The following is a 576,716-nucleotide window of genomic DNA, read 5'->3' as shown; positions in this document are numbered from 1 at the left end:
AACTCATCACTCCATACACCGCTGTGCTTGAAAAACTCTGTATTTCCTATTTTCACACAGATAAGAATAAACTACAGTACATACTGTATATAGGAGCTAGATTAAACAGTAAACACTATGAACAACATCTAGAGAAGTTTGGGACAGCTAATGTCTTACAAAATGCCTAGAATTGGCACGAACTCTGATAGCATGAACAGGAGAGTCTTAACTGTAATTTACTTGTTACAACAAAAGGGATCTCTCCCTGTTTCACTCACGCAAGGCACTGCCTCCCTACTGTGTGTAAGAACATCACCCACACATGACAGACACAAACTAGCAGCACGCTTAATGACCCTATTATGTATGGCTGGAGGCAGAATCATTGAAAGATGGGTTTTATCACTGTAATCGCAATATTGATGGAAAATGTTCACATTGAAAGGCAACAGGGCTAAAGCAGAGACCTTGAACGAGCAGGGATGACAGATGGTATGGAGCCAGAGCTTGACGCTCCGTAAACCAAATTCACTTTAGTGACGATACAATCAGGAAGAATTAAGTTTGAGAGTTGTTTAACTATGCCAAAACAAAAGTGACACTTTGGAAAAACTCCCGTTTTCATCACACATCATCTTCGAACTGCTGACAGCTGAAAGTGAACTACAAAAAGTGTAAAAAAACATGGAAAAAAATGTTACTTATCTGGTGTTACCTAATCAAAAGTCTCCATTTGCACAGCAGTACTGTATAAATCTTATAACCTCCCATTGTTGCCATGACATTGGTCTGAGAGCCAGTGACATTAAAGTGAAACAAACTAACAAAAAACTCTCATATTCTCTCTAGAAACAACAGCAATCCACATCTGAGCCAGGCATTTCCCATTCAGCACCAGAATACTATTTTTTTCAGAGCTATGTAAAGGTAAAAGATTAATATAATGCATTTTCACTGTGTAACAACATTTATACTAGCAATTTAGGAACGCCTGCCATCTCTTATAAAACTACATAGTAGTATAATAAATGCTGTATAACAAAAACTATATACACAATAAAGTATGCGATTAAAGTATACAATCTTCCAACTCAGACTTCACTTAGCAAATAATAGACAAAATGATCTTTTCTTGAAATACTTGTTCCAGTTTGATCCCTCATTGTATGTAGAGAAATATATAGTAGTTAGATTCACTGCTCCACATTTCCCATGGGGTGCCACTTCAAGTCTCTTTGATGCTAATCTCATAAATACTGAGGTCTCCAACAATGTACAGTAGCTGAGGCCATATGTAATGCAGGGCATGTGCATTGCTTCTATCTTTCTAAGTGTTGTGCAAAGATTGGCATACGTAGAGTTTTAATGCTTTAAATGAGAAAAATTATAGAAATCTAGAAAGCATCAATTTTTTTCTGTTCCATTTAAGCCTATGATGGATCTCTAGATTTCCTGAAATTAATGGTTTCTCAGAGAACCCATCAAGAATTGTGAGACAGAAAGCAAATATTTAACAGAATGTTATTGTGGAATGTTAAACAGTTCACATATTTTGTGTGGATCAAAACTGTTGGAAATACAGTGGCTACCTATAACATTTTATTTTTCAAAATATCATAGCATCTGATTGTATTGCTTTCAAATGTTTTAGCTTAGTACCTTAAAATGTTAGTTTTGTTCAACTTTAATTTGTTAGTAAAGCACACCGTAGTATGAAATCAAAGTTCAGGAGTGCTGTTAACAGAGTTTTAAAAACATAAGAAAGGATACACATGAGAATAAGCCATTTGGTTTATTTTTCTCATTTGGTAATAGTAAAACTAAAATTTCATCCAGTCATTTCTTAAAAAAGTGTCCAGAGTTTGGGACTCATCCACATGCCTGGGAAGCCTGATTTGCAGACCCACAATTCTTTGTGCCATAAAACATTTCCTGTTCTCTCTTTTAAATGTATTCTCTGTTTTCAATTGTGACCCCATGTCTTTGTCTCATTGCTGACTGTGGAATAAGCCCACGAGTTAACCCATTACTTCCACTCAGGATCTTTTATGCTTGAATCAAATCTCCTCTCCTTTGTTTCAGACTGAAGAGCTTTACCTTTCTTGAACTGTCCATATGCGGCAATCCCCTGAGACCACAAACCATTCATGTTGTTTGCTCTAAGACTGTAATATTGTTTTTGTGACCAATATGTAAGCATAACATACCTGGATTTAGTTAAATACTACACACTTTCCTACAGTGTATACTAGGGCATTCTGTTTGGGTTTTTTTGCAGCAATTTAGCTAAACGAGATCTTTCTTGTCTAAATGCATGGTGGCTGTTTCTTAAAATGTGATTATTTTCTACAGTACATCTTCTTCTCATTTAGCTTTATAATTCCCCAAATCTTACCTGTAACTGAAGCAAAACTGCTTTATAGCTTTCCATCTCAGTTCCTATCCCTCTTTTTATGAGCTGGTGTTACTGTACCTCTGCAGATCTCCAATAGATAGTGGTACTATTACATCTGAGAGCTGAGATATTCTTGCTAAGGGTCCATAAAAATAACATTTCTTATTTCCCTGGGTACAATAAGAGAAATACTATAAAGAACTGGTAAGGTATTGATTACTAACCCTGGAACATCACTGGCAGTTACAGTATGTCAATATTACTCAATACAAGCAGAGCTTCTTCCAATCCATGGGTATGTTAGAGACGTTCTCTAATATAGAAAGTCTGCATGAAATATTAATTTAAATGTCTTTTATTATTATTTCCCTATTACAGTATCTAATTTCACGTGCTTTTACAGTTCGTGTAGCGTTCCAACACAGGAAGATGTGTGGAGTTATTCAGGTACAGTATTTGTCTCCACCCACAGCCAGCATAATACCTTGAGAGAGTGACAGTAGCTCTTCCAAGCTGGAAATCATGGTTCAGATCTCTTAAGTGATTGTGTCATTAAAGAATTATGTAGCGTAGATGGTTTGCAGTTGTATACAGTTTGTTTTTTATTAACTTTAAGCATCATACAGTAAATAAGAGTTCTTATAAAGGATAATTATACTGTATTGTTTACAATGTGAAGCTCATGAAAACATTTTAAAGTTATGTACTGTAATCAAAGATAAAGGAGCAGTGCTTGACTAAATCCAAGGTATTTACAGTTACACCCTTTCACTGCGGAAATACCTGTATTTTGAATTACATTTGATTATGCGAGAGCAAAATTGAGCACAGTATTCCAAATAGTCTTCGTTAATTATCCCTTGATAAGATCCCTTGATTTAAATTCTGTGCTTTCAACTACTGTATTTTTCCTTACATGTTCTTTTCCTTGTTTATTGATTCCCTACATTGTCTAGAAAAGGAAAACGATGTGTTAACATAAAGAGCAAAGTCTTTTCATCGATTGATTACCTTTTGAAGCTCCTTGCTACCCATCCTATATTGTGTTTTAGGTTAATGTTTAAGCTAGCTACACAGGAAACACGATCCTTGTCTACATTAAATGTGAACTTTTCCAAAGTTAAATATAAAATGCATGTCCCCACTGTAACTGATCCATAATCGTTTTCTTCTTTAAGGTCCCTGAGTTTAGCACCAATGGGTATATTTGACCTTTCATAACACATGGCAGAAATAAGACGGTGCAGTCAAATGTGTGAGCAATGATAGATGACCTTTAACTTGTATCTTTGTATTTTTCTACAGGAACCTTGAAGCTGCATTAATGCCAATTACAAGTTTATGAAAGATGTAGTCTGGTTTTCTTGAAATATAATATTCACGTTTTTGTCAAGGTCTCTTTGGCCTTCTTTATTGCTTCGAGCATCCACACAATTAAAGGAAACATTAAAATACTTTTAAGTCATGCTTGTCTGTCTTCAGGGAGCAGATTGTCGCTGGCAATGAGATAAGCCTATTCAGAGTGTCAGCATCAGGAATGTGTCTGAACTCTTGTACCCTTTCTTGCGTTCTCCACCGGATGTTTTTTGAACAGGGAAAAGATAGAGGTCAGTAACAGAAAGAGAAATCCTCTGTACACGACTAATTCCATTGACTTAAATCGACAATAATTTCATCTCAACCAGAAACAAAACAGGTAAAAGAAAACTGAGGGAATCTGAACCAAACAAGTATTCTCTCATGACGCTCATCTGTTAAAACTGGAAAGGTAGTGTGTAATATCAAGAATGCACCTCAGTGCATTTCAATGTAGAAAATGAACACACACAGGATGCAAAATTGTGCTCATAAACACAGTTTAAATAAAGTTTATGTAATACACTCAGAAGTTTTCACAGGCTAGGAAAGACAAATTCTGCACCTTGGAAAAAGAAAACAGATTTAATCGATTATGCAAAATTCTTACATTAAATTTATAACATTAAATTAGTCTAGAACATACTCGCATGTTGAGGTTTATTCTGCTGTCCTGTGAAGAAGACGTCAGAGATAAGATTATGAAACTAACTGTACGATACAAAACTCCTGCTCCCTATTAGTGCACTTCATTGCGTAAAAGGTAACGGAATTCATTCTCTTGCACACATTTAATATTGAGGGTCTGGGTCTGAAGGGCTGTGGGCCACCTGTGATGTCTTGGGCTTGTTTCACCCACAGTATTTCTGTTCCCATAACTGATTTTCTGTTTTAGCTGTGATTTTAATTCCAATTCATTTTTTATTAATTCAATGTAAAAATGTAGAAGAAAATGCAATAGAAAACACACTTTGCTATAATCTTGCTGGAATATTTCTTCAGGAAAACATCTCCATATCATACCTCCTGCCATACTGCCATATCGTATCATACTGTCATATCATAGTGTAGGTCAGGGCTGTCCAGTTCTGACCTGATCGTAGAAGTCAGCAGCCTGTAGTGCAGAAGTGACATGACATTTACATTGACAACAGAAAACAGACTGGCCCACAGTTTCTGGAAACATTTGACAGAGCAGTGAGGATCAAAGCTCAGATTTACCAATGGATTTACCCCATTTTACCTGTAACAATCATTATTACACTGATTTTTCCCCTTCTCCATCTTTCACAAAGACATCACAACATACAGTACAACCACCCTTAAAACCAGGTTCACACCTCACTATTGACTAATTTGTTCCTAAACTCTCTCCCTTCATTTACAGATATCTGCATTCCACAGTTCCCCAGAAGTTTGTCCCCAAGATTCATGTCTCTTTGAACCCGATTTCTCACATCCCCTACCCATTCTCACTTTCTCTTTCTTTTGTCCTCCTTTCTCACACTTTTCCCTCATTGCTCACACACACCTGAAGAAGCTCCAGAGCGTTTTTTTCTTTGTTCACTTTTCATCAGGTATGAACCATTGAGTTTAAAAACTCTTTGTTGTAGACCTGAAAATGCTGTTAGCAATTTAAAAAAAAGTGAACAATCCTGAACTCATATGCCCAGTATTAAACGGGTACAATAAAGCTGTAAAGAATCAAACCAATAATTAGTTGCCAATAATTAAGCTAATAATTAGTTTAAATGGATCGTCTGTAGACGCAGTAACCTTTCTGGACCAGGATTGAAAGCTCCTGCTTTAAGCTTTCTGTCACTCAACTTTAGTTTGTATCACACTCCTATCCCAGTGAATATTCATGCTGGTTGCACTCCTCTTTCGTCACCCTGCCGTGTTCTCATGAAAATTACCCTTACATTATTTCCTCTTCTACATTCCCTCAGCATTATATTTCTGTATGCACACAGTAATTGACCCATCTCCACTGCAGTTATCATTCTTCTTGTCTGTGCATATTAAGGAATGTCAGACAATCTTTTTGCAGATCTATATTCCAACCCTAATAACAGACATTAAAATGTGATACTGCACTTCTTAAATGCCTTTCTTTTTAACACCGGGAATGAAATCAGTGTTGGGTTTCATTGTTAGGGTCTATGAAAGCTGATTAATAATGAAGAAGCTTATTTTTAAAGGTCACATAAAATTGTGCAACTTTCTGTACTTTAAATCTGTTTTTTTATGTTACATAAATTCAAGGCATTGCAGAGAAAGTTAGTTAAGTTACAATTATAATACATTTATAATATAATAAGCAAATGATTTAATCATATCAAAGGAATTTCAAGTAATTACTATAAATGTCTGCTACTGTAAACATCTACTAATAAAATTGACTGTTCTCAAAGTCTTGTCAGCATTTACACTCTAACAATGACTCAAAAGAATGGACCAAATCTCAAAAAGACAATCTCATATTCTGCGCTTATACTCTTTTCCAATGTACCATAGACAGCAACCCATGTAATTGACAGAACCTACTTACAGAGTAGCAAGCAAAGATTACAGCAATAAATGATAATTTTCATGTTTATGCTCTCAGAATTCCTATTACACTATTCTGTTTGACAAAACAAGCTGATTTTCCAAATATAGAAATTGCAGTGTTTGTATACAGTATGTAGAGATTTAAGGGATATAGACTTTTTCTATTTTCCAATACCCTTATCCTCCAAACCTTAGAATAAGCTTTTATTAGATAACCTAAGTTATTTATCCATTTATATTTACAGTATACATTTAATAGCAAGGAGACTTGGGCAAAGTTGTTACTGGATTTTCATGTGACCTCCAAATCAACCTGGGTTTGGCTTTGGAAATATCAAATGGGGTTGGCGTACTGCAGGCAATTGATTGAGTGTGTGTTTACATCTGAGCATATGTAAGGGTGTGTCTGCATACGCGTGTGTGTTCGACAGGCCTTCTCCCTTTCTCACAGTCAGCACACGGCACCGTTGGCTTTTGAAACCTACTTTCAGATTCTTTTTATAAATGATGAAAAGAAGAACAATGTCTGGAAACCTCTGAAATAAGCGTGTTGCCTTTGCCATTTCAGAAGTGTGTTGTTTTGTTACAGGAAGCACTAATACCCAGCTTGCTTAAGGAAACTTCTGCACTTCCTAGTAAATGAAGGGTTATAAACCTCGAATACACCCGCTGGAGAGAAGGTCTGCTACTCTTGTTTCCTCCTCTGCCTTTCGTTTTGCTTGCCAAATGCCTGCACCAATTCTCCCACAGAAAGCTAAATTAACAAACACTTAATCTTATTGGTTTTCACTGGTTTGTCTTTAAAGCTTTTGGGGAATATATTCTTGACATATTGTGATCATAATCTTTCCAGATTTGACCACAGCCATAAAGGATGTTCTGTCTTTAGAAGAAAAATTAATAAAAACAGCAACTCCACTTCCTTACATACAGTATGACCAGGATACAAAACAAAAAACTAAAATCAAATAGCATATACAGTATAATACCATCCACAGGTGATCTTTAAGCATAGAAGTTTCTCTTTAGCACTTCAGCAAACTCTGCTCTCTGGTATAAAGCCAAACATTCCCATTTAGTCCAAATTGCATACTGTAAACAGTAAAATAAAACAATCATAGGACAATTAGCCATCCTATGACAGTTGTATAAAACATCTAATCAAATTAGTCAAACAAGCCATAAATAATCATGCAGAAACTCTTAGCAAGCAAGGAAGAGGTTCCAATTTGAAAAAAGAAGACATTGTGCCTTATTCCAGTTTTGCCATGATCCCCCAATCATTTGCTAGGTCTGCTTCTGTCATGAATATCAGAACCTGCAACTTGGCATGCCGTGTACTATGAATGGAGGTTTGAGAGACCTAATAATAAATCTCAGAGTACCTTTAGCCCTGGAACCTTTCAGAAGGTTAGTCAGAATCCGATACAGAAAAACATGTTTCCCCACAAAGCCTTCGGCAGCTACAAGTTCAGCATTCTATTTTACTTCTTGATTACAACCACAAAGAAGAGATGATTTTTTTTTAAGAACTGTTGGGAGTCGGAGCCAGCTTCATCCTCCTTTATGAATTATTTCCAATAATGTTCCAACCTCTAGAAGGCTGTTGGAAAAATTCCTTTAATTGCTGCTGCTCATTGTTTTTGAAGTCTAAACACAATGTGAGAGCTGTTAGCTAGGACTATAATAAAAACAATGATTTTGCCATAGATGTTTACACAATTCTAATTGTTTGGTAAAGAAAGCTAAATTCCAAGTGAGGCCAAGTTCATTTTAGGAATCAACTCTATCGAAGGCACTGATATGTGATTGTAATAACAGGAACTTCAGAAACACTCCTGTAGCTCTATAGATAAGGCTTTCTCTCTCTGTTATAAATAAAATCAAAATGTTCTTACAGTAGGGCACAAATAATTTCTGATCAGTTGTATAAATCTGAAAATCGCTTGTAAAAATACCAGAAAAGTTCTGAGAAGAATTAAAGTTTAAAAGTCAAGGAGATGGGAATGCTGTGATAAACTTTATACAAAGAAAAGGTCTGTTCTGTTCCCGGCTGCCCTGAAAACTGTAGCGTCAGAAATCACTCTGGTCTTTGAATGTTTTTTTTTATTTTGGTATGCAGTTGCTGGGTTCATACAGATTCCAATCTGATGGCCACTTTTCTTGTTTCTTGTAACAAGTATTTGTTGAATGTTATAACTTATTATATAATGTTAAAACAACAATGAAATTAGTAAGCGTCAAACTGCAAAAAATAAGTTTAAAGTTCTTACAGAATATTAAAATAAATAATTGCCATTTACCAAATTTCAGTGTATACAGTCACTTATATTAAAGATATTCGGGTCTGAATGTAAGAAATTTGCTCTTAATCCTCTTAAAATGCAAGGAGAGGCCTTAAGTCATTTTAACCAGTCAAAATCATTCCTCTCCATCTGACTATCAAAAAAGTGTTACAGTTGTATATTTTGTGTTTGTATCCACCTTGTTGAAACAACTTTTGCCTTAGACCAAGTGAAATGGTGAAATTATAATCACATTACCTTTGATTTTGATAAGTAAGTTTTTTACTTAAGATACTTGCAGTATTCCTTGTAGCATGTTCTGCATTTTTATCTGTCTGAGCTTTCCTGGATAATGATGAAGCATTAGTTAGCTGCTAGTTATCTGTTCATCTTGTCTGTGCAGAGAGCAGAGGACATTGTTTGCTAGAGAAGTAAGAGTGTTATCAAATCTGTCCTGTGTAGAGTTTGGGGTTTCGATTAGTTTTTCATTACACTTAAGAATAATGAAGAGTAAGCTGAACTAATCTCAATGTGTTAAAGGTAACTAAAGAGGAAACCTAGCTACTCTCTTGTTTTCCCTGGAGCACTGACTGTGTTGTTCTCACTGTAATTCAAGTGAGAGTCTTGCTGAAGGGAAGGTTTTTTTCTCCAACTAATGCCACTAAAAACTGCATTCCATTCACTTTGTGTCATCTCCAAGCCAAAGAACTGACTGTGATAGAGTGGTATTTTCTCCTTAATAGGTCTTAATTACAGCCATTTTCAAATCAATGGACAGTAAGCAGTTTGAGTTCTGACATTTTAAAGCTACTGTATAACTTTAAAAGACACAGGTCTGTGGCTATAAAGGACGCAAAGTGAGGAGCACTAGGTAAAAAAAAGTCTGTTGGTTGCTTATGCTAGACTACATGTACAGTAAAATACATTTTGATGTGTACAGCTTACCTTGTGTGCTTTTCACATCCCCTCCCCAACACACATACATTCTTTCCAATATTAACATAACTGTAACCTTTGCATTTAAAATTATTCATGAATGCATTTCCGGCACTAGGAAGATATTTTGGAAGACATGCTCTTACCTTTGCCAGGTGAAACTATGGTAGTATATTTAAATGTGAATTATATTCAATGCATGCTTTGAGTACTGTAAGTATTACCCATTTAAGTATTAAAACTGTCTGTCTTTATTGGTAAATGAAGCTCATGATCTTCATTATTGCTTCAGTTTGAATACTACAGTAAGTGATTATTTTGCCTAGTTGGCTCGGAGTTATTACTATTTACGACGTGCAACACAACTTATATTTTTTTAATCATTCAAATGCTGCTGTGATAATTTAGACTGTTAAAATGTGTTAATTATGAATTATCATATTATTAATAGTGACTCCAAGTATAGTAGTTTACAGTACTGTATGTCACTGCCAACGTAGTAAATGACTCTCTACTTCCCCGAAAGATGACAACATCAGAGCGATTTCAGCTGCTGCTGCTACACTGAATGCTTGTTCGTTTAATTTCAGAAAGCAGTAAATGTTGTGATGTGATCAGTTTTATTCATCTTTAACTAGATCCAACATGTGATCAAACGTTACAAGTGACCTTTACTGATGTTGAAAACTATGAAGTAAATGTTTAAAATTAAAATCATGTAGATGAAACTAGTAAACGATCACCATCCTCCAAAAGGACATACCCATCAGGCACTGAAAAAGGAAGTGCAGACCAAATCAAGTCACTATAATAATGCAATTGTATTTCATTTCGTTTTGAGCCTGTAATACCCATGTAACTAGCCAATGGAAGACAAGCCACATTTTCTAGCTAGACACGTAGACTACTTGAGAAGTTTTACTATGAAGTGAACAGATTCACATTTGATGTTATTACTTTCCATGTTAAAAATAACATGGAGACATTTCGATATTAACTTTGTAAAATGTTAATAACTTCTTGTTATGTTCTTCAAGACTGGATGATATTTTTTCTAGTTATACAATTCATTTACTGTTTTTAAATTGTTCTAAATAGTAAAATAAGTTTGGGATGGTAGCTGATAAGAGTAGTGTATACTGTATGCACATTCTGATCTGGAGGGGCACCTTTCCAAGATCTTGCCTAGGGCTCAAAAAGGTTGCACTGGCCCTGCCTCGGGGCTCTAGACAGTCACCTACGGTAATTCCCTGATTTTGACTTTTATCGAGGGTTGATTTGCAAACTGCATTTTGTGAGCTCCTTTCATTCTGTCATTTTTCACATTCTCATAGTGCAAGTATGGGACTACTGAGTAACATCAACCTACACACCCTTGTTGAACCATATTGCCTGTGTTTGTAACCACTGTATTAGCATTCACGTCTCATATACTGCATCAATAGGTATAAACATTTTGTAAAAACAACACTTCCTATGATCAGCAGGAAAAATAAAATACATTTTTACCTACAGTACGTGATTTCATTCTAATACACAAGAAAAACTCTCACTGGCAAAATATCTTTCTTTCATCCTAATGATAAACAGTACTGTATATTCACAAAATCCAAATTTACATATCAAATGCTCTAAACACTTTATTTTTATATAAAGTCATATGATATTAATGCATGCATTTTAGACAGATGAGTAATATTTTTTTGTTGTTTGTACTATAAATGATTGTGTGTGTTACAGGAGCAAAAAAGGAGGTACATTCATTAAATACTTAAATAGCATATAACTTTGGAATTAATTTGCTTCAAAATGTCAATTGATGGGATTATTCTGAAAAACCTGAATACACTTTTAACTACACCTAGGTCACATACAGTTTAAATACTGTACGTAATGTTAGGCATGTGAATTTCCTGAAAGATGTTTAGATTTGGGACATTATTAAACTGAGTGTAATGTATATGTCTACAGAAAACCTTATGTCTGTGCAAGGATCATTATTAGTTACTTACTGTATGGGTGCTTTAACAACCAGGATCGATTGTCCCTTTTAAAGTTAACAGTGGCTGCATTTTCTCAAGCCTCTCTTCTTTTTAAAGTTAACAGTGGCAACAACTCAAAAGCAACTGATGTTCAGTAAAGACCAAATGATCGATCACACCTGTTGTGGAGTAGATTGAAAAGTGTGTTTTTTTAAAGGGCCTAGCCTGACATCTCTGTAGTATCCCACAGTGCCGGTGATGATACCGTTGGAAAAGTAAATGGGAGAGGCTGAAATATACCTGAGCTCAAAAGAAGATGTCAGGGAGTCTTGGGGCTGGTAATTACTCAATCCTTTTGTTTATTGTCAAGAGGACAGGATGAGTAACTGTTGCAGTATCGGTTCACTCATTTATAGATATTTTCTATGAGGAGGTATGACCAAAAGGTTACAGGGGAAAGAACTTGTAACCCAAAAACAAAGAAAGGCAGCTGCACTGCAAAATCAACATCCAAACAGTAACAGATTTGCAGGAATGTGAAAATATACTAGGACACATTTACATTTTTTCCAGTCCAGGAGCTGCTCCTTATCAAGCACTGAACTGTAACGTTTATTAAAAACCCATTACCTTTAAAGACAAAACCACCACAAACACAAGCTTGGTGACGGGATAATTAAAAACCTTCACTATGTGCCCTGAAACTGTGCTTAAATCACCTAATTGTTCATACATTGGAAGAGAAAGTGCTGGAGTAGTGGTTACAACATTCAATGGGATGAGGCTGAATGGAGTCCAGAATGAAATTTGTCAGAGTGAGGAGTTGTCAAGCAGACCAGTCTTGAAAGGGTTGATTTTTCCGTGGAATGAATTGTACAAAATTACTTCAGGGTCATTACTTTTTGTTTCTTAAATAACCAACACTTAGAGAGTGTTGACAATTTGTTTTCTCTCTGGAAAGCAAACTCGCCTACCCAGCACCGGTGATGCCCCTCAGTACAGCCCGAGCTGCATTTTCTCAAGCCTCTCTTCTTAACAGAGTCCTACAAACATTTAAGCCAGCCCAATCTGTTGATAACCTTCCCTCTGGAGCCTAGATGTAGACATTTTCCTCCTGGATGTCCTTATACACCTCTCCAATAGCCCAGTTCCACACAGAATTTTTAGTTTCCGATGAAAAGAGCAAGTGTTTTCTAGGAAAGGCAAACATACTATACATAGAAATACTGTAAATAATTACAGAAAATATCCCACTTACTTAGTACCCATCACACACAACTGGCTCCTCCGTTATTTTAAGAAAGTGTTGACGAAGATAAATGAGCTACCATCACCTGTCAGCTATCAAATACTTATAAAAACTTGTAGATCTAGGGCGAGATCATTATCTGTATGATTGAGTCTGCCAGAACACACAAGGATCTTGAGTTTTCATAAAGTTTGTGCTACCTATTGTTCAGTCAGGCCAGAATATTTTTATTATTCTCTCGTTTTACATATTTCCAAAAGTAATATTTAAAATGCAAGTCAACCACATGGGTAGAACTGATACTACCGCCAACACATAGTTTGGTTACAAGGGCAGCAGGGGAAAAGAAACTGATCTTCTCATATATGCTGAAATGTTTTCTTAAAGCACAATGGTGCTATGCACGAACTTGTTATGGAGAGTGCATGGCCTCTTCAGCACAACAGAATGAGTTTGTTTATATAAAAGCTTTCTTTCTTTGTTGATTGGAATTGTCCCAAACAACCTGCTAAGGAATTTACAGTAAGCTAAACCTTCTGCAAATGAACAACAGTAATATATTGACTCAATTCAGATAATTTTGCTAATTATTGTCTTATTAGCAGAAGGTTAGCAGATTTTCCTCATTCTTAAGGCTTCTTAGAATCTGTGGCTCTCCAAGCCAAGAGGTGGGAATTTCTTTTGGTTAACTATTAGAAATTATTATATTATTTATCTTGCCACCATGAATCTGAAACTGTCATCTGAAAGTTCACAAAAGGTAAAGGCTCTGGATTCTCCATGTGGCAATCAGACTCAGACAGTAAGGCATATTATTTCACATCTCACTTTCTCCTTATAAAAGTACAGCATGTGTGTCATTGTTAATTTTGGTTTTAAAAGGCATATTAGAAACCGCCAACTTATTCCACCAGACAGGTGAAAATAATACAAACAGAAAGAAATTTTGTTTTGCCAAAGGAATGAAAGAAAAGTGAGCCAGGTACTGTTGTTTCACTTTTCAGGAGGTCTAATTCGCACCTTTGACAAGAGTTACTAAAATATTACAGGCAATTCAGGGAAAGGATCAAAGCAATTTAAACTCCTTCATTTGCGAATTCATTACATATTCAGGTAGCTAAAACTTTTGAAGTTAATTCTTCCATAGTTTATACAGTATGTACACTTATATGTACAGTACATGATTGCTGTCTGTTGCTGCCAGCCTCTACCACAACTCAACAGGACAACCCCACCAGTCTCAGTTAATATTGTATGATATCAACTTCTTCAGGCCCATCTCTCATCATTCTTATGTCGAAGCATATTTAAGCCATCAGCAACGAAAATGATTGCAGTGGGCAATGCCACCACAATAAGACAATATGGCAAAACATTGTCCATGTCCAATAAAACATTTCTCAAGGGACATGGTCAACATACAGTATGTATGACAATATGGAAATTACAAGTGATGACCTACAGTGTGAAGAGAGCCTGTTGATGTGAGCATACAGTATATTTTGCAGGTTTTCATCTTTTAGGGTATGGTGTACAGCCATTGTGATAGAAGTATCACTGCTCAATGCTAAAACACGGAGGTTTTGCAATCAATAATTGATTTTTATTTTTATTTGCTGGTCAGTTGTCTTTTCTCTCAACATGATACAAACATCAGCTGCACTACAAAATTCAAGGCTCACCGAAGTATCCCTGGAACAGAACAACATTATTGCCTATAGCTGAAGCAGGTACTGTAGCTGCTTCAGCATGCGTAGGCTGCAAAGGAACAAGTAAACTTTATTCCATGCTGAAAAGAGAAGAAAGGTAACAACATTTCGGCTGTGGAGCCTTCTTTGAAACATTGCGTTTCCTTTCTTCTCTTTTCAGAATGGAATACATATATAATATAGTTGTCCCTTTGCAACATTATTACAATGGTTCCTAATCAGTACCCAGCTCCCTCAGGCGGTTTTCAGCAGCTTCTGAGGTGTGAAATCTGTCTTTCTAATGTGGCTCCTTAATTTCCTTAGAAAAATGTTTACTTCAAACTGGGATTGAGTGTAATTGGACACTGCCAACAAAGTATTTTCAAAAGGTGCGAATAATTTTATTCCTTGTTTGGCTGGCCTACATATTAAAGGATATGAAGGAAAACAAAGGCAAGAAAGATATGTTCCCCACAAAGTATTTTGGTAGTTCCTGCTATCAACAGAATATTTTAGCTCCAATTCTAAAATTCCCATGAAAGAAAACTAAATAAAGTCTGTTAAAGATATTTTTGGAAAGTCTGCCTACTGAGGCAAGGCAGCGACAGTGTTCCTTCGGCACTCTCAGTTTCATGACTCAGTCATTGAGGATGTCCAGAATGAAACTGACAGATAAGCTGTCTTTCTCCATATGATTGTCCTTAAAAGGCTGTAGTCTAACTCTGGTGGTCATATTTTCTTTAATCCTTTTATGGCGAGTTTTATGAATAAGAACAATAAGTGGGATAGGTTTTCTGCAAACCACGGAAAGTCCCATCTGCATACCCACTCCATTTTGTTTCATGAAAACAAAATCACGCAGGATAAGACTTTTGGTTTTAGAAGCTGTGGAGTCAGACACTCCACTGCCCAATTGTTTAGCTTCTTGTGTTTTTGAGCAAAAATTATTGAATTTAGTTTTGTTTTTGTTTTTCAGATTACAGAAGTTTACAGAGTTTTAGTTACTCATCACTCTTAAACAAGTGACTACAATCCTTTTTCTGGTGTCCATTATATTTCCTCATGAATTGCAAAATAAATGAAAATATAATTTCTTCCTAATTACACTTCCTGAACACTGCTGAGCAAAAGGCACCTTAGACACAATGAACAAATTACTCTGTTTCTGCTATTTCAGTACATACTATAACACCTTTAAATCAGTCCCGCCAGGATCTTGCAGACTTCTTTTGTGATTATTGCAGCCCAAAATGGCTGAATTTGCAGCGGCATTTTTCTAAAATTGAGATGCCATTTGCAGCATTTTTTTTGTTATTTTGTGTTGAAATTGTGGGAAATAATGAGAAAACTCATTATTTCCCACCGTAATCAGTACCTCTGTAAATGTTTTAGTCGCATAGAAGTGATTATGCAATAACTATGCAAAAGAAGTTTCAGGAAAACAAAAATGCAACTTAGCATGGAATAAACCTACAGTATGACTTGTTTCTTTGCCTATGCATGCTGACACAGCTACCCACCTGAACTACAAAAACACAAATTATATTTGTTTAATCTTCATTTTTTTCTCAACACAGTAAGAAACAAAGTTAGAACTTTAAACAAGCTCATAGAAGAGCATATGTTAAAAAATTAAAAAGTTTTTTCAGTCATTAACTTTCTTCTGCTGGCATATGTGGACAAAAACTTTCAAATAGTTTACTGCAATAAACCTGAAAAACTCATGGTCATTTGCAGACTCTTCCTCTACGTTATCCACCACAAAAGCTCCACTGCAAAACAGTGTCTGCAAGGTAGGCCAAGACCCTCCCAGACTCATCCTTCTTCAGTGGTGCCAAAGGGATATTCAGCACACATCTCCCTTCTACATCTGTAGTCTCATCAAATATCACAGTAACAGTCTTGCCTTCAGCGATTCCTTTTCCGTCGCAGACTGCCCTCTTGAAGCAGGTGAACACCAGGTATGGCACCTCTATTGACACCCCTTTCCTTCAAAAATGTCCTCATTACAGGATGATTGCTCTTTGAGAGTGGAATGTTGACAGTTGTGCAGGTGGAGACCCATTCTTCACAAATCTAAACACAATAAATTACACATATACCCATTTATAGTAGGTATAATAACTGATTCATACACAAGCGTACACATGGACGTACACACACACACATCTGCCGCCTAATTGTCTTTCATATTTCAACTAATTAAATTACGTTAAATAGATTTAGAATGATTTACATGAGAAGTATTTCTCACTCACCTTAGTTCTTTCGGTACTAGCAATAGACATCGACGCAGAAGCCTGCACCACGGTTGTTTGTTTCTGGTTTGTTGGTTCAGTAATCCTTCTCTTGTAAAAAAGTGACAGTCGATTGACAATTTTTGCTTGTGTTCCAACACAATATTGCACGGAGTACAAAAAAGTTTACCCCACTCTCATGCAAAACATTGGGGGAATCATTTCGCACGATCTTTGGCTGTTATTTTTGTTGGTAAATGGGACCAAGAGTGCACTTCTGACATGAACGTGAAATGTAAAAATATAGCAAGAAATTTGAACATGTGAACGGTGTGTTAATGAATTTGATTGGGCCAGGCCGGGTTAATCAAGATGGCTCTGGATTGGAGGATGTGTTTTTTTTTATATTGCGGCAATAGGACAAAATTGCAAGCTATCGCAAATAATACGGGGATTAATTGAACATTAATTAATTCTTGCGATCGCAAGATCGGGAATTCCTGGAGGGACTGTTTAATTGCCATTAATAAGTTTAGTTCAGCCAGGAAGCCAATTAACAGTCTTTAATTTACACTGAGAAAAAAAGTCAAAAATCTAATCATAAAAGCACAAGGTAAATCACACAATGAAGTGTTGTAGCAGCTACTGCAATTAAAATCTGCACTAAAATCGAATTTACTATTTTTTAATGTTGCCCATCCATAAAGCTACAATAAAAGGCTATTTTTCTGCAACAAAATACAGATCTCGTCATAATTACTGTGACCTTAATACAAAAAGGTTAGTCTCCACACAATTGTCCGCCTATGGAATGAAAAACAGAGTGCAAGAAGTAAAACAATATAGAGACAGACTTTTGCACTACAGTATAGTGTGTAATATTGCAGCTTTCTTTCTAAAAGGGACGAAATGTAGAGGAGTTGTCTTTTTATGTCATTTTCTAAATTTAGCCACAGCAAAAGGACAAAAAAAAAACAATAATTTAAAAAACATATTCCACTGAATGTTGAACAACATTCTCCTTTCAGAAATTCACAAAGTGTAATCAAATTCCACTCCCTTATTATAGAGTTAGAGATCATTATCTCTGTGTCTCTACACAGCTGCTGTACAGTATGTGTTCTCTCCTGCTGCTCTCTTGCCCTACCATGATGGACCTAGCTATCCAAAACCATCAGCCCTGAGAGCAGCCTGGCCAGTACTGGGATGGAAGCCCTCCACAGAAAACCAGGTTGATGCTGGAAGTGATAATTGTGCTCTTACCTCTTTTGCCAAAACCTCCTTGCAGCATTCTGCATGAGCAACGTTTTTGTTTAACTCCATCTACAGTACCTAAACGTAATTACTGTGTATTAGAAAAATGCAGAACAAAATCCATATACCCTTGGGGTCCTGAGCTCTGTTTCTTTAAACAAAAAGGTTGTGTTTATTTAAAACAAGGTATCATTTGCATAGGTAAAACCAGTACCAGTATTTATCACTTTAACTTCCATTCATAGGTGTGAATGATTTCAACTTCAATACAATATTATCTCTTACCATGCTTAGATATCACTATTATGACTTCAATTATGCCAGAATGCACTATAAGCAATGAATAAATTATTATCGTTGGACACATAATGAAATAGAGGAACAAGTCTATATAGATGGTGGTTTTATTTGTATTTTTAATAGAGTCCTTAAGATGTTAAGTTTGGAACATACTCCTAGCAGAAACAACAACAGAAGGCACGTACAGCACGTACAAAAAGCATATAGGAGGCAAGAACTTCGTAATAACAGGAAAGTGAAGATGATTTAAATCACTCCTATGACATCTCTGACACTTCACATCTAGGAAGAAGATCATGTAATATCAGCCAAGTGGTTAGTCAGCTGATTTTGAACACTACATTTTTAAAAGCATCACGGTGTTCTGTTTGATTGCAAAACAGAATGACTCATGTGGTCCTTGAGTTTCATTCTTTTTAATGGACAGCAGAATCGAACACAACACTTGAACAGCAAGGCAATCAGCCCCAAGAGGATATGTTTTTACTTGTGATAAGCATACAAATGTTAAGGCAGGCTTAAGGGGTCCAAGTTTTGCTTTGTGCTTTGTAAAGGAAGTTATGTCTTCTCTGATAACGCTAGACGAGAGTTTGTTCTCAATTGCAGAGATTAGGAAACTAGAAAATTTGCACACTAGTCTCATATTAAAGCAGACTTCTACCGTAAATGCCTGCCTTCCCTTCTCCCGGTAGATTTAGATTATTGTTCTAAATAACTGGAATCTTCTGGAATGCACCTCTTCTGCAGTACTATTTTGCACACAAACATTTGAACAGCTGTATTGTTTTCTATGAAGTATAGATGTACTGTAAGCTTGGCTAAAATGTGTTTAGGGTCTTCACACGATTAAGTTTCAAGGTGTTTATTAACTCCATAATTACTGATGTTACTGGAATTTTTCCTTACTTTGGAGAAAACAGACATGGGGATAGTGCAACCCAACATATCAACAGCTGAAAGGTAAATATGAAATCCTACATTTCTGCAGAAGGAGTTTTACCTCAGCATTTTTGCTTTTAGCAATATTTTACTGCAGTATACAGTATTTTGTTTTGATCCGAGTCCACTGCATTGTTAGAGGGGAGCATTGCGTGTAGATGAAATTTCATTTAGAGAAAAGAACATGAAAACCCTAAATGTAATTAATGGGACAAAGCTGAACAGGTACTTTATGCCCAGCATTGAACATTTAAGCATTACTAAATGAGATGATATCGATTGAGAAATTTGTGTGGAGTCCATATCAAATAATTATTAAAGCACTCTTGGAGAACTGAACCAAAACACTATACATTAGGACTGCATGCAAGCAGTGACATTCTGTCAGCAGCCAGTCCCCTGCCTGTGTCACATCTTGAGACGTGCATGATGTAAACAGGAAAATAACGAGTTTCTGAATGTGGAAAATATACGTGAACATGTGGCTTTCATCCAATGTGGTTTACATTAGTACCCATTTACTGTATACAGCTGAATACTTTACGGCTGAAACTGGATTTCACCACATTGCATCTTAAGCAAGAGCAGCGTATCGTATTATGTATATTCAACAGCACTATCTCACTTGTAATTCAAACTCATGACCTTTACATTACAAAACCCATATCACCTCTCCACTCTGCTGCCTACAAACGATCCCAGCTGGCTTGTTCTTTTGGGTTTTCCTGAGTATTTATGCCCCACTCTGTGGGAGGGCAGTGACTCAAAACAAGATGGAGGTCCTTGTCTCGACCACATTACCCAGAATGCTGTGAGCAATGAGGTCCAGACAAGAATCTCCATTGGTCAGGAGTCTCTGTCCTCTCGCATTCCTGTCACGCTAGATTTGAAAAACTCATGCTTTTCTACAAGTAAATGTTGAAGGTCATCTCCTTCATCTAGCCCTGAAAAAATAAAACAGCAACAACCTTTAAATTGGAAACATTAGTGACTTTGTAACATAAAAATTAACCTGCTTTAAGAAAATTAAAGTTTGTTAACCTCATAATACAGGGTGAAATAATGTAAATTTACAGGTTTAAAAGGTGGACAACTGTAAAACCTGTGGTTGCTACAATGCTTTACCATTGACTCTGACAGTGTTAGATGTCTGATACCTTGTAATTTTTTATTAATGCTCTGTAAAAGAAGTGTAAACAAACCCAAAAGATTTTAAGTCAAACTTATGATAACCGCCACAAAGCTACAGTATGTGAGAAAATAAGGTTAACTTGTTTTAGTACCTTTGCATGGGGTGTGTACATCTCCTTCATTGGCCTTGCCTCTGTTATGACTGTTTCACCTTGGAAACCAGCTGCATGGAAGATCACCCTGTTAAAAACATGATGGTTAATACAAATATTTTCACTCATCACTGATATAAAGAATGTTGCGTAAGCGACAGGCATGCATACTATGCAATATTTGTATGAATGTGGTTAAATTCATTACTGCAGCCAACTTCTCATTGCTTTTGGTTCCTGTCTCAAAAAAATGATAAAAATGCAAATATAAGGGTGTATATTTTTCAGCAGGTCACTCCAGGGTAAATCTATAAACACAAAAATCACATACATAGCCAGAGCTGGATTAATTCCATTAATTAAATAATTTGTCATTTCTCTTCCTGATTGGTTGTGTTATACTTGTCATCCAGGTGGGGGCACAGCATTCCAGTGGGGGATAAAGCCCCCCCCCCCCCCCACCACACACACACACACCCCATATGTAAAGTACTATGGTATTTTCTAGGACAAAATAGAAATACGAAAGTAACTCTGCAAATAAATTCATTTTAAAATTAGAAATAGGGTATATCATTGACAAAACATCAATCAAGACATTTGCTGCTGTATAAGACTTTTTAATTTATAAAAAAATAATGTATATATTTATATTAATTCATATTTATATTTTTAGTTTATATAAATTAAATATATTATTCACAGACCTGGGTGAACTATTTTTGGTGGATGCAGTCCAGACAGAGATTATCCACCTTAAATGTGTGATTCAGACATTATGACACTAAACCTGTAGCTGCATGTGAAGAAGAGAGTTGGAAGAAATTTTCAAACCGTTTTTCTCATTGAGTTTCTTCTTCTTCTCTGCATTACCAACTTCTCCCTTGAGCATAAGCATGTGAAGGCTGGTAGCAGGAAAGGGAATCGGAGGTGTCTGGAATGATACAGTATGTCCACTCATGCACCTCTTTTAATATTATTAAGCATGACATCAGCCGTAGCATCATCCGAGAGGAGAAACGGATGAGACCCACCCTGTTTCTTTTCACAGCATGGTCCTAGGATCCAAACTGTAATAGAGACCATTGTCGAAACCATTTGCACTCAGAGCCGACTATGAATCAGTAGCTGGTTCACTAGGGAGCAGTAATTACAGTATTCTACAGACAAGGGCATGAGATCATGAGCAGTTTGTCACGATTGTAGTCCCTCCCCCTTAAGGGCGCTCCGGCTCTTTCACTTCCGTGTTGATTTTGTGCACCTGCCCCCTGTTCCTGCCTCCCTACTTAAGCCAGATGCTCACGCTGTTCTGGGCTCTGCATTGATTCCCGTACCAAGCGAGTCCGGAATCTGGAGTGCCTGGTCCCGTATTCCCCCTTGTTCCCCCCGACCTTCCACAGGATCCCGCTCCGGTTTTTAATCCTGTTTGTCTACGTCTCAGATGGACCAACCAGCTTTGGACTTTTGCCTCATCTTGGACTCTGTTTTGGATTGTTTGCCCCGGACTCACCCCCCTAAACACCTGCGCACCATGGACACGCCCCCCGTTTTCATTCCTGACCCCTGCATGCTTTTTTCCCCATGTTTTCCTCACTTATCCCCGGATTGTGTCGTCTGCATAGGGTCCCGAAAGAACGCTTCCGTTACACAGTGAAAGTAACAATGTTGTGGGAAAGCTATACTTGCAAAGAACTGTGGGCTCCTACGACTTAGATCTGGCAAATGTGTTGATTCAGAGAGCCTGAAGGGTTTTCAGACTAAGGATTGCCGATAAACAAAAAGCATCACTTAGGCTGCAAGAATCTGTCTGCTGTCAGATGAGTGGTCTCATTCTTAATGTTTCACACCATCCAATCAAACATCTTCTTGTTGAGCTTTGTGTTCTATATCATAGCACATGTTGTTTTTTTAAGTAGTGATGTAGTTCACACTACAAAAAGTATTATAATTATGTTTCAAGTACTGGAGTAAGCAAAACGTTCCTCCCACATACAGTATGAAGGGCACATTCAAAGTTCACTGTTACATGGCAACTTTCTGCATTTGGAATTTGCAAATGGAAAATTAGTCAAACCTTTTGTTTCATCCAGACCAGAGTAAAACATATTTTTATTGGCTAGTAAATATATTGGTATCACACCAAACAGTGAGTAAAGATACCTACTGTATCTTGTGCAATAACTGAAATTTCTACCAGATTTAGTTTGTACTGTGGCTCTAGTACTACCACATTGTAGACTGTTTTCATTCATCCAGATCAATGTTACAGAATGTTAGCATGAAATGTAATGGAGATTTAACAAAAAATACATCAGTAATACTGGGGAAGTCTCTTCCTCAGTAAGCAATGTAAAAATAAGATGTTTTAAAGAGAATGTCATATTAGTCTTGAAAGCTTATAACATTAAAGGGGAACATACTGTACTAAGCATTGACTCATGCTCAGTTTCCAATATTGGATGGGGTGAATATGTGTCTCCTGGGTTATACAGTGCACTGCATGCACTTCAAAAAGAAAAGACATTCCCTTGAATGGAGACAAGCTTCCAGAGGCCCCTTCTTGAAAACAGGAAATTCTCCTTTCCTGGTAACACTGGAAGAGAAGTCTGAAAAATCAGGGGAAGCAATGAAACAGTCTATTAAATACCCTGCAAATTCCATCCATCCATCTTCATCCTACTTTATTGAGTACAGGGCTGCAGGGGAGCCAGAGCCTATCCTGTCAAGAAACAGGTGCAAGACAGGATACACCCTGGATGGGATACCAGTCTATCACGGGGCACACACATACAGTACATAAACACACACTCACACCAGAACCAATTTTCCCAGAAGCTAATTAACCTACCAACATGTCTTTGCACTGTGGTAGTAAAACGGAGCACCCAGAAGCAACCCATTTAAACACAGAGTGAACGTACAAACTCAATGCGTAATAGCACCCCAGGAATTGAACCCAGGGCTCCAGCACAGTGAGTGAGGCCCCTACAAAATTCCCTGCTGAACAAATGGATCTCCACGTTATCACTGTGAAAGTGAATTTGTTAACCTGTGTGGATTAAGTACTGTAAATGAAACATTTTGAGTGTTATTTGGGCTAGATTTTACAAAGAAATGCGATTATAGCCTAAGGTGACCGGCACCACAATGTCAGCAAAACATTTTTTTTTTCTGGAGGGTAAAAGAAGGTGCTTTCCAGATTGCTACATACCACTGTATGTCCTCCCTGATCTTCGAGAATTACATCTGTCACCACTCAGAGCTCGTCCATGCCATCATGGCACTGTGAGTTTTAAAGAGAAGGCAGGTAGAGGCACGAGAGGCTATTAAACAAATAAGGAATGCCAAAATAGTGCAGAACGATAGTGTGATTCCCAGTGTTTTCTTGGCAGCTATGTCTGTAATGAAATTCAATACCTGTTAGAAACAGATTTAAAAAAAAAAAAGATTTGTGACTTCTGAGGTTTGGCTTCACTTTACTATGTTTTTTGTAACATCAAATTGAGACTCTTTGGTTTAAAAACTCTGTGGCTTTCAGGATTGTTCCTCTCTTGGTTATGTATACAATTAGAGATCAAAAAACAATTCCAGTAACCCTTTGATAATCTGAATTAAGATATCACATAGCTGCCATGTGACTTCTTGTTAAACCTCTAACCTGTGATGTTACAACCACTGAGGAAAAATGAAAACCCTTGTGTCCCTATCATTACAGCAGGGTTGCCAAACTGAAAAATGGTTTCTTCTTCTCTCAGGGTTAATAATTAAAACAAATAACTGCTTTTTTGGTTACAAGGTGATTTCTGTTATTTCCTTCACAGGAGATGAAGTCATTTTATTGTCATTTGATTCTTATTCGGTCCCATGTTCTATACTTGATGATGTATAAATTGTGGTTGTGATATCTGAGTAAAAATCCATTATTTCTCAAGAATCTGAAGCATGAAACCTGACGTATTTGGATACCGGGATGAATGGTGGTATCGTGGTTGGCACTAGAGTCTCACAGCTCAAGGGCCTGATCCCAGCTTTCATCTGCTCATGTAGGTTTTCATTAGGTCCTATGACTTTATTCCATCTCCTGAAGACATGTGGGTTAGACATGAACTCTAGACATAAGTTCAATATGGAATCATTCTAAGTACTGTAACTGTTCCTAGGCTCTGGGATTACTGAGAGATAGAACCAAATGAGTAGTATAGGTACACACATAAAAACATAATAAGAGTTAGCAATGAGAGGTAGCCATTCAGCCCATCTAACCTTTTGTAGTAATAAATGAATCCAATACTCACACCACACTATGGGTAAAAGAGTGCCTCCTGTTGTCAGATTTAAAAGGACACATACACATACACATTCTTTTGCAGTCAGCATATTTCCAAAACAAAAAGGTTCACATTTCTCTCGACAGTTCTCGGATTTAAAGTTCTCCAGCAGACCAGTTCTGAGGCAGTATCTCATGCTTGGACATTTTGACAATGTTGGAGATCTACAGTAGTTGTATCACATGCAGGAGTATTTTACTATTTACATTTTACTATTCTTTTCTGTCCATTAAAATGAGAACTTCCCAAATAAATTAAAATGCAATTCCATAATCTTTTGAATGTTTGAACATTGTAACTCTTGTTGCTGGTGGTTTTATTTGTCCCATGGCAATAGGACGTTTTAAAATACGAAGTGCTCTTTCAGAATTCTAGGCTTTTCAGGCAGTGAAGAGATGATTGCTGTCCAAAACCTATGGCCGGAAGCAATCTACAGGGTAGCTAAATATGTTGTGATTCCATGCTGAGTTGTCTTGTGTCTAATGTACACAGTACTTTAAATAATTTCAGAAATCTTTTTTTTTCGTTTCCCAGAAAAATGATTTCCATTCCCTTTTCAGGATGAGACAGTTAAATGAATGTGAAAAATGTTTGTCCGGTTTTCTCAAGGAATGAAAGAGCCAGCCTGTCCAATTATATCAACTACAAATGACGTTCCCGGACATAAAGGAATGCCCTACATTAACAAATAAAGAATTGAGCTTTTTTTAGTCTTAAACAGAGAAGACCAAGAGGAGACTCAACTCAAGTGTTCAAAATTCTCAAGAATACTGGTGAAGTCAACACAGTGGATTTCTTTAGAATCTACTGTGGAACACAATTCAGACTAGAATAGAAGGCATTTGTTTACACAACAGGATGTGGCGGTCTGGAAGTGTGCCATCCATGTTGTTAAAGCCAATGTCCAGACATCTTTTAACAAATAAAAGAGATCCTCCGATCAATCAGCTGTTTTCAATCAAATGAACTAGAAAGACTCAATGACCTCTCGTTTGCAACCTTCCCTATGTCCTTTACTACCGTGAAAGGAATATTGATAGACAACTATTTTCAGAAATACTGTTCATTTTGTTTCTGATCTGCCTTGGTGTTTCCTTTCCAGTAGCTTCTCATGTTTTGCTCCCCAGAATACAAATTGGTACATTTGTGTAATTCATAAAAATCATTTGTGTGATTAGTATGATTAAGTAAAATGAAGCAGATTTTTAGGGAAAGTGCAACCACTTGGGGCTAATTCCAAAAAAATCCCAAATTGTCTAGGGAAATATGTACTGTAATAGGATGAAAATCTCAAAAAGCTGTTGTTCACTGTGGCTTTATTCTTCCACCCTCTTTAGCTGTTGCATTATGTTCAAACCATTTTTGATTTGACCTGATAAGAAGCACAACATTGAGCTGCATTTGAGAGACAAATTAAGGAGGCTAAGTTCAGTAAGTGTAGACAAGCAACAGGGCCCTCAGTTGCTGTGTAATACTTTGTGATGAACAGAACAGAGACAGAGCTTAACAACTGACTGAATTATGAACATAATGTAGATTAATTCATGTTGACTTTGTTTAGCAATTATATGAAAACGCAGAATATCTCATTTCTATAAAATATTGCAAATTATGATTAATCTAATCATTGTTATGCTAAAAAGTGATGTTCAGAGGAGCAGAATTTTGTAGAAGTAAAAAATGTGAGGGGGTTGATTGTCTTCTAATAATGAAGACAACATGCAATGTCTGTTTTGAACAGGCAAACACATTAAATGTCACATTTATCTTGCTTATCTGAATTAGATACCACATTCTTTTTGCAATCTTCTGAACCCAAGTCACTAATGAGATTGCAGCTACAGTATGCAAGAGTTGGACTGATGAAGGCAAAACAAAGTTTTACAGGGAAGTAGAGATATCCGATGCTTCTGCCCCAATGTGAGTGACAGATTGGTGGACAATTCAGCCTTGTGTGTTTTTTAATGCAACTAAAGTACAACCAATGTGAAAAAATAGCACAAAGTTTTCAGGATGTTTACTTTACTTACTTTAGTAATGTGCTGAAACTCCAAAAACTGTTATTACCATAGGATTAGACATTTTTGCTTGACAGGAAAGTGTACAATACATTTTGGCAAAATGCTTCTCAAATTGTTGCATAGCCTGAGGAATTTGCCACACCTATGAGTGCAAATACCCACTGCAACAACAGAACATGATGAAAAGAAATAATAAGATATCGGTGTGCTGTCTTCTCATGATTTTATATTGCGTCCTCACCCTCATAAGTGGGTTGAAGTCAAGCTGTATACAAGTTCACTCTTAAATATGGCATGGGACGTATAGGGGACTCTGTAGTCATGTTTCATCTGAGATTTTAAAAAGCATAAAACCACATGTACCTCAGTCGCACGCCATAAACTGTAATACTTACAGTATGGTTAACTTAGGAAATTGGCACACTTTATATTTTCTTCCTTTCATAACAGAAGTTGCACAGAAATTCTCAGTATCACAAATACCCTTCACAGCTCAAGTAATGCTAAAGCTGGCCCTGATTTGTACAACAGAATTAATGTTAAATACCATGATGGATTAATATTATTAATATTAATAATAATAATAACTTGATTTAATATATCACCTTTAAAGTGGATTATCAATGCACTTTACAGCAAAAATGTACACTATGAGAGAAGACAGCAGAATCACACAATTTAATTAGAGGTTTGTAATACAGTAGGAAAGCAAAGGGGCAGACAGAACCAGTTCAATAAAAGCCCTGCTAAAGAAGGTTTTGAGTCTTGATTTGAAAGTGCTCAGAGAAGGTGACTCTCTGATATCCTTAGGGATCAAATTCCATAGCTTTGAGGCATAACAGGAGAAGGCCTTGTTACCCATAGAATGGAAACAGGCTTGGGGGACAGACAGGAGACCAGAATTAGACGAAAGAAGGTTGTGAGGTAGAGAGTAGGACAATAGTAAGTCAGACAGGTACTGAAGTGGCAAATGCCATGTAGAGCCTTATATGATCTGTAATTGTGGTGAGATTCAGTTTTTGAAAGAATTAAATAATTTAGTACTGGGAGTATGTGGGAATCTATTTTAAGATTAATTTTGACTTCTGATTTCTATGTGGAGTAGAAGTCTTTGAATCCATGTGAAAATATGCAGATAGACAGAAAGGTCGTATGGCTAGCAAAGGTAAAGGTGGATGCTGCACATTGGTGTTGGTGGATGGGAGTCCCCATTACCTGTAAAGCGCTTTGAGTTGAGTGTCCAGAAAAGCCCTATATAAGTGTAAGCAATTATTATTATTAAAATGGGAAACAATCAGATTGGGAGATCTCCTCCCTGCTCTCACATGTTACCTGAAATGGCCAGTCAGTCTTCAGGGAATATGTTAAAGCAGAAAGACACCTGAACCCAAAATCAACCTTAAACTCTGTGATTTTAATTATTTTCCTGCCACAGTATCATCATCATAAAAATAATTTCCTGCGTTTATTACTTTCTAAGTGTTTTATCCCAAAACACTTCACAGACAGGAAGGGACTCACTTTAATCACCACTTGAGTGCACCCCCCACCTGGATAAGACATGACAGAAATTCTACACCAGCAGCCCCACTAAACAGCAGATCCAGTGGTGGAGAAGAGAGAAATTGATTCACCAACTGAATTAAGGGGCATTTTTTTGGCAGGTCACAGAGTCCCAGACACCATACTTGGGCATTGGATTGGAAATTACGGTCATGGGGGAAGAGCTCCTTCCACTTTCCTCCAGCACTCCAACACCACTCACGACAGGGCACAGCCATACTTTTGATACGTGACAAGATCATAATAGTTTCAGTGGTGCTATTGAGGTACTGTAAGTGTAATGTCAGTATGTCCCGACTCTGTGTTAAGAACATAATTTGTTTAGGTCCATTTGGCCATTTAAAACAAAAAACTGTCGTAAGTTACAGCTTTAACCAAAAGGAAAATCTGAAGACCCAATGACAACAAAACTTTGCAGCAGGAAACTGAAAATATTGTATTATTCAGAGTAGGTCTGCAAATTAATCCAAAGTTTTCTCAGCTGTCAAAACCACAATGGGGTAAATCCACAGAGATTAATTAAACAAACAATGGAGTTCTAACATTCCAGTAAACCTGAGCAAGAAAATCCTGGAGATTGTGCCTGCATGTTTCTTGATGAAACTCATGAGCATATCCTACACAATCCTGCAAGAATGGGGGAAGAATTTAATCTTAGAAGGGAATGTTTTCTTTACTGGGGGAATGATGTAATGAAACCACTGCTGAATGCCAATATCACTGTCAATTCAGCTTTTGATGCTGTTTAAACATAATAACCTATGAAGATTATTGTTTTAACAAAAGTAGCATGAAGGATAACTACTGTTAGGACCAATACAATTTCTAGAGGCTAATGTTACAAAAACATTTAATGAAAACAGTATATATGTATAAGTTGATACAGTACAGTGTATGTTGTAATGATAGGTGTTATTAAAGTAGAATGATGATGTTTTGTTTGAGGAGATAATAGTATACAGTAGATGACACCTCTTGCACAGTTGTAGTGTGAGTTATTAAATGGTACCTGAAGTAGTTAAACTTTTATTAAAAAGAAACAGGGCATACAACTGAGAATTAGAGATGCTTTAAGCAGAAACCAAAGTTGTCATACTCACTAGTATGGACAAAGAGAAACTCATGTGGTGCTATTGCTGACAATCACCGGGACCAAAGTCTAAGAAAGTTTACAGCACTTTCAATATCTGAAAATACATGACAGGGGATGGAAATTCCCAACAAGTGTTGTCCACCTTGCTGAGGTTTAGTGAAAAGGGTGTAAAGTACAGTAACTGTGCAGTGTGTTTTGTTACGGTTGCATCAGATACTGATTGTACAGTAGGTTGTAAGAAGAATCTACAGTTTTAATGTGGTACAGGAACAAACATGGTCAATACTGGCAGTTCCTCTGTTCTTCTGACACTGTGAGGCACTACCTGAATCATTTTTGCAGATGTGTGTTTCTTGCCAAGAAAGTACAGAATTCAGCTATTAAGAAATGTGGCTTCAGTAGCTGCTGAGCTCAGAGAAAAAATTGAAAAGTTGATCAGGTGAATGATGTACTGTAGGGATGATTGTCAAAGGTGATTAGCAGAAGTGCATATAATCAGACTCTGGAGCAGACAAATCACCCCGTATAACTGCATAAGGCACATTGCTGTCGGCAAGCTTCTTTAGAGCAATAGATGAATGTTGTGAATCCACTTCAACATGCATAATGCACAATGATTTTGGATTCCCCAGACACTAAGCAGTCTAAACAAAATACATTTGGAAACAATTTCCAGGGCAGAAGTCTAAATTTAATGTCTCTTTATAGGTTCTTGAAGTTCCAAGAGCTACTGTAAATGTTTCATTAATGATATGGGATGTTAACTACTGTACATGGATTGAGAAATGTGGTTATGAAAGTTTTAGATAAAGGTCCTCACTGAATTTTAAAGAAACATACTGGGAAAAGAGTCAATTTCTTCTTCCTCTGAACTGCATTGTCAGAGAATGTCTTAGTTATCAGCAGGCTCATTAACCCCCACTTCCTGACAGTATCAAAATCATAGCAACTTGCTGTCGGACATTCACACTACACATCTTAGCAATGCAGTTTGAAAGGAAAAGCTTTTGCATTCCTGAGTCATTACTTAAGACATTAGGAATGATAACATTGTATATTTTAGCCATATTTAAGGCCAACCACAGATGAAGGAATGAGGAAAAAAAATATCTAAAAGTACCAGAACAGATAGCTATTTAGAAATTACTGCAATGCACTTAACAATTGAGATCAGTCTGGTGGCTACTTAAAATTTAAGTTGTCAGTTTAACTAAGCTACCCAGTTAACCAGGCTTTGTTTCTTCAGAATGCTACTGTAAGTTGCATGACATAGCATAGGGTCAACAAGGGAAGAGGAAAGCTATTATTCTTAATGACTTTTGGAAATTATTCAAATAATGAGTTTTATTTTCCCCTGAATTGCTATCAGGGATTAAGCAACTGATGACTTTGTTTTCATTTAAATCATGGACCTGTAACAATAACAGGCTTTTTGTAAAAATGTCCAGTACTGTATATGTGTTTGATGGCAACCTTATCAGAACCTTCTTAAAATGTTTATTGTATTGTTTAATTTTGATAAGGGTTAGGATTCTGATGATAAAATAATACGTTTTGTTGTGTGTCAGAATTAATCAGAGGACCTACTGGTAAGTGAAAACTTGTATTTAAAAGTGTGTTTAAAATAGAGAATAGGAGGCACTTGCAAAGGGTTCTGAAACAAGCTACCCTGTAACATTGTTTAAGTCAATACCCTGGCTTCCTTCAAAAACGTGTGCTAAGGAGAAGAGACCATTCAGTCCATCTTCAGAAACGTATTCAGCTTTTTAGTAGGTAATTGGCCCATCTTGGAAAAAAGTCATGGTATCAGCTTCAACAACATGACTGGTAAGCTTGTTCCACACTCCAATAAATTTAATATTTTTTTTTGTTTGTCTTTTTTTGTCACATGCAGCTCCTTGTAATTTCCATTTACTACAGTATATGTGCTTGGGTCCACGTTTCATTGTTGATGTTGAAGAAGTCCAATGTCTGTAAAGAGCTTCAGTTCATTTAGCTTCTAACATTACGTTGAGTCAGAGAAAGCTGTTGAAGTCAAGACATAGAACAGGTCAAGAGCTTTCCTTGGTCAGCCAATCCAACCAATTGCTTCCTCTTCATAGTAGGTAGCAATGTCCGATACTTGATGTACTGTAGGTGGGCACTATGGCACTAGGTAAAATTTACATTTGACATACCAGGTAATTGTAGACTGACTATACCCTGTATATCAATCTGTTTCTGTGTGCTGACTGGAGTTCTCCAGTGAAGGAGACACAGTTTCCCAGCAATCTGCATTCCACCTGGCAAAGTTACTAATCCATCTTGATGCTCAAAGGTGAGTCAAGAATTCACATAAATTCCTCCTATCAGTTTAACTAAACATTTTGGGAAAGATTTGAGCATCATTTTTATGGAAGTCTTTTTTATATTCCTCTTTTTAACAGATATGCAGAATTTGCAAGAAAATAATTTGAGGGTACGTAAATAAATCCAAATCTTTTATTATAAGATCCATTTTGTCATGCCTGCATTTACTCTGTAATTTGCATCCCATCAAATTTAAAAATTTACAAAGCATGTTTTCCTCACTCTTGTCATATTCTTCTCATGCACAATAATTAGGTATGAAGCTCAGTGATGGCTGACAGATCTCCAGTGACAAGTAATTTAAGATTTCGATTTATTGCATCACACATCATATATTTACATCATTGCCTTCTCTCTGTTTCTTCTAAAAACCAGTACCCAGGTTATTGAAATATACTTAGTTTCATTTATTTCATTCTTTGTGTTTTGTATTAGGATTTGCATTTGTCAGGGAGAAAAATCACTCAATACTAAAGAGAACACTTAGCAATCCAGGTAGACTATAAAATATGCTTTAAAATTACAGTTAAAACCAAACTGATGGTATTGTCAAGTTTGTTGCACCCATTTTTGTGTCGGTCAATTCAATTAAATGAATGTCTAAATCACAAACATTCACTCTTTTCTTTTCTTTATAACAGCCTTTACAACATTACTTAAAAGAGATTTCTATTCTTCTCTGAAGCAGACATTAAAACTCCTTTTGCTGCTATCATGAAGTTCAATAGCCATGGGGAAAAAAAAATAATATTTTGCTGATATTTCAGAACGATGCATCGCTAAAAGAAAAAGGTTTTTGAAACTGACCCCATGCAGGTTGACCTCAGTATGTCTGTCAAACAGTAGACCACATCTGCAGGTGAGCCCACACAGCCCTCAGACCTGAACACCTGTTTGCAAGATGTTATGATGTTACTTCAGCTCTTTTTTTTTACAGTACAAAAACCTTGGGAGGTTGTCAATAATGAATGTGTTTATCCCAAAGGAGCTGCTCAGCAGCGGCACTGCTTATGAGTTGACTACCATGGTTACAGCGGCAGACTGATTGCATTCACACTCAGGAAGCAATGCGAAGAAAACAGGATTTGCATGGCTCCGGCTTTACTAGTCCAAGAATTCTAGGAAGTTATTGTACTTTATGAAACAGCCTGTGGTATGCAAGATGTCTGACACTTTTAAGGTCAGGCAGTATCACATTACTGGGGCAAAGCTTTTGAAATAATGCAACCTGTTCACAGTCTTTGCAGTACATTCTGTATTGTTCAAATACGGGATTGCCCAATGAAAGAATCTGTTTTCCCTCTTTTTCCCCTAAACAGGAAATGCATCATTTTCTTTTTGGTTGACATCAATGATACGGTAAATACCATTCAAATGCCTGAGTAGCACTCATTATTGTGGAAAGAGTTTTGCTTAAACTCAAAAGTTTTGCAAAATAAGAGATGCCAATGTTTTTTTCTTTTGTGTATGAGGACAAAGAAGAGTGAATAATCAGAAAGGATAAACTGTCTTGCTAGCCTGGAAAGCTAAAGCCTCAATACTTTCATTACTGTATAATTGTCAACATACTGTACTGTACTGCCCCATCTAATACTCTATTTCAAACAGTTCCCTACCACCAAAAGAACTTACCATTGAATTTGCCTTGTCCAGTTCATGACCAGCAATGTTCAAGGTTTTAATAGTTACATTAGGTAGAACATATAATTGGCATTCCTACAGTTTCCCAAACCTATTCAAGCAGCATTTGGACAATTAAGTACAATCTTTTATTTATTGTGATAGTGGTTTAAAACCTACAGCTTCGATGAATGGAGCCTGTTGGGCACTCCAAATATAGGTTTAAACCAAACGGATATCCTAAACTCTGCCAGTAAAGTCCACTCATGCAGATCCTCATAGAGTAATTGTTCATACTGTATGTGTGTAACAACACTTAAAAAGTTGTGACATTTTGGCCACCAGGTGACAAAAATAGAAAACAGCTGTGAAAAGCAATGCGAAGAATAATTCCAGACATTTATGGCAGTGTGTACTTTCCCTGCAGACGGGGAAGTATAGCTGAAATAAAGAAAATCATGGAGATTTAATTGTGTACAAAAATCCTGGAGTCAAAGTCACTAAAATAGAAGCAATCAAACTTGAAAAAGGCTAAGTTCCAGGATCTAATTAGAAGCTCATTCAAGACTGAGAGCCGATCATATATACTGTATTCCTGCAAATAATCTGCCTCACTCATCAGTGTTCCAGGAATTAAGTGTGATGATATTCCTAAAAAGAAATAACTACTAACTGCCAAACATACAATTCTGGTTCAAGGGGATTGTATTCGATTTTATATTTATAGTATATTTTAAAGTTTTTTTATTGGACTTAAAAAAAGCATGTCAGAGCTGACTTAACTACTTACCAGTTGTGAGAAAATGAAAGAACACCTATGACTTTGCAGTAGGCAAAACAGGGATCGATAGGCAGGGATTTGGCAACAGAGCTCGACACTAAAAAGAAGAACAAATCTACTACAGTGCACCCTGGAGAGTCGCTGCTGGAAAATTGGCCTTTGAAGAAAGTAGTTTTCTGAAATAAACAGCTATGTATCTGTGCTGATATGGAATTTTATGTGCTTTTTCGCAGTGTTAATCCTCAGGGAAATTATAATTTCAATATCAATATCGATCCCAATCAAGTCCAGCACAACTATATTTCTGAACAGTTTGCTGAGTTTCTTGTGATGAAATTCACAGTTTTCTCAATTTCAAACACATCTTTATGGCATATTAAATATCTCACTGTTCTTTATACAGTATTATAAAGAAAGCTGTCACTAGGATATACAGTAGAAATCATTCTAATCTATGTAAGGGCAGTTTAGAAAAGGATATAATAAACAGATGCGTGACCATGAGACATTTCAAGAATGTCATTGAACAATAATGCCCAATATGGTATTAATACTTCTGGTTGCCAGTGTGAGATCATGTGTTCATGCTGCAAAAAAATGCAATCTGCAGAAAAAAGATGCATTGTTTGTAACACTACTTGGATTGGTGCAGCTGCTTGGAACATCCCTAGGATACTATGATACTATCTACCTCCAAAAGTAAATATTGATTTCTTTCATGTTTCTTCTATTTAATATTTTAAATTTGCTTTATACTCACATTTGCAAAGATGCTTCAATCGAATCAGAAATGCTGATCCCGAGTTTCCATAACTGAGCAAGACATTTTAAGAGTGGGCTAACAGCCAACCATAACTAATAATCAGTTTTGCTAGGAAGAATTAGCATTTTCAATGATTCCTAATACAATGTTTCTGATTTTGTTAAATCAGTGAACGCCTGTCAGAAATGATCGCTTTCACAAGTTAAAATATTTTGACTATATTTAGACAAAAATATGCATGGTTGTCCAATTTTGTTGTTTGGAAATCACTAGGTAAATGGTCATGGAAGGATTTGCTCTGGGGGTTTTGGGGAGCTTAAGTATAAACCCCACTCCGTGCTTCATCGGCATGCCTTTCTAAAATCTCATCTTAACCCCGAGCTCCTCGGATTTCCTACAGTTTACATTCTTCGCTCCCTCTTCTTGTTTGATCTAGCTGAGCTGCACCTGCCTCATTAGAAAGGTCCTCTCTCCGCGAGATGCTCAGCTGAAGCGAGTGAGCTCTGCGATTGTTAGCTTTGACAGTCCTTCTGCCTAACGCGTGGATGGAGCTGGAAACAGCCCCTGGAGACCAAGACAGGAGGTTAAGACCGTTGCCCTGCTTAAAGAACAAATGGACTGTGTTCTTCCCGCCTCTCCTTCCGCATTCCTGCTTCATGACATTCTATACAAAACCTGGCTTTGCACTGCGTCCAAAACACACAAGTGCTTTGTGTGTGCGTGCGTGTTAGTGGTATTGTAACATTTGGATCAAAAAGAAACCTCTTAATCCTCACTTTGTGGTCTTGCCAGAATTTACATCGGTATATACATTCAATGTAGTGTGTATATTTAGGTTTTCTTTACTAATAAGTCATTATGGAGCTATTTTTTGTCAACATAAGAAATTGATTTCTGTCTTTTTAAGAAATGTTTATTCAAGAAGACAGCAGCCAATCGCTTGGTTGATGCAGAATTAAATGTTAATAAACAAGATTTGGCCACAAATACAGATAGCAGCCATGTTTTCGGAGCAATTAAATATCTGTTCCTCTACCAGGGGAGCCAAGCCACTGTTTAGTTTGTGAAAAGGAATCCGGAATCCATGTCTCCAGTTACGGACAAAATGAAATAATCCACCATTTTTGTTACCTAGTTTTACAAAGTTGCCAATATGAATGGCATTGGGTTAATAGTTTTTATTTCCATGAAAAGTCCATCAAAAATTAGCAAACACTGCAAGATTTTATAGAGAACTGAAAGTGATACCAAATAGCTTTCTTTCAAAATCTAAATTTAAGAGATATTTTCCTCAAAAGCCAAACTTAAAGTTACTGTCTCTTAATTAAAAAAAACGTTAAATCAATTTTGTCAAAGAGCATTATTCCCCATTTCACATAGCACTATAATAGTTACACAGCAAGGGATAATCTTGAAACTGATCTTGGGCAGATTTACACAGATGAGCACAGAGGTCATCTTTACAAGCCTGAAGGTGAGCCATTTGCACAGCTCAAATCAGGATTGTGTGAAAGCAGAGTGAGAGTGCTGACTGACACATGTGGTGTGTTGTGTGTACTTTGCCCTTTGTGCACACTTCTAAAGGTGTTTAGGGAATTTTGTTTGTGTGCTTTTGCTGTAGAAAATTGCATGTTGGCTAAACTTGATGCTCTCTTTGTCAATAGAAAGGTTAACAAGTTTGACCTTCCCCTCTTCACTCCGCTGGATGGTCTACGGGAGAGTGGAGAAGAAACATGTTTTCTATAAAAAAAAAAACCTAGCAAGATTTTATTTTGAATGAAAGCACTAGCATGCAAGTTACGAGTGATTGTTAGATTTTTTGGGGGATTGGTGTTAGATTGTGTGGGGAGTCAGGGAGAGAGTGTTTCCATGACATATTTTGTGGTGGAATATGGGTGGGAGTTGGGGTGTTGATAAACCTGATTTTTTCTAAATGATTAAAGAACTTACTGCAAATAAAGGTTGTTTTAAAACTTATCAATCCATACATCTATTCATCGTACAGCTGCTGTGGAATGACAATCTCTTCATCACTTGAGGAACAGGCCATGATTAATTAGACTGGCCACAGGTGGTGCCAACTGGAGTCTTTTAACCACATTTCTAGGATGAATGAGTGGTACAGTACATACATCTAGAGGTGATAACAGAAACTTACCTGTTTTCTACAATGAATTAGTGCATTACTGTGACCCATGCAATTTATTACAAGGGGTAGATATTTAGCAAACACGCTGAAGCAAAAGTGAAAATGTATTAATTATTACACTATTTCCACACATTAATTAAACATTTACAATTTCCTTATTAGTAGTCATTCAGTAAGTCTGGTGTCCAGCTGTCTGTGTAACATGAACTGCCATATATGGCTATTGTAAAAAGTATTCACATCCTCCAAAAACAAATAATGGTAGTTTGGACAGAAAATACTCATACTCAAAAAGATTCATATACTGAACATTATCCACCTGCATCTGTTACTTTATGCTTACAGGGATCTCTTAGTCAGAAGTGTCATCAATTTACAAAGAAAGCACATAGAAAGCACAGCTGTAGAAAACATTTGCTGCTTTACTGCTTCCTCCAATCACTCTATTTGGAGAACCATACAGAACACCTGAATGAATAAATGAATAAAAGATCAGTCTGTAGTCAAAGAACTACACTTTATACTTTAAACAGCCAACAGTGCTTTACAGAGTACGGGCTTTTAACGTCTGCCCATAGATCAATCCATGCATGAAGCTATCAATGGATCAATGGACAAATCAGTTCTTGTTATTTTAAAGTGGAAAAATCCTGCTTCTTATTTCTGGATAAATAGGTACAATTAGCTGGTCTGATAAAGATTGCAAAGGAAGGTTTTGGACTCTTCAAACATGTATGAAAGTCATGAGATTGGTGAACATCATTTAATCTTGCAATCTGGCATGAACTCCAGAGTGAGTTGGAGTTCTAATACTTTATTATTATTTAAAGCTGCCCCTGAAACATTTTCCTAGCAATGTCCAAATGTTTAAATCCCTTACATTAGAGTTCACAGAACAAGTAGCCCAGAATCCATTGCACGGTGGTGCAGACACAGCTCCTGAAGTGATGGGCTCAGGTTTCCCAGGTTTGGGAGTCTCAGATTCCTCACTGGTGAAGGAAAAATAACAGTCGCTCCCTGTCAGGTTTGTACTACATTAGCAATTCACCTGATGCAGTGTTTGTGAAAAGCATGGGGCGCTCTACACTACTTAATTGTAATATTGTATTGGTACTATGGGAAAAAGTGTGTGGTTCATTTTCTCCTTTAGTGTGTCAGTCTAATTTGGGTGAAACGTCAATGCTTTGTCAAGTATTTATATTATTTCAGTACTTGCTATGCTTTTAGAAGTGTTTAAAATTGTCTTTAAATGCATAATTTCAAATGGAGGCCCCTTCACCTTTCAGTGTGTAACTACAGTGGACCATGACCATTTTCATATTCATGCTGTGTGTTTCATATCACTGAACTGCAAATTTCTCTGACCCCATAGCATTATGGGTCTTTGGCTCCCTCCTGTGGAACAACTAAAATCACTCTCATGCTTTTTTGGATACGGGTACTGTATTACTGTATTGCTGTAGTACTGTATTACTGTACTGTATTACGGTACGGCATATCCAGCATTTCACAGTGATGAAAAAAATATTGTAAATTTCTTGGATACAGAGTATAGAAAGAAGGTTGAATGAAGATAAAATATGCATACAGAAAATCATATCTAGAATAAATTGGTCAGCTATAGACCTTCAATATACATAAGTCTTTCTATTTTTTTGTATTAGGAGGTTAAAAAAATTGGCAAAATTTGTAATAGTTCTTAAATTTTTATCAGGACAGAACTTTCCATGTGTTTATTTACTAAAATAATCCTTATAAAAAGCTTAAAATGCTTATTTTAATACATAGAAGATTTTCAGGAGATGTCAATGAAGACAATGGTGGTGTGTTTCTTTGCAAAAGGCCTATGATACAGTCCTCTGTGTCAATATACTGGGACCTTGGAAAGCAAAGGATACTCTGGTCAAATCTAGCCCACACTTAGCATACTGTAGCTTGGGGGTTTTAAGGTCACAGCTAACTTTTGGCATACGTGTTCTAGGCTCAGACTGCTTATGTTTACACTGTAAGGATCAGACCTTTGAGTGATGAGTTAAGTGGTAGCACTTCTGAGATATGATGAGGTTTTTTCAAGATGCTCTTACCACTCCTGCCATAATGTGCCTCACTTACAGTAGGTTCTTGTAGGTCAGATTCAACTGACTTACCTTATACAGGTATTTAAAGTCCAGCCTCGTTCTGGCTGCCTATACAGTAAATGTTGTCTAACCAATTTGAATTTTTTAAAAATATGTGCCCTAAAAATAGATAGAAAAAACAAAAGAATCTCTGACATTTAAATATTTTGGAGACATTTTTTTACTACATTTCACACAAAGATTTGTTTATTACATTTGCTGGAATACCAAATAGATGTGTGAGAGTTAACAACTGTTTATTACACAGAAAAGTTTCAACCTTGTTAACTTTCTTAAAATGTCTGCCTGTTTCCACAGGAGGGAGCCAGAGATCACAAATAGCATTTCATGAGGCTATTTACTGTACAGCCAAAAATGCTTTCACATTTTGTCTCAGGTCAATGATTAGGTGAAAACAGACTTTTTCAGCAGTGTGTCGAAATCAAAGCACTGCGACATACTGTAATTGTTCAAAAATCTGACTCTGAAATCTCTGAAAAGAAATGAAACTTCCAACAAGAGACACTACTCATATGGATATAGTTAAACATGATCAGTTTGTGTAATAGTCTATAACATGATTTACAACCACATTAGGGCCAAAAATTAGTGTAATGACTATTCATGGGCAAAATTTACAAATCTTAAGGTTTTAATAAGGTCAAGTTTTAACCATTCGGTGTGGCAGTTCAAAAGGAATTTGGAGTACATGTGTCATACCACCATTGTGGAAGACACAGAACCCATTAAATGGCATGTCTGTCTCTGTACACCTGTCCTGTATGTAGTTTTAAAAGTAAAAATTGTTACATTTTCAATGAGCTTTCTAGTAACTGCCTGAAAGCCTAATAACATAAAATGGGAAAATACATACTATAAGTCACACCCTAACTTGTCAGCTGGATTTTCATTGTCTGACAATCTTGTAAACCAATCCCCTTTACTGTACTGTACAGTATGTACTGTACACATAAAACTGTCAACAACTTAATCATAACACGCACAGTGGTAAAGAAATGCAGGTGAAACTTTATCTATCTCTGTTTTTATTAAATTATTTTATTCAATGAATATTGCATATATATCTGGATCTATGAGAATGCTCATACTGTATGTTCATTTTCTCAACCAAAATCCATATGTTCTGCAGACATCCCATAACAATTGACAGATACAGTACATAAACAGTACAGTATGGGAAGAGCCCATTGCCCAGCTGTTTTGTCCCATGATGCCAACTGGTGTGTGCTTCCTTTCCTTATTGTCCTGCGGGAATACTGAGTAAAGACAAGCCATGGATGCTTATTGAATGCTGATGAATTTGAATCATTGGTGGAGACTGGTGTGTTCTTGGGAAAACTTGTCCTCAAGAGATGCCCTCAATAGAAACCACAAGATGGAAAGAAGGTCAATACAGTAGAATAACAGAAACGACTGTATAACCTGTAATCACATGCCTGATTTGTGGAAACTGGTCAGGGTCACATTTTGTATCCACTTTAACAAAACCTTTGATTTTGTTACTCCCGTACTGTTGTGTCATCAACTGCTGAACAGAAAAAAGTACCCTTATTTTAAATGTGTTTCAGCTCTTGTCTGGTGAGGGGTAGCTAGCTACAAAACAATACAACCACCTTTATGGAACCTGTCCTTTGGGATTGATAACGTTTTGTCCAGTATTTAGCAAAACAATCTGCTTGCCTTCTTTATTGCATTATTGCACTTTCTCATTCCTCTCTTTGAGTCACTGGAAAGTTTCTCAGACATGCTAAACCTGAGTTCAGTAAAATAAAAATATGTAGTGAATTGAACAAAAAAAAAACATTTTTTTATTCAAAAAGCACTGTTGGTCCTGAAACAGTACAAAGAAGAGAGATCAGATTAATCCCTGGTCTGGAAAGCATTTCAAACAGAGGCAGGATAAATATGACAAAGAGTAAATTACAAAGGATTTTGACGCAAGTGCTGTGGTGCCTGAAAAGCACCATTTGGACGTTTTCAAGATTCAGTTACAAAAGGACCTCAGGTTAAAAATTAAAATGAAATTTAACATACAAGAAAAAATGTAATTAGGCATGAGAATAGAAATTAAACTTAACAATTGGAACTTGTAATTGAACCTCACTGCCCAGCCATGTTGTTGAGATTGATTTCTTGGAACCTCTTAAAAGAAATCCTGTCATTGGTAATTTTCTGTTTGTTCATTAGCAAAAGAAATCATGCTCTCTCGTACGTAACCTGAGAGGTGTGACACCCTGCTGTTGTCCTTTTTGAAATGAGACCCTAGAGATCAGTTATATTTAGGAATCTTGATCTCAGAGAAGGACCCAATGGCTGCATGTAAACCAAGAAAAAAGCATATGTCATGTCACTCAGTCTCCACAGGGGCAGAATTTAAAAGCAAACAGGCCTGCAAGGGTGACAGGTGAAAGCAGTTCAAAGGCTGAGAACGTGACACCACTTCTTTAGGAGCAGTTTCAGGTGACTCATTTTCAGACCCTTTTCTGTTTGAAAAAAAGTCTGATTTTCAAGGGCATTCAAAACATGTTTTCATGCAGAAAAATGTTTATGTACTTGGAAAAAGTAACCAAGTTTCATACCTTGAATTTGTGTTACAGAAACCACTAAAAAAAATAAAAACATAAAGTGTCTTCTGTATTAATGATATCTTGCTTGCATTCATATATAAAAGCACTGGGGAAACTTTTCTAAGTTATATATACAGTATATATGTGTGTATTCAAGTAGTTGATTTAATTGGAAGTTTATAGTAGAATATTGATAACTACGCTTCTTATCTATCAGGTCTTTTAATACTATAAGAATACTGTCATTATTACTAAAAAGCAAAAATAAAATTTGAAAGAATCTGTCATTAATTTACAGTAATTATGCATATGAATGAGTGTTCTGCTTTTCATTAATTAGTTTGATTAAGGATTACATACTAAAAGTTGTTTGATTATCTTGATTGTGTTTCTACAAACAATGACAGTATCTTGACAGTATCAGATTTTAAATCATTTTAAATCATTTATAGTCACTTATGAACATCACACCTAGCTACAGTACATATAGCTACTGTAGTAACAGAAATACACAAGTTTTAATTGCTGGTTTGCACGTGTATGAATTCTATTACTGGTATTTAGAGAGCGGATTATGCATTATCCTTTTTAAAGTGAATTCCCAGTTTGTGACAACGGTTGGAAGTTTCCAAGTCTCCCTAGTGTGCCACACGGTGGCTTGAAACCCGATCTCCTAAAGCTTAATTCTAAGCCACAAACCCTGGTCATGCTGACTTATTCAAAGGTTGATGCACTTCCTCCTGTTTCTCTGATTCATGGTTCATAATGTTCTTTGAAGATCGGTGGGATTTCCAGAGGGAGCTGGCCCATAATTTGCTGTTGTTTGCTGAGTATTAATGGAAATTGTTCATTACTCTTCATGGATGTTACTTAAGTTTGTAATTTGCATTTCACTGAAGCCCTGTCGTAAAGCTTACAGTTTAAAACGTGAGGCTGAGAGCTGAATGAATAAGTCATAGATGGGTACACAAGAATTTCAATCAGACACCTGCTTTTTGAAAAACTTAGTTTTGTAAAACAGCACACACTTACAGAATTCAAACAGCATTCAAACATAATAAACATACAGTACCAGAAGTAAGAACAAAAAGAACACTGTAAATTAAAAATAAACTAGAGTGGGCGGCATGGTGTTTTAGTGGTTTACATTACTGCCTTGGAGTGCTGGGGCCATGGGTTCAATTCCTGGGGTGCTATCTGTGTGGAGTTTGTATGTTCATGGGTTTCCTACAGTTTCCTCACACAGTCCAAAGACATACAGCTACCTGTAGGTGCAATGGCTCCTGGAAACACTGACCATGGTGTGAGGGTGTGTGTGTTTGTGTCTGTGTGTGTCCTGTGGTGGACTGGCTTCCCACCAAGGGTATGTCCTGCCTTTGCTCTCATTGCTTGCAGGGATAGGCTCTGGCTCCTCCACAGCACTGAATTAGATAAAGCGGTTAGAAAATGGACAGATGGATAACAAAGAGTAAAACTAAATTTATACATTAAAAGCATCAGTGTAATTCCTGGTATTTAAGTGAGTTATAAAAAATATGGACATAATGGATCTCTAATGCAGTCGGCCAATGGGTTCTACTGATGTGCTGCTGCACAAGAGGGAGTTTTGCCCCATTGTGTGCAGGCATGATTCCTGCCGAGTAAGAAGGCCTGAATTAGCAGATCTTAGATTACGATCTGGACTGTAATTAAGAAATAAACCCTTAAAATAATCTGGACTTGGAAACATGAGTTTGGACGTGAGCAGTCAAAAATTAAATGTTACTGTAAACTTCAAAGAGGGACATTGTTATTTACAGAGGACGAGAGTTACACATCACGCTGAGTAATTTCAATCAGCTCACAAGTCACAGAACTCTGGACACACTGAAGCCTGTACTATATATTAGCTTAGTAAAAACACTTGCAAAGCACTACATTAGTCTAATTTTGAGGACATACTGTAAAGGCATATACTGTAGAGTGCCTATTCCAGCCTCAGGCATGCAGAAGAATACCTTGATAGTGAATAATATGATCAAGAGGCAACATGTAAATAACAAATAGTAAAGTTCCAAGCACAGAAGCTAGTGGAACACCCTGTAGAAATGGATAAAATCAGATTTAAAATAATGAAAATTTATGAACTGGCTCTTTAGCCAAATAGGAGGCAAACTGATTTTGTACCAGTGATTCCCAGATAGTAGACAATATAGCTATACAGTGTTAATCTCTTTTTTTCCAATGAAACACAATGTTGCATTGTCAAACTTGTTGGTTTGACATGAAGAATGTGTATGTGTTATTATAATTGCAGTTCCCCAACACTTGTTAATCTCTTTTTGTCATATACACAACTGCAGGTTGTATACTATATGTTGGCCTGTATACAGTATATGTAAAACCTCTAGCCAAAACAAATACTTACATTTGTCCAGAGGCTTTTGCTATAGTATGTGGGTATTTCCTACTGGGGAACCATCTAGTTTCAAAGAATTCCACTAAATCATTTATCTGGCTTCAGCACTCCATTTCCAGTTACAGTCAGGCTGGGTTCCAACGACTGGTAATTTTTTCCGGTCTATGAGTATAGACCCCTATTATCTGGGAATTAAAAAATGGTTTATGTTTGTGGGATGAAACTGGAGATCATGATGGAGGAAAACACAATAGTAAGAAAAATAACTTAGGGTCGAATGAATCAATAGACATTCTTGGAAAGAGGATGTGTTGACTGACAACAGGAGTGGGGCAAAAAGGGCAGGGAGGATAGGTTGGCTTGTTTTCAGGGTCTGATTCTGACAGGAAATGAGGTGTAGGGGTTTTACAAAAGTCCATTCAATGGAATGCAAATAATGTGATTTCCCACTTGCAGTGGCTCATAGCAGTAAAGTCTTCATAGATAACGCATAGATAAAGTAGACTTGAACAGTACAGGGAGTAAAACTTCAAAGAATGCAAAGTCACAGTATTGAAAGGGGAGTTTTTCCTAAACAGAATTACTGTACCTGCTGTACGTACTGTTAAAGCCTTTGGTAAAAATAACACCAGAGGTTTCTTACAGTAGATGCATATCCTTATTATGCACAACATCTATAATACCTTATAGTGACATGCGCAAATGACATACATTGTGCATTAGAGGTCATGACACTCTGGAATGAGTCGAAAATAAAAATTGGAAATAATTTATCCAGAATGTACCCAATTAGTTGGTACAGTTAGAGGCAAGTAAATTCTTCATCCTCTGGCAGATCTCTGGTGAACAATGTAATAATCCAAACACACTTGGTTAGACAGATGTTTATTAACAATGACAATATCAACACTACACTACACACAGCACACAAATGACTGTATTTCTAAGGTTTACAGACAAAGCGACCCAGAGGCCTAACATCCTAATCACCCAAAACCCAGGCTGCTACCAAGTATTTGACTATCACATAATGACTATGGAGGCCAAAATAGATAAGCTGCCTTCTAAAATAAATGCAATACAACCTGCAGTTAAATCTCTTTCTCTGCAAACCTGTAGATGACAATGGAGGTCTGCATGGGAGATCACACAAAAAGCAATTCATGCTTCAAAGTGGTTTCTTACAAACTATTATATTATGGTGGTTTTCTAAACTCATGCCCTTGTTTTAAAGACATAGATTGACCTCAAAGTGATTCTAAGGTCAGTAGCACCTTTCATTTATCTAAAACTAGGAACAGTCCAATGAAACAGTTATAATTATAGCTAAAGCTTAAACCATGTTTCAAATGTAAACCATGGGCTACAGAACAGGTATTCACTGAACTAAAACTGGTTCCTTTATTTATTTGTCCTTTTTACCCTTGACTGTCTCAAAAATTGAGTTCACTTCAGTGTTATAAAGCAGGGTTAGCATTTGTTTCAGAAAAGTCTGGCCTTCAAGGGAACCTATTTTATTTGTCAACACGTTCGAAATAAGGGACAGTATCGCTTAATGGAAAAATCATTAGTTTGTTAAACTTTTAACTATGTTTGTGATTATATTTTTTGAGAGTTCTTTCGCTTTTGTTTTCAGCTCCCAAACATAATTCTAAATTTATTTTACATGTTTCAGAACAAAACTAATTAAGGAAGCTAATGCAAACTGCATTTTTATTCATACCACCCATGGGACAAACTGCAGAGTTACAAATCAGATGAAGGACTAGTGCAGCTTTCACCGTTAACCCTGTGTGATCACAGCTAACTAGAGGGGTTGTTGTTGTTGTTTGGCAACCCGAGGAAACCCTAGCTGACTCTTACCCACCCGGTACAGGTTCAGTCAACTCTCCTCTGCTCTCTGCAGCATGCTCGTCATGGTCACGTTGTGACATCCAGTACAGTAGGCCTGATGGACACCATTGACCTGAGACTTTTATTGACCTAGTCTAAACTTAAAACAACTCTGACATTGATAAATGATAAATGGTTTTATCAGACTAGATATTGGACAAGTGTAATTGGTGACCTTCTTATACAAATCTACTGTAGCACTTGTCTTCTCTTAATGAATCTAAAAATGTGTGCCTTAGTTAATTCACCTGGAAAATGAACCTTTTGTTTTGGTTTTTACAGTATGCAGTATGGCGTGTTTCTCAACGCACACTTTGACTAAATTTTACAGAGAATGCTCCAAGAGAACTAAAATAGTTCTTCAATAGTGCTGTGACAAGCCTTCATATTGGTATACATTTTTTACATCCTGAGTACAGTGATTTTACAAAAGAAAATACCTGAAATGTTTTGTAGCTGATTAATTGAGACTACAGTAGACTCGTGTTTTATGCAGTAGTTAGGTTCCCGAAATAGTGCGTATAAGCCAAAATCTCATATAATCAGAACACCCCCTTAAAAACAATCATAGGTGTATTAGTATGTGTATGTAGTATAATAATAATATAGTAATAAATAAAATAATAATAAAGTTTAATAATAATTGCTTACACTTATTTAGCGCTTTTCTGGACACTCCACTCAAAACGCTTTACAGGTAATGGGGACCGCCCTCCACCACCACCAATGTGCAGCATCCACCTGGGGATGATTAGGAGGCCACGATTGGTAAGGGCCAATGGGAACTTTGGCCAGGATTTGAATTTGTGAAATTCCCTGAATTATTTGATTTTTCATTAATTTTTTCATTGCTGACAACGTATACATGAATTTCGCATAAAATATTTAGCATAAAACGCGAGTTTACTATAATTGTATTAATTGAAAATAATCACAAAAAGCCATTTAAACAAATCCCATTCACTTCTAAAGCTGTTTGTTATGAGCTTTTCCATATTATGCACTATCTACAGTACAATCTGTAACCTTCTCATACTTAAGATACCTTTACACCATGCAGGTAAGCAGGCACAACTGAACTGAACAGGACATTGAAAATGCAGAGTCATACTTCACCTCCCTTTGATCCATCATATACAGGATGTTTTGTTTAGTAAATGAAAAGGCGTTGTTCAGACGTTGACTCCTTTAGTGCTAAACTATTATAACCTAAGGGGAACAAAGGACATTACTCTAATAAGCTCAGTTTGCAGTCATATTGGTGGCCATCTGCATTCCATAAATGACTAATTTCAGAACATGAGGTTAAGCCCTAAACCCAGCATCATGCTAGAAGGAAACAGAAGAGTCTTTCCATATATCAGCTTGGAAACTGCAAATATTAAAAGTTTTGGTTTAGTCAGGATCACACTAAACCAGAAGTTGATAATTCTGCTCTAGGGTGGCCTGTGTCTCACCTTGACTTCATTCCGGCTGACTAAAGAGCTTAAATTGAGCTCTCTCAGTTGGATTGAGTTAGTTATCAATCCTATACCAATTTCTGGATATCTAAACCATCACCTAGCATGAGTAACCCCTACAAAGCAGATGGCATATAAACCACAAAATCACAGAGGTAGTTCAGACCAGGATCAAGATTTGGAGCCACATGCACCAAATTAAATCTTGATTTATCTCATCCATCGACAATCTTATGGCTTTCATTTCACCCTTGATCTTAATTCCTGCACTGTATTGACATAAATATTTGGCTAAGAAGACAAATTGCGTTTTAAGGGGATCTTAATCAGTTACTTATTGTAAATCCCTAGTACAATCTTCAGGAACTTCTTATTTAATAAGGCTCATAACTCCCCTGGATGGAAGTGATTTCTTTGTAAAGCAAGGAAAATTAATGAGAAACTAATTTAATCCATGAAGTTTAAAAATTTGGATATTCTCTAATCATTTATGCATCCAGCCTGGACTGTGAAAAACCTTAATATGGACAATATAAGAGTAATAGAAAATATTGTATATTTTCTGATGTGCATAACATTAACATTAAACCATAGACTAACAGACTAACATATTCCACTTCATTTAAGGCCTTATTTGCAGTTCCTGTAATGTCTAATATGGTTTTTCCTTCAATCAGTAAACAAGATTCACATTTTGATTCACCTTAACGGGCCCTTGAAACTCATCACTCATTTACTGTTGTGTTAAACATTTACAGTTCAGCTGCCCTTATTTTTACTGTGTCTGCTCTTGACAAGTGTAGAGTGCTTTTTTTTTTACGAAACACACTGACACGTTCTGAATCTGCATTTCAGCTGACAAGAGTGCAAATCATACAGGTTGCTTCTATCAACATGATTTAGCAAATTGCTTTAAGTTTGTTGAAGTTTAACAGCTGTGCGTTAAAATATTTCCAAGAGAAGTATTTGAGTATCTCTTTATTCAGTTATCACTTAAAAACGGTTCATTGAAGATCTCTGATTGGTTTATTTATAAAATATTATTAAAGTGGCTGCAAATACTGTAAAGTAACTGATCTTGGAGAGATTACTGACTGCATTAACATTCATATTTATCATAAGTGAGTTCTGAAATATTAATCGCAAACTTCCTTGTGAAAGTTTAAATTTCAGAATTGATGGAACAAATAGGGCTATGGTGCTATAACTGAGAAATTAGTAACAATTGGAGGCTTGGCATCACATTTGAAGAGCTATTTTCATTATTCCGTAACAAAACACTTCTCCCCACACATAACTTAAATACCTGCAAGAGTACTCCCTTTTAAAAATGTAGCCGAGTCTAGGAAAGAAATGAATATGCAATCAGACTTAATCTCCCCAGCTTGTTCTGTTTTGTTTAGGAAATACAAAGGTCATAAGCAGCCATTGATATCTGAGTGTTCTGCTCTTGAGTGTATCCCATGATTTTAGGGATAATAAAGAACATGATGTTCAAATACAGTATATTGGCACTTGCATAGTCAGTCTAAACACCATTAGAAAGGGTGAAAACACACATAACACATATGACCGTGTTTGTCATGTGTCTTTTGATTGGAAATTGCCCTCAGTACTGGCAGATAAATAGTACATTTGCTTATAGAGAAAACAGACACCTAAAATGCTCCTTAGTTTTGTAATGGGTTGCCTAGCTGAAACAAGTTGCCTAGCTGAAATTTCCTAGCGTTTTGCTCTATGGTAAATTATTTCCTTCCTGTGCTGTAGCAATATTACAGCAAAAAAAATTGAAATAATGTGTCCTTGTAATAACTCTGTCATCATTGTCAAGCGAATTATGTCTGTTATCTTACAAACAAGAAGCTTATATAATGCTTAACTATGCATTGTATTACAGTAAAAATATATAGTACAGAATTTGCAGGATGTTTCAAATATTTCAGAAAGTGCTACAATAAAACCTTTCCTGCCCGATAGATAACTAAGACAAACATCACAATTATGATGAAAACCAAGACAGTGTAGTCGAGAGGTAAGGCTTCTGAGTCAGAGCCAGTTTTAAGAGTTGCCCCTCAATAAAATCATGCATAAATTGGTCACTGGATTGAGTCAATCAAATTCCTTTATCATGGCTGTCTGAAGAGAATGTGTCAGAATGTGGGTTTCACACTCTGGTAAAGATGCAATGTTATAAGATCAGGACCTTAATCCGTGCATTGTTGTTTGGCACCTGGAATGTTTACAGACAACAATTGCTTGCTTGACAACAGATTGCGTCCCAGTACAATGTCACTGATAGGCCACTTCATGGCAGACCACAGTGATTGAAGTAGCGATTGATGGCAACATGATTGCATGGCGCTACACTGAACAAGTTCTGAAACCTCACCTGCTGCCCTGCCTCTGGACGTATCCTGATATGACAATATGCCTGCAGAACAACACATGTCCTCATGGGTTAATTGTGTCATGAAAGTGTGATGACCTGTTCACCAGGCTTGAGCTCCATTAAACACTGATATGATGAGCTTGGATGTCATGTGGCATTCTTACTCAGAGGCCCGTCAACAGCTTGTCCATGACACTTTATCTTCCTTAATTACAATTTTATCATGTACACAGATTTTGTAATTTATTCTTAGAACATTTTATGTTCAATTTGTTTATTGAAGACAAAATAATATTACATTGGTACCACAGACAATAATGAACAAATATGAATGTAAAATCATCATGGTATGGCAGACCTGGAACCTAAACATTAATATTAACATAAAATATTAATATAAAAAGAGGAAGAAAGGAGAAGAAAGAAAAAAAGAAACCAGGAGTGTGAAAAGTAAAAGGAAAGGAGAAAAAAAAGGAATGAAAGGACAGAAGAGGGAAGCTCCAGTCTTCAAGGTCTTTCAAATGTCTGGGTCAAAAGAAAATTTGAAAATTACCCCATAAGTACTTATTCAAAACAGTTATTTTTATACAGTAGTTCCCATTCTAAATCAATCAGCAAATTCTTTAGTCTTTAGTTTATCACTCTGTTTGTAACTCCCTCTGAGCCATGCCTACATAGCTCCTGAATTCCTTTCCTGTAACCTGTTCTATTTAAGTATTCTATCCCTGGCTGGAAGTGATGCAGGTTGACTTTGCAAGCCTCCTTCATGGTTTTAACTTTTATGTGTACTCATTTGGTTTTCGCTAGTCCGGACAGGCACAATTTCCTTAAACTGTCCTTGTACTTAAGGAAATTGCTGTAATTCTATGAACTGTTTTTGTTCACACAAACTGACACAAACTAAGACTGGCAGAAGTGTACTCAATAACATAACATTTGTATGGTGTTTTTTTCATCCAAAGAATCCCAAAGCACTTTACACTTAGGAAGGTGTAACGCAGCACACATACAGTAATGTACCAGCAACCTCACTACAACAGCAGGCCAGGTGGAGAAATGACAAAGTACCAGTCATATTGTTTTGAGCAAATTATGAAAGCCCAGAGTGAAATTTAGCTTGACCAGTGAGGTTAAAACACCTATTTTAACAGCCAGCAATATATGAGCTTTAATGACAAAATTAGCCTGGATCTCAGTTCAACATCTGTCCTGGTCACCATACTCAGCCATGTGAGGGATGTTCCGGTACAGATGGAAAAGCATCTTTACCTTTTAAAAGCTAGTCTAATTATTAACTGAAATAAAAAAGGGGCTTTCAAACCTTTTTGTTTCAAAAAGGGAATCTCATCTGAGACGGCTAAGGTATATACAAAGAAATGTAATCAAAGGTGTGTTTGTTAATTGAAAATATGAACAACAATGATTGTTTTGACTTCAGAACCTGAATTACTCATTCTGGATGCTGCACATTGGTGGTGGTGAAGGGGAGTCCCCATTACCTGTAAAGCACTTTAAGTGGAGTGTCCAGAAAAGCACTATATGTATAAGCAATTATTATTATTATTATTATTATTATTATTATTATTATTATTATTATTATTCTGTCTCCCATTGGAGAGATAAAAATGCACATTGTTTCATATAAAACAGGCTCAGCTATGGTATACACTGTTGTGGTGAATCAGCTCAAACCCTGTTCGGCAGAGGATGGCAACAGAGAATGAACTGAAGGCAGGTTTGCAGCTTCACAAAGGTAAAGGTAGTCTGTGTAAGCACCCAATGAGGACCCCCTCCCCCAGAAAGCAAAAAAGTTACAAAGGCCCCAGAGTCCACCAGAAAGCAAAATTAGGGATTACTAAGGGTGGGGAGCTGCTACATTATATAAAGTATTTTGCAAATACTTCAGGGAAACTGGAACTACTGCTTATTTGAATTTTATAAACTTGTTATTTGTTGTCTGCATAGTTGTGAACATTTTTAAATAAATACGCATTCTGACATTTCCAGTGATTGCTTTAAACATAGTTCTGCAGCATGTTCATCTGGAAGTTGGCGTTATCAAACACTTTTTCATCCCATATACAGTACAATCTAGATCAAAAGTCTTTGCTTCATTTTCCATTTGATGCTTATCCAGTTAAAGGCTTTGATAAAGAAACTGTAAAAGACGTAGTATCGCTTATCATCAATTTAATTGATTGAATTTAATTACCTTCTTAAATATTACACACTGTTACATACCTTCTTATATATTACGCAATATTACACACAGTTACTTACTGACTTAAATATTTCATAATATTACACTTTTACTTTCTATTATTTTATGGTCCATTATCTGTTTTTAGCTATGTATATTTTTTCTATGTAATGTTGTTTCATTTGTTATGTGTTATACTGTATGTTGTACTGCCTGCTACTTAAAATGCTTAAAGTATTTTGAATTTGAATTGAATTTAAATATTTATTCAAGGATGCTCACACTTTTACCCAGCTGAAAGATGGATATTACACTAGAGCAATCTTAGTGAGGCAAAGACCACCTTCTACTTATGCTTTGCTCACAATATATAGATCCCATTTTAGGAAAATGCATGAAGCTAGTCCTGTTTCCAGACATATTGGTTTCTAGTACTGGCATCCTACAGTACCTTTGGAAAGAGCAAGCGACAGTCTGGAACCTTCCAGTGCAAAGAGTAACAACAAAATGCATTGAAGAATTATGTACTCAGTCTGCTCAAAGTTTTCAGAATTACACCTGCTGGTTTGTTTTAAGTAACTACAGGATTGTTATGTAGGATTGTGTGAATTTTGTTTTGATTTTTGTCATCAGTTTTTAAAAAGTATGGTTGTAACAGCCTAAAACCTGTGTCACATGGCTGGTGAATATCAGTCTGTTTATTATTATAATGACTAATCTTTGTTTTGTGAAAAGCACAAATGTTTGTGACATTTCTTCTATTATGTATCTTTGAAGAACTTTCTTTCTTTTCATTTTAGTTTTACTCACAAGCCACCTTTTTCATTTTTCAAAGCCAAATCTAAATAAAAATTGAAGCTTTCTTTAATGTGTGTGTTTTTCCATCATTAATGATACCTACCGTACCAATTTTCCCTTCTCATCTTTACATTTCAGTTTCTGTGAAATTGATTTAATTTTCAGTTTGTTCAAACAAATTTCATATCCTGACCTTTATGGCAAAATCATTGTCTTGTATTTTAAATATCCATACCTGTAATCTTTGTAATTAAATACAAAATTATCAATAGGCTGCATCATAGAGTAACTGAACTGAAAGAATTACACAAATACCTGAATTGAAACCAAAATAAATATGTTAAAGGAGCGGGATCTACTGCAATACTACAAAATTCACAAGAAAACTGTATCATAATTTAATTACGTTAAGGGTTTTATTTTATTCAGACATTGCTTGCTCCTGATCTTCTTTCCATCCATCCAGTTTAAAAGGCCATTGATCAGTGGTATTATCACTAGTGACATGAGAACCTCCATTAATAATTGCTTTGCTAAAATACATTTATCTTTTCAAATTCTGATTCAAAGTTCCCACCATAAAAGAAGATTGAGGGTTTAGGGATATAAATCCTTATAAATTATAGCTGTGCAATTACTGGATTCTAATTTAAGATGATAAAGGCATCCTTGGAGTCTGATTCCACATCTTTTCACAGCATTATTTTAAATCCTAGGCTTTGAGGTGCGTTATACTGTAAGTAACTGTATCTTTAATGAAGTGAATGTTTTGAGTAATTAACTAAAAGAGTCCTTAATTAAAATCCTGTGTAATTTGGTTAACTGTTTAATTGACAGCTCAGGTTGGAGGAAACATCGAAACCAGGAAGTGAATCTGAACCTCTTGTTCTTCCATTTCAGTCTTTATTAACATACTGTATGTTTGTTTTATGTAAACTAAGACACACCTGTAAAAAAACTTCAGTGCTATGACATTAGATGGCTTAACTTCACAGCTCTTCTCTCACTCTCACAGCCATATTCTACTGGATTTTGACATAGCAGTAAAGTACTCTCCCTGTTTTGAAAATTCCTCATCAGTCTCAAAAAAATAAATATGGTGAAAGCATAATGTCAGCTGAAGTCATATGCCAAGTGTTTACAGGTGTCATTAGAGTACCAGAATTTTATTTCATAGATCATTAAGCCTAAATCTGGATTGTCTACAATGAGGTCTTATCTAAAAGGCCATAGATGAGAGCAAGCAATACAGTGTGAAAAGCTGAACTGATTCTGTTTTTCTGTATATAGCTCATAATGCATTGGGAACAATCCCCTTGAACCTGCAGAAAGCCCCTTATTTTTCATACACTGTATTATCATAATTTAATTTAGATTGGTCAAAACATGTTTTAAATATTAATGCTGTGATACTATAATTGTTTCTGCAGACATCTTCACAATTTGTGTTATTCTAAATATAAATAACGTTTTCCTTAATAATTTAAATTTAGAAATATGGGAAACAGGATCCAAAATCATTTGATTACTTCTTATTATATCCATGAACATGATTTGCTTATAATCTTGAAGAACAATTTAAATTTTAAATCAGTCTTTTTATTTTCTATGTCTAATGTACAGTATAACACTCCAAGCTTTCTCCAAATCAATTATATATTCACATATCATTAAGATAAAGCAGAGTAAAATTAAATTGCTTCATTTTTGTCTACAAGTACTTTGCTTTAAAGACAGGCTTGCTTGATGAAATATTAAATGATATTCCTGCTTGTCCTTCTTTATTTACTGTGAGATTTGGAGACAGTAATATTCTGCGTCTTTGAAAAGGCAATTCTCGTGTGTGGTTGCATGGTAAACACAGCACTGATAAGGCTGTCCTCTCTATCCACAATGCCTCTGAAGACAAAGCCCCGCCTACATTTACCTGTGGTATAAAAGGGCCAACTGGCTCAATGGGGTGACCAGTAACACCATTGCCTGTTCTGCTATTTGTGCTATTAAGCTGAAGAATCACTCAGACAGGTTTTTCATACTGTAACTCGTGGACATGACAAATGACAGAAGTTGGAGAATCTATCATTGACAAAAGTTGACAAGATGATGAGAGATCAAGACAACTGAAGGCACAACAGGAAAATAACAAAGACACTGAATTGCATTCACTGATTAAGGAGTTAATTAACAAGAGCTGTATAATGGAACCCCAACGATTAAAACTGACAGTTGTTCTTTTAGTTCTAGCTTGCTGTGAGACATTAGTAGACAGTGACACACTAAGAGGAAGCCGGATTCCCAATGGTACCTACTCCTCGACAAGAAATGAACAGGCTGGAAATGGCAACGAAACAGCAGACATTATCAGCACCTTCCAGATTGTGACCTTTAAATGGGAGCATGTCATGGAACCTTACCTGGTGGCTTTGTGGATTTTGGTGGCCTGGCTATGCAAACTCGGTATGTGATTTCGTCATGTGATTTGTCATATAACACATACAGTAAATGGTAAAATAGTAATGGTAAAATGTTATACGTTTGTCCTAATCGTTTTGCAGGTATAAGTACCTCTGGAGCTGTTTGTATCTCACAAAAGCCTTTGGCAATGTCATTAGAATTATGACCGTGAATTCTGTTTTAAATATGACTTAACTTGAAAATATCAATCAGCACATTTCAATATGTTTTGTTGATACGGTATCTGAATAAATTATTATTTTATGTTTATATACCCTATACATATTTTATATTTATATACAGTACATAATATATACAAGACAAAACACGGCAACTGTAAGCACAATGAAGTAAAGGCTATTTTTAAACTATAGAAAAGGTAAATGAACCTATGATGTGAACACACTATTCCATATATTACAGTATTAAGGATATAAATATTGCATTGATGAAGTATGTGAAGTCAATTACTTAAATATATGCATGTCAATGATAAAGACCTCTTGACATCACTGTAGTGAAAAATAAAAACTCCTTCAATTGAAAATTATTCAGAGAATGTGACGGACTAAATTTAATTGTTTATTGTGTTCAACAGAGCCCACCTACAGTATTGTGTTATGTCTTTACTTCTTAGCTGCATTACTCATTCTAGAACATGTTTCTGGAATATGCTAGGTAATGATGTAACTCTCATTACATCATTCTCTCTATGACACAATTGTAACAATACAGTACAGTTAATTTGTGAAACGCAATACTGTTTTTTACATACTGTACATAGTGCATTTTTTTAGGAAATCTGTCTTTGTAATCTAATACATTATTTAATAATAATAACAACAATTTTCCTTGAAAAAACTGAGGCAAAATACCATTTAATCCATCTAAACCCATTTAAAACAAAAAAATAAGAGAAAATAAATTAAATATCAATGGAAAGCTGTCAAATTAAATGAATAAACTCCCTGTCTGCAAACTACATGAAAGGTACAGTAGATGTCTTCACTACATCATACATGTATGTTACAGGATCACCTGCATAGTAATAACATTTTAAATGGTAGCTAACATTGATTTAAAATGTATGTCTTGCTTAATTCTAATAATTAAAAGCACTGTATAAGTGTAAGGAATTATTAGTAATTATTATTAATAATTAAGAAATAATCTCAGGTTGCTAAGAACTAGCAACAGAAATTATGGATACTAACAGAGAAAAACATATGGAATGATTAGATTTTCAGAGAGCATTTGATAAAGTTCTTCATAAAAGAATAAGTTTGAAACTGGGGTAGGCATTCAAGATAATGAGTTGTCTATGTTGATATGATTTACTTATTTTAGACAATAGAGGGAAATAATTAAAAGGTTAACAGACCTTAATAGGATACAGAATTAACAGTGTAGATTTTAAGTTATATTTGGATGCTGTGCTTGGAAATTGTACAGGACACCAGTGAAGAATTGTCTATAATACATGAACATGTTCAGTAAGTTACAAAAAGATATCTGTCCACCTAGTGCACCCAGATATACTGTATGCCAGGGCTAAAGCGTATGTCACTGTACTGACAGACTGTTATAATAAGTAGGAACAAGGAATAGGTTTACTCCATGCTGGAAAGAGAAGAAAGAAAACACAACGTTTCAGCCGTGTTATAATAAGTATTTTTTTCTCTCTGCTGTTCTAGTAATTGAACTGGACCACCGAGTGACACAATATATCCCAGAAAGTGCTCTGCTGATTACGTGTGGCTTCATATTTGGAGGCATTATATGGGGAGCTGACAAAGCTCCTACGTTCTACCTGTTACCAAGGACCTTTTTCTTCTACATCCTGCCACAAATCATCCTGGAGACAGGCTATCACATGCCCAACAAGCTGTTCTTCGGAAACATGGGCGCCATCCTCCTGTTTGCTGTTGTTGGTACCTGCTGGGCGGCTGGCACAATTGGTTTGGCGCTGTGGGGTTGCTACCTGGGAGGAGCAATGGGTAAGTTTGTGGTCCAGATTCCCAGTGTGCATAGAAGTATTAAAGCTGCCCTTGGGGATTTTTTGGTAAATCATCAAAAACAATAAAATATTTCCAAGTGCTCTATACTACATTTTGCATCATTTCACAGAATCCCAATTGTTAGATGTAGGATGAAGAGGGGTGGGCAAAATCTGAAATTGTCATGCTTACTTATACATAACAGTTCACAGCTGTCCACTCCCATGACAATACAGATGATACATACAGTCTGAACAATTTTCACTATTTTTCATTTATGTGACTGGCTATAGCCTTCAGAGAACACCAAATGTGTAAAAAATGCTTCATGTTGACTCCTCTTCACACAGTTTGAGATTAGTTGATTAGTGAAATACATTTTTTAATGATTAGGACCTCTGATCATCTTTACTATACACCTTGGAAGAACTGGAGATGTTTCAATAAACTTAATGACATTAAATGTTAATGACTTTACAATGTAATAAAGATATTAATTTTACATCAGAACTGCTAATTTCAGAAGTGTACTTGCAATGAAATCACATAATAAAATCCAAATGAGGTCTACACTTCACCTTCAGTACATAAATGTATTAAAAATAGAAATTGATATTTGATCCGAATGCAGCATATAAAACAAGTTCTTATTATACAAGTTCTCAAAACAAGTGTTATTATACTTGATATCATCTGTTTATTATTCACATTAATATTTTCATTATGTTTTTCAGACTAGTTAAAACAGCTGTCTTATTTTTGAGACTTAAGGTATTCTTTGAATGAGGAACTTTACCTGTTTCTTTTTAATTGATCGTTTAAAAAATAAAAACAAAGCTTTTGCAATATGAAATTGTACTTTAACAAGACCATATTCTGCATGCATAGTTAACAGATCACCCAGAAATGCTATATTCAGTTTATATTGAAAAAAGATTTTCCATATACAGTAAGCATTTCTCATTCATTTATTTCTGGTGTGTTGTTTTGATAGTTTGCCATGCATGGGATGTATTTTAAATATCTGTTACAATATGTAATATGTAATAAATATCACTTGTGCACTGATTATTTTTAGGTGCTCTCGACATTACTCTACTAGATTTTCTTCTGTTTGGAAGTTTGCTTTCGGCAGTTGATCCTGTTGCTGTAATTGCTGTATTTGAACAAGTACATGTCAACGAAGTTCTTTATATCATTGTCTTTGGGGAGTCTCTCCTTAACGATGGTGTAACAGTGGTAAGTACCCACTTTGCTTTGCAGAAAACAACAATATTTTCACAAAACCAAAATTCATCATTTGTTAACATTAGTTATTTCCGTCTTTTTAAATGCTAAAAAATGTTTTAAAATAGTAAAAAATGGAAATGATCGAAGACAATTAAATATGAAAACAGGTATATGGTGATATTCATGCTTGTCATGGGGACCAGCTTTCTTGAAGTCCTGGTGTAGATTGTTTCTAATTTGACATTACTTTTGCTTGATACTATAATACCTTTCTACCTTTGTCTTCAGGTCCTTTATAATGTGTTTGACACTTTTGTAAAGATGGGAGCTGAAAACATCCAGGCTGCAGATATCATCAAAGGCATAGGTGAGGCTGAATTCCTGTGCATTATAGTCCTAGTTTTTAATGCTTTTTTATGCCCTACGCAATACACAACAATTAACATCTGTATTATAATTTTTATGATGACATCATGGGTGGCACAGTGGTTGGCCCCAGCCCCCTGGAGTTCTGGGTTCTACTCCGGACTTGGGGTGCTATCTGCATTGAGTTTGTATGTTCTTCCTGTATTTATGTGGGTTTCCTCCAGGTGTTCATGTTTAGTACAAAGGCATACAGTACCCGTAGGTTAATTGGCTTCCAGAAAAATTATCCTTGATGTCAGTGTGTGCAAGTCTGTGTCTGTGTGTGCCCTACAATGGACTGGCATGCTATCCAGTGTGTATCTCGCCTTGTGCCTGTTACTTGCCTGGACAATTTATGGCTCACCCAAGACTCTGGATTGGATGAAGTGGTTAGACAATTGATGGATGATGGCATTATTTATTACATCATCTCATTCACAAATTGATCTTTTCAGATAAAACATTCTGCAGTACAAGTCTAAGGCGGAAAGGTAACTGAATTTCACACTTGTTCTGAAATAATCATCTACAATTTTTATTCTGTTTCTTCCTTCAATTCAGTGTCCTTCTTTGTTGTTGCCTGTGGTGGAACCATAATTGGAGTTTGCTTTGGAATACTGATCTCCTTACTGACGAGGATCACCAAAAATGTTCAGATCATCGAACCGGGTTATGTCTTCATCATGGGATACCTTGCCTACCTCACTGCAGAGATGCTGTCTCTATCTGCTATCCTTTCGTGAGTTTTTAAATTTCTTACTTATCACACACGTCTCAAATAACTTTTATTTTCAGTTTTTCAAATTGTCTTATGTGTTGCAACAGACATGAATGATAATTTTAAAATAAGGATCTCTGACTTCAAACTTCCCTTTTTTTATCTGTGTACTGTATCTCCATGCTGTTGTGCTCTTTATGAGAGTAGTTTGCAAATGGACACTTTTTAGTGATTAAAATAAAATCAAAGAAAGATGTGTCTGCACAGGGAATAACTTCACTGAAGTGCAGTGAAAGTGCAACAATCTTTACTCTCCTCCCAAATTTTCTGATACAATGACAAATTTGTGCTTCCGTCGATAATGGCAAGCTGTTCCACGTCCCGAGGCAGCAACACAGTCCCAAACCATGGCAATCCCTCACCATGCTTCATGAATGTGACAAGTTTCGTCTGTTGGAAGACATTATATAGTTTTTTTATCACAAAAAATATTTCTCATTGTGGCCAGAAAACTATTGACTGTCCAAAGAATATGCTTCGGGTGGTCTTGCAGATTGTCCAGGTGATTTTTGGCAAATTTTAAGAAACTTAGAGAGCAATGAATTAAGAAAGCAATGGTTTCTTCCTGGATTTTGTCGCATGAAAACCATTCCTGATAGGTCTCTCGCTGATGGTTGAGTCATGAACACTGGCATTAGCTACCTTGAGAGAGGTCTGCAGATCCTTAGATGTTACTTCTTTGTGATTTTCTGGATGCTTTTCTAGGGTGCTCTTGTGGTGATCTTGGCAGAATGACTGGTCCTGATCACCATGGTCTTGAATATTTTCCTCCTGACTAACTGTGGATAGGTTTAGATGTGGTTTTGTAACCAACTACTCTTTTTCTGAGGTCTTCTCAGACCTCACAAACGTTTTATCTGCACTCTATATGAAACTCATGTTTCTCAAGCACAATGACTTGGAGGTTAGTGTTGTGAGGTACCTGTAGGCCTTATGTCTCTTTGAGGCCAAGAACATGCTTGTAGAAATAGGTCCATTCCATTTTCTTGTGGGTTTTCTTCAGGTGCTCTGGTTTACACTCATCTTGGAGATTCTTAATTATCTCTGTGTATTTTAGCCTTGAGATAGACTAATGCCCTGCCATCTTGAATCCTAATACCTACTGATATCTTGAGTAACCAGATTAGTATCTAGGTTACTGAGACCCTGGCCAGACATAAGAAGCAATGTGGAAATGGATAGGTACTTGATCATTTTAAAGTATGCAAGGCAGGGCTGCATTTATATTTTGTGAATCAGGGATGATTGTGTGCATTTCGTAACTTTCACTTAAAACTTTTATATTTTAGGATTACTTTTTATGGCGTCTTCTGCCAAAAGTACGTCATGGCTAACATGGATGAGAGTTCGGTCAACACTGTCCGATATGCTATGAAAGCATTTGCCAATGGATCTGAAACCATCCTCTTCTTCTTTCTGGGAGTTTCTGCAATAGATACTCATATCTGGAAGTGGAATACAGGTTTTATCCTGCTCACGATTTTGTTCATGTTAGTTTTCAGGTATATAGGTAAGAAGTTTACATATATTTTTCAATATTAGTAAAATTTTGATAATGTGTGAGACCACATGGGAAAAAGGTAGAGTACTAGCTCTAGTTTCCATTGAGCGACTGGATTTGGAGTGGAATAAAATAGAAAATACAGAGTAGTATAATACAGTCTAAAACTTCCCAGAAGAAGAATAGATATAAAAAGATTAATTAAAACTAATAAAGCAGTGTTTAATTTTTCAAATAGTACTGTGGCTACCAGTCAAAGACATGACTCATGACTGGGTATGGAGTGGTCTATAGAAAAAAAGGCATAAGTACATTTATACATGGCAAGCATGTAACACAGAATTGTAACAGATAGTAACAATGTCAAGGGCAATCAATGATTCCTATATACCTGCTCACACTGTGGGCCCTCTGTGTTGCAGGTGTCTTTGTCATGACATGGATGTTAAACCAGTTCCGACTGATTCCCTTAAGCATCATTGACCAAGTGGTCATGGGCTACGGTGGTCTGCGGGGTGGGGTGGTATATGGCTTGGCGTTCCTTCTGGACGACGCAAAGGTGAAGGAGAAGAATCTTTTCATCAGCACTACTCTCATCGTCGTGTACTTCACTGTCATGCTACAGGTAAGTGCATTCCAGTTTAAAATGTGCAGCGTATTGGTCTCAAATATGATTGAGTTGTACTGGAATTCTTCACCCATTCTGTGTGTTGAAGGAGTGCACTAACAATACTTTATCAGCACCTCTCTGTATATCATGACTATTATAAACATCTATATATGTTATATAATAATAATAATAATAATAATAATAATAATAATAATAATAATAATAATAATAATACTTAAAGTTCTAGTAAAGGGTAAACTAATGCCTTATGCTACAGATCACAAAAATAACTTTTGCTAAAGAAAACGTGAGCAAGACGGTACGGTCACTCTCATCCCTCTGATACTTGTTGCAGGGAGTACTGATCAAACCGTTGGTGACCTGGCTGAGAGTGAAGAGGAGTCAGCCCAAAGATCCTCTGCTAGTTGAAAAACTGCAAAGCAGGGTAAGGCCTTTTACTTCACGAAATGTACCTCAACTGCATTTATTGTACCAGCAAATATATATAAAAATATTTGATCATGTTTAATGTTTCACCTGAACATTTGCTGTTTGTTTTTTTTAAAGCTGTTTGACCACATTCTTGTTGGAATCGAAGATATTTCTGGACAGTTCGGCAATAACTATTTCAAGGAGAAGTAAGTGAGAATATTTTCATTTTGAGAAGAAAAATGAAACCGTTCATTACAGAAAAGCAGCATGAGAATTCTAAAATGCTTTTTGTTTTGAAGAACAAAATATTTTTAATATTTCAAAGTTGAGAACATGCATTACCTTTGTTAAGAAGATAATTGCAGCATTGTGTGACAGAAACAAATCCTCTGTGACTTACACAATTGAAAAGTTTTATTTCTTCTCTGAAAGAAATTTTAAAAAGTAAAAGGGCTTTACTTCTTCCACAAACATATTAATTTATAATGGCTGTTTCCCAATTAAAGTCACCTAAGCTAAATTTCCTTACTTTTGAAGCTTCTCATTGGTTTTTGCATATTGAAATTGTAGTGAATTGTTAAGTATTTTTTTATTTCTAAGTTCAACTATAGACATACTGTGTAGTAAATACTTATTAACATGAACACAACCAGGATTGTTGGATTTAAGGAGATTATGAGGCAACTAAATGAGCAGCATAAAGGAAGTAAAAGCAGAAAGCGTTCAGGAGGTTTTTTTAAATTGTAGACTGTCTTTCTTTTGTATTCTAAGCAAAATACAGTACTGCATACGGTAGTCACAGGTTAAACTCTTGACACTATGGCAAGACGTCCTGCTTCAAACTGGGGCAAACTTCATGTCCAGCCTGCTTTTGTGCTGGATCCTAAAACAATTACGCACCAGCGGAATAATCCTGGATACTGACTTCAAAACTCTGTGAGAATTAGTTGGAAAACCGACAAAACAACAGAATCTACAATATACAGTATAGCCCTCACATGAACTATCTAAGTAGGATCCACAATATTTCAAATGCTATGATGGTAAAATAAAATCCCATATCAAGCTGGAAAGTTTTGGGACAGATAAAACACTTTCGAAAAGTGTTCTACTGAGTGTGAGCACATATGACATACAGTATGAGAACGCCTCAAGCTTTTGGACTGTTTTAAAGACTTCAAAGGTTTTCACAATCCTCCATGTGGCTGTTCTTTTCAGATGGACGCAGTTCGATGAGAAATGGCTGTGTTGGTTGCTGATAAAACCTTCTGTACGAAAGTCAAGGGATTATCTCTTCAGTGTGTACCATCACCTAAATGTTCAGGATGCTGTCAGCTATGTCTCAGAGGTAATAAAAACATTCTGAATTGCTCTGGCTATGACCAGAAAAACTCTAGATATCTAAAAGGGTAGGTAATCTGAAAATATTTTTGTACTGTACTGTAGGTGATATACTGTACAGTACTATGCTACTATATCAGAATTATAGATTAATATGTACAAACTAATCACCTGTATGGAGTGGCTGTGGTAGTGCTTTTTTAAATTGTGTGAAGATCAATCTCAAAATCAATCATCAATGCACATGTCTTTCATATACTGTTTAAACTATATACTTTCATATACTGTTGTATAAACTGTGGGCATTACATGAGTCGGAGCCCACATTTGAGCAATTTGCCAAGTCCAAAAACTCCTTGAAATAATATGCAGAGGGGAAATATTGTGGCTCAACTCTGCACATGTTCCACAGTCAAAGAGCTAATCCTTTTGTCAAGAATCCAGACCTAACTAATACTTAACATAAGTATTTTGTTAAGAAAATGCACATTAGTCTATTGGATATTTACCCCAAGCTTTCTGATTCTGTATTCTTCTCTACAGTAGGTTAAATGTTTATTTAAAGTGAAAATATTCATGTTGTTAGAGCAAATGTGGCTATAGGAAGGATGGACACAGGGTTATGAACAGAACAGAAATCTAAAATCGTGCAGCAATACAGTATGTTTTTCTGTATTGGATTACTTGTGCACCTTCCCTCGCTTCTTCACCCTGTCTTAAACCTCTTGTGTTTAAGGGTGAACACCAAGGATCACTGGCCTTCCTACGGTCTGAAAGCGATGCAAATGTAGACTTTAACAAGAACCTGAGTTCAAAGGTTTCAGAGATTATATCTAAAATGACACCTGAAGATGCATCGGTATCTTCTTTTCTGTAAGTACCAGGTTATAACATTCGATATACTTCCTGTCAAAAAGATTTTTTTAATCATTCCAGCAACAAATCCTTTTAAATAGTTGCCCCCAAAAGCCATAAAAACAATTTATTTCATTGTTTGGCAAAACAATTAAGATCCCTTTGGGAGTAACCAAGAAGCTAGGAGCACTGTCAACTCACTAATAACACTTTGAAAATGAAATATATACAGTACTTAACAACTTAGAATTCACTGTTTGCTGCTTTATTTCGGAAGAGAATACATTTTAAAAAGACAGACTTTTTTTGTATCTTCTAAATTTTGCTTTTTCTTCTTTTCTTTCTATTACGTTGACAACCTGTCAAAAGGGCTAATAATGCAGTGTCTTGTATTGTGATTTTTGATCATGCAGGCATTTCTTTATGTCGACAATAATAAGGCTGAGTGTTTTCTGTTCTTGCAGACGGGATAACATCAGTTCCGTGTGTCTGGACATGCAAGCCTTGGACCTCTGGCAGAAGACTGGTCGTCAGAGAGAGGACATGGACACCCATCACATTATCCAGCAGCACCTCTACAAGTCCAGGAAGCAGGTCAGCTACACCCCTGGGCTACAGACAAGCAGAATCTTTTGACCGGCAGATTCCAAAAGCAGCTACAGCAAATGATTATGCCAGGTTTTCAAATATAACACAACAGAGGAGCTCTTGGTTTTAATGTGTCGATATTATGCAGTCTGTCTTTCTCAAGTAAAAGGAAAACTAATAGAGAGGAACCACCAGAGTATTGTTTCAATACAATACAATTTCATAAAGTGTTTAAGCCATTGATTATTCAAAATATAATATATATGGTTCTGTATTCAACATAATATTGTGCCACATTGAATTGTAAAAAACTAACAATTGTTTACATTATTATGATGGTTACTCAGGGTCATCACTGTAATATGTTTTTGTCTGTGTTCCTTTTAGACTAGTTTTTATATATAAAAGATATTCCCCCAAAATACATTCTTCTAGATACTGTATTAAAAACCAAACAATAATCACCTTGAGTTTTATTGATAAATGAAAAAAGAATTAAACCATTAGAAATTATAGGGCCATTCTATTTGTTATAACTATGCATTATGGATACTTAATTCAGCAATTAGACTCAGAGTCTATACTGAGTGCTATTATAGTTTCCTTTTCTGTTTGACCTCAGCCCAGAAACAGGTTTAGCAGAAGCAATAGTGTTCCCAATAAAGATGAGAACGAAGTCCAAGAAATCTTCCAGCGCACCATGAAGCGACGTCTTGAGTCCTTTAAGTCTGCCAAAATGGGGGTTGGCCAAAGCAAGAAAATTCAAAAACATCAAAGGAAGGATCACATGCAGAAAGTAAGGTTCAGCCATCCCATAATTCTAAGCTTTTGGTGTTAAACAATGCAGTTGTGAATAATCCATGTCTGAATAAATTACTTAATTCCATTAGACAAGGAGTCACCAACACAGGTCATAGAGAGTACCAGTCCTGTTATTCTTATAGGTCACTCTAAATTGCCTATTATTTAAAGATTAGGAACACTAGTCTAAGCAAGTGATCGATTAAAGAACTAATATTTCAATGAAGGGAACTCTGATCCTTAAGGGATGAAAGATTTTTATTCCAAATGATCACTAAATTGTCTAATTGGTCATGGGTTAAATTGTTCCTAACCTTTAGAAATGTATGATTTAAACACTGCCTACAAAACCTGCTGGATCTCCAGGAACAGGGTTGAAGACTCCTTCCTCACAGGAACTGTGTTGTACAGTAGGAAAGTCTATTTGTCTGCACTTTAGAACACATACTGTACACTTGCATACACTTGTGGATATGTATGTGTTCATACACTTGCAGGGATTTTTGTAAAGTTAGGACAAGGAGAGACATTTGTTTGCCATGTACTGTATATCCAATCCCAACAGATGACAATGGCCAAGCAGTCCTCACCAAAAGATTGCCTTATACTCAATAATCTCATTTTCTCACAAGTAAAAACAGTCCTTCTCAGTGTTCTGGCTCTCCAGACTTGCTTTAGAATACCACTTGAACCCTTTGAGTCCTATCAGTTACCACTAGTTGCCATATAAGAGCATGTCAAATTATACCTTTTCCTTTTTTGCATGATGCAGATGAGAACACCACCAGTGGAGAGTCCTAACCTCTCGTTTTCTTTTCAAGAAGAAGGTAATGGGATATTCAATATAAAACAGAAATACGTTACCTAAATATAAAATAAATAATATTTTATAGATAAAGCTTGTATTTACAAAGACAGAAAAATCTATCTAATATGAATTATTATATTTTATATAAAGTATATTTTTATTGATATCAAATATTCTGGGGGAATGGTGGCACAGGGATTATTAACGCTGGGGCAAAACATAACACCAAAAACATGGTAGGAAAACTGGCCCTAGGTGAAATTGTGTGTGTGTCTGTGACTGTGTCAATAAGCTCCAGCTCCCTCACAATCCTGAATTGGAAAAAGTGGTTAATAAATGGAAGAAAGCTAACTTGGTGGATAGGATGGTTGTGTCTTTGCCATCATTGTTTGCAATGGTGGTCCAGCTGCATTATCATGAGATGCTAATGTAGTGCATTTTGCTCCTTGATGATTTCTTATGAATGTATTATATGTTGAATTTGGTTTCCTGTGTCCTGTAAACTTTTGTAACTTTTTCAGAGAAATATTCTTCATTAATATAATTCTGAAGCTCTCATTGGTGTCTTCATAATAAGACAAAGGATTTCAACAGGATCTCATGCATTGTCTCTTTTTCTAAAAAAAAATATCATCCATTTTCAGATTTTGATTTCCCCAATGTGGATGTTACTCAGCAGCCTGGAGGTGGCATTCACTTCTTAGCATCTGGAACCCTGCGGACTGTTCAGGAAGAAAATGAATCTGGGGGTAAATAATATGTTTGTGATCTTTTTAAATTGCTGGACAACAGTGCTTTAATAAATTATTTTGTTGCTGCTTCCATTAGTTTGACTACAAAACTGATAATATTCAATCATCAGTCTGGAACAAGTAGTACTGTAAGTATAAGGAAGGACCTCTAGTATGAACTGAAAGATTCAGAGGCACTAAAAATGAAATAGTTTCATGTTGTGGAATTTATAACAGATGTTCAGGAGAAAGTTTAGATTCAAATCTCCCCTTCTGCTCTCTTACAGTAAAAATACAGAATATATATATACCTTAAATACCTCGGCTTCTGAACTTCCTTTGCACCCCTCCCACAACCCCATCTACAGTACACCCTTGCAGCAGCTCCCTGGCTCATTCCTTGTAATAGTGAGGAGGGAAAGGGTGCTGTTCTCTCACCTAGATGAGACGCACTAAAAAAGACTCTGATAAATTCATCCCACTATCACATCCATTAGGTTCTATCCAAACTGTTGAAAGGAGAATATACCAGTCTTAGTACAGAAACCCAAGATGTAAGAAAAGAAAAAAATAATTTAAGTTCATTAGATAGACTCATCTATTATCACCTTGTGGATGTCCCCTTACATACTCACTTATTCAGGGAAATGTTCAATGCCATTTGTTTCAGAGTAACATGTTTGATTAATGGAATACCAAAAGTGTAAAGAAGTTAATTAGGCTGTAGGAATCCACCTTTTCATAGTAGATTGCATTAGCAAAGAAAATACATAACCTCCGTGACAGATTAGAAAACATACAAGTGTTTGTAATTTCTCCAAATGCTCTAAAACCACGCTGGTGTGGTAAAGAGGTCTGACTTCAGGGCTGCTGTCTGTCTGCTGCCAGTGCATCAAGGTACTGTACTTCTCTAGCATATTGATAGATAGCCCTATGCTGAAGGCTGCAGCACATGGTGGTACAAAGGGGATTCCAAACATAAACTAAACACTGTGTATTCTGCAGATATGTTTAACTCCATATATTACTAAGGAGGCACTTGGTTTTGCAATTGTGTTAATTCCATGGCTGGGAATTTCAGGTGGATAGCTGCGTCAGCATGCGTAGTCTGCAAAGGAACGAGTAATAGGTTTATTCCATGCTGAAAAGAGAAAAGAGAATACACAATGTTTCGGCTGTGAAGCCTTCTTCAGGTGTGAGAAAGACAGGGCAGACAGCAAAGATTAAATAGATCAGGAGAACAAAAGCTGGGAGAGGGGAGAGGCCACTCAGGAAGTGCAAAGTGGAGAGGGGTGAAGAGAGGTGTGAAGTCAAAACCTGCATGAGAATAGAGAAGATTACACGAAAATAAATCGGTCATTGAGAGAAGGGGGGTGGCGTGAACCTTCATCAGGATGAGTTTCGTTTCTGTTGTTTTTCTGCTATGGGAGTTGAGAAACCCTTCTTTGAGAACAGAGACAGGGAGATCAGTGTGAAACTATGGGATTGGAGAAATCTTTCATCTTCACAGCCCTTACATGTTTTCTGAAGCGGTCTCCTAGTCTCCTTCTGGTTTCTCCTAAGTAGATAGCTGGGCTGATGCAGCGAGTTCTGTTGCAGAGGAAAGTGCCTGATGGGGAGCTGTGAACCAGAAGCTTACGTAGATTGGGTGGTCGGTGGTATGAGATGATTGGGAGGTTAGAAAAAAGGGTACCTATGGAGGGATTGCCCTGTAAAATGGAGCAGTTGTTAATAATGGTCCTGGGGATAGAAAGTGTGTTAGGGTGGTAGGGAAGCACCAAAGGAATGCGGTTGTGAGACCGGGAGTTTCTGGTCAAGTTGATGATCCGAGGGCTGTTTTTGGCCCAGGTGAGGGCCCTAGCTATGTCCCATCCTGTTGCCCATGGCGACTCCACTAACTTGCTGATAAAAAAGGTTATTAAATGAGAAGGCATTTAGTGTGAGAACCCATTCCGCAAGACGCACTATAGTGTGGGTAAGTGGATCAAGCACTGTGCGTTTGTCTAGCATGTGCTTGAGGGCTGTAAGACCATCATAGTGCGCCAGAACACTCACCACACATCAGCTATTAGTGGGGAGGAGATCAGAATAATGAATCCAATTCATAGATGGGGATAATTAGGAGGCCATGATTGGTAAGGACTAATGGGAAATTTGGTCAGGAAGCCGGGGTTACACCCCTACTCTTATCGAGAAACTCTTATTGAGATTTTTAATGACCATAGAGGAGTAAGGACCTTGGTTTTAAGTCTCATCCGAAGGACGGCTCCTTTTTACAGTATAGTGTTCCCGTCACTATACTGTGGCATTAGGACCCACATGGACCGCAGTGTGAGCACCCACCGCTGGCCCCACTAGCACCTCTTTCAGCAGCAACCTTAGTTTTTCCCAGGTCTCCTATCCAGGTACTGTCCAGGCTCATACCCGCTGAGCTTCAGTGGGTTGCCAGTTGTGAGTTGAAGGGTGATATAGCTGCTTTGAGATGGATCTTAGTTGGAGGAGTCATATATTATTGTTATTTTATTTTTTATTTCTTTTTATTGTATATTTTTTCTTCTGCCACTCAGGAATTGAAAACCCAGCGTTCATTCCTGATGAAGATCAGCTTACTTCCCTGAGGCCTCCACCCTGGGTGCCCAGAGAAGACACCGTGGTGCCCTCACAGAGTGCACGTCTTCACCTTCCCTGGTCTCCCAATACCTTCAGTCGCCTCACCCCCCTGAGGCTCAGTGCAAGATCCACAGACTCCTTCCAGATGGCGGATGCTCCCACTAACAGTGAGCATCCTCATTCGTTCCTGCCCAATGGGAAAAAACATTAACTATTGCAAATCTTTCTGCTCCTTTTCAAATCACAGAAAACTAAATCTGAGTATCACTATATCAATGTCATAGAAATAAATGTACAGGGACCACTGATATTTATTTTTGATTTTTCAAGCTGTGTTAATATAACCTTTATGTAATTTACCATTTATCACAGTATTTGGTAAGGGAGAAATAAACACAAACAGTTTAATTTATTTTGGTAACTCTTAAATTGATTGAAAGGTTAATGAAAGGTTAATGTGACAATTTTCACAGGTAGTACTTACTTTTTTAATCAACAAATACTCCAGATTTTATGTACTATGCATTCTGCTTCATAACGTTTATATTATTAATGGAGTTGTTAAAACAGAAGTTCAGGAGGAGGTCAAATTAAAATCTCATTCTTCCGCTCTCCTACTGTATGTACTGTATAAACACTAGCTGGGTAACCATTACCTCCTAGCACTCCTCATTCCACCCCCTCTGCACCAGTGTAGCTTCCTCCCCAGTTCATTCCTGTTGTCACAGCAGTTCTTCTGCCAGAGCTATCATTACCTGAGCCAATTATTTTACATTATTTTATTGTGGTATATGTAGTTTTATATGATATTTGTTTTGTTAGGAAAATATTTCATTTTCAGATACTGAATGCAGCCCTCTTCTCCTAAAACTGTATATATCTTGCTTTTCTTGTATTATCAGCAACATATCAGATGCAATATGTAGAGCTGCTAAAATGAAGGGCTTTCATAAGACATATGCATCTAAGAACATCTCTTAAAGGGATTTTAGAGACTGATTTTTCTTCTCCTAAACGACTCTATTTTAGGGTTAAATGACTTGATATTTGAAATATTTAGATCTATCAAGGTCAGACGACTTGTCCTGTGAAATGTTCAACTAGTAAACTATTATAATTGATGCACATATTCGTGTTTTATATATTTTGTTATTTTGTTGTAATAAAGTTCTTATGGCTACACCAGACCATTGCTGATTTTGTACAGTATGTTCATTTTCAATGTTTTAGCTTCTTTGTGTGGACCTCAACAGGGTTAAAAACACTGAAATGCCACAAAGGGGATTTTTTTCATTAATGTATCATTGCTTGGTTATGGCCCTTGCTGTGTCAATTTTATGTTAAAACATTGATGTACAGTATATGTTTTTCTGAATGCTCACAGTATATATTAATTTATAAAATAGACTTCAGTACTATGGAAGCCCGTTTCCGCCAGGGAGTAAAAAAAAAATGCGCTATGGTATCTCAGAATTCCGACTTAGTAATTCAGAATTCCGACTTAGTATCTCAGAATTCCGACTTAGTAACTCAGAATTGCGACTTAACATCTCAGAATTGCAACTTAGTATCTCAGAATTCCGACTTAGTATCTCAGAATTGCGACTTAGTAAGTCAGAATTGCGACTTAGTATCTCAGAATTGCGACTTAGCAACTCAGAATTCTGACTAAGTAAGTCAGAATTCCGACTTAGTATCTCAGAATTGTGACTTAGCAACTCAGAATTCCGACTTAGTAACTCAGAATTCCGACTTTATATCTCACATTTGTGACTTCGAAATAGCCATATTTCATTGTCTGTCCTTTTGTTATTGTAACGGATTGGGGTTCTAGGGCTTGTGCCCTCGCCGCTCCCACCCTAGTTCGTGCCTCGCTGCACTGGCTCACTTTCTTTAACCCCGGCGGCCAGCATCCCTGTTATGCGCAGGGGAGAGTGGTGTACTGCAACCAGATCGTACAACCTGTATGTCGGCCGTTCCATTACACTATTTTCATGAATAGTACAGGATCATAGGATCTATAAGCCTGAAGACTTGTCCTGTACAGTGCCCTGATAAAAATCAAATTAATTACACTAATTTTTATAGAATCCCATTTCCGCCAGTGAGGCTTCCATAGTTCCCAGATGGAATAGTGCACGGTGGGCTTTTTAAAATTTTTATTTACGTAGACCGAATATGAAATAAGATACAGAAATAGGCACTTCACATCCAGAAGAATTCACAATTATAAAAGCTGAAACATACTTTTTACATATTTCCATTGTATGTCCTTTTTTACTTAAAAAAGAAGGTCTTCTTTAGCTCAGCTGGCAAGACTAAGGTTCGAGCCAGTGTAGCGAGGCACGAACTAGGGTGGGAGCGGCGAGGGCACAAGCCCTAGAACCCGAATCCGTTACAATAACAAAAGGACAGACAATGAAATATGGCTATTTCGAAGTCACAAATTTGAGATATAAAGTCGGAATTCTGAGTTACTAAGTCGGAATTCTGAGTTGCTAAGTCGCAATTCTGGGATACTAAGTCGGAATTCTGAGTTGCTAAGTCGCAATTCTAAGATACTAAGTCGGAATTCTGAGTTGCTAAGTCGCAATTCTGGGATACTAAGTCGGAATTCTGAGTTGTTAAGTCGCAATTCTGAGATACTAAGTCGCAATTCTGAGTTGCTAAGTCACAATTCTGAGATACTAAGTCGGAATTCTGACTTACTAAGTCGGAATTCTGAGATTCTGAGATACTATGTTCACAGTATTTTTAAATCATTGATCCATTCATTTTCTGACCGCTTTATCCAATGCAGAGTCACAGGGGAGTTCCAACCCCAAACAGAGAGCACCCCAGAAATAGGACCTACTGCAGGGTCCCAGATCTGTGAAAAAGCAATGCTAGTCACTGTGAGACTATGCCTGCCCTAATAGTAAGTCACTAAGACAAGAATTAATTCAAGCAATCGATATAGAATGGAAAACAAATGACTCTGTTATTCTTCATGATATTATCCCAGAAGGATTTCAAAAATGACTCTCATCATCTAACCAATACCGATTATGAAGCCAGCAGTAGATGGTGCCATTTTGTTTTTTTAACACTTTCGTTTCTCTGTGATAGAAAATGACCGAAAAGTTAAGGATTGTAACACATTTTGTGAACAGGTTATTTTTATTCAGCCTCCCCTCCACCTAAAAAATCTGTTAAAGCAGGAAATCAAATTGTTCAAGTAAACGTTGAGAAGTGATTTGACATATATTTATTTTTTGGTTGAGCAATGAATAAATGAACAGACGTATAAATCTAAGCAGCACTGCAAAAGACAATTCTGTCATAATTTCCATCTTTTCTGCAGAGAATATTCCTTTCATTTTATGTTTTTTTTTGTTTTGTACACCTGTGCTGTCCTCCATTTATAAGACACAATAATCACCAAATAACAGCAGTTTAAATGACAGTAAACAAGCCTTAAAAGCTCTTTGGGTTGAACTGAATACAAATTGTCATTTTGAATTCACGCAATCATGACTGAATAATGGTCACCTTCTGAACTGCTCCAATACTGTCCTTACTGGCCCCATGGCATGTCATCACTGTTCAAGACCTGGAGACTTCTGTCAATACTCTTCTACTACTTGTATTGTGCAATACTGGGAGATTACTTTGACTGTAAACTAGTCTTTTTACATTGATTAGATCTCAGATTAGAATACATGCATTATCTCAATGCATGGCCCAGTTCTTAAAAACTTAAATGGCTAGCAAGTGGGTTAAATCCTGAACAGTTTAAGGCAAATGACTGCTGGCTTTGGAGTTGTACAAACATGGCTATGCTGTGGTTATTTAAACAAGGTCAGTACTAGAAGTTTTGGTCAGATATTGCCAATAATATCTTACTTCACTCAAGAACAAAAACAAGACAACTTCATGTGCTATAACACACTTAATTTATTCATTTGCTCACAGGTATAGAATTCAAGAGAATCAGTTTTCTTCAGTTTTATAAATTACCAGAGATCCTAAACAACATTTTTTCTGTTCATTCTCAAAAAGGCAGACTTTAAGAGTTCTTGCTAATGCATATCTCAACTAAACTTGGGTTTGTTCCTAGAAATTCCTGACCTCTTTTCAGCTAATGGTGTTGTTTTGATATGAATCAGTATATAGTACATAATCTGAGTGACATATTTTACGGTACCCTCTCACTGAACACTTCACGACAGGACATTCACCATTTATACTGATCAGCATTTTCAGACTCCTCACACCAGGTAGAAATAACAATACAACATTTGTACTTTTAAATTCTTGTCACAAAATTCAATTGATTAGTTGTTCAGAGTTTTTGTGTGAGCTAGGAGAGTAAATATTTAAGAGAGAGAAAAATGTAATTTATAAAATGTTTAGTAATGCCATAAATATACTGCAAATATTAAATAGTCAAGATCATTTTAATCTTCATTTTTATTTCATGAAATACAATAGTATTATATTATTATAGTAGTAACTGTGTAACTACACAGCATTAAAATTGAATAGTATGTAAGGATATGCACTTGCAAATTAGGAAAACCTGCAGAATGAACCACAGCTAGTCTGAATGACGAAGCAAAAAAAGGGAGAGGAAGGGAAGATGGAATGGGGGGCTTTTCCAGTTCTGGACAGGTGCACTGTGTGGCAGTTCCCCAGGACTGAAGAAGATGTTCCAAGCTGCTAAGGTACAGGGATGATTTAAGGTATTAGCACTGGAGGACTGGGGCGGTACCTGGCATGTAGCAGTATACCTTCTATCCACATCCCAGGTGAGAAATGGCAGAGGCAGAATCCTGAGTGCTCCCTTGACCTTATACTCAGCAGACTGAAGGTGCTCTTAGAGAAATGTGAGAGAAAGGCAAACTTGGCTGCTGATGCATCAGGGATCCTGGTGTTTGTTACTGAGAGGAGTCCCTGGCCAAACAGGATCAGCAGGAAACGTAGAATACATTGGTGAAGATGAAGAAATGGACGACAGAGTTAATTGAGATTAATATTCCAGTGCATTGTGATAAACATTTATGAGTACAGTTAAGGAAGGACCTGCAAAAGAAAGTCCGTACTGTGTTCCTCAAGACGGGACTGACACATGGGAATTATGAACCTGGAGGAAGGCTGAAAGTACATGACAGTCCACTTAAAATGCCAAAAAAAACTACTGTGGCACGCTGCCAGATTTGGGATTGTAGTTGTTTCTGTGTCAGTTTTTGTTATACTCTACAGATTAATAAACATTATTTCCTAATTATCATGCAAATAATTAGTGCTCAAATTGCTTTTGAATTTTCTTCCATTTAAGCCTATCCTCTTTCAAGATTTACAGTTAATATGGAACCCTTTTGGGATCACAGACTATGGTAGATAAACTAATACAGTATATAAGAAATATATAAACCTACCCATTTTGTCTGTACAAAATGTTTTATTTTGAACATATAAATATTAATTTCCTACAACAGTTTAGCTCTTTTTCATAAAAATAATAGTTTTGTAATGAAATTCCCTTTCAGGGATTTGTTCATCTAAATTTTTAAAAATATTTCTTTAATATCTTAGAGATTATTGCACATCATAGTGAAGGAAGATTATTGATAAGGCAAAGTAATTCAGCATGTAATGCAAACAAAGACCTATAAAAACCAAAATAATACAATGTACTTTGCTATCTAGAGATCTAGAAAATAAAAAAATCTTAAATGCAAATGATGTTAAAGAATAAAACATAAAAATATAAAGTCAGTTTCACAGATTAGGAGGAAGATGTTTTTACCACACGGCTTGATAAGGAAGAACCAACTCATGTTTTCCTGGTGGTAGACAACATGACATTTGTACTTTTGATTCTACATCAAGTTGGAATTATTGAGGATTCTCATCAGCAGCTGGAACACCTGCAAGTAAAAATGAATCTGTGGATCTGGTGCTGAGCCTCAGTGGGGCGAGCCGGTTGAAGGTATTTGGAGTCCAGGGAAGATGCACACGTGCACTCTGTGAGGGCACGACAGTGTCTTCGTTGGCCAACCAGGGTGGAGTCCTCAGAGGAGCAGGAAGCTCTTCATCTGGCATGAAAGCTGGGTTTTCAATTCCTGGGGAAAGGGAATCGAAACCTTCACCAGAAAGGACACAATAGTTGCACTGTTTCTGTAACATATTACTTCTAATATGTCACTTTAGGAGGCAGGATAGGATTGCCATTTGTGCTGTTGCCACACAGAGCTTTGGTTCTTGGTTTAATTTTGGCCTGGGGTGCCTAATTATTTTTATTTCCTTTCTAAACAATGAGGGAGACCCCGTGTCTCAAAGTCTATCATTTCCTAATTCCGCACGTGCAGTTTTCTGAAGAACAACTACTGTACATTAAATTTGAAGGAGGCTGCGGCTCCCACTTGTGGCAGTAGTTGGAACTACAGATCTCATTTGACGATACAGTATCTTGTCATAGCTAATATTTCAATCCTCAATCCATCTGAAAATATGTTTTTAAATGTGTAAGTTTAGAATGCACTACAATAAGTGGATTTCAAGATTCAGACATCAACTTGGAGGCGTGGGCTGAAGCTGGTGTGCCTGCAGCTCTTGTCTAGCATAAATCATCCATCCTATCATTTTCTAACCACTTTACCTAGTTCAGAGATGCTAGGGAGCTGGAGCCTATCCCAGCAGGCAACAGGCAAATTAGCATGAATCTGTCATACGAAAAACGTTAATGTGAAAAGTCAAACACAGCAGTTACCACTAGACAAATGTCCTTCATTCACAGATGACACAACTCCAGATGCTAGGAAACTAATTGCTCCACCATTTTCATGGGTGCCTCCTGCATTAGAGAATTGAAATTCTGAAGAAGCAAAATACAGTATAGTGCAAAGACAACATCAGGAAAACTGATGTGTTTAACTCTTTTGATACTTTGAGAGGTATGTTATGAAGATGAACATAAGAAAGTTCCTAATGAGAGGGAGGTATTCAGATTGTCCAGCCCATTTGTTTACTCGTAGCTCACTGATCCAGGGAACTTATCCAGCTGTTTCTTAAAGAAAGTATCAGCTTCAACGTTATTACTGACCAGATTGTTCCTGGCCCCCACCATCCTTTTGTATTAAAAGAACATAAACCATAAGCTCTTAAGTTCAACACACTGCATTATTTTTGGAACAATAAGTGAATTATACAGCTGTAGATTTTCAACTGTTTTTTTGCATTTTATAATGGCTAAGACACAGAAACAAAGGGGTGATAAACCAACAAGAACTCCTTGTGTTGTCTTTCAAGAAACAACAGTAGTGATACAAAAAAAATGAGAGTGAGAATCCAAAGATTGTGAGAAATGTCTGGAGATGTATTTACAACATACAAGCAAGAAGAAGTCACATAGCAGCCATAGAAGGTTCTGGTATCAATCAAGTAGGATCACAATTCTATTTTACAGATAGCAGACTGAACATTACCTTCATCTTGAGAAGAAAATGACCACCCAGCAGACTCCTCTGAAGATTTTCCATTTGGCATCTGGAAAAAAAAGAAAGAAAAGATTATGCTTATGTGTCTTTTATGCAGTTTTTTTATTAAAGTTGGTAATGACGGTCAGTTAAGTTCAGATAGTTCAATACTCTCTTCAGAAACTCTATGATATTTACACAAAAAACAGCATAGTTTATTTCAATAAACTTTCACATTAGTACAGTACTTTCACTAAATAAATTGAGACTCACTGAGAAATTTGGCCATGTTTGCTAAAAATTAATTTAATCTACCTGAAATACATATCACTAATTGCTGAAGTGATTGCTAAATAAGATTGACTGCCATTGCATATTACGTGACTTTACATGCATTCTGCACTTTACATGCATTCTGTGTGATATGTTACTGTATGCAATAACTGAGATCTAAGTTCTATTTAGCTTTAACATTTTAAAAAGTACTGTATTAGCAAGGATAAATATACTTAATGCTTTATTTTGATTTTCGGCAATTTGTGAAAATAATGACAAATCGTATATTTTTGTATTTCTTATTGAAAAGTAAAGCAATTTACTTATAAACAGTGAAAGGATGAGAAGTGACACAGTGTCTCCTTACATGGCAATCAAGATAAAGGAAACAGAGCCATACTTGGCCCTATCATAGAACCTTGTTTTATTATGACAAGAATCTTAAATCTGTGCAGCTAAAACACTTTTTTTCTAATTTCAAATATATATTACCAATTGATGGTCCAGGCTTACCTTCTGTGTGTGATCTTTCTGATGATATTTTTGGAATTGAATGAATGAATTGAATTGGAACATGGAATATTGCATCACAACAAAATTTCATTTCTTAATACCAAAAGCCTAAAATCTCAACATTTCAATTGTTTGAACCTCTTTTCTATGTGTTAAGGCAGCAGTGTTCAAACTGTGGTACTCTTAGCCCCAGGGGTTAGCAAGCTGAGCTGTAGGGGTTGTTGAAAAAATCCGTAATGGCTGAAACATTAAATAACAAATTACTTCAAACTGTCTCTCCACACAAAATACCATATCAGTGTCTGCTTTTGGAGCACCGACACTGCACTTAGAGGTTGTTTATTGTTGAGGTACTCCTGTTTTGTCACAATGGATGTACCTCACAAGGAAAAAACAAACAAAGGGAGAGATACTTAACAAAAAAAGAGGAAAAGGGGATGGGACAATAACCTTTGTTAGTTTCCTTGAGTACATTGGGTTTTGGTGATAATCGTGAAATGATTTTGATAATTTATCAATTTATATTTTTTGGTTTACGTTCATTACATATTTTACATACATATTACATATTTGGCACCCCCCGTACAATAGGAGAAGATAAATTGATATTTTCAAAAAATATAACAGCATTGACAGTAAACACTGTGTGGGGAATTTGTACTGACAGGGCTATGTCAATGACAGGGAAACATAAAGATTTTGGGGCTCACATCAGGAAGTTTGCCCCACTGTTTTCGTGGGTACACTATAGCATTCATCAAGAGGCCCTTGCCTCTTAAAATGTGCCAGGAGAACTCCTGTCAGTACTGAATTAATCTGTGAAAATAGTTAACTTCATTAAAGGTTGCCCAACGAATTCAGGCATTTTTACAACACTGAGCATTGAATTGGGACACTTCTCCTGCACACAGAAGTTTGCAAGCTGTCACTCTGCAAAGTTTTGACTAGGCTTTTTGAAGTGAGTTCTGAAGTTTAGTAATTTCAAGATACAAGAAAAACTGCTGGAGTTGATGTCTGGTGGGGGACTGCAGTTACAGTTAAAAGGAGACCACTCCTGAATTTCTGGGTACAAGTAATGGAAGAATACCCAGACCTATAGAACCTACAGTAGCCTTGAGAGCATTCTTGCCCTTTGCCACAGCGTTCCTCTGTGAGGCTGGTTTCTTTGCACTCACAGCAGTTGAGACAACGTATCAACAAAGCTGGATACAGAGAGAGATTTAAGGGTAAAACTGTCTTTCATTAACTTTACTTTGTTAACCTTAAGTCTGAAATGCAGGGCAACCCATCGAATCAGTAGTTAAGATTATTATTAGTAGTAGTAGAACGTTATTCCATGTTTACTAGTGCATCTGTAATACAAATTTGGTCCTAATTTCAAAGGAGGTACTCAGCTGAAAAAATCTTAAAACCACTAGGGGATGGCTGAATCTCACCTTCTGCATGTGATCCTTCCTTTGATGTTTTTGAATTTTCTTGCTTTGGCCGACCCCCATCTTGGCAGACTTAAAGGACTCAAGACGCTGCCTCATGGTGCGCTGGAAGATTTCTTGGACTTCGTTCTCATCTTTGTTGGTGCTGATGTGGCGTCTGCTATACCGGTGTCTGTGCTGTGGTTGAACCAAGCAGACAGAAAAAGTGTTAACATACAGTATCCCACCTTGATGTCTGTACAGTCTATAGTATAGTGCCAAATAAAAGGTCAGGAGATAGTTGATGTGGTTTATAAAATGGACAGTTCATTATTCTAAAACACTTGGCTCAAAAACTTTTTAATCACAAACATTCAGGAACAATGACAGGAGCATAGTCTAATTCTCCTAAGCGGCCTTAAATTGTAAATATTGAAGTTATCATTTCCTAAATTAAAAAAACGATAAATACTTCATATTTATTTATATAAATAAGCCCCTTCTCTCCTTCTCATTCTGTTTTGCACCCCCCCTCAATCCTATCTCCACCAGTGCAGCTCCCCATTGGTCACTCCTCATTCTGCAGAAGTGTCCTGACTTTGTCATCCTACAGTCAGGGGGCTGGCCCACAGCCAAGCAGGGTAAGCCAAATGAATAATACAATGGATAAACACTTAAAAAATATTTTTCAATTTTTTGCTAATACTTTTAATTCTTTGTTGCTGTTATTCCTCATGAACGGAGTATAAAGTTAACTTTAAAAAAAAAAATTGTGACTGCTAAACCAAATACAGATGAAAATCCTTAGCAGTGGTTCACAAAGGATTCATTAGGTATGCCTCCCATCATGTACAGTACTTCTGAAACCAGAAGCAAAAATTGATAGTTTTCATGTCTGTTTCTTCACCTTGGTGGTAAAACTGCCAGTGAGGAAAGAATTGTATTGACATAATTGTATTGACATCCAGGTGGATGCTGTACATTGGTGGTGGTGGAGGGGAGTCCCCATTATCTGTACAGCCCTATATAAGTGGAAGCAATTATTCAATTATTATTATCATTATCATCTTTTCAAACAAGAAGAATATAATCTGACAGATAATCTGGAAAATTGTGTCCATAATATAATGCAGTGATTATATTGTTATGAAGTGTCTTTAAGAATCTAAACACAATGAGTAACACCTGGCTAAGGTCAACATTTCCAGCTTCAAAGCAAGGAGATGTTTGCTGAGATGCAGGGATTCAGTGATAAAAACAACAGTAAAGTTTGCTTTAGTTTACCTTAATTAAATTCTGGGTTAAAGATTAACAGTCCAGGAAGACAGTATTAAACAGGCAGGTAGAAACAAAAGAGAAAAAGAAAGAGACACAAGGGTGCACAGGAGAGCAAGACGGAAGGTGAGAGCTCCTTGTCCTGATCATCAAGGCCAGATCTGAGTTAAGTATTTGAACCTTATTAAGACAGCTTGTTATTCTGTTGTTGTTATGACTGTTGATTTCCTGTGGAAAGACTCTCTCGGTTAAAAATGGTCTCTTCTGGTTAGTGGCTGCATTTTTAGAGTAGGGACATAGGTTCCCACTCATTTGGTACCATCTGGGGTTAAAGATATTTCACCTTGGGTTATATTCCCTTGGTTTAGAAGACAGAATTATATTATTTTGTCCTTTGTAGGCTTTATATACAGTAAGTGTTTAAATACTGGATAGCAGATCGGGGGTTTCTGGGTGGTCAGGACATAGGCCTCTCGGAAGCCTTGTGTTTAAATTTGTAAATAACTTAACTTGTACTGTACATTCTTTATGTTGTGTGTAGGTTAGTGCGAGTATTGCCATTGTCGGCTCGCATGTCTCCATTTATATCCTATAAATTTGGTTTGAACTAAATCTTTGAGCTGACGTTGCCACTAAATGCGACCGAGAATACTCCAACCAGCACGTCGCTCCGCCTGCAGTCAGGGGCGGGGGGGGGAGGAGAACAAAGTGATGTAGACAATTCAAAGAGGAAGATTATTAGGAGGCATGGGATATTTTACCAGGACGCCATTTTACACCCCTACTCTTTTCAAGAAAAACCCTGAGATTTTTAATGACCACAAAGAGTAAGGACCTCAGTTTTACATCTCATCCGAAAGACGGTGCTTTTTTACAGTATAGTGTCCCCGTCACTAAACTGGGGCATTAGGACCCACATGGACCGCAGGGTGAGCGCCCCCTGCTGGCCTCACTAACACCTCTTCCAGCAGCGACCTTAGTTTTTTCCAGGAGGTCTCCCATCCAGGTACTGAGCAGGCTCACACCTGCTTAGCTTCAGTGGGCTGCCAATTGTAAGTTACAAGGTGACAGGGCTGGTGGCTACTGGGAAATGAACTGGTTTCTGGATATTGATCAGTCTTAGTGTGAGAGTGTTTTTGTGTCTGCGTGTGCCCTGCAATGTACTGGCATCCTGTCCAAAGCGTATTCTGCCTTGCACCAATTCCTTGTTAGGTTAGGCTCTAGCACCCCTGTGACCCTCTACTGGAGAAAGCTGTTAGAGAATAGATGGATGGATTATGATGGAATGAGGCAGAAATAACAGGCAAGTGAACTGAGAACAGACGGACAAAAAGCCAACAGAAAAAGGATGGTCATACTGTACTTCAAAAACATACTATTGAAGTACGAGTCTATGAAAATTAATAAATACAGACATGGTTTCTTCTCATTCATAACCCTCCTTATGTCCTTAACCTCCAAATGGTTTTTCCATATTTTAATCATTTTTTTTTATTAATACAACAACTATTTTAAGTATTTTAAATTACCTCAGTAGGATATAATTGGTCACCTCTCCATTGTAAATAAAATATGTCAGTTGAGACTGATTACCTCAGACTAAAGTATAAGCAATATGTAGTTTCTAACAATTTTAGGATCCAAAAAAGTAAAGGAAACCATGCCAGACCGATCAATCTCTACAGGTATCAGGGAAAAACAGATTTCTGTTTTAGTAATTAGACAACGTGCTGCTTCAGTTAAGCACACAAACCAGGTAATCTATCTAATGTACTGTACCCTCTTCAACTAAAGGCAGAGGAATACCAATGGGGAAGATGATTCTGGTTAGATGCTGCATTTTCTAATAAGTACTGTTTATTTGCCAAAGTGGTTGAAGTTAATGGATTAGGTTTTAGAGCTAGAAAAGTGAGCCTGAAAAGAAAAAAAGCTGCTTCTCTGAAGCAACAATTCAACAGCTTACCTGCTTCCTGGCCTTGTACAGGTGCTGCTGTAGGACATGATGGGTGTTGACATCCTCTGAGGCCCAGCCACTCTTCCTCTGCAGCTCGATGGCTTGCATGTCAAGACAGACGGAGCTGACATGATTCCGCCTTCAAGAAAACAAAAATCAGAAAAGCATGACATTTTTCCAAGAGCAACCAAGAGCCACTGTATTATATAGCTATTTGTCTTCCACTGCAGCAGAGTGTACTATTAAAAGAAGCTTCATATAGAACTAAGCACAGTTGAAAGGATTCGTAACCTACAGTACAGTAAAGTACAGTATGTGCTTGTTTTCACTGTATAGCCACTGAAATAAAACAATTCTAAAAATCTTGAAAAGGGCATAGAAAATGTATGATCTAGTGGTTAAAGAAGAAGTCTGGCAAGTATCCTTACCATGGATAGCACAAATATTTATTTTTAAAAGTGTTACTTTGTTCCCAATTATTAGAGTTTCTGGTTCACTTTTACTATGGGTTGAATGTAGTAAAATAAATGACTTATTTTATTTATTTGACTTATTTATTATTATTATTATTATTATAATTTATTAAATTATTTATTTTTTTAGTTAGGTCTCACTAGTGATTGGGTTTGGAATGGTTGTTCTAACACATCTTTTCAGAAACAAGCACACTAAAACCTTTCTATCAACATTGTGAAACCTATACTCACAGGATTGCAGACACAGGGGTATCATCGTGGATCAAATCCGGCGCCATCACTGACATAGCTGAGTGACGCTTCCTGTTAAAATCCACGTTTGCATCATTTTCAGACCGTAGGAAGGCCAGTGACCCTTGACGCTCACCCTTAAACATGAGAGGAAAACCTGCTTTAAAACACAGGACTGAGACAAGGAGGAGGCCGAAGACTGCTCTCTTGGAATGCAGGGACTGGCCATTTTGTTCTGTGAACCAGCAAGGTGCAGTCAGATACAAAAGTATTAATTTCAGAATTTCTCTGATTTCCAGATGTACAGAAGGCAAAATTGGTCTTTCAATTAAGCTGAGCTCTGGGATTTTGCAAATATTCTGAGAAAGGGCGAATTGTGATGGCAGTGACAAACTAAACATGAAAAGGCTTTTTTAGTGGAATAAAAAGTAAAATAGCCCATTCTGTATTCATGTTCTGGGCAACACAAAGAATCCATCTATTCACTCTTCATTCCTCCACTTTCTATAGCGGACATGACCAACTTCTAATAGACTAGAAAGACAATGGAACTTGCCTTCTATGATGTAAACTTAATCCAGTAAATGCAGTGATTATTCCTGTAAAGAGGTTCACAATAGCACTGTTGTGACAACAGTGTCCTAGCAATCCCATTCTGTGCTATAGAATACATCTTGTACAGGGGTTCCCAATCCTGGTCCTGGAGGTGTACACACCTGTTGGTTTTTGTTCCAGCTAAGCCCTTAGCTACATAACTGAATCCTTAACTGGTGTAATAACAGGATTGTTCCCAGCTCTTAAACATGTTAGAGGTTGCTTTTAACTATTACTTTTCCAGTATTACAATTCTAAACCTTGGAGTTTGAAAAAAATCCAAATGTTCCAATTAAGCAAGTTTTTTGGTTCAAGGCCTCATTTAAGTAATGAAGTCAGCAGTGCACGAGCCTCCCGTCCCAGGAGTGAGAGCTCCTGCTCTAGTACACAAATGAATGGCAGTAGTTCCTGTCTCAAAATCAACATGCAAGTCACTACAGCAGAGTGAGAGTCTCTTTCCACTGAAGACAAGGATTTGGGGTGGCTGTCCACCTCCCTCGTAGAAACTGACTTGTATTGTATGAAAATTAACCCGCTCATTGAAAAGCTAAGAAGCAAATCTATTTAATCTTTCTGTAAAAAAAGCAAGATTACTTCAAAATCATTTTGCTCTTCTTTTGAAAGTCCTTGGAAATGTGTAAAATTGCAAATCAAGCAGGAATAAGCATGCTTGAGGGAAGAGTCACCTATCTTACATTTATTCTTCTACAGTCAAACACAAATTTACTAAATTAACATGAGTTTATAAAGAGTTAGAAACAATTGAGTTTTTCATTGGATCAAAAAGATTACAAATCTGCCACTGTGCATCAGTGCAACATTTTTGCACATTGTTGAATGTACAGTAGGCCAAATCATAGCCAGCAAGAAGAAAGCAGTTCTTAGTGCAACCAAAGTGAAACAACTTGAATTATTTCCTAACAAACATAATGGTCATAAATCAATATAAGGCATTAGCAACTTTCAGGCTTTGGCATTATTTCAACTCACTATTACTGTACAATACTTAGATTGGGTTGCCATAATATCCACTTCACTTTCTAATACAAAATACAGTACTGTATGTGCTTTGTTCACTGCAGTCTTACCTCTGACACGTAGCTGACTGCATCTTTTAGATTAAGCTGGTGGAAGACATGGAAGATGTAATCTTGTGACTTTCGTGCAGAGGGTTTCATCAGTACCCTGCTCAGCCACTTCTCATCAAACTGCAACCACCTGAAAGGTACACCTTTTTTCATTCGTCCACTTCATTACAACATCAGACACCTCAAGTTGTTTAGTTGTTTTGTGAATAACCATTGAAATGTATACGTACTGCATCCTATTATGTGTTTAGTATCAATAATAAGAACAATTCACTATTTAATATGTTAGGGGTCCTCTGTAGCTTCAGTAGTAAAACCCTAGTCTCATTACTCATTCTGGGCCATATTCTCTAAACTGCTGTCTGCAACTTTCAGTAGGATGTTTGGGGCCATCCTGCCTCACATTTTCCCAATGCCCTTTTAGAATCTTTTACTTGTCCTAAGTATTTGGCCAGCTGCAGATAAATGTATTAATACCCTTCTTTTGAATCCATGTTATTCCCTAAATCATTTTTTGCATCACTTGTATCTTCTTAATGGTTGTCAAATAGAGATTTGTTAAAGCAAAAAGCAGTGATTATTTCAGAGTTCAGGCAATACTTGTATCTGTCACTACACAGACACATAGAATTGCAGAAATACTGTAGAAATTCTCTTTTAAATTAGTTTGCTGTATTTGCATCTTTTAATACATCCATCATTTACACCTTTTAGTTATTCAGATTCATTGTATTTTCCTCATAAATGTATAATTGTTTTAAATGTATTTTTCCTTCTTGTGCTGTATGCTTTAACATTGGTGAAGAATAATCGGGTTTTGCTGCATCTTTTTTTCTAAAAAGCTTAAAATTTACTACTTACTTGTCCCTCATAAAGTTATGCCCAATTTGTCCTGAAATATCTTCAATTGCAATAAGGATGTGATCAAAGGCCTAGGACAAAACAAAAAGAGAATGCTCAAATTTTCTGTTTTTTGTTGTCCTTAAACTAGCAGATGTGAAAGGCCTTACCCTGCTTTGCAGCTTTTCGATTAACAGAGGATCTTTGTGCTCAGTCCTTTTCACTTTCAGCCAGGTCACCAATGGTTTGATTGTTAAACCCTGCAACAGAGATCAGAGCTCTCAGAACAAAGGCTGTCCTGACTTTTGGGAGACTTCAAACCTCAATGACTGCACACATAAGACGAATTTAAAGCATTAAAGTATTTAGTTAAGGTACAGGTTTAAGACCCTGCTTTTAATTTAGACTCCAGACCCTCACTGGCATAGACATCATTACAAATATTTGCAATTGCTACCAAAATTGCTTTTTTGCCTCGTTCTGAATGGCAGAATATGGCACTGTGCATACCTGGAAATTTCATTTATTTTGTGCTGTAAACTGGAGGTTTGATATGCACTCATCAATGCTAATTCTTTATGATCCCGAAATGTAAAAATAACATTGCAGTTTAAATCTTTTAAAAAGAAAGGAGCTGGTCATTTACTTTTTGGCCAAATGCTGCAACACCACTTCTAAAAAAGAGAACAGTCTCCAAATACCGATGCACTCTTCTATCAGTAAATCTATGGTAAGAGTACGTTTTTTGAAAAAATGAATAATTTAGGAACTTTCCCTGAATATATTTTCAATTTAACTCATTTAAATAATTGTTCTTGATAGTGATTAAATGCTTTCATTATCACATACAGTATGTTGTTTGCTGTACTCTTACTTTCTGGTTTCTTGTATTTTTGTATCGTGTGATCATCATTATAAATGAGGACTTGATAAGACCAATAATGCCATGGATGCACAGTCAGTTAAGGTAACAGGAGGACTTGATTGGCATTGTGTTATTCTAATATCTCTCCCACACCTAGTTAAGCATTTGCAGGCAGCACCCCGAAGCTTTTTGAGAGGCCGTGTCTTTCCAAGAAATGGAGGGAGTATTAAAGCGCAGTACAACAGGTTGTTCACATTCATGAGACAAAATTAAAAGAAAAAAAGCAGCAAGAAGATCTTATTTTCCGTGATGCTTTCAAAGCATTAGGACAGACACCTGCAAAGTACTTTCTTCGAGGCCACATTCACCTGTAGGATGACAGTGAAGTACACGACGATGAGAGCGGTGCTGACGAAAAGGTTTTTTGCTCGAATTTTTTCCGCATCCAACATGACTGCCAAGGCATATGTCACACCTCCTCGCAAGCCCCCGTAACTCATGACCACCTGGTCTATGAATTCCAAGGGCACCAGCCTGTGGCGGTTTAAGATCCACGTCAGAACGAAGACACCTGTGGTGCGCAAAAGGAAAATATAAAAGAGAGTCTTTAACTGCCTGGAGAACTGCACTTTGGTTAAAAAACATCAGTGGGGAATGCCTATTGATCAGATATTAATTCCAGGCTGAAAAGAAGAAAGAAGGAAAAACACATCACTTCAAATGCCTCATTAGGCGTTAGGGAGCAAGAAGAAGGCAGCACGGAATTTATGAAGAGCGGAACAAAGGACAGAGCAAAAGAGAAAAACAAAGAGAGAACTGGGGGTGATACAATAAATGAATTGGGAGCTCTTCAAATAAATCACTGAGAGCTGGTGGAAGGTGTGAACCAAGTCTAAGGATAATGGGTGGTATCTTGAGTTTTTCTTGAGTAGGAATCCTGGAATCCTGGTAAAAGGATGCAGACAGATAGGTCCGTGCAATCATGGCCAGCAGTGATGAAATAGAGGACTACTTTGCTTGGAGAGATCTCTGATCCTCCTGCTCTGACATGTTCCATGAAACGATCAGCCAGTCTACTTACTGTCTCACCAATGTACAGTAAATGAGTAAATGAAAAGACATTTTTTTTTACAAGAGTGGCATTAAAAGAGTTGGCTGATACCCATGATGTTCTCAGGTACATTTTGACATAGATTGGTCATGTACAGGATATTTTTTTATTAAAAATCCTTAACAGGCCACTAACTAGACTTATGTTCCTTTCTTGTGGTAGATATAGTCATTTAATTTCCAAATATTTGTATTTATATTCATTTGTCTTACCTATAAACCTGTAGACTAATATGAAGACAAGGGTTAGGAGTATGAAGGCAGTATCCCAAACCCATATATTGGGATCTATTGCAGAGATTCCCAGGAACACAAAAATGATGGTTTCAGAACCGTTGGCCATCAGCTTCAGTGTGTATCTCACAGTGGTAACTGATCTCTCATCCATGTTGGCATTGATATATTTTTGACAGCAAATGCCACAAAAAGTGATCCTAAAAAATAAAAGGCAAAATCTCTGAAGATAAGGAAGTATGAATGTCTGCTACAGCACAAAATAACAAAAGGCACAAACAGATAAGGAATTTAATGCAACTTCATGTTTTCCATATTATGTGCATTAGTTTCTGTTGTTAATGATTCCCTGTTATTGTTTTGGCCTGGACAGACCATCATGAACTGCTTGCAAGATGCTATAGCAAAGATTACCCTCCTGTGTCAGTAAGTGTGTGACAAAGGGGGAAGTGGAGGACATATTGATCCACTCTGAAAGTTAAAAAGAAAGAGGACAACATTTTGGTGGGAGAACTTTCATCTGGTGTGAATAAAATAGCTGTTTTTAGAATGTTGCTAATGTTTTGTAAAATCAAGGTCAGAGGGACAGATACTGTACCTTTGAACAGCCAAGAATGGCAAGTAGAACACTCAGTTTTCACAATATGCAAAACCCTCATAAAAAGCCAGAACTTTCCATTTTTAACACTTACGCCAGGATATCTGAAACAGACACCATATCAGCAGTGAGGTAGGACAGATATCCCATGACAAAGATGAATCCAGGTTCAATTATCTGAACGTTTTTTGTCCACCTGGTCAGCAAGGACAGCAGTGTTCCAAAAACAACTCCCACTAAGGTTCCTCCAAGAGCCACAACTACAAAAGACACTGAGCAAATAAAAAGAGAGCAGCATTTGTGTGAGTACAGTGTGCTGTCTCTTCTCTTCAGAATTAACAAAACATTCACTACACTGCAGCTAGCAAAGTCACCTTCTAATGTGATAAGTGATCTGAAATGCTGTAGAATAGCATTTCCATGCATTGTTTAGATAAGAATTCTTTTTTCAATGGTTAGGAAAAAATCTGGCATTCCCAAGATCTTAAATTTTAAAATTTATTACTATACATAGGAAAGCATTAATATTGCTGTCATGTTCAATTAACTTTTGGACATTACAATTTTTTAAAATAATTTGTACAGTAAGTACTACAGTAATGCGCAAAGCAATTTGTGGTCCTGCTGCAGTAAAAACATATTCATAATACTAGCATGTTAAATATGGTGGAGTTTGATTCATCAAAGATACTATAAAGATGGTGTTTGCCATATTTATTACCCCTATTATAACACATGTACTGTATAAACAGCACGGGGTACTTAGAGTGACTTTGCCAGTCCGAATTTGCCTTATCATTACTCTTCTTATTCATCATTGAACCACGGTAGGATATTCAAAGCTCTTCAATAAAGGCAATAAATCACATTCCAATATTTTGCAAAGAGAATATTATAATGGCCGCCGTTTCCTTACGAGGTAGATATTCTGCCTTGGAGTAGGTGACCCTCCATGTAATGGTTAAGCATTGTAAAGTAAAGTGTAGTATTGTTCACTGCATATTAGTTTGAGTTTGAGTCTTTCAGTAAACTCAAGCTTCAATATACAGTCAGGGTTTTTTGTTGGATTCTTGGTAAAATTTTAATTTTATTATTCATGCACATAAAATACAGTACATATCTACAAATATAATAAAACAAGAAAACATTTTTTTTATTTTCAACAAAACAGAGCATAGGAAGTACAGTGTTCATAAATTGTCTCTCACCTACTCCTTTGACAATTTCCACAGCATTAATATTTCCTCCTCCTATCGTTACAAAAGAGTCAAATACATTATACAGCACCTGAAGAATAAAGTAGAACAAATTATAAAAAACAGTCATTTCAAGAGAGAGGTAACTGTTATGCGAATGGAAAATAAAAAAATTTAAAACCTAGAATCGGCAATTGTTTTCCATTTGAATACCCATGGGACTGGGAATCATCAGCTGTTAATTTACTTGGCTTATTGTTATAACTACTGTAGTAGAGGACCAATACAGCCATGTGACAAATTCATGAATCATCTCAACAGCTGCAGGAGAGTCAAAAACCTACTGGAGGAGCAGTGTGTCTCTCAATGACATCACTGCAGACATCACTGATGACGTCAATGCAAGTACACCTCTTAAACTGCTGTATCGATCCCTCTACTGATCAATTACAATTTTTGCAAAAGTAATCACACAGTCTGAGTGATGTCCTGTTTTGCTGAATTGCAAATGATGGATTAACATCTTTTGAATGTTTTTTTTAATTATTCTAAATTTACCCTTTTAAGGCTGAAAGAGGCTTAATGTCGGCAATATTTGGGGTTGAGTACTTTTGCAAGGCACTGGCATTAGCAAAATTGTGTAACAGAAAATAATGGAAAAGTCATTGCATGACAGGGATGTCTTTACTATCTGTAGTACCTGAGTCTGAGTGAAACAGGGATTGTACTTGGAAAACGCAAAGAGAAGTCTCTTGTCAGGAAAACACTGTAACTTGGAGTATTGCAAAGTACATTTCCTGCTACAACTTCAATAACAAATCATTTCCAGTTGGTATACTTCAGGTCTTTGCTGCTTTTGGTCACAGTTTTCTGACTGCACTTCTCTAGTTTAAAAGTCAGTGAATGTGATATCCACAACCATTGTCTACTGTGTATTTACAATCGTCAAAGTTGTATTCCTGTATAATTTATACTGTAAACTCACTCATTCCAAACTCCACAAACCTTGCCTATAGTATATGTAGAACAAAAAATCTAAGACCTCAGCACTTCTCAGGTCTGTTGAGTATACAGTATACTGTTCCATGGTTTACTCATAGTCCAATCTAAAGACATGTTGAACCATTGGAATCTATGGCTAACTTTCAGCAATACATTCACCATAGTGAAAGCTTGAGATGGTACTGGCTTCTAGAAATCAGACAGGAGGTCTTACCACTGTGACACCATCATTCAGAAGAGATTCCCCAAAGACAAGAATGAATAAAACTTCATTGACATGAACTTCTTCAAAGACAGCTATTACAGCCACAGGGTCCACTGCGGAAATCAAGCTTCCAAAGAGGAGAAACTCCAGCACACTGATATTGAAGTTGACACCTGAGAACAATGTAAATATTTTTGACATTTGTTGCATAGTTTAAAGAGCTTCATAGTGCATGTAGTATGAAAACAGTATGATAGCAGTAAAATTAAATTAGATATTTTAAGTTGAACTCTTTGATTTGTGTGATAACAATTAATGGGTTCTTAATATAGAAAGGTAAAAACACAATACCTGATAAAATAATAAGTAGTATCTTGTATTTTTGATTATTTGTGGATGTTACTTCCACCTAATCTTACTAAGGGTCTGCTCTTGAAGGAGGAAGAGGGGGTGCCAGCCCTACAGTATGCCACAGGAAATTAGGGCATCACACCCCTTCCCAGCCTATTGGCTGCTTTGATACAAAGTCTCAGTCTTTTGTAAATCCCAAGAACTAAAGCTGGAGGTTAGACAAATCCTTAAAAATCTTTACTTCTAAAAGTAAGTCAAACAAGTATTTGATCAGCATAGCTGTAAGATTTCACTAGAGGTGTTTCACTTTGGGATTTTGCAATTCATTGCTGTTGAAAATGCTCACTTCTTATTTTGTTAAACACCTTAAAGTTATGACTTTTTGGACTGGTTTGTTTCCTATCATTTAAGTGCTTGTTTGCTTCACTGTTTGAAACAATAACTAAACCCCCCCTCCTAATCACTGAAGACTTACAGTAATTCCATATTCTTTTATAATAGATCCATTTGTGTCTATAATAGACACTTTGCTTTATTCCTTACTAATCTTGTTATTATTACAATACTGTAATAACTAAACTAATGACTATAGGTTTGACCCACATAGCTATATTTCTTCCTATCTCATGTCTTTGTCAACTTGCACTGACAGCTCAGCGTTATCTGTGTTTTACCTTATCCTGCTCCCGTTTGCATTCTCTACCGTGTAAATAATCCCTGTTCTCTTTATGATCTTCTTCAGTGTCCTACTAAACTATTGAGGCTAACATTTTCTAGACCACAATTTGTTAAACTCTGATACGAATTTTTCTTGTGCCTCTGGCTCAGGCAGAGAGAAAATACATCAAGGAACACAAACTTACCTATTATACCACCCAGGTAAATGCCCCACAGTGATAAACCAAGTGTGGCAGCGTTCCAGCAGGTGCCAATGATGGCAAACACAAGGATGGCACCGAGATTTCCAAAGAACAGCTTGTTGGGCATGAAGTACCCAGCATCAAGAATAATTTGGGGTAGGAGGTAGAAGAAAAAGACTATAGGAGTCAGGGTAAAGGTCTGAGCTTTGTCTGCTGCCCATATAATGCCACCCAGGACAAAACCAATTAGAATCAACAAGGCACTCTCTGGGATGATGCTGGTCACTTTGTGGTTCAATCCTAAAACTGAAAGGGATGAGAGAGACAAGAAATGTATATTAATGACAATGACACCACATGGCTTTTTTGTACTCATTGGCTGAAATGAACTGACATCCCAAACTAACAGTATCCAGTATTTACTGCCCTTAGTAAAGACACCCTGACCTAGATACACCACTAAGAACTGAACAATTTGTGTCCCCTTCCTCTTCCATTTATCTAGTTGGATCGCTGTTAAGACCAGGCTGTATTCTGGAAAAAACATCATGGTCCAACACTTTCATCAGTAAGAGTGCTTTCATATCTGTTGTTTAATGAGACAACAGATGAGCGGAATTGAATTCAACAGAATTTTTTAAAAACATGTTTTTACATATAGTGTATATGTGCAATATATAATAGTGAGTTAGAAATGCCACAGAATGCCTTAAAAGGGAACCTGATTCAAGCATTTAATCCATCTATTGGACTTTGTTAAAACCTGAACCACAAGAATGAGGATAGAAGTGAAAAATAAAGGGAGATGCACGTAAAAGCTGAAGTTTAAGTTGATATCTTGCCTTTTTTCAAGAAACTGCTGAATGAGACATTTCAATCAAGTGGCTACAAAAAGCTAAGTGAAAAAGACAGTCAAAACACCTACCTCGACCTTTCTAATATTCTTAAGTAAGCCAAGAGTGGATTATGACATTAGCTGTTTAAGCAGCATTTAAAATGAATGGTAGTGACGCATTTGTCTCTGTCATATCCTCTCACACTGTAATAAAGTTAACCCAAGTGTGAAGGACGCATAGTCCACCAGTAGATTAAAGACATTAGATCCTACATTAGTTTGATTGTAGTAACTAGACCTTATGGAACAAATGAAGGTGATCACTTGTGCTTATTTACAGTTTATTCTGGGATTATCACATTTCAAAGATATTACTACAAGAAACCTACTAAAATCTAAAAGTTTATTTTGCTGTTGCTGTTAAAAACATTTTAAGGTGGAGTGATCAGGAATAAAGAATCAACAGTTCAAAGCCTGTCTACAGTGCATACCACCGTGAACTCTGGTAAAAGTCTGCCACAATTCTCTAAATTATACAACACAGACAAACCACTAACCATTTTCTCACATTGCCTTTTCTATTTGTTCTGCTGGGTTATTAGTTCTGCACTGCAACCTCTTCTCTTTGTGATTAATCATTAATCAATGTGATAAACTTGAAGAAATACTTGCTTTACTTTCACTGGAATCCCTGTTTCCTGCATGTCTGTGTAACTGTTCTGTCATCACTTCTAACACTAGAAAAAGCTGCTTAATCTTATGTTTTTCCATGTCATGAAAAGTTCAGTTTTCCAATGCTTTTTTAATGTGTTCTTCATTCTTAAAAAAGCAAGCAATATAAATAATGAGAGACTGGAATATGGACATTTAATAATGGAGTAGCTTTTTCCAGACTCCCACAACTCTTTGTCTAAAGAAGTCACCTCTGATCTCAGTGCTCTCTGCAGTTTCCCCATAGTCCTATTTCAGCAATGATGTCTCACAGTGTTGGGGTCTGGTGCAGTCCAATGTTATCTGCATGGAGTTTGTATATTCACCCTGTGTTCACGTGGCTTTCCTCCAGGTACTCTGATTTCCTCCCATAGTCCGAAGACATACTAGTAGGTCAATTGGCTTCTGGGAAAACTAGCGCAGATGTAAGTGTGTGAATATTTGTGTCTGTGTGTGGCCTTGGATGGACTGGAGTCCTATCCAAGGTGTATTCTTCTAGTGTCTGTTGCTGTCCGGTTAGGGGAATAGGGGGATAGACCCCACCACCAACGCAATTCTGTATTGCATAAAATGGCTAGAATATGGAAGAATAAATGAATACCGGATAAAACCGCTAGAGGGCGACGAAGGGACACACCAGAGACCAAGAGAACGCAATAAAGTTTTGTAGCGTGTTTCCATGTGTTATTAGAGAAAATGGCTCCAGGTGGCTGCGGGCTGTTTTCTCTCTATAAAAGAGGTTAAAGGAGATCAGAGATTGTCTATTCCGGCGAGATGGTACGGCAGACTACTATTTCTCGTATAGTCTCGTGGTGAGACTATAATTTTAGACTTTAAAATCAAGCCGAGATCTTAAAATCAGCTGCTGTCAGGGGCGCTAGTTTCACACGTTTAAATTTCTCTGCCGGTTGAGCAGAAAGATGAAAGGCAGGAAGGATCCAGATCGAACTGGAGCTGGGACCATCAAGAGTGGGACATTTTAGATAAAAGTCTAAAATTCACCTCCAATCCCACAGCCCCTTCTAAGACCCCTTCTAAAATTACAACGCTAGATTTGATCAAATGTCTTTCATTTGAGTACCATAGTCTTATAGTTTATGTTTGCCCATAGCTGAGCCCTACCAAGCGTCGACACAGTATTTGCATCTGTTTAACCTACTGTATCTATTCCAATATGTCAGCCTGCCAATCTCCTGTATTGGAAAAAAAATCTTTTATTTTTTTATTCTATTTTATAACCAACATGATTGGCTTCCTCTACTTCTATAAACGTTTTGAGCAAATTCTGCTCTGCAGCAAAAAGAAAATGCTGCTAAAAGGAACATCTGACAGGGTCAGTATTTGCTGTGGCAGCGTACAATGCTATGAAATGAGTAAATGATCAACTGTTTTCAGGACGGGAAGTGTCCAGTTTCAGCGGCAGTCTTCAGCCAGGAGTATAATTAACTGGCAAGTTTGTTAACTTTTTCTGTGTTAGCTCTTATGCAGACACTTTGTATTTTCCACCCTTATTGCACGTTTTGCTTATTCTCGAAAGGAAATGATTAAATCTGAGACTAACAACACTTTACCAATCTTGACTGCAGGAAGGAAGTTTTGGTTGAATGCGAAACTTGCAATTTCTAGCTTTTTATAGAGTGGGCTAAAATTGTAAAAAGTCTTTCCTTTGCAAACTGACATAGAAAACAAAAACAGTTCTACATTATCAAATGTAAGTACAGTATAATAACACAAAGATTGGAAATAGCTGATATGCTAAACCAGAGATTAACAGCAGGATTTAACAGTATATAGCATCTTCAGGAAATGTTCAAATGCCAAAACTGCTGCTGCAAGAATGTTGCATTGAGTTGCAGCTGTGGTGAGTTGCAGCCTCTGAGGCCAGAGGCAAAATTTCTGCTTTTTTTTAAATTCTGTGATGCCACATGCTCTATACGTGGTATACATGGTACAATTGCAGGCGACGCTTCGGGATCTTGACCTCATTCACAGGGACAGTAGCATTAATTGACATACTGTATCATGAATATCAAGAAGAATTTATTTCAGGTAATCAGGGATTAAATACTTTACATTAAAAGCAAATAAATGGTTCTACAATATTGCCCACATGAACAGGAAACAGTATTGTCCATTTACATTTTATGACCATCTCTTTATATGAATTTCTTCTTAGTCTAAAGGCAGATAGGACAGTTTGCCATCTGCTAGGAGTGTGGTCTATTCTTCATGAAAGCCCAGCTGTGTACCTGCCACTTAGATTGCAAAAAAATGACACAAAGAGATGCTGAACTACATGACTCGGCTCTTCTGCTCTACCGGCAAAGACAAACATGCTGAAAAGAGAAGAAAAGAAACTTCTACAACTATGACAAAAGTACACTCATTAATACTAATGTGAATTCCTTCTCTGGTTCCAAAACTCATGCCCAGCAATAACAGGTGCTAGGCCTCAAGTAAAAGTTAATGTCTTGTAACAAAAGTAGTTACAACTAAATTAACAAAGCCAGCAGTGAGTCCCATGAAGTTTGTGTTCTGGTCATTTCTCCTGTCTTGCAGAAATTTGTACTTCAGCGCTCAGTCTTTTATGCACTGGATTGCTCTCATATGTCCAGCTATTAAAGGGAACTGTTTCCTAGCCTGTGATATGGGTTCCGTGCTGGAATTATGGTGCTACTCAATAATAATACTACTGTAATTCTTTATTTTTCCATAGTGCCTTTTTTTCTCAAAGTAACCTAAAATGCTTTACATATACAGTAGAAGCTCTAATGAACAATCCTGAACATATACTGTAGAAGCTCTAACTGGATTTTTTAAATGACCAAATAAACAGGACTTCAGTTCCACATCTCAATACAAAGATGGCACCTGTCACCAAACTAAGGTATAGGACACTATGATCTAGAGGCAAAAGTTCCACCTCATCAACCAGAATCCTGCATGAAAAGTTACAAGGAATGCACTTGGACTGATGGATATTACTTTTTAGTAGTTTTCCATTTACATATCTCAAATGACCATTCCAACTTCAGGTTAGTCTTCAGCCACTATATAAGCAAATAAGTCAACAATCAAATGTTTTGCTCAACACACTGTGAGTTCCTTCTGGTATCATGCAGCTGCATTAATTTGGAAATAAAAAAGGTTACAAGCAAAAGGAGGCCATTTATGGTATAAATTATCAATCACAGTTCAACACACAAGTCTAACTTTGACTTATTTAAATTGGAATTTGTCCATCCCTCCGTTCATTCTCTAACAGCTTTATCCAGTACAGGGTGGCTGGGAAGCAACAGGTGCCAGGCAGATAACACCAGTCCAACACAGTGTACACACAGACTCAAACACCCACTCGAACTAGGGCTCATTTTCCCAGAAGCGAATTAACCTACCCCGTATGTCTTTAGACTGTGGGAGGAAACCCTGTGAACATGGGGTGAACATACAAACTGCACTCAGATAGCACCCCAGGAGTTACACCCTGGTTCCCAGGGCTGTGAGGCAGCAAGGCTAACCACTGTGCCACTGTGTCACACAAGTGTAAATCAATAAGTTCAAAAATAGGTTTAATATGTAAAAAAGTAAATTATGTTACAAGCTTACAATGTTTCTATTATTTTCAGAACAACCCATTGTGTTAAAGAGGTTCTTTGCAAGCTGGACTCTGTCCTGAAAACTCTAGTACTGTGGAACCAAAATTAAAATTACTCTCCTCCTGGGTGGGACGTCACTCCATTAAGAACAGGACAATTAATAACAGCACATCGAAGCTAACTATCACGTCTAGATATACCGTGTTGTAGTTGGACGGGAAACAGTGGATTTGAAAAAACAGGCAAAATTGACATTGAGCAGCAGATATTGTTTTATGATGCTTCAAACGTACCACTACTCAGATTTTTGTCGTTTATATTTAGAAAATGTCTTCCGTGCATGCTACAGTTAAGTTAATTGTTTAACTGAAGTTTCGATTGCTCCTTTAGATCCAGGAATTGGACCTTGTGCATCAACCAGTTATAATCACACAAGTCTAAGTTATGGACTTGCTTCTTGGTATGGTTAAATGATTAATGGATAAAGTATTTTTATATATTTAAGGACTGATCTGTATTTCTTATTATTATTTTTCATTGCTACAGTACTTCCTTTACATACAATATGGAGATGTCCTTTCAAAGTAACTTTGAAAACAAATCTATACAGTATGTTGAATTTAGATCTGAAGCCTAAAGATCTAAAATAGGATTAATATTTTTAATAGGTTTAATAATAGACCTGTACCTAAGATCACTTCTCTTACTTTATATACTGCAGCAAGTAAATAATTTCATTCTAACCTGCTCGTAGAACCTTCAGTTAGCAGAGCTGGAAACTTTTATGCTTGTGGACACCTGTTTTTAGTTCTCACATTCGTTTCTCAAATTTCAGTGCAAATTTTGTTTAATCGAATTTAAATCAAGGAATGTTTGTTAAAAATGTACAATACATTAGTAAGACATCGTTTAGAACACTTTGTATCATTTTAATCACCACATGACAAATGAAATATTGTTGCTCTGGAATCAACTTATAAAAAGAGTAACCTGGAAAATCCCTGGTTATAAATGCATTACTCATACAGGCTAATACAATCGAATGTTTTCAGTCCTGAATGAGAAACCAACAGAAGGGCCTGATTCAATATTCAAAATCCTCAAAGGGTTGAACAAAATCAAACCAGGGGACTTCATCAGAACTGGAAGAAGTGCATTGACAACTTAGAACAGGATGTATAGTATGTTTTTGCAAAAATGGCTGTTATGATACCAGGCAATGAAAGCACTCCAGCACACATAGTTTATCCAAACTGGTTACAGTACATAGCAGTCAATTGCAGGCATACAAATGCAGCACATCCTGAATCCCACAACACTGCTCCTGATTGTCTCTCTGATGGGATAAAGACTTTCCACCTTCTTGGAGTGCTGGTTGCATCAAGAGAATGTTTCTTTACATACAGGTGGCATCCTCACTCACAGTCCCCATTAGAGAAACCTTTGGCTCCTCCTTGATGAGGACAAAACTAAAGGCCTCAACAGCTTTTGTTGGCTGTATCTTAACTCCCTTGCCTTCCTTGCATTTAGAGCGTTTTCTTACATTGCAGTTGTACCGCTCAAAAAAACTGCAAGTGTAGACATAAAGTATAAATGCACAAGCATTTTAGAAATGAGCTAATTTCAAAGATCTCCATATCAGGTATTGCATGAGTTGAAAATATTTAAATATAGCAACATTCTTTCTATGGGGGGAATGGTTAATAACAAAATGAATATACTATAAATAAAACAGCATAAAAAGGTTTTTAAAAATCTCACCTCATTGTAAAAATCAACATTACGTACCCATTTTGGCAATAGCAGCCACCAGAATCCAGAGAACAATGGTGTAGGGAACCATAATATGATCCCACTTGAAGGATACAATCTGGAAACCTGCAGCAGAATGCCTGGCTGCTCCAGTGTCATTGGCATTGGAGCCAGAAAGCACAGGCTCATGGTATGTGCGATGTCCATCGGAGCTATGGTTCACTCCCCTGGCTTCCAGTCTTGACCTGTCCACTAGTGCACCACAGCCACGGATGGCTAGCACCACAAATACAAGTATCACCAAAAAAACATTCCACTTACTACACTGCATGTTAAACTGCCTTTCAAATCCACAGCACAAAATGACTTTGCTTTTACTCTCTTCGGTCCCACATTCTTTATTTCACTGGTTTATGCCTTTCATTAGTTTGCCAAGTTCAAGTTTTAAGCTTTTCTTCAGCTAAAATCTCTAAATTAAATGAATAAATAATTTGCACTTGGAGTGGAGTTTCTTCGCCGTTTACTCTCCCTAGATTAAGCCCGCTAGGTCTGTTTGATTCAGATGCTGCTAGTTAGATAAGCATATTGCAAAAGTGCTATTTATGCTAAATTCGTGGTGAAGGCGGGACTTACCGCAAAAAGAAAGACAGGATCGTAAAACGGGGACCAGACTTCATCCATGTGCTGCGCTTGTTTTGAGAATATGATTTAAAAGAACAGAGCTATCATTAAAACAAATAATATTAATTTGAATGCCTGCACATCTTCATTTTTTACGCTTGGAAAAGTGTAACGAATCGTTCAGAATTTAGGATATCTCCTTTTCGAACTAAATTGAACGCTGCAAGATTTTAGTTATGCTGTACCTTACAGGGTCACCCGTATGTCACCAATGACTGGTATAGATATGTGATATTTTCCGTTTTTCACCTAAAATGTAAAGATGCATAGCGGTATTATTGCACACAAATCATACTGTACGTCAGACAAAACAGTTCACCTGAGTTGTCGCTGTTTCCTATAGCTCCTGTTGAGTCTCAGTCCTCAGACACTGGATAAAGTGTTAGAGGTTCTTAAAGAGCAAGAGATCGGTTTGCCTTTGACAATTACAGAAGATGCAGGTGAGGATTCTAATCTTATGGCTGGTGAAGTTGGTGCAGGGACGGAGGTAACTGGATTTTTTAGGTTACTTTTAATCTTATTTACAGTGCGTTACACGAGCTTTGCGAATAATTTTGTTTTTAATGAAGAATGAAAAGGTTGCATTAGTAACCACTATACAGTATGAATTTCAGGATTGACGCCGACCGGTGTATTGTTTTTTTAAATCTCAACATAAACTGTGAAATAAATTACCAATGTCTTATTTGTGGATCGCATCTACCGTATAAAACAAAAGGAATTGTACAATAATGTTGACGTATTGGATTATACTTAATAAGCTAAACACCTGAAGTATAGAGGTCTTTCCGTTTTAAGTTAATACGAAACGCAGTCTGCTAGGCTAACTGCTAGGCTAATGTGTCCTATTCCTTGCATAGGAATTTGTACCGGCTCCCCCGTTAGTACTTTGAAGTAACGACCTCCCACACAATACTGTACTAGGTTTCATTCCTGCACGTCCAAATTTCCATTTCGTCCATTCTGTACCGCAACAAAAAAAATGTTTGAGGGACACAAGTCAAATATCAAAATTCTGTAACAAAAAACATCACTGCCATTGCTTTCCTCATCATTCAGCTTATCAACCGGTTTCATACTGAGCTAATATTACACACAAACGATGTTTCTTTAAATTATATCATAAAAATAATTACACATAAAACTAATTTCACATTGTCATACCCAAAACTTCATGATTGGTTATTATTGTACCCGACATTAAACCAAACACACAAGAACCTTACAGTAGTTTCTTAGCATATGTCTTAGTAAATGTTATAGGTTTAGTAATATTAGAAATGGTTTTATAGAGTGCTTAATAATATCCAGTCTCACAGTCCTGTTCTGCATTTAAAATAGAACACATTTGTACCTGTAGTTTAATATGCAGAAACCATATTTAATGATTCACATGTTTTTTTCACAAATGCTAGCAAGGTAGGAAACTGTCAGGGGCACCTTGAATCATTCATCCAGAACAGTTTAATGCTCATTGTTTCTGGTGACATTGTAAAAAGGTTTTAGATATATTTTTCAACTGAAAATCAACATAATATATCTCAAAGCAATATTGGTGCACTTCGTGTTTTCCTTTTTCATTATAGAAGCGTTATAATGTAATTTATGTTTATGTCCACTTTTTAAATAGACATAAGATTAATTTATATTTTAGGCTGGAGTTAGTGCAACTGCCTCACAGATTATAGCTTGTTGGTTCGAGCCAATGCAGTGAGGTACAAACTACGGTGGGAGCGGAGAGGGCACAAGCCCTAGAACCCGAGTCCGTTACAATAACAAGAGGACAGACAATGAATTGTGGGCTATTTCGAAGTCGCAAATGAGAGATATAAAATCGTAATTCTGAGTTTTTAAGTCACAATTCTGAGTTTTTAAGTCGTAAATGATATGAAGTCACAGTTGTGAGAGATAAATTCGCAATTGCGAGATACAAAGTCGTAATTCTGAGATATAAAGTCGCAATTGCGAGATACCATAGCGCGTTTTTTTTTACTCCCTGGCGAGTGTCTATTTCTGCATCTTATTTCATATTCTGTCTCCGTTTTTGTATTTCTGGTGTTTAAATAAAAAACTTTTTTTAAAAAGCCCACCGTGCACTATTCCATCCGGGTACTATGGAAGCACATGTTTCATTGTCTGTCCTCTTTTTATTGTAACGGATTCGGGTTCTAGAGCTTGTGCCCTCCCCTACCCTACCCTACGTGCCTCACTGCATTGGCTCGAACCCAGGTCTTGCCAGCAGAGCTAAAGAACACTTCCTTTAACCCCGGCGGCCAGGATCCCTGTTATGCGCAGGGGAGGGCGGTGCCCTGATAAAAATCAAACTAATTACACTAATTTTTATAGAATCCAATTTCCGCCAGTGAGGCTTCCATAGTACCCGGATGGGATAGTGGACGGTGGGCTTTTTAAAAAAGTTTTTATTTAAACACCAGAAATACAAAAACGGGGACAGAATATGAAATAAGATACAGAAATAGACACTTCACATCCAGAGGAATTCACAATTATAAAAGCTGAAACTTATACTTTTTACATATTTCCATTGTATGTCCTTTTTTACTTAAAAAAGAAGGTCTTCATTATCTCAGCTAGTAAGACCTGGGTCCGAGCCAATACAGTGAAGCACGAACTACGGTGGGAGCGTCGAGCGCACAAGCCCTAGAACCCGAATCCGTTACAATAACAAAAGGACAGACAATGAAATGTGGGCTATATCGAAGTCGCAAATGTGAGATATAAAGTCGCAATTACGAGATATAAAGTAGGAATTCTGAGTAACTAAGTCGGAATTCTGAGATACCATAGAGCGATTTCTTTTTACTCCCTGGCGGAAACGGGCTTCCATATGTGTTCGACTTTGAAAAAAGGTTTTCTCACATGTTCTTTTAAGATGTCATAAGACTCGATAGATGTACTGTAATACTCAACCTAGTGACCAATCTGTTCCTAGATTCTTTCTTGCACAAGTGATGATCGTAGAGCAAGGGAGGTCAACATTATCAATAGAGCTGAGAGCAGGAGAAGAAAATGTGTGCTTGCGAAGTTTTTAACAGAAAACCACGACTATCAAGATGTCCAGACTGTCACGACTATCCATGATTTTCTGGCAGCTGCTATTCTACACATGGTGTTGCCGAAATGTTATTTTCAGTCCAAAAAAGGAAACAGGGAACTACATCAACTAAACAACATCAAAAACCAATAATTTTCTCAGTCACCTGTGAACAAATAAGAAGGATAATTATAAGGCCTGCATTTGTATAGATCATTCCATCCGAAAGTATTTAAAAGTGATTTACAAGTAGAAAGGGACACACTTAATTCACCACTGAAGTACAGCACCCATCCAGTTGACATGTGTCAGATATTGAGCAGCAGCAGATAAAAAAAGTCAAATTAATATCTCAGTCATCATGCTGGCATTGGTTTGGAAATTCTGGGTCAAAGGAAAGAGTGCCACCTACTGGTCCACTAGTACAACCTAAAGCATAACCCATGTTTTCCTTCCCAGAAATGGGTCTCTCCCATCCCCAGAATGGCAAGCCCAGCCCTGCTCAGCTTCTGATCAGGCAAGAAAGTGGTGGCACAGCTGTCAAATGTAGCTCTTAAAATATTTGAACATCCCCAGAGTGCAATTGGGCAGAGGCCTGAGGCTCCAGCATTAGCAGCAAGCTATGAACCCTTTTAGAATGATATTCTGAAGCATATGATCGATAGGGCTATTTATCTTTCCAAGCAAGGCATTTAGTGGCCACATTGTAGTCACTAATTCTCCAGACAGAGAGAATTATTTGCAATTACTTTCCCTGTTCACAGATTTTGTCACGGACGTCCAAAGGGACTAACCGTGGGGAGCAGGAGAGCGGAAAAAGACCCATATGCGTAGCGGCGAGACGGGAAAAAGGCCCGGGCTCATTAGTGCAAAGAGTTCAGGAATGCCGTATAGAAACCTATGCCCTCAGGGAGCGGACGTGGGGCGCCCTGGTGCTAGGCGGGTCTCAGGACATCCGAACATAAATGCTGAGCGAGGACAGAGTGCAAGACCCGGAAATATAAAGCCCAAGGGAAAGAGAGGAACCGGAAGGACAGCAGACCGGAAACCAGGGACAGGACAGAGAAGGAGCGCCCTCTGGCTGCAGAGGGCGTGACAGATTTTAACAGTGTATGCTGTGTAAGAAACTATAAAATAATTTAAGGGGATTGTGTTTATGTTGACCTATCACTTTCATCTTTCAGACAATGTGGAGAAGCAATAAGAAACAAAAGAAAAGACAATAAGGTATAAGACCATCAATGTTAGGCTATACAGTCAAAAATGCATCATTCACATCAAGGGATATTAGGCTGGATTTGTACAATACACTAGTTAGGCCTCATAATAGTGTACAATTTTAAAGTGGAAACTATGTGAAGTAAAAAATGCATTTAAAACAAAACATAGGATGCATTTTTTTACTCAAATGGTTATGGGAGTGTGGAACAAGCTACCAAGCCTTGTGGTGCAGCTGATGTTTTGGTTAAATTAGAGGAACAGCTGGATGAGATCCTTGGAACAATTAGCTACTTACTGCCAAATGGGCCAGATGGGTCAAATGGCCTACAGTTGTTAGTAACCTTTCTTAATATTACTTAGATACCAGACTGATCCATAACCTATAATGATTAACCAAAGGTTGAGGAGGCTACAGGTTTTATTCCAATGGTTCAGCACACAAATAAACAGAAAAACTTAAACAGTAAAAAAATAAATACATAATTGAATATCACAGTCACCACACTGGCATTGGACTGGGAATTCTGGGTCAGAGGCAAGAGTGGTTTAGGTTTCTTCTGTTGCTTACTAAACACACTGCAGCACTTAACCCAATAACCTTCCTTTTATTCTTGTTCACCCTACTGACTCACCCTTCTCTTCTACACAAAGACAAACACCCAGTACGAATCCCACCCTCCAAACAAAGAATAATCCATTCAATGTGTTGGTGAGAAAAAGTTTAAAAAATACATAGTAGTTGTTGTCTCTACTGAGAACTGCAAGTGGTTCATCTGTGACCTTGGATTGTCTCTGTTTGAATCTGTCTTTGTATCCAAAATATTTGTATATGCTCCCCAAAGTTTTAATGCATCAAAACATTGAACTGTATTGAAAAAATAACCCAAAATATTTACATAACAGACATTACCAAAATAATTGAGTCTAAATAGGAGGGCAGGGATACTCACATGGAGTGTGTGAACTGTATCGGCTTATATCTCTGTTACCTCAGCAGATTTTGTCCATGACCATTTCTCCTAAAAATCTGTTTGTGGCCCTGTCAAAGCATATAGTGGACCTAAAACATGTAACTGTAAACATGTTTACAGTATATATGAAAAGGAGTTATGTTGTCCTTACATTTTTGATGCAACAGTTGTACACTTTTGGTAGCCTTCCGTCATTTTTAGGGAGTATGTTATAATGCACTGCATCTAATGGTTTGATTAGTCTTGATTTCCATGTGTTTTTTAATGAGATGATGCTACTCAGAATTCAGCAATTGTATACTTTGAAGGACGGCATGGTGGAACAGTGGTTAGTGTAGCTGCCTCACAATGCTGGTGCCCTGGGTTCAATTCCTAGGGTGCTATCTGTGTGGAGTTCGTATGTTTCCTCCAGGTGCTCCGGTTTCCTCCCACAGTTCAAACACATGCTGGTAGGTTTATTGGCTGCTGAGAAAAAAGTGTGTGTGTAATGTTCGCTCAGGCTGTTGTTCAAGCGAGCTGTGTTGCATCATCAGGTTACGCCATCACCTTCCTGACTCCCTGTGCTGGTTGCCATGGAAATGGACCCTCTTGAGCCAGGGAGCACCTGGAAGCGGTTTATGCCCATGCCTGTTCCTGGTGCTTTGAACAATAAATGCTTGGATCTGACAGAGCTCAGGACTCTGTAAGTGTGTTTGACTCTGAGCCCCTCAAGTTTGTTTTCTGTGTTTCCCTGGCTTACACCCTAGTTACACTTGTTGGTCCTCTAACCTCTGCTTGCTTTGCAGCTTCTTGTCTCTCAGATTGCCCATGGCTGGGTATTCGCTCATCTCTCTGATTCCCCTTCATCTTAAGATTCTCTCGTCTCTCTGATTCCCTGCAGCTTGGTGTTCTCTTATCTTCCAGATTCCCTAAGGAATCACCTCCCCTTGTCTACCCAGCTCTGTACTTGGATGGATCACTCTCTATGACCCTTGGATTACTGTATGATTACTGCGGCCAAGCTTCCATAGTTCCCTGGCTGGACATGGTGCTACGTCTGTTTGTGTAGATGCTCAGCACTCCCATTGGCTGCTGACGGCCTGCCACTCTCTCTACACGCGCACCAAGAGCATGTTCTCCATCTCACCCAGTCTCAGAAATATGGAGCTCTGGAACCCAACTCCCACAGGCACGGGGTGGTGCTGCAGCCGGCTGGGAAGACCAATTCTGCAGCTCCTATCCCTGCCGCTGTGTTCTCTCCTGTTCCTTGAACACACAATGAGTCCCACCTCAGTCATGCACTATTACTATTATGTGTTTGGGTCTGTATGTGTGCCCTGCAATGGGCTGCTGTCCTGTCCAGAGTGTATCCTGCTTTGTGCTCAATAATTGCTGGGAGAGCCGCCAGCTCTCCCTTGACCCTGTCACGATCGAAAGCCCATCTTTTTAAGGACGTTTTTGCCTGGACTAAGCCCCCCCCCGAGCACCAGTGCACCGTCGACACGTCCCCTGTTCGTCTACCAGCCCTCTCCTAGTCTTCTTTCCCCGTGTTTGTTGCACTCCCTTCTGGATTCTATCGTCTGCATAGGGTCCTGAAAAACGCTTTGTGACAGACCCTAAATGGAATAAAGCTGTTAGGAAATGGATGGATGAATACTTTGAATGCTTTTTGTGTTGTAATGCAGTACATCCTGACATTCAGCTGCACTCTTTTAACATAACAATATACAGTATCTTTGAAACTAACAGTATTCATGAAACAAATTGTTTGGCAGGAATAAAATGAAAATAATTCTTACTGTATACTGTATCTGTACAAGACTTGGACATCCAGATTAGATGTCCTGATTAAATGTCACCTGCAGGTATGTTCTCTCTACAGTAGGTATCCTTTAACATGCCCCTCTAAACATATGGTTATTTACAGTACTGTATATTGCCATATTACACCCTTTCCAGTTAGTACTGAATTTTGCTTTCATTTTTTTATTATATGATCACTTAGAAATGGATTGCTCTACAATTCTGAGTTTCCTGCAAGTATTTAATTATAGCAGTGCTTTGGTTGGAGTCAATTGTCAGGTTTGTGTGGCTTGTCTTCATTTAGTTTTAAATTTTTAATGTTAACTTGTATTTTATAATTTACAGCACTTCTACAGTACATCTCATGTTAACATTATGTTATCTCATGATGGTCTTTTCCTCTTAAAATCTAGCACACTGACTAATCCATTTTACAATTGCACATTCCAATTGCAGAACATGTTAGTGAGTTCACATTTTAGTAGTGTATACGTTGTGACAGCCTGGTCAGGTGCTTTTTCCTGCCTTCAGAATTTGTTTAAGGAGGTCCCTTTCCTAAATTCATCTTTCTTTTGTCTTTCTTCCAAGATCTCCTCTCTTTCATGTTTTTGTGCATCTGTTGTAATTAGTCCTTTTTCTTAAGTTGTATCATCCATTCATCTTAATAATGCACAGTAACACCATAACTGTACGGTTAAATAATAGATTAAACTCTATTAAAGAAGAGTTAAAAAAGACAAGATGACCTGAAACAAAGATTTCAGTTTCTGTTGTTTTAAACAAGAACACCATGCTGATAATAAATAGCTTGTCCCTGACCTCTAAAGATAACTATTTTCTAGTGTCTGATACTGTAGCTTACAATGTGCTGTGGTACAGCTAAAAATATTAGATAATATTATACTGTACAATCTTAGCTCTGACTTTTTCACACAAATAGCTACGGTTTCTGAGACTACAGTAGTCTAGACTACACTGAGACTATCACTGGGACAATGTTTTGTGATGTACAGGTATAAGTTTCTAAAATCTAAAAAAATCCATGATGAACTAGGCACCCTCCACTCATTCATTTGGATTATCTTATTTCTTATTTCCTATCCCCTTGTTCTTTCTTAAATCTTTGAAAACTGGAAGGTACTGTAGATAGCCATGATTAGGAAACTTTTTGTCCCTATTCCATACATTTAACTCTTCACGTACTAGAGTTTTTTCTAGCCTAGCTGGTTTACAGTGCTGTTAATGAGGGACGTGTTGAACCTGCAGTGGGAGATACCTCCTGTGAGATGTTAAAATGGGAGTCTGCCTGCACTTTCTCCTTCTCCCCTGTGTGCTGGTGTCCGCAGGTGCTTGCCAAGATGTGAAAAACAAACATGTGGCTTGTTCAAATTGACCCGGTGCTACAATAGAAGTCAATGATTCTAAATTCTGATTTCTAGTGTTTTTAAATTCTTTTCAGGAAATAGATCTTTTTCCTTTACCTGATGAAATGGGGTGCTCACTTCCAACCATTAGAAAGCGCTACACAGACTTGGAAATGACAATCTGAAATTCTAAAGTGTGTGTGGTGGTAGTGGGAGCTCTGGAAACAGTTACTGCCAAATGACCAAAACAATGGTCCTTCTAAAATTAACTGCATTGTAACTGAATAACAGAATTAGTACTCACTGTATTCACAGCTGTTCATTTTTGTAGGCAACTGCAAGCGACAACACTATTGTCCCACATCAGCTCCTTCTGAGATGACCCATTAATAGCTGACCAGGTGCATATCACACCTAGAGAAAAAAAAACTGGAAAGCAAAGTCACTTACCACATTTGCATAGCCAGCACACGAGAATCCACAGAGCAAAGAAGTATGGATCCTTCACATGATTCCATCTCCATGTGACAATCTGGAAAGTAGTGTTGGTGGAGCTAGTAACATTGGAAAGGCTGGTATCGAGAGGTGCGGAGACCTCTCTATTATCTTTATTTTTCACTCCTCTGGGTGAAATACTGTCAACTATTACTATAGCTAACAGGAGAACAGGCAGCTTAAACCTTTGGTGCTGCATAATTAAACTACAGTTTAAGCAAAACACGGTAAAATACAACTGATGCCTTTTTGTTTGTTAGCTATCCCAGCACTGGTGATATGCTCTCTCTTAGTGCAGGTGCGACAATGTATTCTTTCAGCTCAGTCCAACAAGTTTTGGAAGAAAAGATGCTGTTGCTAGCCACTCCCTTCTTGTTGTTCTGGGTTTTATCCCACCTTTAATATGTGGGCAGATCTTCTCGTGGAACTTGGCATAGTCTGGGCAATGACTTATCAGAACTGTTTGCTGCTCCACAAGTACTGGAAAACTGTACAGCACTAGTTCATGTAGACAGTGGGCTTCAAAGCTGCTGCTGGTCAGACCTTTTCAGTTTGTGTTTGAGTACAAAATGACAAGGTAACAAAATTAATGTAGACCCCAGGACAGAAGTTTGGAAGTCTCACTGCAGTGGAATGAAAACAAGTTCAATAGGCCATAGTGACCATAGGTACCACAGAATAGACATTAAATTATAGGTTCTCAGGACTTGTTTTTTCATAAACCCCTTGCTGAGCTATTTTAATTAAAAGGTCACCTGCAGGATTCTAAAAGATCAGATTCGTACTGAATACGTGCTACAGAAAAACTGTCTGAATAGCCCAGGTTCAATAGAGCTCATTTAAAACCAGGTATAGGTGTATAGAAAACTACTGTATGTAATGTTAAAGCCCTGTGTTGAATGTCATTCTTTTATTTTTAAAAAAGTATTCAATAACATATTCATAAAGGGAGAGTGGAGCAAGGTTCAGTACTATTAAATATCAACATCCTCCTCATTTCTCCTCTACAGAAAATACATTTTATGCTCAAAGCAACAGCCTTTGAGCCATTGTGGCATTGAAAGTCATATAAAAGCTGTATTGTCGTTTGGATTATTGGGATTGAGGAAACACTTTTGTGGGCTTCTGATGTGAACGTGTCGAGCTGTCCCATAGACAAACTGGGCTTTTCCAAGGATTGTGTAGAGCAGATAAAGAAGATGTTTTGCATAATAGTCCTTATGCATTAAATATCCTAAATATTCTATATCAAAAGTGAATTGAATGTCTCATTAGAATATTCACTATAATGTGTTTTGTTGCTTTTTGCAGGAACCTACAACACAAGGAACTCATAAGATATTTAAGAAGAAACCCTGGTTATAAACGATTTCACAGCACTGTTTATAAGATCAGGGGTGTGAACCCTGGTTTCATGTTTAAGTTCCACTGTGGGATTGTAGAATCGACCCTCCTTACAGTTTCCACTTAATTTAGTTAATGAAGCAGTCTCTTAGTCCTCCACCTGACCTGCTACAGTATGTAGTTGGGTGGACAGAGACAGAGTATGTATGTCTGTACCATTCTCAAGCCACTGAAGCACAGGTGAAGAAACCCCACACTTTTGTCTCGTAGTTCTGTTGAGTCACTTGAGGTCTAGGCAAGTCCACACACCTGCTGGCTTTTGTTTGAGCTGAGTTCTCAAGTTACACAGTTGAACCTTTAATTAACCCAGTAATAGGATGTATTCTTTCTTTTTCTTTGTTTTCAGCCCTTAATCATTTGGGAGGTGGCATTTTGACCACTTCATTTTGTAAGTTGTTTAAAATCTCCAAATTTCAAATAGAAAGTTAGTTTCATTAAGGGTGCTATTAAGTAAGGAGCTCAACAGGAACAAAGACAGTTTAAGATACTGCAGATAGTACAAGCTTAAAATCACCCTGTGGCACTCTCTGACATGCACTTTCTCAAGTCCTGTTCACACGGTACATTCTCCTTGTGAAGTCAGTAATTGCAAATTCAGTAATGCATTTAGTTTCAATTATCTAGACATCAATCCATTTCCTAACCACTTAATACAGTATAGGGTCACATGGGAGCTAGAGCCTATCATGGCAAAGAGCACAAGACAGTATACACCCCTGGACAGGATGCCAGTCCATTGCAGGGCACACAAAGTAACAAACACATTTACATTCACACCAAGGCCAGTTTTCCCAGACTCCAGTTAACCTATCAGCATGTCTTTAGATTGTGGGAGGAAACCCACGCAAACATGTGGAGAGCATTCTAATTCCACCAATGTGGATAGCACCAACCCAATTGAATCTGGGGCCCCAGCACTGAAAGACGGCAACATTAACCAGTGTGCCACCATGCCTCCCAGCTCTCGGTATCATGGCAAAGATTAAGACTTTATTAATCCCCTACGGGATTCATCCCCTACTAGATAAGACTATCTATCTATAGATAGATAGTCTTATCTATCTATCAGAAAGTTTTATTTCAGTTGTCAGTACATCCTGATGCCATTCAAATCAAATACTAATCTACTGTATCTTACAATATGTGCATATCAAGACTCAAAACTTTTATTTATTATTTATTTAAATGTACTTTTTGGTCTCATTTTCTGCTCATTTATTGACTGATTGGATGCTTGTTTCACTGAGTGATTGAGGATTACCGACCCAATATGCAGGTAGCATAGATTGAGTCACACTCTGTAAACTCAGTTATTCATCCCACCTGCCTTATAAATACATACAGGGGGATATTCACTTGCTATGCACTTCAATGTAAATCCAGTCTTTCAGTTCCGCTTTTGAAGTGTCAGGCCTTGAGCACAGAGGAGAAAGTCCCTGGGACCTGTGTGGTCCAGACAGCTTTGCCCGTTATCCAGAGCACTTGCATTGTATCCACAAACCCAGCCTTTATTTTTATTGTGTACTTTCTTACAGAATATGCTGTCTCAAAGTGCTTTATAAAGTTATAAAATTATAAAGCTATCGTAAAACTACCATAGAAGAGTAATGAAAGATGTACAGTATGACTAGTCATCGTCAGGTTACAAAATGGTACGGTGCAATCACACTGTAGGTACAGGACTCAAGTCAAGTGCCAAAAATATTTAGCATATATTGTATATGAACTTAAAAAATCAATTAACACAATTAATATAAAACACGTCCCTCTCAAAAAAGAGTATCTTAGATTAGATTAAGACAACAGTAAAGAGGACATTGGTTTTGGGTGATTACTTGCTGGTAATGGCTAGCTAGAGAGAACAGATGTTTAGTTTTCTGGACATAAGAATAAGAACAGTGTATGGGTCTTTCCAGTAGTTGTTCTTTTACAGTTGAAAGAATTTACCCCATCGAGACTCCCTTACACCAACAGCTCCTGGATTGTCACTACAGTGTATGGTGAACAAGCATAGGTTTGGCCTCACACTTACGGCATCTCTGATCACAAAGTGATTTATGTCTAGTGCATTTAAGTATCACATAAAACCTAAAAAATCAAAGTGTGATAGAGTCGGATCTGATTGGGAGCTGCCTGAGTACCGGCAGAGCACTTCTTAATAGATAGATACTTTATTGATTCCGTGAGGGAAATTGCAGTGCAACAGCAGCTTAACACAGACAACACAGCAACAGTGTAATGAATGATACAATAATAATAATACAATACATATCAGTACAGTGAGAAGTGCACTACGAAGAGTTTCTCACAGTCTAGAACACATGAAGAACAGAACAGAACAGTAAAAAAAAAAGTCGTATTGCACAATATAAATATAAGTGTATTGCACATGTTCCAGCCATATATTGCACAAAAACGGTTGTAAACTGGAAAAAGAAAAAGAACAGATGTAACAGATTACTGTTCAGTCCAGAAACAGGTCACTGTCAATGTTGCCTCTGGCCAGACGCAAGGTGGATGTGTTGTACAGTCTTATGGCAGAAGGCAAGAATGACCTCCTGTAGCGCTCCCTGTCGCACCGTGGATGGATCAGCCTATTGCTGAATGTGCTTTTCATTTCTACAAGCATGTCATAGAGGGGATGGGAGACGTTGTCCATGATGGCCTCTAGTTTGGACACCATTCTCCTCTCAGCCACTACCTCCAGGGGGTCCAGGCCAGACCCAATTACAGAGCTTGCTCTTCTGATGAGCTTGTTCAGCCTGTTAGAATCCCCTGCTCTAATCCCAGAGCCCCAGCGTACCACTGCGTAGAAAATGGCACTTGCCACCACCGACTGATAGAACATATGTAGCATTTTACTACACACATTGAAGGACCTGAGCCTCCTCAAGAAGTAAAGTCAGCTCTGATCGTTCTTGTAGATGGCCTAGATGTTCTTAGACCATTCCAGTCTATCGTCGATGTGCACTCCCAGGTACTTGTACGAGTCCACCATCTCCACGCCACTCCCATGGGTGTAGATAGGAGTAGGTTTGACCCTTTTCCTCCTGAAATCTACCACCAGTTCCTTCGTCTTTGTAACATTCAATTGCAGGTGGTTCTCCCCACACCACTCCACAAAGCTGCTGACCAGTCCTCTGTACTCTTCCCCCTGCCCACCCCTGATACATCCCACAATTGCAAAGTCATCTGAGAACTTCTGCAGGTGGCATGACTTTGAGTTGTACTTAAAGTCCGAAGTATAGAGGGTGAAGAGGAACGGAGAAAGAACCATCCCCTGAGGAGCCCCTGTGTTACTTACTACCTGTTCAGACACAGATCTGAAGTCTCACAGACTGTGGTCTGCCTGTCAGATAGTCCTTTCAGAGTCCTTAATCCTTTGCGGTGTGCCTGTGTGTAGTCGTCTGCAGAGGTTTCTGTTCTCTAGTATAGAAGAGAATCTTTTCTTAGTTCGGAGTTATTGTTTGTTTTGCCGGTGAGAGGAACACATTCGGTTCTAACCTGCGGGCGTGTGGGGGTCTTAAAGCGCAGCCCTGATTAGCATCAGGTGTGGTAGCTACGCATTCCCACACACCGCGGAGTGGGGAGTGCAGCGGGAGGTGAGTTCCACTGTCACAAAAGCAAGATTATATTTTCAATTTATCCTTAAAAATCTTTATTTAACAGACAAGACTGTTTGGGAGCCATAAAACAAAATTCCAATTGCAGAGCCATTTAAGTAGTACAATCTGTGCTCCATTTTAAACTTGTCGCCATTTGAACTTGTCTTCTTCAAGTTTTAGAATGAGTAAGCTTTCTCTCTACTAATCAATTATTATTATTATTATTATTATTATTATTAATAATAATAATAATAATAATAATAATAATAATAATAATAATAATAATAATCTGTGCATTGCTTTGTATATTTTCTTTAAGGAGTTTCCCCTCAGAAAATTAAGGATAGGTTGTGCTGTAGATATAAATGAATACACTTTCACAGTAATTGTAAATCTCCCTGTACTGTTTAAATTAATAATGTTTAAATTAATAGTGCAATGTTGCTCAGAGGTGTGACCTCAGGAGTACACAGTAATGCTTCATTAAGGATATGAACCTGCTACATTCCAGTATCAATTACATACTTCTAACTACTACTCCATACTACATCATATACTATATTACTGTACATGCAGCAGATGCACTTCTATAGGACTGCAGTGTTTTTTTAAACTGTATATTTTAAGTGTTCTGTTTGCATTCTACTTTTCCACATACAAAATAAAAAGAGGTAAAGAACACAAACTTTGCAGAAATATTAAGAATTGTCATGTAATGTAACATTATGAGCCCACAAACAGAAAAGGTATTTTCAGTCTTCTTATCTTCTTGCGTGACCATAGGAGATGAAATTCAAAAGATGGTTTATTGTCAGTTGCGTGATTCATTGAGGACGTGCCCAGCTTTTAACCTCCTGAGGTCAAGTCAGGCCTCAGTAGGCAAACGCAAATGACAGAAGGAACAAAAAAAATGTGTTTACTGTAATAATACTGCATATTCTACCTAAAAGGGGATGCATGTGGTTTCCCTTTAAGAAAGTGTATTAAAAGTATTCACCAAAGTATAATTATCCTCATTGTGCAACAAACATTTTGTATAACGGATGTATATTGTTTTCAACACCAAAGAACTGATCTCTAAAACTCTAGATAGAGTTAGGATGGTTAGTGTGCAAACAGGATTCAATACTAAATCAACATTGAATATCTGACTCACATCTATACAAATTACTAGATCTTATCATACCATCTAAACAAATCAGAATCAAACAGTACAACGATGTTATTTTGTTTAAATGGAAACTATTAATGGTGAAATTAAATTATGTCAACAATAAGATAGCTGATGATAGGACAAGAAAGATCTTTCTTGTGTTGATTTTCATCCTGAAATATTGCACAAGTGCACCACTGCTTTTAATTCATGTTAAGCTCTACAGTAAATGTACAGGACTATTGTAAGTGTAAAACAACAGATCACAAATACAAAAGTGAAGTATGTATTTTTCAGGCTCAGCAGTATTCCTTTCCGACTGCCAACTTCTAAACATCACAATGGAAAAATACTCTGCAGGCTCATCTATGATTTAAATGATAAAAACAAATTTAGACACAATGAAGGCTGAATACAACTTGAAAGTCAATGTATATACATTTCCTAAATAATACAAAGGTCTTAATGTCAGATTCTTACTATTTGATCTAATGCTGCAGTAGTTATGCATTGTAGATATGTTTATGAACTTTCTCTCAAGTTACCTTTCATTGTATTTTTTTATTATTGAAAGTCTGGGTATGTTGTATTAAGTGCATAAAATGGTTTCTGTTACACCACTCAGTACTTTAAGTAGCTGAGTAAAAATCAGTTTTAATCCTACATGTGGATTCTGACCTCACACAGAGGCTTTGTGCCATTAGTTTCTCCCCCAAGCACATGTGTATTTTGTCATGATAAACTAGACAACAAGCCAACCAGGCAGTATGAGAAGAGACTGAGAAAGAAGGAAGAGACATGTTTCCTGGTAAACTATTAGAATGTTTTTAGTTATTTCTTCACAAAACAAATACAATGTTTTAACTAAAATTGGATATACTAAGTGTGATCTCAATATCTTAATTAGTAGCCCTAATATTAGATTTATTTAAAATTTACATTGCAACTGATCATGTACAGTATATGGCTACATTCTTTGGATTAACTTAAAAGGACCTGTGAAATCAAAGTTGTAAAGTATAATACTGAAAACAAAACTAAGTATGCTGTGAGTAGTCCAGATATGTTTTAGTACTAACATTATGCTAGGCTTTACAGGCTGTTTGTCAAGAATAGAACACTAATCTTTATTTTACTTTAAAATGACATAAATGAAAGAGCAGCTAATTATTTTTCTGTGTCACGAAAGGCTTACAACTGCTTGTTTATAAAATGACCTCAATCTTTCCCAACCTTAAAGGGATGAAAGAGATGAAAGAGATTGATGTGTTTTGAGAAATTCTGTGTTTTTGTGTAACAGTTTGGGAGCATTTGTTTGTCATGTCTATTGCATTACAGTTTGGCCACTAGAAAAAGTCCAATCAAACTATCTGAAAGTTTTACTTTAAAGTTTTTAAATCACTAAATATGGTTGCTTTTATCAATATATGGTACTAAATATCTTTATTAAAACAGGAAAACTTAATGAAGCTGAAGATGGATTTGTAAAAATGGCAAGTATCATCTTTATAAATTCACAAGGAATATCAACACCGAAAAAGGAGGTAATCACTGAGAATAACTCAACTGAATATTACTGTATTGATTTTTTTCTGCTGAGTAACCATTAGCCTGGAACACAGGATTCTCCAGGCATACAGAGCACACAAGGTAGTAGTTTCCAAGATGCATCATGGGCCTGCAGTATCATACTGATATCATTAAAAGTGTTTTACAGTAGGTTGGGGATATTCAAACAAAATTGTGAGCATTGCAGTTTTAGAGAAACATAATAGAAAACCTCTATTTGGCTCTCTCCTATGTCATTTATGGAAGATAAGGTGACACACAAATTATTGACGTTTTGCTCATCTCACTGTTCCACTGCTGTAATGAAATATTTTACTCATAATGACTAACACATTGAGCATACTTTAAAAACTCCAAGAGAGACTGCTTCAGAACCTCCGGTGGTCTGATAGTCTGCATTCTTTGTCACTATAGACCTTGACATACTGAATGAAAGAATTAGGAAGGATGCTTTCCCTTGGCAAATTGGAGAAAACAATTCATAGGAAAACAAGGAATTAATACAGGATGGGGAAGTTTATACAATAGGTGCTGGTTCAGTAAACATGGCTTGTTTCTCCTTCCTCATTCCTGCATTCAAGTTCAAGTCCTCATTCAAGTTCAAGTTCAAGTTCATGTAACAGAACACTCCTTTTTGGATTGCACTGTATTGTGTTGTTAAAACCCCTATCCAACACACAGCATAATAGATGGTACAGAAGAGAGATTGCACCCAGTGACAGAGGTTGACGATCGTGGGCCCTGGTACAAATACTTTTGGTTTCTCCCACTCCTCAGACTGTACTTCAAGCACCATAATAAAGTAAAATAGCGAAAACACTCTTTGCAGTCATGTCTTCTTCCTGTCTTTTTCCATAAAACTTTGCTTTGTAATTAGCATATTTAAATATCACAATCAATATATTTCGCATACAGCTGCAGTATAAGTGGTATAAATGCAATTGACTCATGAATGCTATAAGGAAATAATTATTTTCCAAAAGATATCATGTTTACCTCCCTATGTGTCATATTGTGCATTAAAAGTGGGTATCATTACAAAGATGTAGGGAGGCACTTACTGTAGATTCATGGTGTCCCATCCTTGGCCGGACACTGGTGTAAAATAGACTTTTCCCAGAAGTCACCGATTGACACCTATTTCCAAGATCCACTGACAAAAGTATTTTTCTAGGACACAGTCTTTCTGCAGAGAATGATTGAGAAAATCATACTGTCTGATCTAGAAAGAGAACAGTTCATTCCATTTCACATGTAACAATGGCCTATAAATGATCGTTGTGCACTGTGCTGGTTTGATTGCAATGGAATCTATCCAATTAAGATCCTGTTAATATCTTTTAAATACTAGAAGACAAAATTAACAAAATATGACTCAGCAAAAAAGGAGAGGGCACCCACCATACTGTACATTTAGAGCACGAGGATGGAACTGAAACATACAGTACATACTGTAAATGTGAGAACAATGTTGGACATGCACTGCTGTGTAAATGTCTTAGATGTTTTGCATGTTTTACTCTTCATACTTAGTGTTTTTCCTTAGAGGTAAGACTATGGAAGTATTTTAATGAAGTGATAACTATTGTGTTTTCTGATAATAAATAATCCTTATACAGCAAATATGTGTTTTGTTGTATAAAAACAGAATTTTAGATTCATGGAAGCATAGAGAGCAACAAATCAAGTTAATGATAAAGGGCACATACAATATACACATTCATATACAATTTACCTTGATTTGCTGTGATAGCGTTTTTTAATACGTTGTTCTACAGTATGTGAGTCATAGACTGCTAATTACCTATTCTCACCCAAACTAACCTATGTTTACTGAGACTCAACCTTGTTTGATTGGGACAATTGAAGAGTATGTTTTCTATTTTATCTAAGAGATTTAGTCTATATTTGTGCCTTTGAGGAAATATCCCGGAAGTTACTTTTGAGGGATATACCTTCCTGATTTGGACTTCTGAACACCCGACCACAAGCCAGCCATCAGAGTGATCTCAGTCACCCTCAACTCAAGACCTCCTGCTATGCACCTAATAAAAGAGAACTGTCTTTCACCGGTTTCCTTCACACAGATTTCAAAAGGGCAACTTCTGGTTAACCATGATATATTATGATTCTAAATGTCACAGACTCACCTACAGGCTGTGTCCCAGAATGACGGAAGTACAAAATTTATAAGACGGATCATATTACAGCAAGTGACTTGGAGAAATATGTTTTTCAAGATTTTCTTTCAGGAACGTCATTAATTGTCTTTAATCATAAACCTGGGTTGGGCAATCATGGGGGTTTTGAAGGTTTAGTGAACAAAAATAAACTGAACAGATAAATATAGACTTTGATTTTTACTCAATCCTGTGAAAATGGGTCTTTTAGAATATCAGTTCTGGGTTTTGACCCAACACTCAGCACAAACCTTTCCAACCATTGTGAAAATAGTAAGTGAAATGACACAAAGACTAAATACACATTTCAGAAGAGCACATTACTTAAAACCTTCTTGGTGCAGCCTTTTTGAAAAAAGAGATGCACTACAATGCTTTGTGAAGTGTATTGTGAGACGTCTGCGATGAACAAGTGACCGGAGCTATAAGAGTGAGCAAGATTTCCCGTGTTCAAGACCACTCAAGACAACCACATCAGTAGAAAGCCTTTCACAGAGCAGGTTTTATATTTTAACATTTTGGAAAAAGAAACACATTTTCAGAATCTTTACTTTTTCGTTACCATGTTTAGTTTAGGAATGTTCAATGCTGAGGAGAAAAATATTTCCTGTCATTTGAAATAAATACCTACAGTTAAATGTTAATAGTAAACTTCTTTCAATAGTTGCTGACTTACAGTACTTGCTTCTTTCTTCAGTTAGAAGTATGTCAATTAATAATCTAGCATTATTTTCCTTAATTAAACTTGACATCTTGGGATTACGTTGATCAATTTGAGGATGCAGGTTGTGAATGCTGAGAACAGAGACATTTACAATTGAAGAACTTCAAAATACAGTGCCTTTCCAATAGTTTGGTTATTACTCAGCGGATCTGGAATAAGGTGAAAATTGCCAGAACAGTGTTGAAACAAAACCACCAAGCATCATGCAAAGATTACAGAGAGATCTTATAGATCTTCCAGTAAGTGGGCAGACTTAACCTTTAACAATGACCTGAGGATATTCCATGAGAAAACATTAAAACAATAAGGTTACCTACTGTACAGTAAGTGCCTAAAAGTAAAATAAGAATCGGTGTCATGTGAAACTCCTTATGAATCTGCAATTACAGTACAAGTAATGTTAGCTGGAATTTAATGTCAAGACACATGATCCCTGCAATGGAGACAACTCTATCCATCATCACAAAGCCACTAATTCTTGGTAAGGGCTGTGGCAACCCAAAGTATACAGGAAACAGGAGCTCAATCACAAAGGGTGCCTCGTGCAGCTCTCATGGTAACAAATTTGAATACTTAACAAAAAAGAAAACACAATATACAAACTGCAGTGACAAATACTTAAAGCAAGGTGACACCATCTTGGAGTAAGAACACTGTCATTCAGGCCACAGGACAAACTCTCTTTTCGACTTTATTGTAAATAGAATAATAAGGGTACTTGAGTCTTTTAGTCCTTAAATCTTGGTAAAAGGATAATTTAGCAAATGTGATGTCCTATTATGAGTGCATATTCAACAGAGTCTTGACTACAGAAAGACTGGTATCTTAGATGTACATTTAGTTCTGAAATACACACTAACGAATTCCATGTTCTTTAGCTTAAAAGCAAATGAGACATAAGAACTGCAGCTCATTGTCTGATGTTAAACCCGTCAGTAACTGTACAGATGGACACTGTAATTCACTGTGATATCTTACAGCCAACATAGTTCAAATGTTACAAGATGATTTCCAAAGTAATAAGGAAGACTCCAACTTTACAAACTGCACCTTAATCAAAGTAAAATTGAACTGTATTTCTTTAGAGTGTAGTGTTGTGTCTTCAAAGTTCATTCTCGATTCTTGGGATAGGTCCAATCAAGAGGTCTCTTGAAAATAAAAAGAGATGTGAGAGTATGCAGGCACATTAACCATTGTCTGAAGAACAGTATTGATGAAAGAAGGAAACACAAGCATGGTGTGCTTTATTAATGAAGAGTCACTGTAAATGATCAACCAAAAAGCAAAAAAAAATCAGATATCAGAAATTTCATTCCAATTTCCTGATCCTTTCTAACATATCTGAGATTGAATTGTCCATGCTGCTTTGTAATGAATTTCCCTAATATTTAATCAATTTTATCTGAGTACACTGAGTTTATTTATCTTTAACAAAGTTATTTTAAACAATAACAGGAAAGGGATTTCTTCACTTGAAGTTGTAATTATTAACAAGCTCTTCTTTGCTTAACTTTCTTATTGATCGAAGCAAGAATAATTCAATAATAATTTGACAATTGTTTACTAAGTGCTGAACTAAAAAACATTCCCTGTTACCCATTGTTGGGGTTCTTTGCCTCACTGTTAAACCTGCCTTATGAGTTGTGTCAGTTAAATATCATATAATTGGATATAACCAGGATTTCTTGAATGACAGAGCTTCCGCAGAGGAGAGTACAGCTGTCAGTGATGCAGTAAGGTGATTCTATACGTTGAAAAGTTTTTTGGAGAGGAAATACCATTTTAGTTTCAGAAGCTCCTGATCTTTTAAAATCGATTGTAATGTGCCACAGTAAACTAATAAACTGAATATGAATATCTGTAGATTGTTAGTGCTCCATGTTAAGAGAAATGCTTTAAAAAGAGGAATATTTGTACATTAATCTAATTGTCCCATTTTGAGTGCAAAGTACTCTTCTTTTTCAGAAACTACAGAGCATCTAGTGTGCCCATTGCATCAATTAGACAAATTGTTTTCAGACACAAATGTCCATTTTACTGTGGATATTAAACATTATCTAACAACAATCTATTTATAGAGCTTTGAATGGGAATGAAACAATGTAAATGCAGCCCAGAAAGAAATATATTAGACCTGCTATGTTTGAGATATAGAACACTGAGTGCTAGAAAGTTAAATTATCTAAATACCTCTTCCTTTTTTGTTCTGGGAAATTACTGGCAGCAATCTCTGAAGTGAGAAAAACAGTCTTGAAACAACATTTCCATAGCTCCTAAATTGTGGTTTCATGTAAACTAAATACAGCCATCCATTTCGTTATTGCATTTAAATTCGAACTTCGAGAAGCCCAGAAAACTAGATGGACTGACGCATTTTAAATAAGTTAATGTCATCATTGTTTTAAAATATTGTGTGCATATTTACTTTTACACGCGTATAACCATTGCACGCTTCTCACATTTATCAGATGGGAAGAAGATACCGCCATGACATAACATTTTCGCGCTCCAACTTAAGTCGGTTAAGAACAAAGGTGTTCGGACGCCAGATGACCTGAGTGAAAAGCCGGCCGGGAAAAACAGGTTATTTCAAAAAGTAAGCGCGTCCTTTTTATTATTCAATATAGTGTTCACTTTCCATGCTGAATAAACTATGTTTATGTCAGCTCATAATTAAAAGGTTATTCTTCAGGCGTTTGTTAATATTCCAATATTTTCTGATATGAAATGAGTATCCATATGAAGTGGCAGCAGCAACAGCAAGATCTGATTTTTTTTTATTTCGATGTACTTGCTTTTCTGTAACCAATTACGAGGTTCTCAGAGTTATTGTGTGCATCTTCACCACTATTAAACAACAATAATCTCGCTGACACAAAACTGCTTTTTCTAGACTTCAGTCTTTTCAGTGGGATAAGTGGAGCTGCTGCAGCTAAACAGTGGCTCCTTCCGTCAGGGTGCAACGCGCATGCTCGCCCCGGTGAACCCCCCGACGTTTGAAAGGATGGCGGCGGACGGTCTGCTGATAACTGAGCAGTGGATACGAGAAAGGCTGCAGCTGCAGCACAGATGCTTGGGTAATCGCCACCGTCTCCCTGTGTCGCAACTGAAACGTGAAGAACACACACTCGAACGTTTTCCAAGCCTTTGCTAGGCTACTGCGTTGCGCTGCGAATTGTACGTTAGTTTCAAGCCCCGAAACGAAATTCTGTTGTTTCGGAGAGGTTGGATTGCTTGTTGTCTGCAGTCGTGCGTCAGGTGTACGGGTCCGTGTAGTTTGCTCTTCTTGTGCATCATAAAGCACGTTTCTTGGTTTCGATGCTGTCTTCTCTTACACAAAAGAACAGGGGCGCTCTTCTTTAAGGAGATATCAGTAAAAACCACATTGTCCTCGCGAAAATATTGAGTTTGTGTGGCTGACGCTTTAACTAGTGACTTACATTTGGATTTGGGTCACTTACTGTATACTGTAGCTGGGCATTTTAATGCTACAGTCTAAGGAAGCACTGTACGTAGGACTTCAACCTACATACAAATTGTAGAAGGATAGTTTGTCTGGGTACCAAACCATTAACCTGCTGTCGATTAAAAAGCCAACGTTTTACTGAACGAGCAAGGACAGACGTTTAATCTAGATGGGTTCCGAATATCAGATGAAAAGGCGCATTTTCGTTCAAAGAAAGACAATGCGTAGAAAAGCTCGATGTGTAACAACTGTGTACTATTTGAACTCGATGTATTTCTAACATTTTGCAAATCATGATCTTTTAAGAATAATCTTGACTACAAAGCATGTAACACTTCGCAAGTCCCAGCTCAACGTCCTGATCGTTTTTGAATGGGTACTAAATGACAAGTATTGTTTTTTAATTAGGACAGCATACAATCTTAAGTATCCGTTTTCATGAAGTTTCAACCCACTAAACAAAGCATTTTACCTTATTGTGGTAACGAGGAGAGGACTACAAAATTAATAGCTCATTGACGCAGTGTGATGGTTCTGTATATACTGTAAATGTGAAAAATGTTTTATTTTTGTTGTCTGTATCTAATGTGAGGTAAATGAAGATCCTCAAAAGTCTACTGTTTAGCTCCTCAGAGTCTGGGTTTGGGCAACTTTTAACAGAATTTTGTTAGGCTGTATGTTTGCTTTTTCTGTAACAAGTGAGCTTGTTTCTGCAATCATTATACCAATGTACACATTACTAGAAAGCATATTCCTGGGATCCCAGTATCATGACATCCCAGTACCGTGGACTGGACAGGACACAAGTACATACCGTATACTGGGCACACACAAGCACACAGTTACTATTGAAAGACTGCAATTATTACATATTTCCAAAAAACTTTCAAATGTGTTTTCCTTTTCTTTAAAAGATAAACTTCCCCCACTACTATTAGAAAAATAAAATACCCAGGAAATTTTCTTTCTCACATAGTTTTGCAACTCCTAAAAGCAGTACTACTTTTTATAGTGCGTTGGGTTTATGTACTGTAACCTTTACATCCCCTTGTCCAAGAAAGCTAACTAGATTTTCAAATGGCTACTACATTCTTGTTCAGTCAAGGTGTGTTACATGACATCCATGATTGTATGATATGTGAAAAGTTAATTGCTGTATCTTTAATATAAGCTTTTCTTTTTAAGTTTTTTCTTACACAAGTCTAATATAGAATTTCTTTGCTTCCAGCGGATGTCAGATCACTGTCTCTTCCAGGGTCCTATGACGTGAAGATCGCCCATGTGGGAAACTCTCTAAAGAACTTTGTTCATTTAAAGAATCTCGACCTTTCTCGGAATGCGCTGGTCTCGATAGAGGTGAATGGAAGCTAATGTTTGTCCAACTATGGCTTTATAATATAGTGCAGGGTGTCCTGTCGTGGTCCTGGAGGTTCGTGTCTGCAGGTCTTCGCTCCATCTTGGCTCTTAATCATCTCTTTATTGGCTTCTTAATTTTAATCAATTTAACAGCTTCGCTGGGCTCTTCAGATGTTTCAGGAGAGCTACAGAACCCTGTCACACTGGCCCTCCATTGCTATGAACGGGCACCTCTGATTCAGCTTATTAAAAGGAAGAAGAATATAAACTCCAGTGAATACAGATTAAGTACTTACAAGGGTATATTTGCATTAGATCAGTGGGTTAAAAACTGAATATAGATCAAGTCCCCATCTAGATCTCTGTTTCAGGTTACAGAGATAAATTCCCTTTTCCCTTTTTGGTGCAAAAGGCAGTTACAGTACATCTTAAAGTATTTAACCACCTGCATTGTGTTGAAAAAAACGACAAAAATCTTACGCATTATTGAATGTCAAGCTATAAGTAGTAACTAAGTGACATATCAAGGTCCTACGTGTTGATATAAACTTGAGTTCATCATAAGATTTAGAGAACAATCGGCTCATTTCTTGACAGATCACAGACTAATCTGCATCTGTCCAAAGTTTGCTAAAAGTATTATTTTTGGTTTGCTTTCTAGGAAATATCTTCTTATAAACATAATAGCAGTCAGATGATATGATTAGATGAATTACTCAGCATCAGTGGGTAGAGTATGAAGATAAGAAAATTATTTTGGGCATGTGTTCTGCTCATCATGTGTGAATCACAAACCTGTAAGCAGAAGTATGAAATACGTCTTCTTCCTGGAGTAGAAATCACTTTACAGGAATGAAAGATTTACAGGGTACCTGCCCCAACTTTGTCAAGACGCTTCTGCTTTCAAAGTACAAACAGCAGTATGCTGAGTGTCCCGATTCTGCTGTAGGGAAAGAGGAACTCTGAAGAACTTTGCTCAAGAATACAACATTTGTGTCCCACCCAGGATTTGAACACATAAATCTCAGGTCAAGAGTTCAGAGCCTTAACCACTACTCACTGATCGTAATGGGCAGCAACTCAAGCCAGCAAATTCAAAGAAATAGGTGGCTCTCTTATCTTTCCTCCCCCAGTCTTGCAAGCTGTGTCTGCTTCCAGAGTGTACTGTATGTTAGGTGTAAGTTATTGTAGGTCTATGTAGTAAGTAATGTTAGGTGATGCCTAGGAATTTAATACAAAACAAGCAGATAAAATACATCTGAACAAGTGTCTAAGACAGCTCCAGTAAGCTTCCTTAAAAAACAGTGCAATGTTTAGAAAGGTTGTTAGAAGGCTATATATATATTATTTTGCTCTGCTCTTTTGCCCACACTGCAGTGGCCTGTTCCAGTCTAACCCCAGTGCTGTAGTTCACATGAGCGAATGAGATGTTAGCAGATCAGTCAATCCTGTACTGTGTTCTGGAGGTCAGGGCCATTCTTCTCCATCTCACCTAGAGCCTATTTAGCACAGGTTTCTGTGGTTCTAAGATGCAAACCAAGTGGATTTTCACTCTCCTTCTTGGAAGGGTCTGGTGGTGTTCTGCCATGTTGACATTCCAACAGCAGATTAATCGCAGTGTCGCAGCTGTGAAAGAAAAATAAACTTTCAGATGTGCTGCTTCACCACTGAAAAGGAGACATTTATAGGTCATTTCAAAGACGTGGTTTGTTCATGTTTTTCTGCAGGGGATACAACACTTAAAGAAGCTTGAAAAGCTTAACCTCTATTACAACTGCATACCTTCCTTGAAAGCCATCTTTACCCTCCGGAAGCTGACTGCATTGAAGGAGCTGGATCTCCGGCTCAACCCTGTGACAAAAAATGACCCAGATTATCGTCTCTACATTGTTCATATGTTGCCCAACCTTAGAAAACTGGGTAAGTGTTTTGACCAATCACTACTGTCACTTGCAAGAGTAATTAATATCATATCACCAGTGCTTGATTTCTTTTCAGAGTTGTGTGTTTATCCTATAACAATGGCTAATACTGTAGGTGTTTATCCTATTAGCCATTGTTAGACTCTGTTGTCTTTTTCTAGACTATTTTACAAACTGTTAACATTTTTAAAATTACTAGCGTATATGCTGTGTTTAACTTTTACAGTGTCACGGCTTCAGCATATAGTCAAATTAGATGTGCAGATAACAGATATGTTACTGTACACCTACAGTAAGTTTAACAATTGAATCTATTTCAGTTATTTAGAACCTTCTTGCAATGTGAGTGGTGATTCACCTTTCTCTTTTAAAAGCCTTGTGAATCTATGACAGATTTGATTTCTCCTTTGTTTGATGCCTTGATTTTTCCTCATTCTGTTTTACTATTGCATTGGGCTGTTATTCCCCTAGATGATCACCCTGTGAGGGACAGCGAACGCAAAGCTGCTGTCATGCATTTTACTTCAGAGCAAGCTTTTGAACACCAGCACGGTTCTTCATCTTCCTCAGAGTCCAGTGTGCAGAGGTGCAATACTTACCTCTTCGCCTCACTAACCTTGCTGCATGTGTGCTGTATGTGCACAGTGTTTGATAATATCTCTTCTGGTACAGGTCCGGTCTTAAGAGGGCATCCTCTGTAAGGCTCTTCTGTAAAAAACGCTCTGTCCTTGATGAAGATGACGAAGCAGTGCTAAACCTTGTTGCCAAGAGTAACTGGGACTTGAGTAAACCTGCCGGCCTGACGGGTTCCACTAAGAAAGTCCCAGAAGTCGAGCTTTATCGCTTACGGGGTAAGATGTCTAATTAAGAAGTGGACATGTACAGATTTAGCCATCTAAACCAACTGGTCACCTCCTTTGATTTTGGATGAATGACCCGTATGAAAATGAAAGGGAAACTTAATCAGTGTGATTACACAGTAACGCAGAAATTAATTTTTGTGTTTGTGTTCTCATGAATGAGTTCAATCTGGTTTCACCTTTAGCAACTGAGCAGTGTTAATACATTGGTGTCCACACCTCCCTTTTCAGTACCGAGGGGAAAAAAAGAAGAAGAATTTAATATATTTTCTTACATGTTATAGATGAATGTAGTATTTAATAACAGTATTTAACAGAGGTAGGCATACCAGTGCATTCATGCAACACGTTTGCCCTGCAGCTTTGATCTGTGATCATTTAAATGTAATATGCTAAAACCACAGCTCAAAGCCATCCTTACATTCAGCAAACACAGTACTGGTTTTAACATTTTATTTCTTGAATACAGATAAACTAGGCTACCAGTCAAAAAAGCCACTTGAAAAGTGATAATGCTAATTCCACTCAGTCTGTGTTGCCAGTGAAAGCTACAACTGTGGATTGTGCTGTGGGGGAACTACTTCCCCTCTGGTTTTGCACATCATTTGTCCCACCTGGACGTTCTGGAGACATCTCACACCATTCCTTTTCTACCTGCCTGTTCTTCACACATTTGTGGTGAAGACTCAACAGTTCTCTGACAGTGCTTTTCGGTGCTTTTTGTGGCTCTAGTCATCTGTACAGTCAGTCACGTGTTGCAAGGCGTGGTAGCGTCTGAACTCAAGACAGAGCAGAACGGCACCTCTGAGGGGCAGGCTGGACCTGTCTGGCAGTTGCAGAGTCCAAGATCTGATCCCATACAGATTTAGAGTGAAAGCAGTGCTTTATATTTTGGATTTCAGGAGTTTGGGTTCAAAAAAGATTTGTTGAGCCTCTTAAGTATTAAATATTAAAATTAAGTATTTATTTCCTCCCACAACTAGGTCACTGACTTGACAAATGCTCATTGCGATATCCTTTAACCCAAGGGACACCTAAAGGGAAAATCTTCCAGTTTTTACAAGAGACAGATCCTTGTAAACAGGATCTGCCATCATACTAATACATGAAATGTGTATTTCAAACAAACAAATTAAAATTGTATGTATATCCTGTACATTCAGCAAAGTTATTGCAGTTTTTGCAATTGGAAAAAAATGCAGTTTTGTGGCATTTAATTAAATTAACAGTGTTTCTGCACCATCTGCTGATGGGAAAGTGGAAGCATTATTCTATTTTTTTTTTTTAAATGAGATTTTAAACCTGTATTGCTTAAACTTTTTTTTTCCATTTTGAAGCAGCTGTAATTGTAACCTGAGTAGAAGTTTGGAGATCAGCATGATTGGGAATAATTTTAACCTAGAGTCCTTAACCAATTTTACATTGGCTTACATTAAGTCTTTAATTACACCATTGTTTCATATAATTGCCTTTTGTACTTTTCTGTACAAATAATTAACTGCTTCTTCTGAGAGCTTCTCTTTTAGGATTTGAAAAGATGTTTTGTTGTTCCAGGTTACCATGGGCAAGATACCCATTATTCGAATGGCTGTCATCCTTCTGAAGAAAGTACCATGTTAAAACAGGTGAACACCCACTGAACAAACATTCCCACACATATTCCTGTTCCTTTATTATGTTTAGATTTGTAATAAGATATATCACGCATTGCTGCCTTGCAGCTCTGGAGGTCAGGACTTAATTCCTGGGTGCTATCTGCTTGAGGCTTATATAGTCTCCCAGTGTTTGGGTTTTTGCTAGGTGCTTCAATTTCCTCCCACAGTCCAAAGATATAATGGTGGGTTCATTGGCTTTTGTAAAATTGGCTGTGATCTGAGTGTTTATGTCTTGCAAAGGACTGGTGTCCTGTCTAAGATGTATCCTGCCTTGTGCCTATTGCTTGCTCCTCCATGACCCTGTATTGGATTCAGCAGTTTGAAATGCAGTTTGGTACTTTGTAAAGCTGTTCAGGTGTTTTACATTGATTTTGAGGTAGTCGCTTTTCCTGGTCAGTCCACTGTGTGGTGAATGAGAAAATTAAGTCGTAGTACACAGAAAAATGTTTGTTACTCCATAATTAAAAAAAAATGGCACAGAAAAGGATGCACATTTAATTCCGTTTTATCAGCATACTCTGTTTCTCTGCATATAGTATAAATCCTTTGCCTTTTACTAAAGATTTCCGTGGAGAGGAGCACGTATGAGTTCCATTAATATTCACTTGTATTTCTTGAGACGGAACATGAAAAAACCTTTTTGTTTTCATCTTCTGTTTCAACACGTTCTGTACAGGTTGTTTCCAAATCATTAACAACTTTTTAATGGCAGCTTTACATTCTTGAGTGTTCTTTTGATCTTAATAATAATACTACTAAGTTGCACTAGAAGTATTCTGATTACTTGGACTGATGTGTTAACTTTTGCCATTCAGGATTCACCAACATCAATCCTCAGAAAGCAACCGGAAATGAAAGAAAGTGAGTCCTCATTACTCTTCTTTTCCTAATAACATTCCCCATAAGCATAGGTGTAGAAATGCATATAGAAACTGCATATACTTTAAGAATGTTTATTATATTTTTTTAAAGTGTATTTCTACGTTTGCATGTTTATATTATAATCTTATAATCTTAAATAGTCCACTTTTCAAAAGAAACATAGTCACACGTTTTCCTCACAAACAGGAAGATAACAAATAATAGGTTATTCATTAACTCATGCTAATCCACATTCTGGCAAAATAAAAAGCATTATTTTATTTACTACCAAACTGAAATGGCTTTATAAGGCAGCTAACGTTCTGAACAAACTAAAATTAAGTTACTAATATACTGTACCTTGATCCACTAATAAGTACTTTTTCTAAGGAAATGAAATGTGCTGCTTTCTCTTTCATTCCAAATAAATTTGTGATAAAATGCTGTTTTAAATGCAGTTCACTTTCAAAGGAGATTCTGGACATCTCTGATGCTTGCAGTTATTGTCAAACTTGTCTGTTATACTGTATATTCACATTTCCTGTTTCTGCTGGCCATGTAACTGTGATCCTTTGACATTTGTCACAGGCTTTATCTTAGCTGCCTAGGATGGATTGCACATCACTAACAGAACAATTCTTACCCTGAGCCACTATTTCAGATATAAAAAGTGGTAGATTTCCCTAATAGAAAACATCTATAATAACATCTGCTTATGAGAATTCCTGTCTAAAATGTTAAATTCTGTTCCTGCAGATCAGCCTCAGGCCACTGTTTCCTCTCCAAGACGTGCACCTTTGAGCAGTGTAAAAGGAAGTGAGGGTATGAGGGTGACATTTGCAGAACCCAAGTCGAAGGACAGCCATTCTGCCCGTCAATGGGAATTTGAAGATAAGGCCAAGCCTGGCTACAGTGTTACAGTCCAGGGACACTTCACGCCACACCCAGGTGCGAAATACCACACAGTGTGAAGTAATAAGTGCTGCTTTCCCAGTCATTCAGGACCTAATATTCCATAAAACAAGAAAAGAATATTCTCATTTGGGTTAATAAACATATAGTACAAGAAGAAAGAGCAACATGGAATTTACCAATCTGCAACATAAGTCTAATAAAGCTGCAGTGATGATTGGTCACAACAAAACAATAAACCTGAGGAGGCGGAGGAGTCTAATGTAACTTTGCCTTTATGATTAAAATTTCAGATGACTGAGTTATAATTATCAGCAGAACTGGTAACCTAATGGCCTGCAGGTCATTTCACTTCAATAGTTCAAGGTTAGTCTTCTCTTGTTAAGCAGGACCAATCAGCCCTGGAATGGAAAACAAGACAACGACTTCCTCAAAAACTCGTCCTTCCTCCTCTGTGACCTCTGCCGTTCCTCGATCTCCAGCTGCTTCTCGCAGCCGAAAGACTGCCCACAGGGGAAGACGTGCCACCCCCAGTGTTGAGGGCTTACCTGATTCATTACCATGTCAGAAAACGCCTCTGCAGTCTTCTCATGGACCAGAACAAAGCTGCCATTCTGCAGAGGGCGCAGCAAGTACTGAACAAGTAACACAATATGTGGTAAGATATGCTTTCTTAGGAAGCAACCTGAGGAAAGGCCGATGAGCCTACTGTACTGTATATATATTTACAGATGCAAATGTCGATCTTGGCAGTGATTTTCATGACCTGTTCTAACCCTTCAGGGGCTGTCAGACTTTGCATGATCAATGGCAATTTACAGCAAGTGTACCGTGATACACACATTTCTGCTGGTTGAAATGATACTTGGCTTTATGCATAAAGCTAGTCGACAGCTTGAACTTCTGAAGAGGAAATTGATTGAGTGCTATCACCTGACCTTATGCCAACTGAATCAGCTTTTAGTCTGCTGTGTAGCAGAGAAACCCTCCAGTTAGATAATTTTCAGAGAGACCAGGGAAAAATGTTGCTTACAACCTACAGTCAGAGGAGAAAATATTAACCACTTAATATTAACCAGAGAGGTATAGGTTCTTTGAATTTAATGACTTTTTATGATATGGCATATTCTTTATTTTGTGTATTTCATGCAAGAGTACATGCTTTCAAGTACTGTATCACACCAGTAAATCATATTATTAGACAGCAAGTGCTGTAAGTTAAAATTCACACCCGTCTAGGTTTTTTCTGTCTCTTTCTTTGGTGGGTTTTTATGTCACTGTAATTTTTTAATAGGTTCATCTTCCAGTTGTCAGAAAAACAATGCATTCAGAACCCTTGGAATTACTTTTGGATCAAGTGGATAAGTTCTGGAATGGTAAAGGGTCTCTGCACTGCAATGAAAACTTCCTGAGTAAGTGCATATTGTGCTCCGTTTTCTTCTGTGATCTTTTATGTGGCCTTATTTTTATCATTAATATACATATATTTATCATTTTATCAAAGCCAAAGCTGTTCAGATTCTGTCACTACTGGGGCCATCTAAGGAACAAGACAGCACTGGACTGGAAGATGAAATGAAGAAGGTAAAAGAAGACAACCAACCTCTGTCTACTCAGATAGAACAACAGGAGCAGGGATATCACTGGAAGATACAAAACCTGACTACCCAGCTGAGCCAGGCACGGAATACTATTGTAAGATCTGATGTTTTTGTTCTAGATATTATGCTGAGCTTCACCTTGGTGTCTCCACTTCTGTCCCTACATGATAGCCTCATGCTAACACCCACCCACTGCAGTTCTGTCTCACCAAATATAAAGGTCGGCATAAACTCATACTGATACCAGCAATCCTGCATTCTGACTGTTTATATCAGCCAGCTCCTTCATATTGTACAGTAGTACCTTGTGTCAGGGGTTAGACATTGTAGCTCCTAAGTGTCTATCCTCTCTCACCCAGATTGGCCTGCTCTTACTGCCTCTACTGAACTCTACTGCCTGTCCCACAATGCAGTTCTCTTTCCCATTGTTTTTCCTAGGCGGGCACTGTGATTAAAAGGAGATTGTTTTCTCTGAATAACACATGCTGTTCTATTGTCTTTTTGATCTATTTTGGATCTATAATTATAGTTTAAGACCTAATATATTATGAGCTTACCAATCAGTACTCTGTGAGACGCACTCTTGTTTCCTGCTTTTATGACCTTCTCTCTGTTGAATTATGCTTGTTTTTATCAGGACACATTGGATAAACAATTAAAAGACACTTTGGAAGAGAATGTGTCCCTGCACAAGCAGCTTATTAAAATGGAGCAAAAATTGTTAAACAGTAAACATTGCGATGAATCAAAGTTTGAACTTCTTGGTATGTATCTGCCCCCATACCTGTTCCTATAAATATTAATTTAAACAGGGTTGTTATAGAAATATGTAATGTGGTTTTTGGGGTAAAAATAAATGGTTGACACTTCCTGCTAGCAGAATGAAAAAATGGTACAGTATTTGAAAATTGTTGTTCCAGGAAGAGTTGTTTCATCACCTTAAAGATACTGTATATCTGGCCTAAAATGTTTCAGATATCAATTATGGTATATTATCTTAATCCTCTTGGATTATTTTTAAAACTAAAAATTATTGCATTGATTCAGAAATGGATGTGAACAGTTGAAAATAGCATAATCTTATACACAACACTTTAAGTTTTGTACCTAAATCAAAGATGATTTGTAGCAGAGAACTATAGTATAACCCTGTTAAACACGGTTAAATGTGGTTGGTAAGATCATAATTTGGTTACCTGTTACCTGTTACCTGTATTAGCTCACTTGTGTGCTAAATTTCAAGATGTATCATGTCAAAGTCCTGTGTACCTTAGGTTTTTCTCTCGTATTTTATTTCATACGTATTACATTCAGTTTTAAGGGTCATGCACACAGATGTAAGTGAGCAATTAAAAATAATATTATTATTTTTAAAGGGTTGTTGTAGAAATATGTAATGTAGTGTTTGGGGTAAAAATTTGGTTGACACTTCCTGCTAAAAATCTACAATTCAGTACAATTCAAAGTTCAAAGTCAAATGCTTCTGCTACAGTGAATTTGAAAACCAGAACAATGTCACCTGTGCATTAATACCACCAGTAAATAGAGCTGAGATCAGTCAATACAAGGCAGTAAACATACTTGGTTTTGAAAAGTGGATCATGAGCTTGTTAAAATACAGATTATGTTGCCAGCCACATCACATTTTGTCTTGGAAGCCGATTTTTTTCAGCTTTCATAGAACAGGAGTTATACTAAGGTCTGAAATACTTCTAATCTGTTTTATATTAGATATGTATTATATAATATGTATTACAGTACATGAAAGAAACTCTCGGCTGTCATTGGTGTTGTTACATAAAGAATAACATATAATGCTGTAGTGATTTGCACAGAGGGACTTTATAAGAACTTTTTCTGTCTTCTCTTCAGAGCACCAGAACAACAATCAGAACCTTAGGAGAGAGGTTGAAGGGCTGAAACAGAAGTTACAGCACTTCGAAAGGGTTCAGGAGATCGCATTGATGTTGCAAGAAAGCCACCGGTATGCAATCAGAACCTACTGTAGCTGCAGTCAGAATTGTTAATTGTTTTTAAAATAACTAAATAATGGTTTTAGATCGCAGTGTGCATGCCCTCTGGACTCTGTTCAAGCACTGGTCTTGTAACACGTCATAAAATTATAGTCCTCTCAGACTCCATGTTTTTCAATGGCGCAGGTTGCAGTAATATTTGGCCTGTGCCACTTGCAATTCACCCATCCTCTGCGGGTTTGCTACCATCGCAGTACGCAGTTCTGGTGACTCCCTCATACATTGCCAATCTTGTTTCAGGAACAGAATACAGTCCCACAATCCCAGAGTTACGGAGAGGGCAACCCCATTCGTGTTTTGCCAGGGTCATTTTAAAGTGATGAGCCACAACAGAAATTCAGTTGTTCACTTACATCTGTATTCTCTGATAAAGTATCTTTTGAGATTTATAAGAGGGCAATGGTAAGCAGTGTGAAATTGTTAAAACTGAAAAGGGACATTTGATTTGGCTAGTAACAGAAGCTGCAGAAATAACCGTTCCTTTCTTTGGACTGTCCTTAATTTTGTTTTATTTCAGATCCTTAGTTTCAACCAACAAGTGTCTGTTAGCAGAGCTGGAAGACACTCGATCCCGTCACAAGGCTGAGGTTGAGCAGCTGCACTTCAGCTACAAGGAGCTGAAAAAAATTCTGGGTAGCGTATCCAGTCTCACAGCTGAGACAAAGACCGCTCTGTCAGTCTAACACATGCACACCATTACTTTTAGCTGTAAATATAGTTTGTTATATAAACCTTATTTTATTGTGTAAATAATACAGGTAGTCCACTGCAGTTCAAAATGTATTTATTTGTTGTCATATAACTGTTTTATAAGAAAACTTGTTTGTAGTTACACGTTAAACTTTTGATATATCGATACTGAGAAATATGCTGTTGCCTTTGACAATTGTTTGTCTCCGCTATGTGGAAGAATTGTAGAATAAATTAGGTACAAAATGTCTAAAGTCTCTATTTTGATTTACTTGATGCTTCAAAACAGTAAATGAAAAAAATTGAAGTGCCAACCTAATTCGTCTCCATTTTACAAATTTATATCTCTGCTTTCTCACTGGAGATTTGCACTGCTGGAGCCCTGGGTTCGATTCCTGGGGTGCTCTCTATCTAAGTGGAGTTTATATGTTCACCCTGTATTCATTCAGTTTTCCTCCAGTCTCCCACCCCCCCCCCCCACCGCAGTCCAAAAACATACTGGTGTGGGCCTGGTGCGACTGTGTGCATGTTTTTGTCTGTGTCTGCCCTGCGATGGACTGGCGCCCTGTCCAGGATGTATCCTGCCTTGCGCTGTTGCGTGCCAGGATAGGCGCTGTCTTCCCCACAACCCTGAATTGGATAAAGTGGTTAGAAAATGGATGGATGAAAAGTCAGATTTTCAAAGAAAATTCCAATTCCAGATTGTAATTAAGCGTGAGAACCACTGAGATCAATAAGAAGTCAATGTTTCTTGGCTGGGAACGTAGTGCAGTGCAAGTGTCGCGAGGAACGCAGGTGTTCTCATTACAAGGACAGCAAAACCCCGATCACATGGAGTGGATGAACAAAGTCACTGCTGCCTTTTTCAGGTCACAAAGATGGTTTTTGAAATGAAAATCTGTAATTGACTTTCATTCACGTTCATGTAACTTTGCTTTCTATTTCACACAATAGACAGTGTATAGGTATTCCATATCTACATTTATTATAAAGTACAGCACCAAAGAACACATCTGCATGCACTTGGGCACCACTTAGCAAAAAATTCATGTTTTTGGAAAAGTTAGACTAGTCTTAAAAAAAGTACATCTTAATTTGCTTTTATCAATATGTAAGAACACATTATATCAAATTAATTAAGATGATGTTCAGCAAATGCACTAGCTCTGTAGGTTTAATGTATTATTAGTCTTAACCACAGCCATCCATATAGAGCACTTTTGCCAGTGCATCCTCACCTTCAGTTGAATAACTACTGCTCCAGGAATAGTACTGGAATATGTCTGGAAAAATAGATTTCTTAAAAAAATATCCCATGATGTTAATGTTTTAATCCCCTGTTGATTCCTTTCTTTTAAGGAAAAAAAACATGACCTGCTAGATTTTTTACAATTTCTGTACATATCCACATCAACACAGCAAACATTACACTTAAGGAAGCACTTCATCATATCTTCAATGGCTTTCAGGGGTCAAATAGTAGTGTCTCACCAATTTACTATAGATTAGGAATCAATTTCTGATTTCATCTGATTTCCGAAGCTAAGCAAGCTGAATCTGAATTGCTTTGGGTTTGTTATTAAAACAGATTTGATCTGATATACATATAACATGTATTTTATATAATAAGTACATATAAAGAATGTCCTATATTAAATATACTGTACACATTCACTAAGTAGCCTAACTATTAGGATCCCAGAACCCAAGATTCAAACTGTCTCTCAAAAGATATTATGAAGTGCATACTAATATATATTTTGGAAGTGTACATCACTCAGTTTTCATGGAATAAACACAGTTAAAAACTCGCAGTATTTAATCATGCAAATTGCATATTACTGTAAAGTAAAACTTGTGAATGAGGAAGGCTTACAATAAGATGAACTCGTAAAAAGAATTGCATTATGTGAAAACTACCGAAATGTTGTGCTTAAGAACTGAGTTCACCTTAGAGCTAAACAATTAAGTCAGTTAGCGGCAGTATATCGCATGTAATTAAAGAAAAACTTAAGAAACCATACTTAAGATGCTTTAATTCTTAAAATTTAAGCCTATGTAGCTTCAACGAAATGAAGAATATTCTGCTAAAGAAAAACACACCAGCAGTGATTTAATGAATAAGTTAAAGGTACCCAACATTGCTGTGACTGATCCATGCAGAGAGGAAGCACAGCTGTTGGAAGGCAGTGAATATGCAGTCTTCTTCACCTTTTGATATTTTACCCTTCAGTACTGTACAACTAAGTTCAACAGGGAGATCCGAGTGGGTATTTCCTCTCGATGGCCCTTCTTCCCATTAACCATAATGCTCTGAAGCCTGCTCCCAGGGTTGGATACCACCAGGCCCAGCTGGAGGGCTTTTGTCTTCAACCACACAGAAAACCAGTGGACAGAGCCGCATTGTGGACACAAACTGACCGCAGAAAACCCTCGGTGGAGGAAATGAAGCTGCATGGTCTGTGTCCTTTCAATATACACAGTATATCTGGGGAGGTGTTTTACTGCCTACATATCCAAAAACAAATCTCAACTCTCATTTCCATTTGGACATAACGGAAAAGTCCCCACTGCACGCTCAGATGTGCACAAAGGGCTCAAGACCACAACTAGTCCTTCCTCTGTACAAGATTTAAATTAAGAAAATAAGATTAAAATGCAAACAGTCTGTGTGGTATTCCTTACCAAAGCAGAGAATGTCAAGTCTACATTTTAAATTAAATTGATCATGTTAAAATATATACATGAAGAGAACAGTCAATTAAAGTTTAAATAATAAAAGTTAAAATACTTAAGCCCATATAATGTTTATAATGACTAAAATTTGTTTTGTTCACCACATTAAATTAAAATAGAAATACACTTAAAGGCAATACAATACATGCGTGACACAGAGTTATTTTAATGGTAGCTGGTGTTGTTTTCCCAAATAAACATTTTCAAACATCACATTAAGGTACAGTACCAATATTTTTTCTCATTAAGTTCACAGCAAGTGGACGATCTAAGACCAAATTTTAAGACCAAAAAAAATCATCGATAGGGTCTTTGTTAACGTGAACAATACACATTTTTGTTTATCAGAATTTCTAAAGGGTAATTGCTGTAGATTTTTTTTAAATGAATTATATGAACCAACAGACATTTTGCCTCTTTAAAGGTTCAACTATATAAGTGACCTAATTAAAGTTTGGGCTATTTTGTCCCCAGTATGATAGCTCAATCTGAAGACCATGGACTGTACGTTTTGTATCCCTGAGTCCCTGGATGTCTTCGATTACATTGAATAATTTCAAAAGAAAACACCAAATGTGTACAGACACCACACACCGTACGTAGAAGTTAGAAAACAGGCTGGGAAAGACAAGGAAACAAAAAAAGGTACATGTTTCCTCAGTGCCTTAAACATTGAGCCTTACTATACTATTTTGAGTTTCTTCAGCGTTACCATAAGAAATTACCTGAATAGCTGAAGGGTTACGTATTCACATGTGAAAAAGCAGTTACAAAGTGCAAATATGTAGCATCTTTTTCACACACAGCTCTTTTATACGTGGCATCATGTCCTAGCAGGAGAATAGCAAAACTATTTTTTTTTGTTTCTTCCAAAGATGGTGTGCACATCACTAGATGGAACAGATGAACAGACCAATTACAGCTTTGACTTTGAAGCTGTAATATCGTCATCTTGAGGAATGTGTGCTGTAAATGTCTTTTTTTATGCAGATGTAAAACTGATTCCAGTTCCTGCTTGATAAAGCACTAGAGCTCAGAAAGTCTCTTGCCCCAACCGACTACGTGGGCTTTTGTTCACGAGTGGGAAGATAAAAGCCCGATCCTCTTTGATTACGTCCCTGTTGCGGTTTTCGTCGCATTAAATCTGTTTTGCTCCTTTCACCTTCTGATCATAAGTGCCGGCGTGTTTATACCCGGGGACGTAGCCGGACTTGTCCACGAGCTCCACGCGGCCTGCTTTTCCTTTCCCTTTGCCCGTTTCGTCAAACCTTTCCTTGTGGGAGCCAGTGAACCTGGACGTGTCTGTCAGCCGGCTCACAGTAGGGGAAGCCACAGCTTTCTGTGAGAAGGCAAAAGTAGAGAGGAGGGGAAATGTTTTAGGAATCGAAAGGTGGTGGACAGTTGTTCCTACAGAAGACGGGATCTGAGCCCTTTGATATGCAGTAATGCTTGGAAGACATTTTCAACTTTATTTTCTTTAATTTTTTTACCAGCTCTGATTCAATCTGGCAATTGAAGCAGAGGCTTTTAGCATATCTTAAAACAATGCAGGGAAAGAGACACTCTTTATTGAAAGCAGTTAGAAAACCACTAGAGTTGAAACCCTGTACATGAAAATACAATAAGAAAGCAGATAAGGAATTCCCTAAAACATACTTGGTTGTAACGTTCTGCAAAATATTCATCTTTTTTTTCAGATCTCAAGGGACATGTATCTTGAAAACAGGATTTGCATGCTATTGTATATCTCATGTTTTCTAATGTGAAATTGTGAGTGCCTGCCACAACCACCAAGCTTCACATAAAAAAAAATAATGTAGAAAATGAAAGAACAAATTCCAGAAATGATCTGGAACAGAGTCAAAGTGCAAATACACTGTTATTCATCTGAAATAAAAAAAATAAGTGAAGCATTTATTCTGATTCCAGCAGCAGTTCATACCTTTTCTGCAGTCTTCCTCTTTGAATTAAGTAAAGTTGCACTTAAGGGCTGCATCCACCAGGGGGAAGCCTAGATCCCTGTGTTGCATATTTGCTGCTTCAAGTATTCTTGAGCCCATTAAATACATTAAACTTAAAAATATAGAGGTATTTCATATAGAGACATTCTACCATTTTTCCTTCTTGTTTGCCAAGTTTTCACATACAGTGCAGTCCGTAAGTATTTAGAAAGTGACACAATTTGTGTTGTTTGGGCTCTGTACTCCAGCACATTGTATTTGAAATGACTATGAGGTTAAAGTGCAGAATGTCACCTTTATTTCAAGGGTATTTATGTCTATATTGGGTGAACCATATAGGAATCACAGCCCTTTTTATACATAGTCCTCCCATTTTAGGGGACCAAAAGTAATTGAACAGTTGGCAACATGGGGACCAATGAAGTGTCAATGCCAGTAAAGCAGGCCATCATGAGGTTGAAAAATCTGTTCTCAACTGGCCCAGTCAGTTACCTGACCTGAATTCCACTGAGCATGCATTTCACGTACTGAAGACAAGACTGAAGGCAAAAAGTCCCCGAAACAAGCAGGAACTGAAAATGGCTGCATTACAGGCCTGGCAGAGCATCACCAGGGAAGATACCCAGTGTCTGGTGATGTCTATGGGTCGCAGACTTCAGGCAGTCATTGATTGCAAAGGGTTTGCAACCAAGTACTAAACATGACATTTTTATTTAAGATTATGTTAATGTATACAATTACTTTTGGTCCCCTGAAATGGGAGGACTATGTATAAAAAAGTGATTCCTTTATGGTTCTCCCAATAAAGACGTAAAGACCCTCAAATTAAAGCTGACACTCTGCACTCATAGTCAATGTTTCATTTTAAATCCAATGTGCTGGAGTACAGAGCTAAAACAAAAATTGTGTCACCGTCCAAATACTTACGGACTGCACTGTAACTTTTCCTTCTTGAAAATAGTGATTATCCAATTTTTTGTGCAACTGAATAACAATAAATGAATAAATACTAATTAAAATTATTAAAAATGTATTAATTAAATTAAAATGATGATATTTTCTTCTATTTATTTACCCATCACAGTGTTATCACAATACGTGTTGTCCTGCTGTCTGTATGGAAAGAATGTAAGCATCAATCAACAGAATGTGACTTGGAATTTAAAGACACCTCACCGTTACACCAGATATGATGGGGGATTTTCCTTCGATCATTTTAAAAACCTCTTCAGCAGCATCCTCTCCAGACTTGTCTTTAAAGCGCTTCTTCGCAAGTTCCCCCAGTGCTTCTTTGAACTGGTCAAATGTGATTGTCCGGCAAGATTTCTTCCTGAAATGCATCAAATGATAAACATGTCCATTATTCCACATTAAAATAACTGCATGCAATGATTTCAACTTTCAGTCTGCTTGCTTTCCTCTACAAAAGCACTGATTTCTAAAAGTTGAGCGTTTAGTCATACATTCTAAAAACAAAATGTTAAGCTTCTTTTTTTACAATAATTTTCACTTGTATTGAAATAAAAATTCAATAAAAAAGTATCGTAAGCTATATAATGTAGCCCTTCTTAAACAGCATTTTTAAAAACACAGAGCTCCATTTCCCTGTATCTACATAAATAACACTGCTGCAGTTTTTTGTATTACATACTGCCATGTTTAAAGTTATAAGAACACGATAAATCTTGTCATTTTGCTCTTTGGCACTTTAGTAGCTCAATTCATCTAAGCTTCTGTCGAGCCACTTCTTGAAGGAGCCCCAAGTTTCAACCTCAACCACCAGGCTAGAATGTCTTTGTGTGAAGAAGTATTTCCTATTCTCTATCCTAAACAAATTCCCTATTCGATTCCTATTGTGACTTAGCTTCGTTATTGGCTGTAAAATAATTCCCTGAGTTGATCCTATCTATACGTTTAGGATTGTGTACACTTGGATCAAATGTCATCCCAGTCTTCTGTTTTGTTCTAGACTGATCAATCTGGGAGATCAGAAATCATTCTAGTTGTTCTTCTTTAAGCTGTAATATTCTTGTAACACAATATTCTAAATAAAGTATTAGCACTCCACTCAACTAGTAGCAAATATAACTTTCCTGGACTTAAATTCCACACGTATTGCTATGTACTCCCAGTATTTTGCTTATTTTTAATGCTTGTGCACACTTTTGTGCTGGGGACATACAGAAGACAAATACATCAACACCCAAATTCGTTCTGTTCTGAACACCCATGCAAGATGTGTATTTGCCTTTTTCCAGCGTGGATCACTTTGTACACATTCACTTTAAATTTCATCTGTCAAGATGCCCAGTCTGATTTTTTATTTTTATTTGTGTAAAACTCTCACTGTTGTTTCTGTTTGCCACTCCCTCTATTTTGTATCATTTGCAAATGTAAATAGTTTGCTAGCTGTACCAGAATTGCTGATATAGATCAGGAACAGTAATGGCCTCAAAATAGACTCCTGGGGTAAACATCCGTCTGTCCAATTACTCTTTTTTTTACTCTTCGTTTTACTCTTTATGGCAAAGCGCTGTATCCTGTTTTTAAACAGTTCTATAACCCTGTGCATACATTAATTTGGATCCCTCAGACTTTCAATTTGATTCTTAAGTTTTAATCAGAGACCTTATTATTATTTTTGGAAAGTCCAATTATATCCTACTGTATGATTTAATTGTGTCAGCTTCTTCTAGTTGAGTATTTTCTATGCAGTTAAACAAGACCTTCCCTCTCTAACTTCATGATAGCTATCTCTTAAAATACCACTGTTCTGTAAACATGCTTCTCGTTGTGCCCATAGGACTGATTGGTCTGTGGTTTCCTGGTTCAGTTTTTTTCCTGTTTTTTGAAATCGTGTCACATTTGCTGTTCTCCTACTGTAGGGTACATCACCCATTCTAGGTGTAATGATAGCTGAAATATTCTAGCTATGGATCTATGAGTTACATCTTCCACTTCTTTACGTCTGACTGTGGACAATACTATCACTATAAAGGTGATTCGCCCCTCGCTGTCAGTTAGTTACATACTGATGTTATTATTGATTATTGATGTTTTCAATTGTAATAAGTTGCATAAAAGAAGTTCTTATCTTTTATTATTAATTATCTTGCAGTTTGGTTCAGCTTTTTACTGTTACAGTACTACAAACATGCTTTGTTTAATTTTTTTTACTCTATTACAATATTCTTTGCAGCTGTATCTGTAACTCTGACTTCCTCTGACTATCTTTATATCATAAGAAATCTGTATATAATAATCTCCTTTTTATTTTATTTTATTTTTTATTAAACAGAATCCTTCAATTCCCAGTTCAGGGCTTACAAGTTCTGCTTCCTTCATTCATAGTCTGTTTTTTCTAAAATTATAAACCTTAGTTTTAGAGTCAAGGTTTAAAGATTTTTCATGTTTCTCACAAATTGTGTCCCAGTGCTTTAATAATAACGTTTTTTGTAAATTCTATTTAGGATCAAAAAGTGCATCTTACCCAGTCTCCAATTTTATAAACTGTATTAAGACGCAGAGTGTTTCCTCACATCTCAGTTTAAATGTGGAAAGTTGAAATCTCCCAGTATTATAACATCACCTTTGCTACATACTGTACCTTCCTAATCTCATTATACAATAAACTACTTGTGCCCATGTCTGCTTTAAGTTTAAATATGAAAAACATCTGCTGGAGGGTGTCTCGACTTTTGTCAACCCCATAGCCAGAACTGTATCCAATGAAGAATCTGGTTGGTTACTCAAATACACTACACCTGCTGAAGAACATGAAGTATCATAAAGTCACATACTCCAGGAAATACTTTAATAATCTTCCAGTACAGGTATCCTGTACCTCAAAATGAGGCACAGCACATTGAATATATGTGTATGTGATATAAAATTATTTTCAAAGTTTATTACAGGTATCTCCTTCACCTGGATCACCTGGTGTTTCATGAGCCAATAACCATATTTCCCTGGTTTTTCTGATCATACTGTTTTTTTCTCCTGCAGCAACTCTACAAGTTGGCCAGAAAGATGACTGACGACGATTTTATTTTATCCCTTCCAACAATGAGCTGCCACAAAACGTCTTTCAAAGTTCATAAAGAATTTGTCAAAGAAAACGCAACTAAGAGAAACATCAATCTAATTTTAAATCTAAAGTTAAAAGCACTTAGCAACAAAAAACAAACAGTCCATTGCCATGGAGATAAATCACCTAAACAAAAGTCTACAAAGGTTCCAAAGTCTGGTGTTACCCAGAAGTTGCTTGCAGTCATAGCAACACACTAGCATAAACACAACTATTTTGGTTTATTATTAAATCAACTTCTTCAATGACCTTAGTATCAGCGGTTGTATCAGACCATGTCACAAACTAGTGTAGCTTGTTCGTTTAAAGTTTTTTCTCTCAGCAGCACTCCATATCTTAAATCCTCACTCCAGCTGCAATATTTGATCTGCTGCTGATGGCAGTTAGCTGTGTTTGTTTGTGTTAAATACTGGATTTAAAGTTCTAAAACACATTTTCAGTGCATGTTGGGAAGATATGAACACAGATTAGGTAAAATGTCTGTTCCAGAAAGTACAATGTATAAATCAGATTTCAATTATTACAGCAGCTTTAAAATGTTGAAAACATGGTGGAACATATAAACATTAACTTCTGCAGTAGCTGTTTTTAACAGAATGGTGTTTGTTTTGTAAAGAGATTTTTGATCTATGTTGTTTGTGGACAATAGAGTACAGACAAGTACACAAAGACTAGACCTTCATACATGGATACCTACGTTTGGAAAGAACACCTTTTTACTCTGAAGCATAAGTAGGGTTCACTACACAAAAACTTGCAAATCAGGTTTACTGCGATATTTACACAGACGATGGTTGTGAGACCACATGTCCCTGTACCTGGCAAGACTATTTGACTTGGCTGAGCTAATTTGGGCCATCCTTAGCAAATCCATGTGAAAATGTTTCCCTACGACACTCTTCCTGGTACTCCAGAAGATCTTGTGTCAATAATGTGCTGGAACCCAACAGCCTTGAGACACTGGTAACACCCACAGAAGTGTGTCAGCTGCCTTGCATGTGGCAAAGGGCAACATTGCAAGATATGGCAGCTTTTCATCATGCATACTAAATCAAACATATTTTCACAAGCTTTGTGCATTCCCATCTGCAACCACAGGCTACTGTAACCAATCAGGTGAGTTACAGGAGGTGAGATAAAAAAGGCATTACAATAGCAGGTTCCAAATCTTCCTTTTACAAAAGGATATTCCTGAATAGCTGTAAACTGTCTAGAAGGGATGTTCTGCTATAACTGTATGCAAGAAGAGAATGGAACAAAAACAGAAATGAATACTCAGGTAATACAGTAGCATCTTACTATTTACATTTTAACATACTTAAGTTTAACAGTGGGAAACAAATGATTGATTTTACTCTATAATTAATAATAATAATTGCTTACACTTATATAGCACTTTTCTGGACACTCCACTCAAAGCGCTTTACAGGTAATGGGGACTCCCCTCCACCACCACCTATGTGCAGCATCCACGCCAAACTTGCAATAATCACTGGTGCAATAAAGGGAGAATGGTCTGCTGTCTGTCCAAATCAGCTACCTTAAACCTTTACAAATAATATGTATTCATACTACTCAGTGATGACTGAAAAAGAATATATTCAGATTAGCATTGACATTTCTGTGTTCTAAATATGCCAGTGCTTGATTTTTTATATTTTTCCAAACAAATTTAGAAACAGGCTGCTATCTGCACTTGCTGAACTTTGCCCACCTCCAAATGAGATCCAACAAAACTTAACTACTGTATTAATTTTAGTTACTATGCAAACATTACAAAGGGACCTGTACTATTCAAAATCTTCTTGACAAAGTCAATGTAGTGGACGTCTTCAGAATGAATAGTGAAACAGGAACCAGAAGACATAGGTGGAAACAATGTGGAAGGATATTTCAAACCAAGAATATGAGGCTCTTCTTTACTCAAAGAGTTGTGACGGTCTAGAACAAGCTACCTAGACATGTTGTTGAAGCTGATACCCTGGCTTTCTTCAAGAAATAACTGTATCAAATCCTTGGATTAATAAGATACTTGCCACCAAACTTGTACCAAACTCAGTACATAGCTTACAAATGAGAAGATTCTCACCCAAGAAAATCCTGACTTTTTTCTGTCGTGTAACGGGAGTAGAGTGGACAACTGCACAAAACATGCAACGCTAAATTCTACCCTGAGCTTTCAAATTCTTTCCATCTCCACATTTCAAAGAGACGCTTGTCGGAGAGGAGGCAATACCACGTACTTGACTTTGCTGAAGACGATGTCGACGTCTGTCAGCGTGATGTTCTTGCCATCTATCACCCCGCAGTCTTTGCACAGCTTTGACCAGTTCTTCCCATGCATTTCCTTCCCGGTCGCGCGGGTGTCCCCGTGAATCGCAAACCTCCTGAAGGACTCTTCCAGCGCCGTCAGCTCGGCCGCGGCCCCGTCGCTCGTGCCGTTCGACTCTGAAGACAGCCGTTTCTGCGCCCTGTCCTTCGAGTGCTCGCTGGCTGGCCGCAGAGGTGACTTGTTGACGTGTTTCGCAGTCTTAACCTTATATTCGGCCATTGTGCTGCAAGACAAAGAAGACACCTTCTTCAAAACTGGAGTGTAGTCTGCGTTTGATAAATGTGTGGATTCAGTTTCTGTAAGTAGGGTGGAACGTACTGTATGTTAAAGGTTACTATTATCTGTCTCAACTGCCGTTATTCTCTCCTGCACTTGTTCGATACTCTTTTTATGGCATTTTATTATTAGATTGTCCCAAGATAGTTTTGGCAGCACTACTTAGCCTGAATCGTATAGATCATAGTTTTCTGCAATGGGTAGCAAACCGTGTCTGGTTGTGCCACTCATTCCCTCTGTACAGTATGTTCTAATATCAAGCACTAGTTCATCATGCAGTGGAATATAAGGAAAACTAGTGACGCTCGCTGCTTCCACTGCCTCCATATACAAGTTCCCTTCAATCACTGAGGTCCGCCAAACATGTCAATTTGCATTAAGGTTAAATAATTTACTGTTAATAATATTAAACAATGTTATAAGGGACACCTTTTACAATTCATTATTATGCACTAGGAATAACAACAACAACCAAGAATTAGATGTACTGAAAGGATTATGCAGCGTTTTAGTCAAAATTTGGCTTAACCTGCTTGGCTGAGGGCTAACCTCCTGGCCAGAGGATGAAGAGACTAGGACCCCCATGAAGAGTGACCAAGAGGCAGCTGCAGAGGTGGAGATGGGGTCGAGGTAGGATGCAAAAGACGAATGTAAAGAAGAGAAGGGGAAAATATATAGTATTTATTATGTTTTAGGAGAGGAAATGACATCAACAGTGATTGTGAATTTCTGACAGCTCAGTCTGATTGAACCTTTGTTATAAGATCCATTAAAAATAACCACAACTAGCATCAGTACAGAATCATACCCCTACCCATAGCCACATGCCAAAATCAAGCCAAGGAACCTGGAGCTGAAAGGCAGAGGTGCTAAATGGCACACAACTGTTCCACTATAATTTTATCATATTTATTAGAAATAACTAGTATTACCATGATTGAGATCTTAAGACAACTACTAGCTATAGATAAGCCTTATTTGAATAAATTAAGATTTTTCTACAGAAGTTTATTCTGATTGCTTAATTCTGTCATTCATGGCCAATAATCTTGTGGTTGGCTAAAGAATACATTTCACTTCAGATGAGAAGGGGGTAAATTGGCTTATTTAAAAATTATTGATACTACTTCCTTCAACAAGAAGATCTTTACTGCTTTTGAATATACAATATATTTAGGCATGCAAGGTTTGACACACATTAAACCTGTTTTTAGTCAACCTAAAATACCTTTTAAGAGTAAGGAAGCAAATTAGAGATATTTCTACCTGTACCATAATTCAGCTGTAAATTTCCTTTACAGCAAGAAGAAGATGCACAAAAATGCTGTAACTAAAAAACGGCAAATGAATTTCACATACAGAAGTACACTCAAAGCTCCATACAACCCAGGTTAAATACAGTATGTAATGCTTCTTACAGCCTGGTAAGAACAAGGCCTGTAAGTTTGTAGGTAAAGTACAAATGTTCACCTTAATAACAAAACAGAAACACACAAATTTTAACTTACGAAGAGGTAAGTTAAAATGTTGGTCTTAAAACACAGTTTGAAGAAGGCAAAATATTACCTTACCTTTCAAAAAGCTGCTGGAGCTTTACATCAAGAAGCAAACAGCCTGACTATCTTTGTTACTGCATGGAATCAGATCATTTACATGTCCCTGGTTTTGTTAAGCATGTTCATTCCAAGGCTTTGACAAAGGTTATGAAGACTGGTCTTGTACTGTCCTTCTAAATAAAATTTGATTCTGCATCAATTATTATAAGATGTTTAGTTGGCACTGTTGCATGTCTTTTGTCCCAATGTAGAACAGCAGCACTGGTGGAGGTTGTGTGTCTTGTGGCATTCTTGGATGATGTGATGAACACTGCACTATAAGCATAGTCTCACACGCCTTGGGTGGGACCGTAGAATTTTCACATGCACAAGGCCTGCATTCTAAATCTGGAACTGTATTCTTAGGCTTTGGGCAAGATAAACCATGATTTCAAATGTGCTCACTTTATAAAGGTGTGGTTCATTTTTGTAAAATCAAATTGTTATTACAGTACAATCAATAATTATATCCAGAAGACTGGGAGTCTTTTGTACTGAGCAGGTCAGCTTTAACTGTCTGCTCTTGCAGTGACATCGCTAAAGAACACCAGCAGATAGCCAAGCTTTGGATGGTATGACGACACATTCCTGCACACTGCCCATCTAACAAAAGGCTGCCACATTTGGAATGGTTTCATAAACACTAACTTATTTATCTATTACAGCTTTTCATAGCTTAAACATTTGCAAACATCAGTGGTCCAGCAGTTAAGGAAAAGGGCTTGGTCCCAGGACGTTCCATGAAAACTAAACCACTCTGCAGTTAATTTAAATTTATTTAGAGCTCATCCCTTCTTTTTGTAAGTCGTTTTAATGTAGAACTATTGTTTTCTAGTTCAATTTTACCAACATTATATTGGGCGGTACAAGCAAACCTAGACGTTGCAGTCCAAAAACACTACTCATCTAAAAACTATTCCAGTAATTCAGTTACTTTTAAAAAATAAAGTTTAGCATTATTCCCTGTTTTATATTTTAAATATAAAAACGTAAAGTTTTTATGTAGCTTGTGGGCATATGTAAGGAGGTATCTGATATTGTTTAAATACATTCATTTTTATCTATTACATAATATACAGTATATTAAACAAGAACAGTTTTTATACTTTTTGCCTAAGAACAAATGTTACTTTTTCTAATTCCACGGAATTGCCAAGTTGATATTGCAAGTTTGTTTTTTGTAAATGAACTAAATGCGAGGTGCATTTGCCTTTTGTCTCATTTTTTGCTCTTTCTTGATAGATCTGCAGATTTCTGTTATGGTGAAACTGAAACCGTTTTCTGTAAAACAAATTTCACTCAAAGCAAAACATTTTGAAAATCCCTCTGTGTCTGACTGATAAACAAGGAAATCAGAATTACAGATAAAGACATGGCAATACAAAAATGTGTTGATCACTTAAAAAATTAAACTTAGTAAAAAATGGCAAAATGTGTGTAATGCATTGGTGAGACAGTTTAGGTTCACAGTGCTGTATTTGGTACTGACCTCCATTATATAATAGACATTGTAGCATATCAAGTGTCTAATATAATAACTGTCTAATAATCAAAGATCTGGAATGGACAGTAGGATTTCTTTTTCAGTAAAATCTCCAAAGGTCAAGGAATAAACTAAGGGCTCAAGCCTTCATAATAAGCAGGTGATGGGGAGTAGGCTGCTAGACGTTCTGTGTTTGGTATTGGATTTTGTTTTTGTTTTACCTTTTTGTTCCTGCAATCAAGTAATCAAATGGCTTGTTTGCACAGGGTGTGAAATCAGTGCCTATTTCTGATGTTCAGTGGATGTGGTTGAAACCTCAGGCAAGCACGTGCATACAGCTCTTCACAGCTAGCTCCAAATATAGCCCTCCCGTAGAAAAAAAGACATCATCCCACCACAATTCTTTTACAGTTTCACATTCTATAGCGATTATCAAATAACTCCTTGAAGAAAGTACTGTAGGTACAAACTGGCACTGTACACCTCAGACATAACAAAGAATGCAGCTTTATGTGATTTTTCATTACACCTATGAACATTAGAATGCACAATGGTTCTACTGTATTTGCATGGGACTGGGATGTTTTTGCATGGGTAATGTGCTCTCTTTATTAAATGAATAACCCTTACCAAACAGTGAAATGAGCCTATTCAATTTCACAGTGCTATTAGCATCTTCTTTCCAAAAGATCGTTTAACATCAGAATAGTGCATGGGACTTCAAGATCCATTCAAGACATGTTAAATCTGCTGAAAAGGTCCAAACTGTCAATCATTTGAACTATAATTAATCATTTTTGTTTTTAATTTTCTCTGGTGTTCAATGCTTTAACACAATAATTTAGTGAAATTCCCTATATAAAAATAAAGAATAAAAATTGCATATTTGTATCTTCCATGTAGATACAAAAATGCACCAGAAACAATGGTGCTGAGTTGACAAAATGAATAAAAATCTCTCAGTATGTCTAGACTAAGGTATTTTAACAGTTACAGTATGTTTCAATAGAATTATGTTTCCAAGCAATCGTGAAGTCCTTCTCAATTTCACTTTCTAACACTTCTAACTTACTGTCGATATGCAATGGAGTTCTCTGTTTTCTTGAATAAGGCATATACTCTATTCCAATTTCTTCTTATGAAATCTACCTTCACCACAACTGATACCTGGATTTCCTAATAGCTTTGAAAACCGTTAAGGTCAGCATTAGTCAAACACTTTCTGAAAGGAAAGGGAAAGTTTTACACCAAGCCAGTATAACCAAACCTGAAAAGGCTATGTTACAGAAATACTGAGAACCAGAATATAATAAAAGAGAGGAGCTCATTCAACCCATCTGGTAGTTAGTATTTTAATTGATCCCAGGTTCTCATTCAGCTGTTTTTTGAAGGAAGCCAGTATACTGGCCTCAACATGGCTGGGAAGCTTGTTCAACACTCCCACAGGGAGGACTGATACTACATTAAGCATCAAGTGGATGAGCAGTACTTAAATGTAGCATGGCCACTGTGCTTAATGTGTGTACTCTTCTTTCTCTCATGGCGCTCAGGTTTCATCCCTCCAAAAACATACTGTTTAGTTTACTGTCAGTGCTAAATTACCCATGAGGAGAATGGGGGAGGCCTTTTTCTCACTGGTCTTCTGTGTCCAGAGCAGGTTCACATGAAGAACTACAAGTGGAAAAAGTCAAATTCGGGTATCAAATTGAATTTCAAGAAAAAAAGCAGGACTGATCAAACAACTGGACGTCCTGAACATTAGCAGTAAATTTGTTTCTGGATATATCAAAGTCACTGTTTTGACTGAGCTCAGTTTCCCTTTCTGCAAATCACAGAATCCCATGATGAGGATTTTTAACTTAAATACAGATTTCCTACATATTATTTTTTCCATAATCTGGAAGATGATGGTCAAGTTAAACACTGAAGAACACTTTCTGTTTTGGTTTGTCTTTTTACATTACCTTCAACAAGAAATATATTGAATATAAAAAACCCAGTTTACTATTTTTGACAGCATTCAAAGCAGCTTTCAACTGATTTTTCTTTGACACTGATTGAAGTTCACAAAGTTATGTTACTACTTTAAGTGGGGAGTGTGGAGCTTAACTGTGTTACTGCTTTAACGCAATGTATGCATCTCTAAACCACGTACAGTATAGACAAACCTGGACCTTCCCCTACTAAACCTTTTAAGATGTTCGTTAATCCAAATAGAGGCTGCATGGTGGCACAGTGGTTAGCGTTCTTACTCTGCAGAATGGGGGGCCCTGAGTTCAGAACCTGGGGTGCTATCTGTGTGGAGGTCTTATGATCTCCCCCTTTTGGTGCGAGTGTCCGCTGTCCACTGAGTGCTCTGGTTTCCTCCCACAGTCCAGAGACAGGCTGGTGGGTTCACTGGCTTCTGGCAAAACTGGCCCTGGCATGAGTGTGCGCATGTCTGTGTCTGTGTGTGCCGTGAGATGGTCTGGAGTCTCATCCAGGGTTTATCCTACCTTGACCCATTACTTGCCATGGCTCCTGAACAGGACCAAGTGGTTGGAAAATGGATGGTTGGACGGATGGATTAATCAGATAGAGATCTGAAGTGTCCTTAGTACTGCTGAGACCAATCCTTTGGATCTTTTGCTAAACAAAATCACTAGATCAGCAGCAAAAAAGGCAGTAGCGAAAGCATCAGGTGAAGGAAAAGAAAACTTTCAGCTGTACTAAAATAAATCACATTAATTATGTACTATGGCTTCCTGCAGAACTTAATCACAATGACCTCTGACCTCTCCAGCTGGCTAGGTCACATTAGTGGGAGTAATGGCCTTTCACTTGATACTTATGCTCTTCCATTACTGAATCACACAGCACAAAGCACCACATCCCAAGGGACGAGTGTGAATCTGCTTGGTTCCCCTCATTCAACACAGAAGAGCAGGGAAAAATGGACCTGGATCATCTTATTGCAAGAAATGGAAATTGAACATTCATAAAAATTATGATGGAAGAAACTTAGACAGGGCGGGCACCTAATGTCTGCATTACAGATGTGATACTGTCGAGAACCATCACAAACCTTCGGCCATTTATGAGACCCCTACAAGCTGTGTTTATAAAAAAAATGTTTAAAATGCGGAAATAAAAATCATATAGCTTTTTTTACTGCTGTTGCGCCAGGTCATTACCAATCAGAAGCAGCGAGACCTGGAAGGTCCTGCTCAAGGTTAACTCTGTGAATTGGCTTCATTACTCTGCTCTCCTCCCCACTGATAGCTGATGTGTGGTGAGCGTTCTGGCGCACTATGGCTGCTGTCGCATCATCCAGGTGGATGCTGCACGTTGGTGGTGGTGGAGGGGATCCCCATTACCTGTAAAGCGCTTTGAGTGGAGTGTCCAGAAAAAGCGCTATATAAGTGTAAGCAATTATTATTATTATTATTATTATTATTATTATTATTATTATTATTATTAACTGAGCTGATTGTTTTTTCATTGCTTGTTGATCGAAATAATTAATCAATTAATTAATCAATTAATCAGGTTTTTAGGTGCTAGAATCCAATTGCCAATCATTATCACATGATGCAGGAATATCAGATATCAGAAGCGAATACCAGATCAAGAAAGAATATCAAAATTTAAAAAGTTAAAAATAGGAGATCATCCAGACCAGTGGGTGGGGTGTGAGTTTTTTCTCTTTTTCCTAATGCTTCTGGAACATAGACACATTTTACCAATGCAATAAATGCCTATGGTTAAATATACTATAGACTAAATGTGTACTAATTCAGAAGTACAGTACATTCTGACCACATCATATCAAAGAGGTAAAGTTTCATTCATATGTTTTCTTAACAAGACTAGTTTTAAAAAATATTCAAGACTGCTGCATTTAAAGAGGGCTTAACCAGGGATCTAATACTATTGGCTTCACAATAGCATGACCCTTTGTTACAGAGCTCTGTGACATTTGAAAGATGCTCTCAAAGATTCTTTTAATAGACCTAGATACATCCAAATAATCAAGCCTTGTGTGAATCCGAGAAAATAAAACTTGCACTGTACATACAGTACCACAGCAGGCCATCAGGAACAACGAAGAGATAAAGTGGGAATTCATCATCCCCAGCACTGGGCTTGCGTGGGCCTCGAGCATATTGTACTCCCATCTGCTCAGAATCAGCCATCACCGAGGAATGCATCTGTGCTGGAATGTTTCCACCCGGCTGGCTCCAAATCAACGAGATACAACACAGGTTTATTCAGCATTGTTTCAGGCCTGACACCCTACTCAGTGCGGTTCTGTGCTGGCTGCACACATGACATCATCCCACGCTGAACTGGAAGGATGGGACCAAGCTATTTTTAATCGTTTGTTTGTACATGTTGGTATTCTTCGGACCTCAGGATGACACTTTTAAGTCCTCACACATCCTTTCTTTAGAAATAACATATTAAAAAATCTCATTTGGGACTTACCACTGCATGCTACCAAGAAAAATCTGTTCACCTTCCTTGATGAATAAGAAAAACTGATTAAAGGTTTACTACATTAAGAAACCTTAAATCTTAACTTTAATTTCTTCCATTACTTACTACAGTAGTACCAATACTATGATCTGCATCTTGGCTTTATCACATTATGGACAAGGCAATTTTGAATCATTAAGAAACATTAAAACAGAAGTCTAGAGAGGGCTCATTCATATTGCTCATTATCAAGTTCTGCAGTTTTCCTGAGTAACATCACTCTTAGGTCTTCTAACTCTCCCTCAGGGAGAACTCTGTATCGAACTACACCATCAACCTGAAGAGTCAAAACAGATTAACATACTGTATGTCCATTAAAAACACTAACAACGGTTTGACTGCTGCTCATTAATTTGTCTGACACTTAATCCAAAGTGAATTACAACAGACCCATTTACATACAGTAAACGCATATTTAATTTAAAGCTATTCATTTGAAACACCTTGAGCCCACACTCTCCCAGTTACAAACCTAGAACCCTAACCACTCCATACTGCTGCCCTGCACTTACAAACTTATGAAGGGTAGGACTGCTGTAGAAGACATTTGTGAAACAATAGCATGGAATACACCACAATGTTTCCATATACATACAGTATACCTGTGTAATCTAGTGTAAAAGAATTGCAAACACACTTTTTAAGTCAATAAATAGAGCTAATGGTGAAAGTATATGCCACCTACAGTCAGATGCAAGAAAAGTACAGTGAAGAAGATTTTCCATCTGGGTTTAAAGCATTCGACTGCAGGGCGTCAGCCTTCCAAATGTCAAGAGGTAGAGGTTTCTAGTGGTAAGAAGCACTGTTACAGAACAGTTACAGAACTAAAAGGCCCCACTGACTGAACTCTTTACTTTCAAAAAGTCAGGAATACTCAATCTTTTCCTACTTATAGTAGGACAATACTTTCAAGCACACCCAGCTATTGATTGCTAAGCTGACAATTAGGTTGAATAACATATTGACATGACTGGCAAACAGTCTGGATAATGTTTCACCATCAAGACATGTTTTCACATAATCCTAAATACAGTATATGTGATGATAATAATTAGCAGCTCTTCACAATACGTGCAGTAGATCAGAGAAAGGTCAGAACACGTACTTGACACTCAACAGCTTCATACTGTAAGTAACACATACTGAGAATTAAATTACACTTGAATTAAATAATATATACTAAAAAGCATTAGGGTATAGTTTGTATTTTCTGTTTATGTGGGTCTCCTCCAGGTGCTCGGGACTCCTTGCACAGTTCCAAGACATACTGGTACTGTAGGTTAATTGGCTTCTGGGAAAACTGGCCTGGCGTGAGTGTGAGAGTGTGAGTTTGTGTCTGTGTGTATCCTACAATGGACTGGCATCCCATCCTAAGTTGTATCTTGCCTTGCGCCAATGGTGTCCTGTGATAGTCTCCATCTCACCTGCGACCCTTTACTGGATAAAACTCTTAGAAAATGGATGGATGAAAAGCATTAAAAACCTAACACCTATTAGAACTAATAGGATCTGTTGCATTTTAATGCCTCTCAGTATAGATTTGATCTCCATCATTTGACAGCTTTTTGGTTTCACAACGTGTGATGTTAAAGCTTTCAGTTACAGTATGCAATGCCTTAGTTACTCTTAAAGTATATTTTTTTCAAAATGTACTGGCTTCCCTCTTCACATACAGAGGCATAATATCTAGTCTGTTCCACATTAACTTTGCTTATATGACTCCCATATCTGGTGTAGACCTGTCCGTGAAAGTTCATAAGCTCTTTGTGGCATGATTGAACACATTTAAAAGATTACAAGAGATGCACACCACTAAGGTCATTATTGTACTATACCATGTGAAGGAGTTTTTATCAGAAAGAACGCTTCAGCATTTGTGATTGTGTTGAAAATGATACTGTATCAATTAACCTCTCATCAATAGATGTCAGAATACCTTATGTAGCTTGGATGAAACAAGAGGGGAGGACCTACCAAAATCACCTGAGGTACAATTTTTCAACAAATATATCTTAAAAGAGGTAATGAAGTGATCCACGTGAGTAAGGCTAGTAATATTTCAGACATACCTAAGATCATAATCAATAAAATTGTATTTTTTCTTTCATATTTTTGCAATATGTATGCAATATACATACTATCTTTGTAATACAACAGATGTACCGTATGTGTGCATTCAAAATTTATCTGCAACTTTTTCAAAAGAAGTTGACTCTACCCATTCCAAAATTGTATATGCTTCGAAATAGCAATAGCACTCTGAAATGTGTATGCAAATCAACTCAGATGCTGACCTTCTAAGAGAGACACTTGACCGTGTTTTGCAAGTGTCCAAGTATGTGAAAACTTGCTTGGGGTCTACCAGTGGTGTATTCACCTGTGCAAACGGACAATTTAGCAATTAAAGATTAGCAAATCAAGATCTAAATCAGTCTATCTTGACCATTTGCATTATTTTGCATATCATGTAGCTCATATATACAGTACATTATATAGTTACAGAGACAAATATTCAGAAAACTAAATGTTCTTTCAAAAATATGGTATATATCCATATAATATACCAGATATGGGAGTCATATAAGATCTTGCAAGATTGTCAGCACTTTTGAATCCTGCCTTAAAATTCACTTAATGTGCTACATAAAATAAAGATTATTTGTTTTTTTAAAGACTTTTTAAAGATCCCACCATCTTTTCTTTTAGCCACCCTTATGCATTCTTTTACTAAGATACTGTATAAGAACAGATATTGTACACAGCAGCTGCTGCCAGAACTACTGAGCTTTTCTTTACTGTACTTCACTCAACTGTCCAAGATGGCATCTCTTATACCAACAGCACTACAACACAGCACTCACTTAATGTAAACACCTAGACTTTTTCAGCACATCTTACAAACTTCAGACTCCATTCTCATGACATATTGACTTGTAACAGTTTGTAGCACTAGAACAAGACCAAGAATCCATCCAGAGATGTATTTGACAGAAACTGGGCAGCCAAGGAAGATCTTCAATGTGCATAACTTGGAGCAAAAAAAGCAGCTCTCAGAGAAATGTCTCTTTTCATTGCTGTGCATGGGCATCCAACTAAACTGTGCAAATATGCACAATGCTGCACACAGGGGAGCACGTAGTCTCGGTATGTGAATGGAGCAAGTGTGTCTTCCCTTGTGAGCCATGGGTAGCTGTGCACCGTGTCATTTGGATAGATTTTGGCATTCCAGCTCAAAAAAGGTAAACTATTTTTTCCATAAACAAAGGAACTCATTTGGCTACATGCGATCACCTAGAGAACCCCCTGCCAAATCCACGACCAAGCTGAAGGGCTGAGGTTAGAGCTCTGCAGCCTCTTAAGCCTATAAAATCTATACATTATGGCTGCAGCAGGAGGAAGCCAGCTGCCCTTTAGCCACAATTTCATGTAAAAATTGTCGCTAGTGTTTAAGAGTTAGACGTGGCTATTTCTTCTTAAAAAAATAACCACTTGGCAGCCACAATAATTGCACCGACAATGGTTTTAAAGAAACATGAGCAACAAATAGCTTTATGAAAACATTACCATATCCATGTAACCTTGCCAGATTGTGCAAAGAATGGCTACTTAAGCAACCTTTTTAATTTAATGTCTTCTTTTCCGTGGACAGTGAGTCTCAGCCCCACATCTCTGCACACAAAACTTCACTTTAAAAATCTCAAGATGGTTGAAGCAGTAATTCAGCAAGGGAAGACAAAAAATAGAACTGAAAATGGTGAAACTTTAAACATTTCAAGATCTGTACAAGATATTTAACAAACTATTTAGACTAAAATGAGGTACATTTCTTGTTGGAATGTTCCTAGAAGTACAGTACTTAACACTGGTAATTTATGTCAAACAGAATTCTTCCTTTTGCTTCCCAAACACTATTTAAGGTATTTTCCTTACTCCCACTGTTAATTATTATTTTGCTTTCATGAAGCAGGCATTTAGTTTGAGACAGGCAAGCATGTATATCTACAATAACCTTTAGGTTATAGCCTAAAAATGAGAATGCAAAATACACACAATTTTTTTAAGTTAAAAAGAGCAGAAATCCTGTGAAACTAGAAAAGTCACATAATGCTTGCATCTAATAATAAGTGTGAAAATTAAGACCGTGAAAATCTCTATTCAACAGCATCAGGCTCATATGTAACAACTGTTACAAAATTTCAAGGTTAAGTAACTGCATTCTGAATGAAATGTTATTAGACTTTATAAAACAGAAATTCATTTCTTTGCCATTTTAACACTTCCTGCATTCAATTAATAACTTTTAGGTGACTGGTTTTTGCTTAAACACAAACTGTTACCACCTTTTAACCAAAACAGTCCACAAATCAATCAATCAATTAAATGTTTCAGTTATATAAAAACAAACTCTGTAAGCACTGCAGATTGTTTCACCCATCATATTGTCCTCCATGTTTAGTTAAACACTGCATTTAACATAATAAGAAAAAAACTAGTGTTTACAATCACATTCATGGAGACTATGAGTGTTTTTCTATGATAAATCCATTGTCCTGATAGTAAGAAGTCTGGGGATCTCCAGCTCCAATAAAGACAATGTACAGTAGCCCAACAAGTGAGGCCGAGTATCCACAGTGGAAGCTGGACCAGCTCAGGGAAATGGTGGTTCATAATTCATTTTTCTTCTAAGGCTAATCGGTACCTTGAAGTGTTATGCAGGACAACTCTTTCTCATGTCTTAACGAGGCCTCAAATCGGCTGTTTCCATTCCTGTCTCAATTAAGATGCTAAAGGTGACTAATGCATTGTTCACCACTTTGAAGAATGATGCACATGCCCATAGTTCATGTTTCTGGCATTTGCCCTGCTTACTGTTCTATGATCAGAGAGCTATAGCCTAGGGAGAACAAGCCAGGTACAAAATGATCTCAGACCACAAATGAACCCTTCCATTTTAGTTCTTCTGACACACAGGCTTTACAAGAACAAAATATTCTATCCCTTGTGTGTTTCACACAACGATAAGTGAGTATGTACTGTAGTTTTTATGAAAGCACCATAAGAAGACACTGACTTTATTCCACCAAATATGTATGTAGAAGAGTTAGCTGTCCCATCCAAAGAAGCATAAAATGAAAGGGAAGTGCTTTGAGGAGCACTGAAATTTTGTCACATCCAGGTGGGCCCTTGGGAAGCAGTGTCTCAGGGCAATGACAGTCAGGACTTCACAGCTTCAAACAGCTGTGAGCCATATCCTACCTTACTGGGGTACATCCCTATGACACAAGCATATGAGCATAATACACCCCTAGTCAAACACACTTCTAAAATAACAACTCTATTGAAACATACTGTATAAAAGAAATCAACTCATTTCATTGACACTGCAAACAACTGTGGCAAATTCCAAAAGAGTGCTGTTATTTATTTTACGAGTAAGCTTCAGTGACCTAAAGCACCTTAAATGTTAAATGTTCAAGCACAAAATAAAGTATTGTACTGTATGTAAGTATGTTTGCTTGGCTGGACTTGACAAAGCAGACTAAATATAAGTAAAATGGTTTTACTTTATTGTTTCTCTGACCAGCGACAACCTAGTGTTCACCTTTCATAAACTTTATTCCATTTAAGATACAGTAATGAAGAGAAGATCCTATAACTTTTATACAGTATATTGTGCACTGTATTATTGCTTCCAGCTCATTATTCCATCTCCCACAGGCTTTCTTTGCAGTTTTAAAGAATAATCACATTTCAGAGGTTTTTCTCCAAACCACTTAATTTGTTTAAAGTTTGTGTCCAGTTAGGAATTCTGTTTTAAGAGCTGCGCGTCCTAACGCAGGGAGCGTTCATTTGTCAGCAATCTCTAAAGTGTCCCAACAGTGCTCAGGACAATTTAGTATATTTTCTCTAAAATACGCGCGAGTGCATTAGACCAAACTCTCCGTTTAGAGTCACTCACCTGATGTTTATGTGGGGCTTTATGATTTAATAACTGCTCCTTTGTCTTTTTTATGTCGCAGCTTGTAAGATCCGAATGTTTTGGTAACATGAGCGTTCTCCATAAAGGAGTGGAAAAAATAAACTGATTAGAGGAGACAAGACCGTTTAAAGTGTAAATTTCTGTGTTATAAGCTTGTGAAAAAATACAGTAAATTGCTCTGTTGATCTGTGTTAATCCCGTGTGAAACTTTTTCTTACCTCTAGGAATTTCCAGTACTTAAATCTTCTAAACTGGATTTTATCATGACAAATATATATATATATTTTTTAAGAGGCAGCCAATTAACTTGCAGTTAGGTTACTGCTCAAGGAGATGTAAAAAGCCGTGGTCAGTTTTATCAATATGTGTTTTATTCTCTTCTAGACAACCCTCAAAAATATTTCTAGAGATGCTTAAGAACAGCCTATCTGGAATCCCATCTGAGAGCGCTCCCTTCGGGAATGTGCGCTCTAGCTTCTTAAAGTAAGGTAAAAGATAAGCGGCGCTGCATTTTAGAAGTATGCACAAACACGTTCAAATAAGCACAAATTCTAATTTTGCTTTGTAAACGGAAATCTTCACACGTTGTTTACGAGAATGCTACTCACAAAAGAATCCCCATGTTAAATGAAATTTCGTACGTTCCTACACAAGTCAAACGGAATCGCTAGAACCAGCACAGACATCAATACATCAATGAACGTTACAAAATAACTTGAAGTCACACTTTAAGTTGAATCAGCGCTGCATTAATGAAGCCCTAAACGTACAGTAAACAACAGATGCTCCCCTATAGGACGGAAAGAGTCTAGTTATATAAAACATTAGCTTGCTATCATGTACAGTGCGTGACTATTATTATTGTAAACACAGAACCACGCAGTGACTGCAGCAGTGCACAGGAGGAGATGCTGACTCGATGCAAAGCTCTTTCAATCTTTTCAACAAGCAGCAATAATCTCTTACCAATAAATATGGATTGAAGTGAGTAATATCACACCACGGCCGCAACACACAATAAAAATCAAAACCGAAATTGAGCTTCAAATTCAAGACCCGCTCTCCCCCAAAACAAAAACATTGCTGGAACGCAGAGCAACGAGTCAAAACTGTAAACTACTAAACATATTTCACACAAAGATAAATCATCTACAGTATGACAGTTCTGTCATCATACATGTCATCACTAACCACGGAAAACACAACAATCCTGCAGTGACAGTGATGGCTGGAGAGGCCATCTGAATCTCATGTACAGTACTCACCTGAATCACTGGGCTGCTGGCGACAAAGACCGACTTTGCTCTCTTTGCTAATCTAAACGTAAAATATCTCTAGCGTCTCTTTGAAAATAGTATCGAGCGTTGTCGTTGAGCTGCTACATCTATCTGTGCGCAGAAAGCCCCTGGAAGAAGCCCAAACACTTTTGCTTTCTGATTGGCCGCGATTTCGTCAGTTGCATGAGCTACTATAGACTATCAGAGGGGTATGGTACTGGTGATGTAACATGCTTCACTTCAATATGGAGATGTTTATTTCTCGCTTTTAACCTTAAAAGGATGCGGGGCGTGTAGCAGTGTATTCGCTTAATATTAAGCTTTAAAAAATATGTAACACTCATACAAGTCACAGGTGACGAACACATCGGCGCGCTTTCGCTTATCAGGGGCCTGAGGCTTGACTCCATTTTTTCCCCTTTACTTTCGTTTTCTGTTTCGTCTGATTCTGGTTGCGATATGAATATACTGTTAGTGATAAGTATTTCTGAAACAAATTTCTATATTAGAGCACTAGGTGAAATAAAAACAAAACTGAATGATTTGTATTTCTCATTTAAAATTGCACAATAAAAGGGGTAGCGTTATAAAAGAAAAAGGGTACTGTTGCAGTCTAGGACAGGAAAAAAAAAACTTCTGACTGGGAACCACTTAATGTAAGGCAACAGTTCTGCTGCCTGATGTCTGCGTCCTTGGTTTTTACAGAAAAACATGTTTTGTGTTGAAAAGAGGAATACCAGTCTGCCCTGGGAATGCATGCACACATGAAACCATTTGCATACGCATTATATTTATCTGAGGTTTTAGGAACTCTCTCATGTTTTTATTAAAACTATATGGTATACAGGTATAGTTCTTGAACAAGTGGGTGTCCTTGTAAACTGTAAAATGTACCTCCCCAGATCTGTCTGGTAGTCTGGAATGTCTAGTCCCTCGTCCTGAAGGAATTCTTGTCTTCTGGATTTCATTCCAGCTGAACTCCATATCTCTGGTACTAATTGGTGATTTACTGTAATTGTTCCACTTGGTTGTTTTTTGTAATTTAACTTCCTTCTTCAGTTAGTCCCAGGTGTCAAAGTTACCCCAGTTCAAGGTCACTGTTTCCAACTGTTTCTAAGAAATGTAAGGAACTTCTCCTTAACTTGTTCACACTTAATTAAGCACTGTTCGGTCAAAATATATTATCCATTAATGAGGATTACACACAGGTGTTTTTTTTCTACAGAGATCCAGATGGTTACATTTCAGGCAACACACCTGAACGAGGGTCATTTCGAACGTCAGAAATTGGTTTAAAAATGATACTAATTACAAATCCCATTTGAACAAGACAAAAACAAAAACATGCCACATTTAGAAAACTGAAATCAATCAGCCTGCAATTAATATCTGAGCTGAAGGAAAAGCTAAAAGATGACAAGAAAGCCTTAAAACCAATGATAGGAACCTACAGTATCTAAAGGGAATGTTTCTGTTGTATCCAACTGCCACTATGACTGATAACAGCAGCAACAACAATAATTCCTTGCATTTTCCCAAAACTCTTCATGGCATGAGATCTCAGTCTTTTACATATAGGACATATATTTCCTGCATTGACATTGTGAAAAAGTGCCCTAAAGTCATTTCCAAAGTCCAGTCACAACTGTTTGTTAAATGTCACCAGTTAAATATTTAAAGAATTTGAAAAGGAATTTATTTTGATTGTTTATTTACTAGTTTCTATTTCCTAATTGTTGAAGGTCATGCAGTATACTGTATTTGAACCAAGAGAAGGCTCAGTTAACTGAATTGTTTTGCTTGAATTTGAAGGGATCCTAATTCAGAACAGAAAGGGTACCATACAGTATATACTGTACAGCATGCTTGACTACATATCACCAGCAGGACTGTTAATGAAATAGTGCCCAATAATTCTTCTACATGATGTTAGTTCAACAGAAATAGCCCCTTGTCACCTGCATTTAGACGTGAATTATGTGAAGCTTAACAAGTGCTGTTTCCTTAACTCATCTAGTAGTTAATGTATAGTATGAATCCCAAGGCATTTTTCAGTTAACCAAAGAGACTGTGACAGGAAACAGAGACTATGAAGTAAATTCAGAACATGGGCACATGTGTCAAATGTTTTCCAGGAAATACAACTTGGCTTTGAGCCCAGAACAACATGTCTTTAGCAGCTAGGCTATCAGAAACCTTTGTGCACCTCTGCCCTTTCTATTACTCACTGTTTGCTTGATGGAGACACAAATCATGTCACATCCATGTCTCTTCCCTGATATTCTTTTTTCATTCTGGGATCACAAAATGTTTAATTCATTTTGGGAAAAGTTACTTTTGATATTGATCACAGAATTTAATCTTCATGAATAACACCTGCTTTAGGATGCCGTCTGTCCTGTCTAGCTCGTCCAGTGGTCATTCTTGCATGTTCATATTGTTTTATTTTTTCTGTGCTGTCCACAGCAATGTTACCCAATAGGATACTGATACTTCAACAAATTACCAAAGAGCATCACAACATAGTGATAATTACACAATGATCATCTCTAGCACTGATAGAGTAAATAAGGTGATTATGGTATAAAGTGGGAAATTGGCTGATGCAAAAAATTACTGTAATGTTTAACTACACAGAATTGGTTTACAAGGAGGGTGGCATGGTTGTGCAGTGGTTAGCATTGCTGTCTCACAGTGCTGAGGCCCTGGGTTCAATTCCAGCGGTGCTATCTGTGTGGAGTTTGACTGTTCCCCCATGTTTGCATGGGTTTCCTCCAGGAGCTCCGATTTCCTTCCACACTCCAAAGACATACTGGTAGGTTCATCGGCTTCTGGGAAAAGTGGCCCTGGTTTCAGTGTGTGCCTGTTTACGTCTGTGTGAGCCTGTGAGCCCACTCTGTGCCCTGTGATGGACAGGCATCCCACCCAGGGTGTATCCCATCGTGTGCCTGTTGCTTGCTGGGATAAGCTCCAGCTCCAATATGACCCACTACTGAATACAGTTAAAAATTGGCCTGATGAATGGATGGGTTACAGGGCCCCTTGTTCCAGTGCAATGGTGACACACCAATAGGCATGAATCGCGTCTCATATACAAACCTCTCAGCAGCACCCTTTTGCTTTGATTCATTAATGCCAGGGGCCCCCAATCCAGGTCCTGGTGATTCCGTGTGTCTTCAGGCACACAGCCTAGCTGCGCCATTAACAACCTAAATCATTATTGGCTTAATCAGCTTCTTCCAGGTCTTCGTGTCAAGCTAATTCAAAGAGACCTGGAAAACCTCCCGTCCTTCGGGTGAGACGTAAAACCGAGGTCCGGACTCTCTGTGGTCATTCAAAATCCCATGGTGTTTCTCGAAAAGAGTAGGGGTGTAACCCCGGCGTCCTGGCCGAATTTCCCATTGGCCCTTCCCAATCATGGCCTAATAATCCCCCTCTATGAATTGACTTCATTACTCTGCTCTCCTCCCCACCGATAGCTGATGTGTGGTTAGCGTTCTGGCGCACTATGGCTGCCGTCGCGTCATCCAGGTGGGGCTGCACATTGGTGGTTGTGGAGGGGAGTCCCCATTACCTGTAAAGCGCTTTGAGTGGAGTGTCCAGAAAAGCGCTATATAAGTGTAAGCAATTATTATTATTATTATTATTATTATTATTATTATTATTATTATTAAAACCTGCCCATGGTCTGTCCCTCCAGGACCAGGATTTGACACCCCTGGGTTATGCCAAAGCTACAATAAAAATTAGTTTGTCCCCAATTAGCTCAGCAGAAGATCAGCCTTACAGGAGCAAAGCAAAACTTCAGTATGGTTTAAAACAATGTTTTTTCCCAATCCCAATCCCGGTCCTGGTGACCCACACACCTGGTGGTTTTCATTCATCCCGCCTTAATTAGATATCTGAAGCCTCCCTTGATCTAAGAAGTTGCTTCGTAGGAATAATTGCATTTTGTTTCTAATCACACATTTGGGAATTCATTTCACTGACAAAATATTAAAGCTCCAGCATGTTTAAGAGCTGGGAAAAAAACAGTTGAAATGAATCTTACTATTATTAAACAATCAAACCCTTCATTGGCTTAACTGAAGGCTTGGCTGGAACAAAAGCCAACAAGTTGCAGGTCACCAGGACCAGGACTGGATCCAATGGTTTAAAAGCTCCCTGGAGTAATTAGGAGTGTTATAAAAATGAGAGGCTCTGAAGAAATTGGAATTTCTGAGTAGTGTCCCAGAACTTGATGTTCACCAGAACATCTCCCATGATAGACAGCATGATCCCAAAGCCCTTCATCCACCACAACTGTGATGAGCATGCTAATCATGAACATACAGCATCCTACTACAATGTTGATATGGGTGGGCAGGTGGGAACTGCTAAGACTCATGAGAGGTACATGCCGGACAGATCGAGAGAGGCCAAACAAATTCCACCATGCTCAACAGTTAGCACATTTCCTTTTCACAGTAATGCCATTTACAGTAATAGCTGCTGTATGCCAGCGATTCCTCAGCAAGTTATCATCCGTCACTTTATATGTTTGGGAGTTTCTGATTTAGAGGAAAGTAATCAACACTTCTGGTTTCCGCCCAACCTCTGACTACGCACAAACCTGATTTGTGTCCAGTTATGGCTGCTAATGTATCATGCACTTGACCATTTACAGATGCTGCCGATATCTATTATTTTAGCCCTTGTGGCATCCATAAATGAAAAATGTATCTCATATGAAGCCTGTGTGCAAAGTACAATATATTAAGGAACAAGTAAAGGTTTATTAAAATGCTGAAAAGAGAAGAAAGAAACGTTTCGGCCGTGGAGCCTTCTACTGGTGTGAGGCGTGGCTCTACATCAAGCTCACAAGGCTCCATGGCAGAAACGTTGTGTTTCTTCTCTTTTGAGCATGGAATAAACCTATTGCTTGTTCCTTTAAAGCCTACGCATGCTGACGCAGCTACCAACCTGAACTACAATATATTAAGGACGCACTGAACTGAGTTTTGACAAGAATACGTAACCATGTTATAGTCTCATACTATGTCTAGTTCTATTGCGCCCTCTAGTGGCTGCTGACATTTGAGAGATTCTTCTGCCGTTCAAATCCAAATGATCAACTATTAGTCGATTTTAAAAATCCGTTACATACTATTAATTAGCGGGCAATAATATGGTAAATAATCACAGCGTTGAGAAATGGATTGGAAAATATTTTCCATATACACATACCCTATAGACAGTCCAATACCGGATATGAGCTTTTTTCAACTGTTCCATATTCTAAAAATCTGTTTTTTTAATTTAATTTTCAACTTCAAAAAGCTCTTGTCAATTCAAAATGTAGCCTAATCCCTGATCTTATAGTCCTTTAAATGAATAACACATCTTAAAAGGCTTATATCATTCTAAAAATGTCTGCTTTTGTGTGTGCAATACAACCTGTTTCAAAGTCTTTTATTATAAACATCCACAAAAGATAAATCATATTAATAACTGAAAGACTTCATGTAAAATACTGTGCAATATATTTGCATACAGAGAGCATCATATACAGACAGTGTTTTAGTAATGTAATATAAATAATTTAAAATTTACATATTAAAGCTTAGTAAAAACAGAGAAACAAAAAAGAAAACTACAAAATAATTGACAACAGACCTACAAAAGATTAATACGGTAGGTACACAGAGTACAGCTTGTTGACACATGCTGTGAAGCATTGAATGAATGTTGGTTTTTTAAATAACTTTGAAAGTATCTTCCCTTTTTCAAAAAAAATTAAAGTATCATCATTGAGTTTATATATCCTGACCAAAACACAACAGGCCTCAAGACAGAAGGCAACATTTTTAAATGAAGTAAATTTCATACTGTCCCTTTTGACTTCATTCAGTTTCACATCTTCTGCATATTCTCCTCAAGTCTCCAGTCACTGAAGGCCCACGGCTGAGTCTGTCACCTGAGATGTTTCTGCAGTGTTCCCATGGGCGACATTGTTCAGACTCATCTTTGTGTTTTCTTCACAAGATCTCTGTTGTGTTTATTTTTTCTTTCCAGGCCTAAATGGCTGAGAGGGTACAGGTCTAAGGAAGGTCGGAGCCTGTGGTACCAGACGGTGAGTGTGGAGGACCCGGCTGAATCGCTGAGGTGGCCTGCATGAGATTACTCCCTAGAGGATTCTGGACAATGGGGGCTCCTTCCATTGAGTCCGGATGTACAGACCTTACTTTGTCCTCACTTGTAGATTCCCGGATCCCAACTGAATCTGAGAGGTTTTCACCTCCCACGCTTGCTATGAAAATGGAAATCAGAATTATTTTTTCTGCAGATGATGTTTTCGTTTACAGAATAAATATGGCTCAGTGTTTATTTTACCATGATGTACCTCCCTTTAGAAGGCAAATAGCAGTCTTAACCGCTTCAAGTTATTCCTGGTTTCACAGAAGCTGTTCACAACAAAGCATGACAATTATTTTACCCAGAATTATTTTAATATAAATGTCACAATCATTGTATGCTACATATATCTCTGTTGAAAACCGTTGCAATGTCCCGTTCAACAGCTGACACAAGTAATTGCACAGACATCTCATATATCACATGGTAAACTGCAGGACTGACATACAAGGTAACAACTGTACTTAGAGACCTTCATCATCTGCAATTGTAACTGATGGAACAAAGTATGATAGGCCCCAGCCTTGTTCCATAATTAACAGAGTTTAAGTGTTTTTAAATGGGAAACAGAATCAGTCATGATGATACTGCAACAGGGTTCAGAACCAGCTCACTCGTAGGTGAACTAAAAATTAGTTTTAAAAAACTATTAAAAAAATTAAAAATAAAGATACAATAAAAAGATGTAATTATTTCAATTAACGTGTGTAAGGAGGGAATAATATGAATTATAATGAATTGCTATACATTTCTGAGAATTTACTAATACATCAAATATGCTTATAATACCATAGAATATGAATTTCAGTCTCACCACGTTCTTTGTCACTGTGCTCCTGCTATTGCTCTTAGCACTGCTGGCTGTGTTACTGCTACTGAGTGGTGATATCATGACTTTCCGATTCATAAATACAGAATGTGAGTTCTGAGTTAAGTGAGTTAAGAGTTATTAAACCTTAGCTATATAATGCAGTTTTCTTTCTTATAACTGGCTTAAGTGTAAGAAATAAGGGCTAAAATATGCTTTGGAGCTGTTAATGTAGCAGAGAGTGGGCTGTGAAAGACAAGATCTTTGAATTGAAAAGACATTTAAAATTTAAAAATTGAAGAATAAACTTTAAACGTGCAGAAAGACATCTTAAAAAGACACAGGAGAGAGAAAGGAAGACAATAGAGATGAACAGAGAGAGACGTGGAATTAACAGGAAACAGAAGCACTAGGTGGGTGGACCTTGTTCTGGTCTTGGTTTTGGTGATTCATTTTTAGAATGGGTAGACCGAGTCCCTTTGACTTTTGGACATCCAGGATTATAACGAAGAGGGATGTACTGTAGCACTGGGTTGGATTCTGTTAATTTAGGCAGTTTCTTTTGTTGGCCCGTTTAGGCATTATATACAGTAGGACTTCATTTTACAGGGTTAGTATTTTGTGTCTGCTTAACTTAAGTCCTGTGTTGCCTTGTTTTGTAAACATATTGTGTAATGTGTTGTTTAGTTGTTATTGTAAATAATAATTCATTTGAATCCTCTTTGCTATGAACTAGAAAACATTTATGATGCCCTAATTGAAACTGCTGATGATACTACCTTTACTGGATCATGCAACAGGATGGCATTTTTAAATGTAAATCTCTTGACTTCACTCATCTTGTGGTACTGTACAATATCCCTTTTAAGATAAACCTCACTTCTAATCGCTATTCTGGAGGAATTCAAAAGTGATGAAGGATTTGATCTGTATATTTCTTGCAAAATTCGAATTATTTGCATTCAGCAAAAGAAATCAGTTTTCTTATAAAGGATTAGAAACAGCAGTTCAGAACCCAGATCAGAGTTTCCAACTCAATTCCTACATCGCGGTCCTTGATACTGCTTTTCACTCAGTTGCCAAAAGAATTAAACAGATGGAGCAGCTAAATGTCTGTGATTGGCTTCTCTATATGATAGTGTATCCACAGCTTGCAAGTTTGTACAAAACTAGTGTCAGCATTGTCACATGGAAACAGATGCAGATTTGTTTAGTGAGCTTCATGCTTTTTCTAGACAACTCCAGGAACATCCTACTCCTGAAGAAGTACTGATGTTTATATGAGAAAATAAACTCTCAGCTTTTACCTCTACACATTCTTTTAACTATCTGCATTCAACAATGGTGCAAGAGAGACTGGTTGGAATTGCCACAATGTCAGTAGAATATGAAATCACTGGAAAACTGTATCTAAATGAACTAGTGACTGAGTTTACTGAGATTTTGTGATAATGGTAGTTAAAGCAAGTCTGTTTGTAATGATTTTGGATTTGTAATAAAATTTATCTCAAGTTGTTATTGGAAAATGGACTAAAATAATATCCAACCTTTGTGTGTGCAAATACATCCTAAAAGATTAAAATTCTTGTTTCTATTTTACTTGATCTTAGAAACATCTATTGGACAGACAGACAAACTGAACAATTAAACCTCAGTTTTTAAAAGCTTTAAAAAATTTAAAGAAAAATAAGTTCTCCAACCACTTTTCCATGAGGGGAGGAGAGGGGGGAAACACCAATTGCATGATTCACCTGAGACTTCAGCCGTTCCCAACCAAGTAATCTTTACTACTTAAGGTTAAAAGTTTTCTTTTTAATTTTATTGAGTTAATTACAATACTGTTAATTACAGACTCTTAATTCCTTTAGCAGCTGACATTTTTATGAAATCACACAACATATCCCAAGTTGTTAGCCCAAATAACAACAGTTCTCAAACAGGCAAGCAATTAAATTTGGTCACAGTTTAAACTCTAAAATCACATGGTCTATATTCCCAATGAGATACTGATGCCTAGATGCCTAGTTTCATTTTCATATTCTTTGTTGTGTAGTTTTCATATTCTATGCAAGTATAGCTTTTCTGATTACAGAGATTAATTTATTGTGAATTTACTGTTTCTGCCACCTGAGCAGAGCGGCAACTTATTTCTTGTGTGACTGGTTCCCTCTCTGGAAATGTAATGAATACGATTCTTGGACCAGCACAACCTGAGTGTGAATGGAAACAAACGGTTCACACACCATTTGTCACAGTTTAGGAATAAAACAACCTACCTGGTAATGACTGAGAAGCAGACTTTGGGCTGTAATAAAAACTGTCTCCTGGACCACTTTGGAAACTACCTGTCTTAAATAAATAAATATGTTTTAATTGTAAGCATCTGGTATCTACGTAAACAGAAACTAAATGTGAAATCAGAAAAAAAGCATTATTCATTACAGTTATTCCTGGCAGCCATTAGCATAAACAACTAATACTCATTTTTGTAACCATCGATACGAAGAGTGTAAAAAAAAAAATATTTACAGATGTGATACCAGATGTGATACTAAGACTAATCTACACATGTTTTTTTTTTAATTAATTCATAAATAGAAACTCACCTCTGTGCAAATACCATTTGAGAGCCTGCTGGCAACTTGGACTTTATCTTGATATTTTAAAGCACTGTGAATACGAAAGACATCATCATAAACACAGTTCACATGGTTCCACATTATCTTTACTGAAATTCCATGTACAGTACCACCCTCATTTCTCCTACAGTATGCAAAACCAAAACATGGAGGGAGTAGTGTTTTCTCTTTTTGGTCCAGTTCTGTTATGTAGTTAATTACACAACTTAAATAATTTTCCCTGTTGAACAAATATGAGGTCTTTTACAGTTGACTACTCATCAAATGTAAATAAAGGTATGGTTACCTATGAATCACTTCAGAGCATGGTTAAAAGCATTAGACTTATGCAGTTAATTGAATAATTGGAACCTTTAGATAACTGAGAACTCAAGTTTCAGAAACAAGGAACAGAACAGAAACAAGAATACACTAGACCTTTTTCAAAATCCTTGTCAATTTTGCCACAAAGCATCTGCTCATAGAGGAGTCTTTCATTATATGTACTGTATGTCAACAGCCCATGATGCCAACCCACAGTACCAAGACTGAGGTTCTCTAAGGGAAAATTAAGATAATTAACCCTGCATTCAAATAAACATTAAAGCTCTTCTGTGGTTTTCTGTACGCTTCTCAACCTACGCCGTCAAATGAAGGCAGCCCATATAATGTGCATTGGCTGAGGAGTGTTCAGAATAACTCTTGTTGCTTTATGTCATAAAAATAGGTCAATGACACTGTATCTCCGAAACAAGGCATTAAAACAAATAGTTAAAATCCTGACAGGTTCTGACAAAATATAAATGATGCACAGAATGTTTTTGTTTACTCTTACTTTCAGTGTTTTTTTATGATAGTAATTTTCCAAAAACTTACATTCCACCCGTAATAGTAATTCATCATGTCTGCAGAAACTCACCTCGCCCTCCCAGACAATGGAGCATCACAGTCCACAGCGGACTCCACAGGGGGTAAATTCTACAAAGGCATGGTGGCACAGACTGTTCAATAAACCCCGAATGGGCTTTTGCGTTTTTGTAACAAGATGGTTAAATGCTGAAAAGGAAAGCTGGATAATGGGTTTACCTCAAGGGAGGTGCCACTGGCTGTAGTGGACTGAGTGGCTCCTATATTCTGGTCTCTAATGCTCTGTGTGTGTCGCTGTTTCACTATGTACTCATAAGTGCTCATCTTTTTCATCACTGCGGGAGACAAAAAAAGCAACACAGTCTCTCGCATATGAATAGACTCTTAGTTTCGAATGTACATGAGGGAAAGGCCGACATACAAATTTTCTTTGAGGAAAGGTCTTTATTCTGTTTGTCAGTAGACAAGTGTTTTTATAGTTGCACATCTGCATAAGAAGAATCCAATATATATACAGTGCCGATAGAAAATCGAAACACCCTTTCCAAAGTAACTCATTTCGTGACCTAACAGCCTGAAATCAAGACAGATTAAATCAGAATGTATTTTACCTTTATTTCCACATTGTAACGCAACAACTCAAACACTCTGAAAAGTAATTACAAATGACAAACTAGAAAAAAAGGGCTGTCTAAGTGTACACCTGCTTTGCACAAGGAAAGACAGAAGAATTCACTCAAAAGAGCAAGTTTACAGACAGGAGGTCAAGGGTGTACTTACAGAGGTAAATATGGAATCCCAGCAAATGCCCCAGGAGTAGCAGAGAGGCGACTCCCAGCATGAAAGTAATGAAAGCAACCACAAGGATTCCAACAGAACTCGTTTCAATGGGAGCAACAGGAAGGAATGCAAGCCATGTGCTGTTCTCAGCTATATCTACAGAGAAAAAGTATGTTTCACACACATCGTTCAACATTAGAGGATTATTTCTGAATGACAAAGTTTGGGAATGAATTCTGGAAACAATGGAGAAAATCTATGAAAGAAATGACAAATTATAGATTTGTATTACTGTGTAAATAAAAGATGCTACAATACTACATCATAATTAGTGCAACTTGTATATGTTCTGTGTCGTTTAGTTTGTGTTGTCATTATTAATAAATATTTGGTTAAGCCAGTGTGCCTGATTTATTACTTTTTCACCAAAGCTATTCCGGAGAATAAAGAACTCTAATTATTTCAACTACTTAGGAATAGTCTTTAATACTTGGGGGCTGTGACTATTTAATTATTGATTAACCTGCTTCTTCTGCCTACTTCTTGTATTCTCTATTTTAGTAACCCCTATTTGTGAGAATACCGACACACTGCAATGTCACCAGTTATCGGGCAGCCCATCAGAAAGGAACCAAAACCAATTCAGTTCCTCTGCTCACAGTATGATGTTGCCTGTTTGCTCTCCTTTACTTTGTTCTACTTCTACAGGCTTTAATAGAAAGTGGTGATTTGTCTTCCCCTGTGAAACTTGCCAGAGAGCAGGAGGATAGATGCCTGTAAAATCTATGTCCAATCTCAAACAGCACCTTAAGATCTGTTAGTCCTCTGGCTGCAATTGATTTTCCAAGAAAAAACAAGCAAATCATCTCCCATCTCACTTCAGGTACGAAGTGTCTCAGATTTTCTTCACAACGCACTGAACATTTTTTTTTCCCGTTGTTTATTCATCAGCAGTCTGGATGCAATACAAGTTACAGTGGTTGGTGCTCAGAAAGACTTACTGTTAAACTGCGGAGCCGTGCGCAACTCTGCTGGGTTCAAAAAATGCTCAATAAATATAAAGAGGATGACAAATACAAGCAGCAGGACACCAAAGACTGCAGAAACCACAGTAAGGAAGAAAAACCTGAAAAACAAAATACACTGCATTCAGCTCTAGCTGACTGGATTTTTGTACAGTAACAATTTTATATGCTTTGTGATAACCATGATAGAAACCATAGGGAGCTATAAATGACAAAATTAAAGCTGGATAGAACTAATTAATATATTTTGAGCCTTGATAGCCATAATGAAAGCCAGCAGTAATCAGGAATCTGGGATTCACTCAATCCTCCCCATCTTTTGAGTCCCATGTGAAAAATCTGATTGAAACATCTTATCACTTTGGAATTATTGCTTGCATTAGGTAATGTCTATCAGAGTCCAATGTTGGGTGCCATACATTTATAACATCAACGCTTCATTTCCATGGGCTCCTCTTCTTCTAAGTTGCAATATATGCAAAACTCTGTTCCTAAATTTCTAACTCACACCAGACCTTGGCAGCATATCACTCCTACACTTAAGACAAGATCCTATTATTGACTTTGAAGGCTTTAAATTATTTGGCTCCATCATACAGTACAGCTCTGAACTCCTCCATGTTTACACTCCCTCCCGTTGGCTCTGTTCAGTTGAGGCGGGTCTTCTGTTCACTGTACCCAGGACTAAATCTTGGACTTTTGGTGACCTTTTCTGTTGCTGCTCCATTGTTAGGAATGCCCTTCCACTGATTTGCAGAGAGAAAGTCTTTGACTTTTCAAATCTAAACTCAAAACTCAACTCTTTTTTACTAGGGCCTATATCTATCCTATTTGTTTTGGTTTAATTATTTTACTTTTAATGTCATTTGTATCACTATGTACATTGTCCCTGGGTCTTGTAAGGTGCTTTATTCGATTACATGAAGAAAATTGCTTGTAACATTAAAAATAAAATAAAATTTCCTTTGTTGAAAAAAGCTGGAGCTACTGTTTTTCATTTCACTTTAGTATAGGATTTGATTATCACACATTTTTCTAAAAGAGGGTAATGTAGTTGGATGATACCAGTATACTTATATATATTTCAGCACCTCAGGAACTGTAATGGTCCCCAAGCCCAAAGTATGACATGGCTTTAATTGGAACAAACAAATTACCTTCATGACCCACAGCATCAGAGTGCTGAACTGACTGATGAAACTTCAACAGATTACTTCAAGACAAGAAGAAATTTCACAAGAAACATTTGTGGTATTTAGGCCATTTTCCCACCCTCCACAGTTTAAAAGATGCCTCTTTAGAGTCTATCCAAGCAAATATTAATTATGATGTAGTATAGGGAATTAAATAATACTGGATAGTATACAGTGCCTTGCGAAAGTATTCGGCCCCCTTGAACTTTTCAACCTTTTGCCACATTTCAGGCTTCAAACATAAAGATATAATTTTTTTATTTTATGTGAAGAATCACCAACAAGTGGGACACAATTGTGAAGTGGAACGAAATCTATTGGATTTTTGAAACTTTTTTAACTAATAAAAAAATGAAAAGTGGGGCGTGCAAAATTATTCGGCCCCTTTACTTTCAGTGCAGCAAACTCACTCCAGAAGTTCAGCGAGGATCTCTGAATGATCCAATGTTGTCCTAAATGACTGATGGTGATAAATAGAATCCACCTGTGTGTAATCAAGTCTCTGTATAAATGCACCTGCTCTGTGATAGTCTCAAGGTTCTGTTGAAAGCGCAGAGAGCATCATGAAGACCAAGGAACACACCAGGCAGGTCTGTAATACTGTTGTGGAGAAGTTTAAAGCCGGATTTGGATACAAAAAGATTTCCCAAGCTTCAAACATCCCAAGGAGCACTGTGCAAGCGATCATCTTGAAATGGAAGGAGTATCAGACCACTGCAAATCTACCAAGACCTGGCCGTCCCTCTAAACTTTCAGCTCAGACAAGGAGAAGACTGATCAGAGATGCAGCCAAGAGGCCCATGATCACTCTGGATGAACTGCAGAGAACTACAGCTGAGGTGGGAGTCTGTCCATAGGACAACAATCAGTCTTACACTGCACAAATCTGGCCTTTATGGAAGAGTGGCAAGAAGAAAGCCATTTCTCAAAGATATCCATAAAAAGTCTCGTCTAAAGTTTGCCACAAGCCACCTGGGAGACACCCCAAACATGTGGAAGAAGGTGCTCTGGTCAGATGAAACCAAAATCGAACTTTTTGGCCACAATGCAAAACGATATGTTTGGCGTAAAAGCAACACAGCTCATCACCCTCAACACACCATCCCCACTGTCAAACATGGTGGTGGCAGCATCATGGTTTGGGCCTGCTTTTCTTCAGCAGGGACAGGGAAGATGGTTAAAATTGAGGGGAAGATGGATGCAGCCAAATACAGGACCATTCTGGATGAAAACCTGTTGGAGTCTGCAAAAGACCTGAAACTGGGACGGAGATTTATCTTCCAACAAGACAATGATCCCAAACATACAGCAAAATCTACAAAGGAATGGTTCACAAATAAACGTATCCAGGTGTTTGAATGGCCAAGTCAAAGTCCAGACCTGAATCCAATCGAGAATCTGTGGAAAGAGCTGAAAACTGCTGTTCACAAACGCTCTCCATCCAACCTCACTGAGCTCGAGCTGTTTTGCAAGGAAGAATGGGCAAGAATTTCAGTCTCTCGATGTGCAAAACTGATAGAGACATACCCCAAGCGACTTGCAGCTGTAATCGCAGCAAAAGGTGGCTCTACAAAGTATTAACGCAAGGGGGCCGAATAATTTTGCACGCCCCACTTTTCATTTTTTTATTAGTTAAAAAAGTTTCAAAAATCCAATAGATTTCGTTCCACTTCACAATTGTGTCCCACTTGTTGGTGATTCTTCACATAAAATAAAAAAATTATATCTTTATGTTTGAAGCCTGAAATGTGGCAAAAGGTTGAAAAGTTTAAGGGGGCCGAATACTTTCGCAAGGCACTGTATAGTGTCCATAGATACTGGATAGTAACGTGTCTATAGTATCAGAGTCTGTAATATTAAGAGTTTGCCTTGATTCAGTCCTCCAATATTCACAGGAAATAATACAATTTTTACACTTGCTACACAGCAGGCAACATCAGGCCCTAGAGGCTTATACTGTAGAAGCTATCTCGATACAATAATGTTTTAAATTCTGTTTCAATAGATAGTGACATCTTAATTTGAAGTGTATGGTTACATTAATATAAAAGTAATTTGGGGGCAAAGCATTACTGAGTACACACTTTAAGTGACCACATTTTGGGCATTTACTGAGGTGTTATAGTATCACAAAGAATGTGTAGTACAACCCACCAAAAATTACTAAATTTCAAAAAAAGGTTTATAATGCTCCACAATCTACCATCTTGTGGCATCTCTTACCAATAGTTTCTTCCTCCCACACAGTTATTCAGCCATTTGCAGTGATGATCAAAATCTGAAATGCACTTGTTGCAGCTGCTACAGTGTTTCACTTTTGGACCTCTAGAATGAAAAATACAAATAGGAAAACTGAATTACTTCTGAAATGCATAATCCTGTGTGAAGCATATTTGGTGTGGCTACCACTGTAAATTTGAAGAAACCTGGCCCATCTTGTTTGGTTATCTTATGTGGATATGGACAGGGAAGCAAACATCAGCAGTATCCATGTTTTTAAGACTGAAAATGGAGATTTCTTGACCTTGTAAACCTCTGAAAAGTGAAGTTGCAAAGCTTTCAAACTTACTTAAAAAACTGTGCTTATTTCAATAAGAAATAATACAGGCCCAGTTTTTTTTTTGTTAAAAAGTACATCTTCAAAACATAGTATAGAATACACAGTGATGCCTGAAATTGTTACTGATCTCCTATTTTGAACTGTGGTCCACCATCACTTAAGATATTTTCTAAAGCAAAAAAGTAGAAAAACAGATGTTAGATTTCCCCTCAAGAGATTAACTTACACCTTACAAATGGTCATAGGTATATCAGTCTCCTTGTTTTGACACTTGCGACCCTTGACCTTAGTCAACTAATCCATTACTTCAGTTTCAGTGAAGCAGGTTTTCAGTTTTCTTCCCTCTAGTTCAGTGAAAAACACACTGGAACTCAGCAAGAAAGTAGGGATTTACACTGTGTGAGCTGTGATTAAACAGGGAGTGCTGGAAATAAAACAGCATCCACAATCGTGAGATGAGGAAGAACACAGGTCTCAAACAAGAGAGCTAAGAAGGTAAGGCAGTGGGACTACATACACATCGACTTCACACAAATAGCAGTGCAGATTCTGTATGACATGGGGGTGCTTCCTCTTGTCTAGGACCGGCATGGGATTGCTGTAGTTCTTCTTTGCACGGATGCTGGGGTCTGCTGGATCGATCGATACAGCAACCAAGTGTGTCACAAAATGGAAGACAAATGCCACACCAATTACCTGCACATGTACAAGTCAAGGAGGTTAACTGGGGCACCCTATTTTAGAAGCAGAAGAAGGTCCATGTTAATTCAGCTATACTAATTCATGCTAATCTCATTTCATGCCTGAAAAAGAAAGCAATAAGCTGCTTTTTTTTTCAAAAGTACTGTGGCAAAGATCTTAGGCCCTTTAGCCCAACCAGGTCCACGAGTAACAGCAGGTTTTTATTTTCACACAAATGTGACACAAAGTTTCTTTTATTTTTTGACATTTATGGTCCCACTTACTAAATTAATGGCATACATCCAAAACTAACACCACACACCCTCGCAGGAATGAGCAGGACTGCACATTGACCATTACAAGCAGCACGCACTTGTAGGCGTTCCAACACACCAGCAAGCATGACTCACTTTAAAACTACTGCAGTTTGACCTTTCACTGAGGCAGATGGGTTACTAATTAAGTTCCTTGGTGATGTGAAAGCAAAACAAGCCTCCTCCTCAGGCTAAAGGAAAAAAAAATCTGCATGTGTGAGTGACCTACTCTGCATGAAGAGTATCATCTGCAGAAAGAATAAACAAAATCAGTTGAGGCTACCCATTTACCATGTTTATTAACAAGATGAGCTTCTACTGCATCTCCAAAAGCCCAGCAGTGGCACACGTACTAGTTCTGCCTTCTCTAACCAATCAAGGCCTTTGTACCAGCTTGCCTTTCTCGCCAAGCATAGAAAGGAAAGATGCACCGCTGAAGTAAATTACTCAACGGAATCACACGTTTATGCCTCTTTAAAAAAAAGAAACCTTTTTCAGTACAGCGTTTGAGTGACTATCTCCCATCTCATTTAAGCAGCGTATTCATCCATCCATAATCAAGAAGTCAAATGTCTATGTGAAGGTCATGGCAACATAGAGCTTATCCCAGAAGCATGCAGTGCAAGGGAGGAGTGAAAGCATAGATTCCAAATCTGCCATTACCCCAAACGAATCAATATCTTCCACTGAGACCCTTGCAACACTGTCATTCATGTAGTCTGCATGTCAAAGAATTGTTTCATGTTTTTTTTTTCTTTTTAAAGGATACAGAGTATCCAGCATATTTCCAGTTGTAAGGCAGCAGGGGTATATAAATGCCAAACCCTACGATTGCCATATAGCTGTAGACCACCCAGGCGATGAACTGGAAGGAATGGAGGGGCAGGGACCAGCCATTGACCCTGGAGCGCTGTGGAGGAGAGACGAGCTCATTGCTGCTGCTCCCTCGGACAGGGACAGTGCGCCTCAGCCTCCGATCATAGCAGTTCATCTGCAAGAGAGCACAGGTGCATCAGCTACCTGCAACACAAAAGAAAAGGCTTGAACAGCTCAGACGTTTACAAAAGACGACCTACAATATACTGTAATTCTGACAGACAAAAAGAAAGACGTGGAATTTGAATTGATATAGTATATTACAGTATATGCAAGGAATGTACAGATTAGCACATTTCTCATCATAGGTCCACTTCTCGAACCTAATAATACAAAATACAAAACCCCTAATTGTACTGAAAGTAATTGTGACCCAAGGTTACATATACAGTATAATACACACTTGAGAAATGATCACCTGGTGATTTTTCTAGCTAGTGATGCTACAGTAGCTTCCTTCCACTGCAGTTCTGTTTTGGGCTACCCAATGAGGCCCTGAATAATAGTACTCATGCTGATACCTAACACTGCAGCCTGGGGTCTAATAACCTCTGAGCTCTGGGCAGGTGAGTTCGGTCATTTTGGAAGATGTCAGTGGCCTTAGCTACTCCAACCATTACATCAGATCATTATGGCTCCATTAAAGGGATTTTTGACTGTGTGCTGCTATCCTCATCACATCTTACAGAGGCTAGAAAAAAATTCTAAAATCTCTGATGAATAATCATATTTTATCTGGAAGTGTCAGCTGTTAGTCCATCACTGTGGAAATAAGATCCACAGACTCTCCAAAGTTCGTAGATGATCTGAAGAGGTCATTCATACTATAGACACACAAAATATTAAACAGACAACAGACAGACTCCTGATTCATCTTAAATTACAGCAGCTCCAAATTGAAAACACAGTTCAAAGTGTCCCGGAAGCATGTCCAGAGTTATTATCTTACAATTCTGTCCCACTCATCCCAGGCGGACAGTATGATTGACTAAATTAGTGTGGAACCTGTGCTGATTGCTGATTCCATGTACTGTATTTGGTGGATACTAATACCATGGTCTGGAACAGTACCAAACCCCTAAAACAGCCCAAAGCAATTTGCCATGTGTGACTTTGCATTTCCTTCATGAGTTTTCATACTGACATGATATATAAAACCAACAACACAATATATGAATCTGACACGGTTGATCTTTGTATACAAAACAAAACCTAAATAATATCAGCCAAACATTTTCTATATTTCCCTGAGTAACTCATTATGTTTACGCATAGTATAAATTTGAATGACAAACAATTTAGTCTGTTTGTTGCATAATTAAATAAATAATAATATTTCCTTAATAGCTTCTTTATTAAATATACAAATGTTACATGGTTGAAATATAGCTGTGAGTTAATAATGCCACAAAATGCTAGAACTGTTTTTTTACACACCTTAGGGAATACTTTCACACTGAACATAATCTCAAGCATAAAGGTGACAGTGAAGTCCTGCAAAGTAATTTAGAATATTAACCACTTCAGTCTCAATGAAAGTACTGACTTGTCGGATCTATCTGCATTCATCCATCTACTAAGATATGCTTTTTAATGTGCTCTCCAGCCTGATGTCCATAAACATTTTTTCCAGAAATCTGGTACTTGGCACATACTTTTATTTTCCATCTGGAGATGGAGTTAAAAGAGAGCCATCATGGAGAGTACTTAAACATCAAAGGAATGCGAGCAATCTTCAGTACACTAAATTACAATGTTGCTAAGTTACATTTCTTTACAGATCTATAATTCATACGTGTCCCTTTCTGACTTCAGCCTGCTTTTGTATTGTTTTAATACTCAATTGGAGGAAGGGATAGGTTATTTTTTCCCTAGTGACTGCCGGAACACAACATTGGCACTGTACTGAACTGACTTACAAACATTTCAACTGATTAATTTAATCATAGTTTATCACAGAAATAGTAAAGTACATTGGAATCACTACATAACAAGTGTCTTTTGTTTTATTTTTAGGTATTAGGTATTATTTTAGGGAATATTTTTTGCAAGCAAGCAAATAGTACCGATTAGCTGTTCACTCACTTTTCAAGCACTGAGACTACTGGAAAGAATCCTGACATTTGGAATAAGCAAACAGTGAACCATGACTGTTCAAGCTGTGATCTATTTGAACACTTACATTTTCTTCACAGCTCCAGTCCTAGAGGGCAGTCGTCTCTACAGGCTTGCCTTACAGGTAACACACCATTTACTGGACTAATTTAACACTTTTCAAAGGCTTTCAGCTGTTCATGATTTAGAAGAACTAGAAAACCTTCTGAATTCTGACCTTGGAGGACTGAAGTTGGGCACCTGCGACTGAAAAAAACATGAGCACTTCTTCTCCAAAACAGCTGTAATTCATGGTGATGGCATAAGAACTTCTAAACCTTGGCTGAATACTGTATGCACAATGTTTATTTCAGCACAATAGGTGCATAATCTTTTGAACTGCAATGTAGTGGTCATTTTTTCCATACAAACTTTTTTATATCTTATTTTTGAAACTAAGTGACAGAGACTGACAAATCAATTTCTATACCACTAAGTAATGCAATAGAAAACTACACATATTCCCAAGTCATAATACATGAGTCTAAATGAGTGTAAGGATTTCAAACTGAACATATAATCTTTATATGACACAACAAAAAGCAGACACCTTAAGGATGAAGTCATGGCTGTTATTATAAGTAGTAGCAGCAGTAGTTTTGAATGGTTCTGAAGGATAAAGAAGGTTTCTGTGTACTAGACTTTAAAATGAATAAGGAAATCAGATAGCAGGTGAAAGGCACTGCTTTCAGATCTACTGTAACCCATTCAGCTTTGGAACTAATCATGGTCACTTTTCAATGGTGATGCAGACTGATATTTCTGTCACTTTATGGACAAATAATGCTGGCAAACACATAAATATGTCTTGGTCACAAGATCCATTTGTCATTTCAGTTTAATCATGTTTACATATAGCTGTGCATAAGTCTGATAATGACTTCAAAGAGTAAAATTCCTTCTGTCTACAATTCCTGAAAAAGGTCTTATTGCTAACAGAATTTCCTTGAACCTGTCTGTTAAGATGCTGCGTATCCTGTAAACCTCATTTGCCCTCTGATTTCTATGTGTGAGACAATAAATGCTGTATTGGTAAACAATTAAGTAAAGTAGTGAAAGAACTGAAAAAGATGCGTATAGAAAAGGGTGCAATGAGATGGCCTATTTGTTAAACAACAAGGAGTTGCATATAAATTCCCAAAGCATTAGGTGTAAAGTACGTGTTACTCGTTGATTATCCCCGAGATAACTGAGCGAGATAATACAGTAATGTCACAAGTGTTGAACTTTATCGAGTGGTGCATGCTCAGAATTTCAATGTGCCCATCGTCACTAAAAGAATCTAGTCCAGCAACTACCTTTTTTGAGAGGACAGCCTGACTGCCAGTGGGAAAACTGTAGCCTTTTAAAGCACAGAATCACATCAGATTTGGAAGTAAAGGGTGGCAGATGAAGGTTAATCAGGTAGATAGTGAATGGCCCATGCAGCTATGCTCTGTTGAAACAACAGCCACAGCAGCTAATAATAATAACTCAATAAGGAAATCAATCTAAAAAGCAGCACACACTTTACTGAGTTCAACTTGAATATAACATTTAAAAAAATACAAACTAACAAAGTCCTTATGCTTTTTGACTAATCCAACTACTAATAAAGGTACAGATATGGTTAGATTTCCCACTGCTGTCTGTAATGTTCAGCACAAGTTCTTTCTTCCCAAGATTGAGGATAGGGCACAAGTAAAAACTAAAGCAATAGTCTTGCTGACGATACTTTTGATACTTTCTCATTAAAATGAAAAAAAGCTCAGGTATTACCAGAATTAAAAAGCAGATCCCCTCTTGCAAAATCTAATAAAAACACAAAGTGTAATAACCATCAAAAGCTCATTCCTTTATCTCATTAACTATAAATCCAAAGCAAAATACAAGCACACTTGTTAATCCTGGACTCACAGACAGTCCAGAATTAACCGAGTTCTCGCTGACTTGAGGACCCCATACTTAAGATACCTGTAGCAAACCATACGAGTGTCTTATAACACCCTCCTAGTGGTGAAACATAAAAGAGCAAAACAAAGGCCTTGCAATCACCATCAACCAATCAGTGTTCTATTATTATTCCATCTAACAAAATAAGATACAAATATACAAAACCAAATACAACCTTGGCTATCTATTACTGTATATTACTCCAATGGAGTAGGCAGAGTGAGCACAAAACAGAAACCTGCACAAACACGGAATTGCAATCTGTAACTCACAACTGCTACCCAATAAAAAATAATCATCTCAACACTGCTGTGTTCACTCATTCAAAGCTAAACCACCAAATTCCCAGGTTGTGAGGAAGCTGGACAGGGACATACTGTACAAACTGATATTAAAGAGGGTCTTCAATTTTTCCTGTCAGTTCCACTATTCTGCTTTTAAATTTTCTGAAGTTAATACAAAACTAGAATTTTGACATCTAATTATGAAAAATATTCCTTTATTCACACAGATCAGATAGAAGGATGAGCATGATGTTATTTCAAAGGTGCAGATCGAAGGTGGCCAGCTTCAGTCCTTCAGAGTTGCAGGGATTTCTTCTTCTTTTTTCTCATAAAGACCCTAACTTAGCATTTTAAAAAAACCATTTGCCTGAAGGACTATTATAACACTGTCTACCTAAAGTATCTGTTGGACCATGATCTTCAAGAACTGGAAATGTTTAATGATATAGTTGTATGAGAACAACACCAGAGGCCATGGCCGAAACAAAAAGAATGAAAATATCAACCTTTCTACTCAGACCTTTTTAAATGAAACAGACAAAATCCAGTGGTTGCCTGGTTTCAGAAAGTAAGACAGCATTCTTGTTCCGGAGCTGATGTATCTGTGGGCAAGACATTTCCTGCAATGGGTTTCTTTAAAACTCCCCATATGTCTCAATTTACAGCTTTATGAAAATCTTTTTTATTTAATTACAGGAAACCAAAGGATGAAAAATTCACTTTTTGCTTCCTTATATTAATGTCTCTGAATTGAAGACTTTTTTTTCATACTGTAATCCTTAGATTACTTTTCAAGAGGTCTCCAATAGTGCATCAGCCTAAAATTACACTCTATAGAGCGTCAAGTGAGCTAAAATCGATTGTCACAGAGTGTTGAATGATATAACGAGCCTGGACTGCTTTTGTTCTGCATTGATGTTATGTTTTTTCACATGTGAAACAGTATACGTGAGGTTTAGCACACTACAAAGCTTCTGTCCTTCCTCATTAACAAACACTCATTTAAAATGCTTATTTAAAGTGAAAGGGAGAAAATAATTGAACCGGTGCGAGTAACAGCCTGAAGGACCTACAATAATTAACAGCAAATAAGTTAAAAATCCAAAGCCAGTTCTAGACTCCTTAGTTACTGATCTCACCTTTAGAAATCAAAAGGGTAGGATAATATTAATGGACCACAGAAATAACTAAACTTGAAAAAAATGTACCTTTAGGAAAGAAAACTCAGAGCAGCATTGCTTGTGCACATTGATAAAACTGAAGAGTACTTTTTACTGCATATTTTGATAAAATATATCTCCTGCTCTCTGTTATTACTAATACTTTCTTGTAACATTAAGAGATGCAAGCTATGGCTGTTGTTCAGAATCAAAACTAAAAACATGTGCTAGCTATTTTACATAAAAAACAAAATTCCAGTGCTTTTTAACTCCTGCCTCCTTGAACGGCCTATCCTACTTACCCAGTGCCAAAAGGCACAGCAGCACTGAAAATAGCTGTCCAAACGATTCACAGATTCACTGTAGTGTGCTGGAGAGAGGCAGCGTCTCCTTAAGAGCTCATAGTGCTGAGCTTCAGCACCGCTTCGGAAACTTGAGGATGAGTGGTGGTGTGACATTTCAGGAGCCACAATATTTGAAGGTTCCTTCAATAACATGAGGTAAGTGAGCTTCTTCTAACTACAATAACAGTAGCTCCATTCATGATTGAGGTAGAGCACCCTCAAACCTGAGTGTCTGGTGTGCTCTGCTCAAGAAAAACAGCTACTTCCTTTTCTTTCAACACCGGTGTTGCGCTGGAGTTGGGGAAAGAGGAAACCACAAGAAGAAGGAAGTGGCCAGCAGCAACTGGGCCACCTCACAATTTTCTTCTGCAAAACATCTTCATTTTTTAGTAATCACTCTTTATATCACCATTTGTATAAGAAACGGCTGCTTTATCACATATCACAAGTGACAGGGTGGTTAAAAAAACACTGGTGAAAAGAGTCCCATTGAGTGTTGGTTTGCTAGAAGAATACACCCTTCTGAGCAAGAGCAGAAGGAGGTCAGAAGGCTTCGCTTCCTCTGCATTCTCATGGTCAATAATAGCAGTCTAAGTGGCTTTGTGTATTGACTCTCAGAGAAAAATGATTGGAAATTCTCACATACTCACCAGTCTCCCCTAATAATGAAAATAAAGCACTCACCCATATAAAATCTAAGATGCAGTAGGTTAGGCTAGATTTTTATATGGAAATCTAAACCCTTTCCTATGCACCCTGGTCAAAATTTTAGGAATTTCCAGACTAAAGAACTGGCCTTTTCACGTGGCAGACAAGGTGTGGAAAGGATAGAGGGGAATGACGTTCTTTGCCACATGTATAATATTTAATACATTCATCCTACCTTTCTTCATCTGTTCAGACTGTTCTTTGGAAATGTACTTCTTTAGGTGTTTCAGGATCTACAAGAATAATAAATTATAATTTAGAGTGACATTTATAAAACCATATTTCCTAAACAAATAATGCAATAAACCACTACATCAGAAAGGCTTTTTAAAAGTTTCCAAAACTAAATGAGAAGCAGGTTATGCAGCTATGTCATAGAATGTCACAAGTTGAGATGTATATTTTGGTGCCACAATGGTTACAACTGCCGCCTTGCAGTGCGATATATGTGTGACGTTTGTTCAAATGGGTTTCCTCCCACAGTCCAAAGACATACTGGTAGGTTAATTGGCTTCTGAGGTAACTGACCATTACTTGAGTGTGTGAGCGTGTCTGTGTGTGCCCTGCTTCGCACCTGCTGCTTGCTGATATAGGCTCCAGCTCCCCTATGACCCTGTATTGGATAAAGAGGTTAGAAAATGGAGGGATGGACACGGTATGCAGCCTGTCTGCAACGTTTATCCTTGTATGCATGGAAGGCATTGTGCACAGTGCAAATTCTTTTTGGTTATCTTGTAATTTTCAACCAATATGACCTAATCTCACTCTAAAGGAATAGGAAACTCTTCTCTTCATGATGTTTTTTCATCTTCATTGCTACAGCGATGTCCCATTTAGAAGGTAAAAAACCTAAATATATGAATATCTTTTACTGAATCCTGAGCCAAGTGTTAAGCACAAAGGTGCAGATTGATCTTTACCAATTATATCATGTTGGTGGTACAGTATGTGACTGGGGAGCATTTGTAGCAGTCTGGGGAATGTGTATACTTCTACAGTAGCAGAACTCACAAATATTATGCAAGCTTTTGTCCACATGAAGGCCATAGAGATAAGATATATTTTCTCTCTTTAAGTTCATCTTTTTTTTCTTAGAGGCATGCATGGTAATTCCCACTGGCTCAAAAAAGCTTGTTTGATCCAGAAACTTTGTCACTTTTCCATTTTATCACTGATTTGAGTCTAAACCTATAACAGTGCTAACACAACTTGCAAGATTAGACTGCATAACCATCCCCTGGGATTTTGCTCAAGGAAAACTCAACTAGAAAACACCAGATCTTCCCTTAGAAAACGCAAACCTAAGCACAAAACATGTGTTACCCATTGACTTCTGAAATATTTGATATGTCAAAAAAAGAAGAGCTGAAGTTTTTCCTGGACCAATACAGTATCTGGATAGTCAGTGATATCACAGGACAGTATTATTATTACTTCATTATTAATTTATTGCTTATAATCACAGAAACATAAACTGTTTCTTATTTACTAAACAGGGCATGTTACTAAAGCAATCTCAGTGAAGCATCTCACTCAAGGGTACAGCAGTAGTACAACTTTCCTGCTATGAATTAAGAGCTTTATCAGTCATTTGCCCTCTGTCTCATTTTTAAATGGGTGAATGTCAAAAGTAAAGCATTGAACCCAGACATAGCCTATGCCCTACAAAAGTAAAACCATACAAATACAGTAAAATCAAGTAGAACTTATTTAACTACTTTATTACCTCCTTTGTTTTTTGAGCTAAAATGCAATTTGCAAAATGCAATCCTATATCATTATCCATTTGGTTTTGTCATGCAGACAGATACATAGTAAACTGCAAATATTTAGTTATAAATTTCCATGGTTAAAGAAAGTCCAGCACTTCCTCACCCTCATCTTTTTTTTTTTGTGAGCCACTTTTTTATTCATCCAAATTTTTCAAAATAAATCAAAATTTCTCCCTCCTCAACCAGCCCCCGGTAGTTGTGCCCTTCAGTCTTCTCCACCAAAGGATGTCAGAAGTCAAATCACACAACAGTGGCAGAAGGACAATGCTTCAGGTCAATACCGACTTGACTTCATTAGCAAAACATCCCTGCCCTGGCACCATGAATCCATAAAAATAAGATCAGAAAAGTCCAAGAACCAATGAACAGCAGCTTCTTCAATTTATTTTTCCAAACTGGTGAGAGACCAGTGTTGATCACAGCAGATCCTCATTTGGGTAAACCCCATCCTTTCTTACTGATTTATTGCAGTTGTCTGTAGCATAATACAGTTTAAGATGTACAATGTCTAAACTACATGAGCAGTGGACAGCGAGACAAAATTCTCCAGCCAACAGAACACTGGGGCTTGGACAGTTTTGGTAGAGCTCCAGAAACACCATGGACTACTGGCTAACTACTGTCCATACTGCACTCAATAAGGAGGGGATAGGAGGAGGAGGAGATATTTTTAGAGTGAAAAGCATTAGCACTGCACAGGCTTTAATCTCTGTACATACTGTATGTCAGCTCATGAATGCACCCCTTCAGGTAAAAGAAACACTTAGATGTAATTTAGTAGCCTACAAGCCCTATTATTTTTCAAGGCTCAGCTCTACAAAGCTGCATATACTGTATGGGCAGCGTGAACCTGTGACCAATTCAGCTGAAAAGCAACCTTGCTGAGGAGCTTGTTCATCCTTAGAGACCAGCCCCTAAAGCAAAAAGGTGATTTGTTGTTGTGTGGTTCTATTCAGGCTCACAGGTTGCTTTCTGAACATATTATTTCCCTTTCCCTTTTTTTCCAGGGTTGACACATTTTATTTATTCAAATGATGGATAGAAACTCCATATTGAAATACCCTTATATTGAAACCCAGCTTGAATCCTGGAAAACAGTTATTTTATGTAGTTCATTATACACAACACGTATATACTGATGGTCAAAAGAAAATGATCGCTTAAACTTGCAACAAATTCATCTTTGGAATTACCTTTTTTGTAACATGGGCAAACATCTTATTGAGCAGTCATAACATAACTTTATTTGCTTTGCTGATGAACATTTGTGATCAATTGTCTTACGGGTTGCTTTCCCATCTCTCTACTAGGACACTCTCCCTGTTCATTGGTCGATGAGTCCTCGAGGCAGTACAGTATCCTAGGTCAATAGCTCATAAATGGTCAGTGACATTCAAGTCAGGTGAAGATGACATCCACAACATGATATGACATTCTTATCTAGCAAGACAGCTATTGCCACACAAGCAGCTTGGGGACCCACTTGTTCCATTTGAAGAAGTCAGAATTAGCCCACTGGAAAGGCACCCCTGTGAGGTCCCAGGGCCTGATCAACCTAGCATTGTGAATTGAGGCTGCCATCCATCACTTGTTGGCATTGCAGGTGCAGTGTAACTAGATCAGTGACGGTCTGTTTGGCTGTAGTGCATTGCCTGGTTAAAAATTGCTGGTGCAGGGGAGCTTTCTCTTAACAAGCAGGACATATTGGTTCTTTTCTGTGCTCTGCTTCTTTCTTGATTTTCACCAGGCTTGACATTTAACAGGTTAAATCACCTCATCTCTTGAGCCCTGTCAGCTCTCTCTCCGAGTAAAAAAAGCACATCATTGTTTATGCAACAAAGTCACTCATGTGCAACACAGTCAGCGTGCAATGAACATTTAATGAAAATGTCACCACCAATATTTAATCAATATATTCGATCCATTATCTGGTAAGATCCAGATTATTATAGATGAATAAACAGAGTGATAAGATTCTTCTGATGCTCAGTATTTAATAAACAAATAAATTGGTGTGAGACCACAACCAGTAGTCGCCTTAAAAGTTCAAATCAAGAATTTCAATTTTATATTTAAAATAAAGGTTTCACTACAGGTCTGTGAAAAATACAGTCACACACCTTTAATTCACTAATACTTGATAAAAAATAATCTATTCTGACCAGTTTTTAAAATTTTGTTGTATATCATAAATCTAAATGTAAGAAAAATTGTATAGTTTTTACTACAAATTATTTTTTGTGGCAACACTCAATGACACGTTCAGCCAATGAGCATTTCTAAATTTAACAATGTATGAGCAACCATTTATTGACTTTACACATTTTTACAGTGCATGAACATGTTTTTCAGTTTGTGACCACCACACCTGGCTTTCAACATCACAGCCTTGGAATTAAGAACTATTTTAAATAGCTCTGTTAACTCTTTTGAAAGAGCAGAAAAAACCCCATGTTTTGTATATTTGCAAAATGAACCATACAGACACTGTAACCGGTCAAAAGGAGATAGGTCACAATTTGCATTTTAGCAACAGTTCTTTCATACAGTTACAAGCAGAACACAATGGTTCAGTATTGGCAGCCAGACCTACAGTATGACACATGTTTAAATATTTTATTTTTACTTTCAGAAAATTGATTATGGTCCTTACTTTCCAATTTGGAAGATTGGACTCCAGGCTGAAACACATCAACATGTAGAAGTTTACAATTAATGACGATGTAACCATTATATTTAGATGCAATGAACTTGGAGGATTCAATGTACAATACGCATATGACCAATACTTTCTAGGTACTGTAGCAAAGACATGGTCTTTTCTGCAATTCCAAAATCAGAATTTGATACAGCATTATGCATACTGTAAACAAATTCAGACAGGTGGGTTGATTTTGATTTGAGCTCCAAGCTCAGGTAATCTACTGCATAACTTAAGGACGTCATTAAGGACGTCATTAGAAATGTAATATGTGCAAACCTAGTTAAGTTACCAACAAAATGGCTAAAGAAGAGATCAAAAGAAAGAGATATAATTAACACCTAAGTAATCTTAATGTTTAAGCCTAGAATTTTTAATTTTTTTAATACATTTGTAGATTTAAGTTTATTTAATAATGTGGAAGGGGATTCAATACACTGTTAATAAGCAATTCAAAGAAAATACCTTTTAAAGCAAAATGTACATTTAGCTGAATTACAGACACATTTATAGATTTCTTACCAGAACAGGCACATACAGTACATCACGTAAACACTTTTCTGAAGTTCACAGTGCTTTTCAAAAACTTACAGTTGCTTACTTACTGTGATTTCCCATTGCTGGTACCTGTCAGCAAACCACTTACTAGCTACACTGTCGAACCTGGCCCTGTAGGACACGTCGTTAATCACTAAGCAACGAGCACCTAACAGGCAAGACGGGCCGGGAGCCTTCTCTCACATCAAACTCTTCACATTAGGAAGGCACCCACAGCATTCGAGAACTCACAGCCATCTCGTCTATCCACTGGGGATTCAGACAAAAACACATCTGTGTGCACATGACATCACAAGTACTGTGGCGCTCCAAGCGCAAAAAGGAAAACCCCGATATGTCACAGTGTGGACAATTAAAAGTCTTTTTTTCTGTCCTTTGCTGTTGTTCGTAAGCTATATCATATGGCGTGTTTCAAACCAACCATTCTTGTTAAAACGATTTTACAAATTTTTGTACTATATTGCTCAATGACTCTTTCATTTTCGCTTTTTGTTTCTAACCATGTTATACATTTACTCTCTGAAACTGCTCATATTCATTTTATTCCAACTTCAACCATGGATCTTCTTTTAACCCTGTTTATTGTACTGACGTGACAACTCTCAGTCAAATTATGTTTTTGGCCTCTCCGCCACTAGAGCTCAAAAAGGATTAAAGCATATGGAAGGATGCAAAGACAGGAAGCGCATTTGGTTTGTTCAGTTTTTAGTAGATATTTAATCCACAAACCTTATTCTGGTGTTTAATGAAAGATCTCAGAGTACCGATTTAACATGACTGGATGTCTTGTCCCAGATTCCAATAACCCTTTGTATGAAGACATGCCTCCTGTCCACAGATGTAATTGCACTTTCCCAAATTTACAGGATTAGAGCTAGAAAAGTAAAAAAAAATGTTTTCTAGTTTTACCCATTTCTCTTTCGTTAGCCTTGTGTTGTACCTGTCTGTCTTTAATACTGCTAGCATTAAAAGTCTTTAAAAAAGTCCTTAAGAACAGAAAAAAAGTGTAGACTCAGGTAACGTTTCAGGATTTATAAAAGGAATAGTACTGATTAGCTCTCAAATCAACATTGTGCTCTGAACCCACCACTAACACAGCTTGTTAAAAGAATGATAAAGTCAGTGAAATGTGGTTGCCTAGCAAAGAAACACATTAAATCCAGGAGGTGCTTAACTCCAGTCATTAGGCTTCTAATTTGTACCCCTGTCAGTCATCAGCTCTGCATCCTGTTTACTTTGTTTTGCTTAACAAATATTGTAGCCACGGTTTCCACAGTGGGGTATTATGATCTTGTACAAACCTGTTACATTCTCAAATGGAAATACTGTACTTACGTACATACTGCAATTGTATTTTTAATCCATTGCCAAGGTATATTTGTGATAGTTACCATTGGTTTTGTTGATTATAAATTATGAAGTTATCAGATCAAACCATTCAAAAAAGAATGATTCCAACCACAATACAGACCTAACTGTATCCTATTGTATCAGACTCCCCAAAACAGAGGGTTACATGGGTTATGAGGTACTTGTATATACACCTGTGAAAGATTTAATTACGAGAAAAAAGTACTGTAAATATGGTATGGATATAGAGTATGAAAAATTGATAATTTCATAGTACGTAAATACAGGTGGTGAAGCATTTTCTCTCTCCTCCCCCTGATCTGCGGTACAGGGGGGCTGTAGGTGCAGAAAAGATGCTGTGTGTCACCCAGGTAGAGGATAAAGTAGTTCCCCTTATATACTGTATACTCAATTCGCGCTATAAGAATGTAACAGTTATTATTATCACAATTATTGCTAGTAGTAGTATGTGTAACTGTTAACCTGTTTTTCAAAAACATTAAATTCTGGAAGCAGGCATCAGTATAACAGCAGCCTGCGTGGTATACCCTTATAAAGGCATTTAATTTCAGATTTTAAGAGTATTACAACTCTTCACTCTGCCTAATATAAATCACGGAGTTAGTGCGCAGTAACGGATCTAAGCACATTTTAACGTATTTAATAGTATCATTGGCACGTGAATCAATTCTCTCAACCCAGTAACCTTTGAACGGAGTTTATGATCAACAGTATCCTCACCCCCTTTTTACATAATTCACATATTTACTGAAACACACAGACAACATCTCTCAGAAAAATGTTTAAAATAATATTTTTCGACTGTAGCTTACCTTACCCGCAGACAAAGGTGGAGAAGTCATGCAGATTATAATAAAATGAAAACCCAAGGAAAGACTCCAGGTGCCGTAGTGAGATACCCCACATTTACTGTTGCTTCAGCGTTGTTTGATTTACCGGTTAACTCGATTTGCATGGGACCGGTCACATTAAAATATTTGTCACGAGTAAATCCACTGGCTTCATATTGCAACGTTTATTAAAAAAAACAAGACTGTCAGTTTCAGGTGGGCAAATTTAACATTCACAGAATAAACACCTCATTCAGAAGGTATCCGAATCCTCTTGTCATTCAGTAAAACCTGGCGAAAACGCTTCTGATCTCGAGTTCGCAAAGTTAAACACCTCAAGCCTTTGCGTCTATGGAAACTCCTGCAACAAAGTACAATTAATTAACACTCCGGGTCTTAAAGCTCGACTGTTCAAACAGCTTGAGTGGAGATTTCATAGACAGAAAGTTCCCCACTACAATACGGGTTCGTTTTCTGTACGTTCAAAACAACGCACACAGCGTGCCAGGAACCGTATCTGATTTATGTGGTTAAAAGATGTTTACCTTGATTCTGAATTCTTCATGTACTGTTGTGTCATTTATGTGACACGTTATAGCTGCCAATATTAAATGTAAAATTTAATTACCAATGCAAACTTTTTTTAAATTCATGAGTTCATTTTAAAATTACCTTTCTATTTAGTTTTTGGCAAAAATATTTTTGAATTTATTATTTTATTAGTACCTGGGTGGAGAACTGGAATATCCTACAGAAATTAACAGTCGAACCTGAAGTGAAATATGAACTCTTCATCGTACGTATTAGTTAAGAGAAAGGGAAGAGTCACTTCAGCAACACATCACCGAGCTCTTCGGGTGACTGTCGGTGCCTTAAAAAGAGCTGGAAAACGAACTGGTTTACAAACGTAGGCAGGTTTATAAAACAGTTGTTAGGACTCTGGAATTATATATGGACAGTCATGTGGTGTGCACAAATCCTGATGTACCTTTATTCAGACTGTTCTAGTTACTAGTTTAGTAAAAAGCCCATCTGTGTAAAAGGGTACAAATAGATATTTCAATAAAAGCATTAGCCAAATGAATTGGTAACAGTTCATTGTGCCTTATAATTTTCATAGTTAAAGAGACAATTGTTATTGCTTTGGAGGTCAAAATGAGTACCGCTCTCTGTTTTCATAATGGAAAAATATTTTCAATGTCCAAAATTCCTAATTTCTTCCTTAAAGATAAAACTTTAAAATGAACATGAGCTCCAGGCTAACAGACATGCTGACAATGTTAGTTAGCATTGTCTCTGAATTCCCTGTTGCATATGTGTGAGTGACTAGAGATACCCTGTGCCTGTTTGGTTAAGCTTCAACTCACCGTCTACCTATTAGGATCAAGAAAAAGAAACTTGTCAGAATTATAGTTGTGAGCAGCACTGTTTGCTGTATCAGTAATGTATTCATTCAGCAATAAACATGTCAATAGCAAAAATAGTTTTGGGAACCATGTTGTTGTTGAAGCCTAAATGTTTATTCCTATTGTTCCCTAAATTTTCCCCCAACTTTAAAGCACTGAATAGCTGTGGACATCTATTATGTTTTACAGGTGCTTCAGGCATAGGGGAGGGTTTCTTAGGGAACTTGAATTGTTCTGTTTATCAAGTGTACCACAGTTTTAACTTTTTACACTTACAGTATTAGCAGGTAAAGGGGACATGGCTGTTCCTCATGATGATGAAATGTGACACTTTCCAAAGGGTCTGTACTTCCTCTGATCACTGAAACCAGATCTTCTAGGGTGCACTTTGGGCTGATTGCAGCAGGAAAGCTGTGATGGAGTTTAAGCACGCGAGTGGGGGAAATAGGTATCAATGCAAATCTCATCAAGTGTGGTTTTGGTCATTGTTTTTCAATATTGAGAAATCTCTGGAGTTTACACACAAGATGGTATTGGAAAACTAATAATAACTTTTATTTATAAAACACCTTTCCAAACCCAACAACACTGTACATCATGAATAAAGAAATGACATGAAAAATACAATAAAAGTAAATAAAAAAAGAGCGTACAGGTTTTTACAAATTGGCTGTAGGTAATCAGATGTAGACCTTGGTAAAAAGGTAAGTTTTAAGTTTAGATTTGAAGAGAGTTAAAGAAGGTGTCACTTGCAAAGTCTGAGGAAGGTAATTCCACAACACTGGCACAGCAAAAGAGAAGGCACAGTCACCAAATATCCTGAGGACAGTGAGAAGTGGATCAGCCTTAGCTGAACAGAGCCTACAGGGAGGAGGGTAAACATGTAGGAGTTCAGAGATGTGCAATGGAGGAAGATTGTTTACAGCCTTGAAAGTCCGTAATAAGATCTTGTATGGTGAAGGGGAGGGGTGCTTGCTAATAGTGTGATGGAAATCAATGAACTAAGTGAATTATACTGTGAAGTTTGCACAGTGTGCTTAACACAGTTCTGTGATGAAAGAGAAGGGAATCAGACTGCCATTGCAAATAACCATTCATGTTATTTAATATCAAAAGTTTCTAACAGTTTCCTTCGCCATCTGTGGAGGAGAAAACAAAACTTAAGTAACATAATTGCCATTTCTACTTGTCAACAATATTTTGACTAACCCTGTATATTGGCTTCTCCAAATTACAAATTAAATTCATATTAACAAGCTCCTTAGAAACTTGGTTTTGTCTCAGACATCTGTGGAAGTTCAGAATATCGACAGCCCCGACAGGTTTACCAAGGCAGAACACAGAGAACTTAATAACTAGACATAAAATTGACTTGAACTGGCTTCAAAAATAAATTAGCTAGACTTTTTTGATCCATGTAATCTGAAACCAAGGCTAAATAAGTTTTGCAGAGGGAACTGTTCAATCACATTGCTCTGAGGTTCCCACGGAAAGTACATACACAGCACCTGTGCAATAAAGATGAAATAATTTAAGACTTACAGTGAATTTACATAATTAAGGCTATCATCTCTCAACTGCATAGATAGAATACAGTACACAAAACTAGGTATTCAATATCCAACCAATATCCAATTTCTGATGTCATTTAAAAACTAGTGGAGATACTAAAAAAAATGGAATGTAATGAGAAAAATAACACTTTTTACATGTAAGATGTACCATGATGATATTTGCTTGTAAAGGGGTAAAGGTGTAAATGAACTTTTTAAGCAAGAATATTTACAGACAAAATGTAGCAAAGAGACAATATACAGTATAAAAACCTTCGGTCAACATTTAATAATTGAAAGAGACACACGAATTTGTACAATCACAACCAATAGTTCAAACAAGCTGGTACACTACATGGGCTATTTTTTTGTTTCAACATAGTCAACATGTACAGAAGTATATACTACAAATCTACAGAATTTTAACATTTGAAATTCCCATTCATCCTTTTCCTTTCAGCTGTTGGCAGTGGAGCCAGGCTCTGGAGACTGCAGGAATTCATAAGGATCATGGACCATTTCAGGCTGGTCTCCAACACCCAGATGAGTTGGGCTCCCTGGTTAAGAAGGAAACAATATTCAGACACTGTTAGCAGTCACCAATCCGCGACATAAGCTTATTCCTGGTTGTTGTGCAAATAATGTTACAAAAAACTAACAATATTATATTTTTCACAAAGAATATATGTCCTTCTGCAGCTCTGGGACCTTGTTTGCAGGCAAGTGAGAAATGTTGAGATTTACTTAAACCAGGAGCAAAGCTATTGAAACACACATTAAAGTATCCACATCTGGATTACATTATAAATGCAGTTCAATCATATTATGTAGGCGGTGGCTATTCAATTAACTAAAACACTGTAGGAAGGAAAAAAGAATAAAAGGTTAACACACATGTATTGTTTTCCTAATGCTTGGAAAAAACACCTTTTACACCAATTACCATCAAGTACTGTACTGCGTGTCTCGCCCACCTTCCGTGTCAATGACTGTAATCTGGGAGAACTGTATTTTCCCAATGTACTTTTCACATGAGGTAAAATTCCCTAGATAATACCAACCCTCAACATCACCTGTTGTACCTACAGCTGATCTACGATGGGAGGGCACTGGGTCCGAGGTCACAGCTGCGTGATTTTCGAAGGTACAAATTGCTTTCACCACAGCATCTAGTGAAACACCTCCTTTCCTGTTGCTTTAATAGTATGTGTATCCCTTACCTAGATGATGCTGCTCCCGCTCAGAGGTGTTGGACAGCGAGCTGAGATTGGAGGAGGGCCGAGAGCCCACCCTGTCGTTCTGTGCCTCGTGGAGGTCCTGCAGCAGCTTGGCTGTCTCATCGAAGTGCAGGTGCCCCTCATCGTGCTCTGGCTCCTTCTTCACTGCTTTGCCTGATGAACAGCAAACAGGAAGGAACAGTGTGTATCTCATCTCAGGATAGAGGAGCCTCCTGCTCTTATACATGAGCTGCCTCTTCCTTCAATTTCAAATCTCACACTGTCCAGAATCAAATATTTCAACAGAAAAACACTAAAGCAGCATGGCCCTAATTCACATAGCCATAGATGTACTAGTTTGTTTAATAGCGTTACTAAATCCATAAAATCAAATGTTCAGTACTAAATTATTTGTAAGTATAGGTTAGGGCAGAACAAAGTTCAAAGAACCCTATTTTGTTCCTGTGGTGCTATGTTGCTAAAATTCAAAACAAACCAAGGTTGATCCATGTCAACCCTCCGGCCTTGGTGGCGAGCCAGGCCAATCGGCCAATTGTGCGCTATCTCTTGGGGAGTCCCGGGCCTCGGTGGCGATACAGCTCGAACGTGCCTCGTCTGGGCAGCTGGGATCAACCCCCACTGGGAGTGATCACCTTCAATGGCCAAGCCACCGGAGGGCCTAACTGCAGCCTGTCACTGGATGTGGGTCCTATTCTGGGCAATCCAAGTCTCAAGACACTCCCTGCCTGGGTTTTGCTGAAGGACACAGGAGGTTTTTAAAAGTGACTCACCTATGTTGTTTAGCATCGACATATCCAGGGACATGTCAGAGTAGGACTTCATAAAATCCAGAACAGAGCTGTTTTCACCACCAGACAAGCTGCCTCCTTCTCCTAACTTGGAAAAAGTAATTACATTTAATTATTAAAGTTAGGCTGATGATGAAATTAGGCTGTACTGGCTACAAAAGAACCAAGTTCATATGCAATGTTTTTTTTCTATCTGCAATAGGTAATTTCTCATAAATTTTTTGGGAAAAATATCTGCAAACACTTATTATTGGAGAAACTCAGTCCAATCCTAAATGAGGTTACCTGAATATCACATAAACTAGTTTTGGTCTCATCCGGAGGTTTCATGGCAATGTTTCGTTTCTGTAAAATAAAAAATTGCATCTTAAAATTAGTAAAAGGCTAGTTACAGAAAGAGAAGGCACAGTTAACGGTGATATAAAGCAGGGGCTGTTGTTTCAGGGCAGTAGTTATGGACCTGGCTGACATTCCTTTACCTGTCGGATTTGATACATGGCTTTTGAATGGTCACCTCCAGTCATCTGATCCAGCAAGCCATCGACTATCTTCTTTGTAAAGCTGCCACAACCTTTTACAAACTCCTGAAGGCTAACAACAACAGAACCAAAAAAAACATGTTAATTCAAATCTTTCATTTTTGCTACAAGCGCGTCCTGGGAACCAGAAAATGAGAGGGCTCAGTCTGACGCTGTACAAATATGTTTTAAAAAAACGTGATAATAACATTTGGGTGGACTGAAACTAAATGCATTTCAAACTGACAGGCAGCAAGTCAAAAACATTGATATCAGATTAAATAGTTTGTCTAAAATAGTTTGTTGGGCTTACTGTATTTTTTAAATATACCACACATAAATCATCTGACAACTATGCCTTTTAGTGGACTTGCAAAGAACTAAAAACTTCTGCCTTCCTTAATTCACAAGACTAGACAAAACCCTTACTGTTCAAAGTAAAATGCTGAATTTTGATATTCTTTTACTATACTTACAAAAATAACATTGATATTTTAGAATACTGACAAATTCTTAACTGCAGAGCTTAAACCTAAACAGTTGTACGTAAATAAGGATTCTAGCTCCCTTATCTGCTCACCTCAAGGCGCACTGTACACCAGTATCATCCCCATACACAGAATACAAAAGGTCCATTTCATCTGGTCTGAGGTCTGGGAAGACTGTGTTGTTTTGCAAAGATTGGGTGTTATAAGCACTGTTCAGGTATGTCACTAAAAAAAAAAGAAAGGGATACAGAAATGAACTGAAAACCAGCTTAAGCTACAAAAAAGTTGTATTCTTAATATGTAAAGATAATCACAAATGTATCCAAAGTACACAAAGCATGACCTATATTTCATGCTGTCTGTTAGAATCATAAAAATGAAAGGCTGCCCAGGTAAATGTCCTTGTTTTTAGACTGTTTCTAGACTCCATTGCCATTCAGTAGTTTCTGAAGGGTGCTTGTGTGCTTCTCTGGGTTCACAGCAATTTATACATGATGAACAGGGTAACCTGAGGAAACTATTTAGTATTCATGTACATAATATTAATCTGTATGGAAACTTAATAAAATTTTTCATAAAATGTGCAAATAAATAATTGGGGACCTACTGCATCACATTTTAAATGTGATCTGTGAAACTGTTAAACCAGGCTCTAAAAGTTCTCACCAAAAACATGACCTTTAAAATCTAAGATGTATTGTCAGTATCATTACAATGTGTCTATACTGCAGATTCAAACAAAAGAGGGTATCTGCTTAGCATTTTCTTACACTTTCTTTTACTTTTGTTGTGTCTGTTACACAACTACTTTGATTACAAATCTATGAAATCTATACATCTACTTATATATTTCTGTGTGTGTGCAATTGCCACTCAAATGTAAGGCTAAAACAAAGCACTTTAACATGCCCTAATAGTACACAGGGTTTTGAAAATCTGACTCATTGGATATAGAACACGATCGAAAATCAAGAACTTTTCTTCCTTTGTCAGCCTACCTTTGAGTCTTCTATCATCTTTGAAGCCCAAAGTAGTTAAACCAGGTAAGAGCTTGTTCGATAAGGAACTTAAATCCACAGGATGCGTTTCCTCCTCTACAAAATGTGAAGAAGTTTTAATTAAATACAAGGCTAATGGTTAACCATTTCAACATGGATAGAGGAAACAAAACCTGTGGTAACCGTGAGCAAACAACAAAGTTCTTTCATTGCACTACTACCTCTGCAAAGAAAGCAACAGACAACTGACACCATGGTCAGCTTCTTCAGGACAATAAATGCAACCACATTAGACGATAGAAAAGCTCAAGTAAAAAGCATGGTGGTTAAATACAGTGCAAAGAGATTACAACATTTTCCACTGGTATATCTTGTCATATGAAGAAGTTCCTATTGAACCTTATAAAAAACAGGTTTATCATGATGTTAAGCTTAAAAATCCCACCTTCTGCTTCTGTGTCTGAAGGGTTGACTACTGTGTACACAAGAGAGCCTTCAGCCTCCTTTCTCAGATATCCCATCTACAAAGACAAGGACAGGAAAGATCATGCCATCCACCGACACTAAAGGAAGAAGAAACCCAGTACCCCGCTCTCATGGAAACTTACTGCCAAGACCTTTTGGGCATTTTCTGCAACACCTCTGCTATAAAGGATAATTGTATGATTTTTCTTATATTTAGGCAAATAGTTCCAAAACGCAAGTCAAGACTATTACATAAGTGTATGGAAAAAATGTTTTTGAAAACATTTAATTTTAAGAGGACTGGGTATGTAACTCATGCTTACTTGAAAATTAAAAGAAGGGCAGACATTTCAGTGGTATCAGATGTTTTAAGAGAAAAAAAACAATGTATGTATGCATAGGTGTTTTGGCTGTGATCAAACAATTTCAGACAGTTATAATAGATCTACAAAAAAGTTTTACAAAACAATAGAAAAAATGAATTTTAACACACTGTATCTGAAAGCTTTGAAAATTGTTGCATTGTTCTTTACTTCCTCTTAAATCATACTAAATGTCACCAGTGACAGGTTCCCAGGCTATGATATCAAACTTGCTTTTCAAAAATCAATTACACTTTTTTTATATATATATATAGGTAACAAAAAGATCCCATTTACAGTCATTTACCAAACTGCTGTGAAATCCAGCTCTACTGCAGGAGAGGCTAATTTCTTCTGAAATCCAAACCCCACCCTGCCCATGTCTGACAGACAGGGGCCTGACAGCTCTCCCTTATTAAACAAGAAACTGCAAGTGAAAGTGCTAAACCTCTTCTAATTCTTAGCAAATTACCTTCACAAACAAAAACTCAATAAATAGAACAGTTTCCACAGTGCACGGCAACACAGACATTGCAACACTGGCAGCCCCAAGAACTCCCAAGAGAGAAATCTTTATGTTTTTAGAACAGTAAACATTTAATTGTTTAAATAACAAATCTTATGGAATTAACAAAACATTACAGCAATTCACCAGATGTCTAATCCACTGTAAATATAGGAATAGCAGGCTCCTCCTGCCCTGTGTGGGTGTGGACTGTACCTTGGAATGAGGCATGTATCTGCTGATTCGGTCTCGGGCTTCGTCAGCTGCATGTTCCACTAAGGCCAGGACGTGCTCTTCAGCTGTGCTGTCTGTCAAACTGCACGCATTGCCTTCAGGTTCATAGAAATAACTAGGAACCAACAACAGTCATGGCCTGTTAACGTCTGGCTGCTTGCGAATTGGCCTGACTTTTGAAATCCTGATCCTTGAAAGTCAAGTCATTATTTTGAGGCAAAAGAAATCTTATGCTTAGCTGACAGCGAAAGCGCACTAGTGACACCAGTAACGGAGAAATTAAAACAGTAAGGAGCTGAAAGGTTACACAGATGCTCCCATCTCAAATGTGAAAAAGTCTTTTTCAGCACTATTATTAAATTACTGTTCTAACACCAAAATTTAAAAAAGCATCAAATGAACATAACATTGTAGCTGTTATAAGAGAAAAAATTAAACAATGAAAAATTTACAAGGATTGGTCCAAATAACTTTCTTGACTGGGATCCTCTAGGTGGTGTAAAACACTACCATCTACTGGCAGATGAATGCAAGTACCTGCAAAACCTAAGATTAAAATGTCCTATTCAAAATCTCACCAGGGTTTGCTAGGGTATAAGATCCGATGCTGTAGAACGGGAATTTAGTGTGATTTCTTTAGGAGATTTTACAATTAGAAAACTGTGGGGAGGGAAACATGATAACAAGGAGGATTCCAAAGTGCAGGGAATTTAAGGGTGCACACTTCCGAACTGTATTTCAAAAGTGAAACATCTGCGCTTCACCAACAGGATTACGGTTCATATACCTTATGCCATCTTTCATGTCTTTCACAGGTTTCTTTGATTTCTTTGTCGATTCAACAACAACAGGGATGACCTCAAGCACGGGCTCTTCTGTCGTTATGTCTTCATCTCCTAAAATCGCAGCCTGCTGAGAAAAATCCATGTCCTGCATGAACGACATGCTGCGCTTCAAAGCTAAAAGCCGCTCCTAGAAGCAGAAATAACAAAACCGAAGGGGCTTTACTTCTCCCAGTAGCTGGATGCTGTGACCATGGAATGAAATGGATATGGTGCCACACTGAACTGGAGATCCCAGCGTCACAAATGACAAAATGCCATGCAAAATGAAAACATGCTCAACTTGTTGAAAGGCCAGGAATCAACTGCCTTGAAAAGGGTTGTTCCTCAGATGGAAAGACGAGAGTGTTGGCAACATCTAAAAGACTACAAGAAGCTGAAGACCGTCACAGAAAGTAAGTGACAAGCAAAGAGAGTGAGGTAGGTGCTCAATAGCTAATCTGTGCAAAGATGGAAACATGAAGAAATGATGGAGAATGCGGTGCAGGAGGCTTTTTTCACTTTCACACAGGAGATCCCTTACTTTGCTCATCATCTTAAATCCCGTATGAAGCAACTTCTTTGCTGCTTTGTAATACACCGTTTCTGGTCGGTTGTACACCATTGCATTTTCGCACATCAGTTTGAAATCAGCCTGGAAACAGAAAAGGAAGGATGGGGAAAAAATGTGAAAGGGCAATACAAACATCATGACAGCAGAAACAGAAAGCTTTGACACAAGGATTGAATTACATAACAATGTTGCTGAAAACACCCAAGCCCCTACACTCATTGCAGATCTCACCTGCAAAGACTTCATTCTCATAGTGCAGTGTTTACCAGTCTTGATCCTGGTATACCACTGTCTCATCTAGTTTCGTTTTCAGCACATTTTTTTTTAATCAGCTGCTTCAGTTTCAAGTTTTTCTGCACTTAGGTCTTATGTATACATCTATCTTCGGTGCATTATTTCCAAGAAATGTTTGAGTTGAAAGTTGTTTTCCAATTTTTCTAAACTCCTCAAACAGCTTACTGAATAATGATGTACAAAAAGAGGTGAGAATGACAATATCAAACACCTCCAAAATAAACTTTATATATAGGCTGCATTAAAGTCTCCCTACTCATTTAAACAGTGGTTCTACTAATAGGAGTTCTGAAACTCAGCGTCTTGAACAGGATGCGTACTTTAACCCATCCTGCTATTTAAAAGCTGAAACTATTAACAGTTCAATAAAATTAATTAAGAATGAGAACAGAAGGCAGGTGAAAAGACTGGGAAAAACGTTGTAATATCCAAACTTAAAACAGGTGATGACACAAAGCTCAGAATAAACAACTTTCTCGCTTTCTCACTTTCTAAATGTGAAACCCAATATTTCACCCAGGCTTTTTACTTGAAATGTGAGGTGAATACAAAGCCGGAGCTGTCAATATTCTTTCATTTCAGCTGCAGAGTTCCTACTACTGCAGAAGTATATTACAGAAATCCATCAACCCTGCTTCACAGTCAAGTTTAGACAGCCAGATTTCCCTTTGACATTATTCCTGTGCAGCTCCCTGAGATTTTATTTACCTTAAATTCTGTAACTGTTTTATACTCATTGGTTGTGATCTTGTACTTCATTGTGCTGAAATCCATGGGATGCTTAATGATCATTGAATAGCCAGGGGCAATAGCGTCTGTGACCGGGAAGGCAAAGAACCCATGAGGATCTTTCCTAAAGAATGGCAAACAAAAAACTAAGTATACGTCAAACCACACAGCAAATAAAATGAACTACAAACACTGAGCCCATTTCCCATTGTTCCAGTTTGAATCAAAGTGCTTGGGTTGGAATATTCATTCCATTTCTGTTGTTGCTGTTCCCTGTGTTGGCTCTTGCCAAATGTTTTGCAAAATTAAACCTGAAACATTTTTACATGAATGGAATAAATACTGTTCCCATGTTTTTAAAAACAATTAGCGTATTTACCAGAACAACAAACATTTATGCATAATGCAACACAAAAGGCACCTGGTATACATAAATGCTCCAACCATGTAGCAAAGCACAGTGAAGGGGTGCTGAAACCACAGTAAAACCATCACAGTACTACAGTATAAATGTAAAACCTCTCTGGCAACCTGACGAAGGAAAATGTTCAGTAGTTTACCTCTGGAGCTGACGCAGGAAGTGCTCCAGCAGCTGCTGTCGAGGCGTGCACTCGTTTTCTACAGAAACACACAACAAGCAGAACGGAAGTAGAAATGCTAATTTAAAACACGCAGTTAATTATAATTTGAGCAAGTGCTGGCTGTATAATTGAATATATAACCACTGTTTTCTTATTTTTATATACATTCTCTGTCACGGTGCTGCAGAGAGTCCTCACCACAGCACACTATCCTAACAGCATAACATAAGGAGCTCTTCCGTTGATTAATGGGCCCTCATTATTAACAGACAGAGCTGGACAATGTAACAGGCTGGGTGAGTCCAAAAATCCCAAACATGCCCTGGAAAGCATCACTTATGTGCTGCAGTGGCTTTTGTTTCAGTAAAAAAAAAAAATATTGTTTTGAAAACACTCTCAAATTAGAAGAAAAACTGTTTTGCAACTTAAAATTAGTTCATGTCACTCACCTCACCTGTGGAAGGAGGCATATGAATAGGCAGGGTTGGGCTCAATGTTATCCTATCAGAATGTAGCCCATTCCCTCTCACCACTGTTCAATACGTTATTCAGAAGGCACTTTATTTATAGAGGCTAAAAGTGAACTACAGTATGCACCCATCACAGCTGTAGCTAAGTTGATTCATAATAAGCAATTAATAATAAAATATAACATGAAGACTCTTGAGCTAATAACCTATTGACCTGTAGCACTGAGCCACTGTTCATCCTGCCTACCCTGCTGAGTCCTGCACGCTCGGACAGGCCTGTCTGCCTGGTGCTCCACCTCCACCTTCACCCCAGGATCAAAGTCGTCCACCTCTCCCTCCGTGTCGCAGACCTCCTTCTCTCGTTTGCGCTTTTTTTCTTCCTGAAAACAAGCACCTCAATGGTGAAACAAAGCAGACGTCCCTCTCTGGAAGACCACAGAAACCAAAGGAAGCAAGTGGTCAACGCTATCTACGCCTAATGGCAAATGGTTAAACACTTCAAAGGTCTTCAAAGGGTTACAGTTCCAGAGCTCCCTGTGGCATTAATAACAAAACACTCTTTTAATCCCTGAAATGTTGTCCCTTTTCATTTCTGGATTAACTTCAGTATAATCAATATTTGTGCACCCTGTAAATCTCGACTAGCTAACCTCATTTTAGGCCATTTCACTCAGCCACATTCACTGAAACTAACAAAGCATGTTTTGCATGAACAGATGAATGAATAACTGGGAGTTATGAAACCCTTCCTTCAGATGTAGCTGCTTAGTCATAAAATAGTCAGCTGCTTAGTCATAAAATAACAGCTGTTTGCTTTTTTTATAATCTCTGTTGACTCTGAGTGATCATCAAGTTCAGGGAAAATACACCCTATATAGACTTGACATCCCTTCTCACTGTAAGCAACTGCATGAGGCAGAAACTCAACGTCATTTTTCAGCACATTGATGTAATCTACTGTACCTCTCCCTCTGTATCGCATTGCTCCCTCTCTCGTTTCTTCTTCTTTTCCTCCTGAAAAAAAAACCCCACAAGATACAGCTGGTCAGGCTGTGTTTCTTCCTTAAAACACAATTTCACAAATTCCATAATTTAAAGGCTAAATGGCCATCTAAACAATGTTTCTATCACCAATTTTGTTCTTTAAGTCTGTAGTTCCATTGGTATACCAACTTATCTTCTTGAAAGGTGATCAGACATTTTTGCATTCCTTCCCAGTTTTGAATTGATATTTGTTAATTGAGTTGGCTTCAGTGCCAAATCCTTCTTACAGCACAAGATGTACATCTGCCCACGACTGGAGCAGGCATGGACTGGAAGACTGGTTTGTGATCTTACAAGTTAAAGAATCAAGCTCTCATGTGCTCAGCAAGTCATTACTTCAGAATGGCAGCATGTGGATACCTGGACAAATTTAAAGGCACTTTAATGCCATCACGTAGAGGTTTTGGCTGTAGAGGACTACAGAAACAGCCCAAGGGAAAGGTCTAGACTCGGTGGCTCAAACTACACTCCAAACATGTTCCTTTTCTGGTTGAGCCTCTAGTGAAGCGCACACAGTGGGTTGTCAGTAAGTCAGTAAGTCAGTAAGTCAGTAAGTCAGTAAGTCAGGAAGTCAGGAAGTCAGGAAGTCAGGGGAAGCTAAACTGATGTGTGGGAGCCAAGCTGCTAAGATCTTGTGATGTTAAACGTGCCTATCTAGCATCTCATCTGCATGTTATTTCAAAATGTCAGAACTTCAAAAATCTCTATACAGACATGTAAACAAACAAGGAAACAGAGATGTGTAATCTTAGAAGATGACATCTTCTTAACACAATCCATTGTCACTAAATTACCTGAGCACATACAAACCAAACATGATAAAAGCTGATATAATACCCACAACCCTACACAGGTGCTTGATGCAACTGACCTTTTGTGTCAGCTTATTACTCTCTCACTACTACTTTGCAATTGTCATATCTGCATAACCTAAGACTTCCATTTAGAATTGAACACATGGAAGTATGACTATGGGTGTATACTGTATCTACGTCAATTAGAAACCTTTACATCCCCACTCAGCAAAGCGAGCACAAAGAGTCAATTACAAAACACCTCTTGTTTCATAATCGGCACTCTTTCCATGAGAGAGAGGACAACAATGTATCCAGACGCTCCCAAACTGCCCCTCATCCTTCACCTTTCTTCTCCGCCTCTCCTCATCGTCTGCGTGTTTGTCTTTCTCCTTTTCAGACTTTTTCTTCTTCTTTTTCTTCTTGTCTTTGTGCCGTTCCCGCTCGTGGTCAGATCTGTCGTCGTAGTAGCTGGAGTCGTGTCCCGAGCCTGACAGCTCCGTCACCTCGCTCCCGCCCACTTTCAGAACAAGCTTCAGGGGCTTGTCCAGAGGTTTGTCCTCATAGCCTGAAAGAGCCGCGTGATCGACATGTTAATTTTACTGGTGTGGATCAACAGCTGTGAACGAACAGCACCTATAGTAAGAGCAAGGGTTCCAGTTCAGGGAAGCCAAAAGGAACTGGAGGTCTAAATCACACTATCATAGAAGAGGAGCCCCAGAATACCCTGACAGCCATGGAGAACTCCATAGAGTGGATGACTCACACAATGTAAGCAATATCTTTTAAGAACATAATTCACAAGCGAGGGAAGGACATTTGACCCATCTAGACCCTTTGGTAGCTAGGAGCTAACCCACCAAAGATCTCATCCAATCATTTCTCTAAGAAAAACAGGATTTGGGCTCCAACAACATGGCAAAGTAGCATATTCCACACACTCACAATCCTTTGTGTAAAGAATGCTCTCCAGCACTCAGTTTTAAATGCACAATTAAATATGCCTATCCAGAAAAGGGTCTTTCTTTCCTACCTATATCCCTTTGGAGTAAGATACCCCTGATCAAAAGACAGGCAATAAATATAGAGACTACACTCACTTGACATGTCCGATTTTCATATAAAACTATCTGATACAAAGGATGATTTTCACTTATCACGCAGTGATGTCTTGACAACATTTCTGACCTGTGACCAAAGCGTGCTAATAGTTCTTTACTGTAACTTAGTCTTGCACACATAACCTCTTCTGCTTGTGCCACAGTGGTGCTGATTTGTAAAATAGCAGACCGATGCTACCATTATTGTGATGAAAAGTACCCTTGACAAATACAGAAAATATTTCATTACAGTCGTCTGTTTTTTGCATTTGTTCTCGGACAGCTCCTTGAGATGCAAGACACAAAATGGTGTTTTATAAATAAAATGTGCCTGACTGGGCGGTAATAGGTCTAAACACAGAAACCAAAAAAGCGGTCTGAGCAATACATTGACAGGTTAGAAAATTATGTAATAAAAATCTCCTTAAATATATTTGTAAATATTACCAGATTACATTATTTCGCAATACATGTTTAGAATTAGACAGGTTCATTTATTTATTAAAATCTAAATATTTTCAACTTTCAAAAGGGCTTAAAGGCTTGCAATACTAGTGGATAGGTGGAGTAAGAAAGGTTTTCGACCAATTAAAAGTCAAATAATATGATTTTATCTGCATTGCAGAGCGGTTGTATCAGTCATCCCGTAGTTACTAAAGCAAACTACCGATCACATGATGAGCATTCTGTGTACGTCAGTTATTTACTGTGAACATGCACACGACAAGATAAAAATCTAAACAAAATAGATTAAAGGCGCAAACAGACTCAGACACCACCTGTTCCTTCTCCGATCGAGACCACAACAACACAGGTAAAAACACAGCCCGGACCCTGTGAAACGTAAGCAGAGAAATCTCGAAATGCAACCTGCCCACAGTTCGTTTATTCTACTCACCATCAACCGTTCTCCACTCCGACTTGTGCTTTTTATGCTTCTTTCCCATTTTCAACAACCTACAAAGCCATATTACTTGTGAAATTCGCTGCTTTGTTTAGCAAGAAAGCCTGCCTGCAAGCGATCAAACACCGGAAATGCGCTCTCCGTCACCTCGGGTCAACATCGCAATCGTTGACGTTTTACTCAGGTTCTCCGGTCATTAGGTATTAATACGCGGAACGCGTTAAGACAAAACCCACAAGAGAGGACAAAAACGTGGTAGATAATATCTATTGAAAATAATTGTTTTAAAAATGTAAAAATATTTAGGAGAGCTTGAAAACCAGATTTTAAAAATAAGTTTAAAGGGGAATTACTTTGTCGTGGGCCGTAACCTGATGGGGCATGACGTCAGCAGGGCGCCGCGTCTGTGCTCTGTTGTAGAAGAAAGCTGCCGAGTTTAAACCAGTTGCGACTCAGTGGTGTGGATGTGACTTTGGTACTTTTATATCGAACAACCAAATAAAGGTATAAATATTCATTTTTTGTTTTGTTAAACGTCATGTTGGTGTTATAAAGCGTATTATGACATAAGCTCTAGAATGAAATCAAAGTGACATGATACCGGTATTTCGATTAGTATGTAATTTTAGGATTTTTAATTTGAGTTTCTTGTTTTGGTAAATTATCTTGAATAGGCCCCTGTCTCACTTAACAGACGAGATTCTTTTCGATATTCAGTTGTCACTATTGAAAATGCATCAGTGGCGTATAAAGTGGCTAGTGATATTAGTTTCAAGGTTGTTGTTTTTTTTGCAACAGTACAACGGGAAATTTGAAGCCGGTGGTATCACATGGAAGAATTCAAAATATTGAATTTCGCGTGTTGTTAAGGGTGTCAGAATCAGAGCTTAGCAGCAGAGTAGTGCTGGGATTCATTGGGCCAGACACCACTGGATTCCCACCACAGGGGTGAGTGGGTGCCAACAGGGATTCCAGGTTGGCGTGAAACAAGACGCAGCTGGTGCCAGGGTTGTGTGAGATGAGCTCCACACTGCCTGGGCACGATGTCGAGGCTGATACAGGCGCTGAGTGAGCATTACACCGGACAAACAGCAGTTTACACATAGGGTTGTGGGAGTATGGAGCAATGTACCCAGCCATGCTGTTGGGGTTGAAACACTGGCTTCTTCCAAGAAACAGCTGGATGGAATCCTCTGATCCTTTTGCTATTAACTACAAAACGGCTGGATTGGGCTCCTCTGACCGGTATCCTTTCTTATGATCTCGCAAATTGGGTGACTGCAGAATGCTCTTGACTGGGAGGTGATACAGAGGCAGTAGCTGGTATGGGACTTGGAGCAATAGGCCCACAGTGCAGTGAGCAGCTGGTCTCTTTCTTTTCATTTGAATTTGTCAAAGAAAGTAGTGGAATATGTTCTTTTTGTGCACTTTTGGTTGTTTTTATCGTAGAATGTAGTGTGTCACTTTATATTTTATAGGTGGGAAGATGGATTCAGCTGGAGATCTTCATCAGGGTGTATCCAATGGCACTAACACATTAAACATACATGTTGAGGTTCATATGAAATCTTCCAGGTAAGAAAGTAGGAAGGAACCAAAAGAACATTAGGAGAAATACTGAGGCTACTGATTCTTTTGTATCCATTTAATTTTACGTATAAAAAACATTTCAAAGTATAGTGCTTCTGAAAATGTGGGCCATTTTGGTATGCACATTTTATATTGATTTCCCAGTAGTTCTTGCTTGAGTTATGTCATTGAATGCTCTGAGTTTTTATTTTAAAAATGTTATCCGGTTCCCTTTCAATGAAGTATCAGGACAGCTTTTTTTGTTAATTCCTACAAAATAAAGGTGAAAAAGACCCTTAAACAGTAAATTATACATAGTAAGGGGAAGAGCTGGGCAATTTCAATTGAGTCGAATTAAATCTCTTGATGTTTTTTTTTATTTTACTGTAAATACAGTACAGTATTAACACAAAAGCTTTTTCCTTGGTGAGGAAATTTCACTTAACAATCATTATGGCTTCATGGGGGCAACACACTTGTAGGAGAAAGGCATTTAAATTAATCTTAGCAGTATGCCTGGTGATTTATAAAAAGTTGTTCTTTTAGATACCTGGATTGATTTTTAAAAGCTTATCCCTCCATCCCAGCTGAGCTTTTCCTCTTTTATCTTACATTTGTTTTTGCATTCTCTACTGGTCCACTGAAAACTGGTCCACCTGTCATCTTCCAGGTCTTGATTTTTTTTCCCAGTCTTGAATTTTGGCTTAATCTTTTGACATGTCCTTTGCCACTTTTATTTGATTACTACTGTTCCATACAAATTGCTCAAATGTTTACCAACATACCAATATGTCACACATGTACAATATCTCTAATTTAATATTTCAGAAGACTTAAAAAAAAAACCTACGTTATGAAAGTTTAGGAGTACCAAACAATTTTGTATCCTATTCTAGCAATAATAATGGTATAGAGGTATGTAATTTCTGGTATGTAGATACAAATTTATTAGTTAAGAACTAACACTGTGAACAGAGTACTTAACCTACACACTTATTATATGAAGGTGTTGTGGAAAGATTTTTCCAGAAATTATATGATGTAAGAGTATCATGGCCTTAAAGGTCATTTAAAAAAATTACCAAACCTGGTAATGAAAAGTAATTTGTATTACTGTAAAAAGTCTGTAGCTGTGAGAAGTACAATGTGATTATATATAGCACAACTATATCAAAAATATCTCTTTATATTTGTATAGATATACCGTAGATATTCTAATAGTTTATGTCAAGTACAATTATTTTGAAAGTTTGAATATATTGAACGGTGCTAACAGAAATGAAATGAATGTTGTGTGTCTTGTGTTTCTTCAGTACAGCAAAGAAGGAGACAGTGAAGCTGCACGTCTTAGACTTGCTGAAGAGACACCGGATGGTGTTTGGAGATTTTAAATGGACCGAATTTGATGATGAGTTTCTGGTCAACAACGTTGAATCAGTTGCCATTGTTGATGCTGACTTTATGCAAGTAAATAAGCTCATTTTCTTATCAAATGTGTTTCAGGTATTTCTTCAATGTGTTGTATTTAATTTAAATCCACCCTAATGTACATGGTTGCTTTAGTGATGCTTTCACACCAGTGTTGCAAACAGTGAATGTTCAAAGAGGATTAATGCGTGTCTTCTCTTATGTTTGGGGGAAGATTCTTTCTTAGACTTGTTCAGTCACAATCCCACAGATTGTAGCTTCGCACCCTTGACTCACCCAAGTGTCTGTACCTGTGGCTCTTTTCACACTGAGCATGATTACTGTACGCATCATCAGTGGGGTAAAACTAACCACACCCACTAACCCAGCTTACATTCCCTATTAGTGGGTAAACAGTCTTGATGAATCCTGTATCACGATGAAAAGGAAGAGTCATCTGGACTGAAGGATCAAAACGCAAGAAAACACGAAAAGCAGGGGAAAAAAACCACAACTTCAAAATTTCAACAAGAAAACTGGGCCTCTTTAAAACCTTACACAATGTACTTTATGGAAAACGCATATAATCAGTACCTATTTATAATAACGATAGATTATTAAACACAAGATAACTGAATTAATATATGCATTTCCCTTTGTGAGTGTTTCAGTCTCAGACACCACAGTTATAATAACAATGTTATAATAATGTATTTATATGGAAATGTTATATGATGTCGTTTTCTGGGTATACTGTGTGGCATTTAAAATGCAGCAAATGCAATAATTTGTTTCAAATACTGCATGGTCACAAGGTGGCAGTATAGAGCTAATCTAATGTCCTGGTTCAGCAAGTGTTTTAACATTGAGGAACCTGCATGTTTTTTTATATATTTTCTTTAATTTCATCAAGAATGTATACGTATAAAGCACTTATTTATATGCAGGCATTTGTTTACTTTGTCTTATAAGGGAACTGATATATGAACCCTAGAGACCTCATGGATTTTTTTAAAGTGAAAACATGCTCTTTCCAAAAATGTGAAAATGTTTTCTTTCCATTCCCTTCCAGCCCGTTGACCTCAGCAACAGCTGTCTTTCCATCCATGTTTTCACGCTGAATTATGAGGGACCCATGACGGAGAACCTTGACGAAGAAGACAACCTCGTCGCAGCCAATCAGTGGCTTTTGCCTGCTGGTAGATTGAATTCGTCTAATACGTGTTTGAGAAGTACTTTTAAAGCCACATGGTGTAGGAGTAATGTTTTTAAATCTGCAGATGTTTAGAATGTACTTTTCAAAGGGAGGGAAGATACAGCAGCTTATGTGTTAATGTATCCCTATAGCCGTTTGTTGTACGTTTGTATCTTTCCACTAACTGTTCTATTGAGTCCATACCTGAAGACCTAAGTGGGTGTGAGATCTGTAGCCTGGTGCTGCTAGATGATATTTTGCAGAGCTGCTTCTTTCTCCTTTTTCTCTGTGTAGGTCTTGTGTGCAAGTTTGAAGTAGCTGTGGGGCATAGTGTTTTTGTAGTGTTTTTTTCTTACTCACAACTTTGTTTTTAGTGTTTATTTCAGTGTAAATATATTGAATCAAACTGATTTGTAAAGGTAAAGGCCATGATAATACAAATACCATATGATAAGATCAACAAATTTACTTTGGGTGTAGTACTTAAGCACAGCTTAAAATCAACAATTGTTCGTTAGTCCGTTGTGTGCGATATCGGTTGCATTGCTTTCTCTGAAAAGCACTGGGCTGCCCTTACAATGTGTGGGAAGGGTCTGAATAGTAAATTGTGTAGCAATGTGTGATGTCCATTTGGAATATTATATAATATGGGTGTATCACAGAAAGAACAGGAAAGAGTTCGGGGGGAAAGGGTATAGAGAAGGACCTGTATTTTGTAAATGAAATTATGGAAATGAAATTAAAGAAGAGACACCATGGACACCGGCCCTTTCATCTGTCAGAGTACCAGTAGCCCACTGTGAGTGCGCGTCAGCGAGACTATGCGCTGAAGCAGAGGTGCAGGGGGGCGAGTCCCATAGGCGTATGCAACAGTTCACTTCCGAACACCACTTTCCACTGACCCCGGTGTCCCAGCACTGAGCCAAGGCACAGCTGCTCAGTCTTTTGGATTGCATCTGTAGCAATGGCAGTGTAGGTGAAGGGAGAAGAGAAGGATATTCCTTGACATAGTAAGGAAGTGTACTGCCTGATGTCTGGGAAGAAAGTGTCGTACAGGGATTGGATGCATAAAATAGCTTTTCCAGTCATACAGATTGAGCTGAGAACAATATTAAGGGTGAGTCAAGTATAATTTTGGGGATGTTTGAAATGTGAGAAGAGGCAATACCTTCTAAAAGTAACCTAGCATTACATTTTTTACAAACATAAATTAGTAATGGCATATAAGCATTTCAATAAATAGCTAACGCATGGAAAAATAAATCCTGAAGTCACTTGATTATAGTTGTGATACGTAATGTTTTAGTGGGGAAGACACAGTCAGTAATGCAGTATTTGGTGTTCCTTAATGGATGGGTCATCCCAAGAACATAAGGGCGTGCCTGCCAGAAGCCTAGTCTAATTCTGAGTCAGTCTTTGGTTTGAGTTGTATCTTTAATTTTCACTTATATATAGACGCATCTATATTCCATTTTTGTTTTGCACCACCAGTACATATTTTAAGGTAATATACAATTTACATTTTTGTTTATAAATTAAAACATTGTATTTATAAATACATGTGTGTAAAGAGAAATACCCTAAAGTCTCTAATACTTTTTTTTAATGCCTATGTCATAGAGGTCTGAAATAATTTAGCGCATGGAGTTCTAAATGGTAAGAAAACATAAATAAGTTTCTGTGTTTTCTGTGTTTTCAGAGGAATTTCATGGAATCTGGGAAAGTCTGATCTATGAGAATGGAATTAAATCACAAGTAAGGAAATCCATTGGCTTCTCATGACTTTTAAATATTAATACAGCTTTGAAGTGCAAAATAAAGAGGCTACTAAAAACTGCAATAGTTATTACTGTGGTATATGAGTGCAACCTATAATGAATTGCTTCTACAAAAAGAAATGTGGCCTTAAGGCCTGATTTTCGTAACAGTGGAAAACAAAGCACAAAGATTTAAGTCATTGCGCCCATTACTGCTCAAGACCAAGCACAGATGCTATGTGCAATGTGGGTGGTACTTGATTGACTTGTGAAATATGAATAATGTCAGGTTTAGGACATCAAAACCGGTGTCAGAGATTTTGGTGAACACTGTTAGCATTTGTAGAAAGTTTTGGTCTGGACTTGCTGGAAAGATGTAAACTATTTGAAAAATAAAGCTAAGCAGAATGAAGCTTTGGGGGTGAAACAGCCCGCTTACTTACTGCTTATGCCACGTTGTTTTTTAGCTCCTTGACTATGTTTCGACCACCATCTTTTTCTCGGACAAAAATGTGGACAGCAACCTGATAGCCTGGAACAGGGTTGTGTTGCTTCATGGTGAGGCCTGTGGCATTTCTTTCCTAATATTCGGAAGGGTTTGTGATCTGAAAAGCTATCAATTTTACCATGCAAATTATTGAACTGGATTGAGCTGAGAAAGAATTTAATTTTAAAAATCACCTTGAGTTCTTTTTATTTCCCTTAGGTCCCCCAGGAACCGGGAAGACCTCTTTGTGTAAGGCTTTGGCTCAAAAGCTTTCAATCAGACTCTCGAACAGGTGAGTCAACTGTGAGTATGAGGAGAAATGTGAATATGTTTATTGTACATATGAAATCAAATTAGAGTAACCCCAGGATATTGAAACATTAATTTGACATGCAGGCAGTTAATGCAGTTATATTAAAGTAACAACCCAAATGCACATCATTGAAACACCAATCTGTTTTTAGTGTTGGATTGATCTCATTTCAGAACGGTTTGCAATGTTATGGTTATTTAGTTTTTACAAGTACATTTAATTAAATTCTGGTCATTTTGGAGGCAAAACACCTCCTGAAGAGGACCAAATGTATCATAGGACATGATGTTATGACCTTTAACTCCGATAAATACAGTATACAGTGTACACATCTTGAGTAAAGGAAATTAGTGACAAGAAAATGAATAATGGATAACTTAACTATGTACTGTACATAACTAGAAGGACTGGAATAAGAGTTTTTTTTCCTCAGATGTTTACCTGACCACCAGTCACGTTGAATGATGCATTTTGTCCTTTCAGAACAAGCAAGTGTGTGTCCCCTCTGCAAAGAGAGGCACATGTTTGCACTGTTTGAAACATTTCAAAATGCCCACCAGAATGCAGTTAAATGACACGTTGAATCAGTTAGCAATTGTGTTCAGAACCAAAGTAAGGTACTGTTGCGAAGTGCGTGTGAGAGTGGAAAATTGCATTAGCATGCAAACTGCAAAGGAGCAAGAAGGAAGAAGAAAATAATTGGCTGTGGGGCCATCGTACATTGTGTGGAGGAAGGCAAGCGAGCAGGAATGTGAGGATAATAAGAGAAAAAAGAAAGGCTTCAAAGCAATGCTACACTTTCTGTCTCAAGTGTTCAGAAACCTAAGATTTCTGAAGCCCTAATTATCCTTAAACTAGTTTCACGTCCTCTCCCATAACAGATTATCTCTCAGTGATCAGCTGATTTCTTTCTAAATCTCTCCATTTACAGATTGTTGCTCTCCACCATTACCATTGAATTATCATAGAATTAGTCTCCAAGATTTCCATCTCTTTTGGATCCCCATTCTCACCTCCTCTACCTCTTTCCTTTGTTCCCCTTACGCACCCGTTTACCTCACATTCCTGCACTCCCCTCTGTTCGCACACACACTGGTAGGAGGCTCTGCAGCTAGAGCAGTTCATTTTCTCTTTAAGTTTTAGGTGTAGAATTAATTTTTAGGTGTCCCATTGTGCTGCTGTGTTTTAGTTAAATTTTCACTTTTTAATATTGTTTCAGGTACAAATATGGACAGTTTGTTGAGATAAACAGCCATAGTTTGTTCTCCAAATGGTTTTCCGAGGTAAGGTGGACACATTTTTATTTACCCAATGCAATTTAAAATAAAGTAAAATAGTCCCTGGAAAATGTACACATTTCTTATTTCTTATTGTTCAGTCTTCTTGGTAATGAATGAAGATGTTATTTCTTTAAAGAATTGTGCAGTTATGTAAAATAACTACTGTATGTACAGTATTCTGTTAAGCCATAATGGAAAAATAGCGTGCCTTAGATATATTCAACATGGAGAAATAACATCTTAAGTTTAAGAAATCCAAGTTAATTTTTGAGATGTTTTCAGAACTGTCTTAATGTACTCTGCATAAAATCCTGTTTCTTTCTGTGATTCTGTTTGGCTTTAGAGCGGAAAGCTTGTTGCCAAGATGTTCCAAGCGATTCAGCAGCTGATAAATGACCCTGATGCTCTTGTCTTTGTTCTCATTGATGAGGTAAGAAGAGTCATTCTCAATTACCGAAGCCTGTATTTTTCACTTTACCTTCTGGGGAAAAAATCAACACAGCTGGATAATGCCAGTAAAATGCAGAAAAGCCGAAGAGCCCACACACCACTTTGTTTTACGTTCTGCCGATGTTGACGTGACCAGCTGTTTGTGCATCTGGCAGGTTGAAAGCCTCACCGCGGCTCGCAGTGCCTCGCAGGCCGGCACCGAACCATCGGACGCCATTCGTGTGGTGAACTCTGTTCTGACCCAGCTCGACCAGATTAAACGGCAAGAGCTCTTCTTCCCTTTTCTCTCTTCCACTCCCTTTCCGCTGCCTGAAATTCAATTTCCAATAATCCAGGAGTTTTCAGAAATGTATTCCAGATTTAGAGATGGCTTGAAAGAGCTTGTACAAGTTGTATACGTGTAAAATGCAATTTTCTCTCAATTCTCTCAATTCAGGAGAACTAAAGTGCTATCCTAAAAACCCTAGACACCGCATTTATTAAGAGAAATAAATGACAAAACAGACAATTGAGACCTCCCACCATCTACAATTTTATAGCTCTTTAAAGAAAAGGAGGACAAACACTTCACCCATAAATGACTAAATGGAAATATGGATACAAAATGGGTTTACCAGCATTCTACTTTTCTGATCCCTCTCCCCTTTTCATCACCACCCTTACACCAATTCCATTGGCCTTTGCCTTGGTCGCCAGGCTGTTCCCTCAGACCAAGGGAGTGAATGGCAATTCAGTATCTGGGGTTGCTGTACTATAGTACAGAATTCTCAAGGAATTTAGCTCTTGTGTCAAACACCCTACTTTGGGAACAGCAAAATATGTTGTTTTCACAATAAAAGAGTGAATAATAACAAATTCAATAACAAGTATTAGCAAGAAGTATTAATGATCTTATGCAAGAAAAGTGTCCAGTGGTCGTGGGTAGTGTTAAACTTTCTTCGGTATAATGTTTTTGGCAATGCAGTTTATGCTAATCAATTTTATCCTGTGATTTTGTCTTTTTTTAGGTATCCAAATGTTGTAATACTGGCAACATCCAATGTAACTGAGAAAATAGACCTGGCTTTTGTGGACAGAGCAGATATAAAGCAATATATTGGTCCACCTTCTCCAGAAGCCATTTTCAACATCTACCTCTCCTGTCTAGATGAACTGATGAGGGTGAGTTCTTTATCCCTGTATCTTCACAAATCTGTCAAAGATTGGCCAAAAGGTTAGAATGCTGCCACTTTCCCCACAAGAAGAAGAAAAATCCTCTATTAAAAAGGTTTTGGCTTCCTCAGCTTGCATGCATAAATGTAGATAGTTTTACAGTACAGATAACACCAGTCTCACCAGTCTCTCAAAGTGGAACAGACTTCTTTCACTCATAAAAGTTTGAGTATTCAAGTGTTGAATAAAAATATCAATTTAAAAAAATGTCTGCATCATTTATAGTTCAACAAAATAGGACATCCTTAGAAGGGGTGAATACTTTTATAAGACATTATACATATTAGAATTAAAAGTTTTGCCTCTTGAAAGTGTTGCATTTGAGGAAACACAGGTCCTCATGAGTATTAGAAATATAATCATTATCTTGTTCACACCCCAGGCTTGCCGACCAGAACAACATCAGCAGCCCAAATCCCATTCAGGATATCTCTTTTCTCACGCATGGTGTATTGATATTCTTCCATTTGTTTCAGTGCCAAATAATTTGCCCCAAGGAACAGCTTCTTACCTATCGAGAACTTAAAATGCTTGGCTTCTTGGAGAACAGTGTGTCACAACTCAGTATGTTCCTCAGACGAATTGCATTGTAAGTATGTTCTCATGATTATTATAGTATAATACTGAAGACTTCATTTAGGATTTCAGAATTCTTGAACTGACTTTCAAGAATTCTAGAATAAACATGTCTTAGCTATATAATATGGATGTGTTTTTTGGTTTGACAAAAATGATGTATTGATCATTTGTTGATGATAAATTGACTATAATCATGAGGTTTTTTGTGCATGGCAGAGTTACCTAGACTCCAAACAGAGAAGCATTTTACAAGATATAATAAAAGCAAAAATGAGGAAATGTAACATCGATATCAACGCCTGGGGGTTAATGTCTCTTATGGGGGTAATGTCTGATATAGAAGGAGAAAGAATATCTGGAAAGGAGCCCAGTACTTTTGACAACACCTGTTCATCTTGCCTGTATGCAGATCCCATACGGGTGACCTTGGACTTCCCCAATACCATCATCCTTGACAACAGGAGATAGCCATGAATGAATAAGTGCCGATAAGACAATTTTCCATTCCTCTTTGTGTGATAGTTAACAGGACTTCTTTGATCGTTTCAGAAAGAGTAAAGGCCTGAGTGGAAGAGTGCTGCGAAAATTACCGTTTTTGGCTCATGCACTGTATGTTAAGGTAATGTCCTTTTTATTTTAAAAATGCCATTTAAGGTCATTTTAGGTTAGAAAATTATTTGCATGGGAAATGTAGTGAAAGCAATGTACATTTTGGTCTTCATTATTAATTTAATACATCTTTATTTTTCACTTGCTAATTTTTCTTTACGGATTCAAATTAAAGTAATGAATTAATCATCTAGCCAGTAAGTGAGTAAAACATGATCTTAGAAGGTAAGCATGACAGTGTTCTGAAAAGTCTAAGTGAAAGGATCTACAGTTATTGGTGCGAGAGTTGTTCATTTCTATAGAACAAGGAATGCAGATTACAGTGTACAGCAATAAAATCTCCCAGTGGGCACTGTCCCCAGACTTCAATAGTACTGAGTGTACTGGCACACCTGGATGGCCCTTGCATCAAGCAGCTGGGTGCTACACATTGGTAGTGGTGGAGGGGAGTCCTCATAGCCTGTAAAGTGCTTTCAGTGTCCATAAAAGCGCTATATAAGTGTACATGTTGCAAAAACCTTTTCTCTGTAACATAACACTTTTGATCAACTTATTCATCTTTCCTGCATTTCTCTTTTCTGAAAACAAACATACAGTTTTCAGTACTGTAAGGTTGTAAGAGCGAATAAAGTAGAGAAAGGAATGTCGAAGCCTCGCAAAATCTTATTCTTTTCCCTTTAAATTATTTTTTTCCAACATGTAATCAGAAGCTGCTGTTGAGCTCTGTTGTGCTGTTCATCTTGTCTTTTCAAGAAGGATTGGCAGCGCTGCAGGTTTTTCAGTGATTGTGCTGTTTTACATTTACAGACGCCAACCGTCACGTTGGAGCGGTTTCTCGAAGCTCTGGCTCTGGCAGTAGACAAACAGTTTGAGGAGAGAACCAAACTGACAAACAGTGTATGAGAAACACCATCCGCCTTCATGTCCAGTTTTGTGCAATTCAATTAAGGGAAAAAGATTTATATGTTCTTTCATTTGATGATGTTTTTGTTTTGTCCTGTACATAACCTTTTTAACATTGTTCTGGAATGTACAAATCCTATAGCACCAGCTGTCTCTTTCCTTTGTCTCTGTATTCTGTAGTTTATTCTGTAATTTGAATCTACAAAGTAGGTCTCTATGCATTTTTATGTTTTTCAGTTATTGTTTAAGGATGTTTGAAACCATGCTTTGTTTTCATCATCAGATAATACTGAAACCCACTTCACGTTATTCAGCATACTTTTCAGTTTTTGGAAAACCTGCAGTGTATGATCTTTTAATACATGTGAAAAACCCTTTGTATGGAGATTGGTGTGCAAAGGCCTATTTATTATTGACCAGGACTTTGGTGCATTTGCATTAATTATCTTTGGCTATTATAGTTTTTAATCTGCATTCAATGAAATGTATATGGCCTACATGGCTGTCTTTTAAAGAACAGATTAGCTCTGCAGCTCTGATGACAAGCTCTTGTCTTTGAGGGAAGTTCATTGCTCTGGTTTTTTATTTCGCTTGAGCTACCAGCTGATTCATTTATCCGAAATTAAATTAAGCACTATTTCCATGTTTTAACCAGAAAAGGGATGACGGGAGACCTGTGAAAAGTATGGAAATTCACCCCCTCTGAAATTAGTTATTAGGACATTAAAAAAGCCTTAACCAATTTAAAGAATTACTATTCAAGGCTGCTATGAAGCTTTTCTTAAATTTCCAGAATGAAACATGCAGGAATCCCTCATCAGATATAATACTTAAATAGTCCTGGAAACACCTGTAAAGTGTTAAACACCAGTATAGTGTCATCTCCTCTGGGTCAGGACTGCTCCTTTCTTTCGTGGCAGCCAAGAGCTTTTTCACTCTGGAGAAGTTTCTTCAGCTGTTGACGTAAGAAATGTCTTAAGTTATTGAGCTACTGTGGAGTTATGAGGGATCTGGACTCACAATTGGAAGGTTGTGGGTTTGAATCTTGTGTGTGAAACTGCTGTTGGACGCTTCACCAAGGTACTTCACTCACAAGCCACTGCAACGGTATTAAAAAGATAAATAACCACAGACTTTGGGAATGCCCTGTAAGTGGCATCATTCACATTTTCACTGTGCAAATACACCACAGAACAATAAGCAATAGAAACGTCAGTGTTAAGAGAGCTGGATTGTTCTGTAATGTGCTAGCTCTGACAATAAAACTAATGTTAATAAAGCACTGGTATGTTGTTCTTTTTTTTGATGCACAGATATTTATCAAAAACTACAATATGAAAAGTACCCTGGAATTATTCTGAAAGTAAACACAAGGTCTGTTTGAAACTTATTAGAGCAGATGTGACCAGGTGTGTTGACAAAGTCAAATCTTCTCATTTTTTGCATTCTTCCAAGAAAACCCTGAGCCTAAATATTACATCCAGTGAAGAAGGTAGTACTTTATTATCTAGTAAAAGAAAGACAACGCATTGTTTATATGGCGAATATCAGGATTTTTTCCTGTATCATAATTCAGGTTTCTTTGAAATTTTAATATATTTAACATTTACTCTTTAGAACTGTAGAACTCATTAAGTATTGCGAATTTTGATTTAAATACAATAAAGGGGTTAAAATACACTTACCTTAAAATGTGGAACCTACTGGTGAATTAAATTGCCTTGTGTTCACAAAGAAGAGATGGTTGGGATTTGCAGTAATCTTAAAAAATGTCACATCAGAGAATCGGACACTAAGGACTCTAATCTTGCTGTAATGTAACGACAGGGAAAATAGTACTGTAATTGAAAAATGCTTCTGTAATAATGATTTTGTTTTTCAGTCCCAAGGATTGCAAGCCACTTTTCATATTCTAGGTCAAGTGCTTTCAATCCTGATCTGTGGGACCGCTGCAGCAGCTGTTTTTTTTTTTCCAGTTGAGCTTATTACTTAATTGAATCCTTAAATTAACTGGAATTTTGCTGGTGGAAAAAGCATTTGTTTCTGTAGCAGGCATCTAACAAGACATTCAGTTCCCTGACAGTGCTGTGAGCTCTACTTGCTATGGGCAAACCATTCTAGAAAAAGGTTGCTGGGGATGATCTTCTATTATGTGATAAGGTGCCATAAACTGGCAATGTTGACTAAATCAAATGGTATCGAAAAAGTGAGTAAGGGCATGGTAGAATTGTCACAGTGCAGCACTGTACTGGTAAAGCTCTGATCCATGGTTGTCCCATGAAATCCTGAGAAAAGAGCTTTTACCTTCCTGCATGGTAATGCCCTCGCACATCCCAGTACAGGACAAAGGACAACACTCAGACATTCCTATTGCACCTGTGAGCCTCTAAGTTCTGCAATGATTGATAGAGGAACAGCTACGACAAGCAGCTTTGGACTTCTTCAGAATAAAGACATGACTTATTAGCATTTTCCTTCCATCTGTTAGCTGATGTACAGATGTCATGTCTACGAATGGGTGTGTATTCCAATATAAATAATGTTTTGGCTCTGGTTATTGACAGTAGTTGATAGTACACTAAAGCTATTGCAATTACTGCAGTACGTTGGTACTCAAATATCATTTGGCATGAGATCACATTCTCCAGATTAGACAATTTTAACAAACAATTGTTAATTAAATGTAGTTGTGACAGTAATGTGTATATATTTTTTTTCATTTTCATTCACATACGTAATAATTTGTTAGTGGCACATATTAGATAATTCAAGAAGATCCATTTTGAGACATTACATAATATTTTTTAATTTAAAAGTTGTATTATCCTAACTGTGCACCAGGCATGCTACTGCATTTGTGACAGCAGTATTTCAAAGGCCTTGTCTAATGTCCTGTTCCACAGATTTTCTTCTTTGCTCAAGTATCAGCCACTGTTGGAGCTTAACCTCTACTAAAATACTTAACTTATGGGTAGATGTGATCCTTGTACAGTCTCTGTACTAGTATTTGCTTTCTGAAAGATGTTTCCTTAAAATTTTAAATAACACACAATTTGATGCCTCTTAAATAGGAGCGTAGCCATATTAGCCATATACAATTTCTTCCACAATGAATTTGTCTTTTCAGATACCCAAGCTTGCTCTCCATGAGACACACAGGCAGGGAGAGAGAAGCTTGGGGTCAGAGCATGGGGTCAGAGCACAGGGTCAGCTATTTATACAGCACCCCTGGAGCAGGTGGGGTTAAGGGCCTTGCTCAGGGGCCCACCAGAGTAGGATTCCTCTGCCAGCCACGGGATTTGAACTGGCAACCTTCCAGCCACAGTGCCACCACTCTGCCCTAGTGCACCCTACTGAAAGTCACCTAAAAAGCTCATTCTTTCATGTCTCTGATAGTCCATTGTGTTTTAATTATTTTTCAGAATTGTCCTTTCAGTATTCAGGATTGTGCACATGTTTATTGTTCTTTGCTGACCTGAAGTTATTTTATTATTAATAGTGAGTGGCTAGTATTAATTGGAGTAAATAAGTGCTTCATTTTCATGGGCTATTTATTCACTGGAGAGAAAAACAAAAGATCTTTTATTACCGTTCAGTTAATTCTGTTTCCTGGACATTGCACTTTAACAGATATTGCTAGGCTTTTTAGCAGATATATCACCTGGAGTTCAGAGTTGGAGATCAAAGTCTCAAATTCAGCAGGCCAGTGTTGCCGTGCAATTTTGAGGTGCAGTAGTTGAGACAGGTTGGTTTGCAGATTTGGAAATTTTTCAGAATTGTAAAAGTGTGGTAAAGCAACAAAAGATATCAAAGCAGATAGGGATCCTGATATGCAATGTTTAGCATTTTATAGTTTCTTTTATTATATCCATAGGTCCTTTAAAGAAAGAATGGATAACCTTATGTTAGTAACACTTCTGTAGATAAAACAGATGAGCATCATCTGGTACAGAAGTCATTTGGAGATGAAGCACTTCTTATTTCCAAAGATCTGAAGGCATGCATTGCCTAATAAAGAAAGGCTGCTTTTTCTCTCATTTCTTCAGTTCTCCTTTCGTGTAATTTTATGTAAATATAAAACACATTTGAAAAACATATGGTTTATAGTAATGTGCTATTTTGTAATGGAAAAAAAGAATGTGTGGTGCTGCCAGTTTTTGTTTAACAAAATACTTTGTAGTTTTTTTAAGATCAGCATCTTATTAAAGTTCATAGCTGTAAGAAGGCAAGATCTTTTAAAACAAACACACGCTGTGCTTTAGTTTTATAAAAACACAGCAGGAGTTCCAATATATTGTAATGCTGTCTGACCTGGAAATAATTTATGGAGTTTAGGAGATTTTGCAATAGAATGTACCAGTACACCTTAGTATTAGACTTTCAGTTTTGTGTTTCTCTCATCACATCATCATCATCTTGTCTTTTTTTCTTGATTAGATCAAAAATCATCTTCATCATTTCATGACACATATAGTGTGAAGGAAATCACATTTATATTTTGCAACATCTTACTTTGTGACTTATTGATTTATTGATACTGAATGCTGATCATTTTGACATACTGCCCAAGGCTGTTTAGAATCTTTAATAAGCCCTTCAGTAGAAAATGCCTCTAGTTATAATATTTCCACATAATATTAATCTTTTTTTTATCTGCAATAAAGATTCGTCTAGCACTGTACTGATTGTCATTAGTAGTAGTAGAAGTCATTAGTAGGTAGGTAATTCCTCCCAAGACAAAAAGTGGCTCATCAGGGCAGAGATTATCCCAGTTCCTGGCATAAAGCACAGCACTATACCCCTGACAGGCCTCTAGTCAATTACGGGGATTATCCACAGCAGAGCATCTAGTTCCCATATATAAAGCTGGTGGGCCTGGAGCAACTGGGGTACGTCGCTCAAGTTACAATAGTAGTGTCTGTAGCTGGGACTCAAACCCACAACCCATAGGTTAAGAACCTAGAGACCTGACCACTACACTACACCATCCCAATGTGATGTGACCAGCAGCCATAGCACCTTGCAACTCGCAATTGGCAACCCACTGAAGCTAAGCAGGTGTGAGCCTGGTCAGTACCTGGATGGGAGACCTCCTGGGAAAAACTAAGGTTGCTGCTGGAAGAGGTGTTAGTAGGGGCAAGAAGGGGGCGCTCACCCTGCAGTCCATGTGGGTCCTAATGCCCCAGTATAGTGACGGGGACACTATACTGTAAAAAAGCAACATCCTTCGGATGAGATATAAAACCAAGGTCTTGACACTCTGTGGTCATTAATCCCAGGTTGTTTCACGAAAAGAGTATGGGTATTACCTCAGCATCCTGGCCAAATTTCCCATTGGCCCTTTCCAATCATGGCCTCCTAATAATCCCCATCTATGAATTGGCTTCATTACTCTGTTCTCCTCCCCACTGATAGCTGGTGTGTGGTGAGTATACTGGCGCACTATGGCTGCTGTCGCATCATCCAGGTGGGTGTTGCACATTGGTGGTGGAGGGGATCCCCATTACCTGTAAAGAGTGTCCAGAAAAAAGCGCTGTATAAGTAAGCAATTCAATAACTAAGTAATTCACTTATTATTATTATTATTATTATTATTATTATAATCATGGCCAAATCGAAACACAACTGTTGACAGTTCTGTGACTGTCCCAGTACATGAATTGAGGGGAAAGGCATTCTCCATGTTAAAAAAAACAACAGAATTCATCCTCTCTTGTGAGAACCTTCCCAGAAACCCTGACCTATCCTACAGAGCACAGAAGTGCTGAAGAGGAATGTCCTACAAAAACCAATCAATGACATTTGTTTTAAGTTTAGTTTTTGATTCCAGTACTGGAAGGCATAAAAAATGAAAGATGTCTTTTGCCTCTTATTTTTGCAGGCTGTTCATATATTTTATAGAAGGTCTAAAATTAAGGGAAAAAATGTCACAAAAGACATGCATGCATGAATTCCTCTTCGTTGGAAAGACTGAAAGTGTTTTAGTTGGTCTGTGGATATGAAACGTTGACCACAGCCTTTCATAAAGTAGCTCAGAATGTGAAGTGGAATCTTGACTGACGCCAGGGATATTGTCCTGTTGACCGAGCTGGGCTTCTCAGAAGCACACCTGTTAAATCTGCTACTGTAGCATTTACAGGTGCTGTGGGCTCTTCAGCAAGAGAACTTTCTGCACTGAGACACTGTGCCCACAAGGGGGTCTCACAGCCTATTTCTAAGAAGGTACAGGGAGCAAATACACCAGTGACAGCAGAATCCTCAGCAGACAAGCTAAAATCACACTTTAACCTACAGAGGAACAGCACACAATTTTACATTAAAATATTTCGTACAGTCATGAAAAAAAGACGACAGTTTTCAGTCCTGCCAGTGCTGTCTAGTTACGGAAGAACTCGGAGGCTGGGAGGCGAGCTGTCTGGGCTGCGACAAAGCAGAGCCTCGACCAGCTGGGCACTAGCTAGATTATCCCCCATGGCTTCAAGTTGTAGAAACCAGTATCGATCAATGCAGATACCCTTGTGCTGGCAGCAAAGTGCTTGGCAATCCCATCCCAAAACAAATTCTAAATAACAAAGTCTTGCTGGTCTGCAAACATTTAACTCAAGTGGTGTCCAACTGAACACTTATTTTTTTAATCAACAATACAAGACCCCAGGGACTTCAGAGGCAATTATTTTTGGCACTGTTTGACCATTTAACTCCTGCCTTGGGAGATGTCAAAATCGTGCTCCTATGTATACCAAATTGACCACCATTTCATTTTGCTCATTGTCAGAATGGGCTCATGTCACTTAACTCCCTTGTAGTAAATATCCGCTTCTGACTTTTCATGTGCGGTATGACTGAAACAGTCATACCAATCCATAATGATAGTTAAAAAGGATGAGCAGTTTCGATCGCATAACAACAAGGCTACGGTAAAGAGAAGGAGAGGGGAATATGTTCAGGGAATGATTCTGGGAAGGATAAATTAGTTTTTCCCCTGAAGCAAATTCCTTTTTTTAAGTGCTGGGTTTGAAAGGCTTATTTTTGCCAGCTATTATGATTGTTTTAGTTTTTGTATTCTCATATGAATGGTAGATATTTGAGAAGCTAGAGCCAGTTTTTCATCTAAAAGAAATGTCTTGAAGTGTAATATTGAAACAGGTTATTTTTGGCAGCTACTATGATTATTTTAGCATTTTTTGCCTCATATTAATGGTAATGATAGAAAAACATGTACACCTGTTATTATTTCAACTAATGACACGATGAAAAATAACTCCTGAAGAAATAATAAAAGGTGGCGATTTACGCTTAATTCATTAAAGTTTAAATACAGTACCTGACACAATGACACAGGGGGCGTTTTGAGTCCAAGGAGTCTTGATATATAACACTGTAATTATGAGTCCTAGAGACTATTTTCACTTTCTTCTCATTCCAAGAGCCAGGCAACAATTTAAAAGCAATCAGCCTAATTTGTAATAATGTCAAGATCCTGTTTTTAAAGGCTTGTATCACTCTTCAGAGCCATTAGTTATTTAACCAAAAGCAAAACAGAAAAAAGTAAACATAATAATGTTTATAATTTTACCAGCATTTTCAGTTACACAAGGTAACTGTAGAAGGCTCTATGGAAGTACATTATTCATGTAGGCGTTTTGCATGTGTAAGAGCACCAAGTGGTTTCCAGTACAAAGAAATAAAGCAGCGTAATTGGAGGAGCCCATCAGAGATGCCTACACAGCTGTAGGATAACTCCTGGTCCAAGGTTGTTATGCCACTCCTCTAGAAGTGTGTCCACTCAGCATAGTCCCACAGTGGTTTGCAGACCTGCAAGAAATATTTAAACATGTGGAATAAAAATGTGTCTCAATAATTCTTTTTTTTTTCATGAACAGCACATCAGATATATTTTGCTATGCACAATATACAGTATAATTATTTGAGAATATAAAGCACATCCATATCTCATGTCTGAAGCTCCAGCACAAGACTTCACAAGGTCCGGCAAACTGCAGATTTTATAGGTGATTGACCTGGAGTTCCTACACTGTTACTTCCCAGATGAGAGGTAAAATAGCAAGTGAGCGTGTCTCAGTGTGTTGGTGAAAGGTGTGGTCCTAATTCCTCTTTATTTCCTGTGGAAGCTCTAACCATTCACAGTTGTCTTAAGTACAGAAAGATGAAATCTTGGATGAAAACCATGACACTATTGACTGCCAATGAATGTAATCTGTGAGAGAATTCTTATTACTTGATTATTGATCTTATTATTAGACTCTTATTGTTAATTTGTTTGGCTGACTTCAATTCTTTTTTAGGGGTAAGGGGCCAGTTTATTTTTCCATATAGATTTAGGGATGTTACCAGAAGAAAGTAGTGGTGGACTGAAATACCTTGTGGGTTAATCTAAACAGAATTAAATACATTTGTTCATATTCTGGGGGTGCTTCACAGCAGGTGTTTGAACGTTTGATTGGGGCCCTAAGGTAGATTTGTGGAGATACACACCACTGTGAGGGATGGGTGAGAGGGGTTTGTGTAGAGTGGGAAATAGATATTTTTGTCTTAGGGGAATGGTATCGCTCACAAAAAGTAAATTTTCTATCCTTGTACAGTATATGTAAAGGCATATTTTATTTGGCAAATGAGATGTTGAAAAACAAACTGTCACTTTACTGTTGCATAGTATATATTACAAACAAAAAAATAACTTATACAATGCTTTGGTGTTCCTGACAGAAAGCTATCATGAGTTTACATAATCCTTTGCATTGCTTTGCTATGAAATGCCATGTTCTTCCTAAGCAAAAACACTGTGAAGAATGTGTTCCTTTTGTTCCCTTAGGCTTATATCCAATGAATAAAGGCAGTGTCCAGTATACAAACATACAACACAATGGAGGAACTAATCTTGTATTAGAATGGTAAACGGAAGTATCACGTTGGGAAAATCTGTTTGCTGAACGTGTGCATTACTTTACTTAACAAGAAAAGAACTGAAGGCCCTTTTATCTTACACTGTGTGAAGCTGTTGCTGAAATGGGAGTTATACATCACCCTGACAAAATAACTTAGAAACTTTTGAACTCAAGTAATAGTTCAACTAGTCTGGCCCAGTGAGCAGCTGAGAAAAGCAGGGAATGAAGAGCAGATGGCAGTGTGATACAGATAGATATTTGCTGTCAAAATGCCTGAAACACCCAGAGGAAAGAAATGATAATGAGAAACCCTGACAGGGATGAAAGACTTGCCATCAATGAAATATGCAAATCCTGCGGGACCTGACAGCCTGGGACAGATTTTCAGTTCACCTGTCATAAGATAAGATCACTTTATTGGCCACATACAATTTCTTATATTAGGAATTTATCTTTTCACATACCCCAACTTGCTCTCCGTGTGAGACACAAACAGCCAGAGAAGCTGGGCATCAGAGCACAGGGTCAGGGGCCCGAGGGAGTAGGATTTCTCTGCTGGCTTCAGGACACAAACCAGCAATCTTCCAGCCACAGGGACAGATTATTAGCCACAGAGTCACCGCACTTTACCTGACAGGTAGAGGGAATTTGATAGCTTAAATAAGCTGTCTGTCTTTGCCAACTGTTCATTCAGGCTTGCTGTGGTGTGATCTTGAGATATACAGTACTTTCTGAGCATTCTCTTTCAGTAGGGGGTGAGTAATAAGCCCTGGTTAGTTAAGTCAAAACATACAGTTCAAATATTTGTTTTGCAAATGTCAGAGAACTGATGCTCCTTATAAATTGTAGTAAGGTGCTCATTAAGCTGCTGGATGCTGAATTCCTTATTATTTGCATATTCAAACATTTACAAACCTTCTTCTTTGCAAAAAAAACTATTTCCATGTTTCCCCATTTACAAGGATGAAGTTTATTAGTTTCTTCATTGTCAATAACCTAATTGATTACTCATAACACTGGTCAACAGGATATTGAGTAAAAACAAGCAAAATTATTCTTTTGATATATCCTACACATGCACAGTCTTGGAATTAACAATGAATGTGTTGTTTTCTGTACTACTGAAAAGCATTTATATTGTGAACATTAAATAATTGACCTGATTTTGAAATGTGTACGTTAAAAACTCTTCATGTTCAGGCCTGTTCCAACAAAATGAAAATTCTGACTTTTTAAAAAACCTGTGTGAATATTTGCTTGTGGTTTGTCTGACATGCACTCTCACACGTTGGGATTTGAGGAAACAAATAACCCCAGTGATTTTGGCAACCACTGAACTTTTTGGCATTCACAACCTTAAATGTTATGAATTTACTATTGAAATTAAAAAAAACAACAATAAATCAATAACAGTTAAAGTGCCAAAAATTATATTAAAGCAGGTTGCAAAATCTCGTAATCTTGTTTTGTGATCTTTGAGGTGTATGTAAATTAAAACCATCAGGACTGACTTAACTGTTAAACATTAAGAGGATCCTAAATGATGTTGAAACCCCACTTCATTTCACTGTAACTAACAGTTATTATTTTTGGCGCTTTAGAAGTGAGTCCAGATTTCAGTATGTCCTCCAAAAAATTTGCCTGTTATTTGGCAGCAGATTATAGACCTCTGATTTCTAACACTTGCTAGGAGAACCAAAATAGAAGCCAACACTTGTTTGTCATGGAAAAGAGCATCTGTGAGTTATCTTACAAACCTCACAATGGAATTTACAGCCGCGTAATCTTGTAATATGACTATCAAATGCTGCGTGATCTGTTGTTTTAAGGGCATGTTTAATTGTTAGTAGGAACATTGCTACATGTATGCTCCAATCCAGAATAACAAGAGCACAATCTTCATCCACATGCTCAAAAATGGAAAAAAAACCAAACCTTTTTCAGTTCATGCTATATTTTTATATGATTCTGCAAAATAAGGTGAGGAACATTTCCACAAGTTGATAAACTTGCAATTTGTTGGTGTATAAATATAGTCTATTGAACCTCAGTCTATCATCTAAAATGGTTCTTGACCACACAGACATCATAAATCCAGTACGTGAAGTGGTTGTGAAGTGTGTTGTAGATTGAATGTCACAAGGTGGGTACGCATAATTCAATTTAATTCAATTAATAATCTCTTATGATATCAGACGAATAATTTCTGTTCTAGTGGTCTGCACAGATCAACTGCAATGTAATAGATAGGAAATACTGCAAAGCCACAAACCTTCCAAAGATTTCCTAAGCGCTTATAAAGACAATGTCCTCTGCTCACCAACAGTAAGACTGCCTGTCCAACATTATTCCACTATGCGATGTTATTCATCACATCACCACATCAACACTTTTCTCACTGGCTTTGATTCAAGGCATCTTTCAATAGCATCAACAGGACAATGAAATGCATTATAAAACAAAGGGTTAACAAGTCAAAATGTCTGGCAGCTTTCACCTACAAAAAAACAGAAAGACTGAGGGCAAATGTTGTCGACAACATCATGGAGCTCTTTTAGAAGAGGTCAGAAAGTGGAGCAGCGTCAGTCAGTTGGCTGCAGAGGAAGATATGGAGGTTAATTCCACACTGGAAATACTCCACTTTTCAGCTGTGAAGCCCTCCTTAGGAATGTAAAAACACAGAGAGAAGAGGGGTGCCGAAAACAAAAGAAAGAAAAGAGAATATCTGGGGGTTCAGGTGGCAGAAAGAGCAAAATGTAAATCTGACATAAATTCCAGGGGGAGGTGTGAGAGGCAGCTGTTTGTGAAGTGAAAGGATTTAAAAAGAAACAGGTGCGTCACTGAGAGCTAGGAGAAGGTGTGAAACCAATCTAACAATGATTTTGACCTCCAATCTCTTTCTTGCAGAAGAGTCTTTGCATCCCTATTGAAGGACACAGAGAGGTCAATGTAGTCATGCTTGGAAGAGGTAAATGCGGGCTATCAGCCCAAAGAGCTCTTTGATCTTTACAGCTCTGGAATTGTGTTCCCTGAAACAGCGGGACAGCCTTCTTCCTGTTCCACCAACCTACAGTAAATGGCAGGGCACGTTTATAAGAGATGCAATAGTTGAAATTCCTGGACAAGTACGGTACCCTCTGAGTGGCAAGATCTGTGGTGTTAGATAAGTATTTGCAGGATATGCCAAAGATTCTATTGCAGTGAGACATTCCTGGAATGGGTGGAGGTTGTGGATATGTAAGAGATCTCTAGGTAAGAAGGTTGTGCAGGTTAGGTGGTCAGCAGTATGAGATGAATGGTCTGTAGGTCTGTAAAAATGATTCCAGCTGAAGGGTCAATCCATAAAATGACCTTGTATTGACAGGGTGTTGGGGTGAAAAGGCAGGACAAGTGAAGTATAGCTGTGGCTGGGGTTGATGAAGGAAGGGGTGTATTTGACTCAGGTGAGGGCCCTGTCAGTTATGTGGAAAGGATATCCCCTGTCAGTGAAAAAGCAGTTGTGAGGAGCACTTTATCATCTGAAATGTTCAGCTGTTTAAATGGCTCCATGTGGTTCTTTTTTATGAGTGTGGTCTGTCATGCTAGTTTGTAATTCCAGCAGAAATATTTTTTAAAACCTTTTTGCCAGGAAGTGTAGGTGGTACCGCAGTACATATTTTCTAACATGATTATATATAATTGTAGTAAAGAAAACTAGTCTTCTTCTACTCATTATCTCTTATTTAAGATTTGGTACATTGTGTTAATCTAAATGAGTTAAACTTCATATTAAACAATAATGATTACAAAGAAATAAAGCACACATTGTGCCAAAAACTATTAAGAGCCAAATAATGATGACCAAATGACCATTTGTCTCTGTGTCAATAAATTAGATTTTGTGTGAATATTCACCGGACAAAGTATTAGGAACCCTCACCAAATAACCTGTTGGGCCTCTGTGAGCAATGAAAACAGTCGAAACAGAATGCGAGATGCATTCCACAAGGTTTTTAAATATTTGCAAAACAAATATAATCTTTCTATTTAGATGATCCATTCATCTATCAGAATTGATTTCAGTCATGGCTGGGTTGTGGGTATGTTGTGTTGAGATTAAAATCCACATGCCAACAGTTTTACCAGTTTCAAACACGAGGGAGATATGGGGATTTTCCTGAGCAAGATAAGGATAGCGCCACTGAAAAGATCCATTCATTTGACTTTCTAATATTTTGGCCAGTGTGTGCATATGCGTGCCTTCTGCTCAATGTGGTGCTTTACTGAGCTCCTTCTTTTCTTTCACACATGGACTCCAGCAATCTCAAAATCCACATAACAGGAACTCAGGAATGCTGAGCTTTTATGGGAAACAGAGTTTAGTCACAAGTGAAAACCAGAAAAATTACCAAGGGAACATTGTGCTCTTTAAAATGCTCCTTCAATTTTTTTTATCCTTGCAGATGACTGCAAAATAATGGTGGTAAAAACTGTTTGTCACTCTAGTGAAGTTTACCGAGATATACGTCTTTGAATACATTTCACTCTACTGCTTGATTCTATAGCAGCAATTATATATTTAGAATATGTAGCTTTTTAATAAGAAGAATAATAAACAGCTTTTACAGAGCACTTCTACCCAAAGGATCCCAAAGAGTTTTACACATCTGAGAACAAGAGAGAATGGGAGGCAAGCCAGTTTGTACAAGCTCAGAATATAATTTAGCCAAAAGACAATGGTTAGCAGCACTATTTTTATGGACAGTACAATTGGATTTAATCACCTTAGTTTAATGTATTGCAAGATGGCATCTGTGCCTGAAATGGGGCCAAGGATTGGAAACCATGGTTAAGTGGGAAGAATCTCACCTGCTGGACCACTAACACCTAAGTCCTCCCATCTCAGTACTGAACCAGACCCAGCCTTGCTTATCATTCAAGAGCTGACTGTCTTGAAGGACCAGGGAACAAAGAAAAGACAAATCAGCATGATTGATTTATGACTCGTGGATCATCATTCTACCGTACTAAAGGTACCTGTCTGGAATTGAATGAGCACTATTGAACTGGTTGTGTTCAGTGCATTTCCATAAAAACACTATCTCTGTACCTTGCGGGGTGCGTAAGTAGCGTACAGTGGTACAGGATATCGTTACCCATTAAGTTCCAATAAAATCAGAGAGCAATCTCTGATTCTAATGCCCCAGTTTCCCTGTTCTTCATGGGATGAGCTCTCCTCTCTCCACCACATCCAGGATTCGATCCTGGTTGTTTAAAGGCTGTGAGAGCAGGGGGTGAGCCCTGTTACATTTAGATGTTTATGTTAATGAAGTTATTTTCATTTCAAAATATACTTCGGAACACCAATGGCAACAAATATGACATCTTGCAAGCATGAAGTGTATTAATCAAACCTTGTCAAACCCTTACTCATTTTATTTTCCCTTTATTCACTTCACAGAGTCTTGAGCAGTTTACAAAAACACAACATGGCCATTTTGTTCAGAATAAATAACATTAATATCAACTACAAACAATCAGAAACTATCGTTAGAAATTATTACTCACCACATGGGCCTACTTCATGCCCATATGGTAATCATCAAGTACTCAGAAATCCGGAGTGCAGTTCCATGAGTCCTGTTGCTACTGTAGGTCATCCTTGTGACAAAACAGAGGATCTTAGTGGGTGTTTGCATGGATCCTGAAGAATGAGAAGGCAGAATGTTTGATCAGAAATAGAATAACCCTTATTTGCAATGCTGACTTTAGATCTTAGTCCTGCCAAGTGTCAGTGAATAGAGGAAGACCAGACTTCTTTGAGGATTGCTGAATGGTGCGTAACAGGTTTCTTACCCCTCTCATAACTTTCAAGCAAGCCAAAGGTGAGGGATCACCCCTCAGCTCCACATTGTACACTCAGAGTCTCAGTACATACACTTGTGGAGCAGTAACAGTACAATAAGCAATACGTCATTTAGAGCAGCTTACTCTGAGTGTGGGTGCCCATGTTGCTCCTACAGGAGTCCATGTCCACTAGAGCCCAGACTCCCCTCTCCCATCTCAGTGAGCCAATAGGTTTTCCACAGAGTGCAAAATTGTGTGGAGGCTGCTGATAATGACAGATGCTTGAGCATTCAGTTCTGAGCTTTAACTGTGATGCATGCTGTTTAACCAGTAGTAAAATGCTTCTGACCAACTGGCACATAGCAGCCAACTCCTGCATCTCCCCAGACTCTCTACACTCCTAAAGACTACCCCTATTTATACCCTCCTCCTGCTTGACTCTGGGAGAAAAGAGACTCAGATCTCCTCTTGAGTTCAATCAGCCCACTGGCTGTCCCTTCATTTACAATATCTCAAGAACATAAGAGAGGATACAAACGAAACGGTCCATCTAGTCTGATTAGTAGTTAGAAGTTAATTGATCCAAGGTTCTTATCCAGCGGTTTCTGAAAGAAACCAGGGAATCAGCTTCAAAAACATGGCTGGATAGATTGTTCCACTCCCCCACAACCTTTGTGTAAAGAAGTTTCTCCTGGACATGGTTTTAAATGCACTTTCTCACCCTCTGGTCCGTGTATCAACTTGTTCGTGTCTTTGAGGATTGTGAGTACTTGGATGAGCTTCTCATAGCTTTCTGTTCAAGACAAGAAAGGTTCAATTCCTTCAGCCTGTCAGTCTAGAGACATTGTCTGTCTCCCACAGTGCTGTGTGACCAGTTCTGAGATTTGACAGTTCGGCCACACACCCTGCCAGAATTCTGGGTGCTTTTATCCAGCAAGCCCCAGACTATGACACAAGGTGTTTTCAAAATTTCCTTGAATCAGTAAGACACTAGTGGAGGGAATAAGGGAGGGAGTGGAATATCTATATCTTAGAAAGCAAATACTGCATTTCCTAATATAACTTATTTTAGGTGTCTCCAACCTGACTCCTGAGATTTATCAAATTAAAAATGTAGTTAATTTTAATAGAAAGAAATGTTAAATTAATTAATATATTCTTATTCGAACAGATGGTTTGATTAACTGATAATAATAATTTACACGTCTTTCAAAATCTTTAGCAAGAGATTACCTGTAAAACTAACTGGACTGGTTGTCAAGGACCAGAGTAAGAGACCCCTGCCTTAGCCTGTCTCCACTTATTGAACGCCTGTGACTAGTTAATGTTTTTTTGTAACTGGTTTGCTTTGGGTGGCCGTTTTTCTATGTGTGATACTTGGTAAAATATGAGTTATTCATATCGGCAATGAAACAACAACAACAACAACAACAAAACAGATTTTCTGGAATGTTTGTTAATGACAAACTTAATGTTTGTCGTCGGTTATTCTCAAGAGTTGTTAATTAAAAGGAAGAAGGCATTTAAATGCGCTATTGCTGTCCTAATTTACGGAAGACTTCAAACATCACTTCTGCTTCGTGAATTAAAAAAAAAACTGCAGAATGTTTGTAGTTGCAACATACAGTACACGCAGAGAGAGCAAACCGGGAGAAAACAACACAGGGACATACAGTATTTGTTACAGACCAGTCCATTTCTATTTTCTATACTGATGAAATGTCTCCTTGCTAACACCAAATTTAAATGTGTTGCTCAGCATAAAATGAACTATAGGAGTCACCAGGTGGCGTTCTCAATACTGTCAGTCAGCCTTCCAGCTTTGCTGTGTAGTGTTCAACTGCGCTTTTAGTTGATCAGAATTAGCTTTGCAGCAAGTCGCGACGCGAGTGTCGGGGTTATTTCGGAAATCTCTCTCCTTTTTACTTGATGTGTGAACCTTTTTCCGTTTAGCGGAGTAGCACCTGTGCTGGTTGTTTGTCCGAAAACAACCCGGCTCCGATGGTTTAAAAAGATTTCTGGGATTTGTTCGTTGGGATCTGCATTTCTAACACCAGACCAAATGACCATCCTCTTGGTGAAGGGTTGCTCAAGGAACTTGTAGCTGACCAAAAGCCAAAGAATGGGGAAACCCCAGTCAAAACACGGTGAGATACAGTAGCGTCATAGTATGCTGTGTATGTTTTAGATTCTTTAAAAGTTAAACGATTGATTTTCACATTTTAAATGTGTAATTCCTTTCTTTTTTCTTTCCATGCTTCGCTGGGCAAGTAGCGTGTAAACAGAGAGAGAATCCCGAAGGTGAGCGGTCTCTGTTTATCGCCACTTACTATGTGATATATTAACGTTGACTTAATATGAAACGTTAATAGATGCGTTACTCAGTTATATTGTGTTTTCTCTGCTTATGCGTTTTATACATCCTTCTATCCTTGTATTAGGACACAGTTTTGTGGTAAACGCACGGAGGGGTTTGGAAGAAGGCGAGAGGTACGGCGCTCCAGAGCACAAAATCAAAGACGGACAGGTAGGTAACTAAAGCGCAAAGTCTTCGTTTGAAAAATAGTTTTAGATTTTATGACGTATTTGATCGGAAATGTGGTAAAGGCTGTGGCACAAAGCGTGCATGAAGATAGTACACTTGTTTTAGTATCCGTTATTTTAAGCATGCTTATTAATGGCAACAGTTCCCAGTTTTCATGTATTGACAAATATTTGTAATCTTAATATAATTAGACAAATACCTTTACCTTAAGGAATTCGCAGGTGGGATTACAAAACAAGAGGAATTGATCATTTCAGTTTATGAAGAAGTTTAACAGTACAAATCACCGCCTTTACTCAGTTCAAAGGGTACACTGCATAACTAAAACCGATGATAATAACACGATTCTGACAAAAATAACTAAACTGGCCAAAAACCAACGACCAGTTTCAAGTTCAAGTTTTTGTTGGTACTTGAATTGTTCACCTTAATTCTTTACAAATGAGTTCTGTGCAAATCCAAATGGGTGTATAAAACGAGAGACTACCTTCTGTCTAGGTTTTGTGTTGATTTGCATGCAGGTCTTCTGGTGTGTGGGAGACTAACGTCTCCTCCTTTTTAATTACACTCCAATAAAGCATCTCAAGCATTAATTGAAAAAACTTAAACATTTCCCAGAAACATTTTTGTTTTAAGTGAATAAGTAGATGCAGATTGCTGAAAATGAATGTCTAAAATTATCTCCTAATTACTGCCTATTATGTGTAAAGAGGTCCTATTAAGAAACCACACTTTCAAAAAAAGTTTGCCTAGGGTGCAGTTTCGTTCTATAATTATAAAAACATCGCTGTGTGGTTGTGAGACTGGACTTGGTTACACTGTTCTAGACTGTCATAGATGGGTCTCTGAGGAGAAGATGAAATAATCATGTTTTTCTTGAATTACAAATCCTTCACACAATTACCATTTATCTTCACAATTCCATTAATGCATGAATTGTGTTTTAAAATGAGACTACCTATCTCCAGTTTCTATGGAGTTCCATATCACCCCCTAAAGTTTACACCACAGACTATGAGAGACCTTAGGTCCACAGATCTGTTGGTACAATAATAGATCTTGAAGCCTTCTTGAAATTAAATAAACAGGAGCTGGCTGTGCATTTCAAGTGGGCTTCGAGAAGAGGACTTTCATTCAAGAATCCCCTTGTGCTTAATTGCTGCCTCAGAGCAATGGGAGAAGTTTTTGCTGCTCTTTCATGGAGATGGGCATTATTAAAGCTGAAATGCATTTGGTATCATTGGAATGCCGTAGAAGCATCATGAGGTGTATTCCAGTATACTGTTTATACATACAGTAGTATGATTATAGTGTGTACAGTATATTAAATTTAGATATATTGCCTATTTTCTGCATCATCATAAGTTTCTGTTCAAAGTTGGAGTATGAATGAAGGCTTCCCTGCGATTCTTTGATAGCCTCATCTAATCTGTTTCCCCAAAGTTTTCTTTTGTCACTTTACATAAAGTCTTGATGACATTTCCTTACATTTACTGTATACAGAACTATTTATCCCCAGTAGTTGGCCCAGCTTTGCTTGGCTTCTGAGATCTGGCAAATTCAAGCTAGGGGGTGATAATGCTGTTGCTTCTATCTCTATACCCATGTGCCATGTGAGTGTGTCTGGATGTTAGTGCGTCAGATGAAGTGAGGCCAGGGAGTGTCAAGCTCATCGAGGCCCTGTGAATATTTTGAAAATGGTAGGCTGTCACATCAATACATTAGAACCCTTTCCCCATAAGCAATGCTTGAGAACTCTAAGTTATACTCTCTGGAGTATAGGACCTAACTTGAAAGGGTAAGTTATAAGGGGCAATGACTGCGGTCAGCTATATTTTTCATTTTAGCAATATTGGAGTGGTATGTCACTCACTTCCTTTATTTTTATATACAATCTGGCTTCGCTGTGGTACGCTGTTGAATATCAGTATGATGAAACAGCTAAACACTACCTAAGTCTGTTTTTTTTTCTGGTTATTATTATTGGAGTTTCATGGAAACTAGTTGACATTTCAATCTTGGGATATGTGGGCTGAATTTTTCATTTTGCAGCCAGTTTCAAGTCCTGCTTTGCACTCTCTCTACTGTTGTATTTAATATGGGTCGGTTGTGAATTTTGTCACTTTAAAATGTGGGAAAACTTAAGTATGGATTGAAAGATGGCACCCTGGCTGGATGCACAGATTCTTTTGAGTGAATCTGAATTGGGACTTTTCACAGTTGTTTGTTTTTAAAAAAAGGAGTTTAATAAAGCATTAGCAGTGGACTTTCACAGGCACGCATTACTGAATTCTGATGCTGACATTTAAAAGTAAATGATCGAGCTGAATGAGATTTCCAGGCTCCTAGCACACAGCCAAATGAGTTGGCTAACTTCCCTTTCAAGCAGCAGAATGAACCAGATGCTTCAGAAGAGCTCCTTGGAGATATCTCAACACCTCGTCTTGCCAGAACCAGATTGCTTTCACTGCTCACATTAAGCATTACCGCAATGGCATACAGTATCTTCCATTTTTGTATAGTGTAAATCATGCAGTGGTAACAGTCATCCTTCCATTAATTACAATGGGATACTTTATGCCAAGCCCCTCAGATTCCTATAGTTTGCAGCTATATATCTTACCAAGGGTAGCCTGGTGCTACTCACATCTTCTACAATATGAGCAGTCTTGAATGTTAAATGAACCTCATAGCAATGCCTTGAGGCACAGGGACCACATTTTCACGTAAAGATCCTTTGCAGTAAACGATCAAAAATGAGCTGCATTAGTTTTCATTTGGTCATTTCTTTGTGCTTCTTAGTGATTTTATGGTCTTATCTTTAAGTCCTAGAACTCTCAATTCTATTATAAAAGAGTAAATACAGGCTCCTAAGGCCATATCTGGTAAAATCCTCCTGCAGGAGTCGGAAAACCTAGAGGTCACGGTTTTGAACTTAGCTGTGCTCCTCTCTGGCTATTGCCGAGATTTCCTGATGGTAGACGCCCACAGAGGGATTAGGTGTGAAAGCCCTCAGCCTGCCGCAGTGCAGCATGGCAGAGCAGCAAAACTTCCTTGGTCATCCACTTTGCAGTCTGTGCTTCTTCCTAAACGAGCCGGTAGCTCTAAATTGACTCAACATAGTAAAGGTTTTAATTTGGAGTGCAAGGTTTCCTGTAGTCCAGACATTACTGGTTTGAAGTAGGGCGGAGGTATACAGCCCCGTTCCTGGAGGGCTGGAAGGTTTCTGGCTTTCTTTACATCTGAGCCCATAATTACTGAATTTAAGTCTTATTTGCTTAACTGGACAAGATGAGGGCTTTCCTTGTTCTTAAGAAGCTGGAGATTTAAAGAGGATTATAAAACCTGCCTGATGGCCCCTGAGGACTGGAGTTGGACCCTTCTGAAGCAGGGCAATGCCTTTGATTGTGTTTCCCCGAGAGCATCTCTCGTCACTAGCAGAGGGGTGGTTTCGTATTTGCCTTGATATCATTAGCTTCCTATACAATAGCAATCTCTGCAGATTTCATACTGGTGACATGCTGCCTATTCTGTGCTGGAATGAGGACTCTGGTAAAAGTGAGCTGAGCTGATCGGGAGGGGGTCTACAGAGAGTTCGGCTTTAAAGACGCATCATCTGTATTCTGCTTCTCCTGGTCAAGAACTGCATTTAATTCATAAATTGTGCTTTGTTCTCCATTCATTTTAAGAAGTATGTTTTTGCATTTTTCATGCATTGAAATGGTTCATTTGTTTCCTGCAGCTGAAACATTGCTTTTCATTTGAAAGATGAGTGGTATTGAGAATTTTACTTATTGATCAAAGACCACTTGCCTCAAATACAATGGACTACAGAGTTTAAAAATGTGAATGACGGGAACTCTTAATTAAATAATTTGTCTCTCAGTGAAAGTATGGACTAATTCCATTCACATATCGCATTGTTCCCTCTTGAATTTGCATTGAGTTTGTTTAGTGTAGTGTAGCTGTTCCATGAATTAGTGAAAGATTTTCAGTGATGGCTTTCGTGGTAAAAAAAAGACCCTTTAGTGTTTTGATATTTGTGCCCTATCCATGCCACACCAAACTTTGTTAAACTCAAATTCCATTAACTTATTTCCTTCCCTTTCTCTTCAACCCTATCCTACCCCCACTGCTATGTGATTCCCGCCTTACAGTTTATGCCAAGTGTTGTTCCATGGAAGCGATGACATCAGGTTTTCATTATAAATTATGTTCTGTTAAAATTAATGATTTGCAAATCCCATTTGTTTTTCTTTTGTTTCACTATTGTTTTTAGTGCTTTTCCACGGGGGACATTTATTAGAAGCTGGCTAGTGTACTTGTGGGCACCAAACCCTTGAAACATTAATTAACCCCCTTGAAACATTTTGTTAAATTCAGAACAAAATTTAATAATTGCTCCATCTATCCAGGAAGTATAAAGGCATTAAAGTGATGTTTTATGCATTCATTACACAAATTGAGTATGTCTCTTTGAGGCCTGCAAAGTGATGTAGGAAGGTCGGATTCCTTGATAACAAGGTTTTCACCCTTGTTATCAAGGAAGACCCTTCAGTCTTGGTCATAATTGGTCATAATTGAATTGCTGTAAATGTTGTAACGGCACAGTAAAAACGATAACCGCACTTCGATTATGTGATAAAATACAACTTTAAAATACTTTTAGGAGACTCTGCAGTGTGCCAGATATTCAACAAAAAGATGGTATAGAGTCCACAAAACTGAGAGAAAAACAGAAACAGCCTGATGTCAGGTCTTGAAGTTATTAGCTTCTAAGGCTAAGCTTTTTTTAAGGGCTAAATAGTTACTGATGCAAGTGTACAGTAGTACAGCGTTGTCTGCAGAGGTCAGAATCCAGAGGTAGTTTCCCATGATTAGTAAGAGATCATATCAAAATACATGGCTTCAAAGCTAGCTTATAGAACATTGTACAAAATGGATTCATTATCAGTTTTTATTAAATATTGCTTTGGAATAAAACGTATATTTAGAATCTAGACAGTTTCATTTGAAATTGTAAATGATTGCAAGTACAGATGGCAACAGAATTTGGAAGCTTTTTGCAGGGGGGGGGGATACTTTTGCAAGGTGCTCTAAGTAAGGTTTCTTGTGTATACTGTATAAGGTATCTAAAGTGCAGTATCCTCCAGAATTACATAAGTGATCATTAAAGCCAGGTTATTTATTATAAGCTTTTCAACAATTGTCACAATGGGCATTGTCGCAATGTAATTTGAAGTTTGAACCAACTCAGCCAGCCTATGATCTATGGAAAGGAAATCCTTCCTGTTGCTTAGGAAGGCTTTTACCCTTGATAAAGTGGTCCATTTGTCTTTTCACAGTGATGTCTGCTCACACCATGTAAGCACTATTTAATGCGGTCTCAAAGATTATACAAGTATTGCCAGGAATGGAGGCTGATTACCAAGCTCGATCACAGGTGAAATGTCAGTGGTGACCCCTCGACCCTAAGCTGTCCTGGATGTCAGGATGTCAGAAGGAAGTAGACAGCTGAAGAGCATTTCATTTTGGAGTCTTTGAAGTAAAATTGGCTCTGTTTCAACTAAAAAAGTTTCAAATTGTAGCTGAAAAAAATGTTATTTAAATCTTATTCATCCTGCAAAGGTGGGTTGAACCAAATGCTAGCCTCATGAAGCTTAATATAGGCTTAGTCTCTGGCATAAACCAAATTTGCTCCTTTTGCATAATTTTGAGCCATAGATGTCAGCCCAATGTCTGTGTGCTTTTTTTTCTTTTGTCCATAAAACAAATGAGTTTTAATAGTTTCAAAGAATATTAGTGTCAAACAATACTGCCAGGCCAGTTGTCTTTGCTAATAGTCTAGTTTCAGGTTTCGACTGATAGCATAATGAAATTACTGGTTTGTTTCCTGGTCAGGTCACATGTGTTGCTTTTTCTTTGAGAAGTAATGGAGAGAATTGAATTCAGCATTTGGCTTCACCAGTTAAAAATAACGATTACAGCACCCGAGATCCTTTCTGAAGTGCAAGGCTAGCTCCCCCAACTCCCCTTTTCAAAGGTTCTTAAGTAAATGGGCTGTGGGTTACTGTGAGGGGAGCAGAACTGTTTGAGAAACAATCTGCTTTGCAGGTCTTGGTCAGGAAGTCACAGGTCATTGAAAAGATCAGCTGTCTGTGTATCAATAGCCCGTGGAGCCCAAAGAGAATATAAATTACACCAAGAACAGAGAATTTAAACAGTGCATTTTTGTTGTTTTTTCACTTTTTCAAATGAGAAAGGGCTTTAACAGACTTTTTCCTTGTAATTAGCAACATATGTCTACTTTTAAACAGACTAAACAGTTTTGCAGTGACCTGCCTCTTTAGTTGATAACCCCAGTTCCAATCTTTCAACTAATCTGATATTGTAGCACATCTAAAACATCCTCTGGTCAACGTGACACACCAAATGAAATCTTTTTATTCAATTACTGGAAAGATATAGAGACTTAATTTTTAACTTCTAATAATTGTAGGTCATGGTAATTTCTCTTACGCTAATGGGTATTGTTATGGAAAATAAGCCTTTTAACAATGCCATACTAAATTGCTGTTTGTAAAATGTAGCAAGTACACTCTTATTGCCAATTGTTAAGAAATTTTTACCGGAGTGTTGGAATGTTAAATATTCCACTTTCTCTTTGAAGCTCATTTTAAATGTAGATTAGCCGGGTTTGTTCCGAGTTTTTGAGTAATTAACAAGTTTAAAATCCTTGTTAGTGTATTGATTTGTCCAAGTTGCACTAGGAACAGATTAGAACAAGCGTTCTGTGTGTTTTGGCATTTGAATAGGTTTGTCAAGATAGGGGGTTACTTATTTTCAGGAGGAAGGGAGGATCCTGTATCTTGTTTTTTCTTTCTCAGAGCACAGTTAGGTAATCGGATTCCACAGCTGTGTCACATAAACTTCAAAGGGCCAAGAGGTGAATTATTGGAGGCTTCTTCTATCAGTGGAGCCTCAGTGTCCAGCCCACATTACAGCTGCTCCACCTTCCAGTCTCCTTTGCCCAGGGAAATTAAATGAAAGGTTTTTTTGGTCTGGGTGGAGGGGAGGATAGGTCTTTCGGTGGGCTTTATTTTGGGCACAAGACGTTTCTCACTTCATGAAAGGTTTTTGTTGTTGGAGCAAGAAGTGAATAGCTTTGCCCGTTATGCTGTACTTTTAAGACTGTAATTATTTGTGCCCCGCAGACAACCAAAACTTATTTGAAAAGATATGTCTACTCTATGAAACCCTGTCTTTCAATGTGTATATTTAAAACTTGTTTTTCTTAAAACACAAAGGAGTAGTCTGGCTTCAGAAATGTTCAAAAGAGCCTATTTAATTTTGTATTTCCTAATTTATCATAAAGCCTATTTCAGAAGTACTGTGTAAGGCAGTATTGTAGTGCACAGAACCAGGCAAGTCTTTTGAACTATTTTAAAATACTTTCTGCTTTTGTGTTGCACAACAAAGAAGAAGTTTGTCTTCTTTGACTGTATTAGGTAGCTCTAGTTTTGTATCTATTCTTTTCACTATAGACTGTGAACATCTTCAGTGTATGTAAACCTTTCACTGAAAAAATATTGCTTATCACTGTAGTGGCCTACTCATTTCAGTTAAATAAATCTTAAGACGGATGTTTTGACAGCTTTCTGTTGAAAGAAATGTAGAGGGCCTTTGTGGACACACACCCAGGAGATTCAGTAGCTCATGTTTGTGAAGAAGTCTGAAGATTCATATACTGACAGATTAGCACAGGTGCATGAGCCACACAAGTTATGTCTTACCTTTTGGCAGTGAATGGAAATATTTGCTTTGAATAACAAGAGGTGAACGATGAAGAAGAACACAAACCAGGAAGGCATACACAACGCCTCATCTATCTAGTAAAGTGCAGCGTCACATGGAGTAACAAAGTTCATCTCAAAAGTTCAGAGCGTTTTGCTTTATCACCAGTTATACAAATCCAGACAATCTTATTTAAGCAGAGAGATTTGCGCTCTCCATGAAGTAAGATCTATGTAGTATATTCAGTAAAGCAAAGTGTCTTGTAATGCAACCACAATGCCATTGCCATCTTCATAAAAATACTTTGCTTTGCAGGTATGGTAAAGATCTAAGAAAGTTATCCATATGTAGTACCTATCTCTTTATTACCAGATCTTAGAATAGAGTACTCGTTGATAGGTAAAGCAAATGCCTCTGTTGTTTTCGTCATGTCCATCAGCACAGCTCAGTCTGGAGTGCAAACACTGAGCTTTTTTTTACAAAATGGTCAACGTTTTGTAGGCTGTTCTCTCAAGTGCCAGAAAAGGCAGAACTCAAGTTATAAGATGGAAAGAAGTTAAAATATCCTTCCCCATGATACATCAGAAGCCACAATATTGGTAGTATTCAAAAACTGGTATTATTAATGTTTAAATGTTCTTTTATTCTTTCATCTTTTACTTACGTCCTCAGTGACACGGATTGTAACAAATACTATTGAAACCATTAAAACCTCTGTATTTGGCAGCTACACCAATATATATTAAAATGTAATTCCTAGATAAGTCACATTCTTTCAGAGAAGAAAGAAAATCTCAATTTAAGAGGGTGTATTTACAAAACTTGAAATGAAGATCTTGGTAAACTTTTTTTGCAAGCCGTGTAATTTATAAAATGCTTACATAAGATGTGTCAAGGGGTAACACTAGACAGAAGAAGAATACATGTATATAAAAGTTTTATCCAGATATGTGCCTGTACTGAAGATGTGGTAATTGCTCATCGCAGAGGAGATCTGTCTCTGAGCACTAGCACATCTTTTAACTTTAGTTTAAATTTCTCAGCTAGTTCTATTTGCTTTGGAAAAACTACAGGATATCTGGATAATTTAAAATGTCACAGCCAATGATGTGTACTCTTTAAAGAGCTGGGAAGTTAATTCTTCCTACTTCATTACTTTGTGTGCTATTGTAGAAATATTTGGTTCAATGAAAACAATTCATTGATGTTTTTTAGGCATATTTTATCAGTCAGAGAGCTAGAAATATTGACTTGGTGTTTAATGAGGATTAGACATTTTGTGTCTTAATTGCAGTTATTGTAAGGTCGCTTTCTCCTTTGGGTTGTGTTGGAAACATGAAGGAGAGATCATTCTGAAGGGTGGAGAAATAAGCTGTGTATTTAGGGAGGATGTATTTCTGGGGTGGGGGGTGGGGGGTGGAGGGAGGAGGGGGGGGGGCGTGTTAATGTGTAAGTGTTTATGAAGAGTTTGAGTCAGTGGGAGATTTGCTGCTTTTTGAAACTGGCTCCACTAGAAGGGGAGCTGCTGGCTTTCATCTTTGAATGAAAAGCATGTGGCTGCCATCCAGAACAGCAGTGTCTTTCATCACTGCAGCCCCAGACATCTGTTCTTGGTTTGTGCAGTGAAAATCCAGCGAAGAATGAAGGGGCTGTTGAGGGGGAGGTGGTGGTGTGTGGGGGTGAGCATTATAGAAAGTACCTTCCTAACCACAACATTGGGAGCAGTATACCATAAACAGGTAGGGAGAGACATGTGTGTGAAAGAGGCTGGTTGCCCGCTCTGAGACTTAGCCATTTCCTGAAAGCAGATCTTACAAGACATTTTGCAAATAGCCACATGCAAATCGGACGCGTCCCTGTAGTCACCTTGAAGGGAAATGCTGGCCGGCTTTGAAATGCGATAGTTTAAATAAACTCTGGCTTCTGTGGATTTCGAAGGGGGGCAACGTTTCAAGGAAAGGCTCTCTATAGTGCAAGCAGATTGTGTTTATTTATTTGAGGGTATTTATATTGCAGGCACTTTGAAGTTTGTTTGCTCACTTCCAGTAAAGCCCTGTTGCTTGTTGAAGTGTGCTTGTCAGAGGAAGAGGAAGGGAAGCATGTTAACCTGTCTGAATAGGGAATACAACTTTGAATACACAAATGATTTAGCTACCTGCTTGCCTTAAAACGAGTTAGTGTTTTAAGGTAGAATCATCAAGTGTTTGTCAACTTAGCATAAGAATGACTAATCTTGTTCGTGGGTTTGTACTGCTCAGCATGCCACAATGGGCAGAGTATGTAATAATGGGCAAAGTTTGTTTTGGCTGCTTCTTTTGATAATAATAACCTGATTTACATATTCTGCTCCTGTTGCTAGAAGCAAGGTCAGTTTGCAAAGTAGTTCTGAACTGTGGTAACTCAGCTGTTTCTCCTTTTCCCTGTTTAATTGCTTTATGGACATTATTTTAGCAAAGAGATATACAGGCTCCTTACCTTAAACAAAACTTACAGCACAGTATCCTTTGTGTTGGGAGAAAAACAGAGGTTAACCCCCCCAGTCCTGGAAAAAGATTAAGGTCTGGGACCTGCTGAACAGTCCCTTTGAATACTGAGATTTGCATTTGGAGAAATGTCAGTGGCACCAATTAGGGTTAGTCATTTACTTATCAAACATTTTAACATCCATAATTCAATAAAATAAGTTCAATATCATTATACGTTATCATGGTTTTTGTTTAAGATGGGTTAATGCTGTTACACTATATGAAAAGCTGGAGAACAAGTCTGCCTTCTAAGTGCTTATTTATAGCCATTGTTGTACCAGAACCACACCTTAATCCAGATGAAGCTCTGTCTTCAGTGAATCACTGTGGTGTGTCCAAAGATTTTTTTTTCTTTGTAGCTCTTAAGTAGTTTAGTCATTCCTTTCAAAATCCATGTACAAAGCTAAGCATTAGAACATATTAAATGCTAAAAGAAGTGGTCTGGCAGAATGAGTTTGTTTTATTGTAATGGCAGGTGTAAACCTGAACTGTTCCAGTCACAGAGCAGATGTTCCTTAAAGAGCTGCTCAGTGATTGAGAAAAGTGTTAATCACTAAGAAAGCCTGTGATGGGATGAGATTCAGTATTTTCATATAATGTCAGCTGTCTTCAGAAACATGGCGTTGCAAATTGGTCCATTAAGCTACTCTATTTGAGAAGTGGCTAACAGGGATCCAGTTCCATATTCAAAGAAAATTATCTCAAATATGGTTCCAGAACATTTTAAACAAAAGCTTTAGAGGTCTCCAAATGTTGAGTTTGCAACCAACTGTCTACTCTTTACCTTATTCCAGTGGAAGGGAAAAACTTGTTTTTGGTATTCTGACTGGCAATGAAATGCACAGTTCATGACTGAAATATTCTGCTCCACACTGAAGAATTCTGAAGAATTTTATCTGTTACTTTAGTTTTTATGCACCAGTAATTGTAAACACGCTAATACACCGTGCACTGTACACAAAAGAAGGCTTTATAAAGCAGTGCTTTTACAATGCTAAAGATCTGCCTGTAGTCTTCATGAAAATAAACCTTTCATCATAAAGAAACCATGAAAAACATAAACAGTTTTTTTATCAGCTGAGATGATCTAATCCTGTTTATCACTGCAACACATTTTTTTAGATCATTTTTTTATTTTGGTTCTAACAAGGAACATCAAGATAGCAAAATACACAAGAAAGGATGCAAGACATTTTCCCAACCCTCCTCAGATCCCAGTGCAATCAGACCTGCACCCTTGTCTCATTTATTCTAGTTGCAAGTTGCTCCAGATGTTCAGAGTGGCATCACTAGCCTTATGTATTCTGGTGGTAGAAAGTGCTAGAATCATGCATGATGTCTTCGAAATATGACAACCAATTCGGTATCGGCAGGCTATGAGGAAGAAGACAGTCTTGCATGTGATCGTTTTTTAAAAAGTCCATAGTTATTCAATTTATCTGCTGTGAGACTTAGATCAGTACACTACAAATCATGAAGATAGACTGACAGCCATTTCCAGACTGCAGGAAATACTTTCTCTGTTGTTAGGTTGCATTTTAGGATGAACACATGACAGACAAGATGCTATATTTTCAAAAACTAGGTCCACAGAAATAAACATGTTTCTGGAGCACAAAGATGTATATCATGTAATGTACATATAATGTAATATTCTAAAACGAATTGCTTTTCTAATTTGACCAGTGTTCAGTGCTGATCTGAAGGTGTGAGTTACGTGAATCTGCAACAAGCTACCCAGCCATGTTTTCAAGAAATGACTGGATGGCATCCTTGGGTTGCTTAAATGCTGGCAGTCAAGTGAACTAAACAGGCTGAACAGCCTCCACTTGAATCCTCAAAGATTACGCTGTAGTTGGATTGTGAAAACAAATGTGGTTTTGTGCATAGTCTTTTCTAACACTGATATATACAGTAGGGACACATTATAGAACCATTAAATAAGACTTACAATGTGGTCTTTGTGTGTGTCAGTCCATTACACCTGACTTCTCAGCTTACAGTAGCTCAAACCTTTTTTTTAAGGAGTCCTGAAGTTGAGGCTCTGATGTCATATGGCATTAGTGAACAATCATTCATAGATTTTAATGGGTTTTGAAGTCCCGCCCAGTCCTGCCCCACCCCTCCAAACACACACGCACAGAGCAAGTTGGGGATACATAAGGATCCCAGACATTTGCAAAAAAAAACAGTTTGTCTTTTAAAATCCTTTCCAATGTTTTGTGATGCTTCAAGGAAATCCAGGTTGCTTCTGCAAGTGAAGTCACTCTTTCTCTGGACCAGAATTTCCACAGCATTGTCCACGATACCATACTAAGGAGGTGCTGTCCTTCAGATGAGGCACTGAACCCAGGTCCTGATTACTAGATCATTGAAGGTGATCCCAGGACCCAGTTTGTAAACTGAGAGATGCCAGTATTCATATCCTGATTACAATCCACTTTGGCTACAGGTGCCAGCTCCTTGAGTGTTGCATGTTTTCAAGGAGCCCTAATATTTTTAATCTCGTTATTAAAACTGGGCAGAATGCATTTTCGCTTTGTGCATTTTTGAGAAATTACAGTAGGACTGCACTTGCACAATGCTAAATAACTCTGATGTCTGCTCCTGTAGTTAGTTTATCTGACAGTTAATTATGGTTCAGTTGATTTCTTGCTTAGCAAATTATTAGTGAATTGGAAGCAAGTGACCTTTGATTTCAAAGTGTCTGCTGCCAACCCAACAGGAGTTGTATGTTTCGTAAAAGGAGAAAATAATTTGGAAAACCCCAGCCCCACAAAAAAGGAAAATCCCAGGATCTGTACTTAATTTGTCCTCTGATTGTAACGAAAATCAGTCTTTCAATGATCTTAATTGTGGCAAGGAAGTCACCAGCAGCACCAGAGCAAAATCCAAGAAATACCAGGCATTTCAGCAGCATCTGACATCTGCATGGCTCATGTTTAATAATGGACAAAAAGTCAGGAGTTCAGTCTCTAGAAAGGTAGAATCTCCATTTCTCAAGGAGGGTTTGCTGGGTGTCGTACATCACAAAATTTCCAGGTATGTGCAGCGCCATATTAAGTGATTCAGAACGAGACAATACTTCCAGTGGCATGAAGCAGTCCTATTAAATTGTAAACAAGCAGGTTTGTGAATACATCTCTTTTAATCCAAAAGAAATATTGATTTAGAGTCTGAGACACTTTTGCCAATAAATAGTATGGTCATGTTGGAAATTGTCTGCGGTGAAATATCTGCTCCACAACCTGTACTTATTTGCTTGTACATCACATTACATATAGAAAATCCCGTAGCTAAGGTTACTTTATTAGCCCTATACAATTTCTTGCATTAGGAATTTGTCTTTTCTTATACCCCAACCTGCTCTCCATGAGATACACAGACAGGGGGAGAAGCTTGGGGACAGAACACAGGGTCAGCCATTTATAGGGCAAGTTGGGGTTAAGGGTTTTGCTCAGGGAGTAGTATTTCTCTGCCAGCCACAGGATTTGAACCGGCGACCTTCCAAGCACAGGCGCAGCTCCTTAGCCACAGAGCCACCACTCCGCCTGTACCTATAGCTATTATGGTGACTAGTGGGCAGGAAGGGCCACACCATGTTGCACTCCGTTGGAACACTTGCTCTTGCCCGTGGCGAGTCCAGGGGGTTACAACAACATGGAGACTCATAGTACTTTCACAAAGTTCACGATTTTGTGCTTAATTCGGAATTTGTACATTTTTTCTATGCTGTCAGTGAATTTATTTTGTTACCGAGGCTTAATAACCGATCTGGAAAATTGGGGCTGCGGTTCAGGGGCTAAGATTCAGTTGGCGAAGCAGTCGCTAACTTGGTGCTTTTACTTGCCGATCTAGCGTTGAGATCGTAGTCAGACCTACTGTACTGACATGAATCCTGTAACCTGTAATCCTGGATGAATCCTGTGCCCATGTCCTCCACCCGTCATGCTCAGATAGGCAGTCCCTCAGTGTCCGCGGGGCTCTTGGCATCACCCGGAGGAATACTTGGTTCTCTCTGACCATACTCAATCCCATAAGCACCTGGTGTGCCACAAAGCTTGCTGGGGTTTGGAAAGGAACATCATGGGATTCCTTCAAGCCCACATCAAACATTGCTCAGTGTAAAATGGACATTTACTGATTTAGTCATTTGAACTTTATTAGGTCCTTTTTGAACTGTTCCTTTGGTTTGGTTTTGCATTTCTGTGACCCTGTTCTTGGTGTGCAGGTGCTAAATTGCATGATAAGAATCCTTCAATGCAGGTTTTTTATACATTCATACAGAGGTGAAGATTCTATAAACTTATGCATGATCATTTTTAGCCATTATGCAATTCTTGTCACTCTAATGTGAATAAAATCTGCAAAATATTACCTTTAGTAACCTTACACTATAAATATTCTAATAAATTCCTACTGCTTCCAGTAGTACAGATTTGCTACAATTTCTTAATAGCAAATAAAACAGAATTATACCAATACCTTATTCAAGGCAGGGGAAAAAAACTTTCCTCTGTCTTTCTTGCTAAATGTGCTCTTTGGAACATTTATGGTTACCTTCAGGAAGTTTGGGAAGCTTTCCAAATCATCTTGTTACTAAGCAAACCACATTGCGTTTTCAGCCACTGTAACGCTTTTGGAACATGCTTCTGGTCAAATGAATGTCTAATTTTCCATTTTTCATTTCCTTCTTATACATTGCTTCCCTGTATAATTATGAGAAGGAGAGTTGTGCACTTCAGCTGATATTGGTTGTATGGCACTCCAGTGGAATTAGATTGTTACCAGTTGACATGATGCGCTGTTTCAACAGTACGCTGCTTTGAAAAGAATAGTCATTTTTGACACGTTTGATCACCCTGTATAGATGGATCTGCACGATGAAAGCTGCTTTTCTCTGTGCTGTCTGCTTCCGTGCACTTTGGATCATTCCTTCAAGATGCCTGCTTTGAAGATAACTGAGGAATGTATGAGTGGCGTGTAGAGATTAAGCTTTGTCAGAAAGCATACTTGGAAAATGAGTATCTTTCCACGGCACCTTTCGCGATGAGCAACAAATCTTTTGCAAAGGCACCACCTACCACTCTGTGCGTGACAGCCTTTTCTGGTCATGCAGTAGCCTGGCCTGAGCTTGTACCTAATTCACCTCTGAGAGGAAAACATTTTGGATTCAAAATTAGATGTGAAGGGACATTTGCTTTATTGTAGCTCCACAAATCAACAGTTATTTTGCTGTGGAAAATTCCATGTAAAAAAACCCGCTAGAAGTTCAATTGTATGCTGTTTTTTTTGTAGTGTTGCCCTCTTCAGGGTGGGGGTTAACTGTTGTAGTGGAATTTAGAATCAAACGCCCATTGCTTAGTTTTGACATTTCCGGCAAGATCTGTTGGAAGTTATTCCATGTTTGATCTTCTTGACTGTCCAGCCAACAAAAACTCCAACAGACTTCAGAGTTATTATGTTTTAGTGTGTAAGATATATTTCCACAAAAAACTGTTCAGTTTAGAAAGCTTTATTTTGCAACCAAGTGGATTTAATTCTGCACGTCTTCAAGAACTGGATGGATATTTGTTTTAATGAATTACATTCCATGTTTTGTATAAATGGCTCGACTATGAATTGAAGGAATTTCGGTGAAGGAAATGGAGGAGAAGTCAAGGAAACCTTATGAAGTGGTGAATAGTAGAGTACCTTTTTATACAAAAATGCAAACATCCTTCATCTTAGTTGTCTTGACTTTGGGAGATCTATGGTTTAGCTTAAATCTTAACCAAAAGGTTAATTTTACATTTCAAACGAGGCTTCTTGTTATAAAAGGATACATGCAAAATATCTACAGTAATTTTAACCACCTCTGTTATGAGAGATCTTTTCTAACATTTTAAATTGAATTCAAGCAGAAATATATATATTTTGTAGTTGTGAGTTTATTTCAGTAAAACTTCTGCTTTTCATTGCTTGTTTGTAAGAGTTGGGTAGTTAAATTCTGACTGTTTTCTACTTCTGGGGTTGTACAGTCTGGTCACTCTAAATCTTCCTCTTAATTCTGGAAAAAAATGCTGTGAAATGGTTTCTCACCTGATCTGCTGTGTTGGGGGATGTGGGCACAAAATGTACTCCAGGTACATTTTGCATGTAGTAGTGGATGAAGTGGGTCTCCTGTATGTAAAGGGATTTGGGCTGAAAAGTACTATTTAAATGCTTGTATAATGAATAGATCAAAACTCACAAAATAATATAAGGCTGACCTGTAAGCCCTGCTGGGCTGTGGATCTCTGAAACCAGGACTGGCCACCTTTGGACTTTAGTTGCATTTACAGCACATAAAACTGAAATAAAAGTACTGAGTGGTTCTTTTCCTCGTTACAGCCAGCAAAGAATTGCTCTTAAAAACAATTTAAAGTAAACAATGATGTCATACTAAACAGCTACCAGCACAGCCAGCAGGGGTGTGCATAACATCTCTCAAACACTCCTATGCACATATAAATGATAAAGCATAAATAAATCTGTTGCAGATTAAGTGCTTTTCATACCCAGCCTTAAAGGAAACCGTGACTAGAAAGTTAAAAAAAACAAGCCCGCTCAGATGAAAACCTTCTCCTATTATTGTAATGGCCCCTTCCTGGACCCCAGCTGCACATATGTAGGTATTATTCAGGTCATAAAACTACGTTGTCACATCTGAAACTGTTTAGCTGTTGAAATAGAGACTTCAGCTTCAAAGCATTCAGTAGTGTTTCCAGACAGCACTGGGCTGGCACATCACCTTGAAATGAAATTCCTCTCAGATGGAGAGCATGAGGAAAATATGCCTTTTGTTACTTAAATGCTCTTTTTTATATAGCAGATATATATATATAGATATCTGTGTAACACACATGGCTTGCAGTTCATTAAGAAAGAATCATCAAGGAGTTCTGTAAAACTGAATCGTGCATGCTAGATTAAAAGGACTTGATGTTTTCTTTATTATATGTCTTTAAGAATAGGATAACATGCTACTCAACAAATTCTTCCGAGGAAAGACGAACAATAAATTTACCTTTTTGTAGTGAAACATTTCTGCAGTTCACATAGAAAAACTTGGCCTTGACCAATGAGGCAACATGTTTCTTACTTTAAATCATGCTGGTCGATGGGGACGTTTACTTGGAATAAGTCATAACATGGAAGACATCTGCAAAACATACCTACAACAGACTGTGATGTAGCTGTTTCTCTAGGATTACGAGGACTTAATAGGAAATATTAAACGGCAAGTTCACTTACCGTAACAACACTTTTAAATTAAAATTCCAATTGATCCATTATCCCTGACTAGCCTGGACTTCCTGTTTTAGAATTAACAAGCAGGCTGAGGTTGTACATGTACAGTAAGTCAAAACCAATATAACAACTTATGGCTTAATGCATAAACCTGCACTTCACAAATATCTGCCCTTTCCACAACTAACATAAGAATGGGGCCACAGTCAATGAATGTAAGTATTGTGATGTTCATCAGTATACTGCTGTATGTGGATAATGTGTTCAGAGTATCCCTTTCTTTCTTTAACCTACCCTTCCACAAAGTTACTTGCATTCTTCTGTTGCTGTCTGGTTGCTTTATTATTAAAGAGAAATGGTAACACAGGAATGTCTGGCGTTATTAACCCTTTACTGTGAATGTTGACCCAGCATGTAGGTGTAAAGAAACAGAGGTTCCCCTGTTAAAAAGAACAAGTACAGGGACTCAAAAGGAATGATCGGGTCCAACTGTTAATTTGGGCTTTTAAAGTATTTTTTTTCCTAGTGCAGAAGATTCCCATAATTTCTTCATATAAGGATAAATGCCTTTAAAATATTACCAGCTAAATTAAATAGTTGCTGAAGCTTGAACACAAACAGAAAGGCTTTTCTTGTAGAAAATATGTGAAGTTCATACATCAAAGCTCCCATTTAGGATCTCTTTTAAAACCAAGGGTTTAGGACACGAAGGTCGCTTCACTCTTCTCTTTGAAAACGTACTGTTCTTCCTGCTCTGTTGTTCTTTCAAATGGCATTCCTCGTGTAATTGCACAGAATAGAACAAGTTGAACTAAAGAGATTTTTGCAAACGAAGAATCCATATTAAGAATTCCATAAGTCCTCATTCCAATGGCATTTCCCTTCTTGGATTCTTCTTGGGTGATTTTTGGATCATTCAGTTGCTAGCAGCAAACTTGGCAACCTTTAAGTTCTTCTAAGCAGCCTATAACCTTCTATGTCCTGATTTGCATTTGATGTTTTTCAGAAATAGAATGCTTTGTTTTTGTCACTTGTGTTCTGAATTAAAGACAGTCTGATTCAAGTTTTCTAGGCATTTTGTAGTAAGAGTACAGTAACGTTAGGAAAAGTCACTTTTTCAAAGGGTGATTGCTTACAAAGCAAAATACAAATGCAAAACAATGCTCTTTTCATCTGCCAGCTTATCGTTTCAAATTTTAACACAATATAAGAAAGTAATGGGCCTACATATAAAGCACTTAGCCCAGCTCCCTCATGCAAGACGGATAAGGGTTTTACTGATGGTATCTCCCAAGGAATGTGAGTGTATCATTAAATGTGTTGAACTCTTACCCAGATGTGTTGCAAGAACTGAAACTGCAGCCAGATCTTGAGTTATAAGAAAATCTACTTGACCATTTTGAAATGCTTTTTAAATATGAAAATTCAGTCCTGCATCCTTGCTACTTTACATTTACCAGTTCCACTGATGGGGCTGTCCTGGTGATATACCATGACAGCATTGTTAACTCAGCTGTTCTTGGTCTGAAGATCTCATCCAACCATTACATGAATAAGCCAGGGTGTAGGAATTGACAACAGGGTGGGGTCGCTTGTTTCAGACTCCCAGGAGCCTTTGCACAAAGAAGTGTGTTCTCGGTTTGAAAAGCATTTCCCTGTAGTTTTCACTAGTATTTCTGTTTGTGGTTCACTGTTGTCCTTGAAGATGAAATAGGTGTTTTTTGCTTCCTTTAAGGATTTTATGAATCGGATCCCCTCGTAGTCTTCTCTGCTTCAAACTTAAATGATTTTAGCCTGTTTGTACTGTATATGAGATTCTTTTCTGGACAGATCCCAGAGCCGCAATTTCTTATAGTGTACCGATGTGGCCAGAGGTGTGCACAACATTATAAATGAGGTCTTAGTTGTGCACAGTATATAATACCAAAGTACATACGTTTCTGTATTATTGGATTGCATAGGAATGAGAATTGACTTGGTGGTCAAATCCAGATGATTTCTTCCTTCCTACAGTAATTATTTAGAACACGTACTGTATGTATTTTTTCTGGGTAACCACCAGTTTGAATTTCTAAAGTTTTTGCGTATATGTAAAGATAAAGGAAAAAGACAAATAATTGCTTTATTTTTCACTGTCTTTGTCTGAAAGGGGCTATCTTGCAGTCTTTGCCAGAATTTATTGCCTCTGCTCCAGTAATGCCCTTTTACTGCCTTTGCAGTTCCACTGAGTCTCACCCCAAGAGGCTTTTCCTGCCATAAGAGCTGGAACACAGACTGACATTTTTTTTGTTCATGGCAGTATTTGCCAGGCAATTATTTTTGACAGTGTTTTTAAAATTGTTCCCTGAAAGTAGAATTTGGAGCAAATATTGGATATTAACCGCATAGCCTTTGCAATTAAAAAATTGGATAAAATGGAACTGGAAAATCAGTGGTTTTAACCCTGAAAGTGTCAACTGACTACATAAATCCTCTCCAGCTGTGACTTTCTGATTTTCACATGGATAACCAGTAAGACCTCAGAGGCTAAAACACATTTGAGGTATTTCTCCTGTGATTTTAACCAAACACTTTTTAAAGCAATGTACAAAGTTACTGAGTAACCTTTTGACGATTGTTTTCAAATTAATCTTAATTAGGCCTTTCGTATCTTTAGTGTTCGATTTATTTGATTCCTGAGTCAAATGTTTCCAGTTTCATTCTTAACTTAAAACGCATTCTTGAGCAGGTGTAGGTACATGATTTGAATCAAGTTAATGTTCTTGAAGGGGAAGTTCTTTCTTGGTATAAGATGCTGTGTCTGATAGAATTTCAATTCTGGATTTTTACTAAGGAAATGTGGCGCAATGCATCCCAGATGGAATCTGAGTGACATTATATATCCCATCATAAAGTGCACCATTATTTCAAAACTTAAACAGAGTGGTATATCAGGGTGTAGGATCACAGTGAGCAGAATTTTGAAAGAGATAAGGTGATTGAATGATCAGGGTATTGGAAAGAGAGTGCTGATGAGACAAGTGTCTTCAGGAATGCTGCTGAACTGGAAAATTATACTGAGATTTCCACTTTAAACAGCACAACAATGATGTGATTGATGTGTCAACGAAAATCCCATGGAGATCCATTTTAACAGCAAAAGCTGTATTTGTATTGTGTGAAACAAAGATTCCAAATCCAACAGCTATATATCTTAAGGGTTAGACTATCATCATTCAGAAGGGAGGGGGTCAGGCATGCTTGATGAGGTGTATCACTACCCTGGTTAGACAGGAGACCATATCTGCACTCCCCAACTAGGATATTTCAGTCTTACTCCCTTGTACAGTATGCACAGTAACCCTTAAGGGAAGGTGGGAAGCACTCATTCACACAGTGCAAAACAGACTCTTCACAGCTGAAAGCTTTCAACAGTTATTGTAGATCTCAAATGATTTTGAGCTATTGATGAGTTACGTTTTTTACAGTCAGGGAGCTTTATCTGGCTCTCTCATAGGAACATTCATGGTTTTGGGATGATGCTCAATTTACCCTTGAATGTTGCTGAAAGTTTGCGAGGAAGTAGGTTTCAATGTATGCTGGGTTTGATTTGTCTCAACATGGCTCAATCAGAGGTCCCACATTCCGGTCCTGGAGGGCTGTTGTGTCTACAGGTTTTTAACTCCCTTTAAAGCTCCAGCAGTTGAGGAGCTGGTAGAGGCTGTTACCTTGGTCCAAGTAAGCCAATAACGGCATGATTCGGGTTAAGAGCCCACCTATACCATCTGTATAGGATTAGGACCAGGGACCTGCTTACTAGACACTTAAAAGTGGTTTGTGTTGTGGACTCTTGTCTTCTGGGACTCAACATCTTGAGAAAGCTTTCCTGCTGCAGTTTTGCAGATTAAAGACCCAGCATGGGTCACTGGAGTTTTATAACTTTATAATATTCTCCAGGCAGTGACAATGTTTACAACTGCAGATGAGTAGTGTGTAACAGGATTGAAAGAACATGTGGTGCTAAACCATCTTAGATGGATTCCTGGCCAAATATTATTCTATATTTGTGGTGTTATTTTGCTTTTGTTTAAGTCATATGTCACATGGAATTGGGGTTTGTGCCTGAGAAGATCTTCCAGGCAACAGGTTTGACAATCTGTTAATATATAAAGTGCGATTTATTTATTAAAATGTATTTGTGAAAAGTTTAGCAGTTGCATTGGAATTAAAATATTGGTAGGAATGCTATTTCAGCCTTTATAGCAGCACCTAACTAAAAAGCTAGAATATGGTGTGGCTGGAATATATGATTGTTTTTGCTTGGATAGGGATCCCAATGTTTAATGTAGTTATTCAGGATAAACAGAAACAAAGTAAGGAAACAACTACATTTTGTAAATAAATCTTGAAGTGAAAAGGCCACTCTAAATATTCCAGTTCCCATATACTAACCATACTTTTAGAGATACTAGTCAATCAGTTTCTCCTGTAGAGTTTTAAACACCACTCACAAGAGAATAGTGCCAAGGTATGCCCCAGGATGTGAGATTTCAATATTGGGGTTTCCAGATCGAATGGCTCTGGCTGTATATTAAGATGGGTGAAATCCTTTACATATGGCATGACTAAACATAGAACCTTAGCAACAATTTATCCAAATATTTTTAAAGGCTACAAATAGTTCTTCCCCCAAGTAACATATTTCCTGTCAATTGAAATGGCCAGCTGATATAAGAATCATAACAATTCCACTGTGTATGCCTTATTTAGGAATTCTGAAACGTTGCTTTTTTTGTTCAGATTGGTATGGTATTTGGGGTTTCTCCCCCCTGCCTGAGAAGTCATCTGGACAGTTATTTGTACAAGCCTTAGGAACAGCCGATAAGCACAGCTGGGCAACTGTACCAATTCAACAGTCAGATATTTTGCTTTGTTTTCATACCATACACACAGTATGTGTACAAGATTCTACAGACTGGGAACGCCACGAGCTATTGAGTCTTGTACTATAGTACGGAAACTTGTATTGTCCGTCTTTTCCGTTTCCTGTCCATAAAGGTATATTTTTAGTCAGTCATAGGAAAGGAGACTGGTGAACCTGCAGTGACCCCTGTTCAATATCATGGTGTTGAGGAACTTCGCAGCTTGGAGTTAAGCCTGTTGCTGTACGAGTGTAAAAAAATGAACTCCTTCAAAAGCCAGACATGGTTAATAGAATATACTGTACCTATTGTAGGAAATACTGTTGGATTTTGGGCAAATTACATAGTATTTAGTTGCTGTAAGGATGATTATGACCACCAGTTTTAATGTAAAAATACAGTGAATAGGAGGCACAATTCTGAAGGCTCTGGAGCAAAGAGAAACAGGAAGTGATGGAGAGAAGCACTTCAATATAGCACCATTGGAGATAAAAGGTCGTAATGTACCATGCATTTTTCTGCCTTTGCAATTTTGTTCACAATCATTTCAGAAGCTGTAAACTGTGTACATAGCCAAATAGTAGAAAGGACAAAAGAAACAGCTGGAAACCATGTGAGAAAAAACTTGTGAAAAGAATGAGCAAGAAATTTACTGAAGATATATTCAGTACGTAGGCAGTTTTGTATGCCTAACATACCAATCACAGAGTCAGATAAAAGCATTATCATGGGTGAATATGTGGGTAATGCAAAGTTCCTATCAATAACACCCCTATTTGAGCGAATGCCAAACCACAGCTTTGCGCTTAGTCAAATTTCCTGTGTACATTTACTCTATAAAAACAGCTCCTCAAATTTCACATTTTGCTCAGTTTAACCTGCTGTCCAGCTCACTGTCATGAGCGTGAAATCAAGGATTAGCAACCAGTGTGTATTTAATGGGTATACGCACATATGGAATATGCACCGAAAACAGAGGGATCGAATATCTCTAGACTTGTTGGACTACTGTACAGTGACTAATAGTCCTGGACTCTTCAGGGACCCGCTATGAGCCTGAGTCATGTAACACTGTGTGGCAGATGTGCATGTCTCTGCCATGGCCGTTTGGGATGCCTCCTGCACTTGCCTTATCTTTTCTTATCACCAGCTGAAAAGATTAAAGAGGCTGTGGAAAATAGAGATGAAATTTGAGCCTTTACAACAGACTGCATGCTTAACTGAACATATTCCCAAGGAATTAAAAACGGTGCAAAATTAGCTGTGGATATTGCACATATTCCTGCCTAGTGTGAATATGTCATGAGGTCAGTCCTTAGCCATCTGTTATACAAAAATATTTCATTGCATACAAGATTTACCTATTAATCGCAGTGTTTTTCTCTTTTTATTAATGTAGGACTGCATGGCTTCATATTCTTACTGTTAAACGGCACTGCTGAAAATGTGAGGACTGCTGTTTTGGAGATTCCAATTTGGATTCTTTTTACATTAAAGTAGGTTATGTGATTGTATAGAGCATCGGAAAATGTATATATTCTTCTTTGCATGTGTGAAAATAGTCTACAGATTATTTTACATTGATTAACGACTAGGCATTTGTGGCTGGACCATGGTGCACTGGAGTGGCTTTGATTCTTGCGTAAGTACTCATAAGTAAACTTCCCAACTGTAAAAAAACTGTCCGTCAGGAAAACCGAAAGTAATGGTACTGCTAAAAAATGGTGAGGATGGAGGTTTTAGAGAGGTAACACAATGGGAGTCAGATTTTAATGAAATTTCGCATTCCTGAGCTTTAGTATAGTTCCAGTGACAGTTTTGACTTAAAGGTTTTAACTGCAACGGAATATGAACGTTGCTTATAAGTGTCTTGCATTATTGATTAATACTGGAATAGTCAGCACAGACTGTGACCTTATTAATGCAAAGTGATGCATTGGAGCAATACTCTATATAAAAGCTGGTAGGATAAAATTCTAAACCCACTAGTTACTTTGTCACTTTGATTGCAATGAAAACATCTTAGTGTCAATGACCAAGTTTGTGTGATCCCTTCGTAATCAGTGTCACTTTCTTCCTCAGCTCTCATAATACTGTTTTGAAGTTCCAATAAATCATTTTCCACAAGCCTCATTGGAACATGTTCAGTGAAACAAAGAGGACTGTGCTGATTGTGTCTTATCTGTACACAATGTGAAAAAGTGTCATGCTCTGGCATTGCCTTGGAATTTCTGGTCCAGTTTTTGGTTTCAGGATTCTCAATTTATAATTGGAAGGCTGTGGGTTCAAATGCCAGGTGACACAGTGCTGCTGTACCTCACCTTAATTGCTCCATTAATAGTTGCTAATGTTTCATTTGGCTGAATGAATACGTGCTAATTCAAATTGCTTTGGCTAAAAACATCATCCAAATTAGTAACTGTTTTGTCCTTCTAATTGCAACACTTTGTGTGCTCAAGTGCTTTGAGAACAAAAGAATCTAAAAACAACAATTTTAGAAACTCATTGCATTAGTACAAAAACAAGCAGTGTAAAAATAAAACTATTAATATTCCTTTATTTTCTTAAATATTTGGTAATATTAGTCGCTTACAAATAGTCTTTATTTTTACTCCAGATAATTTTCCAGGCTGATTTAACGGAATGTGTGTATCTGTCAAATATGCGCTAAAGCAAAGACATTTTCAGTATCTGGCTGTATGCACTTTTTTTTGCAGTTTCTTTTAAATCTAAATTTAGTGATTTCTGACTTTTTCCACTGCCTATCTTGCATGTTTCAGGAAGCATTTACCTTTCCACTGTTGTTTGATTGTTTGTGCAGCACATTCCCAATCAATGAGACAGGGTTTAAACAAAATTTTGCTTTCTAAATTTAAATGTGCTTGCTTTTCTGAATCACAGCTAGTCCGCATTAAAGAGTACATGATGGTAGAATCATGATTAAAACTTGTTGATCCTCCTGCCCCCTGAGCTAGTTACTACTTTAACCACTATACTTGCATCGTCCCACATAGATCAGTGCTCCTTCTGTTCAGCTGTAGCCTAACCAGTTTGTCCAGGTAACAACATCCAGTCATCTTGAGCTTTAACAAACACTCTTCAAAGAGGAGGGGCAGAAGTAGAGGGGACTTCATGCTTTTAAGAGCTTAGACTGTGAAAGCTGTTTTTGTCTGAATTTGTAGCAAACATGAAGATGTGCAGAAATATAACAGCTATTTTTAAATGTCCTACCAATGTTTTGGTTCTTTCGAATAATTTGATAGGAGCATATCTATGCTGCTGCAACAGAAAAACCATGTACAGTACTTTGTTGCTTGTATGCCTGATTACTTGATGAATCCCAGCTGGAGGCAGTCATCGCAGATTGAGTAGCAAAGTGTCAGTTGTTTCTAAGGTTCATTCATGGTCTGTGATCCGCCTCAGGTACTGGAGTGTTGCCCCCCGATTTAAAGGGCCTCTGGAATGTGGAACAAATCCTTTAAGCTTTATCAGCTTTTGCATTGCGTTTACAATACCATTGGCATTGTAGGCAGGCTGGGGGCTGGGAGTGGACCTCCAAGAATTTAGCATGAGAGCCAGAAACAGAGCGAACATCCTGTTTGATTTGAAGCTGCTTTCCCACACTGCCTTTGATATGCAGTCTTTATTTTCTGTAGTTTTTCCCCTTTTGTATTTCCTTTCTGTTTTATTTTTGAGACAGTTCAATATTATCAATTGAAAATAGAACGTGTGAATTGGCACAGTTTATCTCTCATGATAATAGTATTATATCCGTTGTTGTCATTTGTCATAAATGTTCTTTTGGCAGTTACTAGCCTTTTCTTTTTTATAGAATAATGTATACTGCAATGTGAATTCAGACTCACCAGAAAGAACTTTATTAAAACTCCTCCACTGTTGTTTGCCTCTTTGTACAGCACATTTGCAGTTAATACAATAGGAAACTATGAAGAATAAACCTTCCTCCAATCATTTGTGGGTCTAGGCAAACTTTCTTATTGGAAAGGGACAGGAGTGGGGTTAATATATGCATGAAATATGATGATGCATTTAAAGTACTAACAACATTTCCTTTTCCCAATGCCATTGGGAATGGAAAAAACATAACCAGCCTTTGTGTCATATATCCCACATAAGACTCCATCTTTCTCTTATACATACATACTCGCAATCCTATGGCACTTAAAGGACTGGTTTAAGTAAATAACTTCCTTCTGAATCTGATTGAAGTTGATGGGTCCAACTGGAAGTAACCAAGTATGAGGAACCACTGCCAGCTATGCTGTGGTGTTTATTCTAGTTATGTAATAACAACAAGAATGAATTGCCCTTATTATGAAAACACTTTTAAATAGTTTTTTTTTCTCATTGTGGAGTTCTACATGTCTGTTGTCTTTGTTGAATTAATAACCACATCTAACTTCATTAATCCAATAAGGATGTGTCCTAAGCTAGATAATAGTTTAGTGTTCCAGTATTAAAAAAGTACTAAAAGCGCAAGAGAAATGCTTTGTTTTTGTTAATACTAAGAGCAACAACAACAATAAAACTGTAGATGAATTGCCTTCTTTTCCTGCTTATTCATTTTGTATATTTAGCCTGTTCTAGCTCCCTGAAATGATTCTATATTTATAAATCAAAGGAACAGGACTGAGCTCCTACTATCATTGTGGGGCACACGAAGTACAGAAGAAATCCTAACAGGACATCAAAGATTGATATGCCACTAATGTAGGCTTACACATTGCACTAAGCAGCTGTTGTTTTGCCGTGACTAAAGAGAATTTAGAATCACTTCATGTGAAGCCAAACGCTTGACTCTATTTAACTGCCCTGCACAGGGTATCTGAAAGACATCCTTGTGCAGTCCAGATGACATGACCTGGTGAAGATTTTTACTTAGATGTTTACAAAGCTGCTTTCAAGCAGACCACCAAAAATAATTTACAACATGTAAATTCTCTAGGAGAAAAAAAAAATGGAATTATAACAGACATCAAGTACAATGCCCATCATGGTGAACACAGATTAATCTTAATGACACTAGTTTTGTTCTTTCAAATGACACTTTCAGAAGAGCTTTTCTTCTATAATCTTAGCTTTATGCAAAAACACAACTAACTATATATGAATCAGACATTCAGGACACCTGAAGAAGGCTCCATAGCTGAAACATTGTGTCTCTTTTCTTAAACCTTTACCTGTTTCATATATGGATCTAGCCCCTCTTAGCTTATTCATCCAAATATGACATAAGTTGAATAAGTTTACATGACAGTATTTTGTAATGTCCCTTTAACACCTGCATGGCATCTCCTTATCTGATTTGGAAAACCTTTTGAATGTTATGCGTTTTTAAGATGGTTATGGAGCTGTGTTGCTCAGAAAACAACATTGTTCTAGTCTGGGGCATTTCCTTAAAAGATGGATTACTGACCTGCCAATAAAAACATAAAATGCCACCACTGTTTGGATTTTTTTTTATTTCACCAGTATTGAATTACACAAAGAGAACCTCACCTTATGTGACAACAGTTCTTCTTTTAAAGTTGTTTAGCTGTGCTAACTTTCAAATACTGAAAGAATTGATAGTAAAAAATACTTATGAAACACACCATAAAAGTGCAATTGTGGATGATATTCCCATTGGCTTAGTTCTCAAGAGCATTTTACAATTAAAATCATTTATTTAATTCAGTTTTTGGCTAAACAGTGGAATACAAAGGAACAGGTAAAGGTTTATTCCATGCTGAAAGGTAAATAAAAGAAACAATTGTGGAGCTTCCTTCAGGTGTGAGGGAGAGAGGGAAAGTAGCAAATAATTTAGGCATCGGAGAGCTAAAGACTGAGAGGGTAAGAAGGGGTAGAGAATAGTGAGGACATTGGCAACAAGCAAGTTAGTATCCAAACTCAAAGAGAACAGGAGGAGAGGTGTGGAAAGCTGAAATCTGCAAACAAAAAGGAGGATTTTGTAGTATATATACTATATTATTAATACTATAAGTAGTAGAAATAATGCAATTAATAAGAATTACAGAAAACAAGAATATTCAGTTTGAGCAGTTTTTCATAATTGCTGAAAGCACTTTGTGCTGAACCTCAAATAAAAGCTGTCAGCTGTCCTGTTTTGTGAAAGGGGGGAATTTTGCCAGCATACAGGTTTCAGCTCAGTGGTATGTTTTTAATTATTATGTAACTGTATTGGCATTTTCAGTTTTGACCACCCACCAGCCTGAATTTTCCTGAAACATCTGCTTTCAAGAATGAAGGGGTTTTAAAGCTACAGGTCCATTGCTAAACATTGGGATCTCAAAATAGTTTTGAGGCATTACAGATTATCAGTATTTCTGGTTTCTAAGCCCAGGAAAAGCACTTAATGAAAGTTTTGTTTTTAACAGGGGAGGAAATGTATCTTTATCATCCAAAACAAATCTCTTCTAGGGCAAATAAGAGATCAGGATTTATTAGTTGTTATCATTATTCTTATGGTATATTGCCTACACCTCTCGGATAAGATTTTATATTATTTTTAGTGATGAATCTGTACGTTCTAGCTTGTCCTGTTGTGGTAAGATGATAAAAAATGAAAGTTTACTTTTCTATTGAGTTTACATTTTACCCAAAAATGCAATGAAATGAATGGATTTTGATAGTCTTTTGTGTGAAAAACTCTGCTAGTTCAAAAGTATCCTTTTTACCATTTTACAGTCAAGTCACCTTTGGCACTAGAGATGTTGATTATCAATCAGTTTTACGAGCTGTATCGTCCCGGGACTTTAATAATAGATCTTATGTCCTCAGACGATGTAATAATATATAAATCCTTTGTGTAGAGTCTAATTGCTACATAGTAATGAATTATTTTTTTTATTAAATATTTTCAAATTAAATTTTTAAATATGCTTTGTGTAGCACCCCACAAAAGTGCCATAAATAACTTTAAAAGAGCCTAAAATAATCCTTGGAGTTTCCTTTCCATCTGATTATAATTTACAAAGAGAAAAGAAGCCTTCAAGAAATAACCACCCTTGACTTTTCTAAGCCTAGTATAGTTATATGCTAAAAGACTATACAGTATATATGGTGCATTTGAATTGGTCCAAAAGAAGAAGTGTTGTCATAACAGAGTTGTGGCCATTAAGGCGAGAACAATGTTTTTCTCAACCAGGCTGACTCCTGCCAGGAAGAGTGCTGGCCCAAAAGCTTTGATCTTGGAAGAGGAGGAAAATAAACCAGTGGGAAAGGTGCTTGGCTCACTAGGGTCAACAATGAAGGAATTGGGAGACCACAGGCTTTCTCTTCATAGGAAATTACTGGTGAAAACTGAGTTGTACACACTCCCCTTCTCTTCCTTCCCCCTACCTTTCATTCACATCTGGTTTTGTGTTGGAGAGCTCAGGCTCCTCTGGAAATAAGACTTTTTGTTTTTTAGTGGGTTCTCGTTCTCAAGTTACATTCAGGAGTCCTGAATAAGATATTTGTTGACAAAGTAGTGTTCCCCCTTGCCACACTTAAAGCCCTTGGCCTGAGACAATGGCCCTTTCTACAGTAGGTATCCGGAGCTTCTTTGACATCGTCACTGGGTCAGGAAGCTGTCAGCCACAGCAGTGATTCTCCTCTGTGACCTGCTGTCAGAGCTCAGATACATACTGTACATACTGTCTGTTTCAAGCTGATGCATATTTCCAGTCATTCCAAAAAAATCAAACTTGATTCTGACCTGTTCTAGAATTGAAAAGACGTCTGTGATAACCAATTAGCTGCAGACCCCTCTGTATAATTTTGTAAGCTCTAATAGTAGTGTTTGAAATAAAGGAAATGCAGACAGAGTTGTATGAGTGATAATAATCAACACGAATCTTACAGGTAAATCTTGCTGAATAAGTGCTGTATCTCTTCATGGTATTTTTTATTTTATTCAAACTTTCAAACAAGCAGAAAGATTTAAAACAATATAATGTCTCTAGATTCTCAATTAGGATTGTTTTCAGAAAGGCCTGAAGGAGTTTAAAAATGGATGTCTTTTGTTCCTTGGATATTAAAGTCATTATGGGAGCCTGCTTTGCCTACAAAGGCATTCCTTTCATCATTGTGTCATGCACCTCAAACTGGCCAACGTAAGCAAAATGTCTGCCTTTGATGCTGTTGATCTTTAGGTATTATATAAAAATAGAAGATCCTCTGTAGGACGGCATGAAGGGTAAAATCAAAGGCATTACGTACATTTCCATCAACACCAGAGTTCAGGTCTGAGCAATGTACAAATGTGGTAGAAAATTATAAAATGTTTAAGTAGTGTACTAATTACTACTGTGTGCTTGAACATGTGGGTGATATGTGACAAGATATTTGACAGTTCATTAAAATTGTAGATGTACTAGGCTATAAATAAGATTTTTCGATTAAATTCAATTCATGTTTTGTGTTGAAAGTGCATAGTAAATATCTTGAGAACTAAACCGTTTCCATCAGACTAGAGCTGTTGCATTTTTAAAAAAAAGAAGTGCATTTCTGTACCTGCCCCTGACCAATCATTTATTATAATAATAATAATAATTGCCTATTGCCGCTGACACATATACTGCTGTTTCTGGACACTCCACTCAAAGCACTTTACAGGTAATGGGGACTCCCCTCCACCACCACCAATGTGCAGCCCCACCTGGATGATGAGACGGCAGCCATAGTGCACCAGAACGCTCACCACACATCAGCTATCCGAGGGGAGGAGAGCAGAGTAATGACACCAATTCATAGATGGGGATTATTAGGAGGCCATGATTGGTAAGGGCTAGTGGGAAATTTGGCCAGGACGCCGGGGTTACACCCCTACTCTTTTCGAGAAACGCCCTGGGATTTTTTAATGACCGTAGAGAGCGACCACAGGATGTCTGAAAGCGTGCCTTAAAACACAGATTGCCAACAGGATCACAGTTCTGCTGCTGAAAAAACAAAGTATTAAAACTTGGGACCTTGTGCTGTACATCATAAACTAACATCATAGACTGAACAATGACTGTCTAGAACCTTATAGTGCTTTGGTGGCCCAAGAGATCCAGTGATATGACAACATCATAGCCTTGAATGAAATTAGAGGAACATGGAAGTGGCTAGACTTTCTTCTGGAAGGGAAAATCCAAAGACGAATGTTGGATTAATGGATTCGGAGCCATCAACATTGAAAAACACTCAAACGCTAATTAGTGGGGGAACCAATAGGCTCCTTTTCTACAGAAGATAAATTCAGATGATAAATCCTAAAGGAGAAGAAAACTTTTTATTTGGTGATTTTAACAACAAAGAAGTTTACTCCGGTAGCATTTGGAAAGGAGAACGTATGGGCTCATCAACAACATTTTGTTAAAATACCAGATACAAATCTTTCTGTCCAACATTAAAGGTTCAAACACTGGCAACTGATTAACTTTATGATGTGTGCAATCACAAAGATGTCCACATGAAGTATGCAATAACAGGTGCTTGAAACTGCAGGAATATTCAGTTATGTCTGTCAAAAATCACTGAAGCACTGAAGGATCTGACCAAAAGAAAACGTTCTGAAGAATGCATTAGTGAATTAGCTCTCAAGGCACAACAAGCCACAGAATAGTGTTTATACCACTTGGAAAGGATTCAAGACAAATACTGTCACTGGAGCCGAATCCGACTCCTGTGGAGTGTGTTGTTAAAGACCCTATGCGTGACGGTATAATCCGGAAGTGTCTGGAGAAGCACATTAGGGAAGACACAGCAAGGTTAGATCGGGTCGACAGACGGGGCGGTGACCGGGGAAAGGCCGAGCCAACAAATCCAATAAAGTCCAATGGGGGGGGTCGTCAGAGCGCAGTCCAATGTCCAATGCCGGGAGGTCCCGCCGAGACGAAAACAGTTAAAAACAGAAAACGGGGAACTAGGAACACAGAAGGTTAAAACCATAATGGGACAAGGTGCTCCAAGCCCCAGACTCAGAGGTCAGGACGTTTGGGGATAAAGCCTTGCCCTCGGATTCCTCCTGAGCCCAGTGGATAGGCAGACCTTCAGACGTCCCATCTTCCAAAGCTGAGCCCGGAACTACGGAGACACCGGGCTTAAATGAGGGAAAGAGGATGAGACACAGGTGAAACTACTTAGCTAAGAACAATACAGAAAAAGGTAGGAGCGCCCTCTAGAGGAGGGATGACGACTGTGACAAATAACTTTATATCTGGAAATTAGTTGCTTGGATTTTCAACCAAAAAACTCTTGGTTAGTTGGAAAAAATGACCAGGTGAGTATACCGATCTGAAGCACAAGGCTTTCTGTGTACGGAAGAGGAGTCCAAACTCCATGTTTGAAACCAAGTCGAAGAAGCTGAAGGTACAGGTTAAATGGAGAAATTGTGACAATGTGGTAGACAGACCCTACAAAGGAAATTCAACATTTTCAATATAATCAATATTCATTAAAATTACTAATCGTTATTTACTATCCCAAGGACCAGTACAGGACACAAGACCTGGAAAGTTGGGCAGTGAGCATCTTTTGGAAGGAGCAATATGAAGACCTGTTCAATCAAGAATTCTTTGTCAACACTTGTATTCAGTTCTGTCCTAGTGCACACAATTAGGAACAACCTTGGATCTCTGCCAAAGCCTAATGCACTTATAAGTCATCACACAAATGAAAAACAAAGCACAGGAGGTTATAGGGTTCTAGCTGAAATTAAGAACTGTGGACGGGAACCAGCAATACACCTCCACATCAGGCAGATCTAGAGAAAAAAATCATAATCCTACATTACAAAGGTGCCATGTTTGTGACAACTGAAAAATGGAACAACTCTGTGGAAATTAGAGGGATCATTCTTCTGTCCATTGTAGGCAATGTCTCATTCCTTTTGCTGCTCTTTAAGAGAGGCGTTAGCTGACCTGACTTTTATAGCAGCATGTCAAATAAAGAATTTTGGGATTCTGTATTTGACTAGAAAGCACACCCTTTCTAGTATTATGACTGTGAATCATGAGGGTTTTTTTTAGATATTGATGTCCTCCAAACCGTTTCACTTTATGGAAGCAGAAATCTTCACTAGTGGGTCCATTACATATCCCCTTGAAGTTTCTTACCAATTGGATTGGGTCTAGCCCAGAAAATATGTATTTTGATCTGAGGAAACGTCTTAATGTTTTCTAGTCCACAAAAGCAAAAGTGTCTTGACTTGGATGTCATGTGAAGAGTGTACAGAGAAACCGACAAACCTACAGAGCTTTGTTACTGAAGTTGTTGTCTTTCAGTGCTTATTAACCCATTCTGTTGGTTTATAAATATTAAGGCCTTATAAAAAATGTGGCTCCAAAAGAACCGGTTTCATGGGTCTTTTTGATGCCCCGTGCAGAGGTGCTGACTGAAGTGCAGCTCCTTGAATATGGCTTTCTGACGGATTGATAAGCCATGCCTGGTGTTGTGTGACAGGAAATGTAGAAACAAAGATCTGTAGTGTTCTTAAATGATGAAGACTGGGAGGTCGAGGCAGGCTAGAGAGCTGCCTGGTGTCACCTGGTTTTTAGCAATGAAAGCTTCGCTCAGTAACTCAATCCTACTTGAAAGACTGTCAAAAGGCTGGGCTGAAGGATGCTTGGCAATGATGCTGCATAACATAAGAACAACCAGCCAGCTCCTTCTGTACTTTGTTTTCCAAGCGTCTGTCACTGTTTGCATGGTGTCTGATGCATGTATCAGTTGTACAATACAGTTCTTCACCTTTTTTGTGCTTTCTCAGGCTTGTTGCTACAGATCTGGAAATATAAACTTCTGCGTTGAACTCCAGCTCTGGCTTTCCTTAGTCTAATCTGAATACCATGCAATTTGATAACCGCAGAGGGTGCAATGGGTGTGTATAAAACAATTGGATGTGTTTTCTGTTGTTGTAGGCTGACTGTATTCAAGAACCTCATTGTTCACACAACCTGAGAATGAAAAATAGATTTTTAGCACAACTTCGTGTGGATTCCATTTGCATAGTTTTAAGTGAATGTAGTGACCGATGAAGCCAAAACAATATAGTTATTGAGTCACACTGCCACAGCTCTTTTTAGAACACATTTTGACAAGAGGAAGCCTTTGTCAGCCCTCGATGTCTGCTAAACATTTTTCAATGTGAGACAGTGCATAGATAACCAAATCTCCCGCTTTGCAGTATATGTGCAATATTGCTAATCTAGGTCATTTAGCAATAAAACAAGTTTCACTGCTCTCTTTGGATGGGAAAAATAAGAACCCCCCAAAAATTCAAACTTTAAAACCATGCACTGATGCAGTCGAAAGAGAATAAAATACATAATGTTATGGTTTATTTGAGGCTTTAAGTATAACTGACAAGGCATGTGAAAATATGCTAAATTGTACAGATTAATTTCAAAGTCAATATTTTAATATAACTTTTGTAAGTTTTATAATACTCATATCAGGAGTTGTGATTAGTACCATCCAAAACATCTGGGTTGCGAAAGCATAAAGAAAAAGGAAGATAATATCCCATAAAATATAGATTTAGGTTGGTCTTATAACACCCGTCAATAAAATCAGCATGAATGCATGATCTTCTCCATTTGACTTGTCTTCCAACAGTAAATTTAAAGTTATATAAGAGCAACCTGGCCATAAGAATATATGAATATTAGTAGCCTACGAATGGTGTTTGCTAGTTGAATTGTTTGACCGGAAAAATATCATTTAAAAAAACTGAAAGGACAACCATGGATTTAAATTCATGGGTGTCGCTCTAGTTTAAAAAAAATCCATTTTTTATACAGTATATTAGTTTTTATTGGGGAAGTATACATATAAACAAAAACAAACGAGCAATTTACTACATGATTATGAATATAACAGAAAGTGTATCAATTTTACTCATGGGCAGTCTGGCTTCCTAAAGAACTTAATCTACTTCATATTTTTCTAAAGATCAAAACATTTTAGTTCAGTTTTCCTGAGTTTGTAAGCCATCAGCTGTTGTGCACCCTGTGCTATTTAGTTTTATTGATTTTAGAACTAGGAAAGATAAGAATGATGATAAGAATGATGAATATGCTAATGTTTTAGGTCTAACCTGAAATTATAAACTTTTCTATATCTGTGATTGTACAGTATAACTGGTTTGGTAACATATTACTCTATCAATCTGTTTTTTTTCTGACCATGGTTGCATTTGCACTTTGAGAGCTTAAAAATAAAAGTCCATCTTATTGTTGAATGCCATATGCTCTGTTCAGTGTACAATGGCATCATCACAACCAACAGTGCTTCATTGTTAATGAGATGGAAACCCTCGTACCCTCAGGTTTATAGCTGTTCTCAGTTAAACATATGGCTTGCACATTTGTGCTTCACAACAACCCAGTGGGCAATATTATTTAATTGTATACTGAGGCACAATAAGAACACAATAAATACTTTTGGTTCCAGTGCTCATTTGTTTTGTTTTTTAATGCTTCTCAGTATAAATGACACATGACTTGATGCAATTAATTTTACAGTAAAATCTGAGTTAAATGCTGGAAGCATACAGTATTAAAAATAGGACTTTCTCTTTCTCATTAACCTGTTCTGGACACTTTTCACTTTATGATCACGTTGTTATAAGCAATGTTTTCATCAAGCAAGATTGATTTGTGAAGAGCTGTTCATATGTTAAATTTAACAGCAATGTAATTTTCTCATGATTATGACATTTCAAGTTCTGATTTTGTACAATGGGTGTTTCAGTCGTAAATCTGATCCATCTGCTCCCTGGGTAATAGTAAGGTAAGGGGTTGTGATGGTATGAAACAATCTTGCCAACCATGGTGTTGAAGCCAATGCAGGGCTTCTTTAAAAAAAATTGATAAATTACATCTTCACATCATTGAGTTATTAGCAGTTAGATGAGCTATTTGGGCCAATAGGGATATATTATGAGCCCTTTTATCGATTCCATGCTCAAGTACTTTATCAGTTCTACCCAAAGACGCATTTTTAAAGAAGTAGAAAATAGCCACACTACTATTGTCGTCTATAAGTTTGTGTTGACTCATCTTTCCCCTTAGTGTAACTGTTGTGCAAAAGGTTGTGGATGTGATCCTGATTTTAAAGGCTGTAAACTTCGGACGGTGCTTGGCCCAAGGACTGATACTAGGGGAACACCAGATATTTTTGCCTTTTGAAGTTTTGTTTTCACTTTGAGAGAGTAATTTTCTCTATTCAAAATCCTTGCCATTGAAAAACCAAGCAAGCAGTGATATGAGACACACATCTGGGATACCCTGGCAGAATCAGTACAGTGAACTAGCAAATAAACATGAACTAAAGACATCTTCTGTAAAATGTAAATGTGGTGTATTTTTTATCCTTTCAAATATAAGAGAAATATAAAATTTTAAACTAGCTTCGAAACAAATCAGTTGGCATTGAGTGTATTTTTATTTGTTTTAATGTCTTTTTAATTTCTTAATTTGAAACCAAAAGCTAAACTGTTTACCCCAGCTTATAATCTAGTTTCCACCCTAACACCACCTCCTTCCTTCCAGTCGACTTGCGTAATTAGAGAGGGCTTGAATGAAAAGGGGTCTAGTGTTTAACTTGCTCTAGAAAAAAAAAGTTGCAGGGAGATCTCCTGCTGGGGTCCTTGATTAATGGCAGCTGTTTTTTGGAGGCTCGGAGACAAGCCATTTACCTCTGTTTTAGGGAGAGCTGGACTTTTCACTGGCCTCTGAAGGCAGATAATTGTATGACACGACGGAGTCTCACCATGGCGGGGGAGGAGGTAATCAAAGAAAACAGACTTTGCTCAAATGAGGTTATGTCTTTGTGTTTCACTGACGCTTTTATCCAGAGCCACTTACATTGGTATCCATTTGACTCTTTATTGCAGTAATGTGCAATAGCAGTGCCCATCCGGGACTTGAACCCACAGCCTTCTGGATACAAGTCCTAACCTTTAGTCCATGTTGCTGCCTGCAGGCTCCTGGCTGCTTCCCAGGTTGAATTCCATTGTGCCCCAGCCTGGCCACTGGCACATGAGCTCCTACTCAAGATGGTTAAGGGAGATTATAGGGTTAGGTTTCAACTGAAATTCCTCCAAAGCAGAAAGTAATTATCACTTCTAAGATTGGTAACTGGTGCTATCAGACTTAACACTGTCATTAAGCTTTTAAGATGTATAGGAGTGTATTTTGTTTTCGACTGATGAAGCAGGCAGATGTTCGTTTTTGCCTTTATTGAAATGCATTTATGTATTGTAAAATGTAATTATAGTAAATAAACTTTATTTTTATCATTAGAATTTCAATGATTTCTGCCTGGAAAACATTGTATTACAACTACATGCTGGAAAAAAGGGGAAACAATTATGAACTGCACTGTATTTTAAGTAGCCCCTATGTATTTAAATTGTTTTTATACAATTGTACAATATCATTTCAATATTTTCAGTTCATTCTGCTGTTTTTCTTAATAAGCTGTGATGATTTACCACAGCCAATACCAATGAAGTGAATGTAGATTTAATTTAAAGTGTGCAGATTTATAAACCCATTGCTGCCTTTGTAGGACACAGAATGCTGTATTTTGTAACTGTGAAATCCATTTCCTGTATCAAAGGTCAAAATACAAAAGTGACATTTCAGGTTTGTAATGCTGAATAGATCCCTTTTGAGGAATCCTTTTTCAAGGAATTGCAATTCAGTTACTTGCAGGTTAGATTTTGCCCATTAGAAAGGGTTGCTTGCAGAGATAGACAGTGCATCATATCATAGTGGTCATAGACTCAGCACAGTCCCATTTCACACACACTGGCTTCAGTCTTTTATAAACATAAAGCTTTGTTTAAAACTTAAATTTAGTTGTTTTTGTATTTGATTCATGATCTACATTTTGACCAATTATAATGCTATTAATCAGACTGTCACTGATGTATTATAACATTGGAATCATCAAACCTCATTACACTTTGGCAAATAAAACCATAATTGTACTTTTTCAAGTTGATAAATCATGCACTGTGTCAAGTCAGTTTGTCTTGTGTTGAAAAGATGTTACACAACAGGCCTTTTTCTCTCAGAAAAACACAGCTCTTTCCCCTGTGAAGTATGAATAGCTAAAGCCAAATGCGGTGAACAGTTTTCAAGGAGGATGAAGATAGAGTACATATGGCTCTTTGGATATAAAAGATTTCTAAAACTTGGACCAGGCTTTAAAGATTTGGCTGCAGTTGCAATCTTCTGACCCAGACAGTGAAACACAATAACCATGCAGATGTTCAAAGAGTTTAGTGGGACTCATTCCCAGTTCTCACATCTCAGACCTTTCGGTGTAGGAAATGCTTATGCCTGAAATGTTTGTTTTCATTGTGTCTGTGGTTGAAGTCCTGTAGATTCACTTACACCCTCTCTCTCTCTGCAGGAGTTACAAAGTGGAGAGCTGAAAGATGGCCAGTTCTTTGAGCATCACTGTCCCCTAGAGGGTAAATAAAAAAATACAAATTTCTCTGTTTATTTTTTTCTTTTACCTAATATTACTCAACTATGCAAATTCAAAGAAAATCTTTAGAGACAGAGTGCGTTAAGGGAGAAACTCTGTTGTATTTTATTGATCAGTTATGAAGTTAAGATTTTAATTTCACTATTATGAAGGAAACAGCTGAACAAAACAGAAATACTAGCTATTATAATAATAGGTCATAATGACTTAGTTGATGGTGTCATTTTCTTAACCACATGTTTTTGTAATTATTTTTGTGATTAAAATAGTAATTATTACTTCTAAGATTAGTAACTGGTGTTATCAGATGACACTGTCATTAAGCTTTAAGATGTACAATATAGCAGGGCTTTAACTGTATTTTTCTGTCTGTGAATGATGAAATGGGCAATGTTCATATTTGTCTTTATTGAAGTGTATTTAGTATGTATTGTAAGGTCTTTTTACAGTAAATAAATGACAGTTTTATAATTAGAAATGATCAGAATTATATCCCTTCATTGCTTCATTTCAAGGGCTCACATCAACCTCGTAATCTTATCGGCATAAAGTTACATACTGATAAGGATGCATGCTTGTCTGAATGTTTAATTATAAAATTGTAATGGTGACCTAGTTTTTAACAAAGTGGCCTTTTGTGGGCTTATAGTGGGGGATTTGAAGGACTTGCAATAGAATTGGTTTGCTAATTGTGTCTCAAAGAACATTGGTTACAAACAAGTTCAGCCCAACTAGTTTCATTTTGATTATTAATCATTTATTTGGAATCCATTCCTATTTACAAGTTGGCTGGATACTTGTTCCATATTCCACAACTCTTTAGGTAAAGATGTTCTCAATATTGAATGCAGTTCCATATACAGTAGTTTTCACTTATGTTTTAATTTTGATCCCGAAGAAGTACACTGGATAGTAAGGATTGGTAACAAGTGTGACTGTTTTCAAAGGTTTGTGGTTTTTTTGCCCTTCCACAATGAATTTAAATGGTTAGCAAGCAATTATTGTTTATTCTGTAAAATTCTAAAAAATAAAGAAATATTAAGAGAATGTTTAGGGAATTGCTTATTATAAGAACTCCTCATTACACAAATCCAAATTTATATATTGAATGCACTGGATATGCACATCTTATTTGTTATTAAAAAAACACCCTTTCCTGATCAGGCTAATTATGCTGATTCCGAAAACAGGGTTACAGTTTAGCTCAGTGTAGCACATTTTGTAGTTTAGTTTGTCAGATCCTTTGAGTAAAAGGTCAGCCATGGTTTTTAATACTTTTTTGTTAAATAAAATTGTTTCGAACCGAGTCAAACCCATTGATGCCGGCAAGGAAAGGGAAAGGGTGCGCAGTTGGAATATCTTTTAAAATATAATTCTAAACTAAGAGAAAATTCACTTCCTCGGCATTTGCCCTGTCATGTTCTATCACACCCATCTGGAAAAATATTAAAGACTGCATTTCCATGAAGTGTTTTTCCATTTTATAGAAAGCCTTAAACAGGGTTTTGACATGTGTACAGCATGGATATTAACTGTGCTAACATGGAACTTTTAACAATCTGTGATATTGTTGTTCCTGATTAATTCTGCTTACATATGTGCCCATTTATTACAATGTGTTACAACCAGTTGTTAGTTTGTGTGTAGTAAGTGCCACATTTAAACTGGCACTTTTCCATCCTGTTTGGTTTTCTTCATGGGTTTTTGGTAGTATTTCTGTTTAAATGGTAATAAATGAGTACTGTACATATTCAGCGTATGTACAGTTTCAAAGCAGTTTTGCCTTGTGCCTTGTGCCAGTTTTAAAGAAGAATTCCTCACCAGCTGGCTGAGGATTTTTCTATCTAAATGAAATACCTGATATAGGAGTAAATTTCTCTCCCTTTACACATCCACACTATGGGCATCATGCCTCTTTGATAAAAACATTTGAAATAGGCAAAACATATTTAATGAAAATTCAGATGAATTAGAATGACTCTGGGTGAACATTCCAAACATTAGATAAACACCTTAAGTGCCTTCAGAAGTTTGCCACATACCATAGTGTAGGAAGTTTCTTATTTTCACTTCACTTTTTATCCCAGATATGGTGCAGATATGAGCGGAATTAACATAAAACACAAAGAGCAAGCTGTGACACCATTCTGATTAGAATGTTTTACAGTGGAATCTGCCAGGATTCCCATAAGATTCCACAGCTCTTTCATCTGGAATGCTCCCAACACCAAAAGAACATTCCTTTATTCCTAATGTTTTAAAAAATGTAATATACAGGTATGATCAATAGCTCAACTGCATATTAATCTGTAGAGATTTTTTTTTTCTTGGTGAATGCAGGGTTACAACTACTAGCAAATCTGATGTATGGGCTGAATGTCCTCCTCTTGTTGGTATGCATTTCAGTGTTATTAGTGAATCCCGTGGGAATATGGTGTTCAAAACCAAGATAGAAAAGTGGAAGTGCTGTATAATTAAAAATAGCATTAATTACAGAATTATTCTACAGGTTAAATAAAACACCAAGTCTTATTTAGTTTGAAAAACTGAATATAATTACTGCTTTCATTAATTACTGTACTGTTTATGAGAGTTAACAGTTGAGTGACCTAAATAAGGCCTACAATGACTTGCTGGTCAGTGAAAAGAATCAGAATCGCTTTTATTCGTTAGTACGTGCCAGGTACAGGAATTTGCCTTGGTACATTTGGAACCTGCTGAACACAAAATCCACACAGGTGCAAAAGGAGCATTAACATTATAAAGGTGCATGAGCTTGTGTTTTGTGCTGCAGTGGTGCTACCGCCAGAGAAAGCTGAGGGGTGTGAGAGTTACACCCAGTATATTCATCAGGAGGATGGGGAGAAAGAGATCACGAAGGACCTCTGTAAAGGGAGTGGAAGAAAGAGGATCAACCTAGATGTAAGTTGAGATGTCACATTTCCAAATGGTAGTCTGTCTTACAGAAGGAAGAGCCCAAATTGCTTGTGAACATCATTAAGAAATGATGGATTTATTTTCCCCTCCAGTTTTTACAAATGACTAAAGGGTTTTCAATTAAGGTAATTTGAGTTATATAAACAGAAAACCTGGCGGTGCAATTAAAACCAAGACAGATGTCCTTCCTCTTTTATATAGGCTTTGTATATTTATTCCTTCTTCAGAATGTTGCTCGCTCTGTTCTTCAGTAGTCTAGATTACACTCCCACAGTTTATTTTTCTAATTACAATCCAGTTACAAGATATTGCCGAACTGAAGTGCCTGCCAAAAGACCTGTAACCGAGAATTGTGGTTAAAATCCTTTCCTGGAGCAGGAAAAAAGGCAAAAACAAAGTGCAGGACTTTTTCCAGGCGCAGGTGATCAGAGTTAAAATGTTGGCCTGAAATTCAATCTTTGTCCTGGATCTTGCGGAAAGTTTTATAAAAGCTAAATCAAAATAAACCCAGCCAAATAAAATCGAACATATCAGGACTGCACAAAGGTTCCTTTTGTAGAGAGGAAGAATTATTTCTTCTTTGCGGTCTCTTCCCAGTGGAAATTAGAGTTTATTTTTGTGTTCCTAGGAGCTGGAGTGTGACGTGTCTGTGGAAGATGACAACAGGCAGGAGTGGGTCTTCACGTTGTATGATTTTGATAACAGTGGGAAAGTCACCAAAGAGGTGAGGTGCTGCCCTAAGACAGTGTGTAGGAAGCCATGTTTAACCAAACCTGGTTAAAATTCCAACTAGGTACCTATCCTGATAGGTATGTTACCTATTAGTCATGCTGTTTTCTTGTTACAGTGCTTTGTGACAAGTATTGGGGAAAAAAAAAAACATTTCAATGCCATTTTTAATCCAAAACAAATTGAAAAACCTAAATCTTACAAAATTCTTGTGGTTTTTGTTTTTGAGTGAGACACTGGAGTGAAACTTGGAAGAGTATGGTGAGGTACAGAGTTTGTCTCTAGGCACTACTGTTGTACCCTTGAGCAAGTACATCAGCCCAGTTGATCCAGAATACCTTACTGAATAAATGAGTACCAGTGTTCTTGGCAGGGGGGTTGTAAACTCTTAAATGAACAAGTTCGAGTGCCCCCATCCTGGGAAGGAGTCCTACATTCCCAGCCCACTTAACACTACAGAAACTGGGATAAGATCCAGCTGGGTGAACCACCAGGCCTGAGAATTTAGAGAAACTGAAAAAAAAATGCTCATTATTTTTTATCCTGGATGTATACCACAGACCCAGTTTATTGTAAAGGGTTTGTTTCCAAAATAGCCTCAGCTAAAACCTGGAATTAAATTAAAGAGAGAAAAAAAATGCATTATGTACTGCATCTCAAACGTTTTGAACTCCTACAGATACAGACTCTATACAGACACTGAATATTTTTTCAGCAAATAATAATTTGGGGCCTTAAGAAGAGGTGCCAGTTTATACTATATATATGTAAGCAGTCTTCATTGAAAGCCAATAACATCCTGAATCTCACACACGAAAGACCAATGTTGCACCATTTGCATTTGCATTGCAGGACATGTCCAGTTTAATGCACACCATTTATGAAGTGGTCGATGCCTCAGTGAATCACTCCTCCAACAGCAGCAAGACGCTGCGAGTGAAGCTGACTGTCACTCCCGAGCCCTCTGGCAAGAAGAAGGACGCTTCTGGACCTGGGCTCGGTATGTTGCCCTGCCAGGGGTGTGATTTCCTGGTTGATTTGCATTTGGCTGATCATTGCTTTGTACTAGGCCATTAAAGAGGCTGTCCGTCTGCTGATTACTGTGAGCTGTTGGGTCCTGCAAACTGTGTGTGCTCTGGCACGGTTATTGTTGGCACAAAACTACAGGAAGCTGCAATTTATTGCACCAGTCCTGCAGTTTTCATTATATTTTGTAACTATTAAGGATTTCTATTCCCAAGAAACTATCAAACTTTCTGTGATTTTTATACTAAGACCTTCGTATTTTTTTACCAAGTGTATGTATTTTCATTGGGTGTAGAGGTGAGTTACTGCTATAGGCCATGTGTAGCATGCAGAATTTTAATCTTTGAGGGTGTTGGGGTGTCATTTTGTACCAGCTTTTGGCTAATCTTCCTCTTACTCCTGTGCTTGGTCTCTAGATCGAGAAGCTGCCCGCTACAGAGGTGAACCTGCACACCTGGAAGATGAGCGCTGTGGGGACAGACGACTTTCCACTCACATCAGGTAGTGAGATGTGCTGGGTTTGCCGTGTGGGAAAATAGAAAATCTGTAGATAAGATCGCTTTATTGGCCATATACAATTTCTTGTATTAGGAATTTGTCTTTTTCCCCAACTTGCTCCCCATGAGACACACAGGCACACAGACAGGGAGAGAAGCTACCGTGCCCCTGGAGCAGTTGGGGTTAAGGGCCTTGCTCAGGGGCTCAACGGAGTAGGATTCCCCTGCCGGCCGCGGGATACGAACCAGCAACCTTCCAGCCACAGGTGTAGATAATTTTAACATCAGTGGCCAGTTTATAAAATGGGGGGGAGGGAAAGGAAATGACTGTGCATTACCAAGGGCGGAAAAGACAACTGTAAAGGAATGGCATTTTTAAATTTCTCGAGTTAAACAAGGGGGTGTCCTTTCCGGTTTTCCCACAGAAAACCGAACAACGATCAGCCACCCCACAATGAAGGCAACCACTACTGTGTGGATGAGAACACGGAAAGAAGAAATCATTACCTGGACCTGGCTGGGATAGAAAACTATACATCCAGATTTGAAGCAGGTACAGCTCTGCAGTCCTTGGGATATACAGTATATGAACTGTTAAAAGGATTGTGTATCCAGAAACAAAATATTTTTAACTATTGGGTCATAAAATTTGTATTGGTTCTGCACTGCTGTATGCCTATTAGAGGGTGGAGGTAGAAAAAAATGTATTCTTTGGCTGAGTGGAGGTATTATTTTAACTATGAGAATAATTAAAAACACAGACCTAAATCTCCACTTTTGTCCTACTCTGTCAGGGCACTTATGGGAAATCCTGTTACTTGTCACAATCTAAAATACTCATCTAAATAATGAAAACTGTTTTGTTTCTTTTAAAAACACTGCACCAAGTCACATTTATGTCCCACATGAGTAAACGGTCTGCAGACCTCAGGTAGTTGACAAAAGGAACATTTTTTTACATTTAGCCTTGAACAACAAACATTCCAGTGTCCCGGAGTTCCTTCCTTCTAAACGTGATCATTTGTTGCAAAGGAACAAGTACTATGTTTTCTTTCTTCCCTTTTCAGCATGGAATAAACCTATTACTTGTTCCTTTGCAGCCTACGCATTCTGACGCAGCTACCCACGTGATCATCTGTTGTTATATCTATTTTAGATGGCACTTAATCACACATCTAGACCAACAAGTGCTATCCAGTTCACAGGGAAGGTTTCAGTATTATTGGAGTTGAAGGAAATGGAATAGAGTGGAGACAATTCAATATGAACTTGGTTACCACAATAACAATTCTCTTTTAGGGTCCCCACCACTGCAACTCAGACAGGAGCAACATGGGAAGAGTTCTCATTCACAAAGCCGTTCGCGGTCTCAGGAGGCCGAGGCTCACAACATCCAGCACCGCCGGTCCCAAGTCCTGGGCGATTACTTCCCTCTGCTGGGAGACCCCTTGAACAGGGGCCTGGAGGGGCAGCTGAGGGGGAAAGGCCTGGAAAAGCAGTTCCTGAAGTCTCCCAAAGGCACCTCCAGGGGGCCGGGAGTTTTGGGAGGAACTGGTGGGGGCAAGTCGAGCAAATGCCACACCTACTACACTCCCCACGCCACCTCACAGGCTGGAATCGGGGGGCAGGATGTATACCACCTCCAGCCTCAGCAGCAGCCCCCGCCCTCGGTACAGCTGCCCCAGCAGCACAGCCACAAAAAGCTGCGACCAAAAGGAAGGGAAGTTCTCTCCCCCTCAAAGGGCAGCCACTGCCAGCCGGCCGTGGCGGAGCAGGAGCCGAAGCGCGATTATTCGGCGGCCCTCCACAATGGGGGTTACATCATGCCCGTGGTGCAGAGACACGAGCATCACCACCACCATGAACACCATCACCACCACCACTACCACCACTACCACCAGACATGACCGCCACCTCCTGCTGGGACACGCCAGGAATACAGCACTGCCACCTTGTGGGAACGGGCAGGGAAAACCAGTGTCCAGACTAGAGACCTCTTCCGCACACTTCTTCTCATGGTTTCATTTACCAGTCAGCCACCCTGTGGTGAAAGCCTTGGAAAGTGTGGGACAGCAGCTGGATATGAAAAGAACCCATTTAAGCTCGTTTATAGAAAGCGTTCGCTCGTTATTCAAAAACGTTATTGAAAGCATTCGCTCGTCAAACCTATGAAAAGGTTTTCCAGATCCTCCTGCTGGAATCTTTCACACCTTGTAGAAAACAAAATTGGTGCTACTTGTATAGTTCTTGCCGAGACGGAAGTTGTGATCTTGTTTCTTGTCCCAGAAGGATGAGAGTAAATGTTGAAAGCTGTTTTTATGATTCACCCCAATTTGTTTGCTCGACAAATGGATCTCAGGTGTCAGGTGTTGCAGGTGGAAGCCTAGCATACTGTAGACTGCTGACTTGGACATTTGAAACTTGTTAATCACCACTGCCATTTAAATGCAAAATATCTTTTTATATATAAAAATCTACAGAAATATACATATATAACTTTATGTAGTTATATATTACATATCACTGTGTCTTTTATGTATTTTAATAAACTTGATTATTAAAAATAGTGTTCTTTTTATTTTATAGAGTGAAATGCCTTATTAAATGCAAGATTTTAAGCTTTGTATTAGTAAAGTTATTTTTTCATTCACTGCTGTTGTGATGTTTTTGATCAAATCTGATGGCATTAATTTGCCCAGTTCTGTTTCTGTTGTCCCCTCTCTATCACATGGAGTGCTGGGCGTCCTAAGTGGAAGAGGTGTTCAGTTTCGTGTTCTTATGGGCACCAGCATTTTGTTCCTGGAGTGATTTACAAGACCTGCAAGCCAAATTATTAGACCCTGGTCCTGGAGATCTGATCTTGTAGCTCTGTATTCAATCATCAAGTGATAAGTACTTGGATTGTAGGTGTTGTGCGTATTAATACGTTTATTGTTGAAGACAAGACCAGAATGGCAGAACTAACATTTTCAAAGGGTGCTGACATTTCAATTTAAAATTCTCTAAACTTCTTACTTTTATTTAAAAATATATTTTTAATTATAAAGATCCATTTTTTCTAATTGTTTTTAAGATGAGTATTTAAAAAATTACATCGCAAAAGGGCTTAAAGGATTTGGCCCCTTGTTTCTATCGCTATCTCAGGGGTAGCCCCTCCACCAATCTGTAGTGAGCATGACTTTTAAGAAAGCAGGTAGACCTACAGTATATTCTAATAAGCATGTTCCAGGCTCCTGAAAATCATTATATCAGTGGCAAATATGCCTCCGTCGATGGTGTGTAACCTTGTATATATTTATAATTGAAGTGCACTTAGTATAACTTGCTACTTACGTTCAGTGGCTCGCAAATTATATGTATTTCCACAGAATCATACTGTATCTATCAAGCAACCATATGAAAAACAGCATATGAAATGTCTAGGTTTTGTAATCTAATGTAATTATTCAGTCCCAGTCCTGGTCTGTTGATTTCATTCCAGACTGGACACTTCAGGACTTGAATTGAATCACTTAATTGGTTTATATTAGCACTGTTTCCAGCCTTGACTCCTAGTTCATAAGTTACTTATGAACCAGGTATAGTGCAGTACTCAAGCACCAGGTGTCAATAGTATTGTAAATTAAACAGCACTAAAATAATGAGCATTATGGAAAAATAAAGTCTAAGGATACGTGCTTTTGATTCAAGATCTGGGGGACAAAATTCCTGAAGATATAAAAATAAATAGCAACAAACCGTATTTCCATTATTTAAATTTTTATCAATTATTTTAACTCCTTGGCAATCTAGGCCTTGAAGTTAAAACATTAACAAGGTAAGACAAGACAAACTTTTTTTATGTAAATGCCCTCATTTTTGACGCTTGTCATTTTGATTGATACACATGGACAGATTCCTTCCTTTATTTGGCTGCTATGCTCTGTGCTCCAGTTACAGTAAAAAGACAACTGGCATGCTGGATTTTCCTTATTACAATAACCAAAGTCACATGTACACAATTGCTCGTGGGTTCATGAGCTGTCTCCTGGTCGCTTCATCCTTCATCCCCAGTGCTCCCTCTTCACTTTTGCTATTCCTTGTACTTGACAAAGGCATCTTCCATGTTGTTCCCTAATAGATTTCAAATACTTCAGGGGTGATAAGGAAACCTTTAGTCTGAAATGAGAGCACACAAATTTCTTGGGTGCCGTATGATAATTACAATACATGACTTCCAGATACTGTATGTAATGGATGATGTTCCTAAAATAGCTCAGTATTAGCACTGGTTTATTCACGGTAAACCTTTCATTTAATATTGTTTTGCCCGGCTTCTCCTTTTGTTTGACACCAACATGCATTGATTACAATGTACATCATTATTTGCCTAAGCAGATGAAAAACCTTGTTGCTAAGATTTCATTTCAGTTCACAGACCCCAACAGAAAACCATCTTTTACAATTTTGATTATTTTATACCTTTTAAGCCATGCAGAGACTTTTATATATCTGTGCACTCTGTCATACCAATATTTTTACAGGCATTACAATGTATAAAACAGAACTACAGGATCTTATGCATGGCAATATAAGGATTATAAGGGGATTGTCAACCTGCTTTTTAAAAGAGAGGTTTTGCTTAAAAAAATTAAGAGTTTTTTTAACAAGCAGCAAAAGTAATAGAAATGCACAGAGCATGTGATATGAAAGTAAAAATTGACTATTGAATCTTCTTCTGGTAGGAGCAGAAGAGAAATAGGTTGCTGATATATAAATAGAACAGTTCTGGAAATCTGGAAGCTCTGTAAAAGGATGTAGACAGATCAGTGTCATGGTGAGGAGAGGTAAAGTACAGAATATTTTGGCTTGGGAAGATCTTTGATTTTCAATTCCTTGACACATTTTTTGAAATGGTCTTTTTCCTCCTTCAAATCAAAGAAATCTGTTTATTATAACTCAACTCATAACACAGTAAGGGTCTTGCCCAGAGTTCTTGCAGCCAGCCCCAATACACGGTTGTACAGATTTAAAAGCATTTCACTGTCAGGCCTCCATTGCCATCTACTGGTCATGTCCATTATGTGCAAGGAGGTTCTCCTAAACTCATCTGTGTTCTCTGGGATGCTTTCTCTGGCAGTAGCAGTTACACCTTTTAACATCAAACTGCACCTTAAACTATGACATTTACATTCCAAATCATATTTCTAAAATTGTTTTGGTTTTTAACATACTAGTGCAGTATTTGTATTGAAAGTGTTGATGTTGGCTGCACTAAATGGTGATTTAGAAACTAGCTAAGGATGAACTGCGCAACTTTGAATCAGGCAGAGGTATACTGGTACAGATGGCCCATTTAATGTGTAACAAAAGCAGATCTGCATTAATTTAGAAGGTATCCCAAGTCCAAGTGTGTGGGTGACATACTTCCCCACACACTAGCTGATTTATCTCTCTTCAGGTTATTTGCATCCTCATCTTTCCTTGAAGGATGACTCAAGTGGCCAGAAAGTACCAAGACTCTGTAACCAACCCAGCCTCTTTTGATACAGTTTAGGGATGGTGACCCAGCTGATTTGCTATACAGCATGCAGATTTCTGAGAAGAGCACCATCTCAGAAATGTAACTTTTCTGCTTTCCCCCAGGCATGATGCCACTGTCCCATGGTGATCTTCCCAGAGATATGCTATGAACATAACTCTCCACTTGACTTTATACTCAGCTACCCAAGAGATTTGGGAAACCCTTTTGGCTGATGTTCAGGCTGCCTGTGACACTGTGGGAATTCTTCAAACTTTTATTCTATAAAAACTAGAAGAGCCTTTAACAGTAAATCTGACCTGATAGTACATTAAGTGATTTTATTACTTTAATTTATTTATTTTTGAAGGGGTCTTTCAGTTGACTTATTCAATATCTTTTACAGTACTTATTTATAACTTCAAGGGTTTATGATCCAAAATCAAGTGAGACTGATTGTGGAAAGAAAGCTAAATGGGCAAATATTTACCAAAATGGTGGCTTTGCGGTTGGGACAAACACTAGGTGGCACACTGATACAAGAATCTGATGTCATAGGGCACTGAGTGAGACAACTGTTCATCTCTGCTGAATTTGTAATGTGACACTGCCATAGCAAAGTAAAAATCAAAAGCGTGACACAACCATATCAGTCTGAGTCCAGTGGTGACTGGGATGAGAGCAAGTCTGGCACTGAAAGAATGATTTTGTAAGCAGAATTTGGTCACAGGTGACTTAAGAAGGGTTAATGGGCAGTGAAGGGTTCATGTTTGCTGTGAACTGTCCCGTGCACTCTATATTAACGGATAATTATCTCTAATACGGTATGTCTGCATATATCTGCAATTTATGTCATGATATATTAAGTAAGGTTAGGTTAACATAACATTCAATAGGCCTTTGTCAAAACAAGTATTATACATGCTTGATCTCCGATGATCTCCGATGGGAAACATAGTAAGACAGTGGTTAGCATTGCTTCCTTGCAGTGCTGGTGCTCTGGGTTCAATACCTGGGGTTCTATCTGCGTTGAGTTTGTATGTTCTCCCTGTCTTTGTGTGGGTTTCCTCTTGGTGTTCTGGTTTCCTCCCACAGTCCAAAAACAAATACTTCTGGGACAGGCGGTCCCTGGTGTGAGGGTGTGTGCCCTGCTATGAGTTGGAGTCCGATTCAGGGCGACTTGCACTAGTTGCATGCTTTGACGAGCTCCAGGTTCTCTCATGACCCTGTACTCATAAAACAGTTAGAAACTGGATGTATGGATGAGCACCACATCATTTGGAAACTAGGGAAAATAGTTTCCTCTGTCTCAGCTGAAATGAGACTTTCTTAACTTGAAGAAATGTTGTTTCTAACAACAGAGTTCCAGTACACCGAACATAGAATAGAAGTTAAAGTTTGGTCTGTTGTCATTATACAAGAGTTCACGAGTCATTGTACAAGAGTACAAGAACATCTAAATGGAAGGGATTTATAAATTAAAATTATTCATTGCAGAAAAATGCTGTATATCAGCTGCAAAAGTATTATATAGGTTACAAAATACACCACCTCATCCCACCAAGATGGAGATCCTTGTGTGAACCACAATCCCCAGAATGCTATGGGGAAAGAGTGGCTGCTCATAGTCACCTGACCGGTTGGAAGAAGACAATTGGTCAGGCGATGATTTAAAAACTAGGAAACAGAGGCTTTGAAGGCTGGTTTGATTAGATGTTTCCCTCAGAGAAGGACTGGTTGTTGGACTGTGGAACCTACATGTGAGTTTCTGAAAGATTCTTGGAGAAAGATGTGTTTTGAAGCTTGTAAGCAGCTTAGCTGCCCCACTACATCAAGCGGAGTAGGTCTAGTTAAGGGCACATATTATAATGGAACAAAAACAGTGAAGGATGAAGTTAAATGAATCCAAGATGATAATGGACAGATGTCTAGTCAATGAGGAGGTAATGGCTAATAAACTAAAAATAACTACTCAGGTAAAATAAACAATTAGAACTAAAGAATTACCTATACAGAAATAAAATGTTAGGACAAAATCAGCATGGATTTAGAAAACTGGGCTGGACCAACCTGTTATATTTTTTAGAACAAGCAACAGCAGTAATGGAGATGTATATGATATTGTATGGGATATTAAACCTTTTGATAAAGTTCCAAATAAAAGATCAATTCTGAAATTGCAGGTTTTGTTTTGTATGTAACTTTTCCTGCTATATGTTATTTATTTGGTAGGCTTCTATTTGCAGCCAGCCTTACTCTTGGCTTTTTGATGTCCTAAGTACTTGGGGTGTTCTGCAGGGACCTCTGATGGGACTTTTACTATTTGGTTTGCATATTTCCTCTTGGTCAGATCACGATCATGGCCTTGTGTTTCACTGGTACGCTGATGACACTTAGATCTACAAGCAGTCTGAATCTTCTACTGTCATTGTAGTGTCTGCACTTTACAGGTGTTTCTATTCTTAAGATATAGATGCCAAAGAAATTTAACTTAACTTGCAAACTACCATCATCTTTGTAAAGCTGGTGACTTCAGTGTTGTTTTCTGTGCTGAAACGATTCCCTTGAGGGAATTGGAAATTTTGGTGTTACCTTTATCCCTGTGCTGTAATTTGGCAATAATAGTAGTTTCATCACTAATGTATCTTTTTCTATCTGTGAAACATTTCTTGGTTAAGTCCCTAGCTCTGTCAAATAGATGCTAAAATATTGATACACATCTTTATATAATTAGGGAGTACTATAACACCTTACTTACTAGATTATCTACTAAAGAACCAAGCATGCTTGTACAGTATGGCCAGAATTCTACAGGTGAAAACTACTCTGCATTAGCAAATGCCTGTTGTCTGTAATTCTGTCGTGTCTTTTGTGAACCAAAGAGTGGATTTAAGGTCCTGTTCACTCCTGAAGACTATTGTAAGGGTTAATTGTTTGAGTAGACTTCAACACTTTATCTGAGATCTGCTGATTCTTTCTGTGCTAATTATCAGGCTCCACACATGTAGCTGTCGAACTTTCTCATGTGTAGCACCATGTCTGTGGGAGTCATTGCTCAAACACTGAAGGTGTCGATATTAAAATGTGCTTTAAAGATCTATGTTTTATATAAACTTTTAATGAGTGTATATATTATGTTGTTCTATTTACAGTTATTTTAATAACTGTTATGTTTCATACATGCATTATAGTACAATACTTAGTGTTTTTTTTAAAAGAGCCTTTAAACAGAATGCATTTCAGCTATTAAATGGTTAGTGAAGGAGAAACACTTTCTTCCACGAAGTTGTGACTGTCAGGAACAGATTTCCCAGTCAGGTGATCAAGGCACAAACTTTAAACTCTTTAAGGAAGTGCTGGAGATAATTTTAGATTAGCTTTGTTGCAAAACTCCCAAGACTGGCCAATGGTCACTTCTCATTTGGAAGTTTTCTTGTGTTCTAAATTTGTACCCCATTTCCTGAAATTAATATAAATAAAAAATATTTAACCTTCACCCAACAAACTGAGATCTACAGACCCTTCCCTACACGGACACCTTCATGAGAATATTTGAAAATGAGTCTATTGTTATTCTCCACTCCTTTCCCTTGATGAAGTGAAAACAACTCAGTTCTTTAATTGCAAATTTCAAACTAGGGGTATTTTGTATTCAGTCCCATATCATTTTTGATTGAACCCAGTCTTTTGTCACTATATAAATAACACTGTTATTCAATTTGCTTTCAGATCCCATCCATTTGTATATTTTCAAATAAAAGGCACACAGTGTCTAATTAAACCCAGCTGTGAAGATATGCTTTAAATTGTTTATATAATAATAATAATAATCATAAACTTTATTTTATATAGCACCTTTAAAGGTGGCTTCTCAAAGCACTTTACAGCATGACAACAACAATAAATAAAAAGAATACACAAGATAAAACACAATTACAATATGCAGAGGAGACCGTGGATGGTAGTACCAAGAAAAGCAATGAAGAATGGAACCAGTTAAGTAAAGGCTTTTCTAAAGAAGAGGGTTTTGAGTCTGGATTTGAAGGAGTTTAGAGAAGGTGACTCTCTGATATCCTTGGGGAGAGAGTTCCAGAGCTTGGGGGCATAACAGGAGAAGGCCCTGTCATCCATACAATGTAGATGGGCTTGGGGGACAGTAAGGAGACCAGAATTAGAAGAGTGAAGGTTGTGAGGTGGGGGGTAGGGCGATAATAGTTCAGACAGGTACTGAGGTGCCAAGCCATGCAGAGACTTATAGGTGAGCATGAGGATTTTAAAGTCCACACGGAATTTGACCGGAAGCCAGTGCAAGGACTCCAGGATAGGAGTAATATGATCATTTGTACTAGACCTGGTCAGGATTCTGGCTCCTGAATTTTGGACATACTGCATATAGATTACTGGCAACTGTAACTAAGGAGGCAAACTAGCATAAGATACTCCTGCAACTGCAGAGCTCTAGAGATAATGAGCTCAAATGGGTGAGACACTGTTTTAGCTTTATTTTAACAGCCTTTCTATTAATATGATCTCTCTTATATTGTGGTATTTATCATTTAAAACCAGGGTCAGTTAACAGAGAGCAGTAAAAAAAGATCATTGCACTCCACTCTTCATTAAAAGAATGGATTTATTTGTAATGCTACAAAATTGTAAATGTCCTGCTGTTAATTGTATGCTTGAAGCCGCTGACCAGAAACAACAATCTCCGGACTTGGTTCATGTCTCACAGTGATTTTTGTGGCTTAAGAAACAGGACATTTCCAGTTCTATGACATTACAAGCAAATTCATTCTTTGATAAAGAGTGCAGTGCCACTTTTTCCGTTCCCCATTGACTGACCCTTGGTTTGGAATTCCTCTATCCCATGTGAAATTCCCAGCATTGCTATTTTCCTGCTGTGACCTGTGTGGGATTAACTATTAAGCTCGTACACTTGGGGAAAGCTGTCACTGATGCTTCATGCCTCATTATTGTGTTCTGCTGGTAGTGCACTGAGTTGTGGGCCATTCTTTCAGTGGAGCCCATCAGTGATTTGTTCAGGGCAAATAAGAAGCCCAGCAGTGGCAAACAAAGAGGCCGTGAAAGGAGAGGGAGGGTCAGCTAAATGCAAATATCCACTTTCTGCTCCGGGAGCCCTCCCCCGACATTGACAGCTGGCAAACCTCCATCCAATATAGTGGAAGAACAGGGAGTTACTTCTGCTAAGTCCCCGTAACAGAATGCAAGTGTCGAACTGTCTTGCAATAGATCCATTATTGCTGGTAATTTGATCGTGGAAAGGATAACCTTTAAATTAATGAGTGGTAAACAAGGCCGGAGATGGACAGCCAGTGACCTTTTCCAAGCGTGAGAAGAAGGAATTTGCCTCTTTCTTGCACCTGTGGAAGAGTTTTATAAAGGTAAGAAGAAAGATGAGGAGAGCTTTGCCTTAAACCAGTTTGTGATAATTTAACTAAGAATGTTGTGTACCCAAAAATATAGATTTAGTATTTTATTTGTTCAAATGTTTTTGGAATGTTCGGCTAAGCGAAGCGTTTTAGAATGTTATGTTAAGTGGTGTGTGTATTTTTCTCAGTTTTTCACTTTTTTTTATCTGAGAGGCTGCTGTAAAAAGGGAACTTATCAAAGAGCAATCAGATTCCTATCACATACCGACCGTAAATTGTATATTTTGTTAGTGGCAATAAATGGACAAATAAATAATTTCTTCTAAAAAAAACAACCATTAATGCATTAAAATCCCATGTGTTAGTGACATGAAAACATTTTTGGAAAACTTTGGTGGAAAGACAGTTATGTTTTCATATAACTCCCATTTGTTTATCTTATGTTGCACATAGATGCTTTGTGTGGTTGTTTTGTTGAACTAAGCTGCTCTCACTGGGGGAAACTGATTATTTCAGTGTGCTGATACTCTGACTTTCAGCAGAAGGAGTCCTTGAGAAAAAACAGTACAATACAAAGACACAGTGGGAGTTGTCTCCAATGTAGGATGCAAAAGGCAGAGGAGTGGAGTTTTAGGATATTAATCTTTGCTATTTAAAAGACTTGCTTTCAAACCAGTTCAGGCAAGAAGATGGTAATAAATGGTTCAAGACAAAATTAAATTCAGGGGTGATTCAGGCTTTGTGAATATGACTGTTAGTTGCAGGCACTGCTGATCCTTTATGATGATGATATCCGAACGGGATATTCACTATTAGTGCATGACAAATTGATTTGTTGTTAGAGTATATATATATAAAAAATGCAATCTGAGCAACAGATACACATTTTACATACCCTTTGTGTGCTGAAATGATCTGCAGTTCTGTGTGGCTTGAGTAAATGTTTATGAGGTTTTCCAGCAGAAAAGCTTCTCTTTAGAAGCACATCAAAGAGGCTTCAACATGAAGGCTTTCTCAAACAATTGCTTCATTCTCTCTTTGCCCCCAACTCCCCCTCCCCTCAGCACCACCAATTTCCACTTGATTAAACTCCAAGCTTCTTGAGTGAATCTGGAGGGAAAATGGTTGACTAATTCTAAGACTGGAAGTCCAAACAAAGCCGAGAGATTCTTTTCACTCTAAATCAAACTCAGAGGGGCAAAGTCTTCATTGATTTTTGACCAAGGGTATGCAAGGGAAAAAAAATAAAAGCCAAAAGAACCAATAAAAGTTTAAATATGGAAGTTTAGAGGTTTTTGTCTTTTGCCACAGATCCCAAAACATACCCTGCTAGATCCTCCATTAAGGCCTGTACATATGTAATCATCACTGAAACAATAACCGTTTGCATGGTAGACCTGGTTTTGTATGGCCGAGGAATGGACTTTACCTATGACCATAGTTTTTCTAATATTTTTAGAAATGGCTGCAAACAGTGAGCAGGAGTCACACAATGCAAGCACTGAACTATTATCCAGTGAGTTGCTTTTCTCGAACAGTCAAAACTAAAAGCTTCACGTGTGACTGGAGAATGGTGTAAATACAGTGGATTGCATCACAGAGCATTGTCCCACACATCAGATCCCATGTCCATTTAGAATGACATGTGGAGTAGGTTAGACGCAGCTGTGCTTGTGCTGGAGCTTGATGGGTGGCACTGGTCCACAACTCCAGGAATCTAAGAACATCACGAGAGGTCAGAGGGCGACTGCAGCTGAGAGCCGTTTGTGCTGTTCATGTGGTCCCAGCCCTCCTCATTGGAGTCCCATTAAAATAGCCAAAGGGAGAATTTACTTAGGAACTTGGCTCACCTTTTGACATCAACACACGTGGTGGTAAAAGTTCACAAGACAGTTCCTGTGTGGTTTCAACAATGACAGGGCACCAATGTATTCTCCCGTTTTTAAAATAAGAGACTTGAGTTTGGTGCTATTTGGAGGGAAGCGGTCAAAAGCAACAAAACGATTAACTTACAAAGACTGTGGAAGAAGAACACATGAAGAAGGCTCAACAGCTGAAACATTTCTTTAAACTTTTCAACATGGAATTAACCACATTATGTGCTCCCTTGTAATGACCATTTAAAAAGCTCAAAAAAAATCTAGAGCTGGACATTGCTGTCCTCTGGCTAGATGAGGGAAATTGCACCACTGAGGTTTTCCACATTCCTTAAGTGCAATTGAAATGCTTGTGTCAACCTGATGTATAAAAGCCAAACAATATCAGTAGTGTAAAACTGCCCTGGAACACTACCAGAGGCATTTAACAATGCTCTTAGAATTAAATATCTACAGGGTACTTTGCATTTCTATAGAACCTTTCTCTCTTTCAAAGAAATATACATAAACTAGGACTGTTGCCAGGTTTGAAAGAAAAGCATGTAAGAGAATGAGTTGTTTTCCCATTTTCAACATAAAATCATTTTTAGCTTCAAGCCTAACAAAAATTACTCCCTAGGCTTCTCCAGGGTTCAAGGCAACATTACATCCATCCTGAACTGAACAAGCTGCAGGCATTTCGGAATCTATACCTTACCAGTCATCTGTGTGAACGTCTTGTCAGGTCACACCTACAAGAACGGAAAAGCAGAACATTGCTGTGGAATACTGTGCAGTATGATTTAAAATGGTGAAACATCAAGCAAACAAAACTTTGATAGTGTGCACGCTAGCAAAAAAGAAGGAAAGCAGCAACAACAACTACTATCTAAAAAACACTGTACAAATTCCCTCCCTCTTGCTCTGGTTGCTTAGCAATACCGGGCCCGTGTGGCTCCTGAGAGCAAGGACACTGAGATTATTATAGTCCCTTTCTTCACTCAGGCAGTTGCAGTGATTTTTCTTATAACTACTGTCGTCCGTATAGTAATAGTACACAGTTTTATGATTTTAAAAAACATGAAAAATAAAGACTACAATCAATGTACTAATTTTTTTTTTGGTTCAATTTTTTGAGGCACCAGAAATGTGCTACACAGCAGCACATTGAGTTTATCAGAATGGACTTTGTCATGTTTGGAACAAATTAATTATGCATGGCAGATGACATTCAAATAGCTTTTATGCTGGAATATATTTTTAAAAAACTGAGTATGAGGGAAAAGGAGCATTTTGAAATTGAGCATTTTGCATTTTGAAATTGTCTGGGGACTGCAGGCATGTCTTAAGGAACACATTCTTACACAAAAGAGGTTTGTTCTAGACTAAACAGCATTGTTAAGCCTGATAATATGAGAAAGAACTGTTTCAGAAGGATTTAAACAGGAAAATATAATTATACTGATAAGAAGTGGGCCAGATAAAATAAACACTATAAAGCGCTGAGTTTTGTTTAGGAAGGTCATCTTTAATGCAAAAAATAGCCTTGAAGGTTTATACTTGTATTTACTGCCTCTACATCAGCTGGTCAGGCATGGCAACATTTGTTATATTCTTGCAATATCGAGGGGAGGTCCGTCGACCTACAGTATCAATCCAGCATTTGGTAGTTCGTAGCCAATTGATCCAAGGTTTTTATCCAGTTATTTCTTGAAATAATTCAGGTACTGGTTTCAACCACATGGCTGGGTAGCTTGTTCAAGACTCACAAACAGATGTTTAAATGAAATGAAGTTAAACAATTCTCCCCTTAAAAATTATTATTAGCCATTCTTTTGTCATTTTTAACCAATTTTCCGTACTTATCTGTACCTATTTATACAGCTGGGTGTTTAACTGAAGCAATTTGAGTGAAGCACTGAGAGCATAACACCAGGGGACCTCAAATCACAACCTAATTCTGTCCTACTGTACAACTGAGTAGTGTATATAACAAGCATTTGTTTGATTTAAGACATTACAAAGAAAAAGTCATGTGATTGTGTTTAGTTTATAGATTGAGGCATCTTGTAAGAAAATCTTTTCTCTCATAATGTATTTTTAAAACTGATGTTCTCAAAACATTATGTTGATATCCTGTAGCTTTAAAGTTCTTTATACATTTACCCTTACCCTTAAAATATCAATCAATACTGGGAAGATTTTCCATTAACTTTGAATCTAGTGTATCATCAATGTGGCATGAAACAGGCATTTATTTGTTATCAAATTAAGATCTCCTACATATACCCTTTAAGGCATGAATTATACATAATGTTGGACACAGCAGAAAAAAAATATTAACATAATTAGCACCAGTTAGGACATGCAATTGTGGTTTATTTGTGAAGTGTTTGGAAGTACTGTAAGCTTAATACATATTCATTAAACTATATTTGTGATTTGATCACAGAGGTTTAATCAGAAGTGAATACCTAGTGCACGTCAAGTAGGTGATTTAAAAGTACTATATTTCAGTCTTCCAGTGTACTTATAAGGCCTTGCGCAAAAGCTGAGTCTTAAAGAATTTGATTCTTTTGCTCATATCGAAAATCAGAGGAAAGCAACATTTTTATAGAAGCCCTTGGGGTGGAATAGGTATTAAATATTGCATCTGTGCTAGCAAAGCATTCTTGTGTGACACTGAAATATCTTCACAGGTTATTTTCTTCTTACTCCACTTTAGGGAGACTTTGCATCTTTAGTTCAGTTCTGACATATTTAGAAATTGGCATATAGTAACAACAGATGCAACAACAACTAACTACACAAAGTAATTTTAAAATATAGATTAAAGTTGGACTCCAGCAGCATAAAATATTCCTTTATTTTAATATTAAAAACAATATAGTTACTTTTCTCGTTCTTGCAAAATAAGATTACCAAAATAAGCCTTATTTGTCATTGTCTTTGTTGATTTTTCCTGAGATATTCCCCAGCCTCCTGAGAGGTACAATTAGTCTCATGGAAACAGGAAAGTACCACCCCTTCACTCTCTGCTGACGTTCACAAGTCGGGGGGAAGCATATTAAGCACACTGTACCAGTGAACGAACATAATTTTACAGAAAGTTTGTCATGTTTCCACTCTGAGGAAGTGTGTCACGTCACTGAGAAAGACTTGGATTTCTTTTGCTCCAATGGGAAAATGCCACAAATGTTTTTTTTTTTAATTATGCACCATGTACATAAACAAGGAAAGCAAGGAATTCACATGGTTATAAATCCATTGATTCTAACCCATTAGTATTACTTTTCAAGAAGTATTACAAAGCTTCTTGAAAGAGCAGTAATTCAATTACTGATATGAAATCAACTGAAAATGAAAGCTTTGAGCTGTCCTTCAAAGAAGACATTTTAAAACATAGTGAGACCAGAGTATTACTGAATAATAATCTGAATCTCTATAACATATACCACGATTCCAGTATTTACTGTATTTTAATCCTCCAAGACATTTGAGGTATACAGTAATTACCATGAACTAACGCACAATTTTCAGTTACATAACAGTGAAGCCGGCTTACATTAGTCCGTACAATAATTTCTAACTGCAAATGCATGATACTGACTGGATGTTTCAAGACCTCTGCTTGTAGCAAGGCAGAATACTGAGATGCACCAGCCATTCTGTGGTAATGAAAGGAAATTAATTCGAGCTTTGCCTCTTTAAAATGTTTTGCTGGAATTTGGGTGATGGGAAGTCAAGCTTTTCTTCAGCCATTTAGCAATAAGAGTCTCCGCTGTTACGATCCCTTGCATTTATGCAGTCTTTTGTGTAACTCAAGCATTGGCAGGGCATTTCCAAGTGTGTTTTTCATGGGCACACCCTGTTGCCCAAAGCTAATTGGTCAAACATTCGAATGACTGCTTAGTGTTTGGTGTGAACACTTCACAAAGTGTCACTGCTGATGGCTGAAAAGGAATAAAAGGCAAGAGTTGTAGTCCTTTCAAATATATTTCTTCTCTCCGTAACTTCTCTCTGTTACAATCAAAGTACAATAGTTCATAAATTAATTTAAAAATAAACAGTAGTGGGGAGTATGGCTTCTTTCACTTCTGCCACTAAAGTGGGCTACTATAATGATACTGTATGTTTTGTAAAACCCTTTTCTGCTATGACTTGTCTTGTCCAAGCTGGGACAGTGTTTGTAGCAGAGCTACTCTGGACACATTATTTGAGGTACAACCACCCTACCCACATGTCTTCTGACTGTGGGAATAAACCTGAGTACACTTTAAAATACCGTGGACAATGGGTAGAATGTACAAACTCCATACAGAATGTGCTCAAAGCAAGAACTGAACCCAGGGCCCAAGAGCTGTAAGCTCCCAATTTTTGCTCTCTTACATAGCTTTTACCTATCAGAGCAAATTGGCTTTAAAAAAGCCATGTTTGTGAAACTTTTTTTCATCTGTTGCATAAAAAAATTGGTGCACATTCTCTTTTTTTTCTGTTTTAATATTGACACACCTCCATGCACCACATTTAGGGAGGAAAAATAGTTATTAAAGTTTTGCTAACCTAGACAGAAACATACTGTATGCTGCACTAATTAAGAGGTATAATGGTTTTTCAAAAAATATTATAATCACAACAGAAGACACCAATTACAATTTGTTTTATGACATACAAATATATTCCTTTGCAGTTGAATTATGTGATTCATTTACACTGAATGTTTACATGCCCCTGGCAAGTTGTCAAACATGACAGATTTTTCAGCAAGTCTCTAATTTGTCTCCAAGGTATACAAATTAAAGAGCTTTCCTGGTGCCAGGTGTGCGGAATATGTATTTGGGTTCTCTTTCTATTATTGTTTGTCTCACATTTAAAGTTTCTCTCTGTGCTCTGTAGGATAGTTAGTGGTTCAGTTTAGTACTTCTCTCAAACCAGATAGCATAAACTTGTGTAATTGCCTGTCTTCTCTTGTTTCTCAGACTTTTCTCTCACGTGTGCATACATGGGCTGTTGTGAAATAACTACCCATGCAAATTAGCTTCTTAGTATCAGTTGAAAAAACAGAGTGTGTAACAGTATTTTGCCACTAATAAGGACCCCTATTTTAGTTCTCCATTTCCTCAAGGGGCACACTAAAATTAAGGACAATGGTCTTAAACAATTCCTCAGTGTAATCACCATGTAACAGCTTGCACACCATCCGTTTCAAAGTGTTATTTGAGTTTTAAAGTGATTCTGGTTTTTTTTTTTGGTTCCCATCTTTCAGAAAGTTTGCCATGTCTTCAAGTATAAAAAAACAAAAACTCTGTAATGGCATTTAAAAACCTGGCTTTCCGTGAACGACTTTCAGAAAGGCTATCAAATTTCAGCTGAGGAGGGCCAAGTCACCTGCTTTGCACTTGTGGGAGAACATGGGTAAGAGGCTAACACAATAAAAGGCTGAGAAAATTACCACTTTTATTGATTTAAAGGCAGGGCATCATTCTTGAAGCCACCTGGGAATGTACACCTGGGAACGTTTGGAAATGATGCTTTTAATTCCATGGCAATCTGCACTGACATCTGTTAATTTCCAAGTGAAACTTCTGCCTGTGAAAACCACAGAGACCGAATAGCAGAGGGAACGTGAGGTGATCAGAGGACCTGCAGAATAAGTTACTTATCTGAATTAGAGTGCAAAGAATGTATTTATCTGTTTAATATTTTTACTAATTTATCTGTAAGTGTTGCATTTTCTGAATGTCGCACATAATGTTTAGTGTCCGTACATAACCTAATTAGAAACATACAGTTTCATAGACTGTAGATTCCATCTTCATCCATATATCCAACTGGTATCCCATTCTAGGTGAGAACAATCCTGTGCTTCCTTGGTTGTGCCCTTTGCTTCCAGTGTTGTGTATGGGCTGCTACAGCTCTCAGTGGGACAAACATTCTGATAATGGGTGCTCATATGGAGATGTACTGTATACAAGTGATGCGATTTTTGAATTCCTCTTTACAAAAAATATTCTTTGCATTTTAAACATTAAAACATGCATTCATCTCAGATTTAATGCACATCATAAAGAAAGTCACTGATGTTATATTTAAAAAATCTTTCACATTTCATATACACAGTGTTTATCAATAGCTGTCACTCTACAGGTGTCATACTGTACTTTGGATTTGCTTTAGGAAAAGTCAGCTTTAAATGGTTTTGTTTATATTAGAATGACAAATGTACAAATCTCCCCCTTTTGACTTCCCTGTTTAATTGTGCGATAAAAACATGTAATTTTCAACAAAACTTGAAATCGTTAGCCGCGAAAGAAAGTGTGATGTACGAACAGAGCAGACTTGAAATGTTAGGCTGATAAACAAAAATCTCAACAAAGGAATTAATTTATTGTATTAATGTATGTTATACTGTTGTATTGTAGACTAGAAGATGGCACAATACACAGCAGTACTTTTTATAGAACAATAATGAAGGTTACAATCACTGAAGGTTATGAACATTAATCTCTTACACACTGTTAGATTGAGATGTCTGAAGAGTAGTTTGTAATTAATTGATTGATAAAATAAATGTAGTTCTTATCACTCTGGATTATCATACGAGAGGACTAACAGCTGCGGAGTTCTGCTTTACCTCTGTTGCCCTAACTTGTAAACCTCAATGAGGTTGCTTCCCAAAATGCTATTAAAATCACAATCCGGCCCCGTCTCCTTCACATTCATTTTTCTTTTACATCTCTTCTCCACTTGTGCTGCTCCCCCTTGCTGAATTTCACTCTGCGTGGGGGTCCTGACTTCCTCGTCCTGTGGCCAGGTGCTTGGGCTTCAGCCAAGCCAATACCTTTCGATAAGCGTTTGTAACCCCTTTTCTGCAATGTGTTTTGCTTGTTGTTTCATTTTAATCATGTTCTTTTTCAACAAGCATTCTGTAACATGCAGTATACTGTAGTGTACATACTGTATATCTCAAATGATTAAATCAAATCTAATTTTTACTAACACAGCGACCTTACTCTAACACAAAATAATTTATCAACATAAACCTGCACAACTACCTATAATATTAAAAAATCAGTTGCTTGCCTATTCTACTAGTGTGAGTGAAAATGCGGCCTGATAGTCGACGAGGCATTTCAGGGGGCATCTGAAAGAAAAATGTACTGTTGACAGCAATCCTTAGTCTTTTAGAGAAGTATGATGCATGTATGAAAGAACAACCTCTGGGCTATACTGAAATGGGTATCAGAACAACAGTGTGTGGACGCACTGTTGGTCAAGTTAGATCAAGATATCAATAATGTTGTGAAAGTTTATACCAAAGAAAACAACTTGGATAAAATGGGGATGCCCACTTCTAAAGCTGAAAGAATTTTGATATTCAGAGGGCTTGAAATATTTGGGGGGCTAAATTTTGTATAAGAGTAGTGAAAGAAGCAGTGTTACTGATAGACAATTTCTGAGCTATGTCACGAGAATCAGTCTCCTTTGATCTGTTGAAAACAAGGAAGCTATTCTGATTTTTCTGTAATATTTCTTTTTTTATGTAAAGACCACGACACATTTGTTAATCTTCCCATGCATGAAAAGGGTCTTGCTCTGTTACTGAATGCTACTTGGATTTGTTTCTTAATTTTAAGGAGTCTTTTTGTCTCGATAAGAGTGCCATTTACTTAGAAATATCACTGACACTTGCTTAGTGGTTTGTTTCTCAAAGTTCCATGTAAAAATCACTTCTGCATTTACACTGTACTTAATTTGTTTCCTACACACATGCCGTGAAGTTAAGAGATGTGTGGGTTGATTTTGTCTTTTTACATCAGGGTTTGGAAATCTCATTTAAATCTTTTCCACTTCTTCCACACATTTTGTTCATTCAGCCCTTTCAAATGTCAGTAACAAAAAGGATGATTCCGGCTGTTTTTCTGTTTCCAGGCTGATATGTTTTCTATTGCATGATAAAAAGCACTGTTTATAATATTCTCATCAACATTCCTTACAATATCCTAGGTCATAGCACTTTTGGCCTCAAGTTTTCTACAGCAAACAAAGTTTCCAGTGTTACAACACATACTTTAAAAACATGACTGAAGTCTCCTAAATAAGGCAGATGTTTTTTTTATGTGAGAATATAATAGTATGAATACATCATGTTTTGGTATTGTGTTTTTTTCAAAGATAAATGAATACCTATTCCTACACATTAATCCATCCTATTTTTTAGTAGAGTAACCCAGAGTATAGAATGCATGCATATAAATGGGCAACTGCTGTATTTGAGAAAACAAATTTTATAAGCCCCATTTACTTCATGTATTCTTTTCATCACCTCTTTTGTTTATTTCACTTTACATTCACGTTACTTTTGAACCGTTTGGTTTATTGCTTTGAACACTAAAACAACCAAATTGAAATATACTTTATGAGTACAGTATATCCAGCTATGTATTGCGTACTACAGTAAATGAAGATAATGTATACCTATTGCTCACAACTGAAAGATAAAAACAGAATTCTAATTTCTAAAAGCAATGTTTTATTTTTCTTTTGTTTGAATGACTGGATGATCCTTTAAGCACCAATGTGTGAACTACCCAAAAGACTGGAGTGGTCTTCTCTTGTTCCTGACATTTCTTGCATCCTTGTGGTCATTCTACTGCCACAGCTCTGAGCTGTAGATTCTAAATGTTTAGAATAAACATAAGCTTTTTTTTTTCACTTTAACCCCTGTCTCATACAAATAAAAGAAAACACACAAACGTCCAAAATATGACAATTTTCTCTTTTTTGTGGACTAAACGGATTTATACACGTACAGTATGATACCGGTGTGGCTCCACTACTGATTTTATTTTTTATTTATTTTCATGAAATAGTTACATTTCCCCTCCGATTTTTAAAGACATTTAAAATATTTTTAAAGACAGACATGGTAAAATACTTGATGCTTCACAACTTGCAGTTGTTCTAAAATGTTACACTTTGGAAATGGGATCCTTATTTTATTAGCGTGGCGCAGTGGCTAGGGCTCTGAATTCCAGACCAGAAAGCTGTGGGTTCAAATCTTACATGATACACTGCTGCTGTACCACTGAGCAAGATTCTCACTCGAGTTGCTTCAGTAAAACATCTGCTGTACTGTATAAATAAGTTCTCTGCAGGTCATGGTAAATCACAATGTAATCTTTAAACAGGTGAATCAATTGAGAAATGATACACCGAAGTGTTAAATATAGCCACACGATTCTATACGGACTACTCCAAAAACAAGTGAATTCTAAAACTGTGCATTTTTGTACATATTTAGCACTCCCTCGTGGTGGAGAGGAATCTTGATACATCTTGACAGAAACTGATAAAACAGATTAAAAACAGGAAGGGTGTGAAGATATAGTACAGTGGAACACCTTTGTAAGGGCTGTGATGGATGCATCAGACTCCTTTGAAACTTTTGGGTTTCTCAATGAATTTGACTTTTACGTCCGAGTTTACATGTATGCAAAATTGACTTATAGGAGTACCCCCAATCAAGGATTCAGTTGAAAGACTTCTCTCTGGAGCTGAGAAGTTCAGCTTCTCTTCTTTCACCTTTGAACTGATCACTTTTAGTGGATTCTGTTCCAGAACTCTCAAATAGAACACCACTCTACCAGGTAATGTTTCTTTGATGTTTCCCATCCATGTAGTGGCAAATGTGTGCCTGAACAACTGGTCTCAGCCCAGGATAGTGGAGGCCTCCCTCTCAAAGTATTTTAATACACAACAGGATGAAAGGAGAGGGTGAGACACAGGTCAGAGCAAACAGACAAACAGATTTTGCAATCTTAAAAACAGTAACAAGGACTCTCCCATTCATGGGAATGTAGCAGATGGAGCCAGCCCTGAGACTAAATAAAGAATGTCACATTTTTCAGGATAAGGTTTCAGCCATTTTTGAGACGTCCATACCTGAGCCTGGCCAGGCACTCTTGACAGCACAGGAGCCACATTGTTCTAAGGGGAAGGTAATACAAACTGAAAAGTTATCAATCGAATGTCAAAACCAGCTACAATGATTTTTTCCATAGTTGTTTCAGTCATTTTACCCTAAAGTGGAATCTCCACCTTAAATTCTTACATTGTTTCACCCACAGAACTATATTATTAAGAAAACGCATGTATTTCTACAGCAGGCTGCTTTAACATGTTGTACAATGCACAGATTGTTAAAACTACATTGCATGGTATTGAGGGCATCCTAATCAGAATGTTTCTCTTTTATCTGTTAGAGACCATGATTCCCTTATCTATTTTACAGCGTCATTAGTCTGAAAAATAACTGCTGCTCTCTAAAGAGAAAAAAAGCAACAGCATAACTTTCAAGTTGGAACCTGTTTGGTTATCTTATTATGAGTGTCCCCTGAGGTTTTCTAACAAGAGTGCTACCAAAGCACTCTAGAACTGATATCTCATGTATACTACTGAACTAAAAATGAGCTTTTTATCACTTATCTCACTGCATTTAACCTAAGGACCTTAAACAACTTAGCTCCTTATATCGTAGTAAATGCTGCACTCCCTCTCTGCACTAAACTGCATTATATTAAGCATTGCGTGATGGAACTGTTTTTTTCACATTTTCTGCATTTCGCTGTTGTGTTATTTTGTTTTTTTCTGTGATACTTTTGTGTATGTTTTTTGATTTTGCTGACCCAATGAAAAATGAAACCTGTTTTTGTTTTCATATTGCTGAGTTCTTCTAGCTGTGCATTTGGCAGTGAGGAACTGGCTCAGAACATAATGTAACATCTTAATAAACAGATAATATAAAGTTGTTTCAGTGTATAAACATTCACACACAAAAATTCTAAGAGTTATGACAAAGTCAATGCAGAAAAATAAATTTAGGATTTTTCAGGACAGCACTTTACACAGAGTTCTGGGAATTTCTCTAACCAGATTGTTGGAACCCTTTCCAAGGGCTCTTTTAATCAACAGCTTGATGGGATATTTGATTCATGAATCTACAGTACTAGCAAATAAGCATGCGAGAGTGGCTGACTGGCTATTACATTTCTAGACTTTGTAATGTCTTTCTGTCCATTCAGTGCTTTTAACACAGAAAACAAAGTTTCTTGCTTTCCTTTACAAAAAAGCTGAATGTGATCCTTGGATCAATTAGTTACTAACTACCAAACCAGCCACATGGCTGCTCTAATTTATAACCATTCCTAGTTTCTGCTGTTCTTATTACAGGTAAATATCATTATCAATACCGCATCACATATTCTTAAACAAATGTCATTTTAGAATTCACTTTCTGTTAAACATGCCAGAATTAAACTAGCTATTGCAGTTCATATGCTGAATCTTTTTGTAGTTACTTGATAAAAACAAACACAAATTCTATCAATTTATGATATGTATTAAATAACAGAGTATGAAGTGGGATGTTGGTGTGTAAATTGTGTCCAATGTACTATATATAATAACCTGATGTTTAACTATTCACACCTTTGGAGAATTTCCCCAACTAGTTAAATTAGTATACTTATATTGCCAGCAACCCTATCACCCTGCAACTCACAACTCACAACCTACTGAAGCTAAGTTAGTGCAACCCTGGTCTTTACCTGGATGGGAGACCTCCTGCGAAAACTAAGGTTGCTGCTGGAAGTGGTGTTAGTGGGGCCAGCAGAGAGTGCTCAACCTGTGGTCCCTGTGGATCCTAATGCACCAGTATAGTGACTGGGACACTATACTGTAAAAAGGCACCGTCCTTCAGATGAGATGTAAAACCGAGGTCCTGACTCTCTGTTGTCAAATTTCCCACTGGCCTTTACTAATCATGGCCTCCTAATAATCCCCATCTATGAAATGGCTTCATTACTCTGTTCTCCTCCCCACTCACTGACAGCTGATGTGTGGTGAATGTAGTGGTGCACTATAGCTGCTGTCGCATCATCCAGGTGGATGCTGCATATTGGTGGTGGTGGAGGGGTGTCCCCATTACCTGTAAAGCACTGTGAGTGGAGTGTCCAGAAAAGCGCTATATAAGTGTAAGGAGTTTTATGATGATTATTATTTGATGTTTGATTTGATACTACTAATTTTCTTCTGGAGAATCCAAGGACAAGTGAAAGACCTTAGAAAACACAAAGTATCTGACACTTGGCCTGAGAATCTGCCCCAACATTAAACACCTAAATTAAAGTTAAACATGAGCCCATACCATGCAACTCATTCACTCCCAATTTACTGGGTGTGATTTCAAATGCTGTTGACAGTGTTGTTCTCTGTGCATGGGAAACAACTGCCCTGTGTTCTAATCTCGCACGTAGGCCTAATGGAATGAAGACAAAATATATTTTACTGCACTTGAGCGAAACAAGTTTTTAAATCGGTAGTACACAATGCCTTCATGCTCTTGTGGGACATGTCCTGTGCCGAATTACTGTTTGGAAGGGAGTAACCCCCTTGCAGGTCCTCAGGGGCCCCAATGTGTGTTCTCAAGTATCTGTGAGGTGGGAAGAGTTACTGTTTGCCTTGATTCACTCTCATTATTGGCACAGTTGCACAACAACTGACAAGATACTATTTCATTTATTCTGCAACATTCTTTCAGCAAGAGATTCTATGTAAATAACAATAAACTGTAATTAATGTGGGGGTATTGCAACACTCATTTTTACAGCATTCTAGCAAAGTTTCTGCAAAAGCATGAAGCTAAAGTTGTCACTTTACAATTGCCGCCCCGTGTCTTCATAAACATATTAAGAATTTTAAGTTGTGAACTTGAGGCAAAGACCACATCCACAACATTTTTGTCATTTTTCATTAATTTGTGTTTTTGTCTGGCAAACAATTGCAAATGTTCCACACTTTGTGCTTTTAGAAGGTAATCTTGTTCTAATGGTTTTTTTATTTGTTTTTTTCCCCAGACTGAGATATTGTCAGTTATCTTATAGGCAAGAACATTACAAATTGTTAGAAATAATAAGAATACATTAGAAAGGAACCTGCAATAAGAGGTAAAGCATTACAGATTGATGGGGTGCTCTCATATCCCCAGGTATCTTAAGGAAATGTTGTTTATTACAATGTGTTCTTCAGAGAGCAATCTGTTCGCTGCATTCCCAGATCACATGCTACCCATTACCTTTTACTGACAGGAATGAAGAATTCTGATCAGACTGCTGTTATGGAGAGATGGTACTTAATCCAAGAAGTATACAAAGTAGTTTAAAACCTCAGTAAGACTTAAACAGCAGCTATCAAATCAAACCAATTATCACTGCACAAGACAACTTGTACTCACCCCATTATTATCTCTGCATAGCTAGCTCAACAGCATTCTTGCATCAGCATCAGCAATTGCCTATAATTTCTCCACATACTGTAATGTTTATATGTATCGTCATACTGTATTTTCAACACTGTTGAGTTGAATTTCTGTTGCTGATTTTTTTTGCAGCCAGGAGTAAGTACAGATTTCAACAACAGACTTACAAGGGCTCTGTGATGGCTTCTGTCTTAATTTGTGGACTAAAGTTCTCAGAATAATTATTCATTTTTTTATTTCTGCTTCATAGTAACATGCTTTTTGGAGATTACTGTTACTCTAGACATAATCATTCAGATCATCAGCATACAACTCTGCAATTTCAATATCCTTGAAACAAATGAGTCGCTAAGGAGATAAACACAATAATGAATTTTCTGATTTTCGATTTTTCATCTGATTTATTAACCTTGTACAAAGTACTAACTATGTACTCAAATTTGTATTTTTGAGAAATGGTTGAGTTCAAATTCAGAGATAAGATCAGTCAGATTCAATAATGATGCTCATCATGTGGATTTAGTTTCCATTTCTTACATTATTGATGCTTTCTCAATTAGTGTTACATTACATTTCTGATTCCAGTTCACAAATGTAAAAATCTCAACAATAAAAAAAGCAGTGCAGAATTCAAATCAGGCTAATGTATTGGGAAAGTGTTAAAGGTGTTAATGGGAGTGAGTGTGTTGTACCACTTGCATGTTCAGATATAATTACTATTTGAAAAAGACTAACCAGCTCCACTTCTGAAAAAGTAGTTTTACCTTCCCCCTTCCCCACCCCAAAAGAAGATCAGGAGTTCAGAAAGATGGGCACATTTCACCGTCCATGTTGCTGTTAGATGTATTGTGACTTTGGTGTGACATTCCACAGTTTGCTGAAGGTGTGAACAAGGCCCAGACCACGCTGAGATAACACTGCTGAATAAACAGAAGGACCTGGTGGCTATTTCACTCGAGCAGGTTCTCATCACAGCCTTTGGATAATGACATACTAGCTGTTTTTCTTACAAGTAAAAACAGGACCCACTCTGATGTATAAAATACATAGCTGTCTATGGCAAACAGATGGCTGGACCTGGTCTCAAAACTGATTACATCTCAGATGACTTCCAGTGGTTTCCATAAATCAGGACACGAGATGTGCATGTTTTCTTTTCCTTTGATATCTTTCGGTAGGCACAGGTTTTACAAGAGAGAAGATTCGAAAAACAGGATAATTTAATGCTGGTTCTGGGAAGTTTGTCGCTGCTTAGACTAGGCTCTTGTATGTTTCAGGAGTTGAGTGACTAATAATGTTTAAACTTATAATTACCAGGGAAGTAGGAAGAATTCCAGAGGGATCCCTTTCTGACAGTGTCATTTTGAGTTTATTGGCATAGTACTGTAAATAACAGCCTGTCCTAAGGATATAACATCATTGCCAAAACAACAGATAGACTGTGCTGGCGGGATATTCATGCTTATTCTGTGGGTGATCTTCATCGCTGAGGACACAAATAAAAGTCCATGTTATGTGTTGTTCCTTTGTGAATTCACACTTGGTGAATTATACAATTAATTATTGTTATTCCTGTAACCTCTCCTATATAAAATTACTTCTTCGTACAAAAATCTCTATGCATTGGCTAGCCTTTCTTTGCCAAGAGTGAGCTACATTGATGCAATTGCTATAAATTGCTATAGTAAAGAAAAGGGACACGTTCCTGGGACATTTCCTTATAACAATATAAAAGGAGGATTTTGACATACTGATTTTATGACAGTGTATTTATTCATTAAGGTTCAGTGTTAATGATAATATTTCCGACGCAGCAGTGTTTGGGTGTTTTTCATGAGAAGATTATTTTCTACCTATTGAAAAAATAGGTAAGATGGTTTTTGATCTACGTCTAAATACACAATATTTTCATGTGTTAAGGTGTTTCTTTCTTTTTGTATGAATTGATTCCCTCTAGGAAATCAATGTAATATAAAAGTCACACTTCAAGTTCATCCAACATTTTGTACAACAACATTCAAACTGAAGTGTTTGACACATTACTGCACACAAATCTTATAAGAGTATTGAGAAATTGTTAGTTAAGGGGGAATTGTTATTTACAAATTAAATTAACATTTTAAATCCTTTCATATGAAGATGTAGAGTTAGAATGGTTTACGAAAAAGACTAGTTCCCTTCAGATCTTTGTCTTTTTGTACAATCTTTGGTTCATTCCCATGAAATAAGACGAGAAATGTGTGTAACTGTGTAAATGACTGGAGAGAGTTTACTTCTCTATACACTCCTAAAAGGGTTGATAGTGTGACATTTCTAATATCTTTTCTAAATGTTGGTTCATTTATATTAACCAAAAAAAATCTTTAAAAAATTAACAAAGTGCTACAGCTCCCTTCAGGAACATACAGTATCCAATGTGGTGCACAAGGTCTGCTGGTTTAAATCCCGAATATGCTGCCAGTTTAATGTGTTGCGCAGAATCTCCCAAAGGCTGATGCACCACTGGCAAAATGTCATGATATACCAGTGATCCTCAGCTCCAGTCAGTGCTGCGAAATTGTGACTGCAGCTGTAATCATTGTGGCTGTTAGTCTCCTGTCCCATGTGAAAGCCTTGCTGTTTGCATTCAAGGATGACCTGCCTAGTTTGTTTGGGAAGTGCTGTGTCCCTCTTCTTAGCTGTATCAGTGATTAGGTAGAACAAAAAGAGCAGAAGCTGGCTAGTCCAAATTTAGTTGAAGTATCTGTTTATTCCTGGTGAAGGATGTGATATCCCAGAAACACAGGTATCAGCAGGGCAGGACAACATTCTAGACAGAACACCAGCCTACCCCTGAGCACACATACACAAATGTAACAGCAGACAGGGAAGCCTTAGAGGTACCAAGTACTGTAATCTAGTCAGCATGTCTAAGCTACTGTAGGCCACTTTCCTCTCACAAGCCATGGTTATGTCATCCAGGTTAATTGACATGTTTAACTTGTTCTTTGTCCTTGTTTGTGTGTGTCCTGTCACGGACCGACATCCCATACAGGCTTGAACCCATCTTGCAATCCATGTCTGCCAGTTTGGGCTCCAGCCCACTGTGACCCAGTGTGGAATGAAGCAGTTATTGAAAATGGATGGACAGACACCTTGATGTAATAAATGACTGAATTATCAAGTGTTGTCATCTTATTGTAATATACTCTTTCTCACTTCGGTATTCAGCAGTCCCTAACAAAATAACTATTTTTAATTTGAACAAGGTGCGCAGGATTTTTCACAAAGGTGCCTGCCGTGTGAAAATAAGAACACCACAATGCAGTTTTAAACTCCTGTTTTCCCAGCCCTTCCTGGCTTTTTAAGTACAGGCCATGTGCATGTCTGTTTGTGTTAAGCCACCAGGCTCTGAAGTGTTTGTGTCTGCTCCCTTTTATGCTCATTGTACCGTAGTTGTGCCAACAAAGCTGCTCCATTTAAAAATGCATGGCTCTGTCAACTCTGGTGTAGACAACCCTTCAGAGCTAGTTTGTATAAGAACTCTTACTTCTATGGAATTTGCTTTTACGTTTTAAAGATACCTGGAATCTCCTTTGATTGACAGTAGCACAATGAAACTGTGTCTTGACAGCAATATGCAGATAATTCAGGACAGCAAAACAACAAATATATTTTCACAGTGCAATATACACCTTTAGACAAGCTTAAACTGTCAGTTTTCTCTAATACTTTAGTTGTTTTGCTTGCATCATGTACTGATTTGGGATTTGTTTCTAGTGTATTTTATTTTTCTAGATGACAGGTGAAATATAACCTCCTTCTTCCAGTTTGTGCTACTATAAACCAGACACCCTAGAACATAGGTGCAAGAGGGTTCTTATTTTTTGTACCTTTTTAAGTAAGGGTGGTAGATCATGCTGCTTTCCTCTTGAATGTCTCATGGGGCTCTGATCATTTATGGTGGATAGTTTTGTATGACACTGCTTTAAATAGTCACAACAGAGAGGTATACAATCAAAAAACCAAAAGATAAAGCACTGCTTTTATCTAAATAATTAATCCTGATGTTCTTAACAAAAACACTGTTCCTCATGGGAAAGTTAATTGGCTGTCTAAAATCTCTTAAATGCTGTTTACCAGCAGCATCCGGAAATCCTGTTATTGTAAGTTATCCTCTTGAATATAACCTATTTGTTGCACTACCAAAAAGTGATGTTTGTCACTTTTTATTCACTATATTTCCCATTTGGAATTTCTTATTGACCTTTTTGTGATTTCCAAAGTTATCCTTATAAAAGCAGAATCAAACAAACAACTTCTAGTTACTGTGTAATGAGGCAGCAGCATTGCAATTGTGTTTCTGAGCAGCAGTTCTAGGTTTCCAGCTTCACTCATACTAGATAAAAGAGAAATCATGTTGTTCAGAAATTGCATTGGGATTCTACTTAACGTGTTAGGCTGTAATTTTAAATGGGCAGGTTTATTAAGTAGATTAACTTTACCGTGGAAAGCAAAAAGTCTTCTCTTCACTTTTGGGTTAAAAAAATTAGATATTAAACAAGTATAAAGTATATATATTGAGTATAAAGTAAATGATATTATTTAATTATGTAGCAGTCAGGTAACATTGAAACTGTTTAGTGAGCATGTGCAATGGTATCCTTTACTAACATTATTTTAATAAAGAACTAAATAGTTTTGCTGTTCCTATATCAGTAATAACATGAGAAAATTAATTTTCAAGGGTCTGTGTGACAGTGGAAAATTTCTATTGATTGTAATCTAAGCAGTGTTGATAAAGGAAATGACTTTCAAAATACCAAACAGAAGAAAACATTAAATCCTAAAAAAGAGCACAGCTGCTATTGGAAAATGCATCGTTCATATTCCCCAGGTCTCATGGCTCTGGGTGGATTTATGTTAGATTTTAAGATTATGAAAATGCAGCTTGTAGTTCTTAGTGAATTGGTTTATCTGATGGAAGAGGGAAGCAAGCTATTTTTATCTTTCACGTGATTGGAGTTGTGGTTCAGGACATATAAACATACACTTCAAAAATATAGTTAGTTCTTCTTAAAGCTTACTCCACATAAGGAGCAGGATAACTCTTTTAATACCATAAAAAGCCAGGAGCCATATCACTCAGCAACTCACAACTAGCAACCCACTGAAGCTAGGCAGGTATGAGCCTGGCCAGTCTCTGGATAGGAAACCTCCTGAAAAAGCTAAGGATGATATTCTGACAAGGAGGAAACTCCCTCCTAGAACTGTAACAGTTGTTAAGGCAAGTTGTGGACCTACACATGATTAAAAACAAATCAGTGTGCATGCAATATATGTTGATTTATTAATATAAAAATATATACTTATGACATTTGTGATATTGAAAACAAATGGTCAATTTTAAGATGCATTTTCTTTGCGCTGATTTATTATAAAAGTAAGCTGTAGAATCCTGCTTTTTCTATTGTTGAGAACAGTCAAGGAAAAAACACCAAGAGACTTGACCTTCCCTTTAACTCTGTTGATAGCTAGACATCTCTCCCAAGTCCATAATACTTACGCAGCATTTGAAAACGTGTTGCTGCTCTTGGGCAAGGCAGCGAAATGTAGCCTAAACATGTAAAAAGTATTTCAGCCTAGGGCTACAGCTAAATTTGGAATGACAGGGCTTGTCTGGCCTCCTGCCAGAGCACTTTGATAACAGCACAGAGGTGAGTCATGCACTGCAACCTGGCAATGTAGGCATATATACAAAAAAGAAGACAAAATATTTTTACTCTTTTGACAAAAGAATTAACAATAACAATGTGTGTTGACCAAGGATATGTTTTCCCCCAAAGTGGTTTAACATCAAAATAGCACCAGGAGTAGTGTGATCAGTTTCTAGAAATGTCCAGAAAATATATTTTGTTCCTGCAGGAAAAACAGTGATGCACTGCAGTGACGCATTGTCCTTATAAAAAGGGCTTATTGTTGCTCAGCCTAACCAACCTAATTTTACATCTTCTAAATCCACTATTTACTCATGTTCGTGTTTCATATCGTCAATATGTGTACAAGAAGAAAAAGAAAACATGTTATACTGATTTTCCTGCTAGGAATTCCTGCGATCTTATCATGTAGCCTGCTTTAGTGCCATTTGTGAGACCGAATGAATTAAGAGGTGCAGGTCAGTGTAAACGCATTGAAAAACTGTATTTGGTCATTTTCCATTTGGTATTAGAAATAGCTATATATCACACCTGTGGTTTTATTTTACATGTCATAATTAAATCTCCTATCTCATCTGATTTCATCATTTCTTCTGCTGTGTTAGTTTGATATACAAAATGTAGGATAAAAAAAGGATAGGTAGAATTAAAAAATAAAATTTTTAAACTTTCTTACAACTTTACTTACAACAATGAGTTCTTTAATGTGTCATTTTGTGTTTTTAACTTTTATTTTGAGTTTAACATAAACTCCATGGGTTGAGGAACAAATCGTGTTTGGAAAGCAATTTTTGTTTCCTTTTTTTCCCCAAAATTCTGGGGAATGCATTCTGAAATATTCTCACTTTTCAACTTGACAAACCTGTTTTTGCTTTTGTCTATTAATGTTGTTTTTTTAACTTTGTCAAAGAACGCAGTCTTTCTATAGGAAAGGTAAGTGTCCTGATAAAACTGTTGATTTATCTGCTCTGTACTGCTTGATATATTTGTCCAAATCAACGACATTGTTCAGCATTGTGCGTACTGAGTCATATCTCCTTTGGGATTCCAGGGCCTTTTCTTTTTATAAGATCAGCAGTATTAGCCGAAACCCAAGTCCATTTGTTTTTAGCACAAAAGGGAGAGGCAATCACAGTTCCCCTGCAGGGCATGGTGATCACTGTAGCATTGTTCGGATGGTGGGTTGTGTGCTCTTCAATGGTGAAGGAAGTTGCATCAGTATGCATAATGAAGCAGCAGGGAGTAGCTTCTGCCTCAGAAACAGTGCTGCCTCTCTCACGCTCCAGCAGGGCTTTTTCATATTCACAGCTCAGGGCAGCTCAGGCAGAGAGTGTGCTATGAGACACACACAGCATGAAAAGAGGACTAAAGTGAGACTGAGAACAGACCTGTGACATTGCTTTGGATCTCATCTGCTGGGCTGGATGGCGGTGGTGTGCTTTACCTTTTAAATGCTGTTGCTTATCAATATGAACAACAGAACCAGAATCAGGACCTGTGATAATTACCTGAGCATAAAGGTAAGCTGCAAACACCTCCCGCGGCTGTCCGTTGTCAGCAGGTTTTTGTCGATGCCTACAAAATAACATCAGTTTCACCAAGTGGTTTAAATCATTGGGTTCTTAAGATACAAATTATGTCTGAATAATTGTACTGCTGTGGAGTTGCAAAACAAATAGGGTCACTGGGATGGTTCAATCTGAACTACTTTTTAGTAAAACTAAAGGCACAAACAGCTTTGTTTTCTGTCCATAGGAGAAAAAATGCATATTGTCACTAGTTGATGGGAAGAATTTCACTTTTCACAGAGACTAAGCAGCTGGAATGCAGGGCTTTATAAACTAGTGCAACCCAATTACATATATAAGCCTAGACACCATGTCTCACCAAAAAAGTGCCTCAAAACACTGTCTCTTTAAATTTAACAAATGTTTCAGTACTGAGGGCCAGCAGTGCAAAGGGAGACCTGATGGATCTTGCCTTGCTTTCACACTCAAAATCACACAAAGAGAGTTGTTTGAATTCTTTCCCGTCTTTCATTTTTTCTTTAAAGGAACAGTCTACCTGTCATGTCACATACTTATCTCGGTGTACCTTTTCACACGGCCCATTGAAGTGAAAAACGTCTGGGTCTGGTTTTTGCTCATTGATCTTTCACAAATGTTTAAAGTACACAATTTATTTAGGATTTTTGTTTCTTTAGAAAACAAACCTTTTTTTATTTCACATGGTAGTGCATGCACTGGTTTCCAAAGATTATTTATCAATATGTTACAATATATTTTTCATATATTCTGGAAATTCAGAATTAATTAAACTTGTATGGATTTCCAGTTTTAAAAGAACCAAATGTGCTTTAGGCACATTTGTAATTATTATAATTAATTGTTTGTTTTAAAACCAATCTCTTTTACCATAAGAAATGACTTTGTTTTAACTACAAGTCAAGATTCATCAGCGTTTAAGATCCCAGTTAAAGGAGATATTACTTTATGTTTATGTTTTAAAATGTGCAGTTATAGAAGAGGTTACTATAAATCATAAAATTAGGAATTTGAATGAAAAGTACTTTACCAGTAGTGTGGCTGTGGGCTCAGCATATATCTTATTATAACACCATATAAACTTATTATATTGAATTTTCTGTTTTGTCTCTGCCGGAGCCTGTTTTTTATAACACCACTATGCTACTTAGCCAGCTCAGGTAGAAGAGAAGTGGGTCATGATGTGACATAATCATCAAGTGGCATTTCGTCACAGATGAAACATTATATTCCTTTTCTTATTTATATGGGCTTTTTGGGAAGACATCGGGCAGTTTCGTTGGCTACCTTCAGTCAGAGACAGGTAACTTTAGGTGGTCTCCTACTTAAAGCTACCATTAGGCTTACAAATTCATTGTATTTGTGACCTCTTGTAAATGAGAGTATTGGCATGGATGAAGTGGATTGAAAGGTAGCGTTGTGAGTAATGACATACAGTAGATACCCAAGGCTGTGGAAAGTGCTGATACAGCTCTTTTGTGAATCTTGCTAACGCTGTGCTGAATGTATTGGTCCATAAGAACTTATTCATGACACTGGGTCAAATATTTTTTAAAGCAGTCAAAAAATAGCAAAAGAAAGTTCTGCATTAACAACAGGTACTGTACTTTGGATGGTTTCATAAAACAAAAAGCAACGAAGACGAAGATTTTTGCCAGCTATTTTTCTACAGGTGTAATATGTGTATTTATTACCCTTAGGTTAATAAAGAGGCTTTATTGAGGATTTATTTGTTCTTGTGGAAATTGCAAGCAAATTATATGATGAAGGAATTAACTCTTCTTTTTGTACAACAGAATCAGTATAGAAAACAGTATGTGATGCCGAATTCACAAACCACTGGGAACAGGACACCCAGTGGAAAATTTATACTGCCAACCCTTGGTCAGAATTATGAACTCACAGATGTTTTTTGAGTTTTGAGGACTGCATATCAAATAAGCAAACAAACTGCACACATTTTGAAGTATAAATGACTAAAGGGATCAAATGTATATTCATTTGTACACGAATATGGATGGACATAAGGACACGTGGATGGATGTTGGATGGACAGATATCTGGATGGATAGATAGAAATGGGTGGGTTGGGATGGACAAACACCTTTCAGACCTGTAAATCATACTGAAATCCATCTAAGAAAGGGTTCCTCCATAGTTGGAACAACTTGCCTATGAAAATGTTTGAAAGAAAGAAGGATGGGTATGGTTTTCTGATGTTTTTCTTTAAACTTGCATTGTTAAGCGCCTTGGGGCAACCTTGTTGTGAAAGGCGCTATATAAAAAGGAATTGAATTGGATTGAAACTCCTCCACTAGATTTTTGTTACACTGGGGCAAAAGAACTAGCCAGCAATGCTTGTTACATACTGTATTATATTTTGCCAAGGTTAATAGACTTTTGTAACTTTAGCACTTTATGTCCTGTACTGGTCAAAATTTAAGTTAGATCTCCAGTTGTGCATTTGAATTTGACAACCTGTGTGAGCCTATATACAGACCCAGTATCAAAAAGAAGTGTTAATCTTCCTTCGTAATCAAAGGTGGCAGCACAATGAAGGTAAAAACCACATAATTATATCAAATTTAGAAACAAAGCAAAACTGTGTCATATGTATAATTTTGTAGCATCTCAGCTGCTACAGAAGTGAGAACAAAAATCGTGACTTTGGAATTCCAAATATAAAAAAAAGGATTCTCTTGAATCTTGATTCGTGAACACCTTTTTCAAAACTGCAGTAGCCTAACAAATGTACAGTAGACAATGTTCCAGGGAGAAGTAACCCTTTGGTTGAAAAAGGAACTGTTGTAATAACATGAACCAAGAAGGGACTCTGTGGCACTGGACTATAAAGTTCAAGATCTGCACCTGGTGTCATAGTACAGCCAGTCCTGGTTTGTCACTTTAGAGTCCAAGTTTATTAGCAAAACACCTGACCACAGGAAATGGAATGAGCTGAGCTGATAAACATGCACGTCAGTGAGAGCAACCCTGCCAGAATATTATTTCACAAACTAAACTATAACATTCACTCTGTCCACACTTCAGCTCAGCACATATGGTGTGCACATTTAAGTTCTTTTACAGTGTTAAAACATTTTCTCATTTTTTTCATGATCTGTTATTGTTTTGTCACTGGAAATCACTCCCATTCTCTGCTGCAAGCAGCTCTCAAATAGTGGATTTCCTGGCAGAGTCACTGCTTCCTTCAGATCCATCCCTAAGCCTCCAGGATGATCCAGGTCACACTATTATAATGGCCACCCCAGCACTCTGACCCTTTTTCCTCTTTGGAAATTCTGCCGTTTGCTGTTTTTATTAATCTAGTCAGTGACACTGAAGGGCGAAGCTGTGCCCAACAAGCTGACAACAGCTTAGTTTCAGTCAGCAGTGTGTCTTCGAACTGCGTTGCTTTTAAATTCACTTTAATGACGCAGGTTTCTGCCCCCTGTCTGATGAGCTAAAGCAGGCTCACCACACTTGGCACTATGTGCTTTAAAGTTTTCATTGTAGGTGTCGTCTTTCAAGTTCCTTATGAAATGTGATCATTGAATCAGAAATTACACCATTTTTTGTGATCTTAGTTGTAGGTACTGTGAAAATGGCTTCACTTTATAAAGTATTAAACTGTTTCATATTAAAGCATGTTACAAACTGCCAAACCGTTCTTTACTCCATAATTGTAGTATTTTCACAGATGTCGTACACAGCTCTTCGTGCTTTTCAGAGATATTTACAGGAGTGGCCAGATGTACAGTTCTGGTTGTTTGCTTGATACAGTGGTTTAATAAGATGCTGATCATTGGGGAAGTGTCAATCTAGTACCCTTTTTTCTCTACCAGTTAGATTGTGGACCTTGCTTTTCAGAATTTAGCAACAGCTTGAACATATTATAAACCATGTGAATTACGTTTGTGTGGGAATTTGTTTAATTAAAATCTACAAAACTGCTGCAACAATTACTTCAATTATAACTGGAAGGTTTAATTAACATCTATAAAACAATAGTAATGATTCACATCAATTATTACTGAAACATCTCCTGTTCCCATGGTCTGTATGGAGAACTTATTCATTACTATTGTTCTTGAAGCATAGGAACTAAGGTGGAAACAACATGCACAGACTTCCTGTGCATCACAGTTAGACATAATTATAATTCTTTCATATGAAAAAGCTCTGTGGACCTCTGCTCATTAGTGTAAATAGAAATGAAAAGGTGGGGATAGGATGGCGATGATTTTGACTTTAAGCATAATCAAGTATACCAACGTACCACTGCTCCTGTTAGCTAGAATGCACACTGTGGACGACTGACCAGGAAAACACCCTCCTCATTCAAAGGGAGCACAAACATTTAATGGAAAATGGCTGAAGAATGTGTTTCCAGAGGCTAGAGCTTTTCTTTTCGGAAGGCACATCACTCTGTCTGACTTTAAAGTGCAGTGAACTTTGAGTCATCACTGAATTGAAATGGAGAGAGTCTGTCATTTGAATGCAAGCTTTTCTACAAATCATGAAGATGTTAGATTTAAAAAGAGAATCCCCAGTGTGCTGTAATTGGTAATAAAGTGTTTTGTCTGTGTTTCATTAAGAAGAGAAATGGTAAGAAACACATTGGGAAATATATGTTTTTAATGTAAAAATAGTAAAACCCTTCTGTGGTATCCAAAACAAAGACATCAACAAGAATATCAAAACATTTACGTCTGTATGATTTTTTAATTATTGTTTCAGTGTAGACCAAAATAATCAAATGGACTGGATTTTTTTAAAAAAATATATGATATAATATATAATATTAACTTAATTTATCTTTACAGATTACGATCTTTATTTCACCTGCAGATTCCCTGTATTGTAAGATGACAAATCTTTAACACTATACAGTACATTATACAGAACATATTCTCAATATTTATGCTGTATTCATGTGTCTTATTGACATAAGAGGAACTATAAAGAAAGTGCTTCTTTACCAGACTGTGTCTAAATAATCAGAATGACAGAAATGCACAAGTAGATATGGTATTTTGTTATGGTTATTACATTGTGTTGTGATTCTGTTAAGGTCATACCAGTGGTGTACGAACATCAAATATTCTTGTTCTCCAGTAGCCACTGTACACGGTTAGTTGCACTTGTGGTTACAAGCAGCCTGTTTCTTTAAAAAAAAGAAAAGAATTGTTCCCAGACCGTCTCTGGTTACACTTCGGTTGATACTGCCATGAGAACCAAGCCTGTGAGGTTTTATTTCACAGTAATGACATTGTACATAATACACACATCTATATCTTTTTATGGCTCGATCAAAGACATTGTATTAATGAGACTTTTGCCAAGGGCATTTGTTAGGTTATAGTACTTTATTGTCTTTTCTCTACAGGACTATGGTCCTGCCATGAGGTGTTGCTTTCTTATGGTTGGTTAAAGCTGCTGCCCATACAAAGCGAGCAAGTTGATAGCTTAACTGGAAAGCTTAACTCTTATAGTTTTAGCTCCTTCCTCAGACCACATTGTGGGAAATACATATTTAAGGTTTTTGCATATAAAGCAATGGGAATCGCTTGTGCATGCTCACTACATAGGATCAGTAATGTTGCTGAAGCAAGTCAGGTGGCAATCAGCTCCTGGTTGAGGTGACGCTTCTACTTGAATTGAAGTCAAGAGCAACCATCACGTTTCATTCTCAATCAGCCTCCAGTGTGCTCTTCAACACAAACACTAAACTCTTCTTCCTCCTACCATGACTTTAAACTTTAAAATTCCATTAAAAAATTAGGAGTGAGTTACCTGTACAAAAGGCTTGCTCCTTGCAAGCACTTACTCAGAGTTGCAATGCAGTTATCCTTAACATTTTTCACATACTGTAGTTGTGCACAGGTTCACAGGTTCCAGGTCTTCAAATGAATCTGGCTCATGTGATTGGAAGTGGATTTAAACTACTCTCTACTTGGTGGAGCTGCTTCAAGCTTCGGTGCAGTTTTAATCCATGATTCCTTGTGTCCCTGACTTCATAAATGTGCCTGGGATTTGATATGGACTGGTTAAGACTGCATTCCTGCCTTGTACTTTGTCAGCAAACAGAATGCAACATGTATGGTGTATACAGTTAATCCTAGTGATGAAAAACTAGACAAACTCAAGTCATTAGTACATACAGGATGGAGGTTCAAGTGCTTTTGTTGCTATTCTTGTGTGTCTGAGAAGCAGCTAGTAAATATTGAAGCAAGGGAAATGGGTTTTAAAAGAAACTGAAATAAATCAATCCAAGTAGTGCTGGGTAAAATCGTTTAATAAGATAAACATCTGTAAGCAAATGTATGAACAGAAATACTGTGTGTCTTGTTGATCCTATTTGTAATACTGTTTTTCTTAGACTTTATTTTGCAATGCAAATAACCTATTGCAGAGAACAGCAACACCCCCAGATATTTCTAAAGCCAGGGAACTTGTAGGGTAGATGGGCTGTTTTTTCATCCATTTGCTTTCAATTCCAATAACAATAAAGGAAACCAATAATGTCTTTCGTTCAGTGACTACTGCAGCTTTTAATAATTGCTTTGCACACTTTGCAGACTAATGCTATCTAATGCTATGCTTTAAAAAAATGGGTGGATGGAATTTTGGATTCCTAGTTTTACTACCAAACTAGGAAGTCAGGCTGAAATTAAAAATTTAATGCTGCTATACCTCTTGCTCATCTGTGTAGGATTTTCATGTACTATGAATAGTTGGAACTTTAGTGTCCCATTTTCAAGCCACATGTTTATGTCAGTAATGGGGGTGTTTCAGTGACTTTACATAAATGACATAAAATTACATAAAGTCTTAACATATTCTGTCTATAAAGCACATTTGTTACTGACAATGATACAAAACTACTTTTGATCGTTTTTCTCTGAATTTTGGATATTACTTTTGTCTCCATGGTTGTCTGCGATGAAGTACTGTGCTCACACTCGTTCTAGGTAGAATGTTTTTTGAGTGAAATCAAAAGTACAGTCAAACCACTTCTTTGTCAGTGAACGGTTTAATACTAGCAAACAAGTTAGTATTTGTTAGGATCTTATTCCTATTAGATTTTCTTCGATCTAAAGCTGTAAAAAGTGTTTCAAATTTAAACATTTCCATTCCTTTCTTTTTTCAAATATTTTCATATGGGTTAAGGTTAATGTAGTGACAATTTTCAGAATGATATTAGGTGTTATAGCCAATTCTGCTAACGTAGGTGGTAGTGTTGTTTGAGCAGCTGTCATGCAGACAATAAACTATTGATTCCTTGTAGTAGAACTGTGGGATATACCACATGCCCAACTACTTTTTCAGCATGCAGGCAAAAAATACAAATATAATCTGACCAAACAGAAAATGAACTCTTATCTCATGTGCACCCTTTTTCTCAGGAAGCTACATTCCATCTATGTTTTACTTTTAGCTATGTGATATAATTTCCTATGGAAACTGACCCCTAGAACAAGTTGTTTTGCATTAGTCACAAAAGGCTGGCAGGCACTCAGCTCTTTTGGCAGAAAAATGCAGAATCTGTGGCGGGTCTAATATCCCTGCAATTGTACCCTAGATGCAAATGAGTTCCATTTCATCTCCCTATTAAAGACTTTTTTTTCCTGTAAAGGTTGAAGATGACTTAGAATTTCAAGTAGTTAGACTTTAGTAATTGAAACTAAGTGCATGCAACTACGATATCTATCTTTGGAAAATTATTAAATTCTAAAACAAACTATGATTGCTGCTAATTAGACGATTAATGGGTTGTCGACGATACTATCTACACTACTAAGGATGTTACTGTATCTTTTTCTGGAACAAGCAAGCATTCTCCAGCCTCCACAGTCGAAAAATCTTGGGGGTAGTTTCATTTCTCTTTCTACATTTTAGAGTTCTACGTGTTCCTATTTAGCCCACAGACTGATGCAGATCCCCCTTGACCCTATATTTCTGCACTGCTGCTACTATGAACATTTATATTTCTGCTCCTCCTCCTCCTAACTGCAATACCAATGGAGGTGCCTGACAAGAGTAATTCATCATCCTAGCAGTAGTGGCAAAGAGTAGCTTAGTGTTAATTTTTAGGTTTTGACTGAGAATTATTCCATGCATTACATTTGACATGATTAAAGTAATTGAAAACAGGTTCAAAACAGACTGAAAATCAACTGGAATATACAGTAGCCTTCACTTCCCTGTTCTAAATGTGCATTTGCAGGTTGGATATGCTGTGCCCATAAAAATGAAAAACATAATGGCCATGAGAAGTGGTATCGGAATAGTCCTTACAAATACTTGTCGGCACAAGCCGAAAATGTGTTGGATTTTCCAGGCCTTTTGTTTCGCGACACTAGCGTCATGCTCACAGGTGCTTCCCTCAAAACCAAGCTGAGGACATTTCCTTGAACCTCCGCTATCCTGTTGTCTGATCTGACGCCAGATGTTTTGGGCCGTCTTTCAAGACACGTGACTCCACAGTCATAAAGAAGTGAAAATGTCGATTCGGCAGAAGAGCCAACGGAGCACTTCTTATCACCGCAAAACAAATACTGAATAGCCATGCAGTACAAAAAAATGAAAAATGGCAGTGACTTGATGAATGACTTGAACTAAATCGCAGGGGAAGTGAAACTACACACCTGAAACTCTACAGTACATCCTCCTGTTTAAATAGTTACCTTTGGATACAGTCAGGCCCAGGAAAGTCCCCACTGCAGTCCAGACTGAACTCCCTTTGAAGTTACTTTTTTTACAGAAGGGTTTGACAAATGTATGTGGGAGAGCTATTGGCTTTTGCTTTGTTCAGGGTTTTCCTTTACTAATTAAAATTCCTTGGTAACAGTGTATTACTATCAGAAAAAAAAGATTTATTGAAGCTATGGATAAAAAAAAAGTTTTATCTGTCTAAAACTGCATGCATATGTATTACATATGTCAAAACTCTGAAAAACAGTAAAATTATATATATGAATGATTCTCATACTTTAGTCAGAATAAACACACATTCATTTAATAAGTTATTTCTTCTGTATTAGAATCAACCACTCACTTTCTATAGTATGTATTGTTTTCATTTGCATGTATTTCCTGGTAATGATTTGTGTAAGTACTTTATACAATAGTTCAAGTAAAGTAGGTAGCTGCGTCAGCAAAGGAACAAGTAAAGGTTTATTCCATGCTGAAAAGAGAAGAAAACAAAACACAACGTTTCGGCAGTGGAGGCGTCTTTGGGTGTGAAGAAGCCAAAGAAGGTTCCACAGCCAAAATGTTGTTTCTTTTCTTCTCTTTTCAGCATGGAATAAACCTTTACTTGTTCCTTTACGCAGTATCTGCACAGTTCTGAAGGCCGGCTATATCATATCGTCTATTCACTCTGCTCTTGTCAGTGTTTCCTCTCACTCTGGCATTCTGCATCATCTACAATGTCTTACACAATTACTAAATCGTCCAGTCTAAGTCAATAATAAACATAAGAAAGAAGTGTGATCGTACACCTTCAACACACGAAGAATTGTTTTCTGCATTAAGAACTGTGACAGGGAATACTGTGCTTCCCTACTGTTCTTTCATCCTTGTTTTATTATTTCAAGGTTACATAAATTATTCCTAAAACTCATATAAAACACCGTTATGAAACTGTTGTCCATAGACATACAAAACCTTTCCTCACTTTCCCAAACTACGGTGCAAAACACAGTTTTTAAATAAAATCTGTAAAGAAATGAAGCAGATCTGTGTTGCATGTTGGCTGGTTTTAAGTGGGGAGGGGGGTTACAACTAGTGATTTTACTTTTGGACAACATTATATAGTGTAATCCATAGAACAAGTCTTCTTACCTGCTTAAAAAAAACATTGTTGCTTTTAAACCTTTTTTACTCATGAAATCACTTGCATTCTGCTGAGGTATAAGATTGTACTTTCAGCAACCTCATCTGTTGTTTCCATGTTGTCCCATGAGATGCTTTTCAAGCAGGCATTGTTTTGTGCATCTGTAACTTGGTTAGTAAGCGAACTACCAAAGATTGAGACACTGAGTACACCCTCTCCCTTCACCTTCACTATGTAAAACTGAGCAGACAGCCAAGTTAACAAAGGAGGTCAATGTGGTCTTTCTTGGACATTTATAAACCTTACTTAATGAATATTCTTCTGGCATTCTGTTTAGGTACAGCAATACTGTTTTGGTTCAAATATAACCATTTCTAAAAGTTACTGTGGTGGGTACTAGTAAGTAACTAAAAATGTGCTAAAAAAAGCATTGAAATATTAGTAGTTTATTTGCACATTATTTTGTCTAATACTGCAGATTTTGACAGACAAATGTATACTATATTTAAATTAATTTCAAAATCTTCAGATACTACACTATTAAGGTCATGTAATGTATATGCATGTGCAGGCTCATAGGTTCTTAAAAAAGACCACAGTCAATTGATTTGCTATGTCTAAAAGTGAAGACAAACTGTGTGATTTTCAAATATACTGCAGTCTTATGCCTTGTTATTTAATCTTATCTTAGACAATATATGGATCACTTTCTCTTGGGATTGAAAGTACTACCTGAAAGCATTTCTTCTCTATTGCAACTCAGCAAAAGCTAAGACAAAGGATACCGTGTGTGAGTTATTAAGCACCAAGTGAAGGTTAATTCCACACTGAAAAGTAGAGCAAGGCATGCATAATTTCAGATGCTGAGCCTTCATCAGGTGTGAAGTCATTGTGAGTTAATGATCAATTAAGTAATTGCTTTGTTCAATTTAAAGAACTTTGATCTAAATGACTTTAACAAATTACCTGTTTAATTGGTCATGGTGAACACCCAAAGCATTAAGTTTCTTCCTTCTACTATTGACCTATATCTGTTTCACATAGCTCCATGTTAGGCAAACAGTTAACAATCCCTTATGTGAATAATGTGGCCATAAAGGGGATCTGATGAGATCCCAAGATCAACCAATACCTAGCATGAGGGTGTCGATAAATGAAACGCCTCCTTCCTAATCTGAAGACCCTCTAAATCTGTTTCAATACTATGAGCTGCTGACCACCTTCCCTTGATTTTCCTTGCTCAGGACTCCGAGTCGCTCGACGCCTGCATACAGAACACCCTGTCGGCACTCTACCCGCCCTTCAACGCCACCGCTGCCACTGTGCTGTGGCAGCTGTTCAGCGTGGTCGAGAGGTCGTACCGTGGCGACGGGCTCCGCTGCCTGATAGACTTCCTCGTCCCCGCCAAGCGAATACTGCAGGCCATTCAGCAGGAGACCTGCGTAAGTCGAAAACCGTCGGCACAACAGACCCCAGCTTTGTTCTTGGCTCCACAACAGCATGAAAGTGATCTCCCTGATCTTGGGACAGCATTGCTTCAAAGCCTCCTTCTGCAGAGAGTCCCATTGAAACGTAATATTTACTCTGAGGCTTTTAATTGTTGTGAGATATAGTTCTGTGAGCAAACCATGAAACCTCATTCCTTCTTTAGTCCTGTGGATAATGCTCACAGGTAAGCAATACTATAATTGATTTAAGGGAGGTTTAATAGCTCTGTTCACCTGCGAGTATAAAATATTTCAACAGTTCAATAGGGCTTTTTGTATTTAGTAGTACATTGGACCTGACAGTTTTGAAATAAAATTTCTTTGCAAAGTTTTTTGATCTGTAGTCCTTAGGCCTATCCATTGTAAAAAATAAGGCTGCAAGGCAGGTTCTTTCAGTTCTGGTGCACGGGACTCCAGTGTTTCCCAGTTTTTATTCCGGCCTTGTCTTGATTAGTTAACTGAGCATTTATCTGAACTCGCAAATTTAAAATTAAATCTAGCCTAATACATTCCAGGCCCAAAGTATCTGCTTTACAGATCACTTACTGCACCTTTGTCATCAAAGAGCAGAGAGGGTGGGCTTGTCCAGGAAGAGCAATCAGAAAAACAGACCAACCAGAATGGTCTCTCTTCCATGTAATTTACAGTCTCTCTTCAAAACATGACAATACATCTGACTTCTTCAAGACTTGACTTCTTGTGGCCAAACCCTGAGGTGTAACAAGGTGTTATTTAATACTTTTTAACCAAGTAAGCACCAGTTACTATCAAATTGCAAAAAGCACTAGGTGTGGAAAAGGCAACTAACACAACTGAAACTTTTAAACTTTTTTATACTTAGCTGGAGGTTAATTGTTTTGCTACAGCCTCTTTGAGATTTTCCTATTTTCTGTTCTGGTTCCAACATTTTCTACGGTGTGTACAGTATTTCGCATGAATATGAAAAATTAATACAACTGGCTACTATAGAAATAGATATAGAAATGAATATTAATGTCTTTTTTTGTTTTGCTTTTTCCAGGCAAAATTCAAAGGGCTGATTTTCTACCATGAAGGATGGCCTTTGTGTATTCATGAAAAGGTTGTGGTGCAGTTAGCTCCCCTCCACAAGGTTAGACTGAAGCAAGGGGACTTCTACTTTCAGATTGTACCACTGGGGAAGCAGTCGGCAAAGCTGGTCATAAAATGCCTTTCAAGCTGTGTCCAGGCTATTGTGGAGATACCTATTCCAGAAACAATGTATGGGAGTGTCTTCACAACTGAATTCCTGCAAAATGTAACTTGCGAAAAGAGCATTTTCCCACTACAGAACTGTTTGCTGACCACGGGCACTGTTGTTTACAGGACACCTTGGAAAAACATTGTCAACCCATTATTTATCTCCACGCCTGAAACCATAATGCAGAACTGCAATGGCAACTCCTTTTGTGATTCGCAGATAAGCTGCAGCACAGAGGTCATCAGTTTGACAAGTACTATGGAAAGCCAGGGCTCTCTTGACAGTGTTTATTCAGAAAACCCGGATTCGACGGTGGGGGAAGCAATTTTGCACGATTGTCAGAGGAATGGAGGGAATAACAAACCAGCAGAACAAGAAGCCAAACAGGACTCCAACACATCAACAAATGAAACGGAGACAGACTTTAAAAACACAGATGTGATTTCATTGTTGTTACCCAGCAATGAAAACAATAATGGAAGAGCAGAGCCAGTTAAGGCCTTGAAATGTGATGAGAAAAGTGGCACTAAGTGCCTTTCCTTCACCCCAGATCTGAGCAACTTAGGCACCAGAAGGAAACAGCTCAGGGATTCTACGCATTTTGAAACAAGACGTCTGTTTCGAAAATCCTACATGGAGGCCTTACAAAATCCAATGAATCTTGGATCTAGCACAGAATCGATATCTGAGGAAGCTGCAGAAAACTGTAGCAGCTCCCTGGCTCAAGATCCCACTGGAAGAATCTCTCAGAACAATGAGTCTGAAAAACACAGCCCAAAACGGGAGCACCTTGCAAAGAGATTCCCTGCTGGTGAACTGTCAAGGGGGGAGACTCATAAACATCACTGTCAAGTTCCCAGACCCCTTACACCACAGGGAGACCCTGCGTTCGGGGAGCACAAACTGGAAGACAAGCGTTCCAAGTCTCTGGAGAGGACGCACAAAACCTCGCAGGTTAAAGGTCACAGGGCACGGTCATCATCCGGGGGGTCAACAAGTCAGTCTCCAAAAAAACTTACAAATGGATATGCCCTTAAACTGAGAAAGCTTGATTTTGAGGGGGTGCTTCCCCACATGGAAAAAAGACAGAATGATGCAAAGGAGGACTTAGGTAAATATCAGCAAAAACGTTTGTATTTCATCCATTTGCTATGCTGGTTTAAATCACAATTCAAAATGGATGTCTGAGCCATTATAATATGAAATACAAAGCATTAAATGAACTTATGCATGACATTTGACAGCAGTGTTCCTAGGTCGCAGCTTGATATTCTCATACCTCAGAAACTAAGCATAAAAACATGAGAATGATTTCAAAAAAGAAGATTAATTTGTCCCATCTAGTCTGTTTGTAGTTAAGAACTTATTGATCCAAGGATCTCATTCGGTTGTTTCTTGAGGGAAGCCAGGGCACTGGCTTCAACAACATGGCTGGGTAGCTACCCTTCACGTAAAGAAGCACCTTTGTTCTGAACATTATCTTCCATGTAGTTTCCACTTGTGTCCACGGGTTCACATTTCTGTGTTCATTCTGAAGCCTGCTGGGTGAACTTTAATTGAGTTGTCAATGCTGTTGAGGATTTTGAATACTTGGTCGGGTCTCCTCATGAAGAAAGTTGTGACCCGCTGAACGTGTGGTGGCACTTTTCCTTCTAAGGAACGAAAAATAAACAATTTATCACTGAAAAGTAGAAAGAGGAAACACAATGTTTTGGCTGGGGATTTCAGCCCCAGTCTCCTAACTAAATTCCCTTATGGAACTGTACAATCTAGCTTCCGTAAAGATCCTCCTAAATTCAGGTAGTGAAGCACGTCTTACTTCACCTGTTCTGTGGTGCAGTGGGCTACTGGCTCATGCCTGCCCTCATCACACAAGTGGGGGATTAACTGGGTCTTCTACAAGAAGATCTTTACAGATGAAAAGCGCTACATAAATGCAAACAATTATTATTATGTGTTATTTAAAATGTAATTGCTTTCCCTAAGAATAAAGAGAATGGGCTTTCATAACATTACACCCATTTACAGAGAATGCAACATCTATACTGCTGAAAGTGTTACTGCAGGGGTTTCATTTTTTATCATCATAAGTTCCCCCAAAATAAGGTAGAACACATGTAGAGACAATCCTTAAGAAGTATTTCTTGTTAGGCAAGGTTGCATTAGATCAAATGATATGACCTAAGGGTCAAAAATCAAATTTCATTTTTAGCTCCCATTGTTTTGTGGTTACATAGATTGTTTGGTTGGGTGCCGCTCCACACTATAATTATTACTCAGAGGGTAAGATGGACTACACCAAGGAATTGGTTTTGAAGAAATTGTGATGGCAGCACATGTAATTCCAGAACATTCTTTTTCATGACCCGTGATAAACATGCAACACTTGTGTGGGCTGATGCAGCAGTAGGCACTGTCCTGCCCTGGAAACTATATCTCATGAGATCAGGCGTGGCCTAATTTACTGTCTCCTTTTTCAAAATACTGTTTTGAAAGCCCCAGGTGTTTTCTGTCAGTCAAGGGAGTTTGGAAAATGACAATTGCCATCCTGCTGCTTTTTGGAGCTCCAGCTTCCGGTAATTGAAAACATGACTATGCGTTATTCATATGTGTCTTCAGTAGTCCTGCCCAGGAAATATGTGTAATTTGGAAGAATATTTAAATCTGTTTTCCTTTCCACACAGAACAGAACTGACAGCTTTTCTACCTCAGACCTGACAGCTAACACACTAAGAAATGGAATGTAAATACCATAACTTTGGTAAAATGCAAATAAGAGGATGACAGGAAACATTTGCTCTATCTTGAAATTCTGGCTGATAATAGTTTACTGACCCAAACCCATCTAATCACTTGATTGAAGGGTGCTTCAACAAGTAGCTGGGCAGTTTGAACCATCTTTTGTTTTCTACATGGATGCTTGGTTCGTTACTTCAATTCTAATTTTGATGGACTCCATTGCTTTGGTTTTGTGATTTTAGGACTTTAAATATGTCTGCCGCATAGCCTATCACTTCAGGATTAGGGAGATTCAGCTTTATTTGTCCTTTTAATGAGATCTTACTGAACATGCATTCTATGATATAAAACTTTATTAAATTACAAACTTTGTTAAAGTATTTCTACGAGTTTCCCCTTTCATCTTGTTGATAAACCAACAGGTGAATAGAGACTAAAAACACTGTCCTCCTGCCTCAATGTGAGGCTACAGCCCTCTTAAAAGCAAGTCTAGTTCAAGGTAGTTGCATGCCAATGGTGCACTGAAGGGCTAAGCTCTGCCCCAGGGGCTTTGCTCCATTGTTTTGTTACAGATGGAAGATGAAGTACAGCTTTTCCTGCATTTAAAAGTTACCTGTGACATGCTGTACAATGAACAAAGATTTCTGAGACTGTGGACACAAACATGTACAGATATGGACATATGCCTTTGATCAATCAGATTCTAATTTTTATTTCGCCATGAAAAAAGCTAATCAGAGCTGATCATTTGTAGTTACAGTACAGTATAATAACATTTGTGCAGCTAAGTATAGTACAAATTGGAATAGGAAAGCACAATTCTTAACTTAGTATTATGCAGGCTGCTATAAATGTACTGTACATGATGGTTCATGGAAGTATACAAAATGAAAAGCTACAGTATAATATTAATCCAATACTGAATTAATTTGTACATACAGTGTATGACGTTATTCAACACAAATTGTAAGACAATACCCATTTTTGCTCATTTTTGCTCCTGAAAAACTGTTTGGGTAGAATACAGAATACACAGAACAAAGAAGGGGTATGGTTTTGAATAAACCAGAATAAACTGTTAACTCAGGACAGGAAATGATTTCTGGAAAACAATAGGACTAAGCGGCAACAGTCTCTTGTCCAAGGCAGTAACTGGAATAATAAGTTTCCAGAAGTTTTAAGAGCATAGAATCTGCTTTCTCATGTGGCAGAGTTTACAGGAAGCTTTCCTGGACTAGTAAAGGGCATTTCGCACAACTGCCTGTTCCCTGATCTTTACACTTAACCCATGCTGGGGAAAAAAAGAAAAGAAAAACGTTGGCCATCATCTGCTTGGTTGACCACCAATAACTGACAGATGAAACCTGCGAGCCTATCCCTTGCTTTCATTTTTTTGGAATGTTTCTGTGTCATAAGAGGGACTCTTCAGCTTTTTTGTCTCCTGGCTAGCTTCAGTGCCTTTCAAAACAACTGATCAGTAGGACGTTGTTTTAAAGATGCCATCAAAAGAAAAAAGAAATGTATTCAAATGTCTCACAAAGTTGTGAGCACACATCCAGTTTTGCAGAAAATGGTTTTCCTAAAAGTTTGAAAAAACACTATAAAAGTAACACCACCTCTTCTGAACACCATCCTCCAAATAACACCTAACTGAGAAAACATCTGAAGGCCAAAGTTAGAAACACAATATTCTTTGAATTATCTTCAGCTGCACCTACATCTTGCAACAGAATAGAGACATATTGACACAGTGATGGTACTGATTTTGTTGTATCAGTCAATCAGAACTGAAATCTTCTGCATTGTTAGTCTTTGTTATAACATGTGAACATTACACTAAAAAATGAAGACTTAGAGCCTGAGGCCTGCTTTTTGCTTGGCGTGAGATCCCACACAAAGCCGACTGTTGAAAAATTGGTGAAAAAATGTTTCAAAATGTTTTTAAACTCATACAGGTATCCAGGTACAGCATGTTGATACTGTCATGATGCCGGTCTTTCAGGAGGATCACAAAGTTCTGTACAAAAATAAACACAATAGACATATTTTTTCTATTTGGGGTGATTTTTAAGGGTTCTGAAACATGCAGCACTGTACTATATATTGCCATTTCTATTAACAGCCATCCCTGTTATCCTTTCCTACTTCAGAAATGTTTTTAAACGTAGCAGTTACAAGTCCACAGTGCTCAGTTTCTGGTGTCTGATGATGGGAGACTGTTGGGAGACTGTCCCTCTGACGTTAATTGCAGGTGCTTGAAAAATTCTTCAGGCTTCACTACAATGGAGTAGTTGGTGTTTTAGCAGGCGGTACAGTATCATGTTGACAGACAACAGACTGGGAGAAACATCCCAGGCACCAAACCAAGCTGAAACATTGAAAGAGAGTGCAAAAGGCTTTTAACTTACATTTAAAAACTCGTCAGGGTATGAACAAGGCAAAGAAAAATTGCAGGCAGGACACTTTTTTTCTGAACTCTTCCTGCAACTTAAAAAAAATGAACACAATTCGCATACTTAATCAAAGAAGGTTGAAAATTCCATAAGTGAGACAACAAAAGACCCATTCATTCTTTTAATAACAGCTCACCAGTATTAACCTGAAGCAGGCTATCCTTATTTGAACATAAAGAAGTGGCTGAATGGAATAGGAGTTAAGAAATATGGAATAGCAGTGCAGTGCAAGTCACTTGACCTAACTAATTGGTACTGTGACGTTCTGGAAATAAAGCTACACTAAGTGACCAATATTATTCTGAGCTGAAGAACCTGCTGATATTAAATGGTGTAATATGAAATAAATCATCAATGAGCATTCTTTTACCTGTTATCCAGGTCTTTCTTCTACTATGAGATTTATTGAAGATGCTTTAAGAGAAGTTAAATTAATAAAGTGATAACATTGGATTTGTCAGATGACACAGATTGTCCTAACGCCGAGTGTTAAGAAAAACACTGGTCAGGATCTGTAATAGAACATTGCCATGTTTTAAGAAAACTCGAACCATGGCAGTCCAAATGAAACATTTGTATAATTAGGTTGCTGGAGTAAGAAACAGAATTAGCTGTTGTGAGTCAAACGCAGTGGTAAGATTTTGAGCTTTTACACCATTTCTGTTATCACCATGTTTCTTTTAACTATATACATTACATTTTAAATTACCTAAACTTTGACCTGATTTAAAAGAATATACACAGAGTCATTTTTTTTTATCTCAACCCAAACAATAGTTGCCTTGTGCTGCTATTTGAGGGTGTAGTTATTACTCATGCGTGTTTTATAAAACAGTAGGAAATGCCTAATCTTCAGTATAACAAATGGTTTAACCTTTGCAGGATGCTAGAGGTGATACGTAAGCACTGAAACTGTACGTAATTACTCAGAATATGCATTGTGGCAGTGTTGAAGTACTCACAGATTCCCAAAAATGGAACCTCATACATACTGTGTGTGCACTTTAGATAAGGAGAAAAAGAGAAAAAAAACGATAGTAATGAATACTGGCAATGAATACTGGAATCCTGCTTTGCTTCCTGCAAAACCTATTTATTGTTTTCCTTTTTATGCATTTTAGATGTGATTTTATGTTTTATTTGAAAATGTCCTCCTACCTGGAAGGTTTTTGATATATAGGAATGACATTACTGGTGTAATACAGCATAAATACTGTATAAATACAGCATCATATTTGGACTAAACTTTTCAAGTAATAATATTTTGAAGAACAGTCTTTTTTTCTTTTCTCATCAGTTCTCCGTGAGAAAGGTGTAGAAGGGGAACTGGAAAGCAATAGTCACAATGGTGAAGTCAGCCAGACCGCCAGCATTCCGAGCAGGTCTCCCAAAATTGAATGTGCAAACATGACTGTGTTATCAGAAGATGGTCTTTCTCATCTACCTAGAGGGGCATCAGAAATCAATCAGGAGCTTCTCGTTTCTGGAGCAGTCATTTTACCAGGTATGTTAAAGCTGTAAATAATACTGCAGTTTTGCCTTGGCTGTAAATTGAATGTAGATTACAGACTACTACAGTCTGTAATTTATATATTCCTATTCCACTATGTCCAGGATTGTTTGACTTGTGTGCTAACTAAACCTACTCTACACTTGCAAGTAGGCAAACCCTTTGTGAGTTGTATTGGAAAAATTACAGTAGACCTCAAAGGTCTATATCAAGACTGGCATGGTTGAACTCAAGATTATTTCAAGGACGTATTATATGACTATAGTCCAGTTCTTAATCAGAGTGTGATCTGCTGATTCGGGCCTTCTTAGTTAGCAGAAGACCAGGCTCCACAGAAGACCAGGCTTCTTTTGTGCAGCAACAGATTTCTGGACCCATTAGAGACTCTGGCATCACTTTCAAAATTTGCTAGGACCTCCATTTCAGCTGTGTTCTTGTTGCGTGCCAATAATAATTATTATTTGGTTGTTAGTGGTCCATTGAGACCCAATATTGGGAAGGAATAATTAAAGACATGTCTATATTGTTAATTAATGTATTTTAAAGTACATGTATGTGTAAAAACCCAGAGCAGAACTGCCTGACACTCTGCTGTGTTGCTGATGCCCACATGGACAGATGTGTTGGCTGCAATAAGAGCTGACCTGCCAATAGAGGCCTCCAAAGAGCCTCTAACTCCTGTAAATAGTCTCATTAGGTGTTAATTATGTATAAGATTAGTGGTAAAGGGTTGAGGGTGGCTTAGTGGCACTGTGATTAGAATTTCTGCCTCGCAGTGCTGGGGCCCTTGGTTTAATTGCTAGAGTGCTATCTGTGTGGAGTTTGTATGTCCTCCCCATATTTGTTCAGGTTTGTTCTGGGTGCTCCAGTTTCCTCCCACAGCCCAATATCATACTGATCAGTTGATTGGCTTCTGGAAAAATTGTCCATTGATGTGAGTGCCTGTCTAATAATTGTTGGTCCTGCAATGGACTGGTGTCCTGTCAAGGATGTACCCTGCCTTGTGCCTGTTGCTTGCCGGAATAGGTTCCGGTTCCCTTGCAGCCTTGAATTGGAAGAGGATAAGCTTGAAATAGATGGATGGTAAAGGGTTGAATTCCACATTCTTAAATGGGCTTATGTAGTGGCATTTATTATTTAAAAAGGGCATGCACAGTGCTATTGGTGTGGGTAAAGCAGTCTGGAAAAAGCATTTGGGAGACTGAAAAAAGCTTTTGGTTTGGTGAGAAACCTGGATGAGTTCTAATGCAAAGCCTCCTCTTTACTTTGAGGGCCATGATGAGTTTGTGATGGCCATCACATAACACTAATGATAGACACCCTTTCTGTTGATCATGCAGTATGTGGATGCATCTTGGTGGACTTTTATCAATTCTTTTTTTATTCTATCTCAGGAAATAGAGACCGTAATGGGCATGCAGTTATGCAGGTCTGCACACGAACCAGGATTTGGCTTAATGAAAACTGCACAGCCAAAGAACTATTTCGCTTGATAACGTATTACTACATCACTCTGAGGTAAGGGAACTATGTCTTATTTTTAACTGCAATGTACTGACTGATGTTGGATCACCTCTGTCTGCTGAATGTTTTTTTTAATTTGTCATGAGACAGTAGATTTCTGATAACTCATTGAAAGAATTTGTGTTCAGGACCGTCAATTTTTGCTTTGGTTGTTTTTGTGATTGTAATAAAGTCTCACATTGGAAGCCACCTTGTGAGAACCTCAAAAATTAAGTGAAGAACTGCAAGAAAAAAAGAGTTACTCTGCTAGAACCATTTCATGCAAAATATTATTTGTTTATGCAGGATACATTAAACCATTGGCAGGAACACAACATGTGAGGATTTACCAGGCCAGGCTAGGGTTAGTGTTAAAAGAACCATCTAAGTTTGACTCCATTTATACTTCTGGTTTCATTTGAAATGAGCAAATTGAGAGGGCTTACACATTGGAATGGGTTTCTTGACACTTTTAATTGGACTAATTTTGGAATACCATTACAGAAATGTGCAGTGCAAGACAAGCAGCCAAATAAATCAAAATAATTAAAGACAAAAAAATTAAAGACAGGAGAAAAGCATCACTCATCCTATAGTTCTCTTATGGCAAAAATACAGCAATTAAGCTAAAAAGTGTCTAAGTATTGTTGGAATCCTAACCCTAGCTGGGGTTCAATCTGAGGAATTCTGTAATGCATCTCAGAAAGCTCTCCATTTCTAAGATTTGAAAATATCCCTCAAACCACAAAATATGGGCCTTAAAATACAAATTCATGGGTAAGACATTTTGAAAATATGTGCTCTTCAATATTTTACCTTCTTTGGGCTTTTGGGCTATGTTTCATTCAGTTGAAAGATGCTGTAAAATGGTATTTACATGAGCCACGGTATGGTTAGGGTTACAAGGACCATCCAATTTTGACTCCATTTGTACTTCTGGTTCCACTTGAAATAACACAATTGAGAGAGTTTACACACTTTTAATTTGACTCACTTTTGGAATACCATGTGCAGAGCAATAGAAGCAGCCAAATATATCCGAACAAACAAATTAAACGTTAGAAATGATCACTTTTCCTAATGTTCCCTTGTGCCAATGAATACAGCAATGATGCTAAAATGTGTCTAAGTACCGTTGGAATTCTAATCCTAACCCTAGCTGTGGTTTAATCTGAGGAATTCTGTAATCCGTCTCAGAAAGCCCTTCATTTCTGAGATTTGAAAATGTCACTCAAACCATAAAATATGGGCCTTAGACATGCAGATCCATGCTAATAACCTTAAGAAAATGTATCGTCTTCGATATTGTACCTTCTTTAGGGTATTTTGCAAACAGTGGAAAAATGCTGTTAAAATGGTATTTACAGAGTATGCTTACCAGGCCAGGATAGGGTTAAGGTTAGAAGAACCAACCAATTTTGACTTCATTTATACTTTGGGTTCCATTTGAAATGAGAAAATTGAGAGAGTTGATACAATAGAATGGGTTTTCTTAACACTATTTAATTTGACTCAGTTTTGGAATACCATCCTTGAAATATGCAGTGCAATACAGCTGCTAAATACACTATAGATCAGAACAAAAAAAAAAGATGTTAGAAAAGAATTTACTCTTCCAAAAATTCACTTGTGCCCAAGTACTGTTGGAGTCTTAACCCTAACCCTAGCTGCGGTTCAATCAAAGGAATTTTGTAATCCATCTCAGAAAGCCCTCCATTTGATAGATTTCAAAATGTCTCCTAAACCGCAAAATATAGGCCTTAAACATGCAAATCCACACATTAGACTTTTAGCAAATGTATCCTCAAATATTGTACCTTCTTTAGGCTATTTTTCTTTCAGCTGAAACATGCTATTAAAATGGTATTTACACGTGTATATGCCAAGCTAGGATTAGGGTTGCAAGAATCATCCAATTTTGACTCCATTGATTCTTCTGGTTCTATTTGAAATGACAAAATTAAGAGAGTTACACAATAGAATGGGTTTTTTTAACACTTTTAATTTGACTCACTTTTGGAATATCATGTGCAGAGCAACACAAGCAGCGAAATATACCAGAACAAAAAAATTAAAGATGGAAGAAAAATATTGCTCTTCCTATAGTTCTCTTGTGGCAAGAAATACAGCAATGATGCTAAAAAGTTTCAAAGTATTGTTGGAATCCTAACCCAAACCCTAGCTGGGGTTTAATCTAAGGAATTCTGTAATCTGTCTCAGAAAGCCCTCCATTTCTGAGTTTTGAAAATTTCCCTCAAACCACAAAATATGGGCCTTAAAGATGAAAATTCATGCATAAAACCTTTTGAAAATGTCTCCTCTTTAATATTGTATCTTAGGCTATTTTTCATTTAGTTGAAATATGCTGTTAAAATGGTATTTGCTGTAGGATCTTGCTGAAGGATTTTTATGGTCTGATGTTTTTTGAACAATACATGAAGAGCTCATATAATGTAGGAATGCTTCCTTTGACAAATAACTCCAAAATGTGTTCATAATTATACAAAAATATTTACAAGCAACAGGTCTCAGACATCCCACCATGCCAAAAGACCAGATTCATAGTTCATTGGCTTTTTGCCCTCGTAGGAGTTTCTATCTTTAGAGGTCACAATACCTTGCCTTTTAATACATTGTGTGAGTGTACCCTAAAATATTGACTTGATTTAATTTAAAGCTCAGTCTTTTAATAATAAAAATTAGAACCTGCATATTTGACACAGCTGTTCAAAGCCTGAAAAGCAACTTGTTTGCAAACCTGTACGATTGGCATATGTACGCTCTGGGATCCAATGAAAACTAATGACAATGAAATGCACTTTGCATTGAACTGTCTGTTCACTTTAGAGACACCTCATCAAAATCTGGACACTTTAAAGAATGCAATTGCTTACTGGTAGAAATACTGTTTTTCCTGCAGATTCAACCTCTGACCTTGCTCATTCTTTTTCACACACAACCCTTCCCACTGCCTCCCTTTAAACATCCCTCTGGCTATGGTTAGTAGCTGGTTGGATTGTAAATGGTACACTGGAAAACACATGGTCACCTAAAAGCAAAGTCCGAATGGTTCTGTCAACAATCATGTTGAACAAGTTTCAGATCAATTGTGGATATTTAAGAAGGCTGGAAGCTAAGTTCTAGTTGAAGTAAAATGCTCTCCTCTGATATCCCCACTTCTTTTTCTTTAACAGAAAAGAGAAGCGTGATTTAGGTCTAACAGTTGTAGTTGATGCCCGAAAGCACCAGCCTATTTCAACCCTTTTCGCAGCACTAACAGAAGTCCAGGTGAGGTTTCAATGCAATATTGCTTCTTCTTTTAAACCTTATTGAAAAAGTACACAGGCTAAAATTAATTAACAGAAGGAGTCAAGGCATACTGAAAGGCAGGAAATGTTTGAAACAATTTTAAACTCTTCCAAACATTTCTAATTTTTGACGTTGATTTTCATTGTGAATTTGTTGGTATATCATTCTTCAATGTTAACTTATGATTTTTTTTTGGAATATGATATTTTCTAAAGATTGTGTGAGACCTTCGCCGAGTCTGCCTCTTAGTCTCTCAACTGGTTTTGTTACATTTCTGAAGAAAGAGTCAGTCTTGGCACTGGCTTGTTCCGACTTGTTGGTAAAACCGCAAGATGTTTGAACACCTACTGTATGAGTCATCAACATAACAAGTAGAAGTGGCTTTGTTCATATTTCATCATACTTTAAGTACATTCTTTTACTGCAAGAATGTAGGGGATCCTTCAATGTTCTATTTTCAGAATTTTGCAGTTTGGGATTCCCTTTGGAAGAAAGGGGCAGACCATTGACACCTACCTGTCAATCAAGTCCAACAATTTTCATTTTCCAAAAAGGAAATAGACAGCTTCTATGGGCATTTGAATAATGCAATTTTACAATGGGATAATGTTTATATGCTATATATTGTATAGTCGCCGATCATTTTATATTATACATAACATTTCCTGAAGACTTCGATGTTGTTTATATGATACTGTACCTTCATCACTTCCCATATGAACAATTATTTACTGCTTTTCTCTCTCAATTAAACGTAAATGGTGTCTTTTTTCTCCACTGATATCTCCTCCTTCTGTGCTCTTTTTCTTTTCTTTTTTATGCTGCCTCAAAGACTTCGCTGCCAAATGCACTTTATTCTGTTCTACTGCTTGTGGACAAAGATACAACATGCAAACCTGAAAGAGACACAACTGTACAGGTAATGATTTCCAATAATACCAGAAGCTTTTGAAAAGTAATCATTAATAATCTAATTAATAATCTTTCATGTGTCTGTAGGAACTGACACATTATAAATAAAACAAATAGAATGTGGACTGTTACAAAACCACAACAACACAACTAAAATGCTGAAACAAATGTGTGTTGAATGCATTTATCCCAATAAGGCTAAGCTAAGTTTGTACTCCGGGACCTAACTTGATGGCCTCCATACACAGCAAAAACCTTAAACGTTGATAGAATTAAATGATCTTGTTGAACAAAAGAGGAGCAGGAAAAGCATGCTATATTTTCTCCTTCCACAGTACGAACCGCTAACGTCCCTGAAGACACTGTACAAACACATAGATTCCAGTCAGCTCACCAGAGAGTTTGATGGGACTTTTCTCTATGATCACAATCAGTGGATACAGTTCAGAAGGGTAGGTGTAATTTATTGTATGTAGGTATGTCTGTTTTTCTCTTTACTAGGTTAAAGGTTCATCAGGGTTTGACCATGTTATTTTAAGGGGATGTGCTCAGCGCTGCATGCTTTTGGAGGGTGATTCTTTGTCACAAACATATATTACTGCCTCTGAGCCTGAGCAAAGAAGATAGGCTGTATTGAAATTGAGACTGCAATTCGTAATGAGTATTCACAAGCGTTGGCGAAGCTTACTTTGAAAAATTATTCTGTTACAGCTACAAGTTACTTGTATAAGACTTTACTTTTTAAAACTAACAGGACAATGGGGAAAATTTATTTTAAAATGTCAACAGTTAAAGTGACCTACAGTATTAATAATTTCAGCTGCAATGCAAGTAATACATTTCCTCTTAGAAGCTGCCCCCCCCCCAACTTCCCATGAAAAAAATAATCGCCTACACAGGTAGTTTGTAACTGTAATGGATTACTTTTTAAGTAACTTTTCCACCACCGCTTAACCAATATAGGCTTTTCACATGTACTGTAGCATTCTTTTGGTGTTGAGCAGACATCTGTTGAGCAGAAACAAAGATTATAAAATCTTTGTACATCTGTCATTTCATCTGCTTGTTCTTGTTAGACTGGTATTTGTCAAAAGAGCTAATGTTTCCAGTGCATATAGCTTCTTGGAAATGTGAATAGGAGCTGTCACTTTTAAAAATGAGGTCCTCAACCAGACAGAGTACTCTGCTTTTGGTGGCAAGATAATACTTCAGAAGTCACTCAATTCCTCAAAAGGTTTTCACCCCTGCCCTGTCACGGGACACTGTTTTGTTCAGCGTTTACTGAAATGTGATCCCCATTAGATTACAATGGTCTAAGATCCTTGGTTTTATATATTGCCAAAGAGTTTACGCAGCCATTTATTAATTAAAGGACCAAACAAAAGAACATGTATGAAGGCAAATCACGGACAATCCAAAAGCAGGCCATCTACGTCTGAGCTAGCCAGTACAAAAAATACCAGGCTGTAATCTTTCATAATATTTAATTTTATTAATTGTTTTCTGAATTGCAGAAAATTGAGCCCTTTGCAAGCAGCTGTAATGCTGCCATCTCCACCCTTCAGAGCTCCATCTCAACCCTGAGCTCACACAGTCCTCTCTCCACTGCCCAGGTCAGCCAACTCCATATGTCTGAATACCACTTACTATCCTCAGCTTGCTCCTGAAGAAGACTGAGCATAGTCAGGTTCATTTGTTCCCTGCCAACCATTAACAAATAAATGTATATAGAACATGTATAAACAGTAGAAATTTTAACAAGTGAAAGTGAATGCCGTGCTAAATGTTTCTGTTGTTGACCCTTCTTCAGGTGTGATGCATTGATTCTTGGCACGGTATTATCCTTTACTGGTTCCTTTGGCACCAATGCATGCTGACCCAGCTCCCCACTCAATCATATGCATATTTTAATGCTGGAAAAATCAAAACTAATTACAAGTGCTTTAGAAAAAGTTTGGCAATCATGTTTGTTTTTCAGTCTTTAATGTAAAACATACTTTTGTATACATCCAGTGCCTTAAAACACGCTCAGTCCCTTTCAATGATGGTTTAATTACACACTTTACTTTTTAATCAGAACTTCAATGTTCAAATTGAACACTTAGCGGGTGCAAGAATTTAAATGTCAGCAGAACATGCAAAGACAAACCAAAAACCAAACAATGTTGACAGAAGTAATTTTCTGAGTACAACAGTGGAAAATAATCAATGGCTGTTTTAGGAAGTTGCAGAGGTGATCAGCAGACACAGACTCCTCATGAAGAATGTCCTGGATGACAGGCACTTGATCCGGCTCCGACTACAGGGAGGAACCATCCTGGCCAGAATCAAGAAAGAGGAGTGCTGTGAAAGTGAGAATCACAGGTGGGAGACAGCAGAATATAAGGAAGATTGCAAACAAGTGGAGGTTGCTCAGCCTGTTTAGCACACTTAGTTGCTAGTGGTGGATTGATCTGACGATCACACCCATGCGTTTTACATTCACAATATTTATTCATCTCGTAGACGCCATTAGCCAAAGTGACCTACAGTACTCTCACATCTGTTCACTTCTTGAAAAAAACATGGGTGTTGTCTTTGACAACATTGGCCGAGTAGCTTGTTACACGCTCCCACAACTCCTTTGTGCATTTGAACAATTGCATGTTGTTATGGCACATTAATGCTGTATATGTGCCCCTGTCAGAAACACATCACTATGTGTACAAACATATCAAGTTGTTTAAAAATATTTTTAAACAGCAAATAACAGCTGAATAACATCCATGCCATTTCAGTAAAGAACATTTTGTATTTCTCTTATTGTAATCATTGATTTGAATTTAGTGGATGAGTAAAGTAATTAATCGCTTGCAACAATTAAATAGTAGATTAAATGCTCAACTTAATTTATTACATTTTAGGGGCATCTTTGAATCTCTGTTCCATCTCACATTAATCCAGGGAATATGGGCTCCAGTTGCCACAAATTTTCCCAATCATCAAAGTTCAAATTTGGTTAATAGATTAAGAAACTTTGAAAGACATATAGTGAATCTGTAACATGAGTATTTTATCGTTGGAGAGTTTTTATTCATTTACAGTATAACCATGTTCTTGTTGCGGACTTTCTGTGCCTCGACTCAAGATGCCTCTGTATGAATTTCCATTTGCAGGGTGGATTGGAGTTTTAATTAAAATTCTATGTTACTCTTCTCCAATCACAAAGCAGCAGCTCCTTTCCCCAGTGCCAAACAGTAGATGGCTGAATTTTAAAGCATAGCCTTTCATCTTGTAGTTTAAACTATGAGTCCCAGTTACAATTGTTTGGAAACTGGCTGCCATTTTGGATTTTAATTAGCATTGTAATGGCTGCCACCAACACACCCCAAGAACCTTAAAGAATCAAAAAGCCATTTAAGAGTCTACACTCCTTCACAGTCATGTTAGGTGGTTTTGAATGCCCAGGACTGGTTATATTTTTCTAGCTGGCCCAGACGCTCCAAGATAGCTCACTGGTGAGACTTCAGCTGCTGTTTTTCTTAGCTGGAAACAGCAAGAGAATTGTCAGCTCCCTAGCTTATATGGTAATGTTACTATATAAAAATACATTGCACTGACCTTCGAAAACTGCATTCCTATCATCCACTACATTATTACCTAGGTTTGTGGTATGCAGTGTGGTATAATTATGAGGAATAATCACCATATATTTTTGAAGAGGGAGCTCTTGCTCGTCAAACTTGTTTGAATTCTGCCAGCAGTTTACTACAAAAGAGAAAGGCTGACGCACAACATTTTTGTAGAGATGTGATAATTGTAGATCCTTTAGTACATTATGTCACTGGGCGTCTCCAAGACAGCATTTTGCAGAAGATCTTGGAAAGACCTAAACAAATGCAATCACTAAGAGACGGATGTTCCCATAGACAGCTGGATGTAAATTTAGGGAAGGTAGTTTCAGATAACATGTTTAATCTTCCCTACATTACACAATTTTAGAGTACTCCAACATTAATGTATCACATTATTTGTCCTAAATCACTAAAGCAAGACAATTGTCCTTAGAATATTGTATCTGGGATTGTACAATGTATTTAACTTAATTTATGGATGATAACTAATGAGCCTCATTTGTCTAAATTTTGGTGTTTACAGGGATGCCATTGATATGGTTACTGCGTTGTACAATCAGGTGGATGAAGAAGTTCATAAGCTAGTAATTTTGTCCAACAAGTCTCTGAAACAGTTGGAGAGTCTCTTGGAGATGCGTAGGTTTGAAGAAGGAAGTAACCAGGTAGGACACTGACAACTCTACGGTTAAGATATTCAAAAACAGATGAATGTAAAGTGAAGCTTTTTACACTTGCCAGCCAAAATATGAGGAACAACTGGTCTGAGGTATAGACCCTCTCAGTGACAGGCAATGAGTGGTTGACTTTAGGGACATGAGGAAGACTTCTGTCACCTTCCCCTGGTCAGAAATGTCCACAGACCTCAATTCTGCTGAGAACCAGTAAAACAAATTGATGTTATCTCCCACACATCATTACTCTAATCACAACATCAAGTGTAGGAGATCCTGTTGGAACACTCTGTTAAGACTAGACTTTCAGATAAGATACATATTACATCCTATTCCACCTGCTCTCTCTACTTGCAGAGCCCCATCACAGTATTCAGTGGGGGTTCCCAATACTATGGCTGGTGAGTTTATAAGCCCCTCTATAATAACTTCTTTCATGTTAGTTTCATGGCTGATTTTCATCCTGATGTCAAAAATTCAGAAGGAAGCATCCCCGTTTCAAAAGCATTAGAAGTACAGTATATTCTGAGGCAAAGGACAGGGAGCATTAGTTTGAAATTGAAGGCATAGGTTTTTGAAATGATGATGATTTTGTTTGGAAGTTACTGTGAACTCTCCCTAAAATCAGCAAAGTCAATGTGAGCTAAATTTTGTTTTTTTCTCTACAGATAAAATTGTGGTTTTCTGTGGAGGGAGAGAAGTACCTCGCTCCCCTGGATTCTATGACTATGTCTTTAGCTGGTCTGAAGCAGATGCGACAGTGCTTAGCAATGTTTCTCGAGGAGTCTGCAGTATGTATCTATGGTGGAAAAAACTGCTTTTTTAAACATACTCCTGTATTATCCTTATTTAACATCGTCCCTGAACATTTGTATTTGTGTGTACAAAGATTAATTGCACCCTGTTTCCACAGCAACATCAGAAAAGGGGGATGCAGCTCATCAAGGAGTCCAAAGGCATCGCTAACACCTCCCTTTTCAAAGATGCTCACCTGGAACAAAAGGTGCAGGACTTTAAGCTGCACTTGTACAACACCATTGGCAGAATCGAGAGGCGAAGGACTGAGCTGGAAATATTGGTCAATCTGTATGAGTTTTATGATACGGTAATTTTTTTAATGTCTTGATTCACTTTTTGAGTGTCATTTTTGTAGTGTTAGGTTGGCCATAAGAAGTCACACTGTGTAAAATGTTCTAAATCATAAATGCATTCAAATCCAATAAGCCATTGATGTCTGTTAAGAATTTCCAGTCTCTTATTGTGGTTACTGCAGCTTTGAGTGGCTTATTGTGGTAACAGCTCCATCCTGGCTAATTAGCCTTAATTTTTCTGTTTAGCATAGGAGCAGAGTTGTTGCCCATACTGTATACTGTATGTTCAGTCAGGAAACAGTGTTATTTGTGTAGTCTTAGCTAATCTGCAGAAAGCATCAGTTTGTATGATGGAAGAAATGCCCACTTCTTTGATGTTCAAGATAAATATTTTGCTGAGGCCTTGATATACTACATACTGTATCTAATACTATGAGAATATGTGAGAACATTCCTCTAACTTGGGTGTATGACATTATATGATGATGTAATAACTCATTTTTACAGACAAAAACATAATGTTAGTGTACTAATTCTGTCTAATATACAACTTAAACCTAAATAATTGCAGGGTAATACGATTGAGGCAGGAGAATTTATCACAATGAAGGCTTTGATTAACTTTGCATTGATATATTACTTTTCAAAAAATGTTTTCTTCTCTTTTTCCTTAAACCTTCTTTCCAATCCAATCTCAGGAGTTATCTGCCTGCTGCCCTCACATTGTTTGGCTGTTGGTAACTGGAGTTACTCTGTTTTTCTAGGCTGACCAATGGGTGGAACACTGCAATGAATACTTTAGGCAACTGAATGTGGAAGACAGCACTCCCAGGCTCTCTCCAGCAGAGATTCAGATCCTGCAGGACTATCACCGCGAGGCTAAAAAGTTCTCGCCAGAGAATTTCCACACTCTAAATGAAATGGTGTTGAATCTCAACAGCCCCAGCAAGCTGAAGGAGTGGAACAGCCACTGGATGAAATGTCAGCAAACCAGACAGCATCTAGAAGAAGTCTTAGCTAGAGCCACAACGACACCCAAAAGCTGTGGGCTGACATCGCCAGCTGACTCCAAAACAGCTGAAGGAAAAATGGGAGTCAGGCAGCCTTCATGTCGACGTGTCAGTGACAGTTGCATAAACCCCACGCAGACTCAGGAGTCCAGAAAAATGAGTCCTCACGGGCGCGAGGATGTCCCATTCTCTAAAAGCCACTCTTTGTTTCTGGCCCCCTTTCAAGCTGGGTCCGAGCAAAGCGGGCCGAGCCCGGCTGTGCTTGACGACACCGATAGCGACTGCACTGTGGACTCCTCTGCCTCCTGCTGGTCGGAACCCGTGTGCTCCCCAGCAGCGCGGCACAGGAAGCAGCCGTTGAAAAAGATGATGAAGAAAAACGTCGGCCACGACGCCTCCTCGAGGGAGAGTAGCCACGGGTACACGGGTGTCTACATTAGGGGGCTGGAAGTGGCCAATAACGTGGCCCCAGAAAAAAAGCTGCAAAGGCCTGACGTGAAAAGCCCGCAGCTGTGCCGGAGCCGCAGCCTGTCCTCCCCTCCCAGAATGCACAGCAGACGCTCTGACGGAGACGTCAGAAAGCAGAGCAGGTACAAGCTCTGTAATTTCCCTTTCTCAGTTCGAAAATCTGGCTGTGAGGGCTTCTCCTTCATTGAAAAGAAGCTGGAAGTGCTCTTACTAACTGAAAACTGATTTGTTTTGAATTTTCTGTCTGGAAGTGACTTAGAAATATCAGGAGAACAAATGCTATTTTTAGAAATAGCACCGTCACAAATATCAAGGACAAGAGATAAGCCATAATAATAAGCCATAAATAATTGTAACATCGTGTTATCAATTTATTTCCTTTTGAATTTTTTTCATCAAAACCAAATGTAGAACAATGTATTGTACAAGAATACTTATATACATGACTGCATGCTCTATGATGTGACCATGATTTTGGTGTTTTAAAACAGCAAAATGCAGCACATTATGGATGAAATGATTTCCACGGAGAGGGAATATGTTCGATCACTTGGTTATATAATTGAAAACTATTTTCCGGAGATGGAAAGGATAGACCTGCCCCAGGATTTAAGAGGAAAGCGCAACATCATCTTTGGAAATATGGAGAAACTGTATGATTTTCACAGTCAGTATTTTCTCAAAGAACTGGAGCACTGTGTGGAGTCCCCGCTGTCCGTCAGCTGCTGTTTCCTTCGACACGTAAGTTTCTCAACTGTGCTTACAAGCTATTATTCACGTATGCTGTAGGTGTATTTCTAAATCTAGTTCCTTATTTACGATGAGCATAACAAAATGGAAATTGAAAAACATCCAATTTTATGATAGAAAACACCTTTTTCTTTGAAGGAGGAACAATTTGGGATGTATGCTTTGTACAGCAAGAACAAGCCACAATCAGATGCTCTGTTAGCCAGTCATGGCAACGGCTTCTTTAAGGTGAGTCCAAATTCGTAAGCTTCATCTTGGCCAGTCTCCTAATGTGATGTGAAATGTAATCCCACAGTGCATCAGGTGTCACTCTACGAGTCCAAATAATACTTTTTACAACGTTTAACTGAAATATGTCTTTATTGGCAAGCTGAGCTTGAAGCCGCTACTAATAAAAATATGTACATCATCTACTTCTTTTGTAAACAAAAAGGGAAAACAAAAATTAAATTAATAAATACAGTTCAAAGCATGAAATTTAAATCAATGTTATGTTCAAATTGTATAATGCACCACTAAGACTTAATATCGACTGTTATGTACAATTTGCCCACTACACGTTCACAAAAAGATAGTGCTGCTCACAAATCATTCCAGACAAGATTGTCCATAAACATTCCTGGACTTTTTAGCTGAAAGTGTGAATAAATAGCAGAAGAAATGTGATCATACAGATAACAACACCCTTAGAAACATGATTCAAGTCAATAAAATCCTATCACCAGAAGGAAGGCCATGGCTTTGTAGAAGCCAGAACTGCATTGCAAATATTCAACCTTGAGCAGACTGGTCAGTTTTTCATTTTGTTTCTAATCCTCCATCTGCTATTGTTTCTAGAACAAGCAGCTGGAGCTGGGAGATAGAATGGACCTGGCCTCCTATCTGCTGAAGCCTATCCAGAGGATGAGCAAGTACGCGCTGCTCCTGAAGGACATGATCAAGGAGTGCAGCAAATCTCAGGACCAGGAGCTCACTGACCTGCGGGCTGCCGAGGAGATGGTCAAGTTCCAGCTGCGCCATGGCAACGACCTGCTGGCCATGGATGCCATTCGAGGCTGCGATGTGAGGCCAACTATGTTAATCAGTATGAGTACGGGAGAGGAGAGGTGTGGAGGGGGTGGACTGCTGTGGGTTATCTGGAGAGCTCTGGAGACATATATACAGATATATAATCTTTATTTTTTAATAATAAAAAAACATATGTAACACACCCTTTCAAGAGAGGGCTAGACAAATGCGCAGAAATACATGCAATAGAAGCTCACAGCTCTTGGGTCCTGGGTTTGATTCTGGTGGTTCCCATCTGGAGTTTACATGTTCTGCCCATGTTTAAGATAGCATCTGCTAGGTGCAGCATTTCCCTCCCACCATCCAAAGAAATGCAGGCTAGATCAATTGGGGCAACTAAATTTTCCCTGTTTGTGTGCATGGGTGTCTTGCAATGGACAAGGGGGTTGTCTGGCCTCGGGCACTTTACTTCACAAACCAGCTCTGGGTCAATACAAACCTTGCTTGGAATGAGCAGCTTTCAGCAAAAGGATAGATAGTTTCCTAAAGACAGATGCCAAATGCGGTCTTCTATCATGAACTGGGGATATACATTTTTTAATAGTTACTGCAAAACAAGCCAAGAGACCAGATTGCCTTGAAATCTACATGCTACACAAGTGTTATTTAACACTTGTTAAATAAGTAATAGTGTAATAATGTAATAGTGAGGGACAGATTTTGAGACTAGTAAAATAAATCTAGACAGCCTGATCCTGATGTAAGAACCAACACTACAAGAATATTTGACGTTCTTCTCTTACGCCAAGGTCTTCTAAAAGCCGTAGATGTGTATGGTTTCTCCTCACCCTCAGAAGTCAGCTTTATAATGGGATCCTGTATCCCAAGGCCTGGCAGAAGTTGTGAGTCTGCAGTGCTGACTGTAACAAACAGTTCTTTCCGGACCCTATGCAGACGACACAATCCGACGAAGTGGGGGAACACTGGGGAAACGTCATGCGGGAAAATGGGCTTAAAGACAGGGGGGCGTGTCCAAGGTGCGCTGGTGCACGGGGGAGGTGTGGCCGAGGCGAACAATCCAAAAGAGTAGTCCTAGGGAATATCCAAAACGCAAGAGTAGAGTCCAAAACCAGGAGATCCATCAGAACAAAGAATTAAAAACCACGAAGGCCGGGTCGGAACCGGCGGACGGGGAACGGGAACGGGAACAGAGGTTAAAACCTTAACGGGACCAGGCGCTTCCAGGTCTCGGACTCGCACGATATGGAAATACGATGCAGAGCCCGGATGAGCGTCAGCGCCTGGCTTTTAAGGTGGGCTGGGAATAGGGAGCAGGTGCATAGAATAAAGTTTCACGTGAACGGGCTGGAGCACCCTTAAGGAGGGGGGAACTATAATCGTGACACTGACGAGTTCTTCCTTTCGTTCCAGGTGAATCTGAAAGAACAAGGGCAGCTGCGGTGCCAGGATGAGTTTATTGTCTGGTGCGGACGCAGGAAGTACCTCCGGCACGTCTTCCTTTTCGAGGACCTCATTCTGTTCAGCAAAACTAAAAAGATTGATGGGGGATATGACATCTACATTTACAAACAGTCCTACAAGGTACAGGACAACAGAAAGTAAAGCTTCGGTGCAACAGTCTTCTGACAATGTAGTGTGAGACTTTCTTGATGATATTAATGGACAAGTCCAGATGGAGGTCAGCGTTCAAGGCAAAAGTGCAACCGAATTGCTAGAAATATTATTAACAACTGACAGAGGTTCAGAGCTGGTCTTACATGCTACCGATGAAAATATGAATACAGACAGAAGTGACTCCTTTCACAGACAGAAAAGAGTGACCTTTGACCCTAACGTGCAGAGAACAGTACAGCACTGTGAAAACGCAGACTTGTTTTCCCTGTCTTGCGTCTCTTCTCCATTATTTAGTAGCTGTTCTTGGTGAAGCTGAATTTGGTGTCTTTGTTCATCTCAGAATTCACATATGAGACAAAATAAATACTTTGGGTCACTTTTTGAGAAGTCATCCGTTCTCACACACCAAAAGTTTGTCCTTTTGTTCAGCAGTTTTTTGTTAATTTTTAGGCTTTTTAGGTGAGCCAGTCATTTTTAGTACTTCTCACTCCTTTCATGTCTTCAATCATTTGTCCATTTTGCACTTCTTTGACATTCCATTAGTAGTTACTTAGATTAGTAGCTGTCTGATATTATTGTCCAAAGTGAATTACCTTGATATCCAATTAGCTGTGCATTTTCTTGGAGTGATTAGTTTAAATCAACTTGCTCAAGGCTAGAACAGCAGAATAATAAGAATAGTCCTTACATTTACATAGCGCTTTTCTGGACACTCCTCTCAAAGTGCTTTACAGGTAGTGGGGTCTCCCCTCCACCACCACTAATGAGCAGCCCCACCTGGATGATGCGACGACAGCCATAGTGCACCAGAACACTCACCACACACCAGCTATTAGTGGGGATGAGAGCAGAGTGATGAAGACAATTCATAGAGGGGGATTATTAGGAGGCCATGGTTGGTAAAGCCCAGGGGAAATCTCACCAGAACACTGGTGGTAACACCCCTATGCTTTTCAAGAGACAGCCTGGGATTGTAATGACCACTGAGAATCATGATCTCAGTTTTATGACTCATACAATTTTTTTTACAGTTTAGTGTCCCCATCACTATATCAGAGCATTAGGCCAAACAGACCACAGGATGGGTGCCCACTGCTGGTCCCACTAACATCTCTCCCAGCAGCAACCTTAGTTTTTTCCAGGAGGTCTCCCATCCAGGTATTGGCCAGGTTCAACCTGCATAGCTTCAATGGGCTCCAATTTTTGAGTTACAGGGTGATATAGCTGCTGGCTAAACCCACTTGAAGCAGGACCCAACTCAAGCCCTATCACTATTCATGGACATAATGTTTTGCAGACTGCAGAAATCGGAATGACCGAAAATGTGGGCGACAGTGGGCTCCGGTTTGAAATCTGGTTTCGACGTAGGAAATCGCAGGATACCTTCATCCTTCAAGCCAGCTCAGCGGAGGTGAAGGCAGCTTGGACAAACATAATAGGAAAAATTCTGTGGAGACAAGCACTGCGTAACAGAGGTAAACATCTATTTTTGGAACCTCGATCAAAAACCTTTTGAAATTATAAAAAGACAATTATAATAACCTGATTCATGCTGTGCACATGTATATATTATTTTATTATTATCATTTTGTTTTGTAGAGCTGCGAATGCAGGAGATGGTCTCAATGGGAATAGGCAATAAGCCTTTTATGGACATTAAGCCCAGCGATGCTGCAATAAGTGACAGAGCAATAGATTATATCATGAAGGGAACAGGTAAGTTAACTGTTAGGCAAGAACTGTGTTTCTTAACTGTTTTAGCTTTTCAAAGTCTTAGCTATCTTTAACTGTAAGCACTGATTGCCCCTGCAATTAGACAAAATGCCCAAAGAATTGTGTTCATTCCACATATTTGTGCTCTTTTTATATGTGGTTTGTTGATCACTTCAAAGTTAAGTAAAAAAAATATCCCTTTGAATTTCATTTTTTTGTTTTCTTTGTTCTGGAGCTTCAGTACAGAATCCTGGGCAGTATGCAGTTACTTATTTATTTAACCAAAGAAACCTGAACTAGGCTGGTCGGAGGCTTTTAAAAACATTTTCTGCACATAGATGAAGAAATCTATCCTCTATTGTCTGGCTACAGATAGGTGGCATTGCCTGAACATGCTCAGGTTGCAGGTGTTTCCTGTTTGTATATCTATAACACATTTGAAGTTTTTGATGTTTATACATTGAATATTATTGTGTCTGCACACATACAGAACATCTGTTGCAGTCAATGTAAAATGTGTTAGCTATTGAATACACTGCCGAGGTCCCCTATATTCACTCCTGGCCCTGGTGTGTCTCTTGATCCGGAGGGGAGTCTGACAACAAGACCACCGCTAGGGGCCGCCAAAGTCAATTATTAAAGACTTTGGAAATACTTCAAAATCTATGTAATGGAATTGTTAATTGTCAGGACTGTTGCGATTTTCCACATGGGATTTGTTTGGCATTTTTATAAAAGGAGTGTCTTTTAGCACATACATGAAGTTGTAACAAAGGGCTAGTTGTTTTAAAAAAGGTAGATAGAGTTGATGTAATGTTTATTAGTATATGTTTTATTTTGGAGCTGTTCTTACTCATGTTTTAATGTCTGATGAAGCTAGCATTTAGCCCTAACTGTTGTTTCATGTCAGGTGGTTATGTTAGAGTGGTTGATGCAAGCAGGCTTTCTGGTACTAAACATGGGGATGTATCACACATGCATTTAAGAAATTCACAATAAATAAATTTTGTCTTGCAATGTGTGATACAAAAAATAAAGGTTTTAAAATCATAATGAACATATGTTTTAATGAGTGTACTGTTTTATTATATACAGTAAAAGTTGTTCTATATAAAACCTCTTTGAGAATATGCACCTGACAAAATGACACCAACTGCATGTGAATAAGGCCTCCGATTAAGTGTTTTATAAAAGTAACAATGATATGAACCAATCATGTTCAAAGAATAAAGACCTGAAATCCATGTCACTGATTAGACATGTATTCAATCTTAAATTATACAATACATCTGAGAAACGAGAAATCTAATATTATACCTCCATAATGAATGATCGGAATGACAATCATTTCATGCTATTATTAACAAGTATTAGTAGCTATTTGGTATTTGTAGTAGCTATTAGTAGCTATTTTCTAACTTGGTATCAGTAGCTAGTATCCATAACCTCAGTGAAACAATACTGAGGTGTTGGAACCCTTTAAAGAGATTTCTCATTCTTTTAAAGATTGTGATGCCATGGGGGTCACTGTCATCACATGGGCATGGAATATAGGCATGTTACAGTACACAGACACACTGGGAAACAGTTTGGCAGATAACTGTGTTTGTATTTGAATTATAAAATATAAAAGTTAAATAATAAACTAAAATAAACCTAGTTCCTATTTGAGCTCCTAACTAACTTTTAATTTCTCTAACTAAATATCGGGGCAACTATTCTGGCACCATCATGTTTATTATTGAATACACTGTTTCAGACAAAAATTAAAATAATGTTTTACCCTACTTGTGTTCTCTTTTAACTTTAACAGGGCCTTTTTTTCTGTTCAATCTCCTCCTCTCATTCTAAGTCTATCTATAGTTTGAATTCTCTCTTCACTTGTTAGGTCTTCCAATAATAAAGGTTCTCTCTCTCTCCAGTCACAGACCTCCCAATAGTTTGTTTTCTCTCTCCTGTCTCAGGTCTTACTGCAGTTTATTTCCTTCCTTCCTGCTCAGGACTTCCTGTGGTCCAATTCATGTCTCCAGTCTCAGGCCATTTTGTAAGATGCTAAAGCAGTCCTAAGCATCTTGAATGCAACAGCCTTCTTTCACGCTGCACTTCTGCCAAGTTAGAGGACACTCACCACCAGCTCATTACTCAATTTATATAGGCTGGAACAGGGCACTCATCTGTTTCCTGTTCCAGCAATTGCAGGGTAATGCTGGCATTCTCTCACAGCCATCTTAGTGATGCCAAAAGTATCAGTAAACGGGATGATTCATCTGAAAAAGTACTGTACTGCTAGGAAAATGCCCCTCGTGGCATCACAACATGTATTTAGCAGTTAACTTTTATCAGTGAAACAATGTGTATACGTACCTTACAAAGGACTACTGAAAGATATAAGTGGCACTCATTTTATCTTATATTTGTTAATGGACTTTCAAGACAAACTACACAGGAACTACACAGTACTTACAGTAGGTACAACCATATAAGAACAAAATCTTCCTTGTAAGATATCCACAGGTATGTTGACTGTGATGTTTGTGTTGGGTTACTGTTTAGATCTGGATCTTTTTAAATTCTGTGTTGATTCCTCCTTTTTTCAGAATCCAGAACTAGAGCCTCTATAGCAGTGTCTTCCTTTGACCACTCCACGCCCTTCAAAAGGCCACACTCTACCATCTCCAACAGCAGCACCTCTTCCTCCAGCAGCCAGTCCTCTTCCTCCATCCTGGGGTCCTTAAACCTGCACATATACCCTTCTCCGTCATATGCTATAGCCAACTGCCCAAGTTTAAATCACTGGTCATACGACATTGGAACATGCATTGAAGAAGATGAGCTGGAGCAGGAAACAGGAAGCCAGCCCTCCATGAGTGAGTGATTATTCAATGGGATTATGATGTCTTTCTTTTGCCTGACACTTAAGCATTTTCTGCTCTCCACTAACCCAGGTTGCTTTCTCTGTCTCTTGGTTTCTCAACAACAGTAACCGAGAGTTCTGAAACGTCCTCTCAGTGCACCTCAAGTGACAGCGTGACTGGTCTGAGTGGTCTGACTCTGGCCAGCCAAGCACAAACTTCTGCTGATACTTTCTCTAGTGAAGGGACCTCCTTCCTGTGTTCATCGCCTCCCTTGCAATCCCCCTCCCCACCACTGTTTCAGCAAAATGAAGATCTCAAACAGCCCAGCAGTCAGTACATCACAGCAGTGAGTATATTTTATCCTTCCAGTTGAATACATCCTTATCTGGCATAGAGCTGCTGAATACCACCTGCCGGAATGCAAACATGTCTGCCTTCTGGAACGGGTGATGGAGGATCTGACCTTTTGTTATTATTATCTGCTGAAAGATGTTAAAACAGTTCTCCCAAGACCACACTTTTTTATGCTGTACTCATACAGATAAATCTGTCCATTACACATACTCTCCTCTCATTATGAGAGGTCATTGGTGTTCATATTTAAACTTCACATAGAACTAACTCATTACAAAAACTAAATGTCCTTTCCTGTGCCCTGCACAACTGTACTATAGTTCAGAATCTCTACCAAGAAAAGAAAAGTGGGCCATGAAGTATTCAAAGACCTCCAAACTAAAATGGAGAATGAGCTTGTCTCTACTTTGTACCATTTTCACCATTCTTGGATATAAGAATGAGATTCTATAACCCCTTCATCTTTAATACTTTATTAAGTTCTTCTGGTTAATACAGCTATTTATGCTATAACGCAATAGTTGTGTTCCTGGAAATCACCAAGAGGATAATATAATACTTAAACATAATCGCAATTTTATAGAAACCATTGGTTCAATGGGAATCAAAGGTATGTTTTCTATAGTAATAGGTCATATTTTAAGTTTGAATGTGTCACGTATGCATAATATGTGTTTTTTGTGATCATTAAAAAAAGAGAAAAGACAGTTCAATAATGACAAAATTCCTCATTGGATGAAGGAGAGGCAACATTTTTCCTAAAAAACATTTTGAACAATGCTCTCTTCTAAACCCAGTAGCAAAAAATAATATCACATGTTGTTGCATTTCTCTCATATCACTTTATAACTTCAAGCTTTTGTTTCAGAGTAATAGTTTCCTTTTCTTTTCAGTTTTTCCACATGCATTAGCTTCATACTCTTGCCATTCATTATAACAGCAATGTTCTTATAAATGTTTTCGAAGAATGAAAATATAGTGGCTGAACGCTGATACACAACTTTGTTGCTGCACTGAGGCTGCCACACAATCTACTCTACTCATGTGACTGATTCCAGTATACTTGAGTGGTATTATAGACAACATGGACCCACTTTATGGGAAAAATGTTCCCTAATCAATCAATCATTTTACAGTCAATTCATGTTATGGAAACTTACATTATTGCAGAAATGACTCTTTATTTGCTACTGTAGGATAACAATTTAAAATCCCAAAGAATCTCACTAATACAGGTTGATGTAGTTTATTGATTCAAGTAACTAACATGCTATTTCATTGTTGTGCATTAGCAGCTAGACCAGAGGTTCCCCAATGTTGGGGGTGGGGACCCCCACACCTGCTGGTTTTCATTCCAACAGAGCTCTCGGTTACTTTATTGAACCTCTAAGTGACCCCCTAATAAGACAGCTACTGGCCCTAACTTGTTTATCTCCTCGCCTTTTTTTACCAGAGCAAGACTTCTCATATTACAATAGGCCTCTCTACAGTGGTCTGACTGAAAGGCTTTGGCTCAGTAAGTAATTGGTTTCATCAGCTTTTTTCTTTCTTCTGAGCCTCACTAATGGCCAAGGACACAACTCCATTCAAAATACTAATTGGTGCACTTGACATGCTTTCATCGGCTATGGCTGCATCCTGCATGACTTTGTTAACGAAGGGGTTTTATTCTGGTAAAGGGGAGCTAGTGATGTACAAGTCACTCCACTTTTAAAACATTTATCTCTTCTTATGTTGTTATTAATGTTTTATGAAACTGTCATGTGGAAACCATTCATAGTGAGGTTAATGCCAAGACTGTGTAGCATGGAATTCGAAACAATTGTGGAAAAGTTATCTCTGTGATGGCTGTATGCTGTTTACCCGTGGTGTTAAAATTACAAACTGTTAAAGAAAAATAAAAAACAGAATTGTGCAAGAAGTACTCATTTTAAATACAAGTATACACCAATAATGGGAAATGAATTATATAATGTGAACAATAGCTCAGTGTGGGAGAATGTAGACTTGTCCCCTTGTTCATTTTGTATTCACACATTTAATCTCATTGCTCAATTGTTTTTCCCCTTATATCTGCTCTGTGGGCTTCTGAGCACCTCATACTGTAGAGGCTTTTGTACAGGACACTGGATGAGTCCTACAGTCCTAATGATTGCTAGCTTAGATCCATTAGTCTGTGGTCTCATTGACTGTGTCAGGAGACCCTGGAAGTGGCAAAAAAGCTTTGTTGTTCTACAGCAACACCCTCACTTCCTCCAGGTGGTTTCAGTAATATCTGTAATTGGTTTTATATGGGTTAATTGACAAGTTTTCAGTTGCCTTTGTGAGATCACCATTTCTGAAATGTAATGCAGTAAATCTTTTACTTTCACAGTTATGAAAAGCACCTGTGATGGTTCCTCGTGACGAATAGGAAATTCACAGCTTGAACATGTCAAGAACCACCAAGCTAAAGCTCTTTCCTAGTGGGATTTCTAACATATTGGACTGAAAGACACGTGCAGTGCACATCTTAAAAAATAATAAGAAATGTAAAATTGTTATTATTGTTGTCGTTGAGACTGGTGAACATTTTAAAGAAGATTATTAACTATATTTTGACATTTTTAATTCTGTTATAAATTAAGAATCTAATTTCTATCTCCTACTAAAAACAACCTTCTGGTACGTTATGAAAACTGTATATTGACTTAGTTGCCTAGGTCTTTATTATTGTTCATATGTGTGTTTTTTTATCTCTTTTATAAGGAAACAGAAATAGCACAGGACATATTTTTGCATTATGATTAGTTGACAGCTTTGCAACTAATCCAATAATCCTGCAGTAGAAACTGTATCGTTTATCTGTACAGTGTATTAAATAATATTTAAAAAGGTCTCAAGGTGTGTATTAATGTTGCCAAAGCCTCAAAGAGAATCAGATAATACAAGGAATATTGGTAGATATGTTTGTTCTAATTTGTAAGGCTTAATAGCAGATGTTTTCTCACTTTCGCATTTTATATGACTAGAATTGCATGCTGCTGTGTGTTTATAATAATTATAATAATTGCTTACACTTATATAGCACTCTTCTGGACACCTCACTCAAATCGCTTTACAGGTAATGGGGACTCCCCTCCACCACCACCACCATAGTGCGCCAGAACGCTCACCACACATCAGCTATCAGTGGGGAGGAGAGCAGAGTAATGAAGCCAATTCATAGATGGGGATTAGTAGGAAGCCATGATTGGTAAGGGCCAATTGGAAATTTGGCCAGGACGCCTGGTTTACACCCCTACTTTTTTCGGGAAACGCCCTGGGATTTTTAATGACCACAGAGAGTCAGGACCTCGGTTTTACGTCTCATCTGAAGGACAGCGCCTATTTACAGTATAGTGTCCCCGTCACTATATTGGGGCATCAGGACCCACATGGACCGCAGGGTGAGCGCCACCTGCTGGCCCCACTAACACCTCTTCTAGCAGCGACCTTAGTTTTTCCCAGGAGGTCTCCCATCCAGGTACTGACCAGGCTCACACCTGCTTAGCTTCAGTGGGTGGCCAGTTGAGGGTTGCAAAGTTTATTCATGACATGAAATCATATGAAAATGCACCACTTTACGTGGCATTGTGGCACAGTGGTTAGAATTGTGGCCTGGCCCTGGGTTCAATTCCCGGGTAATAGTTAGTGTGTAGTTTGTATGTTCTCCCTGTGCTCATGTTGGTCTCCTCCTGGTGCTCCGGTTTCCTCCCACAGTCCAAAGACCTACTTTGATTGGCTTTTGGGAAAACTGACCCAAGTGTGAGTGTGTGTGTTTGTGTATGTGCGTGCCCCATGATGCACTGGCATCCCATCCAGAGTGTATCCTGCCTTGTGCCAGAAGCTTGCCATGTAAGCCTCTAATGTCCACTATGGTCCTGTGCTGGATGAAATAGTTAAAAACAAGCTGTCACAGCTGTCACATTATATTATATACAGAATGACTGACTTCCAGAGCAATTAGAGAGAGGGTCTGTTTGCACTTCACAGGAAGGTCTCAGTGTCACCATTACGAAGAGTCAGAAATAGAACTCTAACATGTGATCCCTAGTCTGAAATCCTGACACTTAACAGTTTCTAAAAATAATCACACTGCTCCAGGCAATGTGCAGTTAGCTAGCAGCTGATCTGTACTCTCTACGTGCAATAGATGCAAATAGAATCACATGGACTGTGGTAAACAATGAAGACCTTAAAATTTCTCTCCGCAGTGAGTTTTGTGCAGAACAGCCAAAATGCCCAGCAGAACCTGCAGTGCATCTCTCACAATCTGTATGGACTACTTTTCAAAGCTAGTTATTTGGAAGAGAAGGCTGATGTCATTCACGATCTTGTTCAGAACTGGCCCTTGACGGAGCTGAATCTAGGAAAACTCCTGGGAAAAACCGTGGATTGCGAAGAGGATTTAACGGGCTGGACCTGCCGTGGTTGCCTGGAAGCCTGTCTGAATGGCTTGAAAGACTATGTTCTTGGCAGTTCTACTACTTATGCTAAGATACTCCGTTCAGTGGACCTCACTGGAATAAAGGATGTTGAACACCAGTTTTGTAAGTGCAAAACATCTTTGGGGAAATGGGCTCGAACGGAGATGGTAGCCAGAATCTGTTATGATTTACTTGTGGCATTGCAGTCTGAGAAAATTCATCTATCAGTGTTTGACATTTCCATTGACATTGCAATGTACATATTTGTGACCAGTCGGAGTTATGAGATTGTGGTACAAGCCCTCTTACTGAGGTGCCACTGTCCCTTGAAGATAAGATGTGTGGGCTTCAGGGCAGACAGCCTGGCTTTGACAAAACTGTTTTACATCATCAAACTTGTTGAGCCCCTTTCGTTGCAGAAGCTCGAGATCGTTCACAATGTCCCCTTAGAAATGACACACGTGGAGGTGCTGCTCTCACATGTTTCATTTTCGAAACTGAGATCGCTGACTCTTCCAGCCAAGACATTTGATGTTCGCAGGATGGGACCCAATGACGAGGGCGTCTTATCCCATATCGGGGAGCTACTGAGTCATCTCACTCATCTCGTTGAGCTGCAAATTGCGTTTTCAACACTCACTGGTCGAATTCGGAAACTGCTTAGGTAAGATCCCAACTTTCACCTGTTTTCCTTTCTTGATAGTACTGGTGTTTCTCATCATTTCGACACTCCAATGAAAACACAGGATAAGCAATGCAGCCCAGAGAGTCCAGATTTAAACAATTATATAAATGCTGATGTAATAGGAGTAAAGTAAGACTTTTACAGCTGTAATCCAGGCAATGAAGCAACCATACAAACTGTGACGTTTTCTCTCTGTTTGCCATGTAATTAAAGCCATTTGAAATTCAGTCAAATCCAAATAAACTTCTGATACTATGCTTCCCACACTAGGTGTATGAGTGTAAGTGAAGTCCTGAGTCTATTAAGGTAACTCATAGATATCCCCACCAAGCAAGTCTCTTCAATGCTTTGGAAATCCATACTGAGAAATCAATCTGATTGTTTAACAGTTGTTTCTAATTTAAGTTTCATTATGTTATTAAAACATCCAAAACATCTGCAGTATGAACATACGCATGTTCCTGCTTATGACATAAATGGGAGATGCGAGTTGGGAAAAAAAACAGCGATACAATAATAAGACAATTAGTGTAGAATCCAAATCTTCTTTAACATGATTGAGTCCATGGGGATGCCATCAATTTATTGTGACTGTGAATGCTTTATCTGCTGCAGCTGGGTCTTGAAATTTAACATAGCCTGTTATTAAAATAACTCCAGCCAATTGAAGGTCAAGCATAGGATCTGTTAAAACTGAAGTCTTAAAAATGGCATTAGTTGAGTTATAGTGAATTGCTAAAATACAGCTTATGAGGTTCACAATGCACAGACATAATTACATACTGCTACAAAAGAAAAATGTACTTTAACATAAAGCATTGGTTTGATGCTTGGTTTTTTCCAGCCCGCTCAACACACCACTTCAGTTGCTGGAGGTCGCCAGCTGTGGGCTGAACCACGCGGACATGGCTTACCTGGCCAACAGCATTCATGCCGAACACCTGGAGAGCCTGGACCTCAGTGGCCACGACGTCACAAGTCTCTTCCCCTCCACTTTCTTCAAGCTCCTGATCCGCGCCTCTCTCACCCTGAAGAGCCTCACTCTGGAGGAGTGCAACATCGAGGACAGCCAGGTCAACATGATGATACAGGCCCTGCTGCCGTGCAGGAAGCTGAGGGAGTTCAAGTTCCTCGGTAACCCTCTGAGCTCTCGGGCACTGAGACACCTCTTCACCGTGTTCCCTGATTTCCCTGTCCTCAGATACATTGAGTTCCCGGTGCCTAGGGACTGCTATCCTGACAGTGTGGCCTACCCACTGGATGAGGCCTCACTGGTTAGATATGATAAAAGGAAGTACGAGGAAATCAGAGCGGAGCTTCTGTTCATTTTGCTCCAGGCAAACCGTGACGACATTGTGGCAAGTACACCCCTTTTCGGCACGTTTGACCCGGATATTCACGAGACGAGCAGTGAGCTGGGGGTTTTCATGCTGCAGTCCTTCCGGGATGCACTCACCCACTTCATGGAGAGCATTTCACTGCCGGCTGAGGAATGAAGAAAGAATAATAGGAAGTTCCCAGACCTTGGTTTAGACCAAAGGCCCCCCTGTTTTTGTCTCTTTATAGTAGCAGCACGGGTAGAGGTGGGAGACGTTATTCAACTGGTCCAGTTAAGCTAGTAACGAACTGGTTCAGATCGTTCAGAGCTGAGTTGAGGTGAAAACACGCAGACACACCAGCACTCCAGGACACGGATTGGACATCCCTGTATTAGAGGATCACAATACGCATTTCTGACGGCAGGTCTTCAGATGTAAAAGTGAAAAAGACTATTGCGTAAAAACATTGGCATTACACATTTTTGAAAACAGTAACATTTTGTATGCACTGATGACATTATTTGCTACTGCTTTTTTTTGTATAATGTTTGTGCAAAGTTTCTGTTACATCATGAAATGTTCCATTCATAAAAACCCTATCATACACCTGGGCCAACTGGCACATTGAGATGGGGACTCCGTGCAGACTTGCTTGGGCTGTATCTCCCAGCCCCCGTTGATTTTTCAGTCAGGCACACCCCACATGAGCTCCTTCTTTAATTCCCTGTCTGTTCAGTTTCCAACACTGAGCCAACGCTCAAGCGTTTTTCTTTTTTTCATCGCAGTGGGAGCGCTGAGTAGACTGGGAATCCTTTTTCCCTCCTAGCGTCATTCCCTAAGGCTGCATTTATTCTCCTCCCCAGGATGTCCACCTCAGACATGAAGGGAAACTTCGCTTCCCCCCCCATTCCTCCGAGTCCCGCTGAGCTCCTGCACTTGGAGCTCGGCTTGCCATTCATCAGCGTCCCTGTACGACAGGGACAGGATCATAACCTCCTGTGCTTCTGTTATTTGAGACACTTTAAATCAAAGCTTTATCTTCACTGTTGAAATGAACAGTTTTTTAGAACAGGAGTCTAAAGCTCAATTCCTGGAGGAGTTAGTGTCTTCTGGCTATTATTCCAGCCAGAGCAGTCAATTAAACACTTAACCTAATCATTTTCTTGGACATATACAAAATTTGTCTTAAGATTTTTCACAACCTGTTGCATTCATCAACTTCATTAAATGTTTCCTATAAAACGCCTCAGAGCCTGTTTCACCAACCACATATCAGAGAAATGGAGTGGAACAAATCCCAGCAGACACTAGGCCCTGTTAGCCTTTGGCCTTTTTTCTTGGCATTTGCCTTTTTCCTTGACATTTGTAACAGCCATAATATAATAATCACTTAAGGCAAAAATAAGCGTGTTACAGTACAGTTCTGGGAGGCAAGTACTGTATTACATTAAGTGATTAGTACATCTAGGCAAAAACTTCATGGAGTATTTTTATAGGATTGAACAATTATTACATGAATGGCAACATTTCAATCACATAGTAACAGAATCTGAGCATGTTAGGAAGGCTTATTTCTTTGTTAATTCAGGCTTTGGAATTGATATAGTTTATTATTTATCAAACAGAAAAGGAAGAAATATGATTTAATGAGCTTTAGGTTTGATCTGTGTAAGTCTATGTAATCAACAACAAAACTACGGTGATATGTCCAGAGGAGGTGTCTCTGTCAGACTGTCTGAAGACACTTGCTAAGCATTTTTTAATGCTTAAAACTAAGGCATCTACATTGCTATAAAAGGGATGGAATATTATACGTTTTAGTTACCATATTTTGCATACTTTCCATTGTAGCCATTTCATTAGGTCAAAGAAATTGAACATAATAATTCAAAACATTTGGCAAACCTCTGAACTTAGCCTCTCCTGTATTTCTCTTGTAACAGAGCATGTATTGTATGCTCCTTGGCCACTCATGTTTTGAGAAAAAATGCTTTTGTTGTTGTTTTACTTGCTATATTATGTCAATTGTATTTTGTGGTGAAATGGGGAAAGAAGACATGATACTGAAGTCTTCTGGATGAAACTGCCCTCATTAAAAAAGAAAAACCCAAAGAAGGACCATTTTTTCCTCCTCTAAGGTATTTGTTTCTTTGATTTGATTGTGTTAGTCTAAACCTTCAGCAAAAAAAATAGCCTAGTCATTTATCAGAGCTCAAAATGTTTTTTTTTTACATTTATGAAGTATGGTACCTTAGAATTTGGAATTTCAGCACCACCAGCTCTGTAACCTTCAGAGTGAAAACAATTAGAAAAACACTGATTAACACATTATCCAGGTGGTGCTACATATTTGTGGTGGTGATGCGGATTATCTGGGCATTACTTGTAAAGCACATTGAGTTTAGTGTCCAAAAAAAGATCTATATAAGTGTAAGGATTTCTTTCTTTCTTAAATACAAAGAATAAATTGAGAAAGATGTATAAACTGAGGTTGGAAATAGGAATCAGAAACAAATTCAATAATTTTATTTGTAGCAGTTAGTACAGCAAAAAATACAGTGGTTGATATACCAAGCACTGAGCACTCAAATTAAGCAAAGTATTTAACTACAATGATTTTAAGTTGGCGTCATTCTGGAGCCAGGATCTCTTGGGAATGAAATCTTAACTGATCTAGGTTGTTATCCCAAGCCTAACTATTTGTGACTTGATTTGTAATTGAAAAAAAAGTGAATAAATTGGGGGGAAAGTGAGTATATAATAAAAACTATAATATAGTTTCCAAAATCACAACAAAACAATTTTTATATTCAACATATTTGTCAAATGCCTTAATGTGTCTCCAACACAAACTAGGCCCATTCATCATATTTTCAAAGCCAATGACTCCCTTAAATGGCTTAGTCTTTTTTTTGTTTTATAAAAACAATTATAATTTACACACACTGAATACATCATCTCTCTTTGTAAAAGTCTGAAGGAACATTTATAAAAAATATTAATGGCAGCTTAAAGAAAGAGACCTTCTACTGCATTTGCTTTCTTTAATACAAACCCCTTTTAACAGTCTGAAGCTTTCTGACAATTCAGAGTTCGATGACCAAATGTGCTGAAGTTCAAAGATGCAGGGTGAGCTTCTGTGTAAGGAATCCTTCAAAAGTCACAGAGAATGCAAAAATATTCTACAGCCAAGAGTCTCTGGAGAAAGAGATTCAGCAAAATGTTAGTTTTGTGTATTTACATCTGCAACAGAACCTTTTACCTCTTTACAGTCTGCAATTCTATGCAAACTCTACACAGAAGGTGCCCCAGGCACTCACTGCCACCCCACCACACTGACGACATTAAAGCCTATTTAATTATTTCTAACACTAATTCAAACTCAGGATTGTACAGATACTGACAAGAGATTAAAATACATAAATAAAATCAGATCTCACACCAATCTGAACACTTTTATGGACGTATCTCCTCACAGTATGGTAGCAATAAGTAATAAATCAGGCTGCACAATTAATGAGACAAAGTATTAATTTTCAATGATTTACAAGCACAAATATACAGCATCTACTCACATTATGTGCAGCTATTTATAGAACTGTGAATACCAGTCCCTGTCTTCTATAGAAAACAAAGGAAACAGAACTCAAACCTGCAGCTGAGACATGAATACTGTAGAAATCCATTTCTTATCAATTAACGGTTGTAAACAATCACAAATACTAATTAAATGAGAACCACAGTCCATCACTAAACAAATTAGGGATTTCTTTAGCCTGGTAAATATGACAATATAGGAAATAAAGATTTTCACAACTATAGGTGACCTAAAACCCCTAATTGGTCTGTTCAGTGCTTAGATTGCCTGAATGTATTTTTGTCTGTCAAAAGAGTAGCCCTCTCATGGTGCTGTTTCTCTTCAGACTTTCTCTATTTTCTGACTCTTATCTATTTACTGTATTGTCTAGTTATTTAGTCTTTTGGCCTGCTTTTCCTGTGTACCATCCCCTAGAAGAATGACTTAATAATTTATCATGATCTATTTGATCATAGATAAATATTACTAAAACTGGCTACCTGGACTTGTGGCTCAAATGGCAAAATAAAAGGACAGCTATGCAAAAGCTCCGAATGATGCTCACTGTCTTACCATAAAATATGAAGTACTGTGAGATTTACTTAATGATTGTTTTACCTTCTTTATACATAACAATAGCTATTTACACTGAAATCTAGCCTGAAGGTATGGAACAGAAAGTTTTGACACAACACATTTTTGCACAAGATCAGCATTTTGCACAGTTCTGCAAAGGAAAATAAGTAACCCCATGACTCACCATTCTGGTGCCTTTATGTGACGAATCTGAGTGCGTGTCCAAAATGTCAACGGAGCAGTAATGCACATCTCCAGCAGAGTCAAACACAGGATAACACCCTTAACTTCTGCAGAAATTTTCTGTTTAATAAAGAGGATTATTGAACTGACTTGTTCAATAATTCAATACAGAGCATCAAATGAAAACATTAAATTAGACTATAAATTTCAAATAAGAGCATTTGGTGTACCTCTATGAGTCAAGATGGAAACCTTGATTTTGAAATCTTAAAATTCCTCTTTTCACATATAAACAGGAAAAGTGGTTTACTCTCAACATGGCAGGCATTTTCTAAACTCATTCTCTCTGTATAGGAGGTACCAAACCTCATTCTTCAGGGCCCCTGTCCAGCATGTGTTTTTGATTACATTACAAATCCAGATTGGTAAGAACAAAGAAAAGCTTCAACTTCTCCAATTAAGCAAATAATGAGTTTAATTAGTTAATAAAGTGCTTAGGTGGAAGGAAAACCCTCTGTATCCCCCAAGTTGTTCTCCCCTGCTATGTAAAGAAATGGTGACATGGAAATTGATCTAAACCTGGGTAAAGTTCACACTTGTGGTGTGGTACTGTGATATTAGACTTTTTTGGACTATAAAGAGGGCCACTGGATGTCGAGTATCAGTTAAAGGGTTCAGCCTCCAGAGGGCGCTAGTGGCGCCTCTAGAAACAGGCAGGGCGTTGGTCTCACTGGTGTGAAGCCAGACTGACTATGTAAGATCAAGGCAGTGCTCAGTTTAGGTGGAATCAAGGGAGTTGGACGCTCGCTGGCAATATGTCAGCGTATACATCCAAAGCTCACGGGGAGCTAGAACAAACCAGCTTTCGTGGTGAGAGGATTGGAGAGTTTTTGTCAGATGACAGATTCTCGCTGACGGGCCTCAAGGAGAAGCTCGCGGAGGGAGTTTTCATTAATTACCCCGGAAAGGGCAACTTACACCACAGTCCCAGTCCAGACAGCCTGATCGAGGGGAGAGTCGGACTGTCTGAGCGATAGACCCTCGGCGGTGAGGTGTCCACTAAGGGTGAGCAAGACACGGGGAACTTCAAGGGACCGGACTGTTGTGGGAAAACGTTAAACCCACGGGTCAGGAGTGAGCGGGCTAGGAGTAGGGAGACCTAGACCTAGACGATTGAGGTTGATGAGAGCAGGGGAAGCTCTCGGCGGAATATCGGCTCACAGGTAAAAAAGACTGGTGCAGAGCGAGACCGGCTAAATGCAATCGTGGGACGAGGTACTTGACACCGCTACTCTTAAAACAGGCAACTGCTTGGTTAAAACGGGAGTTAATGTAGCATATCTCCTCCACGCTCGCATACCACACATGGAGATCCGTTACAGACGAATTTTATAGATGTATGTCCGTTTTTTTTAATAGTGCATCATCTGTTTGTATTAAACTATACATAGTATATTAGCTTTTCTCATCCCTGGTTCTATGTCTTCTGGTTTTCATTCCAACCATTATTATTGCAATAATCTTACTGAGCGTTTCGTTGTTTAAAATTGTTGCTCCTGTAGCTTCTAAATAATTCTTATTGTGTATCGGTTAATGATGTGCAAACGCAGGTGAGACTGACACTATCAAATTCACTCTCATTCCAAAATTCCCTGTTTCAAAGTGAGCCCATTTGTTAAATTCCACCAAATCGCTGATATAATAAACCTGAGTGAAAAGGGAACTGAAGCCCAGTACCAGACACAGGGTACTTACTCATTTCTAACCTTGTTCTACTATTCAAGTACTGCCTTAAAATACAGGCAAACTGTTCAATTCAAGAGCCTGGTGATCCATAATAACATCAAAACTAAGATGAAATGAATCCAGAAGACACAGGGGTCCTCCAGGATCAGGTCTATATTGGTCTCTTTCTGGCAATTCCTCTCCACGTTATTCAGATCAAATGGATGAAACATCAAACAGCTCATTATGGCGGCTGAATGTTGTACCTGAAATGCACACTAGGATATAATCCAATGCTTGCATTTTCATGCCTGTATTTAACAGAGGCAGAAATTCTATCATTCCACTTTATATTGTTGTTTTAAATTGTGCAGCATCCCTGGTTGTGCATTAAGACTGTAGTATTGCTGTGTTGGGACGGATGTATTTTTAGAAATTAATCTTAACTGAGGAGTAAAAACTGGTTTTCTCAAGGCATAAAAAGCACTTGGGTCTTAAAAATCGCATCAGAATGAACAGAAGCATAAGAGCAGAGGCGTATCCACAGGACATGGCAGAGATGACTATTGTCTCTAAGAAGACAGTCTTCTGGACGTCCCCAAATAAAAAAAGAAAACATACTGTAAGAAGATGTTGAGCAGCAAACATAATTCTACATGTAAAACCAGCAAAACCATCCTGCATTGAATAAGGTGCCACAGAAAAGACAGTCATGTAAAGAATAAAACTGATTGGTGAAAGAAAACTGTCCCCTTCAACTACCTAACCAATACTGGATGTTTAGGGCTGCTGTACTGTTACAATATGTACAGTATACATAGGTACCGAAAAGAGCATTTATTTAATGTGCATTTTCAGGGGGAGGAAAGAAAACAATGCTTTACAAAAACCTCTTAGGGTAACTGACCACAAAATGAAGTTAAAATTTACATTCTTGCACTACTTACGTTTATTGAATGTACAGTGTACACGGTCCAAAAAGACAAATCAACTGAGATCACCACCATGCCAAGGCCTGCAATCAGGAAACTTCCAAAGTTCATCCTTAGACAGATCTGCAGAATATAAGAATATTAAGATGTTGCCTTTAATCTCATTGTTGAAACCAATTGAAACCAATGATTGTTTTCCATAGATGATTATTAAAGTATTTTTAAAATCAGGATTAAGCAAAAAAAAAACGAACTCAAGTTAAATACAACACTATTAATATTCAGTCCCTGTTTAGGCAGTGTATCACATTTCAATTTCACTGAAACAAACACAAGGTACTGTATCGGATTCAAGTAAAAACATGTGAAGGTCACTGTAGAGTGACTTTAGAAAACATAACTCAGCCCTAGGGAATATATAAAATGGCTTTGCACTAGTTAAATCTCAAATTCCAGACCATCATGCAGTCTTCACCATTGTAGGCACAACTATTACAATACAAAACTCTGAATTTAATCTAAAGATCAGGGCTTGAACTGTCATTTTCTACTCTTTTACCATAGTTGTATAGTATTGGTGAAGCAATTTAATCAACATTGCTTTCATTGCACACAAATACAGAATCAAATCACTATTACAGAAGTGTTTTATTTACTCCTTTAACCAGCCCTGATTACCATTAATCTTGGACTACCTAGTTTCAATTTAGGTTTACCAGTCCAAAACTGATGCTAATCAAGATCCTTAATCTTCCAAACATAATTTTGTTTTAGTACTGCAAATTCTATTATTGAGGAAATAAATAAATGAAATGTATTTAATTCAGGGATGTGGTACATAAGGCTTCATAATGTAATTCACTGATATTAAAGCATATAAAGCAGTTTGTAATAATTAGGACTAATTTGAAATATGGATATGTGGAGCACATCCAGGTGGATGCTGCACATTGGTGGTGGTGGAGGGGAATCCCTATTACCTGTAAAGTGCTTTGAGTGGAGTGTCCAGAAAAGCGCTATATAAGTGTTACCAATTATTATTATTATTATTATTATTATTATTATTATTATTATTATTATTATTATTATGTGATCTACCACTTTCAATGACATTGTGGAGATTGTGACTCCTTTGAGAACTGAATCACAACTTAACATTTATTTTAATTAAAATATATATTTTAATTATATTTTAACAGTATATTCATATACTGTATTGTTATGACAGCAGACTGTTGTGGACGCCGTATTGAAATTCAAAATTCAGTACCAACCTGTCACAACTTCATTGAAATCAGGGTCATGGTATTTATAAGTGTACAGTACTTACTGGCAGGACTCTGGGAAACATCTTTACCAGGACAGAAAATAAGCCAGAGAAGACAAACTGGTGATATAAAAACAGAAAAGGTAAACTTCATGCATGCTATACAAGAACATCAATACACAATATTATACACAAATCCACACCTCCAAGAATAGTTTTGCTGTCTATAGAATTGAGAGATAATAAGTAGTGTGAAAACAGGCACCCTAAAGACTAGGTCCTGACTTATCTGTTGCTGCATTTGATGTCTTTCTTTTCTCTGCTAAAGTGTCAAAAATGCATACGGACTGTGTCAGTTAATAAACGTTTCATAAAAAAAATAAAACGTTATTTATATGCAGAAAGAGCAATGACTATATTAAACAGATCGCATAGGGTACTTTTTAATAATGATCATTTGAATTTAACAGTGTAAACTGAAGTAAAAAATCTTTTATTTTGTCCCTTTTTTGTGGTCTTTTAAATGAAAAGTATGGTACTGTATACCTGTCTCCTTTCTCAAGAAAGTGTTTGTGTGGTTTTAAAGGACAAAGAACTTGGAAGACAGCACAGGAGGGTTGCTTTAAAATTCTAAAAATATTTTCCAGTGATATAAAAATTATTTTCTATTTGCCAAAAAAAGTAGCTAATTGCAAATAGCAGTAAATCGTAAGTGTGATGAGTATTATCACAATCATAAGATAAACTCAGTGTCTATAACATGTATAACACACGATAAATGAATTGCTTTTATGACTGATTAACAATGGCTTCCTGAACGTTAAAAATAGAATTTTAAAAAACGACGATCAGTTCAACGTTAATTGCTTATTACTTCACAGAAACAATCAATCACTCAAGCTTACCACAAAACCTGTGACAAAGGGCACTTTGAGTATTGTGACCAGAGAAGTGGAAGATACTGCCAGTACAATGCCCAAACCAAAGTTCACTGTCCCGATAAGGATTTGAAGAGCCTGGAAAGAACATGAAAGGCAGACGATACAATAGTGAAATTAAATACTACAACTTGTACAAGCTCAGTTTCTATTTTAAACAGTAGGTGGTCAAGTGTGGGATACTGTACGCTCACCGTGTGTGTTACTATCAAAAACAAGACAGATCCTGGGAAAATGTCTTGAAATGTGGCGTGTAGCTTTCAGGACCAATTCAAAGGGCTATGTATTTGCACGCCACACGACTAACACCTTAAAATCTACAATCTCCATAAATAATAAAAGGTAAACCACTTCTATATATATACAACGGTCATGGGTAAAAGCAGAACCAGTGTTTAAAGGTGACAGACAAGGTAAAAAATAGGGTTCATTTGTTCTTGAAACGGGTACGTTTCCTGAAGATTTTTAGTATTAATTGCATACAAGTTTGTTTCCTAGTTAGACACAGAACCCCCACGCTAATTTAAAGTGATAAAGTTTTAAGTGACACCAGGTAAAACTGGGATGTCTTTTTAACTCAACATTGAAGAAGGAGCAGTGTAGCCAGTAATTTGGGGGGCTGGTGTTAGGGGTGGGGGCGTCCTCATCCGTCTTTTACACATTCCGGAATGGAAGTTCCTTACTCCTAGTGCCGCCGGTTCTTTCTTCAAAAGCATTTCCAGCGGTCCTCTCCTACTGGGAAGCATCGCAGCTGGCTCGTATCTTTTAAGGAGTGTAGTATCCCCCTCCTCTTCATCAGCAAGTTCAATCGTGTCGTCCGTTGCCGCACCAGCAAACGAGGCCATGATGAGAGAGGCTGATGACTAAAGAAAATACATCTTCACCAGATGCGCAAGCAGTGACTTTCGAGCGCTTGAACGCATTGTAAGCTCAGTGTCATGACAAAACAAACCTGTAGAGGTTATTGTACCACACTCTGAGGTAAAGCACACCTACGCATACTGTATATGCTCTGAAACGCAATAACTAAAACTATGAACGACTTGCTGTTCACCCCTGCACGCATTACAATTGTTTTCATGCTTCCTAGCAATCAGGTTTTTTTTAAGTAATGGTCGTTTTTCCGAAGACGAAAACAGAAAACTAGATCATAAAACACCATTTTGCCGTTTCCTGTGGTGATTTTCATTATACAAGGCTCAATCATAAATTGAAAAGGAGGCAAGGAAGCTGTTTTGTCTCATAAACCTCATTTCCCCTGTCAGAAATTTCTGTTCGCAATTCTGAGATGTGAATTGCTACAGATTAACACAAAATTCCCTTATAGGGTGTGTTAACCTGATCACAAACACCCCGCACCTGTAAGCGAGGCTCAGTTACAACAGGCTCGGTATCACTCGGACGACAGCCGTAATAATAATAATAATAAGAAGAAGAAGAAGAAGAATACCCATTCATCGTATGTTCTACGTGAACAAAAATAAACGGTTTTATTCTTTCCCATACATGTATAATTCTTCTGATTCTTTGAGATGGTTTTATCCTTTACATCAGAACAAATATTAATTCTATGTTCTGTACTCTGTTTTCTATGGAAGCCCGTTTCCGCCAGGGAGTAAAAAAACGATATGGTATCTCAGAATTCCGACTTAGTATCTCAGAATTGCGATTTAGCAACTCAGAATTCCGACTTAGTAACTCAGAATTTCTTTAACCCCGGCGGCCAGCATCCCTGTTATGCGCAGGTGGTGTACTGCAACCAGATCGTACAACCTGTATGTCGGCCGTTCCGTTACACTATTTTCATTAATCGTATAGGATCATAGGATCTATAAGCCTGAAGACTTGTCCTGTACAGTGCCCTGATAAAAATCAAATTAATTACACTATTTTTTATAGAATCCCATTTCCGCCAGTGAGGCTTCCATAGTACCCGGATGGAATAGTGCACGGTGGGCTTTTTAAAAATAGTTTTTATTTACGTAGACAGAATATGAAATAAGATACAGAAATAGGCACTTCACATCCAGAAGAATTCACAATTATAAAAGCTGAAACATACTTTTTACGTATTTCCATTGTATGTCCTCTTTTACTTAAAAAAGAAGGTCTTCTTTAGCTCAGCTGGCAAGACTCAGGTTCGAGCCAGTGTAGCGAGGCACGAACTAGGGTGGGAGCGGCAAGGGCACAAGCCCTAGAACCCGAATCCGTTACAATAACAAAAGGACAGACAATGAAATATGGCTATTTCGAAGTCACAAATGTGAGATATAAAGTCGGAATTCTGAGTTACTAAGTCGGAATTCTGAGTTGCTAAGTCGCAATTCTGAGATGCTAAGTCGGAATTCTGACTTACTAAGTCGGAATTCTGAGTTACCAAGTCGCAATTCTGAGATACTAAGTCGGAATTCTGACTTACTAAGTCGGAATTCTGAGATAGCATAGCGCGTTTTTTTTTACTCTCTGGCGGAAACGGGCTTCCATAGGTTTTCACGTGCGGCTATTTACTCTTTTCTCGTTTTAGTCAAATATTTTGTGTCATTGTTGTTTTAATGGGCCTAATTACCTTTCTATAAGGAAAGCGTTACATCTCTGAACGTCCTATTGTACTTATGTATTTCACTTTATTGTAATGATTCCCACAGATTGTTCTACGGTGTCAGGGTCTCGGAGTTTTAGCACCGTATGAAGAAAAAAACAGACTTGGGTTTAGAAAAAAACTGTTTTTGTAACACTTCAACTTTATAACATTACTTCTGAGCTACAGTAATAACAAATGACATTATACATTTTTATCTTACATACACAATTAAACTCCGACTGTACAGCGCTAATGCACTACATGTGTTGTGTTTGAAGTTTCCAATAAATTATATTTCGTGAAAAAAATCATCATTGATACTTGTCGGTGTCAATTATCATTTTTCATTGTCTATCTTGTTCTGCGGCAGGTTGTATACGGAGCCAGGATTGCAACGTAGGACACGAACATTTCTAAACCGCTTGCAATACACAACAGAAAAAAAGCTTAATTAACCCTCTGCATTCTCCAAGTTTAAAAAAGTACATTTCGACAGTTATAAAAATACTAACATTTTAAATAATACGAATTAATAGGGATTACATCTAAATGAGCGCACGTTGAAAACTGCCGCGGTCTATTGTAAACTTTGAGCGAAAAAAAAATTGAAAATGTGAAAAAATATATAAAACTTATCTTCACTTTTGTCTAGCAAAATCGACCGGAAAAAAAATCAAACTCTTATCTGTCAAAGTCTTGAATTATGTTTAAAATTACGTAATTGCGCCCAAAACGTGAGTTTTCTTAGAAACTTACTGCAATTGCTGATCTTTTCCACACCACCACTGCTTCGCTGTCCAGTTGTACTGAAATGACATTATGGCCCCCATCTCTTCTGATTTCCTCTCTACCCACTTCCTCGACTATTCTAGAAGCTCTAAAGGCAGAAAACGCTCTGTGGTTTGGGCCATATACCTGTAATTAGAAGAACATCAGCCAGCACTGTTTCTAAATGTCGTGTGGTGTCTGATAGAAAAGCTAATGGGATCTATTTAAAAAAAAAAGTTGGTGCTGAAATTAGTAAGTGCTGTGGCGTGTGCCTCCTTCTGTGCTGGACTATCTGTTGTTGAAAAGAGATTGATATCAAATGTTGAGATGAATATTAAAGAGTTGTGAGAGTCAGGAACGAGGTTCAGCGACATTGTCGAATCTAACACCCCCTTTCTTCAAGAAATACCTTATGATGAGATCCTCCGATGAGCTAGTAACCAAACTAACTTGTAAATGTATGGTGTGAGGCAGGCTTATCAACCCAAATGCATTTTAGACCAGATATCCCTTAATTCAAGACACTAAAAAAACGTAGTGGGGGACTGGGAGATTAATTCTCGGGTTTAAATACATTTTTGTCTATTTTGTCCCTGCCAATTTAGGAAACTTATTTAGATCAAACTAAAAACTTTTTAAGTGCAACCCTTGAGGAATATTCTTTGCTGAACATATAAATGTTGATTTTCTGATCTCAGAACAACATAAACTATCACTAAGTGAATAAGAAATGATTACATTTTCTTTCAAGAATATTACATTCATTACGTGGTAGTGTAAAGTAAATATACTGTATACTGTACGTGTGATTAGGAATCAAGTCTATATTAGGACAGTGATATTTTTCAAGTGCTCATATAAATAGCATGATCTTAGTCAGTCTCCTCTTATTAGTGATGAGTCTCATCCTTTTCACAGTTTATTGTACTGTTATTAACGTTTGGGAATCATCAGATTAGGCTGCGTAAAATTAACATTCTACGCAGATTGACAGAATTAATAAATGTCCCACAAATATCGTATTAGCCTGTGCTCAACGATCCTATTATATTATTAACTACAACAATAAAGAGCCACATGTTTGACAAGTCAGAAATCGATAAGCGCGATCCTAGCAGAAAAAAAAACGTATTTCATGAAGAACAAAGATGCAAAGAGCGCAGTTATTGTGCTCTCTGATGTGTACAGCGGTTGATTCACTTAACAGATTCACTTTGATGAGGCAGAGAGGAACTAAATACCTGCAGAACGGTTTAAAGTTTCTCAGGGCGGGTAGAATACAATCATCAGTCGTTTTAAAGATCCGCACAACTCTAAAAAAATAATCTAACAGAATCGTGAGACCATGAAATTAATTACCGTAAGAGGTGAATTGTAAGAACGAGGTTAAAATGAATGAGCTTTGTTGAGGTTTGAACAGGTAGGCACGTTATTGCATCGGTGAACCGTTAACTTCCAACACACCAGCTCTTCACTTATACAGTCTTTGGACTCGCTTTCTTCCAGTTCCCGACACGAGTCTGTACTTTCTGCTCGAAGACTGTGGAATGATCTTCCAGCTCATATGAGACATACTGTACCATGTCAGTCAGCACTTTCGAATACTTTCGAGTCTTAAAAACTCACTTCTATACTGCAGCTCTTAATTCTGCTTCATTATTGGGTGATTAATGCTATTTTTAATTGTGGATTCCCGTCTCTTTTGTTTTTATCGTGCAGTGCCTTGAAATGTTGTACCATGAAATGTACTGTATTAAAAAGATTATGCTACTTCTTCTTGTAATCCTTCACATGTATAGTTGTAATTAATTGACTACATATTTTTTAACCAATAGGCCTCATATTTTAGAACAGTTATATATTTGCAAATACTAATAAACAAGGTACAAATTGCTTAGCACAGAATTTCACCATAGTGATTAGTCTATGAGCTGTGCAGATGTTCAGTTAGGGGCTCATATGGTTATGCTAATATGGCCAATGGTTCCAACACCCTTCTACAGAAAGCGATTTTTTCTGAGGTTGAATGAAGTGCGTATCATCTCTACCTCGCCTCATAGCAGCTACACTCTCGCTTTGTCTGATCACCGCAGTGCCCACAAACTACACAGAAGTGAGAAACACGGTTTGGAAAAAGAAGCGCTCTGCGCGCTCCAGTGTCACACCTTCTTCATCTGATCAAAGATTTTTTTATCATATGTATTTCACTTGAGACTTGGGCATGTTTTTTTTTTTGGTGTTTGCATTGTTTTGAGCACAAAAACGTAGAGAAGGACAACTAAATAAACATTCAAACATTCTACAGCTACTCTAAACTCAAAGCCCTTCAAATGTTGATACCCTATATTCTGGCATAACAAAATACAAGGATGATGAAAAAAATAAACTTTTATGTACGAACGTTTCGATTCAACTTTTAATTTAGTATTTTTTTAAGATGCTCTCTTTAAGAAGGGAACACGTAGGGAATAATTTTACGCTGAAAAGGAAACAAAACATTTCTGTTGTATTTGTACATTTCTGATGTCCTTTTTGGGTGTACTGTATAAGCAAGACTCGACTGTGCGGTACAATATATGTACGAACAATTTAAATTATAACAAAGCACATTATTTTTCATACACCAGAAGGAGTATTCAAACACGAAACGTGTTTTTTTTTCTTTCATTATATTTTTACAAGTCCATTTGGACAAATTATTGTTCGCTTACAAACATATCTTCAATTCTATCTCCAAAGTGTACAAAATGTGCCGAAACAATGTAACCAGTTCCATTGAGGACTAAACGAACACTACCATTAAAAGCTAATATGTAATCTACAAAACCGAGAGCCGATGAAGAAATTTTGAAAAGGTATTTTTGTTAAATTATCTGTTAATAATCACATTATCCTGTTTAGGATTTGTTAGGGAAATTGCTTTGACTTCTATTGAGTGCTTGTCGTGGACATGCATATTTTCTTTTTGTATTATATATTCAATCCTGTATGGCCAGCATGGGCTTTTTGAAGATACGCACTATTTAATATAGTCTACTATAGACTTGTGTATATAGATAATATCGTAATTCAGTACACATAATTAGACAAAGTTAGATTTCAATACAAAACTTCGCATAAGTTCTAAAATTGCGTTTCATAGTTTACTGTCTAGAATTCGGACCCACTGTTTATAAATTAATTGAGCGATTTCAGATCACTTGGCAGATATTATTTCTGTGTAAAATAAGACCCTTTCCTTATCACCCTCCTACTGTGATGTAAAAGGTCTCGCTGACTGACTACTTCAATAGAGCAAGAACGGTAACACATGTGACACCAAAGACTCGACTGCAGGTAAGACAATCGATACTTTGTAAATATGTATTTGACGTGAACAAAACCTTCCAAAATCATCAACAAGTGCGTGCGTGACACAGTATTTCCCTTTCTTCTGAATGAGCACCCTATTAAGACTTAAAAGAACAAAAAGTCCTAAAATGTACTTTTACCTTCTTTATGATTCAATGCTTTTTTATAGGATAACTTCAACGTTCAATCTGATTAAGATCTCAGGAAATTTAAAAGTCCAGATAGACGAAATAATGTTTGCGATCTTAATTTAAGGCCGATTTAAATTATTTGAAGTATGTCTTGAACGAAAACGAAACGACTTTACCAACTGGCAGATACAGTATGAGAACCATTTGAATTAAAATGAACAGAATTTGTAGTTTAAACAAAAGTGACAGTACAATACATTTTCAATCAAATCCTTGAACAATAGCGGACTATTGACTTAAAGTATCCAAAACCATAGCCCGACGGATGAGCTAACTGTTGTGTTGTGAATGAACGCTTTTTTGTCAAATTGATTATACAGTAACTGCTTCTGGAGAAAGATAGCTTTACATTGTTTGGTATACAACCATTACATTTTAAGTTACAATAAACACATTATTCTTTTGAAAGGTCGGAAAACAAAAACGTGTTAAAAGCATGATACGCTACTGCTGTGCTTAAGAAGATGTGTTACAACCACTATGCTTTTGAAATGCTGTAATTTATTCCAAATTTCTCTTCTGTTGCTGTAGGAGTCTATATTAAATAATTTTAATCACGTGGATCCTTCACATTCCCAGAGGTATGATCTTGTCATTCTTCATTTTAATGTTTAATCTACAAATGTGACCACTGTAACATTACCACCTTCAGCATTTATGGACAGTAGTCTACAATTAGGTAACATTCGGATCTTTATTGCAGTGTAGTAAAACAACAGAAATACAGTATAAAAGATTAAGAAGACTCCTTATTAACATGTATATTGGAAAGCAATGTACTATAGCGTATTCAAAATTTCACCACAGGGTAGTTGTACGGTGAGCTACTGCAGTAGCCTCTACTGAAGACTTATCTGACCAACAAAAGATACTCCGCAACTAAATCTTTCTTGCAGATAAAGGGGACGGTTGACATTTCAGGCTTCATTTTAGGTGTTTTTCACAACAAAGCTTTATATTCAACATGTACACATTAAGTGAATGTCCACAATACATAGCCTAATTAGTTTGAGTCGACTTAAATAATTTAAGTATGGATGCCATGGACCAAAGCAACTGTTCCAACGACATCGTGTTCATATATAATCCCCAGAGCACAAACCCACACATCCAGACATTAACGTCTGACACATGCGCTAAATGTATGGACGTTATGCTTAGTACTCGTGGAATTACATTCTACATATGTGTCATTTCAATCAACGAATAAAATTAGTTTTCATCCACTTTACAGAAGGGAATGAATCCTACGATTTTGTGTCTACTAAAGAGAATTACATCTTATGAGTGGAATAATGTGTACAGGTGGGTAGTTGTGTCAGCATGTGTAGTCCGCAAATGAACAATAGGTCTATTCCATGCTGAAAGAGAAGAAAGAAAACACAACGTTTCGGCTGTGAAGCTTTCTTCGGGTGTATACGTATAAAGTGTGTACGAATAATGTGTACGTCAACCATGTATTAACTATATAGGCTAATAACCTACTGTATATTTATTCAAGAGAAACAAGGGAAGGAAAAATGAAAAGTACTTAACGAGGTTAATAGATTTAGAAACGAAAATGAAATATGGGTTAACGCAGGTGGCCACGAGCTGGCGAGAAGACTACACACGTTACGGAAGCAAAAATGACACGCGATTAGTGTCGTGTTTATACCATGATTTTTCCTTTAAAGCTTGCTCTATATAAAAGTATGTACTTTGAGTTTTTTAAAGGTAAAGCCATCTGCAAATATTCAGCTAAAGCATAATGTTTTATTTTTGCACTCTTTGCAGATGGGGGGTCTCACGTACATGTCAGATCATACTATGGTAATCACAATCCCTTTCTCAATGTTCAGCGATGAGACAGAGGATGTCAAGGTGTTGGAGACATTTAACTGCGTCTTTAAAGATGCCTACAAGGTGTTTCTCAAAGGGCAGCCGAAAGCTTTAGGGGTATGATGTTTTTTTTTCTTTGCCTTGTTTGGGTTTCAGTATAGGTTTAATTAAATATTCTTCCATAATGGGTGTTATCTAAATAATAAAATATAAAACGCTAGAAAAATGTTTTAATTTAAAACTACTCAACAAGTTTATGAGTACATGTTATTTGCTGGTATTTAAACTGTTGTAGATCGGTCTTTCTAACTTTTTTTCTCATGTGGATTTGGTTGACCGTCCTTTTACATTGTTGTGGTTGAAGACCGCTTGTTGTTGGCCGATGTATGTCTTGTATTCAATTTTTAATTTTGTTCATGCAGCTTTTCAACTATGCGCCTATACAGTAAGTACATTAACGCATGGCATGAAAGCAAGTCTACATTCTAGAAATGTAGTGAAAATGTAGTTTAGAAATCACATGTATTATTAGAATTACATCACATACATTACATTACATCACATACAAAAGTGCTTTAACACAACCAGATTATTTTAAAAAAAATGTTTATCCACAATATTATACACGCGCTGTGTGCGGTGATGCACAGGGATGCGCGTGAACCAAAATATATCATATTAATCAAAATTGTATATAACCTATAGTATAAACTATATACTATATGTTTTATAGACCACTCATATTTCATTATAAAATCTACAGTAGCTACTAACATTGTATATCCATTAACAGCATTAAAAGTACAAAACGCACGTTTACCAATGCCCAATTTTTTATATTTTACTTTGCATTAACAGAAGGGTGAACTGGCGCCCGGACTACTCCAGTGCTTATAATCTTTGGCTTTCAGAAAGCAGAAAATAGTGTTTTTACCGTCTCGCTCTGCAACACGATCGTTTTGTGGAGAACACCACACATTTGCCTGTTTACAACAAGGAAGTTATTTTGTTTGTTATTTTTAACGAACTGGTTATGAATTAAGAACTAGTGACCATTAACTACGAATGTGTCTGTGTGACAGGGAAGGAGGCGTACTGTAGATACTACGTTTTACGCACATTGATTTCTACAGCACAGAAAGCAAGCTTACTAGAAGCGATGTTTATATTCAACTCGCGTTAACTAATTATAAAAAATCTGTGATTTTTCCCTTAAAATTGTTTAATAAAATTGTACACGGACAGTCCTCATGAACATATACAGAAACATTAGTTTAGAGAAGAGCCAGGCACCTCCAGTCGAGAACGGATGCTGATACAACGTCTAGATTTACTGTATAACACATACATCTAAAGAAAGTCAAATTAAATATCACTGCAGCAGTTTAAACAATGAGAACTATGTTAAATGAACCCTACAGGTGCGTAGAGGAACTTAATGTCTTCCCTCTTATTCTTCTGAATGAATTTGTTCACCTCTTTTAATAAAGAAAAGTTTCAAGTTATAACAGAAGTCTAAGACATTTCAGACATCATTGATATTTTTTTATTTTTATTATTTCTCTTCGTTTTAATTTCAGACAGCTCAGATATTCATTGGATTGCTAAGCATCAGTTTTGGACTGTTACTGTATCAGTATGATATAGGATCTCTCTTATCCACTCTTCCCAGTATGCTGGTAAGGAATTTTCTTGCTTTAGATAAGTACCAAAATGATCACTCTGTAGCCTAAATCTGTAACAAAACTATCTCACTTGCGTCAAATGTTTTTTGTTCCAATACTTAATTTTCTAGTTTTCCTTATGTTGTAGAGTAACAACAAATATTCAGATTTCTGAATAATTGTAATACAACTTAAAAAGCTCAAGAAATCAGTGAACCAGAAAGTGGTACGTCTGACACAGCAACTTAAGCGTTTACACTGTATCACTCTTTACACAACATGGTGTTTGTGAGACTAAAGTGTCTGTTTGTTTCTTTTATATAAGTTCATTGTTTCTGGAACTTTGTCATATTCTGCAGGAAGTGCTCCAAACATGTTAGTGGTAAGTACATGCAGTATGGATCTCTGTCCTTTGATAGCCCTTGGTCTCTCCCTTAAGAGAAGTCAAACCAAATGGTGTAGCCTTGTCAGTTTACAGCACTTGTACGTGATTTTCAATCCGAATGGAAAAACCACTGGTGGTCTTGGATCCTGGATTGACTTTTTGAACCTCATATGCAGAGTATTATTCAGACTTCCATTTTCTGTCAGATCAAATATTACTAAGTAGCGAGTAATGCTGTCTGTTTTTGTAGGTGGAAAACGAATTCGTTTGTCTCTTAAAGGATGGATTATAAGAATTTAAAAAGGTCACAACTGAGAGAAGGGCCCATTACCGAGATTATTATACAGTACTCTTGAATAGAGGTCTTCAATTAATCCATACATTACTCCTGTCCGTTTGTCTCAGAATTTCTCTCTTTCCTCTGCTTTGAATTAAACCTTTAGACCCCCGCCAGTAGGATTTACATCTAAAAATGTTTAACTGATCTAGCAGCCAATGCCTGACAAATGTGAATTTATGTCTTTTGAATTTGGGGTTTTCCAACTTGTTTTGTCTCTCATATTTCCAGATGAAGACATCATTCGTCATGAACATTTTAAGTTTCTTCTGGTCTATAGCTGCTTTAGTTCTGACCATAATTAATGTTCCTTGCACACGTCAATCAGACAGCAATTGTGAAACCATCAGAAATGTAAGTGTCACTCCACCAATACTACTTAGAGCAGTGACCTGGTTTTACTAAGAATTCTCCCATCCCAGTAGTAACCAGACCCAGCAATTTTTAGTTGCTGGTTATACCTTCTCTTTCTGGTTACTGTATTTTATTCAAAATGGCTTGCATTCACACCAGCTCATTCAGCAGAGTATTATAGTGGAGTTGGGTGAAGGCTACAGCAACAGCGTCACACCTACGCTTTTAACCCACAACCTCCCAGAATTGTAAACCACACTGCTGCCCTCTTCCTCATGAGACTCTTCATCCTGTTTTGCATCATACTTTCTTCTTATTATGTGTAATTCTATTGCAATGTTATGTTAAAATAATATCTGGTAACGTTTGGTGCATCACCATCATCATCATCATTGTTATCATCATAATCAGTATCATTATTTTGTTTATAAATTGCTGTATGCTGTATGTAATTGCTATATTTTGTTATTGCTGTTTGGTGCTGGTTTGTTTTAGATGATCAGAGGAATACAAATAATGAACGCAGCTCTCCTAGTCCTTGAGGTGGTTATCGATGTGGTGTTGCTGCACTGGGAAAGCAAGGCTGTGTTCCGTCCGCACTTTAATGTTCTGGTACAGTATACACTTTTACAATATCAATAACTGTGTCCCCTCCAGTATAAAAAAATAATTTAATAGTAATAGTCATGTACAGACTTTGATTCTGAATACCAGGCAATCACATTATCTAATTAAAAAAACACATCTAAAATCATTGTCAGCCCTCTTTTGATGTGATTATGTAAACGTTTAGTAGGATACATTTAAACTTTAAAAGTTACGAATTACAAATGCTGTCATTACATTTTCAATATACATTCTTACTAACTTACTAATTTACTCCAATCTTGTCTGATTTTAATTTATTAAAGTGTTTTTCACGTTTAATAACATTAAGGATGTTAGTAATAGAAATAGTTTTGATCCTGCTCAATTCTTCTCAAACTGAGACTGAAATGACGTCTCAAGTATTCAAGGTCCTCCACTTACTCTTTCACAGGGGACACGAGAGAATAAACACCCGTGAGACACAGAAGAATAAATTATTCGTGACAATCGTGACAATTTGCAATTATTGCAGCTAACAATGTTGTAGCCAAATGTGGCTGATGATTGATTTGTTAAATGGTTGTTTTTGTTTCTTTTCAGCCTGTGATTTATTTGAAGCAAGATGTAGCTGAGAGATCAACAGCACATCCCAGCTCCTCTTCAAAATAATCGCCTAACTGCGGAACTGTATGGCGCTTTAGAATATTATGAACTGTGCTTGAATGACTGCAGAGAGAACAGGCTTGCACTGTGGACAGTGCTCTTAAAATGCTTTATAATGTCTATATACTGTATGTTTTTATACGTTAGTGCTCAAGCGCTAGACTGTCGCAAAATAATCCAAAATCCTTTGCTCTAAAAGAAATAAAAATTTAAAGGCAGGGCAAAATTACAATACAAAAGAGATTTTGTTTTATTTTTGTCCATTTACGCAGTTCTATCAAAATAGAGATAACTCAATGTTAGCAGGAAACCAGCAAATGTTTCACTGCACCCATCAGTCACCAGGTTATAATCCAGAGAGAGAACCGCAGTAAATGTCTGTAAATAGTGTTATTCAGAAAGACGCTGTTTTAGAAACTAGGAGACGTTCCTTCATTTGCATATTAATAAAGATAACGTTTTTCTCACTTTCACGAAAATTTGAGTGAAGCGACTTGCTTAAGGCTATAACGACAGTGTCTGAACGGGGATTTTAATCAATAACAACGAGTTGTGGTAGTAAACCGAAAACCCTTTCCACTACTGCACACTGCCACCTAGAGAGACAATGCGATTCTTCACAAAAATTCCCTTTTTCTTCGTTAGGGCCTCATTTCACGGGAATGGGAAATCTCTGGGTGCGGTTACAAAGTGTAGCCGCTAGGTGCCTATACTCTAAATTACATTTCAGCAGGCTTTCCAGGGCAATCAATTAATAAAGGCCCTGGAAAATTAAGGCATCGCATTCCAGTGCGGATTCAGCCACTAGTTTGAATTAGCGAGGATGTATCGCAGCTGAGTTCAACACAACCCCCTTTTTAAAGGAGTGGCTTAGGAACAACTGGCTAGGTTTTGTTGCAAAGAGTGTAGTGAACAAGGGCTAAGGGTTGTTTTAGATCCCTGCATGTTACTAGTGTGTAGGATACAGTTCTTTAACTGTGAGGAGTTAATAACTAGGAGAGAACAGTATGCTCTTTGCTGCCTTGGGTTAGGAAAGGGTTACTCTGCTATATTCTACAGCCAGTGCTGTGGAAAGGAACTAGAGAGTCTACATATAAACAATTTCCAAAAATGAGGGGTACTAGCAGAAGGAAGTAACAGTGCTGAGCACTTTTTTGAATTTGAGAATCTACCTACAACCAAAATCTCTTAATATATAGAAATGATTACTTTTAAATGATGTGTAGTGGTAAAAATCTGTTTTTTCTTTGTCTACTTAAGAACTGCCCCAACTATAGGTATAATAAATAAGCTCTTTTTAAACCAAGGTGCTGTGTTGTTTTTGTAATAAGACATAGCTACCTAGTGTGCTACATACTTATAGGACATTTGGCCTTCTAGAATTAAAGTAATTATTGATTGAAATATGAGATAACTGAATAATTATACATGAAATGTATATGTTTCTCAGAAGTAAAACCCATCTAATGTTGCAATATCAAATGTATTAATAGGAAAAGAGCACTTTTGTCCATGTATGAGGATATAATTTAGAGTTTATCTGTACATATAATTTACTAAAGTTGTTTTTAAGTAAACAACCTAGAAAGTGTTTTTTTTTTTATCCACTAGTCAACAAATGTTATCCATGATGTGATATTTGATTGTGTTCCACATAAATCTCAAATGTAAATCTATGGACTGAGAAGAAATTTAAAGAATACCCTTTAACTGCTCACAGAGATATTAATCATCTTTAAACAAAACACTCTTTGGCTGCAGCTTTATTTTCAAGTATGGTAGTGTTATTTAGCTTGAATTGAATACATTTTGGTATAAGAATTACATCCAAACAGAAAGCAGCCTGATCTACTCAATACCAAGGGCAGATCTCATCCATGTGTACAGTTCTGAACCATGTCTATGAGAATGATATAAATGTTGTACATGAATATTTTTTCCCATATGTGCATGATCTCGTGCCTACATTCTTGTCTCAACTTCATTTTAGAAAGACACTTACCTTCTTTAATTTTTTTCTCCCGACTCCTCTTGGGCTGCAAGTGCAACCATAATTTTAGTTCTTTGGCTTTCTTTAGTAGGTCATTATTCTTCATATACAGTACATCTGTTGAGGTTATGACTTATCTAGAGAGAGAGTCCTCTGGTTGTGTGTGAAAGGGGAGCTACAGTACAGCTGATGCTGAATATGCTGATTTAAACTGACTGCACCTTCTGTAGCTTTTAAACTCTTATTCACCTACTTCACATGTAACAGAAAAGAAAATAGTGTTGCAAATGCCCGCAACCCTGTAATGGATAAAGTGAAAATGAATGGATAAATTTTCTGGAACATGAATACTATAGTTATAGCTTATGTACTTTCACAAAAAGGTGTCAATTTGTTTTAAGCCCTGTCCCCAGCAATACAAGCTTGTGCAGTGAGACATTGTGACTTGCCAATCACATGAAAGCTTATTAGCTTATTGCACTTTTACCCAATGAGGTCTAGGTGGAACAATGCCTGATCAGATCACCTTTAAAAAGGCCTTCATTCAAAGCTTAGGTCACGTCAAGAAAAGGGCCACACAGTCACTTTTCTGTGCATTCCATAATACCTTAAATGTCACCAGAAGCAAGGGAGAGGGCCATTGGCATACTGCAAGCAGGCATGTCATGTGCCAGCATTTCCAGACACTATGGAGTAAGCCGCTCCATGGTTTCAGCAGACTGGCAGGTCCATCTGAGAGATCATTTCAGATCTGCAACCTGTACTGCTGCTGCTGACAAGACAGTGAGGCTCCATGTTGCTGGCCTTAGAGCAAGGGGACCTGTCAGAGGCCCTCTGCTCACACCTCTTAGATAACATACTTGATCCTCTTCACAGATAAGTCACTCTTCAGCCTGTTTTGCACGGACGGGAAGGACAGAGTGTGAAGGAGGAGGTGTTGTGGTTGTTTTTTTCCATCAGTATATTAGTAAACACTTCCCTGTACAAAGAATGACTTTCTTTGTGGCAGAAAAACAGTTAAAACAAATAATTCTGAAGTGTTTTTCAATATTGGGAGCTTAAAATTGTTCTCACACAACAAAATAGGTCAAAGAAGGAAACACTTCAACTACAACAGACATCCCCTCAAACTCTTAAAAGAAATACCTCTATACAGTACATCAGAAATGTTGTAATAACAGATTTGATAACTTAGTATTTCACTTTAAGTTCTCATCTTCACTTACTGATTGGTAAGTTGGAACTAAGAGCCAGGCTGTTCATTATAAACCACATATATAAAACTTGAATGTCCACAAAGTCATACACACAAGAAAATACACTGACAAAGATTTAATTGACACTTTTTCTTCATTCCAGAGTGCAGTCGACAGTATTAATGTTACCTACCATTTCCTCAATGAATAATACCACATTTCTAGTAGACACATTTTTCCAAAAGTGATGTGCTAGATAAAGCATATTGAAGAAAACATGTGCATTAATTTTCCTTCAATGCCCTGTGTACGCAGTCCTCCACAAGCTTTAGTAACGTGGTAGGCCTGGAACTGGACTGAAAGTGGCATGGCTAATCTCACAGCTCAATGGCTTTATCTTTTACCGAGTAAGTGGAGATTTACAAAAGGTTTTCCTCAAACATCAAAGTAATTTCATCAATCAATCATAATTGAAAGTAATTTCATCAATCAATCATTATTTAAACCCAAACTGCGAATCACAAGTAGTACAAGAAGTCATCCGATATTATTTTACTGGATGTATTGAAGTTTTAATCATATTTGTCCAGCATTAGTAAAGACATATAATCTCACAGAATTAAAAAAAAAACATTATGGTAGCATGACAATTAGAGCAACTCTAAGAAAGCAAAACTTTATTAATTACAGCTCCTGGGAGAGTCGCATTTCAATATTACAACAGGAAAAAGATGGCCAAGAGTCACTGCCTCTGCTTCCCTTTACTTCTTAGACCACTCCTCCTTCTCCTTCCGCTCTCGAACGACCTCCTTCAGGTATGGCTCCAGGTAATACACTTCCTGCAGAAAAGAGTTTCGGCAATTCATGAACTCTTCCCTGGCCGATAGGTTGAACTTTTTTACATAAAAAATCCACAAGACATAAGAGATGGAGTGTACCACAATGGACAAAACTCATCCCATAATTAGGCTTAAGATTCTGCTTATCCACCCAGCCATATGCCGGAGCTTACAAGGTGGTATAACTGAGGTTATTCACACCTTGTGGTTGGGTGAATAAGAATAACATTCTGATTAGAAAAAGCTTACATATACCATGAGGGGTTGCTGATGACAGCAGATTATCAGGTTGCATTTACACTGACGGTTTTCGTTCCTAACAAAATCTGTCACAATATTATTATTCTGTAGTGCATGTGGCTCACCTCCTCATACTTAGTCCACTGATCCCGGGGCAGAACCTGCTGCTTCATTGACAGGTCAAGAGCTCTCTTGATGCGGAACATTCTGTCATTGTATACTTGTTCTGGGAGTCGCCTTAGAGCCTCCTTCACGTCACTGTCCTCATAAATGGTGTCATCCCTCATTAGCCCTATAACGAAAGGACGGAGAAGCACAACTCTCAGATTTATTACGTGTAAAGTTCTTAAAAGAGCTGATAAACCATCTATGTTTTATTTTTTCATTCCAGCTGAGCTCTTTACATAAATCAATCTCCACCTGAACCAACAAGCTGCTTGGCTGGAACCTTTGTGCGGTTTTCTACTCAGAGAATGGTATCCTATGGTTACATAAGAAACGGAACAGAAAAGGCACCTTCCAACAGGTTAAGGAACAGAAAATAATGAAAGAGTTCATATGACTTATTATTGTGTTTATTAACGGTTAAATTATTTAACTGGGTGCTTAGGTGGAAGCAAACCAGCAGGCGCGGCCGTCACCCGGATCAGGACCGGAACCCCTGCCATACAGTCAAGAAGGCAGTACAAGTATCTTTCTGCTTAATGCTGTTGAAAAGAATTGTATTCGGTAAAATGTAAGTGCACCGCATTTTAAAACAAAAAGTTGTAACTTACAATTTAAGTAGGAACACCCATTCCCATGGGAAGATGAACTGCATGGAATGGTGTGACTGATTAACTTCCCAGCACTTTCCATGCTTTAAAGTCTTTCTAGGCAATTTTCTTTACGGAAAGGTCAGCAAAACTGAACTTTTTCCTTCCGGAAATGGCGATACAAAACAATACAAATGTTTGTTGGTAAATGAAATCCAACTAATTTAACTGACAATCCTGAAGAGCAGTCAAGAGTATCTGCCTCATTTTACTCCTTAACATGTGAGAGTTCATCTACAAAACAAAAATCTATCAATCTACAAATCGCAAAATCTCGAACATTTTCCAAATCTGGTGTGGTTGAGTCACAAAACAGACAGAATCAAGGATGATCCGCATATGCCAAAGTGTTTTTAAGCAAGTCTGTCTGATTTACACAGAACTTCATATTAAAATAAAATGAGGCACTAATGCTTCCAAAACAAAAACCTCAAGATCAGATTGCAAACATCAACAGCTAATTTACTACATAACTATCTTCAGTACAGTTCTGAATGCCCATCATTCATTTCAGTACTACTTATTTTGCACTAAAACAGATAGGAGAGTGTGCATATGTGTATGCACAACTGTAAATCTTCCACTACCTCATGCCTTCACTTACCAAGCTTGTTGAATCCAGCAGCATTGTAGTACCACTTGCGGAATCTGAACAACAACCGGCTTGTTGCTGAAACTGAACAGTAAAAAGTATGTCAGACACTCCTCGAGCTTGTGACCTTTGTCTGAACCTCTGGATAACATGTTAAGCTTTATTAATTGTAGGATACTATAGAAAACCAGCTGTATTCCAGACACTGATCCCTGGTCTAAGTCTTTAGTGTCATGAATATTTTTGCTTGCCATTCCCCCTATTTTGCAACGTCTCCAAATTTTGTTTGCTAACTACACCTAAATCACTGAATAGATCAGGAAGATGAAACAGCCCTAAAACCCATCTCTGAGTTATACCACTGCATAACTGTATAAGGTTAAGCCCCCTAAAATAATGTCCTGTTTAGGAACACATTACTGTTTTAATGTGAGAATTAATATAGGCTTATATTTCTGGACAATAAGCAGCAGGTTACGGAGCTTTTGGAACAAAAGATACATTTGACTTTTTTTACTTTAAATGTAAGAAAACAGCCTGAGCAGAACCCTATATTATTTCCTGCAGAGAATTAAAAAATCAAGTTGCCACAAAACATACGACTACACAGTAAATTAGAAGTAGAGTAAATTCCCACTTAAAAAACACACAGTATGTCTGAAACATGCAATGGGATGCCCAGTCATTGGAAGTGTAGATTTCAGTACAAATCATATTGTTACTGACAAATATTACGAAGCTGAGTCATGGCATCATTTCAAAACGATTTAAAAGGGAAATAATCTAAATGAATCATCTAAATTAGTCGTCTCTTTGACATAATGTAAATTCAAATTGAACATATTCTATAAAGTAATTATTAAAATGCTCCACCACAGAAATATAGCACGCAGTTAATCCCAAGAGCGTCAAGGTCAGAGCCGATATCAAACTATGGAATACGCGGCCCTTATTATTCAGAAAGCACGAAAGATATTAAAATTAAGGAAAAAATGCGTAAACCATGATAATTTACTTAAGACAGGAGATACTGTCGATTGCAATTGCCTGTCTCTCCAGGGACATAGAGGACACTCGAAATACAATCGACAGAGACAAATATCAGCAAACCTGAAGGGCGAAGACATTTGCACTTGTTGAAACGCTCAAATAGCCCTTCTGTGAAAGGTATACGCGTGCAACAAACTGACAGGTAAATGTATAAATGTCATTTTTGCTCACCCGGTGCCCTCGCCGCCATCTTTACTAGAGAAGGATCCGCGGAATTGTGGGTAATTATGACGAACAGTCAAGCGCGTTCTGGAACGGTACTCACAAATCACGTGGTGTTCACAGGCCGCACCATAGAAGTTCTTTCTTTGCCCAGATTGGCTCTCTACTACAATTCAGTTATGTACCCAGCTCATCCAAAGAAAAAAAATCCTCCATTTATAGAGCACATTTCCTCCAAAAGTACTTCACCCACCACTGAAGCGCACACACCAGCAGCCCTATTGCACAACAGATTAGGTGATAAAGTGAGAAATTGATTTATCATTTGTCACCGCTGCCTCCCAAAGAATGCGATATCTCTAAAGCTAGAAATCCGTTTCTAGTTTTCAAGCTTTCAAAAACATGACAACGGTCATTAAAAAATATAAATATATTTTTATCTAGATGTATTTAACCGCATGAAGATATATTAACCACAGGGGTCCACGGCGAAAGTAAAAATGCGCTCTCTCGTTCTGCAGTTTTACACAGATGTTTATCTTTTAATTGCAAATCAGCATAGAATAAACTCAACCACAAAAAAAAAAATATACAACTGAGTAAAGAAACATGACACAAAAACTAGAGACATCAAAAAATGGTTAGGGGTTTCTATTATTTTTGTGAAAGTTCATTGTAATAAACATTTCTGATTTTTGGTATGTTATTTAAAGGATTGTGGGGATCCTCTGTGTAAAACATTGTCTCCTCGTTTTTGGTCTTGAATAGTGTTGAATAGCCTAAAACCTACTTTCCATTTGTGAAGACATATTGGTACCCTAGGTTAATTGGCTTCTGGCTAAAACTGGCTATGGTGCAAGTGTGTCTGTACGTGTGTGTACCCTGTGATAGGCTAGCATCCAGGGTTTATCCTGCCTCATGCCTGCTGCTTGTTGGTCTAGGCTGTATTGCTGTATTGGATGCTTAGAAAATAGATGGATTGTTGGAGTCTAATATGAACTCCCAAGCTTCACCTCCTCCACTGAAGCCAGATTGTGAGAAAAGACAGATGCATATAATATCCTGGAACATGGCACTACTAGTAGCCAGACAAGCACCATGGGCCATATGATCTCCTCTAATCTGTAGCCTTTCTCATGTGAAGACATATACCTAGATGAGTGTAACTGGATGTGAAAGAAGGGAAGGACGGCTAAATAAAAAAAGTATTTTGCAGTTAAAGTGTCTTTTGAAACATTTCAAAGTCCTCCAGTGATGCCATGGCAACCGCTGTGCAGAACTCCTCATCAGGGAGAGAGACCAGCCTGTCCAATGAGACATAGTTGGGTTCAGCAGGATCATACTGGGCTCTGCCCAGCTGTTTCAGGAACAAATGTCTCTCTTTGATTCTCAGCAGTTTAGCGTTAAAAACCTAAAAAAGACATACAAAAATTAAAACTCAAGTCTTCAACAATAGATAGAACGATAAAAATGAATGAGGCTTTTGGGTGTGTGTACTTCATTGCTCATACTCCTGTGCATACTGTACCTTATGAGCTTGTCATCAGACAATATCATTATTTTATTGTAACCCAAGTGCAAAAAAAGCCCAAATATGCAAAATAAAGTTCACCTGAAAAGAAGCCGTGCTGTGCAAGTCCAATCATATTGAACAATGCATAGATTTGCACATACTCCTGTATATAGCATAAATCAAGTCAGAAAACTTCTAATCTGTAACTTAAAATCTCTTGCAATCTTTTACCCACAATACTAAATAGTATTCCTTAGAAAAATAGTACATTTTAATATTCTACTGTCCAGGTTACCTGAGGGAATTTGACAATCAGCGAATGAGGAATTCCCATTGTGTTATGTAGGTAGTCAAAGATTCCTGTAAGTTTCTTCTTGTTAGCTGTTAAAAGCTTCGGAACTCTGGTAACAATGTGTTGAATTTCATTTTCCTGAAACCCCAACTCGATTTTGCACACCTGCATAAAACAAAAAGTGATTCATAGATTAGGAATGTCGACCAAGGAAGGTTCAGAACATGTAACAGGCCACCATCAACTGGTTTAGACGCGTCTTACTTTGAGGTTTTCTTTCACTGGCTCCAAACTCCCACACAATAACCGTGGAAGACGGGTTACAAGATCCCGTGTCTGAAAAGCATGAAAAATGTAAATGTAAGAAATAATAGACAATTAACACAACTCCACCTGAGTCCGATCGCGTACACCTCTGAGGATCTGTCCTTGAACAATAGGGGACGATGTGGGACCACACCCTGGACAGCACACAAGTCCATAGCAATGTACTGTACTGTGCACAATTATTCAGTGAAGTCTCTTCCCAACAATAACGTGATAACATTAAGTGTTAAATGTCTCAGTCCTTTTCTATGTAGTAAAGGAATTCTACACTTCCCTGTGCCCTAAAAGCAGATGGTTGAAAGGCCACACCTGTGCCAAATTCAACCTCAACTGTGTGTAAGCAACTTCTAAAAATTAAACATCAAAAAGGTCAAAGACTCATCAGAACTTCAAACTTCTAGAGCACAGATTTTAATCTAAATAAAGCATGAATTTAACTGTTCACAATATACCTCAGTGCAATACTGTAGATTTCCAACATGAGAAATCTGTCAATCCCTTTAACCTAAACGAACACGTTGTACACACACCGAGAAAAATGGTTTATGGGAGGGCTGTTTTCACCCAGTTCAAAAGAAGGTGTGCTTTGGGTGAGGTTTTTTCTTGCCCGTGAACTCAATATTGATACGAGACGGGTCACATTTTTGTGGTCCTGTACACACATCCCACCTTCTGCACGTTCAGCCCAAGCTGTTTCTGGAAGAAGCCCAACCTGTTGTCCAACCTTTCCACACTGAAGTTCAACAGAAAAGGCGCCTCAGACACCATTCTAGCAATTGCTTCGCTGCTGAACTTCTTGACCTTCAGGTATGATACCCTTGAAAGAATTTGAACAGAAACAACATTTTCAGAGCAGTGCTATCACAAAACAATGATAGTGCGTGCACAACGTAAGAGCAGAACTTTTAAAGACGTTTTAAGCGGAAGCTTTCTTTGGTTTTACAGTTCTCTGATCTGTATTTCTGTTCACGTTTCCTGACACTGTTTGATGTTTGAAACATTTGATTACATCTCTTAAGAGTTAGGTGCTACATTTCTTTTGTGTTTCAGTGCATATGCTGTAAGAAAACCAGTTTTTAGAGTGTGACGAAGTAGTCCCTCTAATTTGTTGATACACTGTTACACAATAAAATGCCCTCGTGTGCCTAGAGTAGAGGAGCCACATCACAGAGAATGGCCGTGTTTAAAAAAAATCACACCCTTAATGGAGACTAGGAAACATATTTCAAGGTGTTATCCTTAATTTGGAAAAACAAAACAATCAAATACATTTAAAAAACTGGGATGGAAAGTATTTTGCAGGCTCCCAACAATAATACATTTTTATATAACCATGTGCTTGGGCACCCTCTTGTCACACAGAGGCTTTGGAGACTGAAGAAGCCAGATTTCCATATCTTCATCTTTTTGAGGTGTCAAGGCTGGCAGCAGCTGTTTAGGCCCTGCACCTGACTAGCTGGTCTTAAGCGGGCTGTTTATTTCTCGGCAAGGCCTACCTCGCCTGCAGCTTTTCCATGCTCTCTGTGAGGATGAAGGGGTTCTTTGTGAGGAAGGGCCCGAGTTTTGTTTCCTCCACGCCCACTTCTTTGAGAAACAGCAGCCTTTCCTTCACATCGGCGTCGAAATCCAAGCGCAGCAGCATGTTCGCGACATTCGGGCGCTGCTCCAGTTTGGAAAGGTCAACACCTAAACAAGGAACAAAAAAAATTATTTCATCGACGTTTACTGGCAGTTTCTGGGTATGTGATAAGTTGTAAAGAAAACTAAACTTTATAGCTTCTGACAACCATAGTTTGTCAGTGGCTGCTACAGATGGAATCTTATTATTTGTAAGGTATTACAAGAATTCAAGTGAACACACATTTCTGCAGTAAATAACTAGTGAAATGTTGGAGGCATTCTTTCTTAAGGTACTCTTTCCTTACCTTCAGCTGTAAGTACTGAAGCTCAGAAAAAAATGCTACGCTCTTTCAAAAGCTGTTATGGCTATTTATGTGCTTTTCGTTTTCCATTTTCACTGTATACACAATTTCCTAAACATAATTTTAAAACCTCCCTATTAAACCTACAACCACAGCTCTCCACACAAAATAGCCATCTCTACAATGTTGATAAAGAGAGAAGTATACTTGCACCTGGAATTCAACAAACTTCTGCAAGGAGTAAAATTACCATCATGTTCTTGTAAAAGCATGAGGCTGTATGGCAGTACTTTTAGGAAGCTCCCTACTCTTAAAGAATTTTTGGCTAATGGAAATTCGCAGACATAAAAGAAACATGCTCTCCAGCTCACCAACTGGACAAAAATGGCTTATGGCAGAGCTGCATGGCTGCTGAAACAATGTGTTTCCCACAGTGAAAAGCAATCATCATTGTACCAGCAAAAAGCTGAACTGATGTTGTTAACTAAAGCAGTGAGTTCAGATCACTTTATTAGGCATATACAATTTCTTGCATTAGGAATTTGTCTTTTCACATACCCCAACTTGCTCTCCATGAGACACACAGACAGGGAGAGAAGCTTGGGGTCAGAGCGCAGGGTCAGCCATTTATATGGCGCCCCTGGAGCAGCTGGGGTTAAGGGCCTTGCTCAGTGGCCCAGTGGAGTAGCATTCCTCTGCCAGCCGCGGGATATGAACCGGCAGCCTTCCAGCCACAGGCGCAGATCCTTAGCCAAAGAGCAACTGCTCCACCCAGAAATGAGGTACAGAAATTACGTAAAGTATTTCCTACACTCCACTGTCAGAATTTCCTTTCCTTGTACACTTAGCTGCTGATGATCAACCATGCACCACCAACCCACAGTAGAAGCCCCATTCAGATTCCAGGAAGAGACAAAGTGCCTGAAGGAGAGGAGGCAACATTGGTACATCTGACCTCTAACCTGCATGGCATGTGTGCGACCTGGGGTTACACTTGCATTGCTACACTTAATCTTAGCCAAAAGGCTAAGAAGCGAAATGCTATGCGCTTAAGATCAGTACAGTCTGACCTCTACTGTATACGATGCTGTGGTGTGGCTGCACCATGGGGTTCCACTAGGGTCAAGTGCACTCTAACTTTAACAGCACTAAAATACACAGAGCTGGTACTACCCAATCATGCTCCATAATGGTTAACCCCCCACAATGAAACTGCGATAGTTTGACCGTGCTCTGTCTCCACTACCTGGAGAAGCCTTTTGATTTTCATCTGATTGAGTAGAAATCCCACCATTCACTAGAAATTCTGGAATAGGAGTCAATTGTTATACAGCAGTGATAATGCCAGCAATAGGAGCAAGATACAATAAAGAACAGCATTGCAGCTTTTCTGCCTATTAATAGCAATGGAATGGAGAAACAGGTTATGAAACGCGCTTTAGAGCTCTGCGGGTATCTTCTTGTAATGTCTTTCAGAAAGACCCAGTAATCCCTCCCCTGGCCCGCGTTTAAAGTCCAACACTTCCAGTACCCAGGAGAACAAGTTTGCTGAGCGTCTCAGATTGGTCCACATAGTCCCTCAGCGTGACGGACACCGCCGGCAGTACCGGGTGCACACTGATCTGCACGGCGTCGTCCTCGCTCAGCTCCGCGAACGGAGACAGGGGCGGGGCCGCCTCCAGTTCTAAACGGGGAAAAGAACGCCGGGTCAGCCGTTCGGCACGGACTACATCCACAGGGCTCCACGTCGCCCTGAGCAATGACATTGTCACAGCCACAGGACTGGTTTACCGCTGAGAAGACCTAGCAAACGTCAAGAACACAATCGGCACAATAAGTGCTGGGCTTAAATCTAGAGACTGAGAGGGAATAAATCACACCACGTTCATCCAAATTCGTTTTCATTGATAATGCTTAACGGCATACGATGTTGTGCTGCCATTTCATTGATAAATTATTAATGACTGGTAATATTAAGTGCTTTCGTTTTTCCTGCACAAACACATTTCAAAAACGAATAAACGCTTAACACAAAAAAACACAAAATACTTGTCTATATTAATAAATACATGATGTTTAAAGATGAGTAGTTTTGCGTTCTATTTGTTTTACAAGTTCATTAATACACTGATATGGCGTTGCCCGGTCTATTGGGCTACGAATTGACTGTATTTACCCGCGCACTGACTCTCGGGGATTGAATTCGGCTTCACTTCTCCCTGGTGGTGACTGTGGTTAAAAGGAACCAACCAGTTTCCCACGGAACCTGCTACAGCCTCGTTCCCGCTGTTGGGCTGCGCTGTGGTACAGAGCCTATGACCTCTGAACCTCCACCGCCCAGAGCTGAAGGCACTGTCCTGTAGAACTGGGGTCTGCCCGGCCCTTGTGCTGCGCAGCCCCGATGAAAGACTTCTCATCTGCAGAGCCAAACATCTTCGGCAGAGTTGCAGACTCGCAAAAACCATAACGCAATTCCTGGAAAAGACAACACATGCAGTTACACATTACTCAAAGGAAATCGACGTTTTGGGAAATGATGGCAACCAATTGCAGCCCAGTTCCATTTCACTCTGTGCTGTAAGACTCTAAACAGGGTTTATGAAACTATTGGCAATGAACGACGTGAAGGAAGAAAACCCCAATCTATCCAAAAGTGTAGTGAAGGGAAAAATCTGCCGGTGACGAGTAGCAATCCAGTACGGATCTCGAGAGTGACCCTGCAGCCAGTACAGGTGTTCAAGGTGTTTCTTCAAGAACAGTAAAACTGCACATCGGCACTAAAAGGTTTCAGGGTGTGCGCAGCTGCTCAGAAACCCTTTTTACTAAGAAAGATCATCAAAACAATTATTTAACCTGTTTGTAATTCTTTACAAATACATTTTTGAAGAACTGATTCCAGTAATGCCAACATCGGCCTCATCGCCTTGACATTTTGGAGACGTTTTTGGCGCCGTCTATAGAAGTGAGCGTGCATTACATGCAATCACCAAGGCAAACTATTTCTTTTTTCATTTTTAAACACCGACGCATCAGCATTTAAAGCACACCTTTTCAAACTAAACAGCAGCGGAAACCCGTAATTATTACTAGATGTAAATACATGTTTTTCATGTCTGCATTCCAGTAGTTTACCATTTAATCCCCTTTCAACCAATGATCTTTGGTTTTAACAATCTGTAAGTCGCACGATTTTCAGGCGCTGTAAAATCAACAGAAACGCATTACATTAACTGACATTTGCACCATTAAAGAGTCAGCATTTCAGCTGTAATGCATAAGTGCTAAACTATTAAGACTAACATCTTGAAAATCTGAACGATATTACTTTTAAAAGCATACATTTAAGTCATAAACAACGGTCACAACTTACAACATCAGATCAGCGCAATGGAATGTCAGCGTACAACATTCAAATTACTATTAAATCATTCCTAGGTTATTCAATAAAAACAAAAAACATGGCCTACTCGGTTGTACGTATCTGCTTTTGATCAACTTCACCCACGTGTGCTCTCTGACTCTTCCGGGCGGAAGAGTTCATAAGCGCCGTATACTAGGGGGGGTGAACCGGGAGGTTTTGCCTTCAGAATAAACAGGGATGGTAGAAATTGATACTTTCAATCCTAAACCTAGCGTTAAAAATTATATAATAATTAATGAACGCTTTAGAACGGTGTTGCGTCTCTTCGATGTGCCTTAATATTGAACAAAACTCTCCTGTCCCCCTCCGCCTGTCGGTTTGGACAAGCCAGCGAGTCCCACTGACAGGAGCGGAGCCGAGGAAGAGCAGCAGGGAGGGGGCAGACGGCACCACCGCAGAGATGGCGGCTGCAATGGGGTCTACTACCCTGAGCAAAGATGATGTGAACTACAGGCTGCATTTCCGCATGATCAACGAGCAGCAAGTGGAAGATATCACCATCGATTTCTTCTACAAGCCGCACACCATCACCCTCCTGACCTTCACCGTCGTCAGCCTGATGTACTTCGCCTTCACCAGGTGAGCGACCAGCTTCGCCCCCGGCCAGCGGTCCGTCTCGGTCGCGGGAGGGGGCAGCTGGAAGCGCTGCAGCGCCGCGAGGCTCCAGCTGCGCTGCGTAGCTCCTATTTAAAAAAACAAGGATGAAAAACACTGTAATAGTTGATTCGTTTACTGCAAACGAAGTCGTGAACAGAATCGCAGTTAACGGTTCATCTTGCCCCGTTTTCTGTGATCGAACCGTGTTGTTCTGAGGTCCTGTAATTGGCAGTTACCATGGCAATAATGTATAGACTACTTACGTGAGAGTCCTGTGTGTATGTACATATGTATTTAGTCTTCTAATAATTAGCCATTCCCCAGGATGCACGGGGGTGTGGAACATGTTTAATGCATGCAGAGTCCTCATGTTAAGATTTGGCTAGCTTACATGAGCCGAAACTGTTGCAAACATTCACGTGGCACATTTATTCAAACCCTCTTACGATTGATGGTACAACTGTATGTACAATTGTAAAATATATACGTACATATTTGTAGCTCTGCGTGCAACTTTACAAGAGAGGAAAAAAATCCCGTTAAGCTTGTGTTTGTGGACCTCCACGGCATGAGTATTGATCCACGTCAGTAGAGACGCTGTTTTTTCCCTGTACATTTTAAAGTAATTTTCCGTGAAGGAGGGGAATCCCGAGTTTTGGTAGTGTGTTCATAAAACACACAGAGGCGTGTGTTTAAAGCAGCGGTCTTGAACGCTTGAATGGGAAAGACGGCTATGCAGCGGGTTTTCGGGGCTCTCTGCTCGGTTGGGTGACAGTGACATTGACCAGCAGCACCGCCCTGGCGGTTCACCTTCACCGCCGCCTGTCTGCGCCTGGGGGTGTCATGGCGACAGATGTGTCAGCGCTGCTGGTGGGTAGACGGAGCTTTGAGGAACTGACCTGGCACGCACGGGGCCGCCTTCATCACTATTTATACACCCCCAGCGCTTAGTTTGTTTCCACTGAGGTTTTTGGCTGCCAGTGGTTATAGAGCAGACATTGTCCCGGGCCGGCTTGCTGTACTGCTGCTTGGAACGAGTTCCTGCCTCACATTGATCTCTTCTGTGAAAGACAAAATCCAGACGTTGAGTTCGATGAAAATAACATTTACTCTGTGCAACGTTTAAGAGATTTTGCTCTTTTGTAACGGCATAATTAGTCTGGGCAAGAGGGGTGGCTCCTTGGCATAGTATTTAGCAATGCTGCTTCGCAGTGCTGGGGCCCAGGGTTCAATTCCTGGGGTGCTATCTACGTAGACTTTGTATGGTTTCCTCCCACAGTTTAGAGATCTACTCGTAGGTTAATTGGCATTTTGGAATATAGGCTCCAGCTCCCCCACAACCCAAAACTGGATGAAGCTGTTAGAAAATGGATGGCTTGTCAGGGAAAGGCAAATAGGTCATTCTTAACAGCACTGTCTCAAGTTCTGAAAGAACTTTTCTTGGGAACAGTGTCTGTTTCTAATGGCTGTAGATGGGTATTCATTCAAAACGTACAGTAAACAGTTGAGGGTACAACAATGTATGTGATGATGAAGTGTATCTATTTTGCAACAGATCTGAAAATTCCAAGATTTAGGTAACCTTTGGCAATAATCTGTATTTGTGTGTGCATGTGCTCCTCTATGGAGATTGGAGGAGAGTATGTGTTTTGTATTAGAATTAAAAAATCCTATTTATAATCCTTCACTAGGTAACCTGCATCAGGTACTGTAGCACTCATTTCATGCAGATGTGCCCTTTTGTCTTCCATGTATTTTCAACAAATAGAAAGAAGGTAATATTCCTTATTAACAATCTTGTTGGCTGCATTAAGTTGCTACTTAATTATAAAAATGCTAATTATTCTTTGGGGAGTTGCATTTTCCTCTCATAACTCCTTAAGTCACATCCAGAATTGCTGCCTTTTCCTACTTGATTTGCAATAGGAATTTCTTAGCTTAAATGCTTTTTCTATTTGAATTTCAGATCTCTGATTATATTAAAAATAACCCTACTTTAACTGCCATTCAGTGAACCGGTGCAATGCTTCTTGTGATTCGTAAAATTAAGAAATTGTGCAGACATAACTGATCTAGAGTTGATCATGTCTGTGAAGTTTGTTGTATGATTAAAGTAACAATTACTAATGTACTGCCAAATAATGTATCCTGAAAAAAAAGACTTTTACAGTTAATATTTAATGGCCAAAAGAGATCTTCCTGTATATAATGCATCAGTGTTCTACTCCCACAGACATGCAGAAAATCGATAGGACAGTCCTCACTCTGTACCTTAAAAACTATTAGTGATGTTCTCGGTTTAGAGCTTGATATTAAAGTTCATTTACTGGTAATGTTCCAGATGAATGACCTTTAAATTTAACTTCATTGTCCAAGATTGTTTTTGTGATAAACATATCCAGGAATAATATGTACTTTCTCAAAATAACAATGGGTCTGTTTCATTGTGAATTGTATTGTGTTAAAATGGTACTTTACTATTCTGATTCATTATGAAATGATCAGTTTGGAGTATGCCTTATTCTTTCTTTTGTCCTTTTTGAAAGGAATGACTCAGACCCAGACAACAATCTCTGGATTGGGCTCATTTTAGTGATATCCTTCTTTCTCATCATCAGTGTACTGGCCTTTCCTAATGGTAAGTGCTTGTAGATCTGCTCTGTTAATCAAGTAGCTTTTGTAAAAGTCTACCACAATCACCAAGCTCCATTTTTGGAGCAGTCTCTTGTCTCTGTTCCACAGAACATTCAAACTATGTTATTATTCTACTAATGAGGTTTAAGTGGGCAAAATTTAGCTTTCTTTCCTGGGCTTAGTTTTATGTGTACAGTTTGTTAAACCCAATGCATCGATAAATGAACACTGGAGAAACATATGAACTCTTGGGGAGGCCAGTTATCATATCTTATTATGACTTAGAAGTCCATGCAGCTCACCAAAACCAATTTCCTTCACACACCTGCCCAGTTAACATGGACATTGATTCTTTAGTACATTCTCAAATCATTATGCGAAAGAAGCCACTTACCTAACTATTAGAAACACTAGGCAAATGAGTAAAGAAATGGGTTGTGTTGCGTATGTACAGTAAATGTCAACAGTTCTTTAACTGGTTGGTCTACTCTGGTCTGTTTCTAGAGCAGTCTTTTTTTAATGTGGTGACGAAAATTGCACATAATAGTTGAAACGTGGTCTTGCTGGTGCAATGTGCGATTTTGAAATAACGTCCTTTAATAATAAATGCTGAATTTGCATTGCAGTTCTAACTTTTAGGTTTGCCGAGCTTGTCTAGAAGATGCACATGATGTGTCAGGATAGACTGAGACTTTTTTCTTGTAAGTAGCTTCTTCAAGCTACATATTTACTATGCATCAGACAAAAAGCTTATAACAATTTCAGCATGTGTCCTTAAAAAAAGAATAAGGATTTTAAAAGGACACATGCTGAAATAGTTATAAGCTTTGTCTGATGTTCAAAATGTGATCAACATCCAAAATCCTTATTCTTGAAGTAGTTCAGGTGGGTAGCTGTGTCAGCATGCGTAGGCTGCAAAGGAACAAGTAATAGGTTTATTCCATGCTGAAAAGAGATGAAAGAAAACACAATGTTTCGGCCATGGAGCCTTCTTCAACGCCTGCGAGGATATTAAATACTTGGATCAGGGCTTCTTTTAATCGTCTACCATATCATTGTGTTTTAGGACCATTTACTAGACCACATCCAGCAATATGGCGCATGGTTTTTGGTGAGTACACATTCAAGGCTTTTACAGAACAATCGGCTCATTCTTCAAACTAGACACTACATGTATACATTTGACTCTAAAAATAAACATTGTAGTGTTTAAAAATGCTTTAAGCCCTTGTTTAATAACTTTCATAGACAATTTTCAAAAACAGTTCAAATTATGTGTATTTAATAAATAGTCTTAAAGTACTACAACAGTCCACATTGTACCATTGGAGGATTCTAATGTAATGGTTATTATTGATCCAATTACCTTATTAAATAAAGTTACTCCCTGTGTCTCTAGCCTGTAGTGCTGACAGGAGTCTTGTTTCTACAGGTCTGAGTGTCCTTTATTTCCTCTTCTTGGTGTTTGTGATCTTTCTGAACTGGGAGCAGGTCAAAGGGCTGATGTACTGGCTCGACCCCAATTTGCGCTACGCCACTCGCGAGGCTGACATCATGGTAAGTAAAATCCCGCTCCATCGTGATATCCTGTTTCAGGTGTCCCTACCAGCAGGGTTTGAACCAAGTGCTGTCTTCTGTACTAGATATGCGCTGAATAGAATTTGTAATGAACATTTATTAGGGAATGCAAGTGGATGTTCACCCCACCAGCGTGGTTTTTCAGTCATTCACTTGACTTTCAGATGAATTTTACCTGTAATGTGAAATATTTTGCCTGTTTCATTATTAGTAGGTTCCCCAGATAGAACTGCCTTCTGCACTTAGTTTCCTTATAACCTGTGAAACATAACCTATGATTAACACTTCCAACTGAGCAGTAAATTAGATAAATTGAGCTTGTGCATAAAAAATAATAAAAGCTGATTTAAAATGACGAGCCGTGAACATTTAGACCTCAGGTCTTTTGCAGTGAATGTGTGTTCTGGCCTTTGGTCTGAGAATGTAATCCAATGAAATGTGATTAGCGTATTTAAAGAGATAATACCAGTTCCTAATAAGAGGTTTCTAAAGGACTCTCGGTGTAGATAGCTTTGTTGATTTTTCCAAGAGGATTACTGAGTATATGGCAGTATTGTAATAACCCCAGAGGTGCTAGGAATGCAGACTAGACTGTTTCTTTTTGACAACATGTACTGTTTAAAACAAAACTGTCTCTTGTCTTGTGCTCGCTGTTTAGGAATACGCAATCAACTGTCACGTCATCACCTGGGAGCGGATTCTCAGCCACTTTGACATCTTTGCCTTCGGACACTTCTGGGGCTGGGCCATGAAGGCTCTTCTGATCCGCAGTTACGGGCTGTGCTGGACGATCAGCATAACCTGGGAGCTGACAGAGGTACCGTTCTGCCGGTCAAAAAAAGAGCACTAATCCAGCAGGGCTTTCTAAGCGTCCTTAAGATCGGCAGCTGAGTTTGATGATGAAACTCTGAGGGTGTGCAGGACAGGTGTAGCACACCACTGTAATGGAACACCTGGCTTGCTTCCATGAGATAACGCCAGTTTGTGGCAGTGATTGAATGACATATCTTTTTTGCCAACAGTTATAACGTCATCTGCAATGCTGGAAAGTTTTATCTAGGATGTTTAAGCTGCAGCTGTAAAGTTCTGTTGTGAAAGATTGATCTGCCTAAAGGTGCCTGATAAGAAGACACTATACAGTATATTAAAAAAAAGAGAAGAGAGATCTGTTAAGGGAGCAGATTTTGTTTTCCCCTTTGCAGGTGGGTGTTTGGGGAAACAAAGGGCCACCTTTAGAGATTTTAGGAAATAACATAAATCTTACACTTAGAATGCAGTTTTTCAAAAGAACGCTTTGTGTAATGCTTTTCCATGTTCTGCGAAGATTATATGCAAAGATTACCGAGGCCTGATGCAAAGTGACCTCTTTGTAGAAGCTCTCAAAAGCTGCCTAACTGGAAACAAAAAGAGGAAGTGGCATGCAGTGAACTTGTGCAACACAACTTGGCTTTTACACTGCCTCTTAAGTAGTCTTTCAGAAGAGTTGTTGACTGCAATGCTGTAACTGGAGCAGAAAATGAAAAGCTCAGGGAAAACGAGTACTTTAATGGTCTTTTTAATTGCTAACATAATCATTCTTTTCTCAATCTAAATTCTACAGTTTTAAAACAAAAAAATACTAAAAACTAGAGTTTTTGTTGCTTGAAATAAATAGCTGTTGCATTTTTTTTAAATGAAGGATAAAGACATCCGGTAGAGCTGCAGTAAGACATCAGGTTTTGAATTTGCTGAAGCATTGCTCTGTGCTGCTCCAAAATTTCAAACTGCTGTAAAAAGTTTGGCGATCCTTGTTCGTAAATCTCAATCTGGCACTTGGTCTTTTACAGTCATATCCTCCTTCGTACTCGTGGAGCTGGAGATTTCAGATTTTGCTCTGTTAATAAGCTTTTTTTGGCCTTGCTGCCAAACCCTGACTGTGACACAGGAAGTGACAGGAAGTCAGCAGTTGATTCAGTTGTCACGTGTCTCTGTTGACTGTATTGTATTGGAACAGGCAGAAAAGGTGCATAAGTTTGGTTGATCTTTTTTTAAAAGGGAACACGCCGTGTTGCCACAAAGAATATGATTTAATGGGATCAGCAGAGAGTTGAGAACCATCTGTCCTTTTATTATAGAAAAAAAAGAAATGTGCATAACATACATGTACACATATTCTGGCTTGTATAATTTATCAGATTTTCTTTTAGAATCTCTACAGATGTCACCTAAGGAAGAAAAATAATTTGAAATGAGCTGATAGTCCTTTTAATAAAAAAAAAACTTTGTATTGTATTATTTTACGAATTTGTTTAGGTGGAGTTAGTGAAGTTAGTGAATTGGGCAGGAGCACTGGTTCTTTCTCACAGATATTCCTGCAGCATACTGTGGCAAACAACACGCTTGACACAGCATTATTGTTGGTATTCATTTGGCAAAAAGTAACTTTATACTGTTGTGCTTTCTAAATTACGATAGCATAAATCTGTACAGTTCACTGAAATGTAATAACTATAGAAAGCATTTTCGTTTTCATCATACACTCCATCCTGTGTCTGTAAGAGTGAGGAGCAGTTAGAGGATTTAAGTCTTGATTTTATTTAGCTTAATAAGGCATTAAGACAGCATTCATTTGCTTTAAATGTCTTAGAACAAGAGAAAACAGCAGCCACTAGTTCTCACTGTACATGACTGTGTGTTTGGTGTTTGTCTGGAAGCTGAGAGCTGGAGGGAATTGGTCCCTCTGGTATCCTCAGGAATGCAAGGAGTGGATGGAAATTACTCTCCCAGTTGGTTTTCTGGACTTCACTGAACAAATGTCTGTCCTATTATTCTTTTTTTTTGTCACTTGCTGTGTTATACAGGCCTGTGTTTTCATTCACTTGCGCTTGAGCTGTCTGGCAACATCAGTATTTCTTGATTATTGGCTTCACTTCCCCCTAACTGTTAGGATTGTTCACAAACCTTTCTGTAAAGTTGGCACAACAGGAGACCCTGTGCATGTCTCTTAAACGCATCCCTTTCTGAAATCCTCTTTCTCTGCATCAACTAAATGGTGAATGTGCTTTTATTTTGTGTAATGTGCAGCATGCCAACGCCACGCCCTTTCAAAGTACTGCACAGTTTACAGTCCCTGTAAGAAATGCCGAGATTTGGAAAAGTTCTGACTAGTCCAATTTGGCAAGAGCATTTGTGGGTGTGAAGTAAACAGGCAGTGTTGTCCTTAAGGAAGCCCTGAGATGGCGTCTCCAGGGAATTTCAGCTTCCTTAAGGCTGGTGAGTGAAGTTGACCTCTAGTGTAGGAGGTTGGTGAGCAGGTCCTGGGTGTACAGGATGATGTGAGCACCACGCATGTACTTCCCTGTATATGGGTTTACCCTGTGGTAGAGTACTGTACTTCATGGCCTTGGCAGGAGTACAGGAATTTCAGGGGCACACATACAGTACCTTCATGTTCAGGGAACTGTGTCTTGATAAAGCTGTCAGAAAAACATAAACACAAGGTTTAACCAATCTGATCTGCTGTGAATTAAAGTTGACTCCTTCGGAGCCATGAGTGGCATTTGTATACTTTTACATTTTATTATTTATAGATTGGCAAAATGGTTCTTGTAAGTTCATTGAAAAGTTAGTTTTCCTATTGGGGGGGAAAATACAGTCCTACGGGAACCTTGTTTTTTTGTTTAGCTTTTCTTTGAGAAGTAATAAAAATGTTAAATGTAATTGTTTATTGCCAAACCTAAGTGAGGAGGGCTTTGATGTGAGTGTGCTCATAGATCGGTTTTTAAGCGGCAGCACAAGAGCAATTGACAAGTGAAGAAACTTGAAATGTGTTTTGAATTGCTGTGAACAAAGTGGTAACTCCGTTCTATTGTGAACAAAAAGACACAGGTGCCTGGGCTGGGCACCATCTGAGTTGGATGCTGCATCACTGCCATGTATCCAAGAGGGACATCGTGGATATAGCTATCGTTTAGGAGGATTTTGCTGGTCTACAGAGATCTGCATTGAGTACTGACATACAGAAGGCATGATGGCTGGATTAATACCCTTATTCATGTATTCCTTTTTTTAATTCTATAATGTTAGCATGCCCAAAGGGGTTGGGCAGCCAGTTGACCTTGGACCCCCAGAGGTTTCTTTTCTCCTTACTAAGGAGTTTTTGGTTCCTTTCCTGCAGTGTTTTCTGGTCTTTTCTGTTCTGTATTCACAACATGTATGGTCACTTGCTTTGTTAAGCGCCTTGGGGCAACCTTGTTGTTAGAGGTGGTTTATAAAAATAAATTGAATTGAATTGAAAACGATCCCACATGTCACCGTCATGTGAGAGAGGAAGGTGCTGCACCTGTGTCTCAAATCCTGAGGCACTGCCTTGTGAAACTGCTGGCTCTGCACTTCCCTTCCTCTAGGGGGCATGTCCTGACCTGAGCTTTGAATCCTCATGTTCCACTGTCTTTGTTCAACAGCTGTTCTTCATGCACTTGCTGCCCAACTTTGCCGAGTGCTGGTGGGATCAGGTCATTCTGGACATCCTGCTCTGCAATGGGGGCGGCATCTGGCTGGGAATGACCGTGTGCCGCTTTTTGGAGATAAGGACATACCACTGGGCCAGCATCAAGTAGGTTTGCACCTTTTTTGGCGGGGTTTACAACCAAGTGAAACCCACCTCTGTGATGGGAATGTTCTGTTTTTTATCCTAATAAAAAATAAACAGTTTGATTCCTTTTTGTGTGTGGTAAAGGGTTAAATTATACTAACATAAAAACACGATACCTGCCTCTAGCCAGATATGCACAAAAACCTGAGATCAATTACAGTATGTCTTTCAGCATCAAATGTTCCTTCTAGCATTTTTATCATCTTCTGTTTAATGGCTTGAACAAAAGTATTTAAGATTAAAATACTGCTTTTTTATCATTATATTTTTCGGTATTGCAATTTGAAAACAGCCTGATCTAAAACCTTTTTTTTCTTCATATTTTGCCAATTTTGAGAAACTGAGCAGCTGCTTCTCTGAAGTAACAACCGTAAAATGTAGCAGATGGTGCGAAAGTACTACTGTGAACAGTGATAATCGGATTTCACCATAGGGGCCTCTAGATCTCCAGATGCATGTTCAACTATAACCCTTGATTTTACTGATGGTGTGTTTTCCAGTTGAAAGACTGGAAGAATGAAGGTTTTAATGTGTTCTACTGCAGCTGGTACGAACCCTTGCCAAAAGAAGCAATAATTCAACCTGAAATAGTTATGCTACACGTTACAGATTTGTTGAGTAATAAGTCTGTTGAACCAGTAGGATGGGAAGAGCCAGCATAGTCGCTCTGAAGCTGGATGCAAATAGCTACGTGCTCAAAATAGTCTGAGCGTGAGCAACACCTTTACAATTAAAAATGTCAATGGAGAAGGCTGGTGCTAATTAGTTATTTCAGATAGCAAAAGCTTTGGTTGGTAAAATGGTCAGCCTGTTCACAACTTGCAGATTTATTTTGGGTATTATTCAGTCTGATGGGATTGACATTGTTTTAACTACCTAATGTCTGCTGATCTGCATTTTATTGTCTTGACAATTTTGTGGTCTTAATTAAACATTCTAAACACCGATTTGAAACTGTTCATCCTTAGTTCATATCAAAGGTTTGCTATTTCAGAAAAACAGACTGAATGAAAGAATGATAACAAACTTCAGAGAAGTAGTATGTGGCAGGATAGATATGGAATTAGCAGAGAATGGACTGAAACAATTTAAAGAGAGTTGAAGCTTAATAGTCCTTAAAACACAAGGAATTTAAAGCTATATGTGATCTGTATTTGAATATTAGTTGTTGATAATGATCAAGATGAGGGGCTGCCCAGAGTGAATCCTGTATTGGCCTTATCAATTTTGGGGTTAATGGAAGATCATGAGTCTTCACTTTGAGGGACAGCCAATGGTAATGGTTAAATGAATTCCAGCAGAACCACTTAAAGCACCTAATGTATAGTGATTGACTGAGTGTGGCTCGCGGTTGTAGAATAACCATGTCAATAAGAGTTGAATATGAAGGACTAATGGAATCAAAATCAGAAGAGCCTTCGATGATAGGAGCCTATCTAACATTTTGTGCTCATTAGATTCTGTTTCTCCATAGTCCTAAGAGCGGGTACTTGGCTCAAAATGACACCCTTAGAAAAACAGTCCATTTCAGTTTTGCAGCATTAAATGCTGAAAAGATGTTACTCTGCAAGTCAGTCATGCCAAGAAAAAAAAAACAAAGAACCCACTAGGAGAAAAGGTCAATGTTTTCCTACCCAGGATTAACCTCTTTACCTTCTTCTTAGTTCAGCACCTTTTCTTTGTCAGCTTTTAGAATGTCATTTTTGGACAGATCTGTACGAGCTTATTAAAGATATGAATTGCATTTTCTATTGCTTTATTTAGTTTGCTTATATTTTCTCATGAATCTTTAGGGCAGTGATATAAAAGTATTTCTACCGCGTTTCACAGTCATCACTGCCAGGATGGGGCGCCTGTGCCCTTTGAGGGAAGCTCCGAGTAAATATTGAAATAAGTTCTATATATAACTTTATAATAGTGCGCTCTGGTCAGTTGTGCGTGTAGTGGGGGAGGGGCAGAGTGCCGCAGATGTTCTATGTCGACGCACATGTGCTGAGTGATAGGAAGGGCCTGGATGGCTGAAGTAACCAGTGGTTCCTCTTGGTGCCCGTCTTGTCCAGGGACATTCACACCACCACGGGCAAGATTAAACGAGCAGTGATGCAGTTCACCCCCGCCAGCTGGACCTACGTGCGCTGGTTCGACCCCAAGTCATCCATTCAGAGAATCGCTGGAATTTACCTCTTCATGATAATCTGGCAGGTAGGCTTCACTCCACTGTTGCGCACCATCCAGCAACTGCAGATCGGGCGGGAAAACTCCCAGCAAATCACAGGAGTGTTTTTTTCCTTTTTAAGATTGCAGAAATCGTTCTCCCAATCACTTCTCAAAATGCCCTGTGTATGCGGTAGAGTTGCATGCAGGTTCTAGAGCAGTGGAAACAATAAATTTTGAGAACCAAGGTCCTGACTCTCTGTGGTCATTAAAAATCCCAGGGCGCTTCTCGAAAAGAGTAGGGGTGTAACCCTGGTGTCCTGGCCAAATTTTCAATTGGCCCTTACCAATCATGGCCTCCTAATAATCCCCCTCTATGAATTGGCTACATTACTCAGCTCTCCTCCCCACTGATAGCTGATGTGTGGTGAGCGTTCTGGCGCACTATGGCTGCCGTCGCATCATCCAGGTGGATGCTGCACATTGGTGGTGATGGAGGGGAGTCCCCATTACCTGTAAAGTGCTTTGAGTGGAGTGTCCAGAAAAACCTTAGTTTTTCCCAGGAGGTCTCCCATCCAGGCACTGACCAGGCTCACATCTGCTGAGCTTCAGTGGGTTTCCAGTTGTGAGGTGCAGGGTGATATGGCTGTTATATAGATATGGTATTTTGTGTTGTCTCCCTACGCAGTTGATTTTAAATAGATTAGCAGTACATTGGTAAAGTTTTGAAAAGAATTGATGCAGTCATCTCTTATTGATCATATAAATGTGAACTTATCCTCATAAGGCAAATGAGAACAGCGTTGTAAATATACTGTTTACATTTTGTTCTTTGCGTATAATGACCACACTTTGTATTTTTCAGCTTACGGAGTTGAATACATTCTTCCTGAAACACATCTTTGTGTTCCAAGCCTGTCACGCTCTGAGCTGGTGCAGGATTCTCTTCATAGGGATCATCACTGCCCCCACCGTTCGGTAAAGTAACCATTCTGCCTGTCCTTCCTTCATTGCAAGCTGCTTTTGGGTTGAGAGAAAGTCAAGTCTGCCTAGGAAGACACCCAACAGTGCCCCTTGAGATGCTTAGAGTGGCTTCATGTTTCCACCATGAGGGGCAAAAGAAAAAAGCCCTTCTGTTACCCTACAGTATGTGTGTCCATTGTTACCCCCTGTTGAAAACTGATCTTAAAGCATTTCCTGTGCTTTGTGAAAACCAGGGTCTGACACCAGACAGTGATGTCAAGCTGGATCGGTGCAGAGGCCCATTGTATCTGGACTGGAAACATGTCAAGATGAAAGTCAGGTGTATACTGTAGTACAGTTAAACCTTGATTATAATAGACTTCTGATATAAGGGACAGTCTCTGATATTCTTGACTTTTGTCAGGGCCCATCGGACATTTGCTAGATCAACAGACGGTGTCTGTTTTACCTAAATATATCAGGTATTGATTCATTTAACTATTTCTTAACAGTAACAGCAGTGTATATTTTATCATTCTGGTTATTATGAATTATTGCATTCATGATCACTACATATAAATGACAGAATATGAAGAATTCATAATATGAAGAATGGTGGTGATGTTGTGGGTCGATATAAAGGCTGCAGCAAAGAAGTGTACAGTGTGCAGTGAATTGAGAAAAAAGTAGTTCTTGCATATGAAGAACAGTCATTTTCAATACAGCGTTGTATTCAAACTTTTCAATTTATTACCATACATTTTGTAATAAATATGTATATCTGTGCAAATACATAAAACGTTTACAAACATTATCAAAGCAATTGCATCCGTCTTCCCAGTCTGTTCATGCTCTGCCTTGCAGCAACATACGTGGTTTTCGCCCTTATACCAAGCAGTGTTTCTCATGTTTACTTCAACGTTTCATTCACTGTGCTGATTTTACCAGATGCACTCTGCATTTGTTATAATCATCCACAATCAATGCAGCTGGCAGAAAGTACAATGATCTTACAATTGATAATCTTCCCTTTTAGTGGGATGAAAGGCTTCATAAGAGCCGGAATGTGAAATGTCATGTTCAATGAAAGCATGTTATTTATCATTGCAGTTTACTTGTAAGGACCTAAATCAAGAAAAAACATTTTTACATCTATTTTAGGTTTTGCAAACTGTAAACTTAGCACCAGGTTTAATAGCACCAGTGCTGCATGCTTTCAAGCTTGTTACAGTATTTTGAATAAATTCACCAAGGCAGGTGTGTAGAAGCATAATAGGTTATTGTCTTTGTGCTTTATATTCTTAAGAATAAAGTCCCACAGCTAATTTAACCAAGATTTTTAATCTCTTCCATTGTATAAATTAGCATTAATCTTATTGTAACAGTGCATGATGCAATGAAATAGGTACTTGGTTTAGCTGTCAGGAACGTTAATTCAGTCTACCTGTTTGTTTTTATTTCAGGCAATACTATGCATACCTCACAGATACTCAATGTAAAAGGGTTGGAACTCAGTGCTGGGTATTTGGGTAAGTAAAGTTAATCCTTTATGAAATATTATTTTGAGTGTGCAGTTAGCATTATTTTTACCTGTGTTGTATTATTTTGGTTTTAAATATTAATGAATTTGTTAAGAATTCATTAACAAATGAATTTGGGCGGTGCAGTGGCTCTGTGGCTAAGGATCTGCACCTGTGGCTGGAAGGTTGCTGGTTCAAATCCTGTGGCTAGCATAGGAATCCTACTCTGTTGAGCCCCTGTGCAAGGCCCTTAACCCCAAGTGGTCCAGGGGTGCCCTATAAATGGCTGACCCTGCGCTCTGACCCCTAGCTTCTCTCCCTGTCTGTGTGTCTCATGGAGAGCAAGTTGGAGTATGAGGAAAAGACAAATTCCTAATGCAAGAAATTGAATATGGCCAATAGAGTGATCTTATCTTATCTACTTCCCATAATCATTAGAACAGTTTAAAGTATATTTTAACTTGTTGATGCAGTAAACCATTATATTGATTTAATATTTCATACAATTCTAGGTGAAGTAAGATTGCTAAGGGGGATTGGTTAACGATCTGATTAAATAGCCATTTAAAAAAAGGCTTGATTTTAATTAATTTAAAAATAAAAAAGATAAAATTTGCTAGAGTAATCAAGATCACCTGGTTGCTTTCGACACAATTAAAGGCAGCCTGTACGAGAATGTGCCTAGAGAAGGCGATCATGCGCTTGAACAATCTGCAAACTAGTTGAGGGAGCAGGCCTCCATCTCAGTGTGGAGCAGGCCATGTTCGGGGAGGTAGAGAGCCCCCAGGACAGTCATGTCTGTGATTTTTCATAATGATTTTCATACAGCAGTAGTTACAAGAAGAAACAACCCCTCGCATCAGCAAAATGACTAGATCCTCTGTCGGGGTGAAAAATGATGTGATCATCAGCCATGTGGGAGTAATGTTTTGACAACTGAGTGACTAAATCATCGTCTTATGCGAGTCTGAGTACATCGGAGGAGGCAGCGCAAGGAGTGGTGGATTGTTTAATATACAAATGAAAGTTGTATTGGTCCATGACGGACATGAAGGAAGATAACTTGTATGGAGATGTTGACTTGAGCATAATGATGTCCGTTTCATTATTTAAATCTAATTGATGGGCACTGGAAGAGACATGATGTGGAAAGGAGACTCCTTTTATCACAAGGATACCTTTGGGGCAGATGAAAGGAAACCTTACTGTTTTGCCATTCATTTTCTGTTTCCACAAGCCAGTTTAGAAGTGACAGTGTTTCAGCAGGGGTATTGCAAGACCAGACAGTGCTAAGATTACAATGGCTAAACAATCGCAACAGTATATCTGTGGGATAGGCTCACCAGCATCATCAGTAAAAGCACAAGCAGACACCCTTTATGAACTGGCTGCAGTTGCGCTGGAGTGGTAGAACATCTCACAGCAGTCTGTCCAGAGGCTGATCAGGTCTGAGGCTCACCGCTGGCAGGATTGTCATAATGATCAGGGACTTTATACCTGATACAAAATCTGTTTAATGTATTTATTTTTATGGGATGTTCCTTTTTGTATGCAAAACATAACTAATTGTTTGATATATATAATTTCTGTGGCTGTATAAAATTAACAAGCAGAGGTACATTTGACACTGAAAAGCAGAAGGAAAAAACAATTCTGTGATCATATCGGAATTTTAAAGGTGGCTCAACAGCCAGAACTGTTTTTTATCTCTACTTTTCAGCATGGAATTAATCTGGACTTGTTCCTTTGCAGGCTGCAAACTGAAACTTTTAATTTGAAAGTGTTTTAAATATATGATTGCATCCATTAAACCTGGTTAATGTGTTTTATGCATCATTATACTGTATATGCCATGTTCCTGAGACACTCATGACTTGAAAAAGTACAGTTGCCCATAACGTAATTTCTATAGCAATTGATGTTTTAATTTCCACAGCTACAAAGCAAACAGATTCAGCGGTTAAGATCATACAGTGAATCATGCATCAAGGTCCTGTATTGTAGGAGCTTAATTATTCAACAGAGAGGAGTGAAAGCACTTGGGCATCCTTACAAAAGCAGGACATTTTGCTCTGTTTCCTCAAGTGCTTTCTCTCTGATTGATGGTTTCCATTGGAGCGGATTCTGGAAGGTTGAGGAGTGGAATGAAGGAATGGTGACCATATTTAGTTTAATTGACTAGGCCTGCATAACTTCGCAAAACAAAGGACCTGTTCTTATGTCATTCCCTAAATAACATAGGCTCTTACAGATTAACGTTCCAAAGTTCAAGGCGGGCTGTGAAATGTTCTATCCTTTGTTAAAGATTCTATTTTTGCAGCTGGTTTCAACTGAGACTGAGTCTATCAAGAATGTTAATATCAATGAAGGAGTGTTAACCTTCCATCTAGCTTGGTATTTGTATAAATATATTTCTTAACAAGTAACACATGACAAGATGTCAACAGCTGTGACCTCAGTGATGCTATTTTTTGTCATCAATGACTTAGAAGTTAAAATCCTCAGTGAACTGTTAGTAATATGTATAGTCTTGCATTGCAGTAGGCCAAAAATGAATTATCTGTAGGCTCAACTTGCAGGCTGAACCATCGAGAATCAGTTCTTCAGTGTAGGTTTCAGCAGAAGTCTTAAAGAGAGGGAACTTGAATAAAGCTCCTTAGTTTAGTGAAGTCACAGAAGGTATTAAAATGTATGGAAAACTGTGCTTTTGCATAGAGAATACTATTCATCTGCGTTGTAGGTTGATTCAGAATGAAGGCTTACTGAAAGGCCTGTACATAATATGGGGCAGTCTGGGGTCTGGAATCTATGATGACATGCAAAAATCAAGCAATCTTCAACGCACAGTACATGGAGCCAATATGGCATTGTTAGGAAGCATCATTACACAGGACGGAAGATAGCACTGGGTTACTGAAGATTAAACCTGTGTATTTGTTATTAGCCCATCTGATTTATAAAATGTATTCCTCGATTTATCACTTTGAAGTTACGCAAGATATTACATCGGAGAAAGCCTTTGGAGTTGTTACCTGGATGTCTGTAATGGTAGTCTTCACATAATTCTGTTTCTGTCTGTAGGGCTATTGCGTTTCTGGAAGCCCTAGTCTGCATTAAGTTTGGACAAGACTTGTTCTCCAAAACCCAGATCCTGTATGTTGTTCTTTGGCTCCTGTGTGTGGTAAGTGCATTTGTGTGCAAAAGTAATCACTCTTGTCCCATAGTGCCCTGCTGCTGCAGTGTCAATGTCTGATATGCTTCCCTTGATCTCCATATAGGTCTTCATTACGTTCCTCTGTTTGTACGGAATGGTGTGGTATGCAGTACGCTCAGGACAAAGGCAGAAGGTGAGTAAAGAATATCACTTCAGTTTTTGTTTCAGACCACAGTCTGTTATGTCATGGTTTAAAATGGGATCACAGAAAATTGTATGGGAATGGATTTGGCACCTACCTACCTTTTGTGCTTTCATTTTGTCTTTCTATCGAAACATCTCAGTACGGAAAGAGAAGACTCTTGTTAAGTCTATCTAACCACTTATAATTCCACATCAAGTGGGATATGGGATTCGGAGTCATGTGAGTCATGTGTGAAGCTTGAGCTGTGGTCTTGGTGTCCTGAAAAGTGGCTCACCACAGATTGACCGACAGGCGTGACTTTTCAGAAGTTTTATTTTCAGAATGGTATTTTCCTGAGCAACTACACTTAGTAAACCATGTAAGTGAATGAATCCAATACAGTCCAACTGCACAGTAAATAACATTACGTGAGGATTGGTCGTGTTAAACGTGAAAGTTCTTCGAGACACCTGCAGTCTGTGCTTCCACCAGGAGTCAGTGTAAAATCCTGAAAAAAAGCTTTAAAAAACAATAGCAGACCTATTTTGTTTCTCTCTCTTCAAATGAAAGAAAACAAATTTGGGAAATTGGCAAAACACCTGCTGTTGCAAGGACAACTTTGTACAAAACCTCATATAGTTCGTGACTGTTTGTCTGTGTCTCATGGAGAGCAAGCTGGGGTATGCAAAAAGATGAATTCCTAATGCAAGAAATTATATATGGCTAATAAAGTGATCTTATAAGATCTTAACTCTCACAAACTGGACAGAGTTCTTAACCTAAAGCAGGTGAAGTAGAGCAGTCGAGTTGGGACTGTGGTAATGGGGTTGAACCACCAGAGGGCAGTGATGTGACAGTCCCAGGGATACATTCCTTGCATGCCCACTAGGGTACTGGGGCAATTGCTGCACCTACAGACGCCAGCTCCCTATACAAGCACTTAGGAAAGAATCTGAGTTTGCCTGCGAATATCCTCACAGTCCCTCTGGACCATGAATACTAAAGATCGCAGGGTGAGCAATCATTGGAAAAACATTTATTGAAAATGATGTACAATCTTCGGGTGGAGTGGAGTCTGGTAAAGACTCGTTTTATTGAGTAGCAGCCTCTGTCTTTTCCGTGTCGGCTCACCGGTAAGAAAGAAGGTGGGCAAGACTGAGTCTGGCCATAAGGAATTGACCAGGTGAGGATTTTCCACATCTACAGGGGCAGTAACAGGGAGTGAAATGGACAATGGAAGGGAGACCACTGGGGAGGCTAGGGAGTAATAAAGCCCTCGGGTGGGTTCATGTGCAGAGTTCGTTGCTATGCTACCACCTAACGGGGGGAATCTGTTACAACAGGGCCTGTCTGAGTCCAGGACAGAGTACAAAAACCAGTGTGAAAAGATAGAATTAATTCATAATTCAGTTAAGGGTTCAGGTAGCCTAAATAAACTGAATAAATACGTTGTTCAGCTGTTTCTTGAAGGAAGCCAGTGTAATTCCGTAACTTTACGGATAAAGTGCAAGCTTTAAACTTTCCTCCAAAATATTCACGTTTCACTTTTCCCATTTTACTTGTTTTTAAGGGTGTCATTTTTATTTGAATTTTACAGAGCCTTTCTGAATGTGAAGAAAGCACCTACACTGAGGCACCTAGTTTGCAGTATGAAAATCTTAAAGGTTTGTGTTACGAGCCCTGCATGATTTGAGCAGGCATTTATAGAAGAAATCTGCTCTCCAAAACATTATTTGTACTTTCCATTTTCTTAACTAGAATGTGATTTAGCAAACATTTGTGTGGATGTTTTTATAATTATTTAAATATGAACAAGTACTATACACTGCTAATATCCCTATGCAGTTTAATTAAATGTCAAATATCACCTACAAATTTTAGTTTTTAACTGAGAAATTGTCCAAAGGTAAGTTTAAAGACACATCTGTCAGAAACTCTGAAAACCTGGTACTCTGCTATACAATAGTGGCCAAATTTATGGCAAGATCTAGTGTTTTTTTTATTGTTTTAAATAACTGTTGCCATTAGTTTTGTATAATTCAACACAGCCTGTTAGAAATTTAAACTCACATGGAATGTGATTTCATTAGTCACTGAATCAAGGCTATCATCCTTAGGCCATTTTCACGTGTTTGCACATTTGAGGGTGGGAAATCTAAATTTAAGCAAGTTAGACAAATGATCTTTGGTGAACCTGAATAGGAAACGTACACATGTGGATCACATCACAACTCATTGTGCCTGCACATGGAGGATATTTTTGGAACCCTGGCATTTTCCCTGGACAAAATCTGGACAGTTATTATAAACTGGATAAACTGAGTAGGCCATTCATGTACCTTCTGTTTATTAATCTCTTAATTTAATATTTTGATTCATTCTACAACTAATTTAACTTGGGCATCTGACATTCATTCAGTCTCTCTTAACTTGGCAGACTGTAATATTTCAAAAGTCTCAATAGATTGATGGAAAAACTGGTAGTGAGAACCTTATGTACAAAATAAAAAGGTCAGAATAATTGAGTTCACACAGCCTATGTGACTCTTCAGGACTTAACTTTTCCAACCTGCATGTCTTGTTTAACTAGTTGCTGCCCATGATGACTAATGTTGACAGAATTGTGCATTTATGATTCTTAGAAGATGTGGCCTATTAGACAAACATTCGCAACATTAACTACAGGAATTGAAATCTCAATCTGTTTTTTTACAGGCAGGGATATGTGACAATGTTATGACCCAAAAGAGGAATGTTGTAGTGAAGCTGAGTGAGAAACAGCCAGAAAAGAAAAAATCTGGATGAACTTTTATAGCTGTATATTTATGTGGGACAGCAGCTTATTTTGGGAGGTGAGGAAGGGAGCGGTTTTGTAGCTTTTCCAGATTGGTGTTTTAAACCAGGTGGCCAGTGGAGAAGATAAGGCATCTTGGCACAGTATCTTATCTTTACTAGGAGAGTTATTTGAATTACAAGAGTAAGGTGAAGAAATGCCCTTCCAGTTTCAGTGTCTCTAGCATTGTCTTCTAATTTCTGCAGGTGAGAAAGATTCCTTAAACACTTCACACACTTCAAGACGGAAGAAGGGATCTTCAAAAACCAAAGTCGCCAATGGGTTCAGTGGAAAGAAGTAAAGCCACACTGTGTTCGGGGCTGCCGTAGTGTGCCAGACAGACCGAGCACGGGCAGGGGAGCGGACTGCCGAGACACACTTTTGGAAACTAATTAGCCTTGATGCGATGGAGAGTAATGCATCCAAAGTCAAGGGCTGGTACCTTACACGGAGGCACCTTTGAGTTGAGACCTGCTGTTGTTCTTAAAACGCAGCATTTATCAGTCTGTTACAGTGTGTCCTGTCCCCTGCAATCAGCTTGTCACAAATCAGTATGTGTGTTCGTTTATTACGCTTTTAAGCAAAATCCTTTTTTGTAATGTGAACTGAAGTTAAACAAACGGTTTGACTGAATGACTGGTTTAAGAGTGCTGTGGTAAGGTTGTTGTTTTTTTTCCTGTTTTAGACTGATCACACAAAGCACACGCTTCATGCACTTTTTTTCTGTACTGCTAGCCGCATCCCTCTGGTTTAAGGACATAAGAAAGATGGGAAATGAAAGCAGGCCATTTGTCTTAGAGTCAAACATTTTGTCCCACTGTTTGTTGAGGGAGCTCATAGTTTCACTCTCACCTATCTCGCTGGGAAACCTGTACCTCATACCCACAATAGTTCATATTCTCCTCTTCTCTGCCCTAAGTAGATTACCTTTAGTTATTATTTGTGATACTGAGTCCTTGTTTAACTGTACAGGGCTTACTCTCCCTGTACATATTAGGACTTGATTTGGATATAATATATACTCGCCATGTCCTTTGTTCTAGGCTGGAGAGATTTATCACCTTTAGCCTGTTTATATCTGGAAATCAACAGAGACCAGGAATTATTCTTATTGCTCTTCTTTAAACAATTTGTAAAGTAACATCCTTTGAAAGGTATGGTGACCAAAACTGAGCACAGCATGTTAAATGAAGCCTTACTAGTGCATTGTAAAATATGAACATAAATTCCCTTGATTTATATTTCACACTTTTTCCACACTTAATGCTCTTCACCCAAGAATGTTTCGCCCTGTTAATGTTTATGTCCTGATGAGGACGTAAACTTGAGTCGCCCATGCAATCTGTAAATTGCATGTTCCAGCTTCACGTGTGGATCACTTTCCACAGAGCAAAGTTAAATGTCATTTGCCATCTGTCTGACCACTTTGTCTGTCTTTGTAAATCCTTTGCAGTTGCATTTGCATTGATGGCTTCCCTTGTATTTGTTTCACCTGCAAGTTGAACTAGTTTGCCAGCATCTCTAGACAGATAAGTATAAGTGGTGGGCCGATAATGGATCTGTGAGGTAGACCACTGCTTACAGCTACCCAATTAGAGGTCAAGCCCTTTAAAATGACGCTCTGTTTCCTGCACGTTTACTAGTTAAAGAAGATCACCTTTCCTTTCTACCTCGATACTGGCTGTCTCCTAAAAGAGTCACTTGTTCTTCTAGTTAAACTTTCATGATAGTTTTCATAACTTCACTAGTTACAGTTGTAACACTAGTGTATAGGATGGATATATCCTTCTCTGGAGCACAGTGCCCACTTCTTCACCAGTAACTCACCCACACTGCAGGTCCATTAGAAAAGTGAGATATTACTGCACCAGCTGTATGATGAGGGTGAATTAGGGAGGCTCGCCTGTTTAGCCAGGATTCACACCCTTTACAAACAGTGCCACAGGTACTTGAATGGTGAAATAGTCAGGTTATAGGTTAAACATTTTCAACAGCAAGGTGTCTGCAGTCACTCTGAGGAGGGGCACTTGCTTTGACGTTCTGATGCAGAGGAATGAGCGACACTGTGACACACAGGCTCCCCAGTGTGGTGACCACGCTGGTCACCTAGGTAGCTTGACCAATTTGGCCTGATCTTTTGCTCGTGGTGGTGTGCTCTCAAAATTCTTACATTGTTTTTTATACATACTGTACACTAGTTACATAGTTAATGGCTGAATTTGTATGGTAGCAGAGGTCAGTCAACTGTGGCTCAAACTCTTGGATCTCAGACTGGAGATTCTTAGCTTCTCGGCAGCATTGATAGATGAAGTCGATGGACTTCGTGTATTCATCCGAGATACCCAGCTGCAGACCACACACTACAGTAACCTTTGTCAACATAGCAGTGTGCAGTGAGCTTACCATCAGTCACTAAAGTGGAACTCTAGCAACTAGACACTCCTGACAAATCCTCACTCTGGGATTTACTCTGGTGAGGTGGTATGAATTGAGGTCTCCCAGGTCAGACAGGCCTTATCATTGGTGGACTGTGACTGTAACTTCTTGCCAAGGGAGACATTGCTGGCTGTGCCTGTGTGGCATCAGGTTTGATATTCAGCTCATTAAATCACCTCATCACCTCTGGCCAATCAGCTCTCACTAATGAGGTGATTTTGTGCTGATGTGACAAAGTCTCCTGAGTCTGTATCACTCGAGAATACATTGGAATGATGTAACACTTAATATCTCAAATTCATGTACTTTATTTTGCAAAAATCATTGATTCTTAAATGATGGCATTTCTTTGGATGCTAAAGTATGTTTTTAAAATATCATTTTTGTTAGCCAAATTCAAGGTTAAAAAAAATGTAGTCCTTAATTATTTATTGCACCTAATTGCTTTACACTAAGTGAGTTCTTGGAGCTCACAAGAAAAAAAAAAGATTCTACTTGAAAAACGGTAACAAAACCAGAAATGTTAACTTTGTACATAGGGATGTACCTTTGTTTCTTTCCACTGTTTCTACTTAAATTGTTTAATTTCATCTGAAAATGAAAGTTTAAATGTAATGTCATGATACTGTAAGCTTGACAAGTCTGAATTACATTTGAATATTTTTATATGGAATTTGGGCTTTTATTATCAGTCATTCCAATTTCTTAAACCATTTTTAACTGAATTGTGGTGTATGTTTATGTAAAATTCAAAAGAGCAATGAATGGCAATTTCAGACAATGGCTTAATGTGTCTCAAGATACACGACAAATACTGAAGAATGCAATATTTGTGAGAGAATAAGAGTTGATCTGTCAAGATTTTGGTTATTATTATTATTATTGGTAATTGTTACAATAATGCCTCTGGAGATTCACAGACAAAAACAGAACTTCCCAGGCAAATATGTCAAGATATATTCATTTTGTTACTGACATTCACCTAGAACACAATCATAAAATCGAAGCAGCTTTCATTGTTGTGGGCCTGCAGTACAAAAACACTCAAGTTTATTGTTCAGTGTTTAACAATCTGAATTGTTTCTTTTCTTCATCTATCCCACCATGATCATCTGTAGTATTAGGTGTGTGATTATAACACCTGGGAAAGTCTAATTTCCCATGCAATAATAAAAATGAAAATGTATAAAACATCCGAAATTAATGGCTCATCTTCAATACACTTTCTTTTAATGGGAGTGAGGCGAAAGAGGGGCTGTCTCATTTCATCCCACAACGAATCTTTCCCATTTTCAGGAAAAGGTAAAAGAGGACGCAAGTTTAAGAGAGGGTCCTATAACTTGCCACTTGGCTCCCTGTGGTTTGAGAAGTCTGAAATTGGCCTTTTGGTTTCTTTAAAATGTACTGCACTGTCTTCTTTTGGCATGCTCTGGAAACAAAATGCTTCAAGGAATTTTTTCTGCCGTCACTTGCGATTTTGTGTCAGTCAATCTAAATTTAAAGCTGAGAGAAGCTCAACAAAACTGCCGTTTTGCTGTTTGCATGTAAATGTGGCAAAGTTGATCGATGTTGTCCTCTGTGTAAAAATAAAATCAAAAATTTGGAAGTGTACTGAAGCGATGAGTTTTAAAAAAACAAATCAAATACGGATGGCACAGCCCTGTTGAAATGCTTGAGTGTTATTTTTTCTGGTTGTTTTCACAGGACGAAGCGGCTCTTTTAACAGTTATTTGCAGGGTCTGTGCCAATGATGTATAAACTTGTATTTTCCTTTACAGTATTGGTCTGTAGTCAGTTCCTAGCTGGCTCTGTTGGTCATGGGATTATTTAAAACTATATGATCTTTCCAATTACACTTTCTGGCTTAACTAGATAATGGCGTATGCTAAAATGGGAAGAATCCGCTGATGACAACCGTATGGAAAATATGCAAAATTCATGGTCTGTGGTGCGGACCAGTCTTTGCGCATAGAGAAATGTGGATCTGATATGGAAAGAGAATCCAATCTGTAAAAAGGTTATGGTCTTTTATGTGGTTACAAAGGCCCTGTTAGTTATTTACATCATGCAATTTATCTTATTTTCCCCAGCATCTACAGTGGACATTGTAAGGCATGGGTGGGGAACTGGCCAGTAAAGAAATCTGAATATTTAAGCCTGTGACTGTATCCTCAGGAAAATACAAATTATTTTGTATGTACTGAAAGTAAATGACTTCTAAAATAAATTCATTAAATCTTTGTGGGGTTCTTCATCTGGAAGTTATTTCTCTTTATTAAATTGTATTTGTCTGAGCCTAGAAATTTTAAATTTGTTTTAAATGTTTTAAATTTGCAGATTCACACATACCAATGTAAAAGAATAATCCCATTGCCTACACAGTAAGAGCAGTAAATTGCAAAACTGACACACATTTATCTACCTTTTTTCACAACTTAATATGTTGCTGCTTTCAGACACTTTACCGTTAAAAACAAACACAAGTTGGAGATGAGACTGGTTTTGTGACTCTGAAACCGCTGCACACAGGGATATATGACTTAGCATCTTTTAAAATGGAAATTATCAAACTGGAAAGATCTCTTATGTGTAAATCACATCGTTCCCACAAGAGGGCAGCAGAGTACAGTTTTTAGGCTGTAGTCTATGTTGCAATCACGTGTCTCTTAAGACGTGCCTGACTGAAGGTGAAGCAAATGCTTTTTTTCCCCTAGCGCTTTCCGAGTCTGTCGTGCTAAATGCAGCCCACAGGCAGCATGATGGAGGCAGAGATCGTGTCCGCAGGAGGAGTTCGCAGCAGCAGGCAAAGCTGCAACACGGTGAGGATCCTGAACGAGATCGAGACCAGCCTACTGGAATGCAAAGTGTGCTTTGAGAGATTCAGCGTGGAGCGGGGCAAGGGCAGGCCCAAGAATCTGCCCTGCGGTCACGTGATGTGCTGGGAATGCCTCAGCTCTCTCGCCCACCCTCGCTTTCAGAGGCTGGAGTGCCCCTTCTGCCGCAGGCTCTGCAGCCCCGCGGAGGCGTCCGACTGTCTCGTGGTGGCCCACCTGACGGAGCTGCTCGGGGGCGGCCGCCCTCCCTGCGCGGGTTACAGCGCGGGCGGGTTTGGGACTGTGGGCCTGAAGCTTCGCGGGGCTTTCGGAGGCTGGGGGCGCTTGGTGAACCCCACGGGAGCTGCCCTTTTCGGCGGGCGGGGGGCGCTGGTAGTCGTGCATGACGGTAGGAAGCGGGTGGGTATCTTCAGCCTCCAGGGAGAGCGCCTCCACGGGTTCGGGCGCAAGGGGACGTTGCCCGACGATATCTGCTACCCCCTGGACGTCGCTGTTACGCCCGCAGGCCACATTATTGTGACCGACGCCGGGGATCGCTCTGTCAAAGTGTTCACCTCCGCGGGAAGAAATCTTTTGACCGTCAGAGAGACGTTCAAGTTGCCTTGGGGAACGGATGCCGACGGTTCCAATCGCATCTTTGTCACGGATGCGGACGCTGGGACCCTTTCTCGCCTGGTGGTGGATTTCTGCACAAATCTCGTCACCGGTCACCATGTGGCCTCCTCGAAGCTGTGCTGCCCCAGAGAGATCGCATCCTCCAAGCTCACAGGGTCCGTAGTGGTAGTGGAACATCTAAGAGGTTGGGAACACAGAAGCAGCACAGCCACAAGGCTCAAACTGTTCGATAGCCAGCTCAGACTGCTATCTCAGATCGACACCTTTGGATTCAGTTTGGTGGCTCCAGTTCAAATGAATGTCTCCGCGGTGGCCTTTGACAGCGAAGACAACGTGATTGCAGCTGATGGCAGCCGGAGAGTGGTGGTGTGCTTGGGGAAGCTCAGGGAATCCCCTTCCTTTATTCCACTCATCAACCAAGGGCTGGGTCGCCCTGTAGGACTGATCTGCACAGCGGGGAACATGCTGGTCGTCTTGGACAGCAGCGAGCAAGCTGTGAAAATTTACAAAGATGGCCGAGACCAGCTGTGAACCACTTCCAAGAAAAATTTAGAGTCATGCAAACTGCAGACTGAGCATATTTAAGTGCTTGGCACTTTGTACTGCTTGTAAAATTTCCTGCTGAAAACTAAGAAAATCGTCACTAATAAAATTTTTCATAGTAAACATTACCGTCATATACAGTAGACAAAAAAGTACTGTAAATACTTGTGAATGGAGCATAAAGCATACATAAATATTTCTAAGCATATGGTCTTTGTATTTATATATAGAGTAAACTGTATTAATATATAATATGTTAATAGTATAAATACATTAATATTGCTTACAATGACATATCAGTAGATAATTTGTTTTATACCACTAAAAATAATTTATAATAATATTGTATAATTAGAAGACTAACGTTGGCTTAACAGTTTAAAAAGACGTTCTAGGTCTGTGCTTCCCTGTACTGGTTTTGGACATATTGTCATTTCTGGTACAGTATGTATTTCAACCCAGCTCTTTCTTAATGAACCTCATTGAAGCTTTAATTGAAGTGTTTTCACAGTTCCAGCTCCTCGATGCAAGATTAGATTGGGGAGCTGTGAAGAAACAGTTGGAGATTAGTTCCACAACGAAGAGTAACAAGAACAAAGGCAACGTTTTGGATTTGGAGCCTCTTCAGGTATGACTGCTTCTCCCTGGAAGCACCCAGAGCTGGGCTAACAATTACCATGTGCCAGATGAGATTGAGGACTCCTCCCTTTTCGGATTCCTGTTTAAATGACCATGTGGAACTTAACTGAAGAGTCTGTACAGCACTGTGCATGCTTATTAAAGGAGTGCTTCAGAAGCATCATACCTACTTGTTTCTGTGCATCAGTCTTAAACAAGGTGAAAACTACAGCTTTTGTAAGATGTCTTTGAAATAATACACACGAATGAAATTATTTCTGGAAATAAGAACTTTTAAATGAGAAACTCGGCTGTACCAGAAACTATATCAAAGAAGGCATTCAAAGTCCAAGATTGTGAAACACTTTTCTGAGTTACACTGACTCCTTCGCTCCATCTATTTATCAGTTCATTAAGAAAAGCTACTATCTGGTTTATTTATTATGAAAAGACCCTTATGGCAAGAGTCTATCCCCAGGAACATTGGATGCATACTGGGAATACAACCTGGACGGGATGCTAGTCCAATGCAGGGCACACACACCACTGAGGACAAGATGAGGACGGCATGTCACATATGAGAAAACCCATACCGCATTGGGGAGACCATACAAACTCCACACAGAAGATGCCCCATTCCAGACTTGAACCCAGTATCCAAGAGCTATGAGGCAGTACTGCAAGGCTGCCAAGCCTTCCTGCCATGCATTGATAGGATATTAAAATATTGGAAGAATGTAATCTTCAGCATATGTTTAGAATGTACGGAGAATGACACTCAAGTGCAAATATGTTTTTTTTTATTTTCAAGTGTGATTTTTTTACTTTGCAGTTTTATATAATAATAATTAATAATAATAGACATGCATTTTACATGTTTCGCCATTGTTACTGCGCTTATTCCGTATTCGGTTGGCATAAGCGAGTGCCTGGCTCTGCAAAACAGTTCTGGTCAGAACTGTGATTTACAATTTGCAGATTATCACATACAGTACACTAATTTGCACATTCCTGGTCAAGAGGCACTTTCTCGGGCCGTAGACAGTACTAACGTACAGCAGCATCACTGATGGAATGAGAGCAGAAGGTAAGAACAACGAATGGCAGTATAAATACTCTTCCATTGTCCTAATTGTCTCAAATCCCATGCGATATAAGGCCACATTTAGTAGATATACTGTAGATACAAAGTATTCCGGGACTCGGAACACCCTGGAAAAGCCGGACTAGACACCCGTCCGTCTCACGGAGCGCGCATGTACAAAGGCGGATAATGGAAAAAGTCATATTTACTCGAGCAGTTTATAAATACAAGGCTGCACGAAAACGTACGTGAGAATCTACAGATTTACCATCTGAACCTGTCGGTTTCCACATTGGTATAAATAAACAGTGCGACGAAAGTACTCTTAATTTTTGTATTTTGGAAGTGTGCAAAAAGCCTGTCCTAACACTTTTAAAGTACTGACAGCATATTCGCAATCAATTCCAACAGATCAGCACTGGAGTAACATATCTGAACATCTTCTGCAGTTTTGTATTACTTGCTATTTTACGTCGTTATGCCTGTGAAAACGCAGCGTTATTAAGCGCTACATGTTTGTTACATTATAAAAATAATAACAGTAACCATGTTTATTTAATTTATATTTATAAATATCATACTCTATTTATTAAATATCCACGTTTATTTATAGAAAGTAATAATACAAAATAACAATACATACCCACAGCTCCGGTCTGAGTTGTCCCATTTTTCTAATCAGGTGCAGCAACAGTGACATTTTGGTCTTGTCTCTAAATTCGCAATGGGATGACGATATACTCGATCTCAACAGTAAGAATGTAAATCCTCACAAAAATGTTCACTATTCACAGCTGACATGACGTTTTTTGCGTATTGAATAAAGCTAGATAGTAGCGTGTTTCCCCTCACGCATCTTCGTTCGTCTTCGTATGTTTCCGTGATGTCCGAGTGCCTCTCCCGTATTCCGTTCTTCTCCGTGTATTCCCGGTGGCCTTTGCTTCCGAAGTTCAGTTCGTGTGTTCCCAGAATCCGGCTTTTTCGGTCCGCCGGAGTCTCGCCTGGTGGTGCAAACTGCTCTCAGTGGAAGATGGCGGTGGGGATGGAGTCTAGGATGAGAGAGGATCGGTGGTAAATTTAGCTCACTGAAAGTAAAATATGTTTAATTTTCTGTTTCAAGTGGCCTGGAATGGATCTTGGGAATATATTGTTTGCATCTACGCCCGATAACTGACTTGGAGCTAAAGCACTTGGGGACTCACACTATCATTTTTCCTAAGTCCAATGTAACAGTCTAGTGGAGGAAAAAAAAGTGGATGAAAATGTCGGATAGTAAGGTAAAAGTTGCTGTAAGAGTCCGGCCAATGAACCGGAGAGGTAAGTGTATTGTACTTCACCATATTCTGTCTTCTGTAACCCATAATTACAACACCCTTTAAAAACTTCTTTAGCTGCAAGATTTGTAACGCAGTGTAGCAGCATCTTCTGTCTCTTCAGCAGTTATGCAGCAAAGGAGTGATGCGATTTATCTGGGAGTTGTTTTAGGGAGAAGTGAAACGGCTAGGCTTCGGGGATGTGTGTTTTGTTACTGTGTGACGGCTTTAAAGCGCTCCCTGCTAACGCACTGTCCCTTTCGACTGTCACCGCAGAAATTGAGCTGAACACGAAATGTGTTGTGGAAATGGAAGACAACCAAACCGTCCTGCACCCACCGCCTTCAAACTCGAAAGGGGAGAACAGGTAAAAACTGCTGTGTGATAAAGCATCTACTTTGGTTAGTGTCCCTTGTGCGACTTAACGAACTTTTAGCGGTGAGTCCAGTCTTTGTATGTGCCCGGGCGATGGGGGAAATCAGTGATTTGACATTGATCCTCGCATTTAGTATTATTTAACGGTTACCGTCGATAAAACCTGCGATTTGGCTTAGAAACAAAGAGGTGAAAGGCTTCTGGATTTTACTGTTTTGGATTCGTTTTTTTTGGGGGGGGAGGGCTTTGTATTGAACGAAGATGGGATTGCAAACTTGGATGTACAACATCTGTGCCCGCTGCTGTAGATCAGCGAGACCTTGACGCACAAGAACTAAATGCCGGATAAGCACGCATGTAGTTCGGTTTTCTCGACGCTTACAGTACTTCTATGTTATGTGGTCATTCCTCCCAAGTTTTAGAAGCGAAAAAACAACAACAGGTGTGTTAAATAACACTTCACGCGCCTCCTCGAGGCCGTTTTCAATGCTGTGCGACACGGTTCCCCGCAGCGCAGTGCAGAAAATTGACCACCAAGCCCGGGATACAGAGAGTTGCGGAAAGAGCCGCTGGCTCCCATCCAAAATTCCAATGCAACAGGCTGTAAAAATAGATGGGAGAGAGGAAAGGGGAGGCCGCTCGTGTTGGGCACTGTCCCTTCCACTGATACCTGTTAGAGCCGCCTCCGACAGTTTAACCTGTATCAGCTTCTAAAGTCGCCAAGATTTCGAGTCCTTTGATTGTGTTTTAATTGCGGTTTTTTTTCTTGCGAAAGGGCAACATTTTAAAGATAAAGGTAACCTCAGACAACTTGGGTTATATTTAGTAACCCTACAAAGCGGTAGTTTTCCGCTTGCTTTCACTGGGTTTTTGAGGATGTACATAGGAAGTATATGAGTATATAGGAATGGAATCCTGCATAGTTAGTAATCTTGTTTTTGGGTATGTAGTTGTTTGTATAGTATTTATAGATCGTATATATTGCTTTTGAAAAATTTCTTTTAAAATTAAAATGGGTTCTCTTTTCTGAAAAATAAGCCTACATCTGTTGCGATTTATAGATCTTGTGGTTAGATTTGACTTTTTTGCCCTCCGGTGAAATTTCACTAATTGTGTTTGGACTCTACTGGAACTTGTTCATTGGAGTGTAGTACTGGTTAGCAAACTCTGAAAGGAGGCTTTCAGTCTGAGCGAAAACAATAGGTGTGTGTCAGATGATTTATGGAGCAGGAAGAGAGCTGTGTATCTTGCTCATAATTGCAGAAATGAAGGCTTTACATTGTATTGGATCAGAACGGATGTGCTAGTTACATACTGCTTAACCAGCAGAAAAACGGGTACATTATTTTGTAAGTTGGAGCATTGAGCTCAAGTCAATTCAGCAGATGTAACACAGGGCAAGTGCAACTTTATGTGTAGGAAGCCATTGTAAAGAAATTGATGTTGATATGCACAGACTTTCAATTGACTATCCTTTTGACAGAAATGACATATAGCAAAGGATCACAATTGATTTCCATAAATATTTGTTGAATACGATCTGTCAATGACAACATCTTGTTGAATTTACAAGGGTTTTGTCTTGCCGCTTTCTCTTATACTGAATGTCGGTGTGACCTAAAGTCCAATTATTGTTACATCCATTTATTTCGATTTTTAAGATTTTCTGTTTTGGGGAGATTATTTAATGTACATTAGAATCTACCAGGATGTTCCGACTGCTTAACATTTAGGCCTTGACCTTGTGGTTTGTTTTGAATGCCAGATTAGAAAAAAAAAAGCTCTCAGATGTTGGCTAGTGAGTGTTTAGCCGAAAACTTTCAGATAGATTTGGAAAACTCTTTCTAAAAGCCTGGCTGCAGTACATTTGCATCTGAATTTCTATTTACAAAATCCTGATTTGATGTAACCTGGAATCACAAACAAAGACTGACCAGAGAAGATAAACAGCAAGTGAATTTCCATGACCCCCAGGCAGGTGGAGGTTGTGGTTTTGCATAGTCACATTGGAAACCGATATTTCCTTTAACCATTAATGTAGGGAAGGTACATGCTGACTGTGAGACAGTGCTGTGTGAAGATACTCACTTTCAAATAACTGACAACTTTGCCATCTTGTAATGTGCAGTCATTGACAGGGAAAATGGAGTGTATCATAGCTTCCATGTTTTTTTCCCAACCTAAACTTGCCCGACAGCACTAGTACTGGCAAACACCCTGCCTTCAAACCATTTCAAGCCAGCGTTACAAGAACTGGGTTCCTTTTAAGTCCGCATGTGGTTTTGAGGCTTCACTGAGTAAGCTGTTGGCTCTTCATGAGCTGGGCTCTTGCAGTGCAAGTGAGAAAAATATCATCAGTCTCGAAATGTTATAAAGCAATTTGCAAGCCATCTCTCCAATAAACCATAATTTTGCTTCTCTCCTTAATTGTGTCGTGCTTGGAATCTGAATCATTTTGGCTGAATCATCACCAATATTTTTAGAACCATATCTCGCAGTGTAACTTAACACTATCCAGTCCCAGGCTCCAGCATTTTCCGTAGACAGTAAAGCCTTTGTGCTTCTGTAATTTAACAAATTTATCATTTCAGAGAAACCAACAGGCAGTGATGAATTTTTAGACCACTTCTACACTCACAAGTCCCAGAGAAAACAGAATGTGGTATGGGGCCATCACTCTTCTGCAGAGACTAAGTGTATGTGGGGTTATTTTTAAAGTGGATGTTGATATCTGCTCTGGGATGTCAAGATACTACTACAGAGCGATCTGCTCCCCTCTCTCCTCCCACACACTCTGTAATGAAACACAGGGGTTATCACAGCTGTACGCTAAAGCCAACTTCAGACACATTAAAGTATAAAGCTTGTGATGGAGGACCAGCATTAAGATTTAATAGAACTGCAAATGGGCCTTGTTAGGGTGCATAATATATGCAGGCATGCTCATCTGTTTGCAGATGTTCTGATAGTAACATATATTAAGTTACTGAGGGATTGTAGAGAACTGCAAAAAAATATATTGTAATGGAGTCTCATATTTAAGTTTTCCTTTGTTTGCTTACTAGAGTGTGTTGTGTGCTTGGACATTGCTACTCTATCCTGTGTCTAAAATCTGGAGAATTGTTTTTTTTCTGCAATTGATATATACTACTATACGCTGTCAACTGTGAAACTGAACACTCAAGCATTTTGTTTGATAGCAAGATGTCATAAAACTTCAGAAATGTTCAGCAAAGTCCTTTCTTTTTAAATTATCTGTTGGAATGCTTAACTGAGCACTCACCTCATCTGAGACCAGAATGGAGCAAATAAAATTGAATGGCTGGAAAAGAAAACGAAGTCATTGTATCGCCTATATTCGTGACACAAGAATAAAATTAACTATCCAGCCCTGGTCACATGTAGTAGTTTCACTGGATATCAGGTAGGGATTACACTGATCACTAACAGTATGTGATACTGATCATACTAAACTATGAAACCAGATGTTTTTAATTGGCTTTTCCCAGCTTGTCCATCCTGGATTTGAATTTATCCCAGATATATTTTGTAACTTTTGACCATTCTGTACACCACCGCAGTGCTGTTTCCCCACAGTAACCACAAGTGCAACGTTTTGTTTTGCTGAAGCAACAGTCTATTTGTTATAGACTAATCTTATATAATCTTAACACGCTGAACAAAATTGTAATAACTAGGTTAATCTGTGGTTGTCCAGTTAGCCTTTCTCATGGTAACACTTGAATGAGGCTAAAGAACGCCGTCATTAGTCTTTTATAAACACTCGACCGCGTGATAAAACAACATGCAGAAAAACCATACTGCAAAATAAAGTTCCCCTTGAACATACCAGGACCATTGTTACTGGGCTGTGTCTGCAGACAGTCCTTGTCAGCTATCAAGTCCTTCATGTTGTCTTCTTTCTAACACTCCCACCTGACTCCTCTCCACCTACAGGTCTGGCTTTAGCTTTCAGTTGAAACTGTGTCTGATCATGAACCGCTACAGTATATATTACCGTCTGCCTGTGATATCATTTTCTAAGGATGTTGTTGTATTGTGTTGATTACTATGTGCGATAGGTTTATGACCATTTGTAGCCTCGTTCAAATAACCTTTTCACAGCTTTCATGTAGTCATTTCAGAAGTGCAGGGCACAAAGTTTGTGAAACAGACAACCCAAACAAGCGGCCCTACTTCTACTAAAGTGTAATGAGGAAATTATCATATTTCAAAACTTAATGGGGCGAAAAATGGCTGATGGTCTTGACTTGGGTGCATTTTTCAAATGCAGTGGTAGTCAAAACCAAGCATTTTGTTTAAATAACGTATGCAGAGCTATACTAGTGGACACCAAATAGAAAAGAAATGTAGAGGAGGTTAGAGAAGATTGCTCAGATTGGTAAAACATTTTGTGGGTATAATGTCTTCATTATGGAAATGGAAAAAGAGTTTTCAAAACATTTATTAGATCTAAGAGTTTCCGTCTCTGTGGTTGTTGTCAGTTTTTTTAATTATCAAATGTACGTATTTACCAAAAGTAACACAATTGTATTTGAACGTTTGAATTAACTTATAAAGGCTTGACACCTTTGTAAAGATGGTCTAATTTGATAAACTGTGTCTTGGGAGATCTGGCGCTTGCCACATGTCTCTCCTGTTTGAAGAAATCGTTCTGTTCTCATCCTAGGTTTTAAATCTTTACCATCAGCATTCCTCCTACCCTTTCCCCCTTTGCCCATGTCTGTAGTTGCGTCAAGTTACACTGTTGTGTAATAAAGCATATAGTTTGCATGAAAACTCCTTTTTTTCCTTCCCCTTGTTTGTTTATAGGGTTGTGCTCTAAACATGATACTGAACTTGTGGATGTTTTTTTAGGGTTGTTATGTACATAAAAAACATACCAAAGAGATTTTAGGACCAGCACTATCGTGACTCAGCCTGTCTGCAGTCGGAAATCAGTTCCTCCTGCTTCTCGTGTTGCAAATGATGATAAACAGAGCAGCCTCTAGCAGTTTGGCTGTTGTCAAGAGAATTTCAAAAGTTTTTTACAATACTAATAATAGGAAAATACTAAAATGCATAGGTCCCTCTTTTTTCTATTCAAAACCTGTAATTTCAGTCTACACTAGAATTCACTTTTGTAGAGCACAGATAGATGCCAGTTTCTGTTTCAAAGTCAACACTCTTTGCTAAAGACATTGGGAGCTTCTTTTGTGGAGGGGAATGTTCAGAAAGTTAACAGATGACTGACAACAATGTTTTAGAGACCTTTGAAAACATGAGGTTTGCTTAGTGATGCATTCATTCTTGGGTGTGTTTTTTCTGAACTGTCAATGTGCACAAAATACACTTTTTCCTAAGTCAACTTTGAATATTAATCACTCTCCAAATGTTTTTAATTATAATTCCTTACAATATATGAAAAGAAGTACAGCGAAAAAAAATGCTGATGAAAGTGCAGACTTTGGGTTCCTTTTCAACCACGTTTGTTGAACTCCTGTTTTTGTTTTTTGATGTTTGTGTGAGCTATGAAATTCTCACCCTGTTATGTAATGTTTTGAGTAAACAATGTCGAACGTTTAATCATGGTTTAGAAGGCTTCACAAAGTATTTGGTCATGTTTTAGAAACGTGTTTTATGACGTTTAAATTAATAGTGCTGAATGTGCAGGTTATGGCCTCCTTTTAATCCAATAAAAGAAATTGAGTTGTGTAATGCAAAGAAGAGGCTGAGTCTCTTCCTTTTCATATGTTGATTTTCACTCCTGTTTTCCTGCCACAAATATGGATATAATATAATAATATTATAATATTTTTGATTTTTGAAAGCAGTTCAATATGTAAAATGTTTGAGATATTTTATGTCTTGTAAATTTTCCTGTTGAGTGATTTAGTTCAAATGTTCTTTTTCAGTGTTTGAGGAGAAGTGAATATTCTTAATATTAGTGACATTTTCCTTGTTTTTACAGAAACAGTTCTGTAAATGGCAGAATAAGAAGGTTCTTTGTACTTAAACAATAATCTAATTTAAATGCACTTGAGCAAAAACCTGGGCCTGTGAATCACTTGAGCATGAAAAAGGCTTTCTCTTAACAAAGTGTTCATGGGGCTTTCAACATAAAAGGACCTACTTAGACTTCCTTTCTGTGTTAGCCTTGCAGCAAACAAAGTTTTAAAATGGAGTCTTCGAAGGCCAAAATTCAAAACTGAAGGAATAAATGAAGTTTTGTTGCACAAATTTAAGGATGTGTACATTGCTAAGAAAAGCTGGACTATTTGCTTTAGGTAGTCTGTCATTTTAGATACAGGGCATTTACTTTTAATATTTTGTATATCTAACAGAAAGGAATATTTAAACACAACTGATGCACTTGATATACTTTGGTTTAACATGTTGTAGTCACAAGTCTGTAGTCTCTTAAATTAGACAGATCTGTTAATTGGTTGCACAAAAGACCGGCTCTCAAAATCTTTTGCTTTACAGGCTTAAAAAGAAGATGGGTTGTTCTGTTTTTTTCAGTTCAGCATAATTATTTGATGTAGTTCAGGTGGATAGCTGCTTCAGCATGCGTAGGCTGCAAAGTAACAAGTAAAAGGTTTATTAAATGCTGAAAAGAGAAGACAGAAAACAACATTTCAGAACAAGGCTCCACAGCCGAAACATTGTGTTTTCTTTCTTCTTTTTTCAGCATGGAATAAGCCTATTACTTGTTCCATAATTTTTTTTATTCTTTCTTAAAGCTGTTAAAGCCACTTGCTGATAAGCATTTTAAGCAAAAAAATCCACAAGATTTAGGATTATTAACAATGATTTTTTGAGAAGCAGTTGCTTTTTTTATCTCAAGAAAACAAAATATTGTTTTCAACATGTATAAACACAGAATATACATTGTGTTACAGACTTTCATCCACCAGTTCCTGTTTGCTTGCTATTTTTTTAAATTAGCTAAAAAAAATTGAATTTCTAATGATTATTTTTATACCACTGATATGGAATTGGCAGTTCTGTGTTTTTCAATTTTCGGCACGCAGTTACAAACCTGTGGCCGCACACAGGGGAGAATGAGGAAGTGTAGACAGACCACTCTGCCATCTTCAAGCCAATTGCCTGTTGATGCATCACAGAGAGCACCGCCCTGTGCCAAAGGTTCAATACTGATTGGAGGAGAGGTGCGTCACTTACTGACTCCGAGGCTGTCAGGCTTGCTGTGAGGCGTAGAACTGAGAGAAAGCCTTAGTCAATTGTGTCACGCAACAGTTTTTTCCGGACCCCATGCGGACGACACAATCTGAAGTAGTGAGGAAACACTGGGGAAAATGTCGTGCAGGAGACGGGAATGGAGACAGGGGGCGTGTCCTTGGTGCGCTGGTGTACGGGGAAGGTGTGGCCGAGGCAAACAATCCGAAGAATAAGTCCATAGGTGAATCCAAAATACGGGCAAAAGTCCATGGCCAGGAGATCCATCCAAGACAAAAGATTAAAAACAGGAACCGGGTCGGAACCGGGTCGGAACCGGCAAGGGGAACAGAAACAGGCATAGAAACTTAAAAACTTAACAGAGCCAGACGCAACCAGGTCCAGGGCTCACACGATATGGAAACCAATGCAGAGCCTCAAGTGAAGTGAGCATCTGGCTTTTAAGGGTGAACTGAAACGAGGTAGGAACAAGGAACAGGTGCGGGGAATGAGGCAAACAAGGAAGGGCTGGAGCGCCCTTAAGAGGAGGGGTTTGCGATCGGGACAATTTGTTCCCACTCTACCACTGGCAGGGTGCAGGTAATTGTGCGACAATGTTTAGGAAGGCCAGGTCACAGTCACCTAGTGATACGATACAGACTTGCACCTGTGATCCCAGAGCACAACCCAGAAGGTTTTATAGGGAGTCTTCAGTTCACCAATAGTCGAAGGCTGAATAAAGAGTGAAAATATCTCAACTGTGAATGAAAACCTGAAGAATGTATTCTACATCTCGGGCGAAGGGGAGGCTGACATTTTGGAGGGAGTCACATCCTGCGACTCTGCTGCATAAGAGAGCTCGGTCATCTTTTCTGTACTGTATGTTCTCCTCTCCCTGGGGACAGAAGACCACTGTTATCTGTGCGTCACCCCAGTGCTATTTTTACTCCTCATTATTGACAGCAGCTAAGAATGCAAAGGCAGCATTGACGGAGGGAGGGCAAATTAGGGAACGATGAAGTGTTCAGTCTTCTAGAAGTGACCCTGCTCTGAGACCTGGAGAAATGGCTCCACTGCTGTTTCTTGGCAGGATGCTATGTAGAGGATCCTGTGGCCAGTACCCTTTCGAATTCGAATTCAGCAGAGTTTTAGTTTGCTTACACACTTCCCTGGGGAGGCCTAGAGTAAAAGGGACTGAAGATATTAGTGCTGTAAGCCTATTGTGTCAGACATAACAGGGTCACACTCCTCCTGTTTTTAAAATTGTTGTCCACTTCGGATGAAGCACTGGAAAACAAATGCCTTTAAAGATTGCCTGGAGCAGAGGCCTGGCTTGGGATCGGCGGTGACTGCAACAGCTGAGCTCAGTACTCGGGAGCCTCTGGGGAAACGTATTGTGTAGGAGGCCTATTGTAATACAAGACGTTACCCCCCCCACCGAATGAAAAAACAGGCACTTCTGTTCTAGAGTCTCTTCTCTTCAGAAAATATTTAAAGAATAAACATGTAAGAAAACAATCAATGAGCTACATTATTATTATTCTTATTATTATTATTATTATTATTATTATTATTATACAGTATTATTGTGTTGATCCTTTGTGTTTTTGAAGAGCCGGGAATGTTGTTGACTTGTTACCTTTCTTGGATTTCAATTAATATTGTTTAATCCTAAGATTGCCCATGTGGAACGTGTTTCAAAACAGTCCCTGTAACATGAGGGTGGTCCTGCTGTTGGCCACTTAAAGTTTAAGGAGATTTTTAACTGTGCTAACTATGCTGTTGTGTTTTTACTCATTTTATGGCTAAACGTAGCTGTAAATCTTACTCAAGCTACTTCCTTTGTGTCAAAACATAACTGTATGGCATAATATGGGTAAATGTATTTGAGATATCCCTAAATATTTCATGTGGCATGTGTTGAAAGAAAAGATTTGACCATTTAAAATGCAGGCTTACAGTCTGTTAAAAGTTTTTTTTTTCTTTAACCACTGGGAAGAACTGTTCTGAGTGTAGAAAGTGAGCAAGGCTCTTAAGCGCCACACCCTGATCCTTAAGCAGAAGTTATTATTTAACGGAATAGGAATTGAATGTGTTTAATTTGAAATGACTTCCTGTTGACAATACCGTAAATTTAAAAATGCAAATGTAAAGCGTGTCTCCACTACAAATAATACAAAAATAATAACTTATTCTAAAATGGAACTCAAGTAACCTTTTTTAAAAGATATTCGGTAACTGATTAATCCTCAGAAACTATTTGTTGAAATAGTAGTTGCTGATCATAATGTGTGCTTTCATTCATCAATGTATAACAATATAGTCCAATCAAAATTAAAAGTATGCAGCAATAAAAATAAAGATAATATATTATCTTATGCATTTCAGTCATTTCTTTGATTTGATGGTTGGATTTAATAAATCTTAATTGCCTAATGATTTGCATCTTCAAGACCCCTTTCCTCTTCACTTCACAGTTTGAGAATGTCATTAACAGCTGTCATTGATTGAGTTGAGGGCAGGACAGCTGGCACAGTGTGATCTGCAGCTTTCGTGTTGATGAACAGGCCCCAGACAGGTGAATTTAACCTGAATGTTAGAGAAAGTTATATACCATGCATTTCTTATTTAATCTCCCCTTAGTGCTTAACATACAAATATAATTATGATATGTATTGAGGAAAAATCTGACCGGCAAATGCAGATTTACAGGGCAAATAAAAAGGCATCAGATTTGGTTGCATTTAAACTGAAATGCACACATGTTTGATGCTATTATCAGTGTAAACAGACGTGTCCATTGTGACCCAGCCTCTGTCTGCCTGTGGTGCAGATGAGATCACATGTTGCACTTAATGTCAGATTCAAAGGCAGCTTTTCACTTAGGCTGTTTTATTTTCATATGCTTTCTCAACCTGTGGTGGGCCATTCGGAATGTTTTCTTTTGTGTTATTTGATCCCGTTTCTAAGGCTTTGCACTGTCGCTTTAAAGCAGCTGTCACTGACCCCTGTGACATCACAGTCTTCTGTTTGTCTATGAGATCAGTGAACTCAGTGTGACAGTGAAGAACTGGGGTATTGTCTTACTTTTTCTGTACATATTGTTCTGTATTTGTGATAAATTATAACATGTCCTCTCAAAGCGCTGTTTAAACTTGAGAAACCTGGTATTGGGCACCATTTTTCTGCTGACATGACAGCTGTTAAAAGGTGTTTCTATTCAGGGCTAGTAAAACTATACTGTATACTAGTGGAAGGTATTTTTGTAAGAGCGCAGTGTTGACAAAAGGTACTGTTGATAACCTATGCAATAAAGCTTGCCCTTGTCAAAAGGGTTTACAGAAAATAACAAGGAGTAGCCTGATGCCTGCAACAAAATTATACTTCTGTGGAGCAAGGCATTCTTTACTTTTAAATTTGTAATTCTTAATAAATTACCAGTGATTAGGTCAGTCGAATTTTTCTGTCTTAAAAATATCAGTAAATATCATTTGAACTTAGTTCTGTAAAATACCCATAGATAACACAAGTAAACAGTTACAGTTACTAAAGTCATGCTATTCATGTTGACAGCAAGGATCTCACTCACACATCAAACATGATAATTAATCACTAGCTAATCATGTTATTCAGTAATACATCAGACTTATTTCTTTGGTTTAGGAAGCTTAGGCTTTTCCACTTTGTTAATACCAATTTTTAAGTGGAGGCCCTGTCCTTCGGGCTGTAGTTTCATCATAGGCCAACGTCTAAAGTTCCCCAGTGCAGCAGTCTGTCTATGATGGGGATTTCCATGTAACCCAGAATATCCCTCCAAGTGTCTGTTGCACTCAGTGATCCCAGGACAGCAGAGTCAGCTGCTTAAAGAATTAGTGCTCTTAATTATACATTTATTTTAAAATATTTTAATAAATGAGTACTATTAAAATTAAAGGGCTTTTAATTGCTTCTATTTTTGCCTAGAGGGGTATTGTTTTAAATTCATTGAGGCCATTTTAGCTATTCTGAACTGTATAGCAGTGTGCCTTAGGTCATGCGTACTGTATAGCTGGACTATTTGTTTTAAATGGCTTAAATGCCATTTTTCTTTCACAGTACAATCAAGTGTAATATATTTGAGTGTTAAAGATTGATTTGAAGCATAAAGTTAAAGCAGTACATTTAGTTATTACCCAGAAAGTCCTTTCATTTTGTTAAAGCTGTGGAATTCCGAAGAGAAATGATTAAGCATCTTCTATGATGCTAAATGGAGAAACAATACTGTACATCCACTTAAACTGGTAGCAATGTTTTAACAGGTACCTCTTTCTTGATTTGATTGGTAAAGGCCAGGGTGAAATTTTGTCAGGACAATTGTTTTGTTTGTTTTTCAAGCTTCTCTTTTTGAAAAACACCCTGGGATTTTTAATGACCATGGAGAGTCAGGCCCTCAGTTTACGTCTCAACCGAAGGACAGTGACTTTATTTTGTTACAGTATAGTGTCCCCGTCAATAAACTCGGGCATTAGAACCCACACAGACCTCTGGGTGAGCGCCCCCTACTGGCCTCACTAACACCTCTTTCAGCAGCAACCTTAACTTTCCCAGGAGGTCTCTTGTCTAGGTACTGGCCAGGCACATACCTCCTCAGCTGCAGTGGTTTGCCAGTTGTGAGTTGCAGGGTGATATAGCTGCTGGATGTTAAGATGATTGTAGCCATCATTGATCACTCCCATCAAAAATCATCTGTAAAGCTACAGCATGACCATGAGTGGTTTCAAAAGTGCCGCTTGTAGAGGAATGCTGGCTGGTTGAGGGTTTGATAGCACTACAGAGGAAAGGACCCAGATCTGGAAACAAACCACACGAGTTATGTCTTCAATTAGCCTGCACATAAAATGTTTCTGGAATAAATTTGAAGCAGCTTCATTCAAGCTCCTTTTGTTAGGAAGGTGGCTGACAGTCTAGATAGCTGAAATTATATGGCAGTTACCTTTTTCTAACAGCACACCTCTGTGTGTGAGCTCTCCTGTGAGGAGAAATACAATGTGTGGTGGTACACTAGCAGATTGTAGTCCCCTTACTTGTTTGAGTAGGGTTTGTTGTGCAGTTTGTTTCAGCCTGTTTAACGCTGAAAGGAATCAGGGATTGCATCTTTAAGAAGGATTAAGGATTATTTTAGTGGCCATTCAGGCTGTACTGATTGTTTAACTTAGATACAATGGAGTTGGATATTACATGTCCCCTATGAACTTAAAATGTTTATACACAAAACTACCTAAGAAAATGCTCAGCAAAAGCATTGTTGTAGTCAATGGTACTAATGGCGTAATCTTGTACACTATTTACATACTTATATTTAATATTGGAAAATACGTTTAAGTTTAAATCTTCGTCTGTTTTACAATTAAAGTCTTTTAGTTTCACTTTTAATTGAGGAAAATTGGCAATTTCTGGTGATGATTAATTAAATTGTTAACACATTATTTTCAAATAATCATATCTCCCTGTGCAACCATCTAGAAAAAGTGGTGCAGTAGTCTTAAAATACTGCTTTTTCCCCATGTAATTATCACTCCCTTGCTAGATATACATTTTTTAGGAGTAAAAAGATACATTCACTGAATAAAATGTACAAACGTGTGTGTGTTTATTGTGACAAAGTATTAGCCAAAACACAGGGATTGAGTAGTTCATGAAGTGTAGCAGGGTTGGTAGGAACTACCTTTCCCATAATGCCATGGGTGAGAATGGTGGCCAATGGAATCCTTTAACCTTGTCAGGTTAAATCCGTGTTTAGAGTTTATAAGAGTGTGGGAAACCAGAGCTCATAGTCTTTTTGTTTGAGAACATGCAGCCTGTAGCTCTGTGGGTGATTAATCTTGTGTACTCTTTTTTTGGAAAGTACTCTTTTTTTGGAAAGGTTTTTGTGAGGGAAGGCATGAAAATCTGGAAAGAATCTGAAGTTAAACCTTTTTTTCTCCTTTTGTAATATCATGTAGCCACACCTCCAGACCTGTCCTCCACACAGGAGCGTCTGTGTTAACATCTAGATAGGACTCCAAAGGGGGTCATTTTGATGTCCTGCTTTTCATTTTCTATGGAGTTTGATTTTTTGGGGGGATAGTCTAAATAAAAGCACCTTAGCCACAACATTGGAAAGAGATGACTGAGACTGCTGTCACTTCACAAAGCTTTCATGTTTATGCTCTTATATAAGGTTACTGTAACAGCACGTTCACATGGCAACTATTTCATCTGAACAATTTCAGCAATGGACACTGACAATCTAGTATTATTAATCTTTCCTGAATAGAAGGAGACCTGTAATTGTGTGCAGCAGAGGATTTCTGAATATGTTTTCAATAAAGGAGTTGCTGAATTAATGTCATCTAATGTTTTGTGCATGAAAAGTTCACATACAAAAGTTGCCATAGCACCCTCTATGATATAGGATACCATGAATAAAAGTAGTAAGTGCAAAACGAAGGGGGTATGCTAACTGCTCCTGTAAATATAAAGGGATGATGAAGCTTCAGTGTATTTGCTTCTTCAACAATTTTTCAAGAGTGTTAAAACTCTTAAGTCGTGAATGTTAAGCTTAGTCAAAACACTGGGTTTTGTGCTATACTAAATAACTTTTCCCAGCACTATCCACTACTAAACAAAAGCACTGTTTGTGTGGCAGAGAGAATCAGAAGCAGTCTACATCTGGAAACCCTGGCATGGTGCTTAAGCTGATGTGCTAAACTTACAGAAGAAAAACATGTTCTTCCAGACTGCATCCCAATCAGACTACCATCCAGTTTGTCTAGTTCTCTAACCCGTGTAAATATAACTGGAATTAATGGTTAAAATAAACAACCTGGTTACGTCATTAACTCATTTTTACCAAATGCGTTTGATATAAAACTTAATGATCTATTGAGAACAACAATAACACTTAACATAATAGCTGGTTAAAGCAATTGGACTGAGACTGCAGTAGTCCCTGTCTTAAGAATGTTGTGCTTTAAGCAATACCTGTCAGCATCACACATGTTAAAGGAGAGATTCCCACATCATGCTGAGAACGTTTTAAAAGAAACGTGGAGCCCTGCACAGTGGCACTAAGGCAGCACAGCGATCTCTGAGGAAATTGAACCTACTTTCTGTTGCAGGAAGGGCATTTTTCCCCCCAAATAACAAAAAGATTAATTATTTCCAGTTCTGCAGGTTCATTTCCTGGAGGTTTGTATCTTCTGTTTTTTTTTCTCCAACGTCAGCAGCTAATTAGACAATTAGACAATTAACCTAATTATTTTGACATACAGGAGATTTCCTTAAGGTTTTTTCACAGCTGATAGCTCTAAACCCTCAGTCATTAACACTGCAGGCACTTGTAAAATGCCTCAGAGCCTTGGAAAAAAGCTGGCCCCCCAGGAATTTGTTTTTTCTCTTTTATACTGAGTTGTTCTCTAACCCCTCTTCAATTGATTTGCCTTTGAATGGAGCACACATATTTGAAGATCAAGTGAAAAACACAAACACATAGAGGCCTAATGTTGTACATTTATTTTCTCTTTGTTTTTTTCCTTCACTTTTTTTCTTGTTGGAAAGGTTGTATAACTCAATGCTACAGCATTTTTAATCATGTCTTCCCTACCACCCTGGACAAATTAGCCATAAAATAACATAATTTAAAGTAATACATTTCAAACACATTTTAATATTTTTCTTTGTTGTCTCTGAGGGACCAAAAAGATGGTTCTGTAATGGGGCTGTGTCAACCAAATGAGTTTAGATTTAATGGCAGATGAATTCAGAGGGAATTCCTAATATTGTGGTCAAGAATTCTAATTTCATGGTATGACAGTATTACTTTAGTAGGTGTTACTGTCTTTATATTTAAATGTTTAAATATTTAAAGTTATATTTGCTCTTGAAACAGTGAAAAGAAAACCTTTTATACTGCTCTTGATAATAAGGCTCACATTTCTTAGGTTGCATTACCACTGTGGTGCTTTGAGCATATTCACTCAGCAAACGGCTCAATTGCTGTGCTGTTATACAAGGGGGATTCTTTTTCAGAAGCATTAGGACCATCAGAAATCAATTGCACCTCAAATGAGCAGAAAATAATTTACCTTAAGAGCTCGGTATATGACCTATATTCTTGAGTGCCCTTCTTTAAGTGTGTTGCCCTGAATGTCTTTGTCAGCTGGGTATAGGGTGTATTGTAAAGCATAATTCTTAAAATCATATTTCTGTTTTTAAAAGTAGTTTTAAACAATACAAAGGAGATTTTGTGGTAATAACAGCTGAAAAATCTAGGCAACAAAAACTGTCAAAAGGGAATTAAAAGTGCAAGTTAAAAAAAAATATGACCCATATAAAAAATAGGTAATCCTTAATGAATATCTGAGTGCTTTTGAGGACAATACTTCATGTTCCCAAAGATGTTCTACAAGAGCAAGATTATGGGACTCAAAATGTATAAATACTTTTTGTCATTCAGCAGAACATGTAGCAGTCACAAAAAATACAGGGTGTTTATAGTGTAACAATCATTTTCATTTTATTTGTGGAATTGCCAGTATTGGGGTTTTAATGATGGAAAAATGACAGTTTTTCAAGCATGTTGATTTTTACATTGGGACTTTGTGTTGATATAAGTCTGCAACAAGTACAGGAAAAGAAGGCAGTGCTAGATGTCTACAGAATATGTGATCTTGTGAAAATAAGCTGGTCCACAAATGCACAATGTAAAACAAACGATTAGACAAATTAAAAACACCACATCATTGTATGTTTATTTCTAAAATGCATGTACATCTTTTAAAACTTCAGCCAGCTTCAGCCAAAAAAACACTCATTATTGTGTGATTTGTTTTCTTTGAAGCGTTTGTCATGCCAATAGAAATAGTATCAGTGCATACCACAAAAAGAGCAAGATTTTCTACCGTACCTGTGTTTTAAAACATGTGGCATCAAAAACAAAGAGTTCAGGGTTTTACATTTCTGCCAGAAATATGTTCTTGGAAAAGGAGTGTAGATTCTTTTCTCCAAAAGACACTTAACCTGAAACATCTGCAACTTTGTGGACTGTTTGTATTAAATATGGCCTTCAAAATGTATATGACAAGACTCACTCACTATGTAAATGAAATCAGTGGTTTTGAGTGTGTTTTGTGACCTTTTGCAAGAGCTGGTTCAGAACAAAGGTCTTTAATAATAATAATAATAATAATAATAATAATAATAACAACAACAAAAATAGCAACAATAGCAACAATAAAAATAATAATAATAAAAGACAATGGGAACTAAGGAACTTAGTGCCTTAAAACTGGGAACAGAAGGCACTTCTTTCCAGAAGGTTGTGGGAATGTGAAACAAATGATAGATTCTCTGGCTTTTAGAAAACATCTGTACAAGATCCTCAGATTAATTTGCTACTGACAACCAAACAAGCTATAGTCCCAATAGCTTCGTCCTGTTTGTAAAATATCAGATGTTCTTGAACATCTCATAGACTGAGCCATATGTACAGTATGTTTGTTTTTGTCGTATGTATGCGTTTGTTCATTTTCAATGACGCTACAAAGGGGAATTGTCTTTTTTAATCTGTTTAAACTCTATATTCCTTGTTTTTTTTATGGATTTGCATGCATATTAAACATCTGCAATAACTTTAGTATAACGTCTCTCTACTGCCGTTTTACATGTAAGGAATGACACCTGAAAGCAAGTGGAATGTGTTTGATATTGGTGGTTGTTCAAGGGTGCTGTGCTCAACCTGTGATATTAATAATGCTTTTCTAGACTGTCCCCAAACCCTGTAGAGCAGGAGAGCTGAAAAGGAAGGATAGCGACAGGAAATAACCAACCAAGCAGCTCCAACACTTCACAGGAGACCCAGCGCCATGTGCTTGTCAGTGTGGCTTATGCTCCGCAATTAAGAAAAGTTATTCTTTTGGTGCAATCAAGCTTATAATTTCCCTTTTCTGTCAACACTGTGATGCTTTTCTCTTTTTTGCAATCTTAGTTGCTTAAATCATCGAAGGAGTATTTTTATATTTCCTCCTCTCCGTAAAAGTAAATATAATGCATTAAGCTGTCTTCTTTCTGGGTTCTAGGATATTAAGATATCATGTTAACATGATATTAACATAACACTCCACCCAACCTCAAACATTTTTACAACTTGTTTAAACTGGACTTGAATATCAGTGTAATCTAGACCAGCACTTTCATTTGTGCATCATAAATCAGTCTCCAAAAATATGTCCCTGGACAGAAACATGCAGTACAATCATACTTCACAGCATAAAATTCTGGATCATAGGAAGTTGTTGAGGCCTTTGATTATTCATTAATTCATAATCAGGATAATGTTTTTTCTTGCTGGATGGTTCCTTTCCCCTTTCTGATTTTCTATCCCAATTTCTGTGCCTCAATATGCATTGCATTTGTTACTGCAGACTTTAAAGCAGAACCTCAGTGTTTTATTTTATTTTTGTAATCGCGCAAGTGACAGGCCCCAGTGAAAACTGACAGATAGATTTTGTAATGACTTTGCAGAAAGGCACCCAAATAACGTATCTACAGTATATCATCTTGTATTCTACAAGAATTCATGATATTAATGACCAAGAACACTTACTGCTACATTTTGAGAACACTTAGACATTGCTTATGTCCTGTGAAGGTTGCTGTGCCTGTATTTTCAAGGATTAAGGGAACGTAAGTATACTGGTTTCTGACAAGCAGATGACAAGACAAGCAAGTCCTGGAACTGGTGCTCACTTGCTTATTTTAACCCCTGATTGTTACTGTATACTTGGAGAACTGAAATATTGCATTAGCAAAGTGCATGCGTAGAATATTTCTTCACGTGTAATGTTAAGTTTAGAAGCTGTACTAAGAAGTTTCCTGTTGAGTGCCCGAGTTAAAGAAATATTTTTTTCCTCCACTGCAGCCATCAGTCTTTCCATTTAGTAAGATGCTTCTGTGGAATTTGGCCACTCTTCAGATCTGAAAATCTATTTCATTTGTGCCAGTAAGGAAACTCTTGTATGTTGCTGATAACTACAAAGTCCCAGTGGTGTATTCTCGTTGTTTGTTTGGAAGGTGGAGTTTTGTTTATGGAAACCTTTGCCCAAGATGTTGGTTTGATTCCTTTCAGATAGTGTCACGTAAATACTCTTCCAGGCTGTTTTCATAACTGTAATTCCAGTTAAAATGTGTCGTTATTCATGACACGGAGAGAGAGAAAAGCTGAGACTTTTCATCTCACAGAAAGTGTTACAGTTGTTCTTCGGTTATTATGGTAATAACCATACTTGATGTTGTGTCATCGCTCTCTCAAGACACTGAAATCTTAATTCCAACATTTTTTTTTGTTTCTTGCTAGCTATTTCTAAAGTGTGGTGACCACAACATTGTAACAGCAACTGGTTTTCATTTCATTATTCTGTCGATTTTTATGCTTATTATTTATGCTAAATATATCTACAGAGATAAACGTTAATTAAACCAAGTTAAATTTATGATGGATGTCTGCAACCTTTTCAAGGTGTAAGAATTAAAGACAAAGGCTGTTGAAGAAGATCTGCCCATGTATTTTAAAGTTTTGCACTCTGACAGTCCAGATTCTTTACTCATTTCTAACCTCTTGTAAATGTTGCATACCCCAGTTGTACAACACCTCACTTTATTCCTATTCTGATACAGTTTTAACACATCTCACCTATTCCTTGCCATGGTGGACACTGGATGGCAAAGTTACACACCGTAAAATACATCTTTTGAGCAATAAAGCTCAAGCAGATTGTAATGTTTTTCCTCTGTGACGTTGCCAGAGTGTTGAGTGTCTCTTAAGCCAAGTGGAGCTCATATAAGTGGCAGCTGCAGGACTTCCTGTCCCTGAGGGACCAAAGAGATGGCTCTCGAATGGGGCTCTGTTAAGCCAAATGAGGTTAGTTTTAGTGGGAGACGAATTCCGTCAGCCTCCAGGCTCACTTAAGGTAACACCCAAGTGAATCAAGAAATTTGTCATTTTAAAGAGAATTCACAAATTCTGAAAATAATTATAATTTAACCAATTTAGGCATATATGTATACATTGTGGCAGCAGACACATCACTGAAATCAGTACTGTACATTTTTTTATGTAATGTTGGCAGTGGAAATGCTGTAAAAAGGTGCTTATTTCTAGTTCTGATTTGGAAAGAGAAGAGTGTGGAGTATTAGTGTCTTGTCTGCCATGATGTAGGCTGATCTCGCTATCCAGTGCTAAACGGGCAGCAGTCTTGAAGTCTTGCTTTTGGCCTTTGTTGGCTGTAAATGTGTAGTTTACCCTGCTACTATCTACAGATCTTTCTCCTGCTATGGGGTGCTAGAACTGCATCTGTGTAGTTTACTGTCCATCTGTGTTGTCAGACAAAGATGAGAGTGTCATTAATGTGTGACAGGAGAACCCCCATGTTTTGGAACCTTTTCAGTGCTGTTGCTGGGGATTGTGTGTTTTTTGTCTGGGCCGGGGTGCCAGATGGTGGTCTTTACTTGTGTTTGTTTGGAAGCGCAGTGGTGCTGGAGGGGGTGGAGGGTAGGCCCTGTCAGTACCCTCCGGCAAAGTTGTGTTTGCAGGCAGTTTCAGCCCCACTGAAAGCAAAACCGCACAAATCAAGCTGAAAGCTGTCAATGCCAATGAAGTGTTGAAAGCAGAAGTTAGTCTGAAATTACGGAAGTTAGACTGATTTAATATTAATAATCTAATTTAATTATTTTCCTCAAATTTTCAAGTTGAGTTCAGATGTATTACCTTGACACAATATGACTGATGGGTCAGAAGCACAGGTGATGACCATTATTCATGCAGGTAAAAAAAAAACACCTGAACCTAAAGTCAACCTATTTATGCCAAGTTGGATTTTGCTTTCAGAAAATGGTAATAATAACACACACTGTATTTTACTTTGTGTTTACCTGATGCACACCACTTTAATTAAATGTGCCGGATCCATAGATGGACTGATGCAGCAAATACAACAATGACAGGTACATTGTAGGAGGTTTCCTCTGTAGCTTCCTGTAGTAAGAGTTGAAGCAAGCTGTGTAGGTTAATAGAGTATTAAAGAAGAAATGGGGAGAGTTTGATTCAGGTTTTAGCAGAACGCAAATGTTAAATTTCAACTGTAGATGCAGTGGAGTGACAGACTTTAAGTCCAAGAGGGAACTTCATTTGTTCATAGATATTGCAGTAACATATGAACCCCCTCGTGCACGCATGCACTGTGATGGGAACCAAGGAGCTGCTGTTGTTGGGGAGGAGGGCAGGATAGAGGAATATGAAGTGAAGAATTCTGGGAAAAGGGTAACTGTTACCCGTATTTATACAGTACCTAGTTGGGTGTAGTGAGTCATTAGTCCCAGTTTTCAACATCTATTTAGAAGTCTGGTTGCTTCTTTACACACAACAGATCCAGAAATGGAAAGAACTGAGGTCTGGAGCCAAGCAGAAGAGGGACCCAGATCATCCAGATGTGAATACGGGTTAGCGCAGCTGCCTCGGATCTTGGCTCCTGCTGGGGCACCTGAATAATTCTTCAGTGCATGTGTGTCTATGTGTCCGCTGTGCGATGGACTGGAATCCTTTTCCAGGGTCTAGTACCACTTCATGCTTCTGGGACAGGCTGTGAGTTGTGTGGACCCCTACAGGAATTATTTCTGTTAATGGATGGATAATTAGACAAAGGTTTGCTGTTTGATAAGTAGAGGGCCCCCAGGCTGCCTTTGTGATTGATTAGCCATCGGGTGGGATTGTAATCGGTGCATCAAACCTTCGGAGAACCCCTGTAATAATGGGTGAGCCAGACAAAAGTGTGCAACAGAAGTAGATCTTCTGGTTTGGAAATAATTTTACTCTAATAAGTTGGATGTTTTTTTTTAGTTGAGCACATCAGGTTTTTCAGACTCTCCGCGGAGATCAATGAAGTGTTTCATGGTGTCCTCCAGCCAATGACAGCAGGGCTCTTACACTGTGGGTAGTTTTCTTCTTTTTGTGCCAGGAGAGAATGGGAGGTATCAGTATACCTTGCTTAGGCAACATTTTAAACTTACTGCTGAAGTTTGTTGTAGTGGAGACTTTATTTTGCCTCAAGTCTCACTTATTCAATTAAGAAGTTATTCTTGCTTATTCAGGCTGGGCATGAGGCCACACACTTGCTGGCTTCCTGTCCAACTGAGCTTAATTACATAAATTGGAGCCTTAATTGAATTAACAAGTTGGTTGGTTAGAATATTTCCAAGTTGTTGTTTTTTCTGGTCAGAAATTTGGAACTTATGGGGAATAAAGCATCTTCCAACATGTTTAAGAGCTGAGAACAACCAGACAGTTACACAAGTAAAGCCTTAATTGACTTAATAGGATTAATGTGAACCTAGAGCTCGGCTCCGACAAACGTGAGCAGGTGTGTAGGCCTCTAGGACCAGGATTCCTCACCTGGAGAACTTGTGATCCCTCTTCTCACTGCAGTGTTTATTCTGAATTGCTGTGTGGGCAGGGATTCAGCTAATTTTCTTTGATAGCTTTTCGCAGAGAGAAGCTTGTCTTGCATGTTCCCTGTTGCTGATTATTATGGTGCACTGACTCATGGACTTGGTAGCCTGCCTCATGTTTCATGTTTATCTGTTGCCCGGTTACCTCTATTACTGGGATATAAGGTTAAAGAGAATAATAGGAAGTCATCACTCTAAAGAATTAACTAAACCCTTTCTCACTTTTCTGGCTTAGTTTTCTATGGGAATCTTTCTTTCCAGCTAACTAATCTCTCTGATCTGGCCAGGAAATTACTTAATGCTGCCTGTTCTAGTACTTTGGGGTTCTCATCGGCATGAAGATAGAAAAACATTGGTCGCCTGTACTGCTGCCTCTGTTCTAGATTACATTATTTGAATCGAGGTAAAGACTGTTCCTCAGTGTGGAAATTAAAAATATGTTGCACTAAGCCAAATAAATTCTTACAATATATATGTTAAATCTGAGACCTGTTTACGTGCCTGAAATATAAAGTGGATTTGGATTTTGGCTTTCATTCATTTCCCCTTATGAGGCACTAAACAGCTCCAAGACTGTGGAATGATCACCCAGCCCATATCAGATAATACAAGTCAGTCAGCACTTTTAGAGTTTGGCTTTATAAATTACTTTTATACTTGAACTTTTACCTCTGTCTAATTTACGGTTTTAATTTATTAATGGCATATTTATATAATTATCTTTCTTTGTTGATTATTGTCTTGTAAAACATTGTAAAACAGCAGTTACCTTGTGATGTATCATGAAAGACACAATTAAGATAATTTACAGGTTATCCAAAAATGTATAGTGTGATGTTAAGGTGGGTCAGAGAAACCTGTTTTTCCTTCCGCTTTCTCCGTAGTACAAAACTGAGGGGTGGGAAATGAAATTAGCTATTGTTTCTTAAAAAAAAAACAATTAACAAGTTATTGCCCATTCTAAATTGAAGGTCCAGCCATTGTGTTCCAAGTTCCCTAAATTTTGGTCTCCCAATAGATTCAATATATGTAACAGCCCAAAAGTTCACGGCATTGAAAAGATGATTCAGGTAGACCTTTTAAGATTAAATCAATTACTTGTGGTTTGTGTAGCCAAGCCTGTGTGGAAAAGATGAGAGAGTGAGAGAACAAAAGAAAAGGTGAGAGAAATCCAAGCACACGTCTTAACACGATTTGCCATTGAAAAAGTGGCCCTGAATCACAGAGGTAGAGAGTTGAATTAAACATTTTTTTTAACCTGAGTAATTCTGGATATCTGCTTTGAATGCTTAAGATATGTCTGGAAGGAAACTGAAACTGCTTGGAAGTTAGAGGTTGTGAAAGGACTGCACAGTGAGACAGATTTGCTGAGCTATTTCTGGTCACAACTGGAGGCAAATCAGAGGAAACTACTGGAAATCAAGATCACAGACTCCCAACTAGAACACGGCTCTGTATAAGTAATTTTTCGAATTCTTTTTGAAATTGAAGTCTTTGCACAAAGACTCATCTCGTCCAGAATGAAACGTTTTCATTTAGATACATATGTGGTTTGTGTATAAAAATTGCAGGTAAAAAAAATGGGCAGCATCCTCCCTTAAAATGCTGTTTTATCGCTATGTTTCCTTCCTGAACTACATCTGGAAAAGGACTTTAGGTATAGTCTGTGGCAACAGTTGCTAGGATGTTTGGTCTGGCTTTAGTTATCTTCGGTTTAAATACCGTATGTGGGACACGAGTAACCCCCTACATGTCCACAGCACTCTTGTTGCTTGTTATTACTCAGCAGCTTTGGTGTTCAATTTGAAAAAGTCATGATCATGATGAAAACATGGGAACTAGAAAATTAAAAATTGCTTGGTCAGATAAACCAACAGTAGGAAACTGTTTGAAATACTTTATCTTGATTCCTTAAGAGGAGGGAGCAAAACTGAAAGAAATGTCTCTGAAGATTGTGTATTTCTTCAGACAATTTATTATTTTCTTGTTGTGGTAAGAAATAAGCTCTAGGTGCTGAGAAAGAAAGCAACTTGGACTTTAAGAACTGCTCAGACTTCAGTGTCTGCATTGTTATTTTAACCCTGGGATTGTATTAATAAATGAGTAGCAGCAAATCAGCAAGGGCTTTAGCACCAGTGTCAAACTGATGGCATCCTCGGGCATCGTACTGTGAAGTTCAGAAGAGATCTTTGTCTGTCCTTTTTCATCATCATTTCACTCTGTGTCAGTGGGCTGTAAGTCCTCAAAGCTCGGGGAGTTCTGGTAATCCTCTCATAACTCAGTTTAGCTCTCCAAGCCTCCCCCGAGGACTGAAACACAATCGTCTACTGACAGAGAAACCTTCGAAAATGAAGGAAAGCGCAGAGTACAGAAGGTTTAGAGCTATTTATGTAACTCACACCTATGTGAAAAAATGAAGCGTATTCTGGCGTGCACTTAAGCACACAGTATCTAATTACGTTGGGAGAGAGGAGAATGAATTAGAAGCCTGCTGTGAGAAAACGCACTGAGGAAGAGTGCCTTTTTGGATGATGTTCAATACCGGGCTATACTTGGAACTGGCAGCTGACTGGAATGAGTAAGTCTGCCCTGGAAATGCTGTGTTGTGCTCCAGCCAATGGCGTCTGTTGCCATGTGCTCCAGGACAAACCACACAGATGAGTTATTCTGTAGATCAGGGCCCGCATGCAGCACATGCACAGACTCACTTTCCCTTTGAGCTGCACACTGTGAACAGAGCATTCAGTACAGAAAAACAAGAGACTTCTTGAAAAAGAGCTGTGGACGTGTGAAAAAAACGCCTTAGCCACATTAATAAACTTGACCCCTTTAAAGTGTGAGGATGGAATTAGTTGAATATCAAGACATGGCTCGGTAATATCTTCCTGATAAAAAATTGTGATATACAGTAGGACATGCTTCCTGTTACAGTACTGTTATATTCTTTCCCAACATTTGTCGCCAATAGCTATAAAAATGCTTTGTAAAATGTTCTTTTCATTGTACTGAATGGTAAAATATGAATGTATTTATAGTAGAGGTATAGTATAGACTGGAGCAAAAGTATAAAATGTGTTGCTTGACATTGGAATATTGGATCTAACGTGGTTTGATTCTGGCCTGTTATATGTTCAATGAAGATCTTCTTCTCTTATTAAGACTTTCATATATTACAGTAGGTTTAAAATATGTGAGATTATGACTGTACTTGCAGTGAAATGAGAAAGAGGGCTGTCATGTCCTTTTCTAGTTCCTTTCTTATTGCATACTATATGTGCTCATATAAACACTTCTCTGCCTTGGAAAGGGCTTTCTGCTGTGTTGTGCTTATACAATTTTTTTCCTGTTCACATGCAGACACAGCGTACACTGGCAGGGAGCTGTCATATTGGGGCCCAAGCTCAAATAATTCATGGTCAGAAGGAAATGCCAGCATATGGTGCAGTGGAAACCCATCTGTGAGGATGGAAAGAGCCCTTATCACAGTGTCTCATTGAAATGTTTCCACCTACTTGGCTATCAACAGTCAGCGCTGACTTTTGCACAAGTTGATTTTACAATAATGTGCAGAACTGTTACAAATAGTCCAAATAGGCAAAGTATCACACAGCACACTGCTACTTGAAAACCTTGAGAGACTACCTGGTGAAAGTCACCTCTCCCCTTGAATTCCCTCATTAATTATTGCCATACTCTTGCCATTACTTTTACGTTATTTGATGTGAATGTTGAACGTTGTTTTGCGCACAGCATTCCACTTTCAGTTTGGATGGAGAACAACACAAACATGCAGGTTTCATCTCCTGGATTGTTCTAGAGTCCAAGCTTTTTTGGTTGTCTGTCACTGACAGCTGACAACTTTTGGAAAGTGTAAGACTGAGTCTGAAAAAGGATCAGACGGGTTTCAGGAGCAACCATAGTGCATGTGTTTCAATAATTTGCCCTTTATATTTGCTTCTCTCCTTTCAGATGTTCTTCTCAAACATCAGTTCAGCCTTGGTAATGTACTTAATTTTGAAATGACCTCCTAATTTAAAATATTTGTATTTTTTTTAATTATCTGCAATTATTAGGTAGGAATCCTTCCAAAAGCGTCTACCCGTTGAGCCATGCATCTTGTTGTGTGCCACAATCACCGTTTTACCTGGCACCTTGAGAACTCAGGCCAGCTAATTGCAGGCCTACTCCTGGCAGCACTGAGTCAGCTTCTCACTGCTGCCCCCTGGAGGTTCCCAGTAACAGTTGGCTAGGCTGCTCCCGTGTTCAAAGCGAAAGCCTTTTCCACTTGAGCCAATTCGGAGACCCAGAACTTGATTTAACAAATGTGAAATTTCTTAATAGTAATGTAGGTAATAGGATTGATTGATGGTAGTGGTGTAGGTTTGTGAAAGCTAAGTCTTGAATTTTAAATTTTTAAGATTTTCCTTACTGTCTCATTAGAACACATTTCCCTAATGTTTTCTTAAATAATGTTTGTAAGGATATAAAGAGATTTATTTGAAAATATTAGAAAGATATAAACTAGTTTTTGTTCTCAAATAAGAAGCTGGTAAATTTTAAGTCATGATTAAGTAGTCCATTTTTCAAATATAGGCAATCTTCATATAAACCATACAAGGATAATCCCAGTCACATGGATAACCGAGAATGTACTAATTTACTAATTTGTTTGAGTAGGCCAAGGAGTGGTTTAAGTGTTGTCATTTTTAATATGGGTTCAGTCATCTTCTGTCCAGCTTAATGATTTTTTTCCCTCTCTAGAGCTAAGAAAAGGGTTCGTCCTAGATAGATGATGCTGTTTAAAGTGACGGGTTCTCAGTTAATGACCCACTGCCCTTAATCCTTCGTCTCAGTCTATGACAGTATCTACCACACCAGATGTTTCTATGAGCTGCTCTTCAAATGCAAATCTCAGTTGTAGGATTTTATCCATGAAACCCCATTACGGGCAGTTCAAGATGTGACTCTGAAAAGTAGTTATAAGATTCAACTGAAGATGAAGGGATGAAGATGATTGATAAAATAGAAAATGTGAATTTTGATTCCCTTAACAGCAGAATTTTAGTGCAACCTAGTGTTTTGAGACCTGTAAGAACTAGGTCAGTAGCACCACCCCACTGAGATGAATCTGCATCTGTCCTTTACAAAGAGCACACAAAGGTTCTATTGCCCTGCTTGGGTAGCAGTATAGTAAACTACAGTAGTGTAAAAAAACAGAACAGTATTACTTGCAAATATTCTGCCATTGCTGCAGCAAATCACTCTCATGTTTTATATCTTTGGTATTTTTTCATATCTTTTTGGCACTTTTCACTGAGCTGCACAGTCCTTGTACTATGATTGATCTAGTTTCCAAACCCTTGTTTGCAAACATGGCCTGAAATGAACTACTGTAGGTAAACTATGATAAGGACTGCAGATAGGTTTTCAGTAATAAAATCTTTTTAATTTCCCAAATCTATTAAGTGTACCAAGAATATCAGGCTCCATTTATCGTCGTCCCATGTACCTTTTTAATTCAACATATAATAAAACCATCAGACCAGATAATATAGTTGTGTGAGAGACCCACAGCTGATTATATTTATTTGTGCAAGATGTGTATTGAATTTAATGGATAGTTATCCTTCAAATGTTTGTACAACCCTCAGTATGGGTTACATGTTAGTATAATTCTGTTCTCCAATCTCTTACACTTGTTTCAGTGTATTAGAATGTGATATTTATATATTTTAGAAAATCTATTGCAAGCTTCAGGTTTTGAGTCTTGATAAACTGAGCAAGCTACATTTTGTTGACCTGTTTCTTCCCCGGAGCAAGTTCTTGTCTTTTGAAGTTTGTTTGAAGATCAGTTCTTGATGCATAACCAGGGTCTCCACGCCTGGTTCTGTTTAAAGCAGTGATACCAGGAGATCTGGTAAACTCTGATAACTGGTCAATATTGAACTGGTCACTGGTCAGGTCACTAAAAGCACGGCTTGACTGAAATCTGTAGATTTGTTTTCACTCCAGATATGGCCAGACATACTGTATGGATCCTACTCCTCCGGGATCCACAATATTCTAAAAACACTTTTAAACTCTTCAGTGTTTCACTCATCCGAGTGTAAATTGTTTGCTAGTATATTCTGAATACAAAGTAAAAATGTATGGGAGACATTAGAAAATTACAAATTATTGCATTAAGAGTCATAAATAAGTAATTGGACCAGGGAGATGGCACTCTCAGCAGAATGAGACGTTGGATAAACATTTTCATTTGGCCTTTTTGAATTTTAGGGATCTGTATTTTCAGTCCAGCTGAGACATTGTTTTGTTTTTTTTTTCCAACATATTGGCCACATGTGTTTCTTCTTTTAAGCTCAATGAAGTTTGAAGTGTGATAGCCAGGAACACATGGGGCTGAATCTGTCGCTCCAACATAAATCTAATTGTTCTGTAGTCTGGATAAAGCATTTAGGCATTTCTGATAAATATAGAAGACTAAGCACACGCATCTATTCCCTGTCAATTAAGTATGAGTACTGTATCCCAGCTGTATCAGACAGCCTTTCTTGTTCTGCAGAATTCTATGTAGAGTGCACGCAGTGTGTGGTCAGTAACTTCAGTTTCACTGGGGAAGAGGCAACGTCGAGTGACTGTCTTTGTGAAAGGCCTGCATATTCCACATAGAACCTGTAAAAGGGTGTTTCATATTGTGTTTTGGACTTTTTCTTCAGGAAGCAGAGGAATGTTCTGGATAATGATCAAGAATGCATCTGACGTCTGCTTTAATTTAGCTGTTAATGCTGTTCAGTCAGATAAAGTATTTCAGACATTTTACCAGGTGCTTGTCAGTACTGTTTGCAGACTTATTTCTAGTTAAATTGGTCTCTTTTGTTTTGCTTTTTCACTTGATGGTTTGAAGAATCCAGATATTCAGTGTCCCTTCATTTAAAAAAATCCATCCGTGACGGAAGAGCAGAAAGCAGTCTATTAGGCTTTCAAAGAAGGGAAGAGGGCCCAATTATTTGAATGAGTTCAACCGAGTTGTAAAGTATGACAGAGCTGAAACTGCAGTGGAAGGAGGGTATTTTTCAGGCAGGCCAATACCTGTTCCTCCTGCAGGGCTCTAAGCCTATACTCTCAGCCTTAGAGCAATTGGATTTTTAAAGAACGAAAGCCAAATTGATGGTGTTTTATCTTTGTGAAAGGGTGAACTTTTATTATGTTGAGAACACATTTGTGGGTCTGATATAAAAAGTTGGTTTTCTCAGTTTTCTGCAGTTAAGCCAATGGTATACTGAAGCATTATTACTGAAGTCTGATAATTGTTTTAATTGACTTATATTATGTGGTCAAGTTTTTTTATATTTTGACTTGAGCTATGAATCTCATTAAACTGATTCCACAAGTATTTTATTACCTAAGAAACAGTGCTAGAATTAGATCACCTCTCGACTTGTCCGATGCCAGGGAATGAGTTTGTGCCTTTATTTCATCAGACGGGACTGTCCTGTCATGGCTACAATACAGCTTGTGCAAAATGAAGCTGCAAGGATTCTCATAAAATAAAATGAAATCAGTCCTGTGTGGGTTTCAATGCCCTGGCATCAAGTATGTTATTGATCTTAAACTGAGTTTGCCTTTTCTGGTTTTGTAAGGTCTTACAGAGGGGAAAAGGAATTGTGAACTCCCACAGGTCAAACAGTGAAATATGTTTCCTTACTGGGTTTAGTCGATTCCTTTACTCTCTCAGTAAGCCACCAGTCTTCCTATGTGAATTACTGAAGGCAGCTAAACTGTATGTCTTCTATCTTGGCAGAATGACCATGACATTATGATTTCACTGATTTGTTCCATTTTTGTAGTCTTAGAATTGCAGCACGAGCACTGTGGGGTCTGTATTAGGATCCTAAGGCAAAGGGCTGTTGTACTTTGTTTAAGAAAATTGTTCAGGAGAAGGGACCTTAAAATTTGAAACTGGGATTGGATTTAAGAAATTATTTGAATATTTACTTTTTGCCTTTGAAAGCTACAGTGAAAGGTGAATAATACCTCCCTGGTTGACTATGGCAGCTAAGCTGCGATTAGTTCTTAGGTGAAATATGAAGCTCACGACCCTGTCCCTGTTTAATCCCAGTGTGGAATGAATTTAATCATGTTGTGAATGTCTCCATGCCCTGAGAAGAATTGGAACAGAATCTGGTCTGTCGATCCTGGATGTCCCAGTTTCACCTCTGTTAGTGTTATTGGTTTAAGTCCCTGTAGTAACATAGCAGACCTGAATGTGTCCATAGAAATGCACACCTTTTCTCTCTAAATGTATGGGACATTTCAGTAAAATAAAGGCCTGCCTTCCATAACCTTGTCGTCTTTGACTAAGACCTCCTCAGAAACTTCATTGGTGCTCCTTGCTGAATTCCATCATCATGAATACTAACATGATGTATTTGTGATGCATTCTTGCATCTTGCCATTTGCCTGTAATTGAATGCGACAGTGACGCTATTCTGGACAAACTCAGAATGCGGAAAGTTCAACATTCTATTTAATTGGGAAACAGACCAGGAGGACCAGGGAAATGTTACACATCAAGATGGATATACATAGTAAGATGCTGCAAAATCAGCTTTTGTTTTCTTTTTATAGTGTTCTGTCTTAGCCAATATTAATAGTATTTTTTTTAATGAACGCCATCTTAAATAGTAGAGATGACAGTTCTAAATAGCCGTCCAATTTATTCTGAAACTTGATTTGTTGTGGGTAAATGTTTGTCAGGATGTAGTGATTGCCCAGTTTGGGTACCTGCTTAGACCGTAGTTGTGACATACCTTTGTCAAACATACAGACAGAAAAATTTCCTTTGAAGTTATAGTGAAGGCTGACAAACTGGAAAATTGGCTACACAAGGCTGACACAGCAACTTTACTGGATGTATGTTCTGACAGCCTCTTCCATGTACTGTATGTAGCAGGTCAAAGAGGTTATCCTCTACAAACTTGCTTTAGTTGATGATGTGAGAATAGTAACCCATTTCTTGCTGATTTATTGTCTTCCAAAGAACAGGGATCACACACAGATTTTTTCTTCATGGATGATCTATTAGTTTTGCTCTGTTATCTCACATTAATTGGTAAAAATGAAGACATAATTAAAAGCTTTGCACTTTTGAGAACCAGCAGTCATCAGGATGATGTTTCTGTAACACTAAAGGCTTTGTTCTGATACCGGTCTGTGCTAACAGAAGATTTCCTTTCTGATTCTTGTTCCTAAAATGTCCTTTATTAAAGGTGCTCTGTTTTAAATACATGCCAGTTTTTTTCAGTAAAGAACAACAGTTCAGTTACTGAAATCCTCACCAGTGCAGTAGTTGTTTTATACCTATCATTCATCCATATACTGTAAGTCCTGATGCACATTGTCAGACCCTCACAAATTATACCAGGAATTATAGGATAATAATGTTTTCATTATGGCTTTACTTGACATCTTTTCTGCTGTGCCAGCCCCTGCAAATCTTTTTCATGGAAAGTTGATTTGTGTGCTCTCTGCTTTTCAAAAGAAAAAAATGGTGACATGTTGCTTGCTTCGCTTCAGTTGATTCGGTTGGCCTCAAAGCGTCCCAGATGGCATCCGGATCCATTTTGAAAAGGCCAAGGAATCATGCCCTGAAAATTGAGCTTAAGCCAGACTGCGTCAGCTGCTCGTACCCATTGCTATGCAGCCACCAAGCTGCAATATGCAGTAGCTTTATAGGTAGAACAATGTTTCTTTTGGAACATAAAGGGGCTCCGTTAAATCAGCCACTTACTCTGCTAATCTCACGCTGTGTTACCAGGCAAAAATGTTTTTTTATTATAGCAGTGACCCTGTAACTCACCGCAAATGTAGAGCTGCAAGCCTTATTTCTAAGAAATAAGTAGATGAGAAACTTAATAAGGAACAGGGTCGTTGTATGTTCAAAAACATGCATGCTAAACTTGTGAATCAAAGTCTTTTTAATATAGATGATTCTTGTGAATTGTTTGGTGTATTTAACCGGTTAAATATTCTTAATAAGTAGATGCTTTTTATGTTACATTTATCCCTTTTTATTTCTGGACTTGATGGAGATCTGTCATTGTCGGGAAGAAGAGATATTTCTCCTGTGACACTGACATTCTTAATTCTTTAATTTGTTCTGCATTGTACATATACAGTTACCCACAATTTATCCATGGCCTTACCATCTCCAGCCAAATTTGTTGTGTGGATGCTTGCTCTTAATGTTCATCAAGTTCAATGTTGTTATTTCTCCTTTCTTAAAGAAAATGAACACTGAAGGATAATAGAAAGCTTATACAGCAACACATTTTAATAAAAATCTGCTACCTTGAATATGCAACCTTTATTTCATATGTTTTTCAAAATGTGTTTTCGAAAAATGTCTGGATTCTGCAAATACAAAAAATGATCTTTTGTGTAATCTAAAAGGTGCTGTAACCAAGTTATCAAATAATTACACGTTTCTTTAGAGGAATTGTCCTAATATATTGTAATGCTACATGACCAGCAGCCATATCACTCTGCAACTAACAATTGGCAACCCAATGAAGCTTAGCAGGTGTGAGCCTGGTCAGTACAACTAAAGTTGATGCTGGAAGAGATGTTAGTGGGACCAGCAAGGGGTGTTCACCCTGTGGTCTATGTGGGTCATAATGTTCCAGTATAGTGACAGGGACACTATACTGTAAAAAGGCGCCATCCTTCAGATGAGATTTAAAACCGAGGTCCTGACTCTCTGCGGTCATTAAAAATCCTAGGGTGTTTCTAAAAAAAAAAGTAGGGGTGTAACCCCAGCATCCTGGCCAAATTTCCCATTGGCCCTTACCAATCATGGCCTCCTACTAATCCCCATCTATGAATTGGCTTCATTACTCTGCTCTCCTCCCCACTGATAGCTGATGTGTGGTGAGCGTTCTGGCACACTATGGCTGCCGTGCATCATCCAGGTGGGGCTACACATGGGTGGTGGTGGAGGGGAGTCCCCATTACTTGTTAAGCGATTTGAGTGGAGTGTCCAGAGTGTAAGCTATTATTATTATTATTATTATTATTATTATTATTATTATTATTATTATTATTATTATTACTATTAATAATAATAATAATAATAATAATAATAATAATAAACTTGGCACATCATAACTAAGTAGTTCTGAGCCACTTTGCAGACTAAGCAAACAGCTGATAATGGCACATTTTAAGATAAATTGTATAAAAACTAAACCTAATTAGTGTCTGGCCGTTGCTTGCTGTAGTATTTTAAAATCAGGGTTGCATACCTTTAGGTCTGAGGGCTCTGGCAATGCCTGTGCTTGTCTGCCGATGCAGGAACAGGTTCTGACAGTGCCCCGGGCTGCCACCTGCAGTGAACAGCGTTAAACACAGAGCAAGTTCCTTGCAATGGTCAAGGCCAGGCCAGAGGCCGAATTAGTGCAACACAATAGAGTCAGTGGGGCATTAAGAGTTTAAAATTGTTTCCTTTTGTTGTCGCTCAGTATCCCAGGCTGGAAACACTAGTGTTTGGGGTTTCATCGTAACAACCATTAGAAATCTCATGCTTGCTGACAAAAGAAAATTGATACTAAAAATGTATAAAGCTTTGCATTGTTAAAATATTTTGTTGGAAACATATTCATTTGAGCTTCTTACACTAGAAAAAGATCTTTAACGATAACAATCTGTATCTGACAACATATGAAGTACAAGATTATCTCTTTGAAAATATTACATTTTTACTGTTTATGATAATGTTTTGCTCTAGATGACTATGGTCCCAACTTATATCTTATTAAAAAAAAATGTTTTTAAAGGGCATTTTTCGCACATCATTTAAGAGATGGAAAGGATTCTAGACACATTTTCAAGGATCTTTAAATATCCTTCTTGACATATTAGCTACTTGTACTGTCTGTAGATTTAATACTGTGTTAAGAATTAATTGACATTTAAGGGTCACTGTCAAACGATTTATACATAAGAAAATATATAATGTATCACAGTGAAAGATACTGTAAAATAACTAATAGCACAAGCCAGAATGCCACTGACTCCTATTTTAAACAGAAACACCAATAAGCAGATTTAGGACTCAAATCAGGGTTTTAGCATAATCTTATATAAAAAGACTCAAGATGTTGACTCAAGAGTCTTTTTGTTGCACATACATTTTTAGTCTCTGTGACAGAGACTGCAATCCCAAAGTCACACTAATTGATGTTTCTCAGTGCCTCAGCTGTAGCTCTCTAAGCTTCTGCCAGTCATTTTGCAGTGTCTTCCTCATAGACTCAGCTTCTGAGTTCTCTGTACCTGCAGTTTCTGTAATGCTGACAAAAGGAAACATTGTGACTTTGTCGCCTCTGTCTTCTTTTCCATGATGTTCCTGGGGTCCCTGTGCCACACTATCCTGCACATTATTCCTCTCTCAACTTCCAGAAAACCTCCCAAGGTATGTACAGTAACAGGCCTACACCAGCGTTCATTATCTCGCCATATTTGAAAAAATGTACAGTCATTGATCAAGCAGCAGTGATGTCATTGTCACTGCAGTAATTGTAAATGTGGGAACAACTTGTTCACTTTTCAAAAACAAGTTGAGGAAAAAACAACTGCAAACACGTCTGACCATCAACAATCCTGTGAAATCTGGAAAAAATTACGGGGGGCAAGGGGCTTAAGGCTGGGACAGTGGTGTTATTTTCACCAGGTGTCTGCAGTACCCTTGCAGCGATGCAATAGCACAGACACTATTAGCCAGCAGCCATATCACCCTGCAACTCACAACTGGCAACCCACTGAAGCTAAGCAGGTGTGAGCCTGGTCAGTAACTGGATGGGAGACCTCCTGGGGAAAAAAAATGTTGCTGCGGGAAGAGGTGTTAGTGGGGCCAGCAGGGGGCGCTCACCCTGCGGTCCATGTGGGTCCTAATGCCCCAGTATAGTGACGGGGACACTATACTGTAAACGGGCGCTGTCCTTCAGATGAGACATAAAACCGAGGTCCTGACTCTCTGTGGTCATTAAAAATCCCAGGGCGTTTCTCGAAAGGAGTAGGGGTGTAACCCCGGCGCCCTGGCCAAATTCCCCCCTTGCCCTTACCAATCATGGCCTCCTAATAATCCCCATCTATGAATTGGTTTCATCACTCATCTCTCCTCCCCACTGATAGCTGATGTGTGGTGAGCGTTCTGGCGCACTATGGCTGCCGTCGCATCATCCAGGTGGGGCTGTACATTGGCGGTGGTGGAGGGGAGTCCCCATTACCTGTAAAGCGCTTTGAGTGGAGTGTCCAGAAAAGCACTATATAAGTGTAAGCAATTATTAATTATTATAACGGAATAACATTACCTGACAATAAATTACCTTATTCTTCAATAAAATTTCAGTGCACCTACAACAAAAAAAAATGTCAAGAAAATGCAAGAAAATGACCAACTTGTGAGGAATGTGTTGTATTTATAAGTGATACATTTCTTTTTGATGTTCAGTATATGTCATCTTTTCCTGATAAATCAGTGGCCTTGAGGTTTTAAAATTATTGGTTTTGGATTTATTTGTTTTATATCTGGCCTTTCCTGATCCCACTTGAATTCTTGCCGTCACCTCCGGTATAATGGCTTGTTCGTAAATCTGAAATCTGACATTTTATTTAGATGTTAGAATAAACTGGTTGTGAAAACTGTGGTACCATTTCCACCGCACTGCAGAGTAAGCCTTGGATCTATTTGTGCAAGCTCTGTCTTGTCACCGTCAGCCACACGGCGAACAATTCTGTGGGGTACATACTGTATGCCCAGACAAGCAAATCAAAGAACCTCCTTGAGGATCTCAGCGGCATTCTTGAACTGATACTCAGTGGGTCTCTTTGTCTTTCCACAGGTGTTTGCCTTTGACTATTGCTTTTGGTCCATGGATGAATCAAATGTTACAAAATATGCAGGTGAGTCATTCATTTTATTACAGTGATAGTGGCCAGGAAGAATTATGAGTTTCATGCCATGAGAGCAGTTAAATCTTTTTTTCCCTGCAGATGTATGTAAGTTCCACATTGGGAGCAAATGTTCCTAAGCACTTCCTAATTGTCCTACAAAAAAAACTTTTTCCTACTTTGTTGTTTCCCGTTTGATTTAATTCACTGATCTCTGTATGTTTTAAAGGTAGGTGATAGTGGGTTTCTTTTTGTTTGTTGATGGCTATAAAGGTTGTACATGAAAGAAAATGTTCTTCTCAGTCTTTTAAAAGAAATTCACCTACAGAACACCAATCCGACTTGTAAAGGTTTTTCTTGTTTTACTTGTAAAATGACATTTGAGTATTTGGAAGTATTTTCTAGATCTCTATACGGTATGTAGGATGCATCCAAATCATAGCATAGAATGCACAGGTGTTTAATTCTTACAGTATGTAGTCTGAACTGAGCAAGGTTTTTTTTACCAGCTTTTCATCTAGTTGGCACTGTATTGTTGCACAAGTATGGTTCACAAGGATTAAGTCAGTTAAACATGTTTATTGAGTGTTTTACTCATAGTAAATCATGCTGAACTTGTTTGGCTGAAGGCCAGCCTCATGGATATACAGTATGACGAGGAAGCTACAGTAGGACCCCCAAGCAGAGTGAAAAGTGCGCAAATGGGAGCTTCAAAGGTGAAGAGGGAGTGGAGGAGGGATGCAAAAGATGAATGTGAAGGAGAGAGCTGTGTGTATAGTATCATAGTTGTTTTACATGCAGGAAATGACATTGGGAATGATTATGATTAACGGCAGCTGAGGCAAGTTAAACTTGGCTGCTGTCACCCCTCCTGGAGTTCTGTTGTAAAAGTCTGGAGTCTGGAGTAACATAACAGCTCAGGTGTGGTCAGTCACTGCAGGCTTGGGCCCTGTCACGTCCATTCTGAGTCTAGATGAGTCTAAATCCAAACTGAATGCTAGCTTCCAGAAAGTTCATTCCGGTGGCTCATTGTTTGAATCCTAGCTGGTAGGGTGTGGCACAGTGGGCAGTTGCTCAAAAAGCTGACGACTGTTTTAAGGGAAAACAGATGGCCCTTTTTCAAGGGGACTAATAGGACTGTGAAACTCCTTGAACACTGAAATTTTTCTCTTGGGTATTCAAAAGGCTGCCTACAGTCTTTAGCCAAAACATACTGAATTAAAGGTAACATCACAACAACACTTGCAAGAGTTTTTACCAGTGGCATCTATAATGTAGCTAGTGTGATTCAGCAACCCAGTAACCTCTAATTTCTGTATCTCCTTTTTATGCTTTTAAAAATGGACTAAAAACGTTGCTACTTTAATTTATATTTTACAGAAAATGTAAGAAAAAGTGATTATTTAAAATTAAATTGAGAAATTGGTAAGTTAGAAGTGTCCGGAGACAAGGAATAAATCTTATCAAAGCATTATAAAGCTTCAACATAACTCTCCTTAATTTAAATTCCAGTTTGCTATATATCCAAACAGCATTTGGTTTGTTGTTTTCATGTCTTCACTGTGTTCTACTGAGGAGGACATAGGAGAATCTACATAAACACCATTCATGCACATACTCCACCCATGTGATAGTATACTGTGTTTTGCTGCTTCCTGTGTGGATAACGTGTTGACATTAAATTTCATTTGCCAGATGTCTGCCCATTCCGTGATTTTGTTGTTTTTTAGCACTACATTACATTATTTCTGTTTGCTTCTCCCACAATTTTTATGTGCAAATGTACAGTAACTAGTTTTCTAGCTACATCAGTCTCAGAATCATTGATAGAAATTTAAGAAAGAATAAGGGGCCTTAAACAGATCCCTCCTGGTTACATTTCCTCAGATAGAGATTATGCCTTTTAAGTTAATTTACTGTTTATGAGCCAGTTCTTGAGACATGTGCCTGGATTACCTTAGGATCCCCACAGCTTTCAGTTTGCATATTAATGGTCTTTGTTGCTTGTTCAAAGATGTCTTTTAAGTTAGTCAGACAAGACTTTCCTTTTCCTTTCCTAAATCCAACTCGACTGTCTCTGAAAATTATTTTGCAAATAGTCTTCTGGTTTAGCTCTGTTTTCCATAATTATACCTGACTGTCACCCTTTTCTGGGACACATAATATGCAGGTCAAGTAAACACACAGCTATGGGTTGCTAAATGTACAGTGTTTGCTGTGGGTATCCTAAAAGTATAGGTTAGTAGAATATGTGCTGTCTTGTGCAAAGGTGCCACTTTGAAATTAAAAATCTGTTTTTTTCCAGATCAGTTCAAATGGAAAATGCCAGCACTGATGTAAATGTCTGTTTTGCAGGTTGGCAGCTTCTAATAAATACGGATCAGAAGCTGAACCTTTTCTGACAAACACATGAAAATAAATCCATTGTTTCACAGTTGAATAAATTTGATTCCTGCCGATTCTTTAATCTCGGGAGCTCAGCTTTTCTGTGTCACAGACAGATATTGCTTTTTCATGAGGACATAGGGACAGTAACTGTGTCCTTGGATGGCTTAATGCTGAAGGCAGTGCTGTTATAGAGATAGAGATTCCTGCTTGCTGGGAATGATTAACTTTGTACACAAATATTCTTTAGTTTTTCCACCTTTGGTCTTGGGTTTTTGTTCAGCTGAAAGACTGACCTTTGAACAGCCCACTCTGTTGGGTGACAGGGAGAGTCCCATTCTTCCTCCATTAACTTTGGAAGTACTTTACTAAATTATCGTCCACGTCTGACCTTTCTTATATTTCGAATTCTGACGCACGAGGCCTTAAAGTCATGTGGTTTAAAGAGCATGCAGCACCGAGCGCTGATATATTTCAGTTCAGAATTTTCACCCCCTTCCCCCAAGTGCGTTAATGGTGCCATGAGATTGTGCAAAGAGGCCTACAGATGTGTTTCACAATGCCAGCCAGTTCTTTATTTATCAGCTGGTCACTAGGAATGATTTGCATTGTTTTCCTCCTTCACTCTAGCAGCCAAAGGGTGTCTGCATGTCATTTTTTTCTCCCACTTCTAGATCGTGTTAGTGGGACTGTCTGCTGTTTGTTCCCATTCTTGAGCAGTGTGCCTACGTTACCCCCAGCTTTCCGTTTAAGAATTAACCTCTTAGGAGAGACCTTGGCAAAAGATTTCTGGATATCTATTCCGAAACATGCCTGAATTATCTGGCCTTCCCACTGAGATGGAATACAACAGATGCTATTATGACCGCCAAGCAAAGCTGAGAAGTGCTGACAGGATGTGAGACTGCCTTTGTTTGTAAAGGTGCCCTGTTTGACACCATTTTTATTTGTGTCAATGAGAGTTTGCAGTGGCCTGTTCCCTGTAGTCCCTCGTTAGACCTCGTACTGTAATTTTAACATGAGTCTGCATGTTCTCTCCCCTGTGTCCCCTGGGGTTTCTCTAGGTCCTTTCTGTCCTCCCTCCTCCCAGAGACACATTGGACAGGTTGGACTATATTTGCTCTATTACACTGGCCCATTTATGGACTCTTTTTTTCAGGGCACTTCATGTGTGTATGTTGTAGAGTTGTGGATTCTGGTATCAATATTCCAGCGCAGGAAGTTAAGACTATTTTTAACAGCTGGTTCTGTATTTACCAATCATTTTTAAACTCCTAGAACTTGGGTGGTCTTAGCCATGCCACCAAACTGAATACAGTGGTGTGGTGTTTTTCTCTGAATACAATGGCGGTGGTGTCTTTTACTTGTTTAGTTTAATGACAAGACCACTTTAGCTGATCCTCTGCATCAGTAAGAAGTCCCCCGGCTGCCTCTTCCAGTATCTGTTTGCTAATTCTTGACAGCTGAGGTGAGAGCAGTGCTAAGAGTTTACTCTCTCTCTTCCCGCTGTGATTATCGTGTTAATCTTATTATTATAGTGCTGCTCTAACCTGTTCCATGCCTCTGATCCTCGTTAACTGCAATCAAAAGGTGCACAATACAGTAAGCTGCCAAGGAAGTAGACCCCTTGCATTGGAAAAGTATGAATGTTGGGAACCATTCTAATGGGAACCATTGGTAGGGGCAAAACTTTGTGAAGCTGTGCAGGTAGAGCAGGTAATCCCGTTGTAATATCTGTAAGTAATCCTAAGTGTGTTGTTGAAACTGGCATAAGGTAGTCATGTGTACATATGATTGAAACCAGGAGTCATGAAGATAATGCTTATAAAAGAGCAGGAACCATGAAAACCACCAGTTTGGCTATGAAATTTTATTAACCTTCACCAGTCTTGAGAACAGTGAAAGTGCTAAAAGTTCTTTTATTGGTGCTTTTGTGTGTCGGGAACATCAATATAAGATTTTTAAGGAGTTATAAAGCAGTGCCTTTTCAGCTGCTTTTGAAATGGGATTATCTTAGGTTTCTTTACAGTCTTTATGTAGAGGTTCAAACTGGGAGCTGTGTCATTGTGTGAGCTACAGAGGAATGAACAGAGCACATTTAATAAAGAATGAAGGAGCTCCATGTTTCGGCCTTTCATCACATCTTCTTCAGGTCTAAAACGGCTAAACCCTGGGAATAATAATACCATTTCACATTTTCTAGATCATTAAAAAGGTTGCACAGATCTTTGAAATGTAGTGCTTAGATCTTTTATTGTATTTAGAGTCAGCCAGTTTATAGTCCTAATTTGTTTTAAATGTGGCGAGTTTGATTAATGACTGACCAAGTTAATGACCAACTTTAAGACAGTAAATACAAGCCACTTGGTTTTTTGAGTTCTTTTTTTATGTGCTGAGAAAGATCTGAAGTCTAAATATTTGAGAAATGTCAACATATGTCCTCTGAGGTGTTATTCTGTTGTGTTTAATAATTTACTGCCTTATTGGTTTAAAATTTTACTGAACCTCAGATTCAGCCAGCATTTTCACATGGTGTAGAATTGCATTCACAGCTTATCTCCCTTATTTTCAGGTCAAGAAGTAGTATTTAAGTGCCTTGGAGAGGGAATACTTGACAATGCATTTCAAGGCTACAATGCCTGCATCTTTGCCTATGGGCAAACAGGTGAGGAATGGTTTCTTTTAATGGTTTATTATATTGACTTTCCTTGATGGCTTTTTTTCAGCTGATGACACAGGGTAAAATCTTGTAAGAGTCTTGTATGCACTGCAGCAGGAATTAAATATGACTGCAAAAATGCAGGACAGTGATTCCACAGTGGAACAGCACAGCAGTTTCACAATAAAAGGATCAGCACATGTGTGCTTTGAAACGGTCTTGCAATATCTTAAACATGTTCCTGGCGGCAGGGATGAGCTTGTGGTAAGATGCTCAAAGTACCCACTAGATAAATAGTATTTTCCTGGCACGAAATCAGCAAAAATGAAGAAAAAAACAAACTGTGTCTGTTCTTTCCTGAAACTACAGTGTTTTGTGATTCTTTGCTTTTAATTCTGGCACCTTGAACAGTTTACTGTGCTCCCTAAAGCCAAAACACATATATTTCATGATTTCTGCCTGGAAAACTGTGAACATTGCTGTGCTGCTTCCTTGTTAGAAGGATGAAAAGTGAAATACCATTAGCCTGAGTCATTTCACCAAGCTTGGATTTCACTCCATCAGGTGTTACTACCTCTTCTTATTTCCTGAAGTAATTTTAGGAGGAGAAACAGGAAATGTACATTATACATTACTCAATGTAGTCTAAGTATACAGTTAGATTAAGTCATATCTGGGGATTGTACAATGTTACATCTTTTTTCATTATACAAGGAGCTGGAAACAACAGCTTTGTGACCTCTTACTGCTTCCATTTACCCTGGTGTCTGGTGTTGTCATTGCAGGTTCAGGCAAGTCCTTCTCTATGATGGGCAATGGAGACCAGCCAGGCCTTATTCCCCGTCTCTGTTGCTCTTTGTTTGAAAGGGTTTCAGAGCAAGACAGCGAATCACACACGTTCAAAGTGGAGGTTTCCTATATGGAAATCTACAACGAAAAAGTGAGAGATCTGCTGGATCCTAAAGGGTGAGTCAGCTTAAACTCGCACACCCACAGCCTTTACTGGGGGGAATAGTATGATATTTATTTACTATTTTCTATTTGGAGGGTATCTCTCATTACCTTTGTGAACTTGCGTTTTTTGGGTTAGGCTTCACATTGATAATATCTCTATACCGCATTTGTTTTTTCTTGGGATTTTTTCTGTGAGGGGAGGATAATGCACTATAAATAGAAGAGAACAATGCCCTGTTCTCCAATATACCCAAGCTGAAATAATCCTACCCAGGTGGCACCCCCCCCCCCCAGAAAAAATAAAATACTGCCGTTCTTGCTCAGATGACAGCTCCCTCCCTGTTCAAGCCACTGTAAATGTGCCCGTCTCGGCAGACTCAACCCGTGTTTTTATGCCGCCCAGGTGCCTAAGGCAATATTTTTAGTTCCGCTGCCTCTTAATTTCAGTCTGTTTTGATTTAAGGGCAAATTGTAGGTAGACCAGATTGGGCAAAACCAAAACACAATTCAAAATCTCTGTTTGGCAGGAAGACAAAAACAAAGAACATGCAGCCCGCATGTGTCAGAGACTGCCAGGTGCCATTAAAAGAAAGGGAGTATAGGATTCTGTTTCCCACCAGTTTCCAAATCTTCGCAAGCTGGCAAAAAGCTGCCTTACAATCCTCATACTTATTTCCATGGCTGAAGGACTGTCTATTCCAGCATTCAGTTGAGTGTTCACACCACGAGGACAAAAGATGTCAGCTGCTGTCTTTAACATATGTTTGACAGTTTGAAATAAAATTACAGTTTTACTAAGTTAACGATGAATGTCTTATTTTTTGTGCTACTCTGCAAATAATCTATGTTTCTGTATATAATGAATATCTGTAGTTCTCTCTACAACCTACAGAAATATTATATTTCCCCACTATTGCATTGGTCCCCTAAGAACAGGGTTCTAGCCTTGAATAAATGAGCAGTGTTTGCTGTTCTCCCTTCTCCTAGCCCCCATATCTAACCCCATGTCCTCTCCACATGCTATCTCTTTTATAGCTTTTAGCTAAAACTGAGATACCATGAAGTAGTTTCACATTTTCGATTTAGCAGAGGTCGCTGGGGAAACACGGTTTATCATGTCCCGACAAAAAATCACTGCGGTGCAGGAAGTGTTCTTTTTGGTTCTGAAATGAAATCTAGATTCAGAGTGAAAGCTGGAGCTCCTTTTCAGTTTTGTGATCGCACTACAGATGCAACGAAAGCAATTTTATACACGTCGGGGAAGTGACACATGTACTCTTTAACTGGATGTGTTACTCAGAAGTGCTGCAGGTGTTTTCTAAGCACAGGTCTGAAATGAAATCTGGTCTCTGACATGTCTTTGTCTGAGGCTGTCCCATCCCCTTCAACAAGGCCTGGGTGGGTTGTTCAGCAACGGTACAGCCTAACGTATCAGTGTTCTTGCTGCAGTAAGATCAACAAGCAACAGATATGTCAAGGAAAGAGCCATTTGAATACTAGGAACCCTGTTCTGGAGGAGCGGACCTGGAGACCTCAGCAGGTGAACAGGAATGATAGACAGAGTAGGGGCAGTCTGGTAGGGGGAGTATACTCTCACAGCTCAAGGTGGAAGCCTATGTAAGTCAGCTCTTGTTTGCCCAAGAGCCTTTGCTTTGCTGCATGATAGCTTTATCTGAAAGCAGCTGTTAGCAGTGAGCCTCACACAGTTGGATGGTGACTTGTGTGTTTTGTAAAATAGCAACATTCCCCAGGCTGTACCACTTTCCCAGTACTGAGAAATACAAGATCATGATCCGAGGAACCCAAACAGTTTTTGTGGAGACAGCATCCACGTTTTTTAAATTAAAATTGCAGCATCACTGCAGTTTCCTGTAGTTGTGGAATATTTGTGTTTGTTCTAATTTTATTCCATTCATTCTTCTCTTCTTTAAATCCTCAGTTGTGAAATAACACAATTAAATAAGTTTGATTTTCAGAAATAGGAAAGCCCTCTTGGATTAGGAGTTTATAGTATAGAATACACTGTGGAAAACAGCTGGAGAATTTCTGCACCTGCATGGTTCGTTACTTTAAGAGAATGTTTTTAAAAGAAGTCAGTTTGCTTAACTTCTCTGCACTGCTTAAAGAACTTCAGGCTAGATTTTTGAAAGCTTGGAGGCATGTTTCTGAGACACTTTGCTTCATGAAAACATTCATTTTCTCTCAAGGAGATTTGCTATAGCAGGTCATGAAATGTAATTATCACACTGTCAAAATACTCCACAGATGAAACATTATATTTTTTCTGATTTCCTTCTGCTTTTCAGCGTGGGAATGGCCTTTAGTTGTCCCTTTCAGCTCTTGCACTGTTGCACACACCCCATCAATTCTCTGTAAAAGTGCCATGTAAAAAATCATTCAACTTCACTGTAGCCTTCTTTATTACCAAAAGAAAACGGATCAGATTGAAAATCAAACCAAGTATCTGGTAGTACATTTACTGAACATTCCAGCAATTCTTGACAGATAGACTGCTGATAGACTGGCTTGAGAGGTAGTTCCTCCAAATTGCATCCAGCATATTACTTCTTGAAGTGCTGCCTCACATTACACCTTCCCTTTCTTAAAAAAAAACATGCACAGAATGAAAAAAATAAGTGTTTAATGTGTTTCCAAACACATGAAGACCGGTTGCTTTTCAATCCCAAATATCTCGACACAGTACAGCTGAGCTGCTGCTTTTCCTTGATTCAGAGCGACAGGTAGTGCTGGCAGCCCTCTACTCTGCTGTCTTAATCACACAGGCAAACTGATAGAACTCCAGCAGTACGTGTTTGATTGTGATGGCAAAAGATGGGATACTTGTGATTTGTGGATACTTTTTTAAATTTCAGATCCTTGTGCTCTTCAGCTGTAGTGCAGGTTCTTTGTTTCTGTGCAGCTGGCTGTAGCTTTGGGAGTTCCCCCTAATCTAGCCACAGGCATTGCCAAATAAGACAAAGAGGGATTATAATATGGATCTTGTTTATAATCTGGCACGTCTGCAGTGCCACAGACTATCACAGTGGGTAGCCCTTACATAGTGATGGTAAGTACTCTGCTTGATTTAAACCAAAATTTCTACCATGAGAGGAGAAAAAAGCTAAATTGCTTTGCTGGTCTCGCTGTTCTCCCGACCCTGTGAAAATGTTCTGGGATGTGCTTGCAGAGAGTGCAGATGAAGCATATGACAAGCACATATGCCATGGGAGAGAGAATTAAAATGGAAAGGGAAACAAAAGGGAAAGAGGACCCCAAATATGTGCGACCATGATTGGTAGCAAGGGGAGTTTTCAAAACGTAAAACCCAGCAAAGTGCTTTCATTTAAGTGAGTGATTGCAAATGCTCATCCAGAGAGAGAGCATAGCTCTGAAGTCTTAGCCCATCTTGTGGTGATGTTGTAGTTCTACAAGATTATAAACACATATGAAGGGTCACAAGTCCTTTTCCTGAAGGACTTAGTGGTGGGTCATTTTACCATTAGAAGAGAAGTGGTCTTTGGAGTAACACTTTACTCCCAAAACACATCAGCCCAGCTGTACCTGAGGTATTTGACCATGATTCACCCTTCAGACCACGCCCAAATCTTGCAGGATGTTTGGGGTACAGGACAGCCCTCTGTCAAGAAGCTCACAGGTGTGCTCAGTGGGAAGCAGGTTGGGTAAATGGTGGCACAGCCACAGTGTTCTCTCTGAGACAGGGGAATGACGCGGCACTGGGTCAGTCAATCAAGTTTATTCTCGTACAGCACCTTTCAAAACTGAGGTTTCTCAAGTCACTTTACATAAATGATACAATAAAAGACAGTACACTATAGAGAATATGTAACAAAACCTTATATAATTGTGAAATTAAAAGAAATAGATGTGGGATTGAAGGGCATCAAGAACAAGACTTGAGGCAAGATTTAAAAACGTCAGCTGAAAGTGTGTTTTTAATATGGTCAGGTGTATTCAAAGGAAGGGGGGCTTCCGCTGAAAACGCGGTCCATTAACGTGCAATCACAAGTCCTTGGAAAGTTTAAGGGGCCTAGAGCCGGTGGAATGAAGTGAGTGAATGGAGGCATGTGGGGAAAGTAACTCTTGAAGGTGTGTTGGAGATAGACCATGCAACTCCCGCGGGCCTCAGTTGTGTGCAGCTCTGTGGAATGTGAGAGTTCTGCTTCTGCCAGCTGCTGGTGCTGACTCACTGCAGGTAGCTTAACACAAGTATCATTATCCATTATCGGACAAGTCAAGTCATCGATTAAAAGTTGTTCACAGAAGAAATATCCAAACCCAGAAGTAGTGTCGATGTTGTTTATTTCTTGAATTTTTTTCAAATAAAATCTGACTTAAAAATATTTTTGTGAGTCCCTTAGCAGCCAGTGTAGCCAATAAAAAGCTACATGTATTAATATATGTGATGTAAATATTGCGAAAAGACAGGTCTTAGGACATTTTTGGCCCAAGTCACTTCACTGAACATCTGTTGCTAAATGCTGAACAACTGTTCCTTTCAAAAAAGAGCTAACAAAAGCACAGTGGAGAAATAAGTGTTGCAGCTTGTTTTTGTACAAATTAAGCAAACATCTTTGAGGTAGAGCAGTGGTAGTGACTTTGCTGCCTCGTGATTTTAATATGTGTCCATCTTTGTTTTATTCTAGGCCTAAGGTATTTATTGTCTGCAGGGGAATCTGAATCAAAGCAAGTTTGTTTTTGTTGGATGTAAATCTTTCAATAGGGTCAGTTCCTGTATATGTACTTACAGTTTTAGAAAAGCTGTGAAGCTGGAAATTCAGTGGACAGGTTTCTGATTGTTTTTAGGACTGTGGGAATGGAGAACTGTGGTCAGATGCCCTTATGTACCAGATTGACAGTAAATTTAAAAGGTGCTTAAAAGGTGCTTTCAGATTAAAATGTAGTAAACATACTGTATATATAATACGTATGCAGTGCTTAGTTGACCATAGCTTATGCGTCAGTTTACCTTCTTTTCTTAAGCGTCAGCATGATTTTAGATGAAAAATATGGAAATAAGAGAATTCTTTAACAGGAAATGGTACAGTTACTTGACAAACATCAAACTATGCCTATGCGTGCACACACTTGCATAAGGAGACATAAATACAGCATGGATCATTTGTAATACCACTATTGTCTAATTCATCTAATTTAATAAATATTGTTAAAATTTACTTATCACTGGTACAACTCTCAAGCACAGCTGTTATGGATATTATATATCAATCCAAGAGTATTGTTCCATACCTATTATGTGATTAGAATGAAGTGATTAGAAAATGGATGGATGGGTTTTCTGAAGTTCCTTGAATCTTACACCTCTTTTCACCCTACAGTTAAACGTTCTATGAAATGTTTATATCTCATAAGGCTAAACACATATGCAATGCTTTCCTTTAAACATTTACTATAACTGTGCTATGATGGAGAAGTACTCTCTAAAACACCTCCATCTGTACACTGTTTGAATCTTGTACTAAAATGTAGACTCATTCTCTTGTGTGCTGGTACCACATTGTGTCCTGAAGCAACACATTGTCCCTGTAGTTATTTCCCTGAGCTCTGTTGCCTGTTCTCTGAAGAGCTTTTGGATATGGGTTATAATGACACAAACCACTGAAGGAAGGAGTAAACCTGTGTTTTTAAACACTTTGAAAACTCTTATTTTCTTACAACATCTGCTTTGAACACCAGAGTGTTGTTTGCTGTAAAACATGCATCAAGAAAGCTTGACATAAGAGACCCTCTTTGAGTGTTTACCCATAAATACTGTAAATGCACTTCATGCCTGAAGTCTCATCAAGGGGGTGAGAACAGGGGTGGTAGTGATTTTTTCCTCAGCTCACATACCACCCAGGAGAGCAGTGTTACAAAAATATGAGGATCAACTCACATCAATTGCCCTAGAAATAAAGGAGAATAAAGTTTCAGAGTAATTATGGTTTGTAGCATTTGAAATATTTCTGATTTATGTCTCCAGATTCTGTATTTACCCATGAAGAAACTATTATAACTAAATAATAGCACCAGACAAATCAGATTACTGTCTGGAAGACTGAGTTTAAGACATTTTGAATACAGACACCTAATATATTTTGGCCTTTTCATTACTATAGCAGCAGTATCACTGAAAGCTGCAGGGGGCTAGCTCACACTCGGGGTGCAACTTAATTTGGCTTTTTGGAATAAAAGATGCCCATGTAAGAACCTGCAAAACCATTAGTGGATATGTCCAATGGGTTTTAAATACATTCCTGAATTGAGTGTTAAAAACTTTGAGATTAACCAGCAGCAGGAACTAATTAATGAAAGAAAAACAGTTGTGTTCTTTGTTAGTTAGTTTTACATTGAAATGCAGATACTGTGTCACAGTTACAGTCAGCCTTATGTGCTGCAGTCCTGTAACAGAGGTTCAAATCTCATTCACAGATCACATTAGGAGGTTTTTACAAATCTGTGAATGTCTTGTAACATAACAAATCCTCACATTTTCTATGGAATTGCCAAACCCCTGTAAGAACAGCTGCATTGCATCAGTAGAGCAGCCCTTATAGTTAAACTGTGCTGAATCTCTGTCCAATCTTTGTTAGTAAAATGGTACACTATTGAGTTAGGTTCTGTGTTATGGTCAAACATATTACCTCCAGCTGTGGTCACAGTGCATAACTGAGTATGTAAAACCACATGCTCTTTTTTTTCTTTTGTAAACATTTTTGCTTTTTTAGTGGTCAAGAATACTTCTGTTGTCTTGTGCAACATGTTTATCATGGTGGCTGTCTCAATTAAAGGTTGACAGTTAAAGCTGTGGAAGTAGGTTGACTCTGTTTCTCCACCTTTTTGATTATTGGAGCATCATATTATAGTACATTTGTGTTGCATTGCACATTGTGTGTGGGCTGAAACTGCATATGTGTATGAGTTCCTGGTAAAGAGGAGGTACTGAAGCTCAGATGATAGTTTTATCAAAGCACGACTACATCTTACCTTCAAGGTCCCCACTGCATTCCTAGGTTTGTGTTGATTGCCTAAAAGCATTGGAGGGGAAGAAAATGAACGTGACTCCAAAATGAAGTCCCCAGAAGTGTAACCTTTGCTGTGCTTTGAGAAACCTGTATCTGAATCTGCTTTTTGCTTGACTTTTTTGAACACGTATGTGATACAGGAAGATGCCGAATATGCAACCTATAAAAGGCAAAAACTAATCATGAGGATTCAGAGCTCTTCTTGTAAAGATGGGACAGTTTCACCATGACTGTTTCTCATCCTGGTTCCAGAAGCAGGCAGTCCCTCAAGGTTCGAGAGCACAAGGTGTTTGGCCCCTATGTGGATGGATTGTCGCAGCTCGCCGTCACCAATTTTGAAGTAAGGGCTTTTTTGTTTGACACTCTTGTCAGCTCGTTCTTACAGGAGTAAATGTGTTTTTTTTTATTGTCTCTTCTCTCATTTCCGTGTGCGTTCTGGTGCATGACGTTCCAGGTGCGTCTCATTCAGGGAATCTAAGCTTCAAGATCAGGTTTCCCTTAGATTTCTTCCCTTACTGACCTATTCCCAGCAAATGTTTCGGCCAGTTCGGCGCATTCAATGACAAGCTGAGGTTGTTTCCAATTATGTTTTTAGCCGGTGTTAATATTCCTACCGTTCGGACAGAACACATTGTCTTAACGTGCTCGAAATACGTAGATCTATCATTAGGAAATTCGTGAGTGGCGACAGGTGACGTGGCTTGAGATTCTTCAGACTTTGGTGCGCGTATTACCTGATCTGAAATAAACTCACTTCCGTTCAGCTCCCAGCCACCTGGAGAACCTGTTTGATCAAATGGTGTTCTCCCGCACATCAGTATGTTAAAGCTCTGCAAAGACGTAGAAGTGGTGGGTTGTTTAAAACCCCAGCCTTGTCTCCAAGTCTGGAAGTCTGAAGGCACCACAGTGTGCCTTGGCAGGGTTCGCCAACCTCATGTCACAGCAGTAAAATACTGCGTTGGGAAAGCAGACTTGTGACGAACAGTATATTAACGCCGTTTTCTTTTTCCTTTTCTCTTCTAGGACATTGAGTCGTTAATGTCAGAAGGCAACAAATCTAGAACAGTGGCTGCAACCAACATGAATGAAGAAAGCAGCCGCTCCCATGCAGTGTTCAGTATTATAATAACCCAGACGCTCTATGACCTGCAGTCTGGGGTACGTTGCAGATTGACGTTTAATTTTGACTTTGTTTTACGAGTTATTTTTCCTTGTTTTGGACAATACCAGGGGGAAAGTGATGAAATCGCTGCCTACGTATTTCCTTGAAAGTTACTGTCTTTGTTTTATACTACAGTACCCGCAAGTGGAGTCTTGAAAGAAAAGAAACATCTATTTGATAACCTTTCTCCGGGTGTTTTTTTTTTTTAAATGAATGCTCTCAGTACAAGGAGCATATTGTTGAATCCTCCATATTTATTTACTGTTTCAAATGGGTTATGAATTTCAAAGGCTCAATTTCGAGCACAGAACTTTAATTGTTTGTTTGGTCATAGAAGGTAGCAAAGCTGCTGAAATCTATCAGCCAATGATAGACGTGCCAGATGTTGGAGCCTCCAAACACTGAACATTAGCAATTCAGTCAGCAGTGCTGCGTTTCCCCCAGGCTGGGCTCACCCTATTTAACGGGGTCCAGCCTGGGAAAAAGAGCCGCCGCTAGCACAGCAATGACCAGACTGGACTTACCCTATTAAGTGGGATCCAGTCTGGTGAGCAGGGCGCATAAGGTAAAAACAAAACAAGAACTGAGTTCATAACAAAAATGCATGTGTGTGCCTGCCCCAATGGAAGTGCATGATGGGACAGACAAAAGGAGAAATGAAATGAAAAAGAAAACCTTACACGGTTCCAATCCCCTCTGGGACTGGCCTTGCTCGTCCTGTCGGAGGGTGTCCAGTGTGCCTTTATAGGACCCGCCCAGCCGGGGCTTATCAGCTGGAAGCCAAGACAGCTGGGACTACAAAGGGGAGGCGCCGCCCTACGACCAGGGCTCCGCCTCCACACTGGACACGCCCCCACGTAATGCCACACGACTGACAGATGTCTTGGTGTTGGGTCTGAAGAATTGGAAGCAAAGCACTATTGCTGATGTGGGTCACAACATACTCCCGGCCAGAATTTAGTTAGATCATCTGACTGCTGTATGCTGTATGCTGACTGTGCGATATCTGCTCACTTAGTGTGCGCTGTCTTGACCACATGATCTCTGTGCTGACTGTGTGCGCTCTGTTCTCATTGTGTGCACTCTGTACTGACTGTGTGTGCTCTGTGCTTTGTGCAGAACTCCGGAGAAAAGGTGAGCAAAGTCAGCCTGGTGGACTTGGCTGGGAGTGAAAGAGTATCCAAGACTGGAGCAGCTGGAGAAAGACTGAAGGAAGGAAGCAATATAAACAAGTGAGCACAGCTGGTTGCTATACATGCGGTGTAGGGTGTGTGACATGCTAGGAGGCCTGTCAGAGTGGCTGAATTTGATTTTCTGTCTTCTAATAAAAAAAGAGGAAAAGATTGTCATTCTTATTTTTTTAGTATCTTGACATCCAACTGGTGTCTGGAAGGGACAGCAGTCCAATTGAGATTCATGACTAGAGCCTGGGACAACTAGGGCTGCTTCTATCCTGAAATACTTGTATACGTGGATTTTGTGGCTATACTCGAGATTCAGTCTGTCACAAACTTATGCCTGAACAGCATAGTCCAAATGAGCATCATCATTTATAACACCTGGCTTTTTTGTGGTGTATGGATTGACAGTGAAAGAAAAGGTTTCATTGACATTGTGGATAATATATTTTTAAGTGTGAGAATGAACATAGAAAGGACAATAGAATCACATATTATGTCATAAAACAGCACTGAGAACGTTCAAAATTGTGGTTTATTATAACAGTCTAGACTTCTGAAGATACATGCTGAGAATAGCAGTGTTGAGATCTCTAGTCTGGAATATGCCCAAATAGTGTAGCAATGCCAGCAGTCACCCTTAAAACATGCCTCAAACCAGGTAGATGACAGGGTTCTGGGCAATGTGGACACACTCTTCTTGGAGGGTGTCATGGTGTACCTCATCCAAGTGGTAGGCATGTCCCCAGATGTGGGCAAAAAGGCTCAAGCCAAATGATTGGGATGCCAGTCAGGGGCAGGTTTACTTACTGGTGGAGGCAGAATACGCAAATAACAACTCCAACAACCAGTTCATCAAGCAGGAAAATGACAGAAAGGTAGAGTTTAGATGACCTCTAGCCTCTGACCAAGTGCTTCTTGAACTTGTGCCAGAGGTTCAGTAAGCAGCAATATCAGCTCATCTTCAGTGCCAAGACAGGACTGAGAAGAATATCTAAGAAGATGTACAGTATGTAACTTAAATAAATAGATATCATGATAGTAAGCATTCCTATTAACTGGCTAAAAATAAATATACATTCCTATCTCCATATTTAGTGGCCTGATTGATGGTTCATGCATATATAGTGCTGCTTAAGAAAATATAGTGTCCATGATTGTCAGTGAGCGTAATGTATGAAGATGGTTCTCATCCTACTGGAACTGGCATCTGTAGTAGCAACTGGTGCTGAGATTGCCCTCTGGCACCACCAAAGATATTTGGTAGTTGAGAGTTGCCTGCCTACAATATAACACTGGGGCCAGTCTAGTGATCTGCTAGACTAACACAACAATCTACATGACCTTTTGCTCATTTTAACCCTCTCAAGTTCTTGGCCATGAGGTGGCTTGTGATCCATCAATATCAGGCAACTACTGTATGTCAATTTTGGAGACCACAGAGATGCATAATACCAGTTACTACTAGCTAGGCTAGAGATTCCTGTCAATTCCCGTGAGTGTCAATGTGTGTTGTGTGATGCAGGAGACTTGTGAGGGTTTTGAGGAACAGGGCTCAGTCTGAAAGATAACCTTTGGCAGTGTGAGACACTGGTTTGTTTTCTCTCTGTTGTCGCTCCCAGTCAATTTTGTTGTGCCTTTTTGGAAGAAGTAATAACTTCGTTCAGCCTCCCATCTGCCAGCCAACAGTGAAATTCTTTGCTCTCAGGTTGTCCCTTGTTTTGCATGTCAGTGGTGCTAGTGACCTCTCCGTTTCCAGGTCTCTCACCACTCTGGGATGCGTCATCTCCGCATTAGCAGACCAATCGGCAGGAAAAGGGAAGAACAAGTTTGTGCCTTACAGAGACTCTGTACTCACCTGGCTCCTGAAGGTGGGTCTCCTCTTCATTTCATTTAAACTGTCTGCACTGGTTATTCCATTAGACTCTCTGTAGACACAGAGAGTAGATCTAATGGAATAACCAGTACAGACTCTGAATGAGCACTCTGAATGTTTGCTTTAATGTTTTTGCCATGCTGGCTGTTGTAGGAGAAACAAATCTGTTGAGATATTGCAGAAAATATTCAGAAGAGGAAAAACACATTGCAAGCTCCAGTCTCAATCTTGCATAGCTGCCAATCACTTTTGCTCTCATCTGGCTTAGGAAACAAGTATGAGAACATATTTTGATAAAATACTTATATATTTGTACTGTATTTCACATGAAGGAAATCATTTCTACACACAGTAAGAGAACAATGTGTTAAGACCATGAGAGCTCTCCAATTTCCTTTACACAATCATTCCAATCACTACATCAAGTTCAATTTCAGAAGAATAGTAAGTTGTGTTAATTAGCCTAAACAACATAGGCAATTTACTTCCAGGTGTCACATTTTCTCTTAGCACATTTCCATCTGTGTCCACACTTCCTGCCAGATTGACTTTGAAAAAAGAGAGGGCCACTTGCTATTTTCTGTGCTGAACGGTTCAGTTCATGCAGTCTGTCAGTACTAGATATGCCTGTTAACACTTGAGTGAGACTTATTTTTTAAAAAACAATCTTAGTCAAACAAGTAAATGCAGAAGAGAGAGGTGTTCCATTAATTGCTCTTATCACAGAGGTTTAGTTTTTAGGATTTAGTGGTAGTGTTAGCTTTTACTGTATAAACCTAAAATGCTAAAAATAAAACAAGAAAATCTTGCAATTGATCATCCTTTGTAGGCATTTTACTTTGGTAAGTCAATACTTCCAGCAAAGACAAGGGGTTTGTCTGCCAATACTAAGAGGCTTAGGAGCAAGGCGAAGTATCCACAGTTGATATCCACAGTTCTTTATTCCTGTGACAACATCCATGAAGAAGATCTCTCGATAAAGTAAAACTCCTGTGAGTACCTGTCCACTTTAATGGAGGGAAAGAAACGTTTAGCCAAATGGATACGCAGACACAGCCTTTCCTCGTTTACGGATGTGCACTTTGTGTCTTCCCCAGGACAACTTGGGGGGGAACAGCAAGACGGCCATGATAGCGACCGTGAGCCCTGCTGCAGACAACTACGAGGAGACGCTCTCCACCCTGCGGTACGCAGACCGGGCGAAGAGGATTGTTAACCATGCCATAGTGAACGAGGACCCCAACGCCAGGATCATCAGGGAGCTCCGGGAAGAGGTGGAGAAACTGAGGGAGCAGCTGTCACAGGCCGAGGTGAGGGAAGGGAGAGTGCCAAGAGCTCCTTTACGTCCAAAGACCACCTGCAAAATAGTGAGAATTTCACGTCGAGATTCTAATCGAGAATACTTAGTCCGAGTTAAGCTGGTTGGTGAAAAGTATGCAACAGATTTTCAGATGGAACTAACAGAACTTGAGATCTAGTATATTAGTATGTAGTAGATCTGAAGTTTTCTTGCCCATGTGACCATCTCGGTTCCATGCGGGCTCGTGCCCTCCGCCATGAACCCGGGTCTCCGGCGTAATGCAACAGGGAACCAGCTGAGTGAGCTAAAGGAGATCTCCCCCAGCCCAGGCAGCTGAGGTCCCTGCTACACGCAGGGAGGGCGATGACGTCACCGTGTCCAAACTAGCTCCACTACACCCATTTGGGTTTCTGATCTGCGTCTCTATCTCTTTCACTTCTGTCAGGACATGACTGGCTGAGCAGATGAGGCATCAAGAGCGGGTATCGTTTTTTCTGAGGCAGCTAGGCCTGTCTGGGGGTAATGGTTGATACTCAAGATAGCAGAGTGCATCTACCCCTCCATGGCCAGTGAGTCTTGTAAGGGTCCTGCCAGCTCACAAACATGAGAGCGCACTGCCTAATTTCCCCTGGATGGGGCACTAGTCTATCACAGGGCTGTGGAGAAAAGGTGTCATTTTAAATAGCCAATCAAATCAAGCCAGCATGTCTCTGGGACATGGGAGGAAACCACAGAAACACAGAGTTTGAATATGCAGACTCCATATAGATGCTGGAGGCTAGAAACAAGTCCAGAAGCCGTGAGGTAGTAGTGCTGTTAAGCCATCATTCAACTTGGAACAGAAGACATTAGCACTACTCTCTAGAGAGGAAAACACAAGTCATTGTTCAGTGATAAAAATATTAACTTTGAATGAAGGGGAAATCAAGCCATAAGCTCTCTCCAGGTAAAGAGAAAATAGAAAGGAGGATGATTTTCCATTAAATTTGCCTAAAAGCCGAACCTTTGTGATAAAGAAACACTTGGTAAAATTAGATTATACAGGAAATTCAGAATATTGTCTAACAGCTACAGATCTCTTGTGTGAGCAACCTGATTGCCCATTTATTTGAAATGTTTTTCAAGTTATGCTGTTATGTTATTTTCATAATATGCTGGGCGTAAGGAGCTTTGAAGGATAGTCTTTTCATAAAACACAACCCTCTTGCCTCCAGTCTATGAAGGCCCCAGAACTAAAAGAGAAGCTGGAGGAGTCAGAAAAACTCATCAAAGAAATGACTGTGACCTGGGAAGAGAAGCTTCGGAAGACAGAGGAAATTGCACAGGTATTGGCTTATTGCAAATTCATTTCGTAAGGGAAAATAAAAAAATGAGCACTTAGTATACTACAATAGCAGCCAAGAAAAAACACAAATCCTTCACCACGAGCAATTTTAAGATTTTTTGAAAAAGCCATAGTAAAAAAAATCGCTTTTGGTTTCCTATGTGTTAAGAACGTGTCACTTTTTGGTAAGAATCTGACAAAAAATTATTCAGAATTGAACCAATCTTTTCCTTGCTGCTCTTTTTAGTGGCTTTGTAACTGGTGCCTTTCAGCTCTGAGAGTGGGTGGCAATGCCAAAACTTTCAGTGGCTTGAGACTAATGGCCGATGGATACTGTGGGTAATGTTTTTTTGTGCAGGAGAGACAAAAACAGCTGGAGAGCATGGGCATTTCCCTAGAGTCATCAGGGATCAAGGTCGGAGAGGATAAGTGTTTTCTGGTCAACCTGAACGCTGATCCTGCCCTGAATGAGCTGCTGGTTTATTATTTAAAGGTAAAGAACGTTTTATTTTCACTAGTGTTAAATGACTCACCACCAGCACTTAATTTCAGGCAGCTGTTTTCAACTGTCATTAAATGTTTTTTGTACTCTACCGGTCCAAATAGTGACAAAAAAACTGAACAATGGCGTTTGTAGTTTATAATGTGGAGTGTTTATAAAAACAGAAATCTGACCTCAGCCTCACACGATCAGTGCCCATCAACAGTAAAAGTAATCACAGTGTAGTAAACTGAATGCTGGACAAGGCAGAATGAAGTAGTGGTTGACACGGTACAGTTCCTTTTATGGGTTATTATATGTTTTTTTTCCTTTTGATACGCTCATGTTTGATAACTGTCTGCTGTATAACTGTCTGTCTGCACCACATTTGCAAGTGGGTGAAATTTGGCTGGAATAATGTGATTAGCACATCTTAAATCTCGGCTCGTCTGGAGTTGGCAGTCAAGTTGGCATCCGTCCTATGGGCATGCTTGTGTAATGGTTTTTTTCTCTGAGAACCCTATTCATGTGGCATTTCTCACTGCTTTGCCTGCTTTTTATTTTTGCAGTCTCATTTGTCTTTTTTGTGTTAGCCATCTGAGTGCGATATGGGAGGAGCCCTTGTACAGGCCCTTGAGACCAAATGTCCCACATTATGTGGGCTATCTTTACACGTACAGCAGTACAGAGTTCTGTCACTCATTGAGCTTTTGTGAATAAAGACATTAATTGCATCAACGATATCTGGAAAGTTGTTTTGAGGGAAGAAAGTGTATTCGCCAAATTTGACATTCTGGAGTGTTTTCGGGTTGCCAAGTGACAGAACCAGTACAGGTAACTGTTCTGAAGTCAGATTGTGCCCCTGTGATCTGCACGTCACTAGTTTAAGCTTGGACTTTAGCATTAACTAGCTGAATCTCTCCAAAATCGTGATCTCTCTGGCTTGCCAGTTGCCTATGATCCAGGGCCATCATTGGTCCATTCTCCCTCTGGTGCCCTTAACTGTTCTTGCTGTTGCTGTGGGCAGTAGGAAACATAAGTGGGCACGCAATTCCAGAGCCTGTCCTTGGATATGGTTGACTGGGGTGATGCAGAGCAGCCAGAATGGGCACACACTGCCTGCTTCAGCTGTCGAGCTCTTTTTCCTCGGCGTGAAAACGTGGCGTGAACAAAGGAAAGCTGGTTTTGACGCATGTGCATCATGTCGTTCTAAATCCGTGGTATTTTTTGGGAATTTGTACACAGCGAGTTTACAGTGTTTGCAGCTTCAGCCAGTATATGGCCAATATTGAGTGCAAACCCGAAAGACACTGTCGAACCCTGGGTGGGAGAGTGGAGGAGACAAATGTAAAGGTCCACCACCATCAGGTGAGCGATACCAGGAGCACCTTGTTTAAAAACCTTGTTTAGTCAAAATTAAAACGAAGGATGCATTCTTGTTTGACTACAAACTCAAAACTCATGAACTGTTTTTTCAGTGGTTGTGTTATGACGTTACATTCACGATAAACATTGTAAGCAAAGCACTTTAATGCAGGAAAGTGCAGCTTGTGGCTTTCACACACACATCAAGTGGCTCATCAACTCTATTTTCCCTTTTATGATTTCCTTTCCTCATGCGTTCTTAATGATGTAGTTGAAAACAAATTGTGACTTCAGCTGTCTAAATCTCGACTGTTTAAAAGTATTTGACATTAAATTGCAACAGCAGCCTCTGTAGACCTGTACAAGAAATTTTAGCCTTTTGAACTTCAGTAAAAATTAAACAAAAATAAAGTATTCTTTTAGGTGCCTGGGCATATTATACTGTATCTTTATATATACAGAATATCAGCCGAGTGTATATGTGCTTCAAAGACCTAACACAAGAATTGGGATTGAGAACTGATTCGTACAAATATTAGACAGTTGTGGGCTAAGCCTGTCATTGACAGGTCTGCCAGGAGTCTTAAAATAGCAGGCTTAAGACTTAATATTGTTGAGAATTAAGAAGATTCAAAGACTTTTCCAGTATATTCCTTAACACATGGTATTTATTTAACAGCATTTTTGAAAACGGGGATAGACAAATGCTAATTTAAGAGAAAAAAGGATGTGAGCCTTTGTTTGATTTTCAATCCCCAATTTCACAGTCTTAGTAACGTACAACCTAATGCAGAAATGTGTGTACAGCTATGGGCATCACATGGAAAAAAAAAAAGAACGTTGCTGCCCGGGAGAAGACGAGCCGCTAGAATAATTTATGATCTGGAAGGTCACGCGCACTTCAGTCTTGAACAGAGAAGTATGTGAGGGAGGATTTGAGTCAGTTGGCGTGGTGGAACTGGTGGAAAGAAAACTGTGCAAGCAGATTAACAAGGAAGCACTTCTTTATGTTAAGAGCCTTTGGTGCCTGGAAGAAAGTTCACAGTCATATGACCACTCCCTGGGATCTTCTAGATCGAAGAACTGATTGAAGTGCTTGGAGTATTTGTTAGAAAAATCACACTATTAGCAACCAGATGAGTGTGATGGGCTCTGCAGCCTCTTCTTGTTTGTAGCCATTCTTTTGTTCTCGTGAAGGAGACTTTTAACAATCAGTACTTTCTAAACTTAAACTAATATAAGAACTGTTAGAGCAAAATGCCCCAACTTCCATGGTGTTTGAGGGGGCTTCTTCTGTATTCTGAACCTGAAGGTTGAAAGTAAACTAGAAGCAAAATTTTTGGGGAGGCTGACATTAGGAAAGAATAGGTTTTTCATGCAACTGTCAGAATTAGGTAACTGCCAAACACAGCCCACACATTTTGTAGCACATTGCTTTGTCAGGAGTACCAAAAATGAATGGAATGTGTTCGCTTTTTGCTGAAAAAGGTTAGCCAGCTACATTCCGTCTACATCCTTAAGATAAAAAAAAATAGAATGCAGGATATTGTGATCGGTGACCTTCCTTTCTTATCTTGCTCACAAAAACATGCTTAAGTCCACGTAGTGGCCAGTCTTTTTTGCTACAGAGTAAAAGGGCTTATCTGCCTGGGCATATTGTACTGTATCTTTAAAATATCAGCCGAGTATTTTATCCAAAGAGGCTAACAGAATGTATTCTAAAAAGATTTGCACACTACAGATTGCACAATGCACTCTTGCTCTAGACTGACAGCTGAAAATGACCAACAAAAATCTATACATTGTGAACTGTCCAAGTGAAGAGATGCGTGTAAAATATCTTGTGTGTATGCCTCTTCAGAATTATTCTTTCATGTGAACTGTAAGGGCCTCCACAATCCTTCTGTTTCTTCAGTTGCTGTGTGAGCAGCACAGCTCTTTGGGTCTTCTCAGACAGCTTGCCTTTGACGATTGTGTGTCTCTGCTCTTTAACTGGGGAAGCTATCTGTGGTACTGCCTGTGCGCTGTAAATGCTGTCAAGATAATTGCTTGCTATGATATCTTTCCAAAAGTGATAACGTGAACAGTAGATTTAATCCAGGAGTCCTTGAAAATGAGCACTGAAAGAAAATACTGGCAGTACTGTTTTTCTCCTTGAATTCAGCCTGACAATCCTTCCTGATTTAGCCTGACAATTCTGATTTGTAAAGGCTGAGAGTGCTGATCATTAGCTAAATTCCACAATAACGAATTTTCACAATCACGAATTATAAAATATAAAAATATAAATTGAATTATAAAATATAAAAGAATGATAAAATATAAAAATATGATTTTAACAATTATTCAGTACTTCCTTAGTTTTCATGTGCATTTATTTACCATTACCTTTTTTTTAAGTACAAATTGTTATTAACATTATTTCCACAGTAATATAGGATTTATACTGAGCAGCTTTTGTGTTGATTCGTTGGTTGTTTTCTGTCCAGGAATACACCAGAGTGGGAGCTGACACATCTCAGGATATCCAGTTATTTGGGATCGGAATTCAGCCAGAACACTCATTTATACAGATTGCAGCGGATGGAGACGTGACTCTCACCCCAATTGAAAATGCCAGGTATTTTGTCTCCTTTGAATTGACCTGTCTGTTGTCTCAGATTTTGTGTCCACCTCTATCCCTTACTTTACAGGATAATAACTGAAACTTTGTCTCTACTCTCTAGATTTTCATTAAATCCCCTTTGGTTATATGGAGTGTGCTAAATGGGTTTGCTTCATCCTCGAAGGAGTTTTTCACACACTGCCTTTCAGATGAGGATTTTGCTTATGGAAAGGGTCACCAATGTGAAGGGACTTCTTCTGAAACCATGTGGTTATTTTTAACAACTCTTGTTCCCAGAAGACAATACCATCATAATTATCTTATTAGTAAAAAATGTAATGTGCTGTGACCTCAAACATTGCAGTTTATTTTGTGTAGATAAGCAAAAGTAATTTAAACAAACAGTAAATCACAATTTACAATATTAAATGTAAAAGCAATAGTAACAATAATAATAAATATATATATATTAATTGTCACTACTACATTATTAACCTTAGGGGACAGTTTTCCAGGTATTACGAAATACACAAAATGGAAACAAGAAACTTCCTTCTAGTGTTTAACTCCCTTTGAAGTAAAATTTCTGCTAATTTCTTGGATTTATGAGCAGAAAAACACTGTAGTTTATGTGGATTTTGGAACATTATATAACATTTCTGAAATTGTATTTAACATGCATTCAAGCATTGTTTAATGACACTGATATGAAGTTAAAATATAACGTTGGCCTGGAGGATCAGTGTGTCTGGACCAGGGGAGTCCAGTCCTGGTCCTGGAGAATCAGTGTGTCTGGAGAAGGAGAGTCCAGTCCTGTTCCTGGAGAATCAGTGTGTCTGGAGAAGGAGAGTCCAGTCCCGGAGGATCAGTGTGTCTGGAGCAGGAGTCTAGTCCTGGTCCTGGAGGATCAGTGTGTCTAGAACAGGAGAGTCCAGTCCTGGTCCTGGAGGATCAGTGTGTCTGGAGCAGGAGAGTTCAGTCCTGGTCCTGGAGGATCAGTGTGTCTAGAGCAGGAGAGTCCAGTCCTGGTCCTGGAGAATCAGTGTGTCTAGAGCAGGAGAGTCCAGTCCTGGTCCTGGAGAATCAGTGTGTCTGGAGAAGGAGAGTCCAGTCCCGGAGGATCAGTGTGTCTGGAGCAGGAGTCTAGTCCTGGTCCTGGAGGATCAGTGTGTCTAGAACAGGAGAGTCCAGTCCTGGTCCTGGAGGATCAGTCTGTCTAGAACGGGAGAGTCCAGTCCTGGTCCTGGAGGGTCAGTGTGTCTAGAGAAGGAAAGTCCAGTCCTGGTCCTGGAGGATCAGTGTGTCTAGAACACGAGAGTCCAGTCCTGGTCCTGGAGGATCAGTCTGTCTAGAACGGGAGAGTCCAGTCCTGGTCCTGGAGGGTCAGTGTGTCTAGAGAAGGAAAGTCCAGTCCTGGTCCTGGATGATCAGTGTGTCTGGAGCAGGAGAGTCTAGTCCTGGAGGATTAGTGTGTCTAGAGCAGGAGAGTCCAGTCCTGGTCCTGGAGGATCAATGTGTCTGGGGCAGGAGAGTCCAGTCCTGGAGAGTGATCTCAGAACCGTGCTGAGTAATACAGCTCTCGTAGTCCATCTGCATATAACATTCTAGTTCTTGTTCATTTGCTTCTTATTGCTTTAGAGCAGGAAAATCCTATCTGTTGCATGACCAAAGTAACAAACTTCTAACTAATGCATCAGATAATTTAAATATGACTTTCTATATTTAAATGTACATTCCTAATGATTCCTAATGATGCAAGCACATTGCTGACCTGTATTATCGTCTCTCTGCACTAGTCTAGTTGAAGAATTAGTTACTTACATTTCTTCTTGTTGTATAATACCACCAATATTAAGATATTAAGAATGTTCCCCGCGTTCATCAGCCTGGAATGTACTGTATCTAAGGCTCTGTTTTCTGTAGATTAACCAGGTCTTTATCCATGTGTGCACATTGTCTGGGAATTCGGCAGCTCTCAATTTGTGGATTAGTCTTTCAAGCGGTACCTTTAGGCGGTAGCATTGCCACGGTTTAGCTTGATCTTCTCAGAAACGGTGTTGGGTCTGGTCAGTATGGATAGAGAAGAAGAGCAGCTTGCTGATGTATGTAGTTTTGGTGAACCAGTAGGCGGAGCTTCTCTCTGGACCAGAATTTGGACCAGGAGCATATACAGCTGTAGGATGCGGTATCTTCCAGATGAGACATTAAGCCAAGGCTGACTGCTTACTTGATCATTAAGATCTCATTGCTCTTTTAAAGAGAGTGCAGGTGTTAAACCTGGAATCTTGGCTAAATTTCACTTTGGGCTAGCCTGTATAGGCCCATTTTAACTCAACTGGAGAAGCAATTACTCACTTGTCTTCCTGATCTGCCCTGTATTGTGGCTGTCCCTTTCTATTTGTATGGATGAAAAGCAATATGTAGATGTAAGGTTTTTTTAATAATAATATTTATTTTTACAAAACAAACAGGTAAGGTAGGCGCCATATACTGTATCTCTTCTGACTGTATTTTGACTACATCCTAGCAAGAGGCGAAGAACCTGGTTTCCACTTTCTATGTTAACAGAACCTGTGTGAATGGCACCATGATAGACTCTGAAGTTCACCTGTGGCACGGAGACCGCATCCTCTGGGGCAATAATCACTTCTTCAGGTAACAGGGCTGCAGCAACAGCTTGTTGACCTTTGTGTTTGGTTCCAAGCTGTTGTAAGACTGAGAAATGAAATAGAATAGGGAAAGAAATGTGATAGGAATTGCTGAGTTAATATATATATATATTATGTATATGAATAACATATTGTATGTTTCTCACATGAAGCCATGTATGTCTTCATTTAGCTGTTAACTCTGAAGTACCATGTGCAATTAATCATAAGAAAGGACAACCTATCACTATTTTATCCGTAAACACAAATTAAAGTTGTAAAGATTTTATACATGGGTTTCCAGTCCTGCAACTGAATTGTTACCCTTATGTTTTTAGTTTCCTTTTACTTAAAAAATATATCTCATATACAGTACGTTGTCAGTTACACTTCAGAGCTCCTTTTGGATTTTATCAAGTTTTTGCAGTGACTGAGCAGTCTAGTCTGGATCGTGTTGTCTCTGTTTAATGTTTTAGAACATCTAAAAACAAGCTGTGACTTTTGTAAAAAAAGGTATGCAAGTGAATTTTTGTCAATGTTAAAATGAAGCCATAAATTCCTTCAGATATCCAGAAGTAGACATAATGCAGTAATTTGCTGTGAACAGACTAGGCTGCCTAGTGCTGACAGTTTTTAACAAGCCAGGGGGTTTGGGGTTTTGGCCTTCTAACAGTTTGCTGTACTGGGCATTTTAGTTCATTAATATGTGAAGAACTAAACATATTATGGCTAGCCCAAATTTAAATCATGACCTTTAAGGAGACAGACGCCCCACTGAAACCACATGGAAGCTGAGCAGTAAAGAGTGGGGCATTCTAGTGGTGAATTCTGGTGGCTCAATAAATGCTACTGTTTCATTTCACAGACAACTGGAAGTCAGAATTCAAATGTAAGGAATTATCCTTGAGAAATGGTATTAGCTGATCACTGATATCAAATAGATAAAAAAGATAGAAAACAAAACTTCCAGTGAAGACACTTTCAGTAGTGAAGAACGTAAACTTAAATGTGTGCTTTTTCCAGTGGAAAAGACTAGAGATAACTTTGCAGAATGAAAGGCCAATATTTTGCATAGTACATACTGTAGATTCAGGCAGCCATTGTTCTCAAAGTAGTGGACCTGAGGAAAGTGCTCCCAGTACTTGTCCCTTCAATCATGTTTGTGCCCCCTGCTGTAGGATCAACCTCCCAAAGAGGAAGAGGAGAGACCGGTTGAAGGAGATTGAGAGAGAGTCCATGAAGGATTCCTTCTCCGATCATGATGTGGAGACAGCCAGCGAAGCCTCTTCTGAGCAGGACTACAACTATGAGTTTGCACAGATGGAAGTCATGATGAAAACCCTGAGCAGCAACGGTAAGGTCGCTTTATTAACAACCCTGAAACCATCCACGTCCGATCACTGACACCCACCATTCACAGTTTTCCGAGGAAAACCTCGATTGCTGCTGTAAATGGTGCTGGTGAACTAGAGGGTGGAAATTTTAATCTGAGGACCAGAATTTCCAAACCAGGGTCCCAGCATGGTGACTGTAGACACTGTGCTGAAGTACCATCCTTCAGACAAGACATTAAACTGATATTCTGACAGTTTTGTCTTTAAAGATCCCAAGGCAGTGTAAGAAGAGGGGTGTTGGAACCGGTGTTCTGGCTAAATTTCAGACTGGGCTGAAACAATCTGAACTCTGCCATAATTCAATTGGTGTAACAATTTTCGCTTCTATACCCAATCTGCTGTGCAGTTGGGATGCTGGAGCACAGCTAACTGTAGTGAGTGAAAATCCAAAGTCATTGGCCTGGTTTTACAAGCTTAATATATATTCCCTTTTGCAGCATTGGACTTGAGCCTGTGGCTGGCCCAGCTCAACGTAGTGAATGAAGCGTAGCATTACCTGCCTGACCTTGCCGGCAATATGTTGTCTCTTACAACAGTAGAGGGTTAATCACTCTCTCTGTCTCTCATTGTTAGTGAACTGCCTCTCAGGCCAGAGCATGTGCGGTTTGTGTTTCTGAGACGAGTATGAGTAATGAGTGTATTTCTTTCAACACAGATTAGGTTTGTCAAACTTGTGGGCTGACTCAGTGGGCTGAATCACAGGCCCTTCAGCAGAGAGCTTGGGTTTGTTTGTGGCTGGCCCGACTCAACTCCGTACAGCCCTACCCTTCTTTATAATTCAGGCTGTGTCCCTGTTGCAGATTGCCTGTAAGCGTCTATCCCTCTGAGCCTCGTTGCTGTAATATGTTTACTTCTGTGTGTTCTGCTAGCTGGCCTACGGCTCAGTTTCTCTTGGATGACTTAGAAATTAAGAGAAGGGTGGGTTGCTTTCTGTGTCTCATTGTAGCTCCACTATCTCTGGGGTATAAATGAAGAGAGTTTCTGCTAAAAATGTGCAGTGCCCCAGCTAGACAGTGTAAGGAGTGTCGCTTGCAGTTCTGTTCTCCACTTTAATAAAAGTAACACTAGAACTGTTCGATTTTGATTCTAAGCCTACCCTGCAGATGAGGTTTACCTAAATTTGTGACAGGACTCTTGCAGTGTGTAACTGGCACGTCTGTATGTCTATACAGCAGACTGTTCTAGCTAAGCATGGCGTGTATGTCCTTGCAATTTCATGTTCTGTGATTATTGTACAGGATAATGCACCTTGGCTTGACCATTATTTCATACAGTAGTTTAACCTGATTGCCTCTATTACCATATGTGAAGGCTCCTGGCCAATGATGGTGAGGGGAGCAGCTTGAATTAATACAGTACCTGCAGTCTCATGGCTGTAGCATGTTGCATTCTGGGAAATGATCAGCTCAGGAAACCTGAAAGCATGGTGATCAAGAACAAAACAACAAAAAACATTTGCTGTCATTTGTTTGGAGAAATAATTCAGAACCTGCACACCAAATTGCAAAGCTCTGTGCTTTAGATTTCAGGCTCGAGTTGTTTAAATCTGCTTTTTTTTTGGGGGGGGGGTGGCATTAATTCACCATGATGTTCATTTCCAGGTTTGACAAGTGAATCTCTGCACCTGTCCTTCTGTGTCGTAATGTCCTGCTTTTCTAAAGTCCAGCCATTAATGCTTTAATCCAAAGAGGAAGCACTTTCTTAAAAACCTCAAGTTGAAAGGCCGTTACCATGTTATGCCACTGACGGATGCCTACTGTAACATGCGGTGTCCCTGGTTTGGGTTGTGCTTGTCATTAAGCTCCTTAGTCCTCCTCTTATCTAAATCCGTACTGCCTGTTGTGATCAGGACTGGCTTTTGAAACATTAAAATTCTTCTTTTAGATATTTGAATATGCATATTTATACAGTAGATTCAGCAGCAGTTGCTGACAACAGACCTCGAACTTCCGCGGCTGTGCCAGTTTCTCGGGCGTGCCACTGGGTGCTGATCCTCGCGGGTGAAGGCGGACACGTGCTAACGCTCTCTCACCCCCCCCCCCGGCCCCGCGGCGCAGACCCCATGCAGGACGTGGTGCAGGTGCTGGAGAAGCAGTACCTGGAGGAGAAGCGCACGGCCCTGGAGGAGCAGCGGCTGATGTACGAGCGGGAGCTGGAGCAGCTCCGGCAGCAGCTGTCCCCCGAGCGCCAGCGCCGCAGCAGCACGGACCGCCTGGCCTTCGCCACGCCCACCGCGCAGCAGAAAGTCAAGCTGTGGTCAGAGGAGCGGTGAGCCCCCCCTCGCGCTCGAGTCCCAGCCAAGGCCTCTGGGTGTCCTAGCACTCGAGACCTGGGCGCACGCAGACCGGAGGGGGCGCATTGATGAAGCTGGCAGGGAGACGCTGTTGAACATATAGGGGTTCATCCTTTAAGAAACCTCCCACCGTCTCCCTACTCGAAAGAGCACATGGCCGCCTCCGTTCTTACGTCTTGCCCATGCAGGGGCCTCTGGAGAGGTCCACAGTGATGCCTTTCTGCATCCTAAAATCACTAAAGCTGTGGAGGGTGGATATCATCCCTTCGCAAGCGAGCAGAAACGGCCCAAAGAGAAAATGTGAAACTGGCTGTCAATGAAGGTTCTAGAAAAGGTTTGGTTTTGGATCAGAGATGTTGAACTGATTGTCAGGGATTCAGATCAGAATTTAGACCAGTGCGCTGAGGACAGAGTTGTTGATTATTGACTGAAGAAAGTAAGGGGGAAAAAACAAACATTAGAACTGAAAGGCTATGGACGCTGTACATATATTTATCGTTTTATACAGATGAGTGAAATAGAAATGTTTCCTCCTGTGGAACATTTGCAATAATTAACAAAAATCAGTTTCGTTCCTTTAAAGTTGTCTTTTCAAGAACCAATCTGTTGGTAAAACGAATATTGTAAAACAGCTAGGGAGCCTAAGCATAATTTGTTTCTCTGGAAATGGTGCTTAGCAGGCTATTCTAAGAAACATTGAGAATATATCAGAACTACTCTGAATTGATAGATTAGGGTTAATAGATTAAGTTGAATCTACTTTAAAAAATCAGACTTCAAAGACTCTTAATTCTGTTCAGACTCTGTTTTATTATCAGTTACAATAGATGAGATAAAGTACTGATAACAACGAGATAGTTACCAGTAGCATTCGTATTGTAGCAATAGACATTCGAAAACAAATGCCTTAACAATAAAGTTTTTTTTTAAATTGTCTATGATAAATATACATATATTGTTATTGCTCAGATCAGTGAAATATTGAACATTGGTAGCGCCTGGAGTAGTGCAGTGTTTTGGAAAATCCGCTGTGCCTGAGTTGGAAAATGCCTTTTGGCTTGGAGCATAGTGACAGTTCCCTTGTGAAGAAGCCGCACTCTTGATTACCTCATCTAAGCTGGCTGCCAGTTTCATAACATAGTTAAAACAGGGTCTAATGACTACCCAAAGAATGTCAAAACAATGGAAATAGTGAAAAATCGAATGGTAGTTTTAGTTAATGTGGTAAAAAAAATGTAGCTAATAATTTGTACGTCCTAGGTACATTGAAACAAGCTTAGGAGAGGATTGGTTCTTATTCCGGATAAAAATTTCAAACCTTTTTTTTCCCCGTTTTAATACTCTGTGTAAAAAATAAACTCTCTGCTCTCCTTCCATCCCAGCGATGAGCTCTTTCGGCAGAGCCTGGCCAGGCTGCGCGAGCAGGTGGTCCGAGCCAACGCCCTGGTCCGAGAGGCCAACTTCCTGTCTGAGGAGATGACCAAACTGACTGACTATCAGGTGACCCTGCAGATCCCTGCTGCCAACCTCAGCGCCAACAGGAAGGTAAGACCACAGCCAAGGAGTGTGGCGATCCATCCGTCCGTTTCCCAACCTCCTTATCCAATTCAGGGTCACGGGTGAACCCCCAGCTTGCGCTGGCAAACAGCGGGCAGAAGGAGGGATACATCCTGGATGGGATCCCAGTCCATCGCAGGGCACACACAGGCGTGCACACATTCACACCAGGGCCGGCTTTCACACAAGCCAGCTAGCCTGCCAGGGCGTCTGTGGACTGTGGAAGGAAATTAGAGCTCCTGGTGAAAACCAATCAGAGAGCACCCTGGGTCTGGAACTAAGCCCAGGGCTCCGGCAGCCCAGAGGGAGCAATGCTAACCACTGTACCAGCATGCCACCCCAAGTCTGACAATCCAAACAGTTAAGATCTTCTTCTTCTTCTTCTTCTTTTTCACAGCCTTAGTCCCAGACTGTCCTGGGGTCAGCTGCTTTGGTTGCTCTTCTCCACTTGTCTCTGACGAGCACATCTTCCTCACTCACTTCACATACCTCCATATCTTTTCTCACACAATCTATCCATCTCTTTCTAGGCCTGCCTCTTCTTCTGTTACCTTCCACCTCAAATTCCATTACCCTCTTTGTTACTTCCTCAACGTCCCTCCTCATGATATGTCCATACCACCGTAACCTCGCCTCTCGCATCTTCTCAACCACATCCACCACCCTACATCGTCTACAGATTTCTTCATTTCTGATCTTATCCTTCATTGAAATCTGTAGAATCCATCTCAACATCCTCATTTCAGTTCTTCTCATCAAGTTCTCTTCCCTCTTTCCAATGCCAAGCATTCAGCTCCATATAGTAGTACAGGTCTAATCACAGTCTTGTACATTTTGCACTTTAACTTTCTAGGAATTTTCCTGTCACAGATTATTCCAGTTATTTCTCTCCAATCCAAACAGTTAAGATATGCAAGCGAAATTAACATTTTGCTCTAAGTGAAAGTTATGTATATTAATATATAATTATATAATGCAATAGCTGTGTAATTTTAACAACATTTTCAGATACAGGGCCAGACATCTGTTAGTGCCTGGATCTCCTGTAGTTGCCTTTGCCCTGTTGGATTATGATGTGCTGACTTTGACCAAGCCAATGCTTGTACATTTTGAGAGCTCACTAATTTCCCAGAAAAGCTCTGTGGAATACTGTCAAATTCTAATAGCAGAAGGTGGGTGGTTTTTGTCACTTTCAGGCAGTTGCTGTGACTCCTACAGAAAGCAAAAGAGAAATTTCAATGGCTTGAATTTTTTTCCTGGCTTTTCAGTGCACAGTTACAGAACATAAAAAGGTTACAAAGGAGAGGAGTCCATTTGTCCCATCTTGCACTATGATTTCTAATATTCATTGGCTTCTACGTGGATTTTGTAAAAGGTGCAGGGGGCAGCTATGTCAGCATGCAATAGCTGAAAAAGGGAAGCGTAGAACCAAGGAAAAAACATTTCAGCTGATGTGCCTCTTCAAGTTTTTCATCTTCATATCTGAAGAGGGTCAACTCAACAGGTGAAACATTCTTTTCTTTCTTTATACTTTACAGCTAACAAAAGTAACCTTTCCTTTTTTCGAAAAAAGGTTTATTGGGGCCACAATACTTCAGCCCACGGGACGCATACATTGTTTCAGATGATCCCTTAAAAAATGGCACAGTGAGGGATTTAAGGAGGCAAATCATTTCTGTTTTAATTAGGTCCCTCTTCCTTCCCTGCTCCTCTCTTTCACAGCGAGGAGCGATTGTGAGTGAGCCGGCTATCCAGGTGCGCAGGAAGGGGCGAGGCACTCAAGTGTGGACCATTGAGAAGCTGGAGAACAAGCTGGTGGACATGAGGGACCAGTACCGAGACTGGAAGGAGAAAGCGGAGGAGATAGTAAGTGCATATGGGCCTGCTCCCTCCCTCACAGCCTTCCCTCATTCCACAGGCAAGACCATGGCCTTCGGTATTAGAGCATTTCCTCACCTCTCAGTCGGCTGATGAGACGAACACTAGGCAGGGTGGTAATGGTTTAGGGCACTGGTTCTCAAACTGTGGTACGCGTACCGGCAGTGGTACGTGGAGTGCCGCCAAATGACCCTGGAACTGTGTCATGTGCGCTGAAAAATCGGGACGGGTTTTCATATTTTGTATTTTAATACATGTCGAATACGCAGCCTACGTACTACGATACAGTGCGCGCTAATACTTCAGTGGACACGAGATACTCTGTAATTCTATACCACTCTATAGGAATGCGTGTTACGGATGCAAGTGACCAATTGTATTTAAAAAAAGCTACTGTATCTCCAGCAAATAGGGAGAAAGGAGAATGTGCGTGATTTTGGAACTATGCCAACGTTCTAAACACAGGAATGCATAGAAATACGTGATACGAACACAGGTAATCTTGTGAGCACACGAAAGCGTGATAACAGAAAAATATTTAAGAACTGTTCTAATTTGACAAAAATACACCGAGCGTCTCTGTGTTTCGCTCCCATGCGCATGAAATAAAAACTTTAAATAAATACGGAAATAAAAACGGAAACGCGGAAAAATGCAAGCTTGCGTATTGCTAAAGCAGGTAAGCTACACTATTTTTGAAGAACCTTATTTACCGTTGGCAAAAGAGCTGACACGTATTATGTGTAGAGAAAAAGCTGCTAAACAGCTCGACCTGCTGCCCCCCTCCCCCTGAAAGACACAGTCATTCATAGAATTATTGAAATGAAGGATTATATCAAAAGTACACTGATAGAGCGCGTTAAGATGAGCAGATGTTTTTCACTGCAATTAGATGAGTCTGTAGTCGATTTGGCCAATTTGCTCGTTTACGTTAGATACGAGTTTGAGGGCATGTCCCATGAAGACTTTCTGTTCTGTAAACCGCTACCAACAGGAACTACAGGAGAGCACATATTTCAGCTTCTTAATGAATTTATCAAAGAGAATAGCCTCGACTGGATAAAATGCGTCTGAGTTTGTACAGACGGTGCTAGAGCAATGACAAGCCGACATAACGGTGTAGTTACACGAATTAGAGAGGTTGCTCCAGAAATTAATGTACACATTACAACATCCACCACGAGACCTTTGCCGTCAAGAAAATGCCTGACGATTTAATATCTGTTAGACTCGGTTGTGAATTGTATCAAGGCTCGAAAAATTAATTCACATCTGCTTTGCTCAACTAAACTGGCTCACCACCCTCACTCAAAATGGTGCTTTTTTATTAGTTGTTGTTAATGTTTTTTTTTTCTGTAAAACACTTTGAGAAGCCACCTTTAAAGGCGCTATATCAAATAAAGTTTATTATTATAATATTTATTATATGTATGTGTGAGTGTGTGTGCACGCGCGCTTATGTTGGTCATTGAGAATTTCTGGGGTTCCTATGAGATCATGATTTGTAGGTGGTACTTGGATGCTTTGGTTGGATTAGGGGTGGTACTTGGTCCAAAAAGTTTGAGAACCACTGGTTTAGGGAAATAGCGTTAGGAAAGTTGACGCAACCTTTTTGAAAACCTTTGTAACTGAATTGCGTACGTAACATTCAAAATTGAACTTCTCTTTTTTCTCATAGAGCAGCAAGCAGAACAACAAACGGGGAGACCCCTTCTACGAGGCCCAAGAAAACCACAACCTCATTGGAGTTGCTAATGTATTCTTGGAGTGTCTTTTCCATGATGTCAAGCTGCAATACGCAGTTCCTATTATCAGTCAGCAGGGGGAGGTAAGGAAGACAAAACGCAGTCGATTAAAGCACCACGTTCTTAAGGTACAGTGATGTAGGTTTGAGGCCATTAGTGTTGCTGCCTCACTGTTCCTGGGCCTTAGGTTTGCTTCTGAACTGGGGCACCTTCCATGTGGAGTCTGCATGTTCCCCTGTGCTCCTCCTCCTTCTGAAGAAATGTTGTCAATGTTAACAGGTCTCTCTAAACTATTCTTGAGGGCTTGTGTGCATATGCCCTGCAGTGGATTTCAATGGAGTGAAACAAACACTTTAACAACACATAAGATAGTGTAAGACAGGAATCTCCTGGGGACATTAAATTGTTATAGTTGCAATTTCATAAAGTGGAAGTTTGTATTGTTAAGTATTTAACCAAGTGATATATATAATTTCTAATATATAATAATACTAGAAAACGATGCAGACCCAGGCTGGGAATTGCTTGTATTGCTGTATTTTACCATGTGAGTGGATGATAATCCATCTCATTAGTGTATCCCACACATTTGAACTTACTGGTGATGTTTTCTGTTTCTTTTGCATCTTCATCGTCATAGTTCTGAGATCCTGATTAGCAGGTAATTGGGGACACATTGAGTGATGAGTATAAATAGCTGGAAGCTTTTGTGTGAAATTGATGCTCTGAAGCAGGTCATCTTTGACTCTTTTTTGTTTTTGTTATGCGAAACGCAATCTAGCGGTTCTTATTTTTCACATTTTATACAATTGTACTATGTACCTGTAGAAAACACAGCGCATGTAATTTGTATTTCGTTTTTCTTCATTTATGTGAAAAGTTTTAATTTTTGTTTCTGTTTCTTACCTGTTTCTACTTCATCCACTTCCCAAAGTTGAGTAAGAAAGTGTTTTTCGTGGAACTTTCAAAATGGTCATTTTTAATGCGAATGTGTGCAGAGGTCCCAGGGGAGATAGCAACAGAAAAATGGTGGAAACTATGAAGAAAGCAGAAGCTGGGAGTGTTTATTCAATCCCCACTTTCTAATGCGCATAATAGAACTAGCCTCCTTAATTGGAAAGCTCCAAAAGGGTAGGATAAGAATTGAAAGTAGGAGGCACTGTGTGTCTGAAAGACGTTCTTTATGCAACCTCTACAGAGGAGGATGTGAAGGGTACAAATGGTACTGGCTTTGTCTGGGCAGCGCTGTGTAGTGAGCCTGTTCAGCGCCATCAGTATGAGCTCACTGTTTGGAAGCAGGATTGCTGAACATTTGCAAGTGACTGGCACATGCTCCAAATGCTGGGCTTGCATAACCTCATTTCGCCACTGTAACCTTCTCTGACCTGGCTGAGAATTTTCCCAGATTTTCTAACCAAGAAACCATCTGTATTTCAGTTATGAAACTGGAACAGAGGGATATATTGATGCCTTACCTCAGCAGTGGTGCAGTGCAAGGCAGGGGACTCGAGCCAAATTTGATTAGTTTTCTCCTGGCTGTTTGCAGTCCTTTGTACTCTGTAAACCTTTGCAAAGCTGATGTGCTGTAATGAAGAAATTCACAGACTGAAATAATACATCAGTTTTTAAATATTTGTGAGTCAGATGCAGGGGATGCAGTTGTCTTTTTGCATAGCTGTTTGTGTTAAAGACAGGTGATTAAAGCAGTGATATATCGCTACAGGTGGAGCTGACTATAAAATATAATATTGTTACAAATAGTGGCTACGAAATGGAGAAACATCGAGAAATGACTGAGTGGATTAATCATTAAAAAATCAGAACCTCCAAGTTGTAAACCAAGCATATACTTTACCTGAGCGAATTTTATTAGAGGCACCTGGGTTTTTTCTACTCTGGCACAGCTTTGGTGAAAGGAGTAATAATTCAGATGCACTGGGTTAAACAAATATTTATAAATAAAGACGATACACATGCGGAACAACATTGCCCCCAAAAAACCCCAGACTGCTACCAAGTATTCAACTCTTATATCACCACTACAAAGGCCAAAAGAAGAGAAAGCTGCCTTCTAAACTGAACAGAATACAACCTACAGTTAAATGTCTGTTTCTGTAAACCTGGATGCTACAAAATGAATGGGAACCTATCTTCCTATTCTAAAAAATGCATTCACTAACCAGGAGAGGCCTTTTTTAACCAAGCTCCCTTAACAAGGTTCAGACACTTAACTCTAATCTGGTCTTTATGGATGATGTAGACAAGGAGCTCTCGTCTGGCACACGCTTTATTTTGTGTCTCCTTTCTGTGTTTCTGTCTCTTGTTGTGTCTCCCTTTCTGTACCTGTCTGTTTTATGCTGTGAACTTCATTAAGGTAAATCAAGGTAAACTTTAAGATTTACGATTGCTTTGATCACTAAATCTTGGACCCCTGCATCTCAGCAACTCCTTGCTTTGAAGCTCCTGAGAACTGGAAATGTTGATACAGCCAGGTGTTATCTAGATTCTAAAAGACACTTCAATATTTACAATTGCTGCAGCAATATAATACAGAGCAGAGTGCTACTGTATATTAATTCATGAATGTGCTGTTCAGGTAGCAGGCAGGTTACACGTGGAGCTGATGCGGGTGAGCGGGGCTGTTCCCGAGAGGCTTGTCGGGGGAGACGACTCTTCCGAGAACTCTAGCGAGAGTGGGAGCTACGAAATTATGGACAATCATGGAGAAATTGTCCACATGGCCAAGAAACTCACATGCAGGGTAGGAAGGCAGTATAATCTTATCTGTCAGTTTTCCTACAGCTTTAAATAATCTTTGTAATAATAATAATAATAATAATAAAAATTACAGCCTAAATACAGAAGATAAAATTAGCTATGATGTGTAAATGTGAATTTGGAAAAAAAAAAATTAAAACTGTCGTCATTGATTGTAAATACAGTAGTACTTTTCCTAACTTACATTTTGCATTTTTTATCTGAGTATAAACCTCTGTTTCACATCTTTCTCATTTCTTGCAGGTAAAGATCAAAGAAGCCACAGGTCTGCCGCTGAACCTGTCCAACTTCGTGTTCTGTCAGTACACCTTCTGGGACCAGTCTGAGCCCACAGTGGCCCCTCCAATGGTGAACCCTGACAAGCCCTCTCCTAAAAACAAAGACGTTCAGTTCACTGTGAAATTCGAACACTGCAAGGTAAAAAGACAGTACTTCTAGCCCTTGAATATTGAATCCTTTCAGCCAACTGTGCTGTATTCTGTTAGGGGGATCAGGAGTTTTTGGTTAATTGTTTTAGTTTGGAATACAGTGTAATTCCCTTCCCCCTTTTCCCCCAGTTCTAGATCACAGCTGCATGATTGCAACTCCTGTTCATACCCTCAATGCATCATGCTAGAGCATGAGAACGATTATTTATAAAGGATTATTTTTATCTAATAGGTCCAACAGACAAAGCCCTCTACGCATTTTTTACATAATTTGGCCTATAATCCTGTTAATGCAAAGTCTAGGAATGCATTGCATGCCGCAGAGCATAACTTTTAAACTGTTTTTGTCTTGACATAATTAGGGCTTCTGCTTCTTTGTGTTTATTTTTGGAAAACCCAAGTGAATATATGTAGTTTTTTGGGGGACTTTTGCTTTAGCTTTTAATAAACATCATTTAAATAATAGCTATTGTTTAATAGTTTCTAAAAGTCTGCTCCTTTTCTGTTTGTTTCTGATGACCAGGTTTTCTAGTTTCTAGTTGTTCTTGGCATAAATCATGCACCTTTTTACAATGTGCTTTCCGTACAAAAATATAAATAACACTTTTTATACGAGTACAATAACCATTAAATGCTCTTCTTTTCTGCATACTAAATCCCAAGTGCTATGTAGTCTAATTGGGTATAATCTCAATTAACTGTTCAAGGTGTTTAGGGTTTATATACAGATTAGACTGCAATTGTTCATTAACTGTAGCTGAATTAGGAGGTACAATTATGACAGTTATCAGCATGTGCACACTCAAATTACCGCAGTTACCATTTTAAAAGCCATCGTGCGAGCATTAATCTGTCCAGCCTCTGTTAGGGTGGGTTTATTTAAGAAACTCAGAAAATATTAATACAGACTTTTTGGATCGTGGTGTCCGAGTTAATCAACTGAAACTGAAAACCAAAAAAATTGTAGACACAATTGAGTTGACTATAGTACACTACTTTTGTATATACTGTATTTTTTTAGAAATAAACGATGTTACATATAAACTTACTTCTACTGAGCACAAACAGTAATTTAAAACATTAAAGGTAAAACAGTCATACTTTTTGTAAGATTAGGGACAGATTATAATTCACAGATTTTATTAAATGTTTAACAGGTTTTCAATTTTAACTTATAAACCGCAGGCATCTGAGGACTGTTATAATCCCGACTTTTAAGAACATCTAAAGCATTGTAGCTTTTAATTGTCAACAGCCTGTCCATTTATACTGACCAGGAAACCGAAATGAACCAAGAACAATTTTGGTGACTAAGTGTTGTTAAGGAGATAATATGGTTTTGTTTGTGGCCCATTCTGAAAAAAATGGTTGAAAACAGTGGTGCACCTAAACAAACTACAGCGCAGTGTTCAGTCATTTTGCTACACACTGTCATGTCACCCATTCCAAACTCAGAGCTACAGTAGTTTAATAGCTCTCCTAAAGCAACGCAACAAAGGTTATCAAGCCATTCAAACCTGGAACAGGTGGTGTGTTCGGATCGGGCTTTGGTCTTGGGTGCTGAAACAGCCTGCTTCCTCTTCTCTCCTGAAGGACTATGTGGTTCACGTGACAGAAGAGTTCCTGGAGTTCATGTCAGAGGGGGCTCTTGCCATCGAGGTGTGGGGTCACCGATGTGCGGGGAACGGCAGGTCTCTTTGGGAGCTGGACGCCATGCAGGCCAAAACACGTACTCTCAGAGACAGGTACCAGCCTCCTGACGCTTTGCATTTTAGGAAAAAACAGAGGAGGCCACTTGGCCCATCTAGCCAGTTTGGTATTTAGGATTCAATTGACCCAAGAATCTCAACCAGGTATTTCTTGAAAGAAGCCATGGTGTCAGTTTTAACAACATGGCAAGGTAACTTCAAAACTCCCACAACACTTTGCGTTAAGAAATGTCACCTGTGCTAAGTAGCTGCTCTATGAATCATTCACTTGTGCCCTCTGGTGTCTGTTTCGCTGTTCATTCTAAAAAAGGCCACTGGGTTGACCTGGACGTTTTGCCTTTTTTTTGTTTTGAAAAATGATCATATACATCACGGAGCCCTATTAGAAGTTGTGCAACACTGGAACTCTCATCTGGTATACCCACATTTCTTCATGTTTAAACCCACTCCCTGTTCCTCTCCCCCTCTCCAGATGGAGCGAGGTGTCCCGGAGGATTGAGATGTGGGTGTCCATCCAGGAGCTCAATGAGCTGGGGGAGTACACCGCTGTGGAGCTGCACCAGGCCAAAGACGTCAACACAGGGGGCATCTTTCAGCTCCGCCAGGTAAACACACTGATGTCTTTAATTTTTAAAGCTCAGAATTTTCAAACTTTCGTGACAGGCTTCTGGATAATTTTCAGAAGTTGTGCCCGTGCGATGGAATGAGCTTATGTTTTGAAACTCGGGATTCTATAGTCAGGATGTCTAACTGCCGTTTTAAGATCAGGATATTTTGGGGGGGTTAGGGTCGAAGGTCCAAGTGAAAATGTATTCAGTATTGAACTTCACAGCTTAATTGCGGCCTCTTGAACGGTTCATGCCGTAACATGTTGCTTCATGGCGGAGAATCAGAATTCTTCTCAACCTACTGGTTTTCTTTCAATGTTGTGAGGTGAGGTCAGGGGGTATGTACTGTGTTTCCAGGGGGGGGTTGTGTGTGGGCATTTATGCACCACTTCATCCTGCTGTCAGGGTCACTCTCGGAGGCTCCAGGTGGCGGTGAAGCCGGTGCAGCAGTCCGGGACTTTACCCCTCATTGTGGAGGCCATCTTGTCCGTGTCCATCGGCTGTGTGTCCGCTCGCTCGGTCAGGCTGCAGCGTGCCTTGGACAGCTACCAGGTACAGTCGTGCTCGCTTCGGTTTGCCCTGGACACTTCACCCACAAGACTCAAGGCTTGCAGGATTGATTAAAAATACTCTGCATCAGCAGAAACTCAAGGAACAGTCATGAGTCTACTTGAAAGACATTTAAATTGAAACTGAAGCCAAAAACCAGCAGAAATGCATGAACTGGGCAATAACATGATGTTTCGTGTAATAATGACATGGAGGCCATGAAAGCAAGGTGTGATATATGTCTTAGTACCATATTTCATTCATGCAAACAGTATTAGCACAATTTAAAGCCATGCATCATGGCATGATAATTTTGATGTGACTGACAAAAATCAAAGTCCTGTTCCATTGTCATTTACGTTACAATCCTTTATCAAGACAGATGACTGTATATGACTTCCTCTTGCTAATGAGAGAAGTAGCCACCTTTTTCATTATTCTTGTAGTTCATTGTAAGATGCTTTTATGCATTTTGTTTTTATTCTATTTTCTTATCTACTTATTTAACTTTTATTTTTAATATGTTCAGTGTGGCATCATATTATTATAATAGAAGTGTATTTGCAGGTATAAAGTCAGATTATCTGCTTGTCTGTAGAGAATGCTACTGTATATAGTGCTATATAAAAACGAAATATGTATTTATAAATACTTAAATGATAAATTAATATAACAGTATTTAAATGTATTTAAATATGTAGTTATAATATGCTATTTATTTTGAAAAGGGGTTTTCTGCATTAATCAAAATAGCTATTCTATACTGATGCACAATAGAAATGCAACACTCAGATATAATGAATATGAACATTTTAAACATGTCACCATCATGCTGCTGTGCAAGTTGACCTGGTATTGCTTACGCCATAGAGACGGCAGTCTCAAAACAATTACGTAGAAGGACAGGACCTTCCTGGGCCATTGTGGTGACCCAGGGTGTGATCCGTCTATCCCAGTGCTGAATATTGCAGCAGATCATCTCAGTCTTCATGCTGATAACAGTCAGGCACTCTTATCTAACCAATCAACTTACTTTGCAACTTTTTTACTGTGCATCAGTATACCGTATGTTAGTAATAAGATACAGGTTACATCTTAAAATTGAATCAGACGCTAAAACATCAAAAATAAATATGGCATTACCTTTATATTGGCAAAATAAATCATGCTTAGTAACAGAAAAGCTAGGACTTACAGTATTTCTGCAGACTGTGACATTTTGCAGCGCAAACTGCAGTTCATTTGAAATAAATCGACGAGATGTGTTCCTCTTTTGCTAAATAACGAAACTATTTGGAAAACAATAAAATCCTGAAAGAATTGCAAGAACTGTGATTCGTATCGGATGGATGTGTTACTTAGAACAATCTTCCTGGGATATTCTGTGTATCTGAGGATAATGGTGATGTTTCTCCTGCTGCATGCTGTGTGTTTACCGAGTTTATTTTCTTCTGCCAGAAGGAGGATGATGCTGATATGGATAGTTACCAGGTATAGTGCTAGCTGCTTCTGCTGATATGAATGCTGTGGAATGAAGCACACAGCTGCTAATGTCCAACCATTCATACAGAGGTGGAGCCAGGGGGTGGGCAGGAAGATATCATTTCTTGTGCTTTTATCAGTGAGGTCACAGGCACTGTTCATATGTATTCACCCCCAAGTCACTTACACTGAAAAAGTGTAAACCCTTTTGGGTTACATTTACCTACTCTTTGCTCCAGAAAACACCATTCATTATGGTTTCTTCAGGACCATGGAGGATTTAACCAGACCTGAAGCTACAGAGCTGTATGTATGAGTAAAAATATAGCCAATCAAAGAGAAATAAGCATTACACATATCTTTGTAGCTTCAGATTTTTCCTTTAAAGCCCTAGATTTGGAAAATTGATGATTGCCTGTCTAAACCTTGGCAAACGACAATGTGATTTCAGTACCTTCCTACAGATTTCATGACCGTGTTCTCCATCTGTACCTAATAGGCTCTAAACCAAATCATGGTCATACTGTCGCATTGTGCTGATATAAAAGATCTTTAATATCATTAACCCCTTTTACTTTTTTTTGTCATTTAGTAGGGTCCACAGCATTTGTCTTCTTTTCATTTAAAGCTACTCGACCCATAATACAATTTGATTTTATAGCTTATTTTATAGTTATAAAATGTTATATTTTATAACTGGAGCAAAGGGGGTAACATCCTAAATTAAGTACATGCTTGAAGTTTATTTATTGCATGATGGAGTATTAAAGTTGATCAAAGTTGTCACCACTGGGGATTACACAGCAAATAGCAAACAACATTTTATCAGGCACCAGACGCTGAAGCTGTTCAGCACTGCTGGTCAGTGTAGCAACCAGATGAAAAAGAAACTACTAAAGAGATTAGATTTAATCAGAAACGAGCCCTTTTTGTTTCTCAGACACTGGTGAATTCTGAGCAGCTTCTAGTTAAATTCTTATTCATTTTGCAGAACTTTTAATTCATTAATTGAATCTCCTAAATGTTAAATACTACATTTTATATTTATTTGTTTTAAATACACATTTTAATTTTAAAGGAACATAATTTGAAGGTCCATTTCTCTCTATGAGTTACTTGAGCAAAACCACAGAAAACTGTTTAAAAGCACATGTTCAATCATATGACTATAAATCAAGGAACATAGTAAAACACATCTCATTCAGCGTCAGACTTAGAGAATTTTGCATAAACCCCAAACCAGGACCTTTCCCCGGCAAATCATTCTGACACACAAAGTATCAATGTAGAAACATAGAAACAATTGTTTGTTTTTTGCAATTAAGTTCAGTTAGATAGTTCTGTACTTATAGAATGGCAGAGGGTTGCTAACGGATTGCACACATTTCCACATAGATATTTGTAGACCACGTGCTGGCCAGTCAGGGAATTTCCCTGAAAGGAGACCGTCCTGGCTTTGCAACTCTGACACAGCTACCAAGCACTTAATGGCCACTGCAGATTCACCTACTAACTTCAGCAAGCTGAATGCTTTTTGCCGTCGTGCTAGCTTACGAACTACAAGAATAATGTCATTCACATTATGAAGCCTGGCTGCATGTCTCATTTGCATGGGGAGGTACTTGAAACTCTATGGGACTCTAATCTGAAATCTTAACAATGGCCCACAACCACAAGCACTTTTACAGAGAAATCAGTTCAGGTAAGCTGCTGGCCGGTGAACACATGATTACAGCTCTTCCTTGATGGGACTGGAAAAGTGCAGGTCATTGGGTTTGTCTCCTGATGAGTCACTGTCTTAGCTGGAACTGAAAATCTGCAATAAACCTTGGAAAAAGTGAGCTTGAAGCATTACTTTTGTTGACGCAACAACCAGTTGAAACATGCAGTGATTCTTTGAAAGATTTACTAAACCAGGAACAAAGCCACTGATTAAAGAGCACTTTTCTGTGTTGTTTTAATGCCGTCCAGGGGAGGACTAAACAAACTATAGGAGGCTCTGTCTCAAGACGCACTCTTTGTAAGCCTGTTAGTTCTTTTGTTTTGTTAAAAAATATTGTAAAACAATACGGTGATCTGGTACATGATACAATACTGAATAATGAAGACTCACACATCTCAAAATTTCTTTGACAACAGTAGAATGTGCTTCTAAGATGGAGATGAAATAAGGCCATCCCAGATCCATTTAAAATTGCACTGCAGTCCAAATTTGAATTATATTGACTTAAGGCAGTACAGAATTTTGTTCTGTGAAGTGCTTGTCCAAAAACATGCCACGAGCACCAACTTTTCTCGAAATTCCACCTTTCTATTGTCTACCCTCCCCGTTTAGCCCCGTCCACCCCCACAAGTACCGACACTGACATCTCTGACCTTGGTTGCTCTTCCTGCTTTAACAGGAGGAAGACTTGAACTGCGTCCGAGACCGGTGGTCAGAAGCTTTGATTAAACGCAGAGAATACCTCGATGAGCAAATTAAAAAAATAATCAATAAGCAAGGTTTGTGGCCATTGCTGTGTATTGTTAAATCTCTCTCTTGTCTGTGTGAAACATACCGGCTACATACTTTTAATAATAATAATTGCTTACACTTATATAGCGCTTTTCTGGACACTCCACTCAAAGCGCTTTACAGGTAATGGGGATCCCCTCCACCACCACCAATGTGCAGCATCCACCTGGATGATGCGATGGCAGCCATGGTGCGCCAGAATGCTCACCACACATCAGCTATCAGTGGGGAGGAGAGCAGAGGAATGTAGCCAATTCATAGAGGGGGATTATTAGGAGGCCATGATTGGTAAGGGCAAATGGGAAATTTGGCCAGGACGCCGGGGTTACACCCCTACTCTTTTCGAGAAACGCCCTGGGATTTTTAATGACGGCAGGACCTTGGTTTTACATCTCATCTGAAGGACGGCGCCCGTTTACAGTATAGTGTCCCCGTCACTATACTGGGGCATTAGGACCCACATAGACCACAGGGTGAGCGCCCCCTGCTGGCCCCACTAACACTCTTCCAGCAGCAACCTTAGTTTTTCCCAGGAGGTCTCCCATCCAGGTACAGGCTCACACCTGCTTAGCTTCAGTGGGTTGCCAGTTGTGAGTTGCAGGGTGATATGGCTGCTGACAATATCACCCTGCAACTTTTAAAGCTTCCAAGAACTTCAAAGTTAAGATTTCTAGCGACATTGTTGATTCTTCTTGGATCCCATTCACACAATATGCACTCATTGTTTAAATTAGCTGCAGAACGCCCGATTCTATACAGCACAGCTCTGCAGTGTGAGATTGATATTGTGCTGTCAGGCTGCAGTATTTCTGTCCTTTCTTCCCATGAGTTTGCTTAATTTGAACTTGAGCGCAAGTCTTTGATTTAAACGTAAGCGTCAGTGGACCGCAGAGAGCGGCAGTCCCGGTCTAGGCCGCGAGGCCTTGCTCGCGCAGCGAGGTGACGGCGGCCTGTGTCCCCCCCCTCCAGAGAAGGCCGAGGACGACATGGAGAGAGAAGCTCGGCTGGTGGAGCAGTGGGTGCGGCTGACGGAGGAGCAGAACGCCGTGCTGGTGCCCACGCCCGGCAGCGGCATCCCAGGAGCACCGGCGCACTGGTAGGCGGCCGCCACAGGGCGGCTTGGCGCTCCTGTTGTTGCCCCGTAATCTCCTCGGCTGAACCCGAAGGGCTTCCCGGACTGAAGCCCTCTGTTTCAAGCCTGCTGAGGTTCGGGAGAACACACGTTTCTGGCCCCACTCGCAGTAATCTCGTGAGCCTGTCAGGGTTTTTTTCGGGGGGGATTGAAAAATAGTAGCTGGTAATTCAGCAGAGGCGGCCTCAATTAGTTGGGTAAAGTATTTTTGATCTACGGCTTTCCCTGCCCTCTGGTGGACGTCGGGGGGAAAACTATGAAGGCTATCTAGTCGGAGAAACTTGTCTTTCTTGCCTCATCTGTAAATGACTGTTGTCTGCAGCTGTGCTTCAGCAGCTGTGCATCATAAATGATTAGTTGGGAGCTATTTAAAGAAACACAAGTCTCAGATCTGGTTATATGTTATAGAAATTCTACTTTTTTTCTAAATTCACTTTCACAAGCACACTCAGCAACTGTGTATTTCAGTGCCAAGTGTCATTGCATCTCGCCCATTTTTATGTGGAGCAGGTATATTGTATCTGAAGAGTATTACTAATATGTAATACTAATATAGCTGTTTGTTGGTTATACTACTTTATTTATGACTTTTATTAATTACAACAAATCTCCTAGTATAAAACCACATGTGGATTTCCACTTATTGTAGATGTAATGCGATGACGCTTCAAATTGTGCCTCTTATTCTAGTGCCTGAAAAGCACAGAGCATGTAATTAAGTTGTTTTAATTGTTTGGACTCAAGCTGTTTTAATACAATTCTAGCAGCCAGGGGCTTGAAACCAGTGTTGCAGTTAGGACACATTTGCGCAGGCGGAAATGAAATTTTCTGTTAAAAACTTAAAGGGACAAACTGGAAAAATATGCGTAAGCTCTGAAAATAACATAGCAGCCTTATGTGTTTACTTATTAAACAATAACAAGGCTGCAGCCTTGTGAACGTGTATTTATATGAGTGGTTTCCACACTTCACTGCAAGTGATTTTTGTTTGTCCTAGGACCCCGTCTGCAGGAATGGAAGCTCATATCCCAGTTCTCTTTCTGGACTTGAATGGTAATGTCTAATATCGTCACTCTCCATTGTTCTGTTGCTCGGGACTGGTGAGCTATTTGGCCAGGTCATCAAAGCCTTTTGTCGGGACAGTGGCCAAATCTCATCAGTCGTATTTACTGTTATAGCCCTGACTAATGCAGCCTGGGTGTGCTGACCTACATTTCCATGCATTCATTTTCCTGGGTTTTAACTGTTGGGATTGTCTCAGTTCTTTTGGAGAAAAAAAACAGTGAATGCACTGCCTCTGTCAGAGCTGCCGTTGTTGCCTGAGATATTCTCCTTACCCTTTCTCCGAAAAGGAAGGATGCCTGCGAAGGTGCTGAATAATTTTCTTGTGTGCCAATCCTGCAGCGGACGACCTGACCGTGAATGAGCAGCTGACAGGGCCTCACGCATCGGGGGTCAACTCCATTCTGCCAAAGGAGCACGGTAGCCAGTTCTTCTATCTGCCCATCATCAGGCACAGCAACGAGGAGGTACAAGCACACAGACCTTGAAATACAGAGTGCCATATTGAGACTCAATCCAGTTCCTGCCACCTCATTGTTTTAACATTTGATTCCTCTTATTTAAAATTACCCAGAGACCTCTCTTTCTAGTCTTCATATGGCGCACAGGAGCCGTAGAAAACCAATTGTAATATAATTTGAAAAGCTGAAAGAAACAATTTTATTGGGATGAAATCACATATCATTTCTGTACATTTTTTGAGCAATGGTAGTGTGCATCAGAAATATTTGATGACAGTTTGGACTTACTGATATGGTAAGGAGTGCCAATCACCTCCTGAAGACTATAGTCTGGGAATCATTTATTTGCTTTCTTCATTATTTCATGCATTTTCCTTGTGTTGTTGTCGATAACCTGTATTATTACTAACATATTGGGAGACGTGCATTTCCTGTGATGTTTACAGTATTGTGTTGTTTTTGTGCGCTTCAGTGACATCTGAAAAGATCTTTCTAGAATTAATTTCCTTCATTTTAAGCCCTCAGTATACAACATTGTCAAGTAGTAGCATTGCTGAAATGATTTTCGGCACAACCAAAAAGTCGTAATATTTGCATATTGGAGTTGAAGCATTAAGCCCTTCAAAGAACAAAACTGACAGGATTTCTTGAATTATGTGCGGGATACATTCTTGAAAAAAAAGAAAAACACAGAAATTAAAAATGAATTCCCCATAGGAATGCATGTAAATAGGGAGGAAGTGTTCCAGGTTCAGTCCCAGTCGAATAGATGAGCTCCCAAATAAAAACAATGACACATATTTATTAATGTATGTTGTACTACATTTTGTTTATATTGTTGTACAAATTTTTTAACTAAATATTAATTATTGTGTATCGATTTAATCTTAAATGTCAAGGTGAAGTAGCTATTTTCTATCCTTGTACTGTCAGTGAGCATTTTAAATGCCATTTGTGTTCCAAGTTAGGCAACAGTAAATATTTTTGAACTCCAATAAACCAAATTGGTACAAATCAAGAGTGCATCAATTGAGAACAGCCCGTAGTACAATATTAAAAGTGTAAAATCTTGCTTTCGATGTGAGCAGTAAGTCAGTGCTTGAAGTTCTGCCTTTACCAGTCACCATTTCAAACAGTTAATCACCATTTCAAAGTGCATTTAATGCAGTGATATACATTCTTGTCTTTGTCCAGGTGTTAGCGGTTTGCTCCTGGGACTCGTCCATTCATGACTCAGTCCATCTAAACAGAATTACTCCACCGAACGAACGGATATATCTGATAGTAAAAGCAACTGTTCAGCTCAGTCACCCTGCTCCTATGGAGTTAGTCATAAGGAAGAGGATTGCTGTCAACATTTATAACAAGCAGGTGAAGTAAAAATTACACCTTTCTGTATCAAGACAGAGGCAGGTTGTATTATATTGTATTCATTACAAATAACAGATAAATAAAATAAAGGAGATTGTTGGTGACTTTCTTTTCTTTTGAACATAAGCATGTAATTAGTACAGTACATATAAAACTCATCCTCCATGCTGTTATGCAGAAAGCAGCTGTTGTTTACTTGTGGGTGGGGAGTGCTAAGGGCTCTGGACTCTGAACTGGAAGGTTGTGTTCAAATACCAGTGGAAAACCGCTCCAGTATTCTTGAGCAAGGAAGCTCACTCAGATTGCCTCAGTAAAAAAAAAAGTAAAACTGAATAATAAAGAAGAACACTAGGTGGCAATTTGGTAGTAGGTATTTCACTGTATTCAGCTATCCATCAATTGCAATCCGCGAATCTAAGATTTTGTTTTATTGACATCTCTTTTTAATACGGATTTGGAGTAAAAGCGGCATTCTGAGATTATGAAGTGAATTGTTGTTTGTAGCTTGGTATTGGATTCCAAAGAGAACCCTGGAGTCGATGTGAGATTCTTTTTGCAATCTTGGCATTCCACAGATACTAGAATTGCCAGTAGAGGGCCAGGGAAAAATGACCAAAAGGCTGTTAGTCTTTTTCTAGTTCTCTTTCACCATAAAATTCAGTGTTAAATGTTTTTTTTATTACAGAGTTTTACCCAGAGTCTGAAAAGAAGAATGTCTTTGAAGAATGTTCTCTATTCCTGTGGTGTCACTTATGAAATTGTGTCTAACATACCGAAGGTAATTTAATTGTCTTCTGCGACACCGTCACAATGTTGCACTGTGTATCAGATATTATATTAATATTACTTTCTCTCTGCTATGAATATAATAATTACCTTACAGTAACAAATTGAAAGACTCATTGTGAATTAACACTGCAGAATTTGATCAGTGTAGTGCATTGTTACAGTATTTCCATTTTTACTATTTCGCTGTAACAAGTTTGTGATACAGTCCACAAAACTACTGTACTTCCAGTCATTTAGGAGCCTCTAACTGGACAAATAATAACTACAGTATATAACCAAATAGTCAAATAGTAACTGAGCACTTCCAATGCCCCCATATCGGACTCACAGTGCATTTTAACAGGTTGCAGATGTGGATGCATTATCACTTTAAAATGTTTAAAATGTGCAATCATACTAAACCTAATTTGCAAAGAGCTGTGTACATACTGTATAGTACTAATGCCTTTGACTGGGCTTCTACAAAAACAGTACATCTGTAACAATATGGTTGCTGGATAAATGTGGTCAAAGGTAGCTTTATAAATGTAGCTTTTACTGTATGTACTGTATACTATATAATATTGTAGCTTTCTATTTCATAACCTCTGGTGCCTCACTGCAGTCTCTTCCTCCGCAATGTTGACTTCTACTTAGAACACACAATTTTGAATGGCGCTGTTATTAATGTGCAATCTGCACTATTTTAAAGGGGAACTGCAAAGCTATTTTTATGTTTTGGGGTTATAAAGAATCAGCATTGATGAGTGCATTTTAAACCACAGTAAAAGTAAAATGTACACAGTAACTTGTAAAACCTCCAACTTACATCACAAAATAGACTATAAGTTCCAGGTATGCGTAGCTCCATATACAGCGAATCAAAACAAGGCAACAAAACGTCTGGTGACGTGTTGCAGCCTTATTATATTGTAAACAAGCAGGCTTGTGAATACATCTCTTTTAATCCAATAGAAATATCGCTCTCAATTTCGAGATGGTTTTGCCGACAAATGCTACTTACTTTTTAACTCTGCATGCAGATCATGTTGGAACATTTCTGTGGTGAAATGTCTGCTGCACAACCTGTACTTATTTACTCGTACACCCCATTAAATTAGTCATTACGATGACTAGTGAGCAGGAAGGGACACAATTTGCAATTTGTGGGAAGTCGAATGAAAGTTTGTGACAACAATGGTGACTTATTGTACTTTTTCACTAAAAATTTGAAATTTGTTCATTTTTTCTATAACATCAATTGAATTGATTTTGTTACCGAGATTTAATACCTGGCCTGAGAAATTGGGACTGCAGTTCCCCTTTCAGCTGAAAAGCACAGTCATTTGAAAAGGCCGTCATCAAACTGGTGCAAACCTTAGCACACAAACGCGCACACCCAAGCCCACACGCCGATGTCGTGCTAGGAGGTGGGGCTAGGAGGAGCCAGTAATCCCCTGTTCCCTGCCCGCCCAGGCCTCAGAGGAGACGGAGGACCGGGAGACGCTGGCTCTGATGGCGGCACGAGGAGAGAGCGAGGGCTCGGCAGACGGAGAGACCTACATCGAAAAGTACACGCGCGGCGTGCTGGAGGTGGAGAACATCCTGAGCCTGGAGCGCCTCAGACAGGTCCTGGCAGTACTGCAGCTTCTGCTCCTGCTTTCTGCTTCCTCTTGTGTCTGCTGTTCCATCTCTGTGCAAGTAGAGAGCGAGCAGCTAGTGACAAGTGACCTGACAATTTAAGAACGTCAAATTATTCAGATTCAGCGTGATGCAGTGTGTTCATCGCATGCATCTCTCGTGCTGTATGTAGTGTGTAGTGGCAATGAGACACTTATTTAAATTGCTTTATATTTAGTACAGAGCAGCTTTTCACAAAAAAATGGATTTCTGAAATTGTTACATATTGAGAGTGAAAGTCTTGTTTATAACTCCAAAATGTTTTGTGGATTGTCACCACACCTGTATTACATGAACATCCTAATTCCTTCCATGATAAATTACTACAGCTAGTAAAAAAGATCAAAATAATCTAACGTAAATTCTCATATAAGCTGAAGGAGGCAGTTAATCCTAAACAGTCACTGTTTACAGGGACAACGTTTTGAATGATGGCAATGTATAATGTGGTTTGTTCCTGTACTGGGTATAACAATTGTTCAGTGGCTTTCTGCACATTACAGGACCACAGAATTGTATGTTCAGAGGTCAAAGGGGTGTTTTTCAATAGGAATACTGCCAGTAACACAGAAGTGATTCAACTGAACAGAACAGTTTCTGACAGGAACAATATAACAATATCAAGTATCACAGGATGGCCGCCTAACACATGGAGTTATATGGAGTACTACAGTACTTCTGGTCGGGATCTCTTAAAAGACTGGAGATGGATTGCACATGCAGGCTCCAGCCTCATCATATAAACCACAAACATAAAGCATTTAATGTAATGCTGCATTTGTGCAGCTCTGGTCTTAGTATTCTTACATTTGTGTTATTCCTAGTGGCTGACATTCAGGATAGAATTTTTCTCTGTGGACCCAATCAGACAAAAATCATATAAAGTCTAAAAGGGCAGACAAGTTTATTTTTATTTTAATGGCCAATTAGTTTTTACACACCACTATTTGGAAAGAACCAATTTTTGGAGCTCACAGCAGCAGCAGCTTCCCTGAATTGCACAAGGGAGACAAAGACGGTGATCATACTGCCTGCTCAAAACAGCTGTCCATTCTAATCAGCGTCTTGTGTGCCATCTCTGTGCCGTTGACCCATTCCCACAGAGTGTGCTTTCAGACGTCAGAGGACTAACACAGCTGTCATTGCCAACTCTGCAAGTTGACCAAACACAGCAGCTCACAGTACTCACACTGATGTCTGGACTGTAGAGCCAGCCTGTCCTGTAACCGCTACCTCTACTGGTTGCTCCAAACAGTAAGACAGTAAGCAAGTTTGATAAAATGCTCTGTAATCTTAATATGTCAGCTTAAGACAGAGACTTGAGACTTTCCTATGCTTTATCTCCCACTGCTAACACACTGACAAGTTTCCACCAACGGAAATGCTGTACTGCCAAAGAAGCAAAGATCCCAGAATTTCCCACTGGAGGTCAGACTTGTAATTCAAAAGTCATTCAGTACAGAAATTTAGACCTGTGCTCTACATCTCTGTAGAGCAGCATGTCGATGTATCATCAACAGTGGGAGCTGATGGACTGCTGTTTTGTCTTCATGTAGGCTGTCACAGTCAAAGAAGCACTGTCTGCAAAAGGAAGGCACATCCGGAGGAGCATCAGCACACCCAACGTGCAGCACGTAAGTCTCACAACCTGTAGGTAAAGGAAGCCTTGTGATAAGTGCCTTTTCAAGACTGTTTAATTGATATAATTGATATGTTTTAAGTGGAGAGTTTGGTCCTTCTGATTCATTAACCCTTGACTGAGTTCAGAATCGACCATCACTCTTCCCAGTTGTCCAGAAACATGTAATTGAATTGACCCTAAAAAGTAACAATAGCAAAAACAGAAATTATTTTATCAATTCCTGGCCTGTCAGTGAATTTTGTTTCCTTTGATGCGAGAGTGATAAAATGATCTGTTTGGCTTGGCTTTGACCTCCCTGGTGTCTGTGTGCAGGTGTCCTGTGGGAGATCTGACCTCACTGAGGATGATGACTTTAAGGTAGGAAAGCTGCTAAAATTCTGAGAAGAGGGGCAGGTAAGTGAAAGACAACCAGAGGCGTGGATTTCCATGGCAAACTGTGATGCCATTCAGTTCCAGAGAAGCCTTGGGCCTGAGGCTTTTATAAGTTCAGCAAATTCCAAACGGCACCAGAGACTCAGGAACAGTGCTAATTTGTAGTTGATGTCAATTAATAATAATTAGTAAATCATTAATAGCTTGGATGGACTGAATATCCCATGTCTGTCAGAGACGAAGAGTCTTAAAACATTCTGTGTTGGCCGTCTGCTACGGGCTGCACTGCCGTCACTGGAGCAGGAATATTACTCTCATAATCTTTTTTCTTCTGTCATTCACCGGACAGCCAGGTGTGACTACAAGTTCTTGCTGGCCCTCAGAAAGTATATCCCCTGTATATCACTCAAGACTACATTTTTGAAGTGAGCTCACCTCATACTGCCACTAATATTAATTAATATTGTTACATTACTTTTTATAAGGCATACTTAACTGAGCAGTTCAATTTTATATTGAGCTTTTCAAATTTTGTTTGTAAGGAAACATGAGGTACAAGTAATGTATAGTCAAGATCTCTGTCGAATTTCTTTCTGCTCATTTCACTTTTACATCGTTAGCAGCAGTAAAGCTGAAGCAGCCCCTTCTGCAGTGAACATGTTTTGGAGATGACCCTTCATCTTCCCAATTGCTTTCCTCTATCACAGGGCCACTCAGAAAGCCATCTGGATATTTCAGACTGCTTGTCCAGTTATCAGGACATATCTCTTTATGGAACTCTCCCCAAGGACTCACCCCTCAAAAGTAAAGAAAATCACGGTAAGTGCCCATGAAATTAACCTTTCCAGAGCTATTGTACCTTGTGTAGCGAGTTGCCTTGTGTAGCAGATGCTTCAGCTGAAAGCATTCGCACACAACAAAAATCCATTTCACATAGGCCCTTTGTGCGTCTGACATTGAACTGCACGGGCTGCGTGGTGCTTTGCATTATAAGCATTCCCCATTAGTGCAGAAGGGCACACGCTGCATCAGAACACTCCTCCGCAAGCTGCTTTGCAGAGCTCTGGGACAGTGTTTTATCTGGAAAGCTCTCAAATCACATGGATCATGAAGGGATGGAAATCCACACTGGGCTGCAGGCTCGTATTTCCTTGTTGAAAGCTGCTGCTTGATTTATACGGATAGTTCTGCATCATACAGTACAGCATGTGTCAGCTCCAGACCCAATTGTTTGCATCACTATTTGGCCTCTTTCCAAAATTAGCTTGTAGATCATTCGATTGCTCTAATCAGGAAGAAGAAGAATTCCATGTGCTTGTGTAAGGCTTTTCATCCCAAAGGAACCCAAAGCTGGGGTGACACGCAGCACCCCAGCTACTTAGCAGATGCAGCAGATAAGTTACTTTACCTCCTGGAATTTAGGAAGGCAAGATTGTGCAGCCCAAAGTGAAATAAAGGGTTAAGGCTCTTTTCTTGCAAACAGTGCCATGGGATCTTTGATGTCCCACCACACTGGGTGTGGAGCTTTTGGTCCAGGTGGATAAGTGCCACCTACTGTACTGGTCCAGCAACACTACTTGCAGCATGGACCTGGTTTTCCTTGGAGGTTTCCCATCCCAGTCTATGACAAGATCAGACTAGCTGATCTGAACCCATTTCATGTTTCCCACAGTTGATATTTTTAAAGTCACAATCCTACAGCAGTGCCTATAAAAGTCGTGGAAAGAATCCAGTTATCCTGTTGTCCAGTTAGGGAAATAATTGTTGTCCCATTTAAGTATTTAAGAGCTCAAATGGAAAATAAAACTCCATCCAATCCATTTCATTTTTGCTGGAAAATGTCTTGAAATAAAATTTCACATTGTATACTTTAGTTTTTCAGTTTTATGTCAGATAACATTTATTATTATACTAAATTGTTTTTATTTCCCTAAATGGTTCTAAGGCTGTGGAATATTTTCTGAAAGTCACTATTAAAATAGTCAAAAGTCGTTGTAACCTAAAGAGAACATCTACAAATTTTCCATCTGCCTTGTTTAGGGTTTTTTCGCTTAGATATTAATTCATGGAAGAAAATGGGGAAAAAATAAATAAGTGCTTTACTGATTGTACAGTATTTCTCTATATTTTCATAAAACTTGTCTTAGTTCTTTTGAAGGAGAAACTTTCATTGCTTGTTTTTCTCAGGTTGTGTACCAGAAGCTCCCCTTTTCTTTAATGCAAGTCCGTTTAAAGCATTATCACCTCAGCCACCCAAATTCCTAAAGTCGTTAATGCCTGTCAAAGAAGAGCACAAAGTAAAGCATTCCCTGGAATCAAGACCTCTCCTTGGACAAGAGGTAACACACTGATCCCCCCAGACAGTCTCTCTGCACAGAGAGAGACCCCGTTTATACTGCATTACTGATAGTCACAGCCAGGAGAAGGTACTTTCCAAAATACTGAGCACCCATTTTCAAAAGCAGGAACCTCCTACTACCCTTTGTATTGTTGCTATTGTTAATTTTGGCATTAAAGGTATTAACTTTCTCCCTCAGTCCATGACGGCACTCAAAAATTAGTATGTTTGAAATGTGCAGCAAGTGTGAACTGTGCACTGTCAAGTGCAACAGCCTAGTCCAGAGGGAACTGCTGATGACCTGAAGCAAGCTAATAAATTTAATTGGTTGCAGGTGCATGTGAATTACCTCATATATCAAGAATAGTTAGTGCTCTTGAATGTATCCAGATGGAAATGTAGGAATAGGAATTGGGTTAAGAAATTTGCTTCCTTTATTTAGATATAAAAATCATTTTGAATATCCCTAAAACATTCTAGAGGCTCTACAGAAGCCAGCTGTTTCTCTTCCGCTATCTTATTTTGGCTAAGGAAAATGATGTTTCCACTTGGATGCAGTGTAAATGCATCACCTCGCTAGAGATGTCACATTGCCCTTCCCATCCTGTTCCAGCCAGCCCAAGATTTACCAATGTGTTCTGCCTGAGCCTTGGCATGAATATGTACTGTGCTGTCACATGGGAATGGCGGAGTAGTGTTTTTTGTGTTGTGCATGCCTATCTCGCCATTCGCTTTTTAACTGCATGTCTCAAGTGTTTTGAATTAACCTGCCCATTGCCTTGTTTGTGTGACGTTTTGCTTGTTGTGTGTCTCAACCATTGCAGAGCATGCCTCCATCTCAGGATAGTTCTAAGCTGGCTCACAGCCCTGACAGTGTTGTGTCCTCAGGATGTATTGCCAGCAGCATGCAACTAGATCACTATAACACACAAGGAGCTAAGATTGTAAGTCCCACATTTACTGTCATGCTACCAGCTAGTGGGTATAAGGAGGGCTTGCTCATATGCAGTGTCTTGAGAAAGCTGGCGTGGTAAATAAATGTTCACATTTTAATAGTGCCATGACAACAATGGGATACAAATAATGTTACCTAGATTCTCTTCTGAAAGGCAGAAGTTTAATTCTGCTGCTACTGTTTTTATATTTGTATATTTTTTTGTGAAAAAGAAAATGAGTAAAGGAGAGCTTTCATTGGAGCAACACTTGTGTCAGTCATGTAACACATATAAATAAAACCCTTGATCTGAATGCTGTTAATAATTTGTATAGCTTAAAATGAAAAGCACAAAATTGAATTTGTTGAAGACCAAAATTAAGATTTAAATTAATATTAATTTTGATAGGTACTCCTAAAGTTGAGTAAAAATTTAGGGTCAATGCCACATCACTGAAAATTGCTGAAAACTTAGTGACACTGGAAAGCCTAAAGATGATCAGAAAATGTTTTTTTTCTTCTTAGGTGCAGCCTACATATACTGTAGGAACTGTACTAAATAATTTTGGGCCTCTTGGCAGCCAATAGTGTCCCCAGTCCTATACTGTATGTGTATGTGCGTTATAAATAAAAACGACCATTATTATCAACCTCATCCCATTCTTCCAGAAGAATTGCCTTTGTCACCATTGTTTTGATGGAGATTAAGACGTGGAATCCAACTGCACAATCTGCAGGTTCTGCCCATTTGTAATAGCACTCAGATCTGAGAATTGGTCTGGCCTGGATAGGCAATGGAAATCTTCCTCTTGTGTTCCTTTAGCCAGTCTCTCATTGCCCGACACCAGGATAATGTGTTCATTTGACTGATATTGTACCTATTATTATGGCTTTTGGATGTAAATGTGGGAATTTCTAATAAACAACAGGCCTCAGGGCAATAAAAGTTTAAAAACCGTCATTAGGCTTTGTAGACTTTTATTTTTCTGCATCGAAAGTTCAGCCCTCACTAACTGAGGAGGATATGTTTATGAAGTAGCTTATGTGATGAATCTTCCAGGTATTTTCTAGACCTGCGGCGCAGAGCCTTTTATTTATGCTCAAAGGCATAGGCAACAGTTCTGGGCCTAAGAAAATGCGTCAGCCTTCTTGACAAAAATCCAAAGATTTTACATGTTCTTATTGAAAATAAGTATACAAGGGGCTACAAATGCCTTTTATAAATTAATTATTTTATCATCAGTGGTCTAAAATGGTGAAAACAATTTAACATATTATCCGAATATCTCTCCAAGTTTCTTAAGTTATTCTTCATTCTGTTAAACTGTATTTCTTTGTTTCATCAACCTTTAGGATTCTGAAGAAGACGATACTGATTCGGACAGCGTGAGTAAGCCCGGTGTGGGCTCTCATGGTCTCCAGAGTTTACAGCCTTACATTCCTGAAGAATTTGCAGACTTTGATGTTTACAATGCCAGCCTGGAGAGCAGGGACTTGTTTTCTTCCAAATCTGAGCTGACCAGCTGTCGAGTTTTAGAAAAAGAAGTCTCCCGCAGCCCCACTGCCAGTAGCATGACCAGCGGCTACTTCTCCCACAGTGCCTCTAACGCCACTCTGTCTGATGTGCTCTTCGCTGGCAGTGACAGTACTGACCAGCTGGCCAATCAGAACAGAGACACTGAGTCCTGTGACCCCTCACATCTGGAGAGGAGGCTCTCCTTCAGCCCGGACCAGCTGGAGCACGTTGAGGAAGCCCCACAACATGCAGCAAAATATTCAGTTGAAACTAAAAGTGCCTTTGAAAATGAGTCATTTGCATGCAAGGAGGTTGCTGAACCCAAAAGTAGGACTCCCTCCAGAACTGCAACCATTTTCTCCTCATGCTCGCTAAATTGTCAGGACAGTAGATCAGCCTCTGCAACACAAGCTTCTGATGTTGTGCCAGATTCATCATCGAACGAAAATGCTCTGTGTCTCTCCAGTCAAGAGTTTACAGACTTCAAAGGCGCAGATGATGAGAAGGACATTGGGCAGTTTATTGACGAGCAGTGTGAAGAAAAAGGCTTTTTGGCAGGTCAGAAAGAACTGGATCAAATCTCTAAGTGTGGTGCTATTAACCAAATCCATAGCCCAATGCAAAATGGCCGACAGTCACTGTGTGCCCCTGTCGAGGCCTTGCAGAGCACACAAAGGATGACCGATTACATGTGCCTGACAAACTCGAGTGAAGAACTGACTGCTGGGGTGTCTGTGGAATCGGGTGGAGACTCTACCCCTCCAGCTACAGACACATCCATGAACAAGAATCATATGGACTCCTCAAGCAGTGATGAGGGTCCTCCTTTAAGACACTCTCCTGAGTGGATGGCACCAGGCGAACATGTGTGTATTGGAAATAAAACTGGGACTATTCACTATGTTGGTGCTGTGGATTTTGCAGAGGGAGTCTGGGTTGGAGTGGAGCTTGACCTTCCAGCTGGTAAGTGGTTTTGATGCTGAGGAACAATTAAGGACAGTTAAACACATACTTGTTGATTAGTATCACCAGGACAGAAGTGCTCATATTTACAGTAATATGAAAAAGAAAATACACACTCTAAGGATTATTTTGCAGCACCTGATTCTAATTGCCTTTTTAACTCATATGGAAGCAGTAAGGGTGCACTTACGTTTTCACACAAGGCTTCTGAATATTGACTGATTATTTGCTTGATAAAAAACAACAAAGTAAACTTTGTGCGTTATCCCTCACATGATTTGAGATTTATCTACTGCTAGGAGTTGTTGAGAACTAGATGCATATATGTCTTAATATATAAAACCATAGAATCGCAAGGGGGTGTTCTTTCTTTTTTACATCACTTTACATACAGTCATAGACGTACTACAACGTATACAGTGGTCATTTATTCTGAGATACAGAAGGATCTTGTATCTGCTGTATTATGCTAAGGTGTCGATGCTGACACAGTTCCTTCTTCCCATCAGCTTATAACGTTTATTATTGTAAATGAGCAGGAGACCGTAAATTGTCATTTGTATAACTTGTTTTCACTGGTAGAGAAAAATGTTAGCTCTTATGTTGATGTAGCTCTTGAGCTGCATGCTTATTTCAAAGTCTTGTTTGGCACACCACGTGTTGTAAAACTATCACTTATGTTTAAAAGTGGTCTAAATATTTGTGGACAGAGAGGGACTGAAGTTCTTAAATTAAAAAGGAAGTTCTTCTTACTCTGAGACGAGCCATCGCCACTGAGGCGGAGAAAGAAAGTTTGCGTTGTGAAATATCTATCCTGTGGATGTAAATGTTTTTATTTGTTGTGTTTACAGGCAAACACGACGGCACTGTCCATGGGCGGGAGTATTTCCGCTGCCTCCCGGGACACGGCGTGTTTGTGAAGCCCACCCGCCTCTCTCCAGCCCCCCACAAGGTCAAAGCGCAGGACAGCGTACCCAGGTCCCAGTCGGCCGCCAGCACCAGCAGGAAACGGAGAGGCGTCGCCACCCCCCCGAAGACGCAAGAACACCGCCGCTCGTGGGTCAGCTGATCCTCGGCTTTTGCTCTTGCTACGCGACCTGCTGCGTAGAGAAACAGTGTTTGGTTGTGTATATTGGAACCTGATGTGTATATTCGGAAAGGTGACTGAATGGTTTCTGCTGGGTCGTGACTTTGTCCTTTTATTAGACACCAGCTAACAGCTAGTAGTTGGTGCACATTATACAGATACACATGTACTTAGTTTAAAGCCCACATTTTATAACTTTGACATGCTGTATTAATTCTGAATTACTTCATTGGAGACGCCTATTCACTCAGACAAGCTTACCTCCTGAGAGAATGTGGGTTTTCTGTTAGAAACTAGACCACTGTTAAAATTGTCTGTTTTCCTAACTCCTTGTCTGTATGATTTTAAATGTTGTGAATTGCCAAAGAACCCATTATATCTGCTGTCCATACCCTAGTTTGTTTGTTTTTTTAAAGGGAAAGCTCTGTGCCATATTTCCCTTGATGGCTAGGTATTGTAATGCCTTTTGCTTCTCTGTGTTTCACAAAACACTCTTCCATGACGTCTGTCTTCCAAAAGGCCGCTACTGTGTTGACTAGGCTTTTACTGGAATCCGTACAAACTCAATCACCATGCATCATCCAGTGCCTCAAGGCATTTAAAACACTAACATTCAAGTCTGTCTGCCAGGTAGATACAGGACTGAGAAAAGTGTTACTGCTACAAAGAGAGCTTCAGTTTTGTTGTGTTTTGGAACAAGTACAATTTCCATTATGTAATGGTACTTAGACTCTCCTAATTTAAACTTTTATGTGGAATGGTAGGGTTGGACAATGATGGGGAAACAAAAAAAATGTATGTATCATAGTTTTATATACTTGGATGATAGTGGGTCTTGTGTGCTCTGCTTGAAAAGTATTGCTAAAAGTATTTTTAAACAGATTTCATCACGAGGAGCTGCAAAAACAAACGGTCTACTGTAATTTCAAGTAAAAACCCAGGACCTTATTTTAAAAAAGCTGCTCTCCCCGAATCGATGGTGTAAATAGCCCCCTGTTTGGACATAGTGTTTACTACACTGTACTGTACAGAATTGTAATTTATATTGTATTTCACCAACTCTATTTAATTGGTACAGAAGTGTTTTAGAATACAGAATGTTTACAATGTAAATACTTTTCTTGTCTTTTTTTCTTCATTCCAAGATAGTCATGAGCATTGTCAAGTTCTCTATCTGGTACATTACTCAAGGGTCATCACTTATTTTAAGCAGTCATTATGTCAGAAGCCAGTTCATCTTGGCATTCATAAGATATTTCTGAAAGGTAGATGTGTCAACTGCAAAGGAGCAGGTAAAGGTTTATTCCATGCTTAAAGGAAAAGAAAAGAGATGCAATGTTTCAGCTATGTTGCCTTCTTCAGGATTTTGACCACATCTGAAACGTTGTCTCTTTTCCTTTCAGCGTGGAATAAACGTTTACCTATTCCTGAGACATTTTCATTTGTTTTAAATATATGCACTGAAGTACAATTTACAGCACAGCAAAAAAGAGCTGTTAAAATGACTAAGAATCGGCACTATGGCTTGAGCAATGCCTGTTAAACACTGGGCTCTCCCTGCTAGCTGCTGACTTCTTTCAGAAGAACTGTGATATTTCAATCTATCGCCTGCCACCGCTATGTAACAAATAGCTTATCTGTTCAACACCAACTTCCTCACAAAATAAGATAAAAGGGATTTTTTGTGAAAAATAATACTGGTTCTTTATGAGAGTATCACCATATAAAGCAATATCTTAGGACTCAAAACCATGCTTTTAATTACCATGCTTTTAATTACCAAGTAAAGTCATTTAGTGCTGTCACAGTGCTTTTAGTGCTTTTGAGAATAAAGAAGATACATCACTGTGTTGAACCACAGAGTATCTAAACCTGTACTTTTAATTTGCCCATTCAGGATTAAATGAAAGTCCAGAAAGTTAGCCAAGAAACTGCACAATTCTCAAGTTGGACTGCACCTGGAGTCCTATGTTGATTTCCAGGAGGGTTCTGAATAAAGCCTTAGGTGATTTAGTTGCATTGTAAAAATTCTTAACTTAAAACTCTGGTTGTATGACAAAGCTTCATCCTTATATTCTTAATACTGCTGTTACAATTGTTGTATTCCGGAGCAAGCCAACTAGCCATATTGTAGAAGCTGGTACCCTGGTTCCTTTTAAGAAACAGCTGTATGAGATCCCTGGATCAATTAACTACAAACTACCAAATGGATCAGATGGGTCAGATGGCTTCCTCTCTTTTGTAACCTTTCTTATGTACAGTAGAAAGCAAAACATTTTTTTTAAGTTTCACCCACTAAAGGCTCATGCATAAAATACAATTACCCCCCTTCTGTCTGGACAATTGTATTGAGAATCCTGCAGTCTGACACATATTATATTGTTATACTGTAAGAAATATTTGAAAGAAAAAATCAGTCATTACCAAACTCCTCAAACACATCGATCAGTAGTGTCTTTCTTAGTGTACTTCTTCTTGTGAATCAGAGTGACAGTTCAGTAATGGCTGTGTGAATCGGCTTTTCAGATTATTCTGGATGTCTATAGGTTTTTATTACTTATTACTTAGCTCTTCCGTTAAAGGCCGTCTGAAGAGCATCTCCCAAAAAGGCAGTTCATGAAAAGGTTTGTAAGAAAACATACAGTATGCTTAAATGGCTTATGGCCACTTCCTAAAGGCTGAATATCTTCACTGACAGATATGTCATTTACTGTATAATTGTGTGTGCTTTCTCTGAAGCTCTGTGTACAACACCAGTCTGCAGTCTTGCCAATATAACCCTGAACTCTTTACATCACGGATTCAGATCCGTGATCTGTAACTCTAGCTGAAACCAAAGGTTTTTAGGACTGTTTTCTCACTCGGTTCAAGTAACAAGGCTCACTGGCATAGAGGCTGTTCCAGAGGATGACTTCATTACCTTTGAATGTAAAATCGCTCTAAAGTACTACAAGGACATTAAAAAGGATATTTACATACTGTATAAAAACATAGATCCTTTCATGCAGACTGTAACTTCCTAGATCTCACTATTACTGCCTCATATGTATTTGTGCCATCTTCCTATGTGGACTCTTCTGCACAAAATTATATTAAATTTCACTTGATGTTTTTCTGGCATTGGGGCTTTTAAATTCCTGCCAAAGGACAGAAACAGAGGTCTTTGTGGCCATGACTGTGGCAGACACAATAGTGTGTGTATATATTACAGGACTGGGAAGGACCTCAATCCTGACTGTACTGGTATGTTCCCTGAAATGGTTGGCCAGTGTAAATGGAAGGAAACTTTGTTCGGGAAAGATCACTCTAATCCACAGATCTCTTCACAATCCGTGCTAGACACTTTGTGATGGACCAGAAGACACTGTATTGCCAGTAAATTCATATCCACTCCAGATCACCCAGAGGGCATTGTGCCTGTCCTGCAATTCCATCCACTGCATTTCTTGCGGAAAGCGTCCTACACTATCACATTTGAAAATCAAGACGAATGCCCTTCACAGTAATTCAAAGCGGTAATTTCAGTTGCCATATTTCTGGCTATCACACACCCAGTGGAGTTTACCTGCCCCAGTTTAGGGGGCAAGAGTAGATGTGGGAGACTGCAACTGGGTTGCTTTCTTGCCTGGTTTAAGAGCAACTTGCAGGCAAGGCCAGCTTGGAAGGTATCTGAGAATGGCCAGCACCTGCATGGAAGGCATTCAGGAGCTATTCAGGGTTCTTGTACTGTATTTACAGAGTCAGAGAGTACAAGTTGTACTCCAGCTCCCCAGGGGAGTTAAAATAAAATATATGCTGATTTTTTACCTCTGGTGTGTTGACTGTGCTTGGGTGATGTCACAATTCCTCCGGAGATTTTATTCTTTATTCAGGCAAAGTACACTGAATTCTCACCGTCATCAACTACATAGTATGAGGAAGTAATAAAAAAAGGACAAAAGAATGCTTGGGCATAGCATTGAGATTGCAAAGGTTAAATCAAGTGTAAGTAACGTTTAAGTTATAAATTAGATTGCTTTTACATGGAATAGTTTAAACCTTTTGTCAGCATGCTAAAAAAATCATTTAGAGGTGAGCACTGACAAAATTAGTGTTTCTAGCCTGGAACATGGGAATTGAATTGAGGTTCTCAGAATAGCAAAAACCTTCACTCAATCAACTCAATTTAAAGTACAGGTAACAAATTGTGTCACTCGTAAAATTCTAGCAGTAAAACCTATGTGCTCAAACGTCGTCAAGATAGAAAGATCTGAACAGGTCGGTGTACCCAAATTCCTTTTTGTACGTTTCAAAGACGTGTCTATAAATGGTAATATTCCGTGTGTACGTAAGTTAAATGTGATTAATAAAAAATACATCTTGACGAATGTATGATTTTATCCGACGCATTCAGCTTTTTTATTTAAAAAAAATTAAGTTAACTCTTCCACGAGGCGTACCAGAAAACAGAACTTCAGGTCCCACAAACCCTTGGCATACGCCTCGCCCGCGATGCATGTCGGTATAGCGGCGGGCCAGGCTTCTCGGAGGCTGACGGGAGAAGAGTATCCGATACCGAGCGGTGAGCTGTTGTGAGTAAACCATGGCGGCTGCAGGAGGAGGGAAAATCAGAACTAGGAGGTACCACATCGCTTCGAAACCTTACGCCAAAGGCAAACAGGTAAATTGAACTCTGCTTTGTGGCTAAAAGAAAACGGCGGTGTCTTGCTCGCTGGTGGTAGTCAGGTGTTGTGTGTTTGTAACGGCGTCTTGCGGCCTGGTCTGCCCCATCCTCGGAGGCCTGCGCTCTCTGGTACCTGGTGTCTGCGGCCTACTGGGCGCGCAGGCAGGCTGAACACATCGGGGAGGTCGGGGAAATAAGGCAGCCCGGGAGCACACTGCGAGTAGCGGTGGCGTGAAGAGGCAGTCGGGGTGCATTATCGGATTGTCATTAAGCGGTACTTAAACTTTGCATCATTTTGCGATTTTACTGGTATTCTCTTCGCTGATTTTTTTTTGTTTATTTACTTTTTTTTTCGGGCGCTAAAAATGTAACGTGCGTCCACCCTGGAGCGAGTCCAGGCCCCGCATGTTGCTTTAAGACTGTAACTCTTGCCGGAGTGGCGTGCACACACTCGCCAGGTGGAAACAGGGGAAAGCCCCGATAATTTCGCTTCGCGGAATTAATCCTTGAGACCGCCGAGTTCCGTCCTTTTAGACGGCGAGTCAGGGTGATCGGTGCGCTCCTGTGCTCCGAGCATGTGGCTCCGGATCTCGCAGTGCAGTGATTGCGATCACGTCGTAAGCGGGCAGATCGCCGAAATTTTGCGGCATTCGATGTTCGAACGCCAGCGGGATAAGTATATTGTATTCCTAAACCTTTGCACTTCCCAATGTGAGGTTTAAAGTGTAATCTCCGTTATTGAGGAGTATGCGCTAACCAACCCAATTAAAAGTGGTTTATTCGTGGGGTGCTGTATTTTATTCTAAGTTTCGTCTCTCTTTAAATATCATGTCCGGGCACCCAAAAAGCTTGAAAAAGAACGCCCCCCCCACCTTTTAAAACCATTCGAGTATAACAATGTTGTTATATTTAACTTTTTTCAATTCCATTTAAATCACTCCAAATTCTGGACATGTGGATTCTGTCAAGAAGAACCCGAGTGTAGGTTTGTATTAGATGAAGTCATTCCACAGGCTTGAGCTGTGAGTTTTTAGTCACACTGAAGCATCTTGCTGTTAACTCGCAACCTTTGTTTCAAACTTTATCACGCAATTTAGGATTTCACCAAGGAGAACTGTAGTAGCTAACCCAATCATTTAAAAATACAGCTGGTTAACAGATTTGCTACTGTTTGGGGATTTTTTGTGCTGTTTTTTTATCTTAGATCTGTCATGATGGCATATTATGACAGATCTAAGAACATCACTCATGATGCAGGTACAAAAATTGGTTTAAATAGGCCAAGTTCATGAAAAGTTAAATTATGCAAGACTGGGCCTGTTACATAATATGCCAGTTCATCTCCTGAATGCTTCTGTCTTAGGAATGAGGTTTAATTTTTTTTTTAAATGCGCCTTAAGTTGCAGGATATTTTTTCTTCTTGTCTGTCCTGGTCTTTCGAAGCGCTTTCACTGTGCCGAAAGTTGTCCAAAATACGGGGAAGGAAAATGTGTAGTGAAAGAAAACTGAACTATCAGTTCATCTAGTATCAGAAAGCTGTTTGTTCCTAGCGAGGGTCACAAGGTGAGACTCGCTCTGGATGGTATGTTGCAGGAAAGACGGACATAGGGACAATGAGAGAGTCAGTTATCCTGACCAGCGTGTCTTCGAGGAAACTGGAGCACATGGAGAAGACTCGTATAGAATCAGGGAGAAGACATATACCACACAGAGGGCACGTTCTAATTTAAACTGGTGTGGCCAGCCTATGAGGCAGTACATCTTTTTTTAGTGTTTTTAATGTTTCTTTATTAGCCCTATACAATTTATTGCATTAGGAATTCGCCTTTTCGCATACCCCGGCTTTTCTCCATGGAAACACAGACAGGGAGAGAAGCTGCCATTGTACGGCGCCCCTGGAGCAGTTAGGGGTTAAGGGCCTTGCTCAGGGGCCCAACGAAGTAGGGGCCCATTCCTCTGCCGGCCGCGGGGATTTGAACCGGCAACCTTCCAGTCACAGGCGCAGATCCTTAGCCACAGAGCCACCGCTCCGCCCCTGCATTTTGCATCTGTATCTGTATCTGCATCTGCATCGCCCCTTCCATCTGCAATGGAAGCTTTGAATCGGGTTGCATAGTTTTTTGGGACTCCCATCATTTATACATGGCTTAAATGCCACATACCCATCATTCAGGAAAACTAATAGTCACATCAGGATGAACCTGCCAGAAAGGCTGGGAAGTGAGGTGTCCCTGTGCAATGCAGTCCGAATACTCTGTGTTGCTATGAGTTCTGTAGTAACTAGACACTCCTGCACAGATTCTCCAAATGTGATCATTTAACTAGAGAACATTTTGAAGAGGGCAACAAATCCATATGCATCTGAATTTTGTTTTCCTCTGTTGTGTTGTCTTAGAAGTTCTGTATTTTTTTAAAGGTGCCAGACAACTGAAATATCAGGCAGCTATTTGTAAATTTAAGTTATAAATTGTCCCCTTCACCAAATTAACATCTCTTTGAAAACGCATCCCAAATCGGCTCTTATCATTTACTCCTAATTATTCTTTTTTATCAAGCAGAGGGCTGAGTAACCGAATTTGGACAGCTCAATATGTACTCTTGAATTTCAGGTTAGAAATGTGGTATAGGGTTATCGTCAAAGAATTGGTGATAGTTAAGGTTAAAGTTGTGATAAGAGTGTGGATATGTCAGGATTCATTTTTTAGTGTAAGTGTAAGGTACACGTACAGGTTGTTTTATTCCAACTTTTTGTCTCAACCCAGGTTTTGAGTATGTAATGAGCTTTCCAGAGGTTCATATCAGCATCTGCATCATCTGACAGCTTTTGTGCTTGCATTCATTAAGATATCTGCATCAGGGCCACACAGTTTTAATAATCTACTCATTGCACTTGCACTTAATACATAGCTCAGAACCAGCTGAGTCAGGAATGTACTTTCTTACAGGTCAAGTTGTCACGCTGTCTGGCATTAGTACAGTTCTGTTATCATGAAGGAGGGATATTTTTTTTTAAATGAGCGTCATTATTCATGGTACCCAAACGAAACATTTTTTTTTCTATCATTCAGTTGTGAACCAAAAATTAAGGTAAAACTAGTTTTGATTATGTATTTCTTAATGAAGTATAAATAAAAGATTTACAGCTGAAGAACAATAATTCATTGTTTACCAGTGTCGGTTATTGATCAAATCCAAAGTTTTCTTTTAAAAACATGTCTTTTAAGTGTTGTTGCCTTTTTAGAAATTGTAAAATAGCTCAGAGTCTCTTTATTGAGATGCCAACATGATTATAAGCTTTTTTCATTCTCTGGCATTACCTCCCAAACATTTGTCTTGAGTTAAATTCACAAGAGTTAATTTGGCAGCATTATGGAAGGGCTGCCAATGCACATTTTGGACAAAACCCTAGTTCTTATTTTTTCTGGTTATTATTTCCATTCATAACATGGAGCGTATATAAACTTTTTCGTTGAAGGAAGCTATCATTTTCAAAGTGTCCCTTTGTTGTGGTGTACTGCTATTTTATCGGCCGAAAGGGTTACTGAGCTGATTTCAGCTAGTACGGTTGGGATTTGGGAATATGCTGTAGAAGCTTTCATTCCTGTTCAGTTTGTGGGGTGAATTTTTGGTTCAAATTAGTGGTTATTTTAATTGAGGGGATTTAAAAACCTCTCTGAGATTGTGGGTGTGATGCATTGTCTTTCCCCTAGGTCCTGAGAGCAGGCAGACTCAGGTCTGAAACGCACAGCTGACCCAGATTCCTAACTGCATGTTTGTTTGGAAGTTTGTTCAGACTCTTTTCTAGCTGAACCCTTGGCGTTTTGACAGTGCCCTCTTGTGCCCCAACGTGCTTGAATTTACTGGGTTGGAACAGTTTCTTCAATGAAATTTTTTAAAACTAAGGTCATGCAGTTGCTTTAGTGAAAGCCTTTACAGGCTCATGAAAACATACATTTTAGTACAGCTGCCATTAAGACATAGCTAAGGCAGTGCTAGCAGTCTGTGACAATGTGACCAGCGGTTTTTATTTGAATATTCAATCTTTCTTAAAAAGCAGGCATCAATACTTCTTTGTAGATGCGTGACTGTGGGGGTGTTTGTATTTTCTCACGCCACAGCTTCTGTCCTGCTCCTGTATACAAACATCTTAGGCAGGGTTATCAAATGTATCATTTTTTGTTAGTCAAAATGTTAATTCAGAATTCAAATATTTTTCCTCAGCACTAAACTGAAATCCAGATGTATCTTTAGATGCTTCTGCAGCAAAAACACTAGCAAAGGGGTTTTGCTAGAAAAGTTTAGAACGAACCACTGTTTTTTGCCGATATTCCTTTTTTCTTAAAAACGTTCTTTAGACGTACTCAGGTAAATGTGGCCGTGTGCTAGTCAGTCTTTTTAGTGGCCGATAAAATGGTTAAAAATATTTGATAGATGCCTTTGTCTAACTTTTACACATACCTATTTATGTTCTATGTACAGTTTTAGTAGATACTTGTGTTTTTTTGTTGCCACTTTTGCTTTAAAACATTCTCTCAGTAGTCTTTCTGAACTTCTCCATGTTTCAATTGACATGATTTTTTTCACACTGATAGTTTCATGAATGGTCTGAATATATTATGTTTTATTTCAATCCCATCTTGATACCTGGCTTTATTTTATGTTGCAGCACTTAGCACAGTATGTGCTGAATCTTATGATAGCAAAAGCTCCTTTATGGAATGTATGTGACGGTGTAGCTGTAAGCAGAGTAAAAGCCAGTGTACAACTTACTTAGAGCCCCGTCAATGATCTCCAGGTCCAGGGCTCTAGATGCTACTGCATACTGCTGCTACTCACAATAGGCTCCCTGCAAGCTAGGCAAGTGTATTTTCACTTGCATGGAGCTGAGGCAGTTATTGGCATTTGAAAGTGAATGTGTAACCAGTTAAAATTTTGGAACCTCAAAGGTCAAAGTGTCAACCGACAAGTTTTTTACTGTTTGAAGAGTAAAACTGCATTATAATGTACAAAGGTTGTTGAAAATAAATTGGGACATTGTATATGGCTTTCCAATATAGGAATCTTGAAATTCTCCACCTATTAGAGAATAAACTTTATAGGTATTATAGCTCAGGATCCCTCTGTGCTTTTGGCATAATGCTGTGGCTACTCCGTGTGTTCCTATACGTGTTATTTCTGAGACAATTCTGATAGGCAGATTACTGAGCAATTGTGGATGCTGTGTTTTATGGTTAATCGTTTTCTTCACATCCTTATTTGTCCGATTCATTCCTTGGTTTAATCCATTCCTTTCTTGAGGCTCTTCTTATGCAATCTTGCTGAGCCGTCCCTCCTTATTTCTCTCCTGTACAGCAGCAAGGTATTATAAGCAGAGTGACTGACACGGTGAAGAGCATCGTCCCAGGCTGGCTGCAGAAGTACTTCAAGAATGGTGAGCCGACAGACACGGAGACGGAGGAGGTCAGGGAAGGGGCAGATGAGCAGGAGACTCACAGGAGCAGCCGAGATCCCAGCGATGAGGAGGACGTAGTCCACCTTCCAGACAGGACAAGCACCCAGGAGCCCACTACCAGTAATGCAGGTGAGCTGTGAACTCTTTGACCTAATACAGGTTGAAATATGCAAGTGTTTTTTTTACACACTCTTCTTGTTAACAAATCTTTAGAATTTGAATGCTGCTGTTTAAAGGGTTATAGTGCTCAAACACTGAATGCTTCACCAGCAACCTACGGCCATCTTCCCTTGTGAGAAACTGGTTACCAAGTGATTGCGACACAGCCCACAAATGGTTAGTGGAGGTCGGGTCACTATTTGGGTTTACATGGAAGAATTGTTTTATATTGTTTTCCTTGGGATGATATCAAGTTTGGGCTTGACTTAAAGGGTTTGAACAGTGGCATTTTGTGGTACATACTGTGCACCAGCAAGACAAAGAAAAAGAGCTGTCATATACGCATTTGTTTTGCAGGTGACCTCCAGTTGCGCCTGTTGTCTTGCCATTAAAGTCGTAATTCTTTGTAATTAATTGATCAAATAGTGTCTTGGTGGTCTGAAAAGCATCTGTGTGAAAAGACAGCTGTAGTTTGGATTTTGGAAACAAAATGTAGCCATTTCTCCATATGTAAAAAAGGCCGATGTTGATTTAAAACACGTTGGTGACCTTTAAATGTTTCCTAATGCCGGAAGGCATTGATCTTCTGTTAAAAGAAACACTAAACCGTTGTTTTGGCTTGATGGGTGAAAGGAATTGGTCTGGATTTCTTTAACATAAGACGTTAATAAATTAACTACCCATATGACGCATAAGAAGCCCTGTGACGCTTTAGTCATTAAATTGTTGCAAAGCTTTTAATACACAAGCTCTTTTTGGTGTGTACTTCTTCATTGTGTTGCTTTTCTTATCAGTGATTAAGGTATACAGGCTTGTAGAATGGTTTTAAAATCATGTGCTTGATGGAAATGTGTAAAGTGATAATGTAGTGTCCATCTACAAACAGAGTGACAAAACTCAGCTAAGTAATTGTAGATAAATCTGAATTTTGTTAAATGTAAGTATATGGAAACAATTAGAACAAAATTAGGGAAAACCGAGGTGCATTTAGAAAAGGTAGGTTTTACTTAAGATTTAAAAAAATACTTAAAGATTACTCAAGTATTTTGGAACAAGCAATAGAAATGGATACATGGCGCATAGGTATTGTTGTGTACTGAGCTTTTGTAATGTTTCTCGTAAGACGTGATTGGATTTTGAAATACTTAAAGTATAGTGTAAGGGGTGATTGCTCAAGTTGGTTTTGTAATAAGGGGAGCACTACAGGGATCTATGTTCAAACCACTTCCTGTGTTCTATCAATCTAAATTCAGGTATAGTGAACTAAATCAAGTTGGCAGATTATACCGAAATGGGAGAATTGGTACTAAAAGCAGCAGGTGAAAATAAAAAATATATAATATCTAGACTGGGCAAGCACGTGGCAGATAATTTTTAATGTAGACATACAGAGTTTAAGGAGCCTACTTGAGTTTTTATAGTTCCATCTTGCTGACAATGCTGGAAAGAAATAAAAAAGGCAAAAAAAGATAATTATACATTGAACTATACAGTATAGTTAATATTTAATGTAAATTATAGTTTACATTACAGAATGTTATATTAAAATTATGCAACAGACTGTGAAGACTACCTTTGTGATTTCCTGTGTTCCAAAAATATTATGTGGAATTAAGTCAAGAGAATACCAGATGCATTGTCGGTTTTGGAGGAATGTCCTACACTGTCAGGCTGTCAAAACTAAACCTTTTTATTCTTGACCAAACGGGCCAGTTATGCTGTCAAAGCCAATTCTCTGAGTACGTTAAAGATGTGGCCGGATGAGTTAGCTACTAATGATAAAGAGGAAGAGAGGACCTTTCCTCTTTGTGACCTTTTTTTATGTTCGTATTTTTTTCTAAATATTTTTAAAAATGCAAATGTGCTTTTTTCAGAGCCCTCCACCAGTCGGTCAGCCTTGAACTTCCAGGACGTTCTTGCCAGGCCACCCCTGAACCGCAGTCACCTGAACCTTTCCACACTGGACTCGCCTGCGCTGCACAGCCAGCCCTCCACATCCACAGCTTTTCCCATCAACTCCTCGGGCTTTTCCTTGGTCAAGGAGATAAAGGACTCTACCTCTCAGCATGAAGACGACAACATCTCCACCACCAGTGGCTTCTCTTCAAGGGCCTCTGACAAAGGTATGGAGCTCTCTTTTCTTCCGTAAGGGTCTGAAATTGGTTTCGTGCAGCAGGTTAATCCTGGTTGATAACATGGGATGTCATTCAGAAACATTTCCCTGGTTTTGTTTTCTCCACTGATATTAGTGGAACCCCGATTTAGGGTTTTCAGGTCACATTAACATTAGTGTTAGTCGTAAATGCAAATATATTTATAGATATTTAAATAGTATTCTGTCCAACTTTAACTTAGTAAATGATTATTAGAAAATAGATATGAGACCATTTATACAACTGAACCTTATCCACATTGTTTTTAAATCATTCATTATGAAAGTGTAACTGGGAATAATTTACCACCAGCCCTCATACGTAAGAGTAAAGACGTTAAAATGTAGCCAGGCTGCTTGAGATTTGTGGGTACAGTGGATTAATTTGAATTTTACCTTCATTAACTCTGGTTATGGTATATGTATGTATGGCATTATGTATTGGTTCGTTTTATCTAAAGTCTGTATGACACTGAATGTTTATAAAGTTGTAATTTGCCCTCAAGCTGCAAAATTACTGGGATGTCAATGGACTATGTCATTATTTAAGTGGGGGGGGTAGTATTTTTAATAGAGCAGGGCTATGTCCACGGTCCCCCCCGCATTCTGAGTGTTTCCCTTTCCAGATGTGACCACTTCAAAGAGCACCTGTTTGCCCCCTCTGTGGTCCCCAGAGGCTGAGCGCTTTGTTCCCCATCAAGCAGGAGCTGGTCTGAAGAAGCCAGCCTTCAACCTGTCTGTGTTTGGAAACTCTTCCAGTGTGAGTTCTCCTTTGCTGATCCTTAACTCTTCTCTGACCTCAGGCTGCCTTCATAATTTTTCTCTAAACTGTCTAGAGGTGATTCACCTCTTTAAAAGTTTGAGACTTTTAAAAAGCATGCAAACATCCATTATAAATGATCGCAATATTGTGCTTCCTTTTTAAACTTCAGATGAGGTGAAAGTGTCTGCTGTCTTTAATTGTTAGCACTTGTTAAAGGCAGTTAAACAGTCCTTCGGTGTTTAATTATCATCCTTTTTTCTTCAGACCCTTGCAAACAATTCAGTACTCAACTCTACTCAGCTTGGTGACTCTCCCTTCTATCCTGGAAAGACCACATATGGAGGGGCAGCGGCAGTGAGGACAAGTTCCAGGATACGTGGCACGCCATACCAGGTAAAGTCTCTCCGCGGGACTGGACCAATCTAAAATACTTGAAAGTGCAGATTATTGTACAAGAGCAATATTTTTAGTTGATTTAAATATCAGAAAAAGTAGAAGGTTTTCAGTTTTGAGATTTTGATGGGATATGTGAAAACGTGCTGTCTGATCATTGTAAGCTTTCAGGTTACTTCTCTACTGTACACACTTGAACGGTGTCCACTTAAAGAAGGTGTTACTTCTCGACGTTCTGGGAAACAACCTGATCCCAAACATCTCAGCCTGCCTTTTCACAAGTTTCTATGAACAAGGGACCGGTTCTTGTGGTTCATTTCCTTTTTAGTTAACCTAGATGTTTAGTTATTATCTAAAAATGTTTCCACATACTTGGATATTTTTCTTAAATGTGTGTTTTCAAACTCAGCCACTTGACTGTGAAAATGTTCCTCTTAATTTTCTGAATCAGGTTTTGAGTTTATCGAACCAAAATCAAATGTTTTAATTTTCTAAATGTCCATACTGACATTTGTATGTGGTAAAAAAGTTCAATGAAGAAGTGTTTTTTGATTGAGGGGATGAGAGATTGGCCTATCCATCTTTCATTTTTCTTCTGAGAATGCCATGGAGTCTTTAGATATGAATCTGCAGGTGGTGCTTTTAGATAGCGATGATGTGGAAGAACAGGATTTGGGCATCAGAGGGTAGGGCTGGTGGTAAGACTGGATTATATGGTCTCTCCAGTGCTCTGTTTGGTAGTTTGAGTTTTTCACTGGACTGTGACAGAATTAGAGATTATATCAAACTGGTATACAGTAAATATGGTGGAATGGGTTGGCTCCCTGTACTGCCTGCAAAATACGAATTACAGGTTTCATTGTTTGAAAAATGTTATTTCGTGGATTTTTTTTAGCGTTTACACTTACTGTGAATTTAGATTTTATTCTTCAAAATGTGACTTTCACATTAACATATTAAACAGCACTGGAAAGTGTTTAAATGTAACCTGTAAAAGCAATGTTTTTTTTCCTCATCCATCTTGTTTCGTGTATGCAGTAATACCAAAATGTAACTTTAAAAATAGCTGTTAATTATTTGCTTAACAGTGCACATGAGAGAGTATCGTGTCAGCAGTGCAGTCAGTTATTTAATTTTACTATCTGTATTTTTTTTTAGCTGCAACACCATTGTAGCTTGGATCCCTCTGTACTACTCTTATCATGAGTGTTCTGTGTGTAAAATTATACTTTCTCCTTTGGTGAATTTATTCAGCATCTTGTTGTAGTCGGTTTAAACCAAAAGGTTCAAATTTAAAAAAAAATACAGAACCATCCCAATCTGATTTTTTAATTATGATTTATCAGTATGTCCATGTTAAAAATGTAGAATGTGGAAAGCTAAAGGATATTTGTCTTTTCACTCCTAAGCACTCATCTCCTCTCCTTAAAATTAAGCTTCGCAGTCAGTTCTTGCTGAAACATGTCCACCTGTTGTATGTTCATCAGTATGGAAAATGACAGCTCTCTCTTCAGCTGTTCACAGAGTACAAGGGTACCCTGTAATTCCAGAATCCTTTAATCCAGTTATCTGAAGCTGATGTTAGAAGCTCTGTAAAACATTTTTTTTCAGGAACTCAGATGGACCTTTCTCATTCTCATTGGTGTTTGTTGCCCAACAACATTGTGTGCCAGAATATCAGTGGAGACAGTTATGTTTTGATCAAGGTCACTTTGTTGTCAAACACTGAATCATTTAATTTAGTTGGACTGTAGTCTTAAGAATGGGCAAGGAAAAAGGTAGTCCATGACTGCAATGAAAGTGCTTAGATAATGTATTATGTAGATAGATCATGTTGATAGTTTCTGTAAGATTAGTAATATTTCATTTTTAGTGTTCGTTTGTGTTCATTTGTCAAAAATGATAAAACAGGATTTCACTGAATCTAAATTTTACTTTATTTATAAAGATTGGATTTTGAAAAACTGACTAGGCTTTATTTTTTTCTAGGCTCCTGTAAGAAGACAAGTTAAAGCAAAGCCAATTAGTTCTTCATCTTGTGGAGTAACGAGCGCCACTGCTCGAAGGATTCTGCAGTCTTTGGAGCGGATGTCAAGTCCTTTGGCAGTAAGTGTCTTCAAAAGTAAAAACCTTTGTCTCTTCAATGAGAATGAACTCAGAAGGTGATTCATCTATTTTTTAATTATAATGTCTCTCAAAAACCGTCTGAAGATTGAAGGGTGCATGGACGTTTTTCTTTCTGGCCATTGTGCAACAAAGGCTTCTACCTTCGCCTTTGGGTTACCTGATAAAGCTCTAAGAATGTAGCATGAATGTAGACATTCTTTTGAATATGGGAAATAGAATTTGTGTACAATTTATTTTTCAAGATTTAAATGCTGAACTGAACAGTTTTGCAGTTGAATGTTTTTATTTTTTTACAGGATGCTAAAAGAATCCCATCATCTCTACCCTCACCTTTGTCCACAGTAAGTAGGATACGGTCTTAGGATATTTCAAATATTAGTGCCATACTTTTTTTTCTCTAATTTGAATTATTTCTTTACAGTCGCTGGATAGGAGTGATCTCGATGTTACAAATTTCCAGCCGAAAAGAAAAAAGGTAAGTGTCTTCAGGTCAGTTTGAATGAGTATTATGAGTATTAGTATTTACAGAATTATGGCTTAATTGGAGTGTTGTTATAGGGTTAGTTTTCTTTTGGAGTATGTTTGGAGAAATATTAAAACACAGAAACTCTCCCACTGTAAATAGGAGTTAAGGTTTAACTTGGCAAAGTTGCCTATTGAAAAAATTGTGATATTTCTGCACAGCTGCTTTGCAGCGAGCACAATTTGTACTTTCATTCTCCAGCTCCATTTAACACGGCAAATGTGTTCAGTATCTGAAGTGTTCATATGTGCCTATTGAAAAACATTAGTCAGAGGCTTCTGTGAGCAGCTGATAGTCATTATCAGTTTGTGTTAGGATCTTTGAAGAACCCCTTCGAGACCCACTTGGTTAATACAAGCTGTAGTTGCCCCATACAGCTATAGTATTATAGTTCTTTGCTAATTTTTATAACTGACCTTTTAAAAGGGGCTCAGTTATAAGCCTGGAATTCCTGTTAGACACACCGGTGCTGTACTGTTAAGCCATGGTACTTTAATCCAACGATCCGGTCCTCCAGGATGACAGTTCAGCAGTCGTGCAGGTCTCTTTGCCTTCAGCATGTCAAGAACCTGAGAGAAACGTTTCTTGGTACAGTTCAACCAGTAATCAGATTAGGTAATCAAAGCCTGTAGATAGTGTGACCGCTTAAGGCTGGAGTTCTGCACCCTAATCTACAGCGTTATTCATCTTAAGTAATTTTATGCCTGAATTTAAGCTTTCCAATATTTAGATATTCCTCTTTACATCAACATTATGAATGTAGAATTTAACACAATGTTATGTAATCAAAATGCAATATTGACAGGCTTATCACTGTGAAAGGCATAAATATGGAAAATACTGTCAAGAACCCTGACTCCAGAAGCACAGTACATTCAGATATCGTTATCCTGTTTAATTTCATCTGCACATCTCAAAATTCTGCTGTCATTCATCCCTGGGAATCTGAGGTTGTTTTGGTTCTGTGATCATCCATTTCTGTTTCCCAGGTTGATTCTGCCCACCCTCCTGTTCAGAAGCTCGTGACCCCAACAGTTGCCTCAGTAGCTCTGAACAAATCAATTTCTTTCAAGCCCTCTTTGACTCCCTCTGGTAGCCTGAGCAGTTCGCGTAAATGGAAGGAAAACCGTGACCGGGTGAGTAAAGATGTCGGAATGTCATTAATCCGTTCTGAAGAGTGTCCTTATATGTATATGCTCAACATTTGTCTGTTCCTTAGGCTGGAAGACAATCAAACAAAGATGCTGAAATAACAGTAGAACCCCCTCAGAGGTGAGACAAGTACATTTGTAGTGAAATACTGCCATAATGTGAATATAAAAAACACATCTCATTGCCTCCTAGCTAATATTTAAATCTTTGAGCGACATTAAAGACTTAGGTCAGTCATGCAGTTGAAGATAATTAGCAAGATGAAGGAAATGTTTCTTGGTGGACATTATTAGATTTATAAGCAAATAAACAAGATTCAGCATGGCTTTCTCAGACTTAGCTGGACATAATCTTTAGTATAAATTGTTACCTCTTCTCTAGGTGTCTGTTACATTATGTGCTTCTCATCGTTTTTGTTTTCCTTCAGCACAAACAGATTTTCATACCCCCTGTTCAGCACTCCTGCAGCCAATGGCACAGGTTCTAGCAGGGCAGGTGGTAAAATGAAGAGGGAGAGAGCTTTTCAAAACTCTTCCAAGCATACTCGGGAAAATGAGGTAAGTATGTGTCATGAAGGTGTCACAGAATGCAGGTCATCAGAAAAAATATTTAGTTAAGCAAAAGCGTGAATAATTATTCTGTTTGTGGTGTTCCAAGATTTGCTTAAACCGGAGCTGCTTTATAGTTTTAGATCACAGTCATTCAACTGTTAAGGTAGTTTTAAATTGTCTGTATTGTTTTTAACTTTTTTTCCACTAATTTCTAGTAATTTATTAAATTTCTACATAACTGTAAATACCAAGATGACCAACAATTTTATTAAAATCTGGGAGACGCCTTTCATATCAATTTATAACTGTTTTATGTATATATTTTTCCACTGAATTGCTAATGTACATGGAAAAGTATTTGGCATTGTATATTTACTATCAGTAGCTATTAACATCCCTTGTTTTATGGACTGAGATTTAACACATGACCTGCATGTATGTTAAATTTGCCATATAACCATTTGGTTCTACATACAATTCACAGTATCTATATTCAACATTATGATGCGTGTTTAGGAGTGATGACTGGCAGGGTTTTCATAGCTTTGGCTGGTTGCCTTGAAGGTGTTATAATAGCAGTTTTAAAATACATGTAAGATTTCTAATCTGTCCAAATAAGTAATTGGTTGTTTTAAATGTGCTATAGACTATAGAGGTGCCTGATCTGCCAAACACCTCGTTGCCCATCAGTACATCAGCGCTTCCCACTTTTAGCTTTGTCTGTCCTCCATCTACTGCTGCAAGTGTGCCCGCTACTAGCAAGGTAAGCTACTAAACTGAGTCTTGCAATATCAGCAAGGAAGCAAAGATTTCTTAGCTATCATTCCAACCCTCCAACATGGGGTACAGATTTATGAAATTCTAAATATTCTCAGGTCTGCATCCTGTAGTAATATATCTTGTACACTAGTGGTATAAGAATTGCAAACTATTAAATGTGCAGTAACTGCATACGAAGGGAAATATTCAGTTAAGATTTTGCTTAAGCTGTGGAGTCTAAAGGTTTAACTGTTTAAGGTGTCACTTTCAGAACCATTTCACACACTTATCTGTAATTAGCTTATCATTTGCATAATTTTTCAACAGTCTTTCCTTCACAACCCTTTTCCAGTGTTAATAATTTGGTTTGCCTTAAATCTGCTCCTTTTACTGTTAATTTCATTATCTAGTGTAGACAAGTGCATCATTAGATTTTACAATGTGCACCAAAGTTGTTACACTTGGGACAGGTTACTGCAGGTGCAGAAAGCCTTAAATCTATCTTTCCCAGCAGCATCTTCCATACAATGATGTGCTTTGTGCATATAGCCTGCCACTTTTATCTATCAGCATGGTCCAAATTAGACGATCAAGTCATGTAAGTCCTCTGCACCAAGCTAATAATTATGCGAAATGGGTTATATGACAATTTTTCAGACTTTCTTCAAATATGAATAGTGTTCTAGTAACCAGTGCACTGTTATTTTTTGTCATGAATCATGTCATCCAGAGATTCCAAAGAAAACGTCTAATGCCGTTATTGTGGCAGAAGGAAGATGTAGTGTACCGTTTTGCTGTGCAATATGTTGTACTCTATTTGTTTAAATATATTGTAAGAATAATATTAACATTTCAAATTCTGTGGGTGTGCATTTCATGTTAGCCAAACAGGAAAAAATAGCAGTGCATAATAAGTTAGTGTGTGATCCTGTCCTAGTTCTATGATATTCATAGGGATAAAGCTGAGAAGCATAGCTGCCTGGTTTTATTTTGGACTGCTTTTGTAGAATTTGTCCAATATTAGTTTTTCTGTGGTATGAATTAACAAATACTGGAATAATGGTTGCTATTTTGGTGTTTACTTTATGTTAAGGATATCGTTCTACTATTTTGTGCTCAGTATAAGGTTCTGGCGTTCTGTGTGAGTGTCATTGTCATTTATTCTCAGGTACCTTCTGCCACATCTAGTCCAAGCTGTGCTGCTTTCACCTTTTCCTCTCCCATTGTCAAAGCAACAGAGCCAAACCTTCTACCTCCTTCACCATCTGTGAGTGTCCTAGGAGTTAAAATTACTGAATAATGACAACACGAATTCATCCAAATGTTTTAAAGGAGGAAATGTTTAAATGCGTTTTAGTTTGGATCCCAAAGGCCAAAATCCAGTTAAACTTACCTTTCTGTTATTTTAAATTAAAAAATATACAAATGGCACTCATACAATAGTTCAGTTTAATGATGCAATCTGGGGTTGGGCTGCTTTGTGAAATGCAGAACAGTATTTCACTTTTGGACAAAGGCCTTTTGGGAATACCTTTTTCTGTTTGTGCCAAGCAGGTATCTTTGTGCACTCCTATTTAAAACCAGTTTTGAATGCTTAACATGATATAAAGATATTAATGTGCACAGAAGCTAAGAGTAAGTTTTTGATAATGTATAACAAGTACTTGAAGGATGTACTCAGAATTAACCAATTGTCCTAAAATTTTGTAAGTGCATTTTGGTTGTCTGACCATTGACTATTAATCATTCTTTAGGCTGGATTTACATTTAGTGCTCCTGTCGCTAAAACTGCTCCTTCCAACTCCACTGGCAAGACCTACCCCTCATCAGTGACACCAGGTGAGCAAACCACAGGCAATATAGCTCATATTGATGAATGTCTCTAAAAGTGCATCATTGCCGGTACTTGTGCATGATGTTAGTTTGTGTAGCTTTATTGCCTTTTGATTTAACTCTTAGCTGAAGACATACTATTGAAAGTATCTCTATAAATGTTCTTTTTGTCCTATATCATGTAGTATTTATCAGGTATTCTTAGCTACTTAAGAGTCATTGTTTTTTTGTGGTGTGCTGAAATTACAGAAATACTTCTTGGATTGCAGCAGAGTTATTAAAATGCTAATATTTCTCTTTTTTTGCAGTTAAAAATTCTTTAGCGTCGTCTTCAACTTCTGGCTCTGCACAGAACAATGAGGTGTTTGAGGGTCCTTTTAAGCCAGCCAAAACTTTAAAGGAAGGCAGTGTATTAGACATCCTCAAGGGATCAGGTAAGTGGTTTCCTGTTGGATTGGTGTTGTGAGCCGACTACTTTATTTCCAGATTTTTATACACCTACCTACTGTACAGAAGGCTGTTATGGGCCTTTATTTATCTTTGGCATAGGCCTATTTTAAGCTATGTTTACTGTGGCAATAACCAAATACAGAAACCTTGAAGTGGTTGCACTGTATCACTGAAGGATGACCAATTTAAGAAAACCATTTTCACAAAGTTTTGTAATTTCATTGCAAGCAAGCTAGATATAACAAGTTTAATTCATCCTCCTTAAAAATGTAATTTCTATGTTTGACCACATTCTGTGCATAATAAACGTGGAAAGTGAAAGGAACAGACAGTGAGTGAGGATTATAAAGCAGTTATGTGAATAAGTTCATTTTGGATAAGGCTTTTTCTTTAATCAAGAAAAAGCTGGCAAGGGTGCATAACCTAGAGTTTAGAGTTTGCAAATATCAAATTCTTCATGTTAAGTGAGCTGTCATTTCCCAGCTATGACTGAAATTCCCCTAGTGTTGATATGCAATTAGTTGAATGCCTTTATAGTTGGGTAGGTTCTTCCATTTTACCACACGACTACTGAGAAGGTGTCAGTTTGTCCACTGGTCTAGTTGGTGCCACCTCTTAAAGGTTCTGTGAGCTTGTAAAAGGAAAGGCTCTGACAGTGTTGGAAAAAGTGTGATTACAGGTCCTCTTTCTTCCTCTTTGATACAGGGGTTTTATCATTTGATTGAAGTGATTGGCAGCTGTCAAATAAGATTTTTGTACTTGGATTAAACATTACAGCTATAGACCACTGTGTGAATTAAATGGCTTTACGCAAATGGAAATAGGAATTTGTGCAGTTTTTAATGAGATGAAAGCTGTTAGAATGGATGTGGTTGTCTTGTTGACCTAGTGATCTGAGTTTAGACAGCCTAATAAATCCAAATTATTTGTGGCCAGACGGCTTTGGTTTTCCTCATTGCGACGGTACCCAATTGCTACATAGGCCAGCCCTTGACGGCCGTCCAATTCTGCTTTAAAAAGAAATTCAGATGTCCAGTTATTGGTGTTGCCTTTCATCTTCTTTCTTTTCCTCTTTAGGGCATGGCCTTGATCTGCTTGTGATTGTGTGAAGAGTTTTATTTTGTGGTCATAAGGACATTAGTTTTTAGCTTAAATATCTGGCCTCCAGAGATATGCTTTTTAATGCAGTTAGAAATCTCTCTGCTCTTAGGCAGAAGGGCCATTTATGCATTCTACAGCTGCCAAGATATTTAATGAACTTCCCATTTTCCTGGCAGAGTTGCTACATTTGGCCCTTTTGTTCCCTGTATTCAGATTAAACAGCCTTATTCTAAATGTTTTCTAGAGCGACAGCCAGCTGGGTGAAAGAATGGTCCGAGAAACAAATCTTTTTGTAAAAAAGTAAAGCTAAAGCAAAGATGTGACTTCCTATATTCAACTCTTCCAGGTTTTTCTTCTCCTCTGACATCCAGAAACACCCCTATCCCGGTCAAGCCTTTCCAAACAAACACCAGTGGAAACTCTCCTGCTTCAGGCATTGCGCTTGGGGACAAGTTTAAACCAGCAGCTGGCTCCTGGCAGTGCAACACCTGTCTTTTGCAGAACGGTCCTTCTGATGGCAAATGCGTGGCTTGCCTATCTGCTAAACCAGGCACAGACTCTTTCAAACAGGGTCCCGGTCTCGGCAGTGGCAGTAAACCTTCCATAACGGAGCCCTTGCCTAGTTTTGTGGACAAATTCAGACCTGCAGCTGGAAGTTGGGAGTGCGACACTTGTTTAGTACAGAACAAGTCTGATGTCATTAAATGTGTGGCATGTGAGACACCCAAGCCTGGCACTGGAGTGAAGCCTGCCTTGACCATGCCTGCTGTTTCAGAACCCAAGTCAACAGCAACTTCCTCTGGCTCCTCAACTAGTAGCACTGTTGCTGGCGGCACAGCAGTGTCTACGGTGTCTTCAGGGGTGGGGTTTGGGGGACTGTTCAAGAAGAAGGAGGGTGCCTGGCAGTGTGAAGTGTGCCTTGTGGAGAATAAGGCAGAAGACAGCAAGTGTGTCGCCTGTCAAAGTACAAAAGCAGGTAGGCTCTTTATTTATAAACTAGAGATAGGGACATAACTTCCGATAATACTCAAATTCAAGTAGTGCATATGTTAAGTAGTTTCCTGATCCACTTTAAAGTGGCATGTGCAGCTCCCTGGGGGATTTTTCAGAAAATGGATTTTTTTTTTACAAAAGTGCTGGTCTCCTACAACAAGGTCAATATTATGCATTACATATGACTAATATATTTACTGTTCGGGCTTTAAAATCTTTTCCTTCAGGCATTTAACTGTTTCTGCAGAAATCCCTGTGCTGCAGAGTTCCCCAGTAACTGGGCTGTATTAGGAAGGTCTTTCGATCCTTACTCTTACCCCACCTGGCCACTAGGTGGTACTACACAGCTGTGAATCACTATCTGCTTCTTCCAGTTTAGAGTTGCTGGGGAGCCAGAGCCTATCCTGGCAAGCAAAGGGCACAAGAAAGGGTACACCCTGAATGGAATGCCAGTCATTTGCAGGGCAGACACACAGACACACTTTTCCTAGAACCCAATTACCCTTATTAGTATGTCTTTGAATCGGGGAGGAAACCAGCGCATATGGAGGAGAAGGACACACAAAGGGAGAGCATACAGACTCCACACAGAACCTAAGGATTCGACTCGACTCTGTGAGGCAGCAAGGCTCACCACTGTGTTGCTTCTACCAGCAAATATTCATGAAAAATACTTAGATGTCCTGGAAAGGAGCAGACTGAAAGTTTGAAAAATTGGCAAGGCTTGCTTAATATTCTTAGTACAGAATACAGTAGTTTGGAAAAAAATCTAAGTGTCAAACTCAAATGAGTGCTTTGAATACTTGGTCTCAATTTCCAGAGGTTTATGGTTGTGAGAGTTGAGTGGAGTGTTTTATGGTCTTTTGTGCAGAAAGCCCTGATGAAACTTGTCTTTGCTAGGTGCAGCTCCAGCTGACACAACAACTGGCCCTGTTCCCTTGGGGGGGTCGCTGCAGGGATTTGGTGACAAATTCAAGAAGCCGGAAGGGAGCTGGGACTGTGATGTGTGCTGCGTGCAGAATAAAGCTGAGGCCACTCAGTGTGTGGCCTGTCAGAGTGCCAGGCCAGGAGCCAAGGTGGAGCCCAAAGGTATGTGCTCCAAAGAAATTCTGGATAAAAGCTTCTTTCTGCATTGGTTACACTTATATAGCACTTTTCTGGAATCCTCCAATCAAAGTGCTTTACAGGTAATGGGAACTCCTCTCCACCACCACCAATGTGTAGCACCACCTGCCATAGTGCGCCAGAACGCTCACCAAACATCGGCTATTGGTGGGGAGGAGATCAGAGTAATGAAGCCAATTCATAGATGGGGATTATTAAATGGAGGCCATGATTGGTAAAGGCCAGGGGGAAATTTGGCCTGGACGCCGGGGTTACACCCTTACTCTGTTCGAGAAACACCCTGGGATTTTTAATGACCACAGAGAGCCAGGACCTCAGTTTTACGTCTCATCTGAAGGACTGCACTCTTTTACAGTATAGTGTCCCCGTCACTATACTGGGGCATTAGGACCCACACAGACCACAGGGTGAGCGCCCCCTGCTGGCCCCACTAACACCTCTTCCAGCAGCAACCTTAGTTTTTCCCAGGTAGTCTCCCATCCAGGTACTGACCAGGCTCACACCTTTTTAGCTTCAGTGGGTTACCAGTTGTGAGTTGCAGAATGATATGGCTGCTGGCAAATTGGTTGGGTAAATTTTGTTGTTACAAAGGAACATAGTCTCCCTATTAGAACTAAGATTGTTAAATAGCCCTTTGCCATTGACGACTGAGACATTACATATTCAGTCCTCTGGCACTTGTATTCTCTATTGAAGGTGCTAAATGACTTGTTTAATTATCTTTGGAAGTAAATGGTAGAATACCGCCTGCAAAGTTAATTGAAGGTCAGTGTAGTATAATGGTTGTGTTGATATAGTGACATACTGCTTACATTTGTTCTCTTGTAGGTTTTACATCTTTGTCATCAAATACTGCAGCATCTCCCTTCACTTTTGGAATCCAGTCATCCTCTGCCACAGAATCTCCTGCAACTACAAACACAGGGGGCTTTACATTTGGAGACCAGGGTGGTATAAAATTTGGCTCCACCACAACAGACTCCAGTGCATCATCTAATAATGTGTCATCTGGTGCGTTTGGAGTAAGCTTTAAGTTTGGAACGAGCTCTTCTGCATCCACAGAGACAGATGACAGCAAAAAGGGTGATGCTCAGGCCTTTGGCAGCGGTTTTAAATTCGGCATCACAAGTGGCATTACATTTGGCACTGGAAATAGTGCCTGCAACCACACCGAAAACAAATCGGAATCGACGAGCAAACCCTCTCTGGAAGGCTTCTCGTTCGGACTTTCCACTCCAGCCAAAGCTGAAGAAAAGCCCACTGAGGGAGGCTTGACATTTGCAGCCTCGAAGGAGAAGTCAGAGCAGGCGGGATCCGTTCCCCCAGCAGCCGCCGTTTTCTCCTTTGGGAAAACGGAGGAGAAGAAAGCTGTGGTAGAACAGACACCGGCACTAAGTTTTAACTTTGGGAAGCCTGTCGAGAAGGAACTGGTGGTTCCGGTATCTTCTACCCCAGCTCCAGCACCTGCTCCCGCTGCTCCAGTTTTTGCATTTGGGAAGCTGGAAGAAAAACAGGACACTGGGAACAGCTCTTCTGGGTTCCTTTTCAACTCGGGAAAGGAGGCTGAGAAGTCCGCCCCGCAGCTCGGCTTCTCGTTTGGCAAGACCGCTCCACCCAAGGAGGAGACCAAGAGTGCGTTCTCATTCGCAAAGCCCGCTGAGAATCAAGACGCAGCCGAGCCACCCAAACCAGCATTTGCTTTTGGAGCTGCAGCTGCCGGTTAGTAAATTCACATACATGCGCTATATAAACACTGAATTTAAGGTCTGTCAGGTTCTTTTTAAATCCTGGCCACAGTTTGCTATTTGTGTCATTTGTCGTCGTGCATATCGACAACTTCAAAGCAACGAGTGCCTAAGAGCCCCAATTAAAAAGGTAATTTAATTAATCTTTATAAGGGAATCATGTCTTGAACGGCTGTAGCCTTTTTCTTAACTTATTCTGAATTCTAAATCAAGCTCCAGAGTTTTAGGAAAATGTGGACTCAATATGCTTTATGCTCTAATAGATTAAACAATTCTAGTGGTTCTGCATTATGGTCAGTCATAAAACATTCAGCATTTGCTAATGTCACAGCTCGTTGTTTTGTCAACCCCCTTTAGCAATAAAATCTAATTAGCACTTTTGACTTTTTTTTTTAAATGTGTGGTATCTGATGTGTTTCAGAACAAGGGGCTCCTAAGCCTGCTTTCAGTTTCCTAGCGGGTGGATCGTCCTCCACAGCTCCTGTTGCCCCCACCACAGCCGCCAGCCTCTTTGGGAACGCCAGCAGTTCCGCCACATCCAATCCTGCCCCAGCCTTTGTCTTTGGGCAAGGCAGTTCCTCGGAGGGCACCCCTGCCAAGACATTCATGTTTGGATCGCAGGAGACCAAACCCCCTGCAGCTCCTGGTGCTGGGACAACAGTCCAGCCCTTCATGTTTGGTTCGAGTAACGCAACCCCCCCATTCAACTTTGTGGCTACGGCCCCTTCCACAGCCAGCTCGACAGGTCAGCAGTGTCTCTTTTTGGCGAAAATGAGATTTTTAGGACCGTGTTGTTTCTGCAGTTTGTCTTCTGTTTAAAATGTTACTCAGTTACTACGTGAACATGTAATGTGGGTAATAACTTGCATGTGACACATAAGACTACATATGCACACTATCTTCAGTTAGAACAGTAGAAAATATTATACTTGAGGTGCTAATCCGTTTAAAACAACTGATGCAAACTGTTTAAATGTAAAGGAAGTGGGCAGAAGCCATTTCAGATCATTTTCAGACTGAATTGTGAGATGTACTTGTTCATACATGTACATAGATTGCAGTACTTAATTTACAAGTGAACCTTCTCTTCTTATTATCATAGCAAGTTGGTTTATGGCTCACTTGAAAGCGTTCTGTCTTGTCATAAGCAGTTTAAAGAAGAGCTGCAGAGTGCTTTTAAATCTGGAGGTTTGTATAGAAAAGTGAAAAGATTTTGTAACTGAGACTGTGAACCTGTAAACCTACCCTTACTTGTAGTTGGCACATGTAACATATGGGCATTAGCACCAGTACAGTCATCTTGTTTGTTTTCATAGAAATCTTGTATTAAAGCCCATGTTTGATTAGCCTCTTTGCATATTGGAGAATCACATTCCACTTTTTTCAATTCATTCTGTAGGCTCCTCTGCTCCTCCATTTGTATTTGGCTCTGCCTCTTCATCCTCGTCAACCAGCGCCCCTGCTTTTGGTGTGAACCAAGCGCCTGCTTTTGGTCAGGGTTCCAGCCAGCCTAGTGCTCCTGCGTTTGGTTCAGCAGCAGCTTCTCTCTTCTCAGCTGGTTCTCAGCCAGCTTCCTTTGGGTCCCCGGCCAACAGTCAGGCTCCAGTGTTTGGGCAGCAGAACAATCAACAGCCTGCCTTTGGCTCCACAGCAGCACCTGCCAATCCAGGTCAGTGTCTGAAGCACAAATAAAACAAGGGAAGATTTTAAGTAACTGCTAATTTGCACTAATATATATTTGTTTCTCCCACTGCATTTGCAAAGACCTGAACGTGTCATAAAAAGCACATGTGATTTGAACACACCTAGTTTCCTACACAGAAGATGGTTCATTGTTTGTGACTGTTTCTGTTCAGAAAGTCATGGTTACCTTTCTCCATTATTGGCAGGTGGTGGGTTCCAGTTTGGGGCCACTAGTGCTTTTGGGGCCCCAACCAGTGGTGGGGTGTTTACGTTTGGAGGGCCAGGTGCATCTTCAGGCCCTTCAACAGCCCCAGCTGTCCCGACACAACCCTCAGCGCCCACTGCAGGCTTCAGCTTCTCCCAGCCCCCAGCCTTCAACATTGGGTAAGCCTGGTTCACAGAGCTTTGAGAATCACCTTTGCAATGGTGCCATGCATCATCACAGTTGAAGAGCAACAGGGTTCCTTTAAAACAAAAGTTGCTTGTCAAATAAAAGTGTAAAAATGACATTAATTTACCTTTCAAATTCAAATTTACGAATTTGAATTTTAAACTTTGTGATTATGAATTAGTTTTAGGAAGGTTGTTCTTTTAAAGCTATGTGCAAATTTCTCGTTATCAGCATTAAGTAGTTCTTATGGTAGTGCATTTATTTTAAACAATCGAAACCAATCTATGATTCTTGTTGGTCCTTCATAAGTGTTTTTTGTTCCTGGACAGGAGCGCTTTAGTGTCAAAAATGTAAATGGCTCAAACTGATTTCCACATGTAATCTCACGCTTCAAGCATGAAAATGTCACCAATTTTTAAAGCTCGAAAAAACAGAAATGTAATGGATTACAGCATCACTATAACCCCTCCTCTGACTTCACAAATTTTAGCCTTGTTGGAAATCCATTTACGGTTTCTTGTGGTAGAATAGCCTAACGATTGATCTCATTCTCACCATTTTATCTTTTTGTATATCTCAAAATAAGTAAAAAAAGTGTTTAGTCCACAGAGTAAGACGGTTGGCTTTTTCTTTGTAGTTAATTAGAAGTTGTAGTTTATTCTGCTCTGTTAATTGTTTTTTTTAGCGATTTATTCATAGTATAGTTACACACGTTTTGCAAAAGGCAGTTTCCTGCTACATTGCAGGCTGTACATTGATTAGCGCTGCCCCTTTTCCTCAAATAGTAACCTAATATTACTAGCATCACAAAATTGTGGGGTCTTAGTACGTGGAGTGGAGAATACTAACATTTATTCTGTCCTTAATCTTGGGGTTCTTTTTCCATCTGCAGATCTGCTAAGAGTTCATTCAACACACCTACCCCTGGACAGCATTCAATTGCTGGACGGAAGATTAAGACTGCTGTTAGACGCCGGAAGTAAAGGAAAAGAAACCCTGAAATAGACACTGAAGTACTTAAGATTTAAAACTGCTCATTTCAAATAAATCTGGTGCCCTGTACTGGTTTGTACCTCACTCTCTGGGCTCTGCTGAGTCAGTTTGCCTAGGACCATCTCTAGTCAGCTGAATCTTCGTCGCTGCTTGTTTTCTATTCTCCTGAGCTGCAAGGTGATGGATTAATAGAGGGGGAAAAAGATGAAACATGACAATATCAGCTTCAACAAAAGCAAATGTCATTTAGACCTAAGCGATGTCGGTAATGATTTAGCATGGTCTGGCTATCCATGTAGCCCACAGTTTGTTGGCTTTTGTAAACTGATACCTCTTCATCTGCACCACTATACAGTATAATGTTCACAGCAGGTTTTTATTGTAACTATGCCACAGGATTTGTGTACAGACTGAAATGTGAGATCAGTGGCTGAGACTGATTGATGTATGATGTGTGAAGTAAGTGAATGTGTAGAATTGGGGTGTGCTTGGGTGTCCCGTGCACTAACATGACTGTGGAGAGGGGCAATGAACAGATGCCTCTTCCTGAGGACTTTGTAAATCTTTACTTCTCTGCATCTCTTAACGTTTTCTTTTTCTCTTTTTTCTCATCAACCCGCCTTTTCAATATTTTATTATAAACTTCTGTAAATACAGTATGGTTGATTTGCGATCTATCTTTATCTGAATATGTGAACTTGAAATTTTTAATTTTTTTGTGTGTTAAATCATTTTTTGTTCGGTATTGTCTTTAGATTTTATGATGTAAATTCCATTATTCAAAGTTGCCTAAATCCATTTAAGTAAACCTTAATGCGAATTGGGAATTCTTTAAAGACTTAAGGTATATTGGCTTTTCTGATCCACTTTTGTTTGGACCAAAACCAGTATTGTACAAAGTATTAAGTATATATTTTTTTATCTTTTGTTTAAATGGACTGTGGTGACTTTGGATAATAAGGAAGACAATTTAATATTAAAGCCATGTTTATTACTGTATGATTAACAAAGTAAACCCATGGGGCAATTGCCATCAATAAAATTATGAATAGAGGGATGTGTGCTTCTTGAAGAGCTTTACTGTTGTCTAGACAGCAGGAATCCTTTTTGGCTTCTAAAACTCTAAAAAGAATGTAGTAGCTGTTATCTGTGGTAGAATCTTTCATTAAAACATTTGGTTAACATTTTTTTCCTAAAAATTACAATGAGGTAAAAAGAAAACTGTCAGGAGAAATTAGGTCTGACTGAAATAAACAGTAATGAAAGGGGGAAAGGTTTACAAGTTAGTTTGCCTGTCTTTCCCAGAGCAAAGGGAGACAGGTCGAGAACCGCTTGGAAGTTGCGGCAGTAATGCGGTTTCTCCCGTGTTATGTCAGAATCTCATGTGCTGGGGCTGAAACAGTGGTTTATGGCTTTGAAACAGACAGCTTTAAGAAACGGATTTGAATTGTATCAGGTGTGTAATCATGAGACAATGGACAGATGAGTTTCAGAAAGGTGCTCGAGGCACAGGTAGTCAAGATTTCGTCTTCTGTTAGGGGTGAAGAAAATGTGAAATGCTGGGTTGAGTAATGAAATTGTACAAGTCCAAGCAAAGTAAAATATTACAAGAACATGTCCAAGGTTCTTCAAGAGCCAAGTGAAAGAAACAGACATGCTAAAACTAGTAAAAAAAATTACAAAAAGAATAAGTGAAAAGTATAAAAATGTTGGTTTTATTAGGCTTCCTTGTATTTGAAATAGTAGTAGTGGAAAAATATTTGCCTTTTCAAATTTGCACATGATATTTTTGAACTAGTGTTTAAAACAATGATTTTCAGGTTGCTGTATAAATGTTACTACAGAAGCGGTAATTTGGAGCCACAAACATTTCGGATCTTGTGTAGCCATCATGGAGAAGCAGGTTTAATGTGGAGAAATATAAGGTATTACAAGTACCAAGAATGCGATGTTGACTGCTAAGGAGAAAATATTCCAGTAATTTCGTCCTTAACTTTCATCTTGGAAAGCCATGTATGAATTGGTAACAACTGCAAGTAAATCTTTAGCTTGGAATAGAGTACAATCAGTGAGATTGAGCTAATTAAACCAGGGTTGAAGCAAGTCGTGTGTTAACAGCCTGGTGTGTGCATAATGCTTAAGCAATTTTTATGCTTCTAAATTGGATATAAGTGCAATATTCCATATTATTCCAGTAACCCATAGTGCCATAAAATATTGTATCTAGAGACTTTTAAGGTGCTTATTGCCAGCACACTTAACCTCTAAGGTATTCTATCAATCTATGGTGTCTGTAAGCATTGTACATTTAATAGTTCTTGCTGCTGCATCTACATCATAAGATTGAATTCAGAGATTCTAAGTATTGTCTGTAACAATTTATTAACCTGTTTTAACTTTCTTAGATGTTTATTTCATTGCATTATTTTTGTAAAAATGCTGCTTATTCTCGATTTCTGTGTGAAATATTTCAGAGCACTGAATCCGATACCAAGCGTATGATTAGACACTAAAAAATGCCTACAGTGACTCTTTAGGCGTTGAGCAGATAAAGGTGAGTACAGGCTGAGCTCTGATTGCAGGTTCAAGCCTGAGTCGTTTCACTAGTTGACTGGGTGTGTTACCGAGGGTGTAGAAGGGAATTAGTTGGCCAGGTCTCTTGGCAACATCGTGTTTGAGCTCCATGGATGATCAAAGCCGTGTAGCACAACATTGTCCTAGAAAACCACTTATTCAGGCTAAGAGTAGCTGCTCCCCAGAAGAATAGGCTGCAACACAAGACAACATCCCGGAAATGGGTAGGTATCCCTTCCAGGAACACCGAGATTTACCCATCTATGCCAGCAGCCATATCACCCTGCAACTCACAACTGGCAACCCACTGAAGCTAAGCTAGAGTGAGCCTGGTCAGTTCCTGGATGGGAGACCTCTGGGGAAAAACTAAGGTTGCTGCTGGAAGAGGCGTTAGGGGGGCCAGCAGGGGGCGCTCACCCTGCGGCTCATGTGGGTCCTAATGCCCCAGTGTAGTGACGGGGACACTATACTGTAAAACAGGCGCCGTCCTTCGGATGAGACGTAAAACCGAGGTCTTGACTCTCTGTGGTCATTAAAAATCCCAGGGTGTTTCTCGAAAAGAGTAGGGGTGTAACCCCGGCGTCCTGGCCAAATTTCCCCCTCGGCTGTTATCAATCGTGGCCTCCTAACAGTCCCCCTCTGTGAATTGGCTTCATTACTCTGCTCTCCTCCCCACTGATAGCTGATGTGTGGTGAGCGTTCTGGCGCACTATGGCTGCCGTCGCATCATCCAGGTGGATGCTGCACATTGGTGGCGGTGGAGGGGGTCCCCATTACCTGTAAAGCGCTTTGAGTGGAGTGTCCAGAAAAAGCGCTATATAAGTGTAAGCAATTATTATTATTACCCCCCACCCAGCACGTTTTTGGAATGGTGAAGGAAATCTGGGCCTTCTAGAGAATAACAGATCTGGGAAGGACATGCAAACTGCACACACGCATGCCACCTGTAACTGCAGTTGAATCCAGGATCAGAGAGCTGTACTCCAGCAGCAACATCTGCCGCACCAGTATGCAGAGCTCAAATTGATTCTAAATTAATGTGGGTTTTATGCTTCAGTGTGATTGGAATTGGTATTGTAAATCCCATCTAATTTTTTTAAATCGCAGTTTTTTTTCCCGTACATTACAATGTCAGATTTAATCTCAAGAAAAACCTTGAACATCGAAGGATGTGTTTTTTCATCCCGAGGCGTGAAATTCATAACGGAGTGACTTCTGCCTCCGTGATACTGATTAAATCTCAGTGACGCTTTCAATTTATTTAAATGATTGAAATGCATTTTTAAAATTGTATCGTTAACGGAGTGCCTGGTTGTTGCAACATTGTAATGTATCGTCGTTGCAATTATTTCAATCTAGAAAAATACTGTTTTCTTGAGTCAGATTGGAGGATTACAATTTCGGGGTTTGAAGCCCTAAATATTCTTGTCGACTGAACTCTAGATATAATTGATAAGAAAAAAACAAATGTAGATCAACAGTATATTGTCAAAAGGAATTAGGCTCTTGCCAAGAAACGAGGTGTAACGTAAATGGTTTAGTTGAGCGGTGCGGAAACAAATCTGTATGTTATTGAGGATTACAAAACTGTAAGACTTGATTTTTGCAGAGCAGTGTGAAGCTGGGACATCACGCTACTGAAACTGGTTTGCTACTGTCCGTGAGGTACCACTAACCGGAAGTTGAGAGCTGACAGAAGTCACCGCTAGGAGGAGCGGATTGCGAATACAGGATTTTGAAAATAAATTCCAGTCGCTTTCCCAAAATGCAGGCAGGGTCTAGCAAATATGTAATCAAGGGGAATATAAGGGAAGCTTTAGGTCTAAGCTCCCAGAAGTTGTGGTAGCTTTGCACACCATAAATAGTTCTACTATGTTGATAGTAGGTTCTTTGAAGGTGAATGTGACATTACCGCGATTATTATTTTGTGTTCTTTTTATATATATATACGTTAAATTACTTTATACATTCTGTTCGCATAAGACCGGCTACCACAAAAGTTTTTTATTGTTGTTGTTGTTGACGGAGGATTTGTAAGGTGTAAAACACTAGAGGACAAAAAAAAAACACTAGAAGACAAAGGTCAAAGGCGAAGGGTTACCGATCCGTCTCAACATGGCAGCTTGCATTTGCAGCAGGAGTGGATTTCCAGCGTTTAGACGTTCTTCGTTTCCCTGCCACGGGAAAGTGTTTTCGCCATCGGTGCATTTGGTGCCGAGATTCACAGTGCCCCAGTGCAGCACTGTGATCAGGGAGTCTTCGAGCGGACAGTCCCAGCACAGTGAGAAGTACTGCCTTGATCTTGTCAGGTGAGCTCGCTTGGGTTCTCGGAATCAAAGGTGTCGAGTTCTGGTTCCGGAGTGCCTCCGTGTCTGTGGGTCCTAATCCCTTTTCCGTTCTCATCATCGATCAGATCGTGATGGGCTTAATATGACGAATTTAACAACTTCTCCGAGCTCATAAATTGCCTCATCTTTGGAGAGAGATAGAAACCTGCACAAGCTTTCGGTACCTGTACTGGACACACAAGCCACAGAGCAGCTGATGTTTGTAACCGCAAAATAGTTTGTCTAGTTGCCAGCTATGTAGACGTTGTTAGATATGTACGCATCTTTAACGTGGTGTTGGTGGACGCACCAGATTGAGTCTTTACTCAAAGTGTGTTGATTATTTAATAAATTGTGTGCTTCAGAGTGTAATCATGCTTGATTCACTGCCCAGTCAATGAAGGACCGTAAAATATTTATATTAATTTCTGTGAAAAATGTAGAGTCTCCATGTGACCTCTTCCTTTTTCAGTAAATATTGTAACCTGGAACTGTACAATAACGTGTAACGCGGAACTAGCTCAGGCAGGTATTTGTGCTCATTATTATCTTGCTGGTTTTGTGGTGTCCTGGAAGACCCATGTAATACAAATATACACGCATAAAGATATTTCCAGCATACCTGTAATTAATATGCTAGTTTTGTAAATATGTAAAAAAATAGCATATTTTGTTATCCTATTATTATTTTACTGGGATAGAGTTTTCAGTGTCAGAAGTTGATGTTTAATAATAATATTAAACTTTATTTTTTTTGGGGGGGGGCGTCTTTAAAAGTAACATCTCAAAGAACTTTACGGTACATGTAAAAAACCGTAACTGTGTCAAATATATCTAAGAATATCAAGTTACAGAACAAGCATGTAAGAAGTGCAAAGAGGTCCAACAGATGATACAGTACATGGCCATTAGGAAATGGTACAGACACTAATTAAAGAAATAAACTTTTCTGGAAAGACAGGTTTTGAGTCCAGATTTAAATGCACTTGGGGTAGGTGACTCTGATATCTCTGGGGTTAGAATTCCAGGGCTCTGGGGCAAGAAAAGGCGCTGTTATCCATAGAATGTAGACAAGCTTGGGGTACACATTGAACCCGTGTCAGAGTCCGAAAGTAGATTGATAATAAGTCAGCCAGGTATTGAGGTGCCAAGCCTTGCAGAAGCTTATACATGTGCTTTTGTTTTATTAACTGGAGCTTTTGGTTTTTGGGTTGCTTGTCAAGCCAATCTGTATTTTAGCCCTCCCATGTGGAAAACATCTGAAGGAACAACTTTGGCTAAGATAGTTACAGCTTTAGGTGACTGAAAAGTGTCCCTTGGATTTTAGATAAAGTTTATGACACCTGGGAGAGTAAACACTTCTAACATCAAAGCAGAGAGGATGTTTGCTGAGGTCAGGGAGCAAAAATAAAACATTTGTAAAGTTTTCCTTAGTATACCTAGGTATGTTGCAGGTGAATGATTATCAATGAGCAGTACAGAAACACGCAATATAAGATCACATTAAGAGCCCAGGAGAAACAGGGAAGGAAAACGAGAAGCAGGGCATAAGGAGAGAGTAGAGTCTCTCAAGAGTCAAGAGTTGGGACTTGAAGCTTGCACCAGACGAGAGCCCCTACTTCATGATCATCCAAAACAAACCTGACTGGAGCTAAGTATTTGAACCTTGTTAGAGGTTAGAGGTTATAAAAAGGATAAATGTAGGTTTGTGTCTGTTTCTGATTGTCACATCATTCAGTCTTGCATGTAACAGGAAGGGAGGCAAGACTTTTACCTGCATAGGCTAATAAGTACTCTGGATCTGCGCCTGTGACTGGAAGGTTGCCGGTTCAAATCCCGCGGCCGGCAGAGGAATCCTACTCCGTTGGGACCCTGAGCAAGGCCCTTAACCCTAACTGCTCCAGGGGCGCCGTACAATGGCAGACCCTGCGCTCTGACCCCCAGCTTCTCTCCCTGTCTGTGTGTCTGTGTCTCCATGGAGAAAAGCTGGGGTATGCGAAAAGACGAATTCCTAATGCAAGAAATTGTATAGGGCTAATAAAGAAACATTATTATTATTATTATTATTATTATTATTATTATTATATTCATAATGACTCTTTTGATTATGGTGACAGGGTGAGAGACTATGAGGGGTTCATCTGTTCCCTGTTAATGCCTGTGGCCTTGCGTCGGTCCTCCATTGCACTGAGAGCTTTCAACGTGGAACTGGCTCAGGCAGGTATTTGTGCTTATTTGTATCTTGCTGGTTTTGTGGTGTCCTGGAAGACCCATGTAATACAAATGTCACATATTTTACACTATGTTCCTTCAGATTATGAAAATGGGTGGGGCATAAACACAAAGTCTATATTTTAATGACTAAATGACTAAAGACCAAATAAAACATGATCTGAAAGCGTCCTGGAGTGGTGGCTCTGTGGTTAAGGATCTGGGTCTGTGGCTGGAAGGTTGCCGGTTCAAATCCCGCAGCCAGCAGAGGAATCCGTTGGGCCCCTGAGCAAGGCCCTTAACCCCAACTGTTCCAAGGGTGTCGTATAAATGGCTGACCCTGCGCTCTGACCCCAAGCTTCTCTCTCTGTCTGTGTGTCTCATGGAGAGCAAGCTGGGGTATGCGAAAAGACAAATTCCTAAAGCAAGAAATTGTATATGGCTGATAAAGTGATCTGATCTTATCTTAAGCACTGGAAGAGTTATTTTGACATAGTAGGGGCTCTGTGCTTCCATGTTTGGCCTGTGAGGTTCTATAGTTGATTCCAAGTTCTTCCAGTGTTCATGTAGGTCTTTATGAGGTGCTCAGGTCATCTCAGAGAGACAAACAAGTTAGGTTTGGCTACTCTGAATTGTCCCATTCCTGGCAAGGAGAAGGTGAGTTCTAGCTATGGTCTCACACCATACAGAAATACAATAGATCAGATGAAACCGGGCAGCCAGATGGCCTTCTCTCATCCATTCTGGTGACATTCTGACATCCTGGAATGTCTGTCCAGGCAAAGGAAATGTGAAGGATGAGGCACAAGTAACGTGTTTTGTGCTGTGTCTTGTGCTGAGGCTTGCACTGACGCAGTGAGTGCCAGCCTGGGTGTTCTCTCCTGCCATGGATGGAACAGTATTGCCTGCTGGTCCCTCTGATGTCTACCAACAGCGCCATGCGTGACTGTAGTGCTCAGGACACATACACGTGATATCAAAGAAAGCCTGTTGTTTAAGAATGACTTAAACAGTAAAGGTTTGCAATAGCAAGCCAGGAATTAATGCTGCACACCCAGTGAGTAAGATGGGTAAACTAAGGTAAATAAGAAGCTCTATTAGAAGTACAAAAAAAGAAACAAATTTAGTTCTAGACCTATAGCTGGTCGTTGAAGAGCCAGTCCACCTTAAAAAAACTGGCATGCCAACAGAGTTTACCACTCGGATCTTGGTGTGGTCACTGATGGTCTGACCTCAGACAGCATCCTTCACCATATGATAATTCTGCTTTTAGAAACCATTTGGGTGACCATGACTCTATGTAGGCCCCGACTAGCTCTGTTGGTAGAGCATGAAACTCATAATCTCAGGGTAGTGGGTTTGTCTCCCATGTCGGGCACCAGGTCCTCCATGTTGGAGGTTGGGCACAAGGCAAACAACCCTGTCCTGTAAAAAACTAATGCTACGGAAACAGCAACAGGATGTTGCTGCCCCTACATGCCGGAAGGCATAATGGGCAAACATCCATCCATCCATCCATCCATCCATCCATGACTCTTATGTGCACTGGGACACGCTAAAATAGGGTGGAATTTTAAATCAAAAGGTATTCATTTGGAAAAGGCTTTCTGCCCTCGAAGACTGGTGTTTAAAGCCCTTGCACAGTAAAGGTCTGCTCTTCTTGCCATTGATCGAATTGTGTTAATGCCTGAACTACAGTATGTTCCTGATTTGTTTGAAAGTTCCCAGTTCAGGTAAAGTTTGAAAATTGGGTCCACTGGTTATATCTGAAATATTAGGTCAGCCTTTTTTCGCTATGCATTTCTTTTAAACAAATCAATCATATTTTCTTACTTTTCTGTGTGCATTCCTATTTTCCTGTGAGCCACACTTTATCATTGAGTAAAGAGTAGCAGGATAACCTAATAGTTTTTTTCTTAAGATGGTCTACTTGAAGTGACACAAGAAACCTTATTAATCTAAGCTGCTTGTAACATTATTACATTCAGTTAGCCCAGCTATATTTCTCTTTGCATGCATGTATATTTTAGCTAATATTTTAAAGGGTAAGAGAACCAACAGTGCACATCCTTTTACATAGAATATGTTGTATTTGATGTGTGTCCATTACTTATGTGCCATATAATATAATATAACACCTGAAGAAGGCTCCATGGCCAAAACGTTCCATATAATAAATATATTTGCTCTTGTTTGTATGAAAAACATTCAGTCTGTGAATTCAAGGAGGATGATTATTTAATCAGTCTCTTAATGTGTGTTCAACACTGTTAGAGGTCATTGAGCATGAACCATAGTGCTGTATGAAAATTGTGGTGACTTGTTATCCATTAGAATAAATTGTCAGAAGACGTATTGGTATTACAAGACTAATATGAAAGCCATCTGTGGTGAAAGGCAGGGTTTTGGGAAATGTTTTAATGTGCCTCTGTTTAAGGTGCTTGATGAAATCAGAGTTAATGTTGTTTTACAGGGTGGTGTGCATTTACTGGGTTTGATGTGATTTTCAAATATCAATACATTTGTTCAAAATGATTTAATGAATTACAGTCCAATGTGTGTCAGATATGTGTGTCCTACTAAAATCATAACCTCTGATTAATCTGTTTGGTAGCAAGGGCATTGGCGAAATGTAAGTCTGTGAAGTTCGTCTGAGCAGCCCTGAATCTTACTTGTGTATCCAGGTGAAGGACGCAGTGTCGCAGAAGACTATAGGCCTGATGCGGATGCAGTTTTGGAAGAACGCTGTGGAGGACATCTTCAGGGATGAGCCCCCACATCAGCCAGTCACAGCTGAACTCTGGAGGGTTTGTGGGAGCTTTTACAAACTTACAGAGCTTTTTACTGGTGGGGTCCCCAAATTCTTCAAGCCAGGTGGTGTTCGTGCCTTCTTTGAGATTTCAGTCATTTTAAGATCTGCAGAGAAGAATTAAATCACGTTAATTAAACCTTAACATGCATTAGCCAGCCCTGCCCCTGGAGACCCATTTACTACTCAAACCTTAAACCAGCAGATTGTAAGGAACTGGGAAACGTGCGCGTGTGATCAGTCACAGCAGGAGCCGCCAGCTGTGCTGCCTGATGTTCATGTTTGCATTTCAGACTATCCCGAAATTACTTCTGAACCTCTGGAAACTGTCTGCTACAATTGTCTTAATGAAATTGTTTCAAGCACAGTACTGTAGGTTAAACTTTGGTTATTTAAATAGGGCCAATGTGGACTGTCACTCAGGGCAAGGCTGGGAACTGTCACCTAACTGGACCTGCTTAATCCTTTACTTCTGCTTTGAAGATGCTAGTACTGGGATTATTTCCATAAAACCTGCTGCACCCCAAACCAACAGGTGCACTGAAGATCACAGTCACGAATCTCTGTTTCACTGCATTTGCTTAAGAATTTCTGGCAGTGTTGTGCGTGCCAGTACATACTATAGAGTTTAACTAAAATGACCAGGTGCAAAAAAATAGTTATTCCCTTGTCAGTTCTTTACAGGTAAAATTCAGCAGAATGTTTTTCTTTTCTAGTTTATGAAGCACATTTTATAGACTTTTTTGTTAAATAATTGCATTTGCAGGGATTTTAATAAAGAGGAAATCATTTTTTTTCTCTGTGAACAAATGCTATTTGAAGTGATAAATGAGTGGGGAATTGAAGGCTCTTGTCTATTCTAGGCATCCTTGTAAGATTGTTTGTATCATAAAGCTCATTTGTTTAACACTTTCTCGATATAACAATGCCATTCAATGCCTCATTATCACTGCATTGTACTCCATACATTAAATACTGGTGCGCTCACAAATTACACTTTCGACGTGTTTTGAAAGTTTAATTTTTATTGTTAGCTTTTGATGATCAGTATACTGTTGCTTCATAATATAATTATGGGCTTTCTAGATTAGGATGTAGAAACTCACATACTGTTTGTTTGACAGGCAGTGAAGAAACACAGTCTGACTAAGAGGTGGCTCTTAAGGATCATTAAAGAAAGAGTGAGTGAAGAGTGCAGTAATTTCTCTCCTGGTTCTTGGCTTCTTTTTTAATGTGAATGTTAACTGAAAATGGCATTTGGATGTAACGGGGAAAATTACTAGGAAACAGACATTTTAACTTCTTTAAAGAAGTACAGATAGGATCCTGTAAAGTGGTTTAAAAGGGTTTAAATCCAAATTGATCATTTTCCACTTCAAACTATGGAAATACAAAAAAGGATGGGTTATCAGAACTGGCATTTTAAAATAAGCAAATGTCGTCCAGTGTGTTATCCTGCTTTTTTGCCTTTCTCAGCCTTTATTTGACTTTCCTGGTTTTAAATACTAAATGTGTGGTTTCTTGCTAGAAGCTATGATTTAACAATGCTTCTGTTTGTATGGATGTATTTCACAGGAGAAAGATCTGGATGATAGGGCTTACAGAAGCCTTCCAGAGCTGGAGTCCTACTCAGAGAACACTCAATCCTCTCTGCTGTATCTGCTTCTGGAATCCCTAGGTAAGCAGTGTGTGCCCACAGCTTCACTCAGGAAGAGTTATATTTTTTCTAAAAATGATTACGAATCAAATGTGTATTTGTCCTCAGTCTTTAAAATGTACAAAACTGAAAGTTTTATTTTTTCAGTGTCTTCGTCAACTACTTGTTTGGAAGTCCTGCATTGTAACCAGTAGTTCCTCCCTTGCACTTCTTGTAACTCTAGATACTTCTCTTGGGTTGCCTGTGAGTTATTCTTGTACACTTTGATCTGAATTCCAAAACTTTTTACCATCAGGATGAATTAACACCAGTATTTTCCATTTGAGAAAACATTGCAGAAAAAGATCGGAACTAACACAGATCTGTCAGGATACTTAAAGTTATTAAAGAAATTTGATTTTTTTTTTACCTTTACCAAACAGATTGTAAAATTAACACAATTTAAAAGTTTTATATATATTGAATTTTTTTCAGTAACCCCCACAAAAGCTACAGTGATCAAAATCTAGAACATGACAGCCGAGACTACTGGGTTGTTGGTTCACGGTTGGTAAGAGTAGCTGTTTGAGCAAAATTAACATTTTTATCCAAGAACTTTTTTTTTTCCATGTTGATATTGTCTTTATAAGGTTATTTTTTATTTAACAAATGTGTTTCTCCAATAATGCATTGGGTTTATTTTTATTGTAACATTGAAGTCAAAATAGAATGATGCACTGAAGCACTCCTGCTGGGATTCTGTTTCCTGCTTTCAAGCTCTTTTCATCCAGAGATGGAGCTTGTGATCTAACACAGAGCTTGAATTGGGAACCAGTGGCTTAGAGGATGTGATTTAGATTCACTAATATAAATTCAGTACTGAAGATTGTGATATTATTGACAATTACTTAAATATTATAATGCGCTGTTCAGCACACCGTCCATCTTTTACCAGGTAAAAGAAAAATTGTTGAGTGTTCCTCCTGCTAAATCAGCTTAAGGTGCCAGTGTACAGATTGTTAGTTTTTCTGAACGCAAATGTCCGGAAGCAAAGTAGTGGCGCTAACAGTGGTATCTTGGTTGATGTCTGCTCTGGGCTTGAACAGTCTAGCCTACCTAAAGTTCCTCCTGAATTCTAAATAAGCCCATTCTCTCTCCTCCGTCTGACCTGCTATGCAGGCGGGCAGCTGGTTCCGAATGGATGCTGAGCTTCTCCCAGGTGGGGCTACACTTCAGTGGTGAATTAAGTCTCTCCCCCTTTATATGTCATGGACTTTGGGGTGAAGCCATATGTTAACACGTTAATTGAAATAATTAATGCTTTATATGCAAGTACGTGAATCAATTTGTCATACACCCCAGTATGGGGTGGTTGGCTTACAATTAGAAGGTGGACACTGTCGACTGCCATTGCGCTTAAACAACTAATTGTGCAAGTGTATGATCATTTCAGAGTTCCCTCTTTGGAGATGCAACAGGACCCTGCTATATCTGTTTAAACTTTGAAAACGATTGTGTTTGCCTAGAATTACAGTTTCTTAGTTAATGGTGTACTAGCCAGTTTAACCCCCAAAACTAATATAACCAAATCCAGGATCCTGTTGCTTTTATCCCCAGTTCACCTAGGAGATGGAAACATCAAGAAGTTGTTTTAAGATTTTAAGATTTTCATTAAAATTAAGCTTGTGAAGGAAATAATGGTTTGCAATTTCCTTCAGATACCTGCTGTCAGCACATGCCAGATGGAAATGGATTAACACACAGAGCAGAGATGAGTTTGAATGTCACAAGCTTTTAAGCGCTTGTCTTCAGCCCAGAGAAACATATTTACATACTGTATGTCTTGGTTTTAATACATCTAAATGGATGTAGTCAACACCCTGCTGATAAAAACACCAGTAGGATTTGCTTTAACATTTGGGATGAGCATAGCTCATTGAACAAGCAAGTTTCATAAAAGAAACGAGGAGAGCTCCTGTAGGCTTGAAGTTCCTGTCTCCCTGTGAAGTTCTGTTAAACAGGCTTTCATCTCAGCATGCCTGGGGTTCTCTCGGCATGGAGAGAGAGCTGGAGCCCTGGACTGTCTAGTCTAGTGTGTCATTTCATCTCTTTTTCCACGAGAAAGTGTCCAGTTATTTGTGTTGTCAGCCAAGAGGAATGGAATGACTCATATTTTGTTTTTATTTTTATGTTTTATATATTTTATCTTTATTATTTGTGGTCAGAAAGCCGACAGCACCTTGTAAACCGCCGCACAGTATATTTTACTTTAATGAGAGATTCTGGAGATCTGCAGGAAAACACAAATGGAGGGGTCTGGCTTCCTTCCACAGAACCAGACTTTTATCAGTCAGCAGTTTTGTGGGTATTGAAAAGTGAAATGTCAGAGTGCAATTTCTGCCTGTATTCCTCTGTTTTGTGACAGCCCTCTATTGTGGTGGTGTACAAACAAAATAAACATATATCATCAACCCCAAAGATAGCTAGGCTGGGCCTTATTGAGAGCTCCTGCCAACAAATAAACAATTGCTGTGGCATACATATACATACCTGAGGGAGGGAGTTTTAACAGAGTCTTTGAGCGGTGTATTAGGGAAAACAGTTGCACAAATGCAGGCATAAGGTAAAAATTGTTATTTTTCTGTTTACAGTGCGGGTTTATGCTCCAAAGCAAACTGTATGCCAAAACAGAAAGCGTAGCTCTGTATAAGCACCAGTTCTCTTCTTCAGTCCCTCTCTAAATCATAACCTGGCATCTAAGCTGCTCTAGGTTTCTCCTGGTTGCAAAATTCTTTTTCTTCCAAAATTAGGTTTTCTCCAAGACACTCTAACAAACTCATATTTGAGGTCCATGGGCTCACCGGTCGGTCAGTTCTGTGCTTCTTTCTCCTCTGGATAATACAGGAAATAGGACCTCTACTAAAGCTAAAACTCCATGGAGTTGCCATGGAGAACTTGTCACAAATCAATTAAATCCCATTCCAGCTCTGGCTTTTATAAAAAAAGAAAACCATGATGAATGTGTATCACCCCATTTCCCTGGAAACACAGCTTCACCTGGAATGCTGTGTTTTTCTTCATCAATGCTGTAATTGCTAATTCAATATTCATTACGTCCTCCCAGTTCTCATTTATCCACAAAAGTGAAGTTACAGCTGAAATAATTTGCAGTAGGTGTCAATTTTGTAGCCCCTAATGTACAGTAGGTATTTCTCTTGTTAATGTAAGCAAACTTGTACTCGAGAATCAGCAGCAGAACATGAACCAAGGGATACAAGTGGTACTTGTAGTAATTGTAGTACAATTTCAGGGAGGTGTCTTTAAACCCAAGAACATGAGGCACTCCTTTGGGGAGTCTGGACCAACAGACCAACAGGCCATCCAGCCCTGTTGTTGAAAGAAATACCACAGCTTCTTTGAGGAAACAAATGGGTGTTGATTATCAGATCAATTAGATGCTAACTGCCAAACAAACTAAATGGATTGAATGGCCTAATCCCATTTGTAACTTTTCTTGTGTCTCATATGAAATCGGTTTTTAGCAGTGAAACAAAGGCTGAAACTTGTGAGAGTGATTTAGTGTTTGTTTTTTTTTTACCCTGTACATCTGTGTTTGACATTGATTTTTTTAACACAAAAAAATTAAGAGAATGTCAAATGTCAAAGTCGGAAAAGGCCAAATCGATTAAAGTCTTTATTTTTTCCAAAAGGCAACCTTTTCAAAACTGTTCTCTTCAGCTGTTGGAATGACTAAAATTCAGCAGTTGAATAGGAAGAATTGTACGGTAGGTAATGTCACTTCCACTACGTGCCGAAATAAGATGGAACCTCTCTACTGAAAAAAAGCTAGCCTCCAAGTTAATAGATTATACCTATCTTTGCTATTCTAAAGTAACACGTTTACACTTATTTATATTTTATTCATCCATCCACCCGAACACAACTTATTTCTGGCAAGAGCTACAGCATATTTAATTCATGCAGTGATTCTTCATATTTAATTCATGCACTGTTTATCAGCTTATTTCTGGATTCATTCTAGGCTCTCCCGAGTATAAGACCTTGTTTCTTAAATAGTGTTTGCTACCCCAATTTGTTTGGGGTTGTCTGCTGATTTCACATTTCAAGAGTACTTTTAGGCAGTGGGTCAGTGTTCCTTCACAAGGAATCTCAGTTATGGGTTTGGATTCGGATTGGTCAGTATTTTATCTTGCAGGAATTACACTTGTTGAAAACGTGTTGGAAAGACTGCTGGTGGGACGTATGGCTTTTTCTCGTCTCCAGCCATTCGAGAGTTTGGAAGCCCTAGTTGCCGACGTGACTTTGCGGACGGCTGAGTGAATTTGCGAGCAGGAGTTGTGATCGTTGAACCCATGCGCTTTTGTCTCTCTCCAGGCGTGAAGGATGTCCATGCAGACCATGCTGCCAGTCACATAGGAAAGGCCCAGGGAATAGTCACGTGTCTGAGAGCAACCCCCTACCACAGCCGGAGACGCAGGGTTTACCTCCCCATGGATATCTGCATGCTGGTGAGCACCGGGGAAAAAACTGGCCAGTGAGGTTATCACCTCGGACAGGAGCTGACATTCCCAGCCAGAGGGCAACCAACAGTGCTTCCCAGATTTCACCTCCTTATACTATGAACCAGGTAGAGAAACATGGCATGAAGCTGAGGAATCACCATTTTTGCATTCATAAGGCATTCATTCAACTGTGGTATTGCTCAGCTTTTCTTTTTAATAATTTAGAGAGATTTCATAATTCAGTTTCTCTTTAAAGCACAACTCGCGGGAGATCCGTGTGTGATACGGAGGAGTTTTGGTTTATGCTTATCAGATTTACATGGCTTTAAGTAAACTAGTTCAGTCAGGGGATGTTGCTTCAGTTTTCCTCAACTGTTCAAGAAGACAGGGGGCACTGTTGGATTTCACAGATCACATATGCAGCTGGAACACTCCGTCTGCTAGATGTTTTCAACATTAATTCAAAGACACAAGATAGTGTATAATTTCCAATATGGATTATAACAGGACTTGTTAGATAACGTTTCTTTTTTGTCATATTAACAATTTATTACACCTTTATTATGTGACATTCAAGCTGTATGTACTGTACATTACTGTTTCAGCTAGTTCAGCAAAAAGGCTTCTCCCTCAGAATACATATATCACTGCTACACTCCAAGCTGCATCATTGGACTTCTTAGCAAAGACGGCTCTGAGAATGTTTTGCCAGACGTTGCTTCTAGCAGGAGGAATAGCTGAGGGCCAGCTGTAGCACAAATTGTGAGAAAGAGATGAAGAGGCAGAAAATAAAGGCCTGAGGCACCTTTTGAAAGCGGGTTGGAATCGCCTGTTATTTTTGTCGCGTACTGAGCTGGTTGTTTTAAGGCTGGGCAACACACCCACCTGTCCAAGTACATCTGGTCCTATTTGAATGGCCTCATCTTAGTCTGATGCATTGCAAGCTGCCCAGAGCCCTAAAGGAAACTTACATCCGATTGGAGAAGCAGTTGTGGTCTGTAAGTTAGGGCTCCAGCCAGCTACCGCCCACACAAGGAACTTTGTTTAATACTATTAGGGTGACGATGTGCCAGTTTGACTATCTGCACTTGCATTCCCCATTGCCGAAAAAACAAACTGCTTAGATTTATGTTCAGAACCCTCTTTATTCCATGAATCATTTTGGCTTCCCTTGAATTTGTCAGTGCTCTCACTCTCCACCTGCCACTGCTGTGGGGCTGTTATGGTTTCCCTTCTCTCGCGCTTTTATCTTCATCTCTCTCTGTCATGGGCCGGCCTGAAACTCTTTTCAGTCGCACTACAAAGGCAGCTCTAGTGAGCTTCCCCTGACCGGTGCAAGAGCCAGCACGCAGCCTTGGGAGCAGAGCGCAATGCAGCCTGTCAAGGAAACAGCACTTTCTTTCACTGCGCTGAGTTTAAAAGTTTGGGTTGCCTCAGGTAAACCCGACATCTGACATGTTAACATCTGTTTCATGTTCTTAAGCGCAAGTAAGAGTTGTTTCAATATACAGTTATTTATGGTCCAGATTAAATAAGTTACCCAGCCCATTAAAAACATTTAATTAATTAAATAATACCATCATTTTAGCCATTTTAATCCATAAAATCTGTATATATCTTGGTATTATAAATTGGTCAGCTGTGACATATGTGACTGTATTGTACCCATTTTGTTGTATGACAGGTATAACATACAGTATACACACTATATATTCACCATTATCCAGCCATTTTCTACCGACTTTATCCAATACAGGGTGACGGACAAGCCAGAGCCAGTTCAGCACAGGGCATACATACATTATATCATACTATATAATATATACAAATAAAAATATATCATGTATGTTCTACAGGTATAATATATTTGACTATACTACAAAGTATAGTCTTACTATAATGTATATACTGTACTGTGATTGTGTTATTCTATTATGAGTATTATATATGAATATTATGAGTGTGAGGCAATAGTACAGAATTTCACCTTTTATTTCTGTGCTTTTACAGTATGTTACAAAAATAGCATTTTTTCCATGTTCAATCTCCACACTTCAGGTGAGCATAATTATTGGGGCTGCCAGGTGTTTCTTACTGGTCAGGTGTTTCCTATTGCATTGACTGTACACATAAAAGAGCTGTAAGTGTGTAATGTTTGATTTTGCCTTTGCTCTCTAGCCAAAATAGCACTTTTGACTTCACTGTCCCAGTACTTATGCAGGGCACTGAGCTACAGGTATAGGGGTAATGAAACAATAATGATCTAATGAGCTCATGTGAGTGAAGAAACACAGAGATTGACATAAAGAAGTTTTCGCATTGGACCCATGAGGAATCATGAAAATCAGCTGAGGGGCTTCCAGAGAGCGATTTTTTCTTTTTTGACAGATAAAAAAAATATGACTCTTAAACATTAATTGTAAAAACTTTAATCCCAGCAGGAGACAATGGACTGTAGGTATGGAAAACGGAACCTGTGCATGTATTCATTTAGACGTACGGGACTGTAGTTTAGGTTTCCTTTTCTGGAGTCTATCCAGGGACTGGCAAGACAGCGAGAAGGAGTCGAGGGTCAGGAACGGAGGTGAGCCGTGTGTGGTGTGTGCTGGTGGACCTGTTTCGTTTCGTTTCTCCTCAGCACGGCGTTTCGCAGGAGGACTTCATTCGGGGCAGTAGGGAGCAGAAAGTGCGGGACATGGTGTTTGACATTGCCAGCCAGGCTCACGTGCATCTCCATCACGTAGGTGCACTATTGATTGTGTTCACAGAGAAAAAAACAACAACAAATCAAATTGTCTGTTCCATGCGCCCGTCAACACTCTGTGGGTGACAGAGCCTTTCTCCTGCTCTTCTCCACAGCTCTGGAATTCTGTCCCCTAGGATATCAGCAAGTCATTTTTCCCGAGCCCTTTCAAATCTAGTCTCAAAACCTTCTTCTTCAGAAGGGCTTTTATTGAACTGGTTCTGTGTCTGCCCTGTTCCTTTCCTACTGTATTCCAAACCCTAACTGCAACGGTGTAATTCTGCTGTGTTCTCTCATTGTGTATTCTTGTCTGTCAAGTGTTTGTCAAGTGTTTTGAGAAGCCACTTTTAAAGGTGCTATATAAAACAAGGTTTATTATTATTATTATTATTATTATTATTATTATTATTATTATTATTATTATAAATCTATATGTTCATAGGGCTTGGTTACTTCAGTTTCAGTATCCCAAATATAGGCACTGTAAAGATCTGGAAATTGTTTTCCTTTTTACTTTTCGCCTGGCTTCAATCACCAGAATGAATCCTTTTTTCTGTGAGTGTTTCCCATAAGTGAAAGCTGAGCTGGAGCCTGTGGACTGCAGGTGTGCTGCGCTGCTCGACTGTGCGAATCAAATTCGTTTGTAATTCTCTTGGTCTTTCTTTTGAGAGCACTTTCAGAGTAAACAAAACTACCTGCTTTTTACCCCTAGGTTATTTTTCTGAAGTTGGCTCACTTTGTGCTGTGACAGGGGTTGTTCTATTATTCCAGACAGAATCCAATCATGATGGTATTTTTGTTATTGAATTACTGGTACTTCAGAAAACAAATTGAATTTCTTTCGTTATATAAGCTGCTGTGTAAAATGTTTAGAGACCCAACTGAGACATATCTGGATTTGCTATATATGTTCAGAGCATCAGCAATTTACTCAGAGCCTCAGCTGGTGTTTTCTACTATTATAACAGATTTGGGAGTCATTCATACATCCTTGAGAAAAAAACAAACTTGTCATTAAGCAATCTTTAAGTCACACTAATGAGAATCGGAAAAAAACCTGGAGAGCAGCACCTTGAGATAAATTACGCAAGTGGCCAATATGAAGAGCTGTAGGACCTAATCCATCAAATTTACTAATTTGTACCATTTTGCCTGTCAATTCTAACAGACTCATTATCAGACATTCTTTGTCATTAACATGCTTTCTTCCTCTCTAAAGACCCATAAAGCTAAAAAGCCACTTTTTGTAGTACAAAATGGAGATGTCTGGATTACTTTAGAACAAAACTCAAATCGGTAGAAGATTAATATAGAATGACCATTATAGAAATAAAAAGTGTGGAACAAGGCAAAATATCTTGGATTTACAGTGGACACTGCTGTATATACTGTATTTTATTGTAGATTCTTCATTTTTATTCTCATGCTTTGCTCTTGTTGATTTTCCATTTCTTTAGGCCAGATCGTTCAGCAAAAATGTACCTTTGAATGCCTCCCCAGCCTTTTTGCAAACGGTGAGTCCTAGATGCATTTGTTCTGTTGTACAAATGAGCAGGCCTGTCCATGCATGCATTCATAGAAATGACTCATACAAAATAGATGCACAATGCAAAAGTGACTTCTGTTCTTTCATGTACAAAGTACAGTATGTACAACCTACAGTAAATGTAGATCAATTCAGTATTCAGAATTCGTTTTCTCAATTTGGTAAACTAAAACATTTCAGCTGCAAGCAGATTTCTAGCATTGCTACCGATCTGACTTAATAAACACTAAATTGGCATTTCCAATGCAAACGAAAGAGAAATTCAAAGCATTTGGGCAGGAAAATTAAAAAAAAGAAGTTTTTACATATTTGGAACTTCATTAACACCGTTGTTGTTTTTTGAAGTCAGAAATATATCAGTTAACATTTATCTTCTGGCAGTTAATAATATTTCCAAATAGCTGATTGGAGAGATCTGTTTATAGTGTACTGTAATCAGGTGTTTCATTTCCATCTAAGCAGAAGTTTTCATATAGTTCATACATTAATGGAAACAATACAATATCTTTTGTTGCCTTGCATGCTGCCTTAGTACTTAGGAAAATCAAAATCTAAATGTAATGAAAACTGTCTTAGGATAACTTTCACAGTAGAGATCTACCAATTGTTTTCTTAGTAGTTTTACTGTATACATGTATATAGTAATAATTTGTGCAGTGTAGCCAAATACTAAAATTCAAAAGAAAAATAAGTAAATCTGGACCAACATCCATACATATTTCTTTTCCACCCCACCTGTATTTCTTTTGCTGTGCTATAATTTCATGCCACTCTGTTTAAGTCCCTGTCAAACAAACATCGCTGATAAAATTGGAAGGAAATGAGGGAAAATGAGTTTTCACCTTGTAAATCTCGGTTTGCACCTCTCGTTTAGTGAGCTGCAAACAGAGAAGAGATTACATGAGGCAACATAGTGACTGCGAAGCTTGAAGTTCAGTGATCCTACTGGAGAGGAAACGGAACCTCGCTGTTCTTAATTACATTAGGCCAGTACATGTTGTCCGCACATTAAAAATAATATCCAACACAGGCACGCTAATAAAAGGAATGCAGAGATCTCTGCAGGCACTTTATTTTTTTTTGCTTTCCGGTACAATGTGAAGCCACAGCAGAGGTATATAAAAAGACCTCTCCAACAGCCAGCCCTTGCTTTGTTGTCATTATCATGGCATCTCTCTAGCTATTCTGAGTCACTTTCGGTTGCTTCTCAATTAATGAAGAGTCTTGTTTGTTGCAGGTGGCACTGGAGGACTATTTAGAGAGAGTGAGGAGAGTAGATTTTGATGTTTTTCACCCAAGCCTTCAAAAGAGAAACCCTCTCCTTCCACTCCAATTATACATCAAATCGTGGAAAAGAACATACTGACGGTTGTGTCTTTCCTTGTTATTGTTGTGCCAGAGACGGAGTGCTGCCTCATTGACTGTGTGACGTGACTAATAAATCTTAAAATGTATTGGTGGAGTTATCTGTTTCCTTATGGTCTATTTTTAATGAGTACTAGCAAAACTGTCAATCTGTTGACATTGTGGATGTTATCCTTAAGAGGGTATAAGGCATTTAATAATAATAATAATAATTCCTTGCACTTATCATAGCACTTTACAGGTAATGGGGACTCCCCTTCACCACCACCAATGTGCAGCACCACCTGGATGATGCAATGGCAGCCATAGTGCACCGGCACACTCACCACAAATGTGGCCAGGACGCTGGGGTAACACCCTTACTCTTTTCGAGAAACCCCCAGGATTGTTAATGACCACAGGGAGTCAGTACCTCGGTTTTACGTCTCATTCGAAAGACGGCACCTTTTTACAGTATAGTGTCCCCGTCACTTTACTGGGGAATTAGGACCCACATAGACCACAAGGTGAGCGCCCCCTACTGGCCCCACTAACACCTTCCACAGCAACCTTAGTTTTAGATACAGTACTGGCTGATCATCAGTGGGTTGTCAGTTTTGAGTTGCAGGGTGATAAAGTGGCTGGCAATCTCACAGGGTTTCTTTATAGTAAGTGTGATCCAATGGCTTATTCTCTCTCACTAATATTTTTTAAACACAAGTAAAAAATCATAATCAAAATATCAATATAAAATAGTGACGTGGGC

At 38.4% G+C, this 576,716-nt stretch overlaps 19 protein-coding genes and 1 pseudogene across 51 annotated transcripts; 13 read left to right on the top strand and 7 right to left on the bottom strand.

Moving 5' to 3' along the window:
* The first annotated feature begins 54,912 nt into the window (after positions 1–54,912).
* On the top strand, positions 54,913–71,277 carry LOC102687033 (sodium/hydrogen exchanger 3). The gene is made up of 16 exons (XM_006635889.3): positions 54,913–55,406; positions 57,098–57,400; positions 58,479–58,639; positions 58,919–58,997; positions 59,597–59,774; positions 61,103–61,323; positions 61,737–61,939; positions 62,280–62,369; positions 62,492–62,562; positions 63,575–63,704; positions 64,434–64,570; positions 65,017–65,146; positions 65,763–65,936; positions 66,714–66,768; positions 67,394–67,498; positions 70,048–71,277. The coding sequence occupies exons 1-16, from the start codon at positions 55,148–55,150 to the stop codon at positions 70,299–70,301; spliced, it is 2,550 nt and encodes an 849-aa protein (XP_006635952.1). The 5' UTR covers positions 54,913–55,147; the 3' UTR covers positions 70,302–71,277.
* Positions 71,278–73,322: 2,045 nt separating this feature from the next.
* Positions 73,323–100,381, bottom strand: slc9a3.1 (solute carrier family 9 member A3, tandem duplicate 1). The gene is made up of 15 exons (XM_069194970.1): positions 99,561–100,381; positions 92,634–92,936; positions 91,429–91,592; positions 90,225–90,303; positions 89,111–89,288; positions 88,398–88,618; positions 87,443–87,645; positions 86,380–86,469; positions 86,231–86,301; positions 85,370–85,499; positions 83,688–83,824; positions 82,990–83,119; positions 79,776–79,949; positions 77,560–77,620; positions 73,323–76,197 (listed from the first exon to the last, which is right to left on the bottom strand). The coding sequence occupies exons 1-15, from the start codon at positions 99,853–99,855 to the stop codon at positions 75,971–75,973; spliced, it is 2,463 nt and encodes an 820-aa protein (XP_069051071.1). The 5' UTR covers positions 99,856–100,381; the 3' UTR covers positions 73,323–75,970.
* Positions 100,382–122,226: 21,845 nt separating this feature from the next.
* On the top strand, positions 122,227–135,332 carry cep72 (centrosomal protein 72). 4 transcript variants are annotated; one of them, XM_015357605.2, is made up of 15 exons: positions 122,228–122,324; positions 122,622–122,805; positions 124,423–124,550; positions 126,278–126,470; positions 126,944–127,058; positions 127,145–127,323; positions 128,887–128,957; positions 129,803–129,848; positions 130,605–130,796; positions 131,147–131,418; positions 132,055–132,172; positions 132,265–132,455; positions 132,999–133,089; positions 134,234–134,345; positions 134,912–135,332. In XM_015357605.2, the coding sequence occupies exons 2-15, from the start codon at positions 122,697–122,699 to the stop codon at positions 135,075–135,077; spliced, it is 1,983 nt and encodes a 660-aa protein (XP_015213091.2). In that variant the 5' UTR covers positions 122,228–122,324; positions 122,622–122,696; the 3' UTR covers positions 135,078–135,332. The 4 variants fall into 4 exon arrangements, 3 of the variants coding, with proteins under 3 accessions (XP_015213091.2, XP_015213089.2, XP_015213090.2); XM_015357603.2 differs by having other exon boundaries at positions 122,230–122,324; positions 132,999–133,125; XM_015357604.2 differs by having other exon boundaries at positions 122,232–122,324; positions 131,150–131,418; positions 132,999–133,125.
* LOC138241645 (U5 spliceosomal RNA) lies at positions 129,501–129,610 on the top strand (annotated as a pseudogene).
* Positions 135,333–136,044: 712 nt separating the features above from the next.
* Positions 136,045–161,559, bottom strand: LOC102687648 (tubulin polymerization-promoting protein). 4 transcript variants are annotated; one of them, XM_015357723.2, is made up of 5 exons: positions 161,318–161,559; positions 147,006–147,081; positions 146,112–146,423; positions 140,958–141,111; positions 136,045–139,159 (listed from the first exon to the last, which is right to left on the bottom strand). In XM_015357723.2, exons 2-5 carry the CDS (start codon positions 147,059–147,061, stop codon positions 138,959–138,961), a joined length of 723 nt encoding a protein of 240 aa, XP_015213209.2. In that variant the 5' UTR covers positions 147,062–147,081; positions 161,318–161,559; the 3' UTR covers positions 136,045–138,958. The 4 variants fall into 4 exon arrangements, with proteins under 4 accessions (XP_015213209.2, XP_015213211.2, XP_006635955.2 ...); XM_015357725.2 differs by lacking the exon at positions 161,318–161,559 and adding an exon at positions 148,048–148,474; XM_006635892.3 differs by lacking the exon at positions 147,006–147,081 and having other exon boundaries at positions 161,318–161,557.
* Positions 161,560–166,828: 5,269 nt separating this feature from the next.
* On the bottom strand, positions 166,829–193,825 carry zdhhc11 (zinc finger DHHC-type containing 11). 9 transcript variants are annotated; one of them, XM_015357571.2, is made up of 14 exons: positions 193,766–193,825; positions 193,022–193,400; positions 191,568–191,712; positions 185,983–186,040; positions 179,119–179,369; positions 177,872–178,050; positions 177,018–177,119; positions 173,578–173,702; positions 172,577–172,732; positions 172,016–172,131; positions 171,849–171,907; positions 170,918–170,981; positions 170,588–170,660; positions 166,829–167,618 (listed from the first exon to the last, which is right to left on the bottom strand). In XM_015357571.2, the coding sequence occupies exons 5-14, from the start codon at positions 179,338–179,340 to the stop codon at positions 167,410–167,412; spliced, it is 1,305 nt and encodes a 434-aa protein (XP_015213057.1). In that variant the 5' UTR covers positions 179,341–179,369; positions 185,983–186,040; positions 191,568–191,712; positions 193,022–193,400; positions 193,766–193,825; the 3' UTR covers positions 166,829–167,409. The 9 variants fall into 9 exon arrangements, with proteins under 9 accessions (XP_015213057.1, XP_015213056.1, XP_015213055.1 ...); XM_015357570.2 differs by having other exon boundaries at positions 179,119–179,340; XM_015357569.2 differs by lacking the exon at positions 191,568–191,712.
* Positions 193,826–196,257: 2,432 nt separating this feature from the next.
* brd9 (bromodomain containing 9) lies at positions 196,258–209,065 on the bottom strand. Of its 3 annotated transcripts, none has more exons than XM_015357684.2 (17): positions 208,900–209,065; positions 207,249–207,469; positions 206,027–206,077; positions 205,311–205,443; positions 204,573–204,630; positions 203,992–204,136; positions 202,960–203,070; positions 202,382–202,566; positions 201,577–201,709; positions 200,474–200,549; positions 200,029–200,124; positions 199,123–199,255; positions 198,504–198,615; positions 198,310–198,369; positions 198,007–198,112; positions 197,219–197,389; positions 196,258–196,555 (listed from the first exon to the last, which is right to left on the bottom strand). In XM_015357684.2, exons 1-17 carry the CDS (start codon positions 208,946–208,948, stop codon positions 196,455–196,457), a joined length of 1,941 nt encoding a protein of 646 aa, XP_015213170.2. In that variant the 5' UTR covers positions 208,949–209,065; the 3' UTR covers positions 196,258–196,454. The 3 variants fall into 3 exon arrangements, with proteins under 3 accessions (XP_015213170.2, XP_006635921.3, XP_015213171.2); XM_006635858.3 differs by having other exon boundaries at positions 202,382–202,506; positions 208,900–209,064; XM_015357685.2 differs by having other exon boundaries at positions 202,382–202,503; positions 208,900–209,064.
* A 269-nt stretch (positions 209,066–209,334) lies between these two features.
* trip13 (thyroid hormone receptor interactor 13) lies at positions 209,335–221,948 on the top strand. Of its 2 annotated transcripts, none has more exons than XM_006635894.3 (14): positions 209,335–209,409; positions 210,384–210,480; positions 211,788–211,941; positions 212,954–213,080; positions 214,776–214,831; positions 215,301–215,391; positions 215,540–215,612; positions 216,853–216,916; positions 217,257–217,343; positions 217,519–217,625; positions 218,371–218,524; positions 219,052–219,164; positions 219,704–219,773; positions 220,571–221,948. In XM_006635894.3, exons 2-14 carry the CDS (start codon positions 210,392–210,394, stop codon positions 220,664–220,666), a joined length of 1,281 nt encoding a protein of 426 aa, XP_006635957.2. In that variant the 5' UTR covers positions 209,335–209,409; positions 210,384–210,391; the 3' UTR covers positions 220,667–221,948. The 2 variants fall into 2 exon arrangements, with proteins under 2 accessions (XP_006635957.2, XP_015213173.2); XM_015357687.2 differs by having other exon boundaries at positions 209,354–209,409; positions 210,362–210,480.
* A 15,255-nt stretch (positions 221,949–237,203) lies between these two features.
* On the top strand, positions 237,204–284,679 carry nkd2b (NKD inhibitor of WNT signaling pathway 2b). Of its 2 annotated transcripts, none has more exons than XM_015357592.2 (10): positions 237,204–237,545; positions 237,673–237,699; positions 237,840–237,925; positions 276,849–276,909; positions 279,721–279,848; positions 280,492–280,587; positions 281,445–281,592; positions 282,035–282,119; positions 282,541–282,668; positions 283,415–284,679. In XM_015357592.2, the coding sequence occupies exons 1-10, from the start codon at positions 237,521–237,523 to the stop codon at positions 284,020–284,022; spliced, it is 1,392 nt and encodes a 463-aa protein (XP_015213078.2). In that variant the 5' UTR covers positions 237,204–237,520; the 3' UTR covers positions 284,023–284,679. The 2 variants fall into 2 exon arrangements, with proteins under 2 accessions (XP_015213078.2, XP_015213077.2); XM_015357591.2 differs by having other exon boundaries at positions 237,670–237,699.
* Positions 284,680–292,923: 8,244 nt separating this feature from the next.
* zgc:158766 (pleckstrin homology domain-containing family G member 4B) lies at positions 292,924–358,436 on the top strand. 4 transcript variants are annotated; one of them, XM_069194967.1, is made up of 25 exons: positions 292,924–293,017; positions 304,773–304,862; positions 326,502–326,699; positions 327,766–329,074; positions 334,453–334,659; positions 336,060–336,183; positions 339,363–339,456; positions 340,310–340,396; positions 340,725–340,841; positions 341,904–342,002; positions 342,611–342,753; positions 344,527–344,665; positions 345,343–345,465; positions 345,588–345,779; positions 346,530–347,365; positions 347,735–347,984; positions 348,132–348,221; positions 348,831–349,055; positions 350,433–350,603; positions 351,934–352,111; positions 352,236–352,352; positions 354,947–355,216; positions 355,330–355,550; positions 357,012–357,074; positions 357,933–358,436. In XM_069194967.1, the coding sequence occupies exons 4-24, from the start codon at positions 327,982–327,984 to the stop codon at positions 357,054–357,056; spliced, it is 4,821 nt and encodes a 1,606-aa protein (XP_069051068.1). In that variant the 5' UTR covers positions 292,924–293,017; positions 304,773–304,862; positions 326,502–326,699; positions 327,766–327,981; the 3' UTR covers positions 357,057–357,074; positions 357,933–358,436. The 4 variants fall into 4 exon arrangements, with proteins under 4 accessions (XP_069051068.1, XP_069051069.1, XP_015213220.2 ...); XM_069194968.1 differs by lacking the exon at positions 304,773–304,862; XM_015357734.2 differs by lacking the exons at positions 292,924–293,017; positions 304,773–304,862 and adding an exon at positions 315,160–315,395.
* A 73-nt stretch (positions 358,437–358,509) lies between these two features.
* On the top strand, positions 358,510–364,131 carry lrrc14b (leucine rich repeat containing 14B). The gene is made up of 2 exons (XM_006635897.3): positions 358,510–360,670; positions 361,536–364,131. The coding sequence occupies exons 1-2, from the start codon at positions 359,766–359,768 to the stop codon at positions 362,185–362,187; spliced, it is 1,557 nt and encodes a 518-aa protein (XP_006635960.2). The 5' UTR covers positions 358,510–359,765; the 3' UTR covers positions 362,188–364,131.
* Positions 364,132–364,514: 383 nt separating this feature from the next.
* LOC107078634 (membrane-spanning 4-domains subfamily A member 4D) lies at positions 364,515–374,826 on the bottom strand. 2 transcript variants are annotated; one of them, XM_015357618.2, is made up of 8 exons: positions 374,546–374,826; positions 371,892–372,071; positions 371,176–371,286; positions 370,334–370,390; positions 369,019–369,126; positions 366,348–366,466; positions 365,586–365,631; positions 364,515–365,208 (listed from the first exon to the last, which is right to left on the bottom strand). In XM_015357618.2, coding segments are annotated over exons 2-7 (558 nt in total). In that variant the 5' UTR covers positions 372,054–372,071; positions 374,546–374,826; the 3' UTR covers positions 364,515–365,208; positions 365,586–365,630. The 2 variants fall into 2 exon arrangements, with proteins under 2 accessions (XP_015213104.2, XP_015213103.2); XM_015357617.2 differs by lacking the exon at positions 365,586–365,631 and having other exon boundaries at positions 374,546–374,825.
* A 3,032-nt stretch (positions 374,827–377,858) lies between these two features.
* On the top strand, positions 377,859–385,213 carry LOC102688866 (membrane-spanning 4-domains subfamily A member 15). Its single transcript, XM_015357616.2, has 8 exons — positions 377,859–377,893; positions 378,631–378,680; positions 379,876–380,037; positions 381,501–381,599; positions 381,910–381,966; positions 382,538–382,660; positions 383,156–383,272; positions 383,849–385,213. Exons 3-8 carry the CDS (start codon positions 379,876–379,878, stop codon positions 383,915–383,917), a joined length of 627 nt encoding a protein of 208 aa, XP_015213102.1. The 5' UTR covers positions 377,859–377,893; positions 378,631–378,680; the 3' UTR covers positions 383,918–385,213.
* Positions 385,214–387,747: 2,534 nt separating this feature from the next.
* uqcrb (ubiquinol-cytochrome c reductase binding protein) lies at positions 387,748–390,910 on the bottom strand. 2 transcript variants are annotated; one of them, XM_006635859.3, is made up of 4 exons: positions 390,805–390,910; positions 389,596–389,667; positions 388,302–388,468; positions 387,748–387,936 (listed from the first exon to the last, which is right to left on the bottom strand). In XM_006635859.3, the coding sequence occupies exons 1-4, from the start codon at positions 390,821–390,823 to the stop codon at positions 387,859–387,861; spliced, it is 336 nt and encodes a 111-aa protein (XP_006635922.1). In that variant the 5' UTR covers positions 390,824–390,910; the 3' UTR covers positions 387,748–387,858. The 2 variants fall into 2 exon arrangements, with proteins under 2 accessions (XP_006635922.1, XP_015213080.1); XM_015357594.2 differs by lacking the exon at positions 390,805–390,910 and adding an exon at positions 388,953–389,094.
* Positions 390,911–391,308: 398 nt separating this feature from the next.
* mterf3 (mitochondrial transcription termination factor 3) lies at positions 391,309–398,991 on the bottom strand. 3 transcript variants are annotated; one of them, XM_015357632.2, is made up of 8 exons: positions 398,811–398,991; positions 397,026–397,324; positions 396,381–396,533; positions 394,424–394,613; positions 393,597–393,744; positions 392,865–392,936; positions 392,604–392,765; positions 391,309–392,206 (listed from the first exon to the last, which is right to left on the bottom strand). In XM_015357632.2, exons 2-8 carry the CDS (start codon positions 397,312–397,314, stop codon positions 392,012–392,014), a joined length of 1,209 nt encoding a protein of 402 aa, XP_015213118.1. In that variant the 5' UTR covers positions 397,315–397,324; positions 398,811–398,991; the 3' UTR covers positions 391,309–392,011. The 3 variants fall into 3 exon arrangements, with proteins under 3 accessions (XP_015213118.1, XP_015213119.1, XP_006635962.2); XM_015357633.2 differs by lacking the exon at positions 398,811–398,991 and adding an exon at positions 398,317–398,356; XM_006635899.3 differs by lacking the exon at positions 398,811–398,991 and adding an exon at positions 398,220–398,353.
* On the top strand, positions 398,525–423,196 carry ptdss1a (phosphatidylserine synthase 1a). The gene is made up of 13 exons (XM_006635900.3): positions 398,525–398,849; positions 401,414–401,505; positions 402,568–402,612; positions 402,934–403,058; positions 403,738–403,896; positions 407,522–407,673; positions 409,773–409,914; positions 410,732–410,844; positions 412,293–412,358; positions 415,431–415,530; positions 415,628–415,696; positions 417,285–417,351; positions 418,727–423,196. The coding sequence occupies exons 1-13, from the start codon at positions 398,539–398,541 to the stop codon at positions 418,819–418,821; spliced, it is 1,536 nt and encodes a 511-aa protein (XP_006635963.2). The 5' UTR covers positions 398,525–398,538; the 3' UTR covers positions 418,822–423,196.
* Positions 423,197–423,622: 426 nt separating this feature from the next.
* Positions 423,623–425,747, top strand: LOC102689479 (E3 ubiquitin-protein ligase NHLRC1). Its single transcript, XM_006635901.3, has one exon. The coding sequence runs from the start codon at positions 423,695–423,697 to the stop codon at positions 424,934–424,936; it is 1,242 nt and encodes a 413-aa protein (XP_006635964.3). The 5' UTR covers positions 423,623–423,694; the 3' UTR covers positions 424,937–425,747.
* A 1,854-nt stretch (positions 425,748–427,601) lies between these two features.
* kif13a (kinesin family member 13A) lies at positions 427,602–526,342 on the top strand. Of its 7 annotated transcripts, none has more exons than XM_069194960.1 (40): positions 427,606–427,967; positions 428,240–428,330; positions 462,497–462,509; positions 463,939–463,999; positions 468,945–469,037; positions 469,817–469,997; positions 471,435–471,602; positions 477,281–477,368; positions 478,052–478,186; positions 479,310–479,422; positions 481,128–481,239; positions 482,342–482,554; positions 483,759–483,869; positions 484,227–484,361; positions 488,204–488,334; positions 490,888–490,974; positions 492,146–492,321; positions 494,419–494,629; positions 496,037–496,199; positions 497,934–498,077; positions 499,768–499,917; positions 502,431–502,595; positions 502,856–503,029; positions 504,634–504,785; positions 505,222–505,354; positions 505,763–505,909; positions 507,365–507,397; positions 509,791–509,890; positions 510,873–510,999; positions 512,033–512,088; positions 512,440–512,564; positions 513,753–513,929; positions 514,615–514,707; positions 516,174–516,326; positions 517,934–518,011; positions 518,332–518,376; positions 519,099–519,210; positions 520,579–520,730; positions 523,017–524,142; positions 524,994–526,342. In XM_069194960.1, the coding sequence occupies exons 1-40, from the start codon at positions 427,907–427,909 to the stop codon at positions 525,209–525,211; spliced, it is 6,003 nt and encodes a 2,000-aa protein (XP_069051061.1). In that variant the 5' UTR covers positions 427,606–427,906; the 3' UTR covers positions 525,212–526,342. The 7 variants fall into 7 exon arrangements, with proteins under 7 accessions (XP_069051064.1, XP_069051065.1, XP_069051061.1 ...); XM_069194962.1 differs by lacking the exon at positions 471,435–471,602 and adding an exon at positions 521,554–521,673 and having other exon boundaries at positions 427,607–427,967; XM_069194961.1 differs by lacking the exon at positions 507,365–507,397.
* A 3,408-nt stretch (positions 526,343–529,750) lies between these two features.
* On the top strand, positions 529,751–555,290 carry nup153 (nucleoporin 153). Of its 2 annotated transcripts, none has more exons than XM_015357695.2 (22): positions 529,751–529,889; positions 535,248–535,473; positions 537,378–537,626; positions 538,282–538,415; positions 538,683–538,811; positions 540,801–540,917; positions 541,235–541,279; positions 541,360–541,413; positions 542,451–542,597; positions 542,681–542,733; positions 543,041–543,170; positions 543,811–543,927; positions 545,092–545,190; positions 545,678–545,762; positions 546,065–546,190; positions 547,654–548,283; positions 549,201–549,389; positions 550,254–551,144; positions 551,592–551,915; positions 552,570–552,839; positions 553,060–553,237; positions 554,137–555,290. In XM_015357695.2, exons 1-22 carry the CDS (start codon positions 529,812–529,814, stop codon positions 554,225–554,227), a joined length of 4,362 nt encoding a protein of 1,453 aa, XP_015213181.2. In that variant the 5' UTR covers positions 529,751–529,811; the 3' UTR covers positions 554,228–555,290. The 2 variants fall into 2 exon arrangements, with proteins under 2 accessions (XP_015213181.2, XP_015213180.2); XM_015357694.2 differs by having other exon boundaries at positions 535,245–535,473.
* Positions 555,291–558,524: 3,234 nt separating this feature from the next.
* Positions 558,525–576,060, top strand: ndufaf6 (NADH:ubiquinone oxidoreductase complex assembly factor 6). The gene is made up of 9 exons (XM_015357710.2): positions 558,525–559,120; positions 561,256–561,355; positions 564,034–564,156; positions 565,283–565,339; positions 565,734–565,836; positions 570,190–570,323; positions 572,956–573,057; positions 574,518–574,574; positions 575,844–576,060. The coding sequence occupies exons 1-9, from the start codon at positions 558,927–558,929 to the stop codon at positions 575,970–575,972; spliced, it is 999 nt and encodes a 332-aa protein (XP_015213196.2). The 5' UTR covers positions 558,525–558,926; the 3' UTR covers positions 575,973–576,060.
* Positions 576,061–576,716: the final 656 nt, after the last annotated feature.

The sequence above is a fragment of the Lepisosteus oculatus genome, chromosome 10 (genome assembly GCF_040954835.1).
Source record: "Lepisosteus oculatus isolate fLepOcu1 chromosome 10, fLepOcu1.hap2, whole genome shotgun sequence".
In the NCBI taxonomy this organism is placed as follows: domain Eukaryota; kingdom Metazoa; phylum Chordata; class Actinopteri; order Semionotiformes; family Lepisosteidae; genus Lepisosteus; species Lepisosteus oculatus.
The sequence above is the reverse complement of the archived record's forward strand: the minus strand, read 5'-3'. Positions and strand labels throughout refer to the sequence as shown.

Excerpts from the sequence above, each read along its gene's own strand:
- LOC102687033 (XM_006635889.3), top strand. The coding sequence starts at position 55,148 with ATGGAACCCCAACGATTAAAACTGACAGTTGTTCTTTTAGTTCTAGCT. Across the intron at positions 58,640-58,918 it reads TTAACGATGGTGTAACAGTG|GTCCTTTATAATGTGTTTGA; the intron begins GTAAGTACCCAC and ends CTTTGTCTTCAG. Across the intron at positions 63,705-64,433 it reads CTGTCAGCTATGTCTCAGAG|GGTGAACACCAAGGATCACT; the intron begins GTAATAAAAACA and ends CTTGTGTTTAAG.
- slc9a3.1 (XM_069194970.1), bottom strand. The coding sequence starts at position 99,855 with ATGCAGTGTAGTAAGTGGAATGTTTTTTTGGTGATACTTGTATTTGTG. Across the intron at positions 87,646-88,397 it reads ATTAGTCTACAGGTTTATAG|GTGTCTTCGTTCTGACGTGG; the intron begins GTAAGACAAATG and ends TGCGCACCACAG. Across the intron at positions 85,500-86,230 it reads CATAACTTTATGAGGGACAA|GTGGTTGCAGTTTGATGAGA; the intron begins GTAAGTAGTAAA and ends TGTACCTTTCAG.
- cep72 (XM_015357603.2), top strand. The coding sequence starts at position 122,697 with ATGCTCGCCCCGGTGAACCCCCCGACGTTTGAAAGGATGGCGGCGGAC. Across the intron at positions 126,471-126,943 it reads GCCCAACCTTAGAAAACTGG|ATGATCACCCTGTGAGGGAC; the intron begins GTAAGTGTTTTG and ends TTATTCCCCTAG. Across the intron at positions 132,173-132,264 it reads CTGCAATGAAAACTTCCTGA|CCAAAGCTGTTCAGATTCTG; the intron begins GTAAGTGCATAT and ends ATTTTATCAAAG.
- LOC102687648 (XM_015357723.2), bottom strand. The coding sequence starts at position 147,061 with ATGGGGGTCCTAGTCTCTTCATCCTCTGGCCAGGAGGTTAGCCCTCAG. Across the intron at positions 146,424-147,005 it reads GTTAGCCCTCAGCCAAGCAG|CACAATGGCCGAATATAAGG; the intron begins GTTAAGCCAAAT and ends TTTGTCTTGCAG. Across the intron at positions 141,112-146,111 it reads ATCGTCTTCAGCAAAGTCAA|GAAGAAATCTTGCCGGACAA; the intron begins GTACGTGGTATT and ends GATGCATTTCAG.
- zdhhc11 (XM_015357566.2), bottom strand. The coding sequence starts at position 185,252 with ATGTTATTGAAGGAACCTTCAAATATTGTGGCTCCTGAAATGTCACAC. Across the intron at positions 179,341-185,057 it reads GCTGTGCCTTTTGGCACTGG|ATGAACTGCTATGATCGGAG; the intron begins GTAAGTAGGATA and ends GCTCTCTTGCAG. Across the intron at positions 172,132-172,576 it reads GGGATTCCATATTTACCTCT|TGATGAAAAAGATGAGCACT; the intron begins GTAAGTACACCC and ends TGTCTCCCGCAG.
- brd9 (XM_015357684.2), bottom strand. The coding sequence starts at position 208,948 with ATGGGAAAGAAGCATAAAAAGCACAAGTCGGAGTGGAGAACGGTTGAT. Across the intron at positions 203,071-203,991 it reads AAACAGTTACAGAATTTAAG|GCTGATTTCAAACTGATGTG; the intron begins GTAAATAAAATC and ends TTCTGTTTCCAG. Across the intron at positions 202,567-202,959 it reads GATTTAAGATGATGAGCAAA|GAGCGGCTTTTAGCTTTGAA; the intron begins GTAAGGGATCTC and ends TTCTGCTTCTAG.
- trip13 (XM_006635894.3), top strand. The coding sequence starts at position 210,392 with ATGGATTCAGCTGGAGATCTTCATCAGGGTGTATCCAATGGCACTAAC. Across the intron at positions 216,917-217,256 it reads TCTCCAAATGGTTTTCCGAG|AGCGGAAAGCTTGTTGCCAA; the intron begins GTAAGGTGGACA and ends GTTTGGCTTTAG. Across the intron at positions 219,774-220,570 it reads CTCATGCACTGTATGTTAAG|ACGCCAACCGTCACGTTGGA; the intron begins GTAATGTCCTTT and ends TTACATTTACAG.
- nkd2b (XM_015357591.2), top strand. The coding sequence starts at position 237,521 with ATGGGGAAACCCCAGTCAAAACACG. Across the intron at positions 237,700-237,839 it reads ACAGAGAGAGAATCCCGAAG|GACACAGTTTTGTGGTAAAC; the intron begins GTGAGCGGTCTC and ends TCCTTGTATTAG. Across the intron at positions 237,926-276,848 it reads ACAAAATCAAAGACGGACAG|GAGTTACAAAGTGGAGAGCT; the intron begins GTAGGTAACTAA and ends CTCTCTCTGCAG.
- zgc:158766 (XM_015357734.2), top strand. The coding sequence starts at position 315,327 with ATGCTGTTGCTTATCAATATGAACAACAGAACCAGAATCAGGACCTGT. Across the intron at positions 339,457-340,309 it reads CAGCACTAACAGAAGTCCAG|ACTTCGCTGCCAAATGCACT; the intron begins GTGAGGTTTCAA and ends GCTGCCTCAAAG. Across the intron at positions 347,985-348,131 it reads GCTGCTGTTTCCTTCGACAC|GAGGAACAATTTGGGATGTA; the intron begins GTAAGTTTCTCA and ends TTTTCTTTGAAG.
- lrrc14b (XM_006635897.3), top strand. The coding sequence starts at position 359,766 with ATGAAGACCTTAAAATTTCTCTCCGCAGTGAGTTTTGTGCAGAACAGC. Across the intron at positions 360,671-361,535 it reads CGAATTCGGAAACTGCTTAG|CCCGCTCAACACACCACTTC; the intron begins GTAAGATCCCAA and ends GGTTTTTTCCAG.
- LOC107078634 (XM_015357618.2), bottom strand. The coding sequence starts at position 372,053 with ATGGCCTCGTTTGCTGGTGCGGCAACGGACGACACGATTGAACTTGCT. Across the intron at positions 370,391-371,175 it reads CCTTTGTCACAGGTTTTGTG|TTTGTCTTCTCTGGCTTATT; the intron begins GTAAGCTTGAGT and ends TTATATCACCAG. Across the intron at positions 366,467-369,018 it reads ACACTGTACATTCAATAAAC|AAAATTTCTGCAGAAGTTAA; the intron begins GTAAGTAGTGCA and ends TTTATTAAACAG.
- LOC102688866 (XM_015357616.2), top strand. The coding sequence starts at position 379,876 with ATGGGGGGTCTCACGTACATGTCAGATCATACTATGGTAATCACAATC. Across the intron at positions 380,038-381,500 it reads GGCAGCCGAAAGCTTTAGGG|ACAGCTCAGATATTCATTGG; the intron begins GTATGATGTTTT and ends TTTTAATTTCAG. Across the intron at positions 381,967-382,537 it reads GTGCTCCAAACATGTTAGTG|ATGAAGACATCATTCGTCAT; the intron begins GTAAGTACATGC and ends TCATATTTCCAG.
- uqcrb (XM_006635859.3), bottom strand. Across the intron at positions 388,469-389,595 it reads TGCTGGATTCAACAAGCTTG|GGCTAATGAGGGATGACACC; the intron begins GTAAGTGAAGGC and ends CTTTCGTTATAG. Across the intron at positions 387,937-388,301 it reads AGTGGACTAAGTATGAGGAG|GAAGTGTATTACCTGGAGCC; the intron begins GTGAGCCACATG and ends TCTTTTCTGCAG.
- mterf3 (XM_006635899.3), bottom strand. Across the intron at positions 393,745-394,423 it reads ATGGAAAAGCTGCAGGCGAG|GGTATCATACCTGAAGGTCA; the intron begins GTAGGCCTTGCC and ends AATTCTTTCAAG. Across the intron at positions 392,207-392,603 it reads TGATTGTCAAATTCCCTCAG|GTTTTTAACGCTAAACTGCT; the intron begins GTAACCTGGACA and ends TGTCTTTTTTAG.
- ptdss1a (XM_006635900.3), top strand. The coding sequence starts at position 398,539 with ATGTGCCTTAATATTGAACAAAACTCTCCTGTCCCCCTCCGCCTGTCG. Across the intron at positions 398,850-401,413 it reads ATGTACTTCGCCTTCACCAG|GAATGACTCAGACCCAGACA; the intron begins GTGAGCGACCAG and ends CCTTTTTGAAAG. Across the intron at positions 412,359-415,430 it reads ACTCAGTGCTGGGTATTTGG|GGCTATTGCGTTTCTGGAAG; the intron begins GTAAGTAAAGTT and ends TTCTGTCTGTAG.
- LOC102689479 (XM_006635901.3), top strand. The coding sequence starts at position 423,695 with ATGCAGCCCACAGGCAGCATGATGGAGGCAGAGATCGTGTCCGCAGGA.
- kif13a (XM_069194960.1), top strand. The coding sequence starts at position 427,907 with ATGAAAATGTCGGATAGTAAGGTAAAAGTTGCTGTAAGAGTCCGGCCA. Across the intron at positions 498,078-499,767 it reads AGGAGAAAGCGGAGGAGATA|AGCAGCAAGCAGAACAACAA; the intron begins GTAAGTGCATAT and ends TTTTTCTCATAG. Across the intron at positions 514,708-516,173 it reads TTGTGTCTAACATACCGAAG|GCCTCAGAGGAGACGGAGGA; the intron begins GTAATTTAATTG and ends CTGCCCGCCCAG.
- nup153 (XM_015357694.2), top strand. The coding sequence starts at position 529,812 with ATGGCGGCTGCAGGAGGAGGGAAAATCAGAACTAGGAGGTACCACATC. Across the intron at positions 538,416-538,682 it reads TGTTTGGAAACTCTTCCAGT|ACCCTTGCAAACAATTCAGT; the intron begins GTGAGTTCTCCT and ends TTTTTTCTTCAG. Across the intron at positions 540,918-541,234 it reads GGATGTCAAGTCCTTTGGCA|GATGCTAAAAGAATCCCATC; the intron begins GTAAGTGTCTTC and ends ATTTTTTTACAG.
- ndufaf6 (XM_015357710.2), top strand. The coding sequence starts at position 558,927 with ATGGCAGCTTGCATTTGCAGCAGGAGTGGATTTCCAGCGTTTAGACGT. Across the intron at positions 573,058-574,517 it reads CTCACGTGCATCTCCATCAC|GCCAGATCGTTCAGCAAAAA; the intron begins GTAGGTGCACTA and ends CCATTTCTTTAG. Across the intron at positions 574,575-575,843 it reads CCCCAGCCTTTTTGCAAACG|GTGGCACTGGAGGACTATTT; the intron begins GTGAGTCCTAGA and ends TGTTTGTTGCAG.